Source organism: Carcharhinus amblyrhynchos, unplaced genomic scaffold (assembly GCF_965287045.1).
Source record: "Carcharhinus amblyrhynchos unplaced genomic scaffold, sCarAmb.v2.hapA scaffold_98, whole genome shotgun sequence".
NCBI lineage: Eukaryota > Metazoa > Chordata > Chondrichthyes > Carcharhiniformes > Carcharhinidae > Carcharhinus > Carcharhinus amblyrhynchos.
In genome coordinates, this window is record NW_027649838.1 from 1 (window position 1) to 525,100 (window position 525,100).

At 54.7% G+C, this 525,100-nt stretch overlaps 399 non-coding genes and 70 pseudogenes across 399 annotated transcripts; all 469 read left to right on the forward strand.

The window, feature by feature from the left end:
- Positions 1-160, forward strand: LOC145338491 (U2 spliceosomal RNA; annotated as a pseudogene; the record flags this gene model as incomplete).
- Positions 161-375: 215 nt separating this feature from the next.
- Positions 376-567, forward strand: LOC145338148 (U2 spliceosomal RNA). Its single transcript, XR_013885498.1, has one exon. It is a non-coding gene; the product is annotated as a U2 spliceosomal RNA (small nuclear RNA).
- Positions 568-782: 215 nt separating this feature from the next.
- Positions 783-974, forward strand: LOC145338149 (U2 spliceosomal RNA). The gene has a single exon (XR_013885499.1). It is a non-coding gene; the product is annotated as a U2 spliceosomal RNA (small nuclear RNA).
- Positions 975-1,189: 215 nt separating this feature from the next.
- On the forward strand, positions 1,190-1,381 carry LOC145338151 (U2 spliceosomal RNA). Its single transcript, XR_013885500.1, has one exon. It is a non-coding gene; the product is annotated as a U2 spliceosomal RNA (small nuclear RNA).
- A 231-nt stretch (positions 1,382-1,612) lies between these two features.
- On the forward strand, positions 1,613-1,803 carry LOC145338474 (U2 spliceosomal RNA). The gene has a single exon (XR_013885817.1). It is a non-coding gene; the product is annotated as a U2 spliceosomal RNA (small nuclear RNA).
- Positions 1,804-2,032: 229 nt separating this feature from the next.
- LOC145338152 (U2 spliceosomal RNA) lies at positions 2,033-2,224 on the forward strand. Its single transcript, XR_013885501.1, has one exon. It is a non-coding gene; the product is annotated as a U2 spliceosomal RNA (small nuclear RNA).
- A 212-nt stretch (positions 2,225-2,436) lies between these two features.
- Positions 2,437-2,628, forward strand: LOC145338153 (U2 spliceosomal RNA). Its single transcript, XR_013885502.1, has one exon. It is a non-coding gene; the product is annotated as a U2 spliceosomal RNA (small nuclear RNA).
- A 231-nt stretch (positions 2,629-2,859) lies between these two features.
- On the forward strand, positions 2,860-3,051 carry LOC145338154 (U2 spliceosomal RNA). The gene has a single exon (XR_013885503.1). It is a non-coding gene; the product is annotated as a U2 spliceosomal RNA (small nuclear RNA).
- Positions 3,052-3,282: 231 nt separating this feature from the next.
- Positions 3,283-3,474, forward strand: LOC145338155 (U2 spliceosomal RNA). The gene has a single exon (XR_013885504.1). It is a non-coding gene; the product is annotated as a U2 spliceosomal RNA (small nuclear RNA).
- A 231-nt stretch (positions 3,475-3,705) lies between these two features.
- On the forward strand, positions 3,706-3,897 carry LOC145338156 (U2 spliceosomal RNA). Its single transcript, XR_013885505.1, has one exon. It is a non-coding gene; the product is annotated as a U2 spliceosomal RNA (small nuclear RNA).
- Positions 3,898-4,112: 215 nt separating this feature from the next.
- Positions 4,113-4,304, forward strand: LOC145338157 (U2 spliceosomal RNA). The gene has a single exon (XR_013885506.1). It is a non-coding gene; the product is annotated as a U2 spliceosomal RNA (small nuclear RNA).
- Positions 4,305-4,519: 215 nt separating this feature from the next.
- On the forward strand, positions 4,520-4,711 carry LOC145338381 (U2 spliceosomal RNA). Its single transcript, XR_013885727.1, has one exon. It is a non-coding gene; the product is annotated as a U2 spliceosomal RNA (small nuclear RNA).
- Positions 4,712-4,926: 215 nt separating this feature from the next.
- LOC145338158 (U2 spliceosomal RNA) lies at positions 4,927-5,118 on the forward strand. The gene has a single exon (XR_013885507.1). It is a non-coding gene; the product is annotated as a U2 spliceosomal RNA (small nuclear RNA).
- Positions 5,119-5,333: 215 nt separating this feature from the next.
- Positions 5,334-5,525, forward strand: LOC145338160 (U2 spliceosomal RNA). The gene has a single exon (XR_013885509.1). It is a non-coding gene; the product is annotated as a U2 spliceosomal RNA (small nuclear RNA).
- A 215-nt stretch (positions 5,526-5,740) lies between these two features.
- Positions 5,741-5,932, forward strand: LOC145338161 (U2 spliceosomal RNA). Its single transcript, XR_013885510.1, has one exon. It is a non-coding gene; the product is annotated as a U2 spliceosomal RNA (small nuclear RNA).
- A 231-nt stretch (positions 5,933-6,163) lies between these two features.
- LOC145338162 (U2 spliceosomal RNA) lies at positions 6,164-6,355 on the forward strand. Its single transcript, XR_013885511.1, has one exon. It is a non-coding gene; the product is annotated as a U2 spliceosomal RNA (small nuclear RNA).
- Positions 6,356-6,586: 231 nt separating this feature from the next.
- Positions 6,587-6,778, forward strand: LOC145338163 (U2 spliceosomal RNA). Its single transcript, XR_013885512.1, has one exon. It is a non-coding gene; the product is annotated as a U2 spliceosomal RNA (small nuclear RNA).
- A 231-nt stretch (positions 6,779-7,009) lies between these two features.
- On the forward strand, positions 7,010-7,201 carry LOC145338164 (U2 spliceosomal RNA). Its single transcript, XR_013885513.1, has one exon. It is a non-coding gene; the product is annotated as a U2 spliceosomal RNA (small nuclear RNA).
- Positions 7,202-7,416: 215 nt separating this feature from the next.
- Positions 7,417-7,608, forward strand: LOC145338165 (U2 spliceosomal RNA). The gene has a single exon (XR_013885514.1). It is a non-coding gene; the product is annotated as a U2 spliceosomal RNA (small nuclear RNA).
- A 215-nt stretch (positions 7,609-7,823) lies between these two features.
- LOC145338166 (U2 spliceosomal RNA) lies at positions 7,824-8,015 on the forward strand. The gene has a single exon (XR_013885515.1). It is a non-coding gene; the product is annotated as a U2 spliceosomal RNA (small nuclear RNA).
- A 231-nt stretch (positions 8,016-8,246) lies between these two features.
- Positions 8,247-8,438, forward strand: LOC145338167 (U2 spliceosomal RNA). Its single transcript, XR_013885516.1, has one exon. It is a non-coding gene; the product is annotated as a U2 spliceosomal RNA (small nuclear RNA).
- A 231-nt stretch (positions 8,439-8,669) lies between these two features.
- On the forward strand, positions 8,670-8,861 carry LOC145338168 (U2 spliceosomal RNA). Its single transcript, XR_013885517.1, has one exon. It is a non-coding gene; the product is annotated as a U2 spliceosomal RNA (small nuclear RNA).
- A 215-nt stretch (positions 8,862-9,076) lies between these two features.
- On the forward strand, positions 9,077-9,268 carry LOC145338169 (U2 spliceosomal RNA). Its single transcript, XR_013885518.1, has one exon. It is a non-coding gene; the product is annotated as a U2 spliceosomal RNA (small nuclear RNA).
- A 215-nt stretch (positions 9,269-9,483) lies between these two features.
- LOC145338382 (U2 spliceosomal RNA) lies at positions 9,484-9,675 on the forward strand. The gene has a single exon (XR_013885728.1). It is a non-coding gene; the product is annotated as a U2 spliceosomal RNA (small nuclear RNA).
- A 215-nt stretch (positions 9,676-9,890) lies between these two features.
- Positions 9,891-10,082, forward strand: LOC145338171 (U2 spliceosomal RNA). Its single transcript, XR_013885520.1, has one exon. It is a non-coding gene; the product is annotated as a U2 spliceosomal RNA (small nuclear RNA).
- Positions 10,083-10,297: 215 nt separating this feature from the next.
- On the forward strand, positions 10,298-10,489 carry LOC145338172 (U2 spliceosomal RNA). Its single transcript, XR_013885521.1, has one exon. It is a non-coding gene; the product is annotated as a U2 spliceosomal RNA (small nuclear RNA).
- A 215-nt stretch (positions 10,490-10,704) lies between these two features.
- Positions 10,705-10,896, forward strand: LOC145338173 (U2 spliceosomal RNA). Its single transcript, XR_013885522.1, has one exon. It is a non-coding gene; the product is annotated as a U2 spliceosomal RNA (small nuclear RNA).
- Positions 10,897-11,127: 231 nt separating this feature from the next.
- Positions 11,128-11,319, forward strand: LOC145338174 (U2 spliceosomal RNA). The gene has a single exon (XR_013885523.1). It is a non-coding gene; the product is annotated as a U2 spliceosomal RNA (small nuclear RNA).
- Positions 11,320-11,550: 231 nt separating this feature from the next.
- LOC145338175 (U2 spliceosomal RNA) lies at positions 11,551-11,742 on the forward strand. The gene has a single exon (XR_013885524.1). It is a non-coding gene; the product is annotated as a U2 spliceosomal RNA (small nuclear RNA).
- A 215-nt stretch (positions 11,743-11,957) lies between these two features.
- Positions 11,958-12,149, forward strand: LOC145338176 (U2 spliceosomal RNA). Its single transcript, XR_013885525.1, has one exon. It is a non-coding gene; the product is annotated as a U2 spliceosomal RNA (small nuclear RNA).
- Positions 12,150-12,380: 231 nt separating this feature from the next.
- LOC145338360 (U2 spliceosomal RNA) lies at positions 12,381-12,572 on the forward strand. Its single transcript, XR_013885706.1, has one exon. It is a non-coding gene; the product is annotated as a U2 spliceosomal RNA (small nuclear RNA).
- A 231-nt stretch (positions 12,573-12,803) lies between these two features.
- Positions 12,804-12,995, forward strand: LOC145338177 (U2 spliceosomal RNA). Its single transcript, XR_013885526.1, has one exon. It is a non-coding gene; the product is annotated as a U2 spliceosomal RNA (small nuclear RNA).
- A 215-nt stretch (positions 12,996-13,210) lies between these two features.
- On the forward strand, positions 13,211-13,402 carry LOC145338178 (U2 spliceosomal RNA). Its single transcript, XR_013885527.1, has one exon. It is a non-coding gene; the product is annotated as a U2 spliceosomal RNA (small nuclear RNA).
- Positions 13,403-13,617: 215 nt separating this feature from the next.
- LOC145338383 (U2 spliceosomal RNA) lies at positions 13,618-13,809 on the forward strand. Its single transcript, XR_013885729.1, has one exon. It is a non-coding gene; the product is annotated as a U2 spliceosomal RNA (small nuclear RNA).
- A 215-nt stretch (positions 13,810-14,024) lies between these two features.
- LOC145338179 (U2 spliceosomal RNA) lies at positions 14,025-14,216 on the forward strand. The gene has a single exon (XR_013885528.1). It is a non-coding gene; the product is annotated as a U2 spliceosomal RNA (small nuclear RNA).
- Positions 14,217-14,431: 215 nt separating this feature from the next.
- LOC145338180 (U2 spliceosomal RNA) lies at positions 14,432-14,623 on the forward strand. Its single transcript, XR_013885529.1, has one exon. It is a non-coding gene; the product is annotated as a U2 spliceosomal RNA (small nuclear RNA).
- Positions 14,624-14,838: 215 nt separating this feature from the next.
- On the forward strand, positions 14,839-15,030 carry LOC145338182 (U2 spliceosomal RNA). The gene has a single exon (XR_013885531.1). It is a non-coding gene; the product is annotated as a U2 spliceosomal RNA (small nuclear RNA).
- Positions 15,031-15,261: 231 nt separating this feature from the next.
- Positions 15,262-15,453, forward strand: LOC145338183 (U2 spliceosomal RNA). Its single transcript, XR_013885532.1, has one exon. It is a non-coding gene; the product is annotated as a U2 spliceosomal RNA (small nuclear RNA).
- Positions 15,454-15,684: 231 nt separating this feature from the next.
- Positions 15,685-15,876, forward strand: LOC145338184 (U2 spliceosomal RNA). Its single transcript, XR_013885533.1, has one exon. It is a non-coding gene; the product is annotated as a U2 spliceosomal RNA (small nuclear RNA).
- A 215-nt stretch (positions 15,877-16,091) lies between these two features.
- LOC145338185 (U2 spliceosomal RNA) lies at positions 16,092-16,283 on the forward strand. Its single transcript, XR_013885534.1, has one exon. It is a non-coding gene; the product is annotated as a U2 spliceosomal RNA (small nuclear RNA).
- A 215-nt stretch (positions 16,284-16,498) lies between these two features.
- Positions 16,499-16,690, forward strand: LOC145338385 (U2 spliceosomal RNA). The gene has a single exon (XR_013885731.1). It is a non-coding gene; the product is annotated as a U2 spliceosomal RNA (small nuclear RNA).
- A 215-nt stretch (positions 16,691-16,905) lies between these two features.
- Positions 16,906-17,097, forward strand: LOC145338186 (U2 spliceosomal RNA). Its single transcript, XR_013885535.1, has one exon. It is a non-coding gene; the product is annotated as a U2 spliceosomal RNA (small nuclear RNA).
- Positions 17,098-17,312: 215 nt separating this feature from the next.
- Positions 17,313-17,504, forward strand: LOC145338187 (U2 spliceosomal RNA). Its single transcript, XR_013885536.1, has one exon. It is a non-coding gene; the product is annotated as a U2 spliceosomal RNA (small nuclear RNA).
- A 215-nt stretch (positions 17,505-17,719) lies between these two features.
- On the forward strand, positions 17,720-17,911 carry LOC145338188 (U2 spliceosomal RNA). Its single transcript, XR_013885537.1, has one exon. It is a non-coding gene; the product is annotated as a U2 spliceosomal RNA (small nuclear RNA).
- A 215-nt stretch (positions 17,912-18,126) lies between these two features.
- On the forward strand, positions 18,127-18,318 carry LOC145338386 (U2 spliceosomal RNA). The gene has a single exon (XR_013885732.1). It is a non-coding gene; the product is annotated as a U2 spliceosomal RNA (small nuclear RNA).
- Positions 18,319-18,533: 215 nt separating this feature from the next.
- Positions 18,534-18,725, forward strand: LOC145338189 (U2 spliceosomal RNA). Its single transcript, XR_013885538.1, has one exon. It is a non-coding gene; the product is annotated as a U2 spliceosomal RNA (small nuclear RNA).
- A 215-nt stretch (positions 18,726-18,940) lies between these two features.
- On the forward strand, positions 18,941-19,132 carry LOC145338190 (U2 spliceosomal RNA). The gene has a single exon (XR_013885539.1). It is a non-coding gene; the product is annotated as a U2 spliceosomal RNA (small nuclear RNA).
- A 215-nt stretch (positions 19,133-19,347) lies between these two features.
- LOC145338191 (U2 spliceosomal RNA) lies at positions 19,348-19,539 on the forward strand. The gene has a single exon (XR_013885540.1). It is a non-coding gene; the product is annotated as a U2 spliceosomal RNA (small nuclear RNA).
- Positions 19,540-19,770: 231 nt separating this feature from the next.
- On the forward strand, positions 19,771-19,962 carry LOC145338193 (U2 spliceosomal RNA). The gene has a single exon (XR_013885542.1). It is a non-coding gene; the product is annotated as a U2 spliceosomal RNA (small nuclear RNA).
- A 231-nt stretch (positions 19,963-20,193) lies between these two features.
- Positions 20,194-20,385, forward strand: LOC145338194 (U2 spliceosomal RNA). The gene has a single exon (XR_013885543.1). It is a non-coding gene; the product is annotated as a U2 spliceosomal RNA (small nuclear RNA).
- Positions 20,386-20,600: 215 nt separating this feature from the next.
- Positions 20,601-20,792, forward strand: LOC145338195 (U2 spliceosomal RNA). Its single transcript, XR_013885544.1, has one exon. It is a non-coding gene; the product is annotated as a U2 spliceosomal RNA (small nuclear RNA).
- A 231-nt stretch (positions 20,793-21,023) lies between these two features.
- On the forward strand, positions 21,024-21,215 carry LOC145338196 (U2 spliceosomal RNA). Its single transcript, XR_013885545.1, has one exon. It is a non-coding gene; the product is annotated as a U2 spliceosomal RNA (small nuclear RNA).
- Positions 21,216-21,446: 231 nt separating this feature from the next.
- On the forward strand, positions 21,447-21,638 carry LOC145338197 (U2 spliceosomal RNA). Its single transcript, XR_013885546.1, has one exon. It is a non-coding gene; the product is annotated as a U2 spliceosomal RNA (small nuclear RNA).
- Positions 21,639-21,853: 215 nt separating this feature from the next.
- Positions 21,854-22,045, forward strand: LOC145338198 (U2 spliceosomal RNA). Its single transcript, XR_013885547.1, has one exon. It is a non-coding gene; the product is annotated as a U2 spliceosomal RNA (small nuclear RNA).
- A 215-nt stretch (positions 22,046-22,260) lies between these two features.
- LOC145338387 (U2 spliceosomal RNA) lies at positions 22,261-22,452 on the forward strand. Its single transcript, XR_013885733.1, has one exon. It is a non-coding gene; the product is annotated as a U2 spliceosomal RNA (small nuclear RNA).
- A 215-nt stretch (positions 22,453-22,667) lies between these two features.
- On the forward strand, positions 22,668-22,859 carry LOC145338199 (U2 spliceosomal RNA). Its single transcript, XR_013885548.1, has one exon. It is a non-coding gene; the product is annotated as a U2 spliceosomal RNA (small nuclear RNA).
- Positions 22,860-23,074: 215 nt separating this feature from the next.
- LOC145338200 (U2 spliceosomal RNA) lies at positions 23,075-23,266 on the forward strand. The gene has a single exon (XR_013885549.1). It is a non-coding gene; the product is annotated as a U2 spliceosomal RNA (small nuclear RNA).
- Positions 23,267-23,481: 215 nt separating this feature from the next.
- LOC145338201 (U2 spliceosomal RNA) lies at positions 23,482-23,673 on the forward strand. The gene has a single exon (XR_013885550.1). It is a non-coding gene; the product is annotated as a U2 spliceosomal RNA (small nuclear RNA).
- A 215-nt stretch (positions 23,674-23,888) lies between these two features.
- LOC145338202 (U2 spliceosomal RNA) lies at positions 23,889-24,080 on the forward strand. Its single transcript, XR_013885551.1, has one exon. It is a non-coding gene; the product is annotated as a U2 spliceosomal RNA (small nuclear RNA).
- A 215-nt stretch (positions 24,081-24,295) lies between these two features.
- Positions 24,296-24,487, forward strand: LOC145338204 (U2 spliceosomal RNA). The gene has a single exon (XR_013885553.1). It is a non-coding gene; the product is annotated as a U2 spliceosomal RNA (small nuclear RNA).
- Positions 24,488-24,718: 231 nt separating this feature from the next.
- Positions 24,719-24,910, forward strand: LOC145338205 (U2 spliceosomal RNA). The gene has a single exon (XR_013885554.1). It is a non-coding gene; the product is annotated as a U2 spliceosomal RNA (small nuclear RNA).
- Positions 24,911-25,509: 599 nt separating this feature from the next.
- LOC145338206 (U2 spliceosomal RNA) lies at positions 25,510-25,701 on the forward strand. The gene has a single exon (XR_013885555.1). It is a non-coding gene; the product is annotated as a U2 spliceosomal RNA (small nuclear RNA).
- Positions 25,702-25,916: 215 nt separating this feature from the next.
- LOC145338367 (U2 spliceosomal RNA) lies at positions 25,917-26,108 on the forward strand. The gene has a single exon (XR_013885713.1). It is a non-coding gene; the product is annotated as a U2 spliceosomal RNA (small nuclear RNA).
- Positions 26,109-26,323: 215 nt separating this feature from the next.
- LOC145338463 (U2 spliceosomal RNA) lies at positions 26,324-26,515 on the forward strand. Its single transcript, XR_013885806.1, has one exon. It is a non-coding gene; the product is annotated as a U2 spliceosomal RNA (small nuclear RNA).
- A 215-nt stretch (positions 26,516-26,730) lies between these two features.
- Positions 26,731-26,922, forward strand: LOC145338464 (U2 spliceosomal RNA). Its single transcript, XR_013885807.1, has one exon. It is a non-coding gene; the product is annotated as a U2 spliceosomal RNA (small nuclear RNA).
- Positions 26,923-27,137: 215 nt separating this feature from the next.
- On the forward strand, positions 27,138-27,329 carry LOC145338209 (U2 spliceosomal RNA). Its single transcript, XR_013885558.1, has one exon. It is a non-coding gene; the product is annotated as a U2 spliceosomal RNA (small nuclear RNA).
- Positions 27,330-27,544: 215 nt separating this feature from the next.
- Positions 27,545-27,736, forward strand: LOC145338207 (U2 spliceosomal RNA). The gene has a single exon (XR_013885556.1). It is a non-coding gene; the product is annotated as a U2 spliceosomal RNA (small nuclear RNA).
- A 215-nt stretch (positions 27,737-27,951) lies between these two features.
- Positions 27,952-28,143, forward strand: LOC145338483 (U2 spliceosomal RNA). The gene has a single exon (XR_013885825.1). It is a non-coding gene; the product is annotated as a U2 spliceosomal RNA (small nuclear RNA).
- Positions 28,144-28,358: 215 nt separating this feature from the next.
- Positions 28,359-28,550, forward strand: LOC145338322 (U2 spliceosomal RNA). The gene has a single exon (XR_013885669.1). It is a non-coding gene; the product is annotated as a U2 spliceosomal RNA (small nuclear RNA).
- A 215-nt stretch (positions 28,551-28,765) lies between these two features.
- LOC145338436 (U2 spliceosomal RNA) lies at positions 28,766-28,957 on the forward strand. Its single transcript, XR_013885780.1, has one exon. It is a non-coding gene; the product is annotated as a U2 spliceosomal RNA (small nuclear RNA).
- A 215-nt stretch (positions 28,958-29,172) lies between these two features.
- Positions 29,173-29,364, forward strand: LOC145338552 (U2 spliceosomal RNA). Its single transcript, XR_013885841.1, has one exon. It is a non-coding gene; the product is annotated as a U2 spliceosomal RNA (small nuclear RNA).
- A 215-nt stretch (positions 29,365-29,579) lies between these two features.
- On the forward strand, positions 29,580-29,771 carry LOC145338208 (U2 spliceosomal RNA). The gene has a single exon (XR_013885557.1). It is a non-coding gene; the product is annotated as a U2 spliceosomal RNA (small nuclear RNA).
- Positions 29,772-29,986: 215 nt separating this feature from the next.
- Positions 29,987-30,178, forward strand: LOC145338210 (U2 spliceosomal RNA). The gene has a single exon (XR_013885559.1). It is a non-coding gene; the product is annotated as a U2 spliceosomal RNA (small nuclear RNA).
- A 215-nt stretch (positions 30,179-30,393) lies between these two features.
- On the forward strand, positions 30,394-30,585 carry LOC145338211 (U2 spliceosomal RNA). The gene has a single exon (XR_013885560.1). It is a non-coding gene; the product is annotated as a U2 spliceosomal RNA (small nuclear RNA).
- A 215-nt stretch (positions 30,586-30,800) lies between these two features.
- On the forward strand, positions 30,801-30,992 carry LOC145338212 (U2 spliceosomal RNA). The gene has a single exon (XR_013885561.1). It is a non-coding gene; the product is annotated as a U2 spliceosomal RNA (small nuclear RNA).
- Positions 30,993-31,207: 215 nt separating this feature from the next.
- LOC145338213 (U2 spliceosomal RNA) lies at positions 31,208-31,399 on the forward strand. The gene has a single exon (XR_013885562.1). It is a non-coding gene; the product is annotated as a U2 spliceosomal RNA (small nuclear RNA).
- A 231-nt stretch (positions 31,400-31,630) lies between these two features.
- LOC145338214 (U2 spliceosomal RNA) lies at positions 31,631-31,822 on the forward strand. Its single transcript, XR_013885563.1, has one exon. It is a non-coding gene; the product is annotated as a U2 spliceosomal RNA (small nuclear RNA).
- Positions 31,823-32,421: 599 nt separating this feature from the next.
- LOC145338216 (U2 spliceosomal RNA) lies at positions 32,422-32,613 on the forward strand. The gene has a single exon (XR_013885565.1). It is a non-coding gene; the product is annotated as a U2 spliceosomal RNA (small nuclear RNA).
- A 215-nt stretch (positions 32,614-32,828) lies between these two features.
- Positions 32,829-33,020, forward strand: LOC145338368 (U2 spliceosomal RNA). The gene has a single exon (XR_013885714.1). It is a non-coding gene; the product is annotated as a U2 spliceosomal RNA (small nuclear RNA).
- A 215-nt stretch (positions 33,021-33,235) lies between these two features.
- LOC145338466 (U2 spliceosomal RNA) lies at positions 33,236-33,427 on the forward strand. Its single transcript, XR_013885809.1, has one exon. It is a non-coding gene; the product is annotated as a U2 spliceosomal RNA (small nuclear RNA).
- Positions 33,428-33,642: 215 nt separating this feature from the next.
- On the forward strand, positions 33,643-33,834 carry LOC145338467 (U2 spliceosomal RNA). The gene has a single exon (XR_013885810.1). It is a non-coding gene; the product is annotated as a U2 spliceosomal RNA (small nuclear RNA).
- A 215-nt stretch (positions 33,835-34,049) lies between these two features.
- On the forward strand, positions 34,050-34,241 carry LOC145338103 (U2 spliceosomal RNA). Its single transcript, XR_013885453.1, has one exon. It is a non-coding gene; the product is annotated as a U2 spliceosomal RNA (small nuclear RNA).
- A 215-nt stretch (positions 34,242-34,456) lies between these two features.
- Positions 34,457-34,648, forward strand: LOC145338217 (U2 spliceosomal RNA). The gene has a single exon (XR_013885566.1). It is a non-coding gene; the product is annotated as a U2 spliceosomal RNA (small nuclear RNA).
- A 215-nt stretch (positions 34,649-34,863) lies between these two features.
- Positions 34,864-35,055, forward strand: LOC145338484 (U2 spliceosomal RNA). Its single transcript, XR_013885826.1, has one exon. It is a non-coding gene; the product is annotated as a U2 spliceosomal RNA (small nuclear RNA).
- A 215-nt stretch (positions 35,056-35,270) lies between these two features.
- On the forward strand, positions 35,271-35,462 carry LOC145338114 (U2 spliceosomal RNA). The gene has a single exon (XR_013885464.1). It is a non-coding gene; the product is annotated as a U2 spliceosomal RNA (small nuclear RNA).
- Positions 35,463-35,677: 215 nt separating this feature from the next.
- Positions 35,678-35,869, forward strand: LOC145338218 (U2 spliceosomal RNA). The gene has a single exon (XR_013885567.1). It is a non-coding gene; the product is annotated as a U2 spliceosomal RNA (small nuclear RNA).
- Positions 35,870-36,084: 215 nt separating this feature from the next.
- On the forward strand, positions 36,085-36,276 carry LOC145338219 (U2 spliceosomal RNA). Its single transcript, XR_013885568.1, has one exon. It is a non-coding gene; the product is annotated as a U2 spliceosomal RNA (small nuclear RNA).
- A 215-nt stretch (positions 36,277-36,491) lies between these two features.
- LOC145338220 (U2 spliceosomal RNA) lies at positions 36,492-36,683 on the forward strand. The gene has a single exon (XR_013885569.1). It is a non-coding gene; the product is annotated as a U2 spliceosomal RNA (small nuclear RNA).
- A 215-nt stretch (positions 36,684-36,898) lies between these two features.
- On the forward strand, positions 36,899-37,090 carry LOC145338221 (U2 spliceosomal RNA). The gene has a single exon (XR_013885570.1). It is a non-coding gene; the product is annotated as a U2 spliceosomal RNA (small nuclear RNA).
- Positions 37,091-37,321: 231 nt separating this feature from the next.
- LOC145338222 (U2 spliceosomal RNA) lies at positions 37,322-37,513 on the forward strand. Its single transcript, XR_013885571.1, has one exon. It is a non-coding gene; the product is annotated as a U2 spliceosomal RNA (small nuclear RNA).
- Positions 37,514-38,112: 599 nt separating this feature from the next.
- Positions 38,113-38,304, forward strand: LOC145338223 (U2 spliceosomal RNA). Its single transcript, XR_013885572.1, has one exon. It is a non-coding gene; the product is annotated as a U2 spliceosomal RNA (small nuclear RNA).
- A 215-nt stretch (positions 38,305-38,519) lies between these two features.
- On the forward strand, positions 38,520-38,711 carry LOC145338369 (U2 spliceosomal RNA). The gene has a single exon (XR_013885715.1). It is a non-coding gene; the product is annotated as a U2 spliceosomal RNA (small nuclear RNA).
- Positions 38,712-38,926: 215 nt separating this feature from the next.
- LOC145338468 (U2 spliceosomal RNA) lies at positions 38,927-39,118 on the forward strand. The gene has a single exon (XR_013885811.1). It is a non-coding gene; the product is annotated as a U2 spliceosomal RNA (small nuclear RNA).
- Positions 39,119-39,333: 215 nt separating this feature from the next.
- LOC145338469 (U2 spliceosomal RNA) lies at positions 39,334-39,525 on the forward strand. The gene has a single exon (XR_013885812.1). It is a non-coding gene; the product is annotated as a U2 spliceosomal RNA (small nuclear RNA).
- A 215-nt stretch (positions 39,526-39,740) lies between these two features.
- On the forward strand, positions 39,741-39,932 carry LOC145338125 (U2 spliceosomal RNA). Its single transcript, XR_013885475.1, has one exon. It is a non-coding gene; the product is annotated as a U2 spliceosomal RNA (small nuclear RNA).
- A 215-nt stretch (positions 39,933-40,147) lies between these two features.
- LOC145338224 (U2 spliceosomal RNA) lies at positions 40,148-40,339 on the forward strand. The gene has a single exon (XR_013885573.1). It is a non-coding gene; the product is annotated as a U2 spliceosomal RNA (small nuclear RNA).
- A 215-nt stretch (positions 40,340-40,554) lies between these two features.
- On the forward strand, positions 40,555-40,746 carry LOC145338485 (U2 spliceosomal RNA). The gene has a single exon (XR_013885827.1). It is a non-coding gene; the product is annotated as a U2 spliceosomal RNA (small nuclear RNA).
- Positions 40,747-40,961: 215 nt separating this feature from the next.
- On the forward strand, positions 40,962-41,153 carry LOC145338136 (U2 spliceosomal RNA). Its single transcript, XR_013885486.1, has one exon. It is a non-coding gene; the product is annotated as a U2 spliceosomal RNA (small nuclear RNA).
- Positions 41,154-41,368: 215 nt separating this feature from the next.
- On the forward strand, positions 41,369-41,560 carry LOC145338147 (U2 spliceosomal RNA). Its single transcript, XR_013885497.1, has one exon. It is a non-coding gene; the product is annotated as a U2 spliceosomal RNA (small nuclear RNA).
- A 215-nt stretch (positions 41,561-41,775) lies between these two features.
- Positions 41,776-41,967, forward strand: LOC145338159 (U2 spliceosomal RNA). Its single transcript, XR_013885508.1, has one exon. It is a non-coding gene; the product is annotated as a U2 spliceosomal RNA (small nuclear RNA).
- Positions 41,968-42,182: 215 nt separating this feature from the next.
- On the forward strand, positions 42,183-42,374 carry LOC145338225 (U2 spliceosomal RNA). The gene has a single exon (XR_013885574.1). It is a non-coding gene; the product is annotated as a U2 spliceosomal RNA (small nuclear RNA).
- A 215-nt stretch (positions 42,375-42,589) lies between these two features.
- LOC145338227 (U2 spliceosomal RNA) lies at positions 42,590-42,781 on the forward strand. The gene has a single exon (XR_013885576.1). It is a non-coding gene; the product is annotated as a U2 spliceosomal RNA (small nuclear RNA).
- Positions 42,782-42,996: 215 nt separating this feature from the next.
- LOC145338228 (U2 spliceosomal RNA) lies at positions 42,997-43,188 on the forward strand. Its single transcript, XR_013885577.1, has one exon. It is a non-coding gene; the product is annotated as a U2 spliceosomal RNA (small nuclear RNA).
- Positions 43,189-43,403: 215 nt separating this feature from the next.
- LOC145338229 (U2 spliceosomal RNA) lies at positions 43,404-43,595 on the forward strand. Its single transcript, XR_013885578.1, has one exon. It is a non-coding gene; the product is annotated as a U2 spliceosomal RNA (small nuclear RNA).
- A 215-nt stretch (positions 43,596-43,810) lies between these two features.
- LOC145338230 (U2 spliceosomal RNA) lies at positions 43,811-44,002 on the forward strand. Its single transcript, XR_013885579.1, has one exon. It is a non-coding gene; the product is annotated as a U2 spliceosomal RNA (small nuclear RNA).
- Positions 44,003-44,233: 231 nt separating this feature from the next.
- LOC145338231 (U2 spliceosomal RNA) lies at positions 44,234-44,425 on the forward strand. The gene has a single exon (XR_013885580.1). It is a non-coding gene; the product is annotated as a U2 spliceosomal RNA (small nuclear RNA).
- A 599-nt stretch (positions 44,426-45,024) lies between these two features.
- On the forward strand, positions 45,025-45,216 carry LOC145338232 (U2 spliceosomal RNA). The gene has a single exon (XR_013885581.1). It is a non-coding gene; the product is annotated as a U2 spliceosomal RNA (small nuclear RNA).
- Positions 45,217-45,431: 215 nt separating this feature from the next.
- LOC145338370 (U2 spliceosomal RNA) lies at positions 45,432-45,623 on the forward strand. Its single transcript, XR_013885716.1, has one exon. It is a non-coding gene; the product is annotated as a U2 spliceosomal RNA (small nuclear RNA).
- Positions 45,624-45,838: 215 nt separating this feature from the next.
- LOC145338470 (U2 spliceosomal RNA) lies at positions 45,839-46,030 on the forward strand. The gene has a single exon (XR_013885813.1). It is a non-coding gene; the product is annotated as a U2 spliceosomal RNA (small nuclear RNA).
- A 215-nt stretch (positions 46,031-46,245) lies between these two features.
- Positions 46,246-46,437, forward strand: LOC145338471 (U2 spliceosomal RNA). Its single transcript, XR_013885814.1, has one exon. It is a non-coding gene; the product is annotated as a U2 spliceosomal RNA (small nuclear RNA).
- A 215-nt stretch (positions 46,438-46,652) lies between these two features.
- On the forward strand, positions 46,653-46,844 carry LOC145338170 (U2 spliceosomal RNA). The gene has a single exon (XR_013885519.1). It is a non-coding gene; the product is annotated as a U2 spliceosomal RNA (small nuclear RNA).
- A 215-nt stretch (positions 46,845-47,059) lies between these two features.
- On the forward strand, positions 47,060-47,251 carry LOC145338233 (U2 spliceosomal RNA). Its single transcript, XR_013885582.1, has one exon. It is a non-coding gene; the product is annotated as a U2 spliceosomal RNA (small nuclear RNA).
- A 215-nt stretch (positions 47,252-47,466) lies between these two features.
- Positions 47,467-47,658, forward strand: LOC145338486 (U2 spliceosomal RNA). Its single transcript, XR_013885828.1, has one exon. It is a non-coding gene; the product is annotated as a U2 spliceosomal RNA (small nuclear RNA).
- A 215-nt stretch (positions 47,659-47,873) lies between these two features.
- On the forward strand, positions 47,874-48,065 carry LOC145338181 (U2 spliceosomal RNA). The gene has a single exon (XR_013885530.1). It is a non-coding gene; the product is annotated as a U2 spliceosomal RNA (small nuclear RNA).
- A 215-nt stretch (positions 48,066-48,280) lies between these two features.
- Positions 48,281-48,472, forward strand: LOC145338192 (U2 spliceosomal RNA). Its single transcript, XR_013885541.1, has one exon. It is a non-coding gene; the product is annotated as a U2 spliceosomal RNA (small nuclear RNA).
- Positions 48,473-48,687: 215 nt separating this feature from the next.
- Positions 48,688-48,879, forward strand: LOC145338203 (U2 spliceosomal RNA). The gene has a single exon (XR_013885552.1). It is a non-coding gene; the product is annotated as a U2 spliceosomal RNA (small nuclear RNA).
- Positions 48,880-49,094: 215 nt separating this feature from the next.
- Positions 49,095-49,286, forward strand: LOC145338215 (U2 spliceosomal RNA). Its single transcript, XR_013885564.1, has one exon. It is a non-coding gene; the product is annotated as a U2 spliceosomal RNA (small nuclear RNA).
- A 599-nt stretch (positions 49,287-49,885) lies between these two features.
- On the forward strand, positions 49,886-50,077 carry LOC145338371 (U2 spliceosomal RNA). The gene has a single exon (XR_013885717.1). It is a non-coding gene; the product is annotated as a U2 spliceosomal RNA (small nuclear RNA).
- Positions 50,078-50,292: 215 nt separating this feature from the next.
- On the forward strand, positions 50,293-50,484 carry LOC145338472 (U2 spliceosomal RNA). Its single transcript, XR_013885815.1, has one exon. It is a non-coding gene; the product is annotated as a U2 spliceosomal RNA (small nuclear RNA).
- Positions 50,485-50,699: 215 nt separating this feature from the next.
- Positions 50,700-50,891, forward strand: LOC145338234 (U2 spliceosomal RNA). The gene has a single exon (XR_013885583.1). It is a non-coding gene; the product is annotated as a U2 spliceosomal RNA (small nuclear RNA).
- A 215-nt stretch (positions 50,892-51,106) lies between these two features.
- On the forward strand, positions 51,107-51,211 carry LOC145338566 (U2 spliceosomal RNA; annotated as a pseudogene).
- A 1,648-nt stretch (positions 51,212-52,859) lies between these two features.
- LOC145338528 (U2 spliceosomal RNA) lies at positions 52,860-53,033 on the forward strand (annotated as a pseudogene).
- Positions 53,034-53,248: 215 nt separating this feature from the next.
- Positions 53,249-53,440, forward strand: LOC145338473 (U2 spliceosomal RNA). Its single transcript, XR_013885816.1, has one exon. It is a non-coding gene; the product is annotated as a U2 spliceosomal RNA (small nuclear RNA).
- Positions 53,441-53,655: 215 nt separating this feature from the next.
- LOC145338226 (U2 spliceosomal RNA) lies at positions 53,656-53,847 on the forward strand. Its single transcript, XR_013885575.1, has one exon. It is a non-coding gene; the product is annotated as a U2 spliceosomal RNA (small nuclear RNA).
- Positions 53,848-54,062: 215 nt separating this feature from the next.
- On the forward strand, positions 54,063-54,254 carry LOC145338237 (U2 spliceosomal RNA). The gene has a single exon (XR_013885586.1). It is a non-coding gene; the product is annotated as a U2 spliceosomal RNA (small nuclear RNA).
- Positions 54,255-54,469: 215 nt separating this feature from the next.
- LOC145338235 (U2 spliceosomal RNA) lies at positions 54,470-54,661 on the forward strand. Its single transcript, XR_013885584.1, has one exon. It is a non-coding gene; the product is annotated as a U2 spliceosomal RNA (small nuclear RNA).
- A 215-nt stretch (positions 54,662-54,876) lies between these two features.
- Positions 54,877-55,068, forward strand: LOC145338236 (U2 spliceosomal RNA). The gene has a single exon (XR_013885585.1). It is a non-coding gene; the product is annotated as a U2 spliceosomal RNA (small nuclear RNA).
- Positions 55,069-55,283: 215 nt separating this feature from the next.
- LOC145338248 (U2 spliceosomal RNA) lies at positions 55,284-55,475 on the forward strand. Its single transcript, XR_013885597.1, has one exon. It is a non-coding gene; the product is annotated as a U2 spliceosomal RNA (small nuclear RNA).
- A 215-nt stretch (positions 55,476-55,690) lies between these two features.
- On the forward strand, positions 55,691-55,882 carry LOC145338259 (U2 spliceosomal RNA). Its single transcript, XR_013885608.1, has one exon. It is a non-coding gene; the product is annotated as a U2 spliceosomal RNA (small nuclear RNA).
- Positions 55,883-56,097: 215 nt separating this feature from the next.
- LOC145338270 (U2 spliceosomal RNA) lies at positions 56,098-56,289 on the forward strand. Its single transcript, XR_013885619.1, has one exon. It is a non-coding gene; the product is annotated as a U2 spliceosomal RNA (small nuclear RNA).
- A 215-nt stretch (positions 56,290-56,504) lies between these two features.
- Positions 56,505-56,696, forward strand: LOC145338238 (U2 spliceosomal RNA). Its single transcript, XR_013885587.1, has one exon. It is a non-coding gene; the product is annotated as a U2 spliceosomal RNA (small nuclear RNA).
- A 215-nt stretch (positions 56,697-56,911) lies between these two features.
- LOC145338239 (U2 spliceosomal RNA) lies at positions 56,912-57,103 on the forward strand. Its single transcript, XR_013885588.1, has one exon. It is a non-coding gene; the product is annotated as a U2 spliceosomal RNA (small nuclear RNA).
- Positions 57,104-57,318: 215 nt separating this feature from the next.
- LOC145338282 (U2 spliceosomal RNA) lies at positions 57,319-57,510 on the forward strand. The gene has a single exon (XR_013885630.1). It is a non-coding gene; the product is annotated as a U2 spliceosomal RNA (small nuclear RNA).
- Positions 57,511-57,725: 215 nt separating this feature from the next.
- Positions 57,726-57,858, forward strand: LOC145338539 (U2 spliceosomal RNA; annotated as a pseudogene).
- A 5,295-nt stretch (positions 57,859-63,153) lies between these two features.
- LOC145338492 (U2 spliceosomal RNA) lies at positions 63,154-63,332 on the forward strand (annotated as a pseudogene).
- A 215-nt stretch (positions 63,333-63,547) lies between these two features.
- On the forward strand, positions 63,548-63,739 carry LOC145338293 (U2 spliceosomal RNA). The gene has a single exon (XR_013885641.1). It is a non-coding gene; the product is annotated as a U2 spliceosomal RNA (small nuclear RNA).
- Positions 63,740-63,954: 215 nt separating this feature from the next.
- On the forward strand, positions 63,955-64,146 carry LOC145338304 (U2 spliceosomal RNA). Its single transcript, XR_013885652.1, has one exon. It is a non-coding gene; the product is annotated as a U2 spliceosomal RNA (small nuclear RNA).
- Positions 64,147-64,488: 342 nt separating this feature from the next.
- Positions 64,489-64,663, forward strand: LOC145338494 (U2 spliceosomal RNA; annotated as a pseudogene).
- Positions 64,664-64,878: 215 nt separating this feature from the next.
- On the forward strand, positions 64,879-65,070 carry LOC145338097 (U2 spliceosomal RNA). The gene has a single exon (XR_013885447.1). It is a non-coding gene; the product is annotated as a U2 spliceosomal RNA (small nuclear RNA).
- Positions 65,071-65,285: 215 nt separating this feature from the next.
- LOC145338240 (U2 spliceosomal RNA) lies at positions 65,286-65,477 on the forward strand. Its single transcript, XR_013885589.1, has one exon. It is a non-coding gene; the product is annotated as a U2 spliceosomal RNA (small nuclear RNA).
- Positions 65,478-65,692: 215 nt separating this feature from the next.
- LOC145338241 (U2 spliceosomal RNA) lies at positions 65,693-65,884 on the forward strand. Its single transcript, XR_013885590.1, has one exon. It is a non-coding gene; the product is annotated as a U2 spliceosomal RNA (small nuclear RNA).
- Positions 65,885-66,099: 215 nt separating this feature from the next.
- LOC145338316 (U2 spliceosomal RNA) lies at positions 66,100-66,291 on the forward strand. Its single transcript, XR_013885663.1, has one exon. It is a non-coding gene; the product is annotated as a U2 spliceosomal RNA (small nuclear RNA).
- Positions 66,292-66,506: 215 nt separating this feature from the next.
- LOC145338328 (U2 spliceosomal RNA) lies at positions 66,507-66,698 on the forward strand. The gene has a single exon (XR_013885675.1). It is a non-coding gene; the product is annotated as a U2 spliceosomal RNA (small nuclear RNA).
- A 215-nt stretch (positions 66,699-66,913) lies between these two features.
- LOC145338339 (U2 spliceosomal RNA) lies at positions 66,914-67,105 on the forward strand. The gene has a single exon (XR_013885686.1). It is a non-coding gene; the product is annotated as a U2 spliceosomal RNA (small nuclear RNA).
- A 215-nt stretch (positions 67,106-67,320) lies between these two features.
- On the forward strand, positions 67,321-67,512 carry LOC145338350 (U2 spliceosomal RNA). The gene has a single exon (XR_013885697.1). It is a non-coding gene; the product is annotated as a U2 spliceosomal RNA (small nuclear RNA).
- A 215-nt stretch (positions 67,513-67,727) lies between these two features.
- On the forward strand, positions 67,728-67,919 carry LOC145338362 (U2 spliceosomal RNA). Its single transcript, XR_013885708.1, has one exon. It is a non-coding gene; the product is annotated as a U2 spliceosomal RNA (small nuclear RNA).
- Positions 67,920-68,134: 215 nt separating this feature from the next.
- Positions 68,135-68,326, forward strand: LOC145338242 (U2 spliceosomal RNA). Its single transcript, XR_013885591.1, has one exon. It is a non-coding gene; the product is annotated as a U2 spliceosomal RNA (small nuclear RNA).
- A 215-nt stretch (positions 68,327-68,541) lies between these two features.
- LOC145338373 (U2 spliceosomal RNA) lies at positions 68,542-68,733 on the forward strand. Its single transcript, XR_013885719.1, has one exon. It is a non-coding gene; the product is annotated as a U2 spliceosomal RNA (small nuclear RNA).
- A 215-nt stretch (positions 68,734-68,948) lies between these two features.
- LOC145338243 (U2 spliceosomal RNA) lies at positions 68,949-69,140 on the forward strand. Its single transcript, XR_013885592.1, has one exon. It is a non-coding gene; the product is annotated as a U2 spliceosomal RNA (small nuclear RNA).
- Positions 69,141-69,355: 215 nt separating this feature from the next.
- LOC145338244 (U2 spliceosomal RNA) lies at positions 69,356-69,547 on the forward strand. The gene has a single exon (XR_013885593.1). It is a non-coding gene; the product is annotated as a U2 spliceosomal RNA (small nuclear RNA).
- A 215-nt stretch (positions 69,548-69,762) lies between these two features.
- LOC145338384 (U2 spliceosomal RNA) lies at positions 69,763-69,954 on the forward strand. The gene has a single exon (XR_013885730.1). It is a non-coding gene; the product is annotated as a U2 spliceosomal RNA (small nuclear RNA).
- Positions 69,955-70,169: 215 nt separating this feature from the next.
- On the forward strand, positions 70,170-70,361 carry LOC145338245 (U2 spliceosomal RNA). The gene has a single exon (XR_013885594.1). It is a non-coding gene; the product is annotated as a U2 spliceosomal RNA (small nuclear RNA).
- A 215-nt stretch (positions 70,362-70,576) lies between these two features.
- On the forward strand, positions 70,577-70,768 carry LOC145338246 (U2 spliceosomal RNA). Its single transcript, XR_013885595.1, has one exon. It is a non-coding gene; the product is annotated as a U2 spliceosomal RNA (small nuclear RNA).
- A 215-nt stretch (positions 70,769-70,983) lies between these two features.
- Positions 70,984-71,175, forward strand: LOC145338396 (U2 spliceosomal RNA). The gene has a single exon (XR_013885741.1). It is a non-coding gene; the product is annotated as a U2 spliceosomal RNA (small nuclear RNA).
- A 215-nt stretch (positions 71,176-71,390) lies between these two features.
- LOC145338407 (U2 spliceosomal RNA) lies at positions 71,391-71,582 on the forward strand. The gene has a single exon (XR_013885752.1). It is a non-coding gene; the product is annotated as a U2 spliceosomal RNA (small nuclear RNA).
- Positions 71,583-72,180: 598 nt separating this feature from the next.
- Positions 72,181-72,372, forward strand: LOC145338366 (U2 spliceosomal RNA). Its single transcript, XR_013885712.1, has one exon. It is a non-coding gene; the product is annotated as a U2 spliceosomal RNA (small nuclear RNA).
- A 215-nt stretch (positions 72,373-72,587) lies between these two features.
- LOC145338572 (U2 spliceosomal RNA) lies at positions 72,588-72,667 on the forward strand (annotated as a pseudogene).
- Positions 72,668-74,088: 1,421 nt separating this feature from the next.
- Positions 74,089-74,260, forward strand: LOC145338525 (U2 spliceosomal RNA; annotated as a pseudogene).
- Positions 74,261-74,475: 215 nt separating this feature from the next.
- Positions 74,476-74,667, forward strand: LOC145338419 (U2 spliceosomal RNA). Its single transcript, XR_013885763.1, has one exon. It is a non-coding gene; the product is annotated as a U2 spliceosomal RNA (small nuclear RNA).
- Positions 74,668-74,882: 215 nt separating this feature from the next.
- Positions 74,883-75,074, forward strand: LOC145338430 (U2 spliceosomal RNA). The gene has a single exon (XR_013885774.1). It is a non-coding gene; the product is annotated as a U2 spliceosomal RNA (small nuclear RNA).
- Positions 75,075-75,289: 215 nt separating this feature from the next.
- Positions 75,290-75,481, forward strand: LOC145338442 (U2 spliceosomal RNA). Its single transcript, XR_013885786.1, has one exon. It is a non-coding gene; the product is annotated as a U2 spliceosomal RNA (small nuclear RNA).
- Positions 75,482-75,696: 215 nt separating this feature from the next.
- On the forward strand, positions 75,697-75,807 carry LOC145338546 (U2 spliceosomal RNA; annotated as a pseudogene).
- A 10,236-nt stretch (positions 75,808-86,043) lies between these two features.
- Positions 86,044-86,216, forward strand: LOC145338521 (U2 spliceosomal RNA; annotated as a pseudogene).
- A 215-nt stretch (positions 86,217-86,431) lies between these two features.
- Positions 86,432-86,623, forward strand: LOC145338453 (U2 spliceosomal RNA). Its single transcript, XR_013885797.1, has one exon. It is a non-coding gene; the product is annotated as a U2 spliceosomal RNA (small nuclear RNA).
- Positions 86,624-86,838: 215 nt separating this feature from the next.
- LOC145338247 (U2 spliceosomal RNA) lies at positions 86,839-87,030 on the forward strand. The gene has a single exon (XR_013885596.1). It is a non-coding gene; the product is annotated as a U2 spliceosomal RNA (small nuclear RNA).
- A 215-nt stretch (positions 87,031-87,245) lies between these two features.
- On the forward strand, positions 87,246-87,437 carry LOC145338465 (U2 spliceosomal RNA). Its single transcript, XR_013885808.1, has one exon. It is a non-coding gene; the product is annotated as a U2 spliceosomal RNA (small nuclear RNA).
- A 215-nt stretch (positions 87,438-87,652) lies between these two features.
- On the forward strand, positions 87,653-87,844 carry LOC145338249 (U2 spliceosomal RNA). The gene has a single exon (XR_013885598.1). It is a non-coding gene; the product is annotated as a U2 spliceosomal RNA (small nuclear RNA).
- Positions 87,845-88,059: 215 nt separating this feature from the next.
- Positions 88,060-88,251, forward strand: LOC145338250 (U2 spliceosomal RNA). The gene has a single exon (XR_013885599.1). It is a non-coding gene; the product is annotated as a U2 spliceosomal RNA (small nuclear RNA).
- Positions 88,252-88,466: 215 nt separating this feature from the next.
- Positions 88,467-88,658, forward strand: LOC145338476 (U2 spliceosomal RNA). The gene has a single exon (XR_013885819.1). It is a non-coding gene; the product is annotated as a U2 spliceosomal RNA (small nuclear RNA).
- A 215-nt stretch (positions 88,659-88,873) lies between these two features.
- Positions 88,874-89,065, forward strand: LOC145338251 (U2 spliceosomal RNA). Its single transcript, XR_013885600.1, has one exon. It is a non-coding gene; the product is annotated as a U2 spliceosomal RNA (small nuclear RNA).
- A 215-nt stretch (positions 89,066-89,280) lies between these two features.
- Positions 89,281-89,472, forward strand: LOC145338488 (U2 spliceosomal RNA). The gene has a single exon (XR_013885830.1). It is a non-coding gene; the product is annotated as a U2 spliceosomal RNA (small nuclear RNA).
- A 215-nt stretch (positions 89,473-89,687) lies between these two features.
- On the forward strand, positions 89,688-89,879 carry LOC145338252 (U2 spliceosomal RNA). Its single transcript, XR_013885601.1, has one exon. It is a non-coding gene; the product is annotated as a U2 spliceosomal RNA (small nuclear RNA).
- A 215-nt stretch (positions 89,880-90,094) lies between these two features.
- LOC145338549 (U2 spliceosomal RNA) lies at positions 90,095-90,253 on the forward strand (annotated as a pseudogene).
- A 654-nt stretch (positions 90,254-90,907) lies between these two features.
- On the forward strand, positions 90,908-91,082 carry LOC145338507 (U2 spliceosomal RNA; annotated as a pseudogene).
- A 215-nt stretch (positions 91,083-91,297) lies between these two features.
- Positions 91,298-91,385, forward strand: LOC145338535 (U2 spliceosomal RNA; annotated as a pseudogene).
- A 2,017-nt stretch (positions 91,386-93,402) lies between these two features.
- Positions 93,403-93,575, forward strand: LOC145338529 (U2 spliceosomal RNA; annotated as a pseudogene).
- A 215-nt stretch (positions 93,576-93,790) lies between these two features.
- Positions 93,791-93,982, forward strand: LOC145338500 (U2 spliceosomal RNA). Its single transcript, XR_013885834.1, has one exon. It is a non-coding gene; the product is annotated as a U2 spliceosomal RNA (small nuclear RNA).
- A 215-nt stretch (positions 93,983-94,197) lies between these two features.
- LOC145338253 (U2 spliceosomal RNA) lies at positions 94,198-94,389 on the forward strand. The gene has a single exon (XR_013885602.1). It is a non-coding gene; the product is annotated as a U2 spliceosomal RNA (small nuclear RNA).
- Positions 94,390-94,604: 215 nt separating this feature from the next.
- Positions 94,605-94,796, forward strand: LOC145338511 (U2 spliceosomal RNA). Its single transcript, XR_013885835.1, has one exon. It is a non-coding gene; the product is annotated as a U2 spliceosomal RNA (small nuclear RNA).
- A 215-nt stretch (positions 94,797-95,011) lies between these two features.
- Positions 95,012-95,203, forward strand: LOC145338254 (U2 spliceosomal RNA). The gene has a single exon (XR_013885603.1). It is a non-coding gene; the product is annotated as a U2 spliceosomal RNA (small nuclear RNA).
- Positions 95,204-95,418: 215 nt separating this feature from the next.
- Positions 95,419-95,610, forward strand: LOC145338255 (U2 spliceosomal RNA). The gene has a single exon (XR_013885604.1). It is a non-coding gene; the product is annotated as a U2 spliceosomal RNA (small nuclear RNA).
- A 215-nt stretch (positions 95,611-95,825) lies between these two features.
- LOC145338522 (U2 spliceosomal RNA) lies at positions 95,826-96,017 on the forward strand. Its single transcript, XR_013885837.1, has one exon. It is a non-coding gene; the product is annotated as a U2 spliceosomal RNA (small nuclear RNA).
- Positions 96,018-96,232: 215 nt separating this feature from the next.
- Positions 96,233-96,424, forward strand: LOC145338256 (U2 spliceosomal RNA). The gene has a single exon (XR_013885605.1). It is a non-coding gene; the product is annotated as a U2 spliceosomal RNA (small nuclear RNA).
- A 215-nt stretch (positions 96,425-96,639) lies between these two features.
- LOC145338533 (U2 spliceosomal RNA) lies at positions 96,640-96,831 on the forward strand. The gene has a single exon (XR_013885838.1). It is a non-coding gene; the product is annotated as a U2 spliceosomal RNA (small nuclear RNA).
- Positions 96,832-97,046: 215 nt separating this feature from the next.
- LOC145338257 (U2 spliceosomal RNA) lies at positions 97,047-97,238 on the forward strand. Its single transcript, XR_013885606.1, has one exon. It is a non-coding gene; the product is annotated as a U2 spliceosomal RNA (small nuclear RNA).
- A 215-nt stretch (positions 97,239-97,453) lies between these two features.
- Positions 97,454-97,612, forward strand: LOC145338551 (U2 spliceosomal RNA; annotated as a pseudogene).
- A 654-nt stretch (positions 97,613-98,266) lies between these two features.
- LOC145338508 (U2 spliceosomal RNA) lies at positions 98,267-98,441 on the forward strand (annotated as a pseudogene).
- A 215-nt stretch (positions 98,442-98,656) lies between these two features.
- LOC145338536 (U2 spliceosomal RNA) lies at positions 98,657-98,744 on the forward strand (annotated as a pseudogene).
- Positions 98,745-100,761: 2,017 nt separating this feature from the next.
- On the forward strand, positions 100,762-100,934 carry LOC145338530 (U2 spliceosomal RNA; annotated as a pseudogene).
- A 215-nt stretch (positions 100,935-101,149) lies between these two features.
- On the forward strand, positions 101,150-101,341 carry LOC145338545 (U2 spliceosomal RNA). The gene has a single exon (XR_013885840.1). It is a non-coding gene; the product is annotated as a U2 spliceosomal RNA (small nuclear RNA).
- A 215-nt stretch (positions 101,342-101,556) lies between these two features.
- Positions 101,557-101,702, forward strand: LOC145338555 (U2 spliceosomal RNA; annotated as a pseudogene).
- A 1,239-nt stretch (positions 101,703-102,941) lies between these two features.
- On the forward strand, positions 102,942-103,115 carry LOC145338510 (U2 spliceosomal RNA; annotated as a pseudogene).
- A 215-nt stretch (positions 103,116-103,330) lies between these two features.
- LOC145338258 (U2 spliceosomal RNA) lies at positions 103,331-103,522 on the forward strand. The gene has a single exon (XR_013885607.1). It is a non-coding gene; the product is annotated as a U2 spliceosomal RNA (small nuclear RNA).
- Positions 103,523-103,737: 215 nt separating this feature from the next.
- Positions 103,738-103,896, forward strand: LOC145338553 (U2 spliceosomal RNA; annotated as a pseudogene).
- A 654-nt stretch (positions 103,897-104,550) lies between these two features.
- LOC145338509 (U2 spliceosomal RNA) lies at positions 104,551-104,725 on the forward strand (annotated as a pseudogene).
- A 215-nt stretch (positions 104,726-104,940) lies between these two features.
- LOC145338537 (U2 spliceosomal RNA) lies at positions 104,941-105,028 on the forward strand (annotated as a pseudogene).
- A 2,017-nt stretch (positions 105,029-107,045) lies between these two features.
- LOC145338527 (U2 spliceosomal RNA) lies at positions 107,046-107,220 on the forward strand (annotated as a pseudogene).
- Positions 107,221-107,435: 215 nt separating this feature from the next.
- Positions 107,436-107,627, forward strand: LOC145338558 (U2 spliceosomal RNA). The gene has a single exon (XR_013885842.1). It is a non-coding gene; the product is annotated as a U2 spliceosomal RNA (small nuclear RNA).
- A 215-nt stretch (positions 107,628-107,842) lies between these two features.
- On the forward strand, positions 107,843-107,988 carry LOC145338556 (U2 spliceosomal RNA; annotated as a pseudogene).
- A 1,239-nt stretch (positions 107,989-109,227) lies between these two features.
- LOC145338512 (U2 spliceosomal RNA) lies at positions 109,228-109,401 on the forward strand (annotated as a pseudogene).
- Positions 109,402-109,616: 215 nt separating this feature from the next.
- On the forward strand, positions 109,617-109,808 carry LOC145338569 (U2 spliceosomal RNA). Its single transcript, XR_013885843.1, has one exon. It is a non-coding gene; the product is annotated as a U2 spliceosomal RNA (small nuclear RNA).
- Positions 109,809-110,023: 215 nt separating this feature from the next.
- On the forward strand, positions 110,024-110,215 carry LOC145338574 (U2 spliceosomal RNA). The gene has a single exon (XR_013885844.1). It is a non-coding gene; the product is annotated as a U2 spliceosomal RNA (small nuclear RNA).
- A 215-nt stretch (positions 110,216-110,430) lies between these two features.
- LOC145338573 (U2 spliceosomal RNA) lies at positions 110,431-110,576 on the forward strand (annotated as a pseudogene).
- A 1,239-nt stretch (positions 110,577-111,815) lies between these two features.
- On the forward strand, positions 111,816-111,989 carry LOC145338513 (U2 spliceosomal RNA; annotated as a pseudogene).
- Positions 111,990-112,204: 215 nt separating this feature from the next.
- Positions 112,205-112,396, forward strand: LOC145338575 (U2 spliceosomal RNA). Its single transcript, XR_013885845.1, has one exon. It is a non-coding gene; the product is annotated as a U2 spliceosomal RNA (small nuclear RNA).
- A 215-nt stretch (positions 112,397-112,611) lies between these two features.
- On the forward strand, positions 112,612-112,803 carry LOC145338577 (U2 spliceosomal RNA). Its single transcript, XR_013885846.1, has one exon. It is a non-coding gene; the product is annotated as a U2 spliceosomal RNA (small nuclear RNA).
- Positions 112,804-113,018: 215 nt separating this feature from the next.
- On the forward strand, positions 113,019-113,210 carry LOC145338098 (U2 spliceosomal RNA). Its single transcript, XR_013885448.1, has one exon. It is a non-coding gene; the product is annotated as a U2 spliceosomal RNA (small nuclear RNA).
- A 215-nt stretch (positions 113,211-113,425) lies between these two features.
- On the forward strand, positions 113,426-113,617 carry LOC145338099 (U2 spliceosomal RNA). The gene has a single exon (XR_013885449.1). It is a non-coding gene; the product is annotated as a U2 spliceosomal RNA (small nuclear RNA).
- A 215-nt stretch (positions 113,618-113,832) lies between these two features.
- On the forward strand, positions 113,833-114,024 carry LOC145338100 (U2 spliceosomal RNA). The gene has a single exon (XR_013885450.1). It is a non-coding gene; the product is annotated as a U2 spliceosomal RNA (small nuclear RNA).
- Positions 114,025-114,239: 215 nt separating this feature from the next.
- Positions 114,240-114,431, forward strand: LOC145338359 (U2 spliceosomal RNA). Its single transcript, XR_013885705.1, has one exon. It is a non-coding gene; the product is annotated as a U2 spliceosomal RNA (small nuclear RNA).
- A 215-nt stretch (positions 114,432-114,646) lies between these two features.
- LOC145338101 (U2 spliceosomal RNA) lies at positions 114,647-114,838 on the forward strand. The gene has a single exon (XR_013885451.1). It is a non-coding gene; the product is annotated as a U2 spliceosomal RNA (small nuclear RNA).
- A 215-nt stretch (positions 114,839-115,053) lies between these two features.
- Positions 115,054-115,186, forward strand: LOC145338544 (U2 spliceosomal RNA; annotated as a pseudogene).
- A 5,314-nt stretch (positions 115,187-120,500) lies between these two features.
- LOC145338495 (U2 spliceosomal RNA) lies at positions 120,501-120,674 on the forward strand (annotated as a pseudogene).
- Positions 120,675-120,889: 215 nt separating this feature from the next.
- Positions 120,890-121,081, forward strand: LOC145338102 (U2 spliceosomal RNA). The gene has a single exon (XR_013885452.1). It is a non-coding gene; the product is annotated as a U2 spliceosomal RNA (small nuclear RNA).
- Positions 121,082-121,296: 215 nt separating this feature from the next.
- Positions 121,297-121,488, forward strand: LOC145338104 (U2 spliceosomal RNA). Its single transcript, XR_013885454.1, has one exon. It is a non-coding gene; the product is annotated as a U2 spliceosomal RNA (small nuclear RNA).
- A 215-nt stretch (positions 121,489-121,703) lies between these two features.
- On the forward strand, positions 121,704-121,895 carry LOC145338105 (U2 spliceosomal RNA). The gene has a single exon (XR_013885455.1). It is a non-coding gene; the product is annotated as a U2 spliceosomal RNA (small nuclear RNA).
- A 215-nt stretch (positions 121,896-122,110) lies between these two features.
- LOC145338106 (U2 spliceosomal RNA) lies at positions 122,111-122,302 on the forward strand. The gene has a single exon (XR_013885456.1). It is a non-coding gene; the product is annotated as a U2 spliceosomal RNA (small nuclear RNA).
- Positions 122,303-122,517: 215 nt separating this feature from the next.
- Positions 122,518-122,709, forward strand: LOC145338107 (U2 spliceosomal RNA). The gene has a single exon (XR_013885457.1). It is a non-coding gene; the product is annotated as a U2 spliceosomal RNA (small nuclear RNA).
- A 215-nt stretch (positions 122,710-122,924) lies between these two features.
- On the forward strand, positions 122,925-123,116 carry LOC145338108 (U2 spliceosomal RNA). Its single transcript, XR_013885458.1, has one exon. It is a non-coding gene; the product is annotated as a U2 spliceosomal RNA (small nuclear RNA).
- Positions 123,117-123,331: 215 nt separating this feature from the next.
- Positions 123,332-123,523, forward strand: LOC145338260 (U2 spliceosomal RNA). The gene has a single exon (XR_013885609.1). It is a non-coding gene; the product is annotated as a U2 spliceosomal RNA (small nuclear RNA).
- A 215-nt stretch (positions 123,524-123,738) lies between these two features.
- LOC145338109 (U2 spliceosomal RNA) lies at positions 123,739-123,930 on the forward strand. Its single transcript, XR_013885459.1, has one exon. It is a non-coding gene; the product is annotated as a U2 spliceosomal RNA (small nuclear RNA).
- Positions 123,931-124,145: 215 nt separating this feature from the next.
- On the forward strand, positions 124,146-124,337 carry LOC145338110 (U2 spliceosomal RNA). Its single transcript, XR_013885460.1, has one exon. It is a non-coding gene; the product is annotated as a U2 spliceosomal RNA (small nuclear RNA).
- Positions 124,338-124,552: 215 nt separating this feature from the next.
- Positions 124,553-124,744, forward strand: LOC145338111 (U2 spliceosomal RNA). The gene has a single exon (XR_013885461.1). It is a non-coding gene; the product is annotated as a U2 spliceosomal RNA (small nuclear RNA).
- A 215-nt stretch (positions 124,745-124,959) lies between these two features.
- On the forward strand, positions 124,960-125,151 carry LOC145338261 (U2 spliceosomal RNA). The gene has a single exon (XR_013885610.1). It is a non-coding gene; the product is annotated as a U2 spliceosomal RNA (small nuclear RNA).
- Positions 125,152-125,366: 215 nt separating this feature from the next.
- LOC145338112 (U2 spliceosomal RNA) lies at positions 125,367-125,558 on the forward strand. The gene has a single exon (XR_013885462.1). It is a non-coding gene; the product is annotated as a U2 spliceosomal RNA (small nuclear RNA).
- Positions 125,559-125,773: 215 nt separating this feature from the next.
- On the forward strand, positions 125,774-125,965 carry LOC145338262 (U2 spliceosomal RNA). The gene has a single exon (XR_013885611.1). It is a non-coding gene; the product is annotated as a U2 spliceosomal RNA (small nuclear RNA).
- Positions 125,966-126,180: 215 nt separating this feature from the next.
- Positions 126,181-126,372, forward strand: LOC145338113 (U2 spliceosomal RNA). The gene has a single exon (XR_013885463.1). It is a non-coding gene; the product is annotated as a U2 spliceosomal RNA (small nuclear RNA).
- Positions 126,373-126,587: 215 nt separating this feature from the next.
- On the forward strand, positions 126,588-126,779 carry LOC145338263 (U2 spliceosomal RNA). Its single transcript, XR_013885612.1, has one exon. It is a non-coding gene; the product is annotated as a U2 spliceosomal RNA (small nuclear RNA).
- Positions 126,780-126,994: 215 nt separating this feature from the next.
- LOC145338115 (U2 spliceosomal RNA) lies at positions 126,995-127,186 on the forward strand. Its single transcript, XR_013885465.1, has one exon. It is a non-coding gene; the product is annotated as a U2 spliceosomal RNA (small nuclear RNA).
- Positions 127,187-127,401: 215 nt separating this feature from the next.
- LOC145338548 (U2 spliceosomal RNA) lies at positions 127,402-127,498 on the forward strand (annotated as a pseudogene).
- A 1,239-nt stretch (positions 127,499-128,737) lies between these two features.
- On the forward strand, positions 128,738-128,910 carry LOC145338505 (U2 spliceosomal RNA; annotated as a pseudogene).
- A 215-nt stretch (positions 128,911-129,125) lies between these two features.
- LOC145338264 (U2 spliceosomal RNA) lies at positions 129,126-129,317 on the forward strand. The gene has a single exon (XR_013885613.1). It is a non-coding gene; the product is annotated as a U2 spliceosomal RNA (small nuclear RNA).
- Positions 129,318-129,532: 215 nt separating this feature from the next.
- LOC145338116 (U2 spliceosomal RNA) lies at positions 129,533-129,724 on the forward strand. Its single transcript, XR_013885466.1, has one exon. It is a non-coding gene; the product is annotated as a U2 spliceosomal RNA (small nuclear RNA).
- Positions 129,725-129,939: 215 nt separating this feature from the next.
- On the forward strand, positions 129,940-130,131 carry LOC145338265 (U2 spliceosomal RNA). The gene has a single exon (XR_013885614.1). It is a non-coding gene; the product is annotated as a U2 spliceosomal RNA (small nuclear RNA).
- A 215-nt stretch (positions 130,132-130,346) lies between these two features.
- LOC145338117 (U2 spliceosomal RNA) lies at positions 130,347-130,538 on the forward strand. Its single transcript, XR_013885467.1, has one exon. It is a non-coding gene; the product is annotated as a U2 spliceosomal RNA (small nuclear RNA).
- Positions 130,539-130,753: 215 nt separating this feature from the next.
- LOC145338118 (U2 spliceosomal RNA) lies at positions 130,754-130,945 on the forward strand. The gene has a single exon (XR_013885468.1). It is a non-coding gene; the product is annotated as a U2 spliceosomal RNA (small nuclear RNA).
- A 215-nt stretch (positions 130,946-131,160) lies between these two features.
- Positions 131,161-131,306, forward strand: LOC145338557 (U2 spliceosomal RNA; annotated as a pseudogene).
- A 1,239-nt stretch (positions 131,307-132,545) lies between these two features.
- Positions 132,546-132,719, forward strand: LOC145338514 (U2 spliceosomal RNA; annotated as a pseudogene).
- A 215-nt stretch (positions 132,720-132,934) lies between these two features.
- Positions 132,935-133,126, forward strand: LOC145338119 (U2 spliceosomal RNA). Its single transcript, XR_013885469.1, has one exon. It is a non-coding gene; the product is annotated as a U2 spliceosomal RNA (small nuclear RNA).
- Positions 133,127-133,341: 215 nt separating this feature from the next.
- Positions 133,342-133,487, forward strand: LOC145338559 (U2 spliceosomal RNA; annotated as a pseudogene).
- Positions 133,488-134,726: 1,239 nt separating this feature from the next.
- Positions 134,727-134,900, forward strand: LOC145338515 (U2 spliceosomal RNA; annotated as a pseudogene).
- A 215-nt stretch (positions 134,901-135,115) lies between these two features.
- LOC145338120 (U2 spliceosomal RNA) lies at positions 135,116-135,307 on the forward strand. Its single transcript, XR_013885470.1, has one exon. It is a non-coding gene; the product is annotated as a U2 spliceosomal RNA (small nuclear RNA).
- Positions 135,308-135,522: 215 nt separating this feature from the next.
- Positions 135,523-135,625, forward strand: LOC145338542 (U2 spliceosomal RNA; annotated as a pseudogene).
- Positions 135,626-135,815: 190 nt separating this feature from the next.
- Positions 135,816-135,989, forward strand: LOC145338498 (U2 spliceosomal RNA; annotated as a pseudogene).
- Positions 135,990-136,204: 215 nt separating this feature from the next.
- LOC145338266 (U2 spliceosomal RNA) lies at positions 136,205-136,396 on the forward strand. Its single transcript, XR_013885615.1, has one exon. It is a non-coding gene; the product is annotated as a U2 spliceosomal RNA (small nuclear RNA).
- A 215-nt stretch (positions 136,397-136,611) lies between these two features.
- LOC145338121 (U2 spliceosomal RNA) lies at positions 136,612-136,803 on the forward strand. Its single transcript, XR_013885471.1, has one exon. It is a non-coding gene; the product is annotated as a U2 spliceosomal RNA (small nuclear RNA).
- Positions 136,804-137,018: 215 nt separating this feature from the next.
- Positions 137,019-137,210, forward strand: LOC145338267 (U2 spliceosomal RNA). Its single transcript, XR_013885616.1, has one exon. It is a non-coding gene; the product is annotated as a U2 spliceosomal RNA (small nuclear RNA).
- Positions 137,211-137,425: 215 nt separating this feature from the next.
- On the forward strand, positions 137,426-137,571 carry LOC145338560 (U2 spliceosomal RNA; annotated as a pseudogene).
- Positions 137,572-138,810: 1,239 nt separating this feature from the next.
- LOC145338516 (U2 spliceosomal RNA) lies at positions 138,811-138,984 on the forward strand (annotated as a pseudogene).
- Positions 138,985-139,199: 215 nt separating this feature from the next.
- LOC145338268 (U2 spliceosomal RNA) lies at positions 139,200-139,391 on the forward strand. Its single transcript, XR_013885617.1, has one exon. It is a non-coding gene; the product is annotated as a U2 spliceosomal RNA (small nuclear RNA).
- Positions 139,392-139,606: 215 nt separating this feature from the next.
- Positions 139,607-139,798, forward strand: LOC145338269 (U2 spliceosomal RNA). Its single transcript, XR_013885618.1, has one exon. It is a non-coding gene; the product is annotated as a U2 spliceosomal RNA (small nuclear RNA).
- Positions 139,799-140,013: 215 nt separating this feature from the next.
- LOC145338122 (U2 spliceosomal RNA) lies at positions 140,014-140,205 on the forward strand. The gene has a single exon (XR_013885472.1). It is a non-coding gene; the product is annotated as a U2 spliceosomal RNA (small nuclear RNA).
- Positions 140,206-140,420: 215 nt separating this feature from the next.
- On the forward strand, positions 140,421-140,612 carry LOC145338358 (U2 spliceosomal RNA). Its single transcript, XR_013885704.1, has one exon. It is a non-coding gene; the product is annotated as a U2 spliceosomal RNA (small nuclear RNA).
- A 215-nt stretch (positions 140,613-140,827) lies between these two features.
- Positions 140,828-141,019, forward strand: LOC145338123 (U2 spliceosomal RNA). Its single transcript, XR_013885473.1, has one exon. It is a non-coding gene; the product is annotated as a U2 spliceosomal RNA (small nuclear RNA).
- A 215-nt stretch (positions 141,020-141,234) lies between these two features.
- LOC145338271 (U2 spliceosomal RNA) lies at positions 141,235-141,426 on the forward strand. The gene has a single exon (XR_013885620.1). It is a non-coding gene; the product is annotated as a U2 spliceosomal RNA (small nuclear RNA).
- Positions 141,427-141,641: 215 nt separating this feature from the next.
- LOC145338272 (U2 spliceosomal RNA) lies at positions 141,642-141,833 on the forward strand. Its single transcript, XR_013885621.1, has one exon. It is a non-coding gene; the product is annotated as a U2 spliceosomal RNA (small nuclear RNA).
- Positions 141,834-142,048: 215 nt separating this feature from the next.
- On the forward strand, positions 142,049-142,240 carry LOC145338124 (U2 spliceosomal RNA). Its single transcript, XR_013885474.1, has one exon. It is a non-coding gene; the product is annotated as a U2 spliceosomal RNA (small nuclear RNA).
- Positions 142,241-142,455: 215 nt separating this feature from the next.
- Positions 142,456-142,601, forward strand: LOC145338561 (U2 spliceosomal RNA; annotated as a pseudogene).
- Positions 142,602-143,840: 1,239 nt separating this feature from the next.
- Positions 143,841-144,014, forward strand: LOC145338517 (U2 spliceosomal RNA; annotated as a pseudogene).
- A 215-nt stretch (positions 144,015-144,229) lies between these two features.
- Positions 144,230-144,355, forward strand: LOC145338565 (U2 spliceosomal RNA; annotated as a pseudogene).
- A 2,016-nt stretch (positions 144,356-146,371) lies between these two features.
- On the forward strand, positions 146,372-146,548 carry LOC145338531 (U2 spliceosomal RNA; annotated as a pseudogene).
- A 215-nt stretch (positions 146,549-146,763) lies between these two features.
- On the forward strand, positions 146,764-146,861 carry LOC145338547 (U2 spliceosomal RNA; annotated as a pseudogene).
- Positions 146,862-152,210: 5,349 nt separating this feature from the next.
- Positions 152,211-152,393, forward strand: LOC145338497 (U2 spliceosomal RNA). Its single transcript, XR_013885833.1, has one exon. It is a non-coding gene; the product is annotated as a U2 spliceosomal RNA (small nuclear RNA).
- A 215-nt stretch (positions 152,394-152,608) lies between these two features.
- LOC145338126 (U2 spliceosomal RNA) lies at positions 152,609-152,800 on the forward strand. Its single transcript, XR_013885476.1, has one exon. It is a non-coding gene; the product is annotated as a U2 spliceosomal RNA (small nuclear RNA).
- A 215-nt stretch (positions 152,801-153,015) lies between these two features.
- Positions 153,016-153,207, forward strand: LOC145338273 (U2 spliceosomal RNA). Its single transcript, XR_013885622.1, has one exon. It is a non-coding gene; the product is annotated as a U2 spliceosomal RNA (small nuclear RNA).
- Positions 153,208-153,422: 215 nt separating this feature from the next.
- On the forward strand, positions 153,423-153,614 carry LOC145338475 (U2 spliceosomal RNA). Its single transcript, XR_013885818.1, has one exon. It is a non-coding gene; the product is annotated as a U2 spliceosomal RNA (small nuclear RNA).
- Positions 153,615-153,829: 215 nt separating this feature from the next.
- LOC145338357 (U2 spliceosomal RNA) lies at positions 153,830-154,021 on the forward strand. Its single transcript, XR_013885703.1, has one exon. It is a non-coding gene; the product is annotated as a U2 spliceosomal RNA (small nuclear RNA).
- A 215-nt stretch (positions 154,022-154,236) lies between these two features.
- LOC145338274 (U2 spliceosomal RNA) lies at positions 154,237-154,428 on the forward strand. Its single transcript, XR_013885623.1, has one exon. It is a non-coding gene; the product is annotated as a U2 spliceosomal RNA (small nuclear RNA).
- Positions 154,429-154,643: 215 nt separating this feature from the next.
- LOC145338127 (U2 spliceosomal RNA) lies at positions 154,644-154,835 on the forward strand. Its single transcript, XR_013885477.1, has one exon. It is a non-coding gene; the product is annotated as a U2 spliceosomal RNA (small nuclear RNA).
- A 215-nt stretch (positions 154,836-155,050) lies between these two features.
- On the forward strand, positions 155,051-155,108 carry LOC145338568 (U2 spliceosomal RNA; annotated as a pseudogene).
- A 4,023-nt stretch (positions 155,109-159,131) lies between these two features.
- LOC145338504 (U2 spliceosomal RNA) lies at positions 159,132-159,304 on the forward strand (annotated as a pseudogene).
- Positions 159,305-159,519: 215 nt separating this feature from the next.
- Positions 159,520-159,665, forward strand: LOC145338562 (U2 spliceosomal RNA; annotated as a pseudogene).
- A 1,239-nt stretch (positions 159,666-160,904) lies between these two features.
- On the forward strand, positions 160,905-161,078 carry LOC145338499 (U2 spliceosomal RNA; annotated as a pseudogene).
- A 215-nt stretch (positions 161,079-161,293) lies between these two features.
- LOC145338275 (U2 spliceosomal RNA) lies at positions 161,294-161,485 on the forward strand. Its single transcript, XR_013885624.1, has one exon. It is a non-coding gene; the product is annotated as a U2 spliceosomal RNA (small nuclear RNA).
- Positions 161,486-161,700: 215 nt separating this feature from the next.
- On the forward strand, positions 161,701-161,892 carry LOC145338276 (U2 spliceosomal RNA). Its single transcript, XR_013885625.1, has one exon. It is a non-coding gene; the product is annotated as a U2 spliceosomal RNA (small nuclear RNA).
- A 215-nt stretch (positions 161,893-162,107) lies between these two features.
- LOC145338277 (U2 spliceosomal RNA) lies at positions 162,108-162,299 on the forward strand. The gene has a single exon (XR_013885626.1). It is a non-coding gene; the product is annotated as a U2 spliceosomal RNA (small nuclear RNA).
- Positions 162,300-162,514: 215 nt separating this feature from the next.
- Positions 162,515-162,647, forward strand: LOC145338543 (U2 spliceosomal RNA; annotated as a pseudogene).
- Positions 162,648-167,941: 5,294 nt separating this feature from the next.
- Positions 167,942-168,114, forward strand: LOC145338523 (U2 spliceosomal RNA; annotated as a pseudogene).
- Positions 168,115-168,329: 215 nt separating this feature from the next.
- On the forward strand, positions 168,330-168,475 carry LOC145338563 (U2 spliceosomal RNA; annotated as a pseudogene).
- A 1,239-nt stretch (positions 168,476-169,714) lies between these two features.
- On the forward strand, positions 169,715-169,888 carry LOC145338518 (U2 spliceosomal RNA; annotated as a pseudogene).
- Positions 169,889-170,103: 215 nt separating this feature from the next.
- On the forward strand, positions 170,104-170,295 carry LOC145338128 (U2 spliceosomal RNA). The gene has a single exon (XR_013885478.1). It is a non-coding gene; the product is annotated as a U2 spliceosomal RNA (small nuclear RNA).
- A 215-nt stretch (positions 170,296-170,510) lies between these two features.
- LOC145338129 (U2 spliceosomal RNA) lies at positions 170,511-170,702 on the forward strand. The gene has a single exon (XR_013885479.1). It is a non-coding gene; the product is annotated as a U2 spliceosomal RNA (small nuclear RNA).
- A 215-nt stretch (positions 170,703-170,917) lies between these two features.
- LOC145338570 (U2 spliceosomal RNA) lies at positions 170,918-170,975 on the forward strand (annotated as a pseudogene).
- Positions 170,976-174,998: 4,023 nt separating this feature from the next.
- LOC145338524 (U2 spliceosomal RNA) lies at positions 174,999-175,171 on the forward strand (annotated as a pseudogene).
- Positions 175,172-175,386: 215 nt separating this feature from the next.
- Positions 175,387-175,532, forward strand: LOC145338564 (U2 spliceosomal RNA; annotated as a pseudogene).
- A 1,239-nt stretch (positions 175,533-176,771) lies between these two features.
- LOC145338519 (U2 spliceosomal RNA) lies at positions 176,772-176,945 on the forward strand (annotated as a pseudogene).
- A 215-nt stretch (positions 176,946-177,160) lies between these two features.
- On the forward strand, positions 177,161-177,352 carry LOC145338130 (U2 spliceosomal RNA). Its single transcript, XR_013885480.1, has one exon. It is a non-coding gene; the product is annotated as a U2 spliceosomal RNA (small nuclear RNA).
- Positions 177,353-177,567: 215 nt separating this feature from the next.
- LOC145338278 (U2 spliceosomal RNA) lies at positions 177,568-177,759 on the forward strand. The gene has a single exon (XR_013885627.1). It is a non-coding gene; the product is annotated as a U2 spliceosomal RNA (small nuclear RNA).
- A 215-nt stretch (positions 177,760-177,974) lies between these two features.
- On the forward strand, positions 177,975-178,166 carry LOC145338279 (U2 spliceosomal RNA). The gene has a single exon (XR_013885628.1). It is a non-coding gene; the product is annotated as a U2 spliceosomal RNA (small nuclear RNA).
- Positions 178,167-178,381: 215 nt separating this feature from the next.
- On the forward strand, positions 178,382-178,573 carry LOC145338280 (U2 spliceosomal RNA). Its single transcript, XR_013885629.1, has one exon. It is a non-coding gene; the product is annotated as a U2 spliceosomal RNA (small nuclear RNA).
- A 215-nt stretch (positions 178,574-178,788) lies between these two features.
- Positions 178,789-178,979, forward strand: LOC145338538 (U2 spliceosomal RNA). The gene has a single exon (XR_013885839.1). It is a non-coding gene; the product is annotated as a U2 spliceosomal RNA (small nuclear RNA).
- Positions 178,980-184,266: 5,287 nt separating this feature from the next.
- Positions 184,267-184,440, forward strand: LOC145338501 (U2 spliceosomal RNA; annotated as a pseudogene).
- Positions 184,441-184,655: 215 nt separating this feature from the next.
- On the forward strand, positions 184,656-184,789 carry LOC145338541 (U2 spliceosomal RNA; annotated as a pseudogene).
- Positions 184,790-189,215: 4,426 nt separating this feature from the next.
- Positions 189,216-189,389, forward strand: LOC145338496 (U2 spliceosomal RNA; annotated as a pseudogene).
- A 215-nt stretch (positions 189,390-189,604) lies between these two features.
- LOC145338131 (U2 spliceosomal RNA) lies at positions 189,605-189,796 on the forward strand. Its single transcript, XR_013885481.1, has one exon. It is a non-coding gene; the product is annotated as a U2 spliceosomal RNA (small nuclear RNA).
- A 215-nt stretch (positions 189,797-190,011) lies between these two features.
- Positions 190,012-190,203, forward strand: LOC145338142 (U2 spliceosomal RNA). Its single transcript, XR_013885492.1, has one exon. It is a non-coding gene; the product is annotated as a U2 spliceosomal RNA (small nuclear RNA).
- Positions 190,204-190,418: 215 nt separating this feature from the next.
- On the forward strand, positions 190,419-190,610 carry LOC145338132 (U2 spliceosomal RNA). Its single transcript, XR_013885482.1, has one exon. It is a non-coding gene; the product is annotated as a U2 spliceosomal RNA (small nuclear RNA).
- A 215-nt stretch (positions 190,611-190,825) lies between these two features.
- LOC145338571 (U2 spliceosomal RNA) lies at positions 190,826-190,883 on the forward strand (annotated as a pseudogene).
- A 5,408-nt stretch (positions 190,884-196,291) lies between these two features.
- Positions 196,292-196,465, forward strand: LOC145338520 (U2 spliceosomal RNA; annotated as a pseudogene).
- Positions 196,466-196,680: 215 nt separating this feature from the next.
- Positions 196,681-196,872, forward strand: LOC145338133 (U2 spliceosomal RNA). Its single transcript, XR_013885483.1, has one exon. It is a non-coding gene; the product is annotated as a U2 spliceosomal RNA (small nuclear RNA).
- A 215-nt stretch (positions 196,873-197,087) lies between these two features.
- LOC145338532 (U2 spliceosomal RNA) lies at positions 197,088-197,180 on the forward strand (annotated as a pseudogene).
- A 5,282-nt stretch (positions 197,181-202,462) lies between these two features.
- Positions 202,463-202,636, forward strand: LOC145338503 (U2 spliceosomal RNA; annotated as a pseudogene).
- Positions 202,637-202,851: 215 nt separating this feature from the next.
- On the forward strand, positions 202,852-203,043 carry LOC145338134 (U2 spliceosomal RNA). Its single transcript, XR_013885484.1, has one exon. It is a non-coding gene; the product is annotated as a U2 spliceosomal RNA (small nuclear RNA).
- A 215-nt stretch (positions 203,044-203,258) lies between these two features.
- Positions 203,259-203,450, forward strand: LOC145338388 (U2 spliceosomal RNA). The gene has a single exon (XR_013885734.1). It is a non-coding gene; the product is annotated as a U2 spliceosomal RNA (small nuclear RNA).
- Positions 203,451-203,665: 215 nt separating this feature from the next.
- On the forward strand, positions 203,666-203,857 carry LOC145338283 (U2 spliceosomal RNA). Its single transcript, XR_013885631.1, has one exon. It is a non-coding gene; the product is annotated as a U2 spliceosomal RNA (small nuclear RNA).
- A 215-nt stretch (positions 203,858-204,072) lies between these two features.
- Positions 204,073-204,264, forward strand: LOC145338390 (U2 spliceosomal RNA). The gene has a single exon (XR_013885735.1). It is a non-coding gene; the product is annotated as a U2 spliceosomal RNA (small nuclear RNA).
- A 215-nt stretch (positions 204,265-204,479) lies between these two features.
- LOC145338487 (U2 spliceosomal RNA) lies at positions 204,480-204,671 on the forward strand. Its single transcript, XR_013885829.1, has one exon. It is a non-coding gene; the product is annotated as a U2 spliceosomal RNA (small nuclear RNA).
- Positions 204,672-204,886: 215 nt separating this feature from the next.
- LOC145338284 (U2 spliceosomal RNA) lies at positions 204,887-205,078 on the forward strand. Its single transcript, XR_013885632.1, has one exon. It is a non-coding gene; the product is annotated as a U2 spliceosomal RNA (small nuclear RNA).
- A 215-nt stretch (positions 205,079-205,293) lies between these two features.
- On the forward strand, positions 205,294-205,485 carry LOC145338391 (U2 spliceosomal RNA). Its single transcript, XR_013885736.1, has one exon. It is a non-coding gene; the product is annotated as a U2 spliceosomal RNA (small nuclear RNA).
- A 215-nt stretch (positions 205,486-205,700) lies between these two features.
- Positions 205,701-205,892, forward strand: LOC145338392 (U2 spliceosomal RNA). The gene has a single exon (XR_013885737.1). It is a non-coding gene; the product is annotated as a U2 spliceosomal RNA (small nuclear RNA).
- Positions 205,893-206,107: 215 nt separating this feature from the next.
- Positions 206,108-206,299, forward strand: LOC145338393 (U2 spliceosomal RNA). Its single transcript, XR_013885738.1, has one exon. It is a non-coding gene; the product is annotated as a U2 spliceosomal RNA (small nuclear RNA).
- Positions 206,300-206,514: 215 nt separating this feature from the next.
- LOC145338481 (U2 spliceosomal RNA) lies at positions 206,515-206,706 on the forward strand. The gene has a single exon (XR_013885823.1). It is a non-coding gene; the product is annotated as a U2 spliceosomal RNA (small nuclear RNA).
- A 215-nt stretch (positions 206,707-206,921) lies between these two features.
- Positions 206,922-207,113, forward strand: LOC145338394 (U2 spliceosomal RNA). Its single transcript, XR_013885739.1, has one exon. It is a non-coding gene; the product is annotated as a U2 spliceosomal RNA (small nuclear RNA).
- A 215-nt stretch (positions 207,114-207,328) lies between these two features.
- LOC145338285 (U2 spliceosomal RNA) lies at positions 207,329-207,520 on the forward strand. Its single transcript, XR_013885633.1, has one exon. It is a non-coding gene; the product is annotated as a U2 spliceosomal RNA (small nuclear RNA).
- Positions 207,521-207,735: 215 nt separating this feature from the next.
- On the forward strand, positions 207,736-207,927 carry LOC145338395 (U2 spliceosomal RNA). The gene has a single exon (XR_013885740.1). It is a non-coding gene; the product is annotated as a U2 spliceosomal RNA (small nuclear RNA).
- A 215-nt stretch (positions 207,928-208,142) lies between these two features.
- LOC145338482 (U2 spliceosomal RNA) lies at positions 208,143-208,334 on the forward strand. The gene has a single exon (XR_013885824.1). It is a non-coding gene; the product is annotated as a U2 spliceosomal RNA (small nuclear RNA).
- A 215-nt stretch (positions 208,335-208,549) lies between these two features.
- On the forward strand, positions 208,550-208,741 carry LOC145338397 (U2 spliceosomal RNA). The gene has a single exon (XR_013885742.1). It is a non-coding gene; the product is annotated as a U2 spliceosomal RNA (small nuclear RNA).
- A 215-nt stretch (positions 208,742-208,956) lies between these two features.
- LOC145338480 (U2 spliceosomal RNA) lies at positions 208,957-209,148 on the forward strand. Its single transcript, XR_013885822.1, has one exon. It is a non-coding gene; the product is annotated as a U2 spliceosomal RNA (small nuclear RNA).
- Positions 209,149-209,363: 215 nt separating this feature from the next.
- On the forward strand, positions 209,364-209,555 carry LOC145338286 (U2 spliceosomal RNA). The gene has a single exon (XR_013885634.1). It is a non-coding gene; the product is annotated as a U2 spliceosomal RNA (small nuclear RNA).
- A 215-nt stretch (positions 209,556-209,770) lies between these two features.
- LOC145338398 (U2 spliceosomal RNA) lies at positions 209,771-209,962 on the forward strand. Its single transcript, XR_013885743.1, has one exon. It is a non-coding gene; the product is annotated as a U2 spliceosomal RNA (small nuclear RNA).
- A 215-nt stretch (positions 209,963-210,177) lies between these two features.
- Positions 210,178-210,369, forward strand: LOC145338287 (U2 spliceosomal RNA). The gene has a single exon (XR_013885635.1). It is a non-coding gene; the product is annotated as a U2 spliceosomal RNA (small nuclear RNA).
- Positions 210,370-210,584: 215 nt separating this feature from the next.
- On the forward strand, positions 210,585-210,776 carry LOC145338399 (U2 spliceosomal RNA). The gene has a single exon (XR_013885744.1). It is a non-coding gene; the product is annotated as a U2 spliceosomal RNA (small nuclear RNA).
- A 215-nt stretch (positions 210,777-210,991) lies between these two features.
- Positions 210,992-211,183, forward strand: LOC145338478 (U2 spliceosomal RNA). The gene has a single exon (XR_013885820.1). It is a non-coding gene; the product is annotated as a U2 spliceosomal RNA (small nuclear RNA).
- A 215-nt stretch (positions 211,184-211,398) lies between these two features.
- LOC145338288 (U2 spliceosomal RNA) lies at positions 211,399-211,590 on the forward strand. Its single transcript, XR_013885636.1, has one exon. It is a non-coding gene; the product is annotated as a U2 spliceosomal RNA (small nuclear RNA).
- A 215-nt stretch (positions 211,591-211,805) lies between these two features.
- Positions 211,806-211,997, forward strand: LOC145338490 (U2 spliceosomal RNA). Its single transcript, XR_013885832.1, has one exon. It is a non-coding gene; the product is annotated as a U2 spliceosomal RNA (small nuclear RNA).
- Positions 211,998-212,212: 215 nt separating this feature from the next.
- Positions 212,213-212,404, forward strand: LOC145338289 (U2 spliceosomal RNA). The gene has a single exon (XR_013885637.1). It is a non-coding gene; the product is annotated as a U2 spliceosomal RNA (small nuclear RNA).
- Positions 212,405-212,619: 215 nt separating this feature from the next.
- Positions 212,620-212,811, forward strand: LOC145338290 (U2 spliceosomal RNA). Its single transcript, XR_013885638.1, has one exon. It is a non-coding gene; the product is annotated as a U2 spliceosomal RNA (small nuclear RNA).
- Positions 212,812-213,026: 215 nt separating this feature from the next.
- Positions 213,027-213,218, forward strand: LOC145338400 (U2 spliceosomal RNA). Its single transcript, XR_013885745.1, has one exon. It is a non-coding gene; the product is annotated as a U2 spliceosomal RNA (small nuclear RNA).
- Positions 213,219-213,433: 215 nt separating this feature from the next.
- Positions 213,434-213,530, forward strand: LOC145338554 (U2 spliceosomal RNA; annotated as a pseudogene).
- Positions 213,531-214,357: 827 nt separating this feature from the next.
- LOC145338506 (U2 spliceosomal RNA) lies at positions 214,358-214,531 on the forward strand (annotated as a pseudogene).
- Positions 214,532-214,746: 215 nt separating this feature from the next.
- LOC145338401 (U2 spliceosomal RNA) lies at positions 214,747-214,938 on the forward strand. The gene has a single exon (XR_013885746.1). It is a non-coding gene; the product is annotated as a U2 spliceosomal RNA (small nuclear RNA).
- Positions 214,939-215,153: 215 nt separating this feature from the next.
- LOC145338291 (U2 spliceosomal RNA) lies at positions 215,154-215,345 on the forward strand. The gene has a single exon (XR_013885639.1). It is a non-coding gene; the product is annotated as a U2 spliceosomal RNA (small nuclear RNA).
- A 215-nt stretch (positions 215,346-215,560) lies between these two features.
- LOC145338292 (U2 spliceosomal RNA) lies at positions 215,561-215,752 on the forward strand. Its single transcript, XR_013885640.1, has one exon. It is a non-coding gene; the product is annotated as a U2 spliceosomal RNA (small nuclear RNA).
- A 215-nt stretch (positions 215,753-215,967) lies between these two features.
- LOC145338402 (U2 spliceosomal RNA) lies at positions 215,968-216,159 on the forward strand. The gene has a single exon (XR_013885747.1). It is a non-coding gene; the product is annotated as a U2 spliceosomal RNA (small nuclear RNA).
- A 215-nt stretch (positions 216,160-216,374) lies between these two features.
- On the forward strand, positions 216,375-216,566 carry LOC145338479 (U2 spliceosomal RNA). The gene has a single exon (XR_013885821.1). It is a non-coding gene; the product is annotated as a U2 spliceosomal RNA (small nuclear RNA).
- A 215-nt stretch (positions 216,567-216,781) lies between these two features.
- Positions 216,782-216,973, forward strand: LOC145338403 (U2 spliceosomal RNA). The gene has a single exon (XR_013885748.1). It is a non-coding gene; the product is annotated as a U2 spliceosomal RNA (small nuclear RNA).
- Positions 216,974-217,188: 215 nt separating this feature from the next.
- On the forward strand, positions 217,189-217,380 carry LOC145338404 (U2 spliceosomal RNA). Its single transcript, XR_013885749.1, has one exon. It is a non-coding gene; the product is annotated as a U2 spliceosomal RNA (small nuclear RNA).
- Positions 217,381-217,595: 215 nt separating this feature from the next.
- LOC145338405 (U2 spliceosomal RNA) lies at positions 217,596-217,787 on the forward strand. Its single transcript, XR_013885750.1, has one exon. It is a non-coding gene; the product is annotated as a U2 spliceosomal RNA (small nuclear RNA).
- A 215-nt stretch (positions 217,788-218,002) lies between these two features.
- LOC145338376 (U2 spliceosomal RNA) lies at positions 218,003-218,194 on the forward strand. The gene has a single exon (XR_013885722.1). It is a non-coding gene; the product is annotated as a U2 spliceosomal RNA (small nuclear RNA).
- Positions 218,195-218,409: 215 nt separating this feature from the next.
- LOC145338406 (U2 spliceosomal RNA) lies at positions 218,410-218,601 on the forward strand. The gene has a single exon (XR_013885751.1). It is a non-coding gene; the product is annotated as a U2 spliceosomal RNA (small nuclear RNA).
- A 215-nt stretch (positions 218,602-218,816) lies between these two features.
- On the forward strand, positions 218,817-219,008 carry LOC145338294 (U2 spliceosomal RNA). The gene has a single exon (XR_013885642.1). It is a non-coding gene; the product is annotated as a U2 spliceosomal RNA (small nuclear RNA).
- Positions 219,009-219,223: 215 nt separating this feature from the next.
- On the forward strand, positions 219,224-219,415 carry LOC145338408 (U2 spliceosomal RNA). The gene has a single exon (XR_013885753.1). It is a non-coding gene; the product is annotated as a U2 spliceosomal RNA (small nuclear RNA).
- A 215-nt stretch (positions 219,416-219,630) lies between these two features.
- LOC145338409 (U2 spliceosomal RNA) lies at positions 219,631-219,822 on the forward strand. The gene has a single exon (XR_013885754.1). It is a non-coding gene; the product is annotated as a U2 spliceosomal RNA (small nuclear RNA).
- Positions 219,823-220,037: 215 nt separating this feature from the next.
- LOC145338295 (U2 spliceosomal RNA) lies at positions 220,038-220,229 on the forward strand. Its single transcript, XR_013885643.1, has one exon. It is a non-coding gene; the product is annotated as a U2 spliceosomal RNA (small nuclear RNA).
- Positions 220,230-220,444: 215 nt separating this feature from the next.
- On the forward strand, positions 220,445-220,636 carry LOC145338296 (U2 spliceosomal RNA). The gene has a single exon (XR_013885644.1). It is a non-coding gene; the product is annotated as a U2 spliceosomal RNA (small nuclear RNA).
- Positions 220,637-220,851: 215 nt separating this feature from the next.
- LOC145338372 (U2 spliceosomal RNA) lies at positions 220,852-221,043 on the forward strand. The gene has a single exon (XR_013885718.1). It is a non-coding gene; the product is annotated as a U2 spliceosomal RNA (small nuclear RNA).
- Positions 221,044-221,258: 215 nt separating this feature from the next.
- LOC145338410 (U2 spliceosomal RNA) lies at positions 221,259-221,450 on the forward strand. Its single transcript, XR_013885755.1, has one exon. It is a non-coding gene; the product is annotated as a U2 spliceosomal RNA (small nuclear RNA).
- Positions 221,451-221,665: 215 nt separating this feature from the next.
- Positions 221,666-221,857, forward strand: LOC145338411 (U2 spliceosomal RNA). The gene has a single exon (XR_013885756.1). It is a non-coding gene; the product is annotated as a U2 spliceosomal RNA (small nuclear RNA).
- A 215-nt stretch (positions 221,858-222,072) lies between these two features.
- On the forward strand, positions 222,073-222,264 carry LOC145338412 (U2 spliceosomal RNA). Its single transcript, XR_013885757.1, has one exon. It is a non-coding gene; the product is annotated as a U2 spliceosomal RNA (small nuclear RNA).
- Positions 222,265-222,479: 215 nt separating this feature from the next.
- Positions 222,480-222,671, forward strand: LOC145338297 (U2 spliceosomal RNA). Its single transcript, XR_013885645.1, has one exon. It is a non-coding gene; the product is annotated as a U2 spliceosomal RNA (small nuclear RNA).
- A 215-nt stretch (positions 222,672-222,886) lies between these two features.
- On the forward strand, positions 222,887-223,078 carry LOC145338374 (U2 spliceosomal RNA). Its single transcript, XR_013885720.1, has one exon. It is a non-coding gene; the product is annotated as a U2 spliceosomal RNA (small nuclear RNA).
- A 215-nt stretch (positions 223,079-223,293) lies between these two features.
- Positions 223,294-223,485, forward strand: LOC145338413 (U2 spliceosomal RNA). The gene has a single exon (XR_013885758.1). It is a non-coding gene; the product is annotated as a U2 spliceosomal RNA (small nuclear RNA).
- Positions 223,486-223,700: 215 nt separating this feature from the next.
- LOC145338414 (U2 spliceosomal RNA) lies at positions 223,701-223,892 on the forward strand. Its single transcript, XR_013885759.1, has one exon. It is a non-coding gene; the product is annotated as a U2 spliceosomal RNA (small nuclear RNA).
- Positions 223,893-224,107: 215 nt separating this feature from the next.
- Positions 224,108-224,299, forward strand: LOC145338416 (U2 spliceosomal RNA). Its single transcript, XR_013885760.1, has one exon. It is a non-coding gene; the product is annotated as a U2 spliceosomal RNA (small nuclear RNA).
- A 215-nt stretch (positions 224,300-224,514) lies between these two features.
- Positions 224,515-224,706, forward strand: LOC145338417 (U2 spliceosomal RNA). Its single transcript, XR_013885761.1, has one exon. It is a non-coding gene; the product is annotated as a U2 spliceosomal RNA (small nuclear RNA).
- Positions 224,707-224,921: 215 nt separating this feature from the next.
- LOC145338377 (U2 spliceosomal RNA) lies at positions 224,922-225,113 on the forward strand. The gene has a single exon (XR_013885723.1). It is a non-coding gene; the product is annotated as a U2 spliceosomal RNA (small nuclear RNA).
- Positions 225,114-225,328: 215 nt separating this feature from the next.
- LOC145338418 (U2 spliceosomal RNA) lies at positions 225,329-225,520 on the forward strand. The gene has a single exon (XR_013885762.1). It is a non-coding gene; the product is annotated as a U2 spliceosomal RNA (small nuclear RNA).
- A 215-nt stretch (positions 225,521-225,735) lies between these two features.
- LOC145338298 (U2 spliceosomal RNA) lies at positions 225,736-225,927 on the forward strand. The gene has a single exon (XR_013885646.1). It is a non-coding gene; the product is annotated as a U2 spliceosomal RNA (small nuclear RNA).
- Positions 225,928-226,142: 215 nt separating this feature from the next.
- On the forward strand, positions 226,143-226,334 carry LOC145338361 (U2 spliceosomal RNA). Its single transcript, XR_013885707.1, has one exon. It is a non-coding gene; the product is annotated as a U2 spliceosomal RNA (small nuclear RNA).
- A 231-nt stretch (positions 226,335-226,565) lies between these two features.
- On the forward strand, positions 226,566-226,757 carry LOC145338299 (U2 spliceosomal RNA). Its single transcript, XR_013885647.1, has one exon. It is a non-coding gene; the product is annotated as a U2 spliceosomal RNA (small nuclear RNA).
- A 215-nt stretch (positions 226,758-226,972) lies between these two features.
- Positions 226,973-227,164, forward strand: LOC145338420 (U2 spliceosomal RNA). The gene has a single exon (XR_013885764.1). It is a non-coding gene; the product is annotated as a U2 spliceosomal RNA (small nuclear RNA).
- Positions 227,165-227,379: 215 nt separating this feature from the next.
- Positions 227,380-227,571, forward strand: LOC145338421 (U2 spliceosomal RNA). The gene has a single exon (XR_013885765.1). It is a non-coding gene; the product is annotated as a U2 spliceosomal RNA (small nuclear RNA).
- A 215-nt stretch (positions 227,572-227,786) lies between these two features.
- LOC145338422 (U2 spliceosomal RNA) lies at positions 227,787-227,978 on the forward strand. The gene has a single exon (XR_013885766.1). It is a non-coding gene; the product is annotated as a U2 spliceosomal RNA (small nuclear RNA).
- Positions 227,979-228,193: 215 nt separating this feature from the next.
- LOC145338378 (U2 spliceosomal RNA) lies at positions 228,194-228,385 on the forward strand. The gene has a single exon (XR_013885724.1). It is a non-coding gene; the product is annotated as a U2 spliceosomal RNA (small nuclear RNA).
- A 215-nt stretch (positions 228,386-228,600) lies between these two features.
- On the forward strand, positions 228,601-228,792 carry LOC145338423 (U2 spliceosomal RNA). Its single transcript, XR_013885767.1, has one exon. It is a non-coding gene; the product is annotated as a U2 spliceosomal RNA (small nuclear RNA).
- Positions 228,793-229,007: 215 nt separating this feature from the next.
- LOC145338300 (U2 spliceosomal RNA) lies at positions 229,008-229,199 on the forward strand. Its single transcript, XR_013885648.1, has one exon. It is a non-coding gene; the product is annotated as a U2 spliceosomal RNA (small nuclear RNA).
- Positions 229,200-229,414: 215 nt separating this feature from the next.
- LOC145338301 (U2 spliceosomal RNA) lies at positions 229,415-229,606 on the forward strand. Its single transcript, XR_013885649.1, has one exon. It is a non-coding gene; the product is annotated as a U2 spliceosomal RNA (small nuclear RNA).
- Positions 229,607-229,837: 231 nt separating this feature from the next.
- LOC145338146 (U2 spliceosomal RNA) lies at positions 229,838-230,029 on the forward strand. The gene has a single exon (XR_013885496.1). It is a non-coding gene; the product is annotated as a U2 spliceosomal RNA (small nuclear RNA).
- A 231-nt stretch (positions 230,030-230,260) lies between these two features.
- Positions 230,261-230,452, forward strand: LOC145338302 (U2 spliceosomal RNA). The gene has a single exon (XR_013885650.1). It is a non-coding gene; the product is annotated as a U2 spliceosomal RNA (small nuclear RNA).
- A 215-nt stretch (positions 230,453-230,667) lies between these two features.
- On the forward strand, positions 230,668-230,859 carry LOC145338363 (U2 spliceosomal RNA). Its single transcript, XR_013885709.1, has one exon. It is a non-coding gene; the product is annotated as a U2 spliceosomal RNA (small nuclear RNA).
- Positions 230,860-231,090: 231 nt separating this feature from the next.
- LOC145338303 (U2 spliceosomal RNA) lies at positions 231,091-231,282 on the forward strand. Its single transcript, XR_013885651.1, has one exon. It is a non-coding gene; the product is annotated as a U2 spliceosomal RNA (small nuclear RNA).
- Positions 231,283-231,497: 215 nt separating this feature from the next.
- LOC145338424 (U2 spliceosomal RNA) lies at positions 231,498-231,689 on the forward strand. Its single transcript, XR_013885768.1, has one exon. It is a non-coding gene; the product is annotated as a U2 spliceosomal RNA (small nuclear RNA).
- A 215-nt stretch (positions 231,690-231,904) lies between these two features.
- On the forward strand, positions 231,905-232,011 carry LOC145338540 (U2 spliceosomal RNA; annotated as a pseudogene).
- A 3,208-nt stretch (positions 232,012-235,219) lies between these two features.
- LOC145338502 (U2 spliceosomal RNA) lies at positions 235,220-235,393 on the forward strand (annotated as a pseudogene).
- A 215-nt stretch (positions 235,394-235,608) lies between these two features.
- Positions 235,609-235,800, forward strand: LOC145338305 (U2 spliceosomal RNA). Its single transcript, XR_013885653.1, has one exon. It is a non-coding gene; the product is annotated as a U2 spliceosomal RNA (small nuclear RNA).
- Positions 235,801-236,015: 215 nt separating this feature from the next.
- Positions 236,016-236,207, forward strand: LOC145338425 (U2 spliceosomal RNA). The gene has a single exon (XR_013885769.1). It is a non-coding gene; the product is annotated as a U2 spliceosomal RNA (small nuclear RNA).
- Positions 236,208-236,422: 215 nt separating this feature from the next.
- On the forward strand, positions 236,423-236,614 carry LOC145338489 (U2 spliceosomal RNA). The gene has a single exon (XR_013885831.1). It is a non-coding gene; the product is annotated as a U2 spliceosomal RNA (small nuclear RNA).
- A 215-nt stretch (positions 236,615-236,829) lies between these two features.
- Positions 236,830-237,021, forward strand: LOC145338426 (U2 spliceosomal RNA). Its single transcript, XR_013885770.1, has one exon. It is a non-coding gene; the product is annotated as a U2 spliceosomal RNA (small nuclear RNA).
- Positions 237,022-237,236: 215 nt separating this feature from the next.
- LOC145338427 (U2 spliceosomal RNA) lies at positions 237,237-237,428 on the forward strand. Its single transcript, XR_013885771.1, has one exon. It is a non-coding gene; the product is annotated as a U2 spliceosomal RNA (small nuclear RNA).
- Positions 237,429-237,643: 215 nt separating this feature from the next.
- Positions 237,644-237,835, forward strand: LOC145338428 (U2 spliceosomal RNA). The gene has a single exon (XR_013885772.1). It is a non-coding gene; the product is annotated as a U2 spliceosomal RNA (small nuclear RNA).
- A 215-nt stretch (positions 237,836-238,050) lies between these two features.
- LOC145338429 (U2 spliceosomal RNA) lies at positions 238,051-238,242 on the forward strand. Its single transcript, XR_013885773.1, has one exon. It is a non-coding gene; the product is annotated as a U2 spliceosomal RNA (small nuclear RNA).
- Positions 238,243-238,457: 215 nt separating this feature from the next.
- Positions 238,458-238,649, forward strand: LOC145338431 (U2 spliceosomal RNA). The gene has a single exon (XR_013885775.1). It is a non-coding gene; the product is annotated as a U2 spliceosomal RNA (small nuclear RNA).
- A 215-nt stretch (positions 238,650-238,864) lies between these two features.
- LOC145338306 (U2 spliceosomal RNA) lies at positions 238,865-239,056 on the forward strand. The gene has a single exon (XR_013885654.1). It is a non-coding gene; the product is annotated as a U2 spliceosomal RNA (small nuclear RNA).
- Positions 239,057-239,271: 215 nt separating this feature from the next.
- On the forward strand, positions 239,272-239,463 carry LOC145338432 (U2 spliceosomal RNA). The gene has a single exon (XR_013885776.1). It is a non-coding gene; the product is annotated as a U2 spliceosomal RNA (small nuclear RNA).
- Positions 239,464-239,678: 215 nt separating this feature from the next.
- Positions 239,679-239,870, forward strand: LOC145338433 (U2 spliceosomal RNA). Its single transcript, XR_013885777.1, has one exon. It is a non-coding gene; the product is annotated as a U2 spliceosomal RNA (small nuclear RNA).
- Positions 239,871-240,085: 215 nt separating this feature from the next.
- On the forward strand, positions 240,086-240,277 carry LOC145338308 (U2 spliceosomal RNA). Its single transcript, XR_013885655.1, has one exon. It is a non-coding gene; the product is annotated as a U2 spliceosomal RNA (small nuclear RNA).
- Positions 240,278-240,492: 215 nt separating this feature from the next.
- Positions 240,493-240,684, forward strand: LOC145338375 (U2 spliceosomal RNA). The gene has a single exon (XR_013885721.1). It is a non-coding gene; the product is annotated as a U2 spliceosomal RNA (small nuclear RNA).
- A 215-nt stretch (positions 240,685-240,899) lies between these two features.
- On the forward strand, positions 240,900-241,091 carry LOC145338434 (U2 spliceosomal RNA). Its single transcript, XR_013885778.1, has one exon. It is a non-coding gene; the product is annotated as a U2 spliceosomal RNA (small nuclear RNA).
- A 215-nt stretch (positions 241,092-241,306) lies between these two features.
- On the forward strand, positions 241,307-241,498 carry LOC145338309 (U2 spliceosomal RNA). Its single transcript, XR_013885656.1, has one exon. It is a non-coding gene; the product is annotated as a U2 spliceosomal RNA (small nuclear RNA).
- Positions 241,499-241,713: 215 nt separating this feature from the next.
- Positions 241,714-241,905, forward strand: LOC145338435 (U2 spliceosomal RNA). The gene has a single exon (XR_013885779.1). It is a non-coding gene; the product is annotated as a U2 spliceosomal RNA (small nuclear RNA).
- Positions 241,906-242,120: 215 nt separating this feature from the next.
- On the forward strand, positions 242,121-242,312 carry LOC145338437 (U2 spliceosomal RNA). The gene has a single exon (XR_013885781.1). It is a non-coding gene; the product is annotated as a U2 spliceosomal RNA (small nuclear RNA).
- Positions 242,313-242,527: 215 nt separating this feature from the next.
- Positions 242,528-242,719, forward strand: LOC145338380 (U2 spliceosomal RNA). Its single transcript, XR_013885726.1, has one exon. It is a non-coding gene; the product is annotated as a U2 spliceosomal RNA (small nuclear RNA).
- A 215-nt stretch (positions 242,720-242,934) lies between these two features.
- LOC145338438 (U2 spliceosomal RNA) lies at positions 242,935-243,126 on the forward strand. The gene has a single exon (XR_013885782.1). It is a non-coding gene; the product is annotated as a U2 spliceosomal RNA (small nuclear RNA).
- Positions 243,127-243,341: 215 nt separating this feature from the next.
- Positions 243,342-243,533, forward strand: LOC145338310 (U2 spliceosomal RNA). Its single transcript, XR_013885657.1, has one exon. It is a non-coding gene; the product is annotated as a U2 spliceosomal RNA (small nuclear RNA).
- Positions 243,534-243,748: 215 nt separating this feature from the next.
- On the forward strand, positions 243,749-243,940 carry LOC145338364 (U2 spliceosomal RNA). The gene has a single exon (XR_013885710.1). It is a non-coding gene; the product is annotated as a U2 spliceosomal RNA (small nuclear RNA).
- Positions 243,941-244,171: 231 nt separating this feature from the next.
- LOC145338311 (U2 spliceosomal RNA) lies at positions 244,172-244,363 on the forward strand. Its single transcript, XR_013885658.1, has one exon. It is a non-coding gene; the product is annotated as a U2 spliceosomal RNA (small nuclear RNA).
- A 215-nt stretch (positions 244,364-244,578) lies between these two features.
- LOC145338567 (U2 spliceosomal RNA) lies at positions 244,579-244,735 on the forward strand (annotated as a pseudogene).
- A 4,777-nt stretch (positions 244,736-249,512) lies between these two features.
- On the forward strand, positions 249,513-249,685 carry LOC145338526 (U2 spliceosomal RNA; annotated as a pseudogene).
- A 215-nt stretch (positions 249,686-249,900) lies between these two features.
- Positions 249,901-250,092, forward strand: LOC145338439 (U2 spliceosomal RNA). Its single transcript, XR_013885783.1, has one exon. It is a non-coding gene; the product is annotated as a U2 spliceosomal RNA (small nuclear RNA).
- Positions 250,093-250,307: 215 nt separating this feature from the next.
- LOC145338312 (U2 spliceosomal RNA) lies at positions 250,308-250,499 on the forward strand. Its single transcript, XR_013885659.1, has one exon. It is a non-coding gene; the product is annotated as a U2 spliceosomal RNA (small nuclear RNA).
- Positions 250,500-250,714: 215 nt separating this feature from the next.
- LOC145338313 (U2 spliceosomal RNA) lies at positions 250,715-250,906 on the forward strand. The gene has a single exon (XR_013885660.1). It is a non-coding gene; the product is annotated as a U2 spliceosomal RNA (small nuclear RNA).
- Positions 250,907-251,121: 215 nt separating this feature from the next.
- Positions 251,122-251,313, forward strand: LOC145338440 (U2 spliceosomal RNA). Its single transcript, XR_013885784.1, has one exon. It is a non-coding gene; the product is annotated as a U2 spliceosomal RNA (small nuclear RNA).
- Positions 251,314-251,528: 215 nt separating this feature from the next.
- LOC145338314 (U2 spliceosomal RNA) lies at positions 251,529-251,720 on the forward strand. Its single transcript, XR_013885661.1, has one exon. It is a non-coding gene; the product is annotated as a U2 spliceosomal RNA (small nuclear RNA).
- A 215-nt stretch (positions 251,721-251,935) lies between these two features.
- LOC145338315 (U2 spliceosomal RNA) lies at positions 251,936-252,127 on the forward strand. Its single transcript, XR_013885662.1, has one exon. It is a non-coding gene; the product is annotated as a U2 spliceosomal RNA (small nuclear RNA).
- A 231-nt stretch (positions 252,128-252,358) lies between these two features.
- LOC145338317 (U2 spliceosomal RNA) lies at positions 252,359-252,550 on the forward strand. The gene has a single exon (XR_013885664.1). It is a non-coding gene; the product is annotated as a U2 spliceosomal RNA (small nuclear RNA).
- Positions 252,551-252,781: 231 nt separating this feature from the next.
- On the forward strand, positions 252,782-252,973 carry LOC145338318 (U2 spliceosomal RNA). Its single transcript, XR_013885665.1, has one exon. It is a non-coding gene; the product is annotated as a U2 spliceosomal RNA (small nuclear RNA).
- A 215-nt stretch (positions 252,974-253,188) lies between these two features.
- LOC145338441 (U2 spliceosomal RNA) lies at positions 253,189-253,380 on the forward strand. The gene has a single exon (XR_013885785.1). It is a non-coding gene; the product is annotated as a U2 spliceosomal RNA (small nuclear RNA).
- A 215-nt stretch (positions 253,381-253,595) lies between these two features.
- LOC145338135 (U2 spliceosomal RNA) lies at positions 253,596-253,787 on the forward strand. The gene has a single exon (XR_013885485.1). It is a non-coding gene; the product is annotated as a U2 spliceosomal RNA (small nuclear RNA).
- Positions 253,788-254,002: 215 nt separating this feature from the next.
- LOC145338319 (U2 spliceosomal RNA) lies at positions 254,003-254,194 on the forward strand. Its single transcript, XR_013885666.1, has one exon. It is a non-coding gene; the product is annotated as a U2 spliceosomal RNA (small nuclear RNA).
- Positions 254,195-254,793: 599 nt separating this feature from the next.
- LOC145338320 (U2 spliceosomal RNA) lies at positions 254,794-254,985 on the forward strand. Its single transcript, XR_013885667.1, has one exon. It is a non-coding gene; the product is annotated as a U2 spliceosomal RNA (small nuclear RNA).
- A 215-nt stretch (positions 254,986-255,200) lies between these two features.
- Positions 255,201-255,392, forward strand: LOC145338321 (U2 spliceosomal RNA). Its single transcript, XR_013885668.1, has one exon. It is a non-coding gene; the product is annotated as a U2 spliceosomal RNA (small nuclear RNA).
- A 215-nt stretch (positions 255,393-255,607) lies between these two features.
- Positions 255,608-255,799, forward strand: LOC145338443 (U2 spliceosomal RNA). Its single transcript, XR_013885787.1, has one exon. It is a non-coding gene; the product is annotated as a U2 spliceosomal RNA (small nuclear RNA).
- Positions 255,800-256,014: 215 nt separating this feature from the next.
- LOC145338444 (U2 spliceosomal RNA) lies at positions 256,015-256,206 on the forward strand. Its single transcript, XR_013885788.1, has one exon. It is a non-coding gene; the product is annotated as a U2 spliceosomal RNA (small nuclear RNA).
- Positions 256,207-256,421: 215 nt separating this feature from the next.
- On the forward strand, positions 256,422-256,613 carry LOC145338445 (U2 spliceosomal RNA). Its single transcript, XR_013885789.1, has one exon. It is a non-coding gene; the product is annotated as a U2 spliceosomal RNA (small nuclear RNA).
- Positions 256,614-256,828: 215 nt separating this feature from the next.
- Positions 256,829-257,020, forward strand: LOC145338379 (U2 spliceosomal RNA). Its single transcript, XR_013885725.1, has one exon. It is a non-coding gene; the product is annotated as a U2 spliceosomal RNA (small nuclear RNA).
- Positions 257,021-257,235: 215 nt separating this feature from the next.
- On the forward strand, positions 257,236-257,427 carry LOC145338446 (U2 spliceosomal RNA). Its single transcript, XR_013885790.1, has one exon. It is a non-coding gene; the product is annotated as a U2 spliceosomal RNA (small nuclear RNA).
- A 215-nt stretch (positions 257,428-257,642) lies between these two features.
- On the forward strand, positions 257,643-257,834 carry LOC145338462 (U2 spliceosomal RNA). Its single transcript, XR_013885805.1, has one exon. It is a non-coding gene; the product is annotated as a U2 spliceosomal RNA (small nuclear RNA).
- A 215-nt stretch (positions 257,835-258,049) lies between these two features.
- On the forward strand, positions 258,050-258,241 carry LOC145338323 (U2 spliceosomal RNA). The gene has a single exon (XR_013885670.1). It is a non-coding gene; the product is annotated as a U2 spliceosomal RNA (small nuclear RNA).
- A 231-nt stretch (positions 258,242-258,472) lies between these two features.
- Positions 258,473-258,664, forward strand: LOC145338324 (U2 spliceosomal RNA). The gene has a single exon (XR_013885671.1). It is a non-coding gene; the product is annotated as a U2 spliceosomal RNA (small nuclear RNA).
- Positions 258,665-258,895: 231 nt separating this feature from the next.
- LOC145338325 (U2 spliceosomal RNA) lies at positions 258,896-259,087 on the forward strand. Its single transcript, XR_013885672.1, has one exon. It is a non-coding gene; the product is annotated as a U2 spliceosomal RNA (small nuclear RNA).
- A 215-nt stretch (positions 259,088-259,302) lies between these two features.
- LOC145338447 (U2 spliceosomal RNA) lies at positions 259,303-259,494 on the forward strand. Its single transcript, XR_013885791.1, has one exon. It is a non-coding gene; the product is annotated as a U2 spliceosomal RNA (small nuclear RNA).
- Positions 259,495-259,709: 215 nt separating this feature from the next.
- On the forward strand, positions 259,710-259,901 carry LOC145338326 (U2 spliceosomal RNA). The gene has a single exon (XR_013885673.1). It is a non-coding gene; the product is annotated as a U2 spliceosomal RNA (small nuclear RNA).
- A 215-nt stretch (positions 259,902-260,116) lies between these two features.
- On the forward strand, positions 260,117-260,308 carry LOC145338327 (U2 spliceosomal RNA). Its single transcript, XR_013885674.1, has one exon. It is a non-coding gene; the product is annotated as a U2 spliceosomal RNA (small nuclear RNA).
- A 599-nt stretch (positions 260,309-260,907) lies between these two features.
- Positions 260,908-261,099, forward strand: LOC145338143 (U2 spliceosomal RNA). Its single transcript, XR_013885493.1, has one exon. It is a non-coding gene; the product is annotated as a U2 spliceosomal RNA (small nuclear RNA).
- Positions 261,100-261,314: 215 nt separating this feature from the next.
- Positions 261,315-261,506, forward strand: LOC145338448 (U2 spliceosomal RNA). The gene has a single exon (XR_013885792.1). It is a non-coding gene; the product is annotated as a U2 spliceosomal RNA (small nuclear RNA).
- Positions 261,507-261,721: 215 nt separating this feature from the next.
- On the forward strand, positions 261,722-261,913 carry LOC145338329 (U2 spliceosomal RNA). The gene has a single exon (XR_013885676.1). It is a non-coding gene; the product is annotated as a U2 spliceosomal RNA (small nuclear RNA).
- Positions 261,914-262,128: 215 nt separating this feature from the next.
- Positions 262,129-262,320, forward strand: LOC145338137 (U2 spliceosomal RNA). Its single transcript, XR_013885487.1, has one exon. It is a non-coding gene; the product is annotated as a U2 spliceosomal RNA (small nuclear RNA).
- Positions 262,321-262,535: 215 nt separating this feature from the next.
- On the forward strand, positions 262,536-262,727 carry LOC145338330 (U2 spliceosomal RNA). Its single transcript, XR_013885677.1, has one exon. It is a non-coding gene; the product is annotated as a U2 spliceosomal RNA (small nuclear RNA).
- A 231-nt stretch (positions 262,728-262,958) lies between these two features.
- LOC145338331 (U2 spliceosomal RNA) lies at positions 262,959-263,150 on the forward strand. The gene has a single exon (XR_013885678.1). It is a non-coding gene; the product is annotated as a U2 spliceosomal RNA (small nuclear RNA).
- Positions 263,151-263,365: 215 nt separating this feature from the next.
- On the forward strand, positions 263,366-263,557 carry LOC145338449 (U2 spliceosomal RNA). The gene has a single exon (XR_013885793.1). It is a non-coding gene; the product is annotated as a U2 spliceosomal RNA (small nuclear RNA).
- A 215-nt stretch (positions 263,558-263,772) lies between these two features.
- Positions 263,773-263,964, forward strand: LOC145338332 (U2 spliceosomal RNA). Its single transcript, XR_013885679.1, has one exon. It is a non-coding gene; the product is annotated as a U2 spliceosomal RNA (small nuclear RNA).
- Positions 263,965-264,179: 215 nt separating this feature from the next.
- LOC145338333 (U2 spliceosomal RNA) lies at positions 264,180-264,371 on the forward strand. The gene has a single exon (XR_013885680.1). It is a non-coding gene; the product is annotated as a U2 spliceosomal RNA (small nuclear RNA).
- Positions 264,372-264,586: 215 nt separating this feature from the next.
- On the forward strand, positions 264,587-264,778 carry LOC145338450 (U2 spliceosomal RNA). The gene has a single exon (XR_013885794.1). It is a non-coding gene; the product is annotated as a U2 spliceosomal RNA (small nuclear RNA).
- Positions 264,779-264,993: 215 nt separating this feature from the next.
- LOC145338334 (U2 spliceosomal RNA) lies at positions 264,994-265,185 on the forward strand. Its single transcript, XR_013885681.1, has one exon. It is a non-coding gene; the product is annotated as a U2 spliceosomal RNA (small nuclear RNA).
- A 215-nt stretch (positions 265,186-265,400) lies between these two features.
- On the forward strand, positions 265,401-265,592 carry LOC145338335 (U2 spliceosomal RNA). The gene has a single exon (XR_013885682.1). It is a non-coding gene; the product is annotated as a U2 spliceosomal RNA (small nuclear RNA).
- A 231-nt stretch (positions 265,593-265,823) lies between these two features.
- LOC145338336 (U2 spliceosomal RNA) lies at positions 265,824-266,015 on the forward strand. The gene has a single exon (XR_013885683.1). It is a non-coding gene; the product is annotated as a U2 spliceosomal RNA (small nuclear RNA).
- Positions 266,016-266,246: 231 nt separating this feature from the next.
- LOC145338337 (U2 spliceosomal RNA) lies at positions 266,247-266,438 on the forward strand. Its single transcript, XR_013885684.1, has one exon. It is a non-coding gene; the product is annotated as a U2 spliceosomal RNA (small nuclear RNA).
- A 215-nt stretch (positions 266,439-266,653) lies between these two features.
- Positions 266,654-266,845, forward strand: LOC145338451 (U2 spliceosomal RNA). The gene has a single exon (XR_013885795.1). It is a non-coding gene; the product is annotated as a U2 spliceosomal RNA (small nuclear RNA).
- Positions 266,846-267,060: 215 nt separating this feature from the next.
- LOC145338138 (U2 spliceosomal RNA) lies at positions 267,061-267,252 on the forward strand. The gene has a single exon (XR_013885488.1). It is a non-coding gene; the product is annotated as a U2 spliceosomal RNA (small nuclear RNA).
- A 215-nt stretch (positions 267,253-267,467) lies between these two features.
- LOC145338338 (U2 spliceosomal RNA) lies at positions 267,468-267,659 on the forward strand. The gene has a single exon (XR_013885685.1). It is a non-coding gene; the product is annotated as a U2 spliceosomal RNA (small nuclear RNA).
- Positions 267,660-268,258: 599 nt separating this feature from the next.
- On the forward strand, positions 268,259-268,450 carry LOC145338340 (U2 spliceosomal RNA). Its single transcript, XR_013885687.1, has one exon. It is a non-coding gene; the product is annotated as a U2 spliceosomal RNA (small nuclear RNA).
- A 215-nt stretch (positions 268,451-268,665) lies between these two features.
- LOC145338144 (U2 spliceosomal RNA) lies at positions 268,666-268,857 on the forward strand. Its single transcript, XR_013885494.1, has one exon. It is a non-coding gene; the product is annotated as a U2 spliceosomal RNA (small nuclear RNA).
- A 215-nt stretch (positions 268,858-269,072) lies between these two features.
- Positions 269,073-269,264, forward strand: LOC145338452 (U2 spliceosomal RNA). The gene has a single exon (XR_013885796.1). It is a non-coding gene; the product is annotated as a U2 spliceosomal RNA (small nuclear RNA).
- Positions 269,265-269,479: 215 nt separating this feature from the next.
- Positions 269,480-269,671, forward strand: LOC145338341 (U2 spliceosomal RNA). Its single transcript, XR_013885688.1, has one exon. It is a non-coding gene; the product is annotated as a U2 spliceosomal RNA (small nuclear RNA).
- Positions 269,672-269,886: 215 nt separating this feature from the next.
- LOC145338342 (U2 spliceosomal RNA) lies at positions 269,887-270,078 on the forward strand. The gene has a single exon (XR_013885689.1). It is a non-coding gene; the product is annotated as a U2 spliceosomal RNA (small nuclear RNA).
- Positions 270,079-270,293: 215 nt separating this feature from the next.
- Positions 270,294-270,485, forward strand: LOC145338139 (U2 spliceosomal RNA). The gene has a single exon (XR_013885489.1). It is a non-coding gene; the product is annotated as a U2 spliceosomal RNA (small nuclear RNA).
- Positions 270,486-270,700: 215 nt separating this feature from the next.
- LOC145338365 (U2 spliceosomal RNA) lies at positions 270,701-270,892 on the forward strand. The gene has a single exon (XR_013885711.1). It is a non-coding gene; the product is annotated as a U2 spliceosomal RNA (small nuclear RNA).
- A 231-nt stretch (positions 270,893-271,123) lies between these two features.
- On the forward strand, positions 271,124-271,315 carry LOC145338343 (U2 spliceosomal RNA). Its single transcript, XR_013885690.1, has one exon. It is a non-coding gene; the product is annotated as a U2 spliceosomal RNA (small nuclear RNA).
- Positions 271,316-271,530: 215 nt separating this feature from the next.
- On the forward strand, positions 271,531-271,722 carry LOC145338454 (U2 spliceosomal RNA). The gene has a single exon (XR_013885798.1). It is a non-coding gene; the product is annotated as a U2 spliceosomal RNA (small nuclear RNA).
- A 215-nt stretch (positions 271,723-271,937) lies between these two features.
- Positions 271,938-272,129, forward strand: LOC145338344 (U2 spliceosomal RNA). Its single transcript, XR_013885691.1, has one exon. It is a non-coding gene; the product is annotated as a U2 spliceosomal RNA (small nuclear RNA).
- Positions 272,130-272,344: 215 nt separating this feature from the next.
- On the forward strand, positions 272,345-272,536 carry LOC145338455 (U2 spliceosomal RNA). The gene has a single exon (XR_013885799.1). It is a non-coding gene; the product is annotated as a U2 spliceosomal RNA (small nuclear RNA).
- Positions 272,537-272,751: 215 nt separating this feature from the next.
- LOC145338345 (U2 spliceosomal RNA) lies at positions 272,752-272,943 on the forward strand. Its single transcript, XR_013885692.1, has one exon. It is a non-coding gene; the product is annotated as a U2 spliceosomal RNA (small nuclear RNA).
- Positions 272,944-273,158: 215 nt separating this feature from the next.
- Positions 273,159-273,350, forward strand: LOC145338356 (U2 spliceosomal RNA). Its single transcript, XR_013885702.1, has one exon. It is a non-coding gene; the product is annotated as a U2 spliceosomal RNA (small nuclear RNA).
- A 231-nt stretch (positions 273,351-273,581) lies between these two features.
- On the forward strand, positions 273,582-273,773 carry LOC145338346 (U2 spliceosomal RNA). Its single transcript, XR_013885693.1, has one exon. It is a non-coding gene; the product is annotated as a U2 spliceosomal RNA (small nuclear RNA).
- A 231-nt stretch (positions 273,774-274,004) lies between these two features.
- LOC145338347 (U2 spliceosomal RNA) lies at positions 274,005-274,196 on the forward strand. Its single transcript, XR_013885694.1, has one exon. It is a non-coding gene; the product is annotated as a U2 spliceosomal RNA (small nuclear RNA).
- Positions 274,197-274,411: 215 nt separating this feature from the next.
- LOC145338456 (U2 spliceosomal RNA) lies at positions 274,412-274,603 on the forward strand. Its single transcript, XR_013885800.1, has one exon. It is a non-coding gene; the product is annotated as a U2 spliceosomal RNA (small nuclear RNA).
- A 215-nt stretch (positions 274,604-274,818) lies between these two features.
- LOC145338140 (U2 spliceosomal RNA) lies at positions 274,819-275,010 on the forward strand. The gene has a single exon (XR_013885490.1). It is a non-coding gene; the product is annotated as a U2 spliceosomal RNA (small nuclear RNA).
- Positions 275,011-275,225: 215 nt separating this feature from the next.
- On the forward strand, positions 275,226-275,417 carry LOC145338348 (U2 spliceosomal RNA). Its single transcript, XR_013885695.1, has one exon. It is a non-coding gene; the product is annotated as a U2 spliceosomal RNA (small nuclear RNA).
- Positions 275,418-276,016: 599 nt separating this feature from the next.
- Positions 276,017-276,208, forward strand: LOC145338349 (U2 spliceosomal RNA). The gene has a single exon (XR_013885696.1). It is a non-coding gene; the product is annotated as a U2 spliceosomal RNA (small nuclear RNA).
- A 215-nt stretch (positions 276,209-276,423) lies between these two features.
- LOC145338145 (U2 spliceosomal RNA) lies at positions 276,424-276,615 on the forward strand. The gene has a single exon (XR_013885495.1). It is a non-coding gene; the product is annotated as a U2 spliceosomal RNA (small nuclear RNA).
- A 215-nt stretch (positions 276,616-276,830) lies between these two features.
- Positions 276,831-277,022, forward strand: LOC145338457 (U2 spliceosomal RNA). The gene has a single exon (XR_013885801.1). It is a non-coding gene; the product is annotated as a U2 spliceosomal RNA (small nuclear RNA).
- A 777-nt stretch (positions 277,023-277,799) lies between these two features.
- On the forward strand, positions 277,800-277,991 carry LOC145338351 (U2 spliceosomal RNA). The gene has a single exon (XR_013885698.1). It is a non-coding gene; the product is annotated as a U2 spliceosomal RNA (small nuclear RNA).
- Positions 277,992-278,206: 215 nt separating this feature from the next.
- LOC145338141 (U2 spliceosomal RNA) lies at positions 278,207-278,398 on the forward strand. Its single transcript, XR_013885491.1, has one exon. It is a non-coding gene; the product is annotated as a U2 spliceosomal RNA (small nuclear RNA).
- Positions 278,399-278,613: 215 nt separating this feature from the next.
- LOC145338458 (U2 spliceosomal RNA) lies at positions 278,614-278,805 on the forward strand. Its single transcript, XR_013885802.1, has one exon. It is a non-coding gene; the product is annotated as a U2 spliceosomal RNA (small nuclear RNA).
- A 215-nt stretch (positions 278,806-279,020) lies between these two features.
- LOC145338459 (U2 spliceosomal RNA) lies at positions 279,021-279,212 on the forward strand. The gene has a single exon (XR_013885803.1). It is a non-coding gene; the product is annotated as a U2 spliceosomal RNA (small nuclear RNA).
- A 215-nt stretch (positions 279,213-279,427) lies between these two features.
- On the forward strand, positions 279,428-279,619 carry LOC145338352 (U2 spliceosomal RNA). Its single transcript, XR_013885699.1, has one exon. It is a non-coding gene; the product is annotated as a U2 spliceosomal RNA (small nuclear RNA).
- Positions 279,620-279,834: 215 nt separating this feature from the next.
- Positions 279,835-280,026, forward strand: LOC145338460 (U2 spliceosomal RNA). Its single transcript, XR_013885804.1, has one exon. It is a non-coding gene; the product is annotated as a U2 spliceosomal RNA (small nuclear RNA).
- A 215-nt stretch (positions 280,027-280,241) lies between these two features.
- LOC145338354 (U2 spliceosomal RNA) lies at positions 280,242-280,433 on the forward strand. Its single transcript, XR_013885700.1, has one exon. It is a non-coding gene; the product is annotated as a U2 spliceosomal RNA (small nuclear RNA).
- A 215-nt stretch (positions 280,434-280,648) lies between these two features.
- On the forward strand, positions 280,649-280,840 carry LOC145338355 (U2 spliceosomal RNA). Its single transcript, XR_013885701.1, has one exon. It is a non-coding gene; the product is annotated as a U2 spliceosomal RNA (small nuclear RNA).
- The last annotated feature ends 244,260 nt before the right edge of the window (positions 280,841-525,100 follow it).

A 525,100-nucleotide genomic window follows, 5' to 3' on the forward strand; every position in this document is an offset into this window, starting at 1 on the left:
GTAGTGTCTGTTCTTATCAGTTTAATATCTGATAGTTCCCCGATCTGGGGACCAAATATTAACCTGATTTTTGGAACAGGGCGCTGGGGAAAGGGGCTGGCTCCTACCACGCCACGCATCGACCTGGTCTTGCACTCTCTCCAGGAACGGTGCACTGACTCACAAGAGCATCAAAAACAGAACATGTGGCAGCACCTGCCTACTGGCACCGCAGGTGTCGACGGCAGAGTAAAGGACGCACACGCTGAGCCCCCTGCTGCGCTGCGACGCTACTGCAGCACTCAGGCAGGCTGACGGTTTTTCTGTGGCCAGCAAGCGGCGCGTGAAAGCCAGTGGCTGAGGAAGGGAGGGGGGCCAGCGGGGAATTGACGGGCTATCGCTTCTCGGCCTTTTGGCTAAGATCAAGTGTAGTATCTGTTCTTATCAGTTTAATATCTGATAGTTCCCCGATCTGGGGACCAAATATTAACCTGATTTTTGGAACAGGGCGCTGGGGAAAGGGGCTGGCTCCTACCACGCCACGCATCGACCTGGTCTTGCACTCTCTCCAGGAACGGTGCACTGACTCACAAGAGCATCAAAAACAGAACATGTGGCAGCACCTGCCTACTGGCACCGCAGGTGTCGACGGCAGAGTAAAGGACGCACACGCTGAGCCCCCTGCTGCGCTGCGACGCTACTGCAGCACTCAGGCAGGCTGACGGTTTTTCTGTGGCCAGCAAGCGGCGCGTGAAAGCCAGTGGCTGAGGAAGGGAGGGGGGCCAGCGGGGAATTGACGGGCTATCGCTTCTCGGCCTTTTGGCTAAGATCAAGTGTAGTATCTGTTCTTATCAGTTTAATATCTGATAGTTCCCCGATCTGGGGACCAAATATTAACCTGATTTTTGGAACAGGGCGCTGGGGAAAGGGGCTGGCTCCTACCACGCCACGCATCGACCTGGTCTTGCACTCTCTCCAGGAACGGTGCACTGACTCACAAGAGCATCAAAAACAGAACATGTGGCAGCACCTGCCTACTGGCACCGCAGGTGTCGACGGCAGAGTAAAGGACGCACACGCTGAGCCCCCTGCTGCGCTGCGACGCTACTGCAGCACTCAGGCAGGCTGACGGTTTTTCTGTGGCCAGCAAGCGGCGCGTGAAAGCCAGTGGCTGAGGAAGGGAGGGGGGCCAGCGGGGAATTGACGGGCTATCGCTTCTCGGCCTTTTGGCTAAGATCAAGTGTAGTATCTGTTCTTATCAGTTTAATATCTGATAGTTCCCCGATCTGGGGACCAAATATTAACCTGATTTTTGGAACAGGGCGCTGGGGAAAGGGGCTGGCTCCTACCACGCCACGCATCGACCTGGTCTTGCACTCTCTCCAGGAACGGTGCACTGACTCACAAGAGCATCAAAAACAGAACATGTGGCGGGGCGCCCCCTGCTGCCCTGCGACGCCAACACGTCACTCAGCCTCGACATGTGGCAGGGCACTCGCAAGCTCCGCCCCCTGCTGCGCTGCGACGCTACTGCAGCACTCAGGCAGGCTGACGGTTTTTCTGTGGCCAGCAAGCGGCGCGTGAAAGCCAGTGGCTGAGGAAGGGAGGGGGGCCAGCGGGGAATTGACGGGCTATCGCTTCTCGGCCTTTTGGCTAAGATCAAGTGTAGTATCTGTTCTTATCAGTTTAATATCTGATAGTTCCCCGATCTGGGGACCAAATATTAACCTGATTTTTGGAACAGGGCGCTGGGGAAAGGGGCTGGCTCCTACCACGCACGCATCGACCTGGTCTTGCACTCTCTCCAGGAACGGTGCACTGACTCACAAGAGCATCAAAACAGAACATGTGGCGGGGCGCCCCCTGCTGCCCTGCGACGCCAACACGTCACTCAGCCTCGACATGTGGCAGGGCACTCGCAAGCTCCGCCCCCTGCTGCGCTGCGACGCTACTGCAGCACTCAGGCAGGCTGACGGTTTTTCTGTGGCCAGCAGCGGCGCGTGAAAGCCAGTGGCTGAGGAAGGGAGGGGGGCCAGCGGGGAATTGACGGGCTATCGCTTCTCGGCCTTTTGGCTAAGATCAAGTGTAGTATCTGTTCTTATCAGTTTAATATCTGATAGTTCCCCGATCTGGGGACCAAATATTAACCTGATTTTTGGAACAGGGCGCTGGGGAAAGGGGCTGGCTCCTACCACGCCACGCATCGACCTGGTCTTGCACTCTCTCCAGGAACGGTGCACTGACTCACAAGAGCATCAAAAACAGAACATGTGGCAGCACCTGCCTACTGCACGCAGGTGTCGACGGCAGAGTAAAGGACGCACACCTGAGCCCCCTGCTGCGCTGCGACGCTACTGCAGCACTCAGGCAGGCTGACGGTTTTTCTGTGGCCAGCAAGCGGCGCGTGAAAGCCAGTGGCTGAGGAAGGGAGGGGGGCCAGCGGGGAATTGACGGGCTATCGCTTCTCGGCCTTTTGGCTAAGATCAAGTGTAGTATCTGTTCTTATCAGTTTAATATCTGATAGTTCCCCGATCTGGGGACCAAATATTAACCTGATTTTTGGAACAGGGCGCTGGGGAAAGGGGCTGGCTCCTACCACGCCACGCATCGACCTGGTCTTGCACTCTCTCCAGGAACGGTGCACTGACTCACAAGAGCATCAAAAACAGAACATGTGGCGGGGCGCCCCCTGCTGCCCTGCGACGCCAACACGTCACTCAGCCTCGACATGTGGCAGGGCACTCGCAAGCTCCGCCCCCTGCTGCGCTGCGACGCTACTGCAGCACTCAGGCAGGCTGACGGTTTTTCTGTGGCCAGCAAGCGGCGCGTGAAAGCCAGTGGCTGAGGAAGGGAGGGGGGCCAGCGGGGAATTGACGGGCTATCGCTTCTCGGCCTTTTGGCTAAGATCAAGTGTAGTATCTGTTCTTATCAGTTTAATATCTGATAGTTCCCCGATCTGGGGACCAAATATTAACCTGATTTTTGGAACAGGGCGCTGGGGAAAGGGGCTGGCTCCTACCACGCCACGCATCGACCTGGTCTTGCACTCTCTCCAGGAACGGTGCACTGACTCACAAGAGCATCAAAAACAGAACATGTGGCGGGGCGCCCCCTGCTGCCCTGCGACGCCAACACGTCACTCAGCCTCGACATGTGGCAGGGCACTCGCAAGCTCCGCCCCCTGCTGCGCTGCGACGCTACTGCAGCACTCAGGCAGGCTGACGGTTTTTCTGTGGCCAGCAAGCGGCGCGTGAAAGCCAGTGGCTGAGGAAGGGAGGGGGGCCAGCGGGGAATTGACGGGCTATCGCTTCTCGGCCTTTTGGCTAAGATCAAGTGTAGTATCTGTTCTTATCAGTTTAATATCTGATAGTTCCCCGATCTGGGGACCAAATATTAACCTGATTTTTGGAACAGGGCGCTGGGGAAAGGGGCTGGCTCCTACCACGCCACGCATCGACCTGGTCTTGCACTCTCTCCAGGAACGGTGCACTGACTCACAAGAGCATCAAAAACAGAACATGTGGCGGGGCGCCCCCTGCTGCCCTGCGACGCCAACACGTCACTCAGCCTCGACATGTGGCAGGGCACTCGCAAGCTCCGCCCCCTGCTGCGCTGCGACGCTACTGCAGCACTCAGGCAGGCTGACGGTTTTTCTGTGGCCAGCAAGCGGCGCGTGAAAGCCAGTGGCTGAGGAAGGGAGGGGGGCCAGCGGGGAATTGACGGGCTATCGCTTCTCGGCCTTTTGGCTAAGATCAAGTGTAGTATCTGTTCTTATCAGTTTAATATCTGATAGTTCCCCGATCTGGGGACCAAATATTAACCTGATTTTTGGAACAGGGCGCTGGGGAAAGGGGCTGGCTCCTACCACGCCACGCATCGACCTGGTCTTGCACTCTCTCCAGGAACGGTGCACTGACTCACAAGAGCATCAAAAACAGAACATGTGGCAGCACCTGCCTCCTGGCACAGCAGGTGTCGACGGCAGAGTAAAGGACGCACACGCTGAGCCCCCTGCTGCGCTGCGACGCTACTGCAGCACTCAGGCAGGCTGACGGTTTTTCTGTGGCCAGCAAGCGGCGCGTGAAAGCCAGTGGCTGAGGAAGGGAGGGGGGCCAGCTGGGAATTGACGGGCTATCGCTTCTCGGCCTTTTGGCTAAGATCAAGTGTAGTATCTGTTCTTATCAGTTTAATATCTGATAGTTCCCCGATCTGGGGACCAAATATTAACCTGATTTTTGGAACAGGGCGCTGGGGAAAGGGGCTGGCTCCTACCACGCCACGCATCGACCTGGTCTTGCACTCTCTCCAGGAACGGTGCACTGACTCACAAGAGCATCAAAAACAGAACATGTGGCAGCACCTGCCTACTGGCACCGCAGGTGTCGACGGCAGAGTAAAGGACGCACACGCTGAGCCCCCTGCTGCGCTGCGACGCTACTGCAGCACTCAGGCAGGCTGACGGTTTTTCTGTGGCCAGCAAGCGGCGCGTGAAAGCCAGTGGCTGAGGAAGGGAGGGGGGCCAGCGGGGAATTGACGGGCTATCGCTTCTCGGCCTTTTGGCTAAGATCAAGTGTAGTGTCTGTTCTTATCAGTTTAATATCTGATAGTTCCCCGATCTGGGGACCAAATATTAACCTGATTTTTGGAACAGGGCGCTGGGGAAAGGGGCTGGCTCCTACCACGCCACGCATCGACCTGGTCTTGCACTCTCTCCAGGAACGGTGCACTGACTCACAAGAGCATCAAAAACAGAACATGTGGCAGCACCTGCCTACTGGCACCGCAGGTGTCGACGGCAGAGTAAAGGACGCACACGCTGAGCCCCCTGCTGCGCTGCGACGCTACTGCAGCACTCAGGCAGGCTGACGGTTTTTCTGTGGCCAGCAAGCGGCGCGTGAAAGCCAGTGGCTGAGGAAGGGAGGGGGGCCAGCGGGGAATTGACGGGCTATCGCTTCTCGGCCTTTTGGCTAAGATCAAGTGTAGTATCTGTTCTTATCAGTTTAATATCTGATAGTTCCCCGATCTGGGGACCAAATATTAACCTGATTTTTGGAACAGGGCGCTGGGGAAAGGGGCTGGCTCCTACCACGCCACGCATCGACCTGGTCTTGCACTCTCTCCAGGAACGGTGCACTGACTCACAAGAGCATCAAAAACAGAACATGTGGCAGCACCTGCCTACTGGCACCGCAGGTGTCGACGGCAGAGTAAAGGACGCACACGCTGAGCCCCCTGCTGCGCTGCGACGCTACTGCAGCACTCAGGCAGGCTGACGGTTTTTCTGTGGCCAGCAAGCGGCGCGTGAAAGCCAGTGGCTGAGGAAGGGAGGGGGGCCAGCGGGGAATTGACGGGCTATCGCTTCTCGGCCTTTTGGCTAAGATCAAGTGTAGTATCTGTTCTTATCAGTTTAATATCTGATAGTTCCCCGATCTGGGGACCAAATATTAACCTGATTTTTGGAACAGGGCGCTGGGGAAAGGGGCTGGCTCCTACCACGCCACGCATCGACCTGGTCTTGCACTCTCTCCAGGAACGGTGCACTGACTCACAAGAGCATCAAAAACAGAACATGTGGCAGCACCTGCCTACTGGCACCGCAGGTGTCGACGGCAGAGTAAAGGACGCACACGCTGAGCCCCCTGCTGCGCTGCGACGCTACTGCAGCACTCAGGCAGGCTGACGGTTTTTCTGTGGCCAGCAAGCGGCGCGTGAAAGCCAGTGGCTGAGGAAGGGAGGGGGGCCAGCGGGGAATTGACGGGCTATCGCTTCTCGGCCTTTTGGCTAAGATCAAGTGTAGTATCTGTTCTTATCAGTTTAATATCTGATAGTTCCCCGATCTGGGGACCAAATATTAACCTGATTTTTGGAACAGGGCGCTGGGGAAAGGGGCTGGCTCCTACCACGCCACGCATCGACCTGGTCTTGCACTCTCTCCAGGAACGGTGCACTGACTCACAAGAGCATCAAAAACAGAACATGTGGCGGGGCGCCCCCTGCTGCCCTGCGACGCCAACACGTCACTCAGCCTCGACATGTGGCAGGGCACTCGCAAGCTCCGCCCCCTGCTGCGCTGCGACGCTACTGCAGCACTCAGGCAGGCTGACGGTTTTTCTGTGGCCAGCAAGCGGCGCGTGAAAGCCAGTGGCTGAGGAAGGGAGGGGGGCCAGCGGGGAATTGACGGGCTATCGCTTCTCGGCCTTTTGGCTAAGATCAAGTGTAGTATCTGTTCTTATCAGTTTAATATCTGATAGTTCCCCGATCTGGGGACCAAATATTAACCTGATTTTTGGAACAGGGCGCTGGGGAAAGGGGCTGGCTCCTACCACGCCACGCATCGACCTGGTCTTGCACTCTCTCCAGGAACGGTGCACTGACTCACAAGAGCATCAAAAACAGAACATGTGGCGGGGCGCCCCCTGCTGCCCTGCGACGCCAACACGTCACTCAGCCTCGACATGTGGCAGGGCACTCGCAAGCTCCGCCCCCTGCTGCGCTGCGACGCTACTGCAGCACTCAGGCAGGCTGACGGTTTTTCTGTGGCCAGCAAGCGGCGCGTGAAAGCCAGTGGCTGAGGAAGGGAGGGGGGCCAGCGGGGAATTGACGGGCTATCGCTTCTCGGCCTTTTGGCTAAGATCAAGTGTAGTATCTGTTCTTATCAGTTTAATATCTGATAGTTCCCCGATCTGGGGACCAAATATTAACCTGATTTTTGGAACAGGGCGCTGGGGAAAGGGGCTGGCTCCTACCACGCCACGCATCGACCTGGTCTTGCACTCTCTCCAGGAACGGTGCACTGACTCACAAGAGCATCAAAAACAGAACATGTGGCGGGGCGCCCCCTGCTGCCCTGCGACGCCAACACGTCACTCAGCCTCGACATGTGGCAGGGCACTCGCAAGCTCCGCCCCCTGCTGCGCTGCGACGCTACTGCAGCACTCAGGCAGGCTGACGGTTTTTCTGTGGCCAGCAAGCGGCGCGTGAAAGCCAGTGGCTGAGGAAGGGAGGGGGGCCAGCGGGGAATTGACGGGCTATCGCTTCTCGGCCTTTTGGCTAAGATCAAGTGTAGTATCTGTTCTTATCAGTTTAATATCTGATAGTTCCCCGATCTGGGGACCAAATATTAACCTGATTTTTGGAACAGGGCGCTGGGGAAAGGGGCTGGCTCCTACCACGCCACGCATCGACCTGGTCTTGCACTCTCTCCAGGAACGGTGCACTGACTCACAAGAGCATCAAAAACAGAACATGTGGCAGCACCTGCCTACTGGCACCGCAGGTGTCGACGGCAGAGTAAAGGACGCACACGCTGAGCCCCCTGCTGCGCTGCGACGCTACTGCAGCACTCAGGCAGGCTGACGGTTTTTCTGTGGCCAGCAAGCGGCGCGTGAAAGCCAGTGGCTGAGGAAGGGAGGGGGGCCAGCGGGGAATTGACGGGCTATCGCTTCTCGGCCTTTTGGCTAAGATCAAGTGTAGTATCTGTTCTTATCAGTTTAATATCTGATAGTTCCCCGATCTGGGGACCAAATATTAACCTGATTTTTGGAACAGGGCGCTGGGGAAAGGGGCTGGCTCCTACCACGCCACGCATCGACCTGGTCTTGCACTCTCTCCAGGAACGGTGCACTGACTCACAAGAGCATCAAAAACAGAACATGTGGCAGCACCTGCCTACTGGCACCGCAGGTGTCGACGGCAGAGTAAAGGACGCACACGCTGAGCCCCCTGCTGCGCTGCGACGCTACTGCAGCACTCAGGCAGGCTGACGGTTTTTCTGTGGCCAGCAAGCGGCGCGTGAAAGCCAGTGGCTGAGGAAGGGAGGGGGGCCAGCGGGGAATTGACGGGCTATCGCTTCTCGGCCTTTTGGCTAAGATCAAGTGTAGTATCTGTTCTTATCAGTTTAATATCTGATAGTTCCCCGATCTGGGGACCAAATATTAACCTGATTTTTGGAACAGGGCGCTGGGGAAAGGGGCTGGCTCCTACCACGCCACGCATCGACCTGGTCTTGCACTCTCTCCAGGAACGGTGCACTGACTCACAAGAGCATCAAAAACAGAACATGTGGCGGGGCGCCCCCTGCTGCCCTGCGACGCCAACACGTCACTCAGCCTCGACATGTGGCAGGGCACTCGCAAGCTCCGCCCCCTGCTGCGCTGCGACGCTACTGCAGCACTCAGGCAGGCTGACGGTTTTTCTGTGGCCAGCAAGCGGCGCGTGAAAGCCAGTGGCTGAGGAAGGGAGGGGGGCCAGCGGGGAATTGACGGGCTATCGCTTCTCGGCCTTTTGGCTAAGATCAAGTGTAGTATCTGTTCTTATCAGTTTAATATCTGATAGTTCCCCGATCTGGGGACCAAATATTAACCTGATTTTTGGAACAGGGCGCTGGGGAAAGGGGCTGGCTCCTACCACGCCACGCATCGACCTGGTCTTGCACTCTCTCCAGGAACGGTGCACTGACTCACAAGAGCATCAAAAACAGAACATGTGGCGGGTCGCCCCCTGCTGCCCTGCGACGCCAACACGTCACTCAGCCTCGACATGTGGCAGGGCACTCGCAAGCTCCGCACCCTGCTGCGCTGCGACGCTACTGCAGCACTCAGGCAGGCTGACGGTTTTTCTGTGGCCAGCAAGCGGCGCGTGAAAGCCAGTGGCTGAGGAAGGGAGGGGGGCCAGCGGGGAATTGACGGGCTATCGCTTCTCGGCCTTTTGGCTAAGATCAAGTGTAGTATCTGTTCTTATCAGTTTAATATCTGATAGTTCCCCGATCTGGGGACCAAATATTAACCTGATTTTTGGAACAGGGCGCTGGGGAAAGGGGCTGGCTCCTACCACGCCACGCATCGACCTGGTCTTGCACTCTCTCCAGGAACGGTGCACTGACTCACAAGAGCATCAAAAACAGAACATGTGGCAGCACCTGCCTACTGGCACCGCAGGTGTCGACGGCAGAGTAAAGGACGCACACGCTGAGCCCCCTGCTGCGCTGCGACGCTACTGCAGCACTCAGGCAGGCTGACGGTTTTTCTGTGGCCAGCAAGCGGCGCGTGAAAGCCAGTGGCTGAGGAAGGGAGGGGGGCCAGCGGGGAATTGACGGGCTATCGCTTCTCGGCCTTTTGGCTAAGATCAAGTGTAGTATCTGTTCTTATCAGTTTAATATCTGATAGTTCCCCGATCTGGGGACCAAATATTAACCTGATTTTTGGAACAGGGCGCTGGGGAAAGGGGCTGGCTCCTACCACGCCACGCATCGACCTGGTCTTGCACTCTCTCCAGGAACGGTGCACTGACTCACAAGAGCATCAAAAACAGAACATGTGGCAGCACCTGCCTACTGGCACCGCAGGTGTCGACGGCAGAGTAAAGGACGCACACGCTGAGCCCCCTGCTGCGCTGCGACGCTACTGCAGCACTCAGGCAGGCTGACGGTTTTTCTGTGGCCAGCAAGCGGCGCGTGAAAGCCAGTGGCTGAGGAAGGGAGGGGGGCCAGCGGGGAATTGACGGGCTATCGCTTCTCGGCCTTTTGGCTAAGATCAAGTGTAGTGTCTGTTCTTATCAGTTTAATATCTGATAGTTCCCCGATCTGGGGACCAAATATTAACCTGATTTTTGGAACAGGGCGCTGGGGAAAGGGGCTGGCTCCTACCACGCCACGCATCGACCTGGTCTTGCACTCTCTCCAGGAACGGTGCACTGACTCACAAGAGCATCAAAAACAGAACATGTGGCAGCACCTGCCTACTGGCACCGCAGGTGTCGACGGCAGAGTAAAGGACGCACACGCTGAGCCCCCTGCTGCGCTGCGACGCTACTGCAGCACTCAGGCAGGCTGACGGTTTTTCTGTGGCCAGCAAGCGGCGCGTGAAAGCCAGTGGCTGAGGAAGGGAGGGGGGCCAGCGGGGAATTGACGGGCTATCGCTTCTCGGCCTTTTGGCTAAGATCAAGTGTAGTATCTGTTCTTATCAGTTTAATATCTGATAGTTCCCCGATCTGGGGACCAAATATTAACCTGATTTTTGGAACAGGGCGCTGGGGAAAGGGGCTGGCTCCTACCACGCCACGCATCGACCTGGTCTTGCACTCTCTCCAGGAACGGTGCACTGACTCACAAGAGCATCAAAAACAGAACATGTGGCAGCACCTGCCTACTGGCACCGCAGGTGTCGACGGCAGAGTAAAGGACGCACACGCTGAGCCCCCTGCTGCGCTGCGACGCTACTGCAGCACTCAGGCAGGCTGACGGTTTTTCTGTGGCCAGCAAGCGGCGCGTGAAAGCCAGTGGCTGAGGAAGGGAGGGGGGCCAGCGGGGAATTGACGGGCTATCGCTTCTCGGCCTTTTGGCTAAGATCAAGTGTAGTATCTGTTCTTATCAGTTTAATATCTGATAGTTCCCCGATCTGGGGACCAAATATTAACCTGATTTTTGGAACAGGGCGCTGGGGAAAGGGGCTGGCTCCTACCACGCCACGCATCGACCTGGTCTTGCACTCTCTCCAGGAACGGTGCACTGACTCACAAGAGCATCAAAAACAGAACATGTGGCAGCACCTGCCTACTGGCACCGCAGGTGTCGACGGCAGAGTAAAGGACGCACACGCTGAGCCCCCTGCTGCGCTGCGACGCTACTGCAGCACTCAGGCAGGCTGACGGTTTTTCTGTGGCCAGCAAGCGGCGCGTGAAAGCCAGTGGCTGAGGAAGGGAGGGGGGCCAGCGGGGAATTGACGGGCTATCGCTTCTCGGCCTTTTGGCTAAGATCAAGTGTAGTATCTGTTCTTATCAGTTTAATATCTGATAGTTCCCCGATCTGGGGACCAAATATTAACCTGATTTTTGGAACAGGGCGCTGGGGAAAGGGGCTGGCTCCTACCACGCCACGCATCGACCTGGTCTTGCACTCTCTCCAGGAACGGTGCACTGACTCACAAGAGCATCAAAAACAGAACATGTGGCGGGGCGCCCCCTGCTGCCCTGCGACGCCAACACGTCACTCAGCCTCGACATGTGGCAGGGCACTCGCAAGCTCCGCCCCCTGCTGCGCTGCGACGCTACTGCAGCACTCAGGCAGGCTGACGGTTTTTCTGTGGCCAGCAAGCGGCGCGTGAAAGCCAGTGGCTGAGGAAGGGAGGGGGGCCAGCGGGGAATTGACGGGCTATCGCTTCTCGGCCTTTTGGCTAAGATCAAGTGTAGTATCTGTTCTTATCAGTTTAATATCTGATAGTTCCCCGATCTGGGGACCAAATATTAACCTGATTTTTGGAACAGGGCGCTGGGGAAAGGGGCTGGCTCCTACCACGCCACGCATCGACCTGGTCTTGCACTCTCTCCAGGAACGGTGCACTGACTCACAAGAGCATCAAAAACAGAACATGTGGCGGGGCGCCCCCTGCTGCCCTGCGACGCCAACACGTCACTCAGCCTCGACATGTGGCAGGGCACTCGCAAGCTCCGCCCCCTGCTGCGCTGCGACGCTACTGCAGCACTCAGGCAGGCTGACGGTTTTTCTGTGGCCAGCAAGCGGCGCGTGAAAGCCAGTGGCTGAGGAAGGGAGGGGGGCCAGCGGGGAATTGACGGGCTATCGCTTCTCGGCCTTTTGGCTAAGATCAAGTGTAGTATCTGTTCTTATCAGTTTAATATCTGATAGTTCCCCGATCTGGGGACCAAATATTAACCTGATTTTTGGAACAGGGCGCTGGGGAAAGGGGCTGGCTCCTACCACGCCACGCATCGACCTGGTCTTGCACTCTCTCCAGGAACGGTGCACTGACTCACAAGAGCATCAAAAACAGAACATGTGGCAGCACCTGCCTACTGGCACCGCAGGTGTCGACGGCAGAGTAAAGGACGCACACGCTGAGCCCCCTGCTGCGCTGCGACGCTACTGCAGCACTCAGGCAGGCTGACGGTTTTTCTGTGGCCAGCAAGCGGCGCGTGAAAGCCAGTGGCTGAGGAAGGGAGGGGGGCCAGCGGGGAATTGACGGGCTATCGCTTCTCGGCCTTTTGGCTAAGATCAAGTGTAGTATCTGTTCTTATCAGTTTAATATCTGATAGTTCCCCGATCTGGGGACCAAATATTAACCTGATTTTTGGAACAGGGCGCTGGGGAAAGGGGCTGGCTCCTACCACGCCACGCATCGACCTGGTCTTGCACTCTCTCCAGGAACGGTGCACTGACTCACAAGAGCATCAAAAACAGAACATGTGGCGGGGCGCCCCCTGCTGCCCTGCGACGCCAACACGTCACTCAGCCTCGACATGTGGCAGGGCACTCGCAAGCTCCGCCCCCTGCTGCGCTGCGACGCTACTGCAGCACTCAGGCAGGCTGACGGTTTTTCTGTGGCCAGCAAGCGGCGCGTGAAAGCCAGTGGCTGAGGAAGGGAGGGGGGCCAGCGGGGAATTGACGGGCTATCGCTTCTCGGCCTTTTGGCTAAGATCAAGTGTAGTATCTGTTCTTATCAGTTTAATATCTGATAGTTCCCCGATCTGGGGACCAAATATTAACCTGATTTTTGGAACAGGGCGCTGGGGAAAGGGGCTGGCTCTTACCACGCCACGCATCGACCTGGTCTTGCACTCTCTCCAGGAACGGTGCACTGACTCACAAGAGCATCAAAAACAGAACATGTGGCGGGGCGCCCCCTGCTGCCCTGCGACGCCAACACGTCACTCAGCCTCGACATGTGGCAGGGCACTCGCAAGCTCCGCCCCCTGCTGCGCTGCGACGCTACTGCAGCACTCAGGCAGGCTGACGGTTTTTCTGTGGCCAGCAAGCGGCGCGTGAAAGCCAGTGGCTGAGGAAGGGAGGGGGGCCAGCGGGGAATTGACGGGCTATCGCTTCTCGGCCTTTTGGCTAAGATCAAGTGTAGTATCTGTTCTTATCAGTTTAATATCTGATAGTTCCCCGATCTGGGGACCAAATATTAACCTGATTTTTGGAACAGGGCGCTGGGGAAAGGGGCTGGCTCCTACCACGCCACGCATCGACCTGGTCTTGCACTCTCTCCAGGAACGGTGCACTGACTCACAAGAGCATCAAAAACAGAACATGTGGCAGCACCTGCCTCCTGGCACAGCAGGTGTCGACGGCAGAGTAAAGGACGCACACGCTGAGCCCCCTGCTGCGCTGCGACGCTACTGCAGCACTCAGGCAGGCTGACGGTTTTTCTGTGGCCAGCAAGCGGCGCGTGAAAGCCAGTGGCTGAGGAAGGGAGGGGGGCCAGCTGGGAATTGACGGGCTATCGCTTCTCGGCCTTTTGGCTAAGATCAAGTGTAGTATCTGTTCTTATCAGTTTAATATCTGATAGTTCCCCGATCTGGGGACCAAATATTAACCTGATTTTTGGAACAGGGCGCTGGGGAAAGGGGCTGGCTCCTACCACGCCACGCATCGACCTGGTCTTGCACTCTCTCCAGGAACGGTGCACTGACTCACAAGAGCATCAAAAACAGAACATGTGGCAGCACCTGCCTACTGGCACCGCAGGTGTCGACGGCAGAGTAAAGGACGCACACGCTGAGCCCCCTGCTGCGCTGCGACGCTACTGCAGCACTCAGGCAGGCTGACGGTTTTTCTGTGGCCAGCAAGCGGCGCGTGAAAGCCAGTGGCTGAGGAAGGGAGGGGGGCCAGCGGGGAATTGACGGGCTATCGCTTCTCGGCCTTTTGGCTAAGATCAAGTGTAGTGTCTGTTCTTATCAGTTTAATATCTGATAGTTCCCCGATCTGGGGACCAAATATTAACCTGATTTTTGGAACAGGGCGCTGGGGAAAGGGGCTGGCTCCTACCACGCCACGCATCGACCTGGTCTTGCACTCTCTCCAGGAACGGTGCACTGACTCACAAGAGCATCAAAAACAGAACATGTGGCAGCACCTGCCTACTGGCACCGCAGGTGTCGACGGCAGAGTAAAGGACGCACACGCTGAGCCCCCTGCTGCGCTGCGACGCTACTGCAGCACTCAGGCAGGCTGACGGTTTTTCTGTGGCCAGCAAGCGGCGCGTGAAAGCCAGTGGCTGAGGAAGGGAGGGGGGCCAGCGGGGAATTGACGGGCTATCGCTTCTCGGCCTTTTGGCTAAGATCAAGTGTAGTATCTGTTCTTATCAGTTTAATATCTGATAGTTCCCCGATCTGGGGACCAAATATTAACCTGATTTTTGGAACAGGGCGCTGGGGAAAGGGGCTGGCTCCTACCACGCCACGCATCGACCTGGTCTTGCACTCTCTCCAGGAACGGTGCACTGACTCACAAGAGCATCAAAAACAGAACATGTGGCAGCACCTGCCTACTGGCACCGCAGGTGTCGACGGCAGAGTAAAGGACGCACACGCTGAGCCCCCTGCTGCGCTGCGACGCTACTGCAGCACTCAGGCAGGCTGACGGTTTTTCTGTGGCCAGCAAGCGGCGCGTGAAAGCCAGTGGCTGAGGAAGGGAGGGGGGCCAGCGGGGAATTGACGGGCTATCGCTTCTCGGCCTTTTGGCTAAGATCAAGTGTAGTATCTGTTCTTATCAGTTTAATATCTGATAGTTCCCCGATCTGGGGACCAAATATTAACCTGATTTTTGGAACAGGGCGCTGGGGAAAGGGGCTGGCTCCTACCACGCCACGCATCGACCTGGTCTTGCACTCTCTCCAGGAACGGTGCACTGACTCACAAGAGCATCAAAAACAGAACATGTGGCAGCACCTGCCTACTGGCACCGCAGGTGTCGACGGCAGAGTAAAGGACGCACACGCTGAGCCCCCTGCTGCGCTGCGACGCTACTGCAGCACTCAGGCAGGCTGACGGTTTTTCTGTGGCCAGCAAGCGGCGCGTGAAAGCCAGTGGCTGAGGAAGGGAGGGGGGCCAGCGGGGAATTGACGGGCTATCGCTTCTCGGCCTTTTGGCTAAGATCAAGTGTAGTATCTGTTCTTATCAGTTTAATATCTGATAGTTCCCCGATCTGGGGACCAAATATTAACCTGATTTTTGGAACAGGGCGCTGGGGAAAGGGGCTGGCTCCTACCACGCCACGCATCGACCTGGTCTTGCACTCTCTCCAGGAACGGTGCACTGACTCACAAGAGCATCAAAAACAGAACATGTGGCGGGGCGCCCCCTGCTGCCCTGCGACGCCAACACGTCACTCAGCCTCGACATGTGGCAGGGCACTCGCAAGCTCCGCCCCCTGCTGCGCTGCGACGCTACTGCAGCACTCAGGCAGGCTGACGGTTTTTCTGTGGCCAGCAAGCGGCGCGTGAAAGCCAGTGGCTGAGGAAGGGAGGGGGGCCAGCGGGGAATTGACGGGCTATCGCTTCTCGGCCTTTTGGCTAAGATCAAGTGTAGTATCTGTTCTTATCAGTTTAATATCTGATAGTTCCCCGATCTGGGGACCAAATATTAACCTGATTTTTGGAACAGGGCGCTGGGGAAAGGGGCTGGCTCCTACCACGCCACGCATCGACCTGGTCTTGCACTCTCTCCAGGAACGGTGCACTGACTCACAAGAGCATCAAAAACAGAACATGTGGCGGGGCGCCCCCTGCTGCCCTGCGACGCCAACACGTCACTCAGCCTCGACATGTGGCAGGGCACTCGCAAGCTCCGCCCCCTGCTGCGCTGCGACGCTACTGCAGCACTCAGGCAGGCTGACGGTTTTTCTGTGGCCAGCAAGCGGCGCGTGAAAGCCAGTGGCTGAGGAAGGGAGGGGGGCCAGCGGGGAATTGACGGGCTATCGCTTCTCGGCCTTTTGGCTAAGATCAAGTGTAGTATCTGTTCTTATCAGTTTAATATCTGATAGTTCCCCGATCTGGGGACCAAATATTAACCTGATTTTTGGAACAGGGCGCTGGGGAAAGGGGCTGGCTCCTACCACGCCACGCATCGACCTGGTCTTGCACTCTCTCCAGGAACGGTGCACTGACTCACAAGAGCATCAAAAACAGAACATGTGGCAGCACCTGCCTACTGGCACCGCAGGTGTCGACGGCAGAGTAAAGGACGCACACGCTGAGCCCCCTGCTGCGCTGCGACGCTACTGCAGCACTCAGGCAGGCTGACGGTTTTTCTGTGGCCAGCAAGCGGCGCGTGAAAGCCAGTGGCTGAGGAAGGGAGGGGGGCCAGCGGGGAATTGACGGGCTATCGCTTCTCGGCCTTTTGGCTAAGATCAAGTGTAGTATCTGTTCTTATCAGTTTAATATCTGATAGTTCCCCGATCTGGGGACCAAATATTAACCTGATTTTTGGAACAGGGCGCTGGGGAAAGGGGCTGGCTCCTACCACGCCACGCATCGACCTGGTCTTGCACTCTCTCCAGGAACGGTGCACTGACTCACAAGAGCATCAAAAACAGAACATGTGGCAGCACCTGCCTACTGGCACCGCAGGTGTCGACGGCAGAGTAAAGGACGCACACGCTGAGCCCCCTGCTGCGCTGCGACGCTACTGCAGCACTCAGGCAGGCTGACGGTTTTTCTGTGGCCAGCAAGCGGCGCGTGAAAGCCAGTGGCTGAGGAAGGGAGGGGGGCCAGCGGGGAATTGACGGGCTATCGCTTCTCGGCCTTTTGGCTAAGATCAAGTGTAGTGTCTGTTCTTATCAGTTTAATATCTGATAGTTCCCCGATCTGGGGACCAAATATTAACCTGATTTTTGGAACAGGGCGCTGGGGAAAGGGGCTGGCTCCTACCACGCCACGCATCGACCTGGTCTTGCACTCTCTCCAGGAACGGTGCACTGACTCACAAGAGCATCAAAAACAGAACATGTGGCAGCACCTGCCTACTGGCACCGCAGGTGTCGACGGCAGAGTAAAGGACGCACACGCTGAGCCCCCTGCTGCGCTGCGACGCTACTGCAGCACTCAGGCAGGCTGACGGTTTTTCTGTGGCCAGCAAGCGGCGCGTGAAAGCCAGTGGCTGAGGAAGGGAGGGGGGCCAGCGGGGAATTGACGGGCTATCGCTTCTCGGCCTTTTGGCTAAGATCAAGTGTAGTATCTGTTCTTATCAGTTTAATATCTGATAGTTCCCCGATCTGGGGACCAAATATTAACCTGATTTTTGGAACAGGGCGCTGGGGAAAGGGGCTGGCTCCTACCACGCCACGCATCGACCTGGTCTTGCACTCTCTCCAGGAACGGTGCACTGACTCACAAGAGCATCAAAAACAGAACATGTGGCAGCACCTGCCTACTGGCACCGCAGGTGTCGACGGCAGAGTAAAGGACGCACACGCTGAGCCCCCTGCTGCGCTGCGACGCTACTGCAGCACTCAGGCAGGCTGACGGTTTTTCTGTGGCCAGCAAGCGGCGCGTGAAAGCCAGTGGCTGAGGAAGGGAGGGGGGCCAGCGGGGAATTGACGGGCTATCGCTTCTCGGCCTTTTGGCTAAGATCAAGTGTAGTATCTGTTCTTATCAGTTTAATATCTGATAGTTCCCCGATCTGGGGACCAAATATTAACCTGATTTTTGGAACAGGGCGCTGGGGAAAGGGGCTGGCTCCTACCACGCCACGCATCGACCTGGTCTTGCACTCTCTCCAGGAACGGTGCACTGACTCACAAGAGCATCAAAAACAGAACATGTGGCAGCACCTGCCTACTGGCACCGCAGGTGTCGACGGCAGAGTAAAGGACGCACACGCTGAGCCCCCTGCTGCGCTGCGACGCTACTGCAGCACTCAGGCAGGCTGACGGTTTTTCTGTGGCCAGCAAGCGGCGCGTGAAAGCCAGTGGCTGAGGAAGGGAGGGGGGCCAGCGGGGAATTGACGGGCTATCGCTTCTCGGCCTTTTGGCTAAGATCAAGTGTAGTATCTGTTCTTATCAGTTTAATATCTGATAGTTCCCCGATCTGGGGACCAAATATTAACCTGATTTTTGGAACAGGGCGCTGGGGAAAGGGGCTGGCTCCTACCACGCCACGCATCGACCTGGTCTTGCACTCTCTCCAGGAACGGTGCACTGACTCACAAGAGCATCAAAAACAGAACATGTGGCAGCACCTGCCTACTGGCACCGCAGGTGTCGACGGCAGAGTAAAGGACGCACACGCTGAGCCCCCTGCTGCGCTGCGACGCTACTGCAGCACTCAGGCAGGCTGACGGTTTTTCTGTGGCCAGCAAGCGGCGCGTGAAAGCCAGTGGCTGAGGAAGGGAGGGGGGCCAGCGGGGAATTGACGGGCTATCGCTTCTCGGCCTTTTGGCTAAGATCAAGTGTAGTGTCTGTTCTTATCAGTTTAATATCTGATAGTTCCCCGATCTGGGGACCAAATATTAACCTGATTTTTGGAACAGGGCGCTGGGGAAAGGGGCTGGCTCCTACCACGCCACGCATCGACCTGGTCTTGCACTCTCTCCAGGAACGGTGCACTGACTCACAAGAGCATCAAAAACAGAACATGTGGCAGCACCTGCCTACTGGCACCGCAGGTGTCGACGGCAGAGTAAAGGACGCACACGCTGAGCCCCCTGCTGCGCTGCGACGCTACTGCAGCACTCAGGCAGGCTGACGGTTTTTCTGTGGCCAGCAAGCGGCGCGTGAAAGCCAGTGGCTGAGGAAGGGAGGGGGGCCAGCGGGGAATTGACGGGCTATCGCTTCTCGGCCTTTTGGCTAAGATCAAGTGTAGTATCTGTTCTTATCAGTTTAATATCTGATAGTTCCCCGATCTGGGGACCAAATATTAACCTGATTTTTGGAACAGGGCGCTGGGGAAAGGGGCTGGCTCCTACCACGCCACGCATCGACCTGGTCTTGCACTCTCTCCAGGAACGGTGCACTGACTCACAAGAGCATCAAAAACAGAACATGTGGCAGCACCTGCCTACTGGCACCGCAGGTGTCGACGGCAGAGTAAAGGACGCACACGCTGAGCCCCCTGCTGCGCTGCGACGCTACTGCAGCACTCAGGCAGGCTGACGGTTTTTCTGTGGCCAGCAAGCGGCGCGTGAAAGCCAGTGGCTGAGGAAGGGAGGGGGGCCAGCGGGGAATTGACGGGCTATCGCTTCTCGGCCTTTTGGCTAAGATCAAGTGTAGTATCTGTTCTTATCAGTTTAATATCTGATAGTTCCCCGATCTGGGGACCAAATATTAACCTGATTTTTGGAACAGGGCGCTGGGGAAAGGGGCTGGCTCCTACCACGCCACGCATCGACCTGGTCTTGCACTCTCTCCAGGAACGGTGCACTGACTCACAAGAGCATCAAAAACAGAACATGTGGCAGCACCTGCCTACTGGCACCGCAGGTGTCGACGGCAGAGTAAAGGACGCACACGCTGAGCCCCCTGCTGCGCTGCGACGCTACTGCAGCACTCAGGCAGGCTGACGGTTTTTCTGTGGCCAGCAAGCGGCGCGTGAAAGCCAGTGGCTGAGGAAGGGAGGGGGGCCAGCGGGGAATTGACGGGCTATCGCTTCTCGGCCTTTTGGCTAAGATCAAGTGTAGTATCTGTTCTTATCAGTTTAATATCTGATAGTTCCCCGATCTGGGGACCAAATATTAACCTGATTTTTGGAACAGGGCGCTGGGGAAAGGGGCTGGCTCCTACCACGCCACGCATCGACCTGGTCTTGCACTCTCTCCAGGAACGGTGCACTGACTCACAAGAGCATCAAAAACAGAACATGTGGCGGGGCGCCCCCTGCTGCCCTGCGACGCCAACACGTCACTCAGCCTCGACATGTGGCAGGGCACTCGCAAGCTCCGCCCCCTGCTGCGCTGCGACGCTACTGCAGCACTCAGGCAGGCTGACGGTTTTTCTGTGGCCAGCAAGCGGCGCGTGAAAGCCAGTGGCTGAGGAAGGGAGGGGGGCCAGCGGGGAATTGACGGGCTATCGCTTCTCGGCCTTTTGGCTAAGATCAAGTGTAGTATCTGTTCTTATCAGTTTAATATCTGATAGTTCCCCGATCTGGGGACCAAATATTAACCTGATTTTTGGAACAGGGCGCTGGGGAAAGGGGCTGGCTCCTACCACGCCACGCATCGACCTGGTCTTGCACTCTCTCCAGGAACGGTGCACTGACTCACAAGAGCATCAAAAACAGAACATGTGGCGGGGCGCCCCCTGCTGCCCTGCGACGCCAACACGTCACTCAGCCTCGACATGTGGCAGGGCACTCGCAAGCTCCGCCCCCTGCTGCGCTGCGACGCTACTGCAGCACTCAGGCAGGCTGACGGTTTTTCTGTGGCCAGCAAGCGGCGCGTGAAAGCCAGTGGCTGAGGAAGGGAGGGGGGCCAGCGGGGAATTGACGGGCTATCGCTTCTCGGCCTTTTGGCTAAGATCAAGTGTAGTATCTGTTCTTATCAGTTTAATATCTGATAGTTCCCCGATCTGGGGACCAAATATTAACCTGATTTTTGGAACAGGGCGCTGGGGAAAGGGGCTGGCTCCTACCACGCCACGCATCGACCTGGTCTTGCACTCTCTCCAGGAACGGTGCACTGACTCACAAGAGCATCAAAAACAGAACATGTGGCAGCACCTGCCTACTGGCACCGCAGGTGTCGACGGCAGAGTAAAGGACGCACACGCTGAGCCCCCTGCTGCGCTGCGACGCTACTGCAGCACTCAGGCAGGCTGACGGTTTTTCTGTGGCCAGCAAGCGGCGCGTGAAAGCCAGTGGCTGAGGAAGGGAGGGGGGCCAGCGGGGAATTGACGGGCTATCGCTTCTCGGCCTTTTGGCTAAGATCAAGTGTAGTATCTGTTCTTATCAGTTTAATATCTGATAGTTCCCCGATCTGGGGACCAAATATTAACCTGATTTTTGGAACAGGGCGCTGGGGAAAGGGGCTGGCTCCTACCACGCCACGCATCGACCTGGTCTTGCACTCTCTCCAGGAACGGTGCACTGACTCACAAGAGCATCAAAAACAGAACATGTGGCGGGGCGCCCCCTGCTGCCCTGCGACGCCAACACGTCACTCAGCCTCGACATGTGGCAGGGCACTCGCAAGCTCCGCCCCCTGCTGCGCTGCGACGCTACTGCAGCACTCAGGCAGGCTGACGGTTTTTCTGTGGCCAGCAAGCGGCGCGTGAAAGCCAGTGGCTGAGGAAGGGAGGGGGGCCAGCGGGGAATTGACGGGCTATCGCTTCTCGGCCTTTTGGCTAAGATCAAGTGTAGTATCTGTTCTTATCAGTTTAATATCTGATAGTTCCCCGATCTGGGGACCAAATATTAACCTGATTTTTGGAACAGGGCGCTGGGGAAAGGGGCTGGCTCCTACCACGCCACGCATCGACCTGGTCTTGCACTCTCTCCAGGAACGGTGCACTGACTCACAAGAGCATCAAAAACAGAACATGTGGCGGGGCGCCCCCTGCTGCCCTGCGACGCCAACACGTCACTCAGCCTCGACATGTGGCAGGGCACTCGCAAGCTCCGCCCCCTGCTGCGCTGCGACGCTACTGCAGCACTCAGGCAGGCTGACGGTTTTTCTGTGGCCAGCAAGCGGCGCGTGAAAGCCAGTGGCTGAGGAAGGGAGGGGGGCCAGCGGGGAATTGACGGGCTATCGCTTCTCGGCCTTTTGGCTAAGATCAAGTGTAGTATCTGTTCTTATCAGTTTAATATCTGATAGTTCCCCGATCTGGGGACCAAATATTAACCTGATTTTTGGAACAGGGCGCTGGGGAAAGGGGCTGGCTCCTACCACGCCACGCATCGACCTGGTCTTGCACTCTCTCCAGGAACGGTGCACTGACTCACAAGAGCATCAAAAACAGAACATGTGGCAGCACCTGCCTCCTGGCACAGCAGGTGTCGACGGCAGAGTAAAGGACGCACACGCTGAGCCCCCTGCTGCGCTGCGACGCTACTGCAGCACTCAGGCAGGCTGACGGTTTTTCTGTGGCCAGCAAGCGGCGCGTGAAAGCCAGTGGCTGAGGAAGGGAGGGGGGCCAGCTGGGAATTGACGGGCTATCGCTTCTCGGCCTTTTGGCTAAGATCAAGTGTAGTATCTGTTCTTATCAGTTTAATATCTGATAGTTCCCCGATCTGGGGACCAAATATTAACCTGATTTTTGGAACAGGGCGCTGGGGAAAGGGGCTGGCTCCTACCACGCCACGCATCGACCTGGTCTTGCACTCTCTCCAGGAACGGTGCACTGACTCACAAGAGCATCAAAAACAGAACATGTGGCAGCACCTGCCTACTGGCACCGCAGGTGTCGACGGCAGAGTAAAGGACGCACACGCTGAGCCCCCTGCTGCGCTGCGACGCTACTGCAGCACTCAGGCAGGCTGACGGTTTTTCTGTGGCCAGCAAGCGGCGCGTGAAAGCCAGTGGCTGAGGAAGGGAGGGGGGCCAGCGGGGAATTGACGGGCTATCGCTTCTCGGCCTTTTGGCTAAGATCAAGTGTAGTGTCTGTTCTTATCAGTTTAATATCTGATAGTTCCCCGATCTGGGGACCAAATATTAACCTGATTTTTGGAACAGGGCGCTGGGGAAAGGGGCTGGCTCCTACCACGCCACGCATCGACCTGGTCTTGCACTCTCTCCAGGAACGGTGCACTGACTCACAAGAGCATCAAAAACAGAACATGTGGCAGCACCTGCCTACTGGCACCGCAGGTGTCGACGGCAGAGTAAAGGACGCACACGCTGAGCCCCCTGCTGCGCTGCGACGCTACTGCAGCACTCAGGCAGGCTGACGGTTTTTCTGTGGCCAGCAAGCGGCGCGTGAAAGCCAGTGGCTGAGGAAGGGAGGGGGGCCAGCGGGGAATTGACGGGCTATCGCTTCTCGGCCTTTTGGCTAAGATCAAGTGTAGTATCTGTTCTTATCAGTTTAATATCTGATAGTTCCCCGATCTGGGGACCAAATATTAACCTGATTTTTGGAACAGGGCGCTGGGGAAAGGGGCTGGCTCCTACCACGCCACGCATCGACCTGGTCTTGCACTCTCTCCAGGAACGGTGCACTGACTCACAAGAGCATCAAAAACAGAACATGTGGCAGCACCTGCCTACTGGCACCGCAGGTGTCGACGGCAGAGTAAAGGACGCACACGCTGAGCCCCCTGCTGCGCTGCGACGCTACTGCAGCACTCAGGCAGGCTGACGGTTTTTCTGTGGCCAGCAAGCGGCGCGTGAAAGCCAGTGGCTGAGGAAGGGAGGGGGGCCAGCGGGGAATTGACGGGCTATCGCTTCTCGGCCTTTTGGCTAAGATCAAGTGTAGTATCTGTTCTTATCAGTTTAATATCTGATAGTTCCCCGATCTGGGGACCAAATATTAACCTGATTTTTGGAACAGGGCGCTGGGGAAAGGGGCTGGCTCCTACCACGCCACGCATCGACCTGGTCTTGCACTCTCTCCAGGAACGGTGCACTGACTCACAAGAGCATCAAAAACAGAACATGTGGCAGCACCTGCCTACTGGCACCGCAGGTGTCGACGGCAGAGTAAAGGACGCACACGCTGAGCCCCCTGCTGCGCTGCGACGCTACTGCAGCACTCAGGCAGGCTGACGGTTTTTCTGTGGCCAGCAAGCGGCGCGTGAAAGCCAGTGGCTGAGGAAGGGAGGGGGGCCAGCGGGGAATTGACGGGCTATCGCTTCTCGGCCTTTTGGCTAAGATCAAGTGTAGTATCTGTTCTTATCAGTTTAATATCTGATAGTTCCCCGATCTGGGGACCAAATATTAACCTGATTTTTGGAACAGGGCGCTGGGGAAAGGGGCTGGCTCCTACCACGCCACGCATCGACCTGGTCTTGCACTCTCTCCAGGAACGGTGCACTGACTCACAAGAGCATCAAAAACAGAACATGTGGCAGCACCTGCCTACTGGCACCGCAGGTGTCGACGGCAGAGTAAAGGACGCACACGCTGAGCCCCCTGCTGCGCTGCGACGCTACTGCAGCACTCAGGCAGGCTGACGGTTTTTCTGTGGCCAGCAAGCGGCGCGTGAAAGCCAGTGGCTGAGGAAGGGAGGGGGGCCAGCGGGGAATTGACGGGCTATCGCTTCTCGGCCTTTTGGCTAAGATCAAGTGTAGTATCTGTTCTTATCAGTTTAATATCTGATAGTTCCCCGATCTGGGGACCAAATATTAACCTGATTTTTGGAACAGGGCGCTGGGGAAAGGGGCTGGCTCCTACCACGCCACGCATCGACCTGGTCTTGCACTCTCTCCAGGAACGGTGCACTGACTCACAAGAGCATCAAAAACAGAACATGTGGCAGCACCTGCCTACTGGCACCGCAGGTGTCGACGGCAGAGTAAAGGACGCACACGCTGAGCCCCCTGCTGCGCTGCGACGCTACTGCAGCACTCAGGCAGGCTGACGGTTTTTCTGTGGCCAGCAAGCGGCGCGTGAAAGCCAGTGGCTGAGGAAGGGAGGGGGGCCAGCGGGGAATTGACGGGCTATCGCTTCTCGGCCTTTTGGCTAAGATCAAGTGTAGTATCTGTTCTTATCAGTTTAATATCTGATAGTTCCCCGATCTGGGGACCAAATATTAACCTGATTTTTGGAACAGGGCGCTGGGGAAAGGGGCTGGCTCCTACCACGCCACGCATCGACCTGGTCTTGCACTCTCTCCAGGAACGGTGCACTGACTCACAAGAGCATCAAAAACAGAACATGTGGCGGGGCGCCCCCTGCTGCCCTGCGACGCCAACACGTCACTCAGCCTCGACATGTGGCAGGGCACTCGCAAGCTCCGCCCCCTGCTGCGCTGCGACGCTACTGCAGCACTCAGGCAGGCTGACGGTTTTTCTGTGGCCAGCAAGCGGCGCGTGAAAGCCAGTGGCTGAGGAAGGGAGGGGGGCCAGCGGGGAATTGACGGGCTATCGCTTCTCGGCCTTTTGGCTAAGATCAAGTGTAGTATCTGTTCTTATCAGTTTAATATCTGATAGTTCCCCGATCTGGGGACCAAATATTAACCTGATTTTTGGAACAGGGCGCTGGGGAAAGGGGCTGGCTCCTACCACGCCACGCATCGACCTGGTCTTGCACTCTCTCCAGGAACGGTGCACTGACTCACAAGAGCATCAAAAACAGAACATGTGGCGGGGCGCCCCCTGCTGCCCTGCGACGCCAACACGTCACTCAGCCTCGACATGTGGCAGGGCACTCGCAAGCTCCGCCCCCTGCTGTCCTGCGACGCCACTGCTGCGCTCGGGCCTCAGCGGCAATACGTCACTCAGCCTCGCCGTGCCGTGTGTCGTCTCGCACCTTGTTTTCCCACCAACGCTAGCCCGGAACACTACATTAGTGTTCCCCACCCTCCCTTCCTCCTCTCACCAATAAAAAAAAGAGAGAGGGGGAGATCCAGCCAGGTCGGTGCGCTGGGGAAAGGGGCTGGCTCCTACCACGCCACGCATCGACCTGGTCTTGCACTCTCTCCAGGAACGGTGCACTGACTCACAAGAGCATCAAAAACAGAACATGTGGCAGCACCTGCCTACTGGCACCGCAGGTGTCGACGGCAGAGTAAAGGACGCACACGCTGAGCCCCCTGCTGCGCTGCGACGCTACTGCAGCACTCAGGCAGGCTGACGGTTTTTCTGTGGCCAGCAAGCGGCGCGTGAAAGCCAGTGGCTGAGGAAGGGAGGGGAGCCAGCGGGGAATTGACGGGCTATCGCTTCTCGGCCTTTTGGCTAAGATCAAGTGTAGTATCTGTTCTTATCAGTTTAATATCTGATAGTTCCCCGATCTGGGGACCAAATATTAACCTGATTTTTGGAACAGGGCGCTGGGGAAAGGGGCTGGCTCCTACCACGCCACGCATCGACCTGGTCTTGCACTCTCTCCAGGAACGGTGCACTGACTCACAAGAGCATCAAAAACAGAACATGTGGCAGCACCTGCCTCCTGGCACAGCAGGTGTCGACGGCAGAGTAAAGGACGCACACGCTGAGCCCCCTGCTGCGCTGCGACGCTACTGCAGCACTCAGGCAGGCTGACGGTTTTTCTGTGGCCAGCAAGCGGCGCGTGAAAGCCAGTGGCTGAGGAAGGGAGGGGGGCCAGCTGGGAATTGACGGGCTATCGCTTCTCGGCCTTTTGGCTAAGATCAAGTGTAGTATCTGTTCTTATCAGTTTAATATCTGATAGTTCCCCGATCTGGGGACCAAATATTAACCTGATTTTTGGAACAGGGCGCTGGGGAAAGGGGCTCGCTCCTACCACGCCACGCATCAACCTGGTCTTGCACTCTCTCCAGGAACGGTGCACTGACTCACAAGAGCATCAAAAACAGAACATGTGGCAGCACCTGCCTCCTGGCACAGCAGGTGTCGACGGCAGAGTAAAGGACGCACACGCTGAGCCCCCTGCTGCGCTGCGACGCTACTGCAGCACTCAGGCAGGCTGACGGTTTTTCTGTGGCCAGCAAGCGGCGCGTGAAAGCCAGTGGCTGAGGAAGGGAGGGGGGCCAGCTGGGAATTGACGGGCTATCGCTTCTCGGCCTTTTGGCTAAGATCAAGTGTAGTATCTCTTCTTATCAGTTTAATATCTGATAGTTCCCCGATCTGGGGACCAAATATTAACCTGATTTTTGGAACAGGGCGCTGGGGAAAGGGGCTCGCTCCTACCACGCCACGCATCGACCTGGTCTTGCACTCTCTCCAGGAACGGTGCACTGACTCACAAGAGCATCAAAAACAGAACATGTGGCAGCACCTGCCTCCTGGCACAGCAGGTGTCGACGGCAGAGTAAAGGACGCACACGCTGAGCCCCCTGCTGCGCTGCGACGCTACTGCAGCACTCAGGCAGGCTGACGGTTTTTCTGTGGCCAGCAAGCGGCGCGTGAAAGCCAGTGGCTGAGGAAGGGAGGGGGGCCAGCTGGGAATTGACGGGCTATCGCTTCTCGGCCTTTTGGCTAAGATCAAGTGTAGTATCTCTTCTTATCAGTTTAATATCTGATAGTTCCCCGATCTGGGGACCAAATATTAACCTGATTTTTGGAACAGGGCGCTGGGGAAAGGGGCTCGCTCCTACCACGCCACGCATCGACCTGGTCTTGCACTCTCTCCAGGAACGGTGCACTGACTCACAAGAGCATCAAAAACAGAACATGTGGCAGCACCTGCCTCCTGGCGCAGCAGGTGTCGACGGCAGAGTAAAGGACGCACACGCTGAGCCCCCTGCTGCGCTGCGACGCTACTGCAGCACTCAGGCAGGCTGACGGTTTTTCTGTGGCCAGCAAGCGGCGCGTGAAAGCCAGTGGCTGAGGAAGGGAGGGGGGCCAGCTGGGAATTGACGGGCTATCGCTTCTCGGCCTTTTGGCTAAGATCAAGTGTAGTATCTGTTCTTATCAGTTTAATATCTGATAGTTCCCCGATCTGGGGACCAAATATTAACCTGATTTTTGGAACAGGGCGCTGGGGAAAGGGGCTCGCTCCTACCACGCCACGCATCGACCTGGTCTTGCACTCTCTCCAGGAACGGTGCACTGACTCACAAGAGCATCAAAAACAGAACATGTGGCAGCACCTGCCTCCTGGCACAGCAGGTGTCGACGGCAGAGTAAAGGACGCACACGCTGAGCCCCCTGCTGCGCTGCGACGCTACTGCAGCACTCAGGCAGGCTGACGGTTTTTCTGTGGCCAGCAAGCGGCGCGTGAAAGCCAGTGGCTGAGGAAGGGAGGGGGGCCAGCTGGGAATTGACGGGCTATCGCTTCTCGGCCTTTTGGCTAAGATCAAGTGTAGTATCTGTTCTTATCAGTTTAATATCTGATAGTTCCCCGATCTGGGGACCAAATATTAACCTGATTTTTGGAACAGGGCGCTGGGGAAAGGGGCTGGCTCCTACCACGCCACGCATCGACCTGGTCTTGCACTCTCTCCAGGAACGGTGCACTGACTCACAAGAGCATCAAAAACAGAACATGTGGCAGCACCTGCCTCCTGGCACAGCAGGTGTCGACGGCAGAGTAAAGGACGCACACGCTGAGCCCCCTGCTGCGCTGCGACGCTACTGCAGCACTCAGGCAGGCTGACGGTTTTTCTGTGGCCAGCAAGCGGCGCGTGAAAGCCAGTGGCTGAGGAAGGGAGGGGGGCCAGCTGGGAATTGACGGGCTATCGCTTCTCGGGCTTTTGGCTAAGATCAAGTGTAGTATCTGTTCTTATCAGTTTAATATCTGATAGTTCCCCGATCTGGGGACCAAATATTAACCTGATTTTTGGAACAGGGCGCTGGGGAAAGGGGCTGGCTCCTACCACGCCACGCATCGACCTGGTCTTGCACTCTCTCCAGGAACGGTGCACTGACTCACAAGAGCATCAAAAACAGAACAAGTGGCAGCACCTGCCTCCTGGCACAGCAGGTGTCGACGGCAGAGTAAAGGACGCACACGCTGAGCCCCCTGCTGCGCTGCGACGCTACTGCAGCACTCAGGCAGGCTGACGGTTTTTCTGTGGCCAGCAAGCGGCGCGTGAAAGCCAGTGGCTGAGGAAGGGAGGGGGGCCAGCTGGGAATTGACGGGCTATCGCTTCTCGGCCTTTTGGCTAAGATCAAGTGTAGTATCTGTTCTTATCAGTTTAATATCTGATAGTTCCCCGATCTGGGGACCAAATATTAACCTGATTTTTGGAACAGGGCGCTGGGGAAAGGGGCTCGCTCCTACCACGCCACGCATCGACCTGGTCTTGCACTCTCTCCAGGAACGGTGCACTGACTCACAAGAGCATCAAAAACAGAACATGTGGCAGCACCTGCCTCCTGGCACAGCAGGTGTCGACGGCAGAGTAAAGGACGCACACGCTGAGCCCCCTGCTGCGCTGCGACGCTACTGCAGCACTCAGGCAGGCTGACGGTTTTTCTGTGGCCAGCAAGCGGCGCGTGAAAGCCAGTGGCTGAGGAAGGGAGGGGGGCCAGCTGGGAATTGACGGGCTATCGCTTCTCGGCCTTTTGGCTAAGATCAAGTGTAGTATCTGTTCTTATCAGTTTAATATCTGATAGTTCCCCGATCTGGGGACCAAATATTAACCTGATTTTTGGAACAGGGCGCTGGGGAAAGGGGCTCGCTCCTACCACGCCACGCATCGACCTGGTCTTGCACTCTCTCCAGGAACGGTGCACTGACTCACAAGAGCATCAAAAACAGAACATGTGGCAGCACCTGCCTCCTGGCACAGCAGGTGTCGACGGCAGAGTAAAGGACGCACACGCTGAGCCCCCTGCTGCGCTGCGACGCTACTGCAGCACTCAGGCAGGCTGACGGTTTTTCTGTGGCCAGCAAGCGGCGCGTGAAAGCCAGTGGCTGAGGAAGGGAGGGGGGCCAGCTGGGAATTGACGGGCTATCGCTTCTCGGCCTTTTGGCTAAGATCAAGTGTAGTATCTGTTCTTATCAGTTTAATATCTGATAGTTCCCCGATCTGGGGACCAAATATTAACCTGATTTTTGGAACAGGGCGCTGGGGAAAGGGGCTCGCTCCTACCACGCCACGCATCGACCTGGTCTTGCACTCTCTCCAGGAACGGTGCACTGACTCACAAGAGCATCAAAAACAGAACATGTGGCAGCACCTGCCTCCTGGCACAGCAGGTGTCGACGGCAGAGTAAAGGACGCACACGCTGAGCCCCCTGCTGCGCTGCGACGCTACTGCAGCACTCAGGCAGGCTGACGGTTTTTCTGTGGCCAGCAAGCGGCGCGTGAAAGCCAGTGGCTGAGGAAGGGAGGGGGGCCAGCTGGGAATTGACGGGCTATCGCTTCTCGGCCTTTTGGCTAAGATCAAGTGTAGTATCTGTTCTTATCAGTTTAATATCTGATAGTTCCCCGATCTGGGGACCAAATATTAACCTGATTTTTGGAACAGGGCGCTGGGGAAAGGGGCTGGCTCCTACCACGCCACGCATCGACCTGGTCTTGCACTCTCTCCAGGAACGGTGCACTGACTCACAAGAGCATCAAAAACAGAACATGTGGCAGCACCTGCCTACTGGCACCGCAGGTGTCGACGGCAGAGTAAAGGACGCACACGCTGAGCCCCCTGCTGCGCTGCGACGCTACTGCAGCACTCAGGCAGGCTGACGGTTTTTCTGTGGCCAGCAAGCGGCGCGTGAAAGCCAGTGGCTGAGGAAGGGAGGGGGGCCAGCGGGGAATTGACGGGCTATCGCTTCTCGGCCTTTTGGCTAAGATCAAGTGTAGTATCTGTTCTTATCAGTTTAATATCTGATAGTTCCCCGATCTGGGGACCAAATATTAACCTGATTTTTGGAACAGGGCGCTGGGGAAAGGGGCTGGCTCCTACCACGCCACGCATCGACCTGGTCTTGCACTCTCTCCAGGAACGGTGCACTGACTCACAAGAGCATCAAAAACAGAACATGTGGCAGCACCTGCCTACTGGCACCGCAGGTGTCGACGGCAGAGTAAAGGACGCACACGCTGAGCCCCCTGCTGCGCTGCGACGCTACTGCAGCACTCAGGCAGGCTGACGGTTTTTCTGTGGCCAGCAAGCGGCGCGTGAAAGCCAGTGGCTGAGGAAGGGAGGGGGGCCAGCGGGGAATTGACGGGCTATCGCTTCTCGGCCTTTTGGCTAAGATCAAGTGTAGTATCTGTTCTTATCAGTTTAATATCTGATAGTTCCCCGATCTGGGGACCAAATATTAACCTGATTTTTGGAACAGGGCGCTGGGGAAAGGGGCTGGCTCCTACCACGCCACGCATCGACCTGGTCTTGCACTCTCTCCAGGAACGGTGCACTGACTCACAAGAGCATCAAAAACAGAACATGTGGCAGCACCTGCCTACTGGCACCGCAGGTGTCGACGGCAGAGTAAAGGACGCACACGCTGAGCCCCCTGCTGCGCTGCGACGCTACTGCAGCACTCAGGCAGGCTGACGGTTTTTCTGTGGCCAGCAAGCGGCGCGTGAAAGCCAGTGGCTGAGGAAGGGAGGGGGGCCAGCGGGGAATTGACGGGCTATCGCTTCTCGGCCTTTTGGCTAAGATCAAGTGTAGTATCTGTTCTTATCAGTTTAATATCTGATAGTTCCCCGATCTGGGGACCAAATATTAACCTGATTTTTGGAACAGGGCGCTGGGGAAAGGGGCTGGCTCCTACCACGCCACGCATCGACCTGGTCTTGCACTCTCTCCAGGAACGGTGCACTGACTCACAAGAGCATCAAAAACAGAACATGTGGCAGCACCTGCCTACTGGCACCGCAGGTGTCGACGGCAGAGTAAAGGACGCACACGCTGAGCCCCCTGCTGCGCTGCGACGCTACTGCAGCACTCAGGCAGGCTGACGGTTTTTCTGTGGCCAGCAAGCGGCGCGTGAAAGCCAGTGGCTGAGGAAGGGAGGGGGGCCAGCGGGGAATTGACGGGCTATCGCTTCTCGGCCTTTTGGCTAAGATCAAGTGTAGTATCTGTTCTTATCAGTTTAATATCTGATAGTTCCCCGATCTGGGGACCAAATATTAACCTGATTTTTGGAACAGGGCGCTGGGGAAAGGGGCTGGCTCCTACCACGCCACGCATCGACCTGGTCTTGCACTCTCTCCAGGAACGGTGCACTGACTCACAAGAGCATCAAAAACAGAACATGTGGCGGGGCGCCCCCTGCTGCCCTGCGACGCCAACACGTCACTCAGCCTCGACATGTGGCAGGGCACTCGCAAGCTCCGCCCCCTGCTGCGCTGCGACGCTACTGCAGCACTCAGGCAGGCTGACGGTTTTTCTGTGGCCAGCAAGCGGCGCGTGAAAGCCAGTGGCTGAGGAAGGGAGGGGGGCCAGCGGGGAATTGACGGGCTATCGCTTCTCGGCCTTTTGGCTAAGATCAAGTGTAGTATCTGTTCTTATCAGTTTAATATCTGATAGTTCCCCGATCTGGGGACCAAATATTAACCTGATTTTTGGAACAGGGCGCTGGGGAAAGGGGCTGGCTCCTACCACGCCACGCATCGACCTGGTCTTGCACTCTCTCCAGGAACGGTGCACTGACTCACAAGAGCATCAAAAACAGAACATGTGGCGGGGCGCCCCCTGCTGCCCTGCGACGCCAACACGTCACTCAGCCTCGACATGTGGCAGGGCACTCGCAAGCTCCGCCCCCTGCTGTCCTGCGACGCCACTGCTGCGCTCGGGCCTCAGCGGCAATACGTCACTCAGCCTCGCCGTGCCGTGTGTCGTCTCGCACCTTGTTTTCCCACCAACGCTAGCCCGGAACACTACATTAGTGTTCCCCACCCTCCCTTCCTCCTCTCACCAATAAAAAAAAGAGAGAGGGGGAGATCCAGCCAGGTCGGTGCGCTGGGGAAAGGGGCTGGCTCCTACCACGCCACGCATCGACCTGGTCTTGCACTCTCTCCAGGAACGGTGCACTGACTCACAAGAGCATCAAAAACAGAACATGTGGCAGCACCTGCCTACTGGCACCGCAGGTGTCGACGGCAGAGTAAAGGACGCACACGCTGAGCCCCCTGCTGCGCTGCGACGCTACTGCAGCACTCAGGCAGGCTGACGGTTTTTCTGTGGCCAGCAAGCGGCGCGTGAAAGCCAGTGGCTGAGGAAGGGAGGGGAGCCAGCGGGGAATTGACGGGCTATCGCTTCTCGGCCTTTTGGCTAAGATCAAGTGTAGTATCTGTTCTTATCAGTTTAATATCTGATAGTTCCCCGATCTGGGGACCAAATATTAACCTGATTTTTGGAACAGGGCGCTGGGGAAAGGGGCTGGCTCCTACCACGCCACGCATCGACCTGGTCTTGCACTCTCTCCAGGAACGGTGCACTGACTCACAAGAGCATCAAAAACAGAACATGTGGCAGCACCTGCCTCCTGGCACAGCAGGTGTCGACGGCAGAGTAAAGGACGCACACGCTGAGCCCCCTGCTGCGCTGCGACGCTACTGCAGCACTCAGGCAGGCTGACGGTTTTTCTGTGGCCAGCAAGCGGCGCGTGAAAGCCAGTGGCTGAGGAAGGGAGGGGGGCCAGCTGGGAATTGACGGGCTATCGCTTCTCGGCCTTTTGGCTAAGATCAAGTGTAGTATCTGTTCTTATCAGTTTAATATCTGATAGTTCCCCGATCTGGGGACCAAATATTAACCTGATTTTTGGAACAGGGCGCTGGGGAAAGGGGCTCGCTCCTACCACGCCACGCATCAACCTGGTCTTGCACTCTCTCCAGGAACGGTGCACTGACTCACAAGAGCATCAAAAACAGAACATGTGGCAGCACCTGCCTCCTGGCACAGCAGGTGTCGACGGCAGAGTAAAGGACGCACACGCTGAGCCCCCTGCTGCGCTGCGACGCTACTGCAGCACTCAGGCAGGCTGACGGTTTTTCTGTGGCCAGCAAGCGGCGCGTGAAAGCCAGTGGCTGAGGAAGGGAGGGGGGCCAGCTGGGAATTGACGGGCTATCGCTTCTCGGCCTTTTGGCTAAGATCAAGTGTAGTATCTCTTCTTATCAGTTTAATATCTGATAGTTCCCCGATCTGGGGACCAAATATTAACCTGATTTTTGGAACAGGGCGCTGGGGAAAGGGGCTCGCTCCTACCACGCCACGCATCGACCTGGTCTTGCACTCTCTCCAGGAACGGTGCACTGACTCACAAGAGCATCAAAAACAGAACATGTGGCAGCACCTGCCTCCTGGCACAGCAGGTGTCGACGGCAGAGTAAAGGACGCACACGCTGAGCCCCCTGCTGCGCTGCGACGCTACTGCAGCACTCAGGCAGGCTGACGGTTTTTCTGTGGCCAGCAAGCGGCGCGTGAAAGCCAGTGGCTGAGGAAGGGAGGGGGGCCAGCTGGGAATTGACGGGCTATCGCTTCTCGGCCTTTTGGCTAAGATCAAGTGTAGTATCTCTTCTTATCAGTTTAATATCTGATAGTTCCCCGATCTGGGGACCAAATATTAACCTGATTTTTGGAACAGGGCGCTGGGGAAAGGGGCTCGCTCCTACCACGCCACGCATCGACCTGGTCTTGCACTCTCTCCAGGAACGGTGCACTGACTCACAAGAGCATCAAAAACAGAACATGTGGCAGCACCTGCCTCCTGGCGCAGCAGGTGTCGACGGCAGAGTAAAGGACGCACACGCTGAGCCCCCTGCTGCGCTGCGACGCTACTGCAGCACTCAGGCAGGCTGACGGTTTTTCTGTGGCCAGCAAGCGGCGCGTGAAAGCCAGTGGCTGAGGAAGGGAGGGGGGCCAGCTGGGAATTGACGGGCTATCGCTTCTCGGCCTTTTGGCTAAGATCAAGTGTAGTATCTGTTCTTATCAGTTTAATATCTGATAGTTCCCCGATCTGGGGACCAAATATTAACCTGATTTTTGGAACAGGGCGCTGGGGAAAGGGGCTCGCTCCTACCACGCCACGCATCGACCTGGTCTTGCACTCTCTCCAGGAACGGTGCACTGACTCACAAGAGCATCAAAAACAGAACATGTGGCAGCACCTGCCTCCTGGCACAGCAGGTGTCGACGGCAGAGTAAAGGACGCACACGCTGAGCCCCCTGCTGCGCTGCGACGCTACTGCAGCACTCAGGCAGGCTGACGGTTTTTCTGTGGCCAGCAAGCGGCGCGTGAAAGCCAGTGGCTGAGGAAGGGAGGGGGGCCAGCTGGGAATTGACGGGCTATCGCTTCTCGGCCTTTTGGCTAAGATCAAGTGTAGTATCTGTTCTTATCAGTTTAATATCTGATAGTTCCCCGATCTGGGGACCAAATATTAACCTGATTTTTGGAACAGGGCGCTGGGGAAAGGGGCTGGCTCCTACCACGCCACGCATCGACCTGGTCTTGCACTCTCTCCAGGAACGGTGCACTGACTCACAAGAGCATCAAAAACAGAACATGTGGCAGCACCTGCCTCCTGGCACAGCAGGTGTCGACGGCAGAGTAAAGGACGCACACGCTGAGCCCCCTGCTGCGCTGCGACGCTACTGCAGCACTCAGGCAGGCTGACGGTTTTTCTGTGGCCAGCAAGCGGCGCGTGAAAGCCAGTGGCTGAGGAAGGGAGGGGGGCCAGCTGGGAATTGACGGGCTATCGCTTCTCGGGCTTTTGGCTAAGATCAAGTGTAGTATCTGTTCTTATCAGTTTAATATCTGATAGTTCCCCGATCTGGGGACCAAATATTAACCTGATTTTTGGAACAGGGCGCTGGGGAAAGGGGCTGGCTCCTACCACGCCACGCATCGACCTGGTCTTGCACTCTCTCCAGGAACGGTGCACTGACTCACAAGAGCATCAAAAACAGAACAAGTGGCAGCACCTGCCTCCTGGCACAGCAGGTGTCGACGGCAGAGTAAAGGACGCACACGCTGAGCCCCCTGCTGCGCTGCGACGCTACTGCAGCACTCAGGCAGGCTGACGGTTTTTCTGTGGCCAGCAAGCGGCGCGTGAAAGCCAGTGGCTGAGGAAGGGAGGGGGGCCAGCTGGGAATTGACGGGCTATCGCTTCTCGGCCTTTTGGCTAAGATCAAGTGTAGTATCTGTTCTTATCAGTTTAATATCTGATAGTTCCCCGATCTGGGGACCAAATATTAACCTGATTTTTGGAACAGGGCGCTGGGGAAAGGGGCTCGCTCCTACCACGCCACGCATCGACCTGGTCTTGCACTCTCTCCAGGAACGGTGCACTGACTCACAAGAGCATCAAAAACAGAACATGTGGCAGCACCTGCCTCCTGGCACAGCAGGTGTCGACGGCAGAGTAAAGGACGCACACGCTGAGCCCCCTGCTGCGCTGCGACGCTACTGCAGCACTCAGGCAGGCTGACGGTTTTTCTGTGGCCAGCAAGCGGCGCGTGAAAGCCAGTGGCTGAGGAAGGGAGGGGGGCCAGCTGGGAATTGACGGGCTATCGCTTCTCGGCCTTTTGGCTAAGATCAAGTGTAGTATCTGTTCTTATCAGTTTAATATCTGATAGTTCCCCGATCTGGGGACCAAATATTAACCTGATTTTTGGAACAGGGCGCTGGGGAAAGGGGCTGGCTCCTACCACGCCACGCATCGACCTGGTCTTGCACTCTCTCCAGGAACGGTGCACTGACTCACAAGAGCATCAAAAACAGAACATGTGGCAGCACCTGCCTACTGGCACCGCAGGTGTCGACGGCAGAGTAAAGGACGCACACGCTGAGCCCCCTGCTGCGCTGCGACGCTACTGCAGCACTCAGGCAGGCTGACGGTTTTTCTGTGGCCAGCAAGCGGCGCGTGAAAGCCAGTGGCTGAGGAAGGGAGGGGGGCCAGCGGGGAATTGACGGGCTATCGCTTCTCGGCCTTTTGGCTAAGATCAAGTGTAGTATCTGTTCTTATCAGTTTAATATCTGATAGTTCCCCGATCTGGGGACCAAATATTAACCTGATTTTTGGAACAGGGCGCTGGGGAAAGGGGCTGGCTCCTACCACGCCACGCATCGACCTGGTCTTGCACTCTCTCCAGGAACGGTGCACTGACTCACAAGAGCATCAAAAACAGAACATGTGGCAGCACCTGCCTACTGGCACCGCAGGTGTCGACGGCAGAGTAAAGGACGCACACGCTGAGCCCCCTGCTGCGCTGCGACGCTACTGCAGCACTCAGGCAGGCTGACGGTTTTTCTGTGGCCAGCAAGCGGCGCGTGAAAGCCAGTGGCTGAGGAAGGGAGGGGGGCCAGCGGGGAATTGACGGGCTATCGCTTCTCGGCCTTTTGGCTAAGATCAAGTGTAGTATCTGTTCTTATCAGTTTAATATCTGATAGTTCCCCGATCTGGGGACCAAATATTAACCTGATTTTTGGAACAGGGCGCTGGGGAAAGGGGCTGGCTCCTACCACGCCACGCATCGACCTGGTCTTGCACTCTCTCCAGGAACGGTGCACTGACTCACAAGAGCATCAAAAACAGAACATGTGGCAGCACCTGCCTACTGGCACCGCAGGTGTCGACGGCAGAGTAAAGGACGCACACGCTGAGCCCCCTGCTGCGCTGCGACGCTACTGCAGCACTCAGGCAGGCTGACGGTTTTTCTGTGGCCAGCAAGCGGCGCGTGAAAGCCAGTGGCTGAGGAAGGGAGGGGGGCCAGCGGGGAATTGACGGGCTATCGCTTCTCGGCCTTTTGGCTAAGATCAAGTGTAGTATCTGTTCTTATCAGTTTAATATCTGATAGTTCCCCGATCTGGGGACCAAATATTAACCTGATTTTTGGAACAGGGCGCTGGGGAAAGGGGCTGGCTCCTACCACGCCACGCATCGACCTGGTCTTGCACTCTCTCCAGGAACGGTGCACTGACTCACAAGAGCATCAAAAACAGAACATGTGGCGGGGCGCCCCCTGCTGCCCTGCGACGCCAACACGTCACTCAGCCTCGACATGTGGCAGGGCACTCGCAAGCTCCGCCCCCTGCTGCGCTGCGACGCTACTGCAGCACTCAGGCAGGCTGACGGTTTTTCTGTGGCCAGCAAGCGGCGCGTGAAAGCCAGTGGCTGAGGAAGGGAGGGGGGCCAGCGGGGAATTGACGGGCTATCGCTTCTCGGCCTTTTGGCTAAGATCAAGTGTAGTATCTGTTCTTATCAGTTTAATATCTGATAGTTCCCCGATCTGGGGACCAAATATTAACCTGATTTTTGGAACAGGGCGCTGGGGAAAGGGGCTGGCTCCTACCACGCCACGCATCGACCTGGTCTTGCACTCTCTCCAGGAACGGTGCACTGACTCACAAGAGCATCAAAAACAGAACATGTGGCGGGGCGCCCCCTGCTGCCCTGCGACGCCAACACGTCACTCAGCCTCGACATGTGGCAGGGCACTCGCAAGCTCCGCCCCCTGCTGTCCTGCGACGCCACTGCTGCGCTCGGGCCTCAGCGGCAATACGTCACTCAGCCTCGCCGTGCCGTGTGTCGTCTCGCACCTTGTTTTCCCACCAACGCTAGCCCGGAACACTACATTAGTGTTCCCCACCCTCCCTTCCTCCTCTCACCAATAAAAAAAAGAGAGAGGGGGAGATCCAGCCAGGTCGGTGCGCTGGGGAAAGGGGCTGGCTCCTACCACGCCACGCATCGACCTGGTCTTGCACTCTCTCCAGGAACGGTGCACTGACTCACAAGAGCATCAAAAACAGAACATGTGGCAGCACCTGCCTACTGGCACCGCAGGTGTCGACGGCAGAGTAAAGGACGCACACGCTGAGCCCCCTGCTGCGCTGCGACGCTACTGCAGCACTCAGGCAGGCTGACGGTTTTTCTGTGGCCAGCAAGCGGCGCGTGAAAGCCAGTGGCTGAGGAAGGGAGGGGAGCCAGCGGGGAATTGACGGGCTATCGCTTCTCGGCCTTTTGGCTAAGATCAAGTGTAGTATCTGTTCTTATCAGTTTAATATCTGATAGTTCCCCGATCTGGGGACCAAATATTAACCTGATTTTTGGAACAGGGCGCTGGGGAAAGGGGCTGGCTCCTACCACGCCACGCATCGACCTGGTCTTGCACTCTCTCCAGGAACGGTGCACTGACTCACAAGAGCATCAAAAACAGAACATGTGGCAGCACCTGCCTCCTGGCACAGCAGGTGTCGACGGCAGAGTAAAGGACGCACACGCTGAGCCCCCTGCTGCGCTGCGACGCTACTGCAGCACTCAGGCAGGCTGACGGTTTTTCTGTGGCCAGCAAGCGGCGCGTGAAAGCCAGTGGCTGAGGAAGGGAGGGGGGCCAGCTGGGAATTGACGGGCTATCGCTTCTCGGCCTTTTGGCTAAGATCAAGTGTAGTATCTGTTCTTATCAGTTTAATATCTGATAGTTCCCCGATCTGGGGACCAAATATTAACCTGATTTTTGGAACAGGGCGCTGGGGAAAGGGGCTCGCTCCTACCACGCCACGCATCAACCTGGTCTTGCACTCTCTCCAGGAACGGTGCACTGACTCACAAGAGCATCAAAAACAGAACATGTGGCAGCACCTGCCTCCTGGCACAGCAGGTGTCGACGGCAGAGTAAAGGACGCACACGCTGAGCCCCCTGCTGCGCTGCGACGCTACTGCAGCACTCAGGCAGGCTGACGGTTTTTCTGTGGCCAGCAAGCGGCGCGTGAAAGCCAGTGGCTGAGGAAGGGAGGGGGGCCAGCTGGGAATTGACGGGCTATCGCTTCTCGGCCTTTTGGCTAAGATCAAGTGTAGTATCTCTTCTTATCAGTTTAATATCTGATAGTTCCCCGATCTGGGGACCAAATATTAACCTGATTTTTGGAACAGGGCGCTGGGGAAAGGGGCTCGCTCCTACCACGCCACGCATCGACCTGGTCTTGCACTCTCTCCAGGAACGGTGCACTGACTCACAAGAGCATCAAAAACAGAACATGTGGCAGCACCTGCCTCCTGGCACAGCAGGTGTCGACGGCAGAGTAAAGGACGCACACGCTGAGCCCCCTGCTGCGCTGCGACGCTACTGCAGCACTCAGGCAGGCTGACGGTTTTTCTGTGGCCAGCAAGCGGCGCGTGAAAGCCAGTGGCTGAGGAAGGGAGGGGGGCCAGCTGGGAATTGACGGGCTATCGCTTCTCGGCCTTTTGGCTAAGATCAAGTGTAGTATCTCTTCTTATCAGTTTAATATCTGATAGTTCCCCGATCTGGGGACCAAATATTAACCTGATTTTTGGAACAGGGCGCTGGGGAAAGGGGCTCGCTCCTACCACGCCACGCATCGACCTGGTCTTGCACTCTCTCCAGGAACGGTGCACTGACTCACAAGAGCATCAAAAACAGAACATGTGGCAGCACCTGCCTCCTGGCGCAGCAGGTGTCGACGGCAGAGTAAAGGACGCACACGCTGAGCCCCCTGCTGCGCTGCGACGCTACTGCAGCACTCAGGCAGGCTGACGGTTTTTCTGTGGCCAGCAAGCGGCGCGTGAAAGCCAGTGGCTGAGGAAGGGAGGGGGGCCAGCTGGGAATTGACGGGCTATCGCTTCTCGGCCTTTTGGCTAAGATCAAGTGTAGTATCTGTTCTTATCAGTTTAATATCTGATAGTTCCCCGATCTGGGGACCAAATATTAACCTGATTTTTGGAACAGGGCGCTGGGGAAAGGGGCTCGCTCCTACCACGCCACGCATCGACCTGGTCTTGCACTCTCTCCAGGAACGGTGCACTGACTCACAAGAGCATCAAAAACAGAACATGTGGCAGCACCTGCCTCCTGGCACAGCAGGTGTCGACGGCAGAGTAAAGGACGCACACGCTGAGCCCCCTGCTGCGCTGCGACGCTACTGCAGCACTCAGGCAGGCTGACGGTTTTTCTGTGGCCAGCAAGCGGCGCGTGAAAGCCAGTGGCTGAGGAAGGGAGGGGGGCCAGCTGGGAATTGACGGGCTATCGCTTCTCGGCCTTTTGGCTAAGATCAAGTGTAGTATCTGTTCTTATCAGTTTAATATCTGATAGTTCCCCGATCTGGGGACCAAATATTAACCTGATTTTTGGAACAGGGCGCTGGGGAAAGGGGCTGGCTCCTACCACGCCACGCATCGACCTGGTCTTGCACTCTCTCCAGGAACGGTGCACTGACTCACAAGAGCATCAAAAACAGAACATGTGGCAGCACCTGCCTCCTGGCACAGCAGGTGTCGACGGCAGAGTAAAGGACGCACACGCTGAGCCCCCTGCTGCGCTGCGACGCTACTGCAGCACTCAGGCAGGCTGACGGTTTTTCTGTGGCCAGCAAGCGGCGCGTGAAAGCCAGTGGCTGAGGAAGGGAGGGGGGCCAGCTGGGAATTGACGGGCTATCGCTTCTCGGGCTTTTGGCTAAGATCAAGTGTAGTATCTGTTCTTATCAGTTTAATATCTGATAGTTCCCCGATCTGGGGACCAAATATTAACCTGATTTTTGGAACAGGGCGCTGGGGAAAGGGGCTGGCTCCTACCACGCCACGCATCGACCTGGTCTTGCACTCTCTCCAGGAACGGTGCACTGACTCACAAGAGCATCAAAAACAGAACAAGTGGCAGCACCTGCCTCCTGGCACAGCAGGTGTCGACGGCAGAGTAAAGGACGCACACGCTGAGCCCCCTGCTGCGCTGCGACGCTACTGCAGCACTCAGGCAGGCTGACGGTTTTTCTGTGGCCAGCAAGCGGCGCGTGAAAGCCAGTGGCTGAGGAAGGGAGGGGGGCCAGCTGGGAATTGACGGGCTATCGCTTCTCGGCCTTTTGGCTAAGATCAAGTGTAGTATCTGTTCTTATCAGTTTAATATCTGATAGTTCCCCGATCTGGGGACCAAATATTAACCTGATTTTTGGAACAGGGCGCTGGGGAAAGGGGCTCGCTCCTACCACGCCACGCATCGACCTGGTCTTGCACTCTCTCCAGGAACGGTGCACTGACTCACAAGAGCATCAAAAACAGAACATGTGGCAGCACCTGCCTCCTGGCACAGCAGGTGTCGACGGCAGAGTAAAGGACGCACACGCTGAGCCCCCTGCTGCGCTGCGACGCTACTGCAGCACTCAGGCAGGCTGACGGTTTTTCTGTGGCCAGCAAGCGGCGCGTGAAAGCCAGTGGCTGAGGAAGGGAGGGGGGCCAGCTGGGAATTGACGGGCTATCGCTTCTCGGCCTTTTGGCTAAGATCAAGTGTAGTATCTGTTCTTATCAGTTTAATATCTGATAGTTCCCCGATCTGGGGACCAAATATTAACCTGATTTTTGGAACAGGGCGCTGGGGAAAGGGGCTCGCTCCTACCACGCCACGCATCGACCTGGTCTTGCACTCTCTCCAGGAACGGTGCACTGACTCACAAGAGCATCAAAAACAGAACATGTGGCAGCACCTGCCTCCTGGCACAGCAGGTGTCGACGGCAGAGTAAAGGACGCACACGCTGAGCCCCCTGCTGCGCTGCGACGCTACTGCAGCACTCAGGCAGGCTGACGGTTTTTCTGTGGCCAGCAAGCGGCGCGTGAAAGCCAGTGGCTGAGGAAGGGAGGGGGGCCAGCTGGGAATTGACGGGCTATCGCTTCTCGGCCTTTTGGCTAAGATCAAGTGTAGTATCTGTTCTTATCAGTTTAATATCTGATAGTTCCCCGATCTGGGGACCAAATATTAACCTGATTTTTGGAACAGGGCGCTGGGGAAAGGGGCTCGCTCCTACCACGCCACGCATCGACCTGGTCTTGCACTCTCTCCAGGAACGGTGCACTGACTCACAAGAGCATCAAAAACAGAACATGTGGCAGCACCTGCCTCCTGGCACAGCAGGTGTCGACGGCAGAGTAAAGGACGCACACGCTGAGCCCCCTGCTGCGCTGCGACGCTACTGCAGCACTCAGGCAGGCTGACGGTTTTTCTGTGGCCAGCAAGCGGCGCGTGAAAGCCAGTGGCTGAGGAAGGGAGGGGGGCCAGCTGGGAATTGACGGGCTATCGCTTCTCGGCCTTTTGGCTAAGATCAAGTGTAGTATCTGTTCTTATCAGTTTAATATCTGATAGTTCCCCGATCTGGGGACCAAATATTAACCTGATTTTTGGAACAGGGCGCTGGGGAAAGGGGCTGGCTCCTACCACGCCACGCATCGACCTGGTCTTGCACTCTCTCCAGGAACGGTGCACTGACTCACAAGAGCATCAAAAACAGAACATGTGGCAGCACCTGCCTACTGGCACCGCAGGTGTCGACGGCAGAGTAAAGGACGCACACGCTGAGCCCCCTGCTGCGCTGCGACGCTACTGCAGCACTCAGGCAGGCTGACGGTTTTTCTGTGGCCAGCAAGCGGCGCGTGAAAGCCAGTGGCTGAGGAAGGGAGGGGGGCCAGCGGGGAATTGACGGGCTATCGCTTCTCGGCCTTTTGGCTAAGATCAAGTGTAGTATCTGTTCTTATCAGTTTAATATCTGATAGTTCCCCGATCTGGGGACCAAATATTAACCTGATTTTTGGAACAGGGCGCTGGGGAAAGGGGCTGGCTCCTACCACGCCACGCATCGACCTGGTCTTGCACTCTCTCCAGGAACGGTGCACTGACTCACAAGAGCATCAAAAACAGAACATGTGGCAGCACCTGCCTACTGGCACCGCAGGTGTCGACGGCAGAGTAAAGGACGCACACGCTGAGCCCCCTGCTGCGCTGCGACGCTACTGCAGCACTCAGGCAGGCTGACGGTTTTTCTGTGGCCAGCAAGCGGCGCGTGAAAGCCAGTGGCTGAGGAAGGGAGGGGGGCCAGCGGGGAATTGACGGGCTATCGCTTCTCGGCCTTTTGGCTAAGATCAAGTGTAGTATCTGTTCTTATCAGTTTAATATCTGATAGTTCCCCGATCTGGGGACCAAATATTAACCTGATTTTTGGAACAGGGCGCTGGGGAAAGGGGCTGGCTCCTACCACGCCACGCATCGACCTGGTCTTGCACTCTCTCCAGGAACGGTGCACTGACTCACAAGAGCATCAAAAACAGAACATGTGGCAGCACCTGCCTACTGGCACCGCAGGTGTCGACGGCAGAGTAAAGGACGCACACGCTGAGCCCCCTGCTGCGCTGCGACGCTACTGCAGCACTCAGGCAGGCTGACGGTTTTTCTGTGGCCAGCAAGCGGCGCGTGAAAGCCAGTGGCTGAGGAAGGGAGGGGGGCCAGCGGGGAATTGACGGGCTATCGCTTCTCGGCCTTTTGGCTAAGATCAAGTGTAGTATCTGTTCTTATCAGTTTAATATCTGATAGTTCCCCGATCTGGGGACCAAATATTAACCTGATTTTTGGAACAGGGCGCTGGGGAAAGGGGCTGGCTCCTACCACGCCACGCATCGACCTGGTCTTGCACTCTCTCCAGGAACGGTGCACTGACTCACAAGAGCATCAAAAACAGAACATGTGGCAGCACCTGCCTACTGGCACCGCAGGTGTCGACGGCAGAGTAAAGGACGCACACGCTGAGCCCCCTGCTGCGCTGCGACGCTACTGCAGCACTCAGGCAGGCTGACGGTTTTTCTGTGGCCAGCAAGCGGCGCGTGAAAGCCAGTGGCTGAGGAAGGGAGGGGGGCCAGCGGGGAATTGACGGGCTATCGCTTCTCGGCCTTTTGGCTAAGATCAAGTGTAGTATCTGTTCTTATCAGTTTAATATCTGATAGTTCCCCGATCTGGGGACCAAATATTAACCTGATTTTTGGAACAGGGCGCTGGGGAAAGGGGCTGGCTCCTACCACGCCACGCATCGACCTGGTCTTGCACTCTCTCCAGGAACGGTGCACTGACTCACAAGAGCATCAAAAACAGAACATGTGGCGGGGCGCCCCCTGCTGCCCTGCGACGCCAACACGTCACTCAGCCTCGACATGTGGCAGGGCACTCGCAAGCTCCGCCCCCTGCTGCGCTGCGACGCTACTGCAGCACTCAGGCAGGCTGACGGTTTTTCTGTGGCCAGCAAGCGGCGCGTGAAAGCCAGTGGCTGAGGAAGGGAGGGGGGCCAGCGGGGAATTGACGGGCTATCGCTTCTCGGCCTTTTGGCTAAGATCAAGTGTAGTATCTGTTCTTATCAGTTTAATATCTGATAGTTCCCCGATCTGGGGACCAAATATTAACCTGATTTTTGGAACAGGGCGCTGGGGAAAGGGGCTGGCTCCTACCACGCCACGCATCGACCTGGTCTTGCACTCTCTCCAGGAACGGTGCACTGACTCACAAGAGCATCAAAAACAGAACATGTGGCGGGGCGCCCCCTGCTGCCCTGCGACGCCAACACGTCACTCAGCCTCGACATGTGGCAGGGCACTCGCAAGCTCCGCCCCCTGCTGTCCTGCGACGCCACTGCTGCGCTCGGGCCTCAGCGGCAATACGTCACTCAGCCTCGCCGTGCCGTGTGTCGTCTCGCACCTTGTTTTCCCACCAACGCTAGCCCGGAACACTACATTAGTGTTCCCCACCCTCCCTTCCTCCTCTCACCAATAAAAAAAAGAGAGAGGGGGAGATCCAGCCAGGTCGGTGCGCTGGGGAAAGGGGCTGGCTCCTACCACGCCACGCATCGACCTGGTCTTGCACTCTCTCCAGGAACGGTGCACTGACTCACAAGAGCATCAAAAACAGAACATGTGGCAGCACCTGCCTACTGGCACCGCAGGTGTCGACGGCAGAGTAAAGGACGCACACGCTGAGCCCCCTGCTGCGCTGCGACGCTACTGCAGCACTCAGGCAGGCTGACGGTTTTTCTGTGGCCAGCAAGCGGCGCGTGAAAGCCAGTGGCTGAGGAAGGGAGGGGAGCCAGCGGGGAATTGACGGGCTATCGCTTCTCGGCCTTTTGGCTAAGATCAAGTGTAGTATCTGTTCTTATCAGTTTAATATCTGATAGTTCCCCGATCTGGGGACCAAATATTAACCTGATTTTTGGAACAGGGCGCTGGGGAAAGGGGCTGGCTCCTACCACGCCACGCATCGACCTGGTCTTGCACTCTCTCCAGGAACGGTGCACTGACTCACAAGAGCATCAAAAACAGAACATGTGGCAGCACCTGCCTCCTGGCACAGCAGGTGTCGACGGCAGAGTAAAGGACGCACACGCTGAGCCCCCTGCTGCGCTGCGACGCTACTGCAGCACTCAGGCAGGCTGACGGTTTTTCTGTGGCCAGCAAGCGGCGCGTGAAAGCCAGTGGCTGAGGAAGGGAGGGGGGCCAGCTGGGAATTGACGGGCTATCGCTTCTCGGCCTTTTGGCTAAGATCAAGTGTAGTATCTGTTCTTATCAGTTTAATATCTGATAGTTCCCCGATCTGGGGACCAAATATTAACCTGATTTTTGGAACAGGGCGCTGGGGAAAGGGGCTCGCTCCTACCACGCCACGCATCAACCTGGTCTTGCACTCTCTCCAGGAACGGTGCACTGACTCACAAGAGCATCAAAAACAGAACATGTGGCAGCACCTGCCTCCTGGCACAGCAGGTGTCGACGGCAGAGTAAAGGACGCACACGCTGAGCCCCCTGCTGCGCTGCGACGCTACTGCAGCACTCAGGCAGGCTGACGGTTTTTCTGTGGCCAGCAAGCGGCGCGTGAAAGCCAGTGGCTGAGGAAGGGAGGGGGGCCAGCTGGGAATTGACGGGCTATCGCTTCTCGGCCTTTTGGCTAAGATCAAGTGTAGTATCTCTTCTTATCAGTTTAATATCTGATAGTTCCCCGATCTGGGGACCAAATATTAACCTGATTTTTGGAACAGGGCGCTGGGGAAAGGGGCTCGCTCCTACCACGCCACGCATCGACCTGGTCTTGCACTCTCTCCAGGAACGGTGCACTGACTCACAAGAGCATCAAAAACAGAACATGTGGCAGCACCTGCCTCCTGGCACAGCAGGTGTCGACGGCAGAGTAAAGGACGCACACGCTGAGCCCCCTGCTGCGCTGCGACGCTACTGCAGCACTCAGGCAGGCTGACGGTTTTTCTGTGGCCAGCAAGCGGCGCGTGAAAGCCAGTGGCTGAGGAAGGGAGGGGGGCCAGCTGGGAATTGACGGGCTATCGCTTCTCGGCCTTTTGGCTAAGATCAAGTGTAGTATCTCTTCTTATCAGTTTAATATCTGATAGTTCCCCGATCTGGGGACCAAATATTAACCTGATTTTTGGAACAGGGCGCTGGGGAAAGGGGCTCGCTCCTACCACGCCACGCATCGACCTGGTCTTGCACTCTCTCCAGGAACGGTGCACTGACTCACAAGAGCATCAAAAACAGAACATGTGGCAGCACCTGCCTCCTGGCGCAGCAGGTGTCGACGGCAGAGTAAAGGACGCACACGCTGAGCCCCCTGCTGCGCTGCGACGCTACTGCAGCACTCAGGCAGGCTGACGGTTTTTCTGTGGCCAGCAAGCGGCGCGTGAAAGCCAGTGGCTGAGGAAGGGAGGGGGGCCAGCTGGGAATTGACGGGCTATCGCTTCTCGGCCTTTTGGCTAAGATCAAGTGTAGTATCTGTTCTTATCAGTTTAATATCTGATAGTTCCCCGATCTGGGGACCAAATATTAACCTGATTTTTGGAACAGGGCGCTGGGGAAAGGGGCTCGCTCCTACCACGCCACGCATCGACCTGGTCTTGCACTCTCTCCAGGAACGGTGCACTGACTCACAAGAGCATCAAAAACAGAACATGTGGCAGCACCTGCCTCCTGGCACAGCAGGTGTCGACGGCAGAGTAAAGGACGCACACGCTGAGCCCCCTGCTGCGCTGCGACGCTACTGCAGCACTCAGGCAGGCTGACGGTTTTTCTGTGGCCAGCAAGCGGCGCGTGAAAGCCAGTGGCTGAGGAAGGGAGGGGGGCCAGCTGGGAATTGACGGGCTATCGCTTCTCGGCCTTTTGGCTAAGATCAAGTGTAGTATCTGTTCTTATCAGTTTAATATCTGATAGTTCCCCGATCTGGGGACCAAATATTAACCTGATTTTTGGAACAGGGCGCTGGGGAAAGGGGCTGGCTCCTACCACGCCACGCATCGACCTGGTCTTGCACTCTCTCCAGGAACGGTGCACTGACTCACAAGAGCATCAAAAACAGAACATGTGGCAGCACCTGCCTCCTGGCACAGCAGGTGTCGACGGCAGAGTAAAGGACGCACACGCTGAGCCCCCTGCTGCGCTGCGACGCTACTGCAGCACTCAGGCAGGCTGACGGTTTTTCTGTGGCCAGCAAGCGGCGCGTGAAAGCCAGTGGCTGAGGAAGGGAGGGGGGCCAGCTGGGAATTGACGGGCTATCGCTTCTCGGGCTTTTGGCTAAGATCAAGTGTAGTATCTGTTCTTATCAGTTTAATATCTGATAGTTCCCCGATCTGGGGACCAAATATTAACCTGATTTTTGGAACAGGGCGCTGGGGAAAGGGGCTGGCTCCTACCACGCCACGCATCGACCTGGTCTTGCACTCTCTCCAGGAACGGTGCACTGACTCACAAGAGCATCAAAAACAGAACAAGTGGCAGCACCTGCCTCCTGGCACAGCAGGTGTCGACGGCAGAGTAAAGGACGCACACGCTGAGCCCCCTGCTGCGCTGCGACGCTACTGCAGCACTCAGGCAGGCTGACGGTTTTTCTGTGGCCAGCAAGCGGCGCGTGAAAGCCAGTGGCTGAGGAAGGGAGGGGGGCCAGCTGGGAATTGACGGGCTATCGCTTCTCGGCCTTTTGGCTAAGATCAAGTGTAGTATCTGTTCTTATCAGTTTAATATCTGATAGTTCCCCGATCTGGGGACCAAATATTAACCTGATTTTTGGAACAGGGCGCTGGGGAAAGGGGCTCGCTCCTACCACGCCACGCATCGACCTGGTCTTGCACTCTCTCCAGGAACGGTGCACTGACTCACAAGAGCATCAAAAACAGAACATGTGGCAGCACCTGCCTCCTGGCACAGCAGGTGTCGACGGCAGAGTAAAGGACGCACACGCTGAGCCCCCTGCTGCGCTGCGACGCTACTGCAGCACTCAGGCAGGCTGACGGTTTTTCTGTGGCCAGCAAGCGGCGCGTGAAAGCCAGTGGCTGAGGAAGGGAGGGGGGCCAGCTGGGAATTGACGGGCTATCGCTTCTCGGCCTTTTGGCTAAGATCAAGTGTAGTATCTGTTCTTATCAGTTTAATATCTGATAGTTCCCCGATCTGGGGACCAAATATTAACCTGATTTTTGGAACAGGGCGCTGGGGAAAGGGGCTCGCTCCTACCACGCCACGCATCGACCTGGTCTTGCACTCTCTCCAGGAACGGTGCACTGACTCACAAGAGCATCAAAAACAGAACATGTGGCAGCACCTGCCTCCTGGCACAGCAGGTGTCGACGGCAGAGTAAAGGACGCACACGCTGAGCCCCCTGCTGCGCTGCGACGCTACTGCAGCACTCAGGCAGGCTGACGGTTTTTCTGTGGCCAGCAAGCGGCGCGTGAAAGCCAGTGGCTGAGGAAGGGAGGGGGGCCAGCTGGGAATTGACGGGCTATCGCTTCTCGGCCTTTTGGCTAAGATCAAGTGTAGTATCTGTTCTTATCAGTTTAATATCTGATAGTTCCCCGATCTGGGGACCAAATATTAACCTGATTTTTGGAACAGGGCGCTGGGGAAAGGGGCTCGCTCCTACCACGCCACGCATCGACCTGGTCTTGCACTCTCTCCAGGAACGGTGCACTGACTCACAAGAGCATCAAAAACAGAACATGTGGCAGCACCTGCCTCCTGGCACAGCAGGTGTCGACGGCAGAGTAAAGGACGCACACGCTGAGCCCCCTGCTGCGCTGCGACGCTACTGCAGCACTCAGGCAGGCTGACGGTTTTTCTGTGGCCAGCAAGCGGCGCGTGAAAGCCAGTGGCTGAGGAAGGGAGGGGGGCCAGCTGGGAATTGACGGGCTATCGCTTCTCGGCCTTTTGGCTAAGATCAAGTGTAGTATCTGTTCTTATCAGTTTAATATCTGATAGTTCCCCGATCTGGGGACCAAATATTAACCTGATTTTTGGAACAGGGCGCTGGGGAAAGGGGCTCGCTCCTACCACGCCACGCATCGACCTGGTCTTGCACTCTCTCCAGGAACGGTGCACTGACTCACAAGAGCATCAAAAACAGAACATGTGGCGGGGCGCCCCCTGCTGCCCTGCGACGCCAACACGTCACTCAGCCTCGACATGTGGCAGGGCACTCGCAAGCTCCGCCCCCTGCTGTCCTGCGACGCCACTGCAGCGCTCGGGCCTCAGCGGCAATACGTCACTCAGCCTCGCCGTGCCGTGTGTCGTCTCGCACCTTGTTTTCCCACCAACGCTAGCCCGGAACACTACATTAGTGTTCCCCACCCTCCCTTCCTCCTCTCACCAATAAAAAAAAGAGAGAGGGGGAGATCCAGCCAGGTCGGTGCGCTGGGGAAAGGGGCTGGCTCCTACCACGCCACGCATCGACCTGGTCTTGCACTCTCTCCAGGAACGGTGCACTGACTCACAAGAGCATCAAAAACAGAACATGTGGCAGCACCTGCCTACTGGCACCGCAGGTGTCGACGGCAGAGTAAAGGACGCACACGCTGAGCCCCCTGCTGCGCTGCGACGCTACTGCAGCACTCAGGCAGGCTGACGGTTTTTCTGTGGCCAGCAAGCGGCGCGTGAAAGCCAGTGGCTGAGGAAGGGAGGGGGGCCAGCTGGGAATTGACGGGCTATCGCTTCTCGGCCTTTTGGCTAAGATCAAGTGTAGTATCTGTTCTTATCAGTTTAATATCTGATAGTTCCCCGATCTGGGGACCAAATATTAACCTGATTTTTGGAACAGGGCGCTGGGGAAAGGGGCTCGCTCCTACCACGCCACGCATCAACCTGGTCTTGCACTCTCTCCAGGAACGGTGCACTGACTCACAAGAGCATCAAAAACAGAACATGTGGCAGCACCTGCCTCCTGGCACAGCAGGTGTCGACGGCAGAGTAAAGGACGCACACGCTGAGCCCCCTGCTGCGCTGCGACGCTACTGCAGCACTCAGGCAGGCTGACGGTTTTTCTGTGGCCAGCAAGCGGCGCGTGAAAGCCAGTGGCTGAGGAAGGGAGGGGGGCCAGCTGGGAATTGACGGGCTATCGCTTCTCGGCCTTTTGGCTAAGATCAAGTGTAGTATCTCTTCTTATCAGTTTAATATCTGATAGTTCCCCGATCTGGGGACCAAATATTAACCTGATTTTTGGAACAGGGCGCTGGGGAAAGGGGCTCGCTCCTACCACGCCACGCATCGACCTGGTCTTGCACTCTCTCCAGGAACGGTGCACTGACTCACAAGAGCATCAAAAACAGAACATGTGGCAGCACCTGCCTCCTGGCACAGCAGGTGTCGACGGCAGAGTAAAGGACGCACACGCTGAGCCCCCTGCTGCGCTGCGACGCTACTGCAGCACTCAGGCAGGCTGACGGTTTTTCTGTGGCCAGCAAGCGGCGCGTGAAAGCCAGTGGCTGAGGAAGGGAGGGGGGCCAGCTGGGAATTGACGGGCTATCGCTTCTCGGCCTTTTGGCTAAGATCAAGTGTAGTATCTGTTCTTATCAGTTTAATATCTGATAGTTCCCCGATCTGGGGACCAAATATTAACCTGATTTTTGGAACAGGGCGCTGGGGAAAGGGGCTGGCTCCTACCACGCCACGCATCGACCTGGTCTTGCACTCTCTCCAGGAACGGTGCACTGACTCACAAGAGCATCAAAAACAGAACATGTGGCAGCACCTGCCTCCTGGCACAGCAGGTGTCGACGGCAGAGTAAAGGACGCACACGCTGAGCCCCCTGCTGCGCTGCGACGCTACTGCAGCACTCAGGCAGGCTGACGGTTTTTCTGTGGCCAGCAAGCGGCGCGTGAAAGCCAGTGGCTGAGGAAGGGAGGGGGGCCAGCTGGGAATTGACGGGCTATCGCTTCTCGGCCTTTTGGCTAAGATCAAGTGTAGTATCTGTTCTTATCAGGCATCAAAGGGGTGACAATCCCAGGCAGCGGAGGCACGCAGGTCAAAGCCTCCCTGTACATGGATGACGTGGCTGTGTTCTGCTCGGACCCCTCGTCTGTCCGCAGGCTCCTCCAGGTCTGCGAGCAGTTCGAGCTGGCCTCGGGAGCCAAAGTCAACCAGGGAAAGAGCGAGGCCATGTTCTTTGGGAACTGGGCCGACAAATCCTTTGTCCCCTTCACCGTCAGGGCAGAGTACCTGAAGGTGCTGGGGATATGGTTCGGAGCGGCAGGGGCATGCATCAAAAACTGGGAGGAGCGCATCGCGAAAGCCAGGCAGAAACTGGGCTTGTGGGAGCAACGCTCGCTCTCCATAACAGGGAAAAACCTGGTGATCCGGTGCGAGTTGCTGTCCGTGTTGTTGTACGTGGCGCAGGTGTGGCCTATCCCCAAATCCTGCGCTGCAGCAGTGACGCAGGCCATCTTCAAATTTATCTGGAGATCAAAGATGGATCGCGTCCGGAGGGAGGCGATGCACAAATCTCCAGAGAACGGAGGGAAAGACATTCCCAACGCCGCCCTGATCCTGATGGCCACCTTTGTGTGCGGCTGCATCAAGCTGTGCGTAGATCCTCGGTACACCAACAGCAAGTGCCACTACTTTTTGAGGTTCTACCTGTCCCGAGTGTTGCGAAGGATGGGTCTGGCCACACTGCCGCGGAACGCTCCGAGTAGTTGGACCGTACCGCAGCACCTGTCCTTCGTGGAGAAATTTTTCCGCAAACACACCTTTGACCACAAGGCGATTAAGCAGTGGTCAGCGCGTAACGTCCTTGGGGCCCTGAGAGAAAAGGAGACGGCGGATCCTGTCGGATGGTTCCCTGAGCAGACTGTCAGTGTCATCTGGCAGAACGCCTCATCACCAGAACTGACAAACAAGCACCAAGATCTGGCTTGGCTGGTGGTGAGAAGGGCACTCCCCGTCAGATCCTTTATGCACGCTCGAGGTCTCAACATCACCGCACGCTGCCCTCGAAGCGGCTGCGGGGCTGACGAGACGGTCGCACACCTCCTTCTGGAATGTGCCTTTGCAAAGAAGGTCTGGAGCGAGATGCAGTGGTATTTGTCGAGGTTCGTCCCGAGCAGCTCGGTGACGCAGGACTCTGTGCTCTACGGGCTGTTTCCGGGGACGCACACCGAGACAAATATCAACTGCTGCTGGAAGGTCATCAACTCGGTGAAGGACGCACTTTGGTCCGCCCGAAACTTGCTGATCTTCCAGCTGAAAGAACTGTCCTCGACCGAGTGTTGCAGACTGGCACATTCCAAGGTCCAGGACTACGTGCTGAGGGACGGGCTGAAGCTTGGGGCAGCCGCCGCAAAGGCACAATGGGGAAAGGCCACACTGTAAGGCCTTTTAACGGAGGCAGACCGAGGGCCCAGGAACTGCAGAATACCCTCGACCTGCGTAACTGTGTGCCAATCTGAGCACTAACGGCACACAGTAATCTTTTGAGGCATGTATATAGTTTTAAGTATTGAAATGTAATCATGGCAATTAGTACAAATATGTAAATATTGAGACATGGACATAGTTTTTTAAGTACTGAAATGTAGTCACTGTAGTTTGGACAGATCTGCAAAAATGTTTTCATTCCGCATTGTTTTGCTACTCGAAGCCCTGTACACTGTAATAGATTACTTGAGATTTTTATGAATAAAGTATATTTTTGGAAAAAAAAAATCTGTTCTTATCAGTTTAATATCTGATAGTTCCCCGATCTGGGGACCAAATATTAACCTGATTTTTGGAACAGGGCGCTGGGGAAAGGGGCTCGCTCCTACCACGCCACGCATCAACCTGGTCTTGCACTCTCTCCAGGAACGGTGCACTGACTCACAAGAGCATCAAAAACAGAACATGTGGCAGCACCTGCCTCCTGGCACAGCAGGTGTCGACGGCAGAGTAAAGGACGCACACGCTGAGCCCCCTGCTGCGCTGCGACGCTACTGCAGCACTCAGGCAGGCTGACGGTTTTTCTGTGGCCAGCAAGCGGCGCGTGAAAGCCAGTGGCTGAGGAAGGGAGGGGGGCCAGCTGGGAATTGACGGGCTATCGCTTCTCGGCCTTTTGGCTAAGATCAAGTGTAGTATCTCTTCTTATCAGTTTAATATCTGATAGTTCCCCGATCTGGGGACCAAATATTAACCTGATTTTTGGAACAGGGCGCTGGGGAAAGGGGCTCGCTCCTACCACGCCACGCATCGACCTGGTCTTGCACTCTCTCCAGGAACGGTGCACTGACTCACAAGAGCATCAAAAACAGAACATGTGGCAGCACCTGCCTCCTGGCACAGCAGGTGTCGACGGCAGAGTAAAGGACGCACACGCTGAGCCCCCTGCTGCGCTGCGACGCTACTGCAGCACTCAGGCAGGCTGACGGTTTTTCTGTGGCCAGCAAGCGGCGCGTGAAAGCCAGTGGCTGAGGAAGGGAGGGGGGCCAGCTGGGAATTGACGGGCTATCGCTTCTCGGCCTTTTGGCTAAGATCAAGTGTAGTATCTGTTCTTATCAGTTTAATATCTGATAGTTCCCCGATCTGGGGACCAAATATTAACCTGATTTTTGGAACAGGGCGCTGGGGAAAGGGGCTCGCTCCTACCACGCCACGCATCGACCTGGTCTTGCACTCTCTCCAGGAACGGTGCACTGACTCACAAGAGCATCAAAAACAGAACATGTGGCAGCACCTGCCTCCTGGCACAGCAGGTGTCGACGGCAGAGTAAAGGACGCACACGCTGAGCCCCCTGCTGCGCTGCGACGCTACTGCAGCACTCAGGCAGGCTGACGGTTTTTCTGTGGCCAGCAAGCGGCGCGTGAAAGCCAGTGGCTGAGGAAGGGAGGGGGGCCAGCTGGGAATTGACGGGCTATCGCTTCTCGGCCTTTTGGCTAAGATCAAGTGTAGTATCTGTTCTTATCAGTTTAATATCTGATAGTTCCCCGATCTGGGGACCAAATATTAACCTGATTTTTGGAACAGGGCGCTGGGGAAAGGGGCTCGCTCCTACCACGCCACGCATCGACCTGGTCTTGCACTCTCTCCAGGAACGGTGCACTGACTCACAAGAGCATCAAAAACAGAACATGTGGCAGCACCTGCCTCCTGGCACAGCAGGTGTCGACGGCAGAGTAAAGGACGCACACGCTGAGCCCCCTGCTGCGCTGCGACGCTACTGCAGCACTCAGGCAGGCTGACGGTTTTTCTGTGGCCAGCAAGCGGCGCGTGAAAGCCAGTGGCTGAGGAAGGGAGGGGGGCCAGCTGGGAATTGACGGGCTATCGCTTCTCGGCCTTTTGGCTAAGATCAAGTGTAGTATCTGTTCTTATCAGTTTAATATCTGATAGTTCCCCGATCTGGGGACCAAATATTAACCTGATTTTTGGAACAGGGCGCTGGGGAAAGGGGCTGGCTCCTACCACGCCACGCATCGACCTGGTCTTGCACTCTCTCCAGGAACGGTGCACTGACTCACAAGAGCATCAAAAACAGAACATGTGGCAGCACCTGCCTCCTGGCACAGCAGGTGTCGACGGCAGAGTAAAGGACGCACACGCTGAGCCCCCTGCTGCGCTGCGACGCTACTGCAGCACTCAGGCAGGCTGACGGTTTTTCTGTGGCCAGCAAGCGGCGCGTGAAAGCCAGTGGCTGAGGAAGGGAGGGGGGCCAGCTGGGAATTGACGGGCTATCGCTTCTCGGCCTTTTGGCTAAGATCAAGTGTAGTATCTGTTCTTATCAGTTTAATATCTGATAGTTCCCCGATCTGGGGACCAAATATTAACCTGATTTTTGGAACAGGGCGCTGGGGAAAGGGGCTGGCTCCTACCACGCCACGCATCGACCTGGTCTTGCACTCTCTCCAGGAACGGTGCACTGACTCACAAGAGCATCAAAAACAGAACAAGTGGCAGCACCTGCCTCCTGGCACAGCAGGTGTCGACGGCAGAGTAAAGGACGCACACGCTGAGCCCCCTGCTGCGCTGCGACGCTACTGCAGCACTCAGGCAGGCTGACGGTTTTTCTGTGGCCAGCAAGCGGCGCGTGAAAGCCAGTGGCTGAGGAAGGGAGGGGGGCCAGCGGGGAATTGACGGGCTATCGCTTCTCGGCCTTTTGGCTAAGATCAAGTGTAGTATCTGTTCTTATCAGTTTAATATCTGATAGTTCCCCGATCTGGGGACCAAATATTAACCTGATTTTTGGAACAGGGCGCTGGGGAAAGGGGCTCGCTCCTACCACGCCACGCATCGACCTGGTCTTGCACTCTCTCCAGGAACGGTGCACTGACTCACAAGAGCATCAAAAACAGAACATGTGGCAGCACCTGCCTCCTGGCACAGCAGGTGTCGACGGCAGAGTAAAGGACGCACACGCTGAGCCCCCTGCTGCGCTGCGACGCTACTGCAGCACTCAGGCAGGCTGACGGTTTTTCTGTGGCCAGCAAGCGGCGCGTGAAAGCCAGTGGCTGAGGAAGGGAGGGGGGCCAGCTGGGAATTGACGGGCTATCGCTTCTCGGCCTTTTGGCTAAGATCAAGTGTAGTATCTGTTCTTATCAGTTTAATATCTGATAGTTCCCCGATCTGGGGACCAAATATTAACCTGATTTTTGGAACAGGGCGCTGGGGAAAGGGGCTCGCTCCTACCACGCCACGCATCGACCTGGTCTTGCACTCTCTCCAGGAACGGTGCACTGACTCACAAGAGCATCAAAAACAGAACATGTGGCAGCACCTGCCTCCTGGCACAGCAGGTGTCGACGGCAGAGTAAAGGACGCACACGCTGAGCCCCCTGCTGCGCTGCGACGCTACTGCAGCACTCAGGCAGGCTGACGGTTTTTCTGTGGCCAGCAAGCGGCGCGTGAAAGCCAGTGGCTGAGGAAGGGAGGGGGGCCAGCTGGGAATTGACGGGCTATCGCTTCTCGGCCTTTTGGCTAAGATCAAGTGTAGTATCTGTTCTTATCAGTTTAATATCTGATAGTTCCCCGATCTGGGGACCAAATATTAACCTGATTTTTGGAACAGGGCGCTGGGGAAAGGGGCTCGCTCCTACCACGCCACGCATCGACCTGGTCTTGCACTCTCTCCAGGAACGGTGCACTGACTCACAAGAGCATCAAAAACAGAACATGTGGCAGCACCTGCCTCCTGGCACAGCAGGTGTCGACGGCAGAGTAAAGGACGCACACGCTGAGCCCCCTGCTGCGCTGCGACGCTACTGCAGCACTCAGGCAGGCTGACGGTTTTTCTGTGGCCAGCAAGCGGCGCGTGAAAGCCAGTGGCTGAGGAAGGGAGGGGGGCCAGCTGGGAATTGACGGGCTATCGCTTCTCGGCCTTTTGGCTAAGATCAAGTGTAGTATCTGTTCTTATCAGTTTAATATCTGATAGTTCCCCGATCTGGGGACCAAATATTAACCTGATTTTTGGAACAGGGCGCTGGGGAAAGGGGCTGGCTCCTACCACGCCACGCATCGACCTGGTCTTGCACTCTCTCCAGGAACGGTGCACTGACTCACAAGAGCATCAAAAACAGAACATGTGGCAGCACCTGCCTCCTGGCACAGCAGGTGTCGACGGCAGAGTAAAGGACGCACACGCTGAGCCCCCTGCTGCGCTGCGACGCTACTGCAGCACTCAGGCAGGCTGACGGTTTTTCTGTGGCCAGCAAGCGGCGCGTGAAAGCCAGTGGCTGAGGAAGGGAGGGGGGCCAGCTGGGAATTGACGGGCTATCGCTTCTCGGCCTTTTGGCTAAGATCAAGTGTAGTATCTGTTCTTATCAGTTTAATATCTGATAGTTCCCCGATCTGGGGACCAAATATTAACCTGATTTTTGGAACAGGGCGCTGGGGAAAGGGGCTGGCTCCTACCACGCCACGCATCGACCTGGTCTTGCACTCTCTCCAGGAACGGTGCACTGACTCACAAGAGCATCAAAAACAGAACATGTGGCAGCACCTGCCTCCTGGCACAGCAGGTGTCGACGGCAGAGTAAAGGACGCACACGCTGAGCCCCCTGCTGCGCTGCGACGCTACTGCAGCACTCAGGCAGGCTGACGGTTTTTCTGTGGCCAGCAAGCGGCGCGTGAAAGCCAGTGGCTGAGGAAGGGAGGGGGGCCAGCTGGGAATTGACGGGCTATCGCTTCTCGGCCTTTTGGCTAAGATCAAGTGTAGTATCTGTTCTTATCAGTTTAATATCTGATAGTTCCCCGATCTGGGGACCAAATATTAACCTGATTTTTGGAACAGGGCGCTGGGGAAAGGGGCTCGCTCCTACCACGCCACGCATCGACCTGGTCTTGCACTCTCTCCAGGAACGGTGCACTGACTCACAAGAGCATCAAAAACAGAACATGTGGCAGCACCTGCCTCCTGGCACAGCAGGTGTCGACGGCAGAGTAAAGGACGCACACGCTGAGCCCCCTGCTGCGCTGCGACGCTACTGCAGCACTCAGGCAGGCTGACGGTTTTTCTGTGGCCAGCAAGCGGCGCGTGAAAGCCAGTGGCTGAGGAAGGGAGGGGGGCCAGCTGGGAATTGACGGGCTATCGCTTCTCGGCCTTTTGGCTAAGATCAAGTGTAGTATCTGTTCTTATCAGTTTAAAGGTGTCTCCTCGAAGGGGATTGCCACCGGTGGAAACCTAACGGTGCCAACTAAGCCGGTTGAGCGTCCACCCCTTCAGGATTGGGTCAGTTGCTCGGGTGTACTCCATACAAACTGACTGGCCTCGGACTGAGAGCCGTTCTCACTGTCTACAAGCGATCTTAGCCTGAGGCTCGAATTTCGCAAAGAGCTATCGGATCTCGATGGGCGTTGTGGAAGCTGGCGTCAGACGATCGGGAGAAGACCGTCTGCAACACTTGAGCTCTGCTGCTATTGGTGGACCTTAATGCTGGTTTCAAGCCTCTGGCTTGGACCAAACGCCGGTACTGTACGACTCAGTGTCGCTGAACTATGGCTGCAGCTACATCGAAAGCTACAGGCCAAGGACTGCCCAACACCATCCGGGTGAAGGCTTCAGGAGGAGACTCGCCCGTGGGCCGAGACTTCGTCGTGAAGAAGGTACTGTTTGAGTGCTGCGGATTCCAGGCAGCAGACGTCTACGGTGTGGCTGAATACAGCAACCAGCCCTACGTGGACGTCAGCTTCAGGAGCCTGTCAGGATGCCTCAAGTTCCTGACAGCCCTCAAGGAGAAAGGCAAAGAGGGGCCCCTCTCCATCCTGACGGCGGAGCCCCTGTTCACCGTGCCGTCCCAGAGGAACCGGGTTATCACGTTCCAAATGTATAACCCCTACGTCCCTGCGGCTGATGTGCTGACGTTCCTCTCCAGGTACGTGGAGGTGAAGGGTGAGAGCGCGGATGTGATGGACAAGTACGGAATCTGGACCTGTAAGAGACAGGTGAGAGTAACTCTGAGGACTGACCCCAACGGAGACCTCCTGCACCCGCCCTCCAATTTTGCCATCGGGGGGAATCGAGGCTTCCTGTACTACGCGGGACAGCCTCGAGTGTGCCGAATCTGCGGCAAAACCGGCCATTTTGCCGCGAGCTGCAGCACCACCTTCTGCAGAAACTGCTTGAAGGAGGGGCACGCGACAAAGGACTGCAGCGACAGCAAATGTTGCAACCTGTGTGGGGAGGCTGGCCACGTCTACAGAGCCTGCCCCAAGCGAAAGGCCACTTACGCCCAGATCACCGGAGGCGGAGTGAAGAAGGCAAGCGTCCGTGCCACCTCAGAGGGACAGACGACCGGTCCAGAAGCAGGCCCGGAAAAGGCTTCGGAAGGACGAGCGGACCCCCCTGTGCAGCAGGAGGACGCATCGTCAGCACCACCAGCAGAGGGCGCCGAAGCCATGGAACAGGAGAGCTCGGAGCTCGAAAGCCCCTGGCTGAAAGTCAAATCCAGCAGAAAGGTACGGAAAAGGAAATCCGTGGCAGCGAGACCCCTCAACGGTGACGAGAGAAAAGCTGCCAGACGACGACAGAACCTCAAGAGGCTCTTTTCAAAAGCGACGAAGAATCCACAGGTGACGGGGAGAACCGAGGCCATCGCAACAGCAGCAGACCATCCAGACGGCCACGTGACTCCCACGATGTCACCCAGTCGCCGACGAGGATTTGAGGCAGGTTCGGACGGATATATCAGCCCTGCGGCCCTGCAGAACTTCGTCAGCACCACAGGAATGCGGAACCGGGTGCATGCTGACTGACGGACATGTAAGAACTGCCAAATCTTTTTGTACTTTAAAAATGTCTTTTAAGTTTGCCTCGGTAAATGTACGCAGTGTCAAAGATGGGTTGAGATGTGCGTCCACATTATCCTACCTGGCCAACGTCAAAGCCGACCTGCTGTTCCTGCAGGAGTGTGGGATCCCTCACCTCAGCAGCTACAGGCGCTGGTCGAGTGCGTGGTCCCACGGACCGTCCATCTGGTCAGGTGGGAACGACTGCCGTTCCTCGGGCCTCGGCATCCTGCTGCGGGGAGGTGGCTTCACCATCTCCGAAGTTAGGGAGGTGGTGGGGGGACGCCTTCTCGTAGCAGACGTCACGTACAAAAACTGCCCTCTCAGGCTGATTAATGTGTATGCCCCTGCCGCCAGAACCGAGCGGCTGGCGGTTTTTGAGCAGCTGCCACAGCTGCTCACCACCTCCAGGCCGGTCATTCTGGGTGGGGACTTCAATTGTATCCTAGACAAGGCCGACCGATCCAGCAGGGCTGAAAACAAACTGGACGCTACGTCCAGAGCCCTGCTGGAGACGGTCAAAGATGCCAAGCTGCTCGACGTCTTCAGCAACCCAGCAGACGGAGGGCAGCGCAGGTACACGTGGTCGCGGCCCGACGGGTCGGTTCGCTCCAGGATCGACTTTATGTTTGTGTCCCGCGCGCTCACGGTCAGGCCCACCGACGTCAGGCCGGTGTTCTTTTCTGACCACTGCCTCCTGCTGGCCGACTGTCAGCTGGAGGCAAACCAGAGAGTGGGCAGGGGGTCCTGGAAGCTGAATGTAGAACTGTTGACCCCAGAGAACCTCGAGGAACTCAGGAGGGATTACCACGGTTGGAGGACCGTCAAACCCTTCTTTGAGTCTCCATCGCTCTGGTGGGAAACCATCAAAGGCAACATCAAAAGGTTCTTCATTCGCAAAGGGGTTCAGAAGGCCAGGGAGAGATGGTGGGACATGTCCCGACTCCAGAAAAGCATGCAGGAACTGCTCCAACTGCAGTCGATGGGGGTCGATGTCAAGGAGGAGCTCCAGGAGGTGAAGAGCCAGCAAGCCTCGCTCTTTGCCTCGGAGGCCGCCAAGGTCATCTTCCGGTCCAGGGTCCGCTCCGTGGAGCAGGACGAAAAGAGCTCACGCTTCTTCTTCCAGAAGGTGCACAGAGAAACCTCTGTGATCAGCAGCCTGAAGGAAGAGGACGGCTCAGTGGGGTCATCGCAGTCTGACATTCTGAGGATCTGCAAATCCTTCTATGCCGGACTGTATGACCTGAAGCCGACAGACAGCACGGCCTCCCAGTCTTTCCTGTCGTCTATCACGCAGGTCTTAGACGACGGTGAGCGGGACAGCCTGGAGAGACCGGTATCTCTGGAAGAGCTGACCAAGGCCGTCGAGTCCTTGCAGAAGGGTAAAACTCCCGGAAGCGACGGCTTACCGGCGGAGTTTTACTCGGCGTTGTGGGACTTGACGGGCCCGGACCTCCTGGAAGTATACGAGAGTATGCTTCTGGAGGGCAGGATGTCAGAATCCATGAGGAAAGGCATCATTACCCTCATCTACAAGCAGAAGGGGGAGAGGGAAGAAATTCGGAATTGGCGACCCATTTCACTATTGAACGTGGATTACAAAATTCTGGCCAAGGTCATCGCCAACCGGGTCAAGTCTGCTCTGGGGTCAGTAATCCATCCTGATCAAACCTGTGCTGTACCCGGCAGGAAGATCTCTGACAGCCTGGCGCTACTCAGGGATACGATCGCCTACGTGCAGGACAGGCAGGTGGATACGTGCCTCATCAGCCTCGACCAGGAGAAGGCGTTTGACAGAATATCGCACAGCTACATGATGGATGTGCTCTCCAAAATGGGTTTTGGGGAGGGAATACGCAATTGGATCCGGCTGCTCTACACAGACATCAGTAGCGCAGTCTCAGTCAACGGGTGGGAAACAGATAGCTTCCAAATCAGGTCTGGAGTCAGACAGGGCTGCCCTCTCTCCTCCGTCCTTTTTGTGTGTTGCATTGAACCCTTTGCCCAGGCCCTCAGAAGCGACCCAGGCATCAAAGGGGTGACAATCCCAGGCAGCGGAGGCACGCAGGTCAAAGCCTCCCTGTACATGGATGACGTGGCTGTGTTCTGCTCGGACCCCTCGTCTGTCCACAGGCTCCTCCAGGTCTGCGAGCAGTTCGAGCTGGCCTCGGGAGCCAAAGTCAACCAGGGAAAGAGCGAGGCCATGTTCTTTGGGAACTGGGCCGACAAATCCTTTGTCCCCTTCACCGTCAGGGCAGAGTACCTGAAGGTGCTGGGGATATGGTTCGGAGCGGCAGGGGCATGCATCAAAAACTGGGAGGAGCGCATCGCGAAAGCCAGGCAGAAACTGGGCTTGTGGGAGCAACGCTCGCTCTCCATAACAGGGAAAAACCTGGTGATCCGGTGCGAGTTGCTGTCCGTGTTGTTGTACGTGGCGCAGGTGTGGCCTATCCCCAAATCCTGCGCTGCAGCAGTGACGCAGGCCATCTTCAAATTTATCTGGAGATCAAAGATGGATCGCGTCCGGAGGGAGGCGATGCACAAATCTCCAGAGAACGGAGGGAAAGACATTCCCAACGCCGCCCTCATCCTGATGGCCACCTTTGTGTGCGGCTGCATCAAGCTGTGCGTAGATCCTCGGTACACCAACAGCAAGTGCCACTACGTTTTGAGGTTCTACCTGTCCCGAGTGTTGCGAAGGATGGGTCTGGCCACACTGCCGCGGAACGCTCCGAGTAGTTGGACCGTACCGCAGCACCTGTCCTTCGTGGAGAAATTTTTCCGCAAACACACCTTTGACCACAAGGCGATTAAGCAGTGGTCAGCGCGTAACGTCCTTGGGGCCCTGAGAGAAAAGGAGACGGCGGATCCTGTCGGATGGTTCCCTGAGCAGACTGTCAGTGTCATCTGGCAGAACGCCTCATCACCAGAACTGACAAACAAGCATCAATATCTGGCTTGGCTGGTGGTGAGAAGGGCACTCCCCGTCAGATCCTTTATGCACGCTCGAGGTCTCAACATCACCGCACGCTGCCCTCGAAGCGGCTGCGGGGCTGACGAGACGGTCGCACACCTCCTTCTGGAATGTGCCTTTGCAAAGAAGGTCTGGAGCGAAATGCAGTGGTATTTGTCGAGGTTCGTCCCGAGCAGCTCGGTGACGCAGGACTCTGTGCTCTACGGGCTGTTTCCGGGAACGCACACCGAGACAAATATCAACTGCTGCTGGAAGGTCATCAACTCGGTGAAGGACGCACTTTGGTCCGCCCGAAACTTGCTGATCTTCCAGCTGAAAGAACTGTCCTCGACCGAGTGTTGCAGACTGGCACATTCCAAGGTCCAGGACTACGTGCTGAGGGACGGGCTGAAGCTTGGGGCAGCCGCCGCAAAGGCACAATGGGGAAAGGCCACACTGTAAGGCCTTTTAACGGAGGCAGACCGAGGGCCCAGGAACTGCAGAATACCCTCGACCTGCGTAACTGTGTGCCAATCTGAGCACTAACGGCACACAGTAATCTTTTAAGGCGTGTATATAGTTTTTAAGTATTGAAATGTAATCATTGTAATTAGTACAAATATGTAAATTTTGAGACACGGACATAGTTTTTTAAGTACTGAAATGTAGTCACTGTAGTTTTGGACGGATCTGCAAAAATGTTTTGATTCCGCATTGTTTTGCTACTCGAAGCCCTGTACACTGTAATAGATTACTTGAGATTTTTATGAATAAAGTATATTTTTGAAAAAAAAAAAAAAAATCTGTTCTTATCAGTTTAATATCTGATAGTTCCCCGATCTGGGGACCAAATATTAACCTGATTTTTGGAACAGGGCGCTGGGGAAAGGGGCTCGCTCCTACCACGCCACGCATCGACCTGGTCTTGCACTCTCTCCAGGAACGGTGCACTGACTCACAAGAGCATCAAAAACAGAACATGTGGCAGCACCTGCCTCCTGGCACAGCAGGTGTCGACGGCAGAGTAAAGGACGCACACGCTGAGCCCCCTGCTGCGCTGCGACGCTACTGCAGCACTCAGGCAGGCTGACGGTTTTTCTGTGGCCAGCAAGCGGCGCGTGAAAGCCAGTGGCTGAGGAAGGGAGGGGGGCCAGCTGGGAATTGACGGGCTATCGCTTCTCGGCCTTTTGGCTAAGATCAAGTGTAGTATCTGTTCTTATCAGTTTAATATCTGATAGTTCCCCGATCTGGGGACCAAATATTAACCTGATTTTTGGAACAGGGCGCTGGGGAAAGGGGCTCGCTCCTACCACGCCACGCATCGACCTGGTCTTGCACTCTCTCCAGGAACGGTGCACTGACTCACAAGAGCATCAAAAACAGAACATGTGGCAGCACCTGCCTCCTGGCACAGCAGGTGTCGACGGCAGAGTAAAGGACGCACACGCTGAGCCCCCTGCTGCGCTGCGACGCTACTGCAGCACTCAGGCAGGCTGACGGTTTTTCTGTGGCCAGCAAGCGGCGCGTGAAAGCCAGTGGCTGAGGAAGGGAGGGGGGCCAGCTGGGAATTGACGGGCTATCGCTTCTCGGCCTTTTGGCTAAGATCAAGTGTAGTATCTGTTCTTATCAGTTTAATATCTGATAGTTCCCCGATCTGGGGACCAAATATTAACCTGATTTTTGGAACAGGGCGCTGGGGAAAGGGGCTCGCTCCTACCACGCCACGCATCGACCTGGTCTTGCACTCTCTCCAGGAACGGTGCACTGACTCACAAGAGCATCAAAAACAGAACATGTGGCAGCACCTGCCTCCTGGCACAGCAGGTGTCGACGGCAGAGTAAAGGACGCACACGCTGAGCCCCCTGCTGCGCTGCGACGCTACTGCAGCACTCAGGCAGGCTGACGGTTTTTCTGTGGCCAGCAAGCGGCGCGTGAAAGCCAGTGGCTGAGGAAGGGAGGGGGGCCAGCTGGGAATTGACGGGCTATCGCTTCTCGGCCTTTTGGCTAAGATCAAGTGTAGTATCTGTTCTTATCTTTTTGATTCCGCATTGTTTTGCTACTCGAAGCCCTGTACACCGTAATAGATTACTTGAGATTTTTATGAATAAAGTATATTTTTGAAAAAAAAAAAATCTGTTCTTATCAGTTTAATATCTGATAGTTCCCCGATCTGGGGACCAAATATTAACCTGATTTTTGGAACAGGGCGCTGGGGAAAGGGGCTCGCTCCTACCACGCCACGCATCGACCTGGTCTTGCACTCTCTCCAGGAACGGTGCACTGACTCACAAGAGCATCAAAAACAGAACATGTGGCAGCACCTGCCTCCTGGCACAGCAGGTGTCGACGGCAGAGTAAAGGACGCACACGCTGAGCCCCCTGCTGCGCTGCGACGCTACTGCAGCACTCAGGCAGGCTGACGGTTTTTCTGTGGCCAGCAAGCGGCGCGTGAAAGCCAGTGGCTGAGGAAGGGAGGGGGGCCAGCTGGGAATTGACGGGCTATCGCTTCTCGGCCTTTTGGCTAAGATCAAGTGTAGTATCTGTTCTTATCAGTTTAATATCTGATAGTTCCCCGATCTGGGGACCAAATATTAACCTGATTTTTGGAACAGGGCGCTGGGGAAAGGGGCTCGCCCCTACCACGCCACGCATCGACCTGGTCTTGCACTCTCTCCAGGAACGGTGCACTGACTCACAAGAGCATCAAAAACAGAACATGTGGCAGCACCTGCCTCCTGGCACAGCAGGTGTCGACGGCAGAGTAAAGGACGCACACGCTGAGCCCCCTGCTGCGCTGCGACGCTACTGCAGCACTCAGGCAGGCTGACGGTTTTTCTGTGGCCAGCAAGCGGCGCGTGAAAGCCAGTGGCTGAGGAAGGGAGGGGGGCCAGCTGGGAATTGACGGGCTATCGCTTCTCGGCCTTTTGGCTAAGATCAAGTGTAGTATCTGTTCTTATCAGTTTAATATCTGATAGTTCCCCGATCTGGGGACCAAATATTAACCTGATTTTTGGAACAGGGCGCTGGGGAAAGGGGCTGGCTCCTACCACGCCACGCATCGACCTGGTCTTGCACTCTCTCCAGGAACGGTGCACTGACTCACAAGAGCATCAAAAACAGAACATGTGGCAGCACCTGCCTCCTGGCACAGCAGGTGTCGACGGCAGAGTAAAGGACGCACACGCTGAGCCCCCTGCTGCGCTGCGACGCTACTGCAGCACTCAGGCAGGCTGACGGTTTTTCTGTGGCCAGCAAGCGGCGCGTGAAAGCCAGTGGCTGAGGAAGGGAGGGGGGCCAGCTGGGAATTGACGGGCTATCGCTTCTCGGCCTTTTGGCTAAGATCAAGTGTAGTATCTGTTCTTATCAGTTTAATATCTGATAGTTCCCCGATCTGGGGACCAAATATTAACCTGATTTTTGGAACAGGGCGCTGGGGAAAGGGGCTGGCTCCTACCACGCCACGCATCGACCTGGTCTTGCACTCTCTCCAGGAACGGTGCACTGACTCACAAGAGCATCAAAAACAGAACATGTGGCAGCACCTGCCTCCTGGCACAGCAGGTGTCGACGGCAGAGTAAAGGACGCACACGCTGAGCCCCCTGCTGCGCTGCGACGCTACTGCAGCACTCAGGCAGGCTGACGGTTTTTCTGTGGCCAGCAAGCGGCGCGTGAAAGCCAGTGGCTGAGGAAGGGAGGGGGGCCAGCTGGGAATTGACGGGCTATCGCTTCTCGGCCTTTTGGCTAAGATCAAGTGTAGTATCTGTTCTTATCAGTTTAATATCTGATAGTTCCCCGATCTGGGGACCAAATATTAACCTGATTTTTGGAACAGGGCGCTGGGGAAAGGGGCTCGCTCCTACCACGCCACGCATCGACCTGGTCTTGCACTCTCTCCAGGAACGGTGCACTGACTCACAAGAGCATCAAAAACAGAACATGTGGCAGCACCTGCCTCCTGGCACAGCAGGTGTCGACGGCAGAGTAAAGGACGCACACGCTGAGCCCCCTGCTGCGCTGCGACGCTACTGCAGCACTCAGGCAGGCTGACGGTTTTTCTGTGGCCAGCAAGCGGCGCGTGAAAGCCAGTGGCTGAGGAAGGGAGGGGGGCCAGCTGGGAATTGACGGGCTATCGCTTCTCGGCCTTTTGGCTAAGATCAAGTGTAGTATCTGTTCTTATCAGTTTAATATCTGATAGTTCCCCGATCTGGGGACCAAATATTAACCTGATTTTTGGAACAGGGCGCTGGGGAAAGGGGCTCGCTCCTACCACGCCACGCATCGACCTGGTCTTGCACTCTCTCCAGGAACGGTGCACTGACTCACAAGAGCATCAAAAACAGAACATGTGGCAGCACCTGCCTCCTGGCACAGCAGGTGTCGACGGCAGAGTAAAGGACGCACACGCTGAGCCCCCTGCTGCGCTGCGACGCTACTGCAGCACTCAGGCAGGCTGACGGTTTTTCTGTGGCCAGCAAGCGGCGCGTGAAAGCCAGTGGCTGAGGAAGGGAGGGGGGCCAGCTGGGAATTGACGGGCTATCGCTTCTCGGCCTTTTGGCTAAGATCAAGTGTAGTATCTGTTCTTATCAGTTTAATATCTGATAGTTCCCCGATCTGGGGACCAAATATTAACCTGATTTTTGGAACAGGGCGCTGGGGAAAGGGGCTCGCTCCTACCACGCCACGCATCGACCTGGTCTTGCACTCTCTCCAGGAACGGTGCACTGACTCACAAGAGCATCAAAAACAGAACATGTGGCAGCACCTGCCTCCTGGCACAGCAGGTGTCGACGGCAGAGTAAAGGACGCACACGCTGAGCCCCCTGCTGCGCTGCGACGCTACTGCAGCACTCAGGCAGGCTGACGGTTTTTCTGTGGCCAGCAAGCGGCGCGTGAAAGCCAGTGGCTGAGGAAGGGAGGGGGGCCAGCTGGGAATTGACGGGCTATCGCTTCTCGGCCTTTTGGCTAAGATCAAGTGTAGTATCTGTTCTTATCAGTTTAATATCTGATAGTTCCCCGATCTGGGGACCAAATATTAACCTGATTTTTGGAACAGGGCGCTGGGGAAAGGGGCTCGCTCCTACCACGCCACGCATCGACCTGGTCTTGCACTCTCTCCAGGAACGGTGCACTGACTCACAAGAGCATCAAAAACAGAACATGTGGCAGCACCTGCCTCCTGGCACAGCAGGTGTCGACGGCAGAGTAAAGGACGCACACGCTGAGCCCCCTGCTGCGCTGCGACGCTACTGCAGCACTCAGGCAGGCTGACGGTTTTTCTGTGGCCAGCAAGCGGCGCGTGAAAGCCAGTGGCTGAGGAAGGGAGGGGGGCCAGCTGGGAATTGACGGGCTATCGCTTCTCGGCCTTTTGGCTAAGATCAAGTGTAGTATCTGTTCTTATCAGTTTAATATCTGATAGTTCCCCGATCTGGGGACCAAATATTAACCTGATTTTTGGAACAGGGCGCTGGGGAAAGGGGCTCGCTCCTACCACGCCACGCATCGACCTGGTCTTGCACTCTCTCCAGGAACGGTGCACTGACTCACAAGAGCATCAAAAACAGAACATGTGGCAGCACCTGCCTCCTGGCACAGCAGGTGTCGACGGCAGAGTAAAGGACGCACACGCTGAGCCCCCTGCTGCGCTGCGACGCTACTGCAGCACTCAGGCAGGCTGACGGTTTTTCTGTGGCCAGCAAGCGGCGCGTGAAAGCCAGTGGCTGAGGAAGGGAGGGGGGCCAGCTGGGAATTGACGGGCTATCGCTTCTCGGCCTTTTGGCTAAGATCAAGTGTAGTATCTGTTCTTATCAGTTTAATATCTGATAGTTCCCCGATCTGGGGACCAAATATTAACCTGATTTTTGGAACAGGGCGCTGGGGAAAGGGGCTGGCTCCTACCACGCCACGCATCGACCTGGTCTTGCACTCTCTCCAGGAACGGTGCACTGACTCACAAGAGCATCAAAAACAGAACATGTGGCAGCACCTGCCTCCTGGCACAGCAGGTGTCGACGGCAGAGTAAAGGACGCACACGCTGAGCCCCCTGCTGCGCTGCGACGCTACTGCAGCACTCAGGCAGGCTGACGGTTTTTCTGTGGCCAGCAAGCGGCGCGTGAAAGCCAGTGGCTGAGGAAGGGAGGGGGGCCAGCTGGGAATTGACGGGCTATCGCTTCTCGGCCTTTTGGCTAAGATCAAGTGTAGTATCTGTTCTTATCAGTTTAATATCTGATAGTTCCCCGATCTGGGGACCAAATATTAACCTGATTTTTGGAACAGGGCGCTGGGGAAAGGGGCTCGCTCCTACCACGCCACGCATCGACCTGGTCTTGCACTCTCTCCAGGAACGGTGCACTGACTCACAAGAGCATCAAAAACAGAACATGTGGCAGCACCTGCCTCCTGGCACAGCAGGTGTCGACGGCAGAGTAAAGGACGCACACGCTGAGCCCCCTGCTGCGCTGCGACGCTACTGCAGCACTCAGGCAGGCTGACGGTTTTTCTGTGGCCAGCAAGCGGCGCGTGAAAGCCAGTGGCTGAGGAAGGGAGGGGGGCCAGCTGGGAATTGACGGGCTATCGCTTCTCGGCCTTTTGGCTAAGATCAAGTGTAGTATCTGTTCTTATCAGTTTAATATCTGATAGTTCCCCGATCTGGGGACCAAATATTAACCTGATTTTTGGAACAGGGCGCTGGGGAAAGGGGCTGGCTCCTACCACGCCACGCATCGACCTGGTCTTGCACTCTCTCCAGGAACGGTGCACTGACTCACAAGAGCATCAAAAACAGAACATGTGGCAGCACCTGCCTCCTGGCACAGCAGGTGTCGACGGCAGAGTAAAGGACGCACACGCTGAGCCCCCTGCTGCGCTGCGACGCTACTGCAGCACTCAGGCAGGCTGACGGTTTTTCTGTGGCCAGCAAGCGGCGCGTGAAAGCCAGTGGCTGAGGAAGGGAGGGGGGCCAGCTGGGAATTGACGGGCTATCGCTTCTCGGCCTTTTGGCTAAGATCAAGTGTAGTATCTGTTCTTATCAGTTTAATATCTGATAGTTCCCCGATCTGGGGACCAAATATTAACCTGATTTTTGGAACAGGGCGCTGGGGAAAGGGGCTGGCTCCTACCACGCCACGCATCGACCTGGTCTTGCACTCTCTCCAGGAACGGTGCACTGACTCACAAGAGCATCAAAAACAGAACATGTGGCAGCACCTGCCTCCTGGCACAGCAGGTGTCGACGGCAGAGTAAAGGACGCACACGCTGAGCCCCCTGCTGCGCTGCGACGCTACTGCAGCACTCAGGCAGGCTGACGGTTTTTCTGTGGCCAGCAAGCGGCGCGTGAAAGCCAGTGGCTGAGGAAGGGAGGGGGGCCAGCTGGGAATTGACGGGCTATCGCTTCTCGGCCTTTTGGCTAAGATCAAGTGTAGTATCTGTTCTTATCAGTTTAATATCTGATAGTTCCCCGATCTGGGGACCAAATATTAACCTGATTTTTGGAACAGGGCGCTGGGGAAAGGGGCTCGCTCCTACCACGCCACGCATCGACCTGGTCTTGCACTCTCTCCAGGAACGGTGCACTGACTCACAAGAGCATCAAAAACAGAACATGTGGCAGCACCTGCCTCCTGGCACAGCAGGTGTCGACGGCAGAGTAAAGGACGCACACGCTGAGCCCCCTGCTGCGCTGCGACGCTACTGCAGCACTCAGGCAGGCTGACGGTTTTTCTGTGGCCAGCAAGCGGCGCGTGAAAGCCAGTGGCTGAGGAAGGGAGGGGGGCCAGCTGGGAATTGACGGGCTATCGCTTCTCGGCCTTTTGGCTAAGATCAAGTGTAGTATCTGTTCTTATCAGTTTAATATCTGATAGTTCCCCGATCTGGGGACCAAATATTAACCTGATTTTTGGAACAGGGCGCTGGGGAAAGGGGCTGGCTCCTACCACGCCACGCATCGACCTGGTCTTGCACTCTCTCCAGGAACGGTGCACTGACTCACAAGAGCATCAAAAACAGAACATGTGGCAGCACCTGCCTCCTGGCACAGCAGGTGTCGACGGCAGAGTAAAGGACGCACACGCTGAGCCCCCTGCTGCGCTGCGACGCTACTGCAGCACTCAGGCAGGCTGACGGTTTTTCTGTGGCCAGCAAGCGGCGCGTGAAAGCCAGTGGCTGAGGAAGGGAGGGGGGCCAGCTGGGAATTGACGGGCTATCGCTTCTCGGCCTTTTGGCTAAGATCAAGTGTAGTATCTGTTCTTATCAGTTTAATATCTGATAGTTCCCCGATCTGGGGACCAAATATTAACCTGATTTTTGGAACAGGGCGCTGGGGAAAGGGGCTGGCTCCTACCACGCCACGCATCGACCTGGTCTTGCACTCTCTCCAGGAACGGTGCACTGACTCACAAGAGCATCAAAAACAGAACATGTGGCAGCACCTGCCTCCTGGCACAGCAGGTGTCGACGGCAGAGTAAAGGACGCACACGCTGAGCCCCCTGCTGCGCTGCGACGCTACTGCAGCACTCAGGCAGGCTGACGGTTTTTCTGTGGCCAGCAAGCGGCGCGTGAAAGCCAGTGGCTGAGGAAGGGAGGGGGGCCAGCTGGGAATTGACGGGCTATCGCTTCTCGGCCTTTTGGCTAAGATCAAGTGTAGTATCTGTTCTTATCAGTTTAATATCTGATAGTTCCCCGATCTGGGGACCAAATATTAACCTGATTTTTGGAACAGGGCGCTGGGGAAAGGGGCTCGCTCCTACCACGCCACGCATCGACCTGGTCTTGCACTCTCTCCAGGAACGGTGCACTGACTCACAAGAGCATCAAAAACAGAACATGTGGCAGCACCTGCCTCCTGGCACAGCAGGTGTCGACGGCAGAGTAAAGGACGCACACGCTGAGCCCCCTGCTGCGCTGCGACGCTACTGCAGCACTCAGGCAGGCTGACGGTTTTTCTGTGGCCAGCAAGCGGCGCGTGAAAGCCAGTGGCTGAGGAAGGGAGGGGGGCCAGCTGGGAATTGACGGGCTATCGCTTCTCGGCCTTTTGGCTAAGATCAAGTGTAGTATCTGTTCTTATCAGTTTAATATCTGATAGTTCCCCGATCTGGGGACCAAATATTAACCTGATTTTTGGAACAGGGCGCTGGGGAAAGGGGCTCGCTCCTACCACGCCACGCATCGACCTGGTCTTGCACTCTCTCCAGGAACGGTGCACTGACTCACAAGAGCATCAAAAACAGAACATGTGGCGGGGCGCCCCCTGCTGCCCTGCGACGCCAACACGTCACTCAGCCTCGACATGTGGCAGGGCACTCGCAAGCTCCGCCCCCTGCTGTCCTGCGACGCCACTGCAGCGCTCGGGCCTCAGCGGCAATACGTCACTCAGCCTCGCCGTGCCGTGTGTCGTCTCGCACCTTGTTTTCCCACCAACGCTAGCCCGGAACACTACATTAGTGTTCCCCACCCTCCCTTCCTCCTCTCACCAATAAAAAAAGAGAGAGGGGGAGATCCAGCCAGGTCGGTGCGCTGGGGAAAGGGGCTGGCTCCTACCACGCCACGCATCGACCTGGTCTTGCACTCTCTCCAGGAACGGTGCACTGACTCACAAGAGCATCAAAAACAGAACATGTGGCAGCACCTGCCTACTGGCACCGCAGGTGTCGACGGCAGAGTAAAGGACGCACACGCTGAGCCCCCTGCTGCGCTGCGACGCTACTGCAGCACTCAGGCAGGCTGACGGTTTTTCTGTGGCCAGCAAGCGGCGCGTGAAAGCCAGTGGCTGAGGAAGGGAGGGGGGCCAGCGGGGAATTGACGGGCTATCGATTCTCGGCCTTTTGGCTAAGATCAAGTGTAGTATCTGTTCTTATCAGTTTAATATCTGATAGTTCCCCGATCTGGGGACCAAATATTAACCTGATTTTTGGAACAGGGCGCTGGGGAAAGGGGCTGGCTCCTACCACGCCACGCATCGACCTGGTCTTGCACTCTCTCCAGGAACGGTGCACTGACTCACAAGAGCATCAAAAACAGAACATGTGGCAGCACCTGCCTCCTGGCACAGCAGGTGTCGACGGCAGAGTAAAGGACGCACACGCTGAGCCCCCTGCTGCGCTGCGACGCTACTGCAGCACTCAGGCAGGCTGACGGTTTTTCTGTGGCCAGCAAGCGGCGCGTGAAAGCCAGTGGCTGAGGAAGGGAGGGGGGCCAGCTGGGAATTGACGGGCTATCGCTTCTCGGCCTTTTGGCTAAGATCAAGTGTAGTATCTGTTCGCAGGGGCATGCATCAAAAACTGGGAGGAGCGCATCGCGAAAGCCAGGCAGAAACTCGGCTTGTGGGAGCAACGCTCGCTCTCCATAACAGGGAAAAACCTGGTGGTCCGGTGCGAGTTGCTGTCCGTGTTGTTGTACGTGGCGCAGGTGTGGCCTATCCCCAAATCCTGCGCTGCAGCAGTGACGCAGGCCATCTTCAAATTTATCTGGAGATCAAAGATGGATCGCGTCCGGAGGGAGGCGATGCACAAATCTCCAGAGAACGGAGGGAAAGACATTCCCAACGCCGCCCTCATCCTGATGGCCACCTTTGTGTGCGGCTGCATCAAGCTGTGCGTAGATCCTCGGTACACCAACAGCAAGTGCCACTACTTTTTGAGGTTCTACCTGTCCCGAGTGTTGCGAAGGATGGGTCTGGCCACACTGCCGCGGAACGCTCCGAGTAGTTGGACCGTCCCGCAGCACCTGTCCTTCGTGGAGAAATTTTTCCGCAAACACACCTTTGACCACAAGGCGATTAAGCAGTGGTCAGCGCGTAACGTCCTTGGGGCCCTGAGAGTAAAGGAGACGGCGGATCCTGTCGGATGGTTCCCTGAGCAGACTGTCAGTGTCATCTGGCAGAACGCCTCATCACCAGAACTGACAAACAAGCACCAAGATCTGGCTTGGCTGGTGGTGAGAAGGGCACTCCCCGTCAGATCCTTTATGCACGCTCGAGGTCTCAACATCACCGCACGCTGCCCTCGAAGCGGCTGCGGGGCTGACGAGACGGTCGCACACCTCCTTTGGGAATGTGCCTTTGCAAAGAAGGTCTGGAGTGAGATGCAGTGGTATTTGTCGCGGTTCGTCCCGAGCAGCTCGGTGACGCAGGACTCTGTGCTCTACGGGCTGTTTCCGGGAACGCACACCGAGACAAATATCAACTGCTGCTGGAAGGTCATCAACTCGGTGAAGGACGCACTTTGGTCCGCCCGAAACTTGCTGATCTTCCAGCTGAAAGAATTGTCCTCGACCGAGTGTTGCAGACTGGCACATTCCAAGGTCCAGGACTACGTGCTGAGGGACGGGCTGAAGCTTGGGGCAGCCGCCGCAAAGGCACAATGGGGAAAGGCCACGCTGTAAGGCCTTTTAACGGAGGCAGACCGAGGGCCCAGGAACTGCAGAATACCCTCGACCTGCGTAACTGTGTGCCAATCTGAGCACTAACGGCACACAGAAATTTTTTGAGCCGTGTATATAGTTTTTTAAGTATTGAAATGTAATCATTGTAATTAGTACAAATATGTAAATATGGAGACATGGACATAGTTTTTTTTTAAGTACTGAAATGTTAAGTACTGAAATGTAGTCACTGTAGTTTTGGACAGATCTGCAAAAATGTTTTCATTCCGCATTGTTTTGCTACTCGAAGCCCTGTACATTGTAATAGTTTACTTGAGATTTTTATGAATAAAGTATATTTTTGGAAAAAAAATCTGTTCTTATCAGTTTAATATCTGATAGTTCCCCGATCTGGGGACCAAATATTAACCTGATTTTTGGAACAGGGCGCTGGGGAAAGGGGCTGGCTCCTACCACGCCACGCATCGACCTGGTCTTGCACTCTCTCCAGGAACGGTGCACTGACTCACAAGAGCATCAAAAACAGAACATGTGGCAGCACCTGCCTCCTGGCACAGCAGGTGTCGACGGCAGAGTAAAGGACGCACACGCTGAGCCCCCTGCTGCGCTGCGACGCTACTGCAGCACTCAGGCAGGCTGACGGTTTTTCTGTGGCCAGCAAGCGGCGCGTGAAAGCCAGTGGCTGAGGAAGGGAGGGGGGCCAGCTGGGAATTGACGGGCTATCGCTTCTCGGCCTTTTGGCTAAGATCAAGTGTAGTATCTGTTCTTATCAGTTTAATATCTGATAGTTCCCCGATCTGGGGACCAAATATTAACCTGATTTTTGGAACAGGGCGCTGGGGAAAGGGGCTCGCTCCTACCACGCCACGCATCGACCTGGTCTTGCACTCTCTCCAGGAACGGTGCACTGACTCACAAGAGCATCAAAAACAGAACATGTGGCAGCACCTGCCTCCTGGCACAGCAGGTGTCGACGGCAGAGTAAAGGACGCACACGCTGAGCCCCCTGCTGCGCTGCGACGCTACTGCAGCACTCAGGCAGGCTGACGGTTTTTCTGTGGCCAGCAAGCGGCGCGTGAAAGCCAGTGGCTGAGGAAGGGAGGGGGGCCAGCTGGGAATTGACGGGCTATCGCTTCTCGGCCTTTTGGCTAAGATCAAGTGTAGTATCTGTTCTTATCAGTTTAATATCTGATAGTTCCCCGATCTGGGGACCAAATATTAACCTGATTTTTGGAACAGGGCGCTGGGGAAAGGGGCTCGCTCCTACCACGCCACGCATCGACCTGGTCTTGCACTCTCTCCAGGAACGGTGCACTGACTCACAAGAGCATCAAAAACAGAACATGTGGCAGCACCTGCCTCCTGGCACAGCATTTGTCGACGGCAGAGTAAAGGACGCACACGCTGAGCCCCCTGCTGCGCTGCGACGCTACTGCAGCACTCAGGCAGGCTGACGGTTTTTCTGTGGCCAGCAAGCGGCGCGTGAAAGCCAGTGGCTGAGGAAGGGAGGGGGGCCAGCTGGGAATTGACGGGCTATCGCTTCTCGGCCTTTTGGCTAAGATCAAGTGTAGTATCTGTTCTTATCAGTTTAATATCTGATAGTTCCCCGATCTGGGGACCAAATATTAACCTGATTTTTGGAACAGGGCGCTGGGGAAAGGGGCTCGCTCCTACCACGCCACGCATCGACCTGGTCTTGCACTCTCTCCAGGAACGGTGCACTGACTCACAAGAGCATCAAAAACAGAACATGTGGCAGCACCTGCCTACTGGCACCGCAGGTGTCGACGGCAGAGTAAAGGACGCACACGCTGAGCCCCCTGCTGCGCTGCGACGCTACTGCAGCACTCAGGCAGGCTGACGGTTTTTCTGTGGCCAGCAAGCGGCGCGTGAAAGCCAGTGGCTGAGGAAGGGAGGGGGGCCAGCTGGGAATTGACGGGCTATCGCTTCTCGGCCTTTTGGCTAAGATCAAGTGTAGTATCTGTTCTTATCAGTTTAGACGTCTACGGTGTGGCTGAATACAGCAACCAGCCCTACGTGGACGTCAGCTTCAGGAGCCTGTCAGGATGCCTCAAGTTCCTGAAAGCCCTCAAGGAGAAAGGCAAAGAGGGGCCCCTCTCCATCCTGACGGCGGAGCCCCTGTTCACCGTGCCGTCCCAGAGGAACCGGGTTATCACGTTCCAAATGTATAACCCCTACGTCCCTGCGGCTGATGTGCTGACGTTCCTCTCCAGGTACGTGGAGGTGAAGGGTGAGAGCGCGGATGTGATGGACAAGTACGGAATCTGGACCTGTAAGAGACAGGTGAGAGTAACTCTCAGGACTGACCCCAACGGAGACCTCCTGCACCCGCCCTCCAATTTTGCCATCGGGGGGAATCGAGGCTTCCTGTACTACGCGGGACAGCCTCGAGTGTGCCGAATCTGCGGCAAAACCGGCCATTTTGCCGCGAGCTGCAGCACCACCTTCTGCAGAAACTGCTTGAAGGAGGGGCACGCGACAAAGGACTGCAGCGACAGCAAATGTTGCAACCTGTGTGGGGAGGCTGGCCACGTCTACAGAGCCTGCCCCAAGCGAAAGGCCACTTACGCCCAGATCACCGGAGGCGGAGTGAAGAAGGCAAGCGTCCGTGCCACCTCAGAGGGACAGACGACCGGTCCAGAAGCAGGCCCGGAAAAGGCTTCGGAAGGACGAGCGGACCCCACAGTGCAGCAGGAGGAGGACGCATCATCAGCACCACCAGCAGAGGGTGCCGAAGCCATGGAACAGGAGAGCTCGGAGCTCGAAAGCCCCTGGCTGAAAGTCAAATCCAGCAGAAAGGTACGGAAAAGGAAATCCGTGGCAGCGAGACCCCTCAACGGTGACGAGAGAAAAGCTGCCAGACGACGACAGAACCTCAAGAGGCTCTTTTCAAAAGCGACGAAGAATCCACAGGTGACGGGGAGAACCGAGGCCATCGCAGCAGCAGCAGACCATCCAGACGGCCACATGACTCCCACGATGTCACCCAGTCGCCGACGAGGATTTGAGGCAGGTTCGGACGGATATATCAGCCCTGCCGCCCTGCAGAACTTCGTCAGCACCACAGGAATGCGGAACCGGGTGCATGCTGACTGACGGACATGTAAGAACTGCCAAATCTTTTTGTACTTTAAAAATGTCTTTTAAGTTTGCCTCAGTAAATGTACGCAGTGTCAAAGATGGGTTGAGATGTGCGTCCACATTATCCTACCTGGCCAACGTCAAAGCCGACCTGCTGTTCCTGCAGGAGTGTGGGATCCCTCACCTCAGCAGCTACAGGCGCTGGTCGAGTGCGTGGTCCCACGGACCGTCCATCTGGTCAGGTGGGAACGACTGCCGTTCCTCGGGCCTCGGCATCCTGCTGCGGGGAGGTGGCTTCACCATCTCCGAAGTTAGGGAGGTGGTGGGGGGACGCCTTCTCGTAGCAGACGTCACGTAAAAAAACTGCCCTCTCAGGCTGATTAATGTGTATGCCCCTGCCGCCAGAACCGAGCGGCTGGCGGTTTTTGAGCAGCTGCCACAGCTGCTCACCACCTCCAGGCCGGTCATTCTGGGTGGGGACTTCAATTGTATCCTAGACAAGGCCGACCGATCCAGCAGGGCTGAAAACAAACTGGACGCTACGTCCAGAGCCCTGCTGGAGACGGTCAAAGATGCCAAGCTGCTCGACGTCTTCAGCAACCCAGCAGACGGAGGGCAGCGCAGGTACACGTGGTCGCGGCCCGACGGGTCGGTTCGCTCCAGGATCGACTTTATGTTTGTGTCCCGCGCGCTCACGGTCAGGCCCACCGACGTCAGGCCGGTGTTCTTTTCTGACCACTGCCTCCTGCTGGCCGACTGTCAGCTGGAGGCAAACCAGAAAGTGGGCAGGGGGTCCTGGAAGCTGAATGTAGAACTGTTGACCCCAGAGAACCTCGAGGAACTCAGGAGGGATTACCACGGTTGGAGGACCGTCAAACCCTTCTTTGAGTCTCCATCGCTCTGGTGGGAAACCATCAAAGGCAACATCAAAAGGTTCTTCATTCGCAAAGGGGTTCAGAAGGCCAGGGAGAGACGGCGGGACATGTCCCAACTCCAGAAAAGCATGCAGGAACTGCTCCAACTGCAGTCGATGGGGGTCGATGTCAAGGAGGAGCTCCAGGAGGTGAAGAGCCAGCAAACCTCGCTCTTTGCCTCGGAGGCCGCCAAGGTCATCTTCCGGTCCAGGGTCCGCTCCGTGGAGCAGGACGAAAAGTGCTCACGCTTCTTCTTCCAGAAGGTGCACAGAGAAACCTCTGTGATCAGCAGCCTGAAGGAAGAGGACGGCTCAGTGGGGTCATCGCAGTCTGACATTCTGAGGATCTGCAAATCCTTCTATGCCGGACTGTATGACCTGAAGCCGACAGACAGCACGGCCTCCCAGTCTTTCCTGTCGTCTATCACGCAGGTCTTAGACGACGGTGAGCGGGACAGCCTGGAGAGACCGGTATCTCTGGAAGAGCTGACCAAGGCCGTCGAGTCCTTGCAGAAGGGTAAAACTCCCGGAAGCGACGGCTTACCGGCGGAGTTTTACTCGGCGTTGTGGGACTTGACGGGCCCGGACCTCCTGGAAGTATACGAGAGTATGCTTCTGGAGGGCAGGATGTCAGAATCCATGAGGAAAGGCATCATTACCCTCATCTACAAGCAGAAGGGGGAGAGGGAAGAAATTCGGAATTGGCGACCCATTTCACTATTGAACGTGGATTACAAAATTCTGGCCAAGGTCATCGCCAACCGGGTCAAGTCTGCTCTGGGGTCAGTAATCCATCCTGATCAAACCTGTGCTGTACCCGGCAGGAAGATCTCTGACAGCCTGGCGCTACTCAGGGATACGATCGCCTACGTGCAGGACAGGCAGGTGGATACCTGCCTCATCAGCCTCGACCAGGAGAAGGCGTTTGACAGAATATCGCACAACTACATGATGGATGTGCTCTCCAAAATGGGTTTTGGGGAGGGAATACGCAATTGGATCCGGCTGCTCTACACAGACATCAGTAGCGCAGTCTCAGTCAACGGGTGGGAAACAGATAGCTTCCAAATCAGGTCTGGAGTCAGACAGGGCTGCCCTCTCTCCTCCGTCCTATTTGTGTGTTGCATTGAACCCTTTGCCCAGGCCCTCAGAAGCGACCCAGGCATCAAAGGGGTGACAATCCCAGGCAGCGGAGGCACGCAGGTCAAAGCCTCCCTGTACATGGATGACGTGGCTGTGTTCTGCTCGGACCCCTCGTCTGTCCGCAGGCTCCTCCAGGTCTGCGAGCAGTTCGAGCTGGCCTCGGGAGCCAAAGTCAACCAGGGAAAGAGCGAGGCCATGTTCTTTGGGAACTGGGCCGACAAATCCTTTGTCCCCTTCACCGTCAGGGCAGAGTACCTGAAGGTGCTGGGGATATGGTTCGGAGCGGCAGGGGCATGCATCAAAAACTGGGAGGAGCGCATCGCGAAAGCCAGGCAGAAACTCGGCTTGTGGGAGCAACGCTCGCTCTCCATAACAGGGAAAAACCTGGTGATCCGGTGCGAGTTGCTGTCCGTGTTGTTGTACGTGGCGCAGGTGTGGCCTATCCCCAAATCCTGCGCTGCAGCAGTGACGCAGGCCATCTTCAAATTTATCTGGAGATCAAAGATGGATCGCGTCCGGAGGGAGGCGATGCACAAATCTCCAGAGAACGGAGGGAAAGACATTCCCAACGCCGCCCTCATCCTGATGGCCACCTTTGTGTGCGGCTGCATCAAGCTGTGCGTAGATCCTCGGTACACCAACAGCAAGTGCCACTACTTTTTGAGGTTCTACCTGTCCCGAGTGTTGCGAAGGATGGGTCTGGCCACACTGCCGCGGAACGCTCCGAGTAGTTGGACCGTACCGCAGCACCTGTCCTTCGTGGAGAAATTTTTCCGCAAACACACCTTTGACCACAAGGCGATTAAGCAGTGGTCAGCGCGTAACGTCCTTGGGGCCCTGAGAGAAAAGGAGACGGCGGATCCTGTCGGATGGTTCCCTGAGCAGACTGTCAGTGTCATCTGGCAGAACGCCTCATCACCAGAACTGACAAACAAGCACCAAGATCTGGCTTGGCTGGTGGTGAGAAGGGCACTCCCCGTCAGATCCTTTATGCACGCTCGAGGTCTCAACATCACCGCACGCTGCCCTCGAAGCGGCTGCGGGGCTGACGAGACGGTCGCACACCTCCTTCTGGAATGTGCCTTTGCAAAGAAGGTCTGGAGCGAGATGCAGTGGTATTTGTCGAGGTTCGTCCCGAGCAGCTCGGTGACGCAGGAGTCTGTGCTCTACGGGCTGTTTCCGGGAACGCACACCGAGACAAATATCAACTGCTGCTGGAAGGTCATCAACTCGGTGAAGGACGCACTTTGGTCCGCCCGAAACTTGCTGATCTTCCAGCTGAAAGAACTGTCCTCGACCGAGTGTTGCAGACTGGCACATTCCAAGGTCCAGGACTACGTGCTGAGGGACGGGCTGAAGCTTGGGGCAGCCGCCGCAAAGGCACAATGGGGAAAGGCCACACTGTAAGGCCTTTTAACGGAGGCAGACCGAGGGCCCAGGAACTGCAGAATACCCTCGACCTGCGTAACTGTGTGCCAATCTGAGCACTAACGGCACACAGTAATCTTTTAAGGCGTGTATATAGTTTTTAAGTATTGAAATGTAATCATGGTAATTAGTACAAATATGTAAATTTTGAGACATGGACATAGTTTTTTAAGTACTGAAATGTAGTCACTGTAGTTTTGGACGGATCTGCAAAAATGTTTTGATTCCGCATTGTTTTGCTACTCGAAGCCCTGTACACTGTAATAGATTACTTGAGATTTTTATGAATAAAGTATATTTTTGGAAAAAAAAAATCTGTTCTTATCAGTTTAGAGGTGTCTCCTCGAAGGGGATTGCCACCGGTGGAAACCTAACGGTGCCAACTAAGCCGGTTGAGCGTCCACCCCTTCAGGATTGGGTCAGTTGCTCGGGTGTACTCCATACAAACTGACTGGCCTCGGACTGAGAGCCGTTCTCACTGTCTACAAGCGATCTTAGCCTGAGGCTCGAATTTCGCAAAGAGCTATCGGATCTCGATGGGCGTTGTGGAAGCTGGCGTCAGACGATCGGGAGAAGACCGTCTGCAACACTTGAGCTCTGCTGCTATTGGTGGACCTTAATGCTGGTTTCAAGCCTCTGGCTTGGACCAAACGCCGGTACTGTACGACTCAGTGTCGCTGAACTATGGCTGCAGCTACATCGAAAGCTACAGGCCAAGGACTGCCCAACACCATCCGGGTGAAGGCTTCAGGAGGAGACTCGCCCGTGGGCCGAGACTTCGTCGTGAAGAAGGTACTGTTTGAGTGTTGCGGATTCCAGGCAGCAGACGTCTACGGTGTGGCTGAATACAGCAACCAGCCCTACGTGGACGTCAGCTTCAGGAGCCTGTCAGGATGCCTCAAGTTCCTGACAGCCCTCAAGGAGAAAGGCAAAGAGGGGCCCCTCTCCATCCTGACGGCGGAGCCCCTGTTCACCGTGCCGTCCCAGAGGAACCGGGTTATCACGTTCCAAATGTATAACCCCTACGTCCCTGCGGCTGATGTGCTGACGTTCCTCTCCAGGTACGTGGAGGTGAAGGGTGAGAGCGCGGATGTGATGGACAAGTACGGAATCTGGACCTGTAAGAGACAGGTGAGAGTAACTCTCAGGACCGACCCCAACGGAGACCTCCTGCACCCGCCCTCCAATTTTGCCATCGGGGGGAATCGAGGCTTCCTGTACTACGCGGGACAGCCTCGAGTGTGCCGAATCTGCGGCAAAACCGGCCATTTTGCCGCGACCTGCAGCACCACCTTCTGCAGAAACTGCTTGAAGGAGGGGCACGCGACAAAGGACTGCAGCGACAGCAAATGTTGCAACCTGTGTGGGGAGGCTGGCCACGTCTACAGAGCCTGCCCCAAGCGAAAGGCCACTTACGCCCAGATCACCGGAGGCGGAGTGAAGAAGGCAAGCGTCCGTGCCACCTCAGAGGGACAGACGACCGGTCCAGAAGCAGGCCCGGAAAAGGCTTCGGAAGGACGAACGGACCCCCCAGTGCAGCAGGAGGACGCATCGTCAGCACCACCAGCAGAGGGCGCCGAAGCCATGGAACAGGAGAGCTCGGAGCTCGAAAGCCCCTGGCTGAAAGTCAAATCCAGCAGAAAGATACGGAAAAGGAAATCCGTGGCAGCGAGACCCCTCAACGGTGACGAGAGAAAAGCTGCCAGACGACGACAGAACCTCAAGAGGCTCTTTTCAAAAGCGACGAAGAATCCACAGGTGACGGGGAGAACCGAGGCCATCGCAGCAGCAGCAGACCATCCAGACGGCCACATGACTCCCACGATGTCACCCAGTCGCCGACGAGGATTTGAGGCAGGTTCGGACGGATATATCAGCCCTGCCGCCCTGCAGAACTTCGTCAGCACCACAGGAATGCGGAACCGGGTGCATGCTGACTGACGGACATGTAAGAACTGCCAAATCTTTTTGTACTTTAAAAATGTCTTTTAAGTTTGCCTCGGTAAATGTACGCAGTGTCAAAGATGGGTTGAGATGTGCGTCCACATTATCCTACCTGGCCAACGTCAAAGCCGACCTGCTGTTCCTGCAGGAGTGTGGGATCCCTCACCTCAGCAGCTACAGGCGCTGGTCGAGTGCGTGGTCCCACGGACCGTCCATCTGGTCAGGTGGGAACGACTGCCGTTCCTCGGGCCTCGGCATCCTGCTGCGGGGAGGTGGCTTCACCGTCTCCGAAGTTAGGGAGGTGGTGGGGGGACGCCTTCTCGTAGCAGACGTCACGTACAAAAACTGCCCTCTCAGGCTGATTAATGTGTATGCCCCTGCCGCCAGAACCGAGCGGCTGGCGGTTTTTGAGCAGCTGCCACAGCTGCTCACCACCTCCAGGCCGGTCATTCTGGGTGGGGACTTCAACTGTATCCTAGACAAGGCCGACCGATCCAGCAGGGCTGAAAACAAACTGGACGCTACGTCCAGAGCCCTGCTGGAGACGGTCAAAGATGCCAAGCTGCTCGACGTCTTCAGCAACCCAGCAGACGGAGGGCAGCGCAGGTACACGTGGTCGCGGCCCGACGGGTCGGTTCGCTCCAGGATCGACTTTATGTTTGTGTCCCGCGCGCTCACGGTCAGGCCCACCGACGTCAGGCCGGTGTTCTTTTCTGACCACTGCCTCCTGCTGGCCGACTGTCAGCTGGAGGCAAACCAGAAAGTGGGCAGGGGGTCCTGGAAGCTGAATGTAGAACTGTTGACCCCAGAGAACCTCGAGGAACTCAGGAGGGATTACCACGGTTGGAGGACCGTCAAACCCTTCTTTGAGTCTCCATCGCTCTGGTGGGAAACCATCAAAGGCAACATCAAAAAGTTCTTCATTCGCAAAGGGGTTCAGAAGGCCAGGGAGAGACGGCGGGACATGTCCCGACTCCAGAAAAGCATGCAGGAACTGCTCCAACTGCAGTCGATGGGGGTCGATGTCAAGGAGGAGCTCCAGGAGGTGAAGAGCCAGCAAGCCTCGCTCTTTGCCTCGGAGGCCGCCAAGGTCATCTTCCGGTCCAGGGTCCGCTCCGTGGAGCAGGACGAAAAGTGCTCACGCTTCTTCTTCCAGAAGGTGCACAGAGAAACCTCTGTGATCAGCAGCCTGAAGGAAGAGGACGGCTCAGTGGGGTCATCGCAGTCTGACATTCGGAGGATCTGCAAATCCTTCTATGCCGGACTGTATGACCTGAAGCCGACAGACAGCACGGCCTCCCAGTCTTTCCTGTCGTCTATCACGCAGGTCTTAGACGACGGTGAGCGGGACAGCCTGGAGAGACCGGTATCTCTGGAAGAGCTGACCAAGGCCGTCGAGTCCTTGCAGAAGGGTAAAACTCCCGGAAGCGACGGCTTACCGGCGGAGTTTTACTCGGCGTTGTGGGACTTGACGGGCCCGGACCTCCTGGAAGTATACGAGAGTATGCTTCTGGAGGGCAGGATGTCAGAATCCATGAGGAAAGGCATCATTACCCTCATCTACAAGCAGAAGGGGGAGAGGGAAGAAATTCGGAATTGGCGACCCATCTCACTATTGAACGTGGATTACAAAATTCTGGCCAAGGTCATCGCCAACCGGGTCAAGTCTGCTCTGGGGTCAGTAATCCATCCTGATCAAACCTGTGCTGTACCCGGCAGGAAGATCTCTGACAGCCTGGCGCTACTCAGGGATACGATCGCCTACGTGCAGGACAGGCAGGTGGATACGTGCCTCATCAGCCTCGACCAGGAGAAGGCGTTTGACAGAATATCGCACAACTACATGATGGATGTGCTCTCCAAAATGGATTTTGGGGAGGGAATACGCAATTGGATCCGACTGCTCTACACAGACATCAGTAGCGCAGTCTCAGTCAACGGGTGGGAAACAGATAGCTTCCAAATCAGGTCTGGAGTCAGACAGGGCTGCCCTCTCTCCTCCGTCCTTTTTGTGTGTTGCATTGAACCCTTTGCCCAGGCCCTCAGAAGCGACCCAGGCATCAAAGGGGTGACAATCCCAGGCAGCGGAGGCACGCAGGTCAAAGCCTCCCTGTACATGGATGACGTGGCTGTGTTCTGCTCGGACCCCTCGTCTGTCCGCAGGCTCCTCCAGGTCTGCGAGCAGTTCGAGCTGGCCTCGGGAGCCAAAGTCAACCAGGGAAAGAGCGAGGCCATGTTCTTTGGGAACTGGGCCGACAAATCCTTTGTCCCCTTCACCGTCAGGGCAGAGTACCTGAAGGTGCTGGGGATATGGTTCGGAGCGGCAGGGGCATGCATCAAAAACTGGGAGGAGCGCATCGCGAAAGCCAGGCAGAAACTGGGCTTGTGGGAGAGACGCTCGCTCTCCATAACAGGGAAAAACCTGGTGATCCGGTGCGAGTTGCTGTCCGTGTTGTTGTACGTGGCGCAGGTGTGGCCTATCCCCAAATCCTGCGCTGCAGCAGTGACGCAGGCCATCTTCAAATTTATCTGGAGATCAAAGATGGATCGCGTCCGGAGGGAGGCGATGCACAAATCTCCAGAGAACGGAGGGAAAGACATCCCCAACGCAGCCCTCATCCTGATGGCCACCTTTGTGTGCGGCTGCATCAAGCTGTGCGTAGATCCTCGGTACACCAACAGCAAGTGCCACTACTTTTTGAGGTTCTACCTGTCCCGAGTGTTGCGAAGGATGGGTCTGGCCGCATGGCCGCGGAACGCTCCGAGTAGTTGGACCGTACCGCAGCACCTGTCCTTCGTGGAGAAATTTTTCCGCAAACACACCTTTGACCACAAGGCGATTAAGCAGTGGTCAGCGCGTAACGTCCTTGGGGCCCTGAGAGAAAAGGAGACGGCGGATCCTGTCGGATGGTTCCCTGAGCAGACTGTCAGTGTCATCTGGCAGAACGCCTCATCACCAGAACTGACAAACAAGCACCAAGATCTGGCTTGGCTGGTGGTGAGAAGGGCACTCCCCGTCAGATCCTTTATGCACGCTCGAGGTCTCAACATCACCGCACGCTGCCCTCGAAGCGGCTGCGGGGCTGACGAGACGGTCGCACACCTCCTTCTGGAATGTGCCTTTGCAAAGAAGGTCTGGAGCGAGATGCAGTGGTATTTGTCGAGGTTCGTCCCGAGCAGCTCGGTGACGCAGGACTCTGTGCTCTACGGGCTGTTTCCGGGGTCGCACACCGAGAGAAATATCAACTGCTGCTGGAAGGTCATCAACTCGGTGAAGGACGCACTTTGGTCCGCCCGAAACTTGCTGATCTTCCAGCTGAAAGAACTGTCCTCGACCGAGTGTTGCAGACTGGCACATTCCAAGGTCCAGGACTACGTGCTGAGGGACGGGCTGAAGCTTGGGGCAGCCGCCGCAAAGGCACAATGGGGAAAGGCCACACTGTAAGGCCTTTTAACGGAGGCAGACCGAGGGCCCAGGAACTGCAGAATACCCTCAACCTGCGGAACTGTGTGCCAATCTGAGCACTAACGGCACACAGTAATCTTTTGAGGCATGTATATAGTTTTTAAGTATTGAAATGTAATCATGGTAATTAGTACAAATATGTAAATATTGAGACATGGACATAGTTTTTTAAGTAGTGAAATGTAGTCACTGTAGTTTGGACAGATCTGCAAAAATGTTTTGATTCCGCATTGTTTTGCTACTCGAAGCCCTGTACATTGTAATAGATTACTTGAGATTTTTATGAATAAAGTATATTTTTGGAAAAAAAAATCTGTTCTTATCAGTTTAATATCTGATAGTTCCCCGATCTGGGGACCAAATATTAACCTGATTTTTGGAACAGGGCGCTGGGGAAAGGGGCTGGCTCCTACCACGCCACGCATCGACCTGGTCTTGCACTCTCTCCAGGAACGGTGCACTGACTCACAAGAGCATCAAAAACAGAACATGTGGCAGCACCTGCCTCCTGGCACAGCAGGTGTCGACGGCAGAGTAAAGGACGCACACGCTGAGCCCCCTGCTGCGCTGCGACGCTACTGCAGCACTCAGGCAGGCTGACGGTTTTTCTGTGGCCAGCAAGCGGCGCGTGAAAGCCAGTGGCTGAGGAAGGGAGGGGGGCCAGCTGGGAATTGACGGGCTATCGCTTCTCGGCCTTTTGGCTAAGATCAAGTGTAGTATCTGTTCTTATCAGTTTAATATCTGATAGTTCCCCGATCTGGGGACCAAATATTAACCTGATTTTTGGAACAGGGCGCTGGGGAAAGGGGCTCGCTCCTACCACGCCACGCATCGACCTGGTCTTGCACTCTCTCCAGGAACGGTGCACTGACTCACAAGAGCATCAAAAACAGAACATGTGGCAGCACCTGCCTCCTGGCACAGCAGGTGTCGACGGCAGAGTAAAGGACGCACACGCTGAGCCCCCTGCTGCGCTGCGACGCTACTGCAGCACTCAGGCAGGCTGACGGTTTTTCTGTGGCCAGCAAGCGGCGCGTGAAAGCCAGTGGCTGAGGAAGGGAGGGGGGCCAGCTGGGAATTGACGGGCTATCGCTTCTCGGCCTTTTGGCTAAGATCAAGTGTAGTATCTGTTCTTATCAGTTTAATATCTGATAGTTCCCCGATCTGGGGACCAAATATTAACCTGATTTTTGGAACAGGGCGCTGGGGAAAGGGGCTGGCTCCTACCACGCCACGCATCGACCTGGTCTTGCACTCTCTCCAGGAACGGTGCACTGACTCACAAGAGCATCAAAAACAGAACATGTGGCAGCACCTGCCTCCTGGCACAGCAGGTGTCGACGGCAGAGTAAAGGACGCACACGCTGAGCCCCCTGCTGCGCTGCGACGCTACTGCAGCACTCAGGCAGGCTGACGGTTTTTCTGTGGCCAGCAAGCGGCGCGTGAAAGCCAGTGGCTGAGGAAGGGAGGGGGGCCAGCTGGGAATTGACGGGCTATCGCTTCTCGGCCTTTTGGCTAAGATCAAGTGTAGTATCTGTTCTTATCAGTTTAATATCTGATAGTTCCCCGATCTGGGGACCAAATATTAACCTGATTTTTGGAACAGGGCGCTGGGGAAAGGGGCTCGCTCCTACCACGCCACGCATCGACCTGGTCTTGCACTCTCTCCAGGAACGGTGCACTGACTCACAAGAGCATCAAAAACAGAACATGTGGCAGCACCTGCCTCCTGGCACAGCAGGTGTCGACGGCAGAGTAAAGGACGCACACGCTGAGCCCCCTGCTGCGCTGCGACGCTACTGCAGCACTCAGGCAGGCTGACGGTTTTTCTGTGGCCAGCAAGCGGCGCGTGAAAGCCAGTGGCTGAGGAAGGGAGGGGGGCCAGCTGGGAATTGACGGGCTATCGCTTCTCGGCCTTTTGGCTAAGATCAAGTGTAGTATCTGTTCTTATCAGTTTAATATCTGATAGTTCCCCGATCTGGGGACCAAATATTAACCTGATTTTTGGAACAGGGCGCTGGGGAAAGGGGCTGGCTCCTACCACGCCACGCATCGACCTGGTCTTGCACTCTCTCCAGGAACGGTGCACTGACTCACAAGAGCATCAAAAACAGAACATGTGGCAGCACCTGCCTCCTGGCACAGCAGGTGTCGACGGCAGAGTAAAGGACGCACACGCTGAGCCCCCTGCTGCGCTGCGACGCTACTGCAGCACTCAGGCAGGCTGACGGTTTTTCTGTGGCCAGCAAGCGGCGCGTGAAAGCCAGTGGCTGAGGAAGGGAGGGGGGCCAGCTGGGAATTGACGGGCTATCGCTTCTCGGCCTTTTGGCTAAGATCAAGTGTAGTATCTGTTCTTATCAGTTTAATATCTGATAGTTCCCCGATCTGGGGACCAAATATTAACCTGATTTTTGGAACAGGGCGCTGGGGAAAGGGGCTGGCTCCTACCACGCCACGCATCGACCTGGTCTTGCACTCTCTCCAGGAACGGTGCACTGACTCACAAGAGCATCAAAAACAGAACATGTGGCAGCACCTGCCTCCTGGCACAGCAGGTGTCGACGGCAGAGTAAAGGACGCACACGCTGAGCCCCCTGCTGCGCTGCGACGCTACTGCAGCACTCAGGCAGGCTGACGGTTTTTCTGTGGCCAGCAAGCGGCGCGTGAAAGCCAGTGGCTGAGGAAGGGAGGGGGGCCAGCTGGGAATTGACGGGCTATCGCTTCTCGGCCTTTTGGCTAAGATCAAGTGTAGTATCTGTTCTTATCAGTTTAATATCTGATAGTTCCCCGATCTGGGGACCAAATATTAACCTGATTTTTGGAACAGGGCGCTGGGGAAAGGGGCTCGCTCCTACCACGCCACGCATCGACCTGGTCTTGCACTCTCTCCAGGAACGGTGCACTGACTCACAAGAGCATCAAAAACAGAACATGTGGCAGCACCTGCCTCCTGGCACAGCAGGTGTCGACGGCAGAGTAAAGGACGCACACGCTGAGCCCCCTGCTGCGCTGCGACGCTACTGCAGCACTCAGGCAGGCTGACGGTTTTTCTGTGGCCAGCAAGCGGCGCGTGAAAGCCAGTGGCTGAGGAAGGGAGGGGGGCCAGCTGGGAATTGACGGGCTATCGCTTCTCGGCCTTTTGGCTAAGATCAAGTGTAGTATCTGTTCTTATCAGTTTAATATCTGATAGTTCCCCGATCTGGGGACCAAATATTAACCTGATTTTTGGAACAGGGCGCTGGGGAAAGGGGCTGGCTCCTACCACGCCACGCATCGACCTGGTCTTGCACTCTCTCCAGGAACGGTGCACTGACTCACAAGAGCATCAAAAACAGAACATGTGGCAGCACCTGCCTCCTGGCACAGCAGGTGTCGACGGCAGAGTAAAGGACGCACACGCTGAGCCCCCTGCTGCGCTGCGACGCTACTGCAGCACTCAGGCAGGCTGACGGTTTTTCTGTGGCCAGCAAGCGGCGCGTGAAAGCCAGTGGCTGAGGAAGGGAGGGGGGCCAGCTGGGAATTGACGGGCTATCGCTTCTCGGCCTTTTGGCTAAGATCAAGTGTAGTATCTGTTCTTATCAGTTTAATATCTGATAGTTCCCCGATCTGGGGACCAAATATTAACCTGATTTTTGGAACAGGGCGCTGGGGAAAGGGGCTCGCTCCTACCACGCCACGCATCGACCTGGTCTTGCACTCTCTCCAGGAACGGTGCACTGACTCACAAGAGCATCAAAAACAGAACATGTGGCAGCACCTGCCTCCTGGCACAGCAGGTGTCGACGGCAGAGTAAAGGACGCACACGCTGAGCCCCCTGCTGCGCTGCGACGCTACTGCAGCACTCAGGCAGGCTGACGGTTTTTCTGTGGCCAGCAAGCGGCGCGTGAAAGCCAGTGGCTGAGGAAGGGAGGGGGGCCAGCTGGGAATTGACGGGCTATCGCTTCTCGGCCTTTTGGCTAAGATCAAGTGTAGTATCTGTTCTTATCAGTTTAATATCTGATAGTTCCCCGATCTGGGGACCAAATATTAACCTGATTTTTGGAACAGGGCGCTGGGGAAAGGGGCTGGCTCCTACCACGCCACGCATCGACCTGGTCTTGCACTCTCTCCAGGAACGGTGCACTGACTCACAAGAGCATCAAAAACAGAACATGTGGCAGCACCTGCCTCCTGGCACAGCAGGTGTCGACGGCAGAGTAAAGGACGCACACGCTGAGCCCCCTGCTGCGCTGCGACGCTACTGCAGCACTCAGGCAGGCTGACGGTTTTTCTGTGGCCAGCAAGCGGCGCGTGAAAGCCAGTGGCTGAGGAAGGGAGGGGGGCCAGCTGGGAATTGACGGGCTATCGCTTCTCGGCCTTTTGGCTAAGATCAAGTGTAGTATCTGTTCTTATCAGTGAGAAGGGCACTCCCCGTCAGATCCTTTATGCACGCTCGAGGTCTCAACATCACCGCACGCTGCCCTCGAAGCGGCTGCGGGGCTGACGAGACGGTCGCACACCTCCTTCTGGAATGTGCCTTTGCAAAGAAGGTCTGGAGCGAGATGCAGTGGTATTTGTCGAGGTTCGTCCCGAGCAGCTCGGTGACGCAGGAGTCTGTGCTCTACGGGCTGTTTCCGGGAACGCACACCGAGACAAATATCAACTGCTGCTGGAAGGTCATCAACTCGGTGAAGGACGCACTTTGGTCCGTCCGAAACTTGCTGATCTTCCAGCTGAAAGAACTGTCCTCGACCGAGTGTTGCAGACTGGCACATTCCAAGGTCCAGGACTACGTGCTAAGGGACGGGCTGAAGCTTGGGGCAGCCGCCGCAAAGGCACAATGGGGGAAGGCCACACTGTAAGGCCTTTTAACGGAGGCAGACCGAGGGCCCAGGAACTGCAGAATACCCTCGACCTGCGTAACTGTGTGCCAATCTGAGCACTAACGGCACACAGTAATCTTTTAAGGCGTGTATATAGTTTTTAAGAATTCAAATGTAATCATGGTAATTAGTACAAATATGTAAATTTTGAGACATGGACATAGTTTTTTAAGTACTGAAATGTAGTCACTGTAGTTTTGGATGGATCTGCAAAAATGTTTTGATTCCGCATTGTTTTGCTACTCGAAGCCCTGTACACTGTAATAGATTACTTGAGATTTTTATGAATAAAGTATATTTTTGGAAAAAAAAAAATCTGTTCTTATCAGTTTAATATCTGATAGTTCCCCGATCTGGGGACCAAATATTAACCTGATTTTTGGAACAGGGCGCTGGGGAAAGGGGCTGGCTCCTACCACGCCACGCATCGACCTGGTCTTGCACTCTCTCCAGGAACGGTGCACTGACTCACAAGAGCATCAAAAACAGAACATGTGGCAGCACCTGCCTCCTGGCACAGCAGGTGTCGACGGCAGAGTAAAGGACGCACACGCTGAGCCCCCTGCTGCGCTGCGACGCTACTGCAGCACTCAGGCAGGCTGACGGTTTTTCTGTGGCCAGCAAGCGGCGCGTGAAAGCCAGTGGCTGAGGAAGGGAGGGGGGCCAGCTGGGAATTGACGGGCTATCGCTTCTCGGCCTTTTGGCTAAGATCAAGTGTAGTATCTGTTCTTATCAGCTGATAGCCTGGCGCTACTCAGGGATACGATCGCCTACGTGCAGGACAGGCAGGTGGATACGTGCCTCATCAGCCTCGACCAGGAGAAGGCGTTTGACAGAATATCGCACAGCTACATGATGGATGTGCTCTCCAAAATGGGTTTTGGGGAGGGAATCCGCAATTGGATCCGGCTGCTCTACACAGACATCAGTAGCGCAGTCTCAGTCAACGGGTGGGAAACAGATAGCTTCCAAATCAGGTCTGGAGTCAGACAGGGCTGCCCTCTCTCCTCCGTCCTTTTTGTGTGTTGCATTGAACCCTTTGCCCAGGCCCTCAGAAGCGACCCAGGCATCAAAGGGGTGACAATCCCAGGCAGCGGAGGCACGCAGGTCAAAGCCTCCCTGTACATGGATGACGTGGCTGTGTTCTGCTCGGACCCCTCGTCTGTCCGCAGGCTCCTCCAGGTCTGCGAGCAGTTCGAGCTGGCCTCGGGAGCCAAAGTCAACCAGGGAAAGAGCGAGGCCATGTTCTTTGGGAACTGGGCCGACAAATCCTTTGTCCCCTTCACCGTCAGGGCAGAGTACCTGAAGGTGCTGGGGATATGGTTCGGAGCGGCAGGGGCATGCATCAAAAACTGGGAGGAGCGCATCGCCAAAGCCAGGCAGAAACTCGGCTTGTGGGAGCAACGCTCGCTCTCCATAACAGGAAAAAACCTGGTGATCCGGTGCGAGTTGCTGTCCGTGTTGTTGTACGTGGCGCAGGTGTGGCCTATCCCCAAATCCTGCGCTGCAGCAGTGACGCAGGCCATCTTCAAATTTATCTGGAGATCAAAGATGGATCGCGTCCGGAGGGAGGCGATGCACAAATCTCCAGAGAACGGAGGGAAAGACATTCCCAACGCCGCCCTCATCCTGATGGCCACCTTTGTGTGCGGCTGCATCAAGCTGTGCGTAGATCCTCGGTACACCAACAGCAAGTGCCACTACTTTTTGAGGTTCTACCTGTCCCGAGTGTTGCGAAGGATGGGTCTGGCCACACTGCCGCGGAACGCTCCGAGTAGTTGGACCGTACCGCAGCACCTGTCCTTCGTGGAGAAATTTTTCCGCAAACACACCTTTGACCACAAGGCGATTAAGCAGTGGTCAGCGCGTAACGTCCTTGGGGCCCTGAGAGAAAAGGAGACGGCGGATCCTGTCGGATGGTTCCCTGAGCAGACTGTCAGTGTCATCTGGCAGAACGCCTCATCACCAGAACTGACAAACAAGCACCAAGATCTGGCTTGGCTGGTGGTGAGAAGGGCACTCCCCGTCAGATCCTTTATGCACGCTCGAGGTCTCAACATCACCGCACGCTGCCCTCGAAGCGGCTGCGGGGCTGACGAGACGGTCGCACACCTCCTTTGGGAATGTGCCTTTGCAAAGAAGGTCTGGAGTGAGATGCAGTGGTATTTGTCGCGGTTCGTCCCGAGCAGCTCGGTGACGCAGGACTCTGTGCTCTACGGGCTGTTTCCGGGAACGCACAACGAGACAAATATCAACTGCTGCTGGAAGGTCATCAACTCGGTGAAGGACGCACTTTGGTCCGCCCGAAACTTGCTGATCTTCCAGCTGAAAGAATTGTCCTCGACCGAGTGTTGCAGACTGGCACATTCCAAGGTCCAGGACTACGTGCTGAGGGACGGGCTGAAGCTTGGGGCAGCCGCCGCAAAGGCACAATGGGGAAAGGCCACGCTGTAAGGCCTTTTAACGGAGGCAGACCGAGGGCCCAGGAACTGCAGAATACCCTCGACCTGCGTAACTGTGTGCCAATCTGAGCACTAACGGCACACAGAAATTTTTTGAGCCGTGTATATAGTTTTTTAAGTATTGAAATGTAATCATTGTAATTAGTACAAATATGTAAATATGGAGACATGGACATAGTTTTTTTTTTAAGTACTGAAATGTTAAGTACTGAAATGTAGTCACTGTAGTTTTGGACAGATCTGCAAAAATGTTCTCATTCCGCATTGTTTTGCTACTCGAAGCCCTGTACATTGTAATAGTTTACTTGAGATTTTTATGAATAAAGTATATTTTTGAAAAAAAAAATCTGTTCTTATCAGTTTAATATCTGATAGTTCCCCGATCTGGGGACCAAATATTAACCTGATTTTTGGAACAGGGCGCTGGGGAAAGGGGCTCGCTCCTACCACGGCACGCATCGACCTGGTCTTGCACTCTCTCCAGGAACGGTGCACTGACTCACAAGAGCATCAAAAACAGAACATGTGGCAGCACCTGCCTCCTGGCACAGCAGGTGTCGACGGCAGAGTAAAGGACGCACACGCTGAGCCCCCTGCTGCGCTGCGACGCTACTGCAGCACTCAGGCAGGCTGACGGTTTTTCTGTGGCCAGCAAGCGGCGCGTGAAAGCCAGTGGCTGAGGAAGGGAGGGGGGCCAGCTGGGAATTGACGGGCTATCGCTTCTCGGCCTTTTGGCTAAGATCAAGTGTAGTATCTGTTCTTATCAGTTTAATATCTGATAGTTCCCCGATCTGGGGACCAAATATTAACCTGATTTTTGGAACAGGGCGCTGGGGAAAGGGGCTCGCTCCTACCACGCCACGCATCGACCTGGTCTTGCACTCTCTCCAGGAACGGTGCACTGACTCACAAGAGCATCAAAAACAGAACATGTGGCAGCACCTGCCTCCTGGCACAGCAGGTGTCGACGGCAGAGTAAAGGACGCACACGCTGAGCCCCCTGCTGCGCTGCGACGCTACTGCAGCACTCAGGCAGGCTGACGGTTTTTCTGTGGCCAGCGAGCGGCGCGTGAAAGCCAGTGGCTGAGGAAGGGAGGGGGGCCAGCTGGGAATTGACGGGCTATCGCTTCTCGGCCTTTTGGCTAAGATCAAGTGTAGTATCTGTTCTTATCAGTTTAATATCTGATAGTTCCCCGATCTGGGGACCAAATATTAACCTGATTTTTGGAACAGGGCGCTGGGGAAAGGGGCTGGCTCCTACCACGCCACGCATCGACCTGGTCTTGCACTCTCTCCAGGAACGGTGCACTGACTCACAAGAGCATCAAAAACAGAACATGTGGCAGCACCTGCCTCCTGGCACAGCAGGTGTCGACGGCAGAGTAAAGGACGCACACGCTGAGCCCCCTGCTGCGCTGCGACGCTACTGCAGCACTCAGGCAGGCTGACGGTTTTTCTGTGGCCAGCAAGCGGCGCGTGAAAGCCAGTGGCTGAGGAAGGGAGGGGGGCCAGCTGGGAATTGACGGGCTATCGCTTCTCGGCCTTTTGGCTAAGATCAAGTGTAGTATCTGTTCTTATCAGTTTAATATCTGATAGTTCCCCGATCTGGGGACCAAATATTAACCTGATTTTTGGAACAGGGCGCTGGGGAAAGGGGCTCGCTCCTACCACGCCACGCATCGACCTGGTCTTGCACTCTCTCCAGGAACGGTGCACTGACTCACAAGAGCATCAAAAACAGAACATGTGGCAGCACCTGCCTCCTGGCACAGCAGGTGTCGACGGCAGAGTAAAGGACGCACACGCTGAGCCCCCTGCTGCGCTGCGACGCTACTGCAGCACTCAGGCAGGCTGACGGTTTTTCTGTGGCCAGCAAGCGGCGCGTGAAAGCCAGTGGCTGAGGAAGGGAGGGGGGCCAGCTGGGAATTGACGGGCTATCGCTTCTCGGCCTTTTGGCTAAGATCAAGTGTAGTATCTGTTCTTATCAGTTTAATATCTGATAGTTCCCCGATCTGGGGACCAAATATTAACCTGATTTTTGGAACAGGGCGCTGGGGAAAGGGGCTGGCTCCTACCACGCCACGCATCGACCTGGTCTTGCACTCTCTCCAGGAACGGTGCACTGACTCACAAGAGCATCAAAAACAGAACATGTGGCAGCACCTGCCTCCTGGCACAGCAGGTGTCGACGGCAGAGTAAAGGACGCACACGCTGAGCCCCCTGCTGCGCTGCGACGCTACTGCAGCACTCAGGCAGGCTGACGGTTTTTCTGTGGCCAGCAAGCGGCGCGTGAAAGCCAGTGGCTGAGGAAGGGAGGGGGGCCAGCTGGGAATTGACGGGCTATCGCTTCTCGGCCTTTTGGCTAAGATCAAGTGTAGTATCTGTTCTTATCAGTTTAATATCTGATAGTTCCCCGATCTGGGGACCAAATATTAACCTGATTTTTGGAACAGGGCGCTGGGGAAAGGGGCTGGCTCCTACCACGCCACGCATCGACCTGGTCTTGCACTCTCTCCAGGAACGGTGCACTGACTCACAAGAGCATCAAAAACAGAACATGTGGCAGCACCTGCCTCCTGGCACAGCAGGTGTCGACGGCAGAGTAAAGGACGCACACGCTGAGCCCCCTGCTGCGCTGCGACGCTACTGCAGCACTCAGGCAGGCTGACGGTTTTTCTGTGGCCAGCAAGCGGCGCGTGAAAGCCAGTGGCTGAGGAAGGGAGGGGGGCCAGCTGGGAATTGACGGGCTATCGCTTCTCGGCCTTTTGGCTAAGATCAAGTGTAGTATCTGTTCTTATCAGTTTAATATCTGATAGTTCCCCGATCTGGGGACCAAATATTAACCTGATTTTTGGAACAGGGCGCTGGGGAAAGGGGCTCGCTCCTACCACGCCACGCATCGACCTGGTCTTGCACTCTCTCCAGGAACGGTGCACTGACTCACAAGAGCATCAAAAACAGAACATGTGGCAGCACCTGCCTCCTGGCACAGCAGGTGTCGACGGCAGAGTAAAGGACGCACACGCTGAGCCCCCTGCTGCGCTGCGACGCTACTGCAGCACTCAGGCAGGCTGACGGTTTTTCTGTGGCCAGCAAGCGGCGCGTGAAAGCCAGTGGCTGAGGAAGGGAGGGGGGCCAGCTGGGAATTGACGGGCTATCGCTTCTCGGCCTTTTGGCTAAGATCAAGTGTAGTATCTGTTCTTATCAGTTTAATATCTGATAGTTCCCCGATCTGGGGACCAAATATTAACCTGATTTTTGGAACAGGGCGCTGGGGAAAGGGGCTGGCTCCTACCACGCCACGCATCGACCTGGTCTTGCACTCTCTCCAGGAACGGTGCACTGACTCACAAGAGCATCAAAAACAGAACATGTGGCAGCACCTGCCTCCTGGCACAGCAGGTGTCGACGGCAGAGTAAAGGACGCACACGCTGAGCCCCCTGCTGCGCTGCGACGCTACTGCAGCACTCAGGCAGGCTGACGGTTTTTCTGTGGCCAGCAAGCGGCGCGTGAAAGCCAGTGGCTGAGGAAGGGAGGGGGGCCAGCTGGGAATTGACGGGCTATCGCTTCTCGGCCTTTTGGCTAAGATCAAGTGTAGTATCTGTTCTTATCAGTTTAATATCTGATAGTTCCCCGATCTGGGGACCAAATATTAACCTGATTTTTGGAACAGGGCGCTGGGGAAAGGGGCTCGCTCCTACCACGCCACGCATCGACCTGGTCTTGCACTCTCTCCAGGAACGGTGCACTGACTCACAAGAGCATCAAAAACAGAACATGTGGCAGCACCTGCCTCCTGGCACAGCAGGTGTCGACGGCAGAGTAAAGGACGCACACGCTGAGCCCCCTGCTGCGCTGCGACGCTACTGCAGCACTCAGGCAGGCTGACGGTTTTTCTGTGGCCAGCAAGCGGCGCGTGAAAGCCAGTGGCTGAGGAAGGGAGGGGGGCCAGCTGGGAATTGACGGGCTATCGCTTCTCGGCCTTTTGGCTAAGATCAAGTGTAGTATCTGTTCTTATCAGTTTAATATCTGATAGTTCCCCGATCTGGGGACCAAATATTAACCTGATTTTTGGAACAGGGCGCTGGGGAAAGGGGCTGGCTCCTACCACGCCACGCATCGACCTGGTCTTGCACTCTCTCCAGGAACGGTGCACTGACTCACAAGAGCATCAAAAACAGAACATGTGGCAGCACCTGCCTCCTGGCACAGCAGGTGTCGACGGCAGAGTAAAGGACGCACACGCTGAGCCCCCTGCTGCGCTGCGACGCTACTGCAGCACTCAGGCAGGCTGACGGTTTTTCTGTGGCCAGCAAGCGGCGCGTGAAAGCCAGTGGCTGAGGAAGGGAGGGGGGCCAGCTGGGAATTGACGGGCTATCGCTTCTCGGCCTTTTGGCTAAGATCAAGTGTAGTATCTGTTCTTATCAGTGAGAAGGGCACTCCCCGTCAGATCCTTTATGCACGCTCGAGGTCTCAACATCACCGCACGCTGCCCTCGAAGCGGCTGCGGGGCTGACGAGACGGTCGCACACCTCCTTCTGGAATGTGCCTTTGCAAAGAAGGTCTGGAGCGAGATGCAGTGGTATTTGTCGAGGTTCGTCCCGAGCAGCTCGGTGACGCAGGAGTCTGTGCTCTACGGGCTGTTTCCGGGAACGCACACCGAGACAAATATCAACTGCTGCTGGAAGGTCATCAACTCGGTGAAGGACGCACTTTGGTCCGTCCGAAACTTGCTGATCTTCCAGCTGAAAGAACTGTCCTCGACCGAGTGTTGCAGACTGGCACATTCCAAGGTCCAGGACTACGTGCTAAGGGACGGGCTGAAGCTTGGGGCAGCCGCCGCAAAGGCACAATGGGGGAAGGCCACACTGTAAGGCCTTTTAACGGAGGCAGACCGAGGGCCCAGGAACTGCAGAATACCCTCGACCTGCGTAACTGTGTGCCAATCTGAGCACTAACGGCACACAGTAATCTTTTAAGGCGTGTATATAGTTTTTAAGAATTCAAATGTAATCATGGTAATTAGTACAAATATGTAAATTTTGAGACATGGACATAGTTTTTTAAGTACTGAAATGTAGTCACTGTAGTTTTGGATGGATCTGCAAAAATGTTTTGATTCCGCATTGTTTTGCTACTCGAAGCCCTGTACACTGTAATAGATTACTTGAGATTTTTATGAATAAAGTATATTTTTGGAAAAAAAAAAATCTGTTCTTATCAGTTTAATATCTGATAGTTCCCCGATCTGGGGACCAAATATTAACCTGATTTTTGGAACAGGGCGCTGGGGAAAGGGGCTGGCTCCTACCACGCCACGCATCGACCTGGTCTTGCACTCTCTCCAGGAACGGTGCACTGACTCACAAGAGCATCAAAAACAGAACATGTGGCAGCACCTGCCTCCTGGCACAGCAGGTGTCGACGGCAGAGTAAAGGACGCACACGCTGAGCCCCCTGCTGCGCTGCGACGCTACTGCAGCACTCAGGCAGGCTGACGGTTTTTCTGTGGCCAGCAAGCGGCGCGTGAAAGCCAGTGGCTGAGGAAGGGAGGGGGGCCAGCTGGGAATTGACGGGCTATCGCTTCTCGGCCTTTTGGCTAAGATCAAGTGTAGTATCTGTTCTTATCAGCTGATAGCCTGGCGCTACTCAGGGATACGATCGCCTACGTGCAGGACAGGCAGGTGGATACGTGCCTCATCAGCCTCGACCAGGAGAAGGCGTTTGACAGAATATCGCACAGCTACATGATGGATGTGCTCTCCAAAATGGGTTTTGGGGAGGGAATCCGCAATTGGATCCGGCTGCTCTACACAGACATCAGTAGCGCAGTCTCAGTCAACGGGTGGGAAACAGATAGCTTCCAAATCAGGTCTGGAGTCAGACAGGGCTGCCCTCTCTCCTCCGTCCTTTTTGTGTGTTGCATTGAACCCTTTGCCCAGGCCCTCAGAAGCGACCCAGGCATCAAAGGGGTGACAATCCCAGGCAGCGGAGGCACGCAGGTCAAAGCCTCCCTGTACATGGATGACGTGGCTGTGTTCTGCTCGGACCCCTCGTCTGTCCGCAGGCTCCTCCAGGTCTGCGAGCAGTTCGAGCTGGCCTCGGGAGCCAAAGTCAACCAGGGAAAGAGCGAGGCCATGTTCTTTGGGAACTGGGCCGACAAATCCTTTGTCCCCTTCACCGTCAGGGCAGAGTACCTGAAGGTGCTGGGGATATGGTTCGGAGCGGCAGGGGCATGCATCAAAAACTGGGAGGAGCGCATCGCCAAAGCCAGGCAGAAACTCGGCTTGTGGGAGCAACGCTCGCTCTCCATAACAGGAAAAAACCTGGTGATCCGGTGCGAGTTGCTGTCCGTGTTGTTGTACGTGGCGCAGGTGTGGCCTATCCCCAAATCCTGCGCTGCAGCAGTGACGCAGGCCATCTTCAAATTTATCTGGAGATCAAAGATGGATCGCGTCCGGAGGGAGGCGATGCACAAATCTCCAGAGAACGGAGGGAAAGACATTCCCAACGCCGCCCTCATCCTGATGGCCACCTTTGTGTGCGGCTGCATCAAGCTGTGCGTAGATCCTCGGTACACCAACAGCAAGTGCCACTACTTTTTGAGGTTCTACCTGTCCCGAGTGTTGCGAAGGATGGGTCTGGCCACACTGCCGCGGAACGCTCCGAGTAGTTGGACCGTACCGCAGCACCTGTCCTTCGTGGAGAAATTTTTCCGCAAACACACCTTTGACCACAAGGCGATTAAGCAGTGGTCAGCGCGTAACGTCCTTGGGGCCCTGAGAGAAAAGGAGACGGCGGATCCTGTCGGATGGTTCCCTGAGCAGACTGTCAGTGTCATCTGGCAGAACGCCTCATCACCAGAACTGACAAACAAGCACCAAGATCTGGCTTGGCTGGTGGTGAGAAGGGCACTCCCCGTCAGATCCTTTATGCACGCTCGAGGTCTCAACATCACCGCACGCTGCCCTCGAAGCGGCTGCGGGGCTGACGAGACGGTCGCACACCTCCTTTGGGAATGTGCCTTTGCAAAGAAGGTCTGGAGTGAGATGCAGTGGTATTTGTCGCGGTTCGTCCCGAGCAGCTCGGTGACGCAGGACTCTGTGCTCTACGGGCTGTTTCCGGGAACGCACAACGAGACAAATATCAACTGCTGCTGGAAGGTCATCAACTCGGTGAAGGACGCACTTTGGTCCGCCCGAAACTTGCTGATCTTCCAGCTGAAAGAATTGTCCTCGACCGAGTGTTGCAGACTGGCACATTCCAAGGTCCAGGACTACGTGCTGAGGGACGGGCTGAAGCTTGGGGCAGCCGCCGCAAAGGCACAATGGGGAAAGGCCACGCTGTAAGGCCTTTTAACGGAGGCAGACCGAGGGCCCAGGAACTGCAGAATACCCTCGACCTGCGTAACTGTGTGCCAATCTGAGCACTAACGGCACACAGAAATTTTTTGAGCCGTGTATATAGTTTTTTAAGTATTGAAATGTAATCATTGTAATTAGTACAAATATGTAAATATGGAGACATGGACATAGTTTTTTTTTTAAGTACTGAAATGTTAAGTACTGAAATGTAGTCACTGTAGTTTTGGACAGATCTGCAAAAATGTTCTCATTCCGCATTGTTTTGCTACTCGAAGCCCTGTACATTGTAATAGTTTACTTGAGATTTTTATGAATAAAGTATATTTTTGAAAAAAAAAATCTGTTCTTATCAGTTTAATATCTGATAGTTCCCCGATCTGGGGACCAAATATTAACCTGATTTTTGGAACAGGGCGCTGGGGAAAGGGGCTCGCTCCTACCACGGCACGCATCGACCTGGTCTTGCACTCTCTCCAGGAACGGTGCACTGACTCACAAGAGCATCAAAAACAGAACATGTGGCAGCACCTGCCTCCTGGCACAGCAGGTGTCGACGGCAGAGTAAAGGACGCACACGCTGAGCCCCCTGCTGCGCTGCGACGCTACTGCAGCACTCAGGCAGGCTGACGGTTTTTCTGTGGCCAGCAAGCGGCGCGTGAAAGCCAGTGGCTGAGGAAGGGAGGGGGGCCAGCTGGGAATTGACGGGCTATCGCTTCTCGGCCTTTTGGCTAAGATCAAGTGTAGTATCTGTTCTTATCAGTTTAATATCTGATAGTTCCCCGATCTGGGGACCAAATATTAACCTGATTTTTGGAACAGGGCGCTGGGGAAAGGGGCTCGCTCCTACCACGCCACGCATCGACCTGGTCTTGCACTCTCTCCAGGAACGGTGCACTGACTCACAAGAGCATCAAAAACAGAACATGTGGCAGCACCTGCCTCCTGGCACAGCAGGTGTCGACGGCAGAGTAAAGGACGCACACGCTGAGCCCCCTGCTGCGCTGCGACGCTACTGCAGCACTCAGGCAGGCTGACGGTTTTTCTGTGGCCAGCAAGCGGCGCGTGAAAGCCAGTGGCTGAGGAAGGGAGGGGGGCCAGCTGGGAATTGACGGGCTATCGCTTCTCGGCCTTTTGGCTAAGATCAAGTGTAGTATCTGTTCTTATCAGTCCGTGTTGTTGTACGTGGCGCAGGTGTGGCCTATCCCCAAATCCTGCGCTGCAGCAGTGACGCAGGCCATCTTCAAATTTATCTGGAGATCAAAGATGGATCGCGTCCGGAGGGAGGCGATGCACAAATCTCCAGAGAACGGAGGGAAAGACATTCCCAACGCCGCCCTCATCCTGATGGCCACCTTTGTGTGCGGCTGCATCAAGCTGTGCGTAGATCCTCGGTACACCAACAGCAAGTGCCACTACTTTTTGAGGTTCTACCTGTCCCGATTGTTGCGAAGGATGGGTCTGGCCACACTGCCGCGGAACGCTCCGAGTAGTTGGACCGTCCCGCAGCACCTGTCCTTCGTGGAGAAATTTTTCCGCAAACACACCTTTGACCACAAGGCGATTAAGCAGTGGTCAGCGCGTAACGTCCTTGGGGCCCTGAGAGTAAAGGAGACGGCGGATCCTGTCGGATGGTTCCCTGAGCAGACTGTCAGTGTCATCTGGCAGAACGCCTCATCACCAGAACTGACAAACAAGCACCAAGATCTGGCTTGGCTGGTGGTGAGAAGGGCACTCCCCGTCAGATCCTTTATGCACGCTCCAGGTCTCAACATCACCGCACGCTGCCCTCGAAGCGGCTGCGGGGCTGACGAGACGGTCGCACACCTCCTTTGGGAATGTGCCTTTGCAAAGAAGGTCTGGAGTGAGATGCAGTGGTATTTGTCGCGGTTCGTCCCGAGCAGCTCGGTGACGCAGGACTCTGTGCTCTACGGGCTGTTTCCGGGAACGCACACCGAGACAAATATCAACTGCTGCTGGAAGGTCATCAACTCGGTGAAGGACGCACTTTGGTCCGCCCGAAACTTGCTGATCTTCCAGCTGAAAGAATTGTCCTCGACCGAGTGTTGCAGACTGGCACATTCCAAGATCCAGGACTACGTGCTGAGGGACGGGCTGAAGCTTGGGGCAGCCGCCGCAAAGGCACAATGGGGAAAGGCCACACTGTAAGGCCTTTTAACGGAGGCAGACCGAGGGCCCAGGAACTGCAGAATACCCTCGACCTGCGTAACTGTGTGCCAATCTGAGCACTAACGGCACACAGAAATTTTTTGAGCCGTGTATATAGTTGTTTAAGTATTGAAATGTAATCATTGTAATTAGTACAAATATGTAAATATGGAGACATGGACATAGTTTTTTTTTAAGTACTGAAATGTTAAGTACTGAAATGTAGTCACTGTAGTTTTGGACAGATCTGCAAAAATGTTTTCATTCCGCATTGTTTTGCTACTCGAAGCCCTGTACATTGTAATAGTTTACTTGAGATTTTTATGAATAAAGTATATTTTTGGAAAAAAAAAATCTGTTCTTATCAGTTTAATATCTGATAGTTCCCCGATCTGGGGACCAAATATTAACCTGATTTTTGGAACAGGGCGCTGGGGAAAGGGGCTGGCTCCTACCACGCCACGCATCGACCTGGTCTTGCACTCTCTCCAGGAACGGTGCACTGACTCACAAGAGCATCAAAAACAGAACATGTGGCAGCACCTGCCTCCTGGCACAGCAGGTGTCGACGGCAGAGTAAAGGACGCACACGCTGAGCCCCCTGCTGCGCTGCGACGCTACTGCAGCACTCAGGCAGGCTGACGGTTTTTCTGTGGCCAGCAAGCGGCGCGTGAAAGCCAGTGGCTGAGGAAGGGAGGGGGGCCAGCTGGGAATTGACGGGCTATCGCTTCTCGGCCTTTTGGCTAAGATCAAGTGTAGTATCTGTTCTTATCAGTTTAATATCTGATAGTTCCCCGATCTGGGGACCAAATATTAACCTGATTTTTGGAACAGGGCGCTGGGGAAAGGGGCTGGCTCCTACCACGCCACGCATCGACCTGGTCTTGCACTCTCTCCAGGAACGGTGCACTGACTCACAAGAGCATCAAAAACAGAACATGTGGCAGCACCTGCCTCCTGGCACAGCAGGTGTCGACGGCAGAGTAAAGGACGCACACGCTGAGCCCCCTGCTGCGCTGCGACGCTACTGCAGCACTCAGGCAGGCTGACGGTTTTTCTGTGGCCAGCAAGCGGCGCGTGAAAGCCAGTGGCTGAGGAAGGGAGGGGGGCCAGCTGGGAATTGACGGGCTATCGCTTCTCGGCCTTTTGGCTAAGATCAAGTGTAGTATCTGTTCTTATCAGTGAGAAGGGCACTCCCCGTCAGATCCTTTATGCACGCTCGAGGTCTCAACATCACCGCACGCTGCCCTCGAAGCGGCTGCGGGGCTGACGAGACGGTCGCACACCTCCTTCTGGAATGTGCCTTTGCAAAGAAGGTCTGGAGCGAGATGCAGTGGTATTTGTCGAGGTTCGTCCCGAGCAGCTCGGTGACGCAGGAGTCTGTGCTCTACGGGCTGTTTCCGGGAACGCACACCGAGACAAATATCAACTGCTGCTGGAAGGTCATCAACTCGGTGAAGGACGCACTTTGGTCCGTCCGAAACTTGCTGATCTTCCAGCTGAAAGAACTGTCCTCGACCGAGTGTTGCAGACTGGCACATTCCAAGGTCCAGGACTACGTGCTAAGGGACGGGCTGAAGCTTGGGGCAGCCGCCGCAAAGGCACAATGGGGAAAGGCCACACTGTAAGGCCTTTTAACGGAGGCAGACCGAGGGCCCAGGAACTGCAGAATACCCTCGACCTGCGTAACTGTGTGCCAATCTGAGCACTAACGGCACACAGTAATCTTTTAAGGCGTGTATATAGTTTTTAAGAATTCAAATGTAATCATGGTAATTAGTACAAATATGTAAATTTTGAGACATGGACATAGTTTTTTAAGTACTGAAATGTAGTCACTGTAGTTTTGGATGGATCTGCAAAAATGTTTTGATTCCGCATTGTTTTGCTACTCGAAGCCCTGTACACTGTAATAGATTACTTGAGATTTTTATGAATAAAGTATATTTTTGGAAAAAAAAAAATCTGTTCTTATCAGTTTAATATCTGATAGTTCCCCGATCTGGGGACCAAATATTAACCTGATTTTTGGAACAGGGCGCTGGGGAAAGGGGCTGGCTCCTACCACGCCACGCATCGACCTGGTCTTGCACTCTCTCCAGGAACGGTGCACTGACTCACAAGAGCATCAAAAACAGAACATGTGGCAGCACCTGCCTCCTGGCACAGCAGGTGTCGACGGCAGAGTAAAGGACGCACACGCTGAGCCCCCTGCTGCGCTGCGACGCTACTGCAGCACTCAGGCAGGCTGACGGTTTTTCTGTGGCCAGCAAGCGGCGCGTGAAAGCCAGTGGCTGAGGAAGGGAGGGGGGCCAGCTGGGAATTGACGGGCTATCGCTTCTCGGCCTTTTGGCTAAGATCAAGTGTAGTATCTGTTCTTATCAGCTGATAGCCTGGCGCTACTCAGGGATACGATCGCCTACGTGCAGGACAGGCAGGTGGATACGTGCCTCATCAGCCTCGACCAGGAGAAGGCGTTTGACAGAATATCGCACAGCTACATGATGGATGTGCTCTCCAAAATGGGTTTTGGGGAGGGAATCCGCAATTGGATCCGGCTGCTCTACACAGACATCAGTAGCGCAGTCTCAGTCAACGGGTGGGAAACAGATAGCTTCCAAATCAGGTCTGGAGTCAGACAGGGCTGCCCTCTCTCCTCCGTCCTTTTTGTGTGTTGCATTGAACCCTTTGCCCAGGCCCTCAGAAGCGACCCAGGCATCAAAGGGGTGACAATCCCAGGCAGCGGAGGCACGCAGGTCAAAGCCTCCCTGTACATGGATGACGTGGCTGTGTTCTGCTCGGACCCCTCGTCTGTCCGCAGGCTCCTCCAGGTCTGCGAGCAGTTCGAGCTGGCCTCGGGAGCCAAAGTCAACCAGGGAAAGAGCGAGGCCATGTTCTTTGGGAACTGGGCCGACAAATCCTTTGTCCCCTTCACCGTCAGGGCAGAGTACCTGAAGGTGCTGGGGATATGGTTCGGAGCGGCAGGGGCATGCATCAAAAACTGGGAGGAGCGCATCGCCAAAGCCAGGCAGAAACTCGGCTTGTGGGAGCAACGCTCGCTCTCCATAACAGGAAAAAACCTGGTGATCCGGTGCGAGTTGCTGTCCGTGTTGTTGTACGTGGCGCAGGTGTGGCCTATCCCCAAATCCTGCGCTGCAGCAGTGACGCAGGCCATCTTCAAATTTATCTGGAGATCAAAGATGGATCGCGTCCGGAGGGAGGCGATGCACAAATCTCCAGAGAACGGAGGGAAAGACATTCCCAACGCCGCCCTCATCCTGATGGCCACCTTTGTGTGCGGCTGCATCAAGCTGTGCGTAGATCCTCGGTACACCAACAGCAAGTGCCACTACTTTTTGAGGTTCTACCTGTCCCGAGTGTTGCGAAGGATGGGTCTGGCCACACTGCCGCGGAACGCTCCGAGTAGTTGGACCGTACCGCAGCACCTGTCCTTCGTGGAGAAATTTTTCCGCAAACACACCTTTGACCACAAGGCGATTAAGCAGTGGTCAGCGCGTAACGTCCTTGGGGCCCTGAGAGAAAAGGAGACGGCGGATCCTGTCGGATGGTTCCCTGAGCAGACTGTCAGTGTCATCTGGCAGAACGCCTCATCACCAGAACTGACAAACAAGCACCAAGATCTGGCTTGGCTGGTGGTGAGAAGGGCACTCCCCGTCAGATCCTTTATGCACGCTCGAGGTCTCAACATCACCGCACGCTGCCCTCGAAGCGGCTGCGGGGCTGACGAGACGGTCGCACACCTCCTTTGGGAATGTGCCTTTGCAAAGAAGGTCTGGAGTGAGATGCAGTGGTATTTGTCGCGGTTCGTCCCGAGCAGCTCGGTGACGCAGGACTCTGTGCTCTACGGGCTGTTTCCGGGAACGCACAACGAGACAAATATCAACTGCTGCTGGAAGGTCATCAACTCGGTGAAGGACGCACTTTGGTCCGCCCGAAACTTGCTGATCTTCCAGCTGAAAGAATTGTCCTCGACCGAGTGTTGCAGACTGGCACATTCCAAGGTCCAGGACTACGTGCTGAGGGACGGGCTGAAGCTTGGGGCAGCCGCCGCAAAGGCACAATGGGGAAAGGCCACGCTGTAAGGCCTTTTAACGGAGGCAGACCGAGGGCCCAGGAACTGCAGAATACCCTCGACCTGCGTAACTGTGTGCCAATCTGAGCACTAACGGCACACAGAAATTTTTTGAGCCGTGTATATAGTTTTTTAAGTATTGAAATGTAATCATTGTAATTAGTACAAATATGTAAATATGGAGACATGGACATAGTTTTTTTTTTAAGTACTGAAATGTTAAGTACTGAAATGTAGTCACTGTAGTTTTGGACAGATCTGCAAAAATGTTCTCATTCCGCATTGTTTTGCTACTCGAAGCCCTGTACATTGTAATAGTTTACTTGAGATTTTTATGAATAAAGTATATTTTTGAAAAAAAAAAAATCTGTTCTTATCAGTTTAATATCTGATAGTTCCCCGATCTGGGGACCAAATATTAACCTGATTTTTGGAACAGGGCGCTGGGGAAAGGGGCTCGCTCCTACCACGGCACGCATCGACCTGGTCTTGCACTCTCTCCAGGAACGGTGCACTGACTCACAAGAGCATCAAAAACAGAACATGTGGCAGCACCTGCCTCCTGGCACAGCAGGTGTCGACGGCAGAGTAAAGGACGCACACGCTGAGCCCCCTGCTGCGCTGCGACGCTACTGCAGCACTCAGGCAGGCTGACGGTTTTTCTGTGGCCAGCAAGCGGCGCGTGAAAGCCAGTGGCTGAGGAAGGGAGGGGGGCCAGCTGGGAATTGACGGGCTATCGCTTCTCGGCCTTTTGGCTAAGATCAAGTGTAGTATCTGTTCTTATCAGTTTAATATCTGATAGTTCCCCGATCTGGGGACCAAATATTAACCTGATTTTTGGAACAGGGCGCTGGGGAAAGGGGCTCGCTCCTACCACGCCACGCATCGACCTGGTCTTGCACTCTCTCCAGGAACGGTGCACTGACTCACAAGAGCATCAAAAACAGAACATGTGGCAGCACCTGCCTCCTGGCACAGCAGGTGTCGACGGCAGAGTAAAGGACGCACACGCTGAGCCCCCTGCTGCGCTGCGACGCTACTGCAGCACTCAGGCAGGCTGACGGTTTTTCTGTGGCCAGCAAGCGGCGCGTGAAAGCCAGTGGCTGAGGAAGGGAGGGGGGCCAGCTGGGAATTGACGGGCTATCGCTTCTCGGCCTTTTGGCTAAGATCAAGTGTAGTATCTGTTCTTATCAGTCCGTGTTGTTGTACGTGGCGCAGGTGTGGCCTATCCCCAAATCCTGCGCTGCAGCAGTGACGCAGGCCATCTTCAAATTTATCTGGAGATCAAAGATGGATCGCGTCCGGAGGGAGGCGATGCACAAATCTCCAGAGAACGGAGGGAAAGACATTCCCAACGCCGCCCTCATCCTGATGGCCACCTTTGTGTGCGGCTGCATCAAGCTGTGCGTAGATCCTCGGTACACCAACAGCAAGTGCCACTACTTTTTGAGGTTCTACCTGTCCCGAGTGTTGCGAAGGATGGGTCTGGCCACACTGCCGCGGAACGCTCCGAGTAGTTGGACCGTCCCGCAGCACCTGTCCTTCGTGGAGAAATTTTTCCGCAAACACACCTTTGACCACAAGGCGATTAAGCAGTGGTCAGCGCGTAACGTCCTTGGGGCCCTGAGAGTAAAGGAGACGGCGGATCCTGTCGGATGGTTCCCTGAGCAGACTGTCAGTGTCATCTGGCAGAACGCCTCATCACCAGAACTGACAAACAAGCACCAAGATCTGGCTTGGCTGGTGGTGAGAAGGGCACTCCCCGTCAGATCCTTTATGCACGCTCCAGGTCTCAACATCACCGCACGCTGCCCTCGAAGCGGCTGCGGGGCTGACGAGACGGTCGCACACCTCCTTTGGGAATGTGCCTTTGCAAAGAAGGTCTGGAGTGAGATGCAGTGGTATTTGTCGCGGTTCGTCCCGAGCAGCTCGGTGACGCAGGACTCTGTGCTCTACGGGCTGTTTCCGGGAACGCACACCGAGACAAATATCAACTGCTGCTGGAAGGTCATCAACTCGGTGAAGGACGCACTTTGGTCCGCCCGAAACTTGCTGATCTTCCAGCTGAAAGAATTGTCCTCGACCGAGTGTTGCAGACTGGCACATTCCAAGATCCAGGACTACGTGCTGAGGGACGGGCTGAAGCTTGGGGCAGCCGCCGCAAAGGCACAATGGGGAAAGGCCACACTGTAAGGCCTTTTAACGGAGGCAGACCGAGGGCCCAGGAACTGCAGAATACCCTCGACCTGCGTAACTGTGTGCCAATCTGAGCACTAACGGCACACAGAAATTTTTTGAGCCGTGTATATAGTTGTTTAAGTATTGAAATGTAATCATTGTAATTAGTACAAATATGTAAATATGGAGACATGGACATAGTTTTTTTTTAAGTACTGAAATGTTAAGTACTGAAATGTAGTCACTGTAGTTTTGGACAGATCTGCAAAAATGTTTTCATTCCGCATTGTTTTGCTACTCGAAGCCCTGTACATTGTAATAGTTTACTTGAGATTTTTATGAATAAAGTATATTTTTGGAAAAAAAAAATCTGTTCTTATCAGTTTAATATCTGATAGTTCCCCGATCTGGGGACCAAATATTAACCTGATTTTTGGAACAGGGCGCTGGGGAAAGGGGCTGGCTCCTACCACGCCACGCATCGACCTGGTCTTGCACTCTCTCCAGGAACGGTGCACTGACTCACAAGAGCATCAAAAACAGAACATGTGGCAGCACCTGCCTCCTGGCACAGCAGGTGTCGACGGCAGAGTAAAGGACGCACACGCTGAGCCCCCTGCTGCGCTGCGACGCTACTGCAGCACTCAGGCAGGCTGACGGTTTTTCTGTGGCCAGCAAGCGGCGCGTGAAAGCCAGTGGCTGAGGAAGGGAGGGGGGCCAGCTGGGAATTGACGGGCTATCGCTTCTCGGCCTTTTGGCTAAGATCAAGTGTAGTATCTGTTCTTATCAGTTTAATATCTGATAGTTCCCCGATCTGGGGACCAAATATTAACCTGATTTTTGGAACAGGGCGCTGGGGAAAGGGGCTCGCTCCTACCACGCCACGCATCGACCTGGTCTTGCACTCTCTCCAGGAACGGTGCACTGACTCACAAGAGCATCAAAAACAGAACATGTGGCAGCACCTGCCTCCTGGCACAGCAGGTGTCGACGGCAGAGTAAAGGACGCACACGCTGAGCCCCCTGCTGCGCTGCGACGCTACTGCAGCACTCAGGCAGGCTGACGGTTTTTCTGTGGCCAGCAAGCGGCGCGTGAAAGCCAGTGGCTGAGGAAGGGAGGGGGGCCAGCGGGGAATTGACGGGCTATCGCTTCTCGGCCTTTTGGCTAAGATCAAGTGTAGTATCTGTTCTTATCAGTTTAATATCTGATAGTTCCCCGATCTGGGGACCAAATATTAACCTGATTTTTGGAACAGGGCGCTGGGGAAAGGGGCTCGCTCCTACCACGCCACGCATCGACCTGGTCTTGCACTCTCTCCAGGAACGGTGCACTGACTCACAAGAGCATCAAAAACAGAACATGTGGCAGCACCTGCCTCCTGGCACAGCAGGTGTCGACGGCAGAGTAAAGGACGCACACGCTGAGCCCCCTGCTGCGCTGCGACGCTACTGCAGCACTCAGGCAGGCTGACGGTTTTTCTGTGGCCAGCAAGCGGCGCGTGAAAGCCAGTGGCTGAGGAAGGGAGGGGGGCCAGCTGGGAATTGACGGGCTATCGCTTCTCGGCCTTTTGGCTAAGGTCAAGTGTAGTATCTGTTCTTATCAGTCCGTGTTGTTGTACGTGGCGCAGGTGTGGCCTATCCCCAAATCCTGCGCTGCAGCAGTGACGCAGGCCATCTTCAAATTTATCTGGAGATCAAAGATGGATCGCGTCCGGAGGGAGGCGATGCACAAATCTCCAGAGAACGGAGGGAAAGACATTCCCAACGCCGCCCTCATCCTGATGGCCACCTTTGTGTGCGGCTGCATCAAGCTGTGCGTAGATCCTCGGTACACCAACAGCAAGTGCCACTACTTTTTGAGGTTCTACCTGTCCCGAGTGTTGCGAAGGATGGGTCTGGCCACACTGCCGCGGAACGCTCCGAGTAGTTGGACCGTCCCGCAGCACCTGTCCTTCGTGGAGAAATTTTTCCGCAAACACACCTTTGACCACAAGGCGATTAAGCAGTGGTCAGCGCGTAACGTCCTTGGGGCCCTGAGAGTAAAGGAGACGGCGGATCCTGTCGGATGGTTCCCTGAGCAGACTGTCAGTGTCATCTGGCAGAACGCCTCATCACCAGAACTGACAAACAAGCACCAAGATCTGGCTTGGCTGGTGGTGAGAAGGGCACTCCCCGTCAGATCCTTTATGCACGCTCGAGGTCTCAACATCACCGCACGCTGCCCTCGAAGCGGCTGCGGGGCTGACGAGACGGTCGCACACCTCCTTTGGGAATGTGCCTTTGCAAAGAAGGTCTGGAGTGAGATGCAGTGGTATTTGTCGCGGTTCGTCCCGAGCAGCTCGGTGACGCAGGACTCTGTGCTCTACGGGCTGTTTCCGGGAACGCACACCGAGACAAATATCAACTGCTGCTGGAAGGTCATCAACTCGGTGAAGGACGCACTTTGGTCCGCCCGAAACTTGCTGATCTTCCAGCTGAAAGAATTGTCCTCGACCGAGTGTTGCAGACTGGCACATTCCAAGGTCCAGGACTACGTGCTGAGGGACGGGCTGAAGCTTGGGGCAGCCGCCGCAAAGGCACAATGGGGAAAGGCCACACTGTAAGGCCTTTTAACGGAGGCAGACCGAGGGCCCAGGAACTGCAGAATACCCTCGACCTGCGTAACTGTGTGCCAATCTGAGCACTAACGGCACACAGAAATTTTTTGAGCCGTGTATATAGTTGTTTAAGTATTGAAATGTAATCATTGTAATTAGTACAAATATGTAAATATGGAGACATGGACATAGTTTTTTTTTAAGTACTGAAATGTTAAGTACTGAAATGTAGTCACTGTAGTTTTGGACAGATCTGCAAAAATGTTTTCATTCCGCATTGTTTTGCTACTCGAAGCCCTGTACATTGTAATAGTTTACTTGAGATTTTTATGAATAAAGTATATTTTTGGAAAAAAAAAATCTGTTCTTATCAGTTTAATATCTGATAGTTCCCCGATCTGGGGACCAAATATTAACCTGATTTTTGGAACAGGGCGCTGGGGAAAGGGGCTGGCTCCTACCACGCCACGCATCGACCTGGTCTTGCACTCTCTCCAGGAACGGTGCACTGACTCACAAGAGCATCAAAAACAGAACATGTGGCAGCACCTGCCTCCTGGCACAGCAGGTGTCGACGGCAGAGTAAAGGACGCACACGCTGAGCCCCCTGCTGCGCTGCGACGCTACTGCAGCACTCAGGCAGGCTGACGGTTTTTCTGTGGCCAGCAAGCGGCGCGTGAAAGCCAGTGGCTGAGGAAGGGAGGGGGGCCAGCTGGGAATTGACGGGCTATCGCTTCTCGGCCTTTTGGCTAAGATCAAGTGTAGTATCTGTTCTTATCAGTTTAATATCTGATAGTTCCCCGATCTGGGGACCAAATATTAACCTGATTTTTGGAACAGGGCGCTGGGGAAAGGGGCTCGCTCCTACCACGCCACGCATCGACCTGGTCTTGCACTCTCTCCAGGAACGGTGCACTGACTCACAAGAGCATCAAAAACAGAACATGTGGCAGCACCTGCCTCCTGGCACAGCAGGTGTCGACGGCAGAGTAAAGGACGCACACGCTGAGCCCCCTGCTGCGCTGCGACGCTACTGCAGCACTCAGGCAGGCTGACGGTTTTTCTGTGGCCAGCAAGCGGCGCGTGAAAGCCAGTGGCTGAGGAAGGGAGGGGGGCCAGCTGGGAATTGACGGGCTATCGCTTCTCGGCCTTTTGGCTAAGATCAAGTGTAGTATCTGTTCTTATCAGTTTAATATCTGATAGTTCCCCGATCTGGGGACCAAATATTAACCTGATTTTTGGAACAGGGCGCTGGGGAAAGGGGCTCGCTCCTACCACGCCACGCATCGACCTGGTCTTGCACTCTCTCCAGGAACGGTGCACTGACTCACAAGAGCATCAAAAACAGAACATGTGGCAGCACCTGCCTCCTGGCACAGCAGGTGTCGACGGCAGAGTAAAGGACGCACACGCTGAGCCCCCTGCTGCGCTGCGACGCTACTGCAGCACTCAGGCAGGCTGACGGTTTTTCTGTGGCCAGCAAGCGGCGCGTGAAAGCCAGTGGCTGAGGAAGGGAGGGGGGCCAGCTGGGAATTGACGGGCTATCGCTTCTCGGCCTTTTGGCTAAGATCAAGTGTAGTATCTGTTCTTATCAGTTTAATATCTGATAGTTCCCCGATCTGGGGACCAAATATTAACCTGATTTTTGGAACAGGGCGCTGGGGAAAGGGGCTCGCTCCTACCACGCCACGCATCGACCTGGTCTTGCACTCTCTCCAGGAACGGTGCACTGACTCACAAGAGCATCAAAAACAGAACATGTGGCAGCACCTGCCTCCTGGCACAGCAGGTGTCGACGGCAGAGTAAAGGACGCACACGCTGAGCCCCCTGCTTCGCTGCGACGCTACTGCCGCACTCAGGCAGGCTGACGGTTTTTCTGTGGCCAGCAAGCGGCGCGTGAAAGCCAGTGGCTGAGGAAGGGAGGGGGGCCAGCTGGGAATTGACGGGCTATCGCTTCTCGGCCTTTTGGCTAAGATCAAGTGTAGTATCTGTTCTTATCAGTTTAATATCTGATAGTTCCCCGATCTGGGGACCAAATATTAACCTGATTTTTGGAACAGGGCGCTGGGGAAAGGGGCTCGCTCCTACCACGCCACGCATCGACCTGGTCTTGCACTCTCTCCAGGAACGGTGCACTGACTCACAAGAGCATCAAAAACAGAACATGTGGCAGCACCTGCCTCCTGGCACAGCAGGTGTCGACGGCAGAGTAAAGGACGCACACGCTGAGCCCCCTGCTGCGCTGCGACGCTACTGCAGCACTCAGGCAGGCTGACGGTTTTTCTGTGGCCAGCAAGCGGCGCGTGAAAGCCAGTGGCTGAGGAAGGGAGGGGGGCCAGCTGGGAATTGACGGGCTATCGCTTCTCGGCCTTTTGGCTAAGATCAAGTGTAGTATCTGTTCTTATCAGTTTAATATCTGATAGTTCCCCGATCTGGGGACCAAATATTAACCTGATTTTTGGAACAGGGCGCTGGGGAAAGGGGCTCGCTCCTACCACGCCACGCATCGACCTGGTCTTGCACTCTCTCCAGGAACGGTGCACTGACTCACAAGAGCATCAAAAACAGAACATGTGGCAGCACCTGCCTCCTGGCACAGCAGGTGTCGACGGCAGAGTAAAGGACGCACACGCTGAGCCCCCTGCTGCGCTGCGACGCTACTGCAGCACTCAGGCAGGCTGACGGTTTTTCTGTGGCCAGCAAGCGGCGCGTGAAAGCCAGTGGCTGAGGAAGGGAGGGGGGCCAGCTGGGAATTGACGGGCTATCGCTTCTCGGCTTTTTGGCTAAGATCAAGTGTAGTATCTGTTCTTATCAGTTTAATATCTGATAGTTCCCCGATCTGGGGACCAAATATTAACCTGATTTTTGGAACAGGGCGCTGGGGAAAGGGGCTCGCTCCTACCACGCCACGCATCGACCTGGTCTTGCACTCTCTCCAGGAACGGTGCACTGACTCACAAGAGCATCAAAAACAGAACATGTGGCAGCACCTGCCTCCTGGCACAGCAGGTGTCGACGGCAGAGTAAAGGACGCACACGCTGAGCCCCCTGCTGCGCTGCGACGCTACTGCAGCACTCAGGCAGGCTGACGGTTTTTCTGTGGCCAGCAAGCGGCGCGTGAAAGCCAGTGGCTGAGGAAGGGAGGGGGGCCAGCTGGGAATTGACGGGCTATCGCTTCTCGGCCTTTTGGCTAAGATCAAGTGTAGTATCTGTTCTTATCAGTTTAATATCTGATAGTTCCCCGATCTGGGGACCAAATATTAACCTGATTTTTGGAACAGGGCGCTGGGGAAAGGGGCTCGCTCCTACCACGCCACGCATCGACCTGGTCTTGCACTCTCTCCAGGAACGGTGCACTGACTCACAAGAGCATCAAAAACAGAACATGTGGCAGCACCTGCGTCCTGGCACAGCAGGTGTCGACGGCAGAGTAAAGGACGCACACGCTGAGCCCCCTGCTGCGCTGCGACGCTACTGCAGCACTCAGGCAGGCTGACGGTTTTTCTGTGGCCAGCAAGCGGCGCGTGAAAGCCAGTGGCTGAGGAAGGGAGGGGGGCCAGCTGGGAATTGACGGGCTATCGCTTCTCGGCCTTTTGGCTAAGATCAAGTGTAGTATCTGTTCTTATCAGTTTAGAGGTGTCTCCTCGAAGGGGATTGCCACCGGTGGAAACCTAACGGTGCCAACTAAGCCGGTTGAGCGTCCACCCCTTCAGGATTGGGACAGTTGCTCGGGTGTACTCCATACAAACTGACTGGCCTCGGACTGAGAGCCGTTCTCACTGTCTACAAGCGATCTTAGCCTGAGGCTCGAATTTCGCAAAGAGCTATCGGATCTCGATGGGCGTTGTGGAAGCAGGCGTCAGACGATCGGGAGAAGACCGTCTGCAACACTTGAGCTCTGCTGCTATTGGTGAACCTTAATGCTGGTTTCAAGCCTCTGGCTTGGACCTAACGCCGGTACAGAACGACTCAGTGTCACTGAGCTATGGCTGCAGCTACATCGAAAGCTACAGGCCAAGGACTGCCCAACACCATCCGGGTGAAGGCTTCAGGGGGAGACTCGCCCGTGGGCCGAGACTTCGTCGTGAAGAAGGTACTGTTTGAGTGCTGCGGATTCCAGGCAGCAGACGTCTACGGTGTGGCTGAATACAGCAACCAGCCCTACGTGGACGTCAGCTTCAGGAGCCTGTCAGGATGCCTCAAGTTCCTGAAAGCCCTCAAGGAGAAAGGCAAAGAGGGGCCCCTCTCCATCCTGACGGCGGAGCCCCTGTTCACCGTGCCGTCCCAGAGGAACCGGGTTATCACGTTCCAAATGTATAACCCCTACGTCCCTGCGGCTGATGTGCTGACGTTCCTCTCCAGGTACGTGGAGGTGAAGGGTGAGAGCGCGGATGTGATGGACAAGTACGGAATCTGGACCTGTAAGAGACAGGTGAGAGTAACTCTCAGGACTGACCCCAACGGAGACCTCCTGCACCCGCCCTCCAATTTTGCCATCGGGGGGAATCGAGGCTTCCTGTACTACGCGGGACAGCCTCGAGTGTGCCGAATCTGCGGCAAAACCGGCCATTTTGCCGCGAGCTGCAGCACCACCTTCTGCAGAAACTGCTTGAAGGAGGGGCACGCGACAAAGGACTGCAGCGACAGCAAATGTTGCAACCTGTGTGGGGAGGCTGGCCACGTCTACAGAGCCTGCCCCAAGCGAAAGGCCACTTACGCCCAGATCACCGGAGGCGGAGTGAAGAAGGCAAGCGTCCGTGCCACCTCAGAGGGACAGACGACCGGTCCAGAAGCAGGCCCGGAAAAGGCTTCGGAAGGACGAGCGGACCCCCCAGTGCAGCAGGAGGACGCATCGTCAGCACCACCAGCAGAGGGCGCCGAAGCCATGGAACAGGAGAGCTCGGAGCTCGAAAGCCCCTGGCTGAAAGTCAAATCCAGCAGAAAGGTACGGAAAAGGAAATCCGTGGCAGCGAGACCCCTCAACGGTGACGAGAGAAAAGCTGCCAGACGACGACAGAACCTCAAGAGGCTCTTTTCAAAAGCGACGAAGAATCCACAGGTGACGGGGAGGACCGAGGCCATCGCAGCAGCAGCAGACCATCCAGACGGCCACATGACTCCCACGATGTCACCCAGTCGCCGACGAGGATTTGAGGCAGGTTCGGACGGATATATCAGCCCTGCCGCCCTGCAGAACTTCGTCAGCACCACAGGAATGCGGAACCGGGTGCATGCTGACTGACGGACATGTAAGAACTGCCAAATCTTTTTGTACTTTAAAAATGTCTTTTAAGTTTGCCTCAGTAAATGTACGCAGTGTCAAAGATGGGTTGAGATGTGCGTCCACATTATCCTACCTGGCCTACGTCAAAGCCGACCTGCTGTTCCTGCAGGAGTGTGGGATCCCTCACCTCAGCAGCTACAGGCGCTGGTCGAGTGCGTGGTCCCACGGACCGTCCATCTGGTCAGGTGGGAACGACTGCCGTTCCTCGGGCCTCGGCATCCTGCTGCGGGGAGGTGGCTTCACCATCTCCGAAGTTAGGGAGGTGGTGGGGGGACGCCTTCTCGTAGCAGACGTCACGTACAAAAACTGCCCTCTCAGGCTGATTAATGTGTATGCCCCTGCCGCCAGAACCGAGCGGCTGGCGGTTTTTGAGCAGCTGCCACAGCTGCTCACCACCTCCAGGCCGGTCATTCTGGGTGGGGACTTCAATTGTATCCTAGACAAGGCCGACCGATCCAGCAGGGCTGAAAACAAACTGGACGCTACGTCCAGAGCCCTGCTGGAGACGGTCAAAGATGCCAAGCTGCTCGACGTCTTCAGCAACCCAGCAGACGGAGGGCAGCGCAGGTACACGTGGTCGCGGCCGGACGGGTCGGTTCGCTCCAGAATCGACTTTATGTTTGTGTCCCGCGCGCTCACGGTCAGGCCCACCGACGTCAGGCCGGTGTTCTTTTCTGACCACTGCCTCCTGCTGGCCGACTGTCAGCTGGAGGCAAACCAGAAAGTGGGCAGGGGGTTCTGGAAGCTGAATGTAGAACTGTTGACCCCAGAGAACCTCGAGGAACTCAAGAGGGATTACCACGGTTGGAGGACCGTCAAACCCTTCTTTGAGTCTCCATCGCTCTGGTGGGAAACCATCAAAGGCAACATCAAAAGGTTCTTCATTCGCAAAGGGGTTCAGAAGGCCAGGGAGAGACGGCGGGACATGTCCCGACTCCAGAAAAGCATGCAGGAACTGCTCCAACTGCAGTCGATGGGGGTCGATGTCAAGGAGGAGCTCCAGGAGGTGAAGAGCCAGCAAGCCTCGCTCTTTGCCTCGGAGGCCGCCAAGGTCATCTTCCGGTCCAGGGTCCGCTCCGTGGAGCAGGACGAAAAGTGCTCACGCTTCTTCTTCCAGAAGGTGCACAGAGAAACCTCTGTGATCAGCAGCCTGAAGGAAGAGGACGGCTCAGTGGGGTCATCGCAGTCTGACATTCTGAGGATCTGCAAATCCTTCTATGCCGGACTGTATGACCTGAAGCCGACAGACAGCACGGCCTCCCAGTCTTTCCTGTCGTCTATCACGCAGGTCTTAGACGACGGTGAGCGGGACAGCCTGGAGAGACCGGTATCTCTGGAAGAGCTGACCAAGGCCGTCGAGTCCTTGCAGAAGGGTAAAACTCCCGGAAGCGACGGCTTACCGGCGGAGTTTTACTCGGCGTTGTGGGACTTGACGGGCCCGGACCTCCTGGAAGTATACGAGAGTATGCTTCTGGAGGGCAGGATGTCAGAATCCATGAGGAAAGGCATCATTACCCTCATCTACAAGCAGAAGGGGGAGAGGGAAGAAATTCGGAATTGGCGACCCATTTCACTATTGAACGTGGATTACAAAATTCTGGCCAAGGTCATCGCCAACCGGGTCAAGTCTGCTCTGGGGTCAGTAATCCATCCTGATCAAACCTGTGCTGTACCCGGCAGGAAGATCTCTGATAGCCTGGCGCTACTCAGGGATACGATCGCCTACGTGCAGGACAGGCAGGTGGATACGTGCCTCATCAGCCTCGACCAGGAGAAGGCGTTTGACAGAATATCGCACAGCTACATGATGGATGTGCTCTCCAAAATGGGTTTTGGGGAGGGAATACGCAATTGGATCCGGCTGCTCTACACAGACATCAGTAGCGCAGTCTCAGTCAACGGGTGGGAAACAGATAGCTTCCAAATCAGGTCTGGAGTCAGACAGGGCTGCCCTCTCTCCTCCGTCCTTTTTGTGTGTTGCATTGAACCCTTTGCCCAGGCCCTCAGAAGCGACCCAGGCATCAAAGGGGTGACAATCCCAGGCAGCGGAGGCACGCAGGTCAAAGCCTCCCTGTACATGGATGACGTGGCTGTGTTCTGCTCGGACCCCTCGTCTGTTCGCAGGCTCCTCCAGGTCTGCGAGCAGTTCGAGCTGGCCTCGGGAGCCAAAGTCAACCAGGGAAAGAGCGAGGCCATGTTCTTTGGGAACTGGGCCGACAAATCCTTTGTCCCCTTCACCGTCAGGGCAGAGTACCTGAAGGTGCTGGGGATATGCTTCGGAGCGGCAGGGGCATGCATCAAAAACTGGGAGGAGCGCATCGCGAAAGCCAGGCAGAAACTGGGCTTGTGGGAGAATCGCTCGCTCTCCATAACAGGGAAAAACCTGGTGATCCGGTGCGAGTTGCTGTCCGTGTTGTTGTACGTGGCGCAGGTGTGGCCTATCCCCAAATCCTGCGCTGCAGCAGTGACGCAGGCCATCTTCAAATTTATCTGGAGATCAAAGATGGATCGCGTCCGGAGGGAGGCGATGCACAAATCTCCAGAGAACGGAGGGAAAGACATTCCCAACGCCGCCCTCATCCTGATGGCCACCTTTGTGTGCGGCTGCATCAAGCTGTGCGTAGATCCTCGGTACACCAACAGCAAGTGCCACTACTTTTTGAGGTTCTACCTGTCCCGAGTGTTGCGAAGGATGGGTCTGGCCACACTGCCGCGGAACGCTCCGAGTAGTTGGACCGTCCCGCAGCACCTGTCCTTCGTGGAGAAATTTTTCCGCAAACACACCTTTGACCACAAGGCGATTAAGCAGTGGTCAGCGCGTAACGTCCTTGGGGCCCTGAGAGTAAAGGAGACGGCGGATCCTGTCGGATGGTTCCCTGAGCAGACTGTCAGTGTCATCTGGCAGAACGCCTCATCACCAGAACTGACAAACAAGCACCAAGATCTGGCTTGGCTGGTGGTGAGAAGGGCACTCCCCGTCAGATCCTTTATGCACGCTCGAGGTCTCAACATCACCGCACGCTGCCCTCGAAGCGGCTGCGGGGCTGACGAGACGGTCGCACACCTCCTTTGGGAATGTGCCTCTGCAAAGAAGGTCTGGAGCGAGATGCAGTGGTATTTGTCGCGGTTCGTCCCGAGCAGCTCGGTGACGCAGGACTCTGTGCTCTACGGGCTGTTTCCGGGAACGCACACCGAGACAAATATCAACTGCTGCTGGAAGGTCATCAACTCGGTGAAGGACGCACTTTGGTCCGCCCGAAACTTGCTGATCTTCCAGCTGAAAGAATTGTCCTCGACCGAGTGTTGCAGACTGGCACATTCCAAGGTCCAGGACTACGTGCTGAGGGACGGGCTGAAGCTTGGGGCAGCCGCCGCAAAGGCACAATGGGGAAAGGCCACGCTGTAAGGCCTTTTAACGGAGGCAGACCGAGGGCCCAGGAACTGCAGAATACCCTCGACCTGCGTAACTGTGTGCCAATCTGAGCACTAACGGCACACAGAAATTTTTTGAGCCGTGTATATAGTTTTTTAAGTATTGAAATGTAATCATTGTAATTAGTACAAATATGTAAATATGGAGACATGGACATAGTTTTTTTTTAAGTACTGAAATGTTAAGTACTGAAATGTAGTCACTGTAGTTTTGGACAGATCTGCAAAAATGTTTTCATTCCGCATTGTTTTGCTACTCGAAGCCCTGTACATTGTAATAGTTTACTTGAGATTTTTATGAATAAAGTATATTTTTGAAAAAAAAAAATCTGTTCTTATCAGTTTAATATCTGATAGTTCCCCGATCTGGGGACCAAATATTAACCTGATTTTTGGAACAGGGCGCTGGGGAAAGGGGCTCGCTCCTACCACGCCACGCATCGACCTGGTCTTGCACTCTCTCCAGGAACGGTGCACTGACTCACAAGAGCATCAAAAACAGAACATGTGGCAGCACCTGCCTCCTGGCACAGCAGGTGTCGACGGCAGAGTAAAGGACGCACACGCTGAGCCCCCTGCTGCGCTGCGACGCTACTGCAGCACTCAGGCAGGCTGACGGTTTTTCTGTGGCCAGCAAGCGGCGCGTGAAAGCCAGTGGCTGAGGAAGGGAGGGGGGCCAGCTGGGAATTGACGGGCTATCGCTTCTCGGCCTTTTGGCTAAGATCAAGTGTAGTATCTGTTCTTATCAGTTTAATATCTGATAGTTCCCCGATCTGGGGACCAAATATTAACCTGATTTTTGGAACAGGGCGCTGGGGAAAGGGGCTCGCTCCTACCACGCCACGCATCGACCTGGTCTTGCACTCTCTCCAGGAACGGTGCACTGACTCACAAGAGCATCAAAAACAGAACATGTGGCAGCACCTGCCTCCTGGCACAGCAGGTGTCGACGGCAGAGTAAAGGACGCACACGCTGAGCCCCCTGCTGCGCTGCGACGCTACTGCAGCACTCAGGCAGGCTGACGGTTTTTCTGTGGCCAGCAAGCGGCGCGTGAAAGCCAGTGGCTGAGGAAGGGAGGGGGGCCAGCTGGGAATTGACGGGCTATCGCTTCTCGGCCTTTTGGCTAAGATCAAGTGTAGTATCTGTTCTTATCAGTTTAATATCTGATAGTTCCCCGATCTGGGGACCAAATATTAACCTGATTTTTGGAACAGGGCGCTGGGGAAAGGGGCTCGCTCCTACCACGCCACGCATCGACCTGGTCTTGCACTCTCTCCAGGAACGGTGCACTGACTCACAAGAGCATCAAAAACAGAACATGTGGCAGCACCTGCCTCCTGGCACAGCAGGTGTCGACGGCAGAGTAAAGGACGCACACGCTGAGCCCCCTGCTGCGCTGCGACGCTACTGCAGCACTCAGGCAGGCTGACGGTTTTTCTGTGGCCAGCAAGCGGCGCGTGAAAGCCAGTGGCTGAGGAAGGGAGGGGGGCCAGCTGGGAATTGACGGGCTATCGCTTCTCGGCCTTTTGGCTAAGATCAAGTGTAGTATCTGTTCTTATCAGTTTAATATCTGATAGTTCCCCGATCTGGGGACCAAATATTAACCTGATTTTTGGAACAGGGCGCTGGGGAAAGGGGCTCGCTCCTACCACGCCACGCATCGACCTGGTCTTGCACTCTCTCCAGGAACGGTGCACTGACTCACAAGAGCATCAAAAACAGAACATGTGGCAGCACCTGCCTCCTGGCACAGCAGGTGTCGACGGCAGAGTAAAGGACGCACACGCTGAGCCCCCTGCTGCGCTGCGACGCTACTGCAGCACTCAGGCAGGCTGACGGTTTTTCTGTGGCCAGCAAGCGGCGCGTGAAAGCCAGTGGCTGAGGAAGGGAGGGGGGCCAGCTGGGAATTGACGGGCTATCGCTTCTCGGCCTTTTGGCTAAGATCAAGTGTAGTATCTGTTCTTATCAGTTTAATATCTGATAGTTCCCCGATCTGGGGACCAAATATTAACCTGATTTTTGGAACAGGGCGCTGGGGAAAGGGGCTCGCTCCTACCACGCCACGCATCGACCTGGTCTTGCACTCTCTCCAGGAACGGTGCACTGACTCACAAGAGCATCAAAAACAGAACATGTGGCAGCACCTGCCTCCTGGCACAGCAGGTGTCGACGGCAGAGTAAAGGACGCACACGCTGAGCCCCCTGCTGCGCTGCGACGCTACTGCAGCACTCAGGCAGGCTGACGGTTTTTCTGTGGCCAGCAAGCGGCGCGTGAAAGCCAGTGGCTGAGGAAGGGAGGGGGGCCAGCTGGGAATTGACGGGCTATCGCTTCTCGGCCTTTTGGCTAAGATCAAGTGTAGTATCTGTTCTTATCAGTTTAATATCTGATAGTTCCCCGATCTGGGGACCAAATATTAACCTGATTTTTGGAACAGGGCGCTGGGGAAAGGGGCTCGCTCCTACCACGCCACGCATCGACCTGGTCTTGCACTCTCTCCAGGAACGGTGCACTGACTCACAAGAGCATCAAAAACAGAACATGTGGCAGCACCTGCCTACTGGCACCGCAGGTGTCGACGGCAGAGTAAAGGACGCACACGCTGAGCCCCCTGCTGCGCTGCGACGCTACTGCAGCACTCAGGCAGGCTGACGGTTTTTCTGTGGCCAGCAAGCGGCGCGTGAAAGCCAGTGGCTGAGGAAGGGAGGGGGGCCAGCGGGGAATTGACGGGCTATCGCTTCTCGGCCTTTTGGCTAAGATCAAGTGTAGTATCTGTTCTTATCAGTTTAATATCTGATAGTTCCCCGATCTGGGGACCAAATATTAACCTGATTTTTGGAACAGGGCGCTGGGGAAAGGGGCTCGCTCCTACCACGCCACGCATCGACCTGGTCTTGCACTCTCTCCAGGAACGGTGCACTGACTCACAAGAGCATCAAAAACAGAACATGTGGCAGCACCTGCCTACTGGCACCGCAGGTGTCGACGGCAGAGTAAAGGACGCACACGCTGAGCCCCCTGCTGCGCTGCGACGCTACTGCAGCACTCAGGCAGGCTGACGGTTTTTCTGTGGCCAGCAAGCGGCGCGTGAAAGCCAGTGGCTGAGGAAGGGAGGGGGGCCAGCGGGGAATTGACGGGCTATCGCTTCTCGGCCTTTTGGCTAAGATCAAGTGTAGTATCTGTTCTTATCAGTTTAATATCTGATAGTTCCCCGATCTGGGGACCAAATATTAACCTGATTTTTGGAACAGGGCGCTGGGGAAAGGGGCTGGCTCCTACCACGCCACGCATCGACCTGGTCTTGCACTCTCTCCAGGAACGGTGCACTGACTCACAAGAGCATCAAAAACAGAACATGTGGCAGCACCTGCCTCCTGGCACAGCAGGTGTCGACGGCAGAGTAAAGGACGCACACGCTGAGCCCCCTGCTGCGCTGCGACGCTACTGCAGCACTCAGGCAGGCTGACGGTTTTTCTGTGGCCAGCAAGCGGCGCGTGTAAGCCAGTGGCTGAGGAAGGGAGGGGGGCCAGCTGGGAATTGACGGGCTATCGCTTCTCGGCCTTTTGGCTAAGATCAAGTGTAGTATCTGTTCTTATCAGTTTAATATCTGATAGTTCCCCGATCTGGGGACCAAATATTAACCTGATTTTTGGAACAGGGCGCTGGGGAAAGGGGCTCGCTCCTACCACGCCACGCATCGACCTGGTCTTGCACTCTCTCCAGGAACGGTGCACTGACTCACAAGAGCATCAAAAACAGAACATGTGGCAGCACCTGCCTCCTGGCACAGCAGGTGTCGACGGCAGAGTAAAGGACGCACACGCTGAGCCCCCTGCTGCGCTGCGACGCTACTGCAGCACTCAGGCAGGCTGACGGTTTTTCTGTGGCCAGCAAGCGGCGCGTGAAAGCCAGTGGCTGAGGAAGGGAGGGGGGCCAGCTGGGAATTGACGGGCTATCGCTTCTCGGCCTTTTGGCTAAGATCAAGTGTAGTATCTGTTCTTATCAGTTTAATATCTGATAGTTCCCCGATCTGGGGACCAAATATTAACCTGATTTTTGGAACAGGGCGCTGGGGAAAGGGGCTCGCTCCTACCACGCCACGCATCGACCTGGTCTTGCACTCTCTCCAGGAACGGTGCACTGACTCACAAGAGCATCAAAAACAGAACATGTGGCAGCACCTGCCTACTGGCACCGCAGGTGTCGACGGCAGAGTAAAGGACGCACACGCTGAGCCCCCTGCTGCGCTGCGACGCTACTGCAGCACTCAGGCAGGCTGACGGTTTTTCTGTGGCCAGCAAGCGGCGCGTGAAAGCCAGTGGCTGAGGAAGGGAGGGGGGCCAGCGGGGAATTGACGGGCTATCGCTTCTCGGCCTTTTGGCTAAGATCAAGTGTAGTATCTGTTCTTATCAGTTTAATATCTGATAGTTCCCCGATCTGGGGACCAAATATTAACCTGATTTTTGGAACAGGGCGCTGGGGAAAGGGGCTCGCTCCTACCACGCCACGCATCGACCTGGTCTTGCACTCTCTCCAGGAACGGTGCACTGACTCACAAGAGCATCAAAAACAGAACATGTGGCAGCACCTGCCTACTGGCACCGCAGGTGTCGACGGCAGAGTAAAGGACGCACACGCTGAGCCCCCTGCTGCGCTGCGACGCTACTGCAGCACTCAGGCAGGCTGACGGTTTTTCTGTGGCCAGCAAGCGGCGCGTGAAAGCCAGTGGCTGAGGAAGGGAGGGGGGCCAGCGGGGAATTGACGGGCTATCGCTTCTCGGCCTTTTGGCTAAGATCAAGTGTAGTATCTGTTCTTATCAGTTTAATATCTGATAGTTCCCCGATCTGGGGACCAAATATTAACCTGATTTTTGGAACAGGGCGCTGGGGAAAGGGGCTGGCTCCTACCACGCCACGCATCGACCTGGTCTTGCACTCTCTCCAGGAACGGTGCACTGACTCACAAGAGCATCAAAAACAGAACATGTGGCAGCACCTGCCTCCTGGCACAGCAGGTGTCGACGGCAGAGTAAAGGACGCACACGCTGAGCCCCCTGCTGCGCTGCGACGCTACTGCAGCACTCAGGCAGGCTGACGGTTTTTCTGTGGCCAGCAAGCGGCGCGTGAAAGCCAGTGGCTGAGGAAGGGAGGGGGGCCAGCTGGGAATTGACGGGCTATCGCTTCTCGGCCTTTTGGCTAAGATCAAGTGTAGTATCTGTTCTTATCAGTTTAATATCTGATAGTTCCCCGATCTGGGGACCAAATATTAACCTGATTTTTGGAACAGGGCGCTGGGGAAAGGGGCTCGCTCCTACCACGCCACGCATCGACCTGGTCTTGCACTCTCTCCAGGAACGGTGCACTGACTCACAAGAGCATCAAAAACAGAACATGTGGCAGCACCTGCCTCCTGGCACAGCAGGTGTCGACGGCAGAGTAAAGGACGCACACGCTGAGCCCCCTGCTGCGCTGCGACGCTACTGCAGCACTCAGGCAGGCTGACGGTTTTTCTGTGGCCAGCAAGCGGCGCGTGAAAGCCAGTGGCTGAGGAAGGGAGGGGGGCCAGCTGGGAATTGACGGGCTATCGCTTCTCGGCCTTTTGGCTAAGATCAAGTGTAGTATCTGTTCTTATCAGTTTAATATCTGATAGTTCCCCGATCTGGGGACCAAATATTAACCTGATTTTTGGAACAGGGCGCTGGGGAAAGGGGCTGGCTCCTACCACGCCACGCATCGACCTGGTCTTGCACTCTCTCCAGGAACGGTGCACTGACTCACAAGAGCATCAAAAACAGAACATGTGGCAGCACCTGCCTCCTGGCACAGCAGGTGTCGACGGCAGAGTAAAGGACGCACACGCTGAGCCCCCTGCTGCGCTGCGACGCTACTGCAGCACTCAGGCAGGCTGACGGTTTTTCTGTGGCCAGCAAGCGGCGCGTGAAAGCCAGTGGCTGAGGAAGGGAGGGGGGCCAGCTGGGAATTGACGGGCTATCGCTTCTCGGCCTTTTGGCTAAGATCAAGTGTAGTATCTGTTCTTATCAGTTTAATATCTGATAGTTCCCCGATCTGGGGACCAAATATTAACCTGATTTTTGGAACAGGGCGCTGGGGAAAGGGGCTCGCTCCTACCACGCCACGCATCGACCTGGTCTTGCACTCTCTCCAGGAACGGTGCACTGACTCACAAGAGCATCAAAAACAGAACATGTGGCAGCACCTGCCTACTGGCACCGCAGGTGTCGACGGCAGAGTAAAGGACGCACACGCTGAGCCCCCTGCTGCGCTACGACGCTACTGCAGCACTCAGGCAGGCTGACGGTTTTTCTGTGGCCAGCAAGCGGCGCGTGAAAGCCAGTGGCTGAGGAAGGGAGGGGGGCCAGCTGGGAATTGACGGGCTATCGCTTCTCGGCCTTTTGGCTAAGATCAAGTGTAGTATCTGTTCTTATCAGTTTAATATCTGATAGTTCCCCGATCTGGGGACCAAATATTAACCTGATTTTTGGAACAGGGCGCTGGGGAAAGGGGCTGGCTCCTACCACGCCACGCATCGACCTGGTCTTGCACTCTCTCCAGGAACGGTGCACTGACTCACAAGAGCATCAAAAACAGAACATGTGGCAGCACCTGCCTCCTGGCACAGCAGGTGTCGACGGCAGAGTAAAGGACGCACACGCTGAGCCCCCTGCTGCGCTGCGACGCTACTGCAGCACTCAGGCAGGCTGACGGTTTTTCTGTGGCCAGCAAGCGGCGCGTGAAAGCCAGTGGCTGAGGAAGGGAGGGGGGCCAGCTGGGAATTGACGGGCTATCGCTTCTCGGCCTTTTGGCTAAGATCAAGTGTAGTATCTGTTCTTATCAGTTTAATATCTGATAGTTCCCCGATCTGGGGACCAAATATTAACCTGATTTTTGGAACAGGGCGCTGGGGAAAGGGGCTCGCTCCTACCACGCCACGCATCGACCTGGTCTTGCACTCTCTCCAGGAACGGTGCACTGACTCACAAGAGCATCAAAAACAGAACATGTGGCAGCACCTGCCTACTGGCACCGCAGGTGTCGACGGCAGAGTAAAGGACGCACACGCTGAGCCCCCTGCTGCGCTGCGACGCTACTGCAGCACTCAGGCAGGCTGACGGTTTTTCTGTGGCCAGCAAGCGGCGCGTGAAAGCCAGTGGCTGAGGAAGGGAGGGGGGCCAGCGGGGAATTGACGGGCTATCGCTTCTCGGCCTTTTGGCTAAGATCAAGTGTAGTATCTGTTCTTATCAGCTGCAGCAGTGACGCAGGCCATCTTCAAATTTATCTGGAGATCAAAGATGGATCGCGTCCGGAGGGAGGCGATGCACAAATCTCCAGAGAACGGAGGGAAAGACATTCCCAACGCCGCCCTCATCCTGATGGCCACCTTTGTGTGCGGCTGCATCAAGCTGTGCGTAGATCCTCGGTACACCAACAGCAAGTGCCACTACTTTTTGAGGTTCTACCTGTCCCGAGTGTTGCGAAGGATGGGTCTGGCCACACTGCCGCGGAACGCTCCGAGTAGTTGGACCGTACCGCAGCACCTGTCCTTCGTGGAGAAATTTTTCCGCAAACACACCTTTGACCACAAGGCGATTAAGCAGTGGTCAGCGCGTAACGTCCTTGGGGCCCTGAGAGAAAAGGAGACGGCGGATCCTGTCGGATGGTTCCCTGAGCAGACTGTCAGTGTCATCTGGCAGAACGCCTCATCACCAGAACTGACAAACAAGCACCAAGATCTGGCTTGGCTGGTGGTGAGAAGGGCACTCCCCGTCAGATCCTTTATGCACGCTCGAGGTCTCAACATCACCGCACGCTGCCCTCGAAGCGGCTGCGGGGCTGACGAGACGGTCGCACACCTCCTTTGGGAATGTGCCTTTGCAAAGAAGGTCTGGAGTGAGATGCAGTGGTATTTGTCGCGGTTCGTCCCGAGCAGCTCGGTGACGCAGGACTCTGTGCTCTACGGGCTGTTTCCGGGAACGCACAACGAGACAAATATCAACTGCTGCTGGAAGGTCATCAACTCGGTGAAGGACGCACTTTGGTCCGCCCGAAACTTGCTGATCTTCCAGCTGAAAGAATTGTCCTCGACCGAGTGTTGCAGACTGGCACATTCCAAGGTCCAGGACTACGTGCTGAGGGACGGGCTGAAGCTTGGGGCAGCCGCCGCAAAGGCACAATGGGGAAAGGCCACGCTGTAAGGCCTTTTAACGGAGGCAGACCGAGGGCCCAGGAACTGCAGAATACCCTCGACCTGCGGAACTGTGTGCCAATCTGAGCACTAACGGCACACAGAAATTTTTTGAGCCGTGTATATAGTTTTTTAAGTATTGAAATGTAATCATTGTAATTAGTACAAATATGTAAATATGGAGACATGGACATAGTTTTTTTTTAAGTACTGAAATGTTAAGTACTGAAATGTAGTCACTGTAGTTTTGGACAGATCTGCAAAAATGTTCTCATTCCGCATTGTTTTGCTACTCGAAGCCCTGTACATTGTAATAGTTTACTTGAGATTTTTATGAATAAAGTATATTTTTGGAAAAAAAAATCTGTTCTTATCAGTTTAATATCTGATAGTTCCCCGATCTGGGGACCAAATATTAACCTGATTTTTGGAACAGGGCGCTGGGGAAAGGGGCTCGCTCCTACCACGCCACGCATCGACCTGGTCTTGCACTCTCTCCAGGAACGGTGCACTGACTCACAAGAGCATCAAAAACAGAACATGTGGCAGCACCTGCCTACTGGCACCGCAGGTGTCGACGGCAGAGTAAAGGACGCACACGCTGAGCCCCCTGCTGCGCTGCGACGCTACTGCAGCACTCAGGCAGGCTGACGGTTTTTCTGTGGCCAGCAAGCGGCGCGTGAAAGCCAGTGGCTGAGGAAGGGAGGGGGGCCAGCGGGGAATTGACGGGCTATCGCTTCTCGGCCTTTTGGCTAAGATCAAGTGTAGTATCTGTTCTTATCAGTTTAATATCTGATAGTTCCCCGATCTGGGGACCAAATATTAACCTGATTTTTGGAACAGGGCGCTGGGGAAAGGGGCTGGCTCCTACCACGCCACGCATCGACCTGGTCTTGCACTCTCTCCAGGAACGGTGCACTGACTCACAAGAGCATCAAAAACAGAACATGTGGCAGCACCTGCCTCCTGGCACAGCAGGTGTCGACGGCAGAGTAAAGGACGCACACGCTGAGCCCCCTGCTGCGCTGCGACGCTACTGCAGCACTCAGGCAGGCTGACGGTTTTTCTGTGGCCAGCAAGCGGCGCGTGAAAGCCAGTGGCTGAGGAAGGGAGGGGGGCCAGCTGGGAATTGACGGGCTATCGCTTCTCGGCCTTTTGGCTAAGATCAAGTGTAGTATCTGTTCTTATCAGTTTAATATCTGATAGTTCCCCGATCTGGGGACCAAATATTAACCTGATTTTTGGAACAGGGCGCTGGGGAAAGGGGCTCGCTCCTACCACGCCACGCATCGACCTGGTCTTGCACTCTCTCCAGGAACGGTGCACTGACTCACAAGAGCATCAAAAACAGAACATGTGGCAGCACCTGCCTCCTGGCACAGCAGGTGTCGACGGCAGAGTAAAGGACGCACACGCTGAGCCCCCTGCTGCGCTGCGACGCTACTGCAGCACTCAGGCAGGCTGACGGTTTTTCTGTGGCCAGCAAGCGGCGCGTGAAAGCCAGTGGCTGAGGAAGGGAGGGGGGCCAGCTGGGAATTGACGGGCTATCGCTTCTCGGCCTTTTGGCTAAGATCAAGTGTAGTATCTGTTCTTATCAGTTTAATATCTGATAGTTCCCCGATCTGGGGACCAAATATTAACCTGATTTTTGGAACAGGGCGCTGGGGAAAGGGGCTGGCTCCTACCACGCCACGCATCGACCTGGTCTTGCACTCTCTCCAGGAACGGTGCACTGACTCACAAGAGCATCAAAAACAGAACATGTGGCAGCACCTGCCTCCTGGCACAGCAGGTGTCGACGGCAGAGTAAAGGACGCACACGCTGAGCCCCCTGCTGCGCTGCGACGCTACTGCAGCACTCAGGCAGGCTGACGGTTTTTCTGTGGCCAGCAAGCGGCGCGTGAAAGCCAGTGGCTGAGGAAGGGAGGGGGGCCAGCTGGGAATTGACGGGCTATCGCTTCTCGGCCTTTTGGCTAAGATCAAGTGTAGTATCTGTTCTTATCAGTTTAATATCTGATAGTTCCCCGATCTGGGGACCAAATATTAACCTGATTTTTGGAACAGGGCGCTGGGGAAAGGGGCTCGCTCCTACCACGCCACGCATCGACCTGGTCTTGCACTCTCTCCAGGAACGGTGCACTGACTCACAAGAGCATCAAAAACAGAACATGTGGCAGCACCTGCCTCCTGGCACAGCAGGTGTCGACGGCAGAGTAAAGGACGCACACGCTGAGCCCCCTGCTGCGCTGCGACGCTACTGCAGCACTCAGGCAGGCTGACGGTTTTTCTGTGGCCAGCAAGCGGCGCGTGAAAGCCAGTGGCTGAGGAAGGGAGGGGGGCCAGCTGGGAATTGACGGGCTATCGCTTCTCGGCCTTTTGGCTAAGATCAAGTGTAGTATCTGTTCTTATCAGTTTAATATCTGATAGTTCCCCGATCTGGGGACCAAATATTAACCTGATTTTTGGAACAGGGCGCTGGGGAAAGGGGCTCGCTCCTACCACGCCACGCATCGACCTGGTCTTGCACTCTCTCCAGGAACGGTGCACTGACTCACAAGAGCATCAAAAACAGAACATGTGGCAGCACCTGCCTCCTGGCACAGCAGGTGTCGACGGCAGAGTAAAGGACGCACACGCTGAGCCCCCTGCTGCGCTGCGACGCTACTGCAGCACTCAGGCAGGCTGACGGTTTTTCTGTGGCCAGCAAGCGGCGCGTGAAAGCCAGTGGCTGAGGAAGGGAGGGGGGCCAGCTGGGAATTGACGGGCTATCGCTTCTCGGCCTTTTGGCTAAGATCAAGTGTAGTATCTGTTCTTATCAGTCCGTGTTGTTGTACGTGGCGCAGGTGTGGCCTATCCCCAAATCCTGCGCTGCAGCAGTGACGCAGGCCATCTTCAAATTTATCTGGAGATCAAAGATGGATCGCGTCCGGAGGGAGGCGATGCACAAATCTCCAGAGAACGGAGGGAAAGACATTCCCAACGCCGCCCTCATCCTGATGACCACCTTTGTGTGCGGCTGCATCAAGCTGTGCGTAGATCCTCGGTACACCAACAGCAAGTGCCACTACTTTTTGAGGTTCTACCTGTCCCGAGTGTTGCGAAGGATGGGTCTGGCCACACTGCCGCGGAACGCTCCGAGTAGTTGGACCGTCCCGCAGCACCTGTCCTTCGTGGAGAAATTTTTCCGCAAACACACCTTTGACCACAAGGCGATTAAGCAGTGGTCAGCGCGTAACGTCCTTGGGGCCCTGAGAGTAAAGGAGACGGCGGATCCTGTCGGATGGTTCCCTGAGCAGACTGTCAGTGTCATCTGGCAGAACGCCTCATCACCAGAACTGACAAACAAGCACCAAGATCTGGCTTGGCTGGTGGTGAGAAGGGCACTCCCCGTCAGATCCTTTATGCACGCTCGAGGTCTCAACATCACCGCACGCTGCCCTCGAAGCGGCTGCGGGGCTGACGAGACGGTCGCACACCTCCTTTGGGAATGTGCCTTTGCAAAGAAGGTCTGGAGTGAGATGCAGTGGTATTTGTCGCGGTTCGTCCCGAGCAGCTCGGTGACGCAGGACTCTGTGCTCTACGGGCTGTTTCCGGGAACGCACACCGAGACAAATATCAACTGCTGCTGGAAGGTCATCAACTCGGTGAAGGACGCACTTTGGTCCGCCCGAAACTTGCTGATCTTCCAGCTGAAAGAATTGTCCTCGACCGAGTGTTGCAGACTGGCACATTCCAAGGTCCAGGACTACGTGCTGAGGGACGGGCTGAAGCTTGGGGCAGCCGCCGCAAAGGCACAATGGGGAAAGGCCACACTGTAAGGCCTTTTAACGGAGGCAGACCGAGGGCCCAGGAACTGCAGAATACCCTCGACCTGCGTAACTGTGTGCCAATCTGAGCACTAACGGCACACAGAAATTTTTTGAGCCGTGTATATAGTTGTTTAAGTATTGAAATGTAATCATTGTAATTAGTACAAATATGTAAATATGGAGACATGGACATAGTTTTTTTTTAAGTACTGAAATGTTAAGTACTGAAATGTAGTCACTGTAGTTTTGGACAGATCTGCAAAAATGTTTTCATTCCGCATTGTTTTGCTACTCGAAGCCCTGTACATTGTAATAGTTTACTTGAGATTTTTATGAATAAAGTATATTTTTGGAAAAAAAAAATCTGTTCTTATCAGTTTAATATCTGATAGTTCCCCGATCTGGGGACCAAATATTAACCTGATTTTTGGAACAGGGCGCTGGGGAAAGGGGCTGGCTCCTACCACGCCACGCATCGACCTGGTCTTGCACTCTCTCCAGGAACGGTGCACTGACTCACAAGAGCATCAAAAACAGAACATGTGGCAGCACCTGCCTCCTGGCACAGCAGGTGTCGACAGCAGAGTAAAGGACGCACACGCTGAGCCCCCTGCTGCGCTGCGACGCTACTGCAGCACTCAGGCAGGCTGACGGTTTTTCTGTGGCCAGCAAGCGGCGCGTGAAAGCCAGTGGCTGAGGAAGGGAGGGGGGCCAGCTGGGAATTGACGGGCTATCGCTTCTCGGCCTTTTGGCTAAGATCAAGTGTAGTATCTGTTCTTATCAGTTTAATATCTGATAGTTCCCCGATCTGGGGACCAAATATTAACCTGATTTTTGGAACAGGGCGCTGGGGAAAGGGGCTCGCTCCTACCACGCCACGCATCGACCTGGTCTTGCACTCTCTCCAGGAACGGTGCACTGACTCACAAGAGCATCAAAAACAGAACATGTGGCAGCACCTGCCTCCTGGCACAGCAGGTGTCGACGGCAGAGTAAAGGACGCACACGCTGAGCCCCCTGCTGCGCTGCGACGCTACTGCAGCACTCAGGCAGGCTGACGGTTTTTCTGTGGCCAGCAAGCGGCGCGTGAAAGCCAGTGGCTGAGGAAGGGAGGGGGGCCAGCTGGGAATTGACGGGCTATCGCTTCTCGGCCTTTTGGCTAAGATCAAGTGTAGTATCTGTTCTTATCAGTCCGTGTTGTTGTACGTGGCGCAGGTGTGGCCTATCCCCAAATCCTGCGCTGCAGCAGTGACGCAGGCCATCTTCAAATTTATCTGGAGATCAAAGATGGATCGCGTCCGGAGGGAGGCGATGCACAAATCTCCAGAGAACGGAGGGAAAGACATTCCCAACGCCGCCCTCATCCTGATGGCCACCTTTGTGTGCGGCTGCATCAAGCTGTGCGTAGATCCTCGGTACACCAACAGCAAGTGCCACTACTTTTTGAGGTTCTACCTGTCCCGAGTGTTGCGAAGGATGGGTCTGGCCACACTGCCGCGGAACGCTCCGAGTAGTTGGACCGTCCCGCAGCACCTGTCCTTCGTGGAGAAATTTTTCCGCAAACACACCTTTGACCACAAGGCGATTAAGCAGTGGTCAGCGCGTAACGTCCTTGGGGCCCTGAGAGTAAAGGAGACGGCGGATCCTGTCGGATGGTTCCCTGAGCAGACTGTCAGTGTCATCTGGCAGAACGCCTCATCACCAGAACTGACAAACAAGCACCAAGATCTGGCTTGGCTGGTGGTGAGAAGGGCACTCCCCGTCAGATCCTTTATGCACGCTCGAGGTCTCAACATCACCGCACGCTGCCCTCGAAGCGGCTGCGGGGCTGACGAGACGGTCGCACACCTCCTTTGGGAATGTGCCTTTGCAAAGAAGGTCTGGAGTGAGATGCAGTGGTATTTGTCGCGGTTCGTCCCGAGCAGCTCGGTGACGCAGGACTCTGTGCTCTACGGGCTGTTTCCGGGAACGCACACCGAGACAAATATCAACTGCTGCTGGAAGGTCATCAACTCGGTGAAGGACGCACTTTGGTCCGCCCGAAACTTGCTGATCTTCCAGCTGAAAGAATTGTCCTCGACCGAGTGTTGCAGACTGGCACATTCCAAGGTCCAGGACTACGTGCTGAGGGACGGGCTGAAGCTTGGGGCAGCCGCCGCAAAGGCACAATGGGGAAAGGCCACACTGTAAGGCCTTTTAACGGAGGCAGACCGAGGGCCCAGGAACTGCAGAATACCCTCGACCTGCGTAACTGTGTGCCAATCTGAGCACTAACGGCACACAGAAATTTTTTGAGCCGTGTATATAGTTGTTTAAGTATTGAAATGTAATCATTGTAATTAGTACAAATATGTAAATATGGAGACATGGACATAGTTTTTTTTTAAGTACTGAAATGTTAAGTACTGAAATGTAGTCACTGTAGTTTTGGACAGATCTGCAAAAATGTTTTCATTCCGCATTGTTTTGCTACTCGAAGCCCTGTACATTGTAATAGTTTACTTGAGATTTTTATGAATAAAGTATATTTTTGGAAAAAAAAAATCTGTTCTTATCAGTTTAATATCTGATAGTTCCCCGATCTGGGGACCAAATATTAACCTGATTTTTGGAACAGGGCGCTGGGGAAAGGGGCTGGCTCCTACCACGCCACGCATCGACCTGGTCTTGCACTCTCTCCAGGAACGGTGCACTGACTCACAAGAGCATCAAAAACAGAACATGTGGCAGCACCTGCCTCCTGGCACAGCAGGTGTCGACGGCAGAGTAAAGGACGCACACGCTGAGCCCCCTGCTGCGCTGCGACGCTACTGCAGCACTCAGGCAGGCTGACGGTTTTTCTGTGGCCAGCAAGCGGCGCGTGAAAGCCAGTGGCTGAGGAAGGGAGGGGGGCCAGCTGGGAATTGACGGGCTATCGCTTCTCGGCCTTTTGGCTAAGATCAAGTGTAGTATCTGTTCTTATCAGTTTAATATCTGATAGTTCCCCGATCTGGGGACCAAATATTAACCTGATTTTTGGAACAGGGCGCTGGGGAAAGGGGCTCGCTCCTACCACGCCACGCATCGACCTGGTCTTGCACTCTCTCCAGGAACGGTGCACTGACTCACAAGAGCATCAAAAACAGAACATGTGGCAGCACCTGCCTCCTGGCACAGCAGGTGTCGACGGCAGAGTAAAGGACGCACACGCTGAGCCCCCTGCTGCGCTGCGACGCTACTGCAGCACTCAGGCAGGCTGACGGTTTTTCTGTGGCCAGCAAGCGGCGCGTGAAAGCCAGTGGCTGAGGAAGGGAGGGGGGCCAGCTGGGAATTGACGGGCTATCGCTTCTCGGCCTTTTGGCTAAGATCAAGTGTAGTATCTGTTCTTATCAGAAATTTTTTGAGCCGTGTATATAGTTTTTTAAGTATTGAAATGTAATCATTGTAATTAGTACAAATATGTAAATATGGAGACATGGACATAGTTTTTTTTTTAAGTACTGAAATGTTAAGTACAGAAATGTAGTCACTGTAGTTTCGGACAGATCTGCAAAAATGTTTTCATTCCGCATTGTTTTGCTACTCGAAGCCCTGTACATTGTAATAGTTTACTTGAGATTTTTATGAATAAAGTATATTTTTGGAAAAAAAAAATCTGTTCTTATCAGTTTAATATCTGATAGTTCCCCGATCTGGGGACCAAATATTAACCTGATTTTTGGAACAGGGCGCTGGGGAAAGGGGCTCGCTCCTACCACGCCACGCATCGACCTGGTCTTGCACTCTCTCCAGGAACGGTGCACTGACTCACAAGAGCATCAAAAACAGAACATGTGGCAGCACCTGCCTACTGGCACCGCAGGTGTCGACGGCAGAGTACAGGACGCACACGCTGAGCCCCCTGCTGCGCTGCGACGCTACTGCAGCACTCAGGCAGGCTGACGGTTTTTCTGTGGCCAGCAAGCGGCGCGTGAAAGCCAGTGGCTGAGGAAGGGAGGGGGGCCAGCGGGGAATTGACGGGCTATCGCTTCTCGGCCTTTTGGCTAAGATCAAGTGTAGTATCTGTTCTTATCAGTTTAATATCTGATAGTTCCCCGATCTGGGGACCAAATATTAACCTGATTTTTGGAACAGGGCGCTGGGGAAAGGGGCTGGCTCCTACCACGCCACGCATCGACCTGGTCTTGCACTCTCTCCAGGAACGGTGCACTGACTCACAAGAGCATCAAAAACAGAACATGTGGCAGCACCTGCCTCCTGGCACAGCAGGTGTCGACGGCAGAGTAAAGGACGCACACGCTGAGCCCCCTGCTGCGCTGCGACGCTACTGCAGCACTCAGGCAGGCTGACGGTTTTTCTGTGGCCAGCAAGCGGCGCGTGAAAGCCAGTGGCTGAGGAAGGGAGGGGGGCCAGCTGGGAATTGACGGGCTATCGCTTCTCGGCCTTTTGGCTAAGATCAAGTGTAGTATCTGTTCTTATCAGTTTAATATCTGATAGTTCCCCGATCTGGGGACCAAATATTAACCTGATTTTTGGAACAGGGCGCTGGGGAAAGGGGCTCGCTCCTACCACGCCACGCATCGACCTGGTCTTGCACTCTCTCCAGGAACGGTGCACTGACTCACAAGAGCATCAAAAACAGAACATGTGGCAGCACCTGCCTCCTGGCACAGCAGGTGTCGACGGCAGAGTAAAGGACGCACACGCTGAGCCCCCTGCTGCGCTGCGACGCTACTGCAGCACTCAGGCAGGCTGACGGTTTTTCTGTGGCCAGCAAGCGGCGCGTGAAAGCCAGTGGCTGAGGAAGGGAGGGGGGCCAGCTGGGAATTGACGGGCTATCGCTTCTCGGCCTTTTGGCTAAGATCAAGTGTAGTATCTGTTCTTATCAGTTTAATATCTGATAGTTCCCCGATCTGGGGACCAAATATTAACCTGATTTTTGGAACAGGGCGCTGGGGAAAGGGGCTGGCTCCTACCACGCCACGCATCGACCTGGTCTTGCACTCTCTCCAGGAACGGTGCACTGACTCACAAGAGCATCAAAAACAGAACATGTGGCAGCACCTGCCTCCTGGCACAGCAGGTGTCGACGGCAGAGTAAAGGACGCACACGCTGAGCCCCCTGCTGCGCTGCGACGCTACTGCAGCACTCAGGCAGGCTGACGGTTTTTCTGTGGCCAGCAAGCGGCGCGTGAAAGCCAGTGGCTGAGGAAGGGAGGGGGGCCAGCTGGGAATTGACGGGCTATCGCTTCTCGGCCTTTTGGCTAAGATCAAGTGTAGTATCTGTTCTTATCAGTCCGTGTTGTTGTACGTGGCGCAGGTGTGGCCTATCCCCAAATCCTGCGCTGCAGCAGTGACGCAGGCCATCTTCAAATTTATCTGGAGATCAAAGATGGATCGCGTCCGGAGGGAGGCGATGCACAAATCTCCAGAGAACGGAGGGAAAGACATTCCCAACGCCGCCCTCATCCTGATGGCCACCTTTGTGTGCGGCTGCATCAAGCTGTGCGTAGATCCTCGGTACACCAACAGCAAGTGCCACTACTTTTTGAGGTTCTACCTGTCCCGAGTGTTGCGAAGGATGGGTCTGGCCACACTGCCGCGGAACGCTCCGAGTAGTTGGACCGTCCCGCAGCACCTGTCCTTCGTGGAGAAATTTTTCCGCAAACACACCTTTGACCACAAGGCGATTAAGCAGTGGTCAGCGCGTAACGTCCTTGGGGCCCTGAGAGTAAAGGAGACGGCGGATCCTGTCGGATGGTTCCCTGAGCAGACTGTCAGTGTCATCTGGCAGAACGCCTCATCACCAGAACTGACAAACAAGCACCAAGATCTGGCTTGGCTGGTGGTGAGAAGGGCACTCCCCGTCAGATCCTTTATGCACGCTCGAGGTCTCAACATCACCGCACGCTGCCCTCGAAGCGGCTGCGGGGCTGACGAGACGGTCGCACACCTCCTTTGGGAATGTGCCTTTGCAAAGAAGGTCTGGAGTGAGATGCAGTGGTATTTGTCGCGGTTCGTCCCGAGCAGCTCGGTGACGCAGGACTCTGTGCTCTACGGGCTGTTTCCGGGAACGCACACCGAGACAAATATCAACTGCTGCTGGAAGGTCATCAACTCGGTGAAGGACGCACTTTGGTCCGCCCGAAACTTGCTGATCTTCCAGCTGAAAGAATTGTCCTCGACCGAGTGTTGCAGACTGGCACATTCCAAGGTCCAGGACTACGTGCTGAGGGACGGGCTGAAGCTTGGGGCAGCCGCCGCAAAGGCACAATGGGGAAAGGCCACACTGTAAGGCCTTTTAACGGAGGCAGACCGAGGGCCCAGGAACTGCAGAATACCCTCGACCTGCGTAACTGTGTGCCAATCTGAGCACTAACGGCACACAGAAATTTTTTGAGCCGTGTATATAGTTGTTTAAGTATTGAAATGTAATCATTGTAATTAGTACAAATATGTAAATATGGAGACATGGACATAGTTTTTTTTTAAGTACTGAAATGTTAAGTACTGAAATGTAGTCACTGTAGTTTTGGACAGATCTGCAAAAATGTTTTCATTCCGCATTGTTTTGCTACTCGAAGCCCTGTACATTGTAATAGTTTACTTGAGATTTTTATGAATAAAGTATATTTTTGGAAAAAAAAAATCTGTTCTTATCAGTTTAATATCTGATAGTTCCCCGATCTGGGGACCAAATATTAACCTGATTTTTGGAACAGGGCGCTGGGGAAAGGGGCTGGCTCCTACCACGCCACGCATCGACCTGGTCTTGCACTCTCTCCAGGAACGGTGCACTGACTCACAAGAGCATCAAAAACAGAACATGTGGCAGCACCTGCCTCCTGGCACAGCAGGTGTCGACGGCAGAGTAAAGGACGCACACGCTGAGCCCCCTGCTGCGCTGCGACGCTACTGCAGCACTCAGGCAGGCTGACGGTTTTTCTGTGGCCAGCAAGCGGCGCGTGAAAGCCAGTGGCTGAGGAAGGGAGGGGGGCCAGCTGGGAATTGACGGGCTATCGCTTCTCGGCCTTTTGGCTAAGATCAAGTGTAGTATCTGTTCTTATCAGTTTAATATCTGATAGTTCCCCGATCTGGGGACCAAATATTAACCTGATTTTTGGAACAGGGCGCTGGGGAAAGGGGCTGGCTCCTACCACGCCACGCATCGACCTGGTCTTGCACTCTCTCCAGGAACGGTGCACTGACTCACAAGAGCATCAAAAACAGAACATGTGGCAGCACCTGCCTCCTGGCACAGCAGGTGTCGACGGCAGAGTAAAGGACGCACACGCTGAGCCCCCTGCTGCGCTGCGACGCTACTGCAGCACTCAGGCAGGCTGACGGTTTTTCTGTGGCCAGCAAGCGGCGCGTGAAAGCCAGTGGCTGAGGAAGGGAGGGGGGCCAGCTGGGAATTGACGGGCTATCGCTTCTCGGCCTTTTGGCTAAGATCAAGTGTAGTATCTGTTCTTATCAGTTTAATATCTGATAGTTCCCCGATCTGGGGACCAAATATTAACCTGATTTTTGGAACAGGGCGCTGGGGAAAGGGGCTGGCTCCTACCACGCCACGCATCGACCTGGTCTTGCACTCTCTCCAGGAACGGTGCACTGACTCAGAAGAGCATCAAAAACAGAACATGTGGCAGCACCTGCCTCCTGGCACAGCAGGTGTCGACGGCAGAGTAAAGGACGCACACGCTGAGCCCCCTGCTGCGCTGCGACGCTACTGCAGCACTCAGGCAGGCTGACGGTTTTTCTGTGGCCAGCAAGCGGCGCGTGAAAGCCAGTGGCTGAGGAAGGGAGGGGGGCCAGCTGGGAATTGACGGGCTATCGCTTCTCGGCCTTTTGGCTAAGATCAAGTGTAGTATCTGTTCTTATCAGTTTAATATCTGATAGTTCCCCGATCTGGGGACCAAATATTAACCTGATTTTTGGAACAGGGCGCTGGGGAAAGGGGCTCGCTCCTACCACGCCACGCATCGACCTGGTCTTGCACTCTCTCCAGGAACGGTGCACTGACTCACAAGAGCATCAAAAACAGAACATGTGGCAGCACCTGCCTACTGGCACCGCAGGTGTCGACGGCAGAGTAAAGGACGCACACGCTGAGCCCCCTGCTGCGCTGCGACGCTACTGCAGCACTCAGGCAGGCTGACGGTTTTTCTGTGGCCAGCAAGCGGCGCGTGAAAGCCAGTGGCTGAGGAAGGGAGGGGGGCCAGCTGGGAATTGACGGGCTATCGCTTCTCGGCCTTTTGGCTAAGATCAAGTGTAGTATCTGTTCTTATCAGTTTAATATCTGATAGTTCCCCGATCTGGGGACCAAATATTAACCTGATTTTTGGAACAGGGCGCTGGGGAAAGGGGCTGGCTCCTACCACGCCTCGCATCGACCTGGTCTTGCACTCTCTCCAGGAACGGTGCACTGACTCACAAGAGCATCAAAAACAGAACATGTGGCAGCACCTGCCTCCTGGCACAGCAGGTGTCGACGGCAGAGTAAAGGACGCACACGCTGAGCCCCCTGCTGCGCTGCGACGCTACTGCAGCACTCAGGCAGGCTGACGGTTTTTCTGTGGCCAGCAAGCGGCGCGTGAAAGCCAGTGGCTGAGGAAGGGAGGGGGGCCAGCTGGGAATTGACGGGCTATCGCTTCTCGGCCTTTTGGCTAAGATCAAGTGTAGTATCTGTTCTTATCAGTTTAATATCTGATAGTTCCCCGATCTGGGGACCAAATATTAACCTGATTTTTGGAACAGGGCGCTGGGGAAAGGGGCTCGCTCCTACCACGCCACGCATCGACCTGGTCTTGCACTCTCTCCAGGAACGGTGCACTGACTCACAAGAGCATCAAAAACAGAACATGTGGCAGCAGCTGCCTACTGGCACCGCAGGTGTCGACGGCAGAGTAAAGGACGCACACGCTGAGCCCCCTGCTGCGCTGCGACGCTACTGCAGCACTCAGGCAGGCTGACGGTTTTTCTGTGGCCAGCAAGCGGCGCGTGAAAGCCAGTGGCTGAGGAAGGGAGGGGGGCCAGCGGGGAATTGACGGGCTATCGCTTCTCGGCCTTTTGGCTAAGATCAAGTGTAGTATCTGTTCTTATCAGTTTAATATCTGATAGTTCCCCGATCTGGGGACCAAATATTAACCTGATTTTTGGAACAGGGCGCTGGGGAAAGGGGCTGGCTCCTACCACGCCACGCATCGACCTGGTCTTGCACTCTCTCCAGGAACGGTGCACTGACTCACAAGAGCATCAAAAACAGAACATGTGGCAGCACCTGCCTCCTGGCACAGCAGGTGTCGACGGCAGAGTAAAGGACGCACACGCTGAGCCCCCTGCTGCGCTGCGACGCTACTGCAGCACTCAGGCAGGCTGACGGTTTTTCTGTGGCCAGCAAGCGGCGCGTGAAAGCCAGTGGCTGAGGAAGGGAGGGGGGCCAGCTGGGAATTGACGGGCTATCGCTTCTCGGCCTTTTGGCTAAGATCAAGTGTAGTATCTGTTCTTATCAGTTTAATATCTGATAGTTCCCCGATCTGGGGACCAAATATTAACCTGATTTTTGGAACAGGGCGCTGGGGAAAGGGGCTGGCTCCTACCACGCCACGCATCGACCTGGTCTTGCACTCTCTCCAGGAACGGTGCACTGACTCACAAGAGCATCAAAAACAGAACATGTGGCAGCACCTGCCTCCTGGCGCAGCAGGTGTCGACGGCAGAGTAAAGGACGCACACGCTGAGCCCCCTGCTGCGCTGCGACGCTACTGCAGCACTCAGGCAGGCTGACGGTTTTTCTGTGGCCAGCAAGCGGCGCGTGAAAGCCAGTGGCTGAGGAAGGGAGGGGGGCCAGCTGGGAATTGACGGGCTATCGCTTCTCGGCCTTTTGGCTAAGATCAAGTGTAGTATCTGTTCTTATCAGTTTAATATCTGATAGTTCCCCGATCTGGGGACCAAATATTAACCTGATTTTTGGAACAGGGCGCTGGGGAAAGGGGCTCGCTCCTACCACGCCACGCATCGACCTGGTCTTGCACTCTCTCCAGGAACGGTGCACTGACTCACAAGAGCATCAAAAACAGAACATGTGGCAGCACCTGCCTCCTGGCACAGCAGGTGTCGACGGCAGAGTAAAGGACGCACACGCTGAGCCCCCTGCTGCGCTGCGACGCTACTGCAGCACTCAGGCAGGCTGACGGTTTTTCTGTGGCCAGCAAGCGGCGCGTGAAAGCCAGTGGCTGAGGAAGGGAGGGGGGCCAGCTGGGAATTGACGGGCTATCGCTTCTCGGCCTTTTGGCTAAGATCAAGTGTAGTATCTGTTCTTATCAGTCCGTGTTGTTGTACGTGGCGCAGGTGTGGCCTATCCCCAAATCCTGCGCTGCAGCAGTGACGCAGGCCATCTTCAAATTTATCTGGAGATCAAAGATGGATCGCGTCCGGAGGGAGGCGATGCACAAATCTCCAGAGAACGGAGGGAAAGACATTCCCAACGCCGCCCTCATCCTGATGGCCACCTTTGTGTGCGGCTGCATCAAGCTGTGCGTAGATCCTCGGTACACCAACAGCAAGTGCCACTACTTTTTGAGGTTCTACCTGTCCCGAGTGTTGCGAAGGATGGGTCTGGCCACACTGCCGCGGAACGCTCCGAGTAGTTGGACCGTCCCGCAGCACCTGTCCTTCGTGGAGAAATTTTTCCGCAAACACACCTTTGACCACAAGGCGATTAAGCAGTGGTCAGCGCGTAACGTCCTTGGGGCCCTGAGAGTAAAGGAGACGGCGGATCCTGTCGGATGGTTCCCTGAGCAGACTGTCAGTGTCATCTGGCAGAACGCCTCATCACCAGAACTGACAAACAAGCACCAAGATCTGGCTTGGCTGGTGGTGAGAAGGGCACTCCCCGTCAGATCCTTTATGCACGCTCGAGGTCTCAACATCACCGCACGCTGCCCTCGAAGCGGCTGCGGGGCTGACGAGACGGTCGCACACCTCCTTTGGGAATGTGCCTTTGCAAAGAAGGTCTGGAGTGAGATGCAGTGGTATTTGTCGCGGTTCGTCCCGAGCAGCTCGGTGACGCAGGACTCTGTGCTCTACGGGCTGTTTCCGGGAACGCACACCGAGACAAATATCAACTGCTGCTGGAAGGTCATCAACTCGGTGAAGGACGCACTTTGGTCCGCCCGAAACTTGCTGATCTTCCAGCTGAAAGAATTGTCCTCGACCGAGTGTTGCAGACTGGCACATTCCAAGGTCCAGGACTACGTGCTGAGGGACGGGCTGAAGCTTGGGGCAGCCGCCGCAAAGGCACAATGGGGAAAGGCCACACTGTAAGGCCTTTTAACGGAGGCAGACCGAGGGCCCAGGAACTGCAGAATACCCTCGACCTGCGTAACTGTGTGCCAATCTGAGCACTAACGGCACACAGAAATTTTTTGAGCCGTGTATATAGTTGTTTAAGTATTGAAATGTAATCATTGTAATTAGTACAAATATGTAAATATGGAGACATGGACATAGTTTTTTTTTAAGTACTGAAATGTTAAGTACTGAAATGTAGTCACTGTAGTTTTGGACAGATCTGCAAAAATGTTTTCATTCCGCATTGTTTTGCTACTCGAAGCCCTGTACATTGTAATAGTTTACTTGAGATTTTTATGAATAAAGTATATTTTTGGAAAAAAAAAATCTGTTCTTATCAGTTTAATATCTGATAGTTCCCCGATCTGGGGACCAAATATTAACCTGATTTTTGGAACAGGGCGCTGGGGAAAGGGGCTGGCTCCTACCACGCCACGCATCGACCTGGTCTTGCACTCTCTCCAGGAACGGTGCACTGACTCACAAGAGCATCAAAAACAGAACATGTGGCAGCACCTGCCTCCTGGCACAGCAGGTGTCGACGGCAGAGTAAAGGACGCACACGCTGAGCCCCCTGCTGCGCTGCGACGCTACTGCAGCACTCAGGCAGGCTGACGGTTTTTCTGTGGCCAGCAAGCGGCGCGTGAAAGCCAGTGGCTGAGGAAGGGAGGGGGGCCAGCTGGGAATTGACGGGCTATCGCTTCTCGGCCTTTTGGCTAAGATCAAGTGTAGTATCTGTTCTTATCCATCCTGATCAAACCTGTGCTGTACCCGGCAGGAAGATCTCTGATAGCCTGGCGCTACTCAGGGATACGATCGCCTACGTGCAGGACAGGCAGGTGGATACGTGCCTCATCAGCCTCGACCAGGAGAAGGCGTTTGACAGAATATCGCACAGCTACATGATGGATGTGCTCTCCAAAATGGGTTTTGGGGAGGGAATACGCAATTGGATCCGGCTGCTCTACACAGACATCAGTAGCGCAGTCTCAGTCAACGGGTGGGAAACAGATAGCTTCCAAATCAGGTCTGGAGTCAGACAGGGCTGCCCTCTCTCCTCCGTCCTTTTTGTGTGTTGCATTGAACCCTTTGCCCAGGCCCTCAGAAGCGACCCAGGCATCAAAGGGGTGACAATCCCAGGCAGCGGAGGCACGCAGGTCAAAGCCTCCCTGTACATGGATGACGTGGCTGTGTTCTGCTCGGACCCCTCGTCTGTCCGCAGGCTCCTCCAGGTCTGCGAGCAGTTCGAGCTGGCCTCGGGAGCCAAAGTCAACCAGGGAAAGAGCGAGGCCATGTTCTTTGGGAACTGGGCCGACAAATCCTTTGTCCCCTTCACCGTCAGGGCAGAGTACCTGAAGGTGCTGGGGATATGGTTCGGAGCGGCAGGGGCATGCATCAAAAACTGGGAGGAGCGCATCGCGAAAGCCAGGCAGAAACTGGGCTTGTGGGAGCAACGCTCGCTCTCCATAACAGGGAAAAACCTGGTGATCCGGTGCGAGTTGCTGTCCGTGTTGTTGTACGTGGCGCAGGTGTGGCCTATCCCCAAATCCTGCGCTGCAGCAGTGACGCAGGCCATCTTCAAATTTATCTGGAGATCAAAGATGGATCGCGTCCGGAGGGAGGCGATGCACAAATCTCCAGAGAACGGAGGGAAAGACATTCCCAACGCCGCCCTCATCCTGATGGCCACCTTTGTGTGCGGCTGCATCAAGCTGTGCGTAGATCCTCGGTACACCAACAGCAAGTGCCACTACTTTTTGAGGTTCTACCTGTCCCGAGTGTTGCGAAGGATGGGTCTGGCCACACTGCCGCGGAACGCTCCGAGTAGTTGGACCGTACCGCAGCACCTGTCCTTCGTGGAGAAATTTTTCCGCAAACACACCTTTGACCACAAGGCGATTAAGCAGTGGTCAGCGCGTAACGTCCTTGGGGCCCTGAGAGAAAAGGAGACGGCGGATCCTGTCGGATGGTTCCCTGAGCAGACTGTCAGTGTCATCTGGCAGAACGCCTCATCACCAGAACTGACAAACAAGCACCAAGATCTGGCTTGGCTGGTGGTGAGAAGGGCACTCCCCGTCAGATCCTTTATGCACGCTCGAGGTCTCAACATCACCGCACGCTGCCCTCGAAGCGGCTGCGGGGCTGACGAGACGGTCGCACACCTCCTTTGGGAATGTGCCTTTGCAAAGAAGGTCTGGAGTGAGATGCAGTGGTATTTGTCGCGGTTCGTCCCGAGCAGCTCGGTGACGCAGGACTCTGTGCTCTACGGGCTGTTTCCGGGAACGCACACCGAGACAAATATCAACTGCTGCTGGAAGGTCATCAACTCGGTGAAGGACGCACTTTGGTCCGCCCGAAACTTGCTGATCTTCCAGCTGAAAGAATTGTCCTCGACCGAGTGTTGCAGACTGGCACATTCCAAGGTCCAGGACTACGTGCTGAGGGACGGGCTGAAGCTTGGGGCAGCCGCCGCAAAGGCACAATGGGGAAAGGCCACGCTGTAAGGCCTTTTAACGGAGGCAGACCGAGGGCCCAGGAACTGCAGAATACCCTCGACCTGCGTAACTGTGTGCCAATCTGAGCACTAACGGCACACAGAAATTTTTTGAGCCGTGTATATAGTTTTTTAAGTATTGAAATGTAATCATTGTAATTAGTACAAATATGTAAATATGGAGACATGGACATAGTTTTTTTTTAAGTACTGAAATGTTAAGTACTGAAATGTAGTCACTGTAGTTTTGGACAGATCTGCAAAAATGTTTTCATACCGCATTGTTTTGCTACTCGAAGCCCTGTACATTGTAATAGTTTACTTGAGATTTTTATGAATAAAGTATATTTTTGGAAAAAAAAAAAAATCTGTTCTTATCAGTTTAATATCTGATAGTTCCCCGATCTGGGGACCAAATATTAACCTGATTTTTGGAACAGTGCGCTGGGGAAAGGGGCTCGCTCCTACCACGCCACGCATCGACCTGGTCTTGCACTCTCTCCAGGAACGGTGCACTGACTCACAAGAGCATCAAAAACAGAACATGTGGCAGCACCTGCCTCCTGGCACAGCAGGTGTCGACGGCAGAGTAAAGGACGCACACGCTGAGCCCCCTGCTGCGCTGCGACGCTACTGCAGCACTCAGGCAGGCTGACGGTTTTTCTGTGGCCAGCAAGCGGCGCGTGAAAGCCAGTGGCTGAGGAAGGGAGGGGGGCCAGCTGGGAATTGACGGGCTATCGCTTCTCGGCCTTTTGGCTAAGATCAAGTGTAGTATCTGTTCTTATCAGTTTAGAGGTGTCTCCTCGAAGGGGATTGCCGCCGGTGGAAACCTAACGGTGCCAACTAAGCCGGTTGAGCGTCCGCCCCTTCAGGATTGGGTCAGTTGCTCGGGTGTACTCCATACAAACTGACTGGCCTCGGACGGACTGCCGTTCTCACTGTCTACAAGCGTTCTTAGCCTGAGGCTCGGATTTCGCCAAGAGCTATCGGATCTCGATGGGCGTTGTGGAAGCAGGCGTCAGACGATCGGGAGAAGACCGTCTGCAACACTTGAGCTCTGCTGCTATTGGTGGACCTTAATGCTGGTTTCAAGCCTCTGGCTTGGACCTAACGCCGGTACAGTACGACTCAGTGTCACCGAGCTATGGCTGCAGCTACATCGAAAGCTACAGGCCAAGGACTGCCCAACACCATCCGGGTGAAGGCTTCAGGAGGAGACTCGCCCGTGGGCCGAGACTTCGTCGTGAAGAAGGTACTGTTTGAGTGCTGTGGATTCCAGGCAGCAGACGTCTACGGTGTGGCTGAATACAGCAACCAGCCCTACGTGGACGTCAGCTTCAGGAGCCTGTCAGGATGCCTCAAGTTCCTGACAGCCCTCAAGGAGAAAGGCAAAGAGGGGCCCCTCTCCATCCTGACGGCGGAGCCCCTGTTCACCGTGCCGTCCCAGAGGAACCGGGTTATCACGTTCCAAATGTATAACCCCTACGTCCCTGCGGCTGATGTGCTGACGTTCCTCTCCAGGTACGTGGAGGTGAAGGGTGAGAGCGCGGATGTGATGGACAAGTACGGAATCTGGACCTGTAAGAGACAGGTGAGAGTAACTCTCAGGACTGACCCCAACGGAGACCTCCTGCACCCGCCCTCCAATTTTGCCATCGGGGGGAATCGAGGCTTCCTGTACTACGCGGGACAGCCTCGAGTGTGCCGAATCTGCGGCAAAACCGGCCATTTTGCCGCGAGCTGCAGCACCACCTTCTGCAGAAACTGCTTGAAGGAGGGGCACGCGACAAAGGACTGCAGCGACAGCAAATGTTGCAACCTGTGTGGGGAGGCTGGCCACGTCTACAGAGCCTGCCCCAAGCGAAAGGCCACTTACGCCCAGATCACCGGAGGCGGAGTGAAGAAGGCAAGCGTCCGTGCCACCTCAGAGGGACAGACGACCGGTCCAGAAGCAGGCCCGGAAAAGGCTTCGGAAGGACGAGCGGACCCCCCAGTGCAGCAGGAGGACGCATCGTCAGCACCACCAGCAGAGGGCGCCGAAGCCATGGAACAGGAGAGCTCGGAGCTCGAAAGCCCCTGGCTAAAAGTCAAATCCAGCAGAAAGGTACGGAAAAGGAAATCCGTGGCAGCGAGACCCCTCAACGGTGACGAGAGAAAAGCTGCCAGACGACGACAGAACCTCAAGAGGCTCTTTTCAAAAGCGACGAAGAATCCACAGGTGACGGGGAGAACCGAGGCCATCGCAGCAGCAGCAGACCATCCAGACGGCCACATGACTCCCACGATGTCACCCAGTCGCCGACGAGGATTTGAGGCAGGTTCGGACGGATATATCAGCCCTGCCGCCCTGCAGAACTTCGTCAGCACCACAGGAATGCGGAACCGGGTGCATGCTGACTGACGGACATGTAAGAACTGCCAAATCTTTTTGTACTTTAAAAATGTCTTTTAAGTTTGCCTCGGTAAATGTACGCAGTGTCAAAGATGGGTTGAGATGTGCGTCCACATTATCCTACCTGGCCAACGTCAAAGCCGACCTGCTGTTCCTGCAGGAGTGTGGGATCCCTCACCTCAGCAGCTACAGGCGCTGGTCGAGTGCGTGGTCCCACGGACCGTCCATCTGGTCAGGTGGGAACGACTGCCGTTCCTCGGGCCTCGGCATCCTGCTGCGGGGAGGTGGCTTTACCATCTCCGAAGTTAGGGAGGTGGTGGGGGGACGCCTTCTCGTAGCAGACGTCACGTACAAAAACTGCCCTCTCAGGCTGATTAATGTGTATGCCCCTGCCGCCAGAACCGAGCGGCTGGCGGTTTTTGAGCAGCTGCCACAGCTGCTCACCACCTCCAGGCCGGTCATTCTGGGTGGGGACTTCAATTGTATCCTAGACAAGGCCGACCGATCCAGCAGGGCTGAAAACAAACTGGACGCTACGTCCAGAGCCCTGCTGGAGACGGTCAAAGATGCCAAGCTGCTCGACGTCTTCAGCAACCCAGCAGACGGAGGGCAGCGCAGGTACACGTGGTCGCGGCCGGACGGGTCGGTTCGCTCCAGGATCGACTTTATGTTTGTGTCCCGCGCGCTCACGGTCAGGCCCACCGACGTCAGGCCGGTGTTCTTTTCTGACCACTGCCTCCTGCTGGCCGACTGTCAGCTGGAGGCAAACCAGAAAGTGGGCAGGGGGTCCTGGAAGCTGAATGTAGAACTGTTGACCCCAGAGAACCTCGAGGAACTCAGGAGGGATTACCACGGTTGGAGGACCGTCAAACCCTTCTTTGAGTCTCCATCTCTCTGGTGGGAAACCATCAAAGGCAACATCAAAAGGTTCTTCATTCGCAAAGGGGTTCAGAAGGCCAGGGAGAGACGGCGGGACATGTCCCGACTCCAGAAAAGCATGCAGGAACTGCTCCAACTGCAGTCGATGGGGGTCGATGTCAAGGAGGAGCTCCAGGAGGTGAAGAGCCAGCAAGCCTCGCTCTTTGCCTCGGAGGCCGCCAAGGTCATCTTCCGGTCCAGGGTCCGCTCCGTGGAGCAGGACGAAAAGTGCTCACGCTTCTTCTTCCAGAAGGTGCACAGAGAAACCTCTGTGATCAGCAGCCTGAAGGAAGAGGACGGCTCAGTGGGGTCATCGCAGTCTGACATTCTGAGGATCTGCAAATCCTTCTATGCCGGACTGTATGACCTGAAGCCGACAGACAGCACGGCCTCCCAGTCTTTCCTGTCGTCTATCACGCAGGTCTTAGACGACGGTGAGCGGGACAGCCTGGAGAGACCGGTATCTCTGGAAGAGCTGACCAAGGCCGTCGAGTCCTTGCAGAAGGGTAAAACTCCCGGAAGCGACGGCTTACCGGCGGAGTTTTACTCGGCGTCGTGGGACTTGACGGGCCCGGACCTCCTGGAAGTATACGAGAGTATGCTTCTGGAGGGCAGGATGTCAGAATCCATGAGGAAAGGCATCATTACCCTCATCTACAAGCAGAAGGGGGAGAGGGAAGAAATTCGGAATTGGCGACCCATTTCACTATTGAACGTGGATTACAAAATTCTGGCCAAGGTCATCGCCAACCGGGTCAAGTCTGCTCTGGGGTCAGTAATCCATCCTGATCAAACCTGTGCTGTACCCGGCAGGAAGATCTCTGATAGCCTGGCGCTACTCAGGGATACGATCGCCTACGTGCAGGACAGGCAGGTGGATACGTGCCTCATCAGCCTCGACCAGGAGAAGGCGTTTGACAGAATATCGCACAGCTACATGATGGATGTGCTCTCCAAAATGGGTTTTGGGGAGGGAATACGCAATTGGATCCGGCTGCTCTACACAGACATCAGTAGCGCAGTCTCAGTCAACGGGTTGGAAACAGATAGCTTCCGAATCAGGTCTGGAGTCAGACAGGGCTGCCCTCTCTCCTCCGTCCTTTTTGTGTGTTGCATTGAACCCTTTGCCCAGGCCCTCAGAAGCGACCCAGGCATCAAAGGGGTGACAATCCCAGGCAGCGGAGGCACGCAGGTCAAAGCCTCCCTGTACATGGATGACGTGGCTGTGTTCTGCTCGGACCCCTCGTCTGTCCGCAGGCTCCTCCAGGTCTGCGAGCAGTTCGAGCTGGCCTCGGGAGCCAAAGTCAACCAGGGAAAGAGCGAGGCCATGTTCTTTGGGAACTGGGCCGACAAATCCTTTGTCCCCTTCACCGTCAGGGCAGAGTACCTGAAGGTGCTGGGGATATGGTTCGGAGCGGCAGGGGCATGCATCAAAACCTGGGAGGAGCGCATCGCGAAAGCCAGGCAGAAACTGGGCTTGTGGGAGCAACGCTCGCTCTCCATAACAGGGAAAAACCTGGTGATCCGGTGCGAGTTGCTGTCCGTGTTGTTGTACGTGGCGCAGGTGTGGCCTATCCCCAAATCCTGCGCTGCAGCAGTGACGCAGGCCATCTTCAAATTTATCTGGAGATCAAAGATGGATCGCGTCCGGAGGGAGGCGATGCACAAATCTCCAGAGAACGGAGGGAAAGACATTCCCAACGCCGCCCTCATCCTGATGGCCACCTTTGTGTGCGGCTGCATCAAGCTGTGCGTAGATCCTCGGTACACCAACAGCAAGTGCCACTACTTTTTGAGGTTCTACCTGTCCCGAGTGTTGCGAAGGATGGGTCTGGCCACACTGCCGCGGAACACTCCGAGTAGTTGGACCGTACCGCAGCACCTGTCCTTCGTGGAGAAATTTTTCCGCAAACACACCTTTGACCACAAGGCGATTAAGCAGTGGTCAGCGCGTAACGTCCTTGGGGCCCTGAGAGTAAAGGAGACGGCGGATCCTGTCGGATGGTTCCCTGAGCAGACTGTCAGTGTCATCTGGCAGAACGCCTCATCACCAGAACTGACAAACAAGCACCAAGATCTGGCTTGGCTGGTGGTGAGAAGGGCACTCCCCGTCAGATCCTTTATGCACGCTCGAGGTCTCAACATCACCGCACGCTGCCCTCGAAGCGGCTGCGGGGCTGACGAGACGGTCGCACACCTCCTTTGGGAATGTGCCTTTGCAGGGAGGGTCTGGAGTGAGATGCAGTGGTGTTTGTCGCGGTTCGTCCCGAGCAGCTCGGTGGCGCGGGACTCTGTGCTCTGCGGGCTGTTTCCGGGGGCGCACAGCGAGACAGGTGTCGGCTGCTGCTGGAGGGTCATCGGCTCGGTGGGGGACGCACTTTGGTCCGCCCGGGGCTTGCTGATCTTCCAGCTGGGGGAGTTGTCCTCGACCGAGTGTTGCGGACTGGCGCATTCCAGGGTCCGGGACTGCGTGCTGGGGGACGGGCTGAAGCTTGGGGCAGCCGCCGCAAAGGCACAATGGGGAAAGGCCACGCTGTAAGGCCTTTTAACGGAGGCAGACCGAGGGCCCAGGAACTGCAGAATACCCTCGACCTGCGTAACTGTGTGCCAATCTGAGCACTAACGGCACACAGAAATTTTTTGAGCCGTGCATATAGTTTTTTAAGTATTGAAATGTAATCATTGTAATTAGTACAAATATGTAAATATGGAGACATGGACATAGTTTTTTTTTAAGTACTGAAATGTTAAGTACTGAAATGTAGTCACTGTAGTTTTGGACAGATCTGCAAAAATGTTTTCATTCCGCATTGTTTTGCTACTCGAAGCCCTGTACATTGTAATAGTTTACTTGAGATTTTTATGAATAAAGTATATTTTTGGAAAAAAAAAAAAAAAAAAATCTGTTCTTATCAGTTTAATATCTGATAGTTCCCCGATCTGGGGACCAAATATTAACCTGATTTTTGGAACAGGGCGCTGGGGAAAGGGGCTCGCTCCTACCACGCCACGCATCGACCTGGTCTTGCACTCTCTCCAGGAACGGTGCACTGACTCACAAGAGCATCAAAAACAGAACATGTGGCAGCACCTGCCTCCTGGCACAGCAGGTGTCGACGGCAGAGTAAAGGACGCACACGCTGAGCCCCCTGCTGCGCTGCGACGCTACTGCAGCACTCAGGCAGGCTGACGGTTTTTCTGTGGCCAGCAAGCGGCGCGTGAAAGCCAGTGGCTGAGGAAGGGAGGGGGGCCAGCTGGGAATTGACGGGCTATCGCTTCTCGGCCTTTTGGCTAAGATCAAGTGTAGTATCTGTTCTTATCAGTTTAATATCTGATAGTTCCCCGATCTGGGGACCAAATATTAACCTGATTTTTGGAACAGGGCGCTGGGGAAAGGGGCTCGCTCCTACCACGCCACGCATCGACCTGGTCTTGCACTCTCTCCAGGAACGGTGCACTGACTCACAAGAGCATCAAAAACAGAACATGTGGCAGCACCTGCCTCCTGGCACAGCAGGTGTCGACGGCAGAGTAAAGGACGCACACGCTGAGCCCCCTGCTGCGCTGCGACGCTACTGCAGCACTCAGGCAGGCTGACGGTTTTTCTGTGGCCAGCAAGCGGCGCGTGAAAGCCAGTGGCTGAGGAAGGGAGGGGGGCCAGCTGGGAATTGACGGGCTATCGCTTCTCGGCCTTTTGGCTAAGATCAAGTGTAGTATCTGTTCTTATCAGTTTAATATCTGATAGTTCCCCGATCTGGGGACCAAATATTAACCTGATTTTTGGAACAGGGCGCTGGGGAAAGGGGCTGGCTCCTACCACGCCACGCATCGACCTGGTCTTGCACTCTCTCCAGGAACGGTGCACTGACTCACAAGAGCATCAAAAACAGAACATGTGGCAGCACCTGCCTCCTGGCACAGCAGGTGTCGACGGCAGAGTAAAGGACGCACACGCTGAGCCCCCTGCTGCGCTGCGACGCTACTGCAGCACTCAGGCAGGCTGACGGTTTTTCTGTGGCCAGCAAGCGGCGCGTGAAAGCCAGTGGCTGAGGAAGGGAGGGGGGCCAGCTGGGAATTGACGGGCTATCGCTTCTCGGCCTTTTGGCTAAGATCAAGTGTAGTATCTGTTCTTATCAGTTTAATATCTGATAGTTCCCCGATCTGGGGACCAAATATTAACCTGATTTTTGGAACAGGGCGCTGGGGAAAGGGGATCGCTCCTACCACGCCACGCATCGACCTGGTCTTGCACTCTCTCCAGGAACGGTGCACTGACTCACAAGAGCATCAAAAACAGAACATGTGGCAGCGCCTGCCTCCTGGCACAGCAGGTGTCGGCGGCAGAGTAAAGGACGCACACGCTGAGCCCCCTGCTGCGCTGCGACGCTACTGCAGCACTCAGGCAGGCTGACGGTTTTTCTGTGGCCAGCAAGCGGCGCGTGAAAGCCAGTGGCTGAGGAAGGGAGGGGGGCCAGCTGGGAATTGACGGGCTATCGCTTCTCGGCCTTTTGGCTAAGATCAAGTGTAGTATCTGTTCTTATCAGTTTAATATCTGATAGTTCCCCGATCTGGGGACCAAATATTAACCTGATTTTTGGAACAGGGCGCTGGGGAAAGGGGCTGGCTCCTACCACGCCACGCATCGACCTGGTCTTGCACTCTCTCCAGGGACGGTGCACTGACTCACAAGAGCATCAAAAACAGAACATGTGGCAGCACCTGCCTCCTGGCACAGCAGGTGTCGACGGCAGAGTAAAGGACGCACACGCTGAGCCCCCTGCTGCGCTGCGACGCTACTGCAGCACTCAGGCAGGCTGACGGTTTTTCTGTGGCCAGCAAGCGGCGCGTGAAAGCCAGTGGCTGAGGAAGGGAGGGGGGCCAGCTGGGAATTGACGGGCTATCGCTTCTCGGCCTTTTGGCTAAGATCAAGTGTAGTATCTGTTCTTATCAGTTTAATATCTGATAGTTCCCCGATCTGGGGACCAAATATTAACCTGATTTTTGGAACAGGGCGCTGGGGAAAGGGGCTGGCTCCTACCACGCCACGCATCGACCTGGTCTTGCACTCTCTCCAGGAACGGTGCACTGACTCACAAGAGCATCAAAAACAGAACATGTGGCAGCACCTGCCTCCTGGCACAGCAGGTGTCGACGGCAGAGTAAAGGACGCACACGCTGAGCCCCCTGCTGCGCTGCGACGCTACTGCAGCACTCAGGCAGGCTGACGGTTTTTCTGTGGCCAGCAAGCGGCGCGTGAAAGCCAGTGGCTGAGGAAGGGAGGGGGGCCAGCTGGGAATTGACGGGCTATCGCTTCTCGGCCTTTTGGCTAAGATCAAGTGTAGTATCTGTTCTTATCAGTTTAATATCTGATAGTTCCCCGATCTGGGGACCAAATATTAACCTGATTTTTGGAACAGGGCGCTGGGGAAAGGGGCTCGCTCCTACCACGCCACGCATCGACCTGGTCTTGCACTCTCTCCAGGAACGGTGCACTGACTCACAAGAGCATCAAAAACAGAACATGTGGCAGCACCTGCCTCCTGGCACAGCAGGTGTCGACGGCAGAGTAAAGGACGCACACGCTGAGCCCCCTGCTGCGCTGCGACGCTACTGCAGCACTCAGGCAGGCTGACGGTTTTTCTGTGGCCAGCAAGCGGCGCGTGAAAGCCAGTGGCTGAGGAAGGGAGGGGGGCCAGCTGGGAATTGACGGGCTATCGCTTCTCGGCCTTTTGGCTAAGATCAAGTGTAGTATCTGTTCAGCGAGACCCCTCAACGGTGACGAGAGAAAAGCTGCCAGACGACGACAGAACCTCAAGAGGCTCTTTTCAAAAGCGACGAAGAATCCACAGGTGACGGGGAGAACCGAGGCCATCGCAGCAGCAGCAGACCATCCAGACGGCCACATGACTCCCACGATGTCACCCAGTCGCCGACGAGGATTTGAGGCAGGTTCGGACGGATATATCAGCCCTGCCGCCCTGCAGAACTTCGTCAGCACCACAGGAATGCGGAACCAGGTGCATGCTGACTGACGGACATGTAAGAACTGCCAAATCTTTTTGTACTTTAAAAATGTCTTTTAAGTTTGCCTCGGTAAATGTACGCAGTGTCAAAGATGGGTTGAGACGTGCGTCCACATTATCCTACCTGGCCAACGTCAAAGCCGACCTGCTGTTCCTGCAGGAGTGTGGGATCCCTCACCTCAGCAGCTACAGGCGCTGGTCGAGTGCGTGGTCCCACGGACCGTCCATCTGGTCAGGTGGGAACGACTGCCGTTCCTCGGGCCTCGGCATCCTGCTGCGGGGAGGTGGCTTCACCATCTCCGAAGTTAGGGAGGTGGTGGGGGGACGCCTTCTCGTAGCAGACGTCACGTACAAAAACTGCCCTCTCAGGCTGATTAATGTGTATGCCCCTGCCGCCAGAACCGAGCGGCTGGCGGTTTTTGAGCAGCTGCCACAGCTGCTCACCACCTCCAGGCCGGTCATTCTGGGTGGGGACTTCAATTGTATCCTAGACAAGGCCGACCGATCCAGCAGGGCTGAAAACAAACTGGACGCTACGTCCAGAGCCCTGCTGGAGACGGTCAAAGATGCCAAGCTGCTCGACGTCTTCAGCAACCCAGCAGACGGAGGGCAGCGCAGGTACACGTGGTCGCGGCCTGACGGGTCGGTTCGCTCCAGGATCGACTTTATGTTTGTGTCCCGCGCGCTCACAGTCAGGCCCACCGACGTCAGGCCGGTGTTCTTTTCTGACCACTGCCTCCTGCTGGCCGACTGTCAGCTGGAGGCAAACCAGAAAGTGGGCAGGGGGTCCTGGAAGCTGAATGTAGAACTGTTGACCCCAGAGAACCTCGAGGAACTCAGGAGGGATTACCACGGTTGGAGGACCGTCAAACCCTTCTTTGAGACTCCATCGCTCTGGTGGGAAACCATCAAAGGCAACATCAAAAGGTTCTTCATTCGCAAAGGGGTTCAGAAGGCCAGGGAGAGACGGCGGGACATGTCCCGACTCCAGAAAAGCATGCAGGAACTGCTCCAACTGCAGTCGATGGGGGTCGATGTCAAGGAGGAGCTCCAGGAGGTGAAGAGCCAGCAAGCCTCGCTCTTTGCCTCGGAGGCCGCCAAGGTCATCTTCCGGTCCAGGGTCCGCTCCGTGGAGCATGACGAAAAGTGCTCACGCTTCTTCTTCCAGAAGGTGCACAGAGAAACCTCTGTGATCAGCAGCCTGAAGGAAGAGGACGGCTCAGTGGGGTCATCGCAGTCTGACATTCTGAGGATCTGCAAATCCTTCTATGCCGGACTGTATGACCTGAAGCCGACAGACAGCACGGCCTCCCAGTCTTTCCTGTCGTCTATCACGCAGGTCTTAGACGACGGTGAGCGGGACAGCCTGGAGAGACCGGTATCTCTGGAAGAGCTGACCAAGGCCGTCGAGTCCTTGCAGAAGGGTAAAACTCCCGGAAGCGACGGCTTACCGGCGGAGTTTTACTCGGCGTTGTGGGACTTGACGGGCCCGGACCTCCTGGAAGTATACGAGAGTATGCTTCTGGAGGGCAGGATGTCAGAATCCATGAGGAAAGGCATCATTACCCTCATCTACAAGCAGAAGGGGGAGAGGGAAGAAATTCGGAATTGGCGACCCATCTCACTATTGAACGTGGATTACAAAATTCTGGCCAAGGTCATCGCCAACCGGGTCAAGTCTGCTCTGGGGTCAGTAATCCATCCTGATCAAACCTGTGCTGTACCCGGCAGGAAGATCTCTGACAGCCTGGCGCTACTCAGGGATACGATCGCCTACGTGCAGGACAGGCAGGTGGATACGTGCCTCATCAGCCTCGACCAGGAGAAGGCGTTTGACAGAATATCGCACAACTACATGATGGATGTGCTCTCCAAAATGGGTTTTGGGGAGGGAATACGCAATTGGATCCGGCTGCTCTACACAGACATCAGTAGCGCAGTCTCAGTCAACGGGTGGGAAACAGATAGATTCCAAATCAGGTCTGGAGTCAGACAGGGCTGCCCTCTCTCCTCCGTCCTTTTTGTGTGTTGCATTGAACCCTTTGCCCAGGCCCTCAGAAGCGACCCAGGCATCAAAGGGGTGACAATCCCAGGCAGCGGAGGCACGCAGGTCAAAGCCTCCCTGTACATGGATGACGTGGCTGTGTTCTGCTCGGACCCCTCGTCTGTCCGCAGGCTCCTCCAGGTCTGCGAGCAGTTCGAGCTGGCCTCGGGAGCCAAAGTCAACCAGGGAAAGAGCGAGGCCATGTTCTTTGGGAACTGGGCCGACAAATCCTTTGTCCCCTTCACCGTCAGGGCAGAGTACCTGAAGGTGCTGGGGATATGGTTCGGAGCGGCAGGGGCATGCATCAAAAACTGGGAGGAGCGCATCGCGAAAGCCAGGCAGAAACTGGGCTTGTGGGAGCAACGCTCGCTCTCCATAACAGGGAAAAACCTGGTGATCCGGTGCGAGTTGCTGTCCGTGTTGTTGTACGTGGCGCAGGTGTGGCCTATCCCCAAATCCTGCGCTGCAGCAGTGACGCAGGCCATCTTCAAATTTATCTGGAGATCAAAGATGGATCGCGTCCGGAGGGAGGCGATGCACAAATCTCCAGAGAACGGAGGGAAAGACATTCCCAACGCCGCCCTCATCCTGATGGCCACCTTTGTGTGCGGCTGCATCAAGCTGTGCGTAGATCCTCGGTACACCAACAGCAAGTGCCACTACTTTTTGAGGTTCTACCTGTCCCGAGTGTTGCGAAGGATGGGTCTGGCCACACTGCCGCGGAACGCTCCGAGTAGTTGGACCGTACCGCAGCACCTGTCCTTCGTGGAGAAATTTTTCCGCAAACACACCTTTGACCACAAGGCGATTAAGCAGTGGTCAGCGCGTAACGTCCTTGGGGCCCTGAGAGAAAAGGAGACGGCGGATCCTGTCGGATGGTTCCCTGAGCAGACTGTCAGTGTCATCTGGCAGAACGCCTCATCACCAGAACTGACAAACAAGCACCAAGATCTGGCTTGGCTGGTGGTGAGAAGGGCACTCCCCGTCAGATCCTTTATGCACGCTCGAGGTCTCAACATCACCGCACGCTGCCCTCGAAGCGGCTGCGGGGCTGACGAGACGGTCGCACACCTCCTTCTGGAATGTGCCTTTGCAAAGAAGGTCTGGAGCGAGGTGCAGTGGTATTTGTCGAGGTTCGTCCCGAGCAGCTCGGTGACGCAGGACTCTGTGCTCTACGGGCTGTTTCCGGGGACGCACACCGAGACAAATATCAACTGCTGCTGGAAGGTCATCAACTCGGTGAAGGACGCACTTTGGTCCGCCCGAAACTTGCTGATCTTCCAGCTGAAAGAACTGTCCTCGACCGAGTGTTGCAGACTGGCACATTCCAAGGTCCAGGACTACGTGCTGAGGGACGGGCTGAAGCTTGGGGCAGCCGCCGCAAAGGCACAATGGGGAAAGGCCACACTGTAAGGCCTTTTAACGGAGGCAGACCGAGGGCCCAGGAACTGCAGAATACCCTCGACCTGCGTAACTGTGTGCCAATCTGAGCACTAACGGCACACAGTAATCTTTTGAGGCATGTATATAGTTTTTAAGTATTGAAATGTAATCATTGTAATTAGTACAAATATGTAAATATTGAGACATGGACATAGTTTTTTAAGTACTGAAATGTAGTCACTGTAGTTTGGACAGATCTGCAAAAATGTTTTGATTCCGCATTGTTTTGCTACTCGAAGCCCTGTACACTGTAATAGATTACTTGAGATTTTTATGAATAAAGTATATTTTTGGAAAAAAAAATCTGTTCTTATCAGTTTAATATCTGATAGTTCCCCGATCTGGGGACCAAATATTAACCTGATTTTTGGAACAGGGCGCTGGGGAAAGGGGCTCGCTCCTACCACGCCACGCATCGACCTGGTCTTGCACTCTCTCCAGGAACGGTGCACTGACTCACAAGAGCATCAAAAACAGAACATGTGGCAGCACCTGCCTCCTGGCACAGCAGGTGTCGACGGCAGAGTAAAGGACGCACACGCTGAGCCCCCTGCTGCGCTGCGACGCTACTGCAGCACTCAGGCAGGCTGACGGTTTTTCTGTGGCCAGCAAGCGGCGCGTGAAAGCCAGTGGCTGAGGAAGGGAGGGGGGCCAGCTGGGAATTGACGGGCTATCGCTTCTCGGCCTTTTGGCTAAGATCAAGTGTAGTATCTGTTCTTATCAGTCCGTGTTGTTGTACGTGGCGCAGGTGTGGCCTATCCCCAAATCCTGCGCTGCAGCAGTGACGCAGGCCATCTTCAAATTTATCTGGAGATCAAAGATGGATCGCGTCCGGAGGGAGGCGATGCACAAATCTCCAGAGAACGGAGGGAAAGACATTCCCAACGCCGCCCTCATCCTGATGGCCACCTTTGTGTGCGGCTGCATCAAGCTGTGCGTAGATCCTCGGTACACCAACAGCAAGTGCCACTACTTTTTGAGGTTCTACCTGTCCCGAGTGTTGCGAAGGATGGGTCTGGCCACACTGCCGCGGAACGCTCCGAGTAGTTGGACCGTCCCGCAGCACCTGTCCTTCGTGGAGAAATTTTTCCGCAAACACACCTTTGACCACAAGGCGATTAAGCAGTGGTCAGCGCGTAACGTCCTTGGGGCCCTGAGAGTAAAGGAGACGGCGGATCCTGTCGGATGGTTCCCTGAGCAGACTGTCAGTGTCATCTGGCAGAACGCCTCATCACCAGAACTGACAAACAAGCACCAAGATCTGGCTTGGCTGGTGGTGAGAAGGGCACTCCCCGTCAGATCCTTTATGCACGCTCGAGGTCTCAACATCACCGCACGCTGCCCTCGAAGCGGCTGCGGGGCTGACGAGACGGTCGCACACCTCCTTTGGGAATGTGCCTTTGCAAAGAAGGTCTGGAGTGAGATGCAGTGGTATTTGTCGCGGTTCGTCCCGAGCAGCTCGGTGACGCAGGACTCTGTGCTCTACGGGCTGTTTCCGGGAACGCACACCGAGACAAATATCAACTGCTGCTGGAAGGTCATCAACTCGGTGAAGGACGCACTTTGGTCCGCCCGAAACTTGCTGATCTTCCAGCTGAAAGAATTGTCCTCGACCGAGTATTGCAGACTGGCACATTCCAAGGTCCAGGACTACGTGCTGAGGGACGGGCTGAAGCTTGGGGCAGCCGCCGCAAAGGCACAATGGGGAAAGGCCACACTGTAAGGCCTTTTAACGGAGGCAGACCGAGGGCCCAGGAACTGCAGAATACCCTCGACCTGCGTAACTGTGTGCCAATCTGAGCACTAACGGCACACAGAAATTTTTTGAGCCGTGTATATAGTTGTTTAAGTATTGAAATGTAATCATTGTAATTAGTACAAATATGTAAATATGGAGACATGGACATAGTTTTTTTTTAAGTACTGAAATGTTAAGTACTGAAATGTAGTCACTGTAGTTTTGGACAGATCTGCAAAAATGTTTTCATTCCGCATTGTTTTGCTACTCGAAGCCCTGTACATTGTAATAGTTTACTTGAGATTTTTATGAATAAAGTATATTTTTGGAAAAAAAAAATCTGTTCTTATCAGTTTAATATCTGATAGTTCCCCGATCTGGGGACCAAATATTAACCTGATTTTTGGAACAGGGCGCTGGGGAAAGGGGCTCGCTCCTACCACGCCACGCATCGACCTGGTCTTGCACTCTCTCCAGGAACGGTGCACTGACTCACAAGAGCATCAAAAACAGAACATGTGGCAGCACCTGCCTCCTGGCACAGCAGGTGTCGACGGCAGAGTAAAGGACGCACACGCTGAGCCCCCTGCTGCGCTGCGACGCTACTGCAGCACTCAGGCAGGCTGACGGTTTTTCTGTGGCCAGCAAGCGGCGCGTGAAAGCCAGTGGCTGAGGAAGGGAGGGGGGCCAGCTGGGAATTGACGGGCTATCGCTTCTCGGCCTTTTGGCTAAGATCAAGTGTAGTATCTGTTCTTATCAGTTTAATATCTGATAGTTCCCCGATCTGGGGACCAAATATTAACCTGATTTTTGGAACAGGGCGCTGGGGAAAGGGGCTGGCTCCTACCACGCCACGCATCGACCTGGTCTTGCACTCTCTCCAGGAACGGTGCACTGACTCACAAGAGCATCAAAAACAGAACATGTGGCAGCACCTGCCTACTGGCACCGCAGGTGTCGACGGCAGAGTAAAGGACGCACACGCTGCGCCCCCTGCTGCGCTGCGACGCTACTGCAGCACTCAGGCAGGCTGACGGTTTTTCTGTGGCCAGCAAGCGGCGCGTGAAAGCCAGTGGCTGAGGAAGGGAGGGGGGCCAGCGGGGAATTGACGGGCTATCGCTTCTCGGCCTTTTGGCTAAGATCAAGTGTAGTATCTGTTCTTATCAGTTTAATATCTGATAGTTCCCCGATCTGGGGACCAAATATTAACCTGATTTTTGGAACAGGGCGCTGGGGAAAGGGGCTGGCTCCTACCACGCCACGCATCGACCTGGTCTTGCACTCTCTCCAGGAACGGTGCACTGACTCACAAGAGCATCAAAAACAGAACATGTGGCAGCACCTGCCTCCTGGCACAGCAGGTGTCGACGGCAGAGTAAAGGACGCACACGCTGAGCCCCCTGCTGCGCTGCGACGCTACTGCAGCACTCAGGCAGGCTGACGGTTTTTCTGTGGCCAGCAAGCGGCGCGTGAAAGCCAGTGGCTGAGGAAGGGAGGGGGGCCAGCTGGGAATTGACGGGCTATCGCTTCTCGGCCTTTTGGCTAAGATCAAGTGTAGTATCTGTTCTTATCAGTTTAATATCTGATAGTTCCCCGATCTGGGGACCAAATATTAACCTGATTTTTGGAACAGGGCGCTGGGGAAAGGGGCTGGCTCCTACCACGCCACGCATCGACCTGGTCTTGCACTCTCTCCAGGAACGGTGCACTGACTCACAAGAGCATCAAAAACAGAACATGTGGCAGCACCTGCCTCCTGGCACAGCAGGTGTCGACGGCAGAGTAAAGGACGCACACGCTGAGCCCCCTGCTGCGCTGCGACGCTACTGCAGCACTCAGGCAGGCTGACGGTTTTTCTGTGGCCAGCAAGCGGCGCGTGAAAGCCAGTGGCTGAGGAAGGGAGGGGGGCCAGCTGGGAATTGACGGGCTATCGCTTCTCGGCCTTTTGGCTAAGATCAAGTGTAGTATCTGTTCTTATCAGTTTAGAGGTGTCTCCTCGAAGGGGATTGCCACCGGTGGAAACCTAACGGTGCCAACTAAGCCGGTTGAGCGTCCACCCCTTCAGGATTGGGTCAGTTGCTCGGGTGTACTCCATACAAACTGACTGGCCTCGGACTGAGAGCCGTTCTCACTGTCTACAAGCGATCTTAGCCTGAGGCTCGAATTTCGCAAAGAGCTATCGGATCTCGATGGGCGTTGTGGAAGCTGGCGTCAGACGATCGGGAGAAGACCGTCTGCAACACTTGAGCTCTGCTGCTATTGGTGGACCTTAATACTGGTTTCAAGCCTCTGGCTTGGACCAAACGCCGGTACTGTACGACTCAGTGTCGCTGAACTATGGCTGCAGCTACATCGAAAGCTACAGGCCAAGGACTGCCCAACACCATCCGGGTGAAGGCTTCAGGAGGAGACTCGCCCGTGGGCCGAGACTTCGTCGTGAAGAAGGTACTGTTTGAGTGCTGCGGATTCCAGGCAGCAGACGTCTACGGTGTGGCTGAATACAGCAACCAGCCCTACGTGGACGTCAGCTTCAGGAGCCTGTCAGGATGCCTCAAGTTCCTGACAGCCCTCAAGGAGAAAGGCAAAGAGGGGCCCCTCTCCATCCTGACGGCGGAGCCCCTGTTCACCGTGCCGTCCCAGAGGAACCGGGTTATCACGTTCCAAATGTATAACCCCTACGTCCCTGCGGCTGATGTGCTGACGTTCCTCTCCAGGTACGTGGAGGTGAAGGGTGAGAGCGCGGATGTGATGGACAAGTACGGAATCTGGACCTGTAAGAGACAGGTGAGAGTAACTCTCAGGACCGACCCCAACGGAGACCTCCTGCACCCGCCCTCCAATTTTGCCATCGGGGGGAATCGAGGCTTCCTGTACTACGCGGGACAGCCTCGAGTGTGCCGAATCTGCGGCAAAACCGGCCATTTTGCCGCGAGCTGCAGCACCACCTTCTGCAGAAACTGCTTGAAGGAGGGGCACGCGACAAAGGACTGCAGCGACAGCAAATGTTGCAACCTGTGTGGGGAGGCTGGCCACGTCTACAGAGCCTGCCCCAAGCGAAAGGCCACTTACGCCCAGATCACCGGAGGCGGAGTGAAGAAGGCAAGCGTCCGTGCCACCTCAGAGGGACAGACGACCGGTCCAGAAGCAGGCCCGGAAAAGGCTTCGGAAGGACGAACGGACCCCCCAGTGCAGCAGGAGGACGCATCGTCAGCACCACCAGCAGAGGGCGCCGAAGCCATGGAACAGGAGAGCTCGGAGCTCGAAAGCCCCTGGCTGAAAGTCAAATCCAGCAGAAAGATACGGAAAAGGAAATCCGTGGCAGCGAGACCCCTCAACGGTGACGAGAGAAAAGCTGCCAGACGACGACAGAACCTCAAGAGGCTCTTTTCAAAAGCGACGAAGAATCCACAGGTGACGGGGAGAACCGAGGCCATCGCAGCAGCAGCAGACCATCCAGACGGCCACATGACTCCCACGATGTCACCCAGTCGCCGACGAGGATTTGAGGCAGGTTCGGACGGATATATCAGCCCTGCCGCCCTGCAGAACTTCGTCAGCACCACAGGAATGCGGAACCAGGTGCATGCTGACTGACGGACATGTAAGAACTGCCAAATCTTTTTGTACTTTAAAAATGTCTTTTAAGTTTGCCTCGGTAAATGTACGCAGTGTCAAAGATGGGTTGAGATGTGCGTCCACATTATCCTACCTGGCCAACGTCAAAGCCGACCTGCTGTTCCTGCAGGAGTGTGGGATCCCTCACCTCAGCAGCTACAGGCGCTGGTCGAGTGCGTGGTCCCACGGACCGTCCATCTGGTCAGGTGGGAACGACTGCCGTTCCTCGGGCCTCGGCATCCTGCTGCGGGGAGGTGGCTTCACCATCTCCGAAGTTAGGGAGGTGGTGGGGGGACGCCTTCTCGTAGCAGACGTCACGTACAAAAACTGCCCTCTCAGGCTGATTAATGTGTATGCCCCTGCCGCCAGAACCGAGCGGCTGGCGGTTTTTGAGCAGCTGCCACAGCTGCTCACCACCTCCAGGCCGGTCATTCTGGGTGGGGACTTCAATTGTATCCTAGACAAGGCCGACCGATCCAGCAGGGCTGAAAACAAACTGGACGCTACGTCCAGAGCCCTGCTGGAGACGGTCAAAGATGCCAAGCTGCTCGACGTCTTCAGCAACCCAGCAGACGGAGGGCAGCGCAGGTACACGTGGTCGCGGCCCGACGGGTCGGTTCGCTCCAGGATCGACTTTATATTTGTGTCACGCGCGCTCACGGTCAGGCCCACCGACGTCAGGCCGGTGTTCTTTTCTGACCACTGCCTCCTGCTGGCCGACTGTCAGCTGGAGGCAAACCAGAAAGTGGGCAGGGGGTCCTGGAAGCTGAATGTAGAACTGTTGACCCCAGAGAACCTCGAGGAACTCAGGAGGGATTACCACGGTTGGAGGACCGTCAAACCCTTCTTTGAGTCTCCATCGCTCTGGTGGGAAACCATCAAAGGCAACATCAAAAAGTTCTTCATTCGCAAAGGGGTTCAGAAGGCCAGGGAGAGACGGCGGGACATGTCCCGACTCCAGAAAAGCATGCAGGAACTGCTCCAACTGCAGTCGATGGGGGTCGATGTCAAGGAGGAGCTCCAGGAGGTGAAGAGCCAGCAAGCCTCGCTCTTTGCCTCGGAGGCCGCCAAGGTCATCTTCCGGTCCAGGGTCCGCTCCGTGGAGCAGGACGAAAAGTGCTCACGCTTCTTCTTCCAGAAGGTGCACAGAGAAACCTCTGTGATCAGCAGCCTGAAGGAAGAGGACGGCTCAGTGGGGTCATCGCAGTCTGACATTCGGAGGATCTGCAAATCCTTCTATGCCGGACTGTATGACCTGAAGCCGACAGACAGCACGGCCTCCCAGTCTTTCCTGTCGTCTATCACGCAGGTCTTAGACGACGGTGAGCGGGACAGCCTGGAGAGACCGGTATCTCTGGAAGAGCTGACCAAGGCCGTTGAGTCCTTGCAGAAGGGTAAAACTCCCGGAAGCGACGGCTTACCGGCGGAGTTTTACTCGGCGTTGTGGGACTTGACGGGCCCGGACCTCCTGGAAGTATACGAGAGTATGCTTCTGGAGGGCAGGATGTCAGAATCCATGAGGAAAGGCATCATTACCCTCATCTACAAGCAGACGGGGGAGAGGGAAGAAATTCGGAATTGGCGACCCATCTCACTATTGAACGTGGATTACAAAATTCTGGCCAAGGTCATCGCCAACCGGGTCAAGTCTGCTCTGGGGTCAGTAATCCATCCTGATCAAACCTGTGCTGTACCCGGCAGGAAGATCTCTGACAGCCTGGCGCTACTCAGGGATACGATTGCCTACGTGCAGGACAGGCAGGTGGATACGTGCCTCATCAGCCTCGACCAGGAGAAGGCGTTTGACAGAATATCGCACAGCTACATGATGGATGTGCTCTCCAAAATGGGTTTTGGGGAGGGAATACGCAATTGGATCCGGCTGCTCTACACAGACATCAGTAGCGCAGTCTCAGTCAACGGGTGGGAAACAGATAGATTCCAAATCAGGTCTGGAGTCAGACAGGGCTGCCCTCTCTCCTCCGTCCTTTTTGTGTGTTGCATTGAACCCTTTGCCCAGGCCCTCAGAAGCGACCCAGGCATCAAAGGGGTGACAATCCCAGGCAGCGGAGGCACGCAGGTCAAAGCCTCCCTGTACATGGATGACGTGGCTGTGTTCTGCTCGGACCCCTCGTCTGTCCGCAGGCTCCTCCAGGTCTGCGAGCAGTTCGAGCTGGCCTCGGGAGCCAAAGTCAACCAGGGAAAGAGCGAGGCCATGTTCTTTGGGAACTGGGCCGACAAATCCTTTGTCCCCTTCACCGTCAGGGCAGAGTACCTGAAGGTGCTGGGGATATGGTTCGGAGCGGCAGGGGCATGCATCAAAAACTGGGAGGAGCGCATCGCGAAAGCCAGGCAGAAACTGGGCTTGTGGGAGCAACGCTCGCTCTCCATAACAGGGAAAAACCTGGTGATCTGGTGCGAGTTGCTGTCCGTGTTGTTGTACGTGGCGCAGGTGTGGCCTATCCCCAAATCCTGCGCTGCAGCAGTGACGCAGGCCATCTTCAAATTTATCTGGAGATCAAAGATGGATCGCGTCCGGAGGGAGGAGATGCACAAATCTCCAGAGAACGGAGGGAAAGACATTCCCAACGCCGCCCTGATCCTGATGGCCACCTTTGTGTGCGGCTGCATCAAGCTGTGCGTAGATCCTCGGTACACCAACAGCAAGTGCCACTACTTTTTGAGGTTCTACCTGTCCCGAGTGTTGCGAAGGATGGGTCTGGCCACACTGCCGCGGAACGCTCCGAGTAGTTGGACCGTACCGCAGCACCTGTCCTTCGTGGAGAAATTTTTCCGCAAACACACCTTTGACCACAAGGCGATTAAGCAGTGGTCAGCGCGTAACGTCCTTGGGGCCCTGAGAGAAAAGGAGACGGCGGATCCTGTCGGATGGTTCCCTGAGCAGACTGTCAGTGTCATCTGGCAGAACGCCTCATCACCAGAACTGACAAACAAGCACCAAGATCTGGCTTGGCTGGTGGTGAGAAGGGCACTCCCCGTCAGATCCTTTATGCACGCTCGAGGTCTCAACATCACCGCACGCTGCCCTCGAAGCGGCTGCGGGGCTGACGAGACGGTCGCACACCTCCTTCTGGAATGTGCCTTTGCAAAGAAGGTCTGGAGCGAGATGCAGTGGTATTTGTCGAGGTTCGTCCCGAGCAGCTCGGTGACGCAGGACTCTGTGCTCTACGGGCTGTTTCCGGGGACGCACACCGAGACAAATATCAACTGCTGCTGGAAGGTCATCAACTCGGTGAAGGACGCACTTTGGTCCGCCCGAAACTTGCTGATCTTCCAGCTGAAAGAACTGTCCTCGACCGAGTGTTGCAGACTGGCACATTCCAAGGTCCAGGACTACGTGCTGAGGGACGGGCTGAAGCTTGGGGCAGCCGCCGCAAAGGCACAATGGGGAAAGGCCACACTGTAAGGCCTTTTAACGGAGGCAGACCGAGGGCCCAGGAACTGCAGAATACCCTCGACCTGCGTAACTGTGTGCCAATCTGAGCACTAACGGCACACAGTAATCTTTTGAGGCATGTATATAGTTTTTAAGTATTGAAATGTAATCATTGTAATTAGTACAAATATGTAAATATTGAGACATGGACATAGTTTTTTAAGTACTGAAATGTAGTCACTGTAGTTTGGACAGATCTGCAAAAATGTTTTGATTCCGCATTGTTTTGCTACTCGAAGCCCTGTACACTGTAATAGATTACTTGAGATTTTTATGAATAAAGTATATTTTTGGAAAAAAAAATCTGTTCTTATCAGTTTAATATCTGATAGTTCCCCGATCTGGGGACCAAATATTAACCTGATTTTTGGAACAGGGCGCTGGGGAAAGGGGCTGGCTCCTACCACGCCACGCATCGACCTGGTCTTGCACTCTCTCCAGGAACGGTGCACTGACTCACAAGAGCATCAAAAACAGAACATGTGGCAGCACCTGCCTCCTGGCACAGCAGGTGTCGACGGCAGAGTAAAGGACGCACACGCTGAGCCCCCTGCTGCGCTGCGACGCTACTGCAGCACTCAGGCAGGCTGACGGTTTTTCTGTGGCCAGCAAGCGGCGCGTGAAAGCCAGTGGCTGAGGAAGGGAGGGGGGCCAGCTGGGAATTGACGGGCTATCGCTTCTCGGCCTTTTGGCTAAGATCAAGTGTAGTATCTGTTCTTATCAGTCCGTGTTGTTGTACGTGGCGCAGGTGTGGCCTATCCCCAAATCCTGCGCTGCAGCAGTGACGCAGGCCATCTTCAAATTTATCTGGAGATCAAAGATGGATCGCGTCCGGAGGGAGGCGATGCACAAATCTCCAGAGAACGGAGGGAAAGACATTCCCAACGCCGCCCTCATCCTGATGGCCACCTTTGTGTGCGGCTGCATCAAGCTGTGCGTAGATCCTCGGTACACCAACAGCAAGTGCCACTACTTTTTGAGGTTCTACCTGTCCCGAGTGTTGCGAAGGATGGGTCTGGCCACACTGCCGCGGAACGCTCCGAGTAGTTGGACCGTCCCGCAGCACCTGTCCTTCGTGGAGAAATTTTTCCGCAAACACACCTTTGACCACAAGGCGATTAAGCAGTGGTCAGCGCGTAACGTCCTTGGGGCCCTGAGAGTAAAGGAGACGGCGGATCATGTCGGATGGTTCCCTGAGCAGACTGTCAGTGTCATCTGGCAGAACGCCTCATCACCAGAACTGACAAACAAGCACCAAGATCTGGCTTGGCTGGTGGTGAGAAGGGCACTCCCCGTCAGATCCTTTATGCACGCTCGAGGTCTCAACATCACCGCACGCTGCCCTCGAAGCGGCTGCGGGGCTGACGAGACGGTCGCACACCTCCTTTGGGAATGTGCCTTTGCAAAGAAGGTCTGGAGTGAGATGCAGTGGTATTTGTCGCGGTTCGTCCCGAGCAGCTCGGTGACGCAGGACTCTGTGCTCTACGGGCTGTTTCCGGGAACGCACACCGAGACAAATATCAACTGCTGCTGGAAGGTCATCAACTCGGTGAAGGACGCACTTTGGTCCGCCCGAAACTTGCTGATCTTCCAGCTGAAAGAATTGTCCTCGACCGAGTGTTGCAGACTGGCACATTCCAAGGTCCAGGACTACGTGCTGAGGGACGGGCTGAAGCTTGGGGCAGCCGCCGCAAAGGCACAATGGGGAAAGGCCACACTGTAAGGCCTTTTAACGGAGGCAGACCGAGGGCCCAGGAACTGCAGAATACCCTCGACCTGCGTAACTGTGTGCCAATCTGAGCACTAACGGCACACAGAAATTTTTTGAGCCGTGTATATAGTTGTTTAAGTATTGAAATGTAATCATTGTAATTAGTACAAATATGTAAATATGGAGACATGGACATAGTTTTTTTTTAAGTACTGAAATGTTAAGTACTGAAATGTAGTCACTGTAGTTTTGGACAGATCTGCAAAAATGTTTTCATTCCGCATTGTTTTGCTACTCGAAGCCCTGTACATTGTAATAGTTTACTTGAGATTTTTATGAATAAAGTATATTTTTGGAAAAAAAAAATCTGTTCTTATCAGTTTAATATCTGATAGTTCCCCGATCTGGGGACCAAATATTAACCTGATTTTTGGAACAGGGCGCTGGGGAAAGGGGCTGGCTCCTACCACGCCACGCATCGACCTGGTCTTGCACTCTCTCCAGGAACGGTGCACTGACTCACAAGAGCATCAAAAACAGAACATGTGGCAGCACCTGCCTCCTGGCACAGCAGGTGTCGACGGCAGAGTAAAGGACGCACACGCTGAGCCCCCTGCTGCGCTGCGACGCTACTGCAGCACTCAGGCAGGCTGACGGTTTTTCTGTGGCCAGCAAGCGGCGCGTGAAAGCCAGTGGCTGAGGAAGGGAGGGGGGCCAGCTGGGAATTGACGGGCTATCGCTTCTCGGCCTTTTGGCTAAGATCAAGTGTAGTATCTGTTCTTATCAGTTTAATATCTGATAGTTCCCCGATCTGGGGACCAAATATTAACCTGATTTTTGGAACAGGGCGCTGGGGAAAGGGGCTCGCTCCTACCACGCCACGCATCGACCTGGTCTTGCACTCTCTCCAGGAACGGTGCACTGACTCACAAGAGCATCAAAAACAGAACATGTGGCAGCACCTGCCTCCTGGCACAGCAGCTGTCGACGGCAGAGTAAAGGACGCACACGCTGAGCCCCCTGCTGCGCTGCGACGCTACTGCAGCACTCAGGCAGGCTGACGGTTTTTCTGTGGCCAGCAAGCGGCGCGTGAAAGCCAGTGGCTGAGGAAGGGAGGGGGGCCAGCTGGGAATTGACGGGCTATCGCTTCTCGGCCTTTTGGCTAAGATCAAGTGTAGTATCTGTTCTTATCAGTTTAATATCTGATAGTTCCCCGATCTGGGGACCAAATATTAACCTGATTTTTGGAACAGGGCGCTGGGGAAAGGGGCTCGCTCCTACCACGCCACGCATCGACCTGGTCTTGCACTCTCTCCAGGAACGGTGCACTGACTCACAAGAGCATCAAAAACAGAACATGTGGCAGCACCTGCCTCCTGGCACAGCAGCTGTCGACGGCAGAGTAAAGGACGCACACGCTGAGCCCCCTGCTGCGCTGCGACGCTACTGCAGCACTCAGGCAGGCTGACGGTTTTTCTGTGGCCAGCAAGCGGCGCGTGAAAGCCAGTGGCTGAGGAAGGGAGGGGGGCCAGCTGGGAATTGACGGGCTATCGCTTCTCGGCCTTTTGGCTAAGATCAAGTGTAGTATCTGTTCAGCGAGACCCCTCAACGGTGACGAGAGAAAAGCTGCCAGACGACGACAGAACCTCAAGAGGCTCTTTTCAAAAGCGACGAAGAATCCACAGGTGACGGGGAGAACCGAGGCCATCGCAGCAGCAGCAGACCATCCAGACGGCCACATGACTCCCACGATGTCACCCAGTCGCCGACGAGGATTTGAGGCAGGTTCGGACGGATATATCAGCCCTGCCGCCCTGCAGAACTTCGTCAGCACCACAGGAATGCGGAACCAGGTGCATGCTGACTGACGGACATGTAAGAACTGCCAAATCTTTTTGTACTTTAAAAATGTCTTTTAAGTTTGCCTCGGTAAATGTACGCAGTGTCAAAGATGGGTTGAGATGTGCGTCCACATTATCCTACCTGGCCAACGTCAAAGCCGACCTGCTGTTCCTGCAGGAGTGTGGGATCCCTCACCTCAGCAGCTACAGGCGCTGGTCGAGTGCGTGGTCCCACGGACCGTCCATCTGGTCAGGTGGGAACGACTGCCGTTCCTCGGGCCTCGGCATCCTGCTGCGGGGAGGTGGCTTCACCATCTCCGAAGTTAGGGAGGTGGTGGGGGGACGCCTTCTCGTAGCAGACGTCACGTACAAAAACTGCCCTCTCAGGCTGATTAATGTGTATGCCCCTGCCGCCAGAACCGAGCGGCTGGCGGTTTTTGAGCAGCTGCCACAGCTGCTCACCACCTCCAGGCCGGTCATTCTGGGTGGGGACTTCAATTGTATCCTAGACAAGGCCGACCGATCCAGCAGGGCTGAAAACAAACTGGACGCTACGTCCAGAGCCCTGCTGGAGACGGTCAAAGATGCCAAGCTGCTCGACGTCTTCAGCAACCCAGCAGACGGAGGGCAGCGCAGGTACACGTGGTCGCGGCCCGACGGGTCGGTTCGCTCCAGGATCGACTTTATATTTGTGTCCCGCGCGCTCACGGTCAGGCCCACCGACGTCAGGCCGGTGTTCTTTTCTGACCACTGCCTCCTGCTGGCCGACTGTCAGCTGGAGGCAAACCAGAAAGTGGGCAGGGGGTCCTGGAAGCTGAATGTAGAACTGTTGACCCCAGAGAACCTCGAGGAACTCAGGAGGGATTACCACGGTTGGAGGACCGTCAAACCCTTCTTTGAGACTCCATCGCTCTGGTGGGAAACCATCAAAGGCAACATCAAAAGGTTCTTCATTCGCAAAGGGGTTCAGAAGGCCAGGGAGAGATGGCGGGACATGTCCCGACTCCAGAAAAGCATGCAGGAACTGCTCCAACTGCAGTCGATGGGGGTCGATGTCAAGGAGGAGCTCCAGGAGGTGAAGAGCCAGCAAGCCTCGCTCTTTGCCTCGGAGGCCGCCAAGGTCATCTTCCGGTCCAGGGTCCGCTCCGTGGAGCAGGACGAAAAGTGCTCACGCTTCTTCTTCCAGAAGGTGCACAGAGAAACCTCTGTGATCAGCAGCCTGAAGGAAGAGGACGGCTCAGTGGGGTCATCGCAGTCTGACATTCTGAGGATCTGCAAATCCTTCTATGCCGGACTGTATGACCTGAAGCCGACAGACAGCACGGCCTCCCAGTCTTTCCTGTCGTCTATCACGCAGGTCTTAGACGACGGTGAGCGGGACAGCCTGGAGAGACCGGTATCTCTGGAAGAGCTGACCAAGGCCGTCGAGTCCTTGCAGAAGGGTAAAACTCCCGGAAGCGACGGCTTACCGGCGGAGTTTTACTCGGCGTTGTGGGACTTGACGGGCCCGGACCTCCTGGAAGTATACGAGAGTATGCTTCTGGAGGGCAGGATGTCAGAATCCATGAGGAAAGGCATCATTACCCTCATCTACAAGCAGAAGGGGGAGAGGGAAGAAATTCGGAATTGGCGACCCATCTCACTATTGAACGTGGATTACAAAATTCTGGCCAAGGTCATCGCCAACCGGGTCAAGTCTGCTCTGGGGTCAGTAATCCATCCTGATCAAACCTGTGCTGTACCCGGCAGGAAGATCTCTGACAGCCTGGCGCTACTCAGGGATACGATCGCCTACGTGCAGGACAGGCAGGTGGATACGTGCCTCATCAGCCTCGACCAGGAGAAGGCGTTTGACAGAATATCGCACAACTACATGATGGATGTGCTCTCCAAAATGGGTTTTGGGGAGGGAATACGCAATTGGATCCGGCTGCTCTACACAGACATCAGTAGCGCAGTCTCAGTCAACGGGTGGGAAACAGATAGATTCCAAATCAGGTCTGGAGTCAGACAGGGCTGCCCTCTCTCCTCCGTCCTTTTTGTGTGTTGCATTGAACCCTTTGCCCAGGCCCTCAGAAGCGACCCAGGCATCAAAGGGGTGACAATCCCAGGCAGCGGAGGCACGCAGGTCAAAGCCTCCCTGTACATGGATGACGTGGCTGTGTTCTGCTCGGACCCCTCGTCTGTCCGCAGGCTCCTCCAGGTCTGCGAGCAGTTCGAGCTGGCCTCGGGAGCCAAAGTCAACCAGGGAAAGAGCAAGGCCATGTTCTTTGGGAACTGGGCCGACAAATCCTTTGTCCCCTTCACCGTCAGGGCAGAGTACCTGAAGGTGCTGGGGATATGGTTCGGAGCGGCAGGGGCATGCATCAAAAACTGGGAGGAGCGCATCGCGAAAGCCAGGCAGAAACTCGGCTTGTGGGAGCAACGCTCGCTCTCCATAACAGGGAAAAACCTGGTGATCCGGTGCGAGTTGCTGTCCGTGTTGTTGTACGTGGCGCAGGTGTGGCCTATCCCCAAATCCTGCGCTGCAGCAGTGACGCAGGCCATCTTCAAATTTATCTGGAGATCAAAGATGGATCGCGTCCGGAGGGAGGCGATGCACAAATCTCCAGAGAACGGAGGGAAAGACATTCCCAACGCCGCCCTCATCCTGATGGCCACCTTTGTGTGCGGCTGCATCAAGCTGTGCGTAGATCCTCGGTACACCAACAGCAAGTGCCACTACTTTTTGAGGTTCTACCTGTCCCGAGTGTTGCGAAGGATGGGTCTGGCCACACTGCCGCGGAACGCTCCGAGTAGTTGGACCGTACCGCAGCACCTGTCCTTCGTGGAGAAATTTTTCCGCAAACACACCTTTGACCACAAGGCGATTAAGCAGTGGTCAGCGCGTAACGTCCTTGGGGCCCTGAGAGAAAAGGAGACGGCGGATCCTGTCGGATGGTTCCCTGAGCAGACTGTCAGTGTCATCTGGCAGAACGCCTCATCACCAGAACTGACAAACAAGCACCAAGATCTGGCTTGGCTGGTGGTGAGAAGGGCACTCCCCGTCAGATCCTTTATGCACGCTCGAGGTCTCAACATCACCGCACGCTGCCCTCAAAGCGGCTGCGGGGCTGACGAGACGGTCGCACACCTCCTTCTGGAATGTGCCTTTGCAAAGAAGGTCTGGAGCGAGATGCAGTGGTATTTGTCGAGGTTCGTCCCGAGCAGCTCGGTGACGCAGGACTCTGTGCTCTACGGGCTGTTTCCGGGGACGCACACCGAGACAAATATCAACTGCTGCTGGAAGGTCATCAACTCGGTGAAGGACGCACTTTGGTCCGCCCGAAACTTGCTGATCTTCCAGCTGAAAGAACTGTCCTCGACCGAGTGTTGCAGACTGGCACATTCCAAGGTCCAGGACTACGTGCTGAGGGACGGGCTGAAGCTTGGGGCAGCCGCCGCAAAGGCACAATGGGGAAAGGCCACACTGTAAGGCCTTTTAACGGAGGCAGACCGAGGGCCCAGGAACTGCAGAATACCCTCGACCTGCGTAACTGTGTGCCAATCTGAGCACTAACGGCACACAGTAATCTTTTGAGGCATGTATATAGTTTTTAAGTATTGAAATGTAATCATTGTAATTAGTACAAATATGTAAATATTGAGACATGGACATAGTTTTTTAAGTACTGAAATGTAGTCACTGTAGTTTGGACAGATCTGCAAAAATGTTTTGATTCCGCATTGTTTTGCTACTCGAAGCCCTGTACACTGTAATAGATTACTTGAGATTTTTATGAATAAAGTATATTTTTGGAAAAAAAAATCTGTTCTTATCAGTTTAATATCTGATAGTTCCCCGATCTGGGGACCAAATATTAACCTGATTTTTGGAACAGGGCGCTGGGGAAAGGGGCTGGCTCCTACCACGCCACGCATCGACCTGGTCTTGCACTCTCTCCAGGAACGGTGCACTGACTCACAAGAGCATCAAAAACAGAACATGTGGCAGCACCTGCCTCCTGGCACAGCAGGTGTCGACGGCAGAGTAAAGGACGCACACGCTGAGCCCCCTGCTGCGCTGCGACGCTACTGCAGCACTCAGGCAGGCTGACGGTTTTTCTGTGGCCAGCAAGCGGCGCGTGAAAGCCAGTGGCTGAGGAAGGGAGGGGGGCCAGCTGGGAATTGACGGGCTATCGCTTCTCGGCCTTTTGGCTAAGATCAAGTGTAGTATCTGTTCTTATCAGTCCGTGTTGTTGTACGTGGCGCAGGTGTGGCCTATCCCCAAATCCTGCGCTGCAGCAGTGACGCAGGCCATCTTCAAATTTATCTGGAGATCAAAGATGGATCGCGTCCGGAGGGAGGCGATGCACAAATCTCCAGAGAACGGAGGGAAAGACATTCCCAACGCCGCCCTCATCCTGATGGCCACCTTTGTGTGCGGCTGCATCAAGCTGTGCGTAGATCCTCGGTACACCAACAGCAAGTGCCACTACTTTTTGAGGTTCTACCTGTCCCGAGTGTTGCGAAGGATGGGTCTGGCCACACTGCCGCGGAACGCTCCGAGTAGTTGGACCGTCCCGCAGCACCTGTCCTTCGTGGAGAAATTTTTCCGCAAACACACCTTTGACCACAAGGCGATTAAGCAGTGGTCAGCGCGTAACGTCCTTGGGGCCCTGAGAGTAAAGGAGACGGCGGATCATGTCGGATGGTTCCCTGAGCAGACTGTCAGTGTCATCTGGCAGAACGCCTCATCACCAGAACTGACAAACAAGCACCAAGATCTGGCTTGGCTGGTGGTGAGAAGGGCACTCCCCGTCAGATCCTTTATGCACGCTCGAGGTCTCAACATCACCGCACGCTGCCCTCGAAGCGGCTGCGGGGCTGACGAGACGGTCGCACACCTCCTTTGGGAATGTGCCTTTGCAAAGAAGGTCTGGAGTGAGATGCAGTGGTATTTGTCGCGGTTCGTCCCGAGCAGCTCGGTGACGCAGGACTCTGTGCTCTACGGGCTGTTTCCGGGAACGCACACCGAGACAAATATCAACTGCTGCTGGAAGGTCATCAACTCGGTGAAGGACGCACTTTGGTCCGCCCGAAACTTGCTGATCTTCCAGCTGAAAGAATTGTCCTCGACCGAGTGTTGCAGACTGGCACATTCCAAGGTCCAGGACTACGTGCTGAGGGACGGGCTGAAGCTTGGGGCAGCCGCCGCAAAGGCACAATGGGGAAAGGCCACACTGTAAGGCCTTTTAACGGAGGCAGACCGAGGGCCCAGGAACTGCAGAATACCCTCGACCTGCGTAACTGTGTGCCAATCTGAGCACTAACGGCACACAGAAATTTTTTGAGCCGTGTATATAGTTGTTTAAGTATTGAAATGTAATCATTGTAATTAGTACAAATATGTAAATATGGAGACATGGACATAGTTTTTTTTTAAGTACTGAAATGTTAAGTACTGAAATGTAGTCACTGTAGTTTTGGACAGATCTGCAAAAATGTTTTCATTCCGCATTGTTTTGCTACTCGAAGCCCTGTACATTGTAATAGTTTACTTGAGATTTTTATGAATAAAGTATATTTTTGGAAAAAAAAAATCTGTTCTTATCAGTTTAATATCTGATAGTTCCCCGATCTGGGGACCAAATATTAACCTGATTTTTGGAACAGGGCGCTGGGGAAAGGGGCTGGCTCCTACCACGCCACGCATCGACCTGGTCTTGCACTCTCTCCAGGAACGGTGCACTGACTCACAAGAGCATCAAAAACAGAACATGTGGCAGCACCTGCCTCCTGGCACAGCAGGTGTCGACGGCAGAGTAAAGGACGCACACGCTGAGCCCCCTGCTGCGCTGCGACGCTACTGCAGCACTCAGGCAGGCTGACGGTTTTTCTGTGGCCAGCAAGCGGCGCGTGAAAGCCAGTGGCTGAGGAAGGGAGGGGGGCCAGCTGGGAATTGACGGGCTATCGCTTCTCGGCCTTTTGGCTAAGATCAAGTGTAGTATCTGTTCTTATCAGTTTAATATCTGATAGTTCCCCGATCTGGGGACCAAATATTAACCTGATTTTTGGAACAGGGCGCTGGGGAAAGGGGCTCGCTCCTACCACGCCACGCATCGACCTGGTCTTGCACTCTCTCCAGGAACGGTGCACTGACTCACAAGAGCATCAAAAACAGAACATGTGGCAGCACCTGCCTCCTGGCACAGCAGGTGTCGACGGCAGAGTAAAGGACGCACACGCTGAGCCCCCTGCTGCGCTGCGACGCTACTGCAGCACTCAGGCAGGCTGACGGTTTTTCTGTGGCCAGCAAGCGGCGCGTGAAAGCCAGTGGCTGAGGAAGGGAGGGGGGCCAGCTGGGAATTGACGGGCTATCGCTTCTCGGCCTTTTGGCTAAGATCAAGTGTAGTATCTGTTCTTATCAGTTTAATATCTGATAGTTCCCCGATCTGGGGACCAAATATTAACCTGATTTTTGGAACAGGGCGCTGGGGAAAGGGGCTGGCTCCTACCACGCCACGCATCGACCTGGTCTTGCACTCTCTCCAGGAACGGTGCACTGACTCACAAGAGCATCAAAAACAGAACATGTGGCAGCACCTGCCTACTGGCACCGCAGGTGTCGACGGCAGAGTAAAGGACGCACACGCTGAGCCCCCTGCTGCGCTGCGACGCTACTGCAGCACTCAGGCAGGCTGACGGTTTTTCTGTGGCCAGCAAGCGGCGCGTGAAAGCCAGTGGCTGAGGAAGGGAGGGGGGCCAGCGGGGAATTGACGGGCTATCGCTTCTCGGCCTTTTGGCTAAGATCAAGTGTAGTATCTGTTCTTATCAGTTTAATATCTGATAGTTCCCCGATCTGGGGACCAAATATTAACCTGATTTTTGGAACAGGGCGCTGGGGAAAGGGGCTGGCTCCTACCACGCCACGCATCGACCTGGTCTTGCACTCTCTCCAGGAACGGTGCACTGACTCACAAGAGCATCAAAAACAGAACATGTGGCAGCACCTGCCTACTGGCACCGCAGGTGTCGACGGCAGAGTAAAGGACGCACACGCTGAGCCCCCTGCTGCGCTGCGACGCTACTGCAGCACTCAGGCAGGCTGACGGTTTTTCTGTGGCCAGCAAGCGGCGCGTGAAAGCCAGTGGCTGAGGAAGGGAGGGGGGCCAGCGGGGAATTGACGGGCTATCGCTTCTCGGCCTTTTGGCTAAGATCAAGTGTAGTATCTGTTCTTATCAGTTTAATATCTGATAGTTCCCCGATCTGGGGACCAAATATTAACCTGATTTTTGGAACAGGGCGCTGGGGAAAGGGGCTGGCTCCTACCACGCCACGCATCGACCTGGTCTTGCACTCTCTCCAGGAACGGTGCACTGACTCACAAGAGCATCAAAAACAGAACATGTGGCAGCACCTGCCTCCTGGCACAGCAGGTGTCGACGGCAGAGTAAAGGACGCACACGCTGAGCCCCCTGCTGCGCTGCGACGCTACTGCAGCACTCAGGCAGGCTGACGGTTTTTCTGTGGCCAGCAAGCGGCGCGTGAAAGCCAGTGGCTGAGGAAGGGAGGGGGGCCAGCTGGGAATTGACGGGCTATCGCTTCTCGGCCTTTTGGCTAAGATCAAGTGTAGTATCTGTTCTTATCAGTTCAGTTTCGCTTCTCGGCCTTTTGGCTAAGATCAAGTGTAGTATCTGTTCTTATCAGTTTAGAGGTGTCTCCTCGAAGGGGATTGCCACCGGTGGAAACCTAACGGTGCCAACTAAGCCGGTTGAGCGTCCACCCCTTCAGGATTGGGTCAGTTGCTCGGGTGTACTCCATACAAACTGACTGGCCTCGGACTGAGAGCCGTTCTCACTGTCTAGAAACGATCTTAGCCTGAGGCTCGAATTTCGCAAAGAGCTATCGGATCTCGATGGGCGTTGTGGAAGCAGGCGTCAGACGATCGGGAGAAGACCGTCTGCAACACTTGTGCTCTGCTGCTATTGGTGGACCTTAATGCTGGTTTCAAGCCTCTGGCTTGGACCTAACGCCGGTACAGAACGACTCAGTGTCACTGAGCTATGGCTGCAGCTACATCGAAAGCTACAGGCCAAGGACTGCCCAACACCATCCGGGTGAAGGCTTCAGGGGGAGACTCGCCCGTGGGCCGAGACTTCGTCGTGAAGAAGGTACTGTTTGAGTGCTGTGGATTCCAGGCAGCAGACGTCTACGGTGTGGCTGAATACAGCAACCAGCCCTACGTGGACGTCAGCTTCAGGAGCCTGTCAGGATGCCTCAAGTTCCTGAAAGCCCTCAAGGAGAAAGGCAAAGAGGGGCCCCTCTCCATCCTGACGGCGGAACCCCTGTTCACCGTGCCGTCCCAGAGGAACCGGGTTATCACGTTCCAAATGTATAACCCCTACGTCCCTGCGGCTGATGTGCTGACGTTCCTCTCCAGGTACGTGGAGGTGAAGGGTGAGAGCGCGGATGTGATGGACAAGTACGGAATCTGGACCTGTAAGAGACAGGTGAGAGTAACTCTGAGGACTGACCCCAACGGAGACCTCCTGCACCCGCCCTCCAATTTTGCCATCGGGGGGAATCGAGGCTTCCTGTACTACGCGGGACAGCCTCGAGTGTGCCGAATCTGCGGCAAAACCGGCCATTTTGCCGCGAGCTGCAGCACCACCTTCTGCAGAAACTGCTTGAAGGAGGGGCACGCGACAAAGGACTGCAGCGACAGCAAATGTTGCAACCTGTGTGGGGAGGCTGGCCACGTCTACAGAGCCTGCCCCAAGCGAAAGGCCACTTACGCCCAGATCACCGGAGGCGGAGTGAAGAAGGCAAGCGTCCGTGCCACCTCAGAGGGACAGACGACCGGTCCAGAAGCAGGCCCGGAAAAGGCTTCGGAAGGACGAGCGGACCCCCCAGTGCAGCAGGAGGAGGACGCATCGTCAGCACCACCAGCAGAGGGCGCCGAAGCCATGGAACAGGAGAGCTCGGAGCTCGAAAGCCCCTGGCTGAAAGTCAAATCCAGCAGAAAGATACGGAAAAGGAAATCCGTGGCAGCGAGACCCCTCAACGGTGACGAGAGAAAAGCTGCCAGACGCCGACAGAACCTCAAGAGGCTCTTTTCAAAAGCGACGAAGAATCCACAGGTGACGGGGAGAACCGACGCCATCGCAGCAGCAGCAGACCATCCAGACGGCCACATGAGTCCGACGATGTCACCCAGTCGCCGACGAGGATTTGAGGCAGGTTCGGACGGATATATCAGCCCTGCCGCCCTGCAGAACTTCGTCAGCACCACAGGAATGCGGAACCGGGTGGATGCTGACTGACGGACATGTAAGAACTGCCAAATCTTTTTGTACTTTAAAAATGTCTTTTAAGTTTGCCTCGGTAAATGTACGCAGTGTCAAAGACGGGTTGAGATGTGCGTCCACATTATCCTACCTGGCCAACGTCAAAGCCGACCTGCTGTTCCTGCAGGAGTGTGGGATCCCTCACCTCAGCAGCTACAGGCGCTGGTCGAGTGCGTGGTCCCACGGACCGTCCATCTGGTCAGGTGGGAACGACTGCCGTTCCTCGGGCCTCGGCATCCTGCTGCGGGGAGGTGGCTTCACCATCTCCGAAGTTAGGGAGGTGGTGGGGGGACGCCTTCTCGTAGCAGACGTCACGTACAAAAACTGCCCTCTCAGGCTGATTAATGTGTATGCCCCTGCCGCAAGAACCGAGCGGCTGGCGGTTTTTGAGCAGCTGCCACAGCTGCTCACCACCTCCAGGCCGGTCATTCTGGGTGGGGACTTCAATTGTATCCTAGACAAGGCCGACCGATCCAGCAGGGCTGAAAACAAACTGGACGCTACGTCCAGAGCCCTGCTGGAGACGGTCAAAGATGCCAAGCTGCTCGACGTCTTCAGCAACCCAGCAGACGGAGGGCAGCGCAGGTACACGTGGTCGCGACCTGACGGGTCGGTTCGCTCCAGGATCGACTTTATGTTTGTGTCCCGCATGCTCACGGTCAGGCCCACCGACGTCAGGCCGGTGTTCTTTTCTGACCACTGCCTCCTGCTGGCCGACTGTCAGCTGGAGGCAAACCAGAAAGTGGGCAGGGGGTCCTGGAAGCTGAACGTAGAACTGTTGACCCCAGAGAACCTCGAGGAACTCAGGAGGGATTACCACGGTTGGAGGACCGTCAAACCCTTCTTTGAGTCTCCATCGCTCTGGTGGGAAACCATCAAAGGCAACATCAAAAGGTTCTTCATCCGCAAAGGGGTTCAGAAGGCCAGGGAGAGACGGCGGGACATGTCCCGACTCCAGAAAAGCATGCAGGAACTGCTCCAACTGCAGTCGATGGGGGTCGATGTCAGGGAGGAGCTCCAGGAGGCGAAGAGCCAGCAAGCCTCGCTCTTTGCCTCGGAGGCCGCCAAGGTCATTTTCCGGTCCAGGGTCCGCTCCGTGGAGCAGGACGAAAAGTGCTCACGCTTCTTCTTCCAGAAGGTGCACAGAGAAACCTCTGTGATCAGCAGCCTGAAGGAAGAGGACGGCTCAGTGGGGTCATCGCAGTCTGACATTCTGAGGATCTGCAAATCCTTCTATGCCGGACTGTATGACCTGAAGCCGACAGACAGCACGGCCTCCCAGTCTTTCCTGTCGTCTATCACGCAGGTCTTAGACGACGGTGAGCGGGACAGCCTGGAGAGACCGGTATCTCTGGAAGAGCTGACCAAGGCCGTCGAGTCCTTGCAGAAGGGTAAAACTCCCGGAAGCGACGGCTTACCGGCAGAGTTTTACTCGGCGTTGTGGGACTTGACGGGCCCGGAACTCCTGGAAGTATACGAGAGTATGCTTCTGGAGGGCAGGATGTCAGAATCCATGAGGAAAGGCATTATTACCCTCATCTACAAGCAGAAGGGGGAGAGGGAAGAAATTCGGAATTGGCGACCCATTTCACTATTGAACGTGGATTACAAAATTCTGGCCAAGGTCATCGCCAACCGGGTCAAGTCTGCTCTGGGGTCAGTAATCCATCCTGATCAAACATGTGCTGTACCCGGCAGGAAGATCTCTGACAGCCTGGCGCTACTCAGGGATACGATTGCCTACGTGCAGGACAGGCAGGTGGATACGTGCCTCATCAGCCTCGACCAGGAGAAGGCGTTTGACAGAATATCGCACAGCTACATGATGGATGTGCTCTCCAAAATGGGTTTTGGGGAGGGAATACGCAATTGGATCCGGCTGCTCTACACAGACATCAGTAGCGCAGTCTCAGTCAACGGGTGGGAAACAGATAGCTTCCAAATCAGGTCTGGAGTCAGACAGGGCTGCCCTCTCTCCTCCGTCCTTTTTGTGTGTTGCATTGAACCCTTTGCCCAGGCCCTCAGAAGCGACCCAGGCATCAAAGGGGTGACAATCCCAGGCAGCGGAGGCACGCAGGTCAAAGCCTCCCTGTACATGGATGACGTGGCTGTGTTCTGCTCGGACCCCTCGTCTGTCCGCAGGCTCCTCCAGGTCTGCGAGCAGTTCGAGCTGGCCTCGGGAGCCAAAGTCAACCAGGGAAAGAGCGAGGCCATGTTCTTTGGGAACTGGGCCGACAAATCCTTTGTCCCCTTCACCGTCAGGGCAGAGTACCTGAAGGTGCTGGGGATATGGTTCGGAGCGGCAGGGGCATGCATCAAAAACTGGGAGGAGCGCATCGCGAAAGCCAGGCAGAAACTCGGCTTGTGGGAGCAACGCTCGCTCTCCATAACAGGGAAAAACCTGGTGATCCGGTGCGAGTTGCTGTCCGTGTTGTTGTACGTGGCGCAGGTGTGGCCTATCCCCAAATCCTGCGCTGCAGCAGTGACGCAGGCCATCTTCAAATTTATCTGGAGATCAAAGATGGATCGCGTCCGGAGGGAGGCGATGCACAAATCTCCAGAGAACGGAGGGAAAGACATTCCCAACGCCGCCCTCATCCTGATGGCCACCTTTGTGTGCGGCTGCATCAAGCTGTGCGTAGATCCTCGGTACACCAACAGCAAGTGCCACTACTTTTTGAGGTTCTACCTGTCCCGAGTGTTGCGAAGGATGGGTCTCGCCACACTGCCGCGGAACGCTCCGAGTAGTTGGACCGTACCGCAGCACCTGTCCTTCGTGGAGAAATTTTTCCGCAAACACACCTTTGACCACAAGGCGATTAAGCAGTGGTCAGCGCGTAACGTCCTTGGGGCCCTGAGAGAAAAGGAGACGGCGGATCCTGTCGGATGGTTCCCTGAGCAGACTGTCAGTGTCATCTGGCAGAACGCCTCATCACCAGAACTGACAAACAAGCACCAAGATCTGGCTTGGCTGGTGGTGAGAAGGGCACTCCCCGTCAGATCCTTTATGCACGCTCGAGGTCTCAACATCACCGCACGCTGCCCTCGAAGCGGCTGCGGGGCTGACGAGACGGTCGCACACCTCCTTCTGGAATGTGCCTTTGCAAAGAAGGTCTGGAGCGAAATGCAGTGGTATTTGTCGAGGTTCGTCCCGAGCAGCTCGGTGACGCAGGACTCTGTGCTCTACGGGCTGTTTCCGGGAACGCACACCGAGACAAATATCAACTGCTGCTGGAAGGTCATCAACTCGGTGAAGGACGCACTTTGGTCCGCCCGAAACTTGCTGATCTTCCAGCTGAAAGAACTGTCCTCGACCGAGTGTTGCAGACTGGCACATTCCAAGGTCCAGGACTACGTGCTAAGGGACGGGCTGAAGCTTGGGGCAGCCGCCGCAAAGGCACAATGGGGAAAGGCCACACTGTAAGGCCTTTTAACGGAGGCAGACCGAGGGCCCAGGAACTGCAGAACACCCTCGACCTGCGTATCTGTGTGCCAATCTGAGCACTAACGGCACACAGAAATCTATTGAGGCATGTATATATTTTTAAGAAATGAAATGTAATTGTTGTAATTAGTACGAATATGTAAATATTGAGACATGCATATAGTTTTTTTAAGTATTGGAATGTAGACACTGTAATTTGGAAACATGTTTTGATTTCGCATTGTCTTGCTACTCAAAGCCCTGTACAATGTAATAGATTACTTGAGATTTTTATGAATAAAGTATATTTTTGGAAAAAAAAAATCTGTTCTTATCAGTTTAATATCTGATAGTTCCCCGATCTGGGGACCAAATATTAACCTGATTTTTGGAACAGGGCGCTGGGGAAAGGGGCTCGCTCCTACCACGCCACGCATCGACCTGGTCTTGCACTCTCTCCAGGAACGGTGCACTGACTCACAAGAGCATCAAAAACAGAACATGTGGCAGCACCTGCCTCCTGGCACAGCAGGTGTCGACGGCAGAGTAAAGGACGCACACGCTGAGCCCCCTGCTGCGCTGCGACGCTACTGCAGCACTCAGGCAGGCTGACGGTTTTTCTGTGGCCAGCAAGCGGCGCGTGAAAGCCAGTGGCTGAGGAAGGGAGGGGGGCCAGCTGGGAATTGACGGGCTATCGCTTCTCGGCCTTTTGGCTAAGATCAAGTGTAGTATCTGTTCTTATCAGTTTAACTACGCGGGACAACCTCGAGTGTGCCGAATCTGCGGCAAAACCGGCCATTTTGCCGCGAGCTGCAGCACCACCTTCTGCAGAAACTGCTTGAAGGAGGGGCACGCGACAAAGGACTGCAGCGACAGCAAATGTTGCAACCTGTGTGGGGAGGCTGGCCACGTCTACAGAGCCTGCCCCAAGCGAAAGGCCACTTACGCCCAGATCACCGGAGGCGGAGTGAAGAAGGCAAGCGTCCGTGCCACCTCAGAGGGACAGACGACCGGTCCAGAAGCAGGCCCGGAAAAGGCTTCGGAAGGACGAGCGGACCCCCCAGTGCAGCAGGAGGACGCATCGTCAGCACCACCAGCAGAGGGCGCCGAAGCCATGGAACAGGAGAGCTCGGAGCTCGAAAGCCCCTGGCTGAAAGTCAAATCCAGCAGAAAGATACGGAAAAGGAAATCCGTGGCAGCGAGACCCCTCAACGGTGACGAGAGAAAAGCTGCCAGACGACGACAGAACCTCAAGAGGCTCTTTTCAAAAGCGACGAAGAATCCACAGGTGACGGGGAGAACCGACGCCATCGCAGCAGCTGCAGACCATCCAGACGGCCACATGACTCCGACGATGTCACCCAGTCGCCGACGAGGATTTGAGGCAGGTTCGGACGGATATATCAGCCCTGCCGCCCTGCAGAATTTCGTCAGCACCACAGGAATGCGGAACCGGGTGCATGCTGACTGACGGACATGTAAGAACTGCCAAATCTTTTTGTACTTTAAAAATGTCTTTTAAGTTTGCCTCGGTAAATGTACGCAGTGTCAAAGATGGGTTGAGATGTGCGTCCACATTATCCTACCTGGCCAACGTCAAAGCCGACCTGCTGTTCCTGCAGGAGTGTGGGATCCCTCACCTCAGCAGCTACAGGCGCTGGTCGAGTGCGTGGTCCCACGGACCGTCCATCTGGTCAGGTGGGAACGACTGCCGTTCCTCGGGCCTCGGCATCCTGCTGCGGGGAGGTGGCTTCACCATCTCCGAAGTTAGGGAGGTGGTGGGGGGACGCCTTCTCGTAGCAGACGTCACGTACAAAAACTGCCCTCTCAGGCTGATTAATGTGTATGCCCCTGCCGCCAGAACCGAGCGGCTGGCGGTTTTTGAGCAGCTGCCACAGCTGCTCACCACCTCCAGGCCGGTCATTCTGGGTGGGGACTTCAATTGTATCCTAGACAAGGCCGACCGATCCAGCAGGGCTGAAAACAAACTGGACGCTACGTCCAGAGCCCTGCTGCAGACGGTCAAAGATGCCAAGCTGCTCGACGTCTTCAGCAACCCAGCAGACGGAGGGCAGCGCAGGTACACGTGGTCGCGGCCGGACGGGTCGGTTCGCTCCAGGATCGACTTTATGTTTGTGTCCCGCGCGCTCACGGTCAGGCCCACCGACGTCAGGCCGGTGTTCTTTTCTGACCACTGCCTCCTGCTGGCCGACTGTCAGCTGGAGGCAAACCAGAAAGTGGGCAGGGGGTCCTGGAAGCTGAACGTAGAACTGTTGACCCCAGAGAACCTCGAGGAACTCAGGAAGGATTACCACGGTTGGAGGACCGTCAAACCCTTCTTTGAGTCTCCATCGCTCTGGTGGGAAACCATCAAAAGCAACATCAAAAGGTTCTTCATTCGCAAAGGGGTTCAGAAGGCCAGGGAGAGACGGCGGGACATGTCCCGACTCCAGAAAAGCATGCAGGAACTGCTCCAACTGCAGTCGATGGGGGTCGATGTCAAGGAGGAGCTCCAGGAGGTGAAGAGCCAGCAAGCCTCGCTCTTTGCCTCGGAGGCCGCCAAGGTCATCTTCCGGTCCAGGGTCCGCTCCGTGGAGCAGGACGAAAAGTGCTCACGCTTCTTCTTCCAGAAGGTGCACAGAGAAACCTCTGTGATCAGCAGCCTGAAGGAAGAGGACGGCTCAGTGGGGTCATCGCAGTCTGACATTCTGAGGATCTGCAAATCCTTCTATGCCGGACTGTATGACCTGAAGCCGACAGACAGCACGGCCTCCCAGTCTTTCCTGTCGTCTATCACGCAGGTCTTAGACGACGGTGAGCGGGACAGCCTGGAGAGACCGGTATCTCTGGAAGAGCTGACCAAGGCCGTCGAGTCCTTGCAGAAGGGTAAAACTCCCGGAAGCGACGGCTTACCGGCGGAGTTTTACTCGGCGTTGTGGGACTTGACGGGCCCGGACCTCCTGGAAGTATACGAGAGTATGCTTCTGGAGGGCAGGATGTCAGAATCCATGAGGAAAGGCATCATTACCCTCATCTACAAGCAGAAGGGGGAGAGGGAAGAAATTCGGAATTGGCGACCCATTTCACTATTGAACGTGGATTACAAAATTCTGGCCAAGGTCATCGCCAACCGGGTCAAGTCTGCTCTGGGGTCAGTAATCCATCCTGATCAAACCTGTGCTGTACCCGGCAGGAAGATCTCTGATAGCCTGGCGCTACTCAGGGATACGATCGCCTACGTGCAGGACAGGCAGGTGGATACGTGCCTCATCAGCCTCGACCAGGAGAAGGCGTTTGACAGAATATCGCACAGCTACATGATGGATGTGCTCTCCAAAATGGGTTTTGGGGAGGGAATACACAATTGGATCCGGCTGCTCTACACAGACATCAGTAGCGCAGTCTCAGTCAACGGGTGGGAAACAGATAGCTTCCAAATCAGGTCTGGAGTCAGACAGGGCTGCCCTCTCTCCTCCGTCCTTTTTGTGTGTTGCATTGAACCCTTTGCCCAGGCCCTCAGAAGCGACCCAGGCATCAAAGGGGTGACAATCCCAGGCAGCGGAGGCACGCAGGTCAAAGCCTCCCTGTACATGGATGACGTGGCTGTGTTCTGCTCGGACCCCTCGTCTGTCCGCAGGCTCCTCCAGGTCTGCGAGCAGTTCGAGCTGGCCTCGGGAGCCAAAGTCAACCAGGGAAAGCGCGAGGTCATGTTCTTTGGGAACTGGGCCGACAAATCCTTTGTCCCCTTCACCGTCAGGGCAGAGTACCTGAAGGTGCTGGGGATATGGTTCGGAGCGGCAGGGGCATGCATCAAAAACTGGGAGGAGCGCATCGCGAAAGCCAGGCAGAAACTCGGCTTGTGGGAGCAACGCTCGCTCTCCATAACAGGGAAAAACCTGGTGGTCCGGTGCGAGTTGCTGTCCGTGTTGTTGTACGTGGCGCAGGTGTGGCCTATCCCCAAATCCTGCGCTGCAGCAGTGACGCAGGCCATCTTCAAATTTATCTGGAGATCAAAGATGGATCGCGTCCGGAGGGAGGCGATGCACAAATCTCCAGAGAACGGAGGGAAAGACATTCCCAACGCCGCCCTCATCCTGATGGCCACCTTTGTGTGCGGCTGCATCAAGCTGTGCGTAGATCCTCGGTACACCAACAGCAAGTGCCACTACTTTTTGAGGTTCTACCTGTCCCGAGTGTTGCGAAGGATGGGTCTGGCCACACTGCCGCGGAACGCTCCGAGTAGTTGGACCGTCCCGCAGCACCTGTCCTTCGTGGAGAAATTTTTCCGCAAACACACCTTTGACCACAAGGCGATTAAGCAGTGGTCAGCGCGTAACGTCCTTGGGGCCCTGAGAGTAAAGGAGACGGCGGATCCTGTCGGATGGTTCCCTGAGCAGACTGTCAGTGTCATCTGGCAGAACGCCTCATCACCAGAACTGACAAACAAGCACCAAGATCTGGCTTGGCTGGTGGTGAGAAGGGCACTCCCCGTCAGATCCTTTATGCACGCTCGAGGTCTCAACATCACCGCACGCTGCCCTCGAAGCGGCTGCGGGGCTGACGAGACGGTCGCACACCTCCTTTGGGAATGTGCCTTTGCAAAGAAGGTCTGGAGTGAGATGCAGTGGTATTTGTCGCGGTTCGTCCCGAGCAGCTCGGTGACGCAGGACTCTGTGCTCTACGGGCTGTTTCCGGGAACGCACACCGAGACAAATATCAACTGCTGCTGGAAGGTCATCAACTCGGTGAAGGACGCACTTTGGTCCGCCCGAAACTTGCTGATCTTCCAGCTGAAAGAATTGTCCTCGACCGAGTGTTGCAGACTGGCACATTCCAAGGTCCAGGACTACGTGCTGAGGGACGGGCTGAAGCTTGGGGCAGCCGCCGCAAAGGCACAATGGGGAAAGGCCACGCTGTAAGGCCTTTTAACGGAGGCAGACCGAGGGCCCAGGAACTGCAGAATACCCTCGACCTGCGTAACTGTGTGCCAATCTGAGCACTAACGGCACACAGAAATTTTTTGAGCCGTGTATATAGTTTTTTAAGTATTGAAATGTAATCATTGTAATTAGTACAAATATGTAAATATGGAGACATGGACATAGTTTTTTTTTAAGTACTGAAATGTTAAGTACTGAAATGTAGTCACTGTAGTTTTGGACAGATCTGCAAAAATGTTTTCATTCCGCATTGTTTTGCTACTCGAAGCCCTGTACATTGTAATAGTTTACTTGAGATTTTTATGAATAAAGTATATTTTTGAAAAAAAAAAATCTGTTCTTATCAGTTTAATATCTGATAGTTCCCCGATCTGGGGACCAAATATTAACCTGATTTTTGGAACAGGGCGCTGGGGAAAGGGGCTCGCTCCTACCACGCCACGCATCGACCTGGTCTTGCACTCTCTCCAGGAACGGTGCACTGACTCACAAGAGCATCAAAAACAGAACATGTGGCAGCACCTGCCTCCTGGCACAGCAGGTGTCGGCGGCAGAGTAAAGGACGCACACGCTGAGCCCCCTGCTGCGCTGCGACGCTACTGCAGCACTCAGGCAGGCTGACGGTTTTTCTGTGGCCAGCAAGCGGCGCGTGAAAGCCAGTGGCTGAGGAAGGGAGGGGGGCCAGCTGGGAATTGACGGGCTATCGCTTCTCGGCCTTTTGGCTAAGATCAAGTGTAGTATCTGTTCTTATCAGTTTAATATCTGATAGTTCCCCGATCTGGGGACCAAATATTAACCTGATTTTTGGAACAGGGCGCTGGGGAAAGGGGCTCGCTCCTACCACGCCACGCATCGACCTGGTCTTGCACTCTCTCCAGGAACGGTGCACTGACTCACAAGAGCATCAAAAACAGAACATGTGGCAGCACCTGCCTCCTGGCACAGCAGGTGTCGACGGCAGAGTAAAGGACGCACACGCTGAGCCCCCTGCTGCGCTGCGACGCTACTGCAGCACTCAGGCAGGCTGACGGTTTTTCTGTGGCCAGCAAGCGGCGCGTGAAAGCCAGTGGCTGAGGAAGGGAGGGGGGCCAGCTGGGAATTGACGGGCTATCGCTTCTCGGCCTTTTGGCTAAGATCAAGTGTAGTATCTGTTCTTATCAGTTTAATATCTGATAGTTCCCCGATCTGGGGACCAAATATTAACCTGATTTTTGGATCAGGGCGCTGGGGAAAGGGGCTCGCTCCTACCACGCCACGCATCGACCTGGTCTTGCACTCTCTCCAGGAACGGTGCACTGACTCACAAGAGCATCAAAAACAGAACATGTGGCAGCACCTGCCTCCTGGCACAGCAGGTGTCGACGGCAGAGTAAAGGACGCACACGCTGAGCCCCCTGCTGCGCTGCGACGCTACTGCAGCACTCAGGCAGGCTGACGGTTTTTCTGTGGCCAGCAAGCGGCGCGTGAAAGCCAGTGGCTGAGGAAGGGAGGGGGGCCAGCTGGGAATTGACGGGCTATCGCTTCTCGGCCTTTTGGCTAAGATCAAGTGTAGTATCTGTTCTTATCAGTTTAATATCTGATAGTTCCCCGATCTGGGGACCAAATATTAACCTGATTTTTGGAACAGGGCGCTGGGGAAAGGGGCTCGCTCCTACCACGCCACGCATCGACCTGGTCTTGCACTCTCTCCAGGAACGGTGCACTGACTCACAAGAGCATCAAAAACAGAACATGTGGCAGCACCTGCCTCCTGGCACAGCAGGTGTCGACGGCAGAGTAAAGGACGCACACGCTGAGCCCCCTGCTGCGCTGCGACGCTACTGCAGCACTCAGGCAGGCTGACGGTTTTTCTGTGGCCAGCAAGCGGCGCGTGAAAGCCAGTGGCTGAGGAAGGGAGGGGGGCCAGCTGGGAATTGACGGGCTATCGCTTCTCGGCCTTTTGGCTAAGATCAAGTGTAGTATCTGTTCAGCGAGACCCCTCAACGGTGACGAGAGAAAAGCTGCCAGACGACGACAGAACCTCAAGAGGCTCTTTTCAAAAGCGACGAAGAATCCACAGGTGACGGGGAGAACCGAGGCCATCGCAGCAGCAGCAGACCATCCAGACGGCCACATGACTCCCACGATGTCACCCAGTCGCCGACGAGGATTTGAGGCAGGTTCGGACGGATATATCAGCCCTGCCGCCCTGCAGAACTTCGTCAGCACCACAGGAATGCGGAACCAGGTGCATGCTGACTGACGGACATGTAAGAACTGCCAAATCTTTTTGTACTTTAAAAATGTCTTTTAAGTTTGCCTCGGTAAATGTACGCAGTGTCAAAGATGGGTTGAGATGTGCGTCCACATTATCCTACCTGGCCAACGTCAAAGCCGACCTGCTGTTCCTGCAGGAGTGTGGGATCCCTCACCTCAGCAGCTACAGGCGCTGGTCGAGTGCGTGGTCCCACGGACCGTCCATCTGGTCAGGTGGGAACGACTGCCGTTCCTCGGGCCTCGGCATCCTGCTGCGGGGAGGTGGCTTCACCATCTCCGAAGTTAGGGAGGTGGTGGGGGGACGCCTTCTCGTAGCAGACGTCACGTACAAAAACTGCCCTCTCAGGCTGATTAATGTGTATGCCCCTGCCGCCAGAACCGAGCGGCTGGCGGTTTTTGAGCAGCTGCCACAGCTGCTCACCACCTCCAGGCCGGTCATTCTGGGTGGGGACTTCAATTGTATCCTAGACAAGGCCGACCGATCCAGCAGGGCTGAAAACAAACTGGACGCTACGTCCAGAGCCCTGCTGGAGACGGTCAAAGATGCCAAGCTGCTCGACGTCTTCAGCAACCCAGCAGACGGAGGGCAGCGCAGGTACACGTGGTCGCGGCCTGACGGGTCGGTTCGCTCCAGGATCGACTTTATGTTTGTGTCCCGCGCGCTCACAGTCAGGCCCACCGACGTCAGGCCGGTGTTCTTTTCTGACCACTGCCTCCTGCTGGCCGACTGTCAGCTGGAGGCAAACCAGAAAGTGGGCAGGGGGTCCTGGAAGCTGAATGTAGAACTGTTGACCCCAGAGAACCTCGAGGAACTCAGGAGGGATTACCACGGTTGGAGGACCGTCAAACCCTTCTTTGAGACTCCATCGCTCTGGTGGGAAACCATCAAAGGCAACATCAAAAGGTTCTTCATTCGCAAAGGGGTTCAGAAGGCCAGGGAGAGACGGCGGGACATGTCCCGACTCCAGAAAAGCATGCAGGAACTGCTCCAACTGCAGTCGATGGGGGTCGATGTCAAGGAGGAGCTCCAGGAGGTGAAGAGCCAGCAAGCCTCGCTCTTTGCCTCGGAGGCCGCCAAGGTCATCTTCCGGTCCAGGGTCCGCTCCGTGGAGCAGGACGAAAAGTGCTCACGCTTCTTCTTCCAGAAGGTGCACAGAGAAACCTCTGTGATCAGCAGCCTGAAGGAAGAGGACGGCTCAGTGGGGTCATCGCAGTCTGACATTCTGAGGATCTGCAAATCCTTCTATGCCGGACTGTATGACCTGAAGCCGACAGACAGCACGGCCTCCCAGTCTTTCCTGTCGTCTATCACGCAGGTCTTAGACGACGGTGAGCGGGACAGCCTGGAGAGACCGGTATCTCTGGAAGAGCTGACCAAGGCCGTCGAGTCCTTGCAGAAGGGTAAAACTCCCGGAAGCGACGGCTTACCGGCGGAGTTTTACTCGGCGTTGTGGGACTTGACGGGCCCGGACCTCCTGGAAGTATACGAGAGTATGCTTCTGGAGGGCAGGATGTCAGAATCCATGAGGAAAGGCATCATTACCCTCATCTACAAGCAGAAGGGGGAGAGGGAAGAAATTCGGAATTGGCGACCCATTTCACTATTGAACGTGGATTACAAAATTCTGGCCAAGGTCATCGCCAACCGAGTCAAGTCTGCTCTGGGGTCAGTAATCCATCCTGATCAAACCTGTGCTGTACCCGGCAGGAAGATCTCTGACAGCCTGGCGCTACTCAGGGATACGATCGCCTACGTGCAGGACAGGCAGGTGGATACGTGCCTCATCAGCCTCGACCAGGAGAAGGCGTTTGACAGAATATCGCACAGCTACATGATGGATGTGCTCTCCAAAATGGGTTTTGGGGAGGGAATACGCAATTGGATCCGGCTGCTCTACACAGACATCAGTAGCGCAGTCTCAGTCAACGGGTGGGAAACAGATAGCTTCCAAATCAGGTCTGGAGTCAGACAGGGCTGCCCTCTCTCCTCCGTCCTTTTTGTGTGTTGCATTGAACCCTTTGCCCAGGCCCTCAGAAACGACCCAGGCATCAAAGGGGTGACAATCCCAGGCAGCGGAGGCACGCAGGTCAAAGCCTCCCTGTACATGGATGACGTGGCTGTGTTCTGCTCGGACCCCTCGTCTGTCCGCAGGCTCCTCCAGGTCTGCGAGCAGTTCGAGCTGGCCTCGGGAGCCAAAGTCAACCAGGGAAAGAGCGAGGCCATGTTCTTTGGGAACTGGGCCGACAAATCCTTTGTCCCCTTCACCGTCAGGGCAGAGTACCTGAAGGTGCTGGGGATATGGTTCGGAGCGGCAGGGGCATGCATCAAAAACTGGGAGGAGCGCATCGCGAAAGCCAGGCAGAAACTGGGCTTGTGGGAGCAACGCTCGCTCTCCATAACAGGGAAAAACCTGGTGATCCGGTGCGAGTTGCTGTCCGTGTTGTTGTACGTGGCGCAGGTGTGGCCTATCCCCAAGTCCTGCGCTGCAGCAGTGACGCAGGCCATCTTCAAATTTATCTGGAGATCAAAGATGGATCGCGTCCGGAGGGAGGCGATGCACAAATCTCCAGAGAACGGAGGGAAAGACATTCCCAACGCCGCCCTCATCCTGATGGCCACCTTTGTGTGCGGCTGCATCAAGCTGTGCGTAGATCCTCGGTACACCAACAGCAAGTGCCACTACTTTTTGAGGTTCTACCTGTCCCGAGTGTTGCGAAGGATGGGTCTGGCCACACTGCCGCGGAACGCTCCGAGTAGTTGGACCGTCCCGCAGCACCTGTCCTTCGTGGAGAAATTTTTCCGCAAACACACCTTTGACCACAAGGCGATTAAGCAGTGGTCAGCGCGTAACGTCCTTGGGGCCCTGAGAGTAAAGGAGACGGCGGATCCTGTCGGATGGTTCCCTGAGCAGACTGTCAGTGTCATCTGGCAGAACGCCTCATCACCAGAACTGACAAACAAGCACCAAGATCTGGCTTGGCTGGTGGTGAGAAGGGCACTCCCCGTCAGATCCTTTATGCACGCTCGAGGTCTCAACATCACCGCACGCTGCCCTCGAAGCGGCTGCGGGGCTGACGAGACGGTCGCACACCTCCTTTGGGAATGTGCCTTTGCAAAGAAGGTCTGGAGTGAGATGCAGTGGTATTTGTCGCGGTTCGTCCCGAGCAGCTCGGTGACGCAGGACTCTGTGCTCTACGGGCTGTTTCCGGGAACGCACACCGAGACAAATATCAACTGCTGCTGGAAGGTCATCAACTCGGTGAAGGACGCACTTTGGTCCGCCCGAAACTTGCTGATCTTCCAGCTGAAAGAATTGTCCTCGACCGAGTGTTGCAGACTGGCACATTCCAAGGTCCAGGACTACGTGCTGAGGGACGGGCTGAAGCTTGGGGCAGCCGCCGCAAAGGCACAATGGGGAAAGGCCACGCTGTAAGGCCTTTTAACGGAGGCAGACCGAGGGCCCAGGAACTGCAGAATACCCTCGACCTGCGTAACTGTGTGCCAATCTGAGCACTAACGGCACACAGAAATTTTTTGAGCCGTGTATATAGTTTTTTAAGTATTGAAATGTAATCATTGTAATTAGTACAAATATGTAAATATGGAGACATGGACATAGTTTTTTTTAAGTACTGAAATGTTAAGTACTGAAATGTAGTCACTGTAGTTTTGGACAGATCTGCAAAAATGTTTTCATTCCGCATTGTTTTGCTACTCGAAGCCCTGTACATTGTAATAGTTTACTTGAGATTTTTATGAATAAAGTATATTTTTGGAAAAAAAAAATCTGTTCTTATCAGTCCGTGTTGTTGTACGTGGCGCAGGTGTGGCCTATCCCCAAATCCTGCGCTGCAGCAGTGACGCAGGCCATCTTCAAATTTATCTGGAGATCAAAGATGGATCGCGTCCGGAGGGAGGCGATGCACAAATCTCCAGAGAACGGAGGGAAAGACATTCCCAACGCCGCCCTCATCCTGATGGCCACCTTTGTGTGCGGCTGCATCAAGCTGTGCGTAGATCCTCGGTACACCAACAGCAAGTGCCACTACTTTTTGAGGTTCTACCTGTCCCGAGTGTTGCGAAGGATGGGTCTGGCCACACTGCCGCGGAACGCTCCGAGTAGTTGGACCGTCCCGCAGCACCTGTCCTTCGTGGAGAAATTTTTCCGCAAACACACCTTTGACCACAAGGCGATTAAGCAGTGGTCAGCGCGTAACGTCCTTGGGGCCCTGAGAGTAAAGGAGACGGCGGATCCTGTCGGATGGTTCCCTGAGCAGACTGTCAGTGTCATCTGGCAGAACGCCTCATCACCAGAACTGACAAACAAGCACCAAGATCTGGCTTGGCTGGTGGTGAGAAGGGCACTCCCCGTCAGATCCTTTATGCACGCTCGAGGTCTCAACATCACCGCACGCTGCCCTCGAAGCGGCTGCGGGGCTGACGAGACGGTCGCACACCTCCTTTGGGAATGTGCCTTTGCAAAGAAGGTCTGGAGTGAGATGCAGTGGTATTTGTCGCGGTTCGTCCCGAGCAGCTCGGTGACGCAGGACTCTGTGCTCTACGGGCTGTTTCCGGGAACGCACACCGAGACAAATATCAACTGCTGCTGGAAGGTCATCAACTCGGTGAAGGACGCACTTTGGTCCGCCCGAAACTTGCTGATCTTCCAGCTGAAAGAATTGTCCTCGACCGAGTGTTGCAGACTGGCACATTCCAAGGTCCAGGACTACGTGCTGAGGGACGGGCTGAAGCTTGGGGCAGCCGCCGCAAAGGCACAATGGGGAAAGGCCACGCTGTAAGGCCTTTTAACGGAGGCAGACCGAGGGCCCAGGAACTGCAGAATACCCTCGACCTGCGTAACTGTGTGCCAATCTGAGCACTAACGGCACACAGAAATTTTTTGAGCCGTGTATATAGTTTTTTAAGTATTGAAATGTAATCATTGTAATTAGTACAAATATGTAAATATGGAGACATGGACATAGTTTTTTTTAAGTACTGAAATGTTAAGTACTGAAATGTAGTCACTGTAGTTTTGGACAGATCTGCAAAAATGTTTTCATTCCGCATTGTTTTGCTACTCGAAGCCCTGTACATTGTAATAGTTTACTTGAGATTTTTATGAATAAAGTATATTTTTGGAAAAAAAAAATCTGTTCTTATCAGTTTAATATCTGATAGTTCCCCGATCTGGGGACCAAATATTAACCTGATTTTTGGAACAGGGCGCTGGGGAAAGGGGCTGGCTCCTACCACGCCACGCATCGACCTGGTCTTGCACTCTCTCCAGGAACGGTGCACTGACTCACAAGAGCATCAAAAACAGAACATGTGGCAGCACCTGCCTCCTGGCACAGCAGGTGTCGACGGCAGAGTAAAGGACGCACACGCTGAGCCCCCTGCTGCGCTGCGACGCTACTGCAGCACTCAGGCAGGCTGACGGTTTTTCTGTGGCCAGCAAGCGGCGCGTGAAAGCCAGTGGCTGAGGAAGGGAGGGGGGCCAGCTGGGAATTGACGGGCTATCGCTTCTCGGCCTTTTGGCTAAGATCAAGTGTAGTATCTGTTCTTATCAGTTTAATATCTGATAGTTCCCCGATCTGGGGACCAAATATTAACCTGATTTTTGGAACAGGGCGCTGGGGAAAGGGGCTCGCTCCTACCACGCCACGCATCGACCTGGTCTTGCACTCTCTCCAGGAACGGTGCACTGACTCACAAGAGCATCAAAAACAGAACATGTGGCAGCACCTGCCTCCTGGCACAGCAGGTGTCGACGGCAGAGTAAAGGACGCACACGCTGAGCTCCCTGCTGCGCTGCGACGCTACTGCAGCACTCAGGCAGGCTGACGGTTTTTCTGTGGCCAGCAAGCGGCGCGTGAAAGCCAGTGGCTGAGGAAGGGAGGGGGGCCAGCTGGGAATTGACGGGCTATCGCTTCTCGGCCTTTTGGCTAAGATCAAGTGTAGTATCTGTTCTTATCAGTTGAGATCAGATACAGGATCTGCTCTTTTTTTCGATTCGATGGGCATCGTGGACTGAAGAGGGCGGCGCCAGAAGATCGACTACGACATTGGAGCTCTGCTGCTATTGGTGGATCTTCATGCTGGTTCCAAAGCGTCTGGCTTGGACCTAACACCGATACAGTAAGACCCAGTGTTCCCCAGCTATGGCTGTAACCACAACAAGAGCTACAGGCCAGGGACTGCCCAACACCATTCGGGTGAGGGCTTCGGGAGGAGACGCGCCCGTAGGACGCGACTTCATCGTAAAGAGGGTGCTTTTTGAGAGCTGCGGATTCCAAGCAGCAGACGTCTACGGTGTGGCTGAGTACAACAACCAGCCCTACGTGGACGTCAGTTTCAGGAGCCTGTCAGGATGCCTCAAGTTCCTGACAGTCCTCAAGGAAAAAGGCAAAGAGGGGCCCCTCTCCATCCTGACGGCGGAGCCCCTGTTCACTGTGCCGTCCCAGCGGAACCGGGTTATCACGTTCCAAATGTATAACCCCTACGTCCCTGCGGCTGATGTGCTGACATTCCTCTCCAGATACGTGGAGGTAAAGGGGGAGAGCGTGGACGTAAAAGACAAATATGGAATTTGGACCTGTAAGAGACAGGTGAGAGTGACTCTCAAGACTGACCCCAATGGAGGCCTCCTGCACCCGCCCTCCAATTTTGCCATCGGGGGGAATCGAGTCTTCCTCTATTACGCGGGACAGCCTAAAGTGTGCCGAATCTGTGGCAAAACTGGTCACTTTGCCGCAAACTGCAGCACCGCCTTCTGCAGAAACTGCTTAAAGGAGGGGCACGCGACAAAGGACTGCAAGGACAGCAAATGTTGCAACCTGTGTGGGGAGGCTGGCCACGTTTACAGAGCCTGCCCCAAGAGAAAGGTCACCTACGCCCAGATCACCAGAGGCGGAGTGATGAAGACAAGCGTCCCTGCCACCTCAGAGGGAAAGGCCACCGGTCCAGAAGCAGGCCCGGAGAAAGCTTCTGAAGGAGGAGTGGCCTACCCAGTACGGCAGGAGGATGCGCCGTCAGCACCACCATCAGAAGACGCAGAGGCCATGGAACAGGGGAGCGCAGATCTTGAAACCCCCTGGCAACGTGTCCAATCCAAGAGGAGCACACGAAAAAGGAAATCAGTGGCAGCAAAAACCTCCAATGAGGACGTCTCCTCAGACGAGGAGAGAAAAACGACCAGCCAACAAAATCGCACGAGGCTCAAACTGAAAGCGGTGCTGATTTCACAGGAGTCAGAGGCAGTCGACGCCAACGCAGCACCAGCTGACCATCCAAACGATGGAGACAACACTGAGGCCGCGGGGATCCTGACTCCGCTGAGCACGAACAAGGGTGACGATACTGACCGGTACGAAGATCGGCCAGAATCCCAGGCCCCAACCGATGGCCCCACTAACCCGATAATGTCACCTGTCCGCCAGCGGGGATCTGAGGCAGGGTCAGGATGCTACATCAGCCCTGTCGCCCTGCAGAAATTCGTAAGTACCACAGGAATGTGGCACCTGGCGCAGGACAACTGATGGACACGTAAGAACTGTTAAATCCATTGTTAATGTCCTTAAAGTTTGCCTCGGTTAACGTACGCAGTGTCAAGGACGGGTTGCGATGTGTGTCCACATTATCCTACCTGGCCAATGTCAAGGCCGACCTGCTGTTCCTGCAGGAGTGTGGGATCCCTCACCTCAGCAGCTACAGGCGTTGGTCAAGTGTGTGGTCCCACGGACAGTCCATCTGGTCAGGTGGGAACGACTGCCGCTCCTCGGGCCTTGGCATCCTGCTGAGGGGAGGTGGCTTTACCATCTCCGAAGTTAGGGAGGTGGTGGGGGGACGGCTCCTCGTAGCAGACGTCACGTACAAAAACTGCCCTCTCAGGCTGATAAATGTGTATGCCCCTGCCGTCAGGGCCGAGCGGCTGGCGGTTTTTGAGCAGCTGCCGTTGCTGCTCACCACCTCCAGGCCGGTCATTCTGGGTGGGGATTTCAACTGTATCATAGACAAGGCCGACCGGTCCTGCAGGGCTAGAAACAAACTGGACGCTACGTCCAGAGCCCTGCTGGAGACAGTCAAAGATGCCAAGCTGCTCGACGTCTTCAGCAACCCAGCAGACGGAGGGCAGCGCAGGTACACGTGGTCGCGACCCGACGGGTCAGTCCGCTCCAGAATTGACTTTATGTTTGTGTCCCGCACGCTCACGGTCAAGCCCACTGACGTCAGGCCGGTGTTCTTCTCTGACCACTGCCTCCTGCTGGCCGATTGCCAGCTGGAGGCAAACCAGAAAGTGGGCAAGGGGTCCTGGAAGTTGAATGTAGAACTGTTGACCCCAGAGAACGTCGAGGAACTCAGGAGGGTTTACCACGGTTGGAGGACCGTCAAACCCTTCTTTGAGTCTCCATCGCTCTGGTGGGAAACCATCAAAGATAACATCAAAAGGTTCTTCATTCACAAAGGGGTTCAGAAGGCCAGGGAGAGACGGGGGGGACATGTCCCGACTCCAGGAAAGCATGCAGGAACTGCTCCAACTGCAGTCGATGGGGGTTGATGTCAAGGAGGAACTCCAGGAGGTGAAGAGTCAGCAAGCCTCGCTCTTTGCCACGGAGGCCGCCAAGATCATCTTCCGGTCCAGAGTCCGCTCCGTGGAGCAGGACGAAAAGTGCTCGCGTTTCTTCTTCCAGAAGGTACACAGAGAAACCTCTGTGATCAGCAGCCTGAAGGAAAAGGACGGCTCAGTAAGGTCATCGCAGTCTGACATACTGAGGATCTGCAAATCCTTCTATGCCAGACTGTATGACCTGAAGCCGACAGACAGCACGGCCTCCCAGTCTTTCCTGTCGTCTATCACGCAGGTCTTAGACGACGGTGAGCGGGACAGCCTGGACAGACCGGTATCTCTGGACGAGCTGACCAAGGCCGTCAGGTCCTTTCAGAAGGGTAGAACTCCCGGAGGCGACGGCTTACCGGCTGAGTTTTACTCGGCGATGTGGGATTTGACAGGCCCGGACCTCCTGGAAGTATACGAGAGTATGCTTCTGGAGGGCAGGATGTCAGAATCCATGAGGAAAGGCATCATCACCCTCATCTACAAGCAGAAGGGGGAGAGGGAAGAAATTCGGAATTGGCGACCCATTTCACTATTGAACGTGGATTATAAAATTCTGTCCAAAGTCATCGCCAACCGGGTCAAGTCTGCTCTGGGGTCGGTGATCCATCCTGATCAAACCTGTGCTGTACCTGGCAGGAAGATCTCTGACAGCCTGGCGCTACTCAGGGATACGATCGCCTACGTGCAGGACAGGCAGGTGGATACCTGCCTCATCAGCCTCGACCAGGAGAAGGCGTTTGACAGAATATCGCACAGCTACATGATGGATGTGCTCTCCAAAATGGGCTTTGGGGAGGGAATACGCAATTGGATCCGGCTGCTCTACACAGACATCAGTAGCGCAGTCTCAGTCAATGGGGAGGAAACAGATAGCTTCCAAATCAGGTCTGGAGTCAGACAGGGCTGCCCTCTCTCCTCCGTCCTTTTTGTCTGTTGCATTGAACCCTTTGCCCAGGCCCTCAGAAGCGACCCAGGCATCAAAGGGGTGACAATCCCAGGCAGCGGAGGCATGCAGGTCAAAGCCTCCCTGTACATGGATGACGTGGCTGTCTTCTGCTCGGACCCCTCGTCTGTTCGCAGGCTCCTCCAGGTCTGCGAGCAGTTCGAGCTGGCCTCGGGAGCCAAAGTCAACCGGAGTAAAAGCGAGGCCATGTTTTTTGGGAACTGGGCCGACAAATCTTTTGTCCCCTTCACCGTCAGAGCAGATTACCTGAAGGTGCTGGGGATATGGTTCGGAGCGGCAGGGGCATGCACCAAAAACTGGGAGGAGCGCATCGCCAAAGCCAGGCAGAAACTGGGCTTGTGGGAGCAACGCTCGCTCTCCATGACAGGGAAAAACCTGGTGATTCGGTGCGAGGTGCTGTCCGGGTTATTGTACGTGGCGCAGGTGTGGCCTATCCCCAAATCCTGTGCTGCAGCAGTGACGAGGGCCATCTTCAAGTTCATCTGGAGATCAAAGATGGATCGCGTCCGGAGGGAAGTGATGTACAAATCTCTAGAGAACGGAGGGAAAAACGTTCCCAACGCCGCCCTCATCCTGATGGCCACCTTTGTGTGCGGCTGCATCAAGCTGTGCGTAGATCCTCGGTACACCAACAGCAAGTGCCACTTTGTTTTGAGGTTCTACCTGTCCCCAGTGTTGCGAAGGATAGGTCTGGCCCCACTGCCGCGGAACGTTCCGAGTAGTTGGACCGTCCCGCAGCACCTGTCCTTCGTGGAGGAATTTTTCCGGAAACACTCCTTTGACCACAGGGCGATAAAGCAGTGGTCAGCGCGGAACGTCCTTGAGGCCCTGAGAGAGAAGGAGACGGCGGATCCTGTCGGAAGGTTCCCTGAGCGGACTGTCAGTATTATCTGGCAGAACGCCTCATCACCAGAACTGACAAACAAGCACCAAGATCTGGCTTGGCTGGTGGTGAGAAGGGCACTCCCCGTCAGATCCTTCATGCACGCTCGAGGTCTCAGCAGCACCGCACGCTGCCCTCGAAGCGGCTGCGGGGCTGATGAGACGGTCGCACACCTCCTTATGGAATGTGCCTTTGCAAAGAAGGTCTGGAGTGAGATGCAGTGGTATTGGTCGAAGTTCGTTCCGAGCAGCTCGGTGATGCAGGGTTCTGTGCTCTACGGGCTGTTTCCGGGGACGCACACTGAGACCAATATCAACCGCTGCTGGAAGGTCATCAACTCGGTGAAGGACGCACTTTGGTCCGCCCGAAATCTGCTGATCTTCCAGCGGAAAGAACTGTCCTCGACCGAGTGTTGCAGGCTGGCACATTCCAAGGTCCAGGACTACGTGCTGAGGGACGGGCTGAAGCTTGGGGCAGCCGCCGCAAAGGCACAATGGGGAAAGGCCACGCTGTAAGGCCTTCCAACGGAGGCAGACCGAGGGCCCAGGGACTGCAGAATACCCTCGACCTGCGTAACTGTGTGCCAATCTGAGCACTAACGGCACACAGTAATTTATTGAGGCGTGTATATAGTTTAAGTATTGAAATGTAATCATAGGAGTTAGCACAAATCTGTAAATATTGAGACAAGAACATAGTTTTTTTTTGGGTTTTCATATGTAGTTATTGTAATTTGTACAGATCTGAAAGAATTGTTTTGACGCCGCATTGTTTGTTATTATTCAAAGCCATGCATAATTTGAAATGATCGCAGAGTGTTTTTGTATGAATAAAGTATATTTTTGAGAAAAAAAAATCTGTTCTTATCAGTTTAATATCTGATAGTTCCCCGATCTGGGGACCAAATATTAACCTGATTTTTGGAACAGGGCGCTGGGGAAAGGGGCTCGCTCCTACCACGCCACGCATCGACCTGGTCTTGCACTCTCTCCAGGAACGGTGCACTGACTCACAAGAGCATCAAAAACAGAACATGTGGCAGCACCTGCCTACTGGCACCGCAGGTGTCGACGGCAGAGTAAAGGACGCACACGCTGAGCCCCCTGCTGCGCTGCGACGCTACTGCAGCACTCAGGCAGGCTGACGGTTTTTCTGTGGCCAGCAAGCGGCGCGTGAAAGCCAGTGGCTGAGGAAGGGAGGGGGGCCAGCTGGGAATTGACGGGCTATCGCTTCTCGGCCTTTTGGCTAAGATCAAGTGTAGTATCTGTTCTTATCAGTTTAATATCTGATAGTTCCCCGATCTGGGGACCAAATATTAACCTGATTTTTGGAACAGGGCGCTGGGGAAAGGGGCTCGCTCCTACCACGCCACGCATCGACCTGGTCTTGCACTCTCTCCAGGAACGGTGCACTGACTCACAAGAGCATCAAAAACAGAACATGTGGCAGCACCTGCCTCCTGGCACAGCAGGTGTCGACGGCAGAGTAAAGGACGCACACGCTGAGCCCCCTGCTGCGCTGCGACGCTACTGCAGCACTCAGGCAGGCTGACGGTTTTTCTGTGGCCAGCAAGCGGCGCGTGAAAGCCAGTGGCTGAGGAAGGGAGGGGGGCCAGCTGGGAATTGACGGGCTATCGCTTCTCGGCCTTTTGGCTAAGATCAAGTGTAGTGTCTGTTCTTATCAGTTTAATATCTGATAGTTCCCCGATCTGGGGACCAAATATTAACCTGATTTTTGGAACAGGGCGCTGGGGAAAGGGGCTGGCTCCTACCACGCCACGCATCGACCTGGTCTTGCACTCTCTCCAGGAACGGTGCACTGACTCACAAGAGCATCAAAAACAGAACATGTGGCAGCACCTGCCTACTGGCACCGCAGGTGTCGACGGCAGAGTAAAGGACGCACACGCTGAGCCCCCTGCTGCGCTGCGACGCTACTGCAGCACTCAGGCAGGCTGACGGTTTTTCTGTGGCCAGCAAGCGGCGCGTGAAAGCCAGTGGCTGAGGAAGGGAGGGGGGCCAGCGGGGAATTGACGGGCTATCGCTTCTCGGCCTTTTGGCTAAGATCAAGTGTAGTATCTGTTCTTATCAGTTTAATATCTGATAGTTCCCCGATCTGGGGACCAAATATTAACCTGATTTTTGGAACAGGGCGCTGGGGAAAGGGGCTGGCTCCTACCACGCCACGCATCGACCTGGTCTTGCACTCTCTCCAGGAACGGTGCACTGACTCACAAGAGCATCAAAAACAGAACATGTGGCAGCACCTGCCTACTGGCACCGCAGGTGTCGACGGCAGAGTAAAGGACGCACACGCTGAGCCCCCTGCTGCGCTGCGACGCTACTGCAGCACTCAGGCAGGCTGACGGTTTTTCTGTGGCCAGCAAGCGGCGCGTGAAAGCCAGTGGCTGAGGAAGGGAGGGGGGCCAGCGGGGAATTGACGGGCTATCGCTTCTCGGCCTTTTGGCTAAGATCAAGTGTAGTGTCTGTTCTTATCAGTTTAATATCTGATAGTTCCCCGATCTGGGGACCAAATATTAACCTGATTTTTGGAACAGGGCGCTGGGGAAAGGGGCTGGCTCCTACCACGCCACGCATCGACCTGGTCTTGCACTCTCTCCAGGAACGGTGCACTGACTCACAAGAGCATCAAAAACAGAACATGTGGCAGCACCTGCCTACTGGCACCGCAGGTGTCGACGGCAGAGTAAAGGACGCACACGCTGAGCCCCCTGCTGCGCTGCGACGCTACTGCAGCACTCAGGCAGGCTGACGGTTTTTCTGTGGCCAGCAAGCGGCGCGTGAAAGCCAGTGGCTGAGGAAGGGAGGGGGGCCAGCGGGGAATTGACGGGCTATCGCTTTTCGGCCTTTTGGCTAAGATCAAGTGTAGTGTCTGTTCTTATCAGTTTAATATCTGATAGTTCCCCGATCTGGGGACCAAATATTAACCTGATTTTTGGAACAGGGCGCTGGGGAAAGGGGCTGGCTCCTACCACGCCACGCATCGACCTGGTCTTGCACTCTCTCCAGGAACGGTGCACTGACTCACAAGAGCATCAAAAACAGAACATGTGGCAGCACCTGCCTACTGGCACCGCAGGTGTCGACGGCAGAGTAAAGGACGCACACGCTGAGCCCCCTGCTGCGCTGCGACGCTACTGCAGCACTCAGGCAGGCTGACGGTTTTTCTGTGGCCAGCAAGCGGCGCGTGAATGCCAGTGGCTGAGGAAGGGAGGGGGGCCAGCGGGGAATTGACGGGCTATCGCTTCTCGGCCTTTTGGCTAAGATCAAGTGTAGTATCTGTTCTTATCAGTTTAATATCTGATAGTTCCCCGATCTGGGGACCAAATATTAACCTGATTTTTGGAACAGGGCGCTGGGGAAAGGGGCTGGCTCCTACCACGCCACGCATCGACCTGGTCTTGCACTCTCTCCAGGAACGGTGCACTGACTCACAAGAGCATCAAAAACAGAACATGTGGCAGCACCTGCCTACTGGCACCGCAGGTGTCGACGGCAGAGTAAAGGACGCACACGCTGAGCCCCCTGCTGCGCTGCGACGCTACTGCAGCACTCAGGCAGGCTGACGGTTTTTCTGTGGCCAGCAAGCGGCGCGTGAAAGCCAGTGGCTGAGGAAGGGAGGGGGGCCAGCGGGGAATTGACGGGCTATCGCTTCTCGGCCTTTTGGCTAAGATCAAGTGTAGTGTCTGTTCTTATCAGTTTAATATCTGATAGTTCCCCGATCTGGGGACCAAATATTAACCTGATTTTTGGAACAGGGCGCTGGGGAAAGGGGCTGGCTCCTACCACGCCACGCATCGACCTGGTCTTGCACTCTCTCCAGGAACGGTGCACTGACTCACAAGAGCATCAAAAACAGAACATGTGGCAGCACCTGCCTACTGGCACCGCAGGTGTCGACGGCAGAGTAAAGGACGCACACGCTGAGCCCCCTGCTGCGCTGCGACGCTACTGCAGCACTCAGGCAGGCTGACGGTTTTTCTGTGGCCAGCAAGCGGCGCGTGAAAGCCAGTGGCTGCGGAAGGGAGGGGGGCCAGCGGGGAATTGACGGGCTATCGCTTCTCGGCCTTTTGGCTAAGATCAAGTGTAGTGTCTGTTCTTATCAGTTTAATATCTGATAGTTCCCCGATCTGGGGACCAAATATTAACCTGATTTTTGGAACAGGGCGCTGGGGAAAGGGGCTGGCTCCTACCACGCCACGCATCGACCTGGTCTTGCACTCTCTCCAGGAACGGTGCACTGACTCACAAGAGCATCAAAAACAGAACATGTGGCAGCACCTGCCTACTGGCACCGCAGGTGTCGACGGCAGAGTAAAGGACGCACACGCTGAGCCCCCTGCTGCGCTGCGACGCTACTGCAGCACTCAGGCAGGCTGACGGTTTTTCTGTGGCCAGCAAGCGGCGCGTGAAAGCCAGTGGCTGAGGAAGGGAGGGGGGCCAGCGGGGAATTGACGGGCTATCGCTTCTCGGCCTTTTGGCTAAGATCAAGTGTAGTGTCTGTTCTTATCAGTTTAATATCTGATAGTTCCCCGATCTGGGGACCAAATATTAACCTGATTTTTGGAACAGGGCGCTGGGGAAAGGGGCTGGCTCCTACCACGCCACGCATCGACCTGGTCTTGCACTCTCTCCAGGAACGGTGCACTGACTCACAAGAGCATCAAAAACAGAACATGTGGCAGCACCTGCCTACTGGCACCGCAGGTGTCGACGGCAGAGTAAAGGACGCACACGCTGAGCCCCCTGCTGCGCTGCGACGCTACTGCAGCACTCAGGCAGGCTGACGGTTTTTCTGTGGCCAGCAAGCGGCGCGTGAAAGCCAGTGGCTGAGGAAGGGAGGGGGGCCAGCGGGGAATTGACGGGCTATCGCTTCTCGGCCTTTTGGCTAAGATCAAGTGTAGTGTCTGTTCTTATCAGTTTAATGTCTGATAGTTCCCCGATCTGGGGACCAAATATTAACCTGATTTTTGGAACAGGGCGCTGGGGAAAGGGGCTGGCTCCTACCACGCCACGCATCGACCTGGTCTTGCACTCTCTCCAGGAACGGTGCACTGACTCACAAGAGCATCAAAAACAGAACATGTGGCAGCACCTGCCTACTGGCACAGCAGGTGTCGACGGCAGAGTAAAGGACGCACACGCTGAGCCCCCTGCTGCGCTGCGACGCTACTGCAGCACTCAGGCAGGCTGACGGTTTTTCTGTGGCCAGCAAGCGGCGCGTGAAAGCCAGTGGCTGAGGAAGGGAGGGGGGCCAGCGGGGAATTGACGGGCTATCGCTTCTCGGCCTTTTGGCTAAGATCAAGTGTAGTGTCTGTTCTTATCAGTTTAATATCTGATAGTTCCCCGATCTGGGGACCAAATATTAACCTGATTTTTGGAACAGGGCGCTGGGGAAAGGGGCTGGCTCCTACCACGCCACGCATCGACCTGGTCTTGCACTCTCTCCAGGAACGGTGCACTGACTCACAAGAGCATCAAAAACAGAACATGTGGCAGCACCTGCCTACTGGCACCGCAGGTGTCGACGGCAGAGTAAAGGACGCACACGCTGAGCCCCCTGCTGCGCTGCGACGCTACTGCAGCACTCAGGCAGGCTGACGGTTTTTCTGTGGCCAGCAAGCGGCGCGTGAAAGCCAGTGGCTGAGGAAGGGAGGGGGGCCAGCGGGGAATTGACGGGCTATCGCTTCTCGGCCTTTTGGCTAAGATCAAGTGTAGTATCTGTTCTTATCAGTTTAATATCTGATAGTTCCCCGATCTGGGGACCAAATATTAACCTGATTTTTGGAACAGGGCGCTGGGGAAAGGGGCTGGCTCCTACCACGCCACGCATCGACCTGGTCTTGCACTCTCTCCAGGAACGGTGCACTGACTCACAAGAGCATCAAAAACAGAACATGTGGCAGCACCTGCCTACTGGCACCGCAGGTGTCGACGGCAGAGTAAAGGACGCACACGCTGAGCCCCCTGCTGCGCTGCGACGCTACTGCAGCACTCAGGCAGGCTGACGGTTTTTCTGTGGCCAGCAAGCGGCGCGTGAAAGCCAGTGGCTGAGGAAGGGAGGGGGGCCAGCGGGGAATTGACGGGCTATCGCTTCTCGGCCTTTTGGCTAAGATCAAGTGTAGTGTCTGTTCTTATCAGTTTAATATCTGATAGTTCCCCGATCTGGGGACCAAATATTAACCTGATTTTTGGAACAGGGCGCTGGGGAAAGGGGCTGGCTCCTACCACGCCACGCATCGACCTGGTCTTGCACTCTCTCCAGGAACGGTGCACTGACTCACAAGAGCATCAAAAACAGAACATGTGGCAGCACCTGCCTACTGGCACCGCAGGTGTCGACGGCAGAGTAAAGGACGCACACGCTGAGCCCCCTGCTGCGCTGCGACGCTACTGCAGCACTCAGGCAGGCTGACGGTTTTTCTGTGGCCAGCAAGCGGCGCGTGAAAGCCAGTGGCTGAGGAAGGGAGGGGGGCCAGCGGGGAATTGACGGGCTATCGCTTCTCGGCCTTTTGGCTAAGATCAAGTGTAGTGTCTGTTCTTATCAGTTTAATGTCTGATAGTTCCCCGATCTGGGGACCAAATATTAACCTGATTTTTGGAACAGGGCGCTGGGGAAAGGGGCTGGCTCCTACCACGCCACGCATCGACCTGGTCTTGCACTCTCTCCAGGAACGGTGCACTGACTCACAAGAGCATCAAAAACAGAACATGTGGCAGCACCTGCCTACTGGCACCGCAGGTGTCGACGGCAGAGTAAAGGACGCACACGCTGAGCCCCCTGCTGCGCTGCGACGCTACTGCAGCACTCAGGCAGGCTGACGGTTTTTCTGTGGCCAGCAAGCGGCGCGTGAAAGCCAGTGGCTGAGGAAGGGAGGGGGGCCAGCGGGGAATTGACGGGCTATCGCTTCTCGGCCTTTTGGCTAAGATCAAGTGTAGTGTCTGTTCTTATCAGTTTAATATCTGATAGTTCCCCGATCTGGGGACCAAATATTAACCTGATTTTTGGAACAGGGCGCTGGGGAAAGGGGCTGGCTCCTACCACGCCACGCATCGACCTGGTCTTGCACTCTCTCCAGGAACGGTGCACTGACTCACAAGAGCATCAAAAACAGAACATGTGGCAGCACCTGCCTACTGGCACCGCAGGTGTCGACGGCAGAGTAAAGGACGCACACGCTGAGCCCCCTGCTGCGCTGCGACGCTACTGCAGCACTCAGGCAGGCTGACGGTTTTTCTGTGGCCAGCAAGCGGCGCGTGAAAGCCAGTGGCTGAGGAAGGGAGGGGGGCCAGCGGGGAATTGACGGGCTATCGCTTCTCGGCCTTTTGGCTAATATCAAGTGTAGTATCTGTTCTTATCAGTTTAATATCTGATAGTTCCCCGATCTGGGGACCAAATATTAACCTGATTTTTGGAACAGGGCGCTGGGGAAAGGGGCTGGCTCCTACCACGCCACGCATCGCCCTGGTCTTGCACTCTCTCCAGGAACGGTGCACTGACTCACAAGAGCATCAAAAACAGAACATGTGGCAGCACCTGCCTACTGGCACCGCAGGTGTCGACGGCAGAGTAAAGGACGCACACGCTGAGCCCCCTGCTGCGCTGCGACGCTACTGCAGCACTCAGGCAGGCTGACGGTTTTTCTGTGGCCAGCAAGCGGCGCGTGAAAGCCAGTGGCTGAGGAAGGGAGGGGGGCCAGCGGGGAATTGACGGGCTATCGCTTCTCGGCCTTTTGGCTAAGATCAAGTGTAGTATCTGTTCTTATCAGTTTAATATCTGATAGTTCCCCGATCTGGGGACCAAATATTAACCTGATTTTTGGAACAGGGCGCTGGGGAAAGGGGCTGGCTCCTACCACGCCACGCATCGACCTGGTCTTGCACTCTCTCCAGGAACGGTGCACTGACTCACAAGAGCATCAAAAACAGAACATGTGGCAGCACCTGCCTACTGGCACCGCAGGTGTCGACGGCAGAGTAAAGGACGCACACGCTGAGCCCCCTGCTGCGCTGCGACGCTACTGCAGCACTCAGGCAGGCTGACGGTTTTTCTGTGGCCAGCAAGCGGCGCGTGAAAGCCAGTGGCTGAGGAAGGGAGGGGGGCCAGCGGGGAATTGACGGGCTATCGCTTCTCGGCCTTTTGGCTAAGATCAAGTGTAGTGTCTGTTCTTATCAGTTTAATATCTGATAGTTCCCCGATCTGGGGACCAAATATTAACCTGATTTTTGGAACAGGGCGCTGGGGAAAGGGGCTGGCTCCTACCACGCCACGCATCGACCTGGTCTTGCACTCTCTCCAGGAACGGTGCACTGACTCACAAGAGCATCAAAAACAGAACATGTGGCAGCACCTGCCTACTGGCACCGCAGGTGTCGACGGCAGAGTAAAGGACGCACACGCTGAGCCCCCTGCTGCGCTGCGACGCTACTGCAGCACTCAGGCAGGCTGACGGTTTTTCTGTGGCCAGCAAGCGGCGCGTGAAAGCCAGTGGCTGAGGAAGGGAGGGGGGCCAGCGGGGAATTGACGGGCTATCGCTTCTCGGCCTTTTGGCTAAGATCAAGTGTAGTATCTGTTCTTATCAGTTTAATATCTGATAGTTCCCCGATCTGGGGACCAAATATTAACCTGATTTTTGGAACAGGGCGCTGGGGAAAGGGGCTGGCTCCTACCACGCCACGCATCGACCTGGTCTTGCACTCTCTCCAGGAACGGTGCACTGACTCACAAGAGCATCAAAAACAGAACATGTGGCAGCACCTGCCTACTGGCACCGCAGGTGTCGACGGCAGAGTAAAGGACGCACACGCTGAGCCCCCTGCTGCGCTGCGACGCTACTGCAGCACTCAGGCAGGCTGACGGTTATTCTGTGGCCAGCAAGCGGCGCGTGAAAGCCAGTGGCTGAGGAAGGGAGGGGGGCCAGCGGGGAATTGACGGGCTATCGCTTCTCGGCCTTTTGGCTAAGATCAAGTGTAGTGTCTGTTCTTATCAGTTTAATATCTGATAGTTCCCCGATCTGGGGACCAAATATTAACCTGATTTTTGGAACAGGGCGCTGGGGAAAGGGGCTGGCTCCTACCACGCCACGCATCGACCTGGTCTTGCACTCTCTCCAGGAACGGTGCACTGACTCACAAGAGCATCAAAAACAGAACATGTGGCAGCACCTGCCTACTGGCACCGCAGGTGTCGACGGCAGAGTAAAGGACGCACACGCTGAGCCCCCTGCTGCGCTGCGACGCTACTGCAGCACTCAGGCAGGCTGACGGTTTTTCTGTGGCCAGCAAGCGGCGCGTGAAAGCCAGTGGCTGAGGAAGGGAGGGGGGCCAGCGGGGAATTGACGGGCTATCGCTTCTCGGCCTTTTGGCTAAGATCAAGTGTAGTGTCTGTTCTTATCAGTTTAATATCTGATAGTTCCCCGATCTGGGGACCAAATATTAACCTGATTTTTGGAACAGGGCGCTGGGGAAAGGGGCTGGCTCCTACCACGCCACGCATCGACCTGGTCTTGCACTCTCTCCAGGAACGGTGCGCTGACTCACAAGAGCATCAAAAACAGAACATGTGGCAGCACCTGCCTACTGGCACCGCAGGTGTCGACGGCAGAGTAAAGGACGCACACGCTGAGCCCCCTGCTGCGCTGCGACGCTACTGCAGCACTCAGGCAGGCTGACGGTTTTTCTGTGGCCAGCAAGCGGCGCGTGAAAGCCAGTGGCTGAGGAAGGGAGGGGGGCCAGCGGGGAATTGACGGGCTATCGCTTCTCGGCCTTTTGGCTAAGATCAAGTGTAGTATCTGTTCTTATCAGTTTAATATCTGATAGTTCCCCGATCTGGGGACCAAATATTAACCTGATTTTTGGAACAGGGCGCTGGGGAAAGGGGCTGGCTCCTACCACGCCACGCATCGACCTGGTCTTGCACTCTCTCCAGGAACGGTGCACTGACTCACAAGAGCATCAAAAACAGAACATGTGGCAGCACCTGCCTACTGGCACCGCAGGTGTCGACGGCAGAGTAAAGGACGCACACGCTGAGCCCCCTGCTGCGCTGCGACGCTACTGCAGCACTCAGGCAGGCTGACGGTTTTTCTGTGGCCAGCAAGCGGCGCGTGAAAGCCAGTGGCTGAGGAAGGGAGGGGGGCCAGCGGGGAATTGACGGGCTATCGCTTCTCGGCCTTTTGGCTAAGATCAAGTGTAGTGTCTGTTCTTATCAGTTTAATATCTGATAGTTCCCCGATCTGCGGACCAAATATTAACCTGATTTTTGGAACAGGGCGCTGGGGAAAGGGGCTGGCTCCTACCACGCCACGCATCGACCTGGTCTTGCACTCTCTCCAGGAACGGTGCACTGACTCACAAGAGCATCAAAAACAGAACATGTGGCAGCACCTGCCTACTGGCACCGCAGGTGTCGACGGCAGAGTAAAGGACGCACACGCTGAGCCCCCTGCTGCGCTGCGACGCTACTGCAGCACTCAGGCAGGCTGACGGTTTTTCTGTGGCCAGCAAGCGGCGCGTGAAAGCCAGTGGCTGAGGAAGGGAGGGGGGCCAGCGGGGAATTGACGGGCTATCGCTTCTCGGCCTTTTGGCTAAGATCAAGTGTAGTATCTGTTCTTATCAGTTTAATATCTGATAGTTCCCCGATCTGGGGACCAAATATTAACCTGATTTTTGGAACAGGGCGCTGGGGAAAGGGGCTGGCTCCTACCACGCCACGCATCGACCTGGTCTTGCACTCTCTCCAGGAACGGTGCACTGACTCACAAGAGCATCAAAAACAGAACATGTGGCAGCACCTGCCTACTGGCACCGCAGGTGTCGACGGCAGAGTAAAGGACGCACACGCTGAGCCCCCTGCTGCGCTGCGACGCTACTGCAGCACTCAGGCAGGCTGACGGTTTTTCTGTGGCCAGCAAGCGGCGCGTGAAAGCCAGTGGCTGAGGAAGGGAGGGGGGCCAGCGGGGAATTGACGGGCTATCGCTTCTCGGCCTTTTGGCTAAGATCAAGTGTAGTATCTGTTCTTATCAGTTTAATATCTGATAGTTCCCCGATCTGGGGACCAAATATTAACCTGATTTTTGGAACAGGGCGCTGGGGAAAGGGGCTGGCTCCTACCACGCCACGCATCGACCTGGTCTTGCACTCTCTCCAGGAACGGTGCACTGACTCACAAGAGCATCAAAAACAGAACATGTGGCAGCACCTGCCTACTGGCACCGCAGGTGTCGACGGCAGAGTAAAGGACGCACACGCTGAGCCCCCTGCTGCGCTGCGACGCTACTGCAGCACTCAGGCAGGCTGACGGTTTTTCTGTGGCCAGCAAGCGGCGCGTGAAAGCCAGTGGCTGAGGAAGGGAGGGGGGCCAGCGGGGAATTGACGGGCTATCGCTTCTCGGCCTTTTGGCTAAGATCAAGTGTAGTGTCTGTTCTTATCAGTTTAATATCTGATAGTTCCCCGATCTGGGGACCAAATATTAACCTGATTTTTGGAACAGGGCGCTGGGGAAAGGGGCTGGCTCCTACCACGCCACGCATCGACCTGGTCTTGCACTCTCTCCAGGAACGGTGCACTGACTCACAAGAGCATCAAAAACAGAACATGTGGCAGCACCTGCCTACTGGCACCGCAGGTGTCGACGGCAGAGTAAAGGACGCACACGCTGAGCCCCCTGCTGCGCTGCGACGCTACTGCAGCACTCAGGCAGGCTGACGGTTTTTCTGTGGCCAGCAAGCGGCGCGTGAAAGCCAGTGGCTGAGGAAGGGAGGGGGGCCAGCGGGGAATTGACGGGCTATCGCTTCTCGGCCTTTTGGCTAAGATCAAGTGTAGTATCTGTTCTTATCGGATGGTTCCCTGAGCAGACTGTCAGTGTCATCTGGCAGAACGCCTCATCACCAGAACTGACAAACAAGCACCAAGATCTGGCTTGGCTGGTGGTGAGAAGGGCACTCCCCGTCAGATCCTTTATGCACGCTCGAGGTCTCAACATCACCGCACGCTGCCCTCGAAGCGGCTGCGGGGCTGACGAGACGGTCGCACACCTCCTTTGGGAATGTGCCTTTGCAAAGAAGGTCTGGAGCGAGATGCAGTGGTATTTGTCGCGGTTCGTCCCGAGCAGCTCGGTGACGCAGGACTCTGTGCTCTACGGGCTGTTTCCGGGAACGCACACCGAGACAAATATCAACTGCTGCTGGAAGGTCATCAACTCGGTGAAGGACGCACTTTGGTCCGCCCGAAACTTGCTGATCTTCCAGCTGAAAGAATTGTCCTCGACCGAGTGTTGCAGACTGGCACATTCCAAGGTCCAGGACTACGTGCTGAGGGACGGGCTGAAGCTTGGGGCAGCCGCCGCAAAGGCACAATGGGGAAAGGCCACGCTGTAAGGCCTTTTAACGGAGGCAGACCGAGGGCCCAGGAACTGCAGAATACCCTCGACCTGCGTAACTGTGTGCCAATCTGAGCACTAACGGCACACAGAAATTTTTTGAGCCGTGTATATAGTTTTTTAAGTATTGAAATGTAATCATTGTAATTAGTACAAATATGTAAATATGGAGACATGGACATAGTTTTTTTTAAGTACTGAAATGTTAAGTACTGAAATGTAGTCACTGTAGTTTTTGGACAGATCTGCAAAAATGTTTTCATTCCGCATTGTTTTGCTACTCGAAGCCCTGTACATTGTAATAGATTACTTGAGATTTTTATGAATAAAGTATATTTTTGAAAAAAAAAAATCTGTTCTTATCAGTTTAATATCTGATAGTTCCCCGATCTGGGGACCAAATATTAACCTGATTTTTGGAACAGGGCGCTGGGGAAAGGGGCTGGCTCCTACCACGCCACGCATCGACCTGGTCTTGCACTCTCTCCAGGAACGGTGCACTGACTCACAAGAGCATCAAAAACAGAACATGTGGCAGCACCTGCCTACTGGCACCGCAGGTGTCGACGGCAGAGTAAAGGACGCACACGCTGAGCCCCCTGCTGCGCTGCGACGCTACTGCAGCACTCAGGCAGGCTGACGGTTTTTCTGTGGCCAGCAAGCGGCGCGTGAAAGCCAGTGGCTGAGGAAGGGAGGGGGGCCAGCGGGGAATTGACGGGCTATCGCTTCTCGGCCTTTTGGCTAAGATCAAGTGTAGTGTCTGTTCTTATCAGTTTAATATCTGATAGTTCCCCGATCTGGGGACCAAATATTAACCTGATTTTTGGAACAGGGCGCTGGGGAAAGGGGCTGGCTCCTACCACGCCACGCATCGACCTGGTCTTGCACTCTCTCCAGGAACGGTGCACTGACTCACAAGAGCATCAAAAACAGAACATGTGGCAGCACCTGCCTACTGGCACCGCAGGTGTCGACGGCAGAGTAAAGGACGCACACGCTGAGCCCCCTGCTGCGCTGCGACGCTACTGCAGCACTCAGGCAGGCTGACGGTTTTTCTGTGGCCAGCAAGCGGCGCGTGAAAGCCAGTGGCTGAGGAAGGGAGGGGGGCCAGCGGGGAATTGACGGGCTATCGCTTCTCGGCCTTTTGGCTAAGATCAAGTGTAGTATCTGTTCTTATCAGTTTAATATCTGATAGTTCCCCGATCTGGGGACCAAATATTAACCTGATTTTTGGAACAGGGCGCTGGGGAAAGGGGCTGGCTCCTACCACGCCACGCATCGACCTGGTCTTGCACTCTCTCCAGGAACGGTGCACTGACTCACAAGAGCATCAAAAACAGAACATGTGGCAGCACCTGCCTACTGGCACCGCAGGTGTCGACGGCAGAGTAAAGGACGCACACGCTGAGCCCCCTGCTGCGCTGCGACGCTACTGCAGCACTCAGGCAGGCTGACGGTTTTTCTGTGGCCAGCAAGCGGCGCGTGAAAGCCAGTGGCTGAGGAAGGGAGGGGGGCCAGCGGGGAATTGACGGGCTATCGCTTCTCGGCCTTTTGGCTAAGATCAAGTGTAGTATCTGTTCTTATCAGTTTAATATCTGATAGTTCCCCGATCTGGGGACCAAATATTAACCTGATTTTTGGAACAGGGCGCTGGGGAAAGGGGCTGGCTCCTACCACGCCACGCATCGACCTGGTCTTGCACTCTCTCCAGGAACGGTGCACTGACTCACAAGAGCATCAAAAACAGAACATGTGGCAGCACCTGCCTACTGGCACCGCAGGTGTCGACGGCAGAGTAAAGGACGCACACGCTGAGCCCCCTGCTGCGCTGCGACGCTACTGCAGCACTCAGGCAGGCTGACGGTTTTTCTGTGGCCAGCAAGCGGCGCGTGAAAGCCAGTGGCTGAGGAAGGGAGGGGGGCCAGCGGGGAATTGACGGGCTATCGCTTCTCGGCCTTTTGGCTAAGATCAAGTGTAGTGTCTGTTCTTATCAGTTTAATATCTGATAGTTCCCCGATCTGGGGACCAAATATTAACCTGATTTTTGGAACAGGGCGCTGGGGAAAGGGGCTGGCTCCTACCACGCCACGCATCGACCTGGTCTTGCACTCTCTCCAGGAACGGTGCACTGACTCACAAGAGCATCAAAAACAGAACATGTGGCAGCACCTGCCTACTGGCACCGCAGGTGTCGACGGCAGAGTAAAGGACGCACACGCTGAGCCCCCTGCTGCGCTGCGACGCTACTGCAGCACTCAGGCAGGCTGACGGTTTTTCTGTGGCCAGCAAGCGGCGCGTGAAAGCCAGTGGCTGAGGAAGGGAGGGGGGCCAGCGGGGAATTGACGGGCTATCGCTTCTCGGCCTTTTGGCTAAGATCAAGTGTAGTGTCTGTTCTTATCAGTTTAATATCTGATAGTTCCCCGATCTGGGGACCAAATATTAACCTGATTTTTGGAACAGGGCGCTGGGGAAAGGGGCTGGCTCCTACCACGCCACGCATCGACCTGGTCTTGCACTCTCTCCAGGAACGGTGCGCTGACTCACAAGAGCATCAAAAACAGAACATGTGGCAGCACCTGCCTACTGGCACCGCAGGTGTCGACGGCAGAGTAAAGGACGCACACGCTGAGCCCCCTGCTGCGCTGCGACGCTACTGCAGCACTCAGGCAGGCTGACGGTTTTTCTGTGGCCAGCAAGCGGCGCGTGAAAGCCAGTGGCTGAGGAAGGGAGGGGGGCCAGCGGGGAATTGACGGGCTATCGCTTCTCGGCCTTTTGGCTAAGATCAAGTGTAGTGTCTGTTCTTATCAGTTTAATATCTGATAGTTCCCCGATCTGGGGACCAAATATTAACCTGATTTTTGGAACAGGGCGCTGGGGAAAGGGGCTGGCTCCTACCACGCCACGCATCGACCTGGTCTTGCACTCTCTCCAGGAACGGTGCACTGACTCACAAGAGCATCAAAAACAGAACATGTGGCAGCACCTGCCTCCTGGCACCGCAGGTGTCGACGGCAGAGTAAAGGACGCACACGCTGAGCCCCCTGCTGCGCTGCGACGCTACTGCAGCACTCAGGCAGGCTGACGGTTTTTCTGTGGCCAGCAAGCGGCGCGTGAAAGCCAGTGGCTGAGGAAGGGAGGGGGGCCAGCGGGGAATTGACGGGCTATCGCTTCTCGGCCTTTTGGCTAAGATCAAGTGTAGTGTCTGTTCTTATCAGTTTAATATCTGATAGTTCCCCGATCTGGGGACCAAATATTAACCTGATTTTTGGAACAGGGCGCTGGGGAAAGGGGCTGGCTCCTACCACGCCACGCATCGACCTGGTCTTGCACTCTCTCCAGGAACGGTGCACTGACTCACAAGAGCATCAAAAACAGAACATGTGGCAGCACCTGCCTACTGGCACCGCAGGTGTCGACGGCAGAGTAAAGGACGCACACGCTGAGCCCCCTGCTGCGCTGCGACGCTACTGCAGCACTCAGGCAGGCTGACGGTTTTTCTGTGGCCAGCAAGCGGCGCGTGAAAGCCAGTGGCTGAGGAAGGGAGGGGGGCCAGCGGGGAATTGACGGGCTATCGCTTCTCGGCCTTTTGGCTAAGATCAAGTGTAGTGTCTGTTCTTATCAGTTTAATATCTGATAGTTCCCCGATCTGGGGACCAAATATTAACCTGATTTTTGGAACAGGGCGCTGGGGAAAGGGGCTGGCTCCTACCACGCCACGCATCGACCTGGTCTTGCACTCTCTCCAGGAACGGTGCACTGACTCACAAGAGCATCAAAAACAGAACATGTGGCAGCACCTGCCTACTGGCACCGCAGGTGTCGACGGCAGAGTAAAGGACGCACACGCTGAGCCCCCTGCTGCGCTGCGACGCTACTGCAGCACTCAGGCAGGCTGACGGTTTTTCTGTGGCCAGCAAGCGGCGCGTGAAAGCCAGTGGCTGAGGAAGGGAGGGGGGCCAGCGGGGAATTGACGGGCTATCGCTTCTCGGCCTTTTGGCTAAGATCAAGTGTAGTGTCTGTTCTTATCAGTTTAATATCTGATAGTTCCCCGATCTGGGGACTAAATATTAACCTGATTTTTGGAACAGGGCGCTGGGGAAAGGGGCTGGCTCCTACCACGCCACGCATCGACCTGGTCTTGCACTCTCTCCAGGAACGGTGCACTGACTCACAAGAGCATCAAAAACAGAACATGTGGCAGCACCTGCCTACTGGCACCGCAGGTGTCGACGGCAGAGTAAAGGACGCACACGCTGAGCCCCCTGCTGCGCTGCGACGCTACTGCAGCACTCAGGCAGGCTGACGGTTTTTCTGTGGCCAGCAAGCGGCGCGTGAAAGCCAGTGGCTGAGGAAGGGAGGGGGGCCAGCGGGGAATTGACGGGCTATCGCTTCTCGGCCTTTTGGCTAAGATCAAGTGTAGTGTCTGTTCTTATCAGTTTAATATCTGATAGTTCCCCGATCTGGGGACCAAATATTAACCTGATTTTTGGAACAGGGCGCTGGGGAAAGGGGCTGGCTCCTACCACGCCACGCATCGACCTGGTCTTGCACTCTCTCCAGGAACGGTGCACTGACTCACAAGAGCATCAAAAACAGAACATGTGGCAGCACCTGCCTACTGGCACCGCAGGTGTCGACGGCAGAGTAAAGGACGCACACGCTGAGCCCCCTGCTGCGCTGCGACGCTACTGCAGCACTCAGGCAGGCTGACGGTTTTTCTGTGGCCAGCAAGCGGCGCGTGAAAGCCAGTGGCTGAGGAAGGGAGGGGGGCCAGCGGGGAATTGACGGGCTATCGCTTCTCGGCCTTTTGGCTAAGATCAAGTGTAGTATCTGTTCTTATCAGTTTAATATCTGATAGTTCCCCGATCTGGGGACCAAATATTAACCTGATTTTTGGAACAGGGCGCTGGGGAAAGGGGCTGGCTCCTACCACGCCACGCATCGACCTGGTCTTGCACTCTCTCCAGGAACGGTGCACTGACTCACAAGAGCATCAAAAACAGAACATGTGGCAGCACCTGCCTACTGGCACCGCAGGTGTCGACGGCAGAGTAAAGGACGCACACGCTGAGCCCCCTGCTGCGCTGCGACGCTACTGCAGCACTCAGGCAGGCTGACGGTTTTTCTGTGGCCAGCAAGCGGCGCGTGAAAGCCAGTGGCTGAGGAAGGGAGGGGGGCCAGCGGGGAATTGACGGGCTATCGCTTCTCGGCCTTTTGGCTAAGATCAAGTGTAGTGTCTGTTCTTATCAGTTTAATATCTGATAGTTCCCCGATCTGGGGACCAAATATTAACCTGATTTTTGGAACAGGGCGCTGGGGAAAGGGGCTGGCTCCTACCACGCCACGCATCGACCTGGTCTTGCACTCTCTCCAGGAACGGTGCACTGACTCACAAGAGCATCAAAAACAGAACATGTGGCAGCACCTGCCTACTGGCACCGCAGGTGTCGACGGCAGAGTAAAGGACGCACACGCTGAGCCCCCTGCTGCGCTGCGACGCTACTGCAGCACTCAGGCAGGCTGACGGTTTTTCTGTGGCCAGCAAGCGGCGCGTGAAAGCCAGTGGCTGAGGAAGGGAGGGGGGCCAGCGGGGAATTGACGGGCTATCGCTTCTCGGCCTTTTGGCTAAGATCAAGTGTAGTGTCTGTTCTTATCAGTTTAATATCTGATAGTTCCCCGATCTGGGGACCAAATATTAACCTGATTTTTGGAACAGGGCGCTGGGGAAAGGGGCTGGCTCCTACCACGCCACGCATCGACCTGGTCTTGCACTCTCTCCAGGAACGGTGCACTGACTCACAAGAGCATCAAAAACAGAACATGTGGCAGCACCTGCCTACTGGCACCGCAGGTGTCGACGGCAGAGTAAAGGACGCACACGCTGAGCCCCCTGCTGCGCTGCGACGCTACTGCAGCACTCAGGCAGGCTGACGGTTTTTCTGTGGCCAGCAAGCGGCGCGTGAAAGCCAGTGGCTGAGGAAGGGAGGGGGGCCAGCGGGGAATTGACGGGCTATCGCTTCTCGGCCTTTTGGCTAAGATCAAGTGTAGTATCTGTTCTTATCAGTTTAATATCTGATAGTTCCCCGATCTGGGGACCAAATATTAACCTGATTTTTGGAACAGGGCGCTGGGGAAAGGGGCTGGCTCCTACCACGCCACGCATCGACCTGGTCTTGCACTCTCTCCAGGAACGGTGCACTGACTCACAAGAGCATCAAAAACAGAACATGTGGCAGCACCTGCCTACTGGCACCGCAGGTGTCGACGGCAGAGTAAAGGACGCACACGCTGAGCCCCCTGCTGCGCTGCGACGCTACTGCAGCACTCAGGCAGGCTGACGGTTTTTCTGTGGCCAGCAAGCGGCGCGTGAAAGCCAGTGGCTGAGGAAGGGAGGGGGGCCAGCGGGGAATTGACGGGCTATCGCTTCTCGGCCTTTTGGCTAAGATCAAGTGTAGTATCTGTTCTTATCAGTTTAATATCTGATAGTTCCCCGATCTGGGGACCAAATATTAACCTGATTTTTGGAACAGGGCGCTGGGGAAAGGGGCTGGCTCCTACCACGCCACGCATCGACCTGGTCTTGCACTCTCTCCAGGAACGGTGCACTGACTCACAAGAGCATCAAAAACAGAACATGTGGCAGCACCTGCCTACTGGCACCGCAGGTGTCGACGGCAGAGTAAAGGACGCACACGCTGAGCCCCCTGCTGCGCTGCGACGCTACTGCAGCACTCAGGCAGGCTGACGGTTTTTCTGTGGCCAGCAAGCGGCGCGTGAAAGCCAGTGGCTGAGGAAGGGAGGGGGGCCAGCGGGGAATTGACGGGCTATCGCTTCTCGGCCTTTTGGCTAAGATCAAGTGTAGTATCTGTTCTTATCAGTTTAATATCTGATAGTTCCCCGATCTGGGGACCAAATATTAACCTGATTTTTGGAACAGGGCGCTGGGGAAAGGGGCTGGCTCCTACCACGCCACGCATCGACCTGGTCTTGTACTCTCTCCAGGAACGGTGCACTGACTCACAAGAGCATCAAAAACAGAACATGTGGCAGCACCTGCCTACTGGCACCGCAGGTGTCGACGGCAGAGTAAAGGACGCACACGCTGAGCCCCCTGCTGCGCTGCGACGCTACTGCAGCACTCAGGCAGGCTGACGGTTTTTCTGTGGCCAGCAAGCGGCGCGTGAAAGCCAGTGGCTGAGGAAGGGAGGGGGGCCAGCGGGGAATTGACGGGCTATCGCTTCTCGGCCTTTTGGCTAAGATCAAGTGTAGTGTCTGTTCTTATCAGTTTAATATCTGATAGTTCCCCGATCTGGGGACCAAATATTAACCTGATTTTTGGAACAGGGCGCTGGGGAAAGGGGCTGGCTCCTACCACGCCACGCATCGACCTGGTCTTGCACTCTCTCCAGGAACGGTGCACTGACTCACAAGAGCATCAAAAACAGAACATGTGGCAGCACCTGCCTACTGGCACCGCAGGTGTCGACGGCAGAGTAAAGGACGCACACGCTGAGCCCCCTGCTGCGCTGCGACGCTACTGCAGCACTCAGGCAGGCTGACGGTTTTTCTGTGGCCAGCAAGCGGCGCGTGAAAGCCAGTGGCTGAGGAAGGGAGGGGGGCCAGCGGGGAATTGACGGGCTATCGCTTCTCGGCCTTTTGGCTAAGATCAAGTGTAGTGTCTGTTCTTATCAGTTTAATATCTGATAGTTCCCCGATCTGGGGACCAAATATTAACCTGATTTTTGGAACAGGGCGCTGGGGAAAGGGGCTGGCTCCTACCACGCCACGCATCGACCTGGTCTTGCACTCTCTCCAGGAACGGTGCACTGACTCACAAGAGCATCAAAAACAGAACATGTGGCAGCACCTGCCTACTGGCACCGCAGGTGTCGACGGCAGAGTAAAGGACGCACACGCTGAGCCCCCTGCTGCGCTGCGACGCTACTGCAGCACTCAGGCAGGCTGACGGTTTTTCTGTGGCCAGCAAGCGGCGCGTGAAAGCCAGTGGCTGAGGAAGGGAGGGGGGCCAGCGGGGAATTGACGGGCTATCGCTTCTCGGCCTTTTGGCTAAGATCAAGTGTAGTGTCTGTTCTTATCAGTTTAATATCTGATAGTTCCCCGATCTGGGGACCAAATATTAACCTGATTTTTGGAACAGGGCGCTGGGGAAAGGGGCTGGCTCCTACCACGCCACGCATCGACCTGGTCTTGCACTCTCTCCAGGAACGGTGCACTGACTCACAAGAGCATCAAAAACAGAACATGTGGCAGCACCTGCCTACTGGCACCGCAGGTGTCGACGGCAGAGTAAAGGACGCACACGCTGAGCCCCCTGCTGCGCTGCGACGCTACTGCAGCACTCAGGCAGGCTGACGGTTTTTCTGTGGCCAGCAAGCGGCGCGTGAAAGCCAGTGGCTGAGGAAGGGAGGGGGGCCAGCGGGGAATTGACGGGCTATCGCTTCTCGGCCTTTTGGCTAAGATCAAGTGTAGTATCTGTTCTTATCAGTTTAATATCTGATAGTTCCCCGATCTGGGGACCAAATATTAACCTGATTTTTGGAACAGGGCGCTGGGGAAAGGGGCTGGCTCCTACCACGCCACGCATCGACCTGGTCTTGCACTCTCTCCAGGAACGGTGCACTGACTCACAAGAGCATCAAAAACAGAACATGTGGCAGCACCTGCCTACTGGCACCGCAGGTGTCGACGGCAGAGTAAAGGACGCACACGCTGAGCCCCCTGCTGCGCTGCGACGCTACTGCAGCACTCAGGCAGGCTGACGGTTTTTCTGTGGCCAGCAAGCGGCGCGTGAAAGCCAGTGGCTGAGGAAGGGAGGGGGGCCAGCGGGGAATTGACGGGCTATCGCTTCTCGGCCTTTTGGCTAAGATCAAGTGTAGTATCTGTTCTTATCAGTTTAATATCTGATAGTTCCCCGATCTGGGGACCAAATATTAACCTGATTTTTGGAACAGGGCGCTGGGGAAAGGGGCTGGCTCCTACCACGCCACGCATCGACCTGGTCTTGTACTCTCTCCAGGAACGGTGCACTGACTCACAAGAGCATCAAAAACAGAACATGTGGCAGCACCTGCCTACTGGCACCGCAGGTGTCGACGGCAGAGTAAAGGACGCACACGCTGAGCCCCCTGCTGCGCTGCGACGCTACTGCAGCACTCAGGCAGGCTGACGGTTTTTCTGTGGCCAGCAAGCGGCGCGTGAAAGCCAGTGGCTGAGGAAGGGAGGGGGGCCAGCGGGGAATTGACGGGCTATCGCTTCTCGGCCTTTTGGCTAAGATCAAGTGTAGTGTCTGTTCTTATCAGTTTAATATCTGATAGTTCCCCGATCTGGGGACCAAATATTAACCTGATTTTTGGAACAGGGCGCTGGGGAAAGGGGCTGGCTCCTACCACGCCACGCATCGACCTGGTCTTGCACTCTCTCCAGGAACGGTGCACTGACTCACAAGAGCATCAAAAACAGAACATGTGGCAGCACCTGCCTACTGGCACCGCAGGTGTCGACGGCAGAGTAAAGGACGCACACGCTGAGCCCCCTGCTGCGCTGCGACGCTACTGCAGCACTCAGGCAGGCTGACGGTTTTTCTGTGGCCAGCAAGCGGCGCGTGAAAGCCAGTGGCTGAGGAAGGGAGGGGGGCCAGCGGGGAATTGACGGGCTATCGCTTCTCGGCCTTTTGGCTAAGATCAAGTGTAGTGTCTGTTCTTATCAGTTTAATATCTGATAGTTCCCCGATCTGGGGACCAAATATTAACCTGATTTTTGGAACAGGGCGCTGGGGAAAGGGGCTGGCTCCTACCACGCCACGCATCGACCTGGTCTTGCACTCTCTCCAGGAACGGTGCACTGACTCACAAGAGCATCAAAAACAGAACATGTGGCAGCACCTGCCTACTGGCACCGCAGGTGTCGACGGCAGAGTAAAGGACGCACACGCTGAGCCCCCTGCTGCGCTGCGACGCTACTGCAGCACTCAGGCAGGCTGACGGTTTTTCTGTGGCCAGCAAGCGGCGCGTGAAAGCCAGTGGCTGAGGAAGGGAGGGGGGCCAGCGGGGAATTGACGGGCTATCGCTTCTCGGCCTTTTGGCTAAGATCAAGTGTAGTGTCTGTTCTTATCAGTTTAATATCTGATAGTTCCCCGATCTGGGGACCAAATATTAACCTGATTTTTGGAACAGGGCGCTGGGGAAAGGGGCTGGCTCCTACCACGCCACGCATCGACCTGGTCTTGCACTCTCTCCAGGAACGGTGCACTGACTCACAAGAGCATCAAAAACAGAACATGTGGCAGCACCTGCCTACTGGCACCGCAGGTGTCGACGGCAGAGTAAAGGACGCACACGCTGAGCCCCCTGCTGCGCTGCGACGCTACTGCAGCACTCAGGCAGGCTGACGGTTTTTCTGTGGCCAGCAAGCGGCGCGTGAAAGCCAGTGGCTGAGGAAGGGAGGGGGGCCAGCGGGGAATTGACGGGCTATCGCTTCTCGGCCTTTTGGCTAAGATCAAGTGTAGTGTCTGTTCTTATCAGTTTAATATCTGATAGTTCCCCGATCTGGGGACCAAATATTAACCTGATTTTTGGAACAGGGCGCTGGGGAAAGGGGCTGGCTCCTACCACGCCACGCATCGACCTGGTCTTGCACTCTCTCCAGGAACGGTGCACTGACTCACAAGAGCATCAAAAACAGAACATGTGGCAGCACCTGCCTACTGGCACCGCAGGTGTCGACGGCAGAGTAAAGGACGCACACGCTGAGCCCCCTGCTGCGCTGCGACGCTACTGCAGCACTCAGGCAGGCTGACGGTTTTTCTGTGGCCAGCAAGCGGCGCGTGAAAGCCAGTGGCTGAGGAAGGGAGTGGGGCCAGCGGGGAATTGACGGGCTATCGCTTCTCGGCCTTTTGGCTAAGATCAAGTGTAGTGTCTGTTCTTATCAGTTTAATATCTGATAGTTCCCCGATCTGGGGACCAAATATTAACCTGATTTTTGGAACAGGGCGCTGGGGAAAGGGGCTCGCTCCTACCACGCCACGCATCGACCTGGTCTTGCACTCTCTCCAGGAACGGTGCACTGACTCACAAGAGCATCAAAAACAGAACATGTGGCAGCACCTGCCTACTGGCACCGCAGGTGTCGACGGCAGAGTAAAGGACGCACACGCTGAGCCCCCTGCTGCGCTGCGACGGTACTGCAGCACTCAGGCAGGCTGACGGTTTTTCTGTGGCCAGCAAGCGGCGCGTGAAAGCCAGTGGCTGAGGAAGGGAGGGGGGCCAGCGGGGAATTGACGGGCTATCGCTTCTCGGCCTTTTGGCTAAGATCAAGTGTAGTGTCTGTTCTTATCAGTTTAATATCTGATAGTTCCCCGATCTGGGGACCAAATATTAACCTGATTTTTGGAACAGGGCGCTGGGGAAAGGGGCTGGCTCCTACCACGCCACGCATCGACCTGGTCTTGCACTCTCTCCAGGAACGGTGCACTGACTCACAAGAGCATCAAAAACAGAACATGTGGCAGCACCTGCCTACTGGCACCGCAGGTGTCGACGGCAGAGTAAAGGACGCACACGCTGAGCCCCCTGCTGCGCTGCGACGCTACTGCAGCACTCAGGCAGGCTGACGGTTTTTCTGTGGCCAGCAAGCGGCGCGTGAAAGCCAGTGGCTGAGGAAGGGAGGGGGGCCAGCGGGGAATTGACGGGCTATCGCTTCTCGGCCTTTTGGCTAAGATCAAGTGTAGTATCTGTTCTTATCAGTTTAATATCTGATAGTTCCCCGATCTGGGGACCAAATATTAACCTGATTTTTGGAACAGGGCGCTGGGGAAAGGGGCTGGCTCCTACCACGCCACGCATCGACCTGGTCTTGCACTCTCTCCAGGAACGGTGCACTGACTCACAAGAGCATCAAAAACAGAACATGTGGCAGCACCTGCCTACTGGCACCGCAGGTGTCGACGGCAGAGTAAAGGACGCACACGCTGAGCCCCCTGCTGCGCTGCGACGCTACTGCAGCACTCAGGCAGGCTGACGGTTTTTCTGTGGCCAGCAAGCGGCGCGTGAAAGCCAGTGGCTGAGGAAGGGAGGGGGGCCAGCGGGGAATTGACGGGCTATCGCTTCTCGGCCTTTTGGCTAAGATCAAGTGTAGTATCTGTTCTTATCAGTTTAATATCTGATAGTTCCCCGATCTGGGGACCAAATATTAACCTGATTTTTGGAACAGGGCGCTGGGGAAAGGGGCTGGCTCCTACGACGCCACGCATCGACCTGGTCTTGCACTCTCTCCAGGAACGGTGCACTGACTCACAAGAGCATCAAAAACAGAACATGTGGCGGGGCGCCCCCTGCTGCCCTGCGACGCCAACACGTCACTCAGCCTCGACATGTGGCAGGGCACTCGCAAGCTCCGCCCCCTGCTGCGCTGCGACGCTCCTGCAGCACTCAGGCAGGCTGACGGTTTTTCTGTGGCCAGCAAGCGGCGCGTGAAAGCCAGTGGCTGAGGAAGGGAGGGGGGCCAGCGGGGAATTGACGGGCTATCGCTTCTCGGCCTTTTGGCTAAGATCAAGTGTAGTATCTGTTCTTATCAGTTTAATATCTGATAGTTCCCCGATCTGGGGACCAAATATTAACCTGATTTTTGGAACAGGGCGCTGGGGAAAGGGGCTGGCTCCTACCACGCCACGCATCGACCTGGTCTTGCACTCTCTCCAGGAACGGTGCACTGACTCACAAGAGCATCAAAAACAGAACATGTGGCAGCACCTGCCTACTGGCACCGCAGGTGTCGACGGCAGAGTAAAGGACGCACACGCTGAGCCCCCTGCTGCGCTGCGACGCTACTGCAGCACTCAGGCAGGCTGACGGTTTTTCTGTGGCCAGCAAGCGGCGCGTGAAAGCCAGTGGCTGAGGAAGGGAGGGGGGCCAGCGGGGAATTGACGGGCTATCGCTTCTCGGCCTTTTGGCTAAGATCAAGTGTAGTGTCTGTTCTTATCAGTTTAATATCTGATAGTTCCCCGATCTGGGGACCAAATATTAACCTGATTTTTGGAACAGGGCGCTGGGGAAAGGGGCTGGCTCCTACCACGCCACGCATCGACCTGGTCTTGCACTCTCTCCAGGAACGGTGCACTGACTCACAAGAGCATCAAAAACAGAACATGTGGCAGCACCTGCCTACTGGCACCGCAGGTGTCGACGGCAGAGTAAAGGACGCACACGCTGAGCCCCCTGCTGCGCTGCGACGCTACTGCAGCACTCAGGCAGGCTGACGGTTTTTCTGTGGCCAGCAAGCGGCGCGTGAAAGCCAGTGGCTGAGGAAGGGAGGGGGGCCAGCGGGGAATTGACGGGCTATCGCTTCTCGGCCTTTTGGCTAAGATCAAGTGTAGTGTCTGTTCTTATCAGTTTAATATCTGATAGTTCCCCGATCTGGGGACCAAATATTAACCTGATTTTTGGAACAGGGCGCTGGGGAAAGGGGCTGGCTCCTACCACGCCACGCATCGACCTGGTCTTGCACTCTCTCCAGGAACGGTGCACTGACTCACAAGAGCATCAAAAACAGAACATGTGGCAGCACCTGCCTACTGGCACCGCAGGTGTCGACGGCAGAGTAAAGGACGCACACGCTGAGCCCCCTGCTGCGCTGCGACGCTACTGCAGCACTCAGGCAGGCTGACGGTTTTTCTGTGGCCAGCAAGCGGCGCGTGAAAGCCAGTGGCTGAGGAAGGGAGGGGGGCCAGCGGGGAATTGACGGGCTATCGCTTCTCGGCCTTTTGGCTAAGATCAAGTGTAGTGTCTGTTCTTATCAGTTTAATATCTGATAGTTCCCCGATCTGGGGACCAAATATTAACCTGATTTTTGGAACAGGGCGCTGGGGAAAGGGGCTGGCTCCTACCACGCCACGCATCGACCTGGTCTTGCACTCTCTCCAGGAACGGTGCACTGACTCACAAGAGCATCAAAAACAGAACATGTGGCAGCACCTGCCTACTGGCACCGCAGGTGTCGACGGCAGAGTAAAGGACGCACACGCTGAGCCCCCTGCTGCGCTGCGACGCTACTGCAGCACTCAGGCAGGCTGACGGTTTTTCTGTGGCCAGCAAGCGGCGCGTGAAAGCCAGTGGCTGAGGAAGGGAGTGGGGCCAGCGGGGAATTGACGGGCTATCGCTTCTCGGCCTTTTGGCTAAGATCAAGTGTAGTGTCTGTTCTTATCAGTTTAATATCTGATAGTTCCCCGATCTGGGGACCAAATATTAACCTGATTTTTGGAACAGGGCGCTGGGGAAAGGGGCTCGCTCCTACCACGCCACGCATCGACCTGGTCTTGCACTCTCTCCAGGAACGGTGCACTGACTCACAAGAGCATCAAAAACAGAACATGTGGCAGCACCTGCCTACTGGCACCGCAGGTGTCGACGGCAGAGTAAAGGACGCACACGCTGAGCCCCCTGCTGCGCTGCGACGGTACTGCAGCACTCAGGCAGGCTGACGGTTTTTCTGTGGCCAGCAAGCGGCGCGTGAAAGCCAGTGGCTGAGGAAGGGAGGGGGGCCAGCGGGGAATTGACGGGCTATCGCTTCTCGGCCTTTTGGCTAAGATCAAGTGTAGTGTCTGTTCTTATCAGTTTAATATCTGATAGTTCCCCGATCTGGGGACCAAATATTAACCTGATTTTTGGAACAGGGCGCTGGGGAAAGGGGCTGGCTCCTACCACGCCACGCATCGACCTGGTCTTGCACTCTCTCCAGGAACGGTGCACTGACTCACAAGAGCATCAAAAACAGAACATGTGGCAGCACCTGCCTACTGGCACCGCAGGTGTCGACGGCAGAGTAAAGGACGCACACGCTGAGCCCCCTGCTGCGCTGCGACGCTACTGCAGCACTCAGGCAGGCTGACGGTTTTTCTGTGGCCAGCAAGCGGCGCGTGAAAGCCAGTGGCTGAGGAAGGGAGGGGGGCCAGCGGGGAATTGACGGGCTATCGCTTCTCGGCCTTTTGGCTAAGATCAAGTGTAGTATCTGTTCTTATCAGTTTAATATCTGATAGTTCCCCGATCTGGGGACCAAATATTAACCTGATTTTTGGAACAGGGCGCTGGGGAAAGGGGCTGGCTCCTACCACGCCACGCATCGACCTGGTCTTGCACTCTCTCCAGGAACGGTGCACTGACTCACAAGAGCATCAAAAACAGAACATGTGGCAGCACCTGCTTACTGGCACCGCAGGTGTCGACGGCAGAGTAAAGGACGCACACGCTGAGCCCCCTGCTGCGCTGCGACGCTACTGCAGCACTCAGGCAGGCTGACGGTTTTTCTGTGGCCAGCAAGCGGCGCGTGAAAGCCAGTGGCTGAGGAAGGGAGGGGGGCCAGCGGGGAATTGACGGGCTATCGCTTCTCGGCCTTTTGGCTAAGATCAAGTGTAGTATCTGTTCTTATCAGTTTAATATCTGATAGTTCCCCGATCTGGGGACCAAATATTAACCTGATTTTTGGAACAGGGCGCTGGGGAAAGGGGCTGGCTCCTACCACGCCACGCATCGACCTGGTCTTGCACTCTCTCCAGGAACGGTGCACTGACTCACAAGAGCATCAAAAACAGAACATGTGGCGGGGCGCCCCCTGCTGCCCTGCGACGCCAACACGTCACTCAGCCTCGACATGTGGCAGGGCACTCGCAAGCTCCGCCCCCTGCTGCGCTGCGACGCTACTGCAGCACTCAGGCAGGCTGACGGTTTTTCTGTGGCCAGCAAGCGGCGCGTGAAAGCCAGTGGCTGAGGAAGGGAGGGGGGCCAGCGGGGAATTGACGGGCTATCGCTTCTCGGCCTTTTGGCTAAGATCAAGTGTAGTATCTGTTCTTATCAGTTTAATATCTGATAGTTCCCCGATTTGGGGACCAAATATTAACCTGATTTTTGGAACAGGGCGCTGGGGAAAGGGGCTGGCTCCTACCACGCCACGCATCGACCTGGTCTTGCACTCTCTCCAGGAACGGTGCACTGACTCACAAGAGCATCAAAAACAGAACATGTGGCGGGGCGCCCCCTGCTGCCCTGCGACGCCAACACGTCACTCAGCCTCGACATGTGGCAGGGCACTCGCAAGCTCCGCCCCCTGCTGCGCTGCGACGCTACTGCAGCACTCAGGCAGGCTGACGGTTTTTCTGTGGCCAGCAAGCGGCGCGTGAAAGCCAGTGGCTGAGGAAGGGAGGGGGGCCAGCGGGGAATTGACGGGCTATCGCTTCTCGGCCTTTTGGCTAAGATCAAGTGTAGTATCTGTTCTTATCAGTTTAATATCTGATAGTTCCCCGATCTGGGGACCAAATATTAACCTGATTTTTGGAACAGGGCGCTGGGGAAAGGGGCTGGCTCCTACCACGCCACGCATCGACCTGGTCTTGCACTCTCTCCAGGAACGGTGCACTGACTCACAAGAGCATCAAAAACAGAACATGTGGCAGCACCTGCCTACTGGCACCGCAGGTGTCGACGGCAGAGTAAAGGACGCACACGCTGAGCCCCCTGCTGCGCTGCGACGCTACTGCAGCACTCAGGCAGGCTGACGGTTTTTCTGTGGCCAGCAAGCGGCGCGTGAAAGCCAGTGGCTGAGGAAGGGAGGGGGGCCAGCGGGGAATTGACGGGCTATCGCTTCTCGGCCTTTTGGCTAAGATCAAGTGTAGTATCTGTTCTTATCAGTTTAATATCTGATAGTTCCCCGATCTGGGGACCAAATATTAACCTGATTTTTGGAACAGGGCGCTGGGGAAAGGGGCTGGCTCCTACGACGCCACGCATCGACCTGGTCTTGCACTCTCTCCAGGAACGGTGCACTGACTCACAAGAGCATCAAAAACAGAACATGTGGCGGGGCGCCCCCTGCTGCCCTGCGACGCCAACACGTCACTCAGCCTCGACATGTGGCAGGGCACTCGCAAGCTCCGCCCCCTGCTGCGCTGCGACGCTACTGCAGCACTCAGGCAGGCTGACGGTTTTTCTGTGGCCAGCAAGCGGCGCGTGAAAGCCAGTGGCTGAGGAAGGGAGGGGGGCCAGCGGGGAATTGACGGGCTATCGCTTCTCGGCCTTTTGGCTAAGATCAAGTGTAGTATCTGTTCTTATCAGTTTAATATCTGATAGTTCCCCGATCTGGGGACCAAATATTAACCTGATTTTTGGAACAGGGCGCTGGGGAAAGGGGCTGGCTCCTACCACGCCACGCATCGACCTGGTCTTGCACTCTCTCCAGGAACGGTGCACTGACTCACAAGAGCATCAAAAACAGAACATGTGGCAGCACCTGCCTACTGGCACCGCAGGTGTCGACGGCAGAGTAAAGGACGCACACGCTGAGCCCCCTGCTGCGCTGCGACGCTGCTGCAGCACTCAGGCAGGCTGACGGTTTTTCTGTGGCCAGCAAGCGGCGCGTGAAAGCCAGTGGCTGAGGAAGGGAGGGGGGCCAGCGGGGAATTGACGGGCTATCGCTTCTCGGCCTTTTGGCTAAGATCAAGTGTAGTGTCTGTTCTTATCAGTTTAATATCTGATAGTTCCCCGATCTGGGGACCAAATATTAACCTGATTTTTGGAACAGGGCGCTGGGGAAAGGGGCTGGCTCCTACCACGCCACGCATCGACCTGGTCTTGCACTCTCTCCAGGAACGGTGCACTGACTCACAAGAGCATCAAAAACAGAACATGTGGCAGCACCTGCCTACTGGCACCGCAGGTGTCGACGGCAGAGTAAAGGACGCACACGCTGAGCCCCCTGCTGCGCTGCGACGCTACTGCAGCACTCAGGCAGGCTGACGGTTTTTCTGTGGCCAGCAAGCGGCGCGTGAAAGCCAGTGGCTGAGGAAGGGAGGGGGGCCAGCTGGGAATTGACGGGCTATCGCTTCTCGGCCTTTTGGCTAAGATCAAGTGTAGTATCTGTTCTTATCAGTTCAGGGCTGAAAACAAACTGGACGCTACGTCCAGAGCCCTGCTGGAGACGGTCAAAGATGCCAAGCTGCTCGACGTCTTCAGCAACCCAGCAGACGGAGGGCAGCGCAGGTACACGTGGTCGCGGCCCGACGGGTCGGTTCGCTCCAGGATCGACTTTATGTTTGTGTCCCGCGCGCTCACGGTCAGGCCCACCGACGTCAGGCCGGTGTTCTTTTCTGACCACTGCCTCCTGCTGGCCGACTGTCAGCTGGAGGCAAACCAGAAAGTGGGCAGGGGGTCCTGGAAGCTGAATGTAGAACTGTTGACCCCAGAGAACCTCGAGGAACTCAGGAGGGATTACCACGGTTGGAGGACCGTCAAACCCTTCTTTGAGTCTCCATCGCTCTGGTGGGAAACCATCAAAGGCAACATCAAAAAGTTCTTCATTCGCAAAGGGGTTCAGAAGGCCAGGGAGAGACGGCGGGACATGTCCCGACTCCAGAAAAGCATGCAGGAACTGCTCCAACTGCAGTCGATGGGGGTCGATGTCAAGGAGGAGCTCCAGGAGGTGAAGAGCCAGCAAGCCTCGCTCTTTGCCTCGGAGGCCGCCAAGGTCATCTTCCGGTCCAGGGTCCGCTCCGTGGAGCAGGACGAAAAGTGCTCACGCTTCTTCTTCCAGAAGGTGCACAGAGAAACCTCTGTGATCAGCAGCCTGAAGGAAGAGGACGGCTCAGTGGGGTCATCGCAGTCTGACATTCTGAGGATCTGCAAATCCTTCTATGCCGGACTGTATGACCTGAAGCCGACAGACAGCACGGCCTCCCAGTCTTTCCTGTCGTCTATCACGCAGGTCTTAGACGACGGTGAGCGGGACAGCCTGGAGAGACCGGTATCTCTGGAAGAGCTGACCAAGGCCGTCGAGTCCTTGCAGAAGGGTAAAACTCCCGGAAGCGACGGCTTACCGGCGGAGTTTTACTCGGCGTTGTGGGACTTGACGGGCCCGGACCTCCTGGAAGTATACGAGAGTATGCTTCTGGAGGGCAGGATGTCAGAATCCATGAGGAAAGGCATCATTACCCTCATCTACAAGCAGAAGGGGGAGAGGGAAGAAATTCGGAATTGGCGACCCATCTCACTATTGAACGTGGATTACAAAATTCTGGCCAAGGTCATCGCCAACCGGGTCAAGTCTGCTCTGGGGTCAGTAATCCATCCTGATCAAACCTGTGCTGTACCCGGCAGGAAGATCTCTGACAGCCTGGCGCTACTCAGGGATACGATCGCCTACGTGCAGGACAGGCAGGTGGATACGTGCCTCATCAGCCTCGACCAGGAGAAGGCGTTTGACAGAATATCGCACAACTACATGATGGATGTGCTCTCCAAAATGGGTTTTGGGGAGGGAATACGCAATTGGATCCGGCTGCTCTACACAGACATCAGTAGCGCAGTCTCAGTCAACGGGTGGGAAACAGATAGCTTCCAAATCAGGTCTGGAGTCAGACAGGGCTGCCCTCTCTCCTCCGTCCTTTTTGTGTGTTGCATTGAACCCTTTGCCCAGGCCCTCAGAAGCGACCCAGGCATCAAAGGGGTGACAATCCCAGGCAGCGGAGGCACGCAGGTCAAAGCCTCCCTGTACATGGATGACGTGGCTGTGTTCTGCTCGGACCCCTCGTCTGTCCGCAGGCTCCTCCAGGTCTGCGAGCAGTTCGAGCTGGCCTCGGGAGCCAAAGTCAACCAGGGAAAGAGCGAGGCCATGTTCTTTGGGAACTGGGCCGACAAATCCTTTGTCCCCTTCACCGTCAGGGCAGAGTACCTGAAGGTGCTGGGGATATGGTTCGGAGCGGCAGGGGCATGCATCAAAAACTGGGAGGAGCGCATCGCGAAAGCCAGGCAGAAACTGGGCTTGTGGGAGAGACGCTCGCTCTCCATAACAGGGAAAAACCTGGTGATCCGGTGCGAGTTGCTGTCCGTGTTGTTGTACGTGGCGCAGGTGTGGCCTATCCCCAAATCCTGCGCTGCAGCAGTGACGCAGGCCATCTTCAAATTTATCTGGAGATCAAAGATGGATCGCGTCCGGAGGGAGGCGATGCACAAATCTCCAGAGAACGGAGGGAAAGACATCCCCAACGCAGCCCTCATCCTGATGGCCACCTTTGTGTGCGGCTGCATCAAGCTGTGCGTAGATCCTCGGTACACCAACAGCAAGTGCCACTACTTTTTGAGGTTCTACCTGTCCCGAGTGTTGCGAAGGATGGGTCTGGCCGCACTGCCGCGGAACGCTCCGAGTAGTTGGACCGTACCGCAGCACCTGTCCTTCGTGGAGAAATTTTTCCGCAAACACACCTTTGACCACAAGGCGATTAAGCAGTGGTCAGCGCGTAACGTCCTTGGGGCCCTGAGAGAAAAGGAGACGGCGGATCCTGTCGGATGGTTCCCTGAGCAGACTGTCAGTGTCATCTGGCAGAACGCCTCATCACCAGAACTGACAAACAAGCACCAAGATCTGGCTTGGCTGGTGGTGAGAAGGGCACTCCCCGTCAGATCCTTTATGCACGCTCGAGGTCTCAACATCACCGCACGCTGCCCTCGAAGCGGCTGCGGGGCTGACGAGACGGTCGCACACCTCCTTCTGGAATGTGCCTTTGCAAAGAAGGTCTGGAGCGAGATGCAGTGGTATTTGTCGAGGTTCGTCCCGAGCAGCTCGGTGACGCAGGACTCTGTGCTCTACGGGCTGTTTCCGGGGTCGCACACCGAGAGAAATATCAACTGCTGCTGGAAGGTCATCAACTCGGTGAAGGACGCACTTTGGTCCGCCCGAAACTTGCTGATCTTCCAGCTGAAAGAACTGTCCTCGACCGAGTGTTGCAGACTGGCACATTCCAAGGTCCAGGACTACGTGCTGAGGGACGGGCTGAAGCTTGGGGCAGCCGCCGCAAAGGCACAATGGGGAAAGGCCACACTGTAAGGCCTTTTAACGGAGGCAGACCGAGGGCCCAGGAACTGCAGAATACCCTCAACCTGCGGAACTGTGTGCCAATCTGAGCACTAACGGCACACAGTAATCTTTTGAGGCATGTATATAGTTTTTAAGTATTGAAATGTAATCATGGTAATTAGTACAAATATGTAAATATTGAGACATGGACATAGTTTTTTAAGTAGTGAAATGTAGTCACTGTAGTTTGGACAGATCTGCAAAAATGTTTTGATTCCGCATTGTTTTGCTACTCGAAGCCCTGTACATTGTAATAGATTACTTGAGATTTTTATGAATAAAGTATATTTTTGGAAAAAAAAAATCTGTTCTTATCAGTTTAATATCTGATAGTTCCCCGATCTGGGGACCAAATATTAACCTGATTTTTGGAACAGGGCGCTGGGGAAAGGGGCTCGCTCCTACCACGCCACGCATCGACCTGGTCTTGCACTCTCTCCAGGAACGGTGCACTGACTCACAAGAGCATCAAAAACAGAACATGTGGCAGCACCTGCCTACTGGCACCGCAGGTGTCGACGGCAGAGTAAAGGACGCACACGCTGAGCCCCCTGCTGCGCTGCGACGCTACTGCAGCACTCAGGCAGGCTGACGGTTTTTCTGTGGCCAGCAAGCGGCGCGTGAAAGCCAGTGGCTGAGGAAGGGAGGGGGGCCAGCGGGGAATTGACGGGCTATCGCTTCTCGGCCTTTTGGCTAAGATCAAGTGTAGTATCTGTTCTTATCAGTTTAATATCTGATAGTTCCCCGATCTGGGGACCAAATATTAACCTGATTTTTGGAACAGGGCGCTGGGGAAAGGGGCTGGCTCCTACCACGCCACGCATCGACCTGGTCTTGCACTCTCTCCAGGAACGGTGCACTGACTCACAAGAGCATCAAAAACAGAACATGTGGCAGCACCTGCCTACTGGCACCGCAGGTGTCGACGGCAGAGTAAAGGACGCACACGCTGAGCCCCCTGCTGCGCTGCGACGCTACTGCAGCACTCAGGCAGGCTGACGGTTTTTCTGTGGCCAGCAAGCGGCGCGTGAAAGCCAGTGGCTGAGGAAGGGAGGGGGGCCAGCGGGGAATTGACGGGCTATCGCTTCTCGGCCTTTTGGCTAAGATCAAGTGTAGTGTCTGTTCTTATCAGTTTAATATCTGATAGTTCCCCGATCTGGGGACCAAATATTAACCTGATTTTTGGAACAGGGCGCTGGGGAAAGGGGCTGGCTCCTACCACGCCACGCATCGACCTGGTCTTGCACTCTCTCCAGGAACGGTGCACTGACTCACAAGAGCATCAAAAACAGAACATGTGGCAGCACCTGCCTACTGGCACCGCAGGTGTCGACGGCAGAGTAAAGGACGCACACGCTGAGCCCCCTGCTGCGCTGCGACGCTACTGCAGCACTCAGGCAGGCTGACGGTTTTTCTGTGGCCAGCAAGCGGCGCGTGAAAGCCAGTGGCTGAGGAAGGGAGGGGGGCCAGCGGGGAATTGACGGGCTATCGCTTCTCGGCCTTTTGGCTAAGATCAAGTGTAGTGTCTGTTCTTATCAGTTTAATATCTGATAGTTCCCCGATCTGGGGACCAAATATTAACCTGATTTTTGGAACAGGGCGCTGGGGAAAGGGGCTGGCTCCTACCACGCCACGCATCGACCTGGTCTTGTACTCTCTCCAGGAACGGTGCGCTGACTCACAAGAGCATCAAAAACAGAACATGTGGCAGCACCTGCCTACTGGCACCGCAGGTGTCGACGGCAGAGTAAAGGACGCACACGCTGAGCCCCCTGCTGCGCTGCGACGCTACTGCAGCACTCAGGCAGGCTGACGGTTTTTCTGTGGCCAGCAAGCGGCGCGTGAAAGCCAGTGGCTGAGGAAGGGAGGGGGGCCAGCGGGGAATTGACGGGCTATCGCTTCTCGGCCTTTTGGCTAAGATCAAGTGTAGTGTCTGTTCTTATCAGTTTAATATCTGATAGTTCCCCGATCTGGGGACCAAATATTAACCTGATTTTTGGAACAGGGCGCTGGGGAAAGGGGCTGGCTCCTACCACGCCACGCATCGACCTGGTCTTGCACTCTCTCCAGGAACGGTGCACTGACTCACAAGAGCATCAAAAACAGAACATGTGGCAGCACCTGCCTACTGGCACCGCAGGTGTCGACGGCAGAGTAAAGGACGCACACGCTGAGCCCCCTGCTGCGCTGCGACGCTACTGCAGCACTCAGGCAGGCTGACGGTTTTTCTGTGGCCAGCAAGCGGCGCGTGAAAGCCAGTGGCTGAGGAAGGGAGGGGGGCCAGCGGGGAATTGACGGGCTATCGCTTCTCGGCCTTTTGGCTAAGATCAAGTGTAGTGTCTGTTCTTATCAGTTTAATATCTGATAGTTCCCCGATCTGGGGACCAAATATTAACCTGATTTTTGGAACAGGGCGCTGGGGAAAGGGGCTGGCTCCTACCACGCCACGCATCGACCTGGTCTTGCACTCTCTCCAGGAACGGTGCACTGACTCACAAGAGCATCAAAAACAGAACATGTGGCAGCACCTGCCTACTGGCACCGCAGGTGTCGACGGCAGAGTAAAGGACGCACACGCTGAGCCCCCTGCTGCGCTGCGACGCTACTGCAGCACTCAGGCAGGCTGACGGTTTTTCTGTGGCCAGCAAGCGGCGCGTGAAAGCCAGTGGCTGAGGAAGGGAGGGGGGCCAGCGGGGAATTGACGGGCTATCGCTTCTCGGCCTTTTGGCTAAGATCAAGTGTAGTGTCTGTTCTTATCAGTTTAATATCTGATAGTTCCCCGATCTGGGGACCAAATATTAACCTGATTTTTGGAACAGGGCGCTGGGGAAAGGGGCTGGCTCCTACCACGCCACGCATCGACCTGGTCTTGCACTCTCTCCAGGAACGGTGCACTGACTCACAAGAGCATCAAAAACAGAACATGTGGCAGCACCTGCCTACTGGCACCGCAGGTGTCGACGGCAGAGTAAAGGACGCACACGCTGAGCCCCCTGCTGCGCTGCGACGCTACTGCAGCACTCAGGCAGGCTGACGGTTTTTCTGTGGCCAGCAAGCGGCGCGTGAAAGCCAGTGGCTGAGGAAGGGAGGGGGGCCAGCGGGGAATTGACGGGCTATCGCTTCTCGGCCTTTTGGCTAAGATCAAGTGTAGTGTCTGTTCTTATCAGTTTAATATCTGATAGTTCCCCGATCTGGGGACCAAATATTAACCTGATTTTTGGAACAGGGCGCTGGGGAAAGGGGCTGGCTCCTACCACGCCACGCATCGACCTGGTCTTGCACTCTCTCCAGGAACGGTGCACTGACTCACAAGAGCATCAAAAACAGAACATGTGGCAGCACCTGCCTACTGGCACCGCAGGTGTCGACGGCAGAGTAAAGGACGCACACGCTGAGCCCCCTGCTGCGCTGCGACGCTACTGCAGCACTCAGGCAGGCTGACGGTTTTTCTGTGGCCAGCAAGCGGCGCGTGAAAGCCAGTGGCTGAGGAAGGGAGGGGGGCCAGCGGGGAATTGACGGGCTATCGCTTCTCGGCCTTTTGGCTAAGATCAAGTGTAGTGTCTGTTCTTATCAGTTTAATATCTGATAGTTCCCCGATCTGGGGACCAAATATTAACCTGATTTTTGGAACAGGGCGCTGGGGAAAGGGGCTGGCTCCTACCACGCCACGCATCGACCTGGTCTTGCACTCTCTCCAGGAACGGTGCACTGACTCACAAGAGCATCAAAAACAGAACATGTGGCAGCACCTGCCTACTGGCACCGCAGGTGTCGACGGCAGAGTAAAGGACGCACACGCTGAGCCCCCTGCTGCGCTGCGACGCTACTGCAGCACTCAGGCAGGCTGACGGTTTTTCTGTGGCCAGCAAGCGGCGCGTGAAAGCCAGTGGCTGAGGAAGGGAGGGGGGCCAGCGGGGAATTGACGGGCTATCGCTTCTCGGCCTTTTGGCTAAGATCAAGTGTAGTATCTGTTCTTATCAGTTTAATATCTGATAGTTCCCCGATCTGGGGACCAAATATTAACCTGATTTTTGGAACAGGGCGCTGGGGAAAGGGGCTGGCTCCTACCACGCCACGCATCGACCTGGTCTTGCACTCTCTCCAGGAACGGTGCACTGACTCACAAGAGCATCAAAAACAGAACATGTGGCAGCACCTGCCTACTGGCACCGCAGGTGTCGACGGCAGAGTAAAGGACGCACACGCTGAGCCCCCTGCTGCGCTGCGACGCTACTGCAGCACTCAGGCAGGCTGACGGTTTTTCTGTGGCCAGCAAGCGGCGCGTGAAAGCCAGTGGCTGAGGAAGGGAGGGGGGCCAGCGGGGAATTGACGGGCTATCGCTTCTCGGCCTTTTGGCTAAGATCAAGTGTAGTGTCTGTTCTTATCAGTTTAATATCTGATAGTTCCCCGATCTGGGGACCAAATATTAACCTGATTTTTGGAACAGGGCGCTGGGGAAAGGGGCTGGCTCCTACCACGCCACGCATCGACCTGGTCTTGCACTCTCTCCAGGAACGGTGCACTGACTCACAAGAGCATCAAAAACAGAACATGTGGCAGCACCTGCCTACTGGCACCGCAGGTGTCGACGGCAGAGTAAAGGACGCACACGCTGAGCCCCCTGCTGCGCTGCGACGCTACTGCAGCACTCAGGCAGGCTGACGGTTTTTCTGTGGCCAGCAAGCGGCGCGTGAAAGCCAGTGGCTGAGGAAGGGAGGGGGGCCAGCGGGGAATTGACGGGCTATCGCTTCTCGGCCTTTTGGCTAAGATCAAGTGTAGTGTCTGTTCTTATCAGTTTAATATCTGATAGTTCCCCGATCTGGGGACCAAATATTAACCTGATTTTTGGAACAGGGCGCTGGGGAAAGGGGCTGGCTCCTACCACGCCACGCATCGACCTGGTCTTGCACTCTCTCCAGGAACGGTGCACTGACTCACAAGAGCATCAAAAACAGAACATGTGGCAGCACCTGCCTACTGGCACCGCAGGTGTCGACGGCAGAGTAAAGGACGCACACGCTGAGCCCCCTGCTGCGCTGCGACGCTACTGCAGCACTCAGGCAGGCTGACGGTTTTTCTGTGGCCAGCAAGCGGCGCGTGAAAGCCAGTGGCTGAGGAAGGGAGGGGGGCCAGCGGGGAATTGACGGGCTATCGCTTCTCGGCCTTTTGGCTAAGATCAAGTGTAGTATCTGTTCTTATCAGTTTAATATCTGATAGTTCCCCGATCTGGGGACCAAATATTAACCTGATTTTTGGAACAGGGCGCTGGGGAAAGGGGCTGGCTCCTACCACGCCACGCATCGACCTGGTCTTGCACTCTCTCCAGGAACGGTGCACTGACTCACAAGAGCATCAAAAACAGAACATGTGGCAGCACCTGCCTACTGGCACCGCAGGTGTCGACGGCAGAGTAAAGGACGCACACGCTGAGCCCCCTGCTGCGCTGCGACGCTACTGCAGCACTCAGGCAGGCTGACGGTTTTTCTGTGGCCAGCAAGCGGCGCGTGAAAGCCAGTGGCTGAGGAAGGGAGGGGGGCCAGCGGGGAATTGACGGGCTATCGCTTCTCGGCCTTTTGGCTAAGATCAAGTGTAGTATCTGTTCTTATCAGTTTAATATCTGATAGTTCCCCGATCTGGGGACCAAATATTAACCTGATTTTTGGAACAGGGCGCTGGGGAAAGGGGCTGGCTCCTACCACGCCACGCATCGACCTGGTCTTGTACTCTCTCCAGGAACGGTGCACTGACTCACAAGAGCATCAAAAACAGAACATGTGGCAGCACCTGCCTACTGGCACCGCAGGTGTCGACGGCAGAGTAAAGGACGCACACGCTGAGCCCCCTGCTGCGCTGCGACGCTACTGCAGCACTCAGGCAGGCTGACGGTTTTTCTGTGGCCAGCAAGCGGCGCGTGAAAGCCAGTGGCTGAGGAAGGGAGGGGGGCCAGCGGGGAATTGACGGGCTATCGCTTCTCGGCCTTTTGGCTAAGATCAAGTGTAGTGTCTGTTCTTATCAGTTTAATATCTGATAGTTCCCCGATCTGGGGACCAAATATTAACCTGATTTTTGGAACAGGGCGCTGGGGAAAGGGGCTGGCTCCTACCACGCCACGCATCGACCTGGTCTTGCACTCTCTCCAGGAACGGTGCACTGACTCACAAGAGCATCAAAAACAGAACATGTGGCAGCACCTGCCTACTGGCACCGCAGGTGTCGACGGCAGAGTAAAGGACGCACACGCTGAGCCCCCTGCTGCGCTGCGACGCTACTGCAGCACTCAGGCAGGCTGACGGTTTTTCTGTGGCCAGCAAGCGGCGCGTGAAAGCCAGTGGCTGAGGAAGGGAGGGGGGCCAGCGGGGAATTGACGGGCTATCGCTTCTCGGCCTTTTGGCTAAGATCAAGTGTAGTATCTGTTCTTATCAGTTTAATATCTGATAGTTCCCCGATCTGGGGACCAAATATTAACCTGATTTTTGGAACAGGGCGCTGGGGAAAGGGGCTGGCTCCTACCACGCCACGCATCGACCTGGTCTTGCACTCTCTCCAGGAACGGTGCACTGACTCACAAGAGCATCAAAAACAGAACATGTGGCAGCACCTGCCTACTGGCACCGCAGGTGTCGACGGCAGAGTAAAGGACGCACACGCTGAGCCCCCTGCTGCGCTGCGACGCTACTGCAGCACTCAGGCAGGCTGACGGTTTTTCTGTGGCCAGCAAGCGGCGCGTGAAAGCCAGTGGCTGAGGAAGGGAGGGGGGCCAGCGGGGAATTGACGGGCTATCGCTTCTCGGCCTTTTGGCTAAGATCAAGTGTAGTGTCTGTTCTTATCAGTTTAATATCTGATAGTTCCCCGATCTGGGGACCAAATATTAACCTGATTTTTGGAACAGGGCGCTGGGGAAAGGGGCTGGCTCCTACCACGCCACGCATCGACCTGGTCTTGCACTCTCTCCAGGAACGGTGCACTGACTCACAAGAGCATCAAAAACAGAACATGTGGCAGCACCTGCCTACTGGCACCGCAGGTGTCGACGGCAGAGTAAAGGACGCACACGCTGAGCCCCCTGCTGCGCTGCGACGCTACTGCAGCACTCAGGCAGGCTGACGGTTTTTCTGTGGCCAGCAAGCGGCGCGTGAAAGCCAGTGGCTGAGGAAGGGAGGGGGGCCAGCGGGGAATTGACGGGCTATCGCTTCTCGGCCTTTTGGCTAAGATCAAGTGTAGTGTCTGTTCTTATCAGTTTAATATCTGATAGTTCCCCGATCTGGGGACCAAATATTAACCTGATTTTTGGAACAGGGCGCTGGGGAAAGGGGCTGGCTCCTACCACGCCACGCATCGACCTGGTCTTGCACTCTCTCCAGGAACGGTGCACTGACTCACAAGAGCATCAAAAACAGAACATGTGGCAGCACCTGCCTACTGGCACCGCAGGTGTCGACGGCAGAGTAAAGGACGCACACGCTGAGCCCCCTGCTGCGCTGCGACGCTACTGCAGCACTCAGGCAGGCTGACGGTTTTTCTGTGGCCAGCAAGCGGCGCGTGAAAGCCAGTGGCTGAGGAAGGGAGTGGGGCCAGCGGGGAATTGACGGGCTATCGCTTCTCGGCCTTTTGGCTAAGATCAAGTGTAGTGTCTGTTCTTATCAGTTTAATATCTGATAGTTCCCCGATCTGGGGACCAAATATTAACCTGATTTTTGGAACAGGGCGCTGGGGAAAGGGGCTCGCTCCTACCACGCCACGCATCGACCTGGTCTTGCACTCTCTCCAGGAACGGTGCAATGACTCACAAGAGCATCAAAAACAGAACATGTGGCAGCACCTGCCTACTGGCACCGCAGGTGTCGACGGCAGAGTAAAGGACGCACACGCTGAGCCCCCTGCTGCGCTGCGACGGTACTGCAGCACTCAGGCAGGCTGACGGTTTTTCTGTGGCCAGCAAGCGGCGCGTGAAAGCCAGTGGCTGAGGAAGGGAGGGGGGCCAGCGGGGAATTGACGGGCTATCGCTTCTCGGCCTTTTGGCTAAGATCAAGTGTAGTGTCTGTTCTTATCAGTTTAATATCTGATAGTTCCCCGATCTGGGGACCAAATATTAACCTGATTTTTGGAACAGGGCGCTGGGGAAAGGGGCTGGCTCCTACCACGCCACGCATCGACCTGGTCTTGCACTCTCTCCAGGAACGGTGCACTGACTCACAAGAGCATCAAAAACAGAACATGTGGCAGCACCTGCCTACTGGCACCGCAGGTGTCGACGGCAGAGTAAAGGACGCACACGCTGAGCCCCCTGCTGCGCTGCGACGCTACTGCAGCACTCAGGCAGGCTGACGGTTTTTCTGTGGCCAGCAAGCGGCGCGTGAAAGCCAGTGGCTGAGGAAGGGAGGGGGGCCAGCGGGGAATTGACGGGCTATCGCTTCTCGGCCTTTTGGCTAAGATCAAGTGTAGTATCTGTTCTTATCAGTTTAATATCTGATAGTTCCCCGATCTGGGGACCAAATATTAACCTGATTTTTGGAACAGGGCGCTGGGGAAAGGGGCTGGCTCCTACCACGCCACGCATCGACCTGGTCTTGCACTCTCTCCAGGAACGGTGCACTGACTCACAAGAGCATCAAAAACAGAACATGTGGCAGCACCTGCCTACTGGCACCGCAGGTGTCGACGGCAGAGTAAAGGACGCACACGCTGAGCCCCCTGCTGCGCTGCGACGCTACTGCAGCACTCAGGCAGGCTGACGGTTTTTCTGTGGCCAGCAAGCGGCGCGTGAAAGCCAGTGGCTGAGGAAGGGAGGGGGGCCAGCGGGGAATTGACGGGCTATCGCTTCTCGGCCTTTTGGCTAAGATCAAGTGTAGTATCTGTTCTTATCAGTTTAATATCTGATAGTTCCCCGATCTGGGGACCAAATATTAACCTGATTTTTGGAACAGGGCGCTGGGGAAAGGGGCTGGCTCCTACGACGCCACGCATCGACCTGGTCTTGCACTCTCTCCAGGAACGGTGCACTGACTCACAAGAGCATCAAAAACAGAACATGTGGCGGGGCGCCCCCTGCTGCCCTGCGACGCCAACACGTCACTCAGCCTCGACATGTGGCAGGGCACTCGCAAGCTCCGCCCCCTGCTGCGCTGCGACGCTCCTGCAGCACTCAGGCAGGCTGACGGTTTTTCTGTGGCCAGCAAGCGGCGCGTGAAAGCCAGTGGCTGAGGAAGGGAGGGGGGCCAGCGGGGAATTGACGGGCTATCGCTTCTCGGCCTTTTGGCTAAGATCAAGTGTAGTATCTGTTCTTATCAGTTTAATATCTGATAGTTCCCCGATCTGGGGACCAAATATTAACCTGATTTTTGGAACAGGGCGCTGGGGAAAGGGGCTGGCTCCTACCACGCCACGCATCGACCTGGTCTTGCACTCTCTCCAGGAACGGTGCACTGACTCACAAGAGCATCAAAAACAGAACATGTGGCAGCACCTGCCTACTGGCACCGCAGGTGTCGACGGCAGAGTAAAGGACGCACACGCTGAGCCCCCTGCTGCGCTGCGACGCTACTGCAGCACTCAGGCAGGCTGACGGTTTTTCTGTGGCCAGCAAGCGGCGCGTGAAAGCCAGTGGCTGAGGAAGGGAGGGGGGCCAGCGGGGAATTGACGGGCTATCGCTTCTCGGCCTTTTGGCTAAGATCAAGTGTAGTGTCTGTTCTTATCAGCTGAATACAGCAACCAGCCCTACGTGGACGTCAGCTTCAGGAGCCTGTCAGGATGCCTCAAGTTCCTGAAAGCCCTCAAGGAGAAAGGCAAAGAGGGGCCCCTCTCCATCCTGACGGCGGAGCCCCTGTTCACCGTGCCGTCCCAGAGGAACCGGGTTATCACGTTCCAAATGTATAACCCCTACGTCCCTGCGGCTGATGTGCTGACGTTCCTCTCCAGGTACGTGGAGGTGAAGGGTGAGAGCGCGGATGTGATGGACAAGTACGGAATCTGGACCTGTAAGAGACAGGTGAGAGTAACTCTCAGGACTGACCCCAACGGAGACCTCCTGCACCCGCCCTCCAATTTTGCCATCGGGGGGAATCGAGGCTTCCTGTACTACGCGGGACAGCCTCGAGTGTGCCGAATCTGCGGCAAAACCGGCCATTTTGCCGCGAGCTGCAGCACCACCTTCTGCAGAAACTGCTTGAAGGAGGGGCACGCGACAAAGGACTGCAGCGACAGCAAATGTTGCAACCTGTGTGGGGAGGCTGGCCACGTCTACAGAGCCTGCCCCAAGCGAAAGGCCACTTACGCCCAGATCACCGGAGGCGGAGTGAAGAAGGCAAGCGTCCGTGCCACCTCAGAGGGACAGACGACCGGTCCAGAAGCAGGCCCGGAAAAGGCTTCGGAAGGACGAGCGGACCCCCCAGTGCAGCAGGAGGACGCATCGTCAGCACCACCAGCAGAGGGCGCCGAAGCCATGGAACAGGAGAGCTCGGAGCTCGAAAGCCCCTGGCTGAAAGTCAAATCCAGCAGAAAGGTACGGAAAAGGAAATCCGTGGCAGCGAGACCCCTCAACGGTGACGAGAGAAAAGCTGCCAGACGACGACAGAACCTCAAGAGGCTCTTTTCAAAAGCGACGAAGAATCCACAGGTGACGGGGAGGACCGAGGCCATCGCAGCAGCAGCAGACCATCCAGACGGCCACATGACTCCCACGATGTCACCCAGTCGCCGACGAGGATTTGAGGCAGGTTCGGACGGATATATCAGCCCTGCCGCCCTGCAGAACTTCGTCAGCACCACAGGAATGCGGAACCGGGTGCATGCTGACTGACGGACATGTAAGAACTGCCAAATCTTTTTGTACTTTAAAAATGTCTTTTAAGTTTGCCTCAGTAAATGTACGCAGTGTCAAAGATGGGTTGAGATGTGCGTCCACATTATCCTACCTGGCCAACGTCAAAGCCGACCTGCTGTTCCTGCAGGAGTGTGGGATCCCTCACCTCAGCAGCTACAGGCGCTGGTCGAGTGCGTGGTCCCACGGACCGTCCATCTGGTCAGGTGGGAACGACTGCCGTTCCTCGGGCCTCGGCATCCTGCTGCGGGGAGGTGGCTTCACCATCTCCGAAGTTAGGGAGGTGGTGGGGGGACGCCTTCTCGTAGCAGACGTCACGTACAAAAACTGCCCTCTCAGGCTGATTAATGTGTATGCCCCTGCCGCCAGAACCGAGCGGCTGGCGGTTTTTGAGCAGCTGCCACAGCTGCTCACCACCTCCAGGCCGGTCATTCTGGGTGGGGACTTCAATTGTATCCTAGACAAGGCCGACCGATCCAGCAGGGCTGAAAACAAACTGGACGCTACGTCCAGAGCCCTGCTGGAGACGGTCAAAGATGCCAAGCTGCTCGACGTCTTCAGCAACCCAGCAGACGGAGGGCAGCGCAGGTACACGTGGTCGCGGCCGGACGGGTCGGTTCGCTCCAGAATCGACTTTATGTTTGTGTCCCGCGCGCTCACGGTCAGGCCCACCGACGTCAGGCCGGTGTTCTTTTCTGACCACTGCCTCCTGCTGGCCGACTGTCAGCTGGAGGCAAACCAGAAAGTGGGCAGGGGGTTCTGGAAGCTGAATGTAGAACTGTTGACCCCAGAGAACCTCGAGGAACTCAAGAGGGATTACCACGGTTGGAGGACCGTCAAACCCTTCTTTGAGTCTCCATCGCTCTGGTGGGAAACCATCAAAGGCAACATCAAAAGGTTCTTCATTCGCAAAGGGGTTCAGAAGGCCAGGGAGAGACGGCGGGACATGTCCCGACTCCAGAAAAGCATGCAGGAACTGCTCCAACTGCAGTCGATGGGGGTCGATGTCAAGGAGGAGCTCCAGGAGGTGAAGAGCCAGCAAGCCTCGCTCTTTGCCTCGGAGGCCGCCAAGGTCATCTTCCGGTCCAGGGTCCGCTCCGTGGAGCAGGACGAAAAGTGCTCACGCTTCTTCTTCCAGAAGGTGCACAGAGAAACCTCTGTGATCAGCAGCCTGAAGGAAGAGGACGGCTCAGTGGGGTCATCGCAGTCTGACATTCTGAGGATCTGCAAATCCTTCTATGCCGGACTGTATGACCTGAAGCCGACAGACAGCACGGCCTCCCAGTCTTTCCTGTCGTCTATCACGCAGGTCTTAGACGACGGTGAGCGGGACAGCCTGGAGAGACCGGTATCTCTGGAAGAGCTGACCAAGGCCGTCGAGTCCTTGCAGAAGGGTAAAACTCCCGGAAGCGACGGCTTACCGGCGGAGTTTTACTCGGCGTTGTGGGACTTGACGGGCCCGGACCTCCTGGAAGTATACGAGAGTATGCTTCTGGAGGGCAGGATGTCAGAATCCATGAGGAAAGGCATCATTACCCTCATCTACAAGCAGAAGGGGGAGAGGGAAGAAATTCGGAATTGGCGACCCATTTCACTATTGAACGTGGATTACAAAATTCTGGCCAAGGTCATCGCCAACCGGGTCAAGTCTGCTCTGGGGTCAGTAATCCATCCTGATCAAACCTGTGCTGTACCCGGCAGGAAGATCTCTGATAGCCTGGCGCTACTCAGGGATACGATCGCCTACGTGCAGGACAGGCAGGTGGATACGTGCCTCATCAGCCTCGACCAGGAGAAGGCGTTTGACAGAATATCGCACAGCTACATGATGGATGTGCTCTCCAAAATGGGTTTTGGGGAGGGAATACGCAATTGGATCCGGCTGCTCTACACAGACATCAGTAGCGCAGTCTCAGTCAACGGGTGGGAAACAGATAGCTTCCAAATCAGGTCTGGAGTCAGACAGGGCTGCCCTCTCTCCTCCGTCCTTTTTGTGTGTTGCATTGAACCCTTTGCCCAGGCCCTCAGAAGCGACCCAGGCATCAAAGGGGTGACAATCCCAGGCAGCGGAGGCACGCAGGTCAAAGCCTCCCTGTACATGGATGACGTGGCTGTGTTCTGCTCGGACCCCTCGTCTGTTCGCAGGCTCCTCCAGGTCTGCGAGCAGTTCGAGCTGGCCTCGGGAGCCAAAGTCAACCAGGGAAAGAGCGAGGCCATGTTCTTTGGGAACTGGGCCGACAAATCCTTTGTCCCCTTCACCGTCAGGGCAGAGTACCTGAAGGTGCTGGGGATATGGTTCGGAGCGGCAGGGGCATGCATCAAAAACTGGGAGGAGCGCATCGCGAAAGCCAGGCAGAAACTGGGCTTGTGGGAGAATCGCTCGCTCTCCATAACAGGGAAAAACCTGGTGATCCGGTGCGAGTTGCTGTCCGTGTTGTTGTACGTGGCGCAGGTGTGGCCTATCCCCAAATCCTGCGCTGCAGCAGTGACTCAGGCCATCTTCAAATTTATCTGGAGATCAAAGATGGATCGCGTCCGGAGGGAGGCGATGCACAAATCTCCAGAGAACGGAGGGAAAGACATTCCCAACGCCGCCCTCATCCTGATGGCCACCTTTGTGTGCGGCTGCATCAAGCTGTGCGTAGATCCTCGGTACACCAACAGCAAGTGCCACTACTTTTTGAGGTTCTACCTGTCCCGAGTGTTGCGAAGGATGGGTCTGGCCACACTGCCGCGGAACGCTCCGAGTAGTTGGACCGTCCCGCAGCACCTGTCCTTCGTGGAGAAATTTTTCCGCAAACACACCTTTGACCACAAGGCGATTAAGCAGTGGTCAGCGCGTAACGTCCTTGGGGCCCTGAGAGAAAAGGAGACGGCGGATCCTGTCGGATGGTTCCCTGAGCAGACTGTCAGTGTCATCTGGCAGAACGCCTCATCACCAGAACTGACAAACAAGCACCAAGATCTGGCTTGGCTGGTGGTGAGAAGGGCACTCCCCGTCAGATCCTTTATGCACGCTCGAGGTCTCAACATCACCGCACGCTGCCCTCGAAGCGGCTGCGGGGCTGACGAGACGGTCGCACACCTCCTTTGGGAATGTGCCTCTGCAAAGAAGGTCTGGAGCGAGATGCAGTGGTATTTGTCGCGGTTCGTCCCGAGCAGCTCGGTGACGCAGGACTCTGTGCTCTACGGGCTGTTTCCGGGAACGCACACCGAGACAAATATCAACTGCTGCTGGAAGGTCATCAACTCGGTGAAGGACGCACTTTGGTCCGCCCGAAACTTGCTGATCTTCCAGCTGAAAGAATTGTCCTCGACCGAGTGTTGCAGACTGGCACATTCCAAGGTCCAGGACTACGTGCTGAGGGACGGGCTGAAGCTTGGGGCAGCCGCCGCAAAGGCACAATGGGGAAAGGCCACGCTGTAAGGCCTTTTAACGGAGGCAGACCGAGGGCCCAGGAACTGCAGAATACCCTCGACCTGCGTAACTGTGTGCCAATCTGAGCACTAACGGCACACAGAAATTTTTTGAGCCGTGTATATAGTTTTTTAAGTATTGAAATGTAATCATTGTAATTAGTACAAATATGTAAATATGGAGACATGGACATAGTTTTTTTTTAAGTACTGAAATGTTAAGTACTGAAATGTAGTCACTGTAGTTTTGGACAGATCTGCAAAAATGTTTTCATTCCGCATTGTTTTGCTACTCGAAGCCCTGTACATTGTAATAGTTTACTTGAGATTTTTATGAATAAAGTATATTTTTGAAAAAAAAAGTCTGTTCTTATCAGTTTAATATCTGATAGTTCCCCGATCTGGGGACCAAATATTAACCTGATTTTTGGAACAGGGCGCTGGGGAAAGGGGCTGGCTCCTACCACGCCACGCATCGACCTGGTCTTGCACTCTCTCCAGGAACGGTGCACTGACTCACAAGAGCATCAAAAACAGAACATGTGGCAGCACCTGCCTACTGGCACCGCAGGTGTCGACGGCAGAGTAAAGGACGCACACGCTGAGCCCCCTGCTGCGCTGCGACGCTACTGCAGCACTCAGGCAGGCTGACGGTTTTTCTGTGGCCAGCAAGCGGCGCGTGAAAGCCAGTGGCTGAGGAAGGGAGGGGGGCCAGCGGGGAATTGACGGGCTATCGCTTCTCGGCCTTTTGGCTAAGATCAAGTGTAGTGTCTGTTCTTATCAGTTTAATATCTGATAGTTCCCCGATCTGGGGACCAAATATTAACCTGATTTTTGGAACAGGGCGCTGGGGAAAGGGGCTGGCTCCTACCACGCCACGCATCGACCTGGTCTTGCACTCTCTCCAGGAACGGTGCACTGACTCACAAGAGCATCAAAAACAGAACATGTGGCAGCACCTGCCTACTGGCACCGCAGGTGTCGACGGCAGAGTAAAGGACGCACACGCTGAGCCCCCTGCTGCGCTGCGACGCTACTGCAGCACTCAGGCAGGCTGACGGTTTTTCTGTGGCCAGCAAGCGGCGCGTGAAAGCCAGTGGCTGAGGAAGGGAGGGGGGCCAGCGGGGAATTGACGGGCTATCGCTTCTCGGCCTTTTGGCTAAGATCAAGTGTAGTATCTGTTCTTATCAGTTTAATATCTGATAGTTCCCCGATCTGGGGACCAAATATTAACCTGATTTTTGGAACAGGGCGCTGGGGAAAGGGGCTGGCTCCTACCACGCCACGCATCGACCTGGTCTTGCACTCTCTCCAGGAACGGTGCACTGACTCACAAGAGCATCAAAAACAGAACATGTGGCAGCACCTGCCTACTGGCACCGCAGGTGTCGACGGCAGAGTAAAGGACGCACACGCTGAGCCCCCTGCTGCGCTGCGACGCTACTGCAGCACTCAGGCAGGCTGACGGTTTTTCTGTGGCCAGCAAGCGGCGCGTGAAAGCCAGTGGCTGAGGAAGGGAGGGGGGCCAGCGGGGAATTGACGGGCTATCGCTTCTCGGCCTTTTGGCTAAGATCAAGTGTAGTATCTGTTCTTATCAGTTTAATATCTGATAGTTCCCCGATCTGGGGACCAAATATTAACCTGATTTTTGGAACAGGGCGCTGGGGAAAGGGGCTGGCTCCTACCACGCCACGCATCGACCTGGTCTTGCACTCTCTCCAGGAACGGTGCACTGACTCACAAGAGCATCAAAAACAGAACATGTGGCAGCACCTGCCTACTGGCACCGCAGGTGTCGACGGCAGAGTAAAGGACGCACACGCTGAGCCCCCTGCTGCGCTGCGACGCTACTGCAGCACTCAGGCAGGCTGACGGTTTTTCTGTGGCCAGCAAGCGGCGCGTGAAAGCCAGTGGCTGAGGAAGGGAGGGGGGCCAGCGGGGAATTGACGGGCTATCGCTTCTCGGCCTTTTGGCTAAGATCAAGTGTAGTGTCTGTTCTTATCAGTTTAATATCTGATAGTTCCCCGATCTGGGGACCAAATATTAACCTGATTTTTGGAACAGGGCGCTGGGGAAAGGGGCTGGCTCCTACCACGCCACGCATCGACCTGGTCTTGCACTCTCTCCAGGAACGGTGCACTGACTCACAAGAGCATCAAAAACAGAACATGTGGCAGCACCTGCCTACTGGCACCGCAGGTGTCGACGGCAGAGTAAAGGACGCACACGCTGAGCCCCCTGCTGCGCTGCGACGCTACTGCAGCACTCAGGCAGGCTGACGGTTTTTCTGTGGCCAGCAAGCGGCGCGTGAAAGCCAGTGGCTGAGGAAGGGAGGGGGGCCAGCGGGGAATTGACGGGCTATCGCTTCTCGGCCTTTTGGCTAAGATCAAGTGTAGTATCTGTTCTTATCAGTTTAATATCTGATAGTTCCCCGATCTGGGGACCAAATATTAACCTGATTTTTGGAACAGGGCGCTGGGGAAAGGGGCTGGCTCCTACCACGCCACGCATCGACCTGGTCTTGCACTCTCTCCAGGAACGGTGCACTGACTCACAAGAGCATCAAAAACAGAACATGTGGCAGCACCTGCCTACTGGCACCGCAGGTGTCGACGGCAGAGTAAAGGACGCACACGCTGAGCCCCCTGCTGCGCTGCGACGCTACTGCAGCACTCAGGCAGGCTGACGGTTTTTCTGTGGCCAGCAAGCGGCGCGTGAAAGCCAGTGGCTGAGGAAGGGAGGGGGGCCAGCGGGGAATTGACGGGCTATCGCTTCTCGGCCTTTTGGCTAAGATCAAGTGTAGTATCTGTTCTTATCAGTTTAATATCTGATAGTTCCCCGATCTGGGGACCAAATATTAACCTGATTTTTGGAACAGGGCGCTGGGGAAAGGGGCTGGCTCCTACCACGCCACGCATCGACCTGGTCTTGCACTCTCTCCAGGAACGGTGCACTGACTCACAAGAGCATCAAAAACAGAAGATGTGGCGGGGCGCCCCCTGCTGCCCTGCGACGCCAACACGTCACTCAGCCTCGACATGTGGCAGGGCACTCGCAAGCTCCGCCCCCTGCTGCGCTGCGACGCTACTGCAGCACTCAGGCAGGCTGACGGTTTTTCTGTGGCCAGCAAGCGGCGCGTGAAAGCCAGTGGCTGAGGAAGGGAGGGGGGCCAGCGGGGAATTGACGGGCTATCGCTTCTCGGCCTTTTGGCTAAGATCAAGTGTAGTATCTGTTCTTATCAGTTTAATATCTGATAGTTCCCCGATCTGGGGACCAAATATTAACCTGATTTTTGGAACAGGGCGCTGGGGAAAGGGGCTGGCTCCTACCACGCCACGCATCGACCTGGTCTTGCACTCTCTCCAGGAACGGTGCACTGACTCACAAGAGCATCAAAAACAGAACATGTGGCGGGGCGCCCCCTGCTGCCCTGCGACGCCAACACGTCACTCAGCCTCGACATGTGGCAGGGCACTCGCAAGCTCCGCCCCCTGCTGCGCTGCGACGCTACTGCAGCACTCAGGCAGGCTGACGGTTTTTCTGTGGCCAGCAAGCGGCGCGTGAAAGCCAGTGGCTGAGGAAGGGAGGGGGGCCAGCGGGGAATTGACGGGCTATCGCTTCTCGGCCTTTTGGCTAAGATCAAGTGTAGTATCTGTTCTTATCAGTTTAATATCTGATAGTTCCCCGATCTGGGGACCAAATATTAACCTGATTTTTGGAACAGGGCGCTGGGGAAAGGGGCTGGCTCCTACCACGCCACGCATCGACCTGGTCTTGCACTCTCTCCAGGAACGGTGCACTGACTCACAAGAGCATCAAAAACAGAACATGTGGCAGCACCTGCCTACTGGCACCGCAGGTGTCGACGGCAGAGTAAAGGACGCACACGCTGAGCCCCCTGCTGCGCTGCGACGCTACTGCAGCACTCAGGCAGGCTGACGGTTTTTCTGTGGCCAGCAAGCGGCGCGTGAAAGCCAGTGGCTGAGGAAGGGAGGGGGGCCAGCGGGGAATTGACGGGCTATCGCTTCTCGGCCTTTTGGCTAAGATCAAGTGTAGTGTCTGTTCTTATCAGTTTAATATCTGATAGTTCCCCGATCTGGGGACCAAATATTAACCTGATTTTTGGAACAGGGCGCTGGGGAAAGGGGCTGGCTCCTACCACGCCACGCATCGACCTGGTCTTGCACTCTCTCCAGGAACGGTGCACTGACTCACAAGAGCATCAAAAACAGAACATGTGGCAGCACCTGCCTACTGGCACCGCAGGTGTCGACGGCAGAGTAAAGGACGCACACGCTGAGCCCCCTGCTGCGCTGCGACGCTACTGCAGCACTCAGGCAGGCTGACGGTTTTTCTGTGGCCAGCAAGCGGCGCGTGAAAGCCAGTGGCTGAGGAAGGGAGGGGGGCCAGCTGGGAATTGACGGGCTATCGCTTCTCGGCCTTTTGGCTAAGATCAAGTGTAGTATCTGTTCTTATCAGTTTAATATCTGATAGTTCCCCGATCTGGGGACCAAATATTAACCTGATTTTTGGAACAGGGCGCTGGGGAAAGGGGCTCGCTCCTACCACGCCACGCATCGACCTGGTCTTGCACTCTCTCCAGGAACGGTGCACTGACTCACAAGAGCATCAAAAACAGAACATGTGGCAGCACCTGCCTACTGGCACCGCAGGTGTCGACGGCAGAGTAAAGGACGCACACGCTGAGCCCCCTGCTGCGCTGCGACGCTACTGCAGCACTCAGGCAGGCTGACGGTTTTTCTGTGGCCAGCAAGCGGCGCGTGAAAGCCAGTGGCTGAGGAAGGGAGGGGGGCCAGCGGGGAATTGACGGGCTATCGCTTCTCGGCCTTTTGGCTAAGATCAAGTGTAGTATCTGTTCTTATCAGTTTAATATCTGATAGTTCCCCGATCTGGGGACCAAATATTAACCTGATTTTTGGAACAGGGCGCTGGGGAAAGGGGCTGGCTCCTACCACGCCACGCATCGACCTGGTCTTGCACTCTCTCCAGGAACGGTGCACTGACTCACAAGAGCATCAAAAACAGAACATGTGGCGGGGCGCCCCCTGCTGCCCTGCGACGCCAACACGTCACTCAGCCTCGACATGTGGCAGGGCACTCGCAAGCTCCGCCCCCTGCTGTCCTGCGACGCCACTGCAGCGCTCGGGCCTCAGCGGCAATACGTCACTCAGCCTCGCCGTGCCTTGTGTCGTCTCGCACCTTGTTTTCCCACCAACGCTAGCCCGGAACACTACATTAGTGTTCCCCACCCTCCCTTCCTCCTCTCACCAATAAAAAAAAGAGAGAGGGGGAGATCCAGCCAGGTCGGTGCGCTGGGGAAAGGGGCTGGCTCCTACCACGCCACGCATCGACCTGGTCTTGCACTCTCTCCAGGAACGGTGCACTGACTCACAAGAGCATCAAAAACAGAACATGTGGCAGCACCTGCCTACTGGCACCGCAGGTGTCGACGGCAGAGTAAAGGACGCACACGCTGAGCCCCCTGCTGCGCTGCGACGCTACTGCAGCACTCAGGCAGGCTGACGGTTTTTCTGTGGCCAGCAAGCGGCGCGTGAAAGCCAGTGGCTGAGGAAGGGAGGGGGGCCAGCGGGGAATTGACGGGCTATCGCTTCTCGGCCTTTTGGCTAAGATCAAGTGTAGTATCTGTTCTTATCAGTTTAATATCTGATAGTTCCCCGATCTGGGGACCAAATATTAACCTGATTTTTGGAACAGGGCGCTGGGGAAAGGGGCTGGCTCCTACCACGCCACGCATCGACCTGGTCTTGCACTCTCTCCAGGAACGGTGCACTGACTCACAAGAGCATCAAAAACAGAACATGTGGCAGCACCTGCCTACTGGCACCGCAGGTGTCGACGGCAGAGTAAAGGACGCACACGCTGAGCCCCCTGCTGCGCTGCGACGCTACTGCAGCACTCAGGCAGGCTGACGGTTTTTCTGTGGCCAGCAAGCGGCGCGTGAAAGCCAGTGGCTGAGGAAGGGAGGGGGGCCAGCGGGGAATTGACGGGCTATCGCTTCTCGGCCTTTTGGCTAAGATCAAGTGTAGTATCTGTTCTTATCAGTTTAATATCTGATAGTTCCCCGATCTGGGGACCAAATATTAACCTGATTTTTGGAACAGGGCGCTGGGGAAAGGGGCTGGCTCCTACCACGCCACGCATCGACCTGGTCTTGCACTCTCTCCAGGAACGGTGCACTGACTCACAAGAGCATCAAAAACAGAACATGTGGCAGCACCTGCCTACTGGCACCGCAGGTGTCGACGGCAGAGTAAAGGACGCACACGCTGAGCCCCCTGCTGCGCTGCGACGCTACTGCAGCACTCAGGCAGGCTGACGGTTTTTCTGTGGCCAGCAAGCGGCGCGTGAAAGCCAGTGGCTGAGGAAGGGAGGGGGGCCAGCGGGGAATTGACGGGCTATCGCTTCTCGGCCTTTTGGCTAAGATCAAGTGTAGTGTCTGTTCTTATCAGTTTAATATCTGATAGTTCCCCGATCTGGGGACCAAATATTAACCTGATTTTTGGAACAGGGCGCTGGGGAAAGGGGCTGGCTCCTACCACGCCACGCATCGACCTGGTCTTGCACTCTCTCCAGGAACGGTGCACTGACTCACAAGAGCATCAAAAACAGAACATGTGGCAGCACCTGCCTACTGGCACCGCAGGTGTCGACGGCAGAGTAAAGGACGCACACGCTGAGCCCCCTGCTGCGCTGCGACGCTACTGCAGCACTCAGGCAGGCTGACGGTTTTTCTGTGGCCAGCAAGCGGCGCGTGAAAGCCAGTGGCTGAGGAAGGGAGGGGGGCCAGCGGGGAATTGACGGGCTATCGCTTCTCGGCCTTTTGGCTAAGATCAAGTGTAGTGTCTGTTCTTATCAGTTTAATATCTGATAGTTCCCCGATCTGGGGACCAAATATTAACCTGATTTTTGGAACAGGGCGCTGGGGAAAGGGGCTGGCTCCTACCACGCCACGCATCGACCTGGTCTTGCACTCTCTCCAGGAACGGTGCACTGACTCACAAGAGCATCAAAAACAGAACATGTGGCAGCACCTGCCTACTGGCACCGCAGGTGTCGACGGCAGAGTAAAGGACGCACACGCTGAGCCCCCTGCTGCGCTGCGACGCTACTGCAGCACTCAGGCAGGCTGACGGTTTTTCTGTGGCCAGCAAGCGGCGCGTGAAAGCCAGTGGCTGAGGAAGGGAGGGGGGCCAGCGGGGAATTGACGGGCTATCGCTTCTCGGCCTTTTGGCTAAGATCAAGTGTAGTGTCTGTTCTTATCAGTTTAATATCTGATAGTTCCCCGATCTGGGGACCAAATATTAACCTGATTTTTGGAACAGGGCGCTGGGGAAAGGGGCTGGCTCCTACCACGCCACGCATCGACCTGGTCTTGCACTCTCTCCAGGAACGGTGCACTGACTCACAAGAGCATCAAAAACAGAACATGTGGCAGCACCTGCCTACTGGCACCGCAGGTGTCGACGGCAGAGTAAAGGACGCACACGCTGAGCCCCCTGCTGCGCTGCGACGCTACTGCAGCACTCAGGCAGGCTGACGGTTTTTCTGTGGCCAGCAAGCGGCGCGTGAAAGCCAGTGGCTGAGGAAGGGAGTGGGGCCAGCGGGGAATTGACGGGCTATCGCTTCTCGGCCTTTTGGCTAAGATCAAGTGTAGTGTCTGTTCTTATCAGTTTAATATCTGATAGTTCCCCGATCTGGGGACCAAATATTAACCTGATTTTTGGAACAGGGCGCTGGGGAAAGGGGCTCGCTCCTACCACGCCACGCATCGACCTGGTCTTGCACTCTCTCCAGGAACGGTGCACTGACTCACAAGAGCATCAAAAACAGAACATGTGGCAGCACCTGCCTACTGGCACCGCAGGTGTCGACGGCAGAGTAAAGGACGCACACGCTGAGCCCCCTGCTGCGCTGCGACGGTACTGCAGCACTCAGGCAGGCTGACGGTTTTTCTGTGGCCAGCAAGCGGCGCGTGAAAGCCAGTGGCTGAGGAAGGGAGGGGGGCCAGCGGGGAATTGACGGGCTATCGCTTCTCGGCCTTTTGGCTAAGATCAAGTGTAGTGTCTGTTCTTATCAGTTTAATATCTGATAGTTCCCCGATCTGGGGACCAAATATTAACCTGATTTTTGGAACAGGGCGCTGGGGAAAGGGGCTGGCTCCTACCACGCCACGCATCGACCTGGTCTTGCACTCTCTCCAGGAACGGTGCACTGACTCACAAGAGCATCAAAAACAGAACATGTGGCAGCACCTGCCTACTGGCACCGCAGGTGTCGACGGCAGAGTAAAGGACGCACACGCTGAGCCCCCTGCTGCGCTGCGACGCTACTGCAGCACTCAGGCAGGCTGACGGTTTTTCTGTGGCCAGCAAGCGGCGCGTGAAAGCCAGTGGCTGAGGAAGGGAGGGGGGCCAGCGGGGAATTGACGGGCTATCGCTTCTCGGCCTTTTGGCTAAGATCAAGTGTAGTATCTGTTCTTATCAGTTTAATATCTGATAGTTCCCCGATCTGGGGACCAAATATTAACCTGATTTTTGGAACAGAGCGCTGGGGAAAGGGGCTGGCTCCTACCACGCCACGCATCGACCTGGTCTTGCACTCTCTCCAGGAACGGTGCACTGACTCACAAGAGCATCAAAAACAGAACATGTGGCAGCACCTGCCTACTGGCACCGCAGGTGTCGACGGCAGAGTAAAGGACGCACACGCTGAGCCCCCTGCTGCGCTGCGACGCTACTGCAGCACTCAGGCAGGCTGACGGTTTTTCTGTGGCCAGCAAGCGGCGCGTGAAAGCCAGTGGCTGAGGAAGGGAGGGGGGCCAGCGGGGAATTGACGGGCTATCGCTTCTCGGCCTTTTGGCTAAGATCAAGTGTAGTATCTGTTCTTATCAGTTTAATATCTGATAGTTCCCCGATCTGGGGACCAAATATTAACCTGATTTTTGGAACAGGGCGCTGGGGAAAGGGGCTGGCTCCTACCACGCCACGCATCGACCTGGTCTTGCACTCTCTCCAGGAACGGTGCACTGACTCACAAGAGCATCAAAAACAGAAGATGTGGCGGGGCGCCCCCTGCTGCCCTGCGACGCCAACACGTCACTCAGCCTCGACATGTGGCAGGGCACTCGCAAGCTCCGCCCCCTGCTGCGCTGCGACGCTACTGCAGCACTCAGGCAGGCTGACGGTTTTTCTGTGGCCAGCAAGCGGCGCGTGAAAGCCAGTGGCTGAGGAAGGGAGGGGGGCCAGCGGGGAATTGACGGGCTATCGCTTCTCGGCCTTTTGGCTAAGATCAAGTGTAGTATCTGTTCTTATCAGTTTAATATCTGATAGTTCCCCGATCTGGGGACCAAATATTAACCTGATTTTTGGAACAGGGCGCTGGGGAAAGGGGCTGGCTCCTACCACGCCACGCATCGACCTGGTCTTGCACTCTCTCCAGGAACGGTGCACTGACTCACAAGAGCATCAAAAACAGAAGATGTGGCGGGGCGCCCCCTGCTGCCCTGCGACGCCAACACGTCACTCAGCCTCGACATGTGGCAGGGCACTCGCAAGCTCCGCCCCCTGCTGCGCTGCGACGCTACTGCAGCACTCAGGCAGGCTGACGGTTTTTCTGTGGCCAGCAAGCGGCGCGTGAAAGCCAGTGGCTGAGGAAGGGAGGGGGGCCAGCGGGGAATTGACGGGCTATCGCTTCTCGGCCTTTTGGCTAAGATCAAGTGTAGTATCTGTTCTTATCAGTTTAATATCTGATAGTTCCCCGATCTGGGGACCAAATATTAACCTGATTTTTGGAACAGGGCGCTGGGGAAAGGGGCTGGCTCCTACCACGCCACGCATCGACCTGGTCTTGCACTCTCTCCAGGAACGGTGCACTGACTCACAAGAGCATCAAAAACAGAACATGTGGCAGCACCTGCCTACTGGCACCGCAGGTGTCGACGGCAGAGTAAAGGACGCACACGCTGAGCCCCCTGCTGCGCTGCGACGCTACTAAAGCACTCAGGCAGGCTGACGGTTTTTCTGTGGCCAGCAAGCGGCGCGTGAAAGCCAGTGGCTGAGGAAGGGAGGGGGGCCAGCGGGGAATTGACGGGCTATCGCTTCTCGGCCTTTTGGCTAAGATCAAGTGTAGTGTCTGTTCTTATCAGTTTAATATCTGATAGTTCCCCGATCTGGGGACCAAATATTAACCTGATTTTTGGAACAGGGCGCTGGGGAAAGGGGCTGGCTCCTACCACGCCACGCATCGACCTGGTCTTGCACTCTCTCCAGGAACGGTGCACTGACTCACAAGAGCATCAAAAACAGAACATGTGGCAGCACCTGCCTACTGGCACCGCAGGTGTCGACGGCAGAGTAAAGGACGCACACGCTGAGCCCCCTGCTGCGCTGCGACGCTACTGCAGCACTCAGGCAGGCTGACGGTTTTTCTGTGGCCAGCAAGCGGCGCGTGAAAGCCAGTGGCTGAGGAAGGGAGGGGGGCCAGCGGGGAATTGACGGGCTATCGCTTCTCGGCCTTTTGGCTAAGATCAAGTGTAGTATCTGTTCTTATCAGTTTAATATCTGATAGTTCCCCGATCTGGGGACCAAATATTAACCTGATTTTTGGAACAGGGCGCTGGGGAAAGGGGCTGGCTCCTACCACGCCACGCATCGACCTGGTCTTGCACTCTCTCCAGGAACGGTGCACTGACTCACAAGAGCATCAAAAACAGAACATGTGGCAGCACCTGCCTACTGGCACCGCAGGTGTCGACGGCAGAGTAAAGGACGCACACGCTGAGCCCCCTGCTGCGCTGCGACGCTACTGCAGCACTCAGGCAGGCTGACGGTTTTTCTGTGGCCAGCAAGCGGCGCGTGAAAGCCAGTGGCTGAGGAAGGGAGGGGGGCCAGCGGGGAATTGACGGGCTATCGCTTCTCGGCCTTTTGGCTAAGATCAAGTGTAGTATCTGTTCTTATCAGTTTAATATCTGATAGTTCCCCGATCTGGGGACCAAATATTAACCTGATTTTTGGAACAGGGCGCTGGGGAAAGGGGCTGGCTCCTACCACGCCACGCATCGACCTGGTCTTGCACTCTCTCCAGGAACGGTGCACTGACTCACAAGAGCATCAAAAACAGAACATGTGGCGGGGCGCCCCCTGCTGCCCTGCGACGCCAACACGTCACTCAGCCTCGACATGTGGCAGGGCACTCGCAAGCTCCGCCCCCTGCTGTCCTGCGACGCCACTGCAGCGCTCGGGCCTCAGCGGCAATACGTCACTCAGCCTCGCCGTGCCTTGTGTCGTCTCGCACCTTGTTTTCCCACCAACGCTAGCCCGGAACACTACATTAGTGTTCCCCACCCTCCCTTCCTCCTCTCACCAATAAAAAAAAGAGAGAGGGGGAGATCCAGCCAGGTCGGTGCGCTGGGGAAAGGGGCTGGCTCCTACCACGCCACGCATCGACCTGGTCTTGCACTCTCTCCAGGAACGGTGCACTGACTCACAAGAGCATCAAAAACAGAACATGTGGCAGCACCTGCCTACTGGCACCGCAGGTGTCGACGGCAGAGTAAAGGACGCACACGCTGAGCCCCCTGCTGCGCTGCGACGCTACTGCAGCACTCAGGCAGGCTGACGGTTTTTCTGTGGCCAGCAAGCGGCGCGTGAAAGCCAGTGGCTGAGGAAGGGAGGGGGGCCAGCGGGGAATTGACGGGCTATCGCTTCTCGGCCTTTTGGCTAAGATCAAGTGTAGTATCTGTTCTTATCAGTTTAATATCTGATAGTTCCCCGATCTGGGGATCAAATATTAACCTGATTTTTGGAACAGGGCGCTGGGGAAAGGGGCTGGCTCCTACCACGCCACGCATCGACCTGGTCTTGCACTCTCTCCAGGAACGGTGCACTGACTCACAAGAGCATCAAAAACAGAACATGTGGCAGCACCTGCCTACTGGCACCGCAGGTGTCGACGGCAGAGTAAAGGACGCACACGCTGAGCCCCCTGCTGCGCTGCGACGCTACTGCAGCACTCAGGCAGGCTGACGGTTTTTCTGTGGCCAGCAAGCGGCGCGTGAAAGCCAGTGGCTGAGGAAGGGAGGGGGGCCAGCGGGGAATTGACGGGCTATCGCTTCTCGGCCTTTTGGCTAAGATCAAGTGTAGTGTCTGTTCTTATCAGTTTAATATCTGATAGTTCCCCGATCTGGGGACCAAATATTAACCTGATTTTTGGAACAGGGCGCTGGGGAAAGGGGCTGGCTCCTACCACGCCACGCATCGACCTGGTCTTGCACTCTCTCCAGGAACGGTGCACTGACTCACAAGAGCATCAAAAACAGAACATGTGGCAGCACCTGCCTACTGGCACCGCAGGTGTCGACGGCAGAGTAAAGGACGCACACGCTGAGCCCCCTGCTGCGCTGCGACGCTACTGCAGCACTCAGGCAGGCTGACGGTTTTTCTGTGGCCAGCAAGCGGCGCGTGAAAGCCAGTGGCTGAGGAAGGGAGGGGGGCCAGCGGGGAATTGACGGGCTATCGCTTCTCGGCCTTTTGGCTAAGATCAAGTGTAGTATCTGTTCTTATCAGTTTAATATCTGATAGTTCCCCGATCTGGGGACCAAATATTAACCTGATTTTTGGAACAGGGCGCTGGGGAAAGGGGCTGGCTCCTACCACGCCACGCATCGACCTGGTCTTGCACTCTCTCCAGGAACGGTGCACTGACTCACAAGAGCATCAAAAACAGAACATGTGGCAGCACCTGCCTACTGGCACCGCAGGTGTCGACGGCAGAGTAAAGGACGCACACGCTGAGCCCCCTGCTGCGCTGCGACGCTACTGCAGCACTCAGGCAGGCTGACGGTTTTTCTGTGGCCAGCAAGCGGCGCGTGAAAGCCAGTGGCTGAGGAAGGGAGGGGGGCCAGCGGGGAATTGACGGGCTATCGCTTCTCGGCCTTTTGGCTAAGATCAAGTGTAGTATCTGTTCTTATCAGTTTAATATCTGATAGTTCCCCGATCTGGGGACCAAATATTAACCTGATTTTTGGAACAGGGCGCTGGGGAAAGGGGCTCGCTCCTACCACGCCACGCATCGACCTGGTCTTGCACTCTCTCCAGGAACGGTGCACTGACTCACAAGAGCATCAAAAACAGAACATGTGGCAGCACCTGCCTACTGGCACCGCAGGTGTCGACGGCAGAGTAAAGGACGCACACGCTGAGCCCCCTGCTGCGCTGCGACGCTACTGCAGCACTCAGGCAGGCTGACGGTTTTTCTGTGGCCAGCAAGCGGCGCGTGAAAGCCAGTGGCTGAGGAAGGGAGGGGGGCCAGCGGGGAATTGACGGGCTATCGCTTCTCGGCCTTTTGGCTAAGATCAAGTGTAGTATCTGTTCTTATCAGTTTAATATCTGATAGTTCCCCGATCTGGGGACCAAATATTAACCTGATTTTTGGAACAGGGCGCTGGGGAAAGGGGCTGGCTCCTACCACGCCACGCATCGACCTGGTCTTGCACTCTCTCCAGGAACGGTGCACTGACTCACAAGAGCATCAAAAACAGAAGATGTGGCGGGGCGCCCCCTGCTGCCCTGCGACGCCAACACGTCACTCAGCCTCGACATGTGGCAGGGCACTCGCAAGCTCCGCCCCCTGCTGCGCTGCGACGCTACTGCAGCACTCAGGCAGGCTGACGGTTTTTCTGTGGCCAGCAAGCGGCGCGTGAAAGCCAGTGGCTGAGGAAGGGAGGGGGGCCAGCGGGGAATTGACGGGCTATCGCTTCTCGGCCTTTTGGCTAAGATCAAGTGTAGTATCTGTTCTTATCAGTTTAATATCTGATAGTTCCCCGATCTGGGGACCAAATATTAACCTGATTTTTGGAACAGGGCGCTGGGGAAAGGGGCTGGCTCCTACCACGCCACGCATCGACCTGGTCTTGCACTCTCTCCAGGAACGGTGCACTGACTCACAAGAGCATCAAAAACAGAACATGTGGCAGCACCTGCCTACTGGCACCGCAGGTGTCGACGGCAGAGTAAAGGACGCACACGCTGAGCCCCCTGCTGCGCTGCGACGCTACTGCAGCACTCAGGCAGGCTGACGGTTTTTCTGTGGCCAGCAAGCGGCGCGTGAAAGCCAGTGGCTGAGGAAGGGAGGGGGGCCAGCGGGGAATTGACGGGCTATCGCTTCTCGGCCTTTTGGCTAAGATCAAGTGTAGTGTCTGTTCTTATCAGTTTAATATCTGATAGTTCCCCGATCTGGGGACCAAATATTAACCTGATTTTTGGAACAGGGCGCTGGGGAAAGGGGCTGGCTCCTACCACGCCACGCATCGACCTGGTCTTGCACTCTCTCCAGGAACGGTGCACTGACTCACAAGAGCATCAAAAACAGAACATGTGGCAGCACCTGCCTACTGGCACCGCAGGTGTCGACGGCAGAGTAAAGGACGCACACGCTGAGCCCCCTGCTGCGCTGCGACGCTACTGCAGCACTCAGGCAGGCTGACGGTTTTTCTGTGGCCAGCAAGCGGCGCGTGAAAGCCAGTGGCTGAGGAAGGGAGGGGGGCCAGCGGGGAATTGACGGGCTATCGCTTCTCGGCCTTTTGGCTAAGATCAAGTGTAGTATCTGTTCTTATCAGTTTAATATCTGATAGTTCCCCGATCTGGGGACCAAATATTAACCTGATTTTTGGAACAGGGCGCTGGGGAAAGGGGCTGGCTCCTACCACGCCACGCATCGACCTGGTCTTGCACTCTCTCCAGGAACGGTGCACTGACTCACAAGAGCATCAAAAACAGAACATGTGGCAGCACCTGCCTACTGGCACCGCAGGTGTCGACGGCAGAGTAAAGGACGCACACGCTGAGCCCCCTGCTGCGCTGCGACGCTACTGCAGCACTCAGGCAGGCTGACGGTTTTTCTGTGGCCAGCAAGCGGCGCGTGAAAGCCAGTGGCTGAGGAAGGGAGGGGGGCCAGCGGGGAATTGACGGGCTATCGCTTCTCGGCCTTTTGGCTAAGATCAAGTGTAGTATCTGTTCTTATCAGTTTAATATCTGATAGTTCCCCGATCTGGGGACCAAATATTAACCTGATTTTTGGAACAGGGCGCTGGGGAAAGGGGCTGGCTCCTACCACGCCACGCATCGACCTGGTCTTGCACTCTCTCCAGGAACGGTGCACTGACTCACAAGAGCATCAAAAACAGAACATGTGGCAGCACCTGCCTACTGGCACCGCAGGTGTCGACGGCAGAGTAAAGGACGCACACGCTGAGCCCCCTGCTGCGCTGCGACGCTACTGCAGCACTCAGGCAGGCTGACGGTTTTTCTGTGGCCAGCAAGCGGCGCGTGAAAGCCAGTGGCTGAGGAAGGGAGGGGGGCCAGCGGGGAATTGACGGGCTATCGCTTCTCGGCCTTTTGGCTAAGATCAAGTGTAGTGTCTGTTCTTATCAGTTTAATATCTGATAGTTCCCCGATCTGGGGACCAAATATTAACCTGATTTTTGGAACAGGGCGCTGGGGAAAGGGGCTGGCTCCTACCACGCCACGCATCGACCTGGTCTTGCACTCTCTCCAGGAACGGTGCACTGACTCACAAGAGCATCAAAAACAGAACATGTGGCAGCACCTGCCTACTGGCACCGCAGGTGTCGACGGCAGAGTAAAGGACGCACACGCTGAGCCCCCTGCTGCGCTGCGACGCTACTGCAGCACTCAGGCAGGCTGACGGTTTTTCTGTGGCCAGCAAGCGGCGCGTGAAAGCCAGTGGCTGAGGAAGGGAGGGGGGCCAGCGGGGAATTGACGGGCTATCGCTTCTCGGCCTTTTGGCTAAGATCAAGTGTAGTATCTGTTCTTATCAGTTTAATATCTGATAGTTCCCCGATCTGGGGACCAAATATTAACCTGATTTTTGGAACAGGGCGCTGGGGAAAGGGGCTGGCTCCTACCACGCCACGCATCGACCTGGTCTTGCACTCTCTCCAGGAACGGTGCACTGACTCACAAGAGCATCAAAAACAGAACATGTGGCAGCACCTGCCTACTGGCACCGCAGGTGTCGACGGCAGAGTAAAGGACGCACACGCTGAGCCCCCTGCTGCGCTGCGACGCTACTGCAGCACTCAGGCAGGCTGACGGTTTTTCTGTGGCCAGCAAGCGGCGCGTGAAAGCCAGTGGCTGAGGAAGGGAGGGGGGCCAGCGGGGAATTGACGGGCTATCGCTTCTCGGCCTTTTGGCTAAGATCAAGTGTAGTATCTGTTCTTATCAGTTTAATATCTGATAGTTCCCCGATCTGGGGACCAAATATTAACCTGATTTTTGGAACAGGGCGCTGGGGAAAGGGGCTGGCTCCTACCACGCCACGCATCGACCTGGTCTTGCACTCTCTCCAGGAACGGTGCACTGACTCACAAGAGCATCAAAAACAGAACATGTGGCGGGGCGCCCCCTGCTGCCCTGCGACGCCAACACGTCACTCAGCCTCGACATGTGGCAGGGCACTCGCAAGCTCCGCCCCCTGCTGCGCTGCGACGCTACTGCAGCACTCAGGCAGGCTGACGGTTTTTCTGTGGCCAGCAAGCGGCGCGTGAAAGCCAGTGGCTGAGGAAGGGAGGGGGGCCAGCGGGGAATTGACGGGCTATCGCTTCTCGGCCTTTTGGCTAAGATCAAGTGTAGTATCTGTTCTTATCAGTTTAATATCTGATAGTTCCCCGATCTGGGGACCAAATATTAACCTGATTTTTGGAACAGGGCGCTGGGGAAAGGGGCTGGCTCCTACCACGCCACGCATCGACCTGGTCTTGCACTCTCTCCAGGAACGGTGCACTGACTCACAAGAGCATCAAAAACAGAACATGTGGCGGGGCGCCCCCTGCTGCCCTGCGACGCCAACACGTCACTCAGCCTCGACATGTGGCAGGGCACTCGCAAGCTCCGCCCCCTGCTGCGCTGCGACGCTACTGCAGCACTCAGGCAGGCTGACGGTTTTTCTGTGGCCAGCAAGCGGCGCGTGAAAGCCAGTGGCTGAGGAAGGGAGGGGGGCCAGCGGGGAATTGACGGGCTATCGCTTCTCGGCCTTTTGGCTAAGATCAAGTGTAGTATCTGTTCTTATCAGTTTAATATCTGATAGTTCCCCGATCTGGGGACCAAATATTAACCTGATTTTTGGAACAGGGCGCTGGGGAAAGGGGCTGGCTCCTACCACGCCACGCATCGACCTGGTCTTGCACTCTCTCCAGGAACGGTGCACTGACTCACAAGAGCATCAAAAACAGAACATGTGGCAGCACCTGCCTACTGGCACCGCAGGTGTCGACGGCAGAGTAAAGGACGCACACGCTGAGCCCCCTGCTGCGCTGCGACGCTACTGCAGCACTCAGGCAGGCTGACGGTTTTTCTGTGGCCAGCAAGCGGCGCGTGAAAGCCAGTGGCTGAGGAAGGGAGGGGGGCCAGCGGGGAATTGACGGGCTATCGCTTCTCGGCCTTTTGGCTAAGATCAAGTGTAGTGTCTGTTCTTATCAGTTTAATATCTGATAGTTCCCCGATCTGGGGACCAAATATTAACCTGATTTTTGGAACAGGGCGCTGGGGAAAGGGGCTGGCTCCTACCACGCCACGCATCGACCTGGTCTTGCACTCTCTCCAGGAACGGTGCACTGACTCACAAGAGCATCAAAAACAGAACATGTGGCAGCACCTGCCTACTGGCACCGCAGGTGTCGACGGCAGAGTAAAGGACGCACACGCTGAGCCCCCTGCTGCGCTGCGACGCTACTGCAGCACTCAGGCAGGCTGACGGTTTTTCTGTGGCCAGCAAGCGGCGCGTGAAAGCCAGTGGCTGAGGAAGGGAGGGGGGCCAGCTGGGAATTGACGGGCTATCGCTTCTCGGCCTTTTGGCTAAGATCAAGTGTAGTATCTGTTCTTATCAGTTTAATATCTGATAGTTCCCCGATCTGGGGACCAAATATTAACCTGATTTTTGGAACAGGGCGCTGGGGAAAGGGGCTCGCTCCTACCACGCCACGCATCGACCTGGTCTTGCACTCTCTCCAGGAACGGTGCACTGACTCACAAGAGCATCAAAAACAGAACATGTGGCAGCACCTGCCTACTGGCACCGCAGGTGTCGACGGCAGAGTAAAGGACGCACACGCTGAGCCCCCTGCTGCGCTGCGACGCTACTGCAGCACTCAGGCAGGCTGACGGTTTTTCTGTGGCCAGCAAGCGGCGCGTGAAAGCCAGTGGCTGAGGAAGGGAGGGGGGCCAGCGGGGAATTGACGGGCTATCGCTTCTCGGCCTTTTGGCTAAGATCAAGTGTAGTATCTGTTCTTATCAGTTTAATATCTGATAGTTCCCCGATCTGGGGACCAAATATTAACCTGATTTTTGGAACAGGGCGCTGGGGAAAGGGGCTGGCTCCTACCACGCCACGCATCGACCTGGTCTTGCACTCTCTCCAGGAACGGTGCACTGACTCACAAGAGCATCAAAAACAGAACATGTGGCGGGGCGCCCCCTGCTGCCCTGCGACGCCAACACGTCACTCAGCCTCGACATGTGGCAGGGCACTCGCAAGCTCCGCCCCCTGCTGTCCTGCGACGCCACTGCAGCGCTCGGGCCTCAGCGGCAATACGTCACTCAGCCTCGCCGTGCCTTGTGTCGTCTCGCACCTTGTTTTCCCACCAACGCTAGCCCGGAACACTACATTAGTGTTCCCCACCCTCCCTTCCTCCTCTCACCAATAAAAAAAAGAGAGAGGGGGAGATCCAGCCAGGTCGGTGCGCTGGGGAAAGGGGCTGGCTCCTACCACGCCACGCATCGACCTGGTCTTGCACTCTCTCCAGGAACGGTGCACTGACTCACAAGAGCATCAAAAACAGAACATGTGGCAGCACCTGCCTACTGGCACCGCAGGTGTCGACGGCAGAGTAAAGGACGCACACGCTGAGCCCCCTGCTGCGCTGCGACGCTACTGCAGCACTCAGGCAGGCTGACGGTTTTTCTGTGGCCAGCAAGCGGCGCGTGAAAGCCAGTGGCTGAGGAAGGGAGGGGGGCCAGCGGGGAATTGACGGGCTATCGCTTCTCGGCCTTTTGGCTAAGATCAAGTGTAGTATCTGTTCTTATCAGTTTAATATCTGATAGTTCCCCGATCTGGGGACCAAATATTAACCTGATTTTTGGAACAGGGCGCTGGGGAAAGGGGCTGGCTCCTACCACGCCACGCATCGACCTGGTCTTGCACTCTCTCCAGGAACGGTGCACTGACTCACAAGAGCATCAAAAACAGAACATGTGGCAGCACCTGCCTACTGGCACCGCAGGTGTCGACGGCAGAGTAAAGGACGCACACGCTGAGCCCCCTGCTGCGCTGCGACGCTACTGCAGCACTCAGGCAGGCTGACGGTTTTTCTGTGGCCAGCAAGCGGCGCGTGAAAGCCAGTGGCTGAGGAAGGGAGGGGGGCCAGCGGGGAATTGACGGGCTATCGCTTCTCGGCCTTTTGGCTAAGATCAAGTGTAGTATCTGTTCTTATCAGTTTAATATCTGATAGTTCCCCGATCTGGGGATCAAATATTAACCTGATTTTTGGAACAGGGCGCTGGGGAAAGGGGCTGGCTCCTACCACGCCACGCATCGACCTGGTCTTGCACTCTCTCCAGGAACGGTGCACTGACTCACAAGAGCATCAAAAACAGAACATGTGGCAGCACCTGCCTACTGGCACCGCAGGTGTCGACGGCAGAGTAAAGGACGCACACGCTGAGCCCCCTGCTGCGCTGCGACGCTACTGCAGCACTCAGGCAGGCTGACGGTTTTTCTGTGGCCAGCAAGCGGCGCGTGAAAGCCAGTGGCTGAGGAAGGGAGGGGGGCCAGCGGGGAATTGACGGGCTATCGCTTCTCGGCCTTTTGGCTAAGATCAAGTGTAGTGTCTGTTCTTATCAGTTTAATATCTGATAGTTCCCCGATCTGGGGACCAAATATTAACCTGATTTTTGGAACAGGGCGCTGGGGAAAGGGGCTGGCTCCTACCACGCCACGCATCGACCTGGTCTTGCACTCTCTCCAGGAACGGTGCACTGACTCACAAGAGCATCAAAAACAGAACATGTGGCAGCACCTGCCTACTGGCACCGCAGGTGTCGACGGCAGAGTAAAGGACGCACACGCTGAGCCCCCTGCTGCGCTGCGACGCTACTGCAGCACTCAGGCAGGCTGACGGTTTTTCTGTGGCCAGCAAGCGGCGCGTGAAAGCCAGTGGCTGAGGAAGGGAGGGGGGCCAGCGGGGAATTGACGGGCTATCGCTTCTCGGCCTTTTGGCTAAGATCAAGTGTAGTATCTGTTCTTATCAGTTTAATATCTGATAGTTCCCCGATCTGGGGACCAAATATTAACCTGATTTTTGGAACAGGGCGCTGGGGAAAGGGGCTGGCTCCTACCACGCCACGCATCGACCTGGTCTTGCACTCTCTCCAGGAACGGTGCACTGACTCACAAGAGCATCAAAAACAGAACATGTGGCAGCACCTGCCTACTGGCACCGCAGGTGTCGACGGCAGAGTAAAGGACGCACACGCTGAGCCCCCTGCTGCGCTGCGACGCTACTGCAGCACTCAGGCAGGCTGACGGTTTTTCTGTGGCCAGCAAGCGGCGCGTGAAAGCCAGTGGCTGAGGAAGGGAGGGGGGCCAGCGGGGAATTGACGGGCTATCGCTTCTCGGCCTTTTGGCTAAGATCAAGTGTAGTATCTGTTCTTATCAGTTTAATATCTGATAGTTCCCCGATCTGGGGACCAAATATTAACCTGATTTTTGGAACAGGGCGCTGGGGAAAGGGGCTGGCTCCTACCACGCCACGCATCGACCTGGTCTTGCACTCTCTCCAGGAACGGTGCACTGACTCACAAGAGCATCAAAAACAGAACATGTGGCAGCACCTGCCTACTGGCACCGCAGGTGTCGACGGCAGAGTAAAGGACGCACACGCTGAGCCCCCTGCTGCGCTGCGACGCTACTGCAGCACTCAGGCAGGCTGACGGTTTTTCTGTGGCCAGCAAGCGGCGCGTGAAAGCCAGTGGCTGAGGAAGGGAGGGGGGCCAGCGGGGAATTGACGGGCTATCGCTTCTCGGCCTTTTGGCTAAGATCAAGTGTAGTATCTGTTCTTATCAGTTTAATATCTGATAGTTCCCCGATCTGGGGACCAAATATTAACCTGATTTTTGGAACAGGGCGCTGGGGAAAGGGGCTCGCTCCTACCACGCCACGCATCGACCTGGTCTTGCACTCTCTCCAGGAACGGTGCACTGACTCACAAGAGCATCAAAAACAGAACATGTGGCAGCACCTGCCTACTGGCACCGCAGGTGTCGACGGCAGAGTAAAGGACGCACACGCTGAGCCCCCTGCTGCGCTGCGACGCTACTGCAGCACTCAGGCAGGCTGACGGTTTTTCTGTGGCCAGCAAGCGGCGCGTGAAAGCCAGTGGCTGAGGAAGGGAGGGGGGCCAGCGGGGAATTGACGGGCTATCGCTTCTCGGCCTTTTGGCTAAGATCAAGTGTAGTATCTGTTCTTATCAGTTTAATATCTGATAGTTCCCCGATCTGGGGACCAAATATTAACCTGATTTTTGGAACAGGGCGCCGGGGAAAGGGGCTGGCTCCTACCACGCCACGCATCGACCTGGTCTTGCACTCTCTCCAGGAACGGTGCACTGACTCACAAGAGCATCAAAAACAGAAGATGTGGCGGGGCGCCCCCTGCTGCCCTGCGACGCCAACACGTCACTCAGCCTCGACATGTGGCAGGGCACTCGCAAGCTCCGCCCCCTGCTGCGCTGCGACGCTACTGCAGCACTCAGGCAGGCTGACGGTTTTTCTGTGGCCAGCAAGCGGCGCGTGAAAGCCAGTGGCTGAGGAAGGGAGGGGGGCCAGCGGGGAATTGACGGGCTATCGCTTCTCGGCCTTTTGGCTAAGATCAAGTGTAGTATCTGTTCTTATCAGTTTAATATCTGATAGTTCCCCGATCTGGGGACCAAATATTAACCTGATTTTTGGAACAGGGCGCTGGGGAAAGGGGCTGGCTCCTACCACGCCACGCATCGACCTGGTCTTGCACTCTCTCCAGGAACGGTGCACTGACTCACAAGAGCATCAAAAACAGAACATGTGGCAGCACCTGCCTACTGGCACCGCAGGTGTCGACGGCAGAGTAAAGGACGCACACGCTGAGCCCCCTGCTGCGCTGCGACGCTACTGCAGCACTCAGGCAGGCTGACGGTTTTTCTGTGGCCAGCAAGCGGCGCGTGAAAGCCAGTGGCTGAGGAAGGGAGGGGGGCCAGCGGGGAATTGACGGGCTATCGCTTCTCGGCCTTTTGGCTAAGATCAAGTGTAGTGTCTGTTCTTATCAGTTTAATATCTGATAGTTCCCCGATCTGGGGACCAAATATTAACCTGATTTTTGGAACAGGGCGCTGGGGAAAGGGGCTGGCTCCTACCACGCCACGCATCGACCTGGTCTTGCACTCTCTCCAGGAACGGTGCACTGACTCACAAGAGCATCAAAAACAGAACATGTGGCAGCACCTGCCTACTGGCACCGCAGGTGTCGACGGCAGAGTAAAGGACGCACACGCTGAGCCCCCTGCTGCGCTGCGACGCTACTGCAGCACTCAGGCAGGCTGACGGTTTTTCTGTGGCCAGCAAGCGGCGCGTGAAAGCCAGTGGCTGAGGAAGGGAGGGGGGCCAGCGGGGAATTGACGGGCTATCGCTTCTCGGCCTTTTGGCTAAGATCAAGTGTAGTATCTGTTCTTATCAGTTTAATATCTGATAGTTCCCCGATCTGGGGACCAAATATTAACCTGATTTTTGGAACAGGGCGCTGGGGAAAGGGGCTGGCTCCTACCACGCCACGCATCGACCTGGTCTTGCACTCTCTCCAGGAACGGTGCACTGACTCACAAGAGCATCAAAAACAGAACATGTGGCAGCACCTGCCTACTGGCACCGCAGGTGTCGACGGCAGAGTAAAGGACGCACACGCTGAGCCCCCTGCTGCGCTGCGACGCTACTGCAGCACTCAGGCAGGCTGACGGTTTTTCTGTGGCCAGCAAGCGGCGCGTGAAAGCCAGTGGCTGAGGAAGGGAGGGGGGCCAGCGGGGAATTGACGGGCTATCGCTTCTCGGCCTTTTGGCTAAGATCAAGTGTAGTGTCTGTTCTTATCAGTTTAATATCTGATAGTTCCCCGATCTGGGGACCAAATATTAACCTGATTTTTGGAACAGGGCGCTGGGGAAAGGGGCTGGCTCCTACCACGCCACGCATCGACCTGGTCTTGCACTCTCTCCAGGAACGGTGCACTGACTCACAAGAGCATCAAAAACAGAACATGTGGCAGCACCTGCCTACTGGCACCGCAGGTGTCGACGGCAGAGTAAAGGACGCACACGCTGAGCCCCCTGCTGCGCTGCGACGCTACTGCAGCACTCAGGCAGGCTGACGGTTTTTCTGTGGCCAGCAAGCGGCGCGTGAAAGCCAGTGGCTGAGGAAGGGAGGGGGGCCAGCGGGGAATTGACGGGCTATCGCTTCTCGGCCTTTTGGCTAAGATCAAGTGTAGTATCTGTTCTTATCAGTTTAATATCTGATAGTTCCCCGATCTGGGGACCAAATATTAACCTGATTTTTGGAACAGGGCGCTGGGGAAAGGGGCTGGCTCCTACCACGCCACGCATCGACCTGGTCTTGCACTCTCTCCAGGAACGGTGCACTGACTCACAAGAGCATCAAAAACAGAACATGTGGCAGCACCTGCCTACTGGCACCGCAGGTGTCGACGGCAGAGTAAAGGACGCACACGCTGAGCCCCCTGCTGCGCTGCGACGCTACTGCAGCACTCAGGCAGGCTGACGGTTTTTCTGTGGCCAGCAAGCGGCGCGTGAAAGCCAGTGGCTGAGGAAGGGAGGGGGGCCAGCGGGGAATTGACGGGCTATCGCTTCTCGGCCTTTTGGCTAAGATCAAGTGTAGTATCTGTTCTTATCAGTTTAATATCTGATAGTTCCCCGATGTGGGGACCAAATATTAACCTGATTTTTGGAACAGGGCGCTGGGGAAAGGGGCTGGCTCCTACCACGCCACGCATCGACCTGGTCTTGCACTCTCTCCAGGAACGGTGCACTGACTCACAAGAGCATCAAAAACAGAACATGTGGCGGGGCGCCCCCTGCTGCCCTGCGACGCCAACACGTCACTCAGCCTCGACATGTGGCAGGGCACTCGCAAGCTCCGCCCCCTGCTGCGCTGCGACGCTACTGCAGCACTCAGGCAGGCTGACGGTTTTTCTGTGGCCAGCAAGCGGCGCGTGAAAGCCAGTGGCTGAGGAAGGGAGGGGGGCCAGCGGGGAATTGACGGGCTATCGCTTCTCGGCCTTTTGGCTAAGATCAAGTGTAGTATCTGTTCTTATCAGTTTAATATCTGATAGTTCCCCGATCTGGGGACCAAATATTAACCTGATTTTTGGAACAGGGCGCTGGGGAAAGGGGCTGGCTCCTACCACGCCACGCATCGACCTGGTCTTGCACTCTCTCCAGGAACGGTGCACTGACTCACAAGAGCATCAAAAACAGAACATGTGGCGGGGCGCCCCCTGCTGCCCTGCGACGCCAACACGTCACTCAGCCTCGACATGTGGCAGGGCACTCGCAAGCTCCGCCCCCTGCTGCGCTGCGACGCTACTGCAGCACTCAGGCAGGCTGACGGTTTTTCTGTGGCCAGCAAGCGGCGCGTGAAAGCCAGTGGCTGAGGAAGGGAGGGGGGCCAGCGGGGAATTGACGGGCTATCGCTTCTCGGCCTTTTGGCTAAGATCAAGTGTAGTATCTGTTCTTATCAGTTTAATATCTGATAGTTCCCCGATCTGGGGACCAAATATTAACCTGATTTTTGGAACAGGGCGCTGGGGAAAGGGGCTGGCTCCTACCACGCCACGCATCGACCTGGTCTTGCACTCTCTCCAGGAACGGTGCACTGACTCACAAGAGCATCAAAAACAGAACATGTGGCAGCACCTGCCTACTGGCACCGCAGGTGTCGACGGCAGAGTAAAGGACGCACACGCTGAGCCCCCTGCTGCGCTGCGACGCTACTGCAGCACTCAGGCAGGCTGACGGTTTTTCTGTGGCCAGCAAGCGGCGCGTGAAAGCCAGTGGCTGAGGAAGGGAGGGGGGCCAGCGGGGAATTGACGGGCTATCGCTTCTCGGCCTTTTGGCTAAGATCAAGTGTAGTGTCTGTTCTTATCAGTTTAATATCTGATAGTTCCCCGATCTGGGGACCAAATATTAACCTGATTTTTGGAACAGGGCGCTGGGGAAAGGGGCTGGCTCCTACCACGCCACGCATCGACCTGGTCTTGCACTCTCTCCAGGAACGGTGCACTGACTCACAAGAGCATCAAAAACAGAACATGTGGCAGCACCTGCCTACTGGCACCGCAGGTGTCGACGGCAGAGTAAAGGACGCACACGCTGAGCCCCCTGCTGCGCTGCGACGCTACTGCAGCACTCAGGCAGGCTGACGGTTTTTCTGTGGCCAGCAAGCGGCGCGTGAAAGCCAGTGGCTGAGGAAGGGAGGGGGGCCAGCTGGGAATTGACGGGCTATCGCTTCTCGGCCTTTTGGCTAAGATCAAGTGTAGTATCTGTTCTTATCAGTTTAATATCTGATAGTTCCCCGATCTGGGGACCAAATATTAACCTGATTTTTGGAACAGGGCGCTGGGGAAAGGGGCTCGCTCCTACCACGCCACGCATCGACCTGGTCTTGCACTCTCTCCAGGAACGGTGCACTGACTCACAAGAGCATCAAAAACAGAACATGTGGCAGCACCTGCCTACTGGCACCGCAGGTGTCGACGGCAGAGTAAAGGACGCACACGCTGAGCCCCCTGCTGCGCTGCGACGCTACTGCAGCACTCAGGCAGGCTGACGGTTTTTCTGTGGCCAGCAAGCGGCGCGTGAAAGCCAGTGGCTGAGGAAGGGAGGGGGGCCAGCGGGGAATTGACGGGCTATCGCTTCTCGGCCTTTTGGCTAAGATCAAGTGTAGTATCTGTTCTTATCAGTTTAATATCTGATAGTTCCCCGATCTGGGGACCAAATATTAACCTGATTTTTGGAACAGGGCGCTGGGGAAAGGGGCTGGCTCCTACCACGCCACGCATCGACCTGGTCTTGCACTCTCTCCAGGAACGGTGCACTGACTCACAAGAGCATCAAAAACAGAACATGTGGCGGGGCGCCCCCTGCTGCCCTGCGACGCCAACACGTCACTCAGCCTCGACATGTGGCAGGGCACTCGCAAGCTCCGCCCCCTGCTGTCCTGCGACGCCACTGCAGCGCTCGGGCCTCAGCGGCAATACGTCACTCAGCCTCGCCGTGCCTTGTGTCGTCTCGCACCTTGTTTTCCCACCAACGCTAGCCCGGAACACTACATTAGTGTTCCCCACCCTCCCTTCCTCCTCTCACCAATAAAAAAAAGAGAGAGGGGGAGATCCAGCCAGGTCGGTGCGCTGGGGAAAGGGGCTGGCTCCTACCACGCCACGCATCGACCTGGTCTTGCACTCTCTCCAGGAACGGTGCACTGACTCACAAGAGCATCAAAAACAGAACATGTGGCAGCACCTGCCTACTGGCACCGCAGGTGTCGACGGCAGAGTAAAGGACGCACACGCTGAGCCCCCTGCTGCGCTGCGACGCTACTGCAGCACTCAGGCAGGCTGACGGTTTTTCTGTGGCCAGCAAGCGGCGCGTGAAAGCCAGTGGCTGAGGAAGGGAGGGGGGCCAGCGGGGAATTGACGGGCTATCGCTTCTCGGCCTTTTGGCTAAGATCAAGTGTAGTATCTGTTCTTATCAGTTTAATATCTGATAGTTCCCCGATCTGGGGACCAAATATTAACCTGATTTTTGGAACAGGGCGCTGGGGAAAGGGGCTGGCTCCTACCACGCCACGCATCGACCTGGTCTTGCACTCTCTCCAGGAACGGTGCACTGACTCACAAGAGCATCAAAAACAGAACATGTGGCAGCACCTGCCTACTGGCACCGCAGGTGTCGACGGCAGAGTAAAGGACGCACACGCTGAGCCCCCTGCTGCGCTGCGACGCTACTGCAGCACTCAGGCAGGCTGACGGTTTTTCTGTGGCCAGCAAGCGGCGCGTGAAAGCCAGTGGCTGAGGAAGGGAGGGGGGCCAGCGGGGAATTGACGGGCTATCGCTTCTCGGCCTTTTGGCTAAGATCAAGTGTAGTATCTGTTCTTATCAGTTTAATATCTGATAGTTCCCCGATCTGGGGATCAAATATTAACCTGATTTTTGGAACAGGGCGCTGGGGAAAGGGGCTGGCTCCTACCACGCCACGCATCGACCTGGTCTTGCACTCTCTCCAGGAACGGTGCACTGACTCACAAGAGCATCAAAAACAGAACATGTGGCAGCACCTGCCTACTGGCACCGCAGGTGTCGACGGCAGAGTAAAGGACGCACACGCTGAGCCCCCTGCTGCGCTGCGACGCTACTGCAGCACTCAGGCAGGCTGACGGTTTTTCTGTGGCCAGCAAGCGGCGCGTGAAAGCCAGTGGCTGAGGAAGGGAGGGGGGCCAGCGGGGAATTGACGGGCTATCGCTTCTCGGCCTTTTGGCTAAGATCAAGTGTAGTGTCTGTTCTTATCAGTTTAATATCTGATAGTTCCCCGATCTGGGGACCAAATATTAACCTGATTTTTGGAACAGGGCGCTGGGGAAAGGGGCTGGCTCCTACCACGCCACGCATCGACCTGGTCTTGCACTCTCTCCAGGAACGGTGCACTGACTCACAAGAGCATCAAAAACAGAACATGTGGCAGCACCTGCCTACTGGCACCGCAGGTGTCGACGGCAGAGTAAAGGACGCACACGCTGAGCCCCCTGCTGCGCTGCGACGCTACTGCAGCACTCAGGCAGGCTGACGGTTTTTCTGTGGCCAGCAAGCGGCGCGTGAAAGCCAGTGGCTGAGGAAGGGAGGGGGGCCAGCGGGGAATTAGAACATAGAACATAGAACATAGAACATAGAACATTACAGCGCAGAACAGGCCCTTCGGCCCACGATGTTGCGCCGACCAGTTACAAAAACAATGACCCACTAGCCTATACCAATCCCTTTTCGTCCATAAACCTATCCAGAGATCTCTTAAACGCCCCCAAACTAGACGCATCTACAACTGCAGCAGGCAGGGCATTCCAATCCCTCACCACCCGCTGGGTAAAGAACCTACCCCTGACATCCGTCCTGTAGCTACCCCCCCTTAATTTAAAGTCATGCCCCCTCGTGCTAGCTTTCTCCATCCGAGGAAAAAGGCTATCACTATCCACCCTATCTAAACCCCTAATCATCTTATATGTTTCAATAAGATCCCCTCTTAGCCGCCTTCTTCCCAACGAAAACAACCCTAGATCCCTCAGTCTCTCCTCATAGGACCTCCCCACCATACCAGGCAACATCCTAGTAAACCTCCTCTGCACCCTCTCCAACGCCTCCACATCCTTCTTGTAATGCGGGGACCAGAACTGCACACAGTACTCCAAGTGCGGCCAGCGGGGAATTGACGGGCTATCGCTTCTCGGCCTTTTGGCTAAGATCAAGTGTAGTATCTGTTCTTATCAGTTTAATATCTGATAGTTCCCCGATCTGGGGACCAAATATTAACCTGATTTTTGGAACAGGGCGCTGGGGAAAGGGGCTGGCTCCTACCACGCCACGCATCGACCTGGTCTTGCACTCTCTCCAGGAACGGTGCACTGACTCACAAGAGCATCAAAAACAGAACATGTGGCAGCACCTGCCTACTGGCACCGCAGGTGTCGACGGCAGAGTAAAGGACGCACACGCTGAGCCCCCTGCTGCGCTGCGACGCTACTGCAGCACTCAGGCAGGCTGACGGTTTTTCTGTGGCCAGCAAGCGGCGCGTGAAAGCCAGTGGCTGAGGAAGGGAGGGGGGCCAGCGGGGAATTGACGGGCTATCGCTTCTCGGCCTTTTGGCTAAGATCAAGTGTAGTATCTGTTCTTATCAGTTTAATATCTGATAGTTCCCCGATCTGGGGACCAAATATTAACCTGATTTTTGGAACAGGGCGCTGGGGAAAGGGGCTCGCTCCTACCACGCCACGCATCGACCTGGTCTTGCACTCTCTCCAGGAACGGTGCACTGACTCACAAGAGCATCAAAAACAGAACATGTGGCAGCACCTGCCTACTGGCACCGCAGGTGTCGACGGCAGAGTAAAGGACGCACACGCTGAGCCCCCTGCTGCGCTGCGACGCTACTGCAGCACTCAGGCAGGCTGACGGTTTTTCTGTGGCCAGCAAGCGGCGCGTGAAAGCCAGTGGCTGAGGAAGGGAGGGGGGCCAGCGGGGAATTGACGGGCTATCGCTTCTCGGCCTTTTGGCTAAGATCAAGTGTAGTGTCTGTTCTTATCAGTTTAATATCTGATAGTTCCCCGATCTGGGGACCAAATATTAACCTGATTTTTGGAACAGGGCGCTGGGGAAAGGGGCTGGCTCCTACCACGCCACGCATCGACCTGGTCTTGCACTCTCTCCAGGAACGGTGCACTGACTCACAAGAGCATCAAAAACAGAACATGTGGCAGCACCTGCCTACTGGCACCGCAGGTGTCGACGGCAGAGTAAAGGACGCACACGCTGAGCCCCCTGCTGCGCTGCGACGCTACTGCAGCACTCAGGCAGGCTGACGGTTTTTCTGTGGCCAGCAAGCGGCGCGTGAAAGCCAGTGGCTGAGGAAGGGAGGGGGGCCAGCGGGGAATTGACGGGCTATCGCTTCTCGGCCTTTTGGCTAAGATCAAGTGTAGTGTCTGTTCTTATCAGTTTAATATCTGATAGTTCCCCGATCTGGGGACCAAATATTAACCTGATTTTTGGAACAGGGCGCTGGGGAAAGGGGCTGGCTCCTACCACGCCACGCATCGACCTGGTCTTGCACTCTCTCCAGGAACGGTGCACTGACTCACAAGAGCATCAAAAACAGAACATGTGGCAGCACCTGCCTACTGGCACCGCAGGTGTCGACGGCAGAGTAAAGGACGCACACGCTGAGCCCCCTGCTGCGCTGCGACGCTACTGCAGCACTCAGGCAGGCTGACGGTTTTTCTGTGGCCAGCAAGCGGCGCGTGAAAGCCAGTGGCTGAGGAAGGGAGGGGGGCCAGCTGGGAATTGACGGGCTATCGCTTCTCGGCCTTTTGGCTAAGATCAAGTGTAGTATCTGTTCTTATCAGTTTAATATCTGATAGTTCCCCGATCTGGGGACCAAATATTAACCTGATTTTTGGAACAGGGCGCTGGGGAAAGGGGCTGGCTCCTACCACGCCACGCATCGACCTGGTCTTGCACTCTCTCCAGGAACGGTGCACTGACTCACAAGAGCATCAAAAACAGAACATGTGGCAGCACCTGCCTACTGGCACCGCAGGTGTCGACGGCAGAGTAAAGGACGCACACGCTGAGCCCCCTGCTGCGCTGCGACGCTACTGCAGCACTCAGGCAGGCTGACGGTTTTTCTGTGGCCAGCAAGCGGCGCGTGAAAGCCAGTGGCTGAGGAAGGGAGGGGGGCCAGCGGGGAATTGACGGGCTATCGCTTCTCGGCCTTTTGGCTAAGATCAAGTGTAGTGTCTGTTCTTATCAGTTTAATATCTGATAGTTCCCCGATCTGGGGACCAAATATTAACCTGATTTTTGGAACAGGGCGCTGGGGAAAGGGGCTGGCTCCTACCACGCCACGCATCGACCTGGTCTTGCACTCTCTCCAGGAACGGTGCACTGACTCACAAGAGCATCAAAAACAGAACATGTGGCAGCACCTGCCTACTGGCACCGCAGGTGTCGACGGCAGAGTAAAGGACGCACACGCTGAGCCCCCTGCTGCGCTGCGACGCTACTGCAGCACTCAGGCAGGCTGACGGTTTTTCTGTGGCCAGCAAGCGGCGCGTGAAAGCCAGTGGCTGAGGAAGGGAGGGGGGCCAGCGGGGAATTGACGGGCTATCGCTTCTCGGCCTTTTGGCTAAGATCAAGTGTAGTATCTGTTCTTATCAGTTTAATATCTGATAGTTCCCCGATCTGGGGACCAAATATTAACCTGATTTTTGGAACAGGGCGCTGGGGAAAGGGGCTGGCTCCTACCACGCCACGCATCGACCTGGTCTTGCACTCTCTCCAGGAACGGTGCACTGACTCACAAGAGCATCAAAAACAGAACATGTGGCAGCACCTGCCTACTGGCACCGCAGGTGTCGACGGCAGAGTAAAGGACGCACACGCTGAGCCCCCTGCTGCGCTGCGACGCTACTGCAGCACTCAGGCAGGCTGACGGTTTTTCTGTGGCCAGCAAGCGGCGCGTGAAAGCCAGTGGCTGAGGAAGGGAGGGGGGCCAGCGGGGAATTGACGGGCTATCGCTTCTCGGCCTTTTGGCTAAGATCAAGTGTAGTATCTGTTCTTATCAGTTTAATATCTGATAGTTCCCCGATCTGGGGACCAAATATTAACCTGATTTTTGGAACAGGGCGCTGGGGAAAGGGGCTGGCTCCTACCACGCCACGCATCGACCTGGTCTTGCACTCTCTCCAGGAACGGTGCACTGACTCACAAGAGCATCAAAAACAGAACATGTGGCAGCACCTGCCTACTGGCACCGCAGTAGGGTCTCTAGGACCTGAGACCCTGAGACACTGAGACACAGTGACCCAGAAGCCCTGATACCCTGAGACACTGAGACGCAGACACCCAGATGGCCTGAGAACCTGGGACCCCGAGACACTGTGACGCTGAGACATTGAGACTCAGAGACCCAGAGACCCTGAGACACTGAGACACTGCGACACTGAGACATTGAGACACAGAGACCCAGAGGCCCTGAGACACTGGGACACATAGACCCCGAGGCCCTGAGACCCTGAGACACCGAGACCCAGAGACCCAGAGACCCTGAGACACAGAAACCCAGAGACCCTGAGACCCTGAGACCCAGAGGTCCTGAGACCCTGAGACCCTGAGACACTGAGACCCTGAGACACAGAGACCCAGAGGCCCTGAGACCCTGAGACCCTGAGACACTGAGACACTGAGACAGAGAGGCCCTGAGACCCTGAGACATTGAGACTCAGAGACCCAGAGACCCAGAGGCCCTGAGACCCTGAGACCCTGAGACACAGAGTCCCAGATACCCTGAGACCCTGAGATACTGAGACACTGAGACACAGAGAAAAAGATGCCCTGAGACCCTGAGACACTGATACCCTGAGACCCAGAAGCCCTGAGACCCTGAGACACAGTGTCCCAGAGACCCAGAGGCCCTGACACTATGAGACACTGAGACACTGAGAATCAGAGACCCAGAGGCCCTGAGACCCTGAGACACTGAGACATTGAGACTCAGAGACCCAGAGACCCAGAGGCCCTGAGACCCTGAGAACCTGAGACACATAGACCCAGAGGCCGTAGACCCTGAGACACTGAGACTCAGACGCCTTGAGACCCTGAGACATCAGACACTGAGACATTGAGATTCAGAGACCCAGAGACCCAGAGGCCATGAGACCCTGAGACCCTGAGACACTGAGACCCTGAGACATTGAGACATTAAGACCCAGTGACCCAGAGGCCCTGAGACTCTGAGACACTGAAACACTGAGACATTGAGACCCAGAGACGCAGAGGCCCTGAGACCCTGATACACTGAGACTCTGAGACCCAGAGGTCCTGAGACACTGAGACACAGAGACACAGAGGGCCTGAGACCCTGAGACACTGAGACACTGAGACTCAGAGACACAGAGACATTGAGACTCAGAGACCCAGAGGCTCTGAGACACTGAGACATTGAGACTCAGAGACACAGAGACCCAGAGGCCCTGAGACACAGAGACCCAGAAGCCCTGAGACCCTGAGACACTGAGACCCTGAGACCCAGAGACCCTGAGACCCTGAGACACTGAGACACTGCGACACTGAGACATTGAGACACAGAGTCCCAGAGGCCCTGAGACCCTGGGACGCATAGACCCAGAGGCCCTGAGACCCTGAGACACCGAGACCCAGAGACCCAGAGACCCTGAGACACAGAGACCCAGAGACCCTGAGACCCTGAGACCCAGAGGTCCTGAGACCCTGAGACCCGGAGACACTGAGACCCTGAGACCCAGAGACCCAGAGGCCCTGAGACCCTGAGACACAGAGACCCAGAGACCCAGAGGCCCTGAGACCCTGAGACACAGAGACCCAGATACCCTGAGACCCTGAGATACTGAGACACAGAGAAAAAGATGCCCTGAGACCCTGAGACACTGAGACCCTGAGACCCAGAGGCCCTGAGACCCTGAGACACAGAGTCCCAGAGACCCAGAGGCCCTGAGACCATGAGACACTGAGACACTGAGAATCAGAGACCCAGAGGCCCTGAGACCCTGAGACCCTGAGAACCTGAGACACATAGACCCAGAGGCCGTAGACCCTGAGACACTGAGACTCAGACGCCTTGAGACCCTGAGACATCAGACACTGAGACATTGAGACTCAGAGACCCAGAGGTCATGAGACCCTGAGACCCTGAGACCCTGAGACATTGAGACATTAAGACCCAGAGACCCAGAGGCCCTGAGACCCTGAGACACTGAGACACAGACACTCAGAGGCCCTGAGACCATGTGACCCTGAGACACTGAGACATTGAGACTCAGAGGCCAAGAGACCCACAGGCCCTGAGACTCTGAGACACTGAAACACTGAGACATTGAGACCCAGAGACGCAGAGGCCCTGAGACCCTGATACACTGAGACTCTGAGACCCAGAGGTCCTGAGACACTGAGACACAGAGACACAGAGGGCCTGAGACCCTGAGACACTGAGACACTGAGACTCAGAGACACAGAGACATTGAGACTCAGAGACCCAGAGGCTCTGAGACACTGAGGCTCAGAGACACAGAGACCCAGAGGCCCTGAGACACAGAGACCCAGAAGCCCTGAGACCCTGAGACACTGAGACCCAGAGACCCAGAGGCCCTGAGACCCTGAGACACTGAGACACTGAGAATCAGAGACACGGAGGCCCTGAGACCCTGAGACACTGAGACATTGAGACTCAGAGACACAGAGACCCACAGGCTCTGAGACCCAGGGACACTGAGACATTGAGACTCAGAGACACAGAGACCCAGAGGCCCTGAGACCCTGAGACACTGAGACTCAGAGACCCAGAGATCCAGAGGACATGAGACCCTGAGACACTGAGACTCAGAGGCACTGAGACCCTGAGACACAGAGACCCAGAGGCCCTGAGACCCTGAGACACTGAGACCCAGAGGCCCTGAGACAGTGAGACACAGAGACCCAGAGGCCCAGAGACCCAGAGGCCCTGAGACCCTAAGACACTGGGACTCTGAGACTCAGAGACCCAGAGACCCAGAGGCCATGAGACCCTGAGACCGTGAGACCCTGAGACCCTGAGACACTGAGACATTGAGACTCTGAGACCCAGAGACCCAGAGGCCCTGAGACCCTGAGACACTAAGACACAGAGACACAGAGACCCAGAGGCCCTGAGACATAGAGACCCAGAGGTCCTGAGACCCTGAGACACTGCGACATTGAGACTCAGAGACCCAGAGACCCAGAGGCCCTGAGACCCTGAGACACTGAGACACTGAGACATTGAGACTCAGAGACCCAGAGACCCAGAGGCCCTGAGACCCTGAGAACCTGAGACTCATAGACCCAAAGGCCCTGAGACCCTGAGACACTGAGACACTGAGACTCAGAGGCCTTGAGACCCTGAAACCCTGAGACATTGAGACATTGAGACCCAGAGACCCAAAGGCCCTGAGACTCTGAGACCATGAGACACAGACACCCAGAGGCCCTGAGACCCTGGGACCCTGAGACACAGAGACATTGAGACTCAGAGGCCAAGAGACCCTGAGACACTGAGACATTGAGACTCAGAGACCCAGAGACCCAGAGGACCTGAGACACTGAGACACAGAGGCCCTGACACCCTGAGACACTGAGACACTGAGTCATTGAGACTCAGAGACCCAGAGACCCAAAGGCCCTGAGACCCTTAGACACAGAGACCCAGAGGCCCTGAAACCCTGAGGCACTCAGACACAGAGACCCAGAGGCCCTGAGACTCTGAGACACTGAGACATTGAGACCCATAGACGCAGAGGCCCTGAGACCCTGATACACTGAGACCCTGAGACCCAGAGGTCCTGAGACACTGAGGCATTCAGACACAGAGGCACTGAGACACTGAGACACAGAGACCCAGAAGCCCTGATACCCTGAGACACTGAGACGCAGACACCCAGATGCCCTGAGAACCTGGGACCCTGAGACCCTGAGACACTGAGACACTGCGACACTGGGACATTGAGACTGAGAGACCCAGAGGCTCTGAGTCCCTGAGACACTGAGACATTGAGACACACAGACCCAGAGGCCCTGAGACCCTGGGACACATAGACCCAGAGGCCCTGAGACCCTGAGACACTGAGACCCAGAGACCCAGAGGCCCTGAGACCCTGAGACACTGAGTCCCAGAGACCCAGAGGCCCTGAGACACTGAGACACTGAGAATCAGCGACCCAGAGGCCCTGAGACACTGAGACCCTGAGACACTGAGACATTGAGACTCAGAGACCCAGAGACCCAGAGGCCCTGAGACCCTGAGAACCTGAGACACATAGACCCAGAGGCCCTGAGACCCTGAGACACTGAGACTCAGACGCCTTGAGACCCTGAGACATCAGACACTTTGACATCGAGACTCAGAGACCCAGAGACCCAGAGGCCATGAGACCCTGAGACCCTGAGACACTGAGACCCTGAGACCCTGAGACACTGAGACGCTGAGACATTGAGACTCAGAGACCCAGAGACCCTGAGACCCTGAGAATCTGAGACATTGAGACTGAGAGACCCAGAGACCCTGAGACCCTGAGATCCTGAGACACTGAGACACTGCGACACTGGGACATTGAGACTGAGAGACCCAGAGGCTCTGAGTCCCTGAGACACTGAGACATTAAGACGCAGAGACCCAGAGGCCCCGAGACCCTGGGACACAGAGACCCAGAGACCCTGAGACCCTGAGACCCTGAGACCCAGAGGTCCTGAGACCCTGAGACACTGAGACACTGAGACACTGAGACCCTGAGACCCAGAGACCCAGAGGCCCTGAGACCCTGAGACACAGAGACCCAGAGGCCCTGAGACCCTGAGACCCTGAGACACTGAGACACTGAGACCCAGAGGCCCTGAGACACTGAGACACTGAGACCCAGAGGCCCTGAGACCCTGAGACATTGAGACTCAGAGACCCAGAGACCCAGAGGCCCTGAGACCCTGATACCCTGAGACCCAGAGGTCCTGAGACCCTGATACCCTGAGACCCAGAGGCCCTGAGACCCTGAGACACAGAGACCCAGATACCCTGAGACCCTGAGACACTGAGACACTGGGACATAGAGAAAAAGAGGCCCTGAGACCATGAGACACTGAGAATCAGAGACCCAGAGGCCCTGAGACCCTGAGACACTGAGACATTGAGACTCAGAGACCCAGAGACCCAGAGGCCCTGAGACCCTGAGAACCTGAGACACATAGACCCAGAGGCCGTGAGACCCTGAGACACTGAGACTCAGACGCCTTGAGACCCTGAGACATCAGACACTGAGACATTGAGACTCAGAGACCCAGAGACCCAGAGGCCATGAGACCCTGAGACCCTGAGACAAAGAGACCCAGAGGCCCTGAGACCCTGAGAAACTGAGACACTGAGACACAGAGAAAAAGATGCCCTGAGACACTGAGACCCAGAGACCCAGAGGCCCTGAGACCCTGAGACACTGAGACTCAGACGCCTTGAGACCCTGAGACATCAGACACTGAGACATTGAGACTCAGAGACCCAGAGACCCAGAGGCCATGAGACCCTGAGACCCTGAGACCCTGAGACAAAGAGACCCAGAGGACCTGAGACCCTGAGAAACTGTGACACAGACACTCAGAGGCCCTGAGACCATGGGACCCTGAGACACTGAGACATTGAGACTCAGAGGCCAAGAGACCCACAGGCCCTGAGACTCTGAGACACTGAAAGACTGAGACACTGAGACCCAGCGACGCAGAGGCCCTGAGACCCTGATACACTGAGACCCTGAGACCCAGAGGTCCTGAGACACTGAGACACAGAGATCCAGAGGCCCTGAGACACTGAGACACTCAGACACAGAGGCCCTGAGACACTGAGACACTGAGACATTGAGACCCAGAGACACAGAGGCCCTGAGACCCTGATACAGTGAGACCCTGAGACCCAGAGGTCCTGAGACCCTGAGACACAGAGACCCAGAGGCCCTGAGACCCTAGGACCCTGAGACACTGAGACACAGAGAACTAGAGGCCCTGAGACTCTGAGACACTGAGACACTGAGACCCAGAGACCCAGAGACCCTGAGACCCTGAGACACTGAGACATTGAGACTCAGAGACCAAGAGGCCCTGAGGCACTGAGACACTGAGAAATTGAGACACAGAGACACAGAGACCCAGAGGCACGGAGACCCTGAGACCCTGAGACACCGAGACCCAGAGGCCCTGAGACCCTGAGACACAGAGACCCAGAGGCCCTGAGACCCTGAGACAGTGAGACTCTGAGACTCAGAGACACAGAGATCCAGAGGCCCTGAGACCCTGAGACCCAGAGACCCAGAGGCCCTGAGACCCTCAGACACTGAGACACTGAGACCCTGGGACCCAGGGAACCAGAGACCCTAAGACACTGAGACCCTGTGACACTGAGACCCAGTTACCCAGAGACACAGAGGCTCTGAGACACAGAGACAGTGAGATCAACAGACCAAGAGACCCAGAGAACCAGACATCCAGAGACCATGAGACCCTGAGACACTAAGACCCAGGGACGCAGTGACCCAGAGATCCTGAGATCCTGAGACTCTGAGACACTGAGACCCTGAGACACAGAGACCCAGACACCCTGAGGAACTGAGACCCAGAGACACAGAGAAACAGAGACCCTGAGACACAGAGGCAGTGAGACCCACAGACCAAGAGACCCAGAGAACCAGAGATCCAGAGACCCCGAGACCCTGAGACACTGAGACCCTGAGACATTGAGACACTGCGACACTGAGACACTGAGACGCTGAGCCCCTGAGACACAGAGACACAGAGACAATGAGCCCGGAGACACAGAGACACTGAGACACAGAGGCACTGAGGCCCTGAGACCCACAGACCCTGAGACACTGAGCCCCTGAGCCCCTGAGACACTGAAACTCTGAGTCCCTGACACTCTGAGACACTGAGAAACTGAGACCCTGAGACACTGAAACCCTGAAACCCAGAGGCCCTGAGGCCCTGAGAACCTGAGACACAGAGACCCAGAGTCCCTGAGAGCCTGAGACACTGAGACACAGGGACCCAGAGGCCCTGAGACCCTGAGACACAGAGACCCAGAGGCCCTGAGACCCTGAGACACAGAGACCCTGAGACCCAGAGGCCCTGAGACCCTGAGACACAGAGACCCAGAGTCCCTGAGACCCTGAGACACTGAGACATTGAGACTCAGAGACCCAGAGATCTAGAGGCCCTGAGACCCTGAGACACTGTGACCCAGAAGCCATGAGAACCTGAGACACTGAGATACAGAGACGCAGACACCCAGAGGCCCTGAGACCCTGAGACACTCAGACCCTGAGACACTGAGACGCAGAGGCCCTGAGACCCTGAGACACTGAGACACTGACACCCAAAGGCCCTGAGACCCTGAGACACTGAGACACTGACACCCAGAGGCCCTGAGACCCTGGGACCCTGAGACACTGAGACATTGAGACTCAGAGACCCAGAGACCCAGAGACCCTGAGACACTGAGACATTGAGAATCTGAGACCCAGAGGCCCTGAGACCCTGAAACATTGAGACTCAGAGACCCAGCAACCCAAAGGCCATGTCACCCTGACACCCTGTGACATTGAGACTCAGAGACCCAGAGACATAGAGGCCCTGAGACCCTGAGTCCCTGAGACACAGAGATCCTGAGACCCTGAGACACTGAGACCCAGAGGCCCTGAGACCCTGAGACACAGAGACCCAGAGGCCCTGAGACCCTGAGACCGTGAGACACTGAGACACAGAGAGCCAGAGGCTCTGAGACCCTGAGACACTGAGACCCTGAGACCCAGAGGCCCTGAGACCCTGAGACACAGTGACCCAAGGGCCCTGAGACCCTGAGACAGTGAGACACAGAGACCCTGAGACCTAGAGGCACTGAGCCCATGAGACCCTGAGACATTGAGACCAAGAGACCCAGAGGCCCGGAGACCCTAAGACACAGAGGCCCTGAGACATTGAGACCCAGAGACCCAGAGGCCCTGAGACCCTGAGAGACTGAGACACTGAGACTCAGAGATCCAGAGACCCAGAGGCCCTGAGACCCTGAGACACTGAGACCCAGAGGCCCTGAGACCCTGAGAAACTGAGACATTGAGACTCGGAGACCCAGAGACCCAGAGAGCCAGAAACCCAGAGGCCCTGAGACCCTGAGACACTGAGACCCAGAGACCCAGAGACCCTGAGACCCTGAGACACTGAGACATTGGAACTCAGAGACCCAGAGACCCAGAGGCCATGAGACACAGAGACCCAGAAGCCCTGAGACCATGAGACACTGAGACATTGACACTCAGAGACTCAGAGGCCCTGACACCCTGAGAACCTGAGACCAAGAGACCCAGAGGCCCTGAGACTCTGAGACCCTGAGACCCAGAGGCCCTGAGACCCTGAGACACTGAGACACAGAGACACAGAGACCCAGAGGCCCTTAGACACAGAGACCCAGAGGCCCTGAGACACTGAGACATTGAGACTCAGAGGCCCTGAGACACTGAGACCCTGAGACCCAGAGTCCCTGAGGCCGTGAGACCCTGAGACCCTGTGACCCTGAGAGACTGAGACACTGTGACACTGACACTCAGAGACCCAGAGGCCCTGAGACCCTGAGACACTGAGATATTGAAACTCAGGGACCCAGAGACCCAGAGGCCCTGAGACACTGAGACACTGAGACCCAGAGGCCCTGAGATACAGTGACCCAGAGGCCCTGAGACACTGAGACACTGAGACTCAGAGACACCGAGACCCAGAGGCCCTGAGACACTAAGACACTGAGACCCAGAGGCCCTGAGGCCGTGAGACCGCGAGACCCTGAGACACTGAGACCCAGAGGCCCTGAGACCCTGAGACACGGCGACCCAGAGACCCTGAGGTCCTGAGACCCTGAGACAAGAGACCCAGAGACCCTGAGACACTGAGACCCTGAGTCCCTGAGACCCAGAGGCCCTGAGACCTTGAGACTCTGAGACACTGTGACATTGAGACACAGAGACCCAGAGTCCCTGAGATACAGTGACCCAGAGGCCCTGAGACACTGAGACACTGAGACACTGAGACTCAGAGACACCGAGACCCAGAGGCCCTGAGACCCTAAGACACTGAGACCCAGAGGCCCTGAGGCCCTGAGACCCTGAGACCCTGAGACCCAGAGGCCCTGAGACCCTGAGACACGGCGACCCAGAGACCCTGAGGTCCTGAGACCCTGAGACAAGAGACCCAGAGACTTTGAGACACGGAGACCCTGAGTCCCTGAGACCCAGAGGCCCTGAGACCTTGAGACACTGAGACACTGAGACACTGAGACATTGAGACTCAGAGTCGCAGAGGCCGTGAGACCCTGAGACCCTGAGACACAGAGACCCTGAGGCCCTGAGACCCTGAGACCCAGAGACCCTGAGACACTGAGACCCAGAGGCCCTGAGACCCTGAGACACTGAGGCACAGAAACCCAGAGACCCTGAGACCCTGAGACACAGAGACCCTGAGTCCCTGAGACCCAGAGGCCCTGAGACCCTGAGACACTGAGATTCAGAGGCCCTGAGACCCTGAGACACTGACGCACAGAAACCCAGAGACCCTGAGACCCTGAGACACAGAGACCCTGAGTCCCTGAGACCCAGAGGCCCTGAGACCCTGAGACACTGAGATTCAGAGGCCCTGAGACCCTGAGACACTGAGACATTGAGACTCAGAGTCCCAGAGGCCCTGAGACCCTGAGACCCTGATACACAGAGACCCTGAGACCCTGAGACACTGATACCCTGAAACACAGAGACACTGAGACAGTGAGACACTGACACCCTGAGAAACTGAGACCCTGAGACAGTGAGACACTGAGACACTGAAACCCTGAGACACGGAGACACTGAGACCGTGAGACACTGAGACCCTGAGACACTGAGACCCTGAGACAGTGAGACACTGAGACACTGAGACCCTGAGACACGGAGACATGGAGACACTGAGGCCCTGAGGCACTGAGACCCTGAGACACAGAGGCACTGAGGCCCTGAGCCCCTGAGACACTGAGACTCTGAGTCCCTGAGACTCTGAGACACTGAGGAACTGAGACCCAGAGACCCTGAGAAGCTGAGACCCTGAGACCAAGAGACACTGAGACAATGTAACCGTGAGACCTGAGACACTGAGACACTGAGATCCTGAGACCCAGAGACCCTAAGAAAATGAGACACTGAGAACCTGAGACAATGACACACTGAGACCCTCCGACCCAGGGAACCAGAGACCTTGAGACACTGAGACCCTGAGACACTGAGGCACTGAGACCCTGAGACACTGAGAGACTGTGACCATGAGCCCCTGAGACCCAGAGACACTGAGACCTTGAGACTGAGACCCTAAGACACTGAGGCCCAGAGACCCTGAGACCCAAAGGTCCAGAGACGCAGAGACCCTGAGACCCGGAGACCCTGAGACACAGAGACCCTGAGACCCAGAGAGCCTGAGACCCTGAGACCATGAGACACTGAGACACTGAGACCCGGAGACACTGAGACCCTGAGACACTGAGACACCGAGACACTGGGACAGTGACATTGAGGCACAGAGACGTTGCGACCCTGAAACCCTGAGACCCTGAGACACTGAGACCCAGAGACCCAGAGTCCCTGAGAGCCATAGACCCAGAGACCCTGAGGCACTGAGACCCAGAGTCACTGAGACCCAGACACGCAGTGACCCTGAGACCCTGAGACACTGAGACACAGTGACCCTGAAACCATGACAAACTGAGACCCAGAGACCCTGTGACACTGAGACCGTGCGACACTGAGACCCTGAGACCCTGAGACCCAGAGACCCAGTGACACTGAGACCCTGAGACACTGAGATACTTGAGACCCTGAGACACTGAGACATTGAGACACTGAGACCCTGAGACACTGAGACCCTGAGACACTGAGAGCTGAGACTCTGAGACCCTGAGGCCCTGAGACACTGATACACAGAGACCCTGAGACCCTGAGACACTGAGACCCTGAGACACTGATACACAGAGACTCTGAGACCCTGAGGCCCTGAGACACTGAGCCCTGAGACACAGAGACACTGAGCCCTGAGACACTGAGACACTGAGGCACTGAGAGACAGTGATCATGAGCCCCTGAGACCCAGAGACACTGAGACCTTGAGAGACTGAGACCCTGAGACACTGAGAGACTGTGACCATGAGACCCAAAGGACCAGAGACGCAGAGACCCTGAGACCCGGAGACCCTGAGGCACAGGGACCCTGAGACCCAGAGAGCCTGAGACCCCTGAGACCATGAGACACTGAGACACTGAGACACTGAGACCCTGAGACCCTGAGACACTGAGACACCGAGACACTGGGACAGAGACAATGAGGCACAGAGACGTTGCGACCCTGAAACCCTGAGAGCCTGAGACACTGAGACCCAGAGACCCAGAGTCCCTGAGAGCCATAGACCCAGAGACCCTGAGGCACTGAGACCCAGAGTCACTGAGACCCAGACACGCAGTGACCCAGAGACCCTGAGACCCTGAGACACTGAGACACTGAGTACTGAGACCCTGAGACCCAGAGACCCTGAGACACAGCAACACAGAGACCCTGAGACCCTCAGACACTGAGACACTGAGACACTGAGACCCTGAGACACTGAGACACAGAGACACTGAGCCCGGAGACACAGAGACACTGAGACACAGAGGCACTGAGGCCCTGAGCCCCTGAGACACTGAAACTCTGAGTCCCTGACACTCTGAGACACTGAGAAACTGAGACCCTGAGGCACTGAGACCCTGAGGCACTGACACAATGTGACCATGAGACCCTGAGACACTGAGACACTGAAAACCCTGAAGCCGAGAGACCCTGAGAAAATGAGACACTGAGAACCTGAGACAATGACACACTGAGACACTGAGACCCTGGGACCCAAGGAACCAGAGACCCTGAGACACTGAGACCCTGAGACACTGAGAGACTGTGACCATGAGACCCAGAGACACTGAGACCCTGAGAAAACTGATACACTGAGACCCAGAAACCCTGAGAACGAGAGATCCAGAGACCCTGAGACCCAGAGGCCCTGAGACCCTGAGACACAGAGGCCCTGAGACCCTGGGACCCTGAGACACTGAGACATTGAGACTCAGAGACCCAGAGGCCCTGAGACCCTGAGACACTGAAACATTGAGACTCAGAGACCCAGCGACCCAAAGGCCATGTGACCCTGACACCCTGAGTCATTGAGACTCAGAGACCCATAAGCCCTGAAACACTGAGACCCTGATACCAAGAGACTCTGAGGCCCTGAGACCCTGAGACCCAGAGGCCCTGAGACCCTGAGACACTGAGACATTGAGACTCAGAGGCCCTGAGGAACTGAGACACTGAGACCCTGAGAACCAGAGGCCCTGAGACCCTGAGACCCAGAGGCCCTGAGGCACTGAGACCCTGAGACCTAGAGGCCCTGAGACCCTGAGACACTGAGACCCCGAAACCCAGAGGCCCTGAGACCCTGAGACAATGAGACACAGAGACCCAGAGACCCTGAGACCCAGTGGCCCTGAGACCCTGAGACATAGAGACCCAGATGCCCTGAAACCCTGAGACCCTGAGACCCTGAGACACAGAGACCCAGAGGCCCTGAGACCCTGAGACCCTGAGACATTGAGACTCAGAAACCCAGAGGCCCAGAGGCCCTGAGACACTGAGACCCTGAGACCCAGAGTCCCTGAGGCCGTGAGACCCTGAGACACTGAGACACTGAGGCCCTGAGGCCCTGAAACCCTGAGACACAGAGACCAGAGGCCCTAAGACCCTGAGACCCAGAGTCCCTGAGGCCGTGAGACCCTGAGACACTGAGACACTGAGGCCCTGAGGCCCTGCGACCCTGAGACACTGAGTCCCTGAGACACAGAGACCCAGAGGCCCTGAGACCTGAGGCACTGAGACCCAGAGGCCCTGAGACCCTGAGACCCTGAGACACAGAGAACCAGAGGCCCTGAGACCCTGAGACCTAGAGGCACTGAGCCCATGAGACCCTGAGACATTGAGACCCAGAGACCCAGAGGCCCCGAGACCCTGAGACACAGAGGCCCTGATACCCTGAGACATTGAGACTCAGAGACCCAGAGACCCAGAGGCCCTGAGACCCTGAGACACTGAGACCCACAGGCCCTGAGACCCTGAGACCCTGAGACACTGAGACATTGAGACTCAGAGACCCAGAGACCCTGAGACCCTGAGACACTGAGACCCTGAAACCCACAGGCCCTGAAACCCTGAGACAATGAGACACAGAGACCCAGAGGCCCTGAGACCCAGAGGCCCTGAGACCCTGAGACCCTGAGACACTGAGACATTGAGACTCAGATACCCAGAGACCCAGAAACCCAGACGCCCTGAGACCCTGAGACACTGAGACCCAGAGACCCAGAGGCCCTGAGACCCTGAGACACTGAGAACCACAGGCCTTGAGACCCTGAGACCCTGAGACACTGAGACATTGAGACTCAGAAACCCAGAGGCCCTGAGACCCTTAGACACTGAGACCCAGAGACCCAGAGGCCCTGAGACACAGAGACCCAGAAGCCCTGAGACCATGAGACACTGAGACATTGAGATTCAGAGACCCAGAGGCCCTGAAACACTGAGACCCTGAGACCAAGAGACCCTGAGACCCTGAGACCCAGAGTCCCTGAGACCCTGATACACAGAGGCCCTGAGACACAGAGACCCAGAGGCCCTGAGGCCCTGAGACACTGAGACCCTGAGACCCAGAGTCCCTGAGACACTGAGACACAGAGACCTAGAGTCCCTGAGACCCTGAAACACTGAGACATTGAGAATCTGAAACCCGGAGATCTAGAGGCCCTGAGACCCTGAGACACTGAGACCCTGAGACCCAGAGGCCATGAGAACCTGACACACTCAGACCCTGAGACCCAGAGGCCTTGAGACCGAGACACAGAGACGCAGATGCCCTGAGACCCTGATACACTGAGACAATGACACCCATAGGCCCTGAGACCCTGGGACCCTGAGACACTGAGACACTGAGACACTGAGACTCAGAGTCCCAGTGGCCCTGAGACCCTGAGACACTGAAACATTGAGACTCAGAGACCCAGCGACCCAAAGGCCATGTGACCCTGAGACCCTGAGACATTGAGACTCAGAGACCCAGAGACCCAGAGGCCCTGAGACCCTGAGGCACTGAGACCCTGAGACCCTGAGACCTCGAGACCCTGAGACCCTGAGACCCTGAGACACAGTGGCCCAGAGGCCCTGAGACAGTGAGACACAGAGACCCTGAGACCCTGAGACACTGGGACATTGAGACCCAGAGACCCAGAGGCCCTGAGACCCTGAGAGACTGAGACACTGGGACTCAGAGACCCAGAGGCCCAGAAACCCAGAGGCCCTGAGACCCTGAGACACTGAGACCCAGAGACCCAGAGGCCCTGAGACCCTGAGACCCTGAGACACTGAGACCCAGAAACCGAGAGGCCCTGAGACCCTTAGACACTGAGACCCAGAGACCCAGAGGCCCTGAGAACATGAGATACTGAGACATTGAGACTCAGAGACCCAGAGGCCCTGAAACACTGAGACCCTGAGACCAAGAGGCCCTGAGACCCTGAGACCCAGAGGCGCTGAGACCCTGACACACTGAGACACAGAGTCACAGAGACCCAGACGCCCTGAGACCCTGAGACACTGAGACATTGAGACTCAGAGACCCAGAAACCCAGAGGTCCTGAGACCCTTAGACACTGAGACCAAGAGACCCTGAGGCCCTGAGACCCTGAGACCCAGAGGCCCTGAGACCCTGAGACACTGAGACACAGAGACACAGAGACCCAGAGGCCCTGAGACACAGAGACCCAGAGGCCCTGAGACCCTGAGACACTGAGACATTGAGACTCAGAGGCCCTGAGGCCCTGAGACACTGAGACCCTGACACTCAGAGGCCCTGAGACACAGAGACCCAGAGGCCCTGAGACCCTGAGACACAGAGACCCAGAGACCCTGAAGCACTGAGACCCTGAAACCCAGAGGCCCTGAGAGCCTGAGACACTGAAACATTGAGACTCAGAGACCCAGAGGCCCTGAGACCCTGAGTCCCTGAGTCACTGAGAACCAGAGGCCCGGAGACCCTGATACACAGAGACCCAGAGGCCCTGAGACTCTGAGACACTGAGACACAGAGGCCCTGAGACCCTGAGACACAGAGACCCAGAGGCCCTGAGGCCCTGAGACACTGAGACCCTGAGACCCAGAGTCCCTGAGACCCTGAGACACAGAGACCTAGAGTCCCTGAGACCCTGAAACATTGAGACATTGAGAATCAGAAACCCGGAGATCTAGAGGCCCTGAGACCCTGAGACACTGAGACCCTGAGACCCAGAGGCCATGAGAACCTGAGACACTCAGACCCTGAGACCCAGAGGCCTTGAGACCGAAACACAGAGACGCAGATGCCCAGAGACCCTGATACACTGAGACAATGACACCCATAGGCCCTGAGACCCTGGGACCCTGAGACACTGAGACACTGAGACACTGAGACATTGAGACATTGAGACTCAGAGACCCAGCGACCCAAAGGCCATGTGACACTGAGACATTGAGACTCAGAGACCCAGAGACCCTGAGTCCCTGAGACACAGAGATCCTGAGACCCTGAGACCTGAGGCACTGAGACCCTGAGACCCTGAGACCTAGAGACCCTGAGACCCTGAGACCCTGAGACACAGTGACCTAGGGGCCCTGAGACCCTGAGACAGTGAGACACAGAGACCCTGAGACCCTGAGACCTAGAGGCACTGAGCCCATGAGACCCTGAGACATTGAGACCCAGAGACCCAGAGGCCCTGAGGCCCTGAGACCCTGAGACACATAGACCCAGAGGCCCTGAGACCCTGAGACACTGAGACTCAGACGCCTTGAGACCCTGAGACATCAGACACTTTGACATCGAGACTCAGAGACCCAGAGACCCAGAGGCCATGAGACCCTGAGACCCTGAGACACTGAGACCCTGAGACCCTGAGACACTGAGACGCTGAGACATTGAGACTCAGAGACCCAGAGACCCTGAGACCCTGAGAATCTGAGACATTGAGACTGAGAAACCCAGAGACCCTGAGACCCTGAGATCCTGAGACACTGTGACACTGCGACACTGGGACATTGAGACTGAGAGACCCAGAGGCTCTGAGTCCCTGAGACACTGAGACATTAAGACGCAGAGACCCAGAGGCCCCGAGACCCTGGGACACAGAGACCCAGAGACCCTGAGACCCTGAGACCCTGAGACACTGAGACCCAGAGACCCAGAGGCCCTGAGACCCTGAGACACTGAGACACTGAGACCCAGAGGCCCTGAGACCCTGAGACATTGAGACTCAGAGACCCAGAGACCCAGAGGCCCTGAGACCCTGATACCCTGAGACCCAGAGGTCCTGAGACCCTGATACCCTGAGACCCAGAGGCCCTGAGACCCTGAGACACAGAGACCCAGATACCCTGAGACCCTGAGACACTGAGACACTGGGACATAGAGAAAAAGAGGCCCTGAGACCATGAGACACTGAGAATCAGAGACCCAGAGGCCCTGAGACCCTGAGACACTGAGACATTGAGACTCAGAGACCCAGAGGCCCTGAGACCCTGAGAACCTGAGACACATAGACCCAGAGGCCGTGAGACCCTGAGACACTGAGACTCAGACGCCTTGAGACCCTGAGACATCAGACACTGAGACATTGAGACTCAGAGACCCAGAGACCCAGAGGCCATGAGACCCTGAGACCCTGAGACCCTGAGACAAAGAGACCCAGAGGCCCTGAGACCCTGAGAAACTGAGACACTGAGACACAGAGAAAAAGATGCCCTGAGACACTGAGACCCAGAGACCCAGAGGCCCTGAGACCCTGAGACACTGAGACTCAGACGCCTTGAGACCCTGAGACATCAGACACTGAGACATTGAGACTCAGAGACCCAGAGACCCAGAGGCCATGAGACCCTGAGACCCTGAGACCCTGAGACAAAGAGACCCAGAGGACCTGAGACCCTGAGAAACTGTGACACAGACACTCAGAGGCCCTGAGACCATGGGACCCTGAGACACTGAGACATTGAGACTCAGAGGCCAAGAGACCCACAGGCCCTGAGACTCTGAGACACTGAAAGACTGAGACACTGAGACCCAGCGACGCAGAGGCCCTGAGACCCTGATACACTGAGACCCTGAGACCCAGAGGTCCTGAGACACTGAGACACAGAGATCCAGAGGCCCTGAGACACTGAGACACTCAGACACAGAGGCCCTGAGACACTGAGACACTGAGACATTGAGACCCAGAGACACAGAGGCCCTGAGACCCTGATACAGTGAGACCCTGAGACCCAGAGGTCCTGAGACCCTGAGACACAGAGACCCAGAGGCCCTGAGACCCTAGGACCCTGAGACACTGAGACACAGAGAACTAGAGGCCCTGAGACTCTGAGACACTGAGACATTGAGACCCAGAGACGCAGAGGCCCTGAGACCCTGATACAGTGAGACCCTGAGACCCAGAGGTCCTGAGACACTGAGACACAGAGACACAGAGGCCCTGAGACCCTGAGACACTGAGACAAAGACAACCAGATGCCCTGAGACCCTGAGACATTGAGACCCTGAGACACAGAGATCCAGAGGCCCTGAGACCCTGAGCCCCTGAGACACAGAGACCCAGAGGCCCTGAGACCCTGAGACATTGAGACTCAGAGGCCCAGAGATCCAGAGGCCCTGAGACCCTGAGACACTGAGACCCTGAGACCCAGAGGCCCTGAGACCCTGAGACACAGAGAGACCCAGAGGCCCTGAGACCCTGAGACACTGAGACTCAGAGACCCAGAAGCCCTGAGACACTGAGACACAGAGACCCAGAGGCCCTGAGACCCTGAGACACAGAGACCCAGAGGCCCTGAGACCCTGAGACCCTGAGACCGTGAGACACAGAGACCCAGAGGCCCTGAGACCCTGAGACACATAGACCCTGAGACCCAGAGGCCCTGAGACACTGAGACCCTGAGACTCAGAGGCCCTGAGGCCCTGAGACCCTGAGACCCTGAGACACAGAGACCCTGAGGCCCAGAGGCCCTGAGACCCTGAGACACTGAGACATTGAGACTCAGAGACCCAGAGATCCAGAGGCCCTGAGACCCTGAGACCCTGTGACACAGAGACCCTGAGACAGTGAGACACTGAGACCCTGAGATACGGAGACATGGAGACACTGAGGCCCTGAGACACTGAGACCCTGAGACAGAGGCAGTGAGGCCCTGAGCCCCTGTGACACTGAGACTCTGAGTCCCTGAGACTCTGAGACACTGAGAAACTGAGACCCAGAGACCCTGAGAAGCTGAGACCCTGAGACCAAGAGGCACTGAGACAATGTAACCGTGAGACCTGAGACACTGAGACACTGAGATTCTGAGACCCAGAGACCCTGAGAAGCTGAGACCCTGAGACCAAGAGGCACTGAGACAATGTAACCGTGAGACCCTGAGACACTGAGACACTGAGATCCTGAAACCCAGAGACCCTAAGAAAATGAGACACTCAGAACCTGAGACAATGACACACTGAGACCCTCCGACCCAGGGAACCAGAGACCTTGAGACACTGAGACCCTGAGACACTGAGACCCTGAGACACTGAGAGACTGTGACCATGAGCCCATGAGACCCAGAGACACTGAGACCTTGAGAGACTGAGACCCTGAGACACTGAGACACTGAGGCACAGAGACCCTGAGACCCAAAGGACCAGAGACGCAGAGACCCTGAGACCCGGAGACACTGAGACACAGAGACACTGAGACACTAGGACAGAGACATTGAGGCACAGAGACGTTGCGACCCTGAAACCCTGAGAGCCTGAGACACTGAGAACCAGAGACCCAGAGTCCCTGAGAGCCATAGACCCAGAGACCCTGAGGCACTGAGACCCAGAGTCACTGAGACCCAGACGCACAGTGACCCAGAGACCCAGAGACCCTGAGACACTGAGACACAGAGACCCTGAAACCTTGACAAACTGAGACCCAGAGACCCTGAGACACTGAGACCGTGTGACACTGATACACAGAGACCCTGAGACCCTGAGACACTGAGACCCTGAGACCCTGAGACACTGAGACCCTGAGACCCTGAGACACAGAGACACAGAGACCCTGAGACCCTGAGACCCTGAGGCCCTGAGAAACTGAGATCCTGAGTCAGTGAGACACAGAGATCCTGAGACACTAAGACACTGCGACACTGAGACCCTGAGACCCTGAGACCCTGAGACACTGGGACCCTGAGACCCAGAGACCCTGAGACACTGAGCCACAGAGACGCAGAGACCCTCAGGCACTGAGACACTGAGCCCTGAGACACAGAGACACCGAGCCCTGAGACACTGAGGCACTGAGACACTGAGGCCCTGAGCCCCTGAGACACTGAGGCCCTGAGCCCCTGAGACACTGAGACACTGCGACCCTGAGACCCAGAGACCCTGAGACACAGCGACACAGAGACCCTGAGACGCTCAGACACTGAGACCCTGGGACCCAGGGAACCAGAGACCCTCAGACACTGAGACCCTAAGACACTGTGACACTGAGATCCAGTTACCCAGAGACACAGAGGCTCTGAGACAGAGAGACAGTGAGATCAACAGACCAAGAGACCCAGAGAACCAGACATCCAGAGACCATGAGACACTGAGACACTAAGACCCAGGCACGCAGTGACCCAGAGATCCTGAGACTCTGAGACACTGAGACCCTGAGACACAGAGACCCAGAGGCCCTGAGACCCTGAGACACAGAGACCCAGATGCCCTGAGACCCTGAGACACAGAGACCCTGAGACACAGAGACCCAGAGGCCCTGAGACCCTGAGACACAGAGACCTAGAGTCCCTGAGACCCTGAGACACTGAGTCCCAGAGACCCAGAGGCCCTGAGACACTGAGACACAGAGACCCAGAGGCCCAGAGGCCCTGAGACCCTGAGAACCTGAGGCACTGAGACATTGAGACTCAGAGGCCCAGAGACCCAGAGGCCCTGAGACCCTGAGACACTGAGACTCAGACGCCTTGAGACCCTGAGACATCAGACACTGAGACATTGAGACCCAGAGACCCAGAGGCCCAGAGACCCTGAGACACTGAGACCCTGAGACCCTGAGACCCTGAGACATTGAGACATTAAGACCCAGAGACCCAAAGGCCCTGAGACCCTGAGACCCTGAGACAAAGAGACCCAGAGGCCCTGAGACCCTGAGACACTGAGACACAGACACTCAGAGGCCCTGAGACCATGGGACCCTGAGACACTGAGACATTGAGACTCAGAGGCCAAGGGACCCACAGGCCCTGAGACTCTGAGACAGTGAAACACTGAGACATTGAGACCCAGAGACGCAGAGGCCCTGAGACCCTGATACCCTGAGACCCAGAGGTCCTGAGACACTGAGACACAGAGACCCAGAGGCCCTGAGACCCAGAGACACTGAGACACAGACACCCAGAATCCCTGAGACCCTGAGACACTGAGACCCTGATACCCAGAGGCCCTGAGATACTGAGACACTGCGACCCAGAGACCCTGAGACTCTGAGACACTGATACCCTGAGTCCCTGAGACCCAGACGCCCTGAGAACCTGAGACAGTGAGACCCTGAGTCACTGAGACACTGAGACATTGAGACTCAGAGACGCAGAGACCAAGAGGCCCTGAGACCCTGAGACCCTGAGACACTGAGACATTGAGACTCAGAGACCCAGAGACACAGAGGACCTGAGACACTGAGACACAAAGGCCCTGAGACCATGAGACCCAGAGACACTGAGTCACTGAGACTCAGAGACCCAGAGACCCAAAGGCCCTGAGACCCTGAGATCCTGAGACACAGAGACCCAGAGGCCCTGAGACACAGAGACCCAGAGATGCTGAGACCCTGAGACCTAGAGGCCCTGAGACCCTGAGACACAGAGACCCAGAGGCCCAGAGGCCCTGAGAACCTGAGAACCTGAGACACTGAGACATTGAGACTCAGAGACCCAGAGACCCTGAGAACCTGAGACACTGAGACATTGAGACTCAGAGACCCAGAGACCCAGAGGCCCTGAGACACTGAGACCCTGAGACACTGAGAACCTGAGACCCTGAGACGCTGAGACATTGAGACACAGAGACCCAGAAGCCCTGAGAACCTGAGACACTGAGACACAGAGACCCAGAGGTCGTGAGACCCTGAGACACAGAGACCCAGAGGCCCTGAGACCCTGAGACCCTGAGACACTGAGACCCAGAGACCCAGAGACCCTGAGACCCTGAGATACTGAGACATTCAGTTCAGAGACCCAGAGACCCAGAGGCCCTAAGACACTGAGACACTGAGACCCAGAGACCCAGAGGCCCTGAGACCCTGAGACACTGAGACATTGAGACTCAGAGACCAAGAGGCCCTGAAGCACTGAGACACTGAGAAATTGAGACACAGAGACACAGAGACCCAGAGGCCCGGAGACCCTGAGACCCTGAGACACAGAGACCCAGAGGCCCTGAGACCCTGAGACACAGAGACCCAGAGGCCCTGAGACCCTGAGACACAGAGACCCTGAGACACAGAGACCCAGAGGCCCTGAGACCCTGAGACACAGAGACCCAGAGTCCCTGAGACCCTGAGACACTGAGTCCCAGAGATGCTGAGACCCTGAGACCTAGAGGCCCTGAGACCCTGAGACACAGAGACCCAGATGCCCAGAGGCCCTGAGACACTGAGACCCTGAGACACTGAGAACCTGAGACCCTGAGACTCTGAAACATTGAGACACAGAGACCCAGAGGCCCTGAGAACCTGAGACACTGAGACACAGAGACCCAGAGGCCCTGTGACCCAGAGACCCAGAAGCCCTGAGGCCCTGAGACCCTGAGACATGGAGACCTGGAGGCCCTGAGACCCTGAGACGCTGAGACCCTGAGACCCAGAGGCTCTGAGACCCTGAGACACTGAGACTCAGAGACTCAGAGACCCTGAGAATGTGAGACACTGAGACATTGAGACTCAGAGACCCAGAGACCCAGAGACACTGAGACCCTGAGACCCAGAGTCCCTGAGACCCTGAGACACTGAGACCCTGAGACCCAGAGGCCGTGAGACCCTGAGACACTGAGACCCTGCGACCCAGAGGCCCTGAGACCCTGAGACACTGAGACACAGAGACACAGAGACCCAGAGGCCCTGAGACCCTGAGACACTGAGACACAGAGACCCAGAGGCCATAAGAACCTGAGATACTGAGACATTGAGACCCAGATGCCCTGAGACACTGAGTGAGACACAGAGGCCCTGAGACCCTGTGACACTGAGACATTGAGACTCAGAGACCCAGAGACCCAGAGGCCCTAAGACACTGAGACCCAGAGACCCAGAGACCCTGAGACCCTGAGACACTGAGACATTGAGTTCAGAGACCCAGAGACCAAGACGCCCGAAGACACTGAGACACTGAGACACAGAGACCCAGAGGCCCTAAGACCCTGAGACACTGAGACATTGAGACTCAAGACCCAGAGGCCCAGAGACCCTGAGACACAGAGACCCAGAGGCCCTGAGACCCTGAGACACAGAGACCCAGAGGTCCTGAGACCCTGAGACACTGAGACACAGAGACCCAGAGGCCCTGAGACCCTGAGACCCTGAGACACAGAGACCCAGAGGCCCTGAGACCCTGAGACACAGAGACCCAGAGGCCCTGAGACCCTGAGACACTGAGACACAGAGACCCAGAGGCCTTGAGACCCTGAGACACTGAGACACTGAGACTCAGAGACCCAGAGGCCCTGAGAGCCTGAGACACTGAGCCCAGAGGCCCTGAGACACTGAGACCCTGAGACACTGAGACCCTGAGACGCAGAGGCCCTGAGACACTGACACACAGAGACCCAGACGCCCTGAGACCCTTAGACCCTGAGACACTGAGACACTTAGACATTGAGACTCAGAGACACAGAGGCCCTGAGACCCTGAGACCCTGAGACGTTGAGACATTGAGATACAGAGACCCAGAGGCCCTGAGACCCTGAGACACTGAGACACAGAGACCCAGAGGCACTGTGACCCAGAGACCCAGAAGCCCTGAGGCCCTGAGACCCTGAGACACTGAGACCTGGAGGCCCTGAGACCCTGAGACACTGAGACCCTGAGACCCAGAGGCCCTGAGACCCTGAGAGACTGAGACCCAGAGACCCAGAGGCCCTGAGACCCTGAGAACCTGAGACACTGAGACATTGAGACTCAGAGACCCAGAGAGCCAGAGGCCCTGAGACACTGAGACACTGAGAACCTGAGACCCTGAGACGCTGAGACATTGAGACACAGAGACCCAGAGGCCCTGAGAACCTGAGACACTGAGACACAGAGACCCAGAGGCCCTGTGACCCAGAGACCCAGAAGCCCTGAGGCCCTGAGACCCTGAGACACGGAGACCTGGAGGCCCTGTGACCCAGAGACCCAGAAGCCCTGAGGCCCTGAGACCCTGAGACACTGAGACCCTGAGACCCAGAGGCCCTGAGACCCTGAGACACTGAGACCCAGAGGCCCAGAGACCCAGAGGCCCGGAGACCCTGAGACCCTGAGACACTGAGACCCAGAGACCCAGAGACCCTGAGACCCTGAGATACTGAGACATTCAGTTCAGAGACCCAGAGACCCAGAGGCCCTAAGACACTGAGACACTGAGACCCAGAGACCCAGAGGCCCTGAGACCCTGAGACACTGAGACATTGAGACTCAGAGACCAAGAGGCCCTGAGGCACTGAGACACTGAGAAATTGAGACACAGAGACACAGAGACCCAGAGGCCCGGAGACCCAGAGGCCCTGAGACCCTGAGACACAGAGACCTGGAGGCCCTGAGACCCTGAGACGCTGAGACCCTGAGACCCAGAGGCCCTGAGAGCCTAAGAACCTGAGACACTGAGACATTGAGACTCAGAGACCCAGAGACCAAGACGCCCGAAGACACTGAGACACTGAGACACAGAGACCCAGAGGCCCTGAGACCCTGAGACACAGAGACCCAGAGGCCCTGAGACCCTGAGACACTGAGACACAGAGACCCAGAGGCCCTGAGACCCACAGACCCTGAGACACTGAGCCCCTGAGCCCCGGAGACACTGAAACTCTGAGTCCCTGACACTCTGAGACACTGAGAAACTGAGACCCTGAGACACTGAGACACTGAAACCCTGAAACCCAGAGGCCCTGAGGCCCTGAGAACCTGAGACACAGAGACCCAGAGTCCCTGAGAGCCTGAGACACTGAGACACAGGGACCCAGAGGCCATAAGAACCTGAGATACTGAGACATTGAGACCCAGAGGCCCTGAGACACTGAGACACTGAGACATTGAGACTCAGAGACCCAGAGACCCAGAGGCCCTAAGACACTGAGACACTGAGACCCAGAGACCCAGAGACCCTGAGACCCTGAGACACTGAGACATTGAGTTCAGAGACCCAGAGACCAAGACGCCCGAAGACACTGAGACACTGAGACACAGAGACCCAGAGGCCCTAAGACCCTGAGACACTGAGACATTGAGACTCAGAGACCCAGAGGCCCAGAGACCCTGAGACCCTGAGACACAGAGACCCAGAGGCCCTGAGACCCTGAGACACAGAGACCCAGAGGCCCTGAGACCCTGAGACACAGAGACCCAGAGGCCCTGAGACCCTGAGACACTGAGACACAGAGACCCAGAGGCCCTGTGACCCAGAGACACTGAGACACTGAGACTCAGAGACCCAGAGGCCCTGAGACCCTGAGACCCTGAGACACTGAGCCCCAGAGGCCCTGAGACACTGAGACCCTGAGACACTGAGACCCTGAGACGCAGAGGCCCAGAGACACTGACACACAGAGACCCAGACGCCCTGAGACCCTGAGACACTGAGACACAGAGACCCAGAGGCCCTGAGACACTGAGACACTTAGACATTGAGACTCAGAGACACAGAGGCCCTGAGACCCTGAGACCCTGAGACGCTGAGACATTGAGACACAGAGACCCAGAGGCCCTGAGACCCTGAGACATTGAGACACAGAGACCCAGAGGCCCTGTGACCCAGAGACCCAGAAGCCCTGAGGCCCTGAGACCCTGAGACACTGAGACCTGGAGGCCCTGAGACCCTGAGACACTGAGACCCTGAGACCCAGAGGCCCTGAGACCCTGAGACACTGAGACCCAGAGACCCAGAGACCCTGAGAACCTGAGACACTGAGACATTGAGACTCAGAGACCCAGAGAGCCAGAGGCCCTGAGACACTGAGACACTGAGAACCTGAGACCCTGAGACGCTGAGACATTGAGACACAGAGACCCAGAGGCCCTGAGAACCTGAGACACTGAGACACAGAGACCCAGAGGCCCTGTGACCCAGAGACCCAGAAGCCCTGAGGCCCTGAGACCCTGAGACACGGAGACCTGGAGGCCCTGTGACCCAGAGGCCCAGAAGCCCTGAGGCCCTGAGACCCTGAGACACTGAGACCCTGAGACCCAGAGGCCCTGAGACCCTGAGTCACTGAGACCCAGAGGCCCAGAGACCCAGAGGCCCGGAGACCCTGAGACCCTGAGACACTGAGACCCAGAGACCCAGAGACCCTGAGACCCTGAGATACTGAGACATTCAGTTCAGAGACCCAGAGACCCAGAGGCCCTAAGACACTGAGACACTGAGACCCAGAGACCCAGAGGCCCTGAGACGCTGAGACACTGAGACATTGAGACTCAGAGACCAAGAGGCCCTGAGGCACTGAGACACTGAGAAATTGAGACACAGAGACACAGAGACCCAGAGGCCCGGAGACCCTGAGACCCTGAGACCCTGAGAAACAGAGACCCAGAGGCCCTGAGACCCTGAGATACAGAGGCCCAGAGGCCCTGAGACCCTGAGACACAGAGACCCTGAGACACAGAGACCCAGAGGCCCTGAGACCCTGAGACACTGAGACATTGAGACTCAGAGACCCAGAGATCCAGAGGCCCTGAGACCCTGAGACCCTGTGACACAGAGACCCTGAGACAGTGAGACACTGAGACCCTGAGATACGGAGACATGGAGACACTGAGGCCCTGAGACACTGAGACCCTGAGACAGAGGCAGTGAGGCCCTGAGCCCCTGTGACACTGAGACTCTGAGTCCCTGAGACTCTGAGACACTGAGAAACTGAGACCCAGAGACCCTGAGAAGCTGAGACCCTGAGACCAAGAGGCACTGAGACAATGTAACCGTGAGACCTGAGACACTGAGACACTGAGATTCTGAGACCCAGAGACCCTGAGAAGCTGAGACCCTGAGACCAAGAGGCACTGAGACAATGTAACCGTGAGACCCTGAGACACTGAGACACTGAGATCCTGAAACCCAGAGACCCTAAGAAAATGAGACACTCAGAACCTGAGACAATGACACACTGAGACCCTCCGACCCAGGGAACCAGAGACCTTGAGACACTGAAACCCTGAGACACTGAGACCCTGAGACACTGAGAGACTGTGACCATGAGCCCATGAGACCCAGAGACACTGAGACCTTGAGAGACTGAGACCCTGAGACACTGAGACACTGAGGCACAGAGACCCTGAGACCCAAAGGACCAGAGACGCAGAGACCCTGAGACCCGGAGACACTGAGACACAGAGACACTGAGACACTAGGACAGAGACATTGAGGCACAGAGACGTTGCGACCCTGAAACCCTGAGAGCCTGAGACACTGAGAACCAGAGACCCAGAGTCCCTGAGAGCCATAGACCCAGAGCCCCTGAGGCACTGAGACCCAGAGTCACTGAGACCCAGACGCACAGTGACCCAGAGACCCAGAGACCCTGAGACACTGAGACACAGAGACCCTGAAACCTTGACAAACTGAGACCCAGAGACCCTGAGACACTGAGACCGTGTGACACTGATACACAGAGACCCTGAGACCCTGAGACACTGAGACCCTGAGACCCTGAGACACTGAGACCCTGAGACCCTGAGACACAGAGACACAGAGACCCTGAGACCCTGAGACCCTGAGGCCCTGAGAAACTGAGATCCTGAGTCAGTGAGACACAGAGATCCTGAGACACTAAGACACTGCGACACTGAGACCCTGAGACCCTGAGACCCTGAGACACTGGGACCCTGAGACCCAGAGACCCTGAGACACTGAGCCACAGAGACGCAGAGACCCTCAGGCACTGAGACACTGAGCCCTGAGACACAGAGACACCGAGCCCTGAGACACTGAGGCACTGAGACACTGAGGCCCTGAGCCCCTGAGACACTGAGGCCCTGAGCCCCTGAGACACTGAGACACTGCGACCCTGAGACCCAGAGACCCTGAGACACAGCGACACAGAGACCCTGAGACGCTCAGACACTGAGACCCTGGGACCCAGGGAACCAGAGACCCTCAGACACTGAGACCCTAAGACACTGTGACACTGAGATCCAGTTACCCAGAGACACAGAGGCTCTGAGACAGAGAGACAGTGAGATCAACAGACCAAGAGACCCAGAGAACCAGACATCCAGAGACCATGAGACACTGAGACACTAAGACCCAGGCACGCAGTGACCCAGAGATCCTGAGACTCTGAGACACTGAGACCCTGAGACACAGAGACCCAGAGGCCCTGAGACCCTGAGACACAGAGACCCAGATGCCCTGAGACCCTGAGACACAGAGACCCTGAGACACAGAGACCCAGAGGCCCTGAGACCCTGAGACACAGAGACCTAGAGTCCCTGAGACCCTGAGACACTGAGTCCCAGAGACCCAGAGGCCCTGAGACACTGAGACACAGAGACCCAGAGGCCCAGAGGCCCTGAGACCCTGAGAACCTGAGGCACTGAGACATTGAGACTCAGAGGCCCAGAGACCCAGAGGCCCTGAGACCCTGAGACACTGAGACTCAGACGCCTTGAGACCCTGAGACATCAGACACTGAGACATTGAGACTCAGAGACCCAGAGACCCAGAGGCCCAGAGACCCTGAGACACTGAGACCCTGAGACCCTGAGACCCTGAGACATTGAGACATTAAGACCCAGAGACCCAAAGGCCCTGAGACCCTGAGACCCTGAGACAAAGAGACCCAGAGGCCCTGAGACCCTGAGACACTGAGACACAGACACTCAGAGGCCCTGAGACCATGGGACCCTGAGACACTGAGACATTGAGACTCAGAGGCCAAGGGACCCACAGGCCCTGAGACTCTGAGACAGTGAAACACTGAGACATTGAGACCCAGAGACGCAGAGGCCCTGAGACCCTGATACCCTGAGACCCAGAGGTCCTGAGACACTGAGACACAGAGACCCAGAGGCCCTGAGACCCAGAGACACTGAGACACAGACACCCAGAATCCCTGAGACCCTGAGACACTGAGACCCTGATACCCAGAGGCCCTGAGATACTGAGACACTGCGACCCAGAGACCCTGAGACTCTGAGACACTGATACCCTGAGTCCCTGAGACCCAGACGCCCTGAGAACCTGAGACAGTGAGACCCTGAGTCACTGAGACACTGAGACATTGAGACTCAGAGACGCAGAGACCAAGAGGCCCTGAGACCCTGAGACCCTGAGACCCTGAGACACTGAGACATTGAGACTCAGAGACCCAGAGACACAGAGGACCTGAGACACTGAGACACAAAGGCCCTGAGACCATGAGACCCAGAGACACTGAGTCACTGAGACTCAGAGACCCAGAGACCCAAAGGCCCTGAGACCCTGAGATCCTGAGACACAGAGACCCAGAGGCCCTGAGACACAGAGACCCAGAGATGCTGAGACCCTGAGACCTAGAGGCCCTGAGACCCTGAGACACAGAGACCCAGAGGCCCAGAGGCCCTGAGAACCTGAGAACCTGAGACACTGAGACATTGAGACTCAGAGACCCAGAGACCCTGAGAACCTGAGACACTGAGACATTGAGACTCAGAGACCCAGAGACCCAGAGGCCCTGAGACACTGAGACCCTGAGACACTGAGAACCTGAGACCCTGAGACGCTGAGACATTGAGACACAGAGACCCAGAAGCCCTGAGAACCTGAGACACTGAGACACAGAGACCCAGAGGTCGTGAGACCCTGAGACACAGAGACCCAGAGGCCCTGAGACCCTGAGACCCTGAGACACTGAGACCCAGAGACCCAGAGACCCTGAGACCCTGAGATACTGAGACATTCAGTTCAGAGACCCAGAGACCCAGAGGCCCTAAGACACTGAGACACTGAGACCCAGAGACCCAGAGGCCCTGAGACCCTGAGACACTGAGACATTGAGACTCAGAGACCAAGAGGCCCTGAAGCACTGAGACACTGAGAAATTGAGACACAGAGACACAGAGACCCAGAGGCCCGGAGACCCTGAGACCCTGAGACACAGAGACCCAGAGGCCCTGAGACCCTGAGACACAGAGACCCAGAGGCCCTGAGACCCTGAGACACAGAGACCCTGAGACACAGAGACCCAGAGGCCCTGAGACCCTGAGACACAGAGACCCAGAGTCCCTGAGACCCTGAGACACTGAGTCCCAGAGATGCTGAGACCCTGAGACCTAGAGGCCCTGAGACCCTGAGACACAGAGACACAGATGCCCAGAGGCCCTGAGACACTGAGACCCTGAGACACTGAGAACCTGAGACCCTGAGACTCTGAAACATTGAGACACAGAGACCCAGAGGCCCTGAGAACCTGAGACACTGAGACACAGAGACTCAGAGGCCCTGTGACCCAGAGACCCAGAAGCCCTGAGGCCCTGAGACCCTGAGACACGGAGACCTGGAGGCCCTGAGACCCTGAGACGCTGAGACCCTGAGACCCAGAGGCTCTGAGACCCTGAGACACTGAGACTCAGAGACTCAGAGACCCTGAGAATGTGAGACACTGAGACATTGAGACTCAGAGACCCAGAGACCCAGAGACACTGAGACCCTGAGACCCAGAGTCCCTGAGACCCTGAGACACTGAGACCCTGAGACCCAGAGGCCGTGAGACCCTGAGACCCTGAGACACTGAGACCCTGCGACCCAGAGGCCCTGAGACCCTGAGACACTGAGACACAGAGACACAGAGACCCAGAGGCCCTGAGACCCTGAGACACTGAGACACAGAGACCCAGAGGCCATAAGAACCTGAGATACTGAGACATTGAGACCCAGATGCCCTGAGACACTGAGTGAGACACAGAGGCCCTGAGACCCTGTGACACTGAGACATTGAGACTCAGAGACCCAGAGACCCAGAGGCCCTAAGACACTGAGACCCAGAGACCCAGAGACCCTGAGACCCTGAGACACTGAGACATTGAGTTCAGAGACCCAGAGACCAAGACGCCCGAAGACACTGAGACACTGAGACACAGAGACCCAGAGGCCCTAAGACCCTGAGACACTGAGACATTGAGACTCAAGACCCAGAGGCCCAGAGACCCTGAGACACAGAGACCCAGAGGCCCTGAGACCCTGAGACACAGAGACCCAGAGGTCCTGAGACCCTGAGACACTGAGACACAGAGACCCAGAGGCCCTGAGACCCTGAGACCCTGAGACACAGAGACCCAGAGGCCCTGAGACCCTGAGACACAGAGACCCAGAGGCCCTGAGACCCTGAGACACTGAGACACAGAGACCCAGAGGCCTTGAGACCCTGAGACACTGAGACACTGAGACTCAGAGACCCAGAGGCCCTGAGAGCCTGAGACACTGAGCCCAGAGGCCCTGAGACACTGAGACCCTGAGACACTGAGACCCTGAGACGCAGAGGCCCTGAGACACTGACACACAGAGACCCAGACGCCCTGAGACCCTTAGACCCTGAGACACTGAGACACTGAGACACTTAGACATTGAGACTCAGAGACACAGAGGCCCTGAGACCCTGAGACCCTGAGACGTTGAGACATTGAGATACAGAGACCCAGAGGCCCTGAGACCCTGAGACACTGAGACACAGAGACCCAGAGGCACTGTGACCCAGAGACCCAGAAGCCCTGAGGCCCTGAGACCCTGAGACACTGAGACCTGGAGGCCCTGAGACCCTGAGACACTGAGACCCTGAGACCCAGAGGCCCTGAGACCCTGAGAGACTGAGACCCAGAGACCCAGAGGCCCTGAGACCCTGAGAACCTGAGACACTGAGACATTGAGACTCAGAGACCCAGAGAGCCAGAGGCCCTGAGACACTGAGACACTGAGAACCTGAGACCCTGAGACGCTGAGACATTGAGACACAGAGACCCAGAGGCCCTGAGAACCTGAGACACTGAGACACAGAGACCCAGAGGCCCTGTGACCCAGAGACCCAGAAGCCCTGAGGCCCTGAGACCCTGAGACACGGAGACCTGGAGGCCCTGTGACCCAGAGACCCAGAAGCCCTGAGGCCCTGAGACCCTGAGACACTGAGACCCTGAGACCCAGAGGCCCTGAGACCCTGAGACACTGAGACCCAGAGGCCCAGAGACCCAGAGGCCCGGAGACCCTGAGACCCTGAGACACTGAGACCCAGAGACCCAGAGACCCTGAGACCCTGAGATACTGAGACATTCAGTTCAGAGACCCAGAGACCCAGAGGCCCTAAGACACTGAGACACTGAGACCCAGAGACCCAGAGGCCCTGAGACCCTGAGACACTGAGACATTGAGACTCAGAGACCAAGAGGCCCTGAGGCACTGAGACACTGAGAAATTGAGACACAGAGACACAGAGACCCAGAGGCCCGGAGACCCAGAGGCCCTGAGACCCTGAGACACAGAGACCTGGAGGCCCTGAGACCCTGAGACGCTGAGACCCTGAGACCCAGAGGCCCTGAGAGCCTAAGAACCTGAGACACTGAGACATTGAGACTCAGAGACCCAGAGACCAAGACGCCCGAAGACACTGAGACACTGAGACACAGAGACCCAGAGGCCCTGAGACCCTGAGACACAGAGACCCAGAGGCCCTGAGACCCTGAGACACTGAGACACAGAGACCCAGAGGCCCTGAGACCCACAGACCCTGAGACACTGAGCCCCTGAGCCCCGGAGACACTGAAACTCTGAGTCCCTGACACTCTGAGACACTGAGAAACTGAGACCCTGAGACACTGAGACACTGAAACCCTGAAACCCAGAGGCCCTGAGGCCCTGAGAACCTGAGACACAGAGACCCAGAGTCCCTGAGAGCCTGAGACACTGAGACACAGGGACCCAGAGGCCATAAGAACCTGAGATACTGAGACATTGAGACCCAGAGGCCCTGAGACACTGAGACACTGAGACATTGAGACTCAGAGACCCAGAGACCCAGAGGCCCTAAGACACTGAGACACTGAGACCCAGAGACCCAGAGACCCTGAGACCCTGAGACACTGAGACATTGAGTTCAGAGACCCAGAGACCAAGACGCCCGAAGACACTGAGACACTGAGACACAGAGACCCAGAGGCCCTAAGACCCTGAGACACTGAGACATTGAGACTCAGAGACCCAGAGGCCCAGAGACCCTGAGACCCTGAGACACAGAGACCCAGAGGCCCTGAGACCCTGAGACACAGAGACCCAGAGGCCCTGAGACCCTGAGACACAGAGACCCAGAGGCCCTGAGACCCTGAGACACTGAGACACAGAGACCCAGAGGCCCTGTGACCCAGAGACACTGAGACACTGAGACTCAGAGACCCAGAGGCCCTGAGACCCTGAGACCCTGAGACACTGAGCCCCAGAGGCCCTGAGACACTGAGACCCTGAGACACTGAGACCCTGAGACGCAGAGGCCCAGAGACACTGACACACAGAGACCCAGACGCCCTGAGACCCTGAGACACTGAGACACAGAGACCCAGAGGCCCTGAGACACTGAGACACTGAGACACTTAGACATTGAGACTCAGAGACACAGAGGCCCTGAGACCCTGAGACCCTGAGACGCTGAGACATTGAGACACAGAGACCCAGAGGCCCTGAGACCCTGAGACATTGAGACACAGAGACCCAGAGGCCCTGTGACCCAGAGACCCAGAAGCCCTGAGGCCCTGAGACCCTGAGACACTGAGACCTGGAGGCCCTGAGACCCTGAGACACTGAGACCCTGAGACCCAGAGGCCCTGAGACCCTGAGACACTGAGACCCAGAGACCCAGAGACCCTGAGAACCTGAGACACTGAGACATTGAGACTCAGAGACCCAGAGAGCCAGAGGCCCTGAGACACTGAGACACTGAGAACCTGAGACCCTGAGACGCTGAGACATTGAGACACAGAGACCCAGAGGCCCTGAGAACCTGAGACACTGAGACACAGAGACCCAGAGGCCCTGTGACCCAGAGACCCAGAAGCCCTGAGGCCCTGAGACCCTGAGACACGGAGACCTGGAGGCCCTGTGACCCAGAGACCCAGAAGCCCTGAGGCCCTGAGACCCTGAGACACTGAGACCCTGAGACCCAGAGGCCCTGAGACCCTGAGTCACTGAGACCCAGAGGCCCAGAGACCCAGAGGCCCGGAGACCCTGAGACCCTGAGACACTGAGACCCAGAGACCCAGAGACCCTGAGACCCTGAGATACTGAGACATTCAGTTCAGAGACCCAGAGACCCAGAGGCCCTAAGACACTGAGACACTGAGACCCAGAGACCCAGAGGCCCTGAGACCCTGAGACACTGAGACATTGAGACTCAGAGAGCAAGAGGCCCTGAGGCACTGAGACACTGAGAAATTCAGACACAGAGACACAGAGACCCAGAGGCCCGGAGACCCTGAGACCCTGAGACCCTGAGAAACAGAGACCCAGAGGCCCTGAGACCCTGAGATACAGAGGCCCAGAGGCCCTGAGACCCTGAGACACAGAGACCCTGAGACACAGAGACCCAGAGGCCCTGAGACCCTGAGACACAGAGACCCAGAGTCCCTGAGACCCTGAGACACTGAGTCCCAGAGATGCTGAGACCCTGAGACCTAGAGGCCCTGAGACCCTGAGACAAAGAGACCCAGAGGCCCAGAGGCCCTGAGACCCTGAGAACCTGAGACACTGAGACATTGAGACTCAGAGACCCAGAGACCCAGAGGCCCTGAGACACTGAGACCCTGAGACACTGAGAACCTGAGACCCTGAGACGCTGAGACATTGAGACACAAAGACCCAGAGGCCCTGAGAACCTGAGACACTGAGGCACAGAGACCCAGAGGCCCTGTGACCCAGAGACCCAGAAGCCCTGAGACCCTGAGACACGGAGACCTGGAGGCCCTGAGACCCTGAGACGCTGAGACCCTGAGACCCAGAGGCCCTGAGAGCCTAAGAACCTGAGACACTGAGACATTGAGACTCAGAGACCCAGAGACCAAGACGCCCGAAGACACTGAGACACTGAGACACAGAGACCCAGAGGCCCTGAGACCCTGAGACACAGAGACCCAGAGGCCCTGAGACCCTGAGACACTGAGACACAGAGACCCAGAGGCCCTGAGACCCTGAGACACAGAGACACTGAGACACAGAGGCACTGAGGCCCTGAGACCCACAGACCCTGAGACACTGAGCCCCTGAGCCCCGGAGACACTGAAACTCTGAGTCCCTGACACTCTGAGACACTGAGAAACTGAGACCCTGAGACACTGAGACACTGAAACCCTGAAACCCAGAGGCCCTGAGGCCCTGAGAACCTGAGACACAGAGACCCAGAGTCCCTGAGAGCCTGAGACACTGAGACACAGGGACCCAGAGGCCCTGAGACCCTGAGACACAGAGACCCAGAGGCCCTGAGACCCTGAGACACAGAGACCCTGAGACCCAGAGGCCCTGAGACCCTGAGACACAGAGACCCAGAGTCCCTGAGACCCTGAGACACTGAGACATTGAGACTCAGAGACCCAGAGATCTAGAGGCCCTGAGACCCTGAGACACTGAGACACTGTGACCCAGAAGCCATGAGAACCTGAGACACTGAGATACAGAGACACAGACACCCAGAGGCCCTGAGACCCTGAGACACTCAGACCCTGAGACACTGAGACGCAGAGGCCCTGAGACCCTGAGACACTGAGACACTGACACCCAAAGGCCCTGAGACCCTGAGACACTGAGACACTGACACCCAGAGGCCCTGAGACCCTGGGACCCTGAGACACTGAGACATTGAGACTCAGAGACCCAGAGACCCAGAGACCCTGAGACCCTGAGACACTGAGACATTGAGAATCTGAGACCCAGAGGCCCTGAGACCCTGAAACATTGAGACTCAGAGACCCAGCAACCCAAAGGCCATGTCACCCTGACACCCTGTGACATTGAGACTCAGAGACCCAGAGACATAAAGGCCCTGAGACCCTGAGTCCCTGAGACACAGAGATCCTGAGACCCTGAGACACTGAGACCCAGAGGCCCTGAGACCCTGAGACACAGAGACCCAGAGGCCCTGAGACCCTGAGACCGTGAGACACTGAGACACAGAGAGCCAGAGGCTCTGAGACCCTGAGACACTGAGACCCTGAGACCCAGAGGCCCTGAGACCCTGAGACACAGTGACCCAAGGGCCCTGAGACCCTGAGACAGTGAGACACAGAGACCCTGAGACCTAGAGGCACTGAGCCCATGAGACCCTGAGACATTGAGACCAAGAGACCCAGAGGCCCGGAGACCCTAAGACACAGAGGCCCTGAGACATTGAGACCCAGAGGCCCTGAGACCCTGAGAGACTGAGACACTGAGACTCAGAGATCCAGAGACCCAGAGGCCCTGAGATCCTGAGACACTGAGACCCAGAGGCCCTGAGACCCTGAGAAACTGAGACATTGAGACTCGGAGACCCAGAGACCCAGAGAGCCAGAAACCCAGAGGCCCTGAGACCCTGAGACACTGAGACCCAGAGACCCTGAGACACTGAGACCCACAGGCCCTGAGACCCTGAGACCCTGAGACACTGAGACATTGGAACTCAGAGACCCAGAGACCCAGAGGCCATGAGACACAGAGACCCAGAAGCCCTGAGACCATGAGACACTGAGACATTGAGACTCAGAGACTCAGAGGCCCTGATACCCTGAGAACCTGAGACCAAGAGACCCAGAGGCCCTGAGACTCTGAGACCCAGAGGCCCTGAGACCCTGAGACACTGAGACACAGAGACACAGAGACCCAGAGGCCCTGAGACACAGAGACCCAGAGGCCCTGAGACACTGAGACATTGAGACTCAGAGGCCCTGAGACACTGAGACCCTGAGACCCAGAGTCCCTGAGGCCGTGAGACCCTGAGACCCTGTGACCCTGAGAGACTGAGACACTGTGACACTGACACTCGGAGACCCAGAGGCCCTGAGACCCTGAGACACTGAGATATTGAGACTCAGGGACCCAGAGACCCAGAGGCCCTGAGACCCTGAGACACTGAGACCCAGAGGCCCTGAGATACAGTGACCCAGAGGCCCTGAGACACTGAGACACTGAGACTCAGAGACACCGAGACCCAGAGGCCCTGAGACACTAAGACACTGAGACCCAGAGGCCCTGAGGCCGTGAGACCGCGAGACCCTGAGACACTGAGACCCAGAGGCCCTGAGACCCTGAGACACGGCGACCCAGAGACCCTGAGGTCCTGAGACCCTGAGACAAGAGACCCAGAGACCCTGAGACACTGAGACCCTGAGTCCCTGAGACCCAGAGGCCCTGAGACCTTGAGACTCTGAGACACTGTGACATTGAGACTCAGAGTCGCACAGGCCGTGAGACCCTGAGACCCTGAGACACAGAGACCCTGAGACCCTGAGACACAGAGACCCAGAGTCCCTGAGATACAGTGACCCAGAGGCCCTGAGACACTGAGACTCAGAGACACCGAGACCCAGAGGCCCTGAGACCCTAAGACACTGAGACCCAGAGGCCCTGAGACCCTGAGACCCTGAGACCCTGAGACACTGAGACCCAGAGACCCTGAGGTCCTGAGACCCTGAGACACGGCGACCCAGAGACCCTGAGGTCCTGAGACCCTGAGACAAGACACCCAGAGACCCTGAGACACTGAGACCCTGAGTCCCTGAGACCCAGAGGCCCTGAGACCTTGAGACACTGAGACACTGAGACACTGAGACATTGAGACTCAGAGTCGCAGAGGCCGTGAGACCCTGAGACCCTGAGACACAGAGACCCTGAGGCCCTGAGACCCTGAGACCCAGAGACCCTGAGACACTGAGACCCAGAGGCCCTGAGACCCTGAGACACTGAGACACAGAAACCCAGAGACCCTGAGACCCTGAGACACAGAGACCCTGAGTCCCTGAGACCCAGAGGCCCTGAGACCCTGAGACACTGAGATTCAGAGGCCCTGAGACCCTGAGACCCTGAGACACTGAGACATTGAGACTCAGAGTCCCAGAGGCCCTGAGACCCTGAGACCCTGATACACAGAGACCCTGAGACCCTGAGACACTGATACCCTGAAACACAGAGACACTGAGACAGTGAGACACTGACACCCTGAAACACTGAGACCCTGAGACAGTGAGACACTGAGACACTGAAACCCTGAGACACGGAGACACTGAGACCGTGAGACACTGAGACCCTGAGACACTGAGACCCTGAGACACTGAGACACTGAGACACTGAGACCCTGAGACACGGAGACATGGAGACACTGAGGCCCTGAGACCCTGAGACACAGAGGCACTGAGGCCCTGAGCCCCTGAGACACTGAGACACTGAGACTCTGAGTCCCTGAGACTCTGAGACACTGAGAAACTGAGACCCAGAGACCCTGAGAAGCTGAGACCCTGAGACCAAGAGACACTGAGACAATGTAACTAGGACGCTTACCGGTAGTTGTAGTTTTTTTTTCTCGTGCCCCTAACACTATAAATTAGTGCAGAGAGGATTCCCGATTCTCTACACTGGTAGAGAATCCCACCCTTCCACCTCCTCTAACCTAATTATAAGTGTGAGGGAAGTTTTTTTTTATATTTTTACTTTTCTGCTGGTAATTGATTCAGGGATGGCAGTTCAGGCTGTAAGCTGCATCTCCTGTGGGATGTATGTAGTGAGGGACTCCCACAGTGTTTCAGGTGATTTTACTTGTGGGAAGTGTGTTAGATTGCAGTTTCTGGAGGAGCGTGTAAAGGAGCTGGAAGGGGAATTAGAGGAGCTCCGTATAATTCGGGAAGTGGAGCAGGACATAGAAAGGAGTTATAAGGAGATAGTCACTCCTAGGAATAAGTCTTGGGTCACTGCCAGGAAGAGGGGCAAAAAGCAGTTGGGGGGACAATCCCCTGGGGCTGTTCCCCTCCAAAATAGGTTTTCGGTCCTGGAGGCTACAGTTGAGGAGAAATCAACTGGGGATAGCCAAAGGGAGCAGGTCTCTGGGGGTGAGCCTATTGGCAAGCCTCAGGTGGTTAGGGGTAAGAGATTGGGCCTCGTGATTGGGGACTCCACAGTTATGGGGACGGATAGGAGAGTTGGAGGTAAGGGTAGGGACTCTGGGCTGGTGTGTTGCCTACCAGGGGCTGGGGTCCAGGATGTATCGGACAGAGTATTCAGGACTCTTAGGGGAGAGGGAGATCAACCCCAAGTTATAGTTCATGTGGGGACACATGACATAGGGAGATTAAGGGAAGGGGATATTAAGCAGAGATTTATGGAGTTGGGGTGGAAACTAAAGGCGAAGTCAGAAAGAGTAGTTATATCTGGACTCTTGCCTGTGCCACGGGATAGTTTAGAGAGGAATAGAGAGAGGGAAAGTTTGAACTCGTGGCTGAGGGGATGGTGCAGGAGGGAGGGGTTCAGGTACTTGAGCAATTGGGGCTCATTCTGGGGAAGGTGGGACCTCTATAAGAGGGATGGTCTACACCTGAACCAGAGGGGAATCAATATCCTGGGGGGTAAATTTGCAAAAGCGATGCAGGAAGGTTTAAACTGATTCGGAGTGGGGGAGGGATAGTGAGGAAAGGGGGTGAAAGTGAGGGGGGCATAGTTGGGGAATGCAAGGCACGGCATAGTGGGGGTGGGGCGGAGCAGGGTTTGAAATGCGTGTACTTTAATGCGAGGAGTATTCGCAATAAAGTGGATGAACTTGCAGTGTGGATCAGTACCTGGGACTTTGATGTTGTGGCCATTTCTGAGACTTGGATAGAGCAGGGTCAGGAATGGATGTTGCAGGTTCCGGGGTACAAATGCTTTAGTCGGAGTAGAGAAGAAGGTAGAAGGGGGGGTGGGGTAGCATTGCTAGTCAAGGACTGTATCACAGTGTCGGAGAGAAAGTTTGATGAGGACTTGTCAGTTGAGGTAGTATGGGCGGAGATTAGAAATAGGAGAGGAGAGGTCACCCTGTTGGGAGTCTTTTATAGACCTCCTAAAAGTTCGAGAGAGGTTGAGGAAAGGATTGCGGAGACAATCCTGGTTAGGAGTGAAAGTAATAGGGTAATTGTTATGGGGGACTTTAACTTTACGAATATTGATTGGAGTTGCTATAGTTCTAGCTCGCTAGAGGGGTCAGTGTTTGTACAAAGCGTGCAGGAAGGTTTTTTGTCTCAGTATGTAGACAGGCCAACTAGAGGTGAGGCTATATTGGATTTGGTGCTGGGAAATGAGCCAGACCAGGTGCTAGACTTGGAAGTTGGTGTGCATTTTGGTGATAGTGACCACAATTCGGTTACGTTCACCTTAGTGATGGGAAGAGATAGGCATGAACCTCGGGTCAGCAATTTTAGCTGGGGTAAGGGCGATTATGAGGCTATCAGGAGTGAATTAGGAAGCATGGATTGGATTAGGGGATTACAGGGACTGGGAACGTCTGAAATGTGGAGTTTTTTCAAGGAGCAGCTACTGTGAGTCCTTGATAGGTATGTCCCTGTCAGGCATGGTGGATTTGGTAGATCTAGGGAACCGTGGTGCACTAAAAGAGTTGAGTCGATGGTTAAAAAGAAAAAGGAGGCTTATGTTCGGATGAGATTGGAGGGCTCAGATAGTGCACTAGAAAGCTTTAGATTGGCTAGGAGGGAGTTGAAGAGTGAGTTGAGAAGGGCTAAAAGAGGACATGAGAAGACTTTGACTGATAGGATTAAGGAGAATCCTAAGGCGTTCTATAGGTATGTCAAGAACAGAAGGTTGGTCAGGGGAAGATTAGGGCCAGTTACAGACAGCAGGGGGAAGTTGTGTGTGGAACCGGAGGAGATTGGAGAAGTATTGAACCAATATTTCTCTTCGGTGTTCACGCAGGGGGACATGAATATAGCTGAGGAGGACATTGGGTTGCAGGGGTGTAAAATAGACAGTATTACGGTTGATAAAGGGGATGTGCTGGAAATTCTTGAGGGGCTGAAAATAGATAAGTCCCCTGGTCCGGATGGGATCTACCCTAGGATTCTCTGGGAGGCTAGAGAGGTGATTGCAGAGCCTCTGGCTCAGATCTTCAGGTCGTCATTGGTCTCTGGTGTAGCCCCGGAGGATTGGAGGATAGCGAATATTGTCCCATTGTTTAAGAAGGGGAACAGAGACTTTGCCGGGAATTATAGACCGGTGAGTCTTACTTCTGTTGTGGGCAAGGTTTTAGAAAAAATTATTAGGGATAGGATTTATAGTTATTTGGAGTGTAATGAATTGATTAGAAATAGTCAACATGGTTTTGTAGCGGGTAGGTCGTGCCTTACTAACCTTATTGAGTTTTTTGAGAAGGTGACCAAAGAGGTGGATGGGGGTAAGGCAGTTGACGTGGTATACATGGATTTTAGTAAGGCGTTCGATAAGGTTCACCATGGTAGGCTTCTGCAGAAAATGCAGATGTATGGGATTGTGGGTAATCTAGGAAGTTGGATCAGGAATTGGCTATCAGATAGGAGACAGAGGGTGGTGGTGGATGGTAAATATTCATCATGGAGTACAGTTACGAGTGGTGTGCCTCAGGGATCTGTTTTGGGGCCACTGTTGTTTGTAATTTTTATTAATGATCTGGATGAGGGTATAGTTGGGTGGATTAGTAAATTTGCTGATGACACCAAAATTGGAGGTGTGGTAGATTGTGAGGAAGGGTGTCATAGTCTGCAGGGAGACTCAGATAGGTTGCAGAGCTGGGCCGAGAGGTGGCGGATGGAATTTAATGCGGAGAAGTGTGAGGTAATTCACTTTGGTAGGAGCAACAGATGTGTCGAGTATAGGGCTAACGGGAGGACTTTGAATAGTGTGGATGAACAGAGGGATCTAGGTGTGTGTGTACATAGATCCCTGAAAGTTGGGAATCAAGTAGATAAGGTTGTTAAGAAGGCGTACGGTGTCTTGGCGTTTATTGGTAGGGGGATTGAATTTAGGAGTCGCAGTGTAATGTTGCAACTGTACACTACTCTAGTGCGGCCGCACTTGGAGTACTGTGTGCAGTTCTGGTCCCCGCATTACAAGAAGGATGTGGAGGCGTTGGAGAGGGTGCAGAGGAGGTTTACTAGGATGTTGCCTGGTATGGTGGGGAGGTCCTATGAGGAGAGACTGAGGGATTTAGGGTTGTTTTCGTTGGAAAGAAGGCGGCTAAGAGGGGATCTTATTGAAACATATAAGATGATTAGAGGTTTAGATAGGGTGGATAGTGATAGCCTTTTTCCTCGGATGGAGAAAGCTAGCACGAGGGGGCATGGCTTTAAATTAAGGGGGGGTAGTTATAGGACGGATGTCAGGGGTAGGTTCTTTACCCAGCGGGTGGTGAAGGATTGGAATGCCCTGCCTGCTGCAGTTGTAAATGCGTCTAGTTTGGGGGCGTTTAAGAGATCTCTGGATAGGTTTATGGACGAAAAGGGATTGGTATAGGCTAGTGGGTCATTGTTTTTGTAACTGGTCGGCGCAACATCGTGGGCCGAAGGGCCTGTTCTGCGCTGTAATGTTCTATGTTCTATGTTCTATGTGAGACCTGAGACACTGAGACACTGAGATCCTGAGACCCAGAGACCCTAAGAAAATGAGACACTGAGAACCTGAGACAATGACACACTGAGACCCTCCGACCCAGGGAACCAGAGACCTTGAGACACTGAGACCCTGAGACACTGAGGCACTGAGACCCTGAGACACTGAGAGACTGTGACCATGAGCCCCTGAGACCCAGAGACACTGAGACCTTGAGACTGAGACCCTAAGACACTGAGGCCCAGAGACCCTGAGACCCAAAGGTCCAGAGACGCAGAGACCCTGAGACCCGGAGACCCTGAGACACAGAGACCCTGAGACCCAGAGAGCCTGAGACCCTGAGACCATGAGACACTGAGACACTGAGACCCGGAGACACTGAGACCCTGAGACACTGAGACACCGAGACACTGGGACAGAGACATTGAGGCACAGAGACGTTGCGACCCTGAAACCCTGAGACCCTGAGACACTGAGACCCAGAGACCCAGAGTCCCTGAGAGCCATAGACCCAGAGACCCTGAGGCACTGAGACCCAGAGTCACTGAGACCCAGACACGCAGTGACCCAGAGACCCTGAGACCCTGAGACACTGAGACACAGTGACCCTGAAACCATGACAAACTGAGACCCAGAGACCCTGTGACACTGAGACCGTGCGACACTGAGACCCTGAGACCCTGAGACCCAGAGACCCAGTGACACTGAGACCCTGAGACACTGAGATACTTGAGACCCTGAGACACTGAGACATTGAGACACTGAGACCCTGAGACACTGAGACCCTGAGACACTGAGAGCTGAGACTCTGAGACCCTGAGGCCCTGAGACACTGATACACAGAGACCCTGAGACCCTGAGACACTGAGACCCTGAGACACTGATACACAGAGACTCTGAGACCCTGAGGCCCTGAGACACTGAGCCCTGAGACACAGAGACACTGAGCCCTGAGACACTGAGACACTGAGGCACTGAGAGACAGTGATCATGAGCCCCTGAGACCCAGAGACACTGAGACCTTGAGAGACTGAGACCCTGAGACACTGAGAGACTGTGACCATGAGACCCAAAGGACCAGAGACGCAGAGACCCTGAGACCCGGAGACCCTGAGGTACAGGGACCCTGAGACCCAGAGAGCCTGAGACCCCTGAGACCATGAGACACTGAGACACTGAGACACTGAGACACAGGGACACCGAGACAGTGGGACAGAGACATTGAGGCACAGAGACGTTGCGACCCTGAAACCCTGAGACCCTGAGACACTGAGACCCAGAGACCCAGAGTCCCTGAGAGCCATAGACCCAGAGACCCTAAGGCACTGAGACCCAGAGTCACTGAGACCCAGACACGCAGTGACCCAGAGACCCTGAGACCCTGAGACACTGAGACCCTGAGACACTGAGCCCTGAGACACTGAGACACTGAGTACTGAGGCCCTGTGCCCCTGAGACACTGAGGCACTGAGGCCCTGAGCCCCTGAGACACTGAGACACTGAGACCCTGAGACCCAGAGACTCTGAGACACAGTGACACAGAGACACTGAGACCCTGGGACCCTCAGACACTGAGACACTGAGACCCTGGGACCCAGAGACCCCGAGACCATGAGACACTGAGACCCTGAGACACTGAGATACAGAGACACAGAGACCCAGAGGCCCTGAGACCCTGAAACATTGAGACTCAGAGACCCAGCGACCCAAAGGCCATGTGACCCTGACACCCTGAGACATTGAGACTCAGAGACCCAGAGACATAGAGGCCCTGAGACCCTGAGTCCCTGAGACACAGCGATCCTGAGACCCTGAGACACTGAGACCCAGAGGCCCTGAGACCCTGAGACCCAGAGACCCAGAGACCGAGAGGCCCTGAGACTCAGAGACCCTGAGACCTAGAGGCACGAGCCCATGAGACCCTGAGACATTGAGACCAAGAGACCCAGAGACCCTGAGACCCTAAGACACAAAGGTCCTGAGGCCCTGAGACATTGAGACCCAGAGACCCAGAGGCCCTGAGACACAGAGACCCAGAGGCCCTGAGACCCTGAGACACTGAGACACTGAGACTCAGAGACACAGAGACTCAGAGGCCCTGACACCCTGAGAACCTGAGACCAAGAGACCCAGAAGCCCTGAGACCCTGAGACCCAGAGGCCCTGAAACCCTGAGACACTGAGACACAGAGACCCAGAGGCCCTGAGACCCTGAGACACTGAGACACTGAGTCCCTGAGACTCTGAGACACTGAGAAACTGAGACCCAGTGACCCTAAGAAAATGAGACGCTGAGAAGCTGAGACAATGACACACTGAGACCCTCCGACCCTGGGAACCAGAGACCTTGAGACACTGAGACCCTGAGACACTGAGACACTGAGACCCTGAGACACTGAGAGACAGTGACCATGAGCCCCTGAGACCCAGAGACACTGAGACCTTGAGAGACTGAGACCCAAAGGTCCAGAGACGCAGAGACCCTGAGACCCGGAGACCCTGAGACACAGAGACCCTGAGACCCAGAGAGCCTGAGACCCTGAGACCATGAGACACTGAGACACTGAGACACTGAGACACTGAGACCCTGAGACGCTGAGACACCGAGACACTGGGACGGAGACATTGAGGCACAGAGACATTGCAACCCTGAAACCCTGAGAGCCTGAGACATTGAGACCCAGAGACCCAGAGTCTCTGAGAGCCATAGACCCAGAGACCCTGAGGCACTGAGACCCAGAGTCACTGAGACCCAGACACGCAGTGACCCAGAGACCATGAGACCCTGAGACACTGAGACACAGAGACCCTGAAACCATGACAAACTGAGACCCAGAGACTCTGAGACACTGAGACCCTGAGACCCTGAGACACTGAGACACTGAGACCCTGAGACCCTGAGACACTGATTCACAGAGACCCTGAGACTCTGAGACACTGAGAAACTGAGACCCAGTGACCCTAAGAAAATGAGACGCTGAGAACCTGAGACAATGACACACTGAGACCCTCCGACCCTGGGAACCAGAGAACTTGAGACACTGAGACCCAGAGACACTGAGACACTGAGACCCTGAGACACTGAGAGACAGTGACCATGAGCCCCTGAGACCCAGAGACACTGAGACCTTGAGAGACTGAGACCCAAAGGTCCAGAGACGCAGAGACCCTGAGACCCGGAGACCCTGAGACACAGAGACCCTGAGACCCAGAGAGCCTGAGACCCTGAGACCATGAGACACTGAGACACTGAGACACTGAGACCCTGAGACACTGAGACCCTGAGACGCTGAGACACCGAGACACTGGGACGGAGACATTGAGGCACAGAGACATTGCAACCCTGAAACCCTGAGAGCCTGAGACATTGAGACCCAGAGACCCAGAGTCTCTGAGAGCCATAGACCCAGAGACCCTGAGGCACTGAGACCCAGAGTCACTGAGACCCAGACACGCAGTGACCCAGAGACCATGAGACCCTGAGACACTGAGACACAGAGACCCTGAAACCATGACAAACTGAGACCCAGAGACTCTGAGACACTGAGACCCTGAGACCCTGAGACACTGAGACACTGAGACCCTGAGACACTGATTCACAGAGACCCTGAGACCCTGAGACACTGAGACAGTGAGACCCTGAGACACTGAGCCCTGAGACACAGAGACACTGAGCCCTGAGACACTGAGACACTGAGGCACTGAGAGACTGTGACCATGAGCCCCTGAGACCCAGAGACACTGAGACCTTGAGAGACTGAGACCCTGAGACACTGAGAGACTGTGACCATGAGACCCAAAGGACCAGAGACGCAGAGACCCTGAGACCCGGAGACCCTGAGGCACAGGGACCCTGAGACCCAGAGAGCCTGAGACCCCTGAGACCATGAGACACTGAGACACTGAGACACTGAGACCCTGAGACACTGAGACACCGAGACACTGGGACAGAGACAATGAGGCACAGAGACGTTGCGACCCTGAAACCCTGAGAGCCTGAGACACTGAGACCCAGAGACCCAGAGTCCCTGAGAGCCATAGACCCAGAGACCCTGAGGCACTGAGACCCAGAGTCACTGAGACCCAGACACGCAGTGACCCAGAGACCCTGAGACCCTGAGACACTGAGACACTGAGTACTGAGACCCTGAGACCCAGAGACCCTGAGACACAGCGACACAGAGACCCTGAGACCCTCAGACACTGAGACACTGAGACACTGAGACCCTGAGACACTGAGACACAGAGACACTGAGCCCGGAGACACAGAGACACTGAGACACAGAGTCACTGAGGCCCTGAGCCCCTGAGACACTGAAACTCTGAGTCCCTGACACTCTGAGACACTGAGAAACTGAGACCCTGAGGCACTGAGACCCTGAGGCACAGACACAATGTGACCATGAGACCCTGAGACACTCAGACACTGAAAACCCTGAAGCCGAGAGACCCTGAGAAAATGAGACACTGAGAACCTGAGACAATGACACACTGAGACACTGAGACCCTGGGACCCAAGGAACCAGAGACCCTGAGACACTGAGACCCTGGGACACTGAGAGACTGTGACCATGAGACCCAGAGACACTGAGACCCTGAGAAAACTGATACACTGAGACCCAGAAACCCTGAGAACGAGAGATCCAGAGACCCTGAGACCCAGAGGCCCTGAGACCCTGAGACACAGAGGCCCTGAGACCCTGGGACCCTGAGACACTGAGACATTGAGACTCAGAGACCCAGAGGCCCTGAGACCCTGAGACACTGAAACATTGAGACTCAGAGACCCAGCGACCCAAAGGCCATGTGACCCTGACACCCTGAGTCATTGAGACTCAGAGACCCATAAGCCCTGAAACACTGAGACCCTGAGACCAAGAGACTCTGAGGCCCTGAGACCCTGAGACCCAGAGGCCCTGAGGCCCTGAGACACTGAGACATTGAGACTCAGAGGCCCTGAGGAACTGAGACACTGAGACCCTGAGAACCAGAGGCCCTGAGACCCTGAGACCCTGAGACCCAGAGGCCCTGAGGCACTGAGACCCTGAGACCTAGAGGCCCTGAGACCCTGAGACACTGAGACCCTGAAACCCAGAGGCCCTGAGACCCCGAGACAATGAGACACAGAGACCCAGAGACCCTGAGACCCAGAGGCCCTGAGACCCTGAGACATAGAGACCCAGATGCCCTGAAACCCTGAGACCCTGAGACACAGAGACCCAGAGGCCCTGAGACCCTGAGACATTGAGACTCAGAAACCCAGAGGCCCAGAGGCCCTGAGACACTGAGACCCTGAGACCCAGAGTCCCTGAGGCCGTGAGACCCTGAGACACTGAGACACTGAGGCCCTGAAACCCTGAGACACAGAGACCAGAGGCCCTAAGACCCTGAGACCCAGAGTCCCTGAGGCCGTGAGACCCTGAGACACTGAGACACTGAGGCCCTGAGGCCCTGCGACCCTGAGACACTGAGTCCCTGAGACACAGAGACCCAGAGGCCCTGAGACCTGAGGCACTGAGACCCAGAGGCCCTGAGACCCTGAGACCCTGAGACACAGAGAACCAGAGGCCCTGAGACCCTGATACAGTGAGTCACAGAGACCCTGAGACCCTGAGACACTGAGACCCTGAGACCCAGAGGCCCTGAGACCCTGAGACACAGTGACCCAGAGGCCCTGAGACCCTGAGACCTAGAGGCACTGAGCCCATGAGACCCTGAGACATTGAGACCCAGAGACCCAGAGGCCCCGAGACCCTGAGACACAGAGGCCCTGATACCCTGAGACATTGAGACTCAGAGACCCAGAGACCCAGAGGCCCTGAGACCCTGAGACACTGAGACCCACAGGCCCTGAGACCCTGAGACCCTGAGACACTGAGACATTGAGACTCAGAGACCCAGAGACCCTGAGACCCTGAGACACTGAGACCCTGAAACCCACAGGCCCTGAAACCCTGAGACAATGAGACACAGAGACCCAGAGGCCCTGAGACCCAGAGGCCCTGAGACCCTGAGACCCTGAGACACTGAGACATTGAGACTCAGATACCCAGAGACCCAGAATCCCAGACGCCCTGAGACCCTGAGACACTGAGACCCAGAGACCCAGAGGCCCTGAGACCCTGAGACACTGAGAACCACAGGCCTTGAGACCCTGAGACCCTGAGACACTGAGACATTGAGACTCAGAAACCCAGAGGCCCTGAGACCCTTAGACACTGAGACCCAGAGACGCAGAGGCCCTGAGACACAGAGACCCAGAAGCCCTGAGACCATGAGACACTGAGACATTGAGATTCAGAGACCCAGAGGCCCTGAAACACTGAGACCCTGAGACCAAGAGACCCTGAGACCCTGAGACCCAGAGTCCCTGAGACCCTGATACACAGAGGCCCTGAGACACAGAGACCCAGAGGCCCTGAGGCCCTGAGACACTGAGACCCTGAGACCCAGAGTCCCTGAGACACTGAGACACAGAGACCTAGAGTCCCTGAGACCCTGAAACACTGAGACATTGAGAATCTGAAACCCGGAGATCTAGAGGCCCTGAGACCCTGAGACACTGAGACCCTGAGACCCAGAGGCCATGAGAACCTGACACACTCAGACCCTGAGACCCAGAGGCCTTGAGACCGAGACACAGAGACGCAGATGCCCTGAGACCCTGATACACTGAGACAATGACACCCATAGGCCCTGAGACCCTGGGACCCTGAGACACTGAGACACTGAGACACTGAGACTCAGAGTCCCAGTGGCCCTGACACCCTGAGACACTGAAACATTGAGACTCAGAGACCCAGCGACCCAAAGGCCATGTGACCCTGAGACCCTGAGACATTGAGACTCAGAGACCCAGAGACCCAGAGGCCCTGAGACCCTGAGGCACTGAGACCCTGAGACCCTGAGACCTCGAGACCCTGAGACCCTGAGACACAGTGACCCAGAGGCCCTGAGACAGTGAGACACAGAGACCCTGAGACCCTGAGACCTAGAGGCACTGAGCCCATGAGACCCTGAGACATTGAGACCCAGAGACCCAGAGGCCCTGAGGCCCTGAGACCCTGAGACACAGAGGCCCTGAGACCCTGAGACACTGGGACATTGAGACCCAGAGACCCAGAGGCCCTGAGACCCTGAGAGACTGAGACACTGGGACTCAGAGACCCAGAGGCCCAGAAACCCAGAGGCCCTGAGACCCTGAGACACTGAGACCCAGAGACCCAGAGGCCCTGAGACCCTGAGACCCTGAGACACTGAGACCCAGAAACCGAGAGGCCCTGAGACCCTTAGACACTGAGACCCAGAGACCCAGAGGCCCTGAGAACATGAGATACTGAGACATTGAGACTCAGAGACCCAGAGGCCCTGAAACACTGAGACCCTGAGACCAAGAGGCCCTGAGACCCTGAGACCCAGAGGCGCGGAGACCCTGACACACTGAGACACAGAGTCACAGAGACCCAGACGCCCTGAGACACTGAGACATTGAGACTCAGAGACCCAGAAACCCAGAGGTCCTGAGACCCTTAGACACTGAGACCAAGAGACCCTGAGGCCCTGAGACCCTGAGACCCAGAGGCCCTGAGACCCTGAGACACTGAGACACAGAGACACAGAGACCCAGAGGCCCTGAGACACAGAGACCCAGAGGCCCTGAGACCCTGAGACACTGAGACATTGAGACTCAGAGGCCCTGAGGCCCTGAGACACGGAGACCCTGACACTCAGAGGCCCTGAGACACAGAGACCCAGAGGCCCTGAGACCCTGAGACACAGAGACCCAGAGACCCTGAAGCACTGAGACCCTGAAACCCAGAGGCCCTGAGAGCCTGAGACACTGAAACATTGAGACTCAGAGACCCAGAGGCCCTGAGACCCTGAGTCCCTGAGTCACTGAGAACCAGAGGCCCGGAGACCCTGATACACAGAGACCCAGAGGCCCTGAGACTCTGAGACACTGAGACACAGAGGCCCTGAGACCCTGAGACACAGAGACCCAGAGGCCCTGAGGCCCTGAGACACTGAGACCCTGAGACCCAGAGTCCCTGAGACCCTGAGACACAGAGACCTAGAGTCCCTGAGACCCTGAAACACTGAGACATTGAGAATCAGAAACCCGGAGATCTACAGGCCCTGAGACCCTGAGACACTGAGACCCTGAGACCCAGAGGCCATGAGAACCTGAGACACTCAGACCCTGAGACCCAGAGGCCTTGAGACCGAAACACAGAGACGCAGATGCCCTGAGACCCTGATACACTGAGACAATGACACCCATAGGCCCTGAGACCCTGGGACCCTGGGACCCTGAGACACTGAGACATTGAGACTCAGATACCCAGAGACCCAGAAACGCAGAGGCCCTGAGACCCTGAGACACTGAGACCCAGAGACCCAGAGGCCCTGAGACCCTGAGACACTGAGAACCACAGGCCCTGAGACCCTGAGACCCTGAGACACTGAGACCCAGAAACCGAGAGGCCCTGAGACCCTTAGACACTGAGACCCAGAGACCCAGAGGCCCTGAGACCATGAGAGACTGAGACACTGAGACCCTGAGACCCAGAGGCCCTGAGACCCTGATACACAGAGACCCAGAGGCCCTGAGACTCTGAGACACTGAGACACAGAGACCCAGAGGCCCTGAGACCCTGAGACACAGAGGCCCTGAGACCCTGAGACACTGAGACATTGAGACCCAGAGACCCAGAGGCCCTGAGACCCTGAGAGACTGAGACACTGAGACCGACAGGCCCTGAGGCACTGAGACCCTGAAACCCAGAGGCCGTGAGACCCTGAGACACAGAGACCCAGAGGCCCTGAGACCCTGAGACACAGAGGCCCTGAGGCCCTGAGAACCTGAGACACTGAGACCCAGAGACCCTGAGACCCAGAGACCCTGAGACCCTGAGAGACTGAGACACTGAGACACTGAGACCCTGAGACCCAGAGGCCCTGAGACCCTGAGACACAGAGACCCAGGGGCCCTGAGCCACTGAGACCCAGAGTCCCTGAGGTCGTGAGACCCTGAGGCCCTGAGACCCTGAGACACAGAGACCCAGAGGCCCTGAGACCCTGAGACCCTGAGACACTGAGACCTAGAGGCGCTGAGGCCCTGAGACCATGAGACACAGAGACCCTGAGACCAAGAGACCCTGACACCCTGGGAGACTGAGACACTGAGACACTGAGACACTGAGACCCTGAGACCCGAAGGCCCTGAGACCCTGAGACACTGAGACACTGACACTCAGAGACCCAGAGGCCCTGAGACTCTGAGGCAATGTGACCCTGAGACCCAGAGGCCCTGAGACCCTGAGACACTGAGACCCTGAGTCCCTGAGACCCAGAGGCACTGAGACCTTGAGACACTGAGACACTGAGACACAGAGACCCAGAGGCCCTGAGACACAGAGACCCAGAGGCCCTGAGACCCTGAGACACTGAGACTCAGAGGCCCTGAGACACTGAGACCCTGAGACCCAGAGGCCCTAAGACCCTGAGACCCTGAGTCACAGAGACCCAGAGGCCCTGAGACCCTGAGACCCTGAGACTCTGAGACAGAGAGACCCAGAGGCCCTGAGACCCTGAGACACAGAGACCCAGAGGCCCTGAGACCCAGAGACCCTGAGGCCCTGACACACAGTGACCCAGAGGCCCTGAGACCCAGAGACCCTGAGACCCAGAGGCCCTGAGACCCTGAGACCCTGAGACACTGAGACACAGAGACCATGAGACCCTGAGACCTAGAGGCCCTGAGCCCATGAGACCCTGAGACACTGAGACCCGGAGGCCCAGGGGCCCTGAGACCCTGAGACACTGAGACACTGAGACATTGAGACCCAGAGACCCAGAGGCCCTGAGACCCTGAGACACGGAGACCCACAGGCCCTGAGACCCTGAGACCCTGAGACATTGAGACTCAGAGAGCCAGATACCCAGAGACCCAGAGGCCCTGAGACCCTGAGACCCTGGGACACAGAGACCCAAAGGCCCTGAGACCCTGAGACACTGAGACATTGAGACCCAGAGACGCAGAGACCCAGAGGCCCTGAAACACTGAGACCCTGAGACACTGAGACATTGAGACTCAGAGACCAAGAGGCCCTGAGACCCTGAGACACAGAGACCCTGAGACACAGAGACCGAGTGGCCCTGAGTCAATGAGACCCTGAAACACAGAGGCCCTGAGACCCCGAGACACTGAGACACTGAGACCCAGAGGCCCTGCGACCCTGAGACATAGAGACCCTGAGACCCTGGAACCTAAAGGTAGTGAGACCCTGGGACCCTGAGACACTGAGAACCTGAGACCCAGAAGCCCTGAGACCATGAGAGACAGTGACCCCGAGGCCCTGGGACCCTGAGACACAGAGACCCAGAGACCCAGAGGCCCTGAGACCCTGAGACCCTGAGACACAGAGACCCAGAGTCCATGAGACCCTGAGACCCAGAGACCCTGAGACACAGAGAAATTGAGACCCAGAGACCAAGAGGCCCTGAGACCCTGAGACACAGAGACCCAGAGGCTCTGAGACCCTGAGACCCTGAGACACAGAGACCCAGAGACCATGAGACCCTGAGACCCAGAGACCCTGTGACCCTGAGACTCAGAGACACAGAGACCCAGAGGCCCTGAGACACAGAGAAATTGAGACCCAGAGACCCAGAGGCCCTGAGACACTGAGACTCAGACACACAGAGCCCCAGAGGCCCTGAGACCCTAAGACACTGAGACCCAGAGGCCCTGAGACACAGAGGCCCTGACGCCCTGAGACCCTGAGACACTGGGACCCTGAGACCCAGAGGCCCTGAGACCCTAAGACACTGAGACCCAGAGACCCAGAGATCCAGAGGCCCTGAGACCCTGAGATACTGAGACACTGAGACCCAGAGGCCCTGAGACCCTGAGACACTGAGACACTGAGACACTGAGACCCTGAGACCCAGAGGCCCTGAAGCCCTGACACCCTGAGACACGGAGACACAGAGACCCTGAGGCCCAGAAGCCCTGAGACCCTGATACACTGTGACACTGAGGCCCTGAGACCCAGAGGCCCTGAGACCCTGAGACACAGAGACCCAGAGACCCAGAGGACATGAGACAGAGAGACCCAGAGGCCCTGAGAACCTGAGACACAGAGACCCTGAGACCCTGAGACGCAGAGACCCTGAGACCCAGAGGGCCTGAGACCCTGAGACACTGTGACCCAGAGACCCAGAGGCCCAGAGGCCCTGAGACACAGTGACCCAGAGACCCTGAGGCCCTGAGACACAGAGACCCAAAGTCCCAAAGGCCGTGAGACCCTGAGGCATTGTGACCCTGAGTCCCTGAGACCCAGAGGCCCTGAGGCCCTGAGACATTGAGGCTCAGAGTCCCAGAGGCCTTGAGACCCTGAGGCCCAGAGGCCCTGAGACCCAGAGGCCCAGAGGCCCAGAGACCCTGAGACACTGAGACACTGAGACCCAGAGGCCCTGCGACCCTGAGACATAGAGACCCAGAGACCCTGAGACCCTGGAACCTAAAGGTAGTGAGACCCTGGGACCCTGAGACACTGAGAACCTGAGACCCAGAAGCCCTGAGACCATGAGAGACAGTGACCCAGAGGCCCTGGGACCCTGAGACACAGAGACCCAGAGACCCAGAGGCCCTGAGACCCTGAGACCCTGAGACACAGAGACCCAGAGTCCATGAGACCCTGAGACCCAGAGACCCTGAGACACAGAGAAATTGAGACCCAGAGACCAAGAGGCCCTGAGACCCTGAGACACAGAGACCCAGAGGCTCTGAGACCCTGAGACCCTGAGACACAGAGACCCAGAGACCATGAGACCCTGAGACCCAGAGACCCTGTGACCCTGAGACTCAGAGACACAGAGACCCAGAGGCCCTGAGACACAGAGAAATTGAGACCCAGAGACCCAGAGGCCCTGAGACACTGAGACTCAGACACACAGAGCCCCAGAGGCCCTGAGACCCTAAGACACTGAGACCCAGAGGCCCTGAGACACAGAGGCCCTGACGCCCTGAGACCCTGAGACACTGGGACCCTGAGACCCAGAGGCCCTGAGACCCTAAGACACTGAGACCCAGAGACCCAGAGATCCAGAGGCCCTGAGACCCTGAGATACTGAGACACTGAGACCCTGAGACCCAGAGGCCCTGAGACCCTGAGACACAGAGACCCAGAGGCCCTGAGACCCTGAGACACTGAGACACTGAGACACTGAGACCCTGAGACCCAGAGGCCCTGACACCCTGAGACACGGAGACACAGAGACCCTGAGGCCCAGAAGCCCTGAGACCCTGATACACTGTGACACTGAGGCCCTGAGACCCAGAGGCCCTGAGACCCTGAGACACAGAGACCCAGAGACCCAGAGGACATGAGACAGAGAGACCCAGAGGCCCTGAGAACCTGAGACACTGAGACACTGAGACCCAGAGGCCCTGAGACACTGAGACCCAGAGACCCAGAGGCCCTGAGACCCTGAGAGACAGGAACCCAGAGGCCCTGAGACAGTGAGACAAAGAGACCCTGAGACCCTGAGACACAGAGAAATTGAGACCCAGAGACCCAGAGGCCCTGAGACCCTGAGACACAGAGACATTGAGACTCAGAGACCCAGAGATCCAGAGGCCCTGAAACCCTGAGACACTGAGACACTGAGACATTGAGACACAGAGACCCAGAGGCCCTGAGACCCTGCGACACTGAGACATTGAGACTCAGAGACCCAGAGATCCAGAGGCCCTGAGACCCAGAGACACTGAGACACTGAGACTCAGAGGCACTGTGACCCTGAGACACTGAGACACTGAGACTCAGAGACACAGAGACCCAGAGGCCCTGAGACCCTGAGAACGTGAGACATTGAGACATTGAGACTCAGAGACCCAGAGACCCAGAGGGCCTGAGACCCTGAGACACTGAGACACTGAGACTCAGAGACACAGAGACAGTGAGACACAGAGACCCAGAGGCCCTGAGACCCTGAGACACAGAGACCCAGAGACCCTGAGACCCTGAGACCCAGAGGCCTGAGAACCTGAGACACAGAGACCCAGAGGCCCTGAGACCCTGAGAACCTGAAACACTGAGACACTGCGACTCAGAGACACAGAGACCAAGAGGCCCTGAGACATGAGACCCTAAGACACAGAGTCCCAGAGGCCCTGAGACCCTGAGACACTGAGACTCAGAGACCCAGAGGCTCTGAGACCCTGAGACCCTGAGACCCTGAGACACAGAGAACCAGAGGCCCTGAGACCCTGAGTCACAGAGACCCTGAGACACTGAGACTCAGAGAAACAGAGACCAAAGGCCCTGAGACCTTGAGACACAGAAACACAGATACCCAGAGGCCCTGAGACCCAGAGGCCCTGAGACCTTGAGACACTGACACCCAGAGACCAAAGGCCCTGAGTCCCTGAGACACAGAGACCCAGCGACCCTGTGACCCTGAGACACAGAGACCCTGAGACCCTGAGACGCAGAGACCCTGAGACCCAGAGGGCCTGAGACCCTGAGACACTGTGACCCAGAGACCCTGAGGCCCTGAGACACAGAGACCCAAAGTCCCAAAGGCCGTGAGACCCTGAGGCATTGTGACCCTGAGTCCCTGAGACCCAGAGGCCCTGAGGCCCTGAGACATTGAGGCTCAGAGTCCCAGAGGCCTTGAGACCCTGAGGCCCAGAGGCCCTGAGACCCAGAGGCCCAGAGGCCCAGAGACCCTGAGACACTGAGACACTGAGACCCAGAGGCCCTGCGACCCTGAGACATAGAGACCCAGAGACCCTGAGACCCTGGAACCTAAAGGTAGTGAGACCCTGGGACCCTGAGACACTGAGAACCTGAGACCCAGAAGCCCTGAGACCATGAGAGACAGTGACCCAGAGGCCCTGAGACCCTGAGACACAGAGACCCAGAGACCCAGAGGCCCTGAGACCCTGAGACCCTGAGACACAGAGACCCAGAGACCATGAGACCCTGAGACCCAGAGACCCTGAGACACAGAGAAATTGAGACCCAGAGACCAAGAGGCCCTGAGACCCTGAGACACAGAGACCCAGAGGCCCTGAGACACTGAGACACAGAGACACAGAGACCCAGAGACCATGAGACCCTGAGACCTATGACCCTGAGACACAGAGAAATTGAGACCCAGAGACCCAGAGGCCCTGAGACACTGAGACTCAGAGAATCAGAGACCCAGAGGCCCTGAGACCCTAAGACACTGAGACCCAGAGGCCCTGAAACACAGAGGCCCTGACGCCCTGAGACCCTGAGACACTGGGACTCTGAGACCCAGAGCCCTGAGACCCTTACACACTGAGACCCAGAGACCCAGAGATCCAGAGGCCCTGAGACCCTGAGATACTGAGACACTGAGACCCTGAGACCCAGAGGCCCTGAGACCCTGAGACACAGAGACCCAGAGGCCCTGAGACCCTGAGACACTGAGACCCTGAGACCCAGAGGCCCTGAGACCCTAAGACACTGAGACCCAGAGACCCAGAGATCCAGAGGCCCTGAGACCCTGAGATACTGAGACACTGAGACCCTGAGACCCAGAGGCCCTGAGACCCTGAGACACTGAGACACTGAGACTCAGAGACCCAGAGGCCCTGAGATCCTGAGACCCTGAGACACAGAGACCCAGAGGCCCTGAGACACTGAGACACTGAGACCCAGAGGCCCTGAGACCCTGAGGCACTGAGATCCTGAGACACATAGACCCTGAGACCCAGAGGCCCTGAGACACTGAGACCCTGAGACCCCGAGGTCCCGAGGCCCTGACACCCTGAGACACGGAGACACAGAGACCCTGAGGCCCAGAGGCCCTGAGACACTGATACAATGTGACACTGAGGCCCTGAGACCCAGAGGCCCTGAGACCCTGAGATATTGAGACCCAGAGACCCAGAGGACATGAGACAGAGAGACCGAGAGGCCCTGAGAACCTGTGACACTGAGACACTGAGACCCAGAGGCCCTGAGACACTGAGACCCAGAGACCCAGAGGCCCTGAGACCCTGAGACACTGACACTCAGAGACCCAGAGGCCCTGACATCCTGAGACCCTGAGACACAGAGACCCAGAGGTCCTGAGGCACTGAGACACTGAGACCCAGAGGCCCTGAGACCCTGAGGCACTGAGATCCTGAGACACATAGACCCTGAGACCCAAAGGCCCTGAGACACTGAGACCCTGAGACCCAGAGGTCCCGAGGCCCTGACACCCTGAGACACGGAGACACAGAGACCCTGAGACCCTGAGACACTGAGACCCAGAGACCCAGAGGCCCTGAGACCCTGAGAGACAGTAACCCAGAGGCCCTGAGACAGTGAGACAAAGAGACCCTGAGACACAGAGCAATTGAGACCCAGAGACCCAGAGGCCCTGAGACCCTGAGACTCTGAGACCCTGAGACTCTGAGACCCTGAGACACGAAGGAACTGAGACCCAGACACCCAGAAACCCAGAGACCCTGAGACAATGAGACTCTGAGACTCTGAGACCCTGAGACCCAGAAACCCAGCCACCCTGAGACACTCAGACCCTGAGACACTGAGACCCTGAGACACTGAGACCCTGAGACATTGAGACACTGAGACCCTGAGACCCAGAGAGCCGGATACCCAGAGACCCAGAGACCCTGAGAAACTGAGACCCTCAGACACTGAGACACAGAGACTCTGAGACACCAAGACACTGAGCCCCTGAGACACTGAGACCCTTACTCACTGAGACCCTGAAACACAGGAACACTGAGACCCTGAGACCCTGAGGCCCTGAGACACTGAGACATTGACACATTGAGGCACCGAGACCCTGAGTCACTGAGACACTGAGAAGCTGAGAGACTGAGACCCTGAGACACTGAAACCCTGAAACACAGAGACACTGAGACCCTGAGACACTGAGACACTGAGATAACCAGAACTGCGACCTTGAGACACTGAGACCCTGACACCCTGAGACCCTGAGACACTGAGACGCAGAGGCACAGAGAAACTGAGACACTGAGACACAGAGACCCAGACACCCAGAGACTCTGAGACCCCGAGACCCCGAGACCCAGAGACCCAGGGACCCTGATTCCTGCGACACTGAGACCTGGAGACGTTGAGACACTAAACACTGAGACACTGAGACATTGAATCCCTGAGACCCAGAAACCCAGAGAACCTGAGACCCAGACACCCAGAGACCCAGATAACCATGGCCTCTGAGACCCTGAGGCACTGAGACCCTGAGACTCAGAGACCCTCAGACCCAGAGACCCAGAGACACACAGGCCCAGAGACCCTGAGACACTGAGAGTCATAGACCCTGAGACACTGACACCCTGAGATACTGAGACCCTGAGACACTGAGGCCCAGATGCCCAGAGACCCTGAGACCCAGAGACCCAGAGTCACTGAGACCCTGAAATACTGAGATACTGAGACCCTGAGATCCTGAGACACTGAGACCGAGAGACACAGAGACACTGAGACCCTGAGACACTGAGACCCAGAGACCCTGAGACACTGAGACACTGGGACCCAGGGACCCTGAAACCCTGAGACCCTGAGACACAGAGACACTGAAACCCGGTGACCCTGAGACAGTGAGACCCTGAGACTCAGAGACACGGGCACCCTGAGACACAGAGACCAGGAGTCCCAGAGACCCAGACCCTGAGACACTGACACACTGAGAAACTGAGACACTGAAACCATGAAACCATGAAACCCTGAAACCCTGAGACCCAGAGACCCAGAGACCCAGAGGCCCTGAGACCCTGAGACACTGAGACCCTGAGACCCAGAGACCCAGAGACCCTGAGACCTCGAGGCCCTGAGACCCAGAGACACTGAGACCCAGAGACACTGAAACCCTGTGACCCTGAGACAGTGAGAACCTGAGACTCAGAGACACGGGCACCCTGAGACACAGAGACCAGGAGTCCCAGAGACCCAGACCCTGAGACACTGAGACACTGAGACACTGAAACCCTGAAACCCTGAAACCCTGAGACCCAGAGACCCAGAGGCCCTGAGACCCTGAGACACTGAGACCCTGAGACCCAGAGGCCCTGAGGCCCTGAGACCCAGAGACACTGAGACCCAGAGACCCTGAGACCCTGAGACCCTGAGACCTAGAGGCCCTGAGACCCAGAGACACTGAGACACTCAGACCTTGAGACACTGAAACCCTGAGACCCTGAGACTCTGAGGCCCTGAGACACTAAGCACTGGGGAACAGGGACCCTGAGACCCTGAGACACGAAGACACTGAGATCCAGAGACCCAGAAACCCAATGGCCATGAAACCCAGGGACCCTGAGACACTGAGACACTGTGACCCTGAGACCCTGAGGCCCTGTGGCCCTGAGACCCAGAGACCCTTAGCCGCAGAGACCAAGAGACCCAGAAACCCAGAGACACTGAGACCCTGAGAGACTGAAACACTGAGTCCCAGAGACCCTGAGACCCAGACCCTGAGGAACTGACACACTGACACTCTGAGACTCTGAGACATTGAGACACTGAGACCCAGAGACCCAGAGGCCCTGAGACTCTGAGACACTGAGACCCTGAGACCCTGAGACACTAAGACACTGAGACACTGAGACCCTGAGACCCTGAGACACTGAGACCCAGAGACACTGAGACCCTGAGACACTGAGACCCAGAGACCCAAACCCTGAGGCACTGACGCACTCAGACACTGAGACACAGAGACACAGAGTCCCTGAGACCCTGACACACTAAGCACTGAGACGTTGAGACACTGTGATCCTGAGACGCTGAGACACTGAGACATTGAGTCCCTGAGACCCTGAGACACTGTGACCCAGAGACCCTGAGACCCTGAGACACTGTGTCCCTGAGATCCTGAGACACTAAGCACTGAGACCCAGACACCCTGAAACTCTGAGTCACGGATACACTGAGACACTGAAACCCTGTGACCCTGAGACACTGAGACCCTGAGACTCAGGGGCATGGGCACCCTGAGACACAGAGACCAGGAGACCCAGAGGCCCTGAGACACTGTGACCCAGAGAGCCAGAGACCCATACCCTGAGATACTGACACACTGAGACACTGAGACACTGATGCACTGAGGCACTGAAACCCTGAGACCCTGAGACACTGAGACACTCAGACCTTGAGACACTGAGACACTCAGACCTTGAGACACTGAAACCCTGACACCCTGAGACCCTGAGACTCTGAGACCCTGAGACACTAAGCACTGAGGAACAGAGACCCTGAGACCCTGAGACACTAAGACACTGAGATCCAGAGACCCAGAAACCCAAAGGCCATGAGGCCCAGAGAAACAGGGACCCTGCGACACTGAGACCCTGACACCCAGAGACCCTGAGACCCAGAGACCCTGATACCCTGAGACACTGTGACCCTGAGACGATGAGAGACTGAGACACAGAGACACTGAGACACTGAGACTTTGAGAACCTGAAAAACTGAGACACTGAGACACAGAGACCCTGAGGCACTGAGACACTGTGACACAGAGATCCAGAGACCCAGAGATCCAGAGAACCTGAGACCCTTAGACCCAGAGACCCTGAGACCAATACACCCTGAGACCCATGGACCCAGAGACCCTGAGGCCCAGAGGCCCTGAGACACTGAGACACTGAGACCCTGAGACCCTGAGACTGTGAGACACTGAGACCCTGCGAGACTGAGAAATGAGGCACAGAGACACTGAGACCCTGAGACACTGAGGCACTGAGACACACAGACATTGAGACACTGAGACCCTGACACCCTGACACCCTGAGACACTAAGCACTGAGTCCCAGAGACCCTGAGGCCCTGATGCACTGAGACATTGAGACACTGAGATCCAGAAACCCAGAAACACAAAGACCCCGAGACCCTGAGACACTGAGACAATGAGACACTGAGACCCCGAAACACTGAGACACTGAGACCCTTAGACCTGAGAAACTGAGAACATTAGACCCTGAAACACAGAGACACTGAGACCCTGAGACACTGAGGCAATGAGACATTGAGACATAGACACACAGCGACCCAGAGACCCTGAGACCCTGAGACACAGAGACCAAGAGACCCAGAGACATTGCGACCCTGAGACACTAAGCACTGAGACACGGAGACCCTGAGACCCAGAAACCCAGAGACCCGGAGAACAAGACACCCAGAGACCCAGAGACACAGATACCCATGGACCCTGAGACACTGAGGCACTGAGACCCTGAGGCTCAGAGACCCTCAGGCCCAGAGACCCTGAGACCCACATACCCAGAGGCCCTGAGACACTGAGACCCAGAGACCCAGAGACCCTGAGACCCTGAGACACTGAGACCCAGAGACCCAAACCCTGAGACACTGATGCACTCAGGCACTGAGACACTGAGGCACTGAGACCTTGAGACACTCAGACACTTAGACACTCAGACACTCAGACCTTGAGACACTGAGACCCTGACATCCTGAGACCCTGAGACACTGAGACGCTGAGACGCTGAGACAGAGACACTGAGACCCGGAGAAACTGAGACCCAGAGACCCAGAGACACTGAGACCAAGAGACCCAGGTACCCAGAGACCCTGAGACCCTGAGACACTGAGACACTGAGACACTGAGACCGAGAGACCCGGCGACCCAGAGACCCGGAGAAACTGACACCCAGAGACCCTGAGACCCAGAGAACCAGAGACCCAGAGACCCAGAGACCCGGAGAACTGAGACCCTGAGACACAGGCACACTGAGACGCTGAAACCCTGAGACTCTGAGAAACTGAGACACAGAGACCCAGACAACCAGAGACCCTAAGACCCTGAGACCCTGAGACACTGAGACCCAGGGACCTGGAGACCCGGAGACCCTGAGACACTGCGACACTGAGACCCGGATACCCTGAGACACTGAGACCCTGAGACACGGAGACACTGAGACCCAGACCCTGAGACACTGAGAACCTGTGACACTGAGAGATTGTGACCATGAGAACATGAGACCCAGAGACACTGAGACCGAGAGATCCAGAGACCCTGAGACCCTGAGACACTGAGGCACAGAGACCCTGAGACCAGAGTACCAGAGACGCAGAGACCCTGAGACCCAGAGACCCTGAAACACTGAGACACTGAGAAGCTGAGACCCTGAGACACTGAGGCACAGCAGCTGCGACCCTGAGACCTGAGTCACTGATATCCTGAGCCCCTGAGACACTGAGACACTGAGGGTCTGAGGCCCTGAGACAATGAGTCACTGAGATCCTGAGACACGGAGACACTGAGAACCGGAGACTCTGAGTCACTGAGACACACAGACCCAGAGACACAGAGACCCTGTGACCCTGAAACACTGAGACCGTGAGACAGTGAGATACTGAGGCCCTGATACACTGAAACACTGAGCCTCTGAGACGCTGAGTGCTGAGAAACTGAGACCCTGAGTCCCTGAGACACTGAAAGCCTGACGCACTCAGACAATATGACCATGAGACCCTGGGACACTGAGGCACTGAGACCCTGAGACCCTGATAAATTGAGACACTGAGACGCTGAGACACTGAAACCCTGAGACAGCGAGACCCTGAGACCCTGAGACACAGAGACCCTGAGACCCTGTGAAACTGTGACCCAGAGACAAAGAGACCCAGACACCCTGAGACACGGAGACACGGAGACACTGAAACCCTGAGACCCTAGGACACTGAGACACCAAGACCCTGAGGCACTGAGAGCCTGAAAAACTGAGACACCGACACTCTCATACACTGAGTCCCTGATATACTGAGACTCTGTGACCCTGAGACACTGAGAAACTGAAAAACTGAGACACCGACACCCTCATACACTGAGCCCCTGATATACTGAGACTCTGTGACCCTGAGACACTGAGAAACTGAAAAACTGAGACACCGACACCCTCATACACTGAGTCCCTGATATACTGAGACTCTGAGACCCTGAGACACTGAGAAACTGAGACACTGAGAAACTGAGACACTGAGACCCTGAGACACTGAGACCCAGAGACCCAGAGTCTCAGGGTCTCAGTGTCACGGTATCTCAGTGTCTCTGGGTCTCAGGATCTCTGGGTGTCTGGGTGTCTGTGTCTCAGTTCCTCAGTGTCTCAGTGTCTCAGGGTCTCAGTGTCTCAGTCTCTCAGTGTCTCAGGGTCACAGAGTCTCAGCGTCTGAGTGTCTCTGGGTCTCAGGGTCTCTGCGTCTATGGGTCTTTGGGTCTCAGGGCCTTTGGGTTTCTGGGTCTCTGGATCTCAACGTCTCAGTGTCTCAGGGTCTCAGTGTCTCAGATTCTCAGGGTGTCAGGGTCTCAGTGTCTCAGGGTCTCAGTGTCTCAGAGTTTCAGTGTCTCAGGGTCTCATAGTCACATTGTCTCAGAGTCTCAGGTTCTCAGGGTCTCTGGGTCACTGCGTGTCTGGGTCTCTGTGTCTCAGGGTCTCATGGTCTCAGTGTCTCAGGGTCTCAGGCTCTCTGGGTCTCTGGGTCTCAGGGTCTCTGTGCCTCAGTGTCTCAGCTTCTCAGTGTCTCAGTTTTTCAGTGTTTCAGGGTCTCAGTGTCTCAGTGGCTCCGTGTCTCAGGGTCTCAGGGTCTCTGGGTCTCAGTGTCTCAGAGTCTCAGTTTCCGGGGGTTTCAGTGTCTCAGTGTCTCAGTGTGTCAGGGTCACAGGGTCTCAGGGTCTCTGCATCTCTGGTTGTCTGGGTCTCAGTGTCTCAGTGCCTCAGTGTCTTAGTTTCTCAGGGTCTCAGTTTCTGTTGTTCTCAGGGTCTCAGTTTCTCAGGGTCTCAGGGTCTCAGAGTCTCAGGGTCTCAGTGTCTCAGGGTCTCAGCTTCACAGGGACTCTGGGTCACTGCATGTCTGGGTCTCTGTGTCTCAGGGTCTCAGTTTCTCAGTGTCTCGGTCTCAGTGTCTCAGGGTCTCTGGATCTCTCGTTCTCAGGGTTTCTGGGTCTCAGTGTATCAGTGTCTCAGTGTCTCACGGTCTCAGTCTCTCAGGGTCTCAGTGTCTCAGGGTCTCAGTGTCTTCGGGTCTCTGGTTCCCTGGGTCCCATGGTCTCAGTGTCTCAGTGTGTCATTGTCTCAGGGTCTCAGGGTCTCAGTGTCTCATTTTCTCAGGGTCTCTGGGTCTCAGGATCTCAGTGTCTCAGGGTCTCATGGTCACATTGTCTCAGTGTCCCAGGTTCTCAGTGTCTCAGGGTCTCAGGGTTTCAGTTTCTCAGTGTCTCAGAGTCTCCGGGACTCAGAGTTTCAGTGTCTCAGTGGCTCTGGGCCTCAGTGCCTCTGTGTCTCAGGGTCTCAGAGTCTCAGGGCCTCAGTGTCTCAGTGTCTCAGGGTGTCAGGGTCTCTCGGTCTCTGGATCGCTCGTTCTCAGGGTTTCTGGGTCTCAGTGTATCATTGTCTCAGGGTCTCAATGTATCAGTGTCTCAGTGTCTCCGGGTCTCAGTTTCTCTGTGTCTCAGAGTCTCAGCTCTCAGTGTCTCAGGGTCTCAGTGTCTCAGTGCTTAAGGGTCTCAGTGTCTCAGTGTCTCAGAGTCTCTGGGTCTCAGTGTCTCAGTGTCCCAGAGTCTCTGGGTCTCAGAGTCTCTGGGTCTCAGTGTCTCAGTGTCTCAGTGTCTCTGGAGCTCTGGGTCTCAGGGTCTGAGGGTTTCAGGGTTGCAGTGTCTCAGAGTCTCAGTGTCTCAGGGTCTCTGGTTCTCTGTGTCTCTGTATCTCAGGGTCTCTTGGTCTGTGGGTCTCGCTGTCTCTGTGTCTCAGGGTCTCAGTTTCTCTGTGTCTCTGGGTCTCTGTGTCTCTGGGTCTCAGTGTCTTAGCGACTCAGGGTCTCAGGATCTCTGGGTCCCTGCATGTCTGGGTCTCAGGGTCTCTGGATGTCTGGTTCTCTGGTGTCTTGGTCTGTTGATCTCACTGTCTCTGTGTCTCAGACTCTCTCTGTCTTTGGGTAACTGGGTCTCAGTGTCACAGTGTCTCAGTGTCTCAGGCTCTCAGTGTCTTAGGGTCTCAGTGTTTCAGTGTCTCAGGGACTCAGGGTCTCTGGTTCAGAGTTTCTCAGGGTCTCAGTGTCTGAGGGAATCAAGGTCTCTGAGTCTCAGCTCTCAGTTTCTCAGGGTCTCAGTGTCTCAGTGTTTCAGGGTCTCAGTGTCTCAGGGTCTCAGTGTCTCAGGGTCTCTGGGTCTCAGTGTCTCAGTGTCTCAGGGTCTCTGGTTCTCTGTGTCTCTGTATCTCAGGGTCTCTTGGTCTGTGGGCCTCGCTGTCTCTGTGTCTCAGGGTCTCAGTTTCTCTGTGTCTCTGGGTCTCTGTGTCTCTGGGTCTCAGTGTCTTAGCGACTCAGGGTCTCAGGATCTCTGGGTCCCTGCATGTCTGGGTCTCAGTGTTTCAGGGTCTCAGGGTTTCTGGATGTCTGGTTCTCTGGTGTCTTGGTCTGTTGATCTCACTGTCTCTGTGTCTCAGACTCTCTCTGTCTCTGGGTAACTGGGTCTCAGTGTCACAGTGTCTCAGTGTCTCAGGCTCTCAGTGTCTTAGGGTCTCAGTGTTTCAGTGTCTCAGGGACTCAGGGTCTCTGGTTCACAGTTTCTCAGGGTCTCAGTGTCTCAGGGAATCAAGGTCTCAGAGTCTCAGCTCTCAGTTTCTCAGGGTCTCAGTGTCTCAGTGTTTCAGGGTCTCAGTGTCTCAGGGTCTCAGTGTCTCAGGGTCTCTGGGTCTCTGGGTCTCAGGGTCTCTGGGTGAATTATATTGAAACATATAAGATGATTAGAGGTTTAGATAGGGTGGATAGTGATAGCCTTTTTCCTCTGATGGAGAAAGCTAGCACGAGGGGGCATGGCTTTAAATTAAGGGGGGGTAGTTATAGGACGGATGTCAGGGGTAGGTTCTTTACCCAGAGGGTGGTGAGGGATTGGAATGCCCTGCCTGCTGCAGTTGTAAATGCGCCTAGTTTGGGGGCGTTTAAGAGATCCATGGATAGGTTTATGGGTGGAAAGGGATTGGTTTAGGTTAGTGGGTCATTGTTTTTTAACTGGTCGGCGCAACATCGTGGGCCAAAGGGCCTGTTCTGCGCTGTAATGTTCTATGTTCTGTGTTCTATATAGAGTCTCAGGGTCTCAGGGTCTCTGGGTCTCTTGGTCTCAGTGTCTCAGAGTCTCATGGTCTCAGTGACTCAGGGCCGCAGTGTCTCAGTGCCTCAGAGTCTCTGGATCTCTGGGTCTCTGCGTCTCAGTGTCCCAGTCTCTCAGTGTCTCAGGGTCTCATTGTCTCTGTGCCTCAGGGTCTCTGGGTCTCTGGTTCTCAGTGTCTCAGTGTCTCAGGTCTCTGGGTCTCTGGGTCTCCGGGTGCCAGGGTCTCTGGGTCTCTGGATCTCTGTGTCTCTGGGTCTCAGTTTCTCAGGGTCTCTTTGTCTCTGGGTCTCAGTGTCTCTAGGTATCTGGGTCTCAGTTTCTCAGGGTCTCATGGTCTCAGTGTCTCAGGGTCTCATGGTCTCAGTGTCTCAGGGACTCTGGGTCATTGGTTCTCAGTGTCTCTGGGTCTCATTGTCTCTGGGTCTCAAGGTTTCTGTGTCTCAGTGTCTCAGTGACTCTGGGTCTGTGAGTCTCAGGGTCTCAGTGCCTCAGGGTCTCAGGGTCTCAGGGCCTCAGTGTCTCAGCGTCTCAGGGTCTCATTGTCTCAATGTCTCAGTGTCTCAGTGTCTCAGTGCCTATGTGTCTCAGGGTCTCAGGGTCTCCGGGTCTCTGGGTCTCTGTGTCTTTGGGTCTCAGTTTCTCAGTGTCTCAGGGTCTCTGGGAGTCTTGTTCTCTGGGTTTCAGGGTCTCTGGGTCTCAGTGTCTCAGGGTCTCAGTTTCTCAGGGTCTCAGGGTCTCTGGGTCTCTGTGTCTCATTGTATCAGTGTCTCAGGGTCATAGCATCTCGGGGTCTCATGGTCTCTGTGTCTCAGGGTCTCTGTGTCTCAATGTCTCAGGGTCTCTAGGTCACTGGGTCACTGGGTCTCAGAGTCTCAGGGTCTCAGGGTCTCAGTGTCTCAGCGTCTCAGGGTCTCAGTTTTTCATTATCTCAGGGTCTCAGTATCTCACAGTCTCGGGGTCTCTGCGCCTTTGCATCACTGGGTCTCTGGGTCTCTGTGTCACACTGTCTCAGTGTGTCACTGTGTCAGGGTCTCTGGGTACCATGGTATTTGGGTCTCTGGGGCTCTGGGTCACTGGGTCTCAGTGTCTCAAAGTTTCAGTGTCTCAGCGTCTCAGGTTCTCTGGGTCTCAGTGTCTCAATGTCTCAGTGTATCAGGGTCTCAGGGTCTCAGTTTCTCAGGGTGTCTGGGTCTCTGGGTCTGGGTATCTCATTGTATCAGTGTCTCAGGGTTATAGCGCCTCGGGGTCTCAGGATCTCTGGTCTCAGGGTCTTTGTGTCTCAGTGTCTCAGCGTCTCAGGGTCTCAGTTTTTCATTATCTCAGGGTCTCAGTATCTCACGGTCTCGGGGTCTCTGCGACTTTGCATCACTGGGTCTCTGGGTCTCTGTGTCACACTGTCTCAGTGTGTCACTGTGTCAGGGTCTCTGGGTCCTGTGGTCTCTGGGTCTCTGGGACTCTGGGTCACTGGGTCTCAGTGTCTCAGGGTCTCAGTGTCTCAGAGTCTCAGGGTCTCTGGGTCTCAGTGTCTCAGGGTCTCAGTGTCTCAGAGTCTCAGGGTCTCTGGGTCTCAGTGTCTCAATGGCTCAGTGTCTCAGGGTCTCAGTTTCTCAGGGTGTCTGGGTCTCTGGTTCTAAGTGTCTCATTGTCTCTGGGTCTCTGGGACTCTGGGTCACTGGGTCTCAGTGTCTCAGGGTCTCAGTGTCTCAGAGTCTCAGGGTCTCTGGGTCTCAGTGTCTCAGGGTCTCAGTGTCTCAGAGTCTCAGGGTCTCTGGGTCTCAGTGTCTCAATGGCTCAGTGTCTCAGGGTCTCAGTTTCTCAGGGTGTCTGGGTCTCTGGTTCTAAGTGTCTCATTGTCTCTGGGTCTCTGGGTCTCTGGGTGTCTGGCTCTCAGTGTCTCAGGATCTCTGGGTATCTGGGTCTCAGTGACTCTGTGTATCTGGGTATCAAGGCCTCTGGGACTCTGGGTCTCAGCTTCTCAGGGTCTCTAGGTCTCTGGGTCTCTGGTTCTCAGGGTCTCTGGGTCACAGTGTCTCAGTGTCTCAGGGTATCAGTGTCTCAGGGTCTCTGGGTCACACCGTCTCAGTGTCTCAGGGTATCAGTGTCTCTGGGTCTCTGGGCCTCAGTGTCTCAGGGTTTCAGGGTCTTTGGGTCTCTGGTCTCATTGTCCCAGTTTCTCAGTATCTCAGTGTCTCAGGGTCTCAGGGTCTCTGAGTGTCTGGGTGTCTGGGTCTCTGGGTCTCAGGGTCTCTGGGTCTCAGAGTCTCAGGGTCGTCTCAGGGTCTCAGTTTCTCAGGGTCTCAGTGTCCCTGGGTCACTGTGTCTCATTGTATCAGTCCCTCCGGGTCTCTGGGTCTCTGGGCCTCTGCGTCACTGGGTCTCTGGGTGTCCGTGTCTCATTGTCTCAGTGTGTCACTGTGTCAGGGTCGCCAGGTCCCCTGGTCTCTCTGTTTCTGGGACTCTGGGTCATGGGGTCTCAGCGTCGCAGGGTCTCTGGGTCTCATTGTCTCTGGGTCTCAGTTTCTCGATGCCAAAGTGTCTCAGTTTCTCAGGGACTGAGGGTCTCTGAGTTTCTGGTTCTCAGTGTCTCTGTGTCTCAGTGACTCAGGGTCTCAGTTTCTCAGGATCTCTAGGTCTCGAGGTCTCTGGGTCTCAGTGTCTCAGTGTCTCTGGGTCTCTGTGTCTCAGTGTCTTGGTGACTCAGTGTCTCAGGGTCACTGGGTCTCTGGGTCTCAGGGTCTCAGGGTCTCTGTGTCTCAGTGTCACAGTGTCTCAGTGTCTCAGTATCTTAGGGTCTCTGGGTCTCAGTGTCTCTGGGTCTCTGGATCTCAGGGTCTCTGAATCTCAATGTCTCAGGGTCTCTGGGTCTCTGGGTTTCTAGGTCTCTGGGTCTCTCGGTCTCTGTGTCTCTGTGTCTCAGTTTCTCAGGGTCTCTGGGTCTCTGGGAGTCAGGGTCTCTAGTTCTCAGGGTCTCAGTGTCTCAGGGTCTCTGGGCCTCTGGGTCTTCGGGTCTCAGGGTCTCTGTTTCTCTGCGTCTCAGTGTCCAGGATCTCAGTGCCTCAGTCTCTCAGTGCCTCAGGGTCTCTGGTCTCTGGGTCTGAGGGTCTCTGGGTCATAGGTTATCAGTGTCTCTGGGTCTCTGGGTCTCAGGTTCTCAGGGTCTCTCGGTCTCTGGTTCTCAGTGACTCAGTGTCTCAGAGTGTCTGGATCTCTGGGTCTCTGTATCTGGGTCTCAGGGTCTCTTGGTCTCTGGGTCTCTGGGTCTCAGTGTCTCTGGGTATCTGGGTCTCAGTTTCTCAGTGTCCCTGGGTCTCAGTGTCTCTGGGTCTTAGGGTCACAGTGTCACTGGGTCTCAGTGTCTCAGTGTCTCAGGGTCTCTGGGTGTGTATTTCTCAGGGTCTCTGGGTCTCTGTGTCTCTGTGTCTCTGTGTCTCAGTGTCACAGTTTCTCAGGGTCTCTTTGTCTCTCGGCCTCAGTGTCTCAGTGATCAACGTCTCAGGGTCTCACGGCCTCTGGGACACTGGGTCTCAGTGTCTCAGGGTCTCATGGTCTCAGTGTCTCAGGGTCTCTGTTCTCTGTGTCTCAGGGTGTCTGGGTCATTGGTTCTCAGTGTTTCTGGGTCTCAGGGTCTCAGTGTCTCTCGGTCTCAGGGTTTCTGGGTCTCAGGGTTTCTGGCTGTCTTGGTCTCAGGCTCTCTGGGTCCCTGGTTCTCAGTCACTCAGTGCCTCAGAGTCTCTGGATCTCTGGGTCCCAGGGTCTCTGGGTCTCTGTGTCTCTGGGTCTCAGTGTCTCAGTGTGTCTGAGTATCTGGGTCTCAGATTCTCAGGGTCTCAGTGTCCCTGGGTCTCTGTGTCTCAGTGTCTCAGTGACTCAGGGCCTCTGGGTCTCAGTGTCTCAGAGTCTCAGTGTCTCAGTGTCTCAGTGTCTCAGTCTCTCAGGGTCTCTGGGTCTCAGTGTCTCAGTTTCTCAGTGTTTCTGTGTCTCACGGTCTCTGGGTCTCAGTGTCTCAGTTTCTCAGGGTCTCTGTGTCTCAGTGGCTCAGGTTCTCAGGGTCTCAGTGTCTCAGGGTCACAGGGTCTCTGGGTCTCTGGGTCTCTGTGTCTCTGGGTGTCTGTGTCTCAGGGTCTCAGTGTCTCCTGGTCTCTGGGTCTCTGGGTCTCTCGTTCTCTGGGTCTCAGTGTCTCAGTATCTCAGGGTCTCTGGGTCTCAGTGTCTCTGGGTCTCAGGGTCTCTGGGTCTCGGTGTCTCGGTGTCTCAGGTTCTCAGGGTCGCTGTGTATCAGTGTCACAGGGTCTCAGGGTCCCAGTGTCACAGGGTCTCAGTGTCTCTGTGTCTCAGGGTCTCGGTGTCTCTGGGTCTCTGTGTCTCAGGGTCTCAGTGTTTCTGGGTCTCTGGGTCTCAGGGTCTCAGTGTCTCTGGGTCTCAGGGTCTCTGGGTCTCAGTGTCCCGGTGACTCAATGTCTCAGGGTCTCTGGGTCTCAGGGTCTCAGTGTCTCAGGGTCTCTGGGTCTCAGAGTCTCTGGCTCTCTGGATCTCCGCGTCTCTGGCTCTCAGTGTCTCAGGGTCTCTGGGTCTCTGTGACTCTGTGTCTTTGGGTCTCTGGATCCCAGGGCGTCTGGGTCTCTGTGTCTCAGTTTTTCATTGTCTCTGGGTCTCTGGGTTTGAGTGCCTCAGTGTCTCAGTGTCTCTGGGTCTCTGGGAATCAGTTTCTCAGGGTCTCTGGGTCTCAGGGCCTCAGTGTCTCAGTGTCTCAGGGTCTCAAGGTCTCAGTGTCTTAGGGTCTCAGTATCTCAGTTCTCAGTGACTCAGAGTCTCAGTATCTCAGTGTCTCAGGAACTGTGGGTCTCTGGGTCTCAGTGTCAATGTGTCTTGGTGTCTCTGGGTCTCTGGGTCTCAGTGTCTCAGCGTCTCTGTGTCTCTGGGAGTCAGTGTCTCAGTGCCTCAGGGTCTCAGTATCTCAGTATCTCAGTGTCTCAGTGACTCAGTATCTCAGTGTCTCAGTGACTCAGGGTCTCAGTGTCTCAGTGTCTCAGGGTCTCAGGGTTTCAGGGTCTCAGGGTCTCAGGGTTTCTCGGTCTCTGGGTGTCTGGGTCTCATGGTCTCTGCGTTCTGGGTTTCAGGGTCTCAGAGTCCCAGGGTCGCAGGGTCTCTTTCTCTCTGGGTCTCTGTGTCTCAGGGTTTCTGGGTCTCTGCGTCCCAGTGTCTCCGGGTCTCAGGGTCTCAGTGTCTCTGGGTTTCTGGGTCCCAGGTCTCTGGGTCTCAGGGTCTCTGGGTCTCAAGTTCTCTGGGTCGCTGCTTCGCAGTGTCTCAGAGTCTCAGGTTCTCTGGTTCTCAGGGTCTCCGGTTCTCAGGGTCTCCGGGTCTCTGTGTCTCTGGGTCTCTGTGTCTAAGTGCCCCTGGGTCTCTGTGTCTTAGTGTCTCAGTGTCTCAGGGTCTCAGTTTCTCAGGGTCTTTGGGTTAATGGGTCTCTGTGTCTCAGGGTCTCAGTGTATCAAGGTCTCAGTGTCACCGGGTCGCTGGGTCTCTGTGTCTCTGTGTCTCAGGGTCTCAGTGACTCAGTGTCTCAGAGTCTCAGGTTCTCAGGGTCTCTGGGTCTTTGCGTCCCAGTGTCTCAGGGTCTCTGTGTCTCAGTGTCTCTGGCTCGCTGGATCTCAGGGTATCTGGGTCCCTGAGTCTCTGGGTCTGTCGGCCTCTGGGTTTCTGTGTCTCAGTGTCTCTGTGACTCATTATTTCAGGGTCTCAGTGTCTCAGTCTCTCTGTGTCTCTGGGTTTCAGTGTCTCAGTTTCTCAGGGTCTCAGTATCCCTGGGTCTCTGTGTCTCAGGCTCTCTGGACCTCAGCGTCTCTGGGTCTCTGTGTCTCAGTGTCTCAGGGTCTCAGGGTCTCGGGGTCTCTGGGTCTCAGTGTCTCTGTGTCTTTCAGTCTCTGGGTCTCAGGGCCTCTGGGTCTCTGTATCTCCATTTCTCTGTGACCCAGGGTCTCAGTGTTTCAGTGTCTCTGGGTCTCTGGGCCTCAGTGTCTCAGTTTCTCAGGGTCTCAGGGCCTCTTGGTCTCTGTGTCTCAAGGTTCAGGGCCTCTGGGTCTCTGGGGCTCAATGTCTCAGGGATTCTGTGTCTCTGGGTCTCAGGGTCTCGGTGACTCAATGTCTCAGGGTCTCTGGGCCTCTGAGTCTCTGTGTCTCTTGGTCTGCCGGTCTCTGTGTCTCAGTGTCTCAGTGTCTCTGGCTCGCTGGATCTCAGCGTCTCTGGGTCTGTCGGACTCTAGGTGTCAGTTTCTCAGGGTCTCTGTGAGTCAGTGTCTCAGTGTCTAAGTCTCTCTGGGTCTCTGGGTCTCAGGGTCTCAGGGTCTCAGGTGCTCTGGGTCTCTGGGTCTCTGCGTCTCAATGTCTCAGTGTCTCAGGGCCTCTGGGTCTCAGGGTCTCAGTGTCTCAGGGTCTCAGGGCCTCTGGGTCTCTGTGTCTCAGTGTTTCAGGGTCTCAGGGTCTCTGGGTCTCAGGGCATCTGGATCTCTGTGTCTCAGGGTCTCAGGGACTCAGGGCCTTTGGGTCTCTGTGTCTCAGGGTCTCAGGGTCTCAGTGTCTCTGGGTCTCTGTGTCTCTGAGTCTCAGTGTCTCAGTGTCTCAGGGTCTCTGGGTCTCTGGGTCTCAGTGTCTCAGTGTCACAGGGTCTCAGGGCCTCTGGGTCGCTGTGTCTCAGGGTCTCAGGGCCTCTGGGTCTCAGTGTATCAGGGTCTCAGGGCCTCTGCGTCTCAATGACTCAGTGTCTCAGTGTCTCAGAGTCTCAGGGCCTCTGGGTCTCTGTGTCTCAGTGTCTCAGGGTCTCAGAGACTCTGCGTCTCTTGGTCTCTGAGTCTCAATGTCTCAGTGTCTCAGTGTCACAGGGTCCCAGGGTCTCAGGGCCTCAGGGTGACTGTGTCTCAGGGTCTCAGGGCATCTGGGTCTCTGTGTCTCAGGATCTCAGGACATCTGGGTCTCAGGGTCTCAGAGTACCAGGGTCTCAGGGCCTCTGCGTCTCTGGGTCTCAATGTCTCAGTGTCTCAGTGTCTCAGGGTCTCAGTGTCTCAGGTCCTCTGGGTCTGTGGGTCTCTGAGTCTCAATGTCTCAGTGTCTCAGTGTCTCAGGGACTCAGGGCCTCTGGGTCTCTGTGTCTCAGGGCCACTGAGTCTCTGTGTCTCAGTGTCTCAGGGTCTCAGGGCCTCTGGGTCTCTGTGTCTCAGTGTCTCAGTGTCTCAGGGTCTCACGGTCTCTGGGTCTCAGGGCCTCTGGGTCTCATGGACTCAGGGTATCAGTGTCTCAGAGTCTCAGGGTCTCTGGGTCGCAGTCTCTCAGTGTCTCAGGGCCTCTGGGTCTCTGGGTCTCTGAGTCTCAATGTCTCAGTGTCTGAGTGTCTCAGGGTCTCAAGGCCTCTGAGTCTCAGTGTCTCAGGGCATCTGGGGGTCTGTGTCTCAGTGTCTCAGGATCTCTGGGTCTCAGTGTATCAGGGTCTCAGGGCCTTTGCGTCTCTCTGTCTCAATGTCTCAGTGTCTCAGAGTCTCAGGGCCTCTGGGTCTCTGTGTCTCAGTGTCTCAGAGACTCTGGGTCTCTGAGTCTCAATGTCTCAGTGTCTCAGAGCCTCAGGGCCTCTGCGTCTCTCTGTCTCAGTGTCTCAGGGTCTCAGAGACTCTGGGTCTCTTGGTCTCTGAGTCTCAATGTCTCAGTGACTCAGTGTCACAGGGTCCCAGGGTCTCAGGGCCTCAGGGTGACTGTGTCACAGGGTCTCAGGGCCTCTGCGTCTCTGGGTCTCAGTGTCTCAGTGTCTCAGGGTCTCAGGGCCGCTGTGTCTGAGTGTCTTAGGGTCTCAGGGCCTCTGTGTCTCAATGTTTCAGTGTCTCAGTGTCTCAGGGTCTCAGGGTCTCAGAGTCCCAGGTTCTCAGGGCATCTGGGTGTCTGCGTCTCAGTGTCTCAGGGCTTCTGGGTCTCTGTATCTCAGTGTCTCAGGGTCTCAGTGCCTCTGTGTCTGAGTGCCTCAGTGTCTCAGGACCTCTGGGTCTCAGGGTCTCAGTGTATCAGGGTCTCAGGGCCTCTGCGTCTATGGGTCTCAATGTCTCAGTGTCTCAGAGTCTCAGGGCCTCTGGGTCTCTGTGTCTGAGTGCCTCAGGATTTCAGGGCCTCTGGGTCTCTGTGTCTCAGGGTCTCAGGGTCTCAATTACTCAGTGTCTCAGGGTCTCAGGGCCTGTGTGTCTCAGTGTCTCAGGTCCTCTGGGTCTCTGGGTCTCTGAGTCTCAATGTCTCAGTGTCTCAGGGTCTCAGGGTCTCCTGGCCTCTGAGTCTCAATGTCTCAGTGTCTCAGGGTCCCAGGGTCTCAGGGCCTCTGGGTATCTGTGTCTCAGTTTTTCAGGGTCTCAGGGCCTCTGGGTCTCTTTGTCTCAGGGTCTCAGAGTCTCAGGGCCTTTGGGTCTCTGGGTCTCAATGTCTCAATGTCCCAGTGTCTCAGGGTTTCAGGGTCTCATGCCTCTGGGTCTCAATGTCTCAGTGTCTGAGTGTCTCAGGGTCTCAAGGCCTCTGAGTCTCAGTGTCTCAGTGTCTCAGGGTCTCAGGGCCTCTGGGTCTATGTGTCTCAGGTTCTCAGGGTCTAAGGGTCTCAGGGCCTCTGGGTCTCTGGGTCTCTGAGTCTCAATGTCTCAGTGTCTCAGGGTCTCAGGGCCTCTGGGTCTCTGTGTCTCTGTGTCTCAGTGTCTCAGGGTCTCAGGGCCTCTGTGTCTCTGGGTCTCAGAGTCTCAATGTCTCAGTGTCTCAGGGTCTCACGGTCTCAGGGTCTCATGGCCTCTGGGTCTCTGTGTCTCTGGGTCTCAGGTCCTCTGGGTCTCTGGGCCTCTGGGTCTCTGTGTCTCACTGTCTCAGGGCCTGTGGGTCTCAGTGTCTCAGGGTCTCAGGGCCTCTGGGTCTCTGTGTCTCAGGGTCTCAGTGCCTCTGAGTCTCAGTGTCTCAGTGTCTCAGGGTCTCAGGTCCTCTGGATCTCTGGGTCTCTGAGTCTCAATGTCTCAGGCTCTCAGAGTCTCTGGATCTCTGGGTCTCTGGGTCTCAGTGTCTTAGGGTCTCAGGGCCTCTGGGTCTCTTTGTCTCTGAGTCTCAGTGTCTCAGGGTGTCAGGGCCTCTGGGTCTCTGGGTCTCAATTTCTCTGTGTCTCAGGGTCTCTGGGTCTCAGGGTCTCATGGTCTGTGGGTCTCTGTGTCTCAGGGTCTCAGGGTCTCAGGGCCTCTGGGTCACTGTCTGTCATGGTCTCAGGGCTTCTGGGTCTCAGGTTCTCAGTGTCTCAGGGTCCCAGGGTCTCACTACCTTTAGGTTCCAGGGTCTCAGGGTCTCTGGGTCTCTATGTCTCAGGGTCTCAGGGCCTCTGCGTTTCAGGGCCTCAGTGTCTCAGGGTCTCAGGGCCTCTGGGTCTCTGTGTCTCAGGGTCTCAGGGTCTCAGGGCCTCTGGGTCTCTGTGTCTCATTGACTCAAGGCCTCTGGGTCTCTGTGTCTCAGGGTCTCTGTGTCTCAGGGTCTCAGGGCCTCTGGGTCTCAGGGTCTCAGTGTTTCAGTGCCTCTGGGTCTCTTGGTCTCTGGGTCTCAATGTCTCAGTGTCTCAGGGTCTCAGGGCCTTTGGGTCTCAGTGTCTCAGGGTCTCCGGGCCTCTGGGTCTCTGTGTCTCAGTGTCTCAGTGTCTCAGGGTCTCAGGGCCTCTGGGTTTCTGGGTCTCTAGGTCTCTGAGTCTCAATGTCTCAGTGTCTCAGGGTCTCAGGGCCTGTGGGTCTCTGAGTCTCAGGGTCTCAGGGCCTCTGGGCCTCCGGGTCTCAATGTCTCAGGGTCTCATGGGCTCAGGGCCTCTAGGCCTCAGGGTCTCAGGGTCTCTGTGTCTCACTGTCTCAGGGTCTCAGGGCCTCTGGGTCTCTGGGTCTCAATGTCTCAGGGTCTCAGGGCCTCTGGGTCTCTGTGTCTCAGGGTCTCAGGGTCTCAGGGTCTCAGGGACTCTGGGTCACTGTGTCTCAGGGTCTCAGGGTCTCAGGGCCTCTGGGTCTCTGTGACTCAGGGTCTCAGTGTCTCAGGGCCTCTGAATCTCAGTGTCTCAGGGTCTCAGGGCCTCTGGGTCTCTGTGTCTCAGGGCCTCTGGGTCTCAGTGTCTCAGTGTCTCAAGGACTCAGTGCCTCTGGGTCTCAGGGACTCAGGGTCACAGTGTCTCAGGGTCTCAGGGCCTCTGGGTCTCAGGGTCTCATTGCCTCAGAGTCTCAGGGCCTATGGGTCTCGGTGTCTCAGGGCCTCAGGGTCTCAGGGCCTCTGGGTCTCTTTGTCTCAGGGTCTCAGGGTCTCAGGGCCTCTGGGTCTCAGGCTCTCAATGTCTCAGGGTCTCATGGGCTCAGGGCCTCTAGGTCTCAGGGTCTCAGGGTCTCTGTGTCTCACTGTCTCAGGGTCTCAGGGCCTCTGGGTCTCTGGGTCTCAATGTCTCAGGGTCTCAGGGCCTCTGGGTCTCTGTGTCTCAGGGTCTCAGGGTCTCAGGGTCTCAGGGCCTCTGGGTCTCTTTGTCTCAGGGTCTCAGGGTCTCAGGGCCTCTGGGTCTCAGGCTCTCAGTGTCTCAGGGTCTCAGGGCCTCCGGGTCTCAGGGTTTCTGGGTCTCAGGGTCTCTGAGTGTCAGTATCTCAGTGTCTCAGGGTCTCAGTGTCTCAGTGTCTCAGTGTCTCAGTGTCTCAGTCTCTCAGGGTCTCAGGGTCTCTGTGTCTCATGGTCTCAGGGCCTCAGGGCCTCTGGGTCTCAGGCTCTCAGCGTCTCAGGGTCTCTGGGTCTCAGTGTCTCGGGGCCTCTGGGTCTCTTTGTCTCATGGTCTCAGGGCCTCAGGGCCTCTGGGTCTCAGGCTCTCAGTGTTTCAGGGTCTCAGGGCCTCCGGGTCTCAGGGTTTCTGGGTCTCAGTGTCCCTGGGTCTCAGTGTCTCAGGGTCTCAGGGTCTCAGGGCCTCTGGGTCTCTGTGTCTCAGGGTCTCAGTGTCTCAGGGTCTCAGGGCCTCTGGGTTTCAGGGTCTCAGTGCCTCAGGGCCTGTGGGTCTCAGTGTCTCAGGGTCTCAGGGCCTCTGGGTCTCTGAGTCGCAGTGTCTCAGTCTCTCAGGGTCTCAGGGCCTCTGGGTCTCTGGGTCTCAATGTCCCAGTGCCTCAGGGTCTCAGGGCCTCTGTGTCTCAGGGTCTCATGGCCTCTGGGTCTCTGGGTCTCAATGTCTCAGGGTCTCATGGGCCTCTGGGTCACTGTGTCTCAGGGTCTCAGGGTCTCAGGGTCTCAGGGTCTCTGGTTCTCTGTGTCTCAGGGTCTCAGGGTCTCAGGGCCTCTGGTTCTCTGTGTCTCAGGGTCTCAGGGTCTCAGGGTCTCAGGGCCTCTGGGTCTCAGTGCCTCAGGTCTCAGGGTCTCAGGATCTCTGTGTCTCAGGGACTCTGGGTCTCAGGGCCTCTGGGTCTCTGGGTCTCTGAGTCTCAATGTCTCAGGGTCTCAGGGTCACATGGCCTTTGGGTCGCTGGGTCTCTGAGTCTCAATGTTTCAGTGTCTCAGGGTCTCAGGGCCTCTGGGCCTCTGAGTCTCAATGTCTCAGTGTCTCAGTGTCTCAGGGTCCCAGGGTCTCAGGGTCCCAGGGTCTCAGGGCCTCTGGGTGTCAGTGTCTCAGTGTATCAGGGTCTCAGGGCATCTGCTTCTCTGTGTCTCGGTCTCAAGGCCTCTGAGTCTCAGGGTCTGAGTGTCTCAGGGTCTCAGGGCCTCCGGGTCTCTGTGTCTCAGTATCTCTGTGTCTCAGGTTCTCACGGCCTCTGGATCTCCAGGTCTCAGTGTCTCAGGGTCTCAGGGCCTCTAGATCTCCGGGTCTCTGATTCTCAATGTCTCAGTGTTTCAGGGTCTCAGGGACTCTGGGTCTCTGTGTCTCAGGGTCTCAGGGGCTCTGGGTCTCAGGGTCTCAGTGTCTCAGGGTCTCAGGGCCTCCGGGTCTCTGTGTCTCAGGGTGTCAGGCCCTCTGTGTATCAGGGTCTCAGTGTTTCAGGGCCTCTGGGTCTCTGAGTCTCAATGTCTCAGTGTCTCATGTTCTCAGGGCTTCTGGGTCTCTGTGTCTCAGGGCCTCTGGGTCTCTGGGTCTCAGTGTCTAAGGGTCTCAGGCCCTTTGGGTTTCTGGGTCTCTGAGTCTCAATGTCTCAGGGTCTCAGGGTCTCAGGGTCTCAAGGCCTGTGGTTCTCAGTGTCTCAGGGTCTCAGGGCCTCTGGGTCTCAGTGTCTCAGGGTCTCAGGGCCTCTGGGTTTCTGGGTCTCTGGGTATCTGAGTCGCAATGTCTCAGTGTCTCAGGGTCTCTGGGTCTCACGGCATCTGGGTCTCTGTGTCTCAGGGTCTCAGGGCCTCTGGGTCTCTGTGTCTCAGTGACTCAGGGCCTCAGGGCCTCTGAGTCTCAATGTCTCAGTGTCTCAGTGTCTCAGGGTCTCAGGGCCTCTGGGTCTCTGTGTCTCAGGGCCTCTGGGTCTCAGAGTCTCAATGTCTCAGTGTCTCATGGTCTCAGGGCTTCTGGGTCTCTGTGTCTCAGGGCCTCGGGTCTCTGGGTCTCAGTGTCTAAGGGTCTCAGGGCCTCTGGGTTTCTGGGTCTCTGAGTCTCAACGTCTCAGTGTCTCAGGGTCTCAGGGTCTCAGGGCCTGTGGGTCTCATTGTCTCAGGGTCTCATGGCCTCTGGGTCTCTGAGTCTCAGTGTCTCAGGGTCCCAGGGTCTCAGGGCCTATGGGTGTCAGTGTCTCAGTGTATCATGGTCTCAGGGCCTCTGCGTCTCTGTGTCTCGGTCTCAAGGCCTCTGGGTCTCAGGGTCTGAGTGTCTCAGGGTCTCAGGGCCTGCGGGTCCCTGTGTCTCAGTATCTCTGTGTCTCAGGTTCTCACGGCCTCTGGGTCTCAAGGTCTCAGTGTCTCAGGGTCTCAGGGCCTCTGGATCTCCGGGTCTCTGAGTCTCAATGTCTCAGTGTTTCAGGGTCTCAGGGACTCTGGGTCTCTGAGTCTCAGGGTCTCAGGGACTCTGGGACTCTGGGTCTCAGTGTCTCAGGGTCTCAGGGCCTCTGGGTCTCTGTGTCTCAGGGTGTCAGGCCCTCTGTGTATCATCGTCTCAGGGCCTCTGGGTCTCTGTGTCTCGGTGTCTCAGGGTCTCAAGGCCTCTGGGTCTCTGTGCCTCTGAGTCTCTGTGTCTCAGGGTCTCAGGGCCTCTGGGTCTCTGGGTCTCAGGGTCTCAGGGCCTCTGGGTCTCAGGGTCTCAGTGTCTCAGGGTCTTAGGGTCTCAGGGTCTCAGGCTCTCAGGGTCTCAGGGTCTCTGGGTCTCACGGTCTCTGAGTCTCCATGTCTCAGTGTCTCAGGGTCTCAGGGCGTCTGGGTCTCTGGGTCTCTGAGTCTCAATGTCTCTGTGCCTCAGGGTCACATGGCCTTTGGGTCGCTGGGACTCTGAGTCTGAATGTTTCAGTGTCTCGGGGTCCTAGGGCCTCTGGGTCTCAGAGTCTCATGTCTCAGGGTCTCAGGGTCTCAGGGCCTCTGGGTCTCTGGGTCTCATGTCTCAGGGTCTCAGGGCCTCTGGGTCTCTGGGTCGCTGACTCTCAATGTCTCAGTGTCTCAGTGTCTCAGGGTCCCAGAGTCTCAGGTCCTCTGGGTGTCAGTGTCTCAATGTCTCAGTGTCTCAGGGTCTCAGGGCCTCTGCGTCTCAGTGTCTCAGGGTCTCAGGGACTCTGGGTCTCTGTGTCTCAGGGTCTCAGGGCCTCTGGGTCTCAGGGTCTTAGTGTCTCCGGGTCTCAGGGCCTCTGTGTATCAGGGTCTCTGTGTCTCAGGGCCTCTGGGTCTCTGTGTCTCAGTGTCTCAGGGTCTCAGGGCCACTGGGTCTCTGTGCCTCTGATTCTCAATGTCTCAGTGCCTCAGGGTCTCAGGGACTCAGAGCCTCTGGTCTCTGTGTCTCAGTGTCTCAGGGTCTCAGGGCCTCTGGGTCTGTCTGTCTCAGTGTCTCAGGGTCTCAGGGCCTCTGGGTCTCTGTGTCCCAGCGTCTTCGGTGTTCAGTGTCTCAGGGTGTCAGGTCCTCTCGGTCTCAGGGTCCAGGGTCTCTGTGTCTCAGGGTATCAGGGTCTCAGGGTCTCAGGGCCTCTGTGTCTCTGGGTCTCTGAGTCACAATGTCTCTGTGTCTCAGGGTCTCAGGGCCTCTCGGTCTCTGGGTCTCAGTGTCTCAGGGTCTCAGTGCCTCTAGGTCTCTGTGTCTCAGTGTCTCAGGGTGTCAGGGCCTCTGGGTCTCAGTGTCTCAGGGTCTCAGGGCCTCAGGGCCTCAGTGTCTCAGTGTCTCAGGGTCTCACGGCCACAGGGACTCTGGGTCTCAGGGTCTCACATTGTCTCAGGGCCTCTGGGTCTCTGTGTCACTGAGTCTCAGTGTCTCAGGGTCTCAGGGCCTCTGGGTTTCTGAGTCTCAATGTCTCAGTGTCTCAGGGTCTCAGGGTCTCAGGGCCTCTGGGTCTCTGTGTCTCAGGGTCTCAGGGTTTCAGGGCATCTGGGTCTCTGTGTCTCAGGGTCTCAGGGCCTCTGGGTCTCAGGGCCTCTGGGTCTCAGGGTCTCAGTGTCTCAGGTCCTCAGGGCCTCTGAGTCTCAATGTCTCAGTATCTCAGGGTCTCAGGGCCTCTGGGTCTCAGGGTCTCAGGGCCTCAGAGTCTCTTGGTCTCAGGGTCTCAGTGTTTCAGGGCTTATGGGTCTCTGAGTCTCAATGACTCAGGGTCTCAGTGTCACATGGCCTTTGGGTCGCTGGGTCTCTGAGTCTCAATGTTTCAGTGTCTCAGGGTCTCAGGGCCTCTGGGTCTCTGAGTCTCAATGCCTCAGTGTCTCAGGGTCCCAGGGTCTCAGGGCCTCTGTGTCTCAGGGTCTCACGGTTTCTGTGTCTCAGGGTCTCTGGATCTCTCGTTCTCAGGGTTTCTGGGTCTCAGTGTATCAGTTTTCTCAGGGTCTCAGTGTCTCAGGGTCTCAGTGTCTCAGGGTCTCTGGTTCCCTGGGTCCCAGGGTCTCAGTGTCTCAGTGTGTCATTGTCTCAGGTTCTCAGTGTCTCATTTTCTCAGGGTCTCTCGGCTTCAGGGTTTTCAGTGTCTCAGTGTCTCAGGGTCTCATGGTCACATTGTGTCAGTGCCTCAGGGTCTCAGTGTCTCAGGGTCTCAGTTTCTCAGTGTCTCAGAGTGTCAGTGACTCAGAATTTCAGTGTCTCAGGGGCTCAGGGCCTCAGTGCCTTTGTGTCTCAGTGTCTCTGTGTCCTCGGGCTCAGTGTCTCTGTGTCTCAGTGTCTCAGGGTCTCAGTGTCTCAGTGTCTGAGGGTCTCAGGGTCTCAGGGTCTCCGTGCCTCAGTGTCGCAGTGTCTCAGTGTCTCAGGGTCTCAGGGTCTCGGGGTCTCTGGGTCCCAGGGTCTCAGTGTCTCAGTGTCTGAGGGTCTCAGGGTCTCTGTGTCACTGTGTGTCAGGGTCTCTGGGTCCCAGGGTCTCAGTGTCTCAGTGTCTGAGGGTCTCAGGGTCTCTGTGTCACTGTGTCTCAGGGTCTCTGGGTCCCAGGGTCTCAGGGTCTCTGTGTCACTGTGTCTCAGGGTCTCTGTGTCTCAGGGTCTCAGTGTCTCAGTTTCTCAGGGCTCAGTGTCTCAGGGTCTCAGGGTCTCAGGGTCTCAGTGTCTCAGGGTCTCTGGGTCACTGCGTGTCTGGGTCTCAGTGACTCTGGGTCTCAGTGCCTTAGGGTCTCTGGGACTATGGCTCTCAGGGACTCTGGGTCTCTGGGTCTCAGTGTCTCAGGGTCTCAGGGTTTCAGGGTCGCAACGTCTCTGTGCCTCATTGTCTCTGTCCCAGTGTCTCTGTGTCTCATTGTCTCAGGGTCTCAGGGCCTCTGGGTTTCAGGGTCTCAGTGTCTCAGAGTCTCAGTCCCTCAAGGCCTCTGGGTCTCTGTGTCTCAGGGTCTCACGACCTCAGGGACTCTGGGTCTCAGGGTCTCAGGGTCTCAGTGTCTCAGTGTCTCAGGGTCTCAGGGCCTCTGGGTCCCTGGGTCTCAGTTTCTCAGTGTCTCAGGGTCGCAGGGTCTCAGGGCCTCTGGGTCTCTGTGTCTCAGGGTCTCACGGCCTCAGGGACTCTGGGTCTCAGGGTCTCAGGGTCTCAGTGTCTCAGGGTCTCAGGGCCTCTGGGTCTCTGGGTCTCAGTTTCTCAATGTCTCAGGGTCTCAGGGCCTCTGGGTCTCTGTGTCTCACTGTGTCAGGGCCTCTGGGTCACTCTCTCTCAGGGTCTCAGGGCCTCTCGGTCTCAGGGTCTCAGTGCCTCAGGGTCTCAGGGCCTATAGGTCTCAGGGTCTCTGGGTCACTGGGTCTCTGTGCCTCAAGGTCTCAAGGCCTCTGGGTCTCTGTGTCTCAGGGTCTAAGGGTCTCAGGGCCTCTGGGTCTCTGGGTCTCTGAGTCACAGTGTCACAGTGTCTCAGTGTCTCAGGGTCTCAGGGTCTCACGGCCTCTAGGTCTCAGGGTCTCTGTCCCTCAGGGTCTCTGGTCTCTGTGTCTCAGGGTCTCAGGGCCTCTGGGTCTCTGAGTCTCAATGTCTCAGTGTCTCAGTGTCTCAGGGTCTCAGGGCCTCTGGGCCTCTGACTCTCAACGTCTCAGGGTCTCAGTGCATCAGGGACTCAGGGTCTCTGCGTCTCTGTGTCTCAGTGCCTCTTGGTCTCAGGGTCTCAGTGTCTCAGTCTCTCAGTGTCTCAGTCTCTCAGTCTCTCAGGGTCTCAGGGCCTCTGGGTCTCAGTGTCTCAGTCTCTCAGTCTCTCAGGGTGTCAGGGTCTCAGGGTTTGTGGGTCTCTGTGTCTCAAAGTCTCAGTGCCTCTGGGTCTCAGTGTCTCTGTGTCTCAGTGTCTCAGGGTCTCACGGCCTCAGAGACTCTGGGTCTTAGGGTCTCAGTGTCTCAGGGCCTCTGGGTCTCTGTGTCTCACTGTCTCAGGGCCTTTGGGTCACTGTCTCTCAGGGTCTCAGGGCCTCTCGGTCTCAGGGTCTCAGGGTCTCTGGGTTTCTCTCTCTCAGGGCCTCTGTGTCTCTGGGTCTCTGTGTCTCAGGGTCTCAGGGCCCCTGGGTCTCTGGGTCTCAGTTTCTCAGGGTCTCAGGGACTCAGGGTCTCAGGGCCTCTCGGTCTCAGGGTCTCAGTGCCTCAGGGTCTCAGGGCCTATAGGTCTCAGGGTCTCTGGGTCTCTGGGTCTCTGTGTCTCAGGGTCTCAGGGCCTCTGGGTCTCTGGGTCTCTGGGTCTCTGTGTCTCAGGGTCTCTGGGTCTCAGTATCTCAGTGTCCCAGGGTCTTAGGGTCTCAGGGCCTCTGGGTCTCTGTGTCTCACTGTCTCAGGGCCTTTGGGTCACTGTCTCTCAGGGTCTCAGGGCCACTCGGTCTCAGGGTGTCAGGGTCTCTGGGTCTCTATGTCTCAGGGCCTCTGTGTCTCTGGGTCTCTGGGTCTCAGGGTCTCAGGGCCCCTGGGTCTCTGTGTCTCAGGGTCTCAGGGCCTCTGGGTCTCTGGGTCTCAGTTTCTCAGTGTCTCAGGGTCTCAGGGACTCAGGGTCTCAGGGTCTCAGGGCCTCTCGGTCTCAGGGTCTCAGTGCCTCAGGGTCTCAGGGTCTCAGGGCCTGTAGGTCTCAGGGTCTCTGGGTCTCTGTGTCTCAGGGTCTCAGGGCCTCTGGGTCTCTGGGTCTCTGTGTCTCAGGGTCTCAGGGCCTCTGGGTCTCTGTGTCTCACAGTCTCAGGGTCTCAGGGCCTCAGGGCCTCTGGGTCTCTGTGTCTCAGGGTCTCAGGGCATCTGGGTCTCTATGTCTCAGGACCTCTGGGTCTCAGGGCCTCTGGGTCTCTGTGTCTCATTGTCTCAGGGTCTCAGGGCCTCTGGGTTTCAGGGTCTCAGTGTCTCAGGGTCTCAGGCCCTCAGTCCCTCAGGGTCTCTGGGTCTCTGTGTCTCAGGGTCTCAGGGCCTCTGGGTCTCAGGGTCTCAGTGTCTCAGCGTCTCAGGGCCTCTGGGTCTCTGTGTCTCAGGGCCTCTTGGTCTCAGGGTCTCAGTGTCTCAGGGACTCAGGGCCTCGGGGTTTACCTGTCTCAGGATCTCAGGGCCTCTGGGTCTCTGGGTCTCAGGGTCTCAGTGTCTCAGGGTCTCAGGGCCTCTGAGTCTCAGTGTCTCAGTGTCTCAGGGTCTCAGGGCCTCTGGGTCTCTGTGTCTCAGGGCCTCTGGGTCTCTGTGTCTCTGTGTCTCAGTGTCTCAGGGTCTCAGGGCCTCTGGGTCTCTATGTCTCTGGGTCTCAGGGCCTCTGGGTCTCTGAGTCTCAATGTCGCAATGTCTCATGGTCTTAGGGCTTCTGGGTCTCTGTATCTCAGGGCCTCTGGGTCTCTGGGTCTCAGTGTCTAAGGGTCTCAGGGCCTCTTGTCTCTGGGTCTCTGAGTCTCAATGTCTCAGTGTCTCAGGGTCTCAGGGCCTGTGGGTCTCAGTGTCTCAGGGTCTCAGGGTCTCAGGACCTCTGAGTCTCAATGTCTCTGGGCCTCTTGGTCTCAGGGTCTCAGTGTCTCAGTGACTCAGGGCCTTTGGGTCTTTCTGTCTCAGGATCTCAGGGCCTCTGTTCTCAGGGTCTCAGTGTCTCAGGGTCTCAAGGCCTCTGGGTCTCAGTGTCTCAGGGTCCCAGGGTCTCAGGGCCTCTGGGTCTCTGTGTCTCAGTATCTCTGTGTCTCAGGGTCTCAGGGCCTCTGGGTCGCTGTGTCTCAGGGTCTCAGGGTCTCTGGGTCTCTGGGTCTCACTGGCTCAGGGCCTCTGGGTCACTGTCTCTCAGGGTCTCAGGGCCTCTGTGTCTCAGGGCCTCAGGGCCTCTGGCTCTCAGGGTCTCAGGGTCTCACGGCCTCAGGGACTCTGGGTCTCAGGTTCTCAGTGTCTCAGGGCCTCTGGGTCTCTGTGTCTCTGAGTCTCAGTGTCTCAGTGTCTCAGGGTCTCAGGGCCTCTGGGTCTCAGGGTCTCAGGGTCTCTGTGTCTCAGGGCCTCAGGGCCTCTGGGTCTCAGGGTCTCAGTGTCTCAGGGTCTCTGGGCCTCTGGGTCTCAGTGTCTCAGGGCCTCAGGGACTCTGGGTCTCAGGGTCTCAGTGTCTCAGGGCCTCTGGGTCTCTGTGTCTCTGAGTCTCAGTGTCTCAGTGTCTCAGGGACTCAGAGCCTCTGGGTCTCAGTGTCTCAGGGTCTCAGGGCCTCTGGGCCTCTGTATTTCACTGTCTCAGGGCATCTGGGTCACTGTCTCTCAGGGTCTCAGGGCCTCTCGGTCTCAGGGTCTCAGGGCCTTTGGGTCTCTGTGTCTCAGGGCCTCTGGGTCTCTGTGTCTCTGTGTCTCAGGGTCTCAGGGCCTCTGGGTCTCTGTGTCTCAGGGTCTCAGGGCCTCTGGGTCTCTGAGTCTCAATGTCTCAATGTCTCATGGTCTCAGGGCTTCTGGGTCTCTGTATCTCAGGGCCTCTGGGTCTCTGGGACTCAGTGTCTAAGGGTCTCAGGGCCTCTTGGTCTCTGGGTCTCTGAGTCTCAATGTCTCAGTGTCTCAGGGTCTCAGAGCCTGTGGGTCTCAGTGTCTCAGGGTCTCAGGGTCTCAGGGCCTCTGGGTCTCTGGGTGTCAATGTCTCAGTGTCTCAGAGTCTCAGGGCCTCTGTGTCTCAGCGTCTCAGGGCCTCTGTGTCTCTGAGTCTCAATGTCTCAGGGTCTCATGGGCTCAGTGCCTCTAGGTCTCAGGGGCTCAGGGTCTCTTTGCCTCACTGTCTCAGGGTCTCAGGGCCCTTGGGTCACTGTGTCTCAGGGTCTCAGGGCCTCTGGGTCTCTGTGTCTCAGGGTTTCAGGGCCTCTGGGTCTCAGTGTCTCAGGGTCTCAGGGTCTTAAGATCTCTGTGTCTCAGGGACTCAGGGTCTCAGCGCCTCTGGGTCTCTGGGTCTCTGAGTCTCAATGTCTCAGGGTCACATGGCCTTTGGGTCGCTGGGTCTCTGAGTCTCAATGTTTCAGTGTCTCAGGGTCTCAGGGCCTCTGGGTCTCAGGGTCTCAATGTCTCAGTGTCTCAGGGTCCCAGGGTCTCAGGGCCTCTGGGTGTCAGTGTCTCAGTGTCTCAGGGTCTCAGGGCCTCTGTGTCTCAGTGTCTGAAGGCCTCTGGGTCTCAGTGTCTCAGGGTCCCAGGGTCTCAGGGCCTCTGGGTCTCTGTGTCTCAGTATCTCAGTGTCTCAGGGTCTCAGGGCCTCTGGGTCTCTGTATCTCAGTGTCTCAGTGTCTCAGGGTCTCAGGGCCTCTAGATCTCTGGGTCTCTGAGTCACAATGTCTCAATGTCTCAGGGTCTCAGGGACTCTGGGTCTCTGTGTCTCAGGGTCTCAGGGCCTCTGGGTCTCAGGGTCTCTGTGTCTCCGGGTCTCAGGGCCTCTGGGTCTCTGTGTCTCAGGGTCTCAGGGCCTCTGGGTCTCAGGGTCTCTGTGTCTCAGGGTCTCAGGGCCTCTGGGTCTCTGTGTCTCAGGGTCTCAGGGCATCTGGGTCTCTATGTCTCAGGGTCTCAGCGCCTCTGGGTCTCAGGGCCTCTGGATCTCTGGGTCTCATTGTCTCAGGGTCTCAGGGCCACTGGGTTTCAGGGTCTCAGTGTCTCAGGGTCTCTAGGTCTCAGGGTCTCAGTCCCTCAAGGCCTCTGGGTCTCTGTGTCTCAGGGTCTCACGACCTCAGGGACTCTGGGTCTCAGGGTCTCAGTGTCTCAGGGCCTCTGGGTCTCTGTGTCCCTGAGTCTCAGTGTCTCAGTGTCTCAGGGTCTCAGGGCCTCCGTTTCTCAGTGTCTCAGGGTCTCAGGCACTCAGGGTCTCAGGGCCTCTCGGTCTCACGGTCTCAGTGCCTTAGGGTCTCAGGGTCTCTGGGTCTCTGGGTCTCTGTGTCTCAGGGTCTCAGGGCCTCTGGGTCTCTGGGTCTCTGTGTCTCAGGGTCTCAGGGCCTCTGGGTCTCTGTGTCCCAGGGTCTCTGGGTCTCAGGGCCTCTGGGTCTCTGAGTCACAGTGCCTCAGTGTCTCAGGGACTCCGGGTCTCAGTGTCTCAGAGTCTCAGGGCCTCAGGGCCTCAGGGCCTCTGGGTCTCTGTGTCTCAGGGTCTCAGGGCATCTGGGTCTCTATGTCTCAGGGCCTCTGGGTCTCAGGGCCTCTGGGTCTCTGTGTCTCATTGTCTCAGGGTCTCAGGGCCTCTGGGTTTCAGGGTCTCAGTGTCTCAGGGTCTCAGGGCTTCAGTCCCTCAGGGTCTCTGGGTCTCTGTGTCTCAGGGTCTCAGGGCCTCTGGGTCTCTGGGTCTCACTGTCTCAGCGTCTCAGGGCCTCTGGGTCTCTGTGTCTCAGGGCCTCTTGGTCTCAGGGTCTCAGTGTCTCAGGGACTCAGGGCCTCTGGGTTTATCTGTCTCAGGGTCTCAGGGCCTCTGGGTCCCAGGGTCTCAGTGTCTCAGGGTCTCAGGGCCTCTGAGTCTCAGTGTCTCAGAGTCTCAGGGCCTCTGTGTCTCAGCGTCTCAGGGCCTCTGTGTCTCTGAGTCTCAATGTCTCAGGGTCTCATGGGCTCAGTGCCTCTAGGTCTCAGGGGCTCAGGGTCTCTTTGTCTCACTGTCTCAGGGTCTCAGGGCCCTTGGGTCACTGTGTCTCAGGGTCTCAGGGTCTCAGGGCCTCTCGGTCTCTGGGTCTCAGTGTCTCAGGGTCTCAGGGCCTCTGGGTCTCTGTGTCTCAGGGTCTCAGGGCCTCTGGGTCTCAGTGTCTCAGGGTCTCAGGGTCTTAGGATCTCTGTGTCTCAGGGACTCAGGGTCTCAGGGCCTCTGGGTCTCTGAGTCTCAAGGTCTCAGGGTCACATGGCCTTTGGGTCGCTGGGTCTCTGAGTCTCAATGTTTCAGTGTCTCAGGGTCTCAGGGCCTCTGGGTCTCAGGGTCTCAATGTCTCAGTGTCTCAGTGTCTCAGGGTCCCAGGGACTCAGGGCCTCTGGGTGTCAGTGTCTCAGTGTCTCAGGGTCTCAAGGCCTCTGTGTCTCAGTGTCTCAGGGTCCCAGGGTCTCAGGGCCTCTGGGTCTCTGTGTCTCAGTGTCTCAGGGTCTCAGGGCCTCTAGATCTCTGGGTCTCTGAGTCACAATGTCTCAGTGTCTCAGGGTCTCAGGGACTCTGGGTCTCTGTGTCTCAGGGTCTCAGGGCCTCTGGGTCTCAGGGTCTCTGTGTCTCCGGGTCTCAGGGCCTCTGGGTCTCTGTGTCTCAGGGTCTCAGGGCCTCTGGGTCTCAGGGTCTCAGGGTCTCAGGGCCTCTGGGTCTCTGTGTCTCAGGGCCTCTGTGTCTCTGTGTCTCAGGGTCTCAGGGCCTCAGGGCCTCTGGGTGTCTGTGTCTCACTGTCTCAGGGTCTCAGGGCCTCTGGGTCTCTTTGCCTCTGAGTCTCAATTTCTCAGTGTCTCAGGGACTCAGGGCCTCTGGTCTCTGTGTCTCAGTGTCTCAGGGTCTCAGCGCCTCTGGATCTGTCTGTCTCAGTGTCTCAGGGTCTCAGGGCCTCTGGGTCTCTGTGTCTCATGTTCTCAGGGCCTCTGGGTGTCAGGGTCTTAGGGTCTCAGGGTCTTTGGGTCTCACGGTCTCTGAGTCTCCATGTCTCAGTGTCTCAGGGTCTCAGGGCATCTGGGTCTCAGGGTCTCAGTGCCTCTGGGTCTCAGGGTCTCAATGTCTCAGGGTCTCAGGACCTCAGGACCTCAGGGCATCTGGGTCTCAGGGTCTCTGTGTCTTAGGGTCTCAGGGCCTCTGGGTCTCTGTGTCTCAGGGTCACAGTCTCTCAGTGTCTCAGGGTCTCAGTGTCTCAGGGTCTCTGGTTCCCTGGGTCCCAGGGTCTCAGTGTCTCAGTGTGTCATTGTCTCAGGTTCTCAGTGTCTCATTTTCTCAGGGTCTCTCGGCTTCAGGGTTTTCAGTATCTCAGTGTCTCAGGGTCTCATGGTCACATTGTGTCAGTGCCTCAGGGTCTCAGTTTCTCAGTGTCTCAGAGTGTCAGGGACTAAGAGTTTCAGTGTCTCAGGGGCTCAGGGACTCAGTGCCTCTGTGTCTCAGTGTCTCTGTGTCTCCGGGCTCAGTGTCTCTGTGTCTCAGTGTCTCTGTGTCTCAGTGTCTCAGGGTCTCAGTGTCTCAGTGTCTCAGGGTCTGTGGGTCTCAGGGTCTCAGTGTCTCAGTGTCGCAGTGTCTCAGGGTCTCAGTGTCCCAGCGTCTCAGGGTCTCAGGGTCTCACTGCCTCAGATCTCAGTTTCTCAGGGCCTCAGTGTCGCAGGGTCTCAGTGTCTCAGGGTCTCTGTGTATCAGTGTCTCAGGGTGTCAGTGTCTCAGGGTCTCAGTGTCTCAGGGTCTCAGTGTCTCAATGTCTCAGTGTCTCAGGGTCTCAGTATCTCAGTGTCTCAGGGTCTCAGTGTCACTGGGTCTCTGGGTCTCAGGGTCTCAGTGTCTCAATGTCGCACGGTCTCAGTGTCTCAGTGTCGCACGGTCTCAGTGTCTCAGGGTCTCTGGGTCTCAGTTTGTCATGGTTTCAGGGTCTCTGTGTCTCAGTGTCTCAGGGTCTCAGGGTCTCTGGGTCACTGCGTGTCTGGGTCTCAGTGATTCTGGGTCTCAGTGCCTCAGGGTCTCTGGGTCTATGGCTCTCAGGGGCTCTGGGTCTCTGGGTCTCAGTGTCTCAGGCTCTCAGGGTTTCAGGGTCGCAACGTCTCTGTGCCTCAATGTCTCTGTCCCAGTGTCTCGGTGTCTCTGTGTCTCCGGGTCTCCGGGTCTATGCGTCTCTGGTCCTTTGGGTCTCAGGGTCTCTGTCCCAGTGTCTCGGTGTCTCTGTGTCTCAGGGTCTGCTGGTCTCTGCGTCTCTGGTCCTTTGGGTCTCAGGGTCTCTGTGCCTCAGTGTCTCAGGGTCTCAGTCTCTCAAGGTCTCAGTGTCTCTGGGTCTCAGGGGCTCATGGTCACAATCTCTCAGTGTCTCAGGGTCTCAGTGTCTCAGTGTCTCAGGGTCTCAGTGTCTCAAGGTCTCTGGTTCCCTGGGTCGGAGGGTCTCAGTGTGTCATTGTCTCAGGTTCTCAGTGTCTCATTTTCTTAGGGTCTCTGGGTCTCAGGATCTCAGTGTCTCAGGGTCTCACAGTTACATTGTCTCAGTGTCTCTTGGTCTCAGGGTCTCAGCTTCTCAGGGTCTCTGGGTCTCAGTTTCTCAGTGTCTCAGAGTCTCAGGGACTCAGAGTCTCAGTGTCTCAGGGGCTCAGGGCCTCAGTGCCTCTATGTCTCAGGGTCTCAGTGTCTCAGGGCCTCAGTGTCTCCATGTCTCCGTGTCTCAGTGTCTCAGTGTCTCCCTGTCTCAGGGTCTCACTGTCTCAGTGTCTCTGTGTTTCAGGGTATCAGGGTCTCAGGGTCTCAGGGTCTCTGGGTATCAGTGTCTCAGTGTCTCAGGGTCTAAGAGTCACTGGGTCTCTGGGTCTCAGGGTCTCAGGTTTTCAGGGTTGCAGTGTCTCAATGTCTCAGGGTCTCATTGTCGCAGGGTATCAGTGCCTCAGGTTCTCAGGTTGTCTTTGTCTCTGGGTCTCTGCTTCTTAGGGCCCCTGGGTCTCTCGGTCTCAGTTTCTCTGGGTCTCTGTGTCTCAGGGTCTCAGTGTTTCAGGGTTTCTGGGTCTCAGGGTCTCTGTGTCTCAGTGTCTCAGGGTCTCAGCTTCTCAGTGTCTCAGTGTTTCAGGGTCTCAGTGTCTCAGGGTCTCAGTGGCTCAGTGTCTCAGGGTCTCAGTGTCTCAGGGTTTCAGGGTCTCTGGGTCTCTGGATCTCTGGTTCTCAGAGTCTCTGGGTCTCAGGGTCTCATTTTCTCAGGGCCTCTGTGTATCAGGGTGTCAGGGTCTCAGGGTTTCAGGGTTGCAGCGTCTCAATGTCTCAGTGTCTCAGTGCCACAGGGTCTCAGTGTCTCAGGGTCTCAGGTTCTCTTGGTCTCAGGGTCTCTGTTTCTCAGGGTCTCAGGGTCTCAGTGTATCAGTGTCTCAGGGTCTCAGTGTCTCATGTTCTCAGTCTCTCTGTGTCTCAGTGTCTCAGGGATTCAGGGTCTCAGAGTCTCAGCTCTCAGTGTCTCAAGTTCTCACTGTCTCAGTGTTTCAGGGTCTCAGTGTCTCAGGGTCTCCGGGTCTCAGTGTCTCAGGGTCTCAGTTTCACTGGGTCTCTGGGTCTCAGGGTCTGAGGGTTTCAGGGTTGCAGTGTCTCAATGTCCCAGTGTCTCAGGGTCTCAGTGTCTCAGCGTCTGAGGGTTTCTGGGTCTCTGTGTCTCTGTATCTCAGGGTCTCTGGGTCTCAGGGTCTCTTGGTCTGTTGGTCTCACTGTCCCTGTATCTCAGGGTCTCTGTTTCTCTGGGTCTCTGGGTCTCAGTTTCTCAGGGTCTCTGTGTCTCTGGATCTCAGTGTCTCAGAGTCTCAGCTCTCAGTTTCTCAGGGTCTCAGTGTCTCAATGTCTCAGTGTCCCAGTGTCTCAGGGTCTCAGGGTCTCTGGGTCTCAGGGTCCCTGGGAATCAGTGTCTAATTTTCTCTGGGTCCCATGGTCACAGGGTATCTGCATCTCTAGGTCCCTGGGTCTCAGTGTTTCAGTGTCTCCGGGTCTCAGTGTCTCAGGTTCTCAGAGTCTCAGTCTCTCGGTGTCTCAGCGGCTCAGGTTCTCAGGGTTTCAGGTTTGCAGTGTCTCAGTGGCGGAGGGTCTCAGTGTCTCAGTGTCTCAGCCTCTCTGGGTCTCAGGGTCTCTGGGTCTCAGGGTCTCAGTGTCTCAGAGTCTCTGGGTATCAGTGCCGCAGTGTCTTAGTGTCTCAGGGTGTCAGGGTCTCAGGGTCTCAGGGTCTCAATGTCTTAGGGTCTCAGTGTCTCATGTCTCAGTATCTCAGGTCCTCAGTGTCTCAGGGTCCCAGTGTCTCTGGGTCTCAGTGTCTCCGTGTCTCTGGGTCTCTGTGTCTCAGCGTCTCAGGGTCACAGTGTCTCTGTGTCTCACTGTCTCAATGTCTAAGTGTCTCAGGGTCTCAGTGTCTCTGGGTCTCTGGGTCTCGGTGTCTCAGGGTCTCAGGGTCACAGTGTCTCTGTGTCTTTGGGTCTCAGTGTCTCAGTTTCTCAGTGTCTCAGGGTCTCAGTGTCACAGGGTCTCAGTATCTTATGGTCTCTGGGTGTCTGCTTCTCTGGGTTTCAGGGTCTCTGAGTCTCTGGTTCTCGGTGTCTCAGGGTCTCAGGGTCTCTGGGTCTCATTGTCAGATTGTCTCTGGATAACTGGGTCTCAGACTCTCTGGGTCTCTGGGGCTCTGCGTCTTAGTGTCTCAGTGTCTCTGGGTCTCAGGGTTTCTGGGTCTCAGGGTCTCTGGGTCCATGGGTCTCAGTGTTTCAGTTTCTCAGGGTCTCTTTTTCTCTGGGTCTCAATGTCTCAGTGTCTCTGGGTCTCAGTTTCTCATGGTCTCAATGTCCCTGTGTCTCAGTGTCTCAGGGTCTCAGGGTCTCAGTGTCTCAGTTTCTCAGTGTCTCTGGGTCTCTGTATCTCAGTGACTCAGAGTGTCTTGGTCTCTGGGTCTCAGTGTCTCATGGTCTCTGGGTCTCAGTGTCTCAGTGTCTCAAGGTCACTGGGTGTCTGGGACTCTGGGACACAGGGTCACTGTATCTCAGTGTCACAGTGTCTCAGGGTCTCTGTGTCTCAGTGTCTCAGTGTCTCAGGGTCTCAGGATCTCAGTGTCTCAGGGTCTCTGGGTCTCTGGGTCTCAGTGTCTCAAAGTCTCAGTCTCACAGTGTCTCAGGGTCTCAGTGTCTCAGTGTCTCAATGTCTCAAGGTCTCTGGGTCTCTGGGTCACTGGGTCTCAGGATCTCTGGGTCACTGGGTCTATGTGTCTCAGTGTCTCACTGTGTCAGGGTCATTGGGTCTCTGGGTCTCTGTGTCTCAGTGTTGCAAGGTCACAGGGTCTCTGTGTATCAGTGTCTCTGTTTCTGTGGGTCTCTGGGTCTCACTGTCTCAAAGTCTCAGTCTCTCGGTGTCTCCGGGTCTCTGGGTCTCAATGTCTGAGGGTTTCACTGTCTCAGGCTCTCTGGGTGTGTGTGTCCTCGTGTCTCAGTGTCTCTGGGTCTGAGTGTCTCAGGGTCTTCGGGTCTCAGGGTCTCTTAGTCTCTGGGTCACTGGGTCTCAGTGTCTCAGGTTCTCTGAGTCTCTGGGTCCCTGTGTCTGAGTGCCTCAGTGTCTCAGTGTCTCTGGGTCTCTGGGTCTCAGTGTCTCAAAGTCTCAGTCCCTCAGTGTCTCAGGGTCTATGGGTCTCTGGGTCTCTGGACTCTGTGTCTCAGTGTCTCAGGGTTTCAGTGTCTCAGGGTCTCAGTATCTCAGGGTCTCAAGTTCTCTCGGTCTCTGGGTCACTGGGTCTCAGGGTCTCTGGGACACTGGGTCTATGTGTCTCAGTATCTTAATGTCTCAGAGTCATTGGGTCTCTGGGTGTCTGTGTCTCAGTGTCTCACTGTCTCAAGGTCTCAGGGCCTCTGAGTCTCTGGGTCCCTGTTTCTCAGTGTCTCAGGGACACAGGGTCTCTGGGTCTCTTGGCCTCAGTGTCTCAAAGTCTCAGTCTCTCAGTGTCTCAGGTCCTCTGGGTCTATGGGTCTCCGTGTCTCATGTCTCAGGGTCTCACTGTCTCAGTGTCTCAAGGTCTCTGGGTCACTGGGTCTCAGGATCTCTGGGTCACGGGGTCTATGTGTCTCAGTGTCTCAGGGTCATTGGGTCTCTGGGCCTCTGTGTCTTTGTGTCTCAAGGTCTCAGGGTCTCTGAGTCTCTGTGTCCCTGTGTCTCAGTGTCTCTGTGACTCTGGGTCTCTGGGTCTCTGTGTCGCAGAGTCTCAGTGTCTCTGGGTCTGTGGGTCTCTGGGTTTCAGTGTCTCAAAGTCTCAGTTTCTCTGTGTCTCCAGGTCCCTGGGTCTCTGGGTCTCTGCTCTCTGTGTCTCAGTGTCTCAGGGTTTCAGTGTCTCAGGATCTCTGGGTCTCTGTGTCCCAGTGTCTCAGTGTCTCTGGGTCTCAGTGCCTCAGTGTCTCAGGGTTTCAGGGTCTCTTGGTCTCTGTGTCCCAGTGTCCCAGTGTCTCAGTGTCTCTGGGTCTCAGTGTCTCAGTGTCTCAGGGTTTCAGGCTCTCTTGGTCTCTGGGTCTCAGTGTCTCTGGGTCACTGGGTCTATGTGTCTTAGTGTCTCATTGTCTCAGTGTCTCTTGGTCTCTTGGTCTCAGTGTCACAGTGTCTCAAGATCTCAGGATCTCTGAGTCTCTGGGTCCCTGTGTCTCAGTGTCTCTGGGTCCCTGGGTCTCAGGTTCTCAGGGTCTCTTGGTCTCTGGATCTCTGGGTCTCAGTGTCTCACCTTCTCAGGGTCTCAGTGTCTCAGGGTCTATGGGTCTAAGGGTGTCTTGTGTCTCAGTGTCTCAGGGTCTCTAGGTCTCTGTGTCTCAGGGTCTCAGCGTCTCTCGGTCTCTGAGTCTCTGTGTCTCAGGGTCTTGGTGTCTCTGTGTCACTGGATCTCTGGTTTTCTGGGTCTCTTGGTCTCTGGGTCACTGTGTCACAGGTTCACAGGGCCTCTTGGTCACAGTGTCTCAGGGTCTATGGGTCTCGGTGTCTCTAGGTCTCATTTTACAATGTCTCAGTGCCTCAGGGTCTCAATGTCTCAGTGTCTCAGGGTCTCTGGGTCTCTGCGTCTCTGCGTCTGCGGGTCTGTGGGTCTCTGGATCTCAGTGTCTCAGGGTCTCGTGGTCTCGGGGTCTCTGAGTCTCTGGGTCTTTGGGTCTCAGTATCTCTGGGTCTCAGGGTCTCTTGGTCTCTGCGTTTCATTTTCTCAGGGTCTCTGCCTCTCTGGGTCTCAGTGTCTCAGGGTCTCTGGGCTTCTGTGTCTCAGGGTTTAAGAATATCTGGGTCTCTGGGACTCAAGGTCTCAGCGTCTCACGGTCTCTGGGTCCCTTCGGTCTCAGTGTCTCACGGTCTCTGGGTCACTGGGACTCTGGGTCTCAATGTCTCAGGGTCTGTGGGTCTCTGGGACTCAGTATCTCAGTGTCAGAATGTCTCAGGGTCACTGGGTCTCTCGGCCTCAGTGTCTCAGGGTCTAAGTGTCCAAATGTCTCAGGGTCTCTGGGTTTCTGTGTCTCAGTGTCTTAGTGTCCCAATGACTCAGCTTCTCTGGGTCTCTGGGGCTCAGTGTCTCAGTGCCTCAGGGCCTCACTGTCTCAGGATCTCAGGGCTTTTGGGTCACTGTGTTTCAGGGTCTCAGGGCCGTTGGGTCTCAGGGTCTCAGTATCTCAGGGCCTCTAGGTCTGAGGGTCTCTGGGTCTCAGGCTCTCTGGGTCTCTGTGTCTCAGGGTCTCAGGGCCTCTGGGTCTCTGGGTCTCAGTGTCTCATGGTCTCAGGGCCTCTGGGTCTCTGAGTCTCAATGTCTCAGTGTCTCAGTGCCTCTGGGTCTCAATGTATCTGGGTCTCTGTGTCTTAGTGTCTCAATGTCTCAGGGTCTCCGTGTCTCAATGTCTCAGGGTCTCAGTGTCTCTGGGTCTCTGTGTCTCAGTGTCTCAATGTCTCTAGGACTGTGGGTCTCAGTGTCTCAGTGTCTCAATGTATCAGGGTCTCTGGTTCTCAGGGTCTCTGTGTCTCGGTGTCTCAATGTCTTAGTGTCTCAATGTTTCAGGGACTCTGGGTCTCAGGGTCTCTGGGTCTCAGGGTCTCTGGGTCTCAATGTATCAGGGTATCTGGGTCTCAGAGACCCAGAGACCCTGAGGCATTGAGACACTGAGACACAAAGACCCAGAGACCCAGAGACACCGAGACACTGAGACCCAGAGACACTGACACATTGAGACACTGAGATACAGAGACCCAGAGACGGTGAGACACTGAGACACTGAGACCCAGAGACCCTGAGAACCAGAGACACAGAGACACAGAGACCCTGAGACCCAGAGAACCAGAGAGCATGAGACACAGAGACACAGAGATTCCAGAGGCACTGAGACACAGAGTCCCAGAGACTCAGAGATGGTGAGACACTGAGCCACTGAGACCCAGAGACACAGAGAGCCTGAGACTTTGAGACCCTGAAACACTGAGACACAGAGACCTTGAGACCCAGAGACCCTAAGACATTGAGACACTGAGACCCAGAGACCCAGAGGCCCTGAGACCGAGAAGCCCTGAGACCCAGAGACACAGAGACCCAGATACACAGAGACCCTGAGACATTGAGACTCGAAGGCAATGAGACACAGAGAAACTGAGACAAAGAGACACAGAAACACTGAGACTCTGAGACAGAGACACTGAGACACTGAGGCACAGAGACACTGAGACAAAGAGACACTGAGACTCTGAGACACTGAGACACAGAGACACTGAGACACTGTGTCACAGACAAACTGAGACACAGAGGAACTGAGAAACTGAGACACTGAGACACTTAGACACAGAGACACTGAGACACTCAGGCACAGAGACACTGAGACACAGGGACACTGAGAAACAGACACACAGAGACACAGTGACACTGAGACTCTGATACACTGAGACAATGAGACAATAAGACACTGAGACACAGAGACAAAGAGACACTGAGACACAGAGGCACTGAGGCTCTGAGACACTGAGATACTGAGGCACAGAGACAGTGAGATACTGAGAACCTGAGAAACTGAAACAATGAGGCACAGACACACTGAGAAACTGAGACTCTGAGACACTGAGACAATGAGACTCTGAGACTCGGAGACACTGAGACACTGACGCACAGAGACACTGAGGCGCAGAGGCACTGAGACACAGAGTCACTGAGACACTGAGACACAGAGACACTCAGGCACAGAGACACTGAGACACTGAGACACTCAGGCACGGAGACACTGAGAAACAGACACAGAGAGACACAGAGACATTGAGACTCTGAGACACTGAGACAATGAAACACTGAGACAAAGAGACACTGAGACACTGAGGCGCAGAGACACTGAGACTCTGAGACACTGAGACACTGAGGCACAGAGACACTGAGACACTGAGACTCTGAGACTCTGAGACAGTGAGAAACTGATGCAAAGAGACACTGACACACTGAGGCACGGAGGCACAGTGACACTGAGTCATTGAGACACTGAAATTCGGAGACACTGAGACACTGAGGCACAGACAAACAGAGGCACTGAGTCACAGAGACACAGAGACTGTGAGACACTGAGACACTGAGACACTGAGGCACAGAGACACTGAGACACTGAGACACTGAGACACAGAAGCACTGAGACGGTGAGAAGCTGAGGCACTGAGACACAGAGAAACAGAATCACTTAGACTCTGAGACACTGAGACACTGAGACACAGAGACGCTGAGACACAGAGACACTGAGACACAGAGACACTGAGACACTGACACTGAGGCACAGAGGCACAGAGGCATAGAGGGACTGAGACTCTGAGACATCGACACACTGAGACACGGAGGCACAGTGACACTGAGACTCTGAGACATTGAGACACCGAGACACTGAGACACTGAGAAACTGAGACACCGAGGCACAGAGACACAGAGACAGTGAGACACAGAGACACTGTGACTCTGAGACACTGAGACAATGAGGCACAGAGACACTGAGACACTGAGACACTGAGACGCTGAGACACAGAGAATGAGACTCTGAGACACTGAGACACTGAGACACAGAGACTCTGAGACACTGAGACACTGTGTCTCTGAGGTTCGGAGACACTGAGACACTGAGACACAGAGACTCTGAGACACTGAGACACTGAGGCACAGAGACACTGAGACACTGAAGCACAGAGACACTGAGACAGTGACAGTCTGAGACACTGAGACACAAAACACTGAGACGGTGAGAAGCTGAGACACTGAGACACAGAGACACAGAATCACTGAGACTCTGAGACACTGAGACACTGAGATAATGAGACACAGACACTGAGGCAAAGAGGCACAGAGACACTGAGACACAGAGACACTGAGATACGAAGGCTCCGCGACACTGAGACACAGAGACACAAATTCACTGAGACACAGAGACACAGAGACATTGAGACACAGAGGCTCTGAGAAACTGAGACACTGAGATACTGAGGCACAGAGACACAGAGACACTGAGACACTAAGGCACAGAGAGACTAAGACACTGAGACACAGAGACACTGAGACACCAAGACACAGAGACACTGAGACACTGAGGCACAGAGACACTGAGACACAGAGACACTGAGACACCAAGACACAGAGACGCAGAGGCACAGAGACACAGAGACACTAAGATGCTGAGACACTGAGACACTGAGACACTGAGGCACAGAGACACTGGGACACAGAGACACTGAGACTCTGAGACACTGAGACACTGAGACTCAGAGACATTGAGACAAAGAGACACAGAGACACTGAGACACTGAGCCTCTGAGACACTGAGACTCTGAGACACTGAGGCACAGAGAACCAGGTATACTGAGGCACCGAGACACTGAGGCACAGGGACTCTGAGACAAAGAGACACCGAGACACTGAGACACTGAGACATGGAAACACTGAGGCACACAGGCACAGAGACACTGAGACACTGAGGCACAGACACACTGAGACAAAGAGACACAGAGACACATAGACACAGAAACTCTGAGACACTGAGACCGTGAGGCACAGAGACACTGAGACACTAGTCACAGAGAAACTGAGACACAGAGACACTGAGATACTGAGACTCTGAGAGACTGAGGCACTGAGACACAGAGACACTGAGACACAGAGACACAGTGACAGAGAGATCCTGAGAGACAGAGACACTGAGACACTGAGATGCAGAGCCTCTGAGACACTGACACACTAAGACACTGAGGCACAGAGACACTGAGACACAGAGACACTGAGATCTGGAGACTCAGAGACACTGAGACACAGAGACAGAGAGATCCTGAGAGACAGAGACACAGAGACACAGAGACACTGAGATACTGAGGAACAGAGACACTGAGATGCAGAGACTCTGAGACACTGACACACTGAGACACTGAGGCACAGAAACACTGAGACACAGAGACACTGAGACTCTGAGATGCTGAGACACAGAGACTCTGAGGCACTGAGACACTGAGAATCTGAGACACAGAGTCACAGAGACACTGAGACACTGATGCACAGAGACACTGAGACACAGAGACACTGAGATCTGCAGACTCAGAGACAGTGAGACACAGAGACAGAGAGATCCTGAGAGACAGAGACACTGAGACACAGAGACACTGAGACACTGAGGAACAGAGACTCTGAGACACTGACACACTGAGACACTGATGCACAGAGACACCGAGACACAGAGACAAAGAGACACTGAGAAATGAGAATCTGAGAAACTGAGACACTGAGTCACAGATACACTGAGACACTGAGGCGCTAAGGCACTCAGGCACAGAGACACTGAGACACTGAGACACTTAGACACTGAGGCACAAAGACACAGAGACACTGAGAAACTGAGACATAGAGGCACTGAGACACTGATCCACAGAGACACTGAGACACAGAGACACAGAGAAACTGAGACTCTGAGACACTGAGGCGCTGAGACACTCAGGCACTGAGACACTGAGACACAGAGACACTGAGACTCTGAGACACTGAGACACTGAGGCGCTAAGGCACTCAGGCACAGAGACACTGAGACACAGAGACACTGAGACTCTGAGACACTGAGACACTGAGGCACAGAGACAATGAGACACGGAGTCTAGGAGACACAGAGACACTGAGACTCTGAGACACTGAGACACTGAGACACTGAGGCACAGAGACACAGAGACACTGAGAAACTGAGACACTGAGACACTGAAATTCTGAGACATTGAGACACAGAGACACTGAGGCACAGAGAAACAGAGACTCTGAGGCAGTGAGAGTCTGAGGCACTGAGACACAGAGACACTGAGACGGTGAGACAATGAGACACTGAGACACAGAGACACAGAGACACAGAGTCACTGAGATCTGAGACACTGAGACACAGAGACATTGAGGCACTGAGACACAGGGACACTGAGACATAGAGGCACAGAGACACTGAGACTCTGAGACACTGAGACACTGAGGCACAGAGACAATGAGACACAGAGACACTGAGGCACAGAGAGACTAAGACACTGAGGCACAGAGACACTGAGACACAGAGACACTGAGACACAGAGACACTGAGACACTGAGGCACAGAGACACTGAGATACTGAGGCACAGAGACACTGAGACACGGAGTCAAGGAGACACAGAGACACTGAGGCACTGAGACCATGAGCCACAGAGTCAGTGAGACTCTGAGACACTGAGACAGAGACATTGAGACACTGAGACACAGAGACACAGAGACACTGAGATACAGAGACACTGAGACTATGAGACTCTGAGACACAGAGATACAGAGTCACTGAGACTCTGAGACAGTGAGAGAGAGACTATGAGACACTGAGACACAGAGACACTGAGGCACGGAGACACTGAGACACAGAGACACTGAGGCACTGAGACACAGAGACACTGAGACACTGAGACACTGAGGCACTGAGGCACTGAGACACTGAGACACAGAGTCAAGGAGACGCTGAGACACTGAGACTCTGAGACACTGGGGCGCAGAGACACTGAGGCACAGAGAAACAGAGCTACTGAGTCACAGAGACACAGAGACTCTGAGACACTGAGACACTGAGGCACAGAGACACTGAGACACTGAAGCACAGAGACACTGAGACAGTGACAGTCTGAGACACTGAGACACAAAACACTGAGACGATGAGAAGCTGAGACACTGAGACACAGAGACACAGAATCACTGAGACTCTGAGACACTGAGACACTGAGATAATGAGACACAGACACTGAGGCAAAGAGGCACAGAGACACTGAGACACAGAGACACTGAGATACGAAGGCTCCGCGACACTGAGACACAGAGACACAAATTCACTGAGACACAGAGACACAGAGACATTGAGACACAGAGGCTCTGAGAAACTGAGACACTGAGACACTGAGATACTGAGGCACAGAGACACAGAGACTCTGAGACACTGAGACACTAAGGCACAGAGAGACTAAGACACTGAGACACAGAGACACTGAGACACCAAGACACAGAGACACTGAGACACTGAGGCACAGAGACACTGAGACACAGAGACACTGAGACACAGAGACACTGAGGCACAGAGACACTGAGACACTGAGACACTGAGGCACAGAGACACTGAGACACTGAGGCACAGAAACAGTGAGAGACGGAGTCAAGGAGACACAGAGACACTGAGGCACTCAGACACAGAGACACAGAGTCAGTGAGACTCTGAGACACTAGGACAGAGACTTTGAGACACTGAGACACAGAGACACAGAGACACTGAGACTATGAGACTCTGAGACACAGAGATACAGAGTCACTGAGACTCTAAGACAGTGAGACAGAGACATTGAGACACTGAGCCACAGAGGCACTGAGATACAGAGACACAGAGACACTGAGACACAGAGACACTGAGACACAGAGACACTGAGGCACAGAGACACTGAGGCACAGAGACACAGAGACACTGAGGCACAGAGACTCTGAGACACTGAGACACTGTGACACTGAGACACTGTGGCACAGAGACACTGAGACACTAAGACTCTGAGACACTGAGACTCTGAGACACTGAGATACTGAGACACTGAGGCACAGAGACACTGAGACAACGTGACACAGAGACACTGAGATCTGAGACACTGAGACACAGAGACACTGAGACACAGAGAACTGAGACACAAAGACTCTGAGACACTGAGACTCTGAGACACTGACACACTGAGACACTGAGGCACAGAGACACTGAGACACAGAGACACTGAGACACTGAGGAACAGAGACACTGAGACACTGAGACACTGAGATTCTGAGACACTGAGGCACAGAGACACTGAGACACAGAGACACAGAGACACTGAGACTCTGAGAAGCTGAGACACTGAGGCACAGAGACACAGAGACACTGAGACACTGAGACTCTGAGAAGCTGAGACACTGAGGCACAGAGACACAGAGACACAGAGACACATAGACACTGAGACACAGAGACTCTGAGACACTGAGACACTGAGACACAGATACAAAGAGACACTGAGACACAGAGACACTGAGGCTCTGAGACACTGAGGCACTGAGGCACTGAGGCACAGAGACACTGTGACACTGACACTCTGAGACTGTGTTACACTGAGAAACTGATGCACAGAGACACTGAGGCACAGAGACACTGAGACTCTGAGACACTGAGACACTGAGACTCTGAGACACTGAGACACTGAGGCACAGAGACACAGAGACACAGAGACACTGAGACACTGAGACGCTGAGACACTGAGACACAGAGACACTGAGACACAGAGACGCAGAGAAACTGAGACACTGAGGCACTGAGGCGCAGAGAGACTGTGACACTGAGACTCTGAGACTCTGAGACAGTGAGAAACTGATGCAAAGAGACACTGACACACTGAGACACGGAGGCACAGTGACACTGAGGCACAGTGATACTGAGACTGTGAGACATCAAGACACCGAGACAATGAGACACTGAGACACAGAGACACTGAGACACTGAGACACAGAGACACTGACATACTGAGACACACAGACTCTGAGAATCTGATGCACTGATACAGTGAGACACTGAGGCACAGAGACACTGAGACACTGAGAATCTGAGACACAGAGACACTGGGACACTGAAGCACAGAGGCACAGAGACACTGAGACACTGAGACACTGAGAAACTGAGACACAGAGACACTGAGACTCTGAGACACTGAGACACTGAGACAGTGAGACTCAGAGACACTGAGATACTGAGGCACAGAGACACTGAGACACTGAGACACTGAGACTCTGAGTCACTGAGGCACAGAGACACTGACACACTGAGGCAGAGAGACACTGAGACAGAGAGACACAGAGATAGTGAGACTCTGAGGCACTGAGACACAGAGGCACTGAGACACTGAGGCACAGAGTCACTGAGACACAGAGACACTGAGACTCTGAGACACTGAGACACTGGGACACTGAGGCACAGAAACACTGAGACACTGAGAATCTGAGACTCTGAGACACTGAGACACAGAGACACTGTGATACTGAGACACGGAGACACTGAGACACTGAGGCACAGAAACACAGAGACAGAGAGACACTGAGACTCGGAGTAACTGAGACACAGAGACACTGAGACACAGAGACACTGAGACACTGGGACACTGAGACACAGAGACACTGAGACACTGAGACAGTGAGGCACAGAGACACTGACACACTGAGGCACAGAGACACTGAGACAGAGAGACACAGAGATAGTGAGACTGTGAGGCACTGAGACACAGAGGCACTGATACACTGAGTCACTGAGGCACAGAGACACTGAGACACAGAGACACTGAGACTCTGAGACACTGAGAAACTGAGGCACAGAGACACTGAGGCACAGAGACACTGAGACACTGAGAATCTGAGACTCTGAGACACTGAGACACAGAGGCACAGAAACACAGAGACAGAGAAACACTGAGAGTCTGAGACACTGAGACACAGAGACACTGAGACACTGAGGCACAGAGGGACTGAGACACTGAGACACAGAGACACTGACGCTCATAGACACTGAGGCACAGAAATACAGAAACACTGAGACACAGAGACACTGAGAATCTGCGACACTGAGACACTGGGACACTGAGGCACAGAGCCACTGAGACACTGAGATACAGAGACTCTGAGACACAGAGACACTGAGACACTGAGACACTGAGACACAGAGAATCTGACACTCTGAGACACAGAGACACTATGATACTGAGACACAGAGACACTGAGACACTGAGGCACAGAAACACAGAGACAGAGAGACACTGAGACTCTGAGTAACTGAGACTCTGAGACACTGAGACACTGAGGCACTGATACACTGAGACACTGAGGCACAGAGACACTGAGACACAGAGACACTGAGACTCTGAGACACTGAGACACTGAGACCCTGAGACACTGAGACACAGAGAATCTGACACTCTGAGACACTGAGACACAGAGACACTATGATACTGAGACACAGAGACACTGAGACACTGAGGCACAGAAACACAGAGACAGAGAGACACTGAGACTCTGAGTAACTGAGACTCTGAGACACTGAGACACTGAGGCACAGAGACACCGAGACAGAGAGACACTGAGACACTCAGACACAGAGACACTGAGACACTGGGACACTGAAACACTGAGGCACTGAGACACAGAGACACTGACATACTGAGACACAGAGACTCTGAGAATCTGATGCACTGATACACTGAGACACTGAGGCACAGAGACACTGAGGCACTGAGACAGGGAGGCACTGAGGCACTGTGACACTGAGACACTGAGACACAGAGACACTGGGACACTGAGACTCAGAGACACTGATACACTGAGACACTGGGACACTGAGACACTGAGGCACCGAGACACAGAGACACTGAGACACTGAGACACAGAGACACTGAGACACATAGACACTGTGACACTGAGACACAGAGACACTGAGACTCAGAGACACTGAGATACTGATACTCAGAGACACTGAGACATTGAGACACTGAGACTCTGAGTCAGTGAGGCGCAGAGACACTGACACACTGAGGCACAGAGACACTGAGACAGAGAGACACAGAGATAGTGAGACTCTGAGGCACTGAGACACTGAGGCACTGAGACACTGAGGCACAGAGACACTGAGACACAGACACACTGAGACTCGGAGAAACTGAGACACTGAGAGAATGAGACACTGAGACACAGAGACACTGAGACACTGAGACACAGAGACACAGAGACACAGAGACACTGCGACTCTGAGACACAGAGAAACTGAGAATCTGAGACAAAGAGACACTGTGATACTGAGACACACAGACACTGAGACACTGAGGCACAGAGACTCTGAGATACTGATACTCTGAGACACTGAGACACTGAGACACTGAGACACAGAGACACTGAGACACAGAGACACTGAGACACTGGGACAGTGAGACACTGAGGCACCGAGACACAGAGACACTGACATAATGAGACACAGAGACTCTGATACACTGATACACTGACACACTGAGGCACAGAGGCACTGAGGCACAGAGACACAGAGACACAGAGACACAGAGAGACTGAGACTCTGAGACACTGAGGCACGGAGACACTGAGACACTGACGCACATAGACACTGAGACAGAGAGACACAGAGATAGTGAGACTCTGAGGCACTGAGACACAGAGGCGCTGAGACACAGAGACACTGAGGCACAGAGTCACTGAAACACAGGGACACTGAGACTCTGAGACTCTGAGACACTGAGACACTGAGGCACTGAGACACTGAGACTCTGAGACACTGAGTCACTGAGACACTGAGGCACAGAGACACTGAGACACTGAGGCACAGAGACACAGAGACACAGAGACACTGAGGCACTGAGGCACAGAGACACTGAGACACTGAGACTCAGTGACACTGAGACACTGAGAGTCAGAGACATTGAGACAAATAGACACAGAGACACTGAGACACTGAGACTCTGTGACACTGAGACTCATAGACACTGAGGCACAGAGACCCAGGTACAGTGAGGCGCTGAGGCACAGAGACACTGAGACAATGAGAAACAAAGACACTGAGACACAGAGACTCTGAGACACAGAGGCACAGAGACACTGAGACACTGAGAGTCAGAGACATTGAGACAAAGAGACACAGAGACACTGAGACACAGAGACACTGAGACACTGAGACTCTGAGACACTGAGGCACAGAGACCCAGGTACACTGAGGTACCGAGACACTGAGGCACAGGGACTCTGAGACAAAGAGACACAGAGACACTGGGACTCTGAGACACTGAGACACGGAAACTCTGAGGCACCGAGGCACAGAGACACTGAGACACTGAGGCACAGAGACACTGAGACAAAGAGACACAGAGACACAGAGACACAGAGACTCTGAGACACTGAGACCCTGAGGCACAGAGACACTGGGACACTGAGTCACAGAGAAACTGAGGCACAGAGACACTGAGACACTGAGACTCTGAGACACTGAGACACGGCGACACAGAGACACTGAGACACAGAGACACTGAGACACAGAGACACTGAGACACAGAAACACTGAGATCTGGAGACTCAGAGACACTGAGACACAGAGACAGAGAGATCCTGAGAGACAGAGACACTGAGACACAGATACACTGAGATACTGAGGAACAGAGACACTGAGACGCACAGACACTGAGACTCTGAGATACTGAGACACAGAGACTCTGAGACACTGAGACACTGAGAATCTGAGACACAGAATCACAGAGACACTGAGACACTGATGCACAGAGACACAGAGACACTGAGACACTGAGACACTGAGGAACAGAGACACTGAGACACTGAGACACAGGGACTCTGAGACACTGACACACTGAGACACTGAGGCACAGAGACACTGAGACACAGAGACACTGAGACTCTGAGACACTGAGACACAGAAACTCTGAGACACTGAGACACAGAGAATCTGAGACACAGAGTCACAGAGACACTGAGACACTGATGCACACAGACAATGAGACACAGAGACAAAGAGACACTGAGAAATGAGAATCTGAGAAACTGAGACACTGAGACACTGAGTCACAGATACACTGAGACAATGAGACTCTGAGACAATGAGACACTTAGACACTGAGGTTCAAAGACACAGAGACACTGAGACATAGAGGCACTGTGACACTGAGGCACAGAGACACTGAGACACAGAGACACAGAGAAACTGAGACTCTGAGACACTGAGGCGCTGAGACACTCAGGCACAGAGACACTGAGACACAGAGACACTGAGACTCTGAGACACTGAGACACTGAGGCGCTGAGACACTCAGGCACAGAGACACTGAGACACAGAGACACTGAGACACTGAGGCACAGAGACACAGAGACACTGAGAAACTGAGACATTGAGACACTGAAATTCTGAGACATTGAGACACAGAGACACTGAGGCACAGAGAAACAGAGACTCTGAGGCAGTGAGAGTCTGAGGCACTGAGACACAGAGACACTGAGACGGTGAGACAATGAGACACTGAGATACAGAGACACAGAGACACAGAGTCACTGAGATCTGAGATACTGAGACACAGAGACATTGAGGCACAGAGACACAGGGACACTGAGACATAGAGACACAGAGACACTGAGAAACTGAGACACTGAGACACTGAGACACTGAGGGACAAAGACACAGAGACACTGAGGCACTGAGACACTGAGGCACAGAGACACTGAGACACAGAGACACAGAGAAACTGAGACTCTGAGACACTGAGACACTGAGGCGCTGAGACACTCAGGCACAGAGACACTGAGACACAGAGACACTGAGACTCTGAGACACTGAGAAACTGAGGCACAGAGACACTCAGGCACAGAGACACTGAGACACAGAGACACAGGGACACTGAGACATAGAGACACAGAGACACTGAGAAACTGCGACACTGAGACACTGAGACACTGAGGCACAAAGACACAGAGACACTGAGGCACTGAGACACTGAGGCACAGAGACACCGAGACACAGAGACACAGAGACACTGAGACTCAGAGACACAGAGAAACTGAGACTCTGAGACACTGAGACACTGAGGCACAGAGACACTGAGATACAGAGACAAAGAGACACTGTGAAATGAGAATCTGAGAAACTGAGACACTGAGTCACAGATACACTGAGACACTGAGACTCTGAGACACTGAGACACTTAGACACTGAGGCACAAAGTCACAGAGACACTGAGACACTGAGACACAGAGACTCTGAGACACAGACACACTGAGACTCTGAGACACTGAGACACAGAGACACTGAGATCTGGAGACTCAGAGACACTGAGACACAGAGACACTGAGACACTGAGGAACAGAGAGACTGAGACACTGAGACACTGAGGCACAAAGACACAGAGACACTGAGACACTGAGACATCGAGGCACTGAGACACTGAGGCACAGAGACACTGAGACTCAGAGACACATAGAAACTGAGACTCTGAGACACTGAGGCGCTGAGACACTCAGGCACTGAGACACTGAGACACAGAGAAACTGACACTCTGAGACACTGAGACACTGAGGCGCTGAGGCACTCAGGCACAGAGACACTGAGACACAGAGACACTGAGACTCTGAGACACTGAGACACTGAGGCACAGAGACAATGAGACACGGAGTCTAGGAGACACAGAGACACTGAGAATCTGAGACACTGAGGCACAGAGACACAGAGACACTGAGAAACTGAGACATTGAGACACTGAAATTCTGAGACATTGTGACACAGAGACACTGAGGCGCAGAGAAACCGACACTCTGAGGCAGTGAGAGTCTGAGGCACTGAGACACAGAGACACTGAGACGGTGAGACAATGAGACACTGAGATACAGAGACACAGAGTCACTGAGATCTGAGACACTGAGGCACAGAGACATTGATGCACTGAGACACAGGGACACTGAGACACAGAGACACAGAGACACTGAGACTCTGAGACACTGAGACACTGAGACACAGAGACAATGAGACACAGAGACACTGAGACTCTGAGACACTGAGACACAGAGACACTGAGATACTGAGACTCTGAGACACTGACACACTGAGGCACTGAGGCACAGAGACAGAGAGATCCTGAGAGACACAAACACTGAGACACAGAGACACTGAGACACTGAGGAACAGAGACACTGAGACACAGAGACTCTGAGACACTGACACACTGAGACACTGAGGCACAGAGACAGAGAGATCCTGAGAGACAGAGACACTGAGACACAGAGACACAGGGACACTGAGGAACAGAGACACTGAGACACGGAGACACTGAGACACAGAGACCCTGAGACTCTGAGAAACTGAGACACTGAGGCACTGAGACACTGAGACACGGAGTCAAGGAGACGCAGAGACACTGACACTCTGAGACACTGGGGCACAGAGACACTGAGACACTGAGACACAGAGTCATTGAGACACTGAAATTCTGAGACACTGAGACACAGAGACACTGAGGCACAGAGAAACAGAGGCACTGTGTCACAGAGACACAGAGACTGTAAGACACTGAGACACTGATAGCACTGAAACAGTGAGACACTGAGGCAGAGAGACACTGAGACACTGAGACACAGAAACACTGAGACGGTGAGAAGCTGAGACACTGAGACACAGAGACACAGAATCACTGAGACTCTGAGACTCTGAGACACTGAGACACAGAGACACTGAGACATAGAGACACAGAGACACTGAGACTCTGAGACACTGAGACACTGAGGCACAGGGACAATGAGACACAGAGACACTGATACTCTGAGACACTGACACACAGACACTGAGGCACAGAGGCACAGAGGCACTGAGACTCTGAGACATCGAGACACAAAGACACTGAGACAATGAGAAACTGAGACACAGAGGCCCAGAGACACAGAGACACTGAGAGTCTGAGACACTGAGACACAGAGACACTGAGACACAGAGACAATGAGACTCTGAGATACTGAGACACAGAGACTCTGAGACACTGAGAATCTGAAACACAGAGTCACAGAGACACTGAGACACTGATGCACAGAGACACTGAGACACAGAGACACTGAGACACAGAGACACTGAGATCTGGAGACTCAGAGACACTGAGACACAGAGACACTGAGACACTGAGGAACAGAGACACTGAGACACTGACACACTGAGGCACAGAAACTCTGAGACACTGAGACACTGAGAATCTGAGACACAGAGTCAAAGAGGCACTGAGACACTGATGCACAGAGACACTGAGACACAGAGACAAAGAGACACTGAAAAATGAGAATCTGAGAAACTGAGACAATGAGACACTGAGTCACAGATACACTGAGACACTTAGACACTGAGGCACAAAGACACAGAGACACTGAGACACTGATCCACAGAGACACTGAGACACAGAGACACAGAAAAACTGAGACTCTGAGACACTGAGACACTGAGGCGCTGAGACACTCAGGCACAGAGACACTGAGACACAGAGACACTGAGACTCTGAGACACTGAGACACTGAGGCACAGAGACAATGAGACACGGAATCTTGGAGACACAGAGACACTGAGACTCTGAGACACTGAGACAGTGAGGCACAGAGACACAGAGACACTGAGAAACTGAGACATTGAGACACTGACTTTCTGAGACATTGAGACACAGAGACACTGTGGCACAGAGAAACAGAGACTCTGAGGCAGTGAGAGTCTGAGGCACTGAGACACTGAGACGGTGAGACATGAGACACTGAGATACAGATACACAGAGTCACTGAGATCTGAGACACTGAGGCACAGAGACTTGAGGCACAGAGGCACTGAGACTCTGAGACACTGAGACACTGAGACACTGAGGCACAGAGACAATGAGACACAGAGACACTGAGACTCGGAGACACTGAGACGCAGAGACACTGAGATACTGAGACACATAGACACTGAGATGCAGAGTCACTGAGACTCTGAGACACTGAAACACAGATACTGAGGCACAGAGGCACAGAGACACTGAGACACAGAGACACTGAGACACTGAGAAACTAAGACTCTGAGACACTGAGACACTGAGGCACAGAGACACAGATACACAGAGACACTGAGACTCTGTGACACTGAGACACTGAGACACTAAGGCGCAGAGACACAGAAACACAGATTCACTGAGACACTGAGACATTGAGACACAGAGAATCTGAGAAACTGAGACACTGAGACACTGAAACACTGAGGCACAGATGCACAGAGACACTGAGACTCTGTGACACAGAGACACTGAGACACTAAGGCACAGAGACACAGAAACACAAATTCACTGAGACACATAGACACAGCGACACAGAGACTCTGAGACACTGAGACCCTGAGACACTGAGACTCTGAGACACTGAGGCAAAGAGAAACTGAGACACAGAGACACTGAGACACTGAGACTCTGAGATCTGGAGACTCAGAGACACTGACACACAGAGACAGAGAGATCCTGAGAGACAGAGACACAGAGACACTGAGACACTGAGACGCAGAGACTCTGAGACAAAGAGACACTGAGACTCTGAGACTCTGAGATACTGAGACACAGAGACTCTGAGACACTGAGACACTGAGAATCTGAGACACAGAGTCACAGAGACACTGAGACACTGATGCACAGAGACACTGAGACACAGAGACACTGAGAAATGAGAATCTGAGAAACTGAGACACTGCGACACTGAGTCACAGATACACTGAGACACTGAGACTCTGAGACACTGAGACACTTAGACACTGAGGCACAAAGACACAGAGACACTGAGACACAGACATAGAGGCACTGAGACACTGAGGCACAGAGACACTGAGACACAGAGACACAGAGAAACTGAGACTCTGAGACACTGAGACACTGAGGCGCTGAGACACTCAGGCATAGAGACACTGAGACACAGAGACACTGAGACTCTGAGACACTGAGACGCTGAGACACTCAGGCACAGAGACACTGAGACACAGAGACATTGAGGTCAGGAGACTCAGAGACACTGAGACACAGAGACAGAGAGATCCTGAGAGACAGAGACACTGAGACACAGGGACACTGAGACACTGAGGAACAGAGACACTGAGACACTGAGACACAGAGACTCTGAGACACTGACACACTGAGACACTGAGGCACAGAGACACTGAGACACGGAGACACTGAGACTCTGAGACACTGAGACACAGAGACACTGAGGCACTAACACACTGAGACACTGAGGCACAGAGACATGAGACACTGAGACACAAAAACTCTGAGACACTGAGACACTGAGAATCTGAGACACAGAGTCACAGAGACACTGTGACACTGATGCACAGAGACACTGAGACACTGAGACAAAGAGACACTGAGAAATGAGAATCTGAGAAACTGAGACACTGAGACACTGAGTCACAGATACACTGAGACACTGAGACTCTGAGACACTGAGTCACTTAGACACTGAGGCACAAAGACACAGAGACACTGAGACACTGAGACATAGAGGCACTGAGACACAGAGACACTCAGGCACAGAGACACTGAGACACAGAGACACTGAGACTCTGAGACACTGAGACACTGAGGCGCTGAGACACTCAGGCACAGAGACACTGAGACACCGAGACTCTGAGAACTGAGACACTGAGGCACAGAGACAATGAGACACGGAGTCTTGGAGACACAGAGACACTGAGACTCTGAGACACTGAGATACTGAGACACTGAGGCACAGGGACACAGAGACACTGAGAAACTGAGACATTGAGACATTGAGACACTGAGACACTGAGGCACAGAGACACAGAGACACTGAGAAACTGAGACATTGAGACACGGAAATTCTGAGACATTGAGACACAGAGACACTGAGGCTCTGAGACACTGAGACACTGAAGCGCTGAGACACTCAGGCACAGAGACACTGAGACACAGAGACACTGAGACTCTGAGACGCTGAGACACTGAGGCACAGAGACAATGACAGACGGAGACTAGGAGACACAGAGACCCTGAGACACTGAGACACTGAGGCACTGAGGAACAGAGACACAGAGACGCTGAGAAACTGAGACATTGAGACACTGAAATTCTGAGACATTGAGACACAGAGACACTGAGGCACAGAGAAACAGAGACTCTGAGGCAGTGAGAGTCTGAGGCACTGAGGCACAGAGACACTGAGACGGTGAGACAATGAGACACTGAGATACAGAGACACAGAGTCACTGAGATCTGAGACACTGAGACACAGAGACATTGATGCACTGAGACACAGGGACACTGAGACACAGAGACACAGAGACACTGAGACTCTGAGACACTGAGACACTGAGACACTGAGACACTGAGGCACAGAGACACTGAGACACAGAGACACTGTGACTCTGAGACCCTGAGACACTGAGACACTGAGGCACAGAGACACTGAGACACTGAGGCACAGAGACTCTGAGACACTGACACACTGAGACACTGAGGCACAGAGACAGAGAGATCCTGAGAGACAGAGACACTGAGACACAGAGACACTGAGAAACTGAGGAACAGAGACACTGAGTCACTGAGACACAGAGACTCAGAGACAATGACACACTGAGACACTGAGGCACAGAGACACAGAGACTCTGAGACACTGAGATGCTGAGACACTAAGACACAGAGGCACAGAGACACTGAGACACCGAGACAGAGAGAAACTGAGTCTCTGAGACACTGAGACGCAGAGACACTGAGGCACTGAGACACGGAGTCAAGGAGACTCAGAGACACTGAGACTCTGAGACACTGAGACACTGAGACACTGAGGCACAGAGACACAGAGACACTGTGAAAGTGAGCCATTGAGACACTGCAATTCTGAGACATTGAGACACAGAGACACTGAGGCACAGAGACACAGAGACACAGAGACACTGTGAAAGTGAACCATTGAGACACTGCAATTCTGAGACACTGAGACACAAAGACACTGAGACACAGAGACACTGAGACTCAGAGACACTGAGACACTGAGACTCAGAGACATTGAGACAAAGAGACACAGAGACACTGAGACACTGGGACACTGAGACTCTGAGACACTGAGACTCTGAGACACGGAGGCACAGAGACCCAGGTACACTGAGGCACCGAGACACTGAGGCACAGGGACTCTGAGACAAAGAGACACAGAGACACTGGGACTCTGAGACATTGAGACACGGAAACACTGAGGCACAGAGGCACAGAGACACTGAGACACTGAGACACTGAGGCACAGAGACACAGAGACACTGTGAAAGTGAGCCATTGAGACACTGCAATTCTGAGACATTGAGACACAGAGACACTGAGGCACAGAGAAACAGAGAGTCTGAGACTCTGAGACACTGAGACACTGAGGCACAGAGACACTGAGACACACAGACACAGAGACACTGTGACTCTGAGAAACTAAGACACTGAGACACTGAGGCACAGAGACACTGAGACACTGAGACACAGAGACACTGAGATACAGTGACTCAGAGACACTGAGACACAGAGCCTCTGAGACACTGAGACTCTGAGACTCGGAGACACAGACACACAGAGACGCTAAGATGCTGAGACACTGAGACAATGAAGCACAGAGACACTGAGACATTGAGACACTGAGAGTCTGAGACACTGAGGCACTGAGACACTGAGACACTGAGGCACAGAGACACAGATACACTGAGGCACTGAGGCAGAGAGGCACTGAGACAATGAGAAACAGAGACACTGAGACACAGAGACTCTGAGACACAGAGACACAGAGGCACAGAGACACAGAGACACTAAGATGCTGAGACACTGAGACACTGAGGCACAGAGACACTGAGACACTGAGACACTGAGACACAGAAACACTGAGATCTGGACAATCAGAGACACAGAGACAGAGAGATCCTGAGAGACAGAGACACTGAGACACAGAGACACTGAGATACTGAGGAACAGAGACACTGAGACGCAGAGACTCTGAGACAATGACACACTGAGACACTGAGGCACAGAGACACTGAGACACAGAGACACAGAGACACTGAGACTCTGAGATACTGAGACACAGAGACTCTGAGACACTGAGACACTGAGAATCTGAGACACAGAGTCAACGAGACACTGAGACACTGATGCACAGCGACACTGAGACGCTGAGACACTGAGACACTGAGGAAAAGAGACACTGAGACACTGAGGCACAGAGACACTGAGACACAGAGACACTGAGACTCTGAGACACTGAGACACAGAAACTCTGAGACACTGAGACACTGAGAATCTGAGACACAGAGTCACAGAGACACTGAGACACTGATGCACAGAGACAATGAGACACAGAGACAAAGAGACACTGAGAAATAAGAATCTGAGAAACTGAGACACTGAGACACTGAGTCACAGATACACTGAGACACTGAGACACTGAGACTCTGAGACACTGAGACACTGAGGCACAGAGACACAGAGACACTGTGAAAGTGAGCCATTGAGACACTGCAATTCTGAGACATTGAGACACAGAGACACTGAGGCACAGAGAAACAGAGACTCTGAGACACTGAGACACTGAGGCACAGAGGCACTGAGACACAGAGACACTGAGACACAGAGACTCTGAGACACTGAGACACTGAGACTCTGAGACTCGGAGACACTGAGACACTGAGACACAGAGACACAGACACACAGAGACGCTAAGATGCTGAGACACTGAGACAATGAAGCACAGAGACACTGAGACATTGAGACACTGAGAGTCTGAGACACTGAGGCACTGAGACACTGAGACACTGAGGCACAGAGACACAGATACACTGAGGCACTGAGGCACAGAGACACTGAGACAATGAGAAACAGAGACACTGAGACACAGAGACTCTGAGACACAGAGGCACAGAGACACAGAGACACTAAGATGCTGAGACACTGAGACACAGAGGCACAGAGACACTGAGACACAGAGACCCTGAGAGTCAGAGACACTGAGACACTGAGAATCAGAGACATTGAGACAAAGAGACACAGAGACACTGAGACACTGAGACTCTGAGACACTGAGGCACAGAGACCCAGGTACACTGAGGCACCGAGACACTGAGGCACAGGGACTCTGAGACAAAGAGACACAGAGACACTGAGACTCTGAGACACTGAGACACGGAATCACTGAGGCACAGAGGCACAGACACACTGAGACACTGAGGCACAGTGACACTGAGACAAAGAGACACAGAGACACATAGACACAGAGACACAGAGACTCTGAGACACTGAGACCGTGAGGCACAGAGACACTGAGTCACAGAGATACTGAGACACAGAGACACTGAGACACAGAGACACTGAGACACAGAGACACTGAGATCTGGAGACTCAGAGACACTGAGACACAGAGACAGAGAGATCCTGAGAGACAGAGACACTGAGACACAGAGACACTGAGATACTGAGGAACAGAGACACTGAGACACAGAGACACTGAGACTCTGAGATACTGAGACACAGAGACTCTGAGACACTGAGAGTCTGAGACACAGAGTCACAGAGACACTGAGATACTGATGCACAGAGACACTGAGACACTGAGACACAGAGACACTGAGACCTGGAGACTCAGAGACACTGAGACACAGAGACAGAGAGATCCTGAGAGACAGAGACACTGAGACACTGAGACACTGAGGAACAGAGACACTGAGACACAGAGACAAAGAGACACTGAGAAATGAGAATCTGAGAAACTGAGACACAGTGACACTGAGACACTGAGACACAGACACACTGTGACACTGAGACACAGAGACACTGAGACTCTGAGACACTGAGACACTGAGACTCAGAGACACTGAGATGCTGATACTCTGAGACACTGAGACAATGAGACACTGAGGCACAGAGACACAGAGACACTGAGACTCTGAGACACTGAGGCGCAGAGACACTGACACACTAAGGCACAGAGACACTGAGGCAGAGAGACACAGAGATAGTGAGACTCTGAGGCACTGAGACACAGAGGCACTGAGACACTGAGGCACAGAGACACTGAGACTCTGTGACACTGAGACACTGGGACACTGAGGCACAGAAACACTGAGACACTGAGAATCTGAGACTCTGAGACACTGAGACTCAGAGACACTGTGATACTGAGACACAGTGACACTGAGACACTGAGGCACAGAAACACAGAGACAGAGAGACACTGAGACTCGGAGAAAATGAGACACAGAGACACTGAGGCTCAGAGACACTGAGGCACAGAGACACAGAGACACTGAGACACAGAGACACTGAGACACAGAGACACTGGGACACTGAGGCACAGAGACACTGAGACACTGAGACTCTTAAATACTGAGACACTGAGACACTGAGGCACAGAGACACAGAGACACTGCGACTCTGAGACACAGAGAAACTGAGAATCTAAGACAAAGAGACACTGTGATACTGAGACACACAGACACTGAGAAACTGAGGCACAGAGACACTGAGACTCTGAGACTCTGAGACTCTGAGACACTGAGACACTGAGGCACAGAGACACTGAGATACTGATACTCTGAGACACTGAGACACTGAGACACTGAGACACAGAGACACTGAGACACTGGGACAGTGAGACACTAAGGCACCGAGACACAGAGACACTGACATACTGAGACACAGAGACTCTGATACACTGATACACTGACACACTGAGGCACAGAGGCACTGAGACACAGAGACACAGAGGCACTGAGGCACTGTGTCACTGAGACACTGAGGCACAGAGACACAGAGACACAGAGACACTGAGGCTCTGAGACACTGAGGCACGGAGACACTGAGACACTGACGCACAGAGACACTGACAAAGAGAGACACGGAGATAGTGAGACTCTGAGGCACTGAGACACAGAGGCGCTGAGACACTGAGACACTGAGGCACAGAGTCACTGAAACACAGAGACACTGAGACTCTGAGACACTGAGACACTGAGGCACTGAGACACTGAGACTTAGAGACACAGAGGCAATCAGGCACTGTGACACTGAGACACTGAGACACTGAGAAACTGAGAATCAGAGACAATGAGATACTGATAATCCGAGACACTGAGACACTGAGGCACAGAGACGCTGAGACACTGAGACACTGAGACAGAGAGACACAGAGACAGTGAGACTCAGAGGCACAGAGACACAGCGACACTGAGGCACAGAGACACTGAGGCACTGAGGCACAGAGGCACTCAGACACAGAGACACAGAGACACAGAGACACTGAGACTCTGAGACACTGAGACACTGAGGCACAGAGACACTGAGACACAGAGACACTGAGACTCTGAGACACTGAGGCACAGAGACACTGACACACTGAGGCACAGAGACACTGAGACTCAGAGACACAGAGGCAATCAGGCACTGTGACACTGAGACACTGAGACACAGAGACACTGAGAAACTGTGACTCAGAGACACTGAAATACTGATAATCTGAGACACTGAGGCACAGAGACACTGAGACTCTGAGGCACAGAGACACTGACACACTGAGGCACAGAGACACTGAGACACAGAGACAATGAGACTCTGAGACACTGAGACACTGGGACACTGAGGCACAGAGACACTGAGACTCAGAGACACAGAGGCACTGAGGCACTGTGACACTGAGACACTGAGACACTGAGACACAGAGACACTGAGACACAGAGACACTTAGACTCTGATACACTGAGAAACCGAGGCACAGAGACACTGAGGCACAGAGACTCTGAGACACTGATACACTGAGAATCTGAGACTCTGAGACACTGAGACACAGAGACACTGAGACACTGAGACACTGAGGCACAGAAACACAGAGACAGAGAAACACTGAGACTCTCAGACACTGGGACACTGAGGCACAGAGACACTGAGGCTCAGAGACACTGAGGCACCGAGATGCAGAGACACTGAGACACAGAGTCACTGAGAATCTGAGACACTGAGACACTGGGACACTGAGGCATAGAGACACTGAGACAATGAGACACTGAGATACTGATACTCTGAGACACTGAGACACTGAGGCACAGAGACACAGAGACGCAGAGACACTGAGACTCTGAGACACTGAGACTCTGAGACACTGAGGCACAGAGACACTGACACACTGAGGCACAGAGGCACTGAGACAGAGAGACAAAGAGATAGTGAGACTGTGAGACACTGAGACACAGAGGCACTGATACACTGAGACACTGAGGCACAGAGACACTGAGACACAGAGACACTGAGACTCTGAGGCACTGAGAAACTGAGGCACAGGGACACTGAGGCACAGAGACACTGAGAATCTGAGACTCTGAGACATTGAGACACAGAAACACTAGGACACTGAGGCACAGAGACACGGAGGCACTGAGAATCTGAGACACTGAGGCCCAGAGACACTGACACACTGAGGCACAGAAACACTGAGACAGTGAGACACAGAGATAGTGAGACTCTAAGGCACTGAGACATAGAGGCACAGAGACACTGAGACACAGAGACACTGAGACTCTGAGACACTGAGAAACTGAGGCACAGAGACACTAAGACACTGAGAATCTGAGACTCTGAGACACTGAGACACAGAGACACTATGATACTGAGACAGAGAGACACTGAGACACTGAGGCACAGAAACACAGAGACAGAGAGACACTGAGACTCTGAATAACTGAGACTCAGAGACACTGAGACACAGAAACACAGAGACAGAGAGACACTGAGACACTGAGGCACCGAGACACAGAGGCACTGACATACTGAGACACAGAGACTCTGAGAATCTGATGCACTGATACAGTGAGACACTGAGGCACAGAGACACTGAGACACTGAGAATCTGAGACACAGAGACACGGAGACACTGAAGCACAGAGACACAGAGACACTGAGACACAGAGACACTGAGACACAGAGACACAGAGACTCAGAGACACTGAGAAACTGAGACACAGTGACACTGAGACACTGAGACACAGAGACACTGTGACACTGAGACACAGAGACACTGAGACTCTGAGACACTGAGACAGTGAGACTCAGAGATCCTGAGATACTGATACTCTGAGGCACTGAGACACTGAGGCACAGAGACACTGAGACACTGAGACTCTGAGTCACTGAGGCACAGAGACACTGACACACTGAGGCACAGAGACACTGAGACAGAGAGACACAGAGATAGTGAGACTCTGAGGCACTGAGACACAGAGGCACTGAGACACTGAGGCACAGAGTCACTGAGACACAGAGACACTGAGACTCTGAGACACTGAGACACTGGGACACTGAGGCACAGAAACACTGAGACACTGGGAATCTGAGACTCTGAGACACTGAGACACAGAGACACTGTGATACTGAGACACAGAGACACTGAGACACTGAGACACTGAGGCACAGAAACACAGAGACAGAGAGACACTGAGACTCGGAGAAACTGAGACACAGACACACTGAGACACTGAGACACAGAGACACTGGGACACTGAGGCACAGAGACACTGAGACACTGAGACACTGATACAGTGAGGCACAGAGACACTGACACACTGAGGCACAGAGACACTGAGACATAGAGACACAGAGATAGTGAGACTCTGAGGCACTGAGACACCGAGGCACTGATACACTGAGTCACTGAGGCACAGAGACACTGAGACACAGAGACACTGAGACTCTGAGACACTGAGAAACTGAGGCACAGAGACACTGAGGCACAGAGACACTGAGACACTGAGAATCTGAGACTCTGAGACACTGAGACACCGAGACACTGAGACACTGTGGCACAGAAACACAGAGACAGAGAAACACTGAGACTCTGAGACACTGAGACACAGAGACACTGAGACACTGAGACACTGAGACAGTGAGACTCAGAGGCACTGAGATACTGATACTCTGAGACACTGAGACACTGAGACACTGCGGCACAGAGACACTGAGACACTGAGACTCTGAGTCACTGAGGCACAGAGACACTGTCACACTGAGGCACAGAGACACTGAGACAGAGAGACACAGAGATAGTGAGACTCTGAGGCACTGAGACACTGAGGCACTGAGACACTGAGGCACAGAGATACTGAGACACAGAAACACTGAGACTTTGAGACACTGAGACACTGGGACACTGAGGCACAGAAACACTGAGACACTGAGAATCTGAGACTCTGAGACACTGAGACACAGAGACACTGTGATACTGAGACACAGAGACACTGAGGCACAGAAACACAGAGACAGAGAGACACTGAGACTCGGAGAAACTGAGACACAGAGACACTGAGACACTGAGACACAGAGACACAGAGACACTGGGACACTGAGGCACAGAGACACTGAGACACTGAGACACTGAGACACTGAGACATGAGACACAGAGACACTGAGGCACAGATACTCTGAGACACAGAGACACAGAGACACTGAGACTCTGAGATACTGAGAAACAGAGAATCTGAGACACAGAGACACTGTGATACTGAGACACACAGACACTGAGACACTGAGGCACATAGACACTGAGACACAGAGACACTGTGATACTGAGACACACAGACACTGAGACACTGAGGCACATAGACACTGAGACACTGAGATACTGAGTCTCTTAAATACTGAGACACTGAGACACTGAGGCACAGAGACACTGAGACACTGAGATACTGAGACTCTGAGACACTGAGACATGAGACACAGAGACACTGAGGCGCAGATACTCCGAGACACAGAGACACAGAGACTCAGAGACACAGAGACACTGAGACACTGAGAATCTGAGACTCTGAGACACTGGGACACTGAGACACTGAGGCACCGAGACACAGAGACACTGACATACTGAGGCACAGAGACTCTGAGACTCTGATACACTGATACACTGAGACACTGAGGCACAGAGACACTGAGACACAGGGATACAGAGGCACTGAGGCACTGTGACACTGTGACACTGAGACACTGAGGCACAGAGACACTGACACACTGAGGCATAGAGACACTGAGACAGAGAGACACAGAGACAGTGAGACTCAGAGGCACAGAGACACAGCGACACTGAGGCACAGAGACACTGAGGCACTGAGGCACAGAGGCACTCAGACACAGAGACACAGAGACACAGAGACACTGAGACTCTGAGACACTGAGACACTGAGGCACAGAGACACTGAGACACAGAGACACTGAGACTCTGAGACACTGAGGCACAGAGACACTGACACACTGAGGCACAGAGACACTGAGACTCAGAGACACAGAGGCAATCAGGCACTGTGACACTGAGACACTGAGACACAGAGACACTGAGAAACTGTGACTCAGAGACACTGAAATACTGATAATCTGAGACACTGAGGCACAGAGACACTGAGACTCTGAGGCACAGAGACACTGACACACTGAGGCACAGAGACACTGAGACACAGAGACAATGAGACTCTGAGACACTGAGACACTGGGACACTGAGGCACAGAGACACTGAGACTCAGAGACACAGAGGCACTGAGGCACTGTGACACTGAGACACTGAGACACTGAGACACAGAGACACTGAGACACAGAGACACTTAGACTCTGATACACTGAGAAACCGAGGCACAGAGACACTGAGGCACAGAGACTCTGAGACACTGATACACTGAGAATCTGAGACTCTGAGACACTGAGACACAGAGACACTGAGACACTGAGACACTGAGGCACAGAAACACAGAGACAGAGAAACACTGAGACTCTCAGACACTGGGACACTGAGGCACAGAGACACTGAGGCTCAGAGACACTGAGGCACCGAGATGCAGAGACACTGAGACACAGAGTCACTGAGAATCTGAGACACTGAGACACTGGGACACTGAGGCATAGAGACACTGAGACAATGAGACACTGAGATACTGATACTCTGAGACACTGAGACACTGAGGCACAGAGACACAGAGACGCAGAGACACTGAGACTCTGAGACACTGAGACTCTGAGACACTGAGGCACAGAGACACTGACACACTGAGGCACAGAGGCACTGAGACAGAGAGACAAAGAGATAGTGAGACTGTGAGACACTGAGACACAGAGGCACTGATACACTGAGACACTGAGGCACAGAGACACTGAGACACAGAGACACTGAGACTCTGAGGCACTGAGAAACTGAGGCACAGGGACACTGAGGCACAGAGACACTGAGAATCTGAGACTCTGAGACATTGAGACACAGAAACACTGGGACACTGAGGCACAGAGACACGGAGGCACTGAGAATCTGAGACACTGAGGCCCAGAGACACTGACACACTGAGGCACAGAAACACTGAGACAGTGAGACACAGAGATAGTGAGACTCTGAGGCACTGAGACATAGAGGCACAGAGACACTGAGACACAGAGACACTGAGACTCTGAGACACTGAGAAACTGAGGCACAGAGACACTAAGACACTGAGAATCTGAGACTCTGAGACACTGAGACACAGAGACACTATGATACTGAGACAGAGAGACACTGAGACACTGAGGCACAGAAACACAGAGACAGAGAGACACTGAGACTCTGAATAACTGAGACTCAGAGACACTGAGACACAGAAACACAGAGACAGAGAGACACTGAGACACTGAGGCACCGAGACACAGAGACACTGACATACTGAGACACAGAGACTCTGAGAATCTGATGCACTGATACAGTGAGACACTGAGGCACAGAGACACTGAGACACTGAGAATCTGAGACACAGAGACACGGAGACACTGAAGCACAGAGACACAGAGACACTGAGACACAGAGACACTGAGACACAGAGACACAGAGACTCAGAGACACTGAGAAACTGAGACACAGTGACACTGAGACACTGAGACACAGAGACACTGTGACACTGAGACACAGAGACACTGAGACTCTGAGACACTGAGACACTGAGACAGTGAGACTCAGAGATCCTGAGATACTGATACTCTGAGGCACTGAGACACTGAGGCACAGAGACACTGAGACACTGAGACTCTGAGTCACTGAGGCACAGAGACACTGACACACTGAGGCACAGAGACACTGAGACAGAGAGACACAGAGATAGTGAGACTCTGAGGCACTGAGACACAGAGGCACTGAGACACTGAGGCACAGAGTCACTGAGACACAGAGACACTGAGACTCTGAGACACTGAGACACTGGGACACTGAGGCACAGAAACACTGAGACACTGAGAATCTGAGACTCTGAGACACTGAGACACAGAGACACTGTGATACTGAGACACAGAGACACTGAGACACTGAGACACTGAGGCACAGAAACACAGAGACAGAGAGACACTGAGACTCGGAGAAACTGAGACACAGACACACTGAGACAGAGAGACACTGAGACTCGGAGAAACTGAGACACAGACACACTGAGACACTGAGACACAGAGACACTGGGACACTGAGGCACAGAGACACTGAGACACTGAGACACTGATACAGTGAGGCACAGAGACACTGACACACTGAGGCACAGAGACACTGAGACATAGAGACACAGAGATAGTGAGACTCTGAGGCACTGAGACACCGAGGCACTGATACACTGAGTCACTGAGGCACAGAGACACTGAGACACAGAGACACTGAGACTCTGAGACACTGAGAAACTGAGGCACAGAGACACTGAGGCACAGAGACACTGAGACACTGAGAATCTGAGACTCTGAGACACTGAGACACCGAGACACTGAGACACTGTGGCACAGAAACACAGAGACAGAGAAACACTGAGACTCTGAGACACTGAGACACAGAGACACTGAGACACTGAGGCACAGAGGCACTGAGACACTGAGGCACAGAGGCACTGAGACACTGAGACACAGAGACACTGAAGCTCAGAGACACTGAGGCACAGAAATACAGAAACACTGAGACACAGAGACACTGAGAATCTGCGACACTGAGACACTGGGACACTGAGGCAAAGAGCCACTGAGACACTGAGACACTGAGATACTGAGACTCTGAGACACAGAGACACTGAGACACTGAGACACTGATTCTCTGAGACTCTGTGACACTGAGAATCTGAGACACTGAGGCAGAGAGACACAGAGACACTATGATACTGAGACACAGAGACACAGAGACACTGAGACACTGAGACTCAGAGACACTGAGATACTGATTCTCTGAGACTCTGAGACACTGAGAATCTGAGACACTGAGGCAGAGAGACACAGAGACACTATGACTCTGAGACACAGAGAAACTGAGACACTGAGACACAGAGACACTGAGACTCAGAGACACTGAGATACTGATTCTCTGAGACTCTGAGACACGGAGAATCTGAGACACTGAGGCAGAGAGACACAGAGATAGTGAGACTCTGAGGCACTGAGACACAGAGGCACTGGGACACTGAGGCACAGAGACACTGAGACACTGAGAATCTGAGACCCTGAGGCACAGAGACACTGACACACTGAGGCACAGAGACACTGAGACAGAGAGACACAGAGATAGTGAGACTCTGAGGCACTGAGACATAGAGGCACAGAGACACTGAGACACAGAAACACTGAGACTCTGAGACACTGAGAATCTGAGGCACAGAGACACTTTGGCACAGAGACACTGAGACACTGAGAATCTGAGACTCTGAGACACGGAGACACAGAGACACTATGATACTGAGACACAGAGACACTGAGACACTGAGGCACAGAAACACAGAGACAGAGAGACACTGAGACTCTGAGTAACTGAGACTCAGAGACACTGAGGCACTGAGACACTGAGACACTGAGACACAGAGACAGAGAGACACTGAGACACTGAGACACAGAGACACTGAGACACTGGGACACTGAGACACTGAGGCACCGAGACACAGAGACACTGACGTACTGAGACACAGAGACTCTGAGAATCTGATGCACTGATAAACTGAGACACTGAGGCACAGAGTCACTGAGACACTGAGAATCTGAGACACAGAGACACGGAGACACGGAGACACTGTGATACTGAGACACAGAGACACTGAAGCACAGAGACAGAGAGACACTGAGACACTGGGACACTGAGGCACCGAGACACAGAGACACTGAGACACTGAGAAATTGAGACACAGTGACACTGAGACACTGTGACACTGAGACACAGAGACACTGAGACTCTGAGACACTGAGACACTGAGACAGGGAGACTCAGAGACACTGAGATACTGAGACACTCAGACTCTGAGTCACTGAGGCACAGAGACACTGAGACACTGAGACTCTGAGTCACTGAGGCACAGAGACACTGACACACTGAGGCACAGAGACACTGAGACAGAGAGACACAGAGATAGTGAGACTCTGAGGCACTGAGACACAGAGGCACTGAGACACTGAGGCACAGAGTCACTGAGACACAGAGACACTGAGACTCTGAGACACTGAGACACTGGGACACTGAGACACAGAGCCACTGAGACACTGAGAATCTGAGACTCTGAGACACTGAGACACTGGGACACTGAGACCCAGAGCCACTGAGACACTGAGAATCTGAGACTCTGAGACACAGAGACACAGAGACACAGAGACACAAAGACACTGTGATACTGAGACACTGAGGCACAGAAACACAGAGGCAGAGAGACACTGAGACTCGGAGAAACTGAGACACAGAGACACTGAGACACAGAGACACTGCGACAATGGGACCCTGAGGCACAGAGACACTGAGACACTGAGGCGCAGAGACACTGAGACACAGAGACACTGAGACTCTGAGACACAGAGACACTGGGACACTGAGGCACAGAGACACTGAGACACTGAGACTCTGAGACACTGAGACACAGAGACACTGAGACACTGAGGCACAGAAACACAGAGACAGAGAAACACTGAGACTCTGAGACACTGAGACACTGAGACACTGAGGTACAGAGACACTGAGACACTGAGGCTCAGAGACACTGAGGCACAGAAATAGAGAAACACTGAGACACAGAGACACTGAGAATCTGCGACACTGAGACACTGGGACACTGAGGCACAGAGCCACTGAGACACTGAGATACTGAGACTCTGAGACACAGAGACACTGAGACACTGAGACACTGAGACACTGAGACACTGAGACAGGGAGGCACAGAGACACTGAGACACTGAGACACAGAGACACTGGGACACTGAGACTCAGAGACACTGAGACACAGAGACAGGGAGGCACTGAGGCACTGAGGCACTGAGACACAGAGACACTGGGACACAGACTCAGAGACACTGGGATACTGATACGCTGAGACACTGAGACACAGAGGCACAGAGGCACAGAGACACAGAGACACTGAGACTCTGAGACACCGTGACACTGAGACACTGAGTACTGAGGCATAGAGGCACAGAGACACAGAGACACTGAGACTCTGAGACACTGAGGCAAAGAGACACTGAAACACTGAGGCACAGAGACACTGAGACAGAGAGACACAGAGATAGTGAGACTCTGAGGCTTAGAGACACAGAGGCACTGAGACACTGAGACACTGAGTCACACAGACACTGAAACACTGAGACACTGGGGACACTGAGGCACAGAGACACTGAGAATCTGAGACACAGAGACACGGAGACACAGAGACACTGTGATACTGAGACACTGAGACACTGAGACACTGAGGCACCGAGACACAGAGACTCTGAGACACTGAGAAACTGAGACACAGTGGCACTGAGACACTGAGACACAGAGACACTGAGACACTGAGACACTGAGACTCTGAGACACTGAGACACTGAGACAGTGAGACTCAGAGGCACTGAGATACTGATACTCTGAGACACTGAGACACTGAGACACTGCGGCACAGAGACACTGAGACACTGAGACTCTGAGTCACTGAGGCACAGAGACACTGACACACTGAGGCACAGAGACACTGAGACAGAGAGACACAGAGATAGTGAGACTCTGAGGCACTGAGACACTGAGGCACTGAGACACTGAGGCACAGAGATACTGAGACACAGAAACACTGAGACTTTGAGACACTGAGACACTGGGACACTGAGGCACAGAAACACTGAGACACTGAGAATCTGAGACTCTGAGACACTGAGACACAGAGACACTGTGATACTGAGACACAGAGACACTGAGGCACAGAAACACAGAGACAGAGAGACACTGAGACTCGGAGAAACTGAGACACAGAGACACTGAGACACAGAGACACTGGGACACTGAGGCACAGAGACACTGAGACACTGAGACACTGAGACATGAGACACAGAGACACTGAGGCACAGATACTCTGAGACACAGAGACACAGAGACACTGAGACTCTGAGATACTGAGAAACTGAGAATCTGAGACACAGAGACACTGTGATACTGAGACACACAGACACTGAGACACTGAGGCACATAGACACTGAGACACAGAGACACTGTGATACTGAGACACACAGACACTGAGACACTGAGGCACATAGACACTGAGACACTGAGATACTGAGTCTCTTAAATACTGAGACACTGAGACACTGAGGCACAGAGACACTGAGACACTGAGATACTGAGACTCTGAGACACTGAGACATGAGACACAGAGACACTGAGGCGCAGATACTCCGAGACACAGAGACACAGAGACTCAGAGACACAGAGACACTGAGACACTGAGAATCTGAGACTCTGAGACACTGAGACACTGGGACACTGAGACACTGAGGCACCGAGACACAGAGACACTGACATACTGAGGCACAGAGACTCTGAGACTCTGATACACTGATACACTGAGACACTGAGGCACAGAGACACTGAGACACAGGGATACAGAGGCACTGAGGCACTGTGACACTGTGACACTGAGACACTGAGGCACAGAGACACTGACACACTGAGGCATAGAGACACTGAGACAGAGAGACACAAAGTAGTGAGACTCTGAGGCTCTGAGGCACTGAGACACAGAGGCACTGAGACACTGAGGCACAGAGGCACTGAGATACAGAGACACTTGGACACTGAGGCACAGAAACACTGAGACACTGAGAATCTGAGACTCTGAGACACTGAGACACAGAGACACTGTGATACTGAGACACAGAGACACTGAGACACTGAGACACTGAGGCACAGAAACACAGAGACAGAGAGACACTGAGACTCGGAGAAACTGAGACACAGAGACACAGAGACACTGAGACACTGATACAGTGAGGCACAGAGACACTGACACACTGAGGCACAGAGACACTGAGACAGAGAGACACAGAGATAGTGAGACTCTGAGGCACTGAGACACCGAGGCACTGATACACTGAGTCACTGAGGCACAGAGACACTGAGACACAGAGACACTGAGACTCTGAGACACTGAGAAACTGAGGCACAGAGACACTGAGGCACAGAGACACTGAGACACTGAGAATCTGAGACTCTGAGACACTGAGACACCGAGACACTGAGACACTGAGGCACAGAGATACTGAGACACAGAAACACTGAGACTTTGAGACACTGAGACACTGGGACACAGAGGCACAGAGGCACAGAGACACAGAGACACTGAGACTCTGAGACACTGAGGCACAGAGACACTGAAACACTGAGGCACAGAGACACTGAGACAGAGAGACACAGAGATAGTGAGACTCTGAGGCTTAGAGACACAGAGGCACTGAGACACTGAGACACTGAGTCAGAGAGACACTGAAACACTGGGACACTGGGGACACTGAGGCACAGAGACACTGAGACACTGAGAATCTGAGACACAGAGACACGGAGACACAGAGACACTGTGATACTGAGACACTGAGACACAGAGACTCTGAGACACTGAGAAACTGAGACACAGTGGCACTGAGACACAGAGACACTGAGACACTGAGACACTGAGACTCTGAGACACTGAGACAGTGAGACTCAGAGGCACTGAGATACTGATACTCTGAGACACTGAGACACTGCGGCACAGAGACACTGAGACACTGAGACACTGAGTCACTGAGGCACAGAGACACTGACACACTGAGGCACAGAGACACTGAGACAGAGAGACACAGAGATAGTGAGACTCTGAGGCACTGAGACACTGAGGCACTGAGACACTGAGGCACAGAGATACTGAGACACAGAAACACTGAGACTTTGAGACACTGAGACACTGGGACACTGAGGCACAGAAACACTGAGACACTGAGAATCTGAGACTCTGAGACACTGAGACACAGAGACACTGTGATACTGAGACACAGAGACACTGAGGCACAGAAACACAGAGACAGAGAGACACTGAGACTCGGAGAAACTGAGACACAGAGACACTGAGACACTGAGACACAGAGACACAGAGACACTGGGACACTGAGGCACAGAGACACTGAGACACTGAGACACTGAGACACTGAGACATGAGACACAGAGACACTGAGGCACAGATACTCTGAGACACAGAGACACAGAGACACTGAGACTCTGAGATACTGAGAAACTGAGAATCTGAGACACAGAGACACTGTGATACTGAGACACACAGACACTGAGACACTGAGGCACATAGACACTGAGACACAGAGACACTGTGATACTGAGACACACAGACACTGAGACACTGAGGCACATAGACACTGAGACACTGAGACACTGAGATACTGAGTCTCTTAAATACTGAGACACTGAGACACTGAGGCACAGAGACACTGAGACACTGAGATACTGAGACTCTGAGACACTGAGACATGAGACACAGAGACACTGAGGCGCAGATACTCCGAGACACAGAGACTCAGAGACACAGAGACACTGAGACACTGAGAATCTGAGACTCTGAGACACTGAGACACTGGGACACTGAGACACTGAGGCACCGAGACACAGAGACACTGACATACTGAGGCACAGAGACTCTGAGACTCTGATACACTGATACACTGAGACACTGAGGCACAGAGACACTGAGACACAGGGATACAGAGGCACTGAGGCACTGTGACACTGTGACACTGAGACACTGAGGCACAGAGACACTGACACACTGAGGCATAGAGACACTGAGACAGAGAGACACAAAGTAGTGAGACTCTGAGGCACTGAGACACAGAGGCACTGAGACACTGAGGCACAGAGGCACTGAGATACAGAGACACTTGGACACTGAGGCACAGAAACACTGAGACACTGAGAATCTGAGACTCTGAGACACTGAGACACAGAGACACTGTGATACTGAGACACAGAGACACTGAGACACTGAGACACTGAGGCACAGAAACACAGAGACAGAGAGACACTGAGACTCGGAGAAACTGAGACACAGAGACACAGAGACACTGAGACACTGAGACACTGGGACACTGAGGCACAGAGACACTGAGACACTGAGACACTGATACAGTGAGGCACAGAGACACTGACACACTGAGGCACAGAGACACTGAGACAGAGAGACACAGAGATAGTGAGACTCTGAGGCACTGAGACACCGAGGCACTGATACACTGAGTCACTGAGGCACAGAGACACTGAGACACAGAGACACTGAGACTCTGAGACACTGAGAAACTGAGGCACAGAGACACTGAGGCACAGAGACACTGAGACACTGAGAATCTGAGACTCTGAGACACTGAGACACCGAGACACTGAGACACTGAGGCACAGAAACACAGAGACAGAGAAACACTGAGACTCTGAGACACTGAGACACAGAGACACTGAGACACTGAGGCACAGAGGCACTGAGACACTGAGACACAGAGACACTGAAGCTCAGAGACACTGAGGCACAGAAATAGAGAAACACTGAGACACAGAGACACTGAGAATCTGCGACACTGAGACACTGGGACACTGAGGCAAAGAGCCACTGAGACACTGAGACACTGAGATACTGAGACTCTTAGACACAGAGACACTGAGACACTGAGACACTGAGACTCAGAGACACTGAGATACTGATTCTCTGAGACTCTGAGACACTGAGAATCTGAGACACTGAGGCAGAGAGACACAGAGACACTATGATACTGAGACACAGAGACACAGAGACACTGAGACACTGAGACTCAGAGACACTGAGATACTGATTCTCTGAGACTCTGAGACACTGAGAATCTGAGACACTGAGGCAGAGAGACACAGAGACACTATGACTCTGAGACACAGAGACACTGAGACACTGAGACACAGAGACACTGAGACACTGAGACTCAGAGACACTGAGATACTGATTCTCTGAGACTCTGAGACACGGAGAATCTGAGACACTGAGGCAGAGAGACACAGAGATAGTGAGACTCTGAGGCACTGAGACACAGAGGCACTGATACACTGAGACACTGAGGCACAGAGACACTGAGACACAGAGACACTGAGACTCTGAGACACAGAGACACTGGGACACTGAGGCACAGAGACACTGAGACACTGAGAATCTGAGACACTGAGGCACAGAGGCACTGACACACTGAGGCACAGAGACACTGAGACAGAGAGACACAGAGATAGTGAGACTCTGAGGCACTGAGACATAGAGGCACAGAGACACTGAGACACAGAAACACTGAGACTCTGAGACACTGAGAATCTGAGGCACAGAGACACTTTGGCACAGAGACACTGAGACACTGAGAATCTGAGACTCTGAGACACGGAGACACAGAGACACTATGATACTGAGACACAGAGACACTGAGACACTGAGGCACCGAAACACAGAGACAGAGAGACACTGAGACTCTGAGTAACTGAGACTCAGAGACACTGAGACACTGAGGCACAGAGACACTGAGACACTGAGACACAGAGACAGAGAGACACTGAGACACTGAGACACAGAGACACTGAGACACTGGGGCACTGAGACACAGAGACACTGACGTACTGAGACACAGAGACTCTGAGAATCTGATGCACTGATACACTGAGACACTGAGGCACAGAGTCACTGAGACACTGAGAATCTGAGACACAGAGACACGGAGACATGGAGACACTGTGATACTGAGACACAGAGACACTGAGACACTGAAGCACAGAGACAGAGAGACACTGAGACACAGAGACACTGAGACACTGGGACACTGAGACACTGAGGCACCGAGACACAGAGACACTGAGAAACTGAGACACAGTGACACTGAGACACAGAGACACTGTGACACTGAGACACAGAGACACTGAGACTCTGAGACACTGAGACACTGAGACAGGGAGACTCAGAGACACTGAGATACTGAGACACTGAGACTCTGAGTCACTGAGGCACAGAGACACTGAGACACTGAGACTCTGAGTCACTGAGGCACAGAGACACTGACACACTGAGGCACAGAGACACTGAGACAGAGAGACACAGAGATAGTGAGACTCTGAGGCACTGAGACACTGAGGCACTGAGACACTGAGGCACAGAGTCACTGAGACACAGAGACACTGAGACTCTGAGACACTGAGACACTGGGACACTGAGACACAGAGCCACTGAGACACTGAGAATCTGAGACTCTGAGACACAGAGACACAGAGACACTGTGATACTGAGACACTGAGACACTGAGGCACAGAAACACAGAGACAGAGAGACACTGAGACTCGGAGAAACTGAGACACAGAGACACTGAGACACAGAGACACTGAGACAATGGGACCCTGAGGCACAGAGACACTGAGACACTGAGGCACAGAGACACTGACACACTGAGGCACAGAGACACTGAGACAGAGAGACACAGAGATAGTGAGACTGTGAGGCACTGAGACACAGAGGCACTGATACACTGAGACACTGAGGCACAGAGACACTGAGACACAGAGACACTGAGACTCTGAGACACTGAGAAACTGAGGCACAGAGACACTGAGGCACAGAGACACAGAGACACTGAGAATCTGAGACTCTGAGACACTGAGACACAGAGACACTGAGACACTGAGGCACAGAAACACAGAGACAGAGAAACACTGAGACTCTGAGACACTGAGACACTGAGGTACAGAGACACTGAGACACTGAGACACTGAGGCTCAGAGACACTGAGGCACAGAAATAGAGGAACACTGAGACACAGAGACACTGAGAATCTGCGACACTGAGACACTGGGACACTGAGGCACAGAGCCACTGAGACACTGAGATACTGAGACTCTGAGACACAGAGACACTGAGACACTGAGACACAGAGACACTGAGACACAGACACACTGAGACACAGAGACAGGGAGGCACTGAGGCACTGAGACACTGAGACACAGAGACACTGGGACACTGAGACTCAGAGACACTGGGATACTGATACGCTGAGACACTGAGACACAGAGGCACAGAGGCACAGAGACAAAGAGACACTGAGACTCTGAGACACCGTGACACTGAGACACTGAGTACTGAGGCATAGAGGCACAGAGACACAGAGACACTGAGACTCTGAGACACTGAGGCACAGAGACACTGAAACACTGAGGCACAGAGACACTGAGACAGAGAGACACAGAGATAGTGAGACTCTGAGGCTTAGAGACACAGAGGCACTGAGACACTGAGACACTGAGTCACAGAGACACTGAAACACTGTGACACTGGGGACACTGAGGCACAGAGACACTGAGACACTGAGAATCTGAGACACAGAGACACGGAGACACAGAGACACTGTGATACTGAGACACTGAGACACAGAGACACTGAGACACTGAGGCACCGAGACACAGAGACACTGCGGCACAGAGACACTGAGACACTGAGACTCTGAGTCACTGAGGCACAGAGACACTGACACACTGAGGCACAGAGACACTGAGACAGAGAGACACAGAGATAGTGAGACTCTGAGGCACTGAGACACTGAGGCACTGAGACACTGAGGCACAGAGATACTGAGACACAGAAACACTGAGACTTTGAGACACTGAGACACTGGGACACTGAGGCACAGAAACACAGAGACACTGTGATACTGAGACACAGAGACACTGAGGCACAGAAACACAGAGACAGAGAGACACTGAGACTCGGATAAACTGAGACACAGAGACACAGAGACACTGGGACACTGAGGCACAGAGACACTGAGACACTGAGACACTGAGACATGAGACACAGAGACACTGAGGCACAGATACTCTGAGACACAGAGACACAGAGACACTGAGACTCTGAGACACTGAGAAACTGAGAATCTGAGACACAGAGACACTGTGATACTGAGACACACAGACACTGAGACACTGAGGCACATAGACACTGAGACACTGAGACACAGAGACACTGTGATACTGAGACACACAGACACTGAGACACTGAGGCACATAGACACTGAGACACTGAGACACTGAGATACTGAGACTCTTAAATACTGAGACACTGAGACACTGAGGCACAGAGACACTGAGACACTGAGATACTGAGACTCTGAGACACTGAGACATGAGACACAGAGACACTGAGGCGCAGATACTCCGAGACACAGAGACACAGAGACTCAGAGACACTGAGATACTGAGACTCTGAGACACTGAAACACTGAGACACTGAGGCACAGAGACACTGAGACACTGAGATACTGAGACTCTTAAATACTGAGGCACTGAGGCACAGAGGCACTGAGACACTGAGACACTGATACTCTGAGACACAGAGACACATAGACACTGAGACTCTGAGACACAGTGAAACTGAGAATCTGAGACACAGAGACACTGTGATTCTGAGACACACAGACACTGAGACACTGAGGCACAGAGACACAGAGACACTGAGACTCTGAGACACTGAGACTCTGAGACACTGAGGCACAGAGACACGGAGACACTGAGACTCAGAGACACTGAGATACTGATACTCTGAGACACTGAAACACTGAGACACTGAGGCACAGAGACACTGAGACACAGAGACACAGAGTATCTGAGACACTGAGGCACGGAGACACAGAGACACTGAGACACTGAGACACTGAGAAACTGAGACTCTGAGACACTGAGAAAAAGAGACACTATGATACTGAGACACAGTGACACTGAGACACTGAGGCACAGAAACACAGAGACAGAGAGACACTGAGACTCTGCGAAAATGAGACACAGAGACACTGAGACACTGAGGCACAGAGACACTGAGACACTGAGACACAGAGACACTGAGACACTGAGACACTGGGACACTGAGACACTGAGGCACCGAGACACAGAGACACTGACATACTGAGGCACAGAGACTCTGAGACTCTGATACACTGATACACTGAGACACTGAGGCACAGAGACACTGAGACACAGGGATACAGAGGCACTGAGGCACAGAGACACTGAGACACAGGGATACAGAGGCACTGAGGCACTGTGACACTGTGACACTGAGACACTGAGGCACAGAGACACTGACACACTGAGGCATAGAGACACTGAGACAGAGAGACACAAAGTAGTGAGACTCTGAGGCACTGAGACACAGAGGCACTGAGACACAGAGGCACTGAGACACTGAGGCACAGAGGCACTGAGATACAGAGACACTGGGACACTGAGGCACAGAGACACTGAGACACTGAGAATCTGAGGCACTTAGACACTGAGACACAGAGACACTGAGAAACTGAGGCACAGAGACACAGAGACACTGAGGCATAGAGACACTGAGACACAGAGACACTGAGACACTGGGACACTGAGGCACCGAGACACAGAGACACTGAGACACTGAGAATCTGAGACACAGAGACACTGAGACACTGAGACTCTGAGACACTGAGACACTGAGAAACTGGGACACTGAGACACTGGGACACTGAGGCACAGAGACACTGAGACACTGAGATACTGATACTCTGAGACTCTGAGACACTGAGGCACAGATACACAGAGACAGAGAGACACTGAGGCGCTGAGACACAGAGGTACTGAGACACTGAGGCACTGAGGCACAGAGACACTGAGACACTGAGAATCTGAGACTCTGAGACACTGAGACACAGAGACACTATGATACTGAGACACAGAGACACTGAGACACTGAGGCACAGAAACACAGAGACAGAGAGACACTGAGACTCTGAATAACTGAGACACTGAGGCACAGAGACACTGAGACACAGAAACACAGAGACAGAGAGACACTGAGACACTGAGGCACCGAGACACAGAGACACTGACATACTGAGACACAGAGACTCTGAGAATCTGATGCACTGATACAGTGAGACACTGAGGCACAGAGACACTGAGACACTGAGAATCTGAGACACAGAGACACGGAGACACTGAAGCACAGAGACACAGAGACACTGAGACACAGAGACACTGAGACACAGAGACACAGAGACTCAGAGACACTGAGAAACTGAGACACAGTGACACTGAGACACTGAGACACAGAGACACTGTGACACTGAGACACAGAGACACTGAGACTCTGAGACACTGAGACACTGAGACAGTGAGACTCAGAGATCCTGAGATACTGATACTCTGAGACACTGAGACACTGAGGCACAGAGACACTGAGACACTGAGACTCTGAGTCACTGAGGCACAGAGACACTGACACACTGAGGCACAGAGACACTGAGACAGAGAGACACAGAGATAGTGAGACTCTGAGGCACTGAGACACAGAGGCACTGAGACACTGAGGCACAGAGTCACTGAGACACAGAGACACTGAGACTCTGAGACACTGAGACACTGGGACACTGAGGCACAGAAACACTGAGACACTGAGAATCTGAGACTCTGAGACACTGAGACACAGAGACACTGTGATACTGAGACACAGAGACACTGAGACACTGAGACACAGAGACACTGAGACACTGAGACACTGAGGCACAGAAACACAGAGACAGAGAGACACTGAGACTCGGAGAAACTGAGACACAGAGACACAGAGACACTGAGACACTGGGACACTGGGACACTGAGGCACAGAGACACTGAGACACTGAGACACTGATACAGTGAGGCACAGAGACACTGACACACTGAGGCACAGAGACACTGAGACAGAGAGACACAGAGATAGTGAGACTCTGAGGCACTGAGACACCGAGGCACTGACACACTGAGTCACTGAGGCACAGAGACACTGAGACACAGAGACACTGAGACTCTGAGACACTGAGAAACTGAGGCACAGAGACACTGAGGCACAGAGACACTGAGACACTGAGAATCTGAGACTCTGAGACACTGAGACACAGAGACACTGAGACACTGAGGCACAGAGGCACTGAGACACTGAGACACAGAGACACTGAGAATCTGCGACACTGAGACACTGGGACACTGAGGCAAAGAGCCACTGAGACACTGAGACACTGAGATACTGAGACTCTGAGACACAGAGACACTGAGACACTGAGACACTGAGACTCAGAGACACTGAGATACTGATTCTCTGAGACTCTGAGACACTGAGAATCTGAGACACTGAGGCAGAGAGACACAGAGACACTATGATACTGAGACACAGAGACACTGAGACACTGAGACTCAGAGACACTGAGATACTGATTCTCTGAGACTCTGAGACACTGAGAATCTGAGACACTGAGGCAGAGAGACACATAGAACATAGAACATAGAACATAGAACATTACAGCGCAGAACAGGCCCTTCGGCCCACGATGTTGCGCCGACCAGTTACAAAAACAATGACCCACTAGCCTATACCAATCCCTTTTCGTCCATAAACCTATCCAGAGATCTCTTAAACGCCCCCACACTAGACGCATCTACAACTGCAGCAGGCAGGGCATTCCAATCCCTCACCACCCGCTGGGTAAAGAACCTACCCCTGACATCCGTCCTGTAGCTACCCCCCCTTAATTTAAAGTCATGCCCCCTATGACACTATGACTCTGAGACACAGAGACACTGAGACACTGAGACACAGAGACACTGAGACTCAGAGACACTGAGATACTGATTCTCTGAGACTCTGAGACACGGAGAATCTGAGACACTGAGGCAGAGAGACACAGAGATAGTGAGACTCTGAGGCACTGAGACACAGAGGCACTGATACACTGAGACACTGAGGCACAGAGACACTGAGACACAGAGACACTGAGACTCTGAGACACAGAGACACTGGGACACTGAGGCACAGAGACACTGAGACACTGAGAATCTGAGACACTGAGGCACAGAGACACTGACACACTGAGGCACAGAGACACTGAGACAGAGAGACACAGAGATAGTGAGACTCTGAGGCACTGAGACATAGAGGCACAGAGACACTGAGACACAGAAACACTGAGACTCTGAGACACTGAGAATCTGAGGCACAGAGACACTTTGGCACCGAGACACTGAGACACTGAGAATCTGAGACTCTGAGACACGGAGACACAGAGACACTATGATACTGAGACACAGAGACACTGAGACACTGAGGCACAGAAACACAGAGACAGAGAGACACTGAGACTCTGAGTAACTGAGACTCAGAGACACTGAGACACTGAGGCACAGAGACACTGAGACACTGAGACACAGAGACACTGAGACACTGAGACACAGAGACACTGAGACACTGGGGCACTGAGACACTGAGGCACCGAGACACAGAGACACTGACGTACTGAGACACAGAGACTCTGAGAATCTGATGCACTGTTACTCTGAGACACTGAGGCACAGAGTCACTGAGACACTGAGAATCTGAGACACAGAGACACGGAGACACTGTGATACTGAGACACAGAGACACTGAGACACTGAAGCACAGAGACAGAGAGACACTGAGACACTGAGACACAGAGACACTGAGACACTGAGATACTGGGACACTGAGACACTGAGGCACCGAGACACAGAGACACTGAGACACTGAGAAACTGAGACACAGTGACACTGAGACACAGAGACACTGTGACACTGAGATACAGAGACACTGAGACTCTGAGACACTGAGACACTGAGACAGGGAGACTCAGAGACACTGAGATACTGAGACACTGAGACTCTGAGTCACTGAGGCACAGAGACACTGAGACACTGAGACTCTGAGTCACTGAGGCACAGAGACACTGACACACTGAGGCACAGAGACACTGAGACAGAGAGACACAGAGATAGTGAGACTCTGAGGCACTGAGACACAGAGGCACTGAGACACTGAGGCACAGAGTCACTGAGACACAGAGACACTGAGACTCTGAGACACTGAGACACTGGGACACTGAGACACAGAGCCACTGAGACACTGAGAATCTGAGACTCTGAGACACAGAGACACAGAGACACAAAGACACTGTGATACTGAGACACTGAGACACTGAGGCACAGAAACACAGAGACAGAGAGACACTGAGACTCGGAGAAACTGAGACACAGAGACACTGAGACACAGAGACACTGAGACAATGGGACCCTGAGGCACAGAGACACTGAGACACTGAGGCACAGAGACACTGACACACTGAGGCACAGAGACACTGAGACAGAGAGACACAGAGATAGTGAGACTGTGAGGCACTGAGACACAGAGGCACTGATACACTGAGACACTGAGGCACAGAGACACTGAGACACAGAGACACTGAGACTCTGAGACACTGAGAAACTGAGGCACAGAGACACAGAGACACTGAGAATCTGAGACTCTGAGACTCTGAGACACTGAGACACAGAGACACTGAGACACTGAGGCACAGAAACACAGAGACAGAGAAACACTGAGACTCTGAGACACTGAGACACTGAGACACTGAGGTACAGAGACACTGAGACACTGAGACACTGAGGCTCAGAGACACTGAGGCACAGAAATGGAGAAACACTGAGACACAGACACACTGAGAATCTGCGACACTGAGACACTGGGACACTGAGGCACAGAGCCACTGAGACACTGAGATACTGAGACTCTGAGAAAAAGAGACACTATGATACTGAGACACAGTGACACTGAGACACTGAGGCACAGAAACACAGAGACAGAGAGACACTGAGACTCTGCGAAAATGAGACACAGAGACACTGAGACACTGAGGCACAGAGACACTGAGACAATGAGACACAGAGACACTGAGACACTGAGACACTGGGACACTGAGACACTGAGGCACCGAGACACAGAGACACTGACATACTGAGGCACAGAGACTCTGAGACTCTGATACACTGATACACTGAGACACTGAGGCACAGAGACACTGAGACACAGGGATACAGAGGCACTGAGGCACAGAGACACTGAGACACAGGGATACAGAGGCACTGAGGCACTGTGACACTGTGACACTGAGACACTGAGGCACAGAGACACTGACACACTGAGGCATAGAGACACTGAGACAGAGAGACACAAAGTAGTGAGACTCTGAGGCACTGAGACACAGAGGCACTGAGACACTGAGGCACAGAGGCACTGAGATACAGAGACACTGGGACACTGGGACACTGAGGCACAGAGACACTGAGACACTGAGAATCTGAGGCACTTAGACACTGAGACACAGAGACACTGAGAAACTGAGGCACAGAGACACAGAGACACTGAGGCATAGAGACACTGAGACACAGAGACACTGAGACACTGGGACACTGAGGCACCGAGACACAGAGACACTGAGACACTGAGAATCTGAGACACAGAGACACTGAGACACTGAGACTCTGAGACACTGAGACACTGAGAAACTGGGACACTGAGACACTGGGACACTGAGGCACAGAGACACTGAGACACTGAGATACTGATACTCTGAGACTCTGAGACACTGAGGCACAGATACACAGAGACAGAGAGACACTGAGGCGCTGAGACACAGAGGTACTGAGACACTGAGGCACTGAGGCACAGAGACACTGAGACACTGAGAATCTGAGACTCTGAGACACTGAGACACAGAGACACTATGATACTGAGACACAGAGACACTGAGACACTGAGGCACAGAAACACAGAGACAGAGAGACACTGAGACTCTGAATAACTGAGACTCAGAGACACTGAGACACTGAGGCACAGAGACACTGAGACACAGAAACACAGAGACAGAGAGACACTGAGACACTGAGGCACCGAGACACAGAGACACTGACATACTGAGACACAGAGACTCTGAGAATCTGATGCACTGATACAGTGAGACACTGAGGCACAGAGACACTGAGACACTGAGAATCTGAGACACAGAGACACGGAGACACTGAAGCACAGAGACACAGAGACTCAGAGACACTGAGAAACTGAGACACAGTGACACTGAGACACTGAGACACAGAGACACTGTGACACTGAGACACAGAGACACTGAGACTCTGAGACACTGAGACACTGAGACAGTGAGACTCAGAGATCCTGAGATACTGATACTCTGAGACACTGAGACACTGAGGCACAGAGACACTGAGACTCTGAGTCACTGAGGCACAGAGACACTGACACACTGAGGCACAGAGACACTGAGACAGAGAGACACAGAGATAGTGAGACTCTGAGGCACTGAGACACAGAGGCACTGAGACACTGAGGCACAGAGTCACTGAGACACAGAGACACTGAGACTCTGAGACACTGAGACACTGGGACACTGAGGCACAGAAACACTGAGACACTGAGAATCTGAGACTCTGAGACACTGAGACACAGAGACACTGTGATACTGAGACACAGAGACACTGAGACACTGACGCACAGAAACACAGAGACAGAGAGACACTGAGACTCGGAGAAACTGAGACACAGAGACACAGAGACACTGAGACACTGAGACACTGGGACACTGAGGCACAGAGACACTGAGACACTGAGACACTGATACAGTGAGGCACAGAGACACTGACACTCTGAGGCACAGAGACACTGAGACAGAGAGACACAGAGATAGTGAGACTCTGAGGCACTGAGACACCGAGGCACTGATACACTGAGTCACTGAGGCACAGAGACACTGAGACACAGAGACACTGAGACTCTGAGACACTGAGAAACTGAGGCACAGAGACACTGAGGCACAGAGACACTGAGACACTGAGAATCTGAGACTCTGAGACACTGAGACACCGAGACACTGAGACACTGAGGCACAGAAACACAGAGACAGAGAAACACTGAGACTCTGAGACACAGAGACACTGAGACACTGAGGCACAGAGGCACTGAGACACTGAGACACAGAGACACTGAGAATCTGCGACACTGAGACACTGGGACACTGAGGCAAAGAGCCACTGAGACACTGAGACACTGAGATACTGAGACTCTGAGACACAGAGACACTGAGACACTGAGACACTGAGACTCAGAGACACTGAGATACTGATTCTCTGAGACTCTGAGACACTGAGAATCTGAGACACTGAGGCAGAGAGACACAGAAACACTATGATACTGAGACACAGAGACACTGAGACACTGAGACTCAGAGACACTGAGATACTGATTCTCTGAGACTCTGAGACACTGAGAATCTGAGACACTGAGGCAGAGAGACACAGAGACACTATGACTCTGAGACACAGAGACACTGAGACACTGAGACACAGAGACACTGAGACACTGAGACTCAGAGACACTGAGATACTGATTCTCTGAGACTCTGAGACACGGAGAATCTGAGACACTGAGGCAGAGAGACACAGAGATAGTGAGACTCTGAGGCACTGAGACACAGAGGCACTGATACACTGAGACACTGAGGCACAGAGACACTGAGACACAGAGACACTGAGACTCTGAGACACAGAGACACTGGGACACTGAGGCACAGAGACACTGAGACACTGAGAATCTGAGACACTGAGGCACAGAGACACTGACACACTGAGGCACAGAGACACTGAGACAGAGAGACACAGAGATAGTGAGACTCTGAGGCACTGAGACATAGAGGCACAGAGACACTGAGACACAGAAACACTGAGACTCTGAGACACTGAGAATCTGAGGCACAGAGACACTTTGGCACAGAGACACTGAGAATCTGAGACTCTGAGACACGGAGACACAGAGACACTATGATACTGAGGCACAGAGACACTGAGGCACTGAGGCACCGAAACACAGAGACAGAGAGACACTGAGACTCTGAGTAACTGAGACTCAGAGACACTGAGACACTGAGGCACAGAGACACTGAGACACTGAGACACAGAGACAGAGAGACACTGAGACACTGAGACACAGAGACACTGAGACACTGGGGCACTGAGACACTGAGGCACCGAGACACAGAGACACTGACGTACTGAGACACAGAGACTCTGAGAATCTGATGCACTGATACACTGAGACACTGAGGCACAGAGTCACTGAGACACTGAGAATCTGAGACACAGAGACACGGAGACACGGAGACACTGTGATACTGAGACACAGGGACACTGAGACACTGAAGCACAGAGACAGAGAGACACTGAGACACTGAGACACAGAGACACTGAGACACTGAGACACTGGGACACTGAGACACTGAGGCACCGAGACACAGAGACACTGAGACACTGAGAAACTGAGACACAGTGACACTGAGACACAGAGACACTGTGACACTGAGACACAGAGACACTGAGACTCTGAGACACTGAGACACTGAGACAGGGAGACTCAGAGACACTGAGATACTGAGACACTCAGACTCTGAGTCACTGAGGCACAGAGACACTGAGACACTGAGACTCTGAGTCACTGAGGCACAGAGACACTGACACACTGAGGCACAGAGACACTGAGACAGAGAGACACAGAGATAGTGAGACTCTGAGGCACTGAGACACAGAGGCACTGAGACACTGAGGCACAGAGTCACTGAGACACAGAGACACTGAGACTCTGAGACACTGAGACACTGGGACACTGAGACACAGAGCCACTGAGACACTGAGAATCTGAGACTCTGAGACACAGAGACACAGAGACACAAAGACACTGTGATACTGAGACACTGAGGCACAGAAACACAGAAACACAGAGACAGAGAGACACTGAGACTCGGAGAAACTGAGACACAGAGACACTGAGACACAGAGACACTGAGACAATGGGACCCTGAGGCACAGAGACACTGAGACACTGAGGCACAGAGACACTGAGACACTGAGGCACAGAGACACTGACACACTGAGGCACAGAGACACTGAGACAGAGAGACACAGAGATAGTGAGACTGTGAGGCACTGAGACACAGAGGCACTGATACACTGAGACCTTGAGGCACAGAGACACTGAGACACAGAGACACTGAGACTCTGAGACACTGAGAAACTGAGGCACAGAGACACTGACACACTGAGGCACAGAGACACTGAGACAGAGAGACACAGACATAGTGAGACTCTGAGGCTTAGAGACACAGAGGCACTGAGACACTGAGACACTGAGTCACAGAGACACTGAAACACTGAGACACTGGGGACACTGAGGCACAGAGACACTGAGACACTGAGAATCTGAGACACAGAGACACGGAGACACAGAGACACTGTGATACTGAGACACTGAGACACTGAGACACTGAGAAACTGAGACACAGTGGCACTGAGACACTGAGACACAGAGACACTGAGACACTGAGACAGTGAGACTCAGAGGCACTGAGATACTGATACTCTGAGACACTGAGACACTGCGGCACAGAGACACTGAAACACTGAGACTCTGAGTCACTGAGGCACAGAGACACTGACACACTGAGGCACAGAGACACTGAGACAGAGAGACACAGAGATAGTGAGACTCTGAGGCACTGAGACACTGAGGCACTGAGACACTGAGACACTGAGGCACAGGGATACTGAGACACAGAAACACTGAGACTTTGAGACACTGAGACACTGGGACACTGAGGCACAGAAACACTGAGAAACTGAGAATCTGTGACTCTGAGACACTGAGACACAGAGACACTGTGATACTGAGACACAGAGACACTGAGACACTGAGGCACAGAAACACAGAGACAGAGAGACACTGAGACTCGGAGAAACTGAGACACAGAGACACTGAGACACTGAGACACAGAGACACAGAGACACTGGGACACTGAGGCACAGAGGCAATGAGACACTGAGACACTGAGACACAGAGACACTGAGGCACAGATACTCTGAGACACAGAGACACAGAGACACTGAGACTCTGAGACACTGAGAAACTGAGAATCTGAGACACAGAGACACTGTGATACTGAGACACACAGACACTGAGACACTGAGGCACATAGACACTGAGACACTGAGACACAGAGACACTGTGATACTGAGACACACAGACACTGAGGCACTGAGGCACATAGACACTGAGACACTGAGACACTGAGATACTGAGACTCTTAAATACTGAGACACTGAGACACTGAGGCACAGAGACACTGAGACACTGAGATACTGAGACTCTGAGACACTGAGACATGAGACACAGAGACACTGAGGCGCAGATACTCCGAGACACAGAGACACAGAGACTCAGAGACACTGAGATACTGATACTCTGAGACACTGAAACACTGAGACACCGAGGCACAGAGACACTGAGACACTGAGATACTGAGACTCTTAAATACTGAGGCACTGAGGCACAGAGGCACTGAGACACTGAGACACTGATACTCTGAGACACAGAGACACATAGACACTGAGACTCTGAGACACAGTGAAACTGAGAATCTGAGACACAGAGACACTGTGATTCTGAGACACACAGACACTGAGACACTGAGGCACAGAGACACAGAGACACTGAGACTCTGAGACACTGAGACCCTGAGACACTGAGGCACAGAGACACGGAGACACTGAGACTCAGAGACACTGAGATACTGATACTCTGAGACACTGAAACACTGAGACACAGAGACACTGAGACACAGAGACACAGAGTATCTGAGACACTGAGGCACGGAGACACAGAGACACTGAGACACTGAGACACTGAGAATCTGAGACTCTGAGACACTGAGAAAAAGAGACACTATGATACTGAGACACAGTGACACTGAGACACTGAGGCACAGAAACACAGAGACAGAGAGACACTGAGACTCTGCGAAAATGAGACACAGAGACACTGAGACACAGAGACACTGAGACACTGAGACACAGAGACACTGAGACACTGAGACACTGGGACACTGAGACACTGAGGCCCCGAGACACAGAGACACTGACATACTGAGGCACAGAGACTCTGAGACTCTGATACACTGATACACTGAGACACTGAGGCACAGAGACACTGAGACACAGGGATACGGAGGCACTGAGGCACTGTGACACTGTGACACTGAGACACTGAGGCACAGAGACACTGACACACTGAGGCATAGAGACACTGAGACAGAGAGACACAAAGTAGTGAGACTCTGAGGCACTGAGACACAGAGGCACTGAGACACTGAGGCACAGAGGTACTGAGATACAGAGACACTGGGACACTTAGGCACAGAGACACTGAGACACTGAGAATCTGAGGCACTTAGACACTGAGACACAGAGACACTGAGAAACTGAGGCACAGAGACACAGAGACACTGAGACATAGAGACACAGAGACACAGAGACACTGAGACACTGAGAAACTGGGACACTGAGACACTGGGACACTGAGGCACAGAGACACTGAGACACTGAGATACTGATACTCTGAGACTCTGAGACACTGAGGCACGGATACACAGAGACAGAGAGACACCTAGGCGCTGAGACACAGAGGTACTGAGACACTGAGGCACTGAGGCACAGAGACACTGAGACGCAGAGACTCTGAGACACTGAGACACTGAGACACTGGGACACTGAGGCTCAGAGACACTGAGACACTGGGCCACTAAGACAGTGAGACTCAGAGACACTGAGATACTGATACTCTGAGACACTGAGACACTGAGGCACAGAGATACGGAGGCACTGAGGCACTGTGACACTGAGACACTGAGACACAGAGACACTGAGACTCAGAGACACTGAGATACTGATACTCTGAGACACTGAGGCACAGAGACACAGAGACAGAGAGACACTGAGACACTGAGAAACTGAGACACAGAGACACTGAGACACTGAGACTCAGAGACACTGAGATACTGATACTCTGAGACACTGAGATACTGTGACACTGAGACACTGAGGCACAGAGACACAGAGACACTGAGACTCTCCGACACTGACACACTGGGACACTGAGGCACAGAGACACTGAGACTCAGAGACACAGAGGCGCTCAGGCACCGTGACACTGAGACACTGAGTCACAGAGACACTGTGGTACTGAGACACAGAGACACTGAGACACTGAGGCACAGAAACACAGAGACAGAGAGACACTGAGTCTCTGAAAAACTGGGACACAGAGACACTGAGGCTAGAGACAGAGAGACACTGAGACACAGAGACACTGAGACTCTGAAGCACTGAGACACTGGGACACTGAGGCACAGTGACACTGAGACACTGAGACACTGAGATACTGAGACTCTTAAATATTGAGACACTGGGACACTGAGGCACAGAGACACTGAGACACAGAAATACAGAGACACTGAGACTCTGAGACACAAGAAACTGAGAATCTGAGACACAGAGACACTGAGACTCTGAGACACAGAGAAACTGAGAATCTGAGACACTGAGACACAGAGACACTGAGACACAGAGACACAGAGACACTGAGACACTGAGACACAGAGACACTGAGACAATGAGACACAGAGACACAGAGACACTGTGATTCTGAGACACACAGACACTGAGACACTGAGGCACAGAGACTCTGAGACACTGAGACTCAGAGACACTGAGACACTGAGGCACAGAGACACAGAGACTCTGAGACACTGAGGCACGGAGACACTGAGACACTGAGATAGAGAGACACAGAGACAGTGAGACTCTGAGACACTGAGACTCAGAGACACTGAGATACTGATACTCTGAGACACAGAGACACAGAGACACTGAGACACTGAGACCCTGAGGCACAGAGACACAGAGACACTGAGACTCAGAGACACTGAGGCACGGAGACACTGAGACACAGAGACACAGAGATAGTGAGACTCTGAGGCACTGAGACACAGAGGCACAGAGTCACTGAGACACAGAGACACTGAGACTCTGAGATCTGCGACACTGAGACACTGGCACCCTGAGGCACAGAGACACTGAGACTCAGGGACACAGAGGCACTGAGGCACTGTCACACTGAGACACTGAAACACAGAGACACTGAGACAGTGAGACTCAGAGACACTGAGATACTGATACTCTGAGGCACTGAGACACTGAGACACTGAGGCACAGAGACGCTGGGACACTGAGGCACTGAGACACTGAGACACAGAGACACAGAGACACTGAGACACAGAGTCACTGAGACACTGAGACTCAGAGACACTGAAATACATAGAACATAGAACATAGAACATTACAGCGCAGAACAGGCCCTTCGGCCCACGATGTTGCGCCGACCAGTTACAAAAACAATGACCCACTAGCCTATACCAATCCCTTTTCGTCCATAAACCTATCCAGAGATCTCTTAAACGCCCCCAAACTAGACGCATTTACAACTGCAGCAGGCAGGGCATTCCAATCCCTCACCACCCGCTGGGTAAAGAACCTACCCCTGCAATCCGTCCTGTAGCTACCCCCCCTTAATTTAAAGCCATGCCCCCTCGTGCTAGCTTTCTCCATCCGAGGAAAAAGGCTATCACTATCCACCCTATCTAAACCTCTAATCATCTTATATGTTTCAATAAGATCCCCTCTTAGCCGCCTTCTTTCCAACGAAAACAACCCTAGATCCCTCAGTCTCTCCTCATAGGACCTCCCCACCATACCAGGCAACATCCTAGTAAACCTCCTCTGCACCCTCTCCAACGCCTCCACATCCTTCTTGTAATGCGGGGACCAGAACTGCACACAGTACTCCAAGTGCGGCCGCACCAGAGTAGTGTACAGTTGCAACATTACACTGCGACTCCTAAATTCAATCCCCCTACCAATAAACGCCAAGACACCGTACGCCTTCTTGACAACCTTATCTACTTGATTCCCAACTTTCAGGGATCTATGTACACACACACCTAGATCCCTCTGTTCATCCACACTATTCAAAGTCCTCCCGTTAGCCCTATACTCGACACATCTGTTGCTCCTACCAAAGTGAATTACCTCACACTTCTCCGCATTAAATTCCATCCGCCACCTCTCGGCCCAGCTCTGCAACCTATCTAAGTCTCCCTGCAGACTATGACACCCTTCCTCACAATCTACCACACCTCCAACTTTGGTGTCATCAGCAAATTTACTAATCCACCCAACTATACCCTCATCCAGTTCATTAATAAAAATTACAAACAACAGTGGCCCCAAAACAGATCCCTGAGGCACACCACTCGTAACTGTACTCCATGATGAATATTTACCATCCACCACCACCCTCTGTCTCCTATCTGATAGCCAATTCCTGATCCAACTTCCTAGATTACCCACAATCCCATACATCTGCATTTTCTGCAGAAGCCTACCATGGTGAACCTTATCGAACGCCTTACTAAAATCCATGTATACCACGTCAACTGCCTTACCCTCATCCACCTCTTTGGTCACCTTCTCAAAAAACTCAATAAGGTTAGTAAGGCACGACTTAAGACACTGAGACAGAGAGACACTGAGACAATGAGACACAGAGACACTGAGATACTGATACTCTGAGACACTGAGACACTGAGGCCTAGAGACACAGAGACACTGAGACTCTGAGACACTGAGGCACAGAGACACTGAGAAAGAGAGAGACAGAGATAGTGAGACACTGAAGCGCGGAGACACAGAGGCACTGAGACACTGAGACACTGAGGCACAGAGACACTGACACACAGAGGCACAGAGACACTGAGACAGAGAGATACAGAGATAGTGAGACTCTGAGGCACTGAGACACAGAGGCACTGAGACACTGAGGCACAGAGACACTGAGACACAGAGACACTGAGACTCTGAGACACTAAGAAACTGGCGCACAGAGACACTGAGGCACAGAGACACTGAGACACAGAGACACTATGATACTGAGACACAGAGACACTGAGACACTGAGGCACAGAAACACAGAGACAGAGAGACACTGAGACTCTGAGAAACTGAGACACTGAGACACTGAGACACTGAGGCACAGAGACACAGAGACACTGAGACACTGAGACACTGAAACACTGGGACACTGAGACACAGAGACACTGAGACACTGAGTGTCTGAGACACTGAGACTCTGAGGCACTGAGACACTGGGACACTGTGGCACAGAGACACTGAGACAATGAGTCTCTGAGATACAGAGACTCTGAGACACTGAGGCACTGAGACGCTGAGGCACAGAGACACAGAGACTCTGAGACACTGAGACACTGAGGCACAGAGACACTGAGACAAAGAGACACAGATGCACTGAGGCACTGTGACACTGAGACACTGAGACAGAGAGACACTGAGACAATGAGACACAGAGACACTGAGATACTGATACTCTGAGACACTGAGGCACAGAGACACTGTGGCGCTGAGGCACAGAGACACTGAGGCACAGAGACACAGAGATAATGAGACTCTGAGGCACTGAGACACAGGTGCACTGAGACACTGAAATACTGAGGCACAGAGACACTGAGACACTGAGAATCTGAGACACTGGGACACTGAGGCACAGAGACACTGAGTCTCTGAGATACTGACACTCTGAGATACTGAGACACTGAGACACTGAGGCACAGAGAAACTCAGACACAGAGACACTGAGACTCTGAGACACAGAGACACTGAGAATCTGTAACACAGAGACACTGAGACACAGAGACACTGTGATACTGAGACACAGAGACACTGAGACACTGAGGCACAGAAACACAGAGACAGAGAGACACTGAGACTCTGAGAAACTGAGACACTGAGACACTGAGACACTGAGGCACAGAGACACTGAGGCACTGAGACACTGAGACACTGGGACACTGAGACACAGAGACACTGAGATTCTGAGACACTGAGACACTGGGACACTGAGGCACAGAGACTCTGAGACACTGAATGTCTGAGACACTGAGACTCTGAGGCACTGAGACACTGGGACACTGTGGCACAGAGACACTGAGACAATGAGTCTCTGAGATACAGAGACTCTGAGACACTGAGGCACTGAGACGCTGAGGCACAGAGACTCTGAGACACTGAGACACTGAGGCACAGAGACACTGAGACAAAGAGACACAGATGCACTGAGGCACTGTGACACTGAGACACTGAAACAGAGAGACACTGAGACAATGAGACACAGAGACACTGAGATACTGATACTCTGAGACACTGAGGCACAGAGACACTGTGGCACTGAGGCACAGAGACACTGAGGCAGAGAGACACAGAGATAATGAGACTCTGAGGCACTGAGACACAGATGCACTGAGACACTGAAATACTGAGGCACAGAGACACTGAGAATCTGAGACACTGGGACACTGAAGCACAGAGACACTGAGACACTGAGTCTCTGAGATACTGAGACTCTGAGATACTGAGACACTGAGGCACAGAGAAACTGAGACACTGAGATACTGAGACTCTGAGACACAGAGACACTGAGACTCTGAGACACAGAGACACTGTGATACTGAGACACTGCGACTCAGAGACACTGAGATACTGATACTCTGAGACACTGAGACACTGAGGCACAGAGACACAGACACACTGAGACTCTGCGACACTGAGGCACAGAGACACTGAGACACTGAGGCACTGAGACACTGAGACAGAGAGACACAGAGATCGTGAGCCTCTGAGGCACTGAGACACAGAGGCACTGAGGCACTGAGACACTGAGACCCGGATGCACAGAGACACTGAGACACAGAAACACTGAGACACTGAGACACAGAGACACAGAGACACTGAGACTCTGAGACACTGAGACACTGAGGCACAGAGACACAGAGTCACTGAGACAGTGAGACTCTGAGACACTGGGACAGTGAGACACTGAGGCACCAAGACACAGAGACACAGTGACACTGACATACTGAGACACAGAGACTCTGAGACTCTGATACACTGATACACTGAGACACTGAGGCACAGAGTCACTGAGGCACAGAGATACTGAGACTCTGAGACACTGAGACCCTGAGGCACAGAGACACTGAGACACAGAGATGCTGAGACGCAGAGTCTCTGAGACGCAGAAACTCTGAGACGCAGAGACTAAGAGACGCTGAAACGCTGAGACGCAGAGACTCTCATAGGGAAAGTCTCTGAGACGCAGAGGCGCTCAGACGCAGAGACTCTGAGATGCAGAAACTCTGAGACGCAGTGACTCTCAGACGCAGAGACGCTGAGATGCAGAGACTCTGAGAGTCTTAGACGCAGAGACGCTGAGACTCTGAGACGCAGAAACGCTGAGATGCATAGCCTCAGAGACGCAGAAATATTGAGATGCAGAAACTCTGAGACGCAGAGACGCTGAGACGCACAGACGCTGAGACTCAGAGACACTGAGAGTCTGACGCGCAGAGACACTAAGACTCAGAGACGCTGAGACGCAGAGACTGTGAGAGTCTGAGACGCAGAGACGCTGAGACTCAGAGACGCAGAGACGCTGAGACGCAGAGACCCTGAGACGCAGAGACTCTAAGACACTGAGACACTGAGACGTAGAGACTCTAAGACGCAGAGATGCAGAGACTCTGATATGCAGTGACTCTGAGAGGCGGAGACGCTGAGACGCAAAGACTCTGAGACGCAGAGACGCTGACATGCAGATAGTTTGAGACACAGGAAGACTGACACGCAGACACTCTGAGATGCAAAGACTCTGAGATGAAGAGACTCTGAGACGCAGAGACTTAGAGACGCTGAGACGCAGAGATGCTGAGACCCAGAGACGCAGAGACGCAAAGACACTGAGACGCAGAGACCCTGAGACGCAGAGACTCTAAGACACTGAGACACTGAGATGCTGAGATGCAGAAACTCTGAGACGCAGAGACGCTGAGACGCAGAGATGCTGAGACGCAGAGGCTCTGCAAACACGAGACTCTGAGACGCTGAGATGCAGAAACGCTGAGACAGAGAGATTCTGAGATGCAGAGACGCTGAGACGCTGAGACGCAGAGACTCTGAGACGCTGAGAAGCAGAGACACTGAGACGCATAGAATCTGAGAAGCAGAGACTCTGTGAGTCTGAGACACAGAGACGCTGAGACGCAGAGACGCTGAGACGCAGAGACGATGAGACGCAGATACTCTGGGACGCAGAGACGCTGACATGCAGACACTCTGAGATGCAAAGACTCTGAGACACAGAGACGCAGAGACGCTGAGACGCAGAGATGCTGAGACGCAGAGACTCTGAGACGCAAAATGCTGAGACGCAGAGGCTCTGAGAAGCCGAGACGCTGAGACGCACAGACGCGGAGACTCAGAGACTCTGAGAGTCTGACACGCAGAGACACTAAGACGCTGAGACGCAGAGACGCTGAGACAGAGAGAATCTGAGACACAGAGACGCTGAGATGCAGAGACGCTGAGATGCAGAGACTCTGAGATGCAGAGACTCTGAGACGCAGAGATGCAGAGACGCAGAGACACAGAGACGCAGCGACGCTGAGACTTTGAGACGCAGAGACTCTTGACACAGAGACGCTGAGACACTGAGATGCTGAGACGCAGAGACGCTGAGACGCAGAGATGCTGAGATGCTGAGACAGAGCGAGGCAGAGACACTGAGACGCAGAGACGCTGAGACGCTGAGATCCATAGACTCTGAGACACAGAGATGCAGAGATGCTGAGACGCAGAGACTCTGAGACACTGAGACGCTGAGACGCAGAGACTGAGACGCTGTGATGCTGAGACAGAGCGACGCAGAAACTCTGATACACTGAGGCGCAGAGTCCCTGAGACGCTGTGACGCACAGACTCTGAGACGCAGAGACTCAGAGACACAGAGACGCAGACATGCTGAGACGCAGAGACTCTGAGACGCAGAGTCGATGAGAGTCTGAGACGCAGGGAGACTGACACGCAGAGATTCTGAGACGCAGAGACGCTGACATGCAGACACTCTGAGATGCAAAGACTCTGAGACGAAGAGACTCTGAGACGCACAGACTAAGAGGCGCCAAGGCTCTGAGACTCAGAAACGCTGAAACGCAGAGACGCTGAGACAGTGAGACGCTGAGACGCAGAGACTCTGAGATGCAGAGACGCTGAGACGCAGAGAATCTGAGACACAGAGACGCTGAGATGCTGAGACGCTGAGGTCCATAGACTCTGAGATGCAGAGACGCTGAGACACTGAGACACAGAGACGCTGAGACGCAGAGACGCTGAGACGCAGAGACTCTGAGACACTGAGACGCAGAGACTCTGAGACGCTGAGATGCTGAGACAGGGCGACGCAGAAACTCTGATACACTGAGGCGCAGAGTCCCTGAGACGCTGTGACGCACAGACTCTGAGACGCAGACACTCAGAGACACAGAGACGCAGACATGCTGAGACGCAGAGACTCTGAGACACAGAGACACTGACATGCAGCCACTCTGAGATGCAAAGACTCTGAGACGAAGAGACTCTGAGATGCAGAGACGCAGAGACGCTGAGATGCAGAGACACTGAGATGCAGAGATGCAGAGACACTGAGATGCATAGAATCTGAGAAGCAGAGACTCTGTGAGTCTGAGACACAGAGACACTGAGATGCAGAGACACTGAGACGCAGAGACGCAGAGACGCTGAGATGCAGAGACACTGAGATGTTGAGACGCAGAGACGCTGAGACGCAGAGACCCTGAGAGTTGGAGACGCAGAGACGCTGAGACTCAGAGACTCTGAAACGCAGAGACGCTGAGACGCAGAGACGCAGAGACTCCGAGACGCAGAGCCTCTGAGACGCAGAGACGCTAAGATGCAGAGACTCTGATACGCAGAGACTCTGAGACACAGAGACTCTGACACGCAGAGACTCAGAGACGCAGTGTCCCTGAGACGCTGAGACGCAGAGACTCCGAGACGCAGGGGGGCTGAGACGCTGAGACGCAGAGACTCCGAGACGCAGGGGGGCTGAGATGCAGAGACTTTGAGACTCAGAGACGCTGAGACGCAGACACTCTGAGACACTGTGACGGAGAGATGCAGGGACTCTGAGACGCAGAGGCGCTGGGACGCAGAGACTCAGAGATGCAGAGACGTTAACACGCTGAGACTCTGAGACGCCGAGGCTCTGAGACTCAGAGACGCTGAAACGCAGAGACGCTAAGACGCAGAGACTCTGAGACGCAGAGACTCTGAGACGCCGAGACGCTAACACGCTGAGACTCTGAGACGCCGAGGCTCTGAGACTCAGAGACGCTGAAACGCAGAGACTCTGAGACGCAGAGACTCTGAGAACACGAGACAATGAGACTCTAAGATGCAGAAACGCTGAGACGCAGAGACGCAGAGACGCTGAGACGTTGAGATGCAGAGACTCTGAGAGTCTGAGACACAGAGACGATGAGACTCAGAGACTCTGAGACGCCGAGGCTCTGAGACTCAGAGACGCTGAGACGCAGGGAGACTGAGATGCAGAGACGCTGAGACGCAGACACACTGAGACGGAGAGATGTAGAGTCTCTGAGAGTCTGAGACGTAGAGACGCTGAGACTCAGAGACTCTGAGATGCCGAGGCTCTGAGACTCAGATTCCCTGAGACGCTGTGAGGCGAGACGCTGAGACGCAGAGACTATGAGACACAGAGACTCTGAGACACTGAGACGCAGAGACTATGAGACGCATGGAGACTGACATGCAGAGACTCTGACACGTAGAACATAGAACATAGAACATTACAGCGCAGAACAGGCCCTTCGGCCCACGATGTTGTGCCGACCAGTTACAAAAACAATGACCCACTAGCCTATACCAATCCCTTTTCATCCATAAACCTATCCAGAGATCTCTTAAACGCCCCCAAACTAGACGCATTTACAACTGCAGCAGGCAGGGCATTCCAGTCCCTCACCACCCTCTGGGTAAAGAACCTACCCCTGACATCCGTCCTATAACTACCCCCCCTTAATTTAAAGCCATGCCCCCTCGTGCTAGCTTTCTCCATCCGAGGAAAAAGGCTATCACTATCCACCCTATCTAAACCTCTAATCATCTTATATGTTTCAATAAGATCCCCTCTTAGCCGCCTTCTTTCCAGCGAAAACAACCCCAAATCCCTCAGTCTGTCCTCATAGGACCTCCCCTCCATACCAGGCAACATCCTGGTAAACCTCCTCTGCACCCTCTCCAAAGCCTCCACATCCTTCCTGTAATGTGGGGACCAGAACTGCACACAGTACTCCAAGTGCGGCCGCACTAGAGTAGTGTACAGTTGCAACATGACGCTGCGACTCCTAAATTCAATCCCCCTACCAATAAACGCCAAGACACCGTACGCCTTCTTAACAACCTTATCTACTTGATTCCCAACTTTCAGGGATCTATGTACACATACACCTAGATCCCTCTGTTCATCCACACTATTCAAAGTCCTCCCGTTAGCCCTATACTCGACACATCTGTTGCTCCTACCAAAGTGAATTACCTCACACTTCTCCGCATTAAATTCCATCCGCCACCTCTCGGCCCAGCTCTGTAACCTGTCTAAGTCTCCCTGCAGACTATGACACCCTTCCTCACAATCTACCACACCTCCGACTTTGGTGTCATCAGCAAATTTACTAATCCACCCAACTATACCCTCATCCAGATCATTAATAGAGACGCTGAGACGCAGAGTCCCTGAGACGCAAAGACTCTGAGACGCAGGAACGCTGAGACTCTGAGACGCTGAGATGCAGAGATGCTGAGACGCTGTGACTCTGATACTCTGAGACGCAGAAACTCAGAGAGGCTGAGATGCAGAGACTCCGAGATGCAGAGACGCAGAGACTCTGAGACGCAGGAACGCTGAGACTCTGAGACGCTGAGATGCAGATCCTCTGAGACTGAGAGACGCTGAGACGCAGAGACTTTGAAACGCAGGGACTTTGAAACGCAGAGACTCTGAGACGCAGAGACGCTGAGACACAGAGACTCTGAGACGCTGAGGCTCTGAGACGCAGAGACTCTGAGACGCAGAGACGCTGAGACAGAGAGACTCTGAGACGCCGAGGCTCTGAGATGCTGAGAGGCAGAGATGCTGAGACGCAGAGGCACTGAGACGCAGAGTTGCTGAAATGCAGAGACTCTGAGCCTCAGAGATGCAGAGCCACTGAGATGCTGAGATGCAGAGACGCTGAGACACAGTGACTCTGAGACTCTGAGACGCAGAAACGTTGTGACGCAGAGACTCTGAGATGCAGAGACGTGGAGACACAGATACTGTGAGACGCAGAGACGCTGAGATGTGGAGAATGCGAGACGCGGTCACGCTGAGAGACTGAGACGCAGAGACGCAGAGAGGCTGGGACGCTGAGACACTGAGACGCTGAGGCGCAGAGACGCTGAGACGTGGAGACTCAGTGACGCAGAGACTCTGAGATGCTGAGACTCTGAGACGCTGAGACTCTGAGTTGCAGAGACGCTGAGATGCAGAAATTCTGAGGCGCAGAAACTCTGAGACGCAGATACTCTGGGATGCAGAGACGCTGAGAACCAGGGACGCTGATGCAGATGCAGAGGCGCTGAGAACCAGGGACTCTGAGGTGCAGAGACGCAGAGACTCTTTGACGCTGAGACGCAGAGACTCTGAGACGCAGAGACACTGAGACGCAGAGACTCAGAGACGCAGAGACACTGAGACGCAGAGACTCAGAGACACAGAGGCTCTGAGATGCTGAGTCTCTGAGATGCAGAGACGCTGAGTCGCAGAGACGCAGAGACTCTGAAACTCAGAGATGCAGAGACGCAGAGACTCAGAGGCGCTGAGGCGCAGAGCCCCAGAGAACATGAGATGCAGGGACGCAGAGACCCTGAGAAGCAGAGACGCAGAGACTCTGAGACGCTGAGACGCAGACACGCTGAGACGCAGAGACTCTGAGACGCTGAGACGCAGACACGCTGAGACGCAGAGACACTGAGACGCTGACACGCAGAGACGCAGAGATGCTGAGACGCAGAGACTCTGAGACTCTGGGACTCAGAGACGCAGAGACTCAGAGACGCTGAGACGCAGAGACTCTGTGACGCAGAGACTCTGAGACGCAGAGACTCTGAGACGCTGAGACTCTGAGACGCAGACACGTTGAGACGCAGACACGCTGAGACGCATAGACTCTGAGACGCTGAGACGCAAAGACTCTGAGGTGCAGAGACACAGAGATGCTGGGACACAGTGACTCTGAGACGCAGAGACTCTGAGAGGCAGAGGCGCTGAGACTCAGAGACGCAGAGGCGCAGAAATGTTGAGACACTGAGACGCTGAGACGCGAAGACGCCGAGACTCTGAGGCGCAGAGACGCAGAGATGCAGAGACTCTTTCACGCTGAGACGCAGAGACTCTGAGATGCAAAGATGCTCAGATGCAGACACTCTGAGACGCGGAGACACTGAGACGCAGAGACTCAGAGACACAGAGGCTCTGAGATGCTGAGTCTCTGAGATGCAGAGACGCTGAGTCGCAGAGACGCAGAGACTCTGAGCCTCTGAAACACAGTGATGCAGAGATGCAGAGAATCTGAGACGCAGACTCGCAGAGACGCGGAGACGCAGAGACTCAGAGACTCTGAGAAGCAGTGACGCTGAGACGCAGAGATGCAGAGGCGCAGAGACTCTGAGACGCAAAGGCCGAGAGACGCAGAGACTCTGAGACGCAAAGAGTCAGAGACTAAGAGACGCTGAGATGCAGAGACACTGAGATGCAGAGACTCTGAAACGCAGAGACTCAGAGATGCAGAGACGCACAGACTCTGAGACGCTGAGGCACAGAGACCCAGAGAGCATGAGATGCAGAGACGCAGAGACCCTGAGAAGCAGAGACGCAGAGACTCTGAGACGCAGATTCGCTGAGACGCAGCGACTCAGAGATTCTGAGATGCAGAGACGCAGAGACTCTAAGACCCAGACGCTCTGAGACGCAGAGATGCAGAGACGCTGAGACGCAGAGACGCAGAGACTCTGAGACGTGAGACTCTGAGACACAGAGACTCTGAGACACAGGGACGCTGAGACGCAGAGACGCTGAGAATCTGAGACGCAGAGACACAGAGAATCTGAGATGCAGAGACGCAGTTCCTCTGAGACGCCGAGATGCAGAGACTCTGAGATGCAGAGACGCTCAGACGCAGAGACTCTGAGACGCAGAAACTCTGAGACTCTGAGGCTCAGACACGCTGAAATGCAGAGACTCTGAGACGCAGAGACTCTGAGACGCTGAGACTCTGAGACGCAGACACGTTGAGACGCAGACACGCTGAGACGCATAGACTCTGAGACGCTGAGACGCAAAGACTCTGAGGTGCAGAGACACAGAGATGCTGGGACACAGTGACTCTGAGACGCAGAGACTCTGAGAGGCAGAGGCGCTGAGACTCAGAGACGCAGAGGCGCAGAAATGTTGAGACACTGAGACGCTGAGACGCGAAGACGCCGAGACTCTGAGGCGCAGAGACGCAGAGATGCAGAGACTCTTTCACGCTGAGACGCAGAGACTCTGAGATGCAAAGATGCTCAGATGCAGACACTCTGAGACGCGGAGACACTGAGACGCAGAGACTCAGAGACACAGAGGCTCTGAGATGCTGAGTCTCTGAGATGCAGAGACGCTGAGTCGCAGAGACGCAGAGACTCTGAGCCTCTGAAACACAGTGATGCAGAGATGCAGAGAATCTGAGACGCAGACTCGCAGAGACGCGGAGACGCAGAGACTCAGAGACTCTGAGAAGCAGTGACGCTGAGACGCAGAGATGCAGAGGCGCAGAGACTCTGAGACGCAAAGGCCGAGAGACGCAGAGACTCTGAGACGCAAAGAGTCAGAGACTAAGAGACGCTGAGATGCAGAGACACTGAGATGCAGAGACTCTGAAACGCAGAGACTCAGAGATGCAGAGACGCACAGACTCTGAGACGCTGAGGCACAGAGACCCAGAGAGCATGAGATGCAGAGACGCAGAGACCCTGAGAAGCAGAGACGCAGAGACTCTGAGACGCAGATTCGCTGAGACGCAGCGACTCAGAGATTCTGAGATGCAGAGACGCAGAGACTCTAAGACCCAGACGCTCTGAGACGCAGAGATGCAGAGACGCTGAGACGCAGAGACGCAGAGACTCTGAGACGTGAGACTCTGAGACACAGAGACTCTGAGACACAGGGACGCTGAGACGCAGAGACGCTGAGAATCTGAGACGCAGAGACACAGAGAATCTGAGATGCAGAGACGCAGTTCCTCTGAGACGCCGAGATGCAGAGACTCTGAGATGCAGAGACGCTCAGACGCAGAGACTCTGAGACGCAGAAACTCTGAGACTCTGAGGCTCAGACACGCTGAAATGCAGAGACTCTGAGACGCAGGGACACTGAGACACAGAGACTCTGAGACGCAGAGACGCTGAGACGCAGAGACTGTAACACACAGAGACTCTGAGACGCTGAGATGCAGAAACGCAGAGACGCTGAGACACTGAGACGCAGCGACACTGAATATCAGAGACGTTGAGACTCAGAGACTCAGAGACGCTGAGACGCTGAGACTCTGAGAAGCAGAGATGCTGAGATGCAGTGACGATGAGACGCAGAGACTCTGAGATGCAGAGAACCAGAGAGCATGACATGCAGAGACGTAGAGACTCTGAGACGCAGAGACCCAGAGAGCATGAGATGCAGAGACTCTGAGACGCTGAGACACTGAGACTCTGAGGCGCAGAGACGCTGAGACGCAGAGATGCAGAGATGCAGAGACGCTGAGACTCAAAGACGCAGAGGCGCAGAGATGTTGAGACGCTGAGACGCTGAGACGCAGAGGCACTGAGACGCAGAGATGCAGAGACGCAGAGACGCTGAGACGCAGAGACTCTGAGACGCAGAGACGCTGAGACGCAGGGATGCTGAGACTCTGAGACGCAGAGACACTGAGATGCTGAAACGCAGAGACGCTGAGATGCAGAGACGCTGAGACGCTGAGACGCAGAGAGCATGAGATGCGGAGACGCTGAGACGCAGAGACTCTGAGACGCAGGGACGCTGAGACGCAGAGACTCAAAGACTCAGAGACGCTGAGATGCAGAGACGCTGAGATGCAGAGACACTGAGACGCAGAGACGCTGAGACGCAGAGACTCTGAGACGCAGAGACTCTGAGACGCAGAGACGCTGAGACGCAGACACGCTGAGACGCAGAGACTCTGAGACGCAGAGGCGCAGTGATGTTGAGACGCTGAGACACTAAGACGCAGAGAATCTGAGGGTCAGAGCCGCAGAGACTCTGAGACGCAGAGACGCAGAGACTCTTTGATGCTGAGACGCAGAGACTCTGAGACGCAAAGACGCTCAGATGCAGACACTCTGAGACGTGGAGACACTGAGACGCAGAGACTCAGAGACACAGAGGCTCTGAGACACTGAGTCTCTGAGATGCAGAGACACTGAGTCACAGAGACGCAGAGACTCTGAAACGCAGTGATGCAGAGATGCAGAGAATCTGAGACGCAGAGACGCAGAGACTCTGAGATGCAGAGATGCAGAGACTCAGAGACGCAGAGACGTAGAGATGCTGAGAGGCAGAGACTCTGAGAAGCAGTGATTCTGAGACGCAGAGACTCTGACGCTGAGACACAGAGACTCTGAGACGCAGAGACTCAGAGACTCAGAGACTCAGAGACGCTGAGATGCAGACACTCTGAAACACAGTGACTTAGGGATGCAGAGTGGGAGAGACTCTGAGACGCTGAGGCCGAGAGATCCAGAGAGCAAGAGATGCCGAGACGCAGAGACCATGAGAAGCAGAGACGCAGAGACGCAGAGACTCTGAGATTCTGAGACGCAGCGACGCTGAGACTCTGAGACGCAGAGACGCTGAGACGCAAAGACTCTGAGACACAGAGACTCTGAGACGCAGAGACGCTGAGACGCAGAGATGCAAAGACTCTGAGGTGCAGAGACGCAGAGATGCTGGGACTCAGTGACTCTGAGACGCAAAGACTCTGAGAGGCAGAGGCGCTGAGACTCGGAGACGCAGAGGCGCAGAGATGTTGAGACGCTGAGACGCTAAGACGCAGAGACAATGAGGTGCAGAGACGCAGAGAGCATGAGAAGCAGAGACGCTGAGACGCAGAGATGCTGAGACGCAGAGACGCTGAGACACAGAGACTCTGAGACGCAGAGACGCTGAGACTCTGAGACTCTGAGATGCAGAGACGCTGAGACACAGAGACTCTGAGACGCAGAGACGCTGAGACTCTGAGACTCTGAGACGCAGAGACGCAAAGACGCTGAGACGCAGAGACGCAAAGACTCTGAGGTGCAGAGACGCAGAGATGCTGGGATGCAGTGACTCAGAGACGCAGAGATGCTGGGATGCAGTGACTCTGAGACGCAGAGACTCTGAGACGCAGAGATGCAGAGACTCAGAGACGCAGAGACGCAGTGATGCTGAGAGGCAGAGACTCTGAGAAGCAGTGACGCTGAGACGCAGAGACTCTGACGCTGAGACACAGAGACTGTGAGGTGCAGAGACTCTGAGACGCAGAGACCCAGAGACGCTGAGACGCAGAGACTCAGAGACGCTGAGATGCAGAGACAAAGAGACACAGAGACACTGAGACTCTGAGACACTGAGACACTGAGACACAGAGACACAGAGACTCTGAGACACTGAGGCACAGAGATACTGAGACACTGAGTCACAGCGAAACTCAGACACAGAGACACTGAGACTCTGAGACACTGAGACACTGAGACACAGAGGCACTGAGACACAGAGACGCAGAGACACTGAGATTCTGAGACACAGAGACACTGAGACACTGAGACACAGAGGCACTGAGACACAGAGGCACTGAGACACAGAGACGCAGAGACACTGAGATTCTGAGACACTGAGACACAGAGACACTGAGACAGAGAGACACTGAGACACAGAGACACAGAGACACTGAGAAACTGAGACTCCGACGCACTGAGACAATGAGACTCTGAGACTCGGAGGCACTGAAACACTGAGACAGAGAGACACTGAGGCGCAGAGGCACTGAGACACAGAGTACTGAGACTCTGAGACACTGAGACACTGAGACACTGAGGCACAGAGACACAGATACACTGAGACACTGAGACACAGAGACACTGAGACACAGAGACACTGAGACACCGAGACACCGAGACACCGAGGCACAGAGACACTGAGACACAGAGACACTGAGACAAAGATACACAGAGTCACTGAGAAACTGAGACTCTGAGACACTGAGACAATGAGACTCTGAGACACAGAGACACAGAGACACTGAGAAACTGAGACTCTGTGACTCGGAGGCACTGAGACACTGAGACACAGAGACACTGCGGCGCAGAGGCACTGAGACACAGAGTTACTGAGACTCTGAGACACTGAGACAATGAAATCGGAGACACTGAGGTGCAGGGGCACTGAGGCTCTGAGACACTGAGACAATGAAACTCGGAGACACTGAGACACTGAGACACTTAGACACAGAGACACAGAGGCACAGAGACACAGAGACACTGAGACTCTGAGACACTGAGACACTGAGGCACAGAGACACTGAGACACTGAGACACTGAGACACTGAGAATCTGAGACACTGAGACACAGAGACATTGAGACACATAGACACTGAGACCAAGCGACACAGAGACACTGAGACATTGAGACACTGAGACACCGAGACTCTGAGACACTGCGGCACAGAGACACTGAGAAACTGAGACTCTGAGACACTGAGACAATGAGACTCTGAGACACAGAGACACTGAGACACTGAGACTCTGGGACTCGGAGACACTGAGACACTGAGACACAGAGACACTGAGGCGCAGAGGCACTGAGACACAGAGTTACTGAGACTCTGAGACACTGAGACAGTGAGACTCTGAGACACAGAGACACTGAGGCGTAGAGGCACTGAGACACAGAGTTACTGAGACTCTGAGACACTGAGACACTGAGACAATGAAACTCGGAGACACTGAGGCGCCGGGGCACAGAGACACTGAGGCACAGAGACACTGAGACACTGAGACACAGAGACACTGAGACACTGAGAACCAGAGACACTGAGACTCTGAGACACTGAGACACTGAGACTCTGAGACACTGAGACACTGAGACTCTGAGACACTGAGACACTGAGACACTGAGGCACAGAGACACTGAGACACTGAGGCACATAGACACTGAGACCAAGAGACACAGAGACACAGAGACATTGTGACAGAGAGACACGGAGACTCTGAGACACTGAGGCACAGAGACCCTGAGACTCTGAGACAGTGAGACACTGAGGCCCAGAGACACAGAGACACTGAGACACTGAGGCACAGAGACACTGAGTCAAAGAGACACAGAGACACTGAGACTCTGAGACACTGAGACACAGAGACACAGAGACACTGAGACACAGAGACACTGAGACAGGCACAGAGACACTTAGACACTGAGTCACAGAGAAACTGAGACACAGAGGCACTGAGACTCTGAGACACTGAGACACTTAGACACAGAGACACAGAGACACTGAGACACTCAGGCACAGAGACACTGAGACACAGGGACACTGAGAAACAGACACACAGAGACACAGTGACACTGAAACTCTGATACACTGAGACAATGAGACAATAAGACACTGAGACACTGAGACACAGAGACAAAGAGACACTGAGGCACTGAGACACAGAGACACTGAGACACTGAGACACTGAGACTCTGAGACTCTGAGACTCTGAGGCACAGAGACAATGAGATACTGAGAACCTGAGAAACTGAAACAATGAGGCACAGACACACTGAGAAACTGAGACACTGAGACACTGAGACACTGAGACACAGAGACACTGAGGCGCAGAGGCACTGAGACACAGAGTCACTGAGACACTGAGACACAGAGACACTCAGGCACGGAGACACTGAGAAACAGACACACAGAGACACAGAGACACTGAGACTCTGAGACACTGAGACAATGAGACACTGAGACAAAGAGACACTGAGACACTGAGGCGCAGAGACACTGTGACACTGAGACTCTGAGACACTGAGAAACTGATGCAAAGAGACACTGAGACACTGAGGCACAGTGACACTGAGGCACAGAGACAATGAGACACTGAGACACAGAGACACATAGGCACAGGGACTCTGAGACACTGAGACACAGAGACACTGAGACACAGAGGCACGGAGACACAGAGACGCAGAGACACTGAGACTCTGAGACACAGAGACACAGAGACACAGAGTCACTGAGATCTGGAGACACCGACACTGAGACACAGAGACACTGAGACACTGAGATACTGAGGAATAGACACACTGAGAAACTGACACACTGAGACACTGAGGCACAGAGACATGAGACACAGAGACACAGAGACACTGAGACACAAATACACAGAGTCACTGAGACACAGAGACAATGAGACACTGAGAATCTGAGACACTGAAACAGTGACGCACAGAGACACTGAGACACAGAGATTCTGAGACACTGAGGCACAGAGACACTGAGACTCAGAGACACAGAGACACTGAGACACAAATACACACAGTCACTGAGACACAGAGACAATGAGACACTGAGAATCTGAGACACTGAAACAGTGACGCACAGAGACACTGAGAAACTGAGACACTGAGACACAGAGACACTGAGATCTGGAGACTCAGAGACACTGAGACACAGAGACAGAGAGATCCTGAGAGACAGAGACACTGAGAGACAGAGACACTGAGGAACAGAGACACTGAGACACTGAGACTCAGAGACTCTGAGACACTGACGCACTGAGACACTGAGACACTGAAACTCTGAGACACTGAGACACTGAGAATCTGTGACACAGAGGCCCAGAGACACTGAGACACAGAGACACAGAGACACTGAGAAATGAGAATCTGAGTAACTGAGAAACTGAGACACTGAGACACTGAGTCACAGATACACTGAGACACTTAGACACTGAGGCACAAAGACACAGAGACACTGAGACACTGAGACATAGAGGCACTGATACACTGAGACACTGAGACACAGAGAGACAGAGACACTGAGACTCTGAGATACTGAAACACTGAGACACTGAGGCACAGAGACACTGAGGCACAGAGACACTGAGACACAGGGACACAGAGACACTGAGACACAGAGACGCTGAGACGCTGAGACACTAAGACACAGAGACACTGAGACATTGATACACAGAGACACTGAGACTCTGAGACACTGAGACACAGAGACGCAGAGACATTGAGACACAGAGACACTGAGACATTGAGACACAGAGACACTGAGACTCTGAGACACTGAGACAATGAGACACTGAGACACAGAGACACTGAGACTCTGTGACACTGAGACACGGAGACACTGAGGCCCAGAGACACAGAGACACTGAGACACTGAGGCACAGAGACACTGAGACACAGAGAACCTGAGACACAGAGGCACTGAGACTCTGAGACACTGAGACACTGAGGCACAGAGACACTGAGACAAAGAGACACAGAGACACTGAGACTCTGAGACACTGAGACACTGAGGCACAGAGACACTGAGACACTGAGACACAGGGACACATAGACCTTGAGACACTGAGACTCTGAGACACTGAGACACTGAGACACAGACACACTGAGACACAGAGACACAGAGACACAGAGACACTGAGACTCTGAGACACTGAGACACTTGGGGAAAGAGACACTGAGACAAAGAGACACAGAGACACTGAGACTCTGAGACACTGAGACACTGAGGCCCAGAGACACTGAGACACTGAGGCACAGAGACACAGAGACACTGAGACACAGAGACACATAGACACGGAGACTCTGAGACAATGAGACACTGAGAAACAGACACACACAGACACAGAGATACTGAGACTCTGAGACACTGAGACACTGAGACAATGAGACCCTAAGACACAGAGACACAGAGACACTGAGACACTGAGACACAGGGACAAAGAGACACTGAGGCACAGAGACACTGAGGCTCTGAGACTCTGAGACACTGACACAATGAGACAATGAGACACTGAGACACTGAGACACAGAGACAAAGAGACACTGAGACACAGAGACACTGAGGCTCAGAGGCACAGAGACACTGAGACACAGAGAGACTATGTCACTGAGGCACAGAGACACAGAGACACTGAGACACCGAGACACTGAGGCACAGAGACACTGAGACACTTAGACACTGAGACTCTCAGACACTGAGACAATGAGACTCTGAGACTCTAAGGCACTGAGACACAGAGACACTGAGACACTGAGACACAGAGACTCTGAGACACTGAGACACTGAGAAACTGAGGCGCAGAGGCACTGAGACACTGAGACACAGAGACAATGAGACACAGTGACACTGAGGCACAGTGATACTGAGACTCTGAGACATCGAGACACTGAGACAATGAGACACTGAGAAACAGAGACACTGAGGCACAGAGACACTGTGACTCTGAGACACTGAGACACTGAGACACTGAGACACTGAGGCACAGAGACACTGAGACGCTGAGACACAGAGACACTGAGACACTGAGAATGAGACTCTGAGACACTGAGACACTGAGACTCTGAGACTCGGAGACACTGAGACACTGAGATGCTGAGACACTGACACACTGAGGCACAGAGACACTGAGACATTGAGACACAGAGACACAGAGACACTGAGACACTGAGGCACTGAGACACTGAGACTCTGAGACGCTGAGACACTGAGGCACAGAGACACAGATACACTGAGACACTGAGGCACAGAGACACTGAGACAGAGAGACACTGAGGCAGAGAGACACTGAGACACTGAGACATTGAGACACTGAGGCACAGCGGCACAGAGACTCTGAGACACTGAGATACAGAGACACTAAGACACAGAGGCACAGAGACACTGAGACACAGAGACACAGAGAAACTGAGTCTTTGAGACACTGAGACGCAGAGACACTGAGGCACAGAGATACTGAGATGTAGAGACACTGAGACACAGTGACACTGAGACACAGAGACACTGAGACTCTGAGAAACTGAGACACTGAGGCACTGAGACACTGAGACATGGAGTCAAGGAGACGCAGAGACACTGACACTCTGAGGCACTGGGGCACAGAGACACTGAGGCACTGAGACACAGAGTCATTGAGACACTGAAATTCGGAGACACTGAGACACAGAGACAGTGAGATCTGGAGACTCAGAGACACTGAGACACAGAGACAGAGAGATCCTGAGAGACAGAGACACTGAGACACTGAGGAACAGAGACTCTGAGACACTGACACACTGAGACACTGATGCACAGAGACACCGAGACACAGAGACAAAGAGACACTGAGAAATGAGAATCTGAGAAACTGAGACACTGAGACACTGAGTCACAGATACACTGAGACACTGAGACTCTGAGACACTGAGAGACTTAGACACTGAGGCACAAAGACACAGAGACACTGAGACACTGAGACACTGAGACATAGAGGCACTGAGACACTGATCCACAGAGACACTGAGACACAGAGACACAGAGAAACTGAGACTCTGAGACACTGAGACACTGAGGCGCTGAGACACTCAGGCACTGAGACACTGAGACACAGAGACACTGAGACTCTGAGACACTGAGGCGCTGAGGCACTCAGGCACAGAGACACTGAGACACAGAGACACTGAGACTCTGAGACACTGAGACACTGAGACACTGAGGCACAGAGACACAGAGACACTGAGAAACTGAGACATTGAGACACTGAAATTCTGAGACATTGAGACACAGAGACACTGAGGCACAGAGAAACAGAGACTCTGAGGCAGTGAGAGTCTGAGGCACTGAGACACAGAGACACTGAGACGGTGAGACAATGAGACACTGAGATACAGAGACACAGAGTCACTGAGATCTGAGACACTGAGACACAGAGACATTGAGGCACTGAGACACAGGGACACTGAGACACAGAGGCACAGAGACACTGAGACACTGAGGCACAGAGACAATGAGACACAGAGACACTGAGGCACAGAGAGACTAAGACACTGAGGCACAGAGACACTGAGACACTGAGGCACAGAGACACTGAGATACTGAGGCACAGAGACACTGAGACACAGAGTCAAGGAGACACAGAGACACTGAGGCACTGAGACCATGAGCCACAGAGTCAGTGAGACTCTGAGACACTGAGACAGAGACTTTGACACACTGAGACACAGAGACACAGAGACACTGAGATACAGAGACACAGAGACACTGAGACTATGAGACTCTGAGACACAGAGATACAGAGTCACTGGGACTCTGAGACAGTGAGAGAGAGACTATGAGACACTGAGACACAGAGACACTGAGGCACAGAGACACTGAGACACAGAGACACTGAGGCACTGAGACACAGAGACACTGAGACACTGAGACACTGAGGCACTGAGGCACTGAGACACTGAGACACAGTGTCAAGGAGACGCAGAGACACTGAGACTCTGAGACACTGACACTTGAGACACTGGGGCGCAGAGACACTGAGGCACAGAGAAACAGAGGTACTGAGTCACAGAGACACAGAGACTCTGAGACACTGAGACACTGAGGCACAGAGACACTGAGACACTGAAGCACAGAGACACTGAGACAGTGACAGTCTGAGACACTGAGACACAAAACACTGAGATGGTGAGAAGCTGAGACACTGAGACACAGAGACACAGAATCACTGAGACTCTGAGACACTGAGATAATGAGATACAGACACTGAGGCAAAGAGGCACAGAGACACTGAGAGACAGAGACACTGAGATACGAAGACACTGCGACACTGAGACACAGAGACACAAATTCACTGAGACACAGAGACACAGAGACATTGAGACACAGAGGCTCTGAGAAACTGAGACACTGAGACACTGAGGCACAGAGACACAGAGACACTGAGACACTGAGACACTGAGGCACAGAGACACAGAGACTCTGAGACACTGAGACACTGAGGCACAGAGAGACTAAGACACTGAGACACAGAGACACTGAGACACCAAGACACAGAGACACTGAGACACCAAGCCACAGAGACACTGAGGCACAGAGACACTGAAACTCAGAGACACTGAGACACAGAGACACTGAGAAACTGAGACACTGAGGCACAGAGACACTGAGACACTGAGGCACAGAGACACTGAGACACTGAGGCACAGAGACACTGAGACACGGAGTCAAGGAGACACAGAGACACTGAGGCACTGAGACACAGAGACACAGAGTCAGTGAGTCTCTGAGACACTAGGACAGAGACTTTGAGACACTGAGACACAGAGACACAGAGACACTGAGACTATGAGACACTGAGACACAGAGATACAGAGTCACTGAGACTCTGAGACAGTGAGACAGAGACATTGAGACACTGAGACACAGAGACACTGAGATACAGAGACACATAGACACTGAGACTATGAGACACTGAGACACAGAGACACTGAGGCACAGAGACACAGAGAAACTGAGGCACAGAGACTCTGAGACACTGTGACACAGTGACACTGAGACACTGTGGCACAGAGACACTGAGACACTAAGCCTCTGAGACACTGAGACTCTGAGACACTGAGATACTGAGACACTGAGGCACAGAGACACTGAGACAACGTGACACAGAGACACTGAGATCTGCGACACTGAGACACAGAGACACTGAGACACAAAGACTCTGAGACACTGAGACTCTGAGACACTGACACGCTGAGACACTGAGGCACAGAGACACAGAGACACTGAGACACAGAGACACTGAGACACTGAGGAACAGAGACACTGAGACACAAGACACAGAGACACTGAGACACTGAGATTCTGAGACACTGAGGCACAGAGACACTGAGACACAGAGACACTGAGACTCTGAGAAGCTGAGACACTGAAGCACAGAGACACAGAGACACTGAGACACTGAGACTCTGAGAAGCTGAGACACTGAGGCACAGAGACACAGAGACACTGAGACTCTGAGAAGCTGAGACACTGAGGCACAGAGACACAGAGACACAGAGACAGAGAGACACATAGACACTGAGACACAGAGACTCTGAGACACTGAGACACTGAGGCACAGATACAAAGAGACACTGAGGCACAGAGACACTGAGGCTCTGAGACACTGAGGCACTGAGGCACAGAGACACTGTGACACTGAGACTCTGAGGCTGTGTTACACTGAGAAACTGATGCAAAGAGACACTGAGACACTGAGACACAGTGACACTGAGGCACAGAGACACTGAGACTCTGAGACACTGAGACACTGAGACTCTGAGACACTGAGACACTGAAACACTGAGGCACAGAGACACTGAGACACTGAGACACTGAGAATCTGAGACACTGAGTCACAGAGACATTGAGACACATAGACACTGAGACCAAGAGACACTGAGACATTGAGAAACTGAGACACCGAGACTCTGAGACACTGAGACACTGAGGCACAGAGACACAGAGACACTGAGACACAGAGACACAGAGACACTGAGACACTGAGGCACAGAGACACAGAGACTCTGAGACACTGAGACACTGAGGCACAGAGAGACTAAGACACTGAGACACAGAGACACTGAGACACCAAGACACAGAGACACTGAGACACCAAGCCACAGAGACACTGAGGCACAGAGACACTGAGACTCAGAGATACTGAGACACAGAGACACTGAGAAACTGAGACACTGAGGCACAGAGACACTGAGACACTGAGGCACAGAGACACTGAGACACTGAGGCACAGAGACACTGAGACACGGAGTCAAGGAGACACAGAGACACTGAGGCACTGAGACACAGAGACACAGAGTCAGTGAGACTCTGAGACACTAGGACAGAGACTTTGAGACACTGAGACACAGAGACACAGAGACACTGAGACTATGAGACTCTGAGACACAGAGATACAGAGTCACTGAGACTCTGAGACAGTGAGACAGAGACATTGAGACACTGAGACACAGAGACACTGAGATACAGAGACACAGAGACACTGAGACTATGAGACACTGAGACACAGAGACACTGAGGCACAGAGACACAGAGACACTGAGGCACAGAGACTCTGAGACACTGAGACACTGAGATCTGCGACACTGAGACACAGAGACACTGAGACACAAAGACTCTGAGACACTGAGACTCTGAGACACTGAGACACAGTGACACTGTGACACTGAGACACTGTGGCACAGAGACACTGAGACACTAAGCCTCTGAGACACTGAGACTCTGAGACACTGAGATACTGAGACACTGAGGCACAGAGACACTGAGACAACGTGACACAGAGACACTGAGATCTGCGACACTGAGACACAGAGACACTGAGACACAAAGACTCTGAGACACTGAGACTCTGAGACACTGACACGCTGAGACACTGAGGCACAGAGACACAGAGACACTGAGACACAGAGACACTGAGACACTGAGGAACAGAGACACTGAGACACAAGACACAGAGACACTGAGACACTGAGATTCTGAGACACTGAGGCACAGAGACACTGAGACACAGAGACACTGAGACTCTGAGAAGCTGAGACACTGAGGCACAGAGACACAGAGACACTGAGACACTGAGACACTGAGACTCTGAGAAGCTGAGACACTGAGGCACAGAGACACAGAGACACTGAGACTCTGAGAAGCTGAGACACTGAGGCACAGAGACACAGAGACACAGAGACACATAGACACTGAGACACAGAGACTCTGAGACACTGAGACACTGAGGCACAGATACAAAGAGACACTGAGGCACAGAGACACTGAGGCTCTGAGACACTGAGGCACTGAGGCACAGAGACACTGTGACACTGAGACTCTGAGACTGTGTTACACTGAGAAACTGATGCAAAGAGACACTGAGACACTGAGACACTTAGGCACAGTGACACTGAGGCACAGAGACACTGAGACTCTGAGACACTGAGACACTGAGACTCTGAGACACTGAGACACTGAGACACTGAGACACTGAGGCACAGAGACACTGAGACACTGAGACACTGAGAATCTGAGACACTGAGACACAGAGACATTGAGACACATAGACATTGAGACCAAGAGACACAGAGACACTGAGACATTGAGACACTGAGACACCGAGACTCTGAGACACTGAGACACTGAGGCACAGAGACACAGAGACACTGAGACACTGAGGCACAGAGACACAGAGACTCTGAGACACTGAGACACTGAGGCACAGAGAGACTAAGACACTGAGACACAGAGACACTGAGACACCAAGACACAGAGACACTGAGACACCAAGACACAGAGACACTGAGGCACAGAGACACTGAGACTCAGAGACACTGAGACACAGAGACACTGAGAAACTGAGACACTGAGGCACAGAGACACTGAGACACTGAGGCACAGAGACACTGAGACACTGAGGCACAGAGACACTAAGACACGGAGTCAAGGAGACACAGAGACACTGAGGCACTGAGACACAGAGACACAGAGTCAGTGAGACTCTGAGACACTAGGACAGAGACTTTGAGACACTGAGACACAGAGACACAGAGACACTGAGACTATGAGACTCTGAGACACAGAGATACAGAGTCACTGAGACTCTGAGACAGTGAGACAGAGACATTGAGACACTGAGACACAGAGACACTGAGATACAGAGACACTGAGATACAGAGACACTGAGAAACTGAGGAACAGAGACACTGAGACAATGAGACTCTGAGACACAGAGACACTGAGACACTGAGACACTGAGGCACAGAGACACTGAGACACAGAGACACTGAGACTCTGAGAAGCTGAGACACTGAGGCACAGAGACACAGAGACACTGAGACACTGAGACTCTGAGAAGCTGAGACACTGAGGCACAGAGGCACAGAGACACTGAGACACTGAGACACTGAGGCACAGAGACACAGAGACTCTGAGACACTGAGACACTGAGGCACAGAGAGACTAAGACACTGAGACACAGAGACACTGAGACACCAAGACACAGAGACACTGAGACACCAAGCCACAGAGACACTGAGGCACAGAGACACTGAAACTCAGAGACACTGAGACACAGAGACACTGAGAAACTGAGACACTGAGGCACAGAGACACTGAGACACTGAGGCACAGAGACACTGAGACACTGAGGCACAGAGACACTGAGACACGGAGTCAAGGAGACACAGAGACACTGAGGCACTGAGACACAGAGACACAGAGTCAGTGAGTCTCTGAGACACTAGGACAGAGACTTTGAGACACTGAGACACAGAGACACAGGGACACTGAGACTATGAGACACTGAGACACAGAGATACAGAGTCACTGAGACTCTGAGACAGTGAGACAGAGACATTGAGACACTGAGACACAGAGACACTGAGATACAGAGACACATAGACACTGAGACTATGAGACACTGAGACACAGAGACACTGAGGCACAGAGACACAGAGAAACTGAGGCACAGAGACTCTGAGACACTGAGACACTGTGACACTGTGACACTGAGACACTGTGGCACAGAGACACTGAGACACTAAGCCTCTGAGACACTGAGACTCTGAGACACTGAGATACTGAGACACTGAGGCACAGAGACACTGAGACAACGTGACACAGAGACACTGAGATCTGCGACACTGAGACACAGAGACACTGAGACACAAAGACTCTGAGACACTGAGACTCTGAGACACTGACACGCTGAGACACTGAGGCACAGAGACACAGAGACACTGAGACACAGAGACACTGAGACACTGAGGAACAGAGACACTGAGACACAAGACACAGAGACACTGAGACACTGAGATTCTGAGACACTGAGGCACAGAGACACTGAGACACAGAGACACTGAGACTCTGAGAAGCTGAGACACTGAAGCACAGAGACACAGAGACACTGAGACACTGAGACTCTGAGAAGCTGAGACACTGAGGCACAGAGACACAGAGACACTGAGACTCTGAGAAGCTGAGACACTGAGGCACAGAGACACAGAGACACATAGACACTGAGACACAGAGACTCTGAGACACTGAGACACTGAGGCACAGATACAAAGAGACACTGAGGCACAGAGACACTGAGGCTCTGAGACACTGAGGCACTGAGGCACAGAGACACTGTGACACTGAGACTCTGAGGCTGTGTTACACTGAGAAACTGATGCAAAGAGACACTGAGACACTGAGACACAGTGACACTGAGGCACAGAGACACTGAGACTCTGAGACACTGAGACACTGAGACTCTGAGACACTGAGACACTGAAACACTGAGGCACAGAGACACTGAGACACTGAGACACTGAGACACTGAGAATCTGAGACACTGAGTCACAGAGACATTGAGACACATAGACACTGAGACCAAGAGACACAGAGACACTGAGACATTGAGAAACTGAGACACCGAGACTCTGAGACACTGAGACACTGAGGCACAGAGACACAGAGACACTGAGACACAGAGACACAGAGACACTGAGACACTGAGGCACAGAGACACAGAGACTCTGAGACACTGAGACACTGAGGCACAGAGAGACTAAGACACTGAGACACAGAGACACTGAGACACCAAGACACAGAGACACTGAGACACCAAGCCACAGAGACACTGAGGCACAGAGACACTGAGACTCAGAGATACTGAGACACAGAGACACTGAGAAACTGAGACACTGAGGCACAGAGACACTGAGACACTGAGGCACAGAGACACTGAGACACTGAGGCACAGAGACACTGAGACACGGAGTCAAGGAGACACAGAGACACTGAGGCACTGAGACACAGAGACACAGAGTCAGTGAGACTCTGAGACACTAGGACAGAGACTTTGAGACACTGAGACACAGAGACACAGAGACACTGAGACTATGAGACTCTGAGACACAGAGATACAGAGTCACTGAGACTCTGAGACAGTGAGACAGAGACATTGAGACACTGAGACACAGAGACACTGAGATACAGAGACACAGAGACACTGAGACTATGAGACACTGAGACACAGAGACACTGAGGCACAGAGACACAGAGACACTGAGGCACAGAGACTCTGAGACACTGAGACACTGAGATCTGCGACACTGAGACACAGAGACACTGAGACACAAAGACTCTGAGACACTGAGACTCTGAGACACTGAGACACAGTGACACTGTGACACTGAGACACTGTGGCACAGAGACACTGAGACACTAAGACTCTGAGACACTGAGACTCTGAGACACTGAGATACTGAGACACTGAGGCACAGAGACACTGAGACAACGTGACACAGAGACACTGAGATCTGCGACACTGAGACACAGAGACACTGAGACACAAAGACTCTGAGACACTGAGACTCTGAGACACTGACACGCTGAGACACTGAGGCACAGAGACACAGAGACACTGAGACACAGAGACACTGAGACACTGAGGAACAGAGACACTGAGACACAAGACACAGAGACACTGAGACACTGAGATTCTGAGACACTGAGGCACAGAGACACTGAGACACAGAGACACTGAGACTCTGAGAAGCTGAGACACTGAGGCACAGAGACACAGAGACACTGAGACACTGAGACACTGAGACTCTGAGAAGCTGAGACACTGAGGCACAGAGACACAGAGACACTGAGACTCTGAGAAGCTGAGACACTGAGGCACAGAGACACAGAGACACAGAGACACATAGACACTGAGACACAGAGACTCTGAGACACTGAGACACTGAGGCACAGATACAAAGAGACACTGAGGCACAGAGACACTGAGGCTCTGAGACACTGAGGCACTGAGGCACAGAGACACTGTGACACTGAGACTCTGAGACTGTGTTACACTGAGAAACTGATGCAAAGAGACACTGAGACACTGAGACACTTAGGCACAGTGACACTGAGGCACAGAGACACTGAGACTCTGAGACACTGAGACACTGAGACTCTGAGACACTGAGACACTGAGACACTGAGACACTGAGGCACAGAGACACTGAGACACTGAGACACTGAGAATCTGAGACACTGAGACACAGAGACATTGAGACACATAGACATTGAGACCAAGAGACACAGAGACACTGAGACATTGAGACACTGAGACACCGAGACTCTGAGACACTGAGACACTGAGGCACAGAGACACAGAGACACTGAGACACTGAGGCACAGAGACACAGAGACTCTGAGACACTGAGACACTGAGGCACAGAGAGACTAAGACACTGAGACACAGAGACACTGAGACACCAAGACACAGAGACACTGAGACACCAAGACACAGAGACACTGAGGCACAGAGACACTGAGACTCAGAGACACTGAGACACAGAGACACTGAGAAACTGAGACACTGAGGCACAGAGACACTGAGACACTGAGGCACAGAGACACTGAGACACTGAGGCACAGAGACACTAAGACACGGAGTCAAGGAGACACAGAGACACTGAGGCACTGAGACACAGAGACACAGAGTCAGTGAGACTCTGAGACACTAGGACAGAGACTTTGAGACACTGAGACACAGAGACACAGAGACACTGAGACTATGAGACTCTGAGACACAGAGATACAGAGTCACTGAGACTCTGAGACAGTGAGACAGAGACATTGAGACACTGAGACACAGAGACACTGAGATACAGAGACACTGAGATACAGAGACACTGAGAAACTGAGGAACAGAGACACTGAGACAATGAGACTCTGAGACACAGAGACACTGAGACTCTGAGAAGCTGAGACACTGAGGCACAGAGACACAGAGACACTGAGACACTGAGACTCTGAGAAGCTGAGACACTGAGGCACAGAGGCACAGAGACACTGAGACTCTGAGAAGCTGAGACACTGAGGCACAGAGACACAGAGACACATAGACACTGAGACACAGAGACTCTGAGACACTGAGACACAGATACAAAGAGACACTGAGGCACAGAGACACTGAGGCTCTGAGACACTGAGGCACAGAGGGACAGAGACACTGTGACACTGAGACTCTGAGACTGTGTTACACTGAGAAACTGATGCAAAGAGACACTGAGACACTGAGACACTTAGGCACAGTGACACTGAGGCACAGAGACACTGAGAATCTGAGACACTGAGACACAGAGACATTGAGACACATAGACATTGAGACCAAGAGACACAGAGACACTGAGACATTGAGACACTGAGACACCGAGACTCTAAGACACTGAGACACTGAGGCACAGAGACACAGAGACACTGAGACACTGAGACACTGAGGCACAGAGACACAGAGACTCTGAGACACTGAGACACTGAGGCACAGAGAGACTAAGACACTGAGACACAGAGACACTGAGACACCAAGACACAGAGACACTGAGACACCAAGACACAGAGACACTGAGGCACAGAGACACTGAGACTCAGAGACACTGAGACACAGAGACACTGAGAAACTGAGACACTGAGGCACAGAGACACTGAGACACTGAGGCACAGAGACACTGAGACACTGAGGCACAGAGACACTAAGACACGGAGTCAAGGAGACACAGAGACACTGAGGCACTGAGACACAGAGACACAGAGTCAGTGAGACTCTGAGACACTAGGACAGAGACTTTGAGACACTGAGACACAGAGACACAGAGACACTGAGACTATGAGACTCTGAGACACAGAGATACAGAGTCACTGAGACTCTGAGACAGTGAGACAGAGACATTGAGACACTGAGACACAGAGACACTGAGATACAGAGACACTGAGAAACAGAGACACTGAGAAACTGAGACTCTGAGACACAGAGACAATGAGACTCTGAGACACAGAGACACTGAGACACTGAGACTCTGAGACACAGAGACACTGAGACACTGAGACACAGAGACACTGAGGCGCAGAGGCACTGAGACACAGAGTCACTGAGACTCTAAGACACTGAGACAAAGAAACTCGGAGACACAGAGACACAGAGGCACAGAGACAGAGACGCTCAGACTCTGAGACACTGAGACACTGAGGCACATAGACACTGAGAGACAGACACACTGAGACACAGAGACACAGAGACACTGAGACTCTGAGGCACTGAGGCACTGAGGCACAGAGACACAGAGACTCTGAGACACTGAGACACTGAGGCACAGAGAGACTAAGACACTGAGACACAGAGACACTGAGACACCAAGACACAGGGACACTGAGACACCAAGACACAGAGACACTGAGGCACAGAGACACTGAGACTCAGAGACACTGAGACACAGAGACACTGAGAAACTGAGACACTGAGGCACAGAGACGCTGAGACACTGAGGCACAGAGACACTGAGACACTGAGGCACAGAGACACTGAGACACGGAGTCAAGGAGACACAGAGACACTGAGGCACTGAGACACAGAGACACAGAGTCAGTGAGACTCTGAGACACTCGGACAGAGACTTTGAGACACTGAGACACAGAGACACAGAGACACTGAGACTATGAGACTCTGAGACACAGAGATACAGAGTCACTGAGACTCTGAGACAGTGAGACAGAGACATTGAGACACTGAGACACAGAGACACTGAGATACAGAGACACATAGACACTGAGACTATGAGACACTGAGACACAGAGACACTGAGGCACAGAGACACAGAGACACTGAGGCACAGAGACTCTGAGACACTGAGACACTGTGACACTGTGACACTGAGACACTGTGGCACAGAGACACTGAGACACTAAGACTCTGAGACACTGAGACTCTGAGACACTGAGATACTGAGACACAGAGACACTGAGGCACAGAGACACTGAGACACTGAGGAACAGAGACACTGAGACACAAGACACAGAGACACTGAGATCTGCGACACTGAGACACAGAGACACTGAGACACAAAGACTCTGAGACACTGAGACTCTGAGACACTGACACGCTGAGACACTGAGGCACAGAGACACAGAGACACTGAGACACAGAGACACTGAGACACTGAGGAACAGAGACACTGAGACACAAGACACAGAGACACTGTGACACTGAGACTCTGAGACTGTGTTACACTGAGAAACTGATGCAAAGAGACACTGAGACACTGAGACACTTAGGCACAGAGACACTGAGGCACAGAGACACTGAGACTCTGAGACACTGAGACACTGAGGCACAGAGACACTGAGACACTGAGACACTGAGAATCTGAGACACTGAGTCACAGAGACATTGAGACACATAGACACTGAGACCAAGAGACACAGAGACACTGAGACATTGAGACACTGAGACACCGAGACTCTGATACACTGAGACACTGAGGCACAGAGACACAGAGACACTGAGACACAGAGACACTGAGACACTGAGACACTGAGGCACAGACACACAGAGACTCTGAGACACTGAGACACTGAGGCACAGAGAGACTAAGACACTGAGACACAGAGACACTGAGACACCAAGACTCAGAGACACTGAGACACCAAGACACAGAGACACTGAGGCACAGAGACACTGAGACTCAGAGACACTGAGACACTGAGACACAGAGACACTGAGAAACTGAGACACTGAGGCACAGAGACACTGAAACACTGAGGCACAGAGACACTGAGACACTGAGGCACAGAGACACTGAGACACGGAGTCAAGGAGACACAGAGACACTGAGGCACTGAGACACAGAGACACAGAGTCAGTGAGACTCTGAGACACTAGGACAGAGACTTTGAGACACTGAGACACAGAGACACAGAGACACTGAGACTCTGAAACACTGAGGCACTGAGGCACAGAGACACAGAGACTCTGAGACACTGAGACACTGAGGCACAGAGAGACTAAGACACTGAGACACAGAGACACTGAGACACCAAGACACAGAGACACTGAGACACAAAGACACAGAGACACTGAGGCACAGAGACACTGAGACTCAGAGACACTGAGACACAGAGGCACTGAGAAACTGAGACACTGAGGCACAGAGACACTGAGACACTGAGGCACAGAGACACTGAGACACGGAGTCAAGGAGACACAGAGACACTGAGGTACTGAGACACAGAGACACAGAGTCAGTGAGACACTGAGACACTAGGACAGAGACTTTGAGACACTGAGACACAGAGACACAGAGACACTGAGACTATGAGACTCTGAGACACAGAGATACAGAGTCACTGAGACTCTGAGACAGTGAGACAGAGACATTGAGACACTGAGACACAGAGACACTGAGATACAGAGACACAGAGACACTGAGACAACGTGACACAGAGACACTGAGATCTGAGACACTGAGACACAGAGACACTGAGACACAAAGACTCTGAGACACTGAGACTCTGAGACACTGACACACTGAGACACTGAGGCACAGAGACACAGAGACACTGAGGCACAGAGACACTGAGACACTGAGGAACAGAGACACTGAGACACAAGACACAGAGACACTGAGACACTGAGTTTCTGAGACACTGAGGCACAGAGACACTGAGACACAGAGACACTGAGACTCTGAGAAGCTGAGACACTGAGGCACAGAGACACAGAGACACTGAGACACTGAGAATCTGAGAAGCTGAGACACTGTGGCACAGAGACACAGAGACACTGAGACTCTGAGAAGCTGAGACACTGAGGCACAGAGACACAGAGACACAGAGACACATAGACACTGAGACACAGAGACTCTGAGACACTGAGACACAGATACAAAGAGACACTGAGACACAGAGACACTGAGGCTCTGAGACACTGAGGCACTGAGGCACAGAGACACTGTGACACTGAGACTCTGAGACTGTGTTACACTGAGAAACTGATGCAAAGAGACACTGAGACACTTAGGCACAGTGACACTGAGGCACAGAGACACTGAGACTCTGAGACACTGAGACACTGAGACTCTGAGACACTGAGGCACAGAGACACAGAGACACTGAGACACTGAGACACAGAGACGCAGAGAAACTGAGACACTGAGGCACTGAGGCGCAGAGAGACTGTGACACTGAGACTCTGAGACTCTGAGACAGTTAGAAACTGATGCAAAGAGACACTGACACACTGAGACACGGAGGCACAGTGACACTGAGGCACAGTGATACTGAGACTCTGAGACATCAAGACACCGAGACAATGAGACACTGTGACACAGAGACTCTGAGACACAGAGACACAGAGACACTGAGGCACTGAGGCACAGAGACACAGAGACACTGAGACACTGAGACACTGAGAATGAGACTCTGAGACACTGAGACACAGAGACTCTGAGACACTGAGACACTGAGACACTGAGACACTGAGACACAGAGACAAGAAGACTCTGAGACACTGAGACACTGAGATTCTGAGACTCAGAGACACTGAGACACTGAGACACAGAGACACTAAGATGCTGAGACACTGAGACACAGATACACTGAGACACTGAGGCACAGAGACACTGAGACAAAGAGACACAGAGACACTGAGACAGAGAGACACTGAGAGACTGAGACATTGAGACACTGAGACATTGAGACACTGAGGCACAGAGACACAGAGACTCTGATACACAGAGACACAGAGACACTAAAACACAGAGGCACAGAGACACTGAAACACTGAGACACTGAGATGTAGAGTCTCTGAGACACAGTGACACTGAGACACTGAGACTCTGAGAAACTGAGACACTGAGGCACTGAGACACTGAGACACGGAGTCAAGGAGGCGCAGAGACACTGACACTCTGAGACACTGGGGCACAGAAACACTGAGACACTGAAACACAGAGTCATTGAGACACTGAAATTCGGAGACACTGAGACACAGAGACACTGAGGCACAGAGAAACAGAGGCACTGAGTCACAGAGACACAGAGACTCTGAGACACTGACACACTGAGGCACAGAGACACTGAGACACTGAGGCACAGAGACACTGAGAAACAGAAACACTGAGACGGTGAGAAGCTGAGACACTGAGACACAGAGACACAGAATCACTTAGACTCTGAGACTCTGAGACGCTGAGACACAGAGACACTGAGACACAGAGACACAGAGACACTGAGACTCTGAGACACTGAGACACTGATGCACAGAGACAATGAGACACAGAGACACTGATACTCTGAGACACTGAGACACAGACACTGAGGCACAGAGGCACTGAGACTCTGAGACATCGACACACTGAGACACGGAGGCACAGTGACACTGAGGCACAGTGACACTGAGACTCTGAGACATCGAGACACCGAGACACTGAGACACTGAGAAACTGAGACACCGAGGCACAGAGACACAGAGACACTGAGACACAGAGACAATGTGACTCTGAGACACTGAGGCACTGAGGCACAGAGAAACAGAGACTCTGAGGCAGTGAGTGTCTGAGGCACTGAGACACAGAGACACTGAGACGGTGAGACAATGAGACACTGAGATACAGAGACACAGAGTCAGTGAGATCTGAGAAACTGAGACACAGAGACATTGAGGCACTGAGACACAGGGACACTGAGACATAGAGGCACAGAGACAATGAGACTCTGAGACACTGAGACACTGAGGCACAGAGACAATGAGACACAGAGACACTGAGGCACAGAGAGACTAAGACACTGAGGCACAGAGACACTGAGACACAGAGACACTGAGACACCAAGACACAGAGACACTGTGACACAGAGTCTCTGAGACACTGAGACTCTGAGACTCGGAGACACTGAGACACTGAGACACAGAGACACTAAGATGCTGAGACACTGAGACACTGAGGCACAGAGATACTGAGACACTGAGGCATGAGACAAAGAGACTCTGAGAAACTGAGACACCTAGACACTGAGACACTGATGCACAGAGACACTGGACACTGAGACTCTAAGACACTGAGACACTGAGGCAATGAGGCACAGAGACACTGAGACTCAGAGACACAGAGAAACTCAGACTCTGAGACACTGAGACACAGAGACACTGAGATACTGAGACACATTGACACTGAGATGCAGGGTCACTGAGACTCTGAGACACTGAAACACAGATACTGAGGCACAGAGGCACAGAGACACTGAGACACAGAGACACTGAGACACTGAGAAACTAAGACTCTGAGACACTGAGACACTGAGACACTGAGGCACAGAGACACAGAGACACAGAGAAACTGAGACACTGAGGAACAGAGACACTGAGACACTGAGACACAGAGACTCTGAGACACTGACACACTGAGACACTGAGGCACAGAGACAGAGAGATCCTGAGAGACAGAGACACTGAAACACTGAGACACAGAGACACTGAGACACTGAGGAACAGAGACAATGAGACACTGAGACACAGAGACTCTGAGACACTGACACACTGAGACACTGAGGCACAGAGACAGAGAGATCCTGAGAGACAGAGACACTGAGACACAGAGACACTGAGATACTGAGGAACAGAGGCACTGAGACACTGAGAAATAGAGACACTGAGGCACAGTGACACTGAGACACAGAGACACTGAGACTCTGAGAAACTGAGACACTGAGGCACTGAGACACGGAGTCAAGGAGACGCAGAGACACTGACACTCTGAGACACTGGGGCACAGAGACACTGAGACACTGAGACACAGAGTCATTGAGACACTGAAATTCTGAGACACTGAGACACAGAGACACTGAGGCACAGAGAAACAGGGGCACTGAGTCACAGAGACACAGAGACTGTGAGACACTGAGGCACTGAGACACTGAGGCACAGAGACACTGAGACACAGAGACACTGAGATCTGGAGACTCAGAGACACTGAGACACAGAGACAGAGAGATCCTGAGAGACAGAGACACTGAGACACTGAGGAACAGAGACACTGAGACACTGAGACACAGAGACTCTGAGACACTGACACACTGAGACACTGAGGCACAGAGACACTGAGACACTGAGACAAAGAGACACTGAGAAATGAGAATCTGAGAAAATGAGACACTGAGACACTGAGTCACAGATACACTGAGACACTGAGACACTTAGGCACTGAGGCACAAAGACACAGAGACACTGAGACACTGAGGCACTGAGACACTGAGGCACAGAGACACTGAGACACAGAGACACAGAGAAACTGAGACACTGAGGCGCTGAGACACTCAGGCACAGAGACACTGAGACACAGTAACACTGAGACTCTGAGACATTGAGACACTGAGGCACAGAGACAATGAGACACGGAGTCTAGGAGACACAGAGGCACTGAGACTCTGAGACACTGAGAAACTGAGACACCGAGGCACAGAGACACTGAGACACTGAGAGTCTGAGGCACTGAGACACTGAGACACAGAGACACAGAATCACTGAGACTCTGAGACACTGAGACACTGAGACACTGAGACACAGAGACACTGAGACACAGAGACATTGAGACACTGAGACACTGAGGCACAGAGAAAATGAGACACAGAGACACTGATACTCTGAGACACTGACACACAGACACTGAGGCACAGAGGCACAGAGGCACTGAGACTCTGAGACATCGACACACTGAGACACGGAGGCACAGTGACATGAGACTGTGAGACATCGAGACACAGAGACACTGTGACTCTGAGACACTGAGACACTGAGGCACAGAGACACTGAGACACAGTGACACTGAGACACTGAGACACTGAGAATGTGACTCTGAGATACTGAGACACTGAGACACAGAGACGCAGAGACACTGAGACACTGTGTCTCTGTGATTCGGAGACACTGAGAAACTGAGACACAGAGACACTGAGGCGCAGAGGCACTGAGACACAGAGACATTGAGACTCTGAGACACTGAGACACTGAGACAATGAAACTCGGAGACACTGAGACACTGAGACACAGAGACACAGATGCACAGAGACTCAGAGACACTAAGATGCCGAGACACTGAGACACTGAGACACTAAGGCACAGAGACACTGAGACACAGAGACACTGAGAATCTGAGACACTGAGACTCTGTGACACTGAAACTCTTAGACACATTGACACTGAGATGCAGAGTCACTGAGACTCTGAGACACGGAAACACTGAGACACTGAGACACTGAGGCACAGAGACAATGAGACACAGAGAAACTGAGGCACAGAGGCACAGAGGCACTGAGACTCTGAGACATCGACACACTGAGACACGGAGGCACAGTGACACTGAGACTCTGAGACATCGAGACACCAAGACACTGAGACAATGAGAAACTGAGACACCGAGGCACAGAGACACAGAGACACTGCGAACTGAGACACTGACACACAGAGACACTGAAACACAGAGATACTGTGACTCTGAGACACTGAGACACTGAGGCACAGAGACACTGAGACACAGTGACACTGAGACACGGAGACACTGAGAATGAGACTCAGAGACACTGAGACACTGAGACACAAAGACGCTGAGACACTGAGACACTGTGCCTCTGAGATTCAGAGACACTGAGAAACTGAGACACAGAGACACTGAGGCGCAGAGGCACTCAGACACAGAGACATTGAGACTCTGAGACACTGAGACACTGAGACAATGAAACTCGGTGACACTGAGACACTGAGACACAGAGACACAGATGCACAGAGACACTAAGATGCTGAGACACTGAGAAACTAAGGCACAGAGACACTGAGACACTGAGACACAGAGACACTGAGACTCTGAGACACTGAAACTCTGAGACACTGAGGCACAGACACACAGATACACTGAGGCACCGAGACACTGAGGCACAGGGACTCTGAGACAAAGTGACACAGAGATACTGAGACTCTGAGACACTGAGACACTGAGGCGCAGTGGCACAGAAACACTGAGACACTGAGGCACAGAGACACTGAGACACAGAGACAATGAGACTCTGAGACACTGAGGCACAGAGACAATGAGACACTGAGAAACTGAGACATTGAGACACTGAAATTCTGAGACATTGAGACACACAGACACTGTGGCACAGAGAAACAGAGACTCTGAGGCAGTGAGAGTCTGAGGCACTGAGACACAGAGACACTGAGACGGTGAGACAATGAGACACTGAGATACAGAGACACAGAGTCACTGAGATCTGAGACACTGAGACACAGAGACATTGAGGCACTGAGACACAGGGACACTGAGACATAGAGACACAGAGACACTGAGACTCTGAGACACTGAGACACTGAGGCACAGAGACAATGAGACACAGAGCCACTGAGACACAGAGACACTGAGATACTGAGACACATAGACACTGAAATGCAGAGTCACTGAGACTCTGAGACACTGAAACACAGATACAGAGGCACAGAGGCACAGAGACACGGAGACACAGAGACACTGAGACACTGAGATACAGAGACGCTGAGAAACTGAGACACTGAGGCACAGAGACACTGAGACACTGAGACACAGAGACAGAGAGATCCTGAGTGACAGAGACACTGAGACACAGAGACACTGAGGCACAGAGACACTGAAACAATGAGATACTGAGACTCTGAGACACTGACACACTGAGACACTGAGACACAGAGACAGAGAGATCCTGAGAGACAGAGACACAGAGACACTGAGACACTGAGGAACAGAGACACTGAGACACTGAGACACAGAGACTCTGAGACACTGACGCACTGAGACACTGAGGCACAGAGACACAGAGACTCTGAGACACTGAGACACAGAGACACTAAGACACAGAGGCACAGAGGCACAGAGACACTGAGACATAGAGACACAGAGAAACTGAGTCTCTGAGACACTGAGACGCAGAGACACTGAGGCACAGAGACACTGAGACACAGAGACACTGAGACGTAGGGACACTGAGGCACAGTGACACTGTGACGCAGAGACACTGACACTCTGAGACACTGGGGCACAGAGTCACTGAGACACTGAGTCATTGAGACACTGAAATTCTGAGACACTGAGACACTGAGGCACAGAGAAAAAGAGGCACTGAGTCACAGAGACACAGAGACTGTGAGACACTGAGACACTGAGGCACTATACACTGAGACACTGAGGCACAGAGAAACTGAGACACTGAGACACAGAAACACTGAGACGGTGAGATGCTGAGACACTGAGACACAGAGACACAGAATCACTGAGACTCTGAGACTCTGAGACACTGAGACACTGAGACGCAGAGACACAGAGACACAGAGACACTGATACTCTGAGACACTGACACACAGACACTGAGGCACAGAGGCACTGAGACTCTGAGACATCGACACACTGAGACACGGAGGCACAGTGACACTGAGGCACAGTGACACTGAGACTCTGAGACATCGAGACACTGAGACACTGAGAAACTGAGACACCGGGGCACTGAGACACTGAGACACTGAGACACAGGGACTCTGAGACACTGAGACACTGTGCCACTGAGATTCAGAGACACTGAGAAACTGAGACACAGAGACACTGAGGCGCAGAGGCACTGAGACACAGAGACACTGAGGCGCAGAGGCACTGAGACACAGAGACACTGAGACTCTTGAGACACTGAGACACTGAGACAATGAAACTCGGAGACACTGAGACTCTGAGACACAGAGACACAGATGCACAGAGACACAGCGACACTAAGATGCTGAGACACTGAGACACTGAGACACTGAGGCACAGAGACACAGAGACACAGAGACACTGAGACTCTGAGACACTGAGATTCTGAGACACTGAGGCACAAACACACAGATACACTGAGGCACCGAGACACTGAGGCAAAGAGGCACAGAGACACAGAGACACTGAGACAAAGAGACACTGAGATCTGGAGACTCAGAGACACTGAGACACAGAGACAGAGAGATCCTGAGAGGCAGAGACACTGAGACACAGAGACACTGAGACACTGAGGAACAGAGACACTGAGACACTGAGACTCTGAGACACTGACACACTGAGACACTGATGCACAGAGACACTGAGACACCGAGACACTGAGACTCTGAGACACTGAGACATAGAAACTCTGAGACACTGAGACACTGAGAATCTGAGACACAGAGTCACAGAGACACTGAGACGCTGATGCACAGAGATACTGAGACACAGAGACAAAGAGACACTGAGAAATGAGAATCTGAGAAACTGAGACACTGAGACACTGAGTCACAGATACACTGAGACACTGAGACTCTGAGACACTGAGACACTTAGACACTGAGGCACAAAGACACAGAGACACTGAGACACTGAGACATAGAGGCACTGAGACACTGAGGCACAGAGACACTGAGACACAGAGACACAGAGAAACTGAGACTCTGAGACACAGAGTCACTGAGGCGCTGAGACATTCAGGCACAGAGACACTGAGACACAGAGACACTGAGACTCTGAGACACTGAGACACTGAGGCGCTGAGACACTCAGGCACAGAGACACTGAGACACAGAGACACTGAGACTCTGAGACACTGAGACACTGAGGCACAGAGACAATGAGACACGGAGTCTAGGAGACACAGAGACACAGAGACACTGAGAAACTGAGACATTGAGACACAGAAATTCTGAGACATTGAGACACAGAGACACTGAGGCACAGAGAAACAGAGACTCTGAGGCAGTGAGAGTCTGAGACACAGAGACACTGAGACGGTGAGACAATGAGACACTGAGATACAGAGACACAGAGTAACTGAGATCTGATTGACTGAGACACTGAGACATTGAGGCACTGAGACACAGGGACACTGAGACATAGAGGCACAGAAACACTGAGACTCTGAGACACTGAGACACTGAGGCACAGATACAATGAGACACAGAGGCACTGAGACTCTGAGACACTGAGGCGCTGAGACACTCAGGCACAGAGACACTGAGACACAGAGACACTGAGACTCTGAGACACTCAGGCACAGAGACACTGAGACACAGAGACACTGAGACACTGAGGCACAGAGACACAGAGACACAGAGACACTGAGAAAATGAGACATTGAGACACTGAAATTCTGAGACATTGAGACACTGAGGCACAGAGACTCTGAGGCAGTGAGAGTCTGAGACACAGAGACACTGAGACTCTGAGACACAGAGACACTGAGACACTGAGATACAGAGACACAGAGTCACTGAGATCTGAGATACTGAGACACAGAGACATTGAGGCACTGAGACACAGGGACACTGAGACATAGAGACACAGAGACACTGAGGCTCTGAGACATTGAGACACTGAGACACTGAGACACTGAGGTACAGAGACACAGAGACACTGTGACTCTGAGACACTGAGAAATAGAGACACACAGACACTGAGACTCTGAGACACTGAGACACTGAGGCACAGAGACACAGATGCACTGAGACACTGAGGCACAGAGACACTGGGACAAAGAGACACTGAGACACAGAGACACGGAGACATGAGACACTGAGGCACAGAGACACAGAGACTCTGAGACACAGAGACACAGAGGCACAGAGACACAGAGAAACTAAGATGCTGAGACACTGAGACACTGAGGCACAGAGACTCTGAGACACTGAGACTCTGTGACACTGAGGCACAGTGACACAGATACACTGAGGCACCGAGACACTGAGGCACAGGGACTCTGAGACAAAGAGATACAGAGACACTGAGACTCTGAGACACAGAGACACAGAGGCACACAGTCCCAGAGAAACTAAGATGCTGAGACACTGAGGCACAGAGACACTGAGACACAGAGACACTGAGAATCTGAGACACAGACTCAGAGACATTGAGACAAAGAGACACAGAGACACTGAGACACTGAGACTCTGAGACACTGAGACTCTGTGACACTGAGGCACAGAGACACAGATACACTGAGGCACCAAGACACTGAGGCACAGGGACTCTGAGACAAAGAGACACAGAGACACTGAGACTCTGAGACACTGAGACACGGAAACACTGAGGCACAGACACACTGAGACACATGAGGCACAGTGACACTGAGACAAAGAGACACACAGACACAGAGACACAGAGACTCTGAGTCACTGAGACCCTGAGGCAGAGAGACACTGAGACACTGAGACTATGAGACTCTGAGACACTGAGACACTGAAACACAGAGACACTGAGACACAGAGACACTGAGATCTGGAGACTCAGAGACACTGAGACACTGAGACAGAGAGATCCTGAGAGAAAGAGACACTGAGACACAGAGACACTGAGATACTGAGGAACAGAGACACTGAGACACTGAGACGCAGAGACTCTGAGACACTGACACACTGAGACACTGAGGCACAGAAACACTGAGACACAGAGACACTGAGACTCTGAGATACTGAGACACAGAGACTCTGAGACACTGAGAAACTGAGACACAGTGGCACTGAGACACTGATGCACAGAGACACTGAGACACAGAGACACTGAGACACAGAGACACTGAGATCTGGAGACTCAGAGACACTGAGACACAGAGACAGAGAGATCCTGAGAGACAGAGACACTGAGACACAGAGACACAGACACACTGAGGCACTGAGACACTGAGACAGAGAGACACAGAGATAGTGAGACTCTGAGGCACTGAGACACAGAGGCACTGAGACACTGAGGCACAGAGACACTGAGACTCTGTGACACTGAGACACTGGGGCACTGAGGCACAGAAAGACTGAGACACTGAGAATCTGAGACTCTGAGTCACTGAGACTCAGAGACACTGTGATACTGAGACACAGTGACACTGAGACACTGAGGCACAGAAACACAGAGACAGAGAGACACTGAGACTCGGAGAAACTGAGACACAGATACACTGAGGCTCAGAGACACTAAGGCACAGAGACACAGAGACACTGAGACACATAGACACAGAGACACTGAGACACTGGGACACTGAGGCACAGAGACATTGAGACACTGAGACTCTTAAATACTGAGACACTGAGGCACAGAGACACAGAGACACAGAGACACTGCGACTCTGAGACACAGAGAAACTGAGAATCTAAGACAAAGAGACACTGTGATACTGAGACACACAGACACTGAGAAACTGAGGCACAGAGACACAGAGACACTGAGACTCTGAGACACTGAGACACTGAGGTACAGAGACACTGAGATACTGATATTCTGAGACACTGAGACACTGAGACACAGAGACACTGAGACACAGAGACACTGAGACACTGGGACAGTGAGACACTGAGGCACCGAGACACAGAGACACTGACATACTGAGACACAGAGACTCTGATACACTGATACACTGACACACTGAGGCACAGAGACACTGAGACACAGAGACACAGAGGCACTGAGGCACTATGTCACTGCAACACTGAGGCACAGAGACACAGAGACACTGAGACTCTGAGACACTGAGGCACGGAGACACTGAGACACTGACGCACAGAGACACTGAGACGGAGAGACACAGAGATAGTGAGACTCTGAGGCACTGAGACACAGAGGCGCTGAGACACTGAGACACTGAGGCACAGAGTCACTGAAACACAGAGACACTGAGACTCTGAGACACTGAGACACTGAGACACTGGGAGCCTGAGGCACAGAGACACTGAGACTCAGAGACACAGAGGCAATCAGGCACTGTGACACTGAGACACTGAGACACTGAGACACAGAGACACTGAGAAACTGAGACTCAGAGACAATGAGATACTGATAATCTGAGACACTGAGACACTGAGGCACAGAGACGCTGAGACACTGAGACAGAGAGACACAGAGACAGTGAGACTCTGAGGCACTGAGACACAGAGACACTGAGGCACAGAGACACTGAGACACAGAGACAATGAGACTCTGAGGCACTGAGACACTGGGACACTGAGGCACAGAGACAGAGAGACTCAGAGACACAGATGCAATCAGGCACTGTGACACTGAGACACTGAGACACAGAGACACTGAGAAACTGAGACTCAGAGACACTGAGATACTGATAATCTGGGACACTGAGACACTGAGGCACAGAGACACTGATACTCTGAGACACTGAGGCACAGAGACACTGACACACTGAGGCACAGAGACACTGAGACACAGAGACAATGAGACTCTGAGACACTGAGACACTGGGACACTGAGGCACAGAGACACTGAGACTCAGAGACACTGAGACTCAGAGACACAGAGGCACTGAGGCACTGTGACACTGAGACACTGAGACACAGATACACTTAGACACTGATACACTGAGAAACCGAGGCACAGAGACACTGAGGCACAGAGACACTGAGACACTGATACACTGTGAATCTGAGACTCTGAGACTCTGAGACTCTGAGACACTGAGACACAGAGACACTGAGACACTGAGGCACAGAAACACAGAGACAGAGAAACACTGAGACTCTGAGACACTGAGACACTGAGGCACAGAGACACTGAGACACTGAGACAGAGAGACACTGAGGCTCAGAGACACTGAGGCTCAGAGACACTGAGGCACAGAGATACAGAGACACTGAGACACAGAGTCACTGAGAATCTGAGACACTGAGACACAGAGTCACTGAGAATCTGAGACACTGAGACACTGGGACACTGAGGCATAGAGACACTGAGACACTGAGATACTGATACTCTGCGACACTGAGGCACAGAGACACAGAGACACTGAGACTCTGAGACACTGAGGCACAGAGACACTGACACACTGAGGCACAGAGACACTGAGACAGAGAGACACAGAGATAGTGAGACTGTGAGGCACTGAGACACGGAGGCACTGAAACACTGAGACACTGAGGCACAGAGACACTGAGACACAGAGACACTGAGACACTGAGAATCTGAGACTCTGAGACACTGAGACACAGAGACACTGAGACACTGAGGCACAGAAACACAGAGACAGAGAAACACTGAGACTCTGAGACACTGAGACTCAGACACACTGAGACACTGAGGCACAGAAACACAGAGACAGAGAAACACTGAGACTCTGAGACACTGAGACACAGAGACACTGAGACACTGAGGCACAGAGACACTGAGACACAGAGACACTAAGGCTCAGAGACACTGAGGCACAGAAATACAGAAACTCTGAGACACAGAGACACTGAGACTCTGAGACACTGAGGCACAGAGACACTGAGACACAGAGACACTGAGACACTGAGAATCTGAGACTCTGAGACACTGAGACACAGAGACACTGAGACACTGAGGCACAGAAACACAGAGACAGAGAAACACTGAGACTCTGAGACACTGAGACACAGAGACACTGAGACACTGAGGCACAGAAACACAGAGACAGAGAAACACTGAGACTCTGAGACACTGAGACACAGAGACACTGTGACACTGAGGCACAGAGACACTGAGACACAGAGACACTAAGGCTCAGAGACACTGAGGCACAGAAATAGAGAAACTCTGAGACACAGAGACACTGACAATCTGAGACAGAGAGACTGGGACAATGAGACACAGAGCCACTGAGACACTGAGACACTGAGATACTGAGACTCTGAGACACAGAGACACTGAGACACTGAGACTCAGAGACACTGAGATACTGATTCTCTGAGACTCTGAGACACTGAGGCAGAGAGACACAGAGATAGTGAGACTCTGAGGCACTGAGACACAGAGGCACTGAGACACTGAAGCTCTTAGACACTGAGACACTGAGGCACAGAGTCACTCGACACAGAGACACTGAGACTCTGAGACACTGAGACACTGGGACACTGAGGCACAGAGACACTGAGACTCAGAGACACTGAGACACTGGGACACTGGGACACTGAGTCACAGATACACTGAGACAATGAGACTCTGAGACACTGAGACACTCAGACACTGAGGCACAAAGACACAGAGACACTGAGACATAGAGGCACTGAGACACTGAGGCACAGAGACACTGAGACACATAGACACAGAGAAACTGAGACTCTGAGACACTGAGGCGCTGAGACACTCAGGCACAGAGACACTGAGACACAGAGACATTGAGACTCTGAGACACTGAGACACTGAGGCGCTGAGACACTCAGGCACAGAGACACTGAGACACAGAGACACTGAGGCACAGAGACACAGAGACACTGAGAAAATGAGACATTGAGACACTGAAATTCTGAGACATTGAGACACAGAGACACTGAGGCACAGAGAAATAGAGACTCTGAGGCAGTGAGAGTCTGAGGCACTGAGAGACAGAGACACTGAGACACAGAGACACTGAGACACTGAGATACAGAGACACAGAGTCACTGAGATCTGAGATACTGAGACACAAAGACATTGAGGCACTGAGACACAGGGACACTGAGACATAGAGACACAGAGACACTGAGACTCTGAGACACTGAGACACTGAGACACTGAGGCACAGAGACACAGAGACACTGTGACTCTGAGACACTGAGAAATAGAGACACACAGACACTGAGACTCTGAGACACTGAGACACTGAGGCACAGAGACAAAGATGCACTGAGACACTGAGGCACAGAGACACTGGGACAAAGAGACACAGAGACACTGAGACACAGAGACACTGAGACATGAGACACTGAGGCACAGAGACACAGAGACTCTGAGACACAGAGACACAGAGGCACAGAGACACAGAGAAACTAAGATGCTGAGACACTGAGACACTGAGGCACAGAGACTCTGAGACACTGAGACTCTGTGACACTGAGGCACAGTGACACAGATACACTGAGGCACCGAGACACTGAGGCACAGGGACTCTGAGACACAGAGACACAGAGACACTGAGACTCTGAGACACAGAGACACAGAGACACAGAGGCACAGAGTCCCAGAGAAACTAAGATGCTGAGACACTGAGACACAGAGACACTGACACAGAGAGACACAGAGATAGTGAGACTGTGAGGCACTGAGACACAGAGGCACTGATACACTTAGACACTGAGGCACAGAGACACTGAGACACAGAGACACTGAGACACTGAGAATCTGAGACTCTGAGACACTGAGATACAGAGACACTGAGGCACTGAGGCACAGAAACACAGAGGCAGAGAAACACTGAGACTCTGAGACACTGAGACACAGAGACACTGAGACACTGAGGCACAGAGACACTGAGACACTGAGACACAGAGACACTGAGGCTCAGAGACACTGAGGCACAGAAATACAGAAACACTGAGACACAGAGACACTGAGACACTGAGGCACCGAGACACAGAGACACTGACATACTGAAACACAGAGACTCTGAGAATCTGATGCACTGATACACTGAGACACTGAGGCACAGAGACACTGAGACACAGAGTCAGGGAGGCACTGAGGCACTTTGACACTGAGACACTGAGGCACAGAGCCACTGAGACACTGAGACACTGAGATACTGAGACTCTGAGACACAGAGACACTGAGACACTGAGGCACAGAGACACTGAGGCTCAGAGACACAGAGACACTGACATACTGAAACACAGAGACTCTGAGAATCTGATGCACTGATACACTGAGACACTGAGGCACAGAGACACTGAGACACAGAGTCAGGGAGGCACTGAGGCACTGTGACACTGAGACACTGAGACACAGAGACACTTGGACACTGAGACTCAGAGACACTGGGATACTGATACGCTGAGACACTGAGACACTGAGGCACAGAGGCACAGAGACACAGAGACACTGAGACTCTGAGACACTGAGGCACAGAGACACTGAAACACTGAGGCACAGAGACACTGAGACAGAGAGACACAGAGACAGTGAGACTCTGAGGCTTAGAGACACAGAGGCACTGAGACACTGAGACACTGAGTCACAGAGACACTGAGACACGGAGACACTGGGGACACTGAGGCACAGAGACACTGAGACTCTGAGACACAGAGACACGGATACACAGAGACACTGTGATACTGAGACACAGAGACACTGAGACACTGAAGCACAGAGACACAGAGACACTGAGACACTGAGAGACTGAGACACTGGGACACTGAGACACTGAGGCACCGAGACACAGAGACACTGAGACACTGAGAAACTGAGACACAGTGACACTGAGACACTGAGACACAGAGACACTGAGACACTGAGACAGTGAGACTCAGAGACACTGAGATACTGATACTCTGAGACACTGAGACACTGAGACACTGAGGCACAGAGACACTGAGACACTGAGACACTGAGACTCTGAGTCACTGAGGCACAGAGACACTGACACACTGAGGCACAGTGACACTGAGACAGAGAGACACAGAGATAGCGAGACTCTGAGGCACTGAGACACTGAGGCACTGAGACAGTGAGGCACAGAGACACTGAGACACAGAGACACTGAGACTCTGAGACACTGAGACACTGGGACACTGAGGCACAGAAACACTGAGACACTGAGAATCTGAGACTCTGAGACACTGAGACACAGAGACACTGTGATACTGAGACACAGAGACACTGAGGCACTGAGGCACAGAAACACAGAGACAGAGAGACACTGAGACTCGGAGAAACTGAGACACAGAGACACTGAGACACAGAGACACTGAGACACTGGGACACTGAGGCACAGAGACACCGAGACACTGAGACACTGAGACACTGAGACGCTGAGACACTGAGGCACAGAGACACTGAGACACGAGACTCAGAGACACTGAGATACTGATACTCTGAGACACTGAAAAACTGAGACACTGAGGCACAGAGACACTGAGACACTGAGACACAGAGACTCTGAGACACTGAGGCACGGAGACACTGAGACACTGACGCACAGGGACACTGAGAGAGAGAGAACAGAGATAGTGAGACTCTGAGGCACTGAGACACAGATGCGCTGAGACACTGAGACACTGAGGCACAGAGTCACTGAGACACAGAGACACTGAGACTCTGAGACACTGAGACACTGGGACAATGAGGCACAGAGACACTGAGACTCAGAGACACAGAGGCAATGAGGCACTGTGACACTGAGACACTGAGACACAGAGACACTGAGAAACTGAGACTCAGAGACACTGAGATACTGATAATATGAGACACTGAGACACTGAGACACTGAGGCACAGAGACGCTGAGACACTGAGACACTGAGACAGAGAGACACAGAGATAGTGACACTCTGAGGCACTGAGACACAGAGACACAGAGGCACAGAGACACTGAGGCACTGAGGCACAGAGACACTCCGGCACAGAGACACGGAGACACTGAGACACAGAGACACTGAGACTCTGAGACACTGAGGCACAGAGACACTGAGACACAGAGACACTGAGACTCTGAGACACTGAGGCACAGAGACACTGAGACACAGAGACACAGAGGCACTGAGGCACTGTGACACTGAGACACTGAGACACAGAGACACTGAGACTCAGAGACACTCAGATACTGATACTCTGAGACACTGAGTCACTGAGGCACAGAGACACAGCGACACAGAGACACTGAGACACTGAGGCACAGAGACACTGGGGCAGAGAGACACAGAGATAGTGAGACTCTGAGGCACTGAGACACAGAGGCACTGAGACACTGAAGCTCTTAGACACTGAGACACGGAGGCACAGAGTCACTTGACACAGAGACACTGAGACTCTGAGACACTGAGACCCTGGGACACTGAGGCACAGAGACACTGAGACTCAGAGACACTGAGACACTGGGACACTGAGTCACAGATACACTGAGACAATGAGACTCTGAGACACTGAGACACTCAGACACTGAGGCACAAAGACACAGAGACACTGAGACATAGAGGCACTGAGACACTGAGGCACAGAGACACTGAGACACATAGACACAGAGAAACTGAGACTCTGATACACTGAGGCGCTGAGACACTCAGGCACAGAGACACTGAGACACAGAGACACTGAGACTCTGAGACACTGAGACACTGAGGCGCTGAGACACTCAGGCACAGAGACACTGAGACACAGAGACACTGAGACACTGAGGCACAGAGACACTGAGACACAGAGACACTGAGACACTGAGGCACAGAGACACTGAGACACTGAGACACAGAGACACTGAGGCTCAGAGACACTGAGGCACAGAAATACAGAAACACTGAGAGACAGAGACACTGAGACACTGAGGCACCGAGACACAGAGACACTGACATACTGAAACACAGAGACTCTGAGAATCTGATGCACTGATACACTGAGACACTGAGGCACAGAGACACTGAGACACAGAGTCAGGGAGGCACTGAGGCACTGTGACACTGAGACACTGAGGCACAGAGCCACTGAGACACTGAGACACTGAGATACTGAGACTCTGAGACACAGAGACACTGAGACACTGAGGCACAGAGACACTGAGACACTGAGGCACCGAGACACAGAGACACTGACATACTGAAACACAGAGACTCTGAGAATCTGATGCACTGATACACTGAGACACTGGGGCACAGAGACACTGAGACACAGAGTCAGGGAGGCACTGAGGCACTGTGACACTGAGACACTGAGACACAGAGACACTGGGACACTGAGACTCAGAGACACTGGGATACTGATACGCTGAGACACTGAGACACTGAGGCACAGAGACACAGAGACACTGAGACTCTGAGACACTGAGGCACAGAGACACTGAAACACTGAGGCACAGAGACACTGAGACAGAGAGACACAGAGACAGTGAGACTCTGAGGCTTAGAGACACAGAGGCACTGAGACACTGAGACACTGAGTCACAGAGACACTGAGACACGGAGACACTGGGGACACTGAGGCACAGAGACACTGAGACACTGAGAATCTGCGACACAGAGACACGGAGACACAGAGACACTGTGATACTGAGACACAGAGACACTGAGACACTGAAGCACAGAGACACAGAGACACTGAGACACTGTGACTCAGAGACACTGAGAGACTGAGACACTGGGACACTGAGACACTGAGGCACCGAGACACAGAGACACTGAGACACTGAGAAACTGAGACACAGTGACACTGAGACACTGAGACACAGAGACACTGAGACACTGAGACTCAGAGACACTGAGATACTGATACTCTGAGACACTGAGACACTGAGACACTGAGGCACAGAGACACTGAGACACTGAGACACTGAGACTCTGAGTCACTGAGGAACAGAGACACTGACACACTGAGGCACAGTGACACTGAGACAGAGAGACACAGAGATAGCGAGACTCTGAGGCACTGAGACACTGAGGCACTGAGACAGTGAGGCACAGAGACACTGAGACACTGAGAATCTGAGACTCTGAGACACTGAGACACAGAGACACTGTGATACTGAGACACAGAGACACTGAGGCACTGAGGCACAGAAACACAGAGACAGAGAGACACTGAGACTCGGAGAAACTGAGACACAGAGACACTGAGACACAGAGACACTGAGACACTGGGACACTGAGGCACAGAGACACTGAGACACTGAGACGCTGAGACACTGAGGCACAGAGACACTGAGACACGAGACTCAGAGACACTGAGATACTGATACTCTGAGACACTCAAAAACTGAGACACTGAGGCACAGAGACACTGAGACACTGAGACACTGAGACTCTGAGACACTGAGGCACGGAGACACTGAGACACTGACGCACAGGGACACTGAGAGAGAGAGAACAGAGATAGTGAGACTCTTAGGCACTGAGACACAGATGCGCTGAGACACTGAGACACTGAGGCACAGAGTCACTGAGACACAGAGACACTGAGACTCTGAGACACTGAGACACTGGGACAATGAGGCACAGAGACACTGAGACTCAGAGACACAGAGGCAATGAGGCACTGTGACACTGAGACACTGAGACACAGAGACACTGAGAAACTGAGACTCAGAGACACTGAGATACTGATAATATGAGACATGAGACACTGAGACACTGAGGCACAGAGACGCTGAGACACTGAGACACTGAGACAGAGAGACACAGAGATAGTGACACCCTGAGGCACTGAGACACAGAGACACAGAGGCACAGAGACACTGAGGCACTGAGGCACAGAGACACTCCGACACAGAGACACGGAGACACTGAGACACAGAGGCACTGAGACTCTGAGACACTGAGGCACAGAGACACTGAGACACAGAGACACTGAGACTCTGAGACACTGAGGCACAGAGACACTGAGACACAGAGACACAGAGACACTGAGACTCTGAGACACTGAGGCACAGAGACACTGAGACACAGAGGCACTGAGGCACTGTGACACTGAGACACTGAGACACAGAGACACTGAGACTCAGAGACACTCAGATACTGATACTCTGAGACACTGAGTCACTGAGGCACAGAGACACAGCGACACAGAGACACTGAGACACTGAGGCACAGAGACACTGAGGCAGAGAGACACAGAGATAGTGAGACTCTGAGGCACTGAGACACAGAGGCACTGAGACACTGAAGCTCATAGACACTGAGACACTGAGGCACAGAGTCACTCGACACAGAGACACTGAGACACTGAGACACTGGGACACTGAGGCACAGAGACACTGAGACTCAGAGACACTGAGACACTGGGACACTGAGTCACAGATACACTGAGACAATGAGACTCTGAGACACTGAGACACTCAGACACTGAGGCACAAAGACACAGAGACACTGAGACATAGAGACACTGAGACACTGAGGCACAGAGACACTGAGACACATAGACACAGAGAAACTGAGACTCTGAGACACTGAGGCGCTGAGACACTCAGGCACAGAGACACTGAGACACAGAGACACTGAGACTCTGAGACACTGAGACACTGAGGCGCTGAGACACTCAGGCACAGAGACACTGAGACACAGAGACACTGAGACACAGAGACACTGAGGCACAGAGAAACAGAGACTCTGAGGCAGTGAGAGTCTGAGGCACTGAGACACAGAGACACTGAGACACAGAGACACTGAGACACTGAGATACAGAGACACAGAGTCACTGAGATCTGAGATACTGAGACACAGAGACATTGAGGCACTGAGACACAGGGACACTGAGACACAGAGACACAGAGACACTGAGACTCTGAGACACTGAGACACTGAGACACTGAGGCACAGAGACACAGAGACACTGTGACTCTGAGACACTGAGAAATAGAGACACACAGACACTGAGACTCTGAGACACTGAGACACTGAGGCACAGAGACACAGATGCACTGAGACACGGAGGCACAGAGACACTGGGACAAAGAGACACAGAGACACTGAGACACAGAGACACTGAGACATGAGACACTGAGGCACAGAGACACAGATACTCTGAGACACAGAGACACAGAGGCACAGAGACACAGAGAAACTAAGATGCTGAGACACTGAGACACTGAGGCACAGAGACTCTGAGACTCTGTGACACTGAGGCACAGTGACACAGATACACTGAGGCACCGAGACACTGAGGCACAGGGACTCTGAGACAAAGAGACACAGAGACACAGAGACTCTGAGACACAGAGACACAGAGGCACAGAGTCCCAGAGAAACTAAGATGCTGAGACACTGAGGCACAGAGACACTGAGGCACAGAGACACTGAGACACAGAGACACTGAGAATCTGAGACACTGAGACTCAGAGACATTGAGACAAAGAGACACAGAGACACTGAGACACTGAGACTCTGAGACACTGAGACTCTGTGACACTGAGGCACAGAGACACAGATACACTGAGGCACCGAGACACTGAGGCACAGGGACTCTGAGACAAAGAGACACAGAGACACTGAGACTCTGAGACACTGAGACACGGAAACACTGAGGCACAGACACACTGAGACACATGAGGCACAGTGACACTGAGACAAAGAGACTCACAGACACAGAGACACAGAGACTCTGAGTCACTGAGACCCTGAGGCAGAGAGACACTGAGACACTGAGACTATGAGACTCTGAGACACTGAGACACTGAAACACAGAGACACTGAGACACAGAGACACTGAGATCTGGAGACTCAGAGACACTGAGACACAGAGACAGAGAGATCCTGAGAGAAAGAGACACTGAGACACAGAGACACTGAGATACTGAGGAACAGAGACACTGAGACACTGAGACGCAGAGACTCTGAGACACTGACACACTGAGGCACAGAAACACTGAGACACAGAGACACTGAGACACTGAGACACTGAGACACTGAGAGTCTGAGACACAGAGTCACAGAGACACTGAGACACTGATGCACAGAGACACTGAGACACAGAGACACTGAGACACAGAGACACTGAGATCTGGAGACTCAGAGACACTGAGACACAGAGACAGAGAGATCCTGAGAGACAGAGACACTGAGACACAGAGACACTGACACACTGAGGCACTGAGACACTGAGACAGAGAGACACAGAGATAGTGAGACTCTGAGGCACTGAGACACAGAGGCACTGAGACACTGAGGCACAGAGACACTGAGACACAGAGACACTGAGACACTGGGGCACTGAGGCACAGAAAGACTGAGACACTGAGAATCTGAGACTCTGAGACACTGAGACTCAGAGACACTGTGATACTGAGACACAGTGACACTGAGACACTGAGGCACAGAAACACAGAGACAGAGACAGAGACTCGGAGAAACTGAGACACAGATACACTGAGGCTCAGAGTCACTAAGGCACAGAGACACAGAGACACTGAGACACATAGACACTGAGACACAGAGACACTGAGACACTGGGACACTGAGGCACAGAGACACTGAGACTCTTAAATACTGAGACACTGAGACACTGAGGCACAGAGACACAGAGACACAGAGACAGAGAGACACTGCGACTCTGAGACACAGAGAAACTGAGAATCTAAGACAAAGAGACACTGTGATACTGAGAAACACAGACACTGAGAAACTGAGGCACAGAGACACAGAGACACTGAGACTCTGAGACACTGAGACACTGAGGCACAGAGACACTGAGATACTGATACTCTGAGACACTGAGACACTGAGACACAGAGACACTGAGACACAGAGACACTGAGACACTGGGACAGTGAGACACTGAGGCACCGAGACACAGAGACACTGACATACTGAGACACAGAGACTCTGATACACTGATACACTGACACACTGAGGCACAGAGACACTGAGACACAGAGACACAGAGGCACTGAGGCACTGTGTCACTGAGACACTGAGGCACAGAGACACAGAGACACAGAGAAACTGAGAATCTGAGACACTGAGGCACGGAGACACTGAGACACTGACGCACAGAGACACTGAGACGGAGAGACACAGAGATAGTGAGACTCTGAGGCACTGAGACACAGAGGCGCTGAGACACTGAGACACTGAGGCACAGAGTCACTGAAACACAGAGACACTGAGACTCTGAGACACTGAGACACTGGGACACTGAGGCACAGAGACACTGAGACTCAGAGACACAGAGGCAATCAGGCACTGTGACACTGAGACACTGAGACACTGAGACACAGAGACACTGAGAAACTGAGACTCAGAGACAATGAGATACTGATAATCTGAGACACTGAGACACTGAGGCACAGAGACGCTGAGACACTGAGACACTGAGACAGAGAGACACAGAGACAGTGAGACTCTGAGGCACTGAGACACGGAGACACAGAGACACTGTGATACTGAGACACAGAGACACTGAGACACTGAAGCACAGAGACACAGAGACACTGAGACACTGAGACTCAGAGACACTGAGAGACTGAGACACTGGGACACTGAGACACTGAGGCACCGAGACACAGAGACACTGAGACACTGAGAAACTGAGACACAGTGACACTGAGACACTGAGACACAGAGACACTGAGACACTGAGACAGTGAGACTCAGAGACACTGAGATACTGATACTCTGAGACACTGAGACACTGAGACACTGAGGCACAGAGACACTGAGACACTGAGACACTGAGACTCTGAGTCACTGAGGCACAGAGACACTGACACACTGAGGCACAGAGACACTGAGACAGAGAGACACAGAGATAGCGAGACTCTGAGGCACTGAGACACTGAGGCACTGAGACAGTGAGGCACAGAGACACTGAGACACAGCGACACTGAGACTCTGAGACACTGAGACACTGGGACACTGAGGCACAGAAACAGTGAGACACTGAGAATCTGAGACTCTGAGACACTGAGACACAGAGACACTGTGATACTGAGACACAGAGGCACTGAGGCACTGAGGCACAGAAACACAGAGACAGAGAGACACTGAGACTCGGAGAAACTGAGAAACAGAGACACTGAGACACAGAGACACTGAGACACTGGGACACTGAGGCACAGAAACACTGAGACACAGAGACACTGAGACTCTGAGATACTGAGACACAGAGACTCTGAGACACTGAGACACTGAGAGTCTGAGACACAGAGTCACAGAGACACTGAGACACTGATGCACAGAGACACTGAGACACAGAGACACTGAGACACAGAGACACTGAGATCTGGAGACTCAGAGACACTGAGACACAGAGACAGAGAGATCCTGAGAGACAGAGACACTGAGACACAGAGACACTGACACACTGAGGCACTGAGACACTGAGACAGAGAGACACAGAGATAGTGAGACTCTGAGGCACTGAGACACAGAGGCACTGACCCACTGAGGCACAGAGACACTGAGACACAGAGACACTGAGACACTGGGGCACTGAGGCACAGAAACACTGAGACACTGAGAATCCGAGACTCTGAGACACTGAGACTCAGAGACACTGTGATACTGAGACACAGTGACACTGAGACACTGAGGCACAGAAACACAGAGACAGAGAGACACTGAGACTCGGAGAAACTGAGACACAGATACACTGAGGCTCAGAGACACTAAGGCACAGAGACACAGAGACACTGAGACACATAGACACTGAGACACAGAGACACTGAGACACTGGGACACTGAGGCACAGAGACACTGAGACACTGAGACTCTTAAATGCTGAGACACTGAGACACTGAGGCACAGAGACACAGAGACACAGAGACACTGTGACTCTGAGACACAGAGAAACTGAGAATCTAAGACAAAGAGACACTGTGATACTGAGACACACGGACACTGAGAAACTGAGGCAGAGACACTGAGACACTGAGACTCTGAGACACTGAGACACAGAGACACAGAGACACTGAGACACTGAGACACAGAGACACTGAGACACTGGGACTGTGAGACACTGAGGCACCGAGACACAGAGACACTGACATACTGAGACACAGAGACTCTGATACACTGATACACTGACACACTGAGGCACAGAGACACTGAGACACACAGACACAGAGGCACTGAGGCACTGTGTCACTGAGACACTGAGGCACAGAGACACAGAGACACAGAGACACTGAGACTCTGAGACACTGAGGCACGGAGACACTGAGACACTGACGCACAGAGACACTGAGACGGAGAGACACAGAGATAGTGAGACTCTGAGGCACTGAGACACAGAGGCGCTGAGACACTGAGACACTGAGGCACAGAGTCACTGAAACACAGAGACACTGAGACTCTGAGACACTGAGACACTGGGACACTGAGGCACAGAGACACTGAGACTCAGAGACACAGAGGCAATCAGGCACTGTGACACTGAGACACTGAGACACAGAGACACTGAGAAACTGAGACTCAGAGACAATGAGATACTGATAATCTGAGACACTGAGACACTGAGGCACAGAGACGCTGAGACACTGAGACACTGAGACAGAGAGACACAGAGACAGTGAGACTCTGAGGCACTGAGACACAGAGACACTGAGGCACAGAGACACTGAGGCACAGAGACACTGAGGCACTGAGGCACAGAGACACTCAGACACAGAGACACAGAGACACTGAGACACTGAGACACTGAGGCACTGTGACACTGAGACACTGAGACACTGAGACACAGAGACACTGAGACTCAGAGACACTGAGATACTGATACTCTGAGACACTGAGACACTGAGACACAGAGACAAAGAGACACATAGACACTGAGACTCTGAGACACTGAGGCACAGAGACACTGACACACTGAGGCACAGAGACACTGAGACACAGAGACAATGAGACACAGAGGCAATCAGGCACTGTGACACTGAGACACTGAGACACAGAGACACTGAGAAACTGAGACTCAGAGACACTGAGATACTGATAATCTGGGACACTGAGACACTGAGGCACAGAGACACTGATACTCTGAGACACTGAGGCACAGAGACACTGACACACTGAGGCACAGAGACACTGAGACACAGAGACAATGAGACTCTGAGACACTGAGACACTGGGACACTGAGGCACAGAGACACTGAGACACTGAGACTCAGAGACACAGAGGCACTGAGGCACTGTGACACTGAGACACTGAGACACAGATACACTTAGACTCTGATACACTGAGAAACCGAGGCACAGAGACACTGAGGCACAGAGACACTGAGACACTGATACCCTGAGAATCTGAGACTCTGAGACTCTGAGACACTGAGACACAGAGACACTGAGACACTGAGGCACAGAAACACAGAGACAGAGAAACACTGAGACTCTGAGACACTGAGACACTGAGGCACAGAGACACTGAGACAGAGAGACACTGAGGCTCAGAGACACTGAGGCTCAGAGACACTGAGGCACAGAGATACAGAGACACTGAGACACCGAGTCGCTGAGAATCTGAGACACTGAGACACAGAGTCACTGAGAATCTGAGACACTGAGACACTGGGACACTGAGGCATAGAGACACTGAGACACTGAGACACTGAGATACTGATACTCTGAGACACTGAGACACTGAGGCACAGAGACACAGAGACACAGAGACAATGAGACTCTGAGACACTGAGGCACAGAGACACTGACACACTGAGGCACAGAGACACTGAGACAGAGAGACACAGAGATAGTGAGACTGTGAGGCACTGAGACACAGAGGCACTGAAACTCTGAGACACTGAGGCACAGAGACACTGAGACTCTGAGACTCTGAGACACAAGAAACTGAGAATCTGAGACACAGAGACACTGAGCCTCTGAGACACAGAGAAACTGAGAATCTGAGACACAGAGACACTGAGACTCTGAGACACAGAGAAACTGAGAATCTGAGACACTGAGACACAGAGACACAGAGACACAGAGACACTGAGACACTGTGATTCTGAGACACACAGACACTGAGACACTGAGGCACAGAGACTCTGAGACACTGAGACTCAGAGACACTGAGACACTGAGACTCAGAGACACTGAGATACTGATACTCTGAGACACAGAGACACAGAGACACAGATACACTGAGACACTGAGACCCTGAGGCACAGAGACACAGAGACACTGAGACTCTGAGACACTGAGGCACGGAGACACTGAGACACAGAGACACTGAGACAGTGAGACTCAGAGACACTGAGATACTGATACTCTGAGGCAGTGAGACACTGAGACACTGAGGCACAGAGACGCTGGGACACTGAGACTCAGAGACACTGAGGCACAGAGACAGAGAGACACTGAGACACAGAGACACTGAGACAGAGAGAGACAGAGATAGTGAGACTCAGAGGCGCTGAGACACAGAGGCACTGAGACACTGAGACACTGAGGCACACAGACACTGAGACACAGAGACACTGCGTCTCTGAGACGCAGAGACACTGAGACACTGGGAATCTGAGACTCTGAGGCACAGAGACACTGACACACAGAGGCACAGAGACACTGAGACAGAGAGACACAGAGATAGTGAGACTCTGAGACACTGAGACACTGAGGCACAGAGACTCTGAGACACTGAGACACTGGGACACTGAGGCACAGAGACACTGAGACTCAGAGACACAGAGGCAATCAGGCACTGTGACACTGAGACACTGAGACACAGAGACACTGAGAAACTGAGACTCAGAGACAATGAGATACTGATAATCTGAGACACTGAGACACTGAGGCACAGAGACGCTGAGACACTGAGACACTGAGACAGAGAGACACAGAGACAGTGAGACTCTGAGGCACTGAGACACAGAGACACTGAGGCACAGAGACACTGAGGCACAGAGACACTGAGGCACTGAGGCACAGAGACACTCAGACACAGAGACACAGAGACACTGAGACACTGAGACACTGAGGCACTGTGACACTGAGACACTGAGACACTGAGACACAGAGACACTGAGACTCAGAGACACTGAGATACTGATACTCTGAGACACTGAGACACTGAGACACAGAGACAAAGAGACACATAGACACTGAGACTCTGAGACACTGAGGCACAGAGACACTGACACACTGAGGCACAGAGACACTGAGACACAGAGACAATGAGACACAGAGGCAATCAGGCACTGTGACACTGAGACACTGAGACACAGAGACACTGAGAAACTGAGACTCAGAGACACTGAGATACTGATAATCTGGGACACTGAGACACTGAGGCACAGAGACACTGATACTCTGAGACACTGAGGCACAGAGACACTGACACACTGAGGCACAGAGACACTGAGACACAGAGACAATGAGACTCTGAGACACTGAGACACTGGGACACTGAGGCACAGAGACACTGAGACACTGAGACTCAGAGACACAGAGGCACTGAGGCACTGTGACACTGAGACACTGAGACACAGATACACTTAGACTCTGATACACTGAGAAACCGAGGCACAGAGACACTGAGGCACAGAGACACTGAGACACTGATACCCTGAGAATCTGAGACTCTGAGACTCTGAGACACTGAGACACAGAGACACTGAGACACTGAGGCACAGAAACACAGAGACAGAGAAACACTGAGACTCTGAGACACTGAGACACTGAGGCACAGAGACACTGAGACAGAGAGACACTGAGGCTCAGAGACACTGAGGCTCAGAGACACTGAGGCACAGAGATACAGAGACACTGAGACACCGAGTCGCTGAGAATCTGAGACACTGAGACACAGAGTCACTGAGAATCTGAGACACTGAGACACTGGGACACTGAGGCATAGAGACACTGAGACACTGAGACACTGAGATACTGATACTCTGAGACACTGAGACACTGAGGCACAGAGACACAGAGACACAGAGACAATGAGACTCTGAGACACTGAGGCACAGAGACACTGACACACTGAGGCACAGAGACACTGAGACAGAGAGACACAGAGATAGTGAGACTGTGAGGCACTGAGACACAGAGGCACTGAAACTCTGAGACACTGAGGCACAGAGACACTGAGACTCTGAGACTCTGAGACACAAGAAACTGAGAATCTGAGACACAGAGACACTGAGCCTCTGAGACACAGAGAAACTGAGAATCTGAGACACAGAGACACTGAGACTCTGAGACACAGAGAAACTGAGAATCTGAGACACTGAGACACAGAGACACAGAGACACAGAGACACTGAGACACTGTGATTCTGAGACACACAGACACTGAGACACTGAGGCACAGAGACTCTGAGACACTGAGACTCAGAGACACTGAGACACTGAGACTCAGAGACACTGAGATACTGATACTCTGAGACACAGAGACACAGAGACACAGATACACTGAGACACTGAGACCCTGAGGCACAGAGACACAGAGACACTGAGACTCTGAGACACTGAGGCACGGAGACACTGAGACACAGAGACACTGAGACAGTGAGACTCAGAGACACTGAGATACTGATACTCTGAGGCAGTGAGACACTGAGACACTGAGGCACAGAGACGCTGGGACACTGAGACTCAGAGACACTGAGGCACAGAGACAGAGAGACACTGAGACACAGAGACACTGAGACAGAGAGAGACAGAGATAGTGAGACTCAGAGGCGCTGAGACACAGAGGCACTGAGACACTGAGACACTGAGGCACACAGACACTGAGACACAGAGACACTGCGTCTCTGAGACGCAGAGACACTGAGACACTGGGAATCTGAGACTCTGAGGCACAGAGACACTGACACACAGAGGCACAGAGACACTGAGACAGAGAGACACAGAGATAGTGAGACTCTGAGACACTGAGACACTGAGGCACAGAGACACTGAGACACAGAGACACTGAGAGTCTGAGACACGAAGAAACTGGCGCACAGAGACACTGAGGCACAGAGACACTGAGACACTATGATACTGAGACACAGAGACACTGAGACACTGAGGCACAGAAACACAGAGACAGAGAGACACTGAGACTCTGAGAAACTGAGAAACTGAGACACTGAGACACTGAGACACTGAGGCACAGAGGCACAGAGGCACAGAGACACTGAGACACTGAGACACAGAGACACTGAGACACTGGGACACTGAGACACAGAGACACTGAGACTCTGAGACACTGAGACACTGGGACACTGAGGCACAGAGACACTGAGACACTGAGTCTCTGAGACACTGAGACCCTGAGACACTGAGACACTGGGACACTGTGGCACAGAGACACTGAGACAATGAGTCTCTGAGATACAGAGACTCTGAGACACTGAGACACTGAGGCACAGAGACACTGAGACAAAGAGACACAGATGCACTGAGGCACTGTGACACTGAGACACTGAGACAGGGAGACACTGAGACAATGAGACACAGAGACACAGAGACACTGAGATACTGATACTCTGAGACACTGAGGCACAGAGACACTGTGGCACTGAGGCACAGAGACACTGAGGCAGAGAGACACAGAGATAATGAGTCTGAGACACAGATGCACTGAGACACTGAGATACTGAGGCACAGAGACACTGAGACACAGAGACACTGAGAATCTGAGACACTGAGACACTGGGACACTGAGGCACAGAGACACTGAGACACTGAGTCTCTGTGATACTGAGACTCTGAGATACTGAGACACTGTGATACTGAGACACTGCGACTCAGAGACACTGAGATACTGATACTCTAAGACACTGAGACACTGAGGCACAGAGACACAGAGACACTGAGACTCTGCGACACTGAGGCACAGAGACACTGATACACTGAGGCACTGAGAGACTGAGACAGAGAGACAGAGAGATTGTGAGCCTCTGAGGCACTGAGACACAGAGGCACTGCGGCACTGAGACACTGAGGCACAGAGACTCTGAGACCCGGAGGCACAGATACACTGAGACACAGAAACACTGAGACACTGAGACACTGAGACACAGAGACACAGAGACACTGACACACTGAGTCACAGAGTCACTGAGGCACTGAGACAGTGAGACTCTGAGACACTGAGACACTGGGACAGTGAGACACTGAGGCACCAAGACACAGAGACACAGTGACACTGACATACTGAGACACAGAGACTCTGAGACTCTGATACACTGATACACTGAGACACAGAAACACTGAGACACTGAGACACTGAGACACTGAGGCACAGAGACACAGAGACACAGTGACACTGACATACTGAGACACAGAGACTCTGAGACTCTGATACACTGATACACTGAGACACAGAAACACTGAGACACTGAGACACTGAGGCACAGAGACACAGAGACACAGAGACACTGACACACTGAGTCACAGAGACACTGAGGCACTGAGACAGTGAGACTCTGAGACACTGAGACACTGGGACAGTGAGACACTGAGGCACCAAGACACAGAGACACAGTGACACTGACATACTGAGACACAGAGACTCTGAGACTCTGATACACTGATACACTGAGACACTGAGGCACAGAGTCACTGAGGCACAGAGACACTGAGATACAGAAACACAGAGGCACAGAGACACTGAGACTCTGAGACACTGAGACCCTGAGGCACAGAGACACTGAGACACAGAGATGCTGAGACGCAGAGTCTCTGAGGCGCAGAAACTCTGAGACGCAGAGACTAAGAGACGCTGAAACGTTGAGACGCAGAGACTCTCATAGGGAAAGTCTCTGAGACGCAGAGGCGCTCAGACGCAGAGAATCTGAGACGCAGAAACTCTGAGACGCAGAGACTAAGAGACGCTGAAACGTTGAGACGCAGAGACTCTCATAGGGAAAGTCTCTGAGACGCAGAGGCTCTCAGACGCAGAGAATCTGAGACGCAGAAACTCTGAGACGCAGAGACTCTCAGACGCAGAGACGCAGAGACGCTGAGATGCAGAGACTCTGAGAGTCTTAGACGCAGAGACGCTGAGACTCTGAGACGCAGAAACGCTGAGATGCATAGCCTCAGAGACGCAGAAATATTGAGATGCAGAAACTCTGAGACGCAGAGACGCTGAGACGCACAGACGCTGAGACTCAGAGACACTGAGAGTCTGACACGCAGAGACACTAAGACTCAGAGACGCTGAGACGCAGAGACTGTGAGAGTCTGAGACGCAGAGACGCTGAGACTCAGAGACGCTGAGACGCAAAGACGCTGAGACGCAGAGACCCTGAGACGCAGAGACTCTAAGACACTGAGACACTGAGACGTAGAGACTCTAAGACGCAGAGATGCAGAGACTCTGATACGCAGAGACTCTGAGAGGCGGAGACGCTGAGACGCAAAGATTCTGAGACGCAGAGACGCTGACATGCAGATAGTTTGAGACACAGGAAGACTGACACGCAGAGACTCTGAGATGCAAAGACTCTGAGATGAAGAGACTCTGAGACGCAGAGACTAAGAGATGCTGAGACGCAGAGACGCTGAGACGCAGAGACGCTGAGATGCAGAGACTCTGAGACGCAGAAACTCTGAGATGCAGAAACTCTGAGACGCAGAGACTCTGAGACGCAGAGATGCTGAGAAGCAGAGGCTCTGCAAACACGAGACTCTGAGACGCTGAGATGCAGAAACGCTGAGACAGAGAGATTCTGAGACACAGAGACGCTGAGACGCAGAGACACTGAGATGCAGAGACACTGAGATGCAGAAACGCTGAGACGCTGAGACGCAGAGACGCAGAGACGCAGAGACTCTGAGACGCTGAGATGCAGAGACACTGAGACGCATAGAATCTGAGAAGCAGAGACTCTGTGAGTCTGAGACACAGAGACGCTGAGACGCAGAGACGATGAGACGCAGATACTCTGAGACACAGAGACGCTGACATGCAGACACTCTGAGGTGCAAAGACTCTGAGACGAAGAGACTCTGAGACGCAGAGACTCTGAGACTCTGAGACTCTGAGACGCTGAGACGCAGAGATGCTGAGACGCAGAGACTCTGAGAAGCAGAGACTCTGAGACGCCGAGGCTCTGAGAGTCTGACACGCAGAGACACTAAGACGCTGAGACGCAGAGACGCTGAGACAGAGAGAATCTGAGACGCAGAGACGCTGAGATGCAGAGACGCTGAGATGCAGAGACGCTGAGATGCAGAGACGCAGAGACACAGAGACGCAGCGACGCTGAGACTTTGAGACGCAGAGACTCTTGACACAGAGACGCTGAGACGCAGAGACTCTGAGACACTGAGACGCTGAGACGCAGAGAGTCTGAGACGCTGAGATGCTGAGACAGAGCGACGCAGAGACGCTGAGACGCAGAGACGCTGAGACGCAGAGACGCTGAGATGCTGAGACAGAGCGAGGCAGAGACGCTGAGACGCAGAGACGCTGAGACTCAGAGACGCTGAGACGCAGAGACGCTGAGATCCATAGACTCTGAGACGCTGAGACGCAGAGACTCTGAGACACTGAGACGCTGAGACGCAGAGACTGAGACACTGAGATGCTGAGACAGAGCGACGCAGAAACTCTGATACACTGAGGCGCAGAGTCCCTGAGACGCTGTGACGCACAGACTCTGAGACGCAGAGACTCAGAGACACAGAAACGCGGACATGCTGAGACGCAGAGACTCTGAGACACAGAGTCGATGAGACGCAGAGAGTCTGAGACGCAGGGAGACTGACACGCAGAGACTCTGAGACGCAGAGACGCTGACATGCAGACACTCTGAGATGCAAAGACTCTGAGACGAAGAGACTCTGAGACGCAGAGACTAAGAGACCGCAAGGCTCTGAGACTCAGAAACGCTGAAACGCAGAGACGCTGAGACAGTGAGACGCTGAGATGCAGAGACTCTGAGATGCAGAGACGCTGAGACGCTGAGACGCAGACACGCAGAGACGCTGAGATGCAGAGCCTCTGAGAACACGAGTCTCTGAGACGCTGAGATGCAGAAACGCTGAGACGGAGAGAATCTGAGACACAGAGACGCTGAGATGCTGAGACGCAGAGATGCTGAGACGCAGAGATGCTGAGACGCAGAGACACTGAGACGCTGAGATCCATAGACTCTGAGACACAGAGACGCTGAGACGCAGAGACTCTGAGACGCAGAGACGCTGAGACACAGAGACGCTGAGACGCAGAGACGCTGAGACGCAGAGACTCTGAGACACTGAGACGCAGAGACTCTGAGACGCTGAGATGCTGAGACAGAGCGACGCAGAAACTCTGATACACTGAGGCGCAGAGTCCCTGAGACGCTGTGACGCACAGACTCTGGGACGCAGACACTCAGAGACACAGAGACGCAGACATGCTGAGACGCAGAGACTCTGAGACACAGAGACGCTGACATGCAGACACTCTGAGATGCAAAGACTCTGAGACGAAGAGACTCTGAGACGCAGAGACTAAGAGACGCTGAGACGCAGAGACGCTGAGACGCTGAGACGCAGAGACGCAGAGATGCAGAGACTCTGAGATGCACAAACACTGAGATGCAGAAACTCTGAGACGCGCAGACGCTGAGAGTCAGAGATGCTGAGATGCAGAGGCTCTGAGACGCCGAGACGCTGAGACGCACAGGCGCTGAGACTCAGAGACGCTGAGACGCAGAGACTCTGAGAGTCTGACACGCAGAGACACTAAAACTCAGAGACGCTGAGACGCAGAGACTGTGAGAGTCTGAGACGCAGAGATGCTGAGACGCAGAGACGCAAAGACGCTGAGACGCAGAGACCCTGAGACGCAGAGACTCTAAGACACTGAGACACTGAGACGCTGAGATGCAGAAACTCTGAGACGCAGAGACGCTGAGACGCAGAGATGCTGAGACGCAGAGGCTCTGCAAACACGAGACTCTGAGACGCTGAGATGCAGAAACGCTGAGACAGAGAGAATCTGAGACGCAGAGACGCTGAGATGCAGAGACACTGAGATGCAGAGATGCAGAGACACTGAGATGCACAGAATCTGAGAAGCAGAGACTCTGTGAGTCTGAGACACAGAGACGCTGAGATGCAGAGACACTGAGACGCAGAGACGCAGAGACGCAGAGATGCAGAGATGCTGAGATGTTGAGACACAGAGACACTGAGACACAGAGACACTGAGACTCTGAGACACTGAGACACAGGGACACTGAGGCACAGAGACACTGAGACTCTGAGACACTGAGACATGAGACACAGAGACACTGAGGCACAGTGACTCTGGGACACTGAGGCACAGAGACACAGAGACACAGAGACACTGAGAAACAGAGACACTGAGACTCTGAGACACTGAGACACTGGGACACTGGGACACTGAGGCACAGAGACACTGAGACACTGAGTCTCTGAGACACTGAGACTCTGAGACACTGAGACACTGGGACACTGGGACACTGAGGCACCGAGACACTGAGACACTGAGTCTCTGAGACACTGAGACTCTGAGACACTGAGGCACTGGGACACTGTGGCACAGAGACACTGAGACAATGAGACTCTGAGATACTGAGACTCTGAGATACTGAGACACTGAGACACTGAGGCACAGAGACACAGAGACTCTGAAACACTGAGACACTGAGGCACAGAGACTCTGAGACACTGAGACACTGAGGCACAGAGACACTGAGACAGAGAGACACAGATGCACTGAGGCACTGTGACACTGAAACACTGAGACAGAGAGACACTGAGACAATGAGACGCAGACACACTGAGATACTGATACTCTGAGACACTGAGGCACAGAGACACTGTGGCACTGAGGCACAGAGACACTGAGGCAGAGAGACACAGAGATAATGAGACTCTGAGGCACTGAGACACAGATGCACTGAGACACTGAGATACTGAGGCACAGAGACACTGAGACACAGAGACACTGAGAATCTGAGACACTGAGACACTGGGACACTGAGGCACAGAGACACTGAGACACTGACTCTCTGAGATACCGAGACTCTGAAATACTGAGACACTGAGACACTGAGACACTGAGGCACAGAGAAACTGAGACACAGGGACACTGAGATACTGAGACTCTGAGACACTGAGACATGAGACACAGAGACACGGAGGCACAGAGACTCTGAGACACAGAGACACTGAGAATCTGTGACACAGAGACACTGAGACACAGAGACACTGTGATACTGAGACACTGCGACTCAGAGACACTGAGATACTGATACTCTGAGACACTGAGGCACAGAGACACAGAGGCACTGAGACAGTGAGACACTGAGGCACAGAGACACTGAGACACTGAGGCACTGAGACACTGAGACAGAGAGACACAGAGATCGTGAGACTCTGAGGGACTGAGACACAGAGGCACTGAGGCACAGAGACACTGAGGCACAGAGACACTGAGACACGGAGGCACAGGGACACTGAGACACAGAAACACTGAGACACTGAGACACTGAGACACAGAGACACAAAGACACTGAGACTCTGAGTCACTGAGACACTGAGCTCAGAGACACTGAGGCACAGAGACACAGAGACACTGACACACTGAGTCACAGAGACACTGAGACACTGAGACACTGAGACTCTGAGACACTGAGACAGTGGGACAGTGAGACACTGAGGCACCAAGACACAGAGACACAGTGACACTGACATACTGAGACACAGAGACTCTGAGACTCTGATACACTGATACACTGAGACACTGAGGCACAGAGTCACTCAGGCACAGAGACACTGAGACACAGAGATGCTGAGACGCAGAGTCTCTGAGGCGCAGAAACTCTGAGACGCAGAGACTAAGAGACGCTGAGACGCAGAGACTCTCATAGGGAAAGTCTCTGAGACGCAGAGGCTCTCAGACGCAGAGACTCTGAGACGCAGAAACTCTGAGACACAGAGACTCTCAGACGCAGAGACGCTGAGATGCAGAGACTCTGAGAGTCTTAGACGCAGAGACGCTGAGACTCTGAGACGCAGAAACGCTGAGATGCATAGCCTCAGAGACGCAGAAACATTGAGATGCAGAAACTCTGAGACGCAGAGACGCTGAGACGCACAGACGCTGAGACTCAGAGACACTGAGAGTCTGACACGCAGAGACACTAAGACTCAGAGACGCTGAGACGCAGAGACTGTGAGAGTCTGAGACGCAGAGATGCTGAGACTCAGAGACGCAGAGATGCTGAGACTCAGAGACGCAGAGACGCTGAGACGCAGAGACCCTGAGACACAGAGACTCTAAGACACTGAGACACTGAGACGTAGAGACTCTAAGACGCAGAGGTGCAGAGACTCTGATACGCAGAGACTCTGAGAGGCGGAGACGCTGAGACGCAAAGACTCTGAGACGCAGGGACACTGACACGCAGAGACCCTGAGACGCAGAGACGCTGAGACGCAGATATTTTGAGACACAGGAAGACTGACATGCAGACACTCTGAGATGCAAAGACTCTGAGATGAAGAGACTCTGAGACGCAGAGACGCTGAGATGCAGAGACTCTGAGATGCAGAGATGCAGAGACGCTGAGACGCAGAGAGTCTGAGACGCTGAGATGCTGAGACAGAGCGACGCAGAGACGCTGAGACGCAGAGACGCTGAGACGCAGAGACGCTGAGATGCTGAGACAGAGCGAGGCAGAGACGCTGAGACGCAGAACATAGAACATAGAACATAGAACATTACAGCGCAGAACAGGCCCTTCGGCCCACGATGTTGCGCCGACCAGTTACAAAAACAATGACCCACTAGCCTATACCAATCCCTTTTCGTCCATAAACCTATCCAGAGATCTCTTAAACGCCCCCAAACTAGACGCATCTACAACTGCAGCAGGCAGGGCATTCCAATCCCTCACCACCCGCTGGGTAAAGAACCTACCCCTGACATCCGTCCTGTAGCTACCCCCCCTTAATTTAAAGTCATGCCCCCTCGTGCTAGCTTTCTCCATCCGAGGAAAAAGGCTATCACTATCCACCCTATCTAAACCCCTAATCATCTTATATGTTTCAATAAGATCCCCTCTTAGCCGCCTTCTTCCCAACGAAAACAACCCTAGATCCCTCAGTCTCTCCTCATAGGACCTCCCCACCATACCAGGCAACATCCTAGTAAACCTCCTCTGCACCCTCTCCAACGCCTCCACATCCTTCTTGTAATGCGGGGACCAGAACTGCACACAGTACTCCAAGTGCGGCCGCACTAGAGTAGTGTACAGTTGCAACATTACACTGCGACTCCTAAATTCAATCCCCCTACCAATAAACGCCAAGACACCGTACGCCTTCTTGACAACCTTATCTACTTGATTCCCAACTTTCAGGGATCTATGTACACACACACCTAGATCCCTCTGTTCATCCACACTATTCAAAGTCCTCCCGTTAGCCCTATACTCGACACATCTGTTGCTCCTACCAAAGTGAATTACCTCACACTTCTCCGCATTAAATTCCATCCGCCACCTCTCGGCCCAGCTCTGCAACCTATCTAAGTCTCCCTGCAGACTATGACACCCTTCCTCACAATCTACCACACCTCCAACTTTGGTGTCATCAGCAAATTTACTAATCCACCCAACTATACCCTCATCCAGATCATTAATAAAAATTACAAACAACAGTGGCCCCAAAACAGATCCCTGAGGCACACCACTCGTAACTGCACTCCATGATGAATATTTACCATCCACCACCACCCTCTGTCTCCTATCTGATAGCCAATTCCTGATCCAACTTCCTAGATTACCCACAATCCCATACATCTGCATTTTCTGCAGAAGCCTACCATGGTGAACCTTATCGAACGCCTTACTAAAATCCATGTATACCACGTCAACTGCCTTACCCCCATCCACCTCTTTGGTCACCTTCTCAAAAAACTCAATAAGGTTAGTAAGGCACGACCTACCTGCTACAAAACCATGCTGACTATTTCTAATCAATTCATTACACTCCAAATAACTATAAATCCTATCCCTAATAATTTTTTCTAAAACCTTGCCCACAACAGAAGTAAGACTCACCGGTCTATAATTCCCGGCAAAGTCTCTGTTCCCCTTCTTAAACAATGGGACAACATTCGCTATCCTCCAATCCTCCGGGACTACACCAGAGACCAATGACGACCTGAAGATCTGAGCCAGAGGCTCTGCAATCACCTCTCTAGCCTCCCAGAGAATCCTAGGGTAGATCCCATCCGGACCAGGGGACTTATCTATTTTCAGCCCCTCAAGAATTTCCAGCACATCCTCTTTATCAACCGTAATACTTTCTATTTTACACCCCTGCGACCCAATGTCCTCCTCAGCTATATTCATGTCCCCCTGCGTGAACACCGAAGAGAAATATTGGTTCAATACTTCTCCAATCTCCTCCGGTTCCACACACAACTTCCCCCTGCTGTCTGTAACTGGCCCTAATCTTGCCCTGACCAACCTTCTGTTCTTGACATACTTATAGAACGCCTTAGGATTCTCCTTAATCCTATCAGCCAAAGTCTTCTCATGTCCTCTTTTAGCCCTTCTCAACTCACTCTTCAACTCCCTCCTAGCCAATCTAAAGCTTTCTAGTGCACTATCTGAGCCCTCCAATCTCATCCGAACATAAGCCTCCTTTTTCTTTTTAACCATCGACTCAACTCTTTTAGTGCACCACGGTTCCCTAGCCCTACCAAATCCACCATGCCTGACAGGGACATACCTATCAAGGACTCGCAGTAGCAGAGACGCTGAGACGCAGAGACGCTGAGACGCTGAGACGCTGAGACGCTGAGATCCATAGACTCTGAGACACAGGGACGCAGAGACGCTGAGACGCAGAGACTCTGAGATGCAGAGACTCTGAGATGCAGAGACGCTGAGACGCTGAGATCCATAGACTCTGAGACACAGAGACGCAGAGACGCTGAGACGCAGAGACTCTGAGACACTGAGACGCTGAGACGCAGAGACTGAGACGCTGAGATGCTGAGACAGAGCGACGCAGAAACTCTGATACACTGAGGCGCAGAGTCCCTGAGATGCTGTGACGCATAGACTCTGAGATGCAGAGACTCAGAGACACAGAGACGCGGACATGCTGAGACGCAGAGACACTGAGACGCAGAGTCGATGAGACGCAGAGAGTCTGAGACGCAGGGAGACTGACACGCAGACACTCTGAGACGCAGAGACGCTGACATGCAGACACTCTGAGATGCAAAGACTCTGAGATGAAGAGACTCTGAGACGCAGAGACGAAGAGACTCTGAGACGCAGAGACTAAGAGACGCCAAGGCTCTGAGACTCAGAAACGCTGAAACGCAGAGACGCTGAGACAGTGAGACGCTGAGATGCAGAGACTCTGAGATGCAGCGACTCTGAGACGCGGAGATGCAGAGTCGCTGAGACGCAGACACGCAGAGACGCTGAGATGCAGAGCCTCTGAGAACACGAGTCTCTGAGACGTTGAGATGCAGAAACGCTGAGACGGAGATAATCTGAGACACAGAGACGCTGAGATGCTGAGACGCAGAGATGCTGAGACGCTGAGATCCATAGACTCTGAGACACAGAGACGCTGAGACGCAGAGACGCTGAGATGCAGAGACTCTGAGACGCAGAGATGCTGAGACTCAGAGACTATGAGACTCAGAGACGCTGAGATGCAGACACTCTGAGACACTGTGACGGAGAGATGCAGAGACTCTGAGACGCAGAGACGTTAACACGCTGAGACTCAGAGACGCTGAAACGCAGAGACGCTAAGACGCAGAGACTCTGAGACGCAGAGACTCTGAGACGCCGAGACGCTAACACGCTGAGACTCTGAGACGCCGAGACGCTAACACGCTGAGACTCTGAGACGCCGAGGCTCTGAGACTCAGAGGCGCTGAAACGCAGAGACTCTGAGACGCTGAGACTCTGAGACGCAGAGACTCTGAGAACACGAGACAATGAGACTCTAAGATGCAGAAACGCTGAGACGCAGAGACGCAGAGACGCTGAGACGTTGAAATGCAGAGACTCTGAGAGTCTGAGACACAGAGACGATGAGACACAGAGACTCTGAGACGCCGAGGCTCTGAGACTCAGAGACGCTGAGACACAGGGAGACTGAGATGCAGAGACGCTGAGACGCAGACACACTGAGACGCAGAGATGTAGAGACTCTGAGAGTCTGAGACGTAGAGACGCTGAGACTCAGAGACTCTGAGATGCCGAGGTTCTGAGACTCAGATTCCCTGAGACGCTGTGAGGCGAGACGCTGAGACGCAGAGACTATGAGACACAGAGACTCAGAGACACTGAGACGCAGGGACTATGAGATGCATGGAGACTGACATGCAGAGACTCTGACACGTAGAACATAGAACATAGAACATTACAGCGCAGAACAGGCCCTTCGGCCCACGATGTTGCGCCGACCAGTTACAAAAACAATGACCCACTAGCCTATACCAATCCCTTTTCATCCATAAACCTATCCAGAGATCTCTTAAACGCCCCCAAACTAGACGCATTTACAACTGCAGCAGGCAGGGCATTCCAATCCCTCACCACCCTCTGGGTAAAGAACCTACCCCTGACATCCGTCCTATAACTACCCCCCCTTAATTTAAAGCCATGCCCCCTCGTGCTAGCTTTCTCCATCAGAGGAAAAAGGCTATCACCATCCACCCTATCTAAACCTCTAATCATCTTATATGTTTCAATAAGATCCCCTCTTAGCCGCCTTCTTTCCAACGAAAACAACCCCAAATCCCTCAGTCTCTCCTCATAGGATCTCCCCTCCATACCAGGCAACATCCTGGTAAACCTCCTCTGCACCCTCTCCAAAGCCTCCACATCCTTCCTATAATGTGGGGACCAGAACTGCACACAGTACTCCAAGTGCGGCCGCACCAGAGTTTTGTACAGTTGCAACATGACGCTACGACTCCTAAATTCAATCCCCCTACCAATAAACGCCAAGACACCGTACGCCTTCTTAACAACCTTATCTACTTGATTCCCAACCTTCAGGGATCTATTAACACATATACCTAGATCCCTCTGCTCATCCACACTATTCAAAGTCCTCCCGTTAGCCCTATACTCAACACATCTGTTATTCCTACCAAAGTGAATTACCTCACACTTCTCCGCATTAAACTCCATCCACCACCTCTCGGCCCAGCTCTGTAACCTGTCTAAGTCTCCCTGCAAACTATGACACCCTTCCTCACAATCTACCACACCTCCGACTTTGGTGTCATCAGCAAATTTACTAATCCACCCAACTATACCCTCATCCAGATCATTAATAGAGACGCTGAGACGCAGAGTCCCTGAGACGCAAAGACTCTGAGACGCAGGGACTCTGAGACGGAGAGACGCAGAGACTCTGAGACGCAAAGATACTGAGACCCAAAGACTCTGAGACGCAGAGACTCTGAGACGCAGAGACTCTGAGACGCCGAGGCTCTGAGAGGCAGAGTCCCTGAGACGATGAGACGCAGAGATTCTGAGGCCAAGAGACGCTGAGACGCAGAGACTCTGAGACGCAGAGAATGTGAGACGCAGAGACTCTGAGACGCAGAGACTCTGAGACACAGAGACGCTGAGACGCAGCGTTGCTGAGATGCAGAGACTCGGAGACCCAGTGACTCTGAGACGCAGAGAGTCTGAGACGCAGAGACTCGGAGACGCAGTGACTCTGAAACTCTGAGACGCAGAGACTCTGAGAAACAGAGACTCTGAGAAACAGAGACGCTGAGAAGCAGAGACTCAGAGACACAGAGACTTTGAGACGCTGAGACGCTGAGATGCAGAGACTCAGAGATGCAGAGACTCTGAGATGCTGAGACTCTGAGACGCTGAGACTCTGAGTCGCAGAGACGCTGAGATGCAGAAATTCTGAGGCGCAGAAACTCTGAGACACAGATACTCTGGGATGCAGAGACGCTGAGACGCAGTGACTCTGAGACACAGTGTCGCTGAGACTCAGAGACGCTGAGACGCAGAGACGCCGAGACTCAGAGACTCTGAGACTCTGAGACGCAGAGACGCTGAGACGCTGAGACACAGAGACGCAGAGACTTTGAGAAGCAGAGACTCTGAGACGCAGAGACGCAGAGACTCAGACGCAGAGATGCTGAGCTGCAGAGATGCTGAGATGCAGAAACTCTGAGACGCGGAGACTCTGAGACGCAGAGATTCGGAGACGCAGAGACTCTGAGACCCAGAGACGCTGAGATGCAGAGACTCTGAGATGCAGACACGCAGACACACAGAGACTCTGAGACGCAGAGACTCTGAGACACAGAGACGCTGAGACGCAGAGGCACTGAGAAGCAGAAATTCTGTGAAGCAGAGACTTTGAGACACAGAGACTCTGAGACGCAGAGACATTGAGACGCAGGGACTCTGAGACGCTGAGACCAGAGACACTGAGACTCTGAGATGCCGAGACATGGAGACGCAGATACTCTGAGATACAGAGACTCTGAGATGCAGAAACTCTGAATCAGAGACTTTGAGATGCAGTGACGCTGAGACGCAGAGACTCTGATACGGAGAGACGCTGAGACGCAGAGACTCTGAGATGCAGAAACTCTGAATGAGAGACTTTGAGACGCTGAGACGCAGAGATGCAGAGATTCTGAGATGCAGAGACACAGAGACGCTGAGACACAGAGACACAGAGACGCAGAGATGTAGAGATTCTGAGATGCAGAGGCTCGAAGACTCAGAAACGCTGAGATGCAGAGACACTGAGACGCAGAGACTCTGAGATGCAGAGAATCTGAGATGCAGAGACTCTGAGACCCAGAGACGCAGAGACCCAGACACGCAGAGACTCTGATGCAGAGACTCTGAGACTCAGAAAGCAGAGACGTTGAGACACAGAGACACTGAGACACTGAGACTCAGAGACTCAGAGACACAGAGACGCAGAGACACAGAGGCTCTGAGACTCTGAGGCTCTGAGACGCTGAGACGCTGAGACGCAGAGACGCTGAGACTCAGGGATGCTGTGATGCAGAGATGCTGAGACGCAGAGACTCTGAGACTCTGAGACGCAGAGACACTGAAACGTAGAGACGCTGAGACGCAGAGACTCTGAGACGCAGAGACTCTGAGCGCAGGAACGCTGAGACACTGAGACGCAGAGACTCTGAGAAGCAGAGAACGGAGACTCCGAGAAGCAGCAACGGTGAGACACAGAGACTCTGAGACGCAGAGACTCTGAGACGCAGAGACGCTGAGACGCAGAGACGCTGAGACTCTGAGATGCAGAGACGCTGAGACGCTGAGACGCAGAGCCTCTGAGATGCAGAGACTCAGAGACCCAGAGAGCATGAGATGCAGAGACGCAGAGACTCCGAGACGCAGAGTCGCTGAGACACAGCGACTCGGAGATTCTGAGAGTCAGAGACGCTGAGACACAGTGACGCAGGGATGCAGAGAATCTGAGATGTAGAGACACAGAGACTCTGAAACGCAGAGACACAGAGACTTTGAAACGCAGAGACGCTGAGACGCAGAGACTCTGAGATGAAAAGACTCTGAGACGCAGTGACTCTGAAACGCAGAGATGCAGAGACTCTGAGACGAAGAGACTCTGAGACGCAGTGACTCTGAGGCGCAGAGACGCAGAGACTCTGAGATGAAAAGACTCTGAGACGCAGTGACTCTGAAACGCAGAGATGCAGAGACTCTGAGACGAAGAGACTCTGAGACGCAGTGACTCTGAGGCGCAGAGACGCAGAGACTCTGAAACGCAGAGACGCAGAGACTCTGAAACGCAGAGACGCAGAGACTCTGAGACGAAGAGACTCTGAGACACAGGGACGCTGAGACGCAGAGATGCAGAGACACAGGGACGCTGAGACGCAGAGCCGCTGAGACTCTGAGACGCTGAGACACAGAGAATCTGAGACGCAGAGGCGCTGTTACTCTGAGACCCAGAGACTCTGAGACGGAGAGACGCAGAGAGTCTGAGACACAGCGACGCAGAGTCTCTGAGACTCTGAGACGCAGAGACGCTGAGATTCAGAAACGCTGAGACGCGCAGGCTGTGAGAAGCAGAGACTCGGAGACGGAGAGACGCAGAGACGCTGAGAATCCGAGACGCTGAGACGCAGAGAATGTGAGACGCTGAAACACAGAGATGTTGAGATGCAGAGACGCTGAGAAGCAGAGACTCGGAGACTCCGAGACGCAGCGAAACTGAAGAATCAGAGACGCTGAGATGCAGAGACTCTGAGACACAGGGACGCTGAGACGCAGAGAGTCTGAGATGCAGAGACGCAGAGACTCCGAGATGCAGAGTCGCTGAGACGCAGAGACTCCGAGATGCAGAGTCGCTGAGACACAGCGACTCAGAGATTCTGAGAAGCAGAGGCACTGAGACGGAGTGATGCAGAGATGCAGAGACAGATGCAGAAATTCTGTGAAGCAGAGACTTTGAGACACAGAGACTCTGAGACGCAGAGACATTGAGACGCAGGGACTCTGAGACGCTGAGACGCAGAGACACTGAGACTCTGAGATGCCGAGACATGGAGACGCAGATACTCTGAGATACAGAGACTCTGAGATGCAGAAACTCTGAATCAGAGACTTTGAGATGCAGTGACGCTGAGACGCAGAGACTCTGATACGGAGAGACGCTGAGACGCAGAGACTCTGAGATGCAGAAACTCTGAATGAGAGACTTTGAGACGCTGAGACGCAGAGATGCAGAGATTCTGAGATGCAGAGACACAGAGACGCTGAGACACAGAGACACAGAGACGCAGAGATGCAGAGATTCTGAGATGCAGAGGCTCGAAGACTCAGAAACGCTGAGATGCAGAGACACTGAGACGCAGAGACTCTGAGATGCAGAGAATCTGAGATGCAGAGACTCTGAGACCCAGAGACGCAGAGACCCAGACACGCAGAGACTCTGATGCAGAGACTCTGAGACTCAGAAAGCAGAGACGTTGAGACACAGAGACACTGAGACACTGAGACTCAGAGACTCAGAGACACAGAGACGCAGAGACACAGAGGCTCTGAGACTCTGAGGCTCTGAGACGCTGAGACGCTGAGACGCAGAGACGCTGAGACTCAGGGATGCTGTGATGCAGAGATGCTGAGACGCAGAGACTCTGAGACTCTGAGACGCAGAGACACTGAAACGTAGAGACGCTGAGACGCAGAGACTCTGAGACGCAGAGACTCTGAGCGCAGGAACGCTGAGACACTGAGACGCAGAGACTCTGAGAAGCAGAGAACGGAGACTCCGAGAAGCAGCAACGGTGAGACACAGAGACTCTGAGACGCAGAGACTCTGAGACGCAGAGACGCTGAGACGCAGAGACGCTGAGACTCTGAGATGCAGAGACGCTGAGACGCTGAGACGCAGAGACTCTGAGATGCAGAGACTCAGAGACCCAGAGAGCATGAGATGCAGAGACGCAGAGACTCCGAGACGCAGAGTCGCTGAGACACAGCGACTCGGAGATTCTGAGAGTCAGAGACGCTGAGACACAGTGACGCAGGGATGCAGAGAATCTGAGATGTAGAGACACAGAGACTCTGAAACGCAGAGACACAGAGACTTTGAAACGCAGAGACGCTGAGACGCAGAGACTCTGAGATGAAAAGACTCTGAGACGCAGTGACTCTGAAACGCAGAGATGCAGAGACTCTGAGACGAAGAGACTCTGAGACGCAGTGACTCTGAGGCGCAGAGACGCAGAGACTCTGAAACGCAGAGACGCAGAGACTCTGAAACGCAGAGACGCAGAGACTCTGAGACGAAGAGACTCTGAGACACAGGGACGCTGAGACGCAGAGATGCAGAGACACAGGGACGCTGAGACGCAGAGCCGCTGAGACTCTGAGACGCTGAGACACAGAGAATCTGAGACGCAGAGGCGCTGTTACTCTGAGACCCAGAGACTCTGAGACGGAGAGACGCAGAGAGTCTGAGACACAGCGACGCAGAGTCTCTGAGACTCTGAGACGCAGAGACGCTGAGATTCAGAAACGCTGAGACGCGCAGGCTGTGAGAAGCAGAGACTCGGAGACGGAGAGACGCAGAGACGCTGAGAATCCGAGACGCTGAGACGCAGAGAATGTGAGACGCTGAAACACAGAGATGTTGAGATGCAGAGACGCTGAGAAGCAGAGACTCGGAGACTCCGAGACGCAGCGAAACTGAAGAATCAGAGACGCTGAGATGCAGAGACTCTGAGACACAGGGACGCTGAGACGCAGAGAGTCTGAGATGCAGAGACGCAGAGACTCCGAGATGCAGAGTCGCTGAGACGCAGAGACTCCGAGATGCAGAGTCGCTGAGACACAGCGACTCAGAGATTCTGAGAAGCAGAGGCACTGAGACGGAGTGATGCAGAGATGCAGAGACACAGAGACTCTGAGACGCAGAGGCGCAGAGACTCTGAAACGGAGAGACACAGAGGCACAGAGGCTCCGTGACGCGCAGACTCTGAGACACAGAGGCACAGAGACTCTGAGATGCGCAGACTCTGAGACACAGAGGCACAGAGACTCTGAGATGCGCAGACTCTGAGACACAGAGGCACAGAGACTCTGAGATGCGCAGACTCTGAGACACAGAGGCACAGAGACTCTGAGATGCGCAGACTCTGAGACACAGAGGCACAGAGACTCTGAGATGCGCAGACTCTGAGACACAGAGGCACAGAGACTCTCAGATGCGCAGACTCTGAGACACAGAGGCACAGAGACTCTCAGATGCGCAGACTCTGAGACACAGAGACGGAGAGACGCAAAACGCTGAGATGCAGAGACGCTGAGAACCAGCGACGCTGAGACGCAGAGACTTTGAGAAGCAGAGACGCTGCGATGCAGAGACTCTGAGACGCAGAGATTCTGAGACACAGGGACGCTGAGATGCAGAGACACTGTGACGCTGAGACGCAGAGACGCAGAGCCTCTGAGACACAGAGATGCTGGGACGCAGAGACTCTGAAACGCAGTGACTCTCAGACTCTGAGATTCTGAGACGCAGAGACTCAGAGACGCGGAGACGCAGAGACTCTGAGATTCTGAGACGCAGAGACTCTGAGACACAGAGGCGGAGAGATGCAAAAACGCTCAGATGCAGAGGCGCTGAGAACCAGGGACGCTGAGACGCTGAGACGCAGCGACGCTGAGATGCAAAGACGCTGACACGCAGAGACGCAGAGACGCTGTGACGCTGTGACGCAGAGACTCTGAGGCGCAGAGGCGCTGAGACGCAGAGACTCTGAGGTACTGAGACGCAGAGATGCTGAGACGCAGAGACTCTGAGACTCTGGGACTCAGAGACGCAGAGACGCTGAGACGCAGAGACTCTGAGGTGCAGAGACGCTGAGACTCTGAGACGCAGAGACACTGAGACTCTGAAACTCAGAGATGCAGAGATGCAGAGACTCCGAGACGCTGAGGCGCAGAGACCCAGAGAGCATGAGATGCAGAGACTCAGAGACGCTGAGATGCAGAGACTCTGAGACGCAGAGACTCTGAGACGCAGACACATTGAGACGCAGACACGCTGAGACGCATAGACTCTGAGACGCAGAGACGCAAAGACTCTGAGGTGCAGAGACGCAGAGATGCTGGCACGCAGTGACTCTGAGACGCAGAGACTCTGAGAGGCAGAGGCGCTGAGACTCAGAGACGCAGAGGCACAGAAATGTTGAGACACTGAGACGCTGAGACGTGAAGACGCCGAGACTCTGAGGCGCAGAGACGCAGAGATGCAGAGACTCTTTGACGCTGAGACGCAGAGACTCTGAGACGCAAAGATGCTCAGATGCAGACACTCTGAGACGCGGAGACACTGAGACACAGAGACTCAGAGACACAGTGGCTCTGAGATGCTGAGTCTCTGAGATGCAGAGACGCTGAGTCGCAGAGACGCAGAGACTCTGAGCCTCTGAAACACAGTGATGCAGAGATGCAGAGAATCTGAGACGCAGACTCGCAGAGACGCGGAGACGCAGAGACTCATAGACTCTGAGAAGCAGTGACGCTGAGACGCAGAGATGCAGAGACACAGAGACTCTGAGACGCAAAGGCCGAGAGATGCAGAGACTCTGAGACGCAAAGAGTCAGAGACTAAGAGACGCTGAGATGCAGAGACACTGAGATGCAGAGACTCTGAAACGCAGAGACTCAGAGATGCAGAGACGCACAGACTCTGAGACGCTGAGGCACAGAGACCCAGAGAGCATGAGATGCAGAGACGCAGAGACCCTGAGAAGCAGAGACGCAGAGACTCTGAGACGCAGATTCGCTGAGACGCAGCGACTCAGAGATTCTGAGATGCAGAGACGCAGAGACTCTCAGACCCAGACGCTCTGAGACGCAGAGATGCAGAGACGCTGAGACGCAGAGACGCAGAGACTCTGAGACGTGAGACTCTGAGACACAGAGACTCTGAGACACAGGGACGCTGAGACGCAGAGACACTGAGAATCTGAGACGCAGAGACACAGAGAATCTGAGATGCAGAGACGCAGTTCCTCTGAGACGCCGAGATGCAGAGACTCTGAGATGCAGAGACGCTCAGACGCAGAGACTCTGAGACGCAGAAACTCTGAGACTCTGAGGCTCAGACACGCTGAAATGCAGAGACTCTGAGACGCAGGGACGCTGAGACACAGAGACTCTGAGACGCAGAAACTCTGAGACTCTGAGGCTCAGACACGCTGAAATGCAGAGACTCTGAGACGCAGGGACGCTGAGACACAGAGACTCTGAGACGCAGAGACGCTGAGACGCAGAGACTGTGACACACAGAGACTCTGAGACGCTGAGATGCAGAAACGCAGAGACGATGAGACACTGAGACCCAGCGACACTGAATATCAGAGATGTTGAGACTCAGAGACTCTGAGACGCTGAGACTCTGAGAAGCAGAGATGCTGAAATGCAGAGACTCTGAGATGCAGAGACACTGAGATGCAGAGAACCAGAGAACATGAGATGCAGAGACGTAGAGACTCTGAGACGCAGAGACCCAGAGAGCATGAGATGCAGAGACTCTGAGACTCTGAGGCGCAGAGACGCTGAGACGCAGAGATGCAGAGGCGCAGAGATGTTGAGACGCTGAGACGCTGAGACACAGAGGCACTGAGACGCAGAGATGCTGAGATGCAGTGATGCAGAGACGCAGAGACGCTGAGACGCAGAGACTCTGAGACGCAGAGACGCTGAGACTCTGAGACGCAGAGACACTGAGATGCTGAAACGCAGAGACGCTGAGATGCAGAGACGCTGAGACGCTGAGACGCAGAGACTCAGAGACCCAGAGAGCATGAGATGCGGAGACGCTGAGACGCAGTGATGCAGAGATGCAGAGACTCTGAGATGCAGAGATGCAGAGACTCAGAGACGCAGAGACGCAGAGATGCTGAGAGGCAGAGACTCTGAGAAGCAGTGATTCTGAGACGCAGAGACTCAGAGACTCAGAGACGCTGAGATGCAGAGACACTGAGATGCAGACACTCTGAAACGCAGTGACTTACAGATGCAGAGACGGAGAGACTCTGAGACGCTGAGGCGCAGAGATCCAGAGAACATGAGATGCAGAGACGCAGAGACCATGAGAAGCAGAGACGCAGAGACTCTGAGACGCTGAGACGCAGAGACGCTGAGACGCAGAGACGCAGAGACGCAGAGACGCAGAGACTTTGAGACGCTGAGACGCAGAGACTCTGAGATTCTGAGAGGCAGAGACGCTGAGACGCAGAGACGCTGACACACACAGACACAGAGACGCTGAGACGCAGAGACGCTGAGATGCAGAGACGCTGACACACACAGACACAGAGACGCTGAGACGCTGAGACGCTGAGACTCTGAGACTCAGAGACTCAGAGACGCAGAGACGCTGAGACTCTGAGACACAGAGACGCTGAGACGCAGAGACTCTGAGACACAGAGATGCAAAGACTCTGAGGTGCAGAGACGCAGAGATGCTGGGACGCAGTGACTCTGAGACGCAGAGACTCTGAGAGGCAGAGGCGCTGAGACTCGGAGATGCAGAGGCGCAGAAATGTTGAGACGCTGAGACGCTAAGACGCTAAGACGCAGAGACACTGAGACGCAGAGACTCTGAGACGCTGAGACCCTGAGACTCTGAGACTCTGAGACGCAGAGACGCTGAGACGCTGAGACTCTGAGACTCTGTGACGCTGAGATTCTGAGACGCAGAGACGCAAAGACTCTGAGGTGCAGAGATGCAGAGATGCTGGGATGCAGTGACTCTGAGACGCAGAGACTCTGAGAGGCAGAGGCGCTGAGACTCGGAGACGCAGAGGCGCAGAGATGTTGAGACGCTGAGACGCTAAGACGCAGAGACGCTGAGACGCAGAGACTCTGAGACGCATAGACTCTGAGACGCAGAGACGCTGAGACGCAGACACGCTGGGACACAGAGACTCTGAGACGCAGAGACTCTGAGAGGCAGAGGCGCTGAGACTCGGAGACGCAGAGGCGCAGAGATGTTGAGACTCTGAGACGCAGAGACTCTGAGACGCAGAGACACTGAGACGCAGAGATGCAAAGACTCTGAGGTGCAGAGACGCAGAGATGCTGGGACGCAGTGACTCTGAGACACAGAGACTCTGAGAGGCAGAGGCGCTGAGACTCGGAGATGCAGAGGCGCAGAGATGTTGAGACTCTGAGACGCTAAGACGCCGAGACTCTGAGGTGCAGAGACGCAGAGAGCATGAGATGCAGAGACGCAGAGACCATGAGAAGCAGAGACGCTGAGACGCAGAGATGCTGAGACGCAGAGACGCTGAGACTCTGAGACTCTGAGACGCAGAGACGCTGAGACACTGAGACTCTGTGGCGCTCAGACTCAGACGCTGAGACGCAAAGACGCTGAGACGCAGAGACGCAAAGACTCTGAGGTGCAGAGACGCAGAGATGCTGGGATGCAGTGACTCTGAGACGCAGAGACTCAGAGACGCAGAGATGATGAGAGGCAGAGACTCTGAGAAGCAGTGACGCTGAGACGCAGAGACTCTGACGCTGAGACACAGAGACTGTGAGGTGCAGAGACTCTGAGATGCAGAGACGCAGAGACTCAGAGACGCTGAGATGCAGAGACACTGAGATGCAGAGACTCTGAAACGCAGTGACTTAGAGATGCAGAGATGCAGAGACGCAGAGACTCTGAGACGCTGAGGCGCAGAGATCCAGAGAGCATGAGATGCAGAGATGCAGAGACCATGAGAAGCAGAGACGCTGACACGCAGAGACTCTGAGTCACAGAGACGCTGAGACGCTGAGACGCTGAGACGCAGAGACGCTGAGACGCAGAGACGCTGAGACGCAGAGGCTCAGAGATGCTGAGACTCTGAGACGCAGAGACGCTGAGACGCAGAGACGCAAAGACTCTGAGGTGCAGAGACGCAGAGATGCTGGGACGCAGTGACTGAGACGCAGAGACTCTAAGACGCAGAGACGCTGAGACGCAGAGACTCTGAGACGCAGAGACGCTGAGACTCTGAGACGCTGAGACGCAGAGACTCTGAGGCACTGAGACTCTGAGACGCAGAGACGCAGAGACTCAGACTCTGAGACGCTGAGACTCTGAGACTCTGAGGCTCTGAGACTCTGAGACGCAGAGACGCAGTGATGCTGGGACGCAGTGACTCTGAGACGCAGAGACTCTGAGAGGCAGAGGCGCTGCGACTCAGAGACGCAGAGGCGCAGAGATGTTGAGACGCTGAGACGCTAAGACGCAGAGACTCTGAGGTGCAGAGACGCAGAGACGCATAGACTCTGAGACGCAAAGACTCTGAGGTGCAGAGACGCAGAGATGCTGGGACGCAGTGACTCTGAGACGCAAAGACTCTGAGAGGTAGAGGCGCTGCGACTCGGAGACGCAGAGGCGCAGAGATGTTGAGACGCTGAGACGCTGAGACGCTGAGACTCTGAGGTGCAGAGACGCAGAGACTCTGAGACGCAGAGATGCAGAGACTCTGAGACGCACAGACGCAGAGACTCTTTGACGCTGAGACGCAGAGACTCTGAGGCGCAAAGACGCTCAGATGCAGACACTCTGAGACGTGGAGACACTGAGACGCAGAGACTCAGAGACACAGAGGCTCTGAGATGCTGAGTCTCTGAGATGCAGAGACGCTGAGTCGCAGAGACGCAGAGACTCTGAAACTCAGTGATGCAGAGATGCAGAGAATCTGAGACGCAGAGACGCAGAGACTCTGAGACGCAGAGACGCAGAGACTCTGAGACGCAGAGATGCAGAGACTCAGAGACTCAGAGACTCAGAGACGCGGAGAAGCAGAGACTCTGAGAAGCAGTGACGCTGAGACGCAGAGACTATTTGACGCTGAGACGCAGAGACTGTGAGATGCAGAGATGCTGAGTCGCAGAGAGGCAGAGACTCTGAGACGCAGAGACGCAGAGACTCAGAGACGCTGAGATGCAGAGACACTGAGATGCAGAGACACTGAGATGCAGAGACTCTGAAACGCAGTGACTCAGAGATGCAGAGACGCAGAGACTCTGAGACGCTGAGACGAAGCGACTCTGAGATTCTGAGAGGCAGACACTGAGACGCAGAGACACTGAGATGCTGAAACGCAGAGACGCTGAGACGCTGAGACGCAGAGATTCTGAGACGCAGAGACTCAGAGACCCAGAGAGCATGAGATGCAGAGACGCTGAGATGCAGAGACACTTAGACGCAGAGACGCAGAGAACCTGAGATGCTAGGACACAGAGACACTGAGACCCAGAGACGCTGAGACGCAGAGACACTGAGACGCAGAGACACTGAGACGCAGAGACACTGAGAACCAGAGACACTGAGACTCAGAGACACTGAGACGCAGAGACCCTGAGACGCAGAGACACTGAGACTTAGAGACACAGAGATGCAGAGATGCAGAGACACAGATGCAGAGACTCTGAGACGTAGAGATACTGAGACGCAGAGACACTGAGATGCAGAGATACTGAGACGCAGAGAGGCTGAGACGCAGAGACTCTGAGACGCAGAGACGCAGAGACCCTGAGAGGCAGAGATACGGAGACCCAGAGACGCAGAGAACCTGAGACGCAGAGACACTGTTACGCAGAGACACTAAGGCGTTCTATAAGTATGTCAAGAACAGAAGGTTGGTCAGGGCAAGATTAGGGCCAGTTACAGACAGCAGGGGGAAGTTGTGTGTGGAACCGGAGGAGATTGGAGAAGTATTGAACCAATATTTCTCTTCGGTGTTCACGCAGGGGGACATGAATATAGCTGAGGAGGACATTGGGTTGCAGGGGTGTAAAATAGACAGTATTACGGTTGATAAAGAGGATGTGCTGGAAATTCTTGAGGGGCTGAAAATAGATAAGTCCCCTGGTCCGGATGGGATCTACCCTAGGATTCTCTGGGAGGCTAGAGAGGTGATTGCAGAGCCTCTGGCTCAGATCTTCAGGTCGTCACTGGTCTCTGGTGTAGTCCCGGAGGATTGGAGGATAGCGAATGTTGTCCCATTGTTTAAGAAGGGGAACAGAGACTTTGCCGGGAATTATAGACCGGTGAGTCTTACTTCTGTTGTGGGCAAGGTTTTAGAAAAAATTATTAGGGATAGGATTTATAGTTATTTGGAGTGTAATGAATTGATTAGAAATAGTCAGCATGGTTTTGTAGCAGGTAGGTCGTGCCTTACTAACCTTATTGAGTTTTTTGAGAAGGTGACCAAAGAGGTGGATGGGGGTAAGGCAGTTGACGTGGTATACATGGATTTTAGTAAGGCGTTCGATAAGGTTCACCATGGTAGGCTTCTGCAGAAAATGCAGATGTATGGGATTGTGGGTAATCTAGGAAGTTGGATCAGGAATTGGCTATCAGATAGGAGACAGAGGGTGGTGGTGGATGGTAAATATTCATCATGGAGTGCAGTTACGAGTGGTGTGCCTCAGGGATCTGTTTTGGGGCCACTGTTGTTTGTAATTTTTATTAATGATCTGGATGAGGGTATAGTTGGGTGGATTAGTAAATTTGCTGATGACACCAAAGTTGGAGGTGTGGTAGATTGTGAGGAAGGGTGTCATAGTCTGCAGGGAGACTTAGATAGGTTGCAGAGCTGGGCCGAGAGGTGGCGGATGGAATTTAATGCGGAGAAGTGTGAGGTAATTCACTTTGGTAGGAGCAACAGATGTGTCGAGTATAGGGCTAACGGGAGGACTTTGAATAGTGTGGATGAACAGAGGGATCTAGGTGTGTGTGTACATAGATCCCTGAAAGTTGGGAATCAAGTAGATAAGGTTGTCAAGAAGGCGTACGGTGTCTTGGCGTTTATTGGTAGGGGGATTGAATTTAGGAGTCGCAGTGTAATGTTGCAACTGTACACTACTCTAGTGCGGCCGCACTTGGAGTACTGTGTGCAGTTCTGGTCCCCGCATTACAAGAAGGATGTGGAGGCGTTGGAGAGGGTGCAGAGGAGGTTTACTAGGATGTTGCCTGGTATGGTGGGGAGGTCCTATGAGGAGAGACTGAGGGATTTAGGGTTGTTTTCGTTGGAAAGAAGGCGGCTAAGAGGGGATCTTATTGAAACATATAAGATGATTAGAGGTTTAGATAGGGTGGATAGTGATAGCCTTTTTCCTCGGATGGAGAAAGCTAGCACGAGGGGGCATGGCTTTAAATTAAGGGGGGGTAGCTACAGGACGGATGTCAGGGGTAGGTTCTTTACCCAGCGGGTGGTGAGGGATTGGAATGCCCTGCCTGCTGCAGTTGTAAATGCGTCTAGTTTGGGGGCGTTTAAGAGATCTCTGGATAGGTTTATGGACGAAAAGGGATTGGTATAGGCTAGTGGGTCATTGTTTTTGTAACTGGTCGGCGCAACATCGTGGGCCGAAGGGCCTGTTCTGCGCTGTAATGTTCTATGTTCTATGTTCTATGAGACACAGAGACGCAGAGACACTGAGATGCAGAGACACTGAGACGCAGAGACACTGAGACGCAGAGAACCTGAGACGCGTTTGACAAGGTCCCTCATGGTAGGCTGATAGAAAAGGTGAAGGCTCATGGGATACAAGGCCAGGTATGTAGATGGGTGGAGAACTGGCTTGGGAGGAGGAGACAGCGAGTAGCAGTGGAAGGCTCCTTTTCCAATTGGAGGTCTGTCACCAGTGGTGTGCCGCAGGGCTCGGTACGAGGACCTCTTCTGTTTGTGGTATATATTAATGACTTGGAAGAGGGGGTAGGTGGTGTGATCAGCAAATTTGCTGATGACACTAAGATGGTTGGATTGGCGGGTACTGAGGAGCAGTGCCTGGCAATGCAACAGGACATAGACAGGCTGGTAGATTGGGCAGATAGATGGCAAATGGAATTTAATCCGGAGAAATGCGAGGTGATGCACTTTGGCCGGAATAATGTGGAGGGGAGTTATACGATAAAAGGTAGAACTATCCGGAGTATAGATACGCAGAGAGACCTGGGGGTGCAAGTGCACAAGTCCCTGAAGGTGTCGGTACAGGTGCAGAATGTGATGAGGAAAGCGTATGGTATGTTAGCCTTCATAGGAAGAGGTATAGAATATAAGAGTAGGAGTCTGATGTTGCAGTTGTATAGAACGTTGGTTAGGCCTCACTTGGAGTACTGCGTCCAGTTCTGGTCGCCGTACTACCGGAAGGATGTAGAGATCCTGGAGAGAGTGCAGAGGAGATTTACCAGGATGCTGCCTGGTATGGAAGGGCTGTCTTACAAGGAAAGATTGAACGAGCTTGGGCTGTTTTCCCTTGAGAGACATCGGCTGAGGGGGGATCTAATAGAGGTTTATAAGATTATGAAGGGGATAGATAGAGTAAATGGTGGTAAGCTTTTTCCGCTATTAGAAATGGATAGAACGAGGGGTCACGGGCTTAGGGTGAGGGGGGCTAGGTATAGGACAAATATTAGAGGGCAGTATTTCACGCAAAGGGTAGTGGGGGTGTGGAATGCACTGCCGAGTAAGGTGGTGGAAGCAGGCACGCTAGGGTTGTTTAAGAGTCACTTAGACAGCCACATGAGCGGGCTACATATAGGGGGATATAGTAGGCCTTACTAAACATTGTAGGCTTGGGATTACGTTTTTGCCTCAGGGATGTTACAGTCTTGGCCTGTTTAATAATGAATTTTTTTGTCTCCACAGGCTTTTAAGTCCAGCAAGGGGCATGCATGCGGCAGGTTGTAGTGGGCTGCTCTTGGACGTTGCTTCGGGAGTTGCCTATTGCTTCATGTCGTTAGTGTGCTTAAACTGGACCATCTCAAGGGCAACATGACGCTCAGAGACTATCTCTGTTGCTGTGCGGACACATGGATTTGGGCCTGTGTCTGTGGGAGTTTGCACGTTCTCCCCGTGGTTGCGTGGGTTTCCTCCGGGTGCTCCGGTTTCCTCCCACATCCCAAAGATGTGTTTTTAGGCTGATTGATTGGGTAACAAATTGTCCCTAAATTGGACCTCCCTGATCCTCGCACATTAGGCATAGACTAAAATAAGGAATAGGTCACTGAGACAGTGGGACGGCAGCGCGGGCTCGTTGGGCCGAAGGGCCTGTTTCCCGTGCTGTGTTGTTCTTTGTTCTTTGTTCAGAGACCCTGAGACGCAGAGACACTGAGACGCAGAGACACTGAGACGCAGAGAACCTGAGATGCAGAGACACTGAGAACCAGAGACGCAGAGACACTGAGACGCAGAGACTCTGAGACGCAGAGACACTGAGACGCAGAGAACCTGAGATGCAGAGACACTGAGAACCAGAGACGCAGAGACACTGAGACGCAGAGACTCTGAGACGCAGAGACACTGAGACGCAGAGAACCTGAGATGCAGAGACACTGAGAACCAGAGACGCAGAGACACTGAGACGCAGAGACTCTGAGACGCAGAGACACTGAGACGCAGAGAACCTGAGATGCAGAGACACTGAGAACCAGAGACGCAGAGACACTGAGACGCAGAGACTCTGAGACGCAGGGACGCAGAGACACTGAGACCAAAGTGGCAGAGATGCAGAGACACTGAGACGCAAAGACTCTGATACGCTGTGACCCAGAGATGCAGAGACACTGAGACACTGAGACGCAAAGACACTGAGATGCAGAGACGCTGAGACGCAGAGACAATGAGACACTGAGATGCAGAGGCACTGAGATGCAGAGACGCAAAGACACTAAGATGCAGAGACGCAAAGACACTGAGACGCAGAACACTGAGACTCAGAGTCTCTGAGACCCAGAGACTCTGAGGAACAGAGACGCAGAGACACTGAGACGCAGAGACTGTCAGACGCTGCAACCCAGAGACACACAGACTCAGAGACACTGAGATGCAGAGACACTGAGATGCAGAGACGCGGAGAGGCAGAGACACTGAGGCGCAGAGAAACTGAGACCCAGGGACGCACATTCTCTGAGTCGCAGCGACGCAGAGACTCTGAGACACAGAGACACTAAGACCCAGAGACGCAGAGACACTTAGACGCAGATAGACTGAGAACCGGAGACGCAGAGACTCTGAGACGCAGAGACCCTGAGACGCAGAGACCCTGAGACGCAGAGACGCAGAGACACATAGACTCAGAGACACAGAGGCGCAGAGACGCAGAGACACTGAGACACAGAGACACTGAGACGCAGAGACACTGAGACCCAGAGTCGCAGAGATGCAGAGACGCGGAGACGCAGAGACCCTGAGACGCAGAGACACTGAGACGCAGAGGCACTGAGACCCTGAGATGCAGAGACGCAGAGAATCTGAGACGCAGAGACTCTGAGACGCAGAGACACTGGGACACTGAGACTCTCAGACGCTGCAACCCAGAGACACAGAGATGCAGAAATGCAGAGAGACTGAGATGCAGAGATTCTGAGACGCAGAGAGGCAGAGACACTGAGACCCAAAAACGCAGAGACCCAGAGACGCAGATTCTCTGAGACTCAGAGACACAGAGACGCAGAGACACTGAGATGCCGAGACACTGAGACACAGAGACACTGAGACGCAGAGACACTGAGACGCCGAGACACTGAGATGCAGAGACATTGAGACCCAGAGACGCAGAGACGCGGAGACGCAGAGACACTGAGACGCAGAGACACTGAGACTCTGAGATGCAGAGACGCAGAGACCCGGAGACGCACAGACTCTGAGACGCAGAGAGACTGAGGCCCAGAGACCCTGAGACGCAGAGACTCTGAGACGCAGGGAGACTGAGACCCAGAGAGTCTGAGACACAGAGACGCTGAGACCCAGAGACACTGAGACCCAGAGATGCAGAGGAGCAGAGATGCAGAGACACTGAGAAGCAGAGGCACTGAGTTGCAGAGACGCTGAGACGCAGAGACCCTGAGACGCAGAGACGCAGAAACCCTGAGACGCAGGGATGCATAGACGCAGAGGCGCAGAGAACCAGAGACCCAAAGATGCAGAGACGCAGAGACACTGGGACACTGAGACGCAGAGAAACTGAGACCAAGGGACTCTGAGACGCAAATAAGCAGAGACCCTGAGACGCAGGGACACATAGACGTAGGGACACAGAGAACCTGAGACGCAGAGACGCAGAGGCACTGAGACGCAGAGACACAGAGACCCAGAGACCCAGAGACGCAGATTCTCAGACACGCAGAGACGCGGAGACTCAGAGACGCAGAGGCGCAGAGACGCAGAGACACTGAGACGCTGAGACATTGAGACGCAGAGACATTGAGACCCAGAGACACAGAGACCCAGAGACGCGGAGACGCAGAGACGCAGAGACCCTGAGACGCAGAGACACTGAGACGCAGAGATTCTGAGATGCAGAGACACTGAGACCCAGAGACGCTGAGACGCAGAGATCCTGGGACCCAGAGACGCTGAGACGCAATGACACTGAGACCCAGGGACTCTGAGACGCAGAGAAGCGGAGACCCTGAGACGCAGGGACACATAGACGCAGAGACCCTGAGACGCTGAGACCCTGAGACGCAGAGACACAGAGACACTGAGACACTGAGACTCAGAGATGCTGAGACGCAGAGACCCTGGGAACCAGGGACACAGAGACCCAGGGACTCTGAGACACAAAGAAGCAGGGACCCTGAGACGCAGGGACGCATAGACGCAGAGACACAGAGAACCTGAGATGCAGAGACCCTGAGACCCCGAGACGCAGAGACACTGAGACCCAGAGACGCAGAAACTCAGAGACTCTGAGACGCAGAGGCGTAGAGACCCTGAGGCGCAGAGAACCTGAGACCCAGAGACGCAGAGACGCCGAGACACTGAGACCCAGAGACGCGGAGACACTGAGACCCAGAGACGCAGAGACGCAGAGACACTGATACCCAGAGACGCAGAGACACAGAGACACTGAGACCCAGAGACGCAGAGACGCAGAAACTCAGAGACCCTGAGACGCAGAGACGCAGAGACCCGGAGACGCAGAGAACCTGAGACCCAGAGACACAGAGACGCAGAAACTCAGAGACCCTGAGACGCAGAGACGCAGAGACCCTGAGACGCAGGAATGCATAAACGCAGAGACTCAGAGACCCTGTGACTCAGAGACGCAGAGACGCCGAGACACTGAGACCCAGAGACACTGAGACCCAGAGACGCAGAGACGCGGATACGCAGAGACGCAGAGACCCTGAGACCCTGAGACCCTGAGACACTGAGACACATAGACACTGAGACGCAGAGATTCTGAGACGCAGAGACACTGAGACGCAGAGATTCTGAGACGCAGAGACACTGAGACCCTGAGATGCAGAGACGCAGAGACCCGGAGACGCAGAGACACTGAGACACAGAGACAGTGGGACACTGAGACGCAGAGAGACTGAGACCCAGAGACGCTGAGACGCAGAGACACTGAGACCCAGAGACCCTGAGACCCAGAGACGCGGAGGCGCAGAGATGCAGAGACACTGAGAAGCAGAGACACTGAGTCGCAGAGACGCTGAGACGCAGAGACCCTGAGACGCAGAGACACAGAAACCCTGAGACGCAGGAATGCATAAACGCAGAGACACAGAGAACCTGAGACGCAGAGACCCTGAGACCCAAAGACGCAGAGACGCAGAGACACTGGGACACTGAGACGCAGAGACACTGAGACCAAGGGACTCTGAGACGTGGAGAAGCAGAGACCCTGAGACGCAGGGATGCATAGACGTAGAGACGCAGAGAATCTGAGATGCAGAGATCCTGAGACTCAGAGACGCTGAGACACAATGACACTGAGACCCAGGGACTCTGAGACGCAGAGAAGCGGAGACCCTGAGACGCAGGGACGCATAGACGCAGAGACTCAGAGAACCTGAGACGCAGAGACCCTGAGACCCTGAGACGCAGAGACACTGCGACCCAGAGACACAGAGACGCAGAGACACAGAGGCTCAGAGACTCAGAGACACAGAGACCCAGAGACACAGAGACACAGAGGCACAGGGGCTCAGAGGCTCAGAGACCCAGAGACTCAGAGACGCAGAGACGCAGAGACACAGAGACCCAGAGACACAGAGGCTCAGAGACTCAGAGACTAAGAGACAAAGAGACGTAAAGTCTCAGAGACTCAGAGTCAGAGAAACCCAGAGACACAGAGACTCAGAAACACAGAGGCTCAGAGACTCAGAGACACAGAGACCCAGAGACACAGAGACAGAGAAACCCAGAGACACAGGGACTCAGAAACACAGAGGCTCAGAGACTCAGAGACACAGAGACCCAGAGACACAGAGACAGAGAAACCCAGAGACACAGAGACTCAGAAACACAGAGACACAGAGGCTGAGAGACCCAGAGACTCAGAGACGCAGAGACACAGAGCCTCAGAGACTCAGAGACACAGAGACCCAGAGGCACAGATACTCAGAGACTCAGAGACACAGAGACACAGAGGCTCAGAGACACAGAGACCCAGAGACACTGAGACTCAATGACTCAGAGACGAGGAGACAGAGAGGCTCAGAAAATCAGAGACGCAGAGACACAGAGGCTCAGAGACTCAGGGACTCAGAGACCCAGACACACAGAGGCTCAGAGACGCAGAGACACAGAGACACAGAGACACAGAGACACAGAGACCCAGAGACTCAGAGACACAGAGACACAGAGGCACAGAGACTCAGAGACTCAGAGACACAGAGACTCAGAGACTTAGAGATTCATAGACTCAGAGACAGAGAGACACAGAGACACAGAGACTCAGAGACTCGGAGACATGGAGGCTCAGAGGCTCAGAGACCCAGAGACTCAGAGACGCAGAGACACAGAGGCTCAGTGACTCAG